The 519,839-nt window shown below is 30.9% G+C and overlaps 1 protein-coding gene and 1 long non-coding RNA gene across 3 annotated transcripts; one reads left to right on the top strand and one right to left on the bottom strand.

Annotated features, from left to right (window-relative positions):
• Positions 1–160,431: 160,431 nt before the first annotated feature.
• On the bottom strand, positions 160,432–467,679 carry LOC129983799 (homeobox protein extradenticle-like). Of its 2 annotated transcripts, none has more exons than XM_056093436.1 (9): positions 467,214–467,679; positions 466,955–467,028; positions 217,258–217,517; positions 195,520–195,710; positions 187,953–188,088; positions 183,432–183,525; positions 171,597–171,784; positions 163,642–163,743; positions 160,432–162,296 (listed from the first exon to the last, which is right to left on the bottom strand). In XM_056093436.1, the coding sequence occupies exons 1-9, from the start codon at positions 467,441–467,443 to the stop codon at positions 162,276–162,278; spliced, it is 1,296 nt and encodes a 431-aa protein (XP_055949411.1). In that variant the 5' UTR covers positions 467,444–467,679; the 3' UTR covers positions 160,432–162,275. The 2 variants fall into 2 exon arrangements, with proteins under 2 accessions (XP_055949411.1, XP_055949412.1); XM_056093437.1 differs by having other exon boundaries at positions 163,627–163,743; positions 467,214–467,678.
• A 169-nt stretch (positions 467,680–467,848) lies between these two features.
• Positions 467,849–480,907, top strand: LOC129983801 (uncharacterized). Its single transcript, XR_008785455.1, has 4 exons — positions 467,849–467,966; positions 468,242–468,330; positions 479,718–479,756; positions 480,774–480,907. It is a non-coding gene; the product is annotated as an uncharacterized LOC129983801 (long non-coding RNA).
• The last annotated feature ends 38,932 nt before the right edge of the window (positions 480,908–519,839 follow it).

The following is a 519,839-nucleotide window of genomic DNA, read 5'->3' as shown; positions in this document are numbered from 1 at the left end:
TTTTGGCAAAACTTTTTTTCTAAATATATGATAATATTTTATATACATATATCAAAAATCACAATAAATTCCTTCATAATAATAAGATATTTAAAAAATAAGAGTAAAATTATCATTTTTTTATCATATTCGTCTCATACAAGAATTTTTAAAAAATAACTCAAAATACCATTGTTTTAAAACAAAAAATATGCTTCTTTCTTATTCGATAATAAAATATGTTTCTATTCTAATCCAACAGTAAATAGATATATCTTTTCTTAAGTTCGATCATTTATTCAACAAAAATATATCGAACATTCTATTTTTATAAATTCGTGCATTGCATTTTTTTAATCTTTTTTGTCATTTTACTTTATTTATTTATTCTATTAAGATTACTTTTGGTATTTGTCATTCTAATATTTTCTGTAAGCTCGCCCAATTATAAAACTCTTTCTACGTTAAAATGAATTAAATGATTAAAAAACATAACTGCAATTATTAAAATAGAAGCCACATATATGAAATAAATTAAAGTATACGTTTATAAAAAAATGTTCATTTTGTAAGTTGTTGTGATTTTAACCACCTTAAAGAACTTAGAAATTAGTAGAAGAGTATTTATTATATTTCATTTGATGAAAGTTTAGATAAAAAAAAAGATTTTTCAGTTTATTACAATATTTTTATTCAAGGCGTAATAAAACATTTGAAATAAATCATACAGTTTTACTTAATTCATAATATAAAACTCACTTTAAACATTTAATTTTGAAGCTATGATTTTAATTATTGTTACATATTAGCGTTCTTACTGTTACTATAAAGTAATATTATGTTTTTCAATATAAATTCAAAGTAAATTTAGAATGTAAAACTTATTACTGTCGTAATTTTATTTTGACTAACATATTCATATTAACAAATATTAACAGTTTTCCTCTCTTAATGCAAATTTGAAGCATTTCTCTGAAAATTATATGAATTTAATTGCTAGAATTATTCAGTCTTTAAAAAAAACAGCATTACTTTAAAATAAATGTTATTTTTAGAATGATGTTCAAGTATTTTTTAAAAATTATCGTCTGTACACGAAACTTGTTTTTACATTATTCAATTGAAAATAGTTTCTGACTATGTGCATTTAAAATAAATTAACATTTGATATATACCAATTATACGTCCAAATATAATATAATACACTAAAAATAAAATACCTTCTTGTGGAATTAAAAATTTTCTAAATGCTGAAACAAACAATTAGCAAATAGGAGACAGAGTTGCTGCTTTATGAACTATGATTAAAAAATTGTAAGTTATATAAATGTCTTTATATAAGATAATTGGCAATTTTGACGTTCATTATGAATAAAAAGAGTGTATTTCTTTTAATCTCAGACTATTTTTTTTTATTTGTATGTAAATGTAAAATTTTGTCCTTTATTAATTTGTTTATTTGCTATGCTCAAATTAGAGTCACTGCAAACCACCGAATCTTCAATTGAAAAAGAATGATAATATAATACAGTTTCTCAATACGAGTAAAATAAATGTGGAATATCATTTGATAAAACAGTTTAAGATAAAATTGCAATAGCTTGTAATTAAATTATTTTCGAAATTAGTGAAGTTTCATAGATTTGTAATTTTTATGAACATTTCCAAAATTGTCTTAATACTAACACAATCAAATTTTATTTTTTTGAAAGATTTTTTTTATTATGCCATTACTATAGTATTTATGTAATTGTCATACCATTCCAAAGTCATATAATAATTATTTATTCTTTTAAAAAACTTTTTAAATAAACTAGAATACGAGCACAAGACGAAAAACTGAAAGCTAAAAATTATATTTCTAAAATGAGTTCAATTTGAATCTTCCATTTCTTTGGTTAAGAATTTATTTAAATCATTTTTAATAATTACTTTTTTTTTTCTTTTGCTTTTTTACTTTTTTTTTTTTAACTTTAAGATGATAATGTTGATTATGGAATTTTATAAAGTACGTGGACAACACTCGCACTAAAGTTTGTAATGCTTGTTAAATGTCGAAGATTAGAGGGGTTATTTTTTTTCAAAGATGTACCCAAATCATCTTATTTTACATGTTTTATAATGCTCGTTAACAAAAATCAAACAAAATTTCTTCGTGTCAAAGATGGTATTTTTATGCTTGCTATTAGTCATTTTTTTAAAGTATTCCACTAGTCATATGTTATTTTTTCTTCATTCAGCGAAATCAGAAACATGTCATTAAACAATCACCATTAATATAATCTCAAATTGAAACTTTTTATTTTATTGTACTCTCTTTTAAAGAAGAGAGACTACAATAAAATAAAAAGTAAGTCGATAGAAAGTTTACAGGAAGTAAGATCTGATGACTTTAAATAACACTTAATAAAACAGTCAAAATTGCGAAATTAAATAAATTTTAATTTTTCCCCTTCAGAATGGAGGAAGAAAAAAAAATCAGAAAAAGTATTCGTCACATATACGAAAAATGTTTTCTGTTTTAAATGCCTTCCTTGTGTCATCACTATATTTTAACTATTTCTTTTTTCTATCACCAGATGGCGACGGTGTGTCTATTTTCGGAATAGTTGTGTTTCAGAAAGCAAGTTTTCAACTTCCCTGTCGTGACTAGCAGGTTACTGATAATCCATGAATTTGAATAGAACGAACTTAAAGGTTTTAACCTTTAGGCCTTATAACTTAGCAAAATGGTGGCTTAATAACTTAGACTACAATTATATTTGGATATTATATAAACTTAAAAAACAACAATAATCGAATTCTAGATTTGATTATATACTAGAAAAATAACTTTCAATTTAAAGATTGATAGGTAGAAGATTTCATTTTTAAAAGTTATTTCTTCTAATTAAAATGAAAATTATCCGGCCAATATAATAGTTGTAATTAAAATCTATATCAAAAAGATATGTCTATCAAAGATAAAAATATAATTCTTTAAGATCTTCGGGGGTTGACGTTTGAAATTCGATGAAAATTTCTTTTGAAAATACAGAGTTAAAAAATGCACAACTCTACAATACAATTAACGAAAAGCTATTTTGCGCTATTACACAACAATATTTTATGTAGCTGAAAGATATTTTATAGCTAAAATATCAGATATAATAAATTTCATTAATATCCTTTCCAAACATTTCTATAAAATTTGTAATAATTTGTTTTGAAAATTTCGGATGAATTTTTTCCTTGAAAAAAAAGAAGAAACTTTATTGGTTTTTCTATTCTTCTAAAGGTTCTTCAAAAAAAAATTTTTTTTTCCAAAATGGCTGAATGTTTTCTTCAAACATTATATTTCTTTTCTTTCCATTATTATTTGATACTAAAGCACATAAATTGCTTTGTGTCAATATAATATCTCCCATGAATAAATTTCCTTCATATGTTTTGAAAAAGTGTTTTCAAATTCAGATTTTAAAAAATCAGTTCTGTGAAAATCGACAAAAAGTTTTCAAATTCGGATTTGAAAAATCAGTATTGTGAAAATCACCATCTTCCATAGAAAAACAAGCCAAAGACAAATTAATAACTTTTTCAAAGAAGTGAACCTTAATACTACCATCTCTAATTACATGATAATATGAAATCTGCATACCTAAACTAAAAATTTGATTATAAGAATTCAGTAAATATTATTCTGTATGAATCATTATAATGAATATCAGCATATATTTTTTGAATAAAACTTATAAAAACCCTCGTTATGTTTGTTATATTGATGGAATTGCAAGAATCAGATCTGGAAGTCATGATTTCTTCTCAATCATCATAATCATCATAATTCTTAAAATAATTTTTGAAATTAATTTTAAATAATTTAGTAAAATTAAGTAAAAAAAATTTTCATGGATATGAAATAGGAATTGTTTAAATATTAATTATTTTGAATTTAAAAATGGAGTACGGTTTTGTGCAATAATATTTTCTGAATTTTTGGAGAAATAACGTTGAAATTTCGATTAATTTTAATTGATTATACTAATCAATCCATTACTAAAATTAAAAAAAAATCCAAAAATCAACTAACAATCGAATATGATCATCCTTCAAGTCACTGTATTCTGTGTCTAAAACTAATGGTTGCATTTTGTCACTTACAAAAAAAGCACCAACGTGAAAGCTTTGTCGGGTTGAAAGAATGCTGCAATAATAATTGCAATTGTACATGGTTCAAGTTCATAAATAAATTTAATTAATAAAATCGTAATAAAAATTTCGCTTTGCTTTAGTAATTAAAGCTCACTTTTGTCAAAAATTAAGAGACATACATAAAGACTTCTTTTCAGACGTACTTTAGATCCATTTGTTTGAATTATTTTCTTGATTTATTGCTTAAAATCATTTCAGTATATCCAATAACATTTTGAAATAAATCAGAAAATCAAAATGTATTCCTTCCTTTTTTAAAAATTTTTAATTTAACGGCAAGGATAAATATATTAGATTACAAATATAAATAAATAAATAAAAAGCTGACAGAAGGACTTCCTACTGCAATGCTTTCAGCCATCTTATCTTAATTATTTTAAATTATTTATTTTCCTAAAATAAATTCGTATGTATTAAACCACTATATAATAGAAATAAATAAACATTGTAGAGTGTGATCATTATTATATATAAGCCTGTTCAATAATAATTTTAAAAAAAATGTTTCCTTTAAAATTACGAAACCACCAAACCGACTTTTTTCACTCAGAAATGTCTCTTGAAAAAAAGCGATCCTACTGTGTCGCCACAAATAAAACATTTCAATAAATAATTACTTTTCCCAACAGAAATGTAAAATCATAAATGATATCAAATTTAAATTTTATTCAAAATGAATCAAATTTTTTTCTAAATTTTTAAGAGTTTCCAATACTTAAAAGTATATTCTACTTAGCATACTCTACTTACTATATTCTACTAGTTTTATGCATTGAATTTATTTTTAATTGTTAGGATTTCCCATAATATGAGAACATAAGTAATTTTCAGAATTTTGAAATGCTGAATTTGTAATTTCAAACCAAGCAAATAAAGGCAATCGTAAATATTTAAACTAATGACATAGTTGATGAATGTAATAAATTGCATGTAATATAGTAGAATGAGTAGCATGTAATGACTTAGTCAACAAATTTTTTCTTAGGTAAAAAAGTACTTTTCTTCCTGCCTAAAAAACAGAAAACTATATTTTAATTTTGAATTAGATACGGAATGTCAAGACAAAAAAGTATGCTTATTATCAATTCCTTGCCTTTTTTTAAAAATTGATATATTAACAAAAATATACAGATTCGCAACTATGAACAATCACTTTCAGTTAATTTTTTTTAATTTTTTTTTTTTTATTTCTTTAGTTTATCTTCGTTCTTTCCTGTTTATTTTCAGGATAAAAGTTTTCTGAATGAACCGTGAAACGATTTGTCTTCCAGAAAATTATTTCAAAAGAAATTATTTTAATGAAGCATACTGCAATTTTATAATTTTGTTTTTTCGTCTATTAAGGAAATGTTAAATGCAAACAATACTAGAAGCTGTCTACAATATAGAGGCTTTATATAGAATGCAAATAATATGGTTAAGTATAGTTTACAATATAATTCTATAAAATGAAATATAATACCAATATATAATACCAATAAGGAAAGGCTATCTGATTCAATCTAAAGCAATATGCCCTTGTCAGATAACATAAAAATTTGGTTGTCATGGAAATTAAGTGCTTCATGCCAAATCTTCAGTGCCAGTAAACAACAATTATTGAACAATCTTAACTGATTTAAATAATTCAGAAGTATTTTCCTTTGCAATTTGCCATTTCACATGTAATAAGGTTGTTTTTCTGTTTAAATAATATTCTTGCAGTTCATCCATTTTGTTATTGACATATAAAGTAATTTTATACTTTTCGTCATTTTTACCTTGTACCATATCTCCCCCCCCCTCCTTTTAATGAAATCCTTCAACATCTATATCAAACCGTACAGGAAATAAATCACTAATAATTCTATAAATTCTATAAATGGCAATGTTTTGCTATATAATTATTTCAAAATGCCAAATTATTGCATTAAAGACTTTTTTTACTTTCTTCGATACAAAGTATAAAAGAAATATATAAAGTATTGTAATTATCAAAAAAATTCGAACTCGAGATTCTTGCGAACCGCTACGTTTCAGACCACCGTGAGAACGAAAAACACATTTTTTGGCATTACGTCTGTCTGTCTTTCTGTGAACACGATAACTCAAAAATGTTTTGAACAAGACGGATAAAACTTGAACTAATGACAAAATTTGTAAACTGTTATTGAATTTTGAACAAAATCCTTCACAGAAAAATGTCTGTCTGACTGTTCGATTAAAAGAGAACATAAATCCAAAACGCAAAGGGCTAAGTAGGCAAAATTTGGTGACTTAGTAACGAGATTTTATTTTAATTCTGATTAATAAACGAATTTAATTATGATTTTAAATTTATTAAAAGTATTATATATATTAGGGCTAAGATCATTATCGATTTTCATAAAAAATGCATATCATTTCGTTATTATTGAGACCGAGACAATCAATAAAAAACTATACAATGCATGAGATAGAATTTACTTGCAATACCCATCAAAAAGTAGATAGTTGTGTTTTAAATTATAATAGTGTATAAAATGTAGTACTTTAATCTTTCTACAGAATGCTATATTAAAAATTATAAAAAGTTTCCCTTTAAATATTTTCAAAGGCTTAAAGGCATTCAAACTCCAAGTTACGTCTCTTAGGGGATGCCAGATTATTCTATTCCAGGGTGCTCAAATTGGTTAAGACTGCTGTGATCTTTGTGCATGACATGTAAAAGTTATGTTCCACAGTCAGCAAATGCTGATTGGGAAACATGCGTGCCCAACTCAAAGCAGTTTTAAACTGTATTAAATATTCTAAGTACTTCTGACAATAAATCTATGCTAGGTCTGATTGTATTAAGTTTATTGTGAATCAAAATATCACAGACTCAAAAGAGTTTTTCTTATATAGCTGCTTTTATCAAAAATCATATATTTTCATTAGGTATTTTGATATTTATTTGTATTGCATTCATTAAATGTAGAAATCGGAAACTCTATTCAAGGTTGAATATTTCTCTTACATTACCTTAATTAAAGTGATTTGATCATTGGTCCACCTTCGTTCATCACAAACAATGGAAAGCTATCAAATTTCTCAAATTAATCATTTTGTAAGGTTGCGGTTCCATAAAGACTCTCCACCATCTCCTTACGAGTCTATTAAAACTAAAAATTAGGTAGACTCAAATGGCAATCAAAACTCCGACTGATTCATTACTTTGCCCCCCTCCCAACCCCTGTCCGTCGCCCCAATTCTCTAATTTCATAGATTCGTTCCTTTTGTCGTTTTTGTTTCCATCCTAAGAGAGATTTTTGCAGAATTGTTCCTAGGGGTCGAGTCTCAATATTATGATCGATGCCGCTGTGTTAACAACGGGAAACAGGAATCGGCTTCCACAAAAGAGGGAGCAATTCATTACGTCGAACAAAAGCCTAGGAAGTCCCCTTCCTACCTCACACAACCCCCCACTCCTTTTCGGCTCCCGTTCGACGAAGACTTTTACACAAATGAAAAGGTCAAAAAATGCAGAGGTCAGAATATTAGATTTTTTTAAACCATTATAGAGTATAAAAATTTTGTGGTAATCGTATTGCTTGAAACCAGAGAGAAAGGTACTTATCTATGTTTAAATAAGGTGTTAGATGATGTTGCAAGATTTCTTTTATGGCTTAAATAAATCATAAGAGAATTTTCTTTGGATTGCAAAATTGATTTGACTTTTAAGGAAAGAGAAAATATCACAAAAAAGTTTTGTAAATGATTCAACTAATGTTTTATGCTTATTGCATATATATTCCCCGTCTATGAAAACTACATAAAGAAAGTGTTGTAATTGTTAATAAAAACAAGCGGAATTCGCGATTTTGATGAATTTTATGCTAAAAGAATTTTCTTTGGATAGCAAAATTATTTCGATTTTTAAGGAAAGAGAAAATATCACAAAACTTTTTTGTACATGATTCAACTACGTTTTAAGCTCGTTACATATTGATTCCTCTTGCATGAAAACTATATAAAGAAAGTGTTGTAATTGTTTTTAAAAAAGGGAATTCATGATTTTGAGGAATTTTAGGGTAAAAACTTTCTTTGGATTGCAAAAATTGTTTCGATTTTTAAGGAAAGAGAAAGTACTACAAAAAATTTTTGTAGATGATTGAACTAATATTTTAAGTTCATTACATATTTATTCCTCTTATGAGAAAACTATATAAAAAAAGTGTTGTAATTATTTTTAAAAAGTGGAATTCGTGATTTTGTTGAATTTTATGGTAAAAGAACTTTCTATGGATTACATAATTTTTTTCAATTTTTAAGGAAAAAGAAACTATAATTTTTTTTTTTTTTTTTTTTTTTTTGTAAATGATTCAACTAATATTTTAAGTTTATTACATAATGATTCCTCATTTACGAAAACCATTTAAAAAAAGTGTTATAATTATTATAAAAATTGGAATTCGCGATTTTGGTGAATTTTGGACCTTTTTAAGTTTGAAAAATAAGAATATTTTTTGAAATTATATTTCTGTACCCCTTTGTAAGCCATTATGCATTTGAACACTGTAAATCAAAAACAAAACACCTTAATCTATGAATTAGTATAATGTATTAGTATATGTATAATGTATAATGTAGTATAATGTATTAGTATATGTATAATGTATAATGTAGTATAATGTATTAGTATATGTATAATGTATGAAATTAGACACCCTGACCTTTTACATAAAATTGCAAATAAATATATTTTTGTCAAATTGATTGATTTAATTAAGCACTTTTATAAAATGTACCTCATTTTGTTCACTATAATGCGAAACTACACAAAACAATCACATTTATAAATATTTTTAAACATTAGTGTTGCCATTCGCATCAAATGAAAAAAATTAATTGCATTCTTATTCTGGAACTATCGCCATAATAATAACAATCGCCATAATTGAATTTCCAAATTTATTATCGCTCATTTCTATGATTATGAAATAACTATTTGTAATTCATTAGAAATATAGTTCAACATCCGATTAAGCACTAAAACCTTGAAAAACCATGAACCCCCATGAAAATCTGCGAGTTTTGAAAGTGATGAATTTGATGATGATGAAGAGCCTATTGTACTCCTGCTGCTGGTAATTTAGATGAAAATGATGCTGTAATGACATGAATAATGTAACTCCTTCTAATAAGAATAGCTTTTATAGGATCGAGTTAAGCCTTCTACGGGCCCTTAAGAAATGCAAGTGTCGAGGTCACTTTATTTCCTCTCTAACTATCAAAACCAGATATTTCTTTTATTAATTTAATATTGTACAAGTACTTTTGAGTGACATACTTTGATAAATTGAGATGGCAAAACATTTAATTATGAATCACTTTCTAATATTATCTATAAATTAAAATTTAACAATACTTTTATAAAAATAATAGCGAAAAAAATAGCAAAGATGTTTACCACAAGCTAAATAATATTTCATAATAGGATCTAAATTTTTTTAAATGACAAAACATTATATTTTACTTTAGAATCATTAAATAACATAATACAAAATTTGTTAGTTAAAATGATGTAATGCTCACGCTATTAGAATAATGTTCCAAAATTTAAATACTTGATTTTAATTTGGATAAATTTGAGTGCAAAACTTTTACAATTAGATGAAGAAATAAAATAAAATTACTTTAAAAATATTTCAAAAAAAAATCTAAAAAGCTCGAGGTCCCTCAAAATTGTGAGACTCTTGAGCATTGACTCACTTTTCCTACTTAATAATTCGACCCTAAACGTTTAAAGACATTTTTGAAATTCGGAATGAAGAAAAGGGTTTATTATGGCAATGTACATTCTATTGGATATTTAAATTTAGCATCAAATTTTGTTTTCCTTTCAAAATCCTGTAGAAAAGAAATCTCTAACAACAGGTTGCATTAACCAGAAAGGAAAAATTTATAAAAATTTTCTAAATGCCAGATGGAGGATATTTCATATTAATGTAGATTGCATTGATCAGAAATGGAAAAAATCATATCTATCATCCTTTTTAAATACCATACGGAACACAACTAACGAAAAAGGTAACATTTACAGGTCTTTTTGAAAATATAAAAGGAAGGGCAAAGTAAATTTCAGCGATCACAATTGGGAAAGATAAGTTTTATTAGCTTTCACCAAATTCAATTGGGAGGCATTACATGGCATAGCGTCTATAAGCCTTTTCCAACTCGCATACGTAACAAAACTAATGAAAAATATAACATTTACAAATTTTTTGCAAATTCGAAATAGAGAGACGGTGCAGATTTCATTTATGACAATTGGAAAGGATAACGTTTATAATTCTCCGCCAAATTCGAAATGGAAGGAATTTCATGGCATAGCATCTATAAGCCCTTTTTAAATTGTAATTTCAATAAATTTTTTCCCTTTTCAAATTCAGTAAAACTAATGAAAAAGGGCTTTCCCACTAAATCTTAGCGGAAGGCATCTCACGACATTATAGCTGCATTGATAAAAATATGAAATGGTAGCATTTATAGAATTCTTCTGAATTTCCACCAAAAATGAGATCTGGAAATATCAATAGCATAAATAAGAATCCGAAAAGGTATCAACTATGGGCCTTTACCAAATCTCAAAAGAAAAAAACAACACTTATGATAAGTAGATTACATTGAAAGACTTGGAAAAAGGATTTTCTACATCACATAGAAACCTTATTCATTTCAATCAATAATACAATAGAAAATTTCTTCAAACATATTTATCATGCAAAACTGCATTAAATTTCCCTTTGAATCTTCTATACATCGCACCATTTAATTTTTCAACATTTTTTTTTAATATGTATAAAAGTGAAATAAAATTTCAAAGAACTTCCTCAACTTTAACTACTTTACATTTGAAAATTATTTATGTTTCTTGAATACAGAATGAAGTTTCACAGCCTTTTCATATTAATACTTTTCATAACACTTTTTCTATTAATTTCAAAACAAGAAGTTAAATTTTTAAAAAATAAAATAAAATCCACTGAAAAATTACTTTTATTGACTACTTTTCCCATCTTTCTTTTAAATCTTGGCTATTTGTACTGCATATCTAATATCAAATGTATTCATATTTCTGTAGTTTGCAGTTAAAAATACTGAGGGTGGAAGCACCAATTCGATTCTCCATTATTTGCAAGCAAATTCAAAGTAAAACTTTATCTTCAATTTAAAATATTCATGGATCATAATAAATAAACATTTCAACTTTTTTTTGCTCCTCATTAATGAATGTTTCATTTTTCTATTTATTTTTCTACTCGAAATAATTTTGACCACAAAAAATTTCTTTTTATAGATGGGATTTCGAAACATTTCTGTAGCCGAAGTAAGATCTCTATAGAAATAAATTAACTTGAAATTTTTCATTAAAATTTAATTTGAAAAAAAAATACATTCATTTTTTTTTTCACATGTAAATTTTAAGACACGAAAAAAAAAATTTTTTTTTTCTTATAACTTTCGAAATAGTTTTGTACTTGAAAGGCATAACGAATGGTGAAATTCAATCTGAAATTTTTCATACAAATTTTTCATATTCATATAAATTCTCAATTTATACAAATTTTATTAATTTTATTAGTAACTTTTTTCTCGTTTATCCCAATTCAATGCTTCATTTCATTTAACTTGACATGTTCCATGTTCGTAAAAAATAAAATTGTGCTACACATTTATGCACTTTTATTCACCTTGATATGCTTCAAAGTTTGTAAAAAGAAAACTGTGTAATCCTAATATTCCAAAGTAAAAATATCCTATTGTTCTAGAGTTTTAAAATTTTGTACATTTCTTGTATTTTCAATGAAAGTACACAATTTTAATATTTTTATTAATTTGATTATCAATTAATAGAATCATTTAATTAAATTCTGATCAGACGCCGATTATATAACCTCTAGTTGTGAGCTTCACAAAAAAAAAGTCCAAGATTCCAAAATAATTTTACTAATAAATTATGAACTCAAAAGTAGTCAAAAATAAATTATGAAATAAAAAATTTAAAAAATCAGTAATAATTAGTATATTAATAAAAGTGTGATTTAAAAAATTATTTCATTAAATTTATTTTGCCTAGTTTTTCTACATATATTTTCAGTTTTAAGTTTAGGAAAAAAAAAGTTTCGGTTACAGAGGAAGTGCCTGGATTTAGCCTAAATGGAGTCACAAGTGGAAAAAGTTCAACAAATTTTGCTTTAGATATGAAGAACAAAGTAATTTTGAATCTAGTCATGCTTATATCACAATCCAAATAGCATTTTGCATAAATGATATATGTTTACCTCCATTCATTTTAACAAATGTAATCATTCGAATAAAAAAAAATTGCCATACAGTAAGAGTAAAAAACATAAATAAAAAAAAGTATGGCTTTAATTTTATTCTGTCTTATTTTTTTACATATTTGCAGCTAAGATCACAAAAAAAAGTTTCGATTATAAGAAGGTTACAGGATTTAGCTTAAATAGAGTCACAAACGGTGAAGTTCGACAAAATTTGCTTTAGATATGGTGAACCAAATAGTTTTGAATCCAGTCATGCTTATATCCCAATCCAAATAACATTTTGTATAAATGATGTATTTTTACTTCCATTCATTTTAATAAATGCATTCATTAGAATTTAAAAAAAATCACCATACAGTGATGGTAAAAAAAAATTACTTTAAATAAGTATGCTTTAATACTAGTTTCATTAACTTTATTCTGTCTTGTTTTTTTGACATATTTGTAGCTAAGATCGTGGAAAACGTTTCAATTACAGAAAAGGTTACCGGATGTAGTCTAAATAGAGTCACAAATGGAAAAAGTTCGATAGATTTTGCTTTAGATATGAAGAACAAAATAATTTTGAATCTAGTCATGCTTATATACCAATCCATATAACATTTTGCATGAATGATATAGATTTATTCCCGTGCATTTTAATAAATGTAACCATTTGAATGAAAAAAAAATTCACCATACAGTAAATGGAAATGAATAAAAAAAAATGAATATAAGCGTATCTCATCAGAAAATTCAGAAACTACATTTTCATCACCTTTACACCCGAGTTCAAACTGTGAACCCAATACGATGTGAGGCTTATGTTCCCAGATAAGAAAGAAAAAAAAAAGGGGGGGGGGCATGTGCATGTTTCTGTTATTGCTTTCTTAGCACACCCGTACCCAACTCTACGGGTAATTCATCATAATGGCTCCGCTTCAAAGCTTTCCAATCATTTCTGTATATCCTGAGGGAGGTCAATTACGACTTGTGGTTAGCTATCTGTTCCTCGTCCATTTCGAACTCATTATTGAGTGGTTGGTGCGTTAACAGTAGCAAATCAGATAAAAGAATGGAAAAAAAAGGGGGAGGGGTCGATCCCTAAAGTAAGTTGAATTTCCCACGAGGGATAGATACTGGGATGTGATGGCTCTATCTTTCACAGAAAGTACACCAAAAAAATGGATGGTGGACAGTGAAAATGATAAATGAAGCCACTGATCATTTATTTTCAGGTTGAATTCATAATTATTTAGAGAGGTGGAGACAGTACTTTAGTTTGGGAAATTTAAAGGATTCGCACTAAACAAAGGAAGCAATTACCAGGTGGTTGAAAATCAGATTAAGCTGGTACGGCTGTCTGGAAAGTTTTTATATTCAAAACAATAATCTATCTTAAAATGAAATCAATGATAGGATATCGAATATTATTTTTGTAACAATAGAATAACTACATGCTTTATGGTTTATTTCACATTATTACTAAGGTTCTGAAAATTTGCTTACTACAATCTTGATTCCTAATGGATTTAATTTGACATTTGATGAATCATAGTTTAAGTTAATAGATCTTAAATTATAGGAATCGTCAGTTAGGCTTTCCTTGACGAACAGTTGAAGAGCTGTTGGATAATAAATGTGCATTGTAGCTGCCAACTGGTAGCACGGTGTAGGAAATCACATTGTAGAGATGGCAACAATCTATGTCACCGTGTGCTACATGATGTTTTCAATTAGTGTAAACAAGTACTGTACTTACTTTTTGCTATAAATAGTCTCGATTTCTCATACAGTGCGTTTGCTATTAAACTTCGTAGCATAATGATAGAATAGAACATGCCTTTTATAATATTTCCTATTGATCAAGTAAGTCTAAAATTTGATAACATATTTTGATATTAAAAATATACATTAAATTTCATTTATCGCATTCTTAATTTCTTTTATCCAAAAAGTAGGGCATGTAAGTCATTGGGCCCACGGACAGACAAATATACGGACTCTCCGTTGGCAAATTACATTCAAAATTAGGCAGAAGATTACAGATTTCATGTAAGAACAGGATATTAAACTTCATTAACTTAATCTGTTTTATTCCTGGGTTATAGTGATTGCACTATTTTAAGGGATATTACTATTTTAAGCAATTTTACGACACATGAATGATTAATTTGAGTAATATTCACCTGTCAATGACAATTTTTCTCAATCCGCTTGCTGATTGGCTTAAAATTATGAAATTCGGACCTTCATAACTCTGTCAGTTTTAACCTCAGTTTTAAGGGTTTTTTTTAAAATTAAAATGATAGTATGTCAAAAATATTTTACTAAATACAATTAATAGGATAGGGGATTATATCAAAGTTTAAATTTTGTTATTTTTCCAGTAGTGTATTTATTGAATCAAAAAATATAAAGTAAAAATTTTTATGTTATTTTTAAAAAAAATTCCGATAGTATATATATATATATATATATATATATATATATCGGGTCACGAGGAATCATTATTAGACAATGTCTGTATGTCCTCACAGAAAAAATCCCTTTATTTGAATCCCTGCCTGAGTGTGACCCTTGAAAAAGTCTTCAGGCCGGATTCTTTTTTTAATAATTTTTTTGGTTTAATTTTTATTTGATTTTTGTTTTTCCTATTAACTTGATTCTAATACTTTTGTATATATATATATATATATATATATATATATATATATATATATATATATATATATATATATATATATATATATATATATATATATATATATATATATATATATATATATATGTGTGTGTGTGTGTGTGTGTGTGTAATGATATTTTAACTCTAATTTCAATTTAATTAATTTTCAAGATTTTATCTTAATTTAGCCCATAATAACTTCATTCTAAAATATTCTCTTATTTCGTGATCCAATTCCACTGTCTCTACTTAATTAATTCAAGAGAAGCTTTGTTAAATTGCTGAATCAGCTAAAAGCCTAACTTTCCCACACTCCGCATGAAGAGACAAAATACCGTTGATCAGGTAAATTCTTTTTTAAAATTTCCCTGTGTTTCCCCTACCTTGTACACGTGTGTAACGAAAATCCCTATCGAAATCCCATAATATATTAGCACTGTAAAGAAATATTTTCCCTGTCAAAATCTGAGGTTTACGATATATATATATATATATATATAATAGATTTTGGTTTATATTTCTATATAGTGAGATTCTTATATTTTTATATAATGAAATTCCTATATTTTTATATAATGAGATTTAAAGCAGATTGTTTTCCAATTATTTAAGAAAGATTGTCAAATTAAGTATCTCTTTAAAATGATGCAGTTGAGCTTCTAGTTTCTAAAAGAAATTTTTTCTAATATATATATATTACAACTAAGGTGCAAAACTAGTTCTAATATGCAATTCTCCCGAAGATTTCAGAGCAGAGATCTTCCGCATCGAAACTCGAGATAAATCTCTAGTGGTCCTTTCCTTCACTGTCTTATTCACAAGAAAACAGAGAAATTTATCTTTAGTCATCCAAAGAAAAATCCCAACTCATAGCCATATATAAAAGCGAGAAAAATAAACCACATTGACATGACATTCTTCTCGGCACCTCACTGCTCCCCCCTCCCTTCCCCGACTTCCCACCCAAAGAAACTCCCTGATCAACAAACTTAGAAGGAAACACAGAGTGTCAAGACTAAAAAGAAGAATCTCTGTTCCAATCTACCCCCTACCCCTGGAACCCACCGTTATCCACTACCCTTGTGTGGGTTTTCGCAAGTTGTAATTACAACTTCTCAGAGCGGCCGTTCGTCACTGACCATGGAACCGCCCCCTTTACCCTTGAACGTCGAGATAGAGTTCGTTCTAGAAACTTCGGCCACCCCCCTGGAAGCAACCCCCTCCCCTCCTTTTCCTAGTTTTCGACAGTTTTGGGTGTTACGCAGTGACAAGTTCGAAAGTTTTTCCTGAAAAAGATAGTCCTTAGAAAAGGTACATGGCTGAAAGATTTTATGGATTTTAGTTGTTGAAGACACTCTCAACTAGGACCAAAGAAAATTGAACTGACATTTATCTATTTGTTAATTGTGGAAGAGTTAAATTATATTTTCTACATTCTCCCTCAAGCACACTTTGTAACATTTAAGAAGAAAAATGACTTAAAAATGTTTCTTCTCTTTAGCATGAATTTTCAGTGCAGCATTGAAGTGATGATCAAAGGGTGTTTTAACCAATTAAATGTTTTTGATGAGTCACCATGAAAAAAGTACAACATTTTGCGTTATGACGATTTTTTTTTTTTTTTTTTTTTTGTCAGGAGTAATAAGTAGTGATAATTTGCCTTTTTTGAACTACAATTTTAGTAAAAACTCAAACATATTCGTAAATTTCAAGATTTTTAAAATATTTTGAGCCCCAATTCGAAATCAAAGGAACAAATAAAAGATTATTATCCATTTTGTCATGGTTTACTCAATACCAATCTCTAACAGAAAATTAAAATAATAAATTATTTTTTTTATGTTTCTTTTCGTTCTAGTTTCGTTTCTAATTAAAGTAAATAAATAAATGTGATTACTGAAATAAAAAAAAATAAAAGTCATTTCATTACAACATAATTTCATATTACACATACTCTGTGTTTGACGAATATGCTCGTCATCGCTAAATTTTTACCACACAATTTTCATACGCATTTTTTGAAGAGGTCGAAATATTTATGTTTTTTTTTAATATATGATGAGTTCTTGGATATAAAAGAAATTATTTCATAAAACCAGAAAAAAAAAAAGAAACTCAAAGTAAACCTGTGCTTGCTTTTTACATGTTTTAAATAACGATATGAATGCTTAGGATAAATTTTTTTTAGCATAAGATTTCAATTTTCTAAATTGAGAACATTCCTTTTTCATGCACATCTTTCCGTCCAATTCACGTACACAAAGTTATTTAAAATGCAAAGAAAAACTTTTAAAGTGTACAAAAAAAAATAATAACAGAACCATACTGAAATGTATAACAAAAGCGCTACTGAAATGAGCTAGATGATGTATGAAAAGGCAAAAACTACAAGCCAGTTAGAAGGAAGACCTTTTTTAGTGATAATTTATGCCTGGGTAGTATGTGCAAACGCCCAGTTTCAGAACAATAATTCAAATTTCTTACTATTCACTGCTATGCTATAGCCAAATTAAGAAATCTGGGGGACTTCAGGCAATGCAAGTCTAGTGGGTCCCTTTTTACCCCCTCTTGGTTTCCTATACCAGATATTTTTTATTGTTTCTTATTCACTATATAAACAGTTTTATGAAACAATTTCTGATAAACTAGAAACATTTAATAACAAGTCCCTTTTAAGAGAATTGGTTTTTGTATTTCCCATTTGAAAAAAAAAATTCAAAATGAAGAGCAATTTAAACAAAATAATGAAAAATTAACGTAAACTAAATATCATTTAACTATATAATCAGGCATTTTTAAAATTATAAAACAACATGTAAATTTTAGAGTTTTAACATGGGTAGAGAGAACAGAGAGAAATGGTATAAATCTTGTAAAAGATAGCTAATTAATAATATTGGAATGATGTTCTAATATTTACAGAATACTTGATTTTAATTTCAATTGCTTTAAGTGCACGGAATTTGCAAATTAAATAAAAGCATAACAGTAATTTGCTCAAAAAATATAGGAAAAAATGTATCAAAGTTACATGGACCCTTAATGTCGCGGAGCCGCTAACCAGTTGCCTACTTTGCATATTTAATAATCCGATCTTGTATTATGAAATCTCCCCAGCGGTTTCATTGTGAATTGAAGACTTTCTGGCGAATCTTTCGAAAATGCCAACCTTTCCTAGAAGATGGAAATTCTTGCAACGAGGCTCAGATTCGGTATCTTCCAGTATTTAAGATTCCTTGATTGAAAAAAAAAAAAAAAACTAGGTAAAAAAGAGATTGGATTATTGTAGGGTCTATCCGAATAGAATTGGGTCTGATATAAAGTTGATATCAATGCCCTGAAACGAATTTCATGGCAAGACAAAATTGTATTGCATTTTGCTACTTATAATATAATAAAAACAATATATTACGGGTAAGGATTACATTAAAATAATGAATAATTAAATTATTTTTCTAGAGTAAATATTTAAATCACATACATTAGCGTTAATAAATGATATAACAAAAATAATTGTTTTCAGAAATTGATAAAACAAAAAAATTCTTAATTATTTGTTGTAATCTAAAGAAACCCTAACCAAATTTTTGGAAGTCATGCAATGTAATTTTAAGAAATGATTACTGTATATCACAGATAATCAAATAGAAAACATATCTGAAATTATTCATAGCTATAAATATGGGGGGGATGGCAATTCCTCAAAATTATTTTTCAAACAGTATTTTTGATAAATCTTACGCATTAAATATATAACCCAAATGTATTTTATTATGTTTTAATAATTTCTCATCTGAGATTTCTTTATCTGTTTCATGCCAATCTTATTTTCCCAATTTAACAGATTTTATTTTATTTTTAAATATTGCCCTTTAACATGCTGGCAACATACTTCTATTTTGTTTTGATAATCTTTAGATTTTTCCTACTTCGATATATTTTTATATATGAAGATGAATTGATTATTAGCTTACAGTTTATTTTTATTTATTATTACTATGAAAACAACTCTAGGCTTTCTGGAATATTCTCACATAAAAAAAAATATTTTTAAGTTGAAACAAAAACGAAAATTCCTGTTTAGTTATTTTTTTTCCTGTTTTTTTTTTTTTTTTTTTTTTTTTTTTTTTTATAATATGCGTTGCTAAAACTAGATTCAATTTTGATGACAAATTTCATCTATGAATCCTGGGGAATTTTATCTTTGCTTGTATATATATATATATATATATATATATATATATATATATATATATATATATATATATATATATATATATATATATATACAGTAATATTAGGGTAAAAATTATATAAATATAGTAAAATTATATAGATAAATTTAAGAATTTACTCCCAAATCAACAAGAAAGTAACACAATCAACAGAAAAGAAAGTATATGCGTCTAGTACCTATAATCTCAAGAACTATCTTACCAGTTTAATAGGCACGATGTAGAAGACAGGCAATTTTATTTTATTTTATTTTTTATTTTTTATTTATTTATAGCCATTTATTTTTAATAAATAGCAAATAAAATAAAATATTCTACGCAAAACAATAATGACCAAAAATTAATAGAATTTTTCAATGCATTTCATCTAAGAATCTTTAAGACTTAGATCTAGAGTTTTATATTTTATTATTTATAAGAATTAAACTAAGTAGCATCATCAAGGTAGCAGCTACACAGAAAATAAATAATATATCTTAAAGTAACACAATGGCATATTTCAATTTTTAATATCATTTAACGTAAAGTAATTATAATAATAAGCTAAGAATATAAAGATAGAGAGATGGTTTTAAACTAGATACTGCAAAATATCATTTTTAAAGTTGTAATGTCGCTATCTTTGGAAGAAGAATATAAAAATAAAATTATCGTCTGAAACGGTACCCCCTCACCCTACATTCCCTTTATTTCCATCCTATTCAATCAGACGCAGCTTAATTGGTTTCATACTAGCAATTACTTTCAAACATTTATTTTAGTGCCATCTCAACGACAAGTATAAATGTATCGGAATTAGAAAAAAAAACAAAAATTGATTTCATTCAACAAAATTTCAAAAACCGGCTCTTACCTGCAAAAGTATTCGAAAGTTAAGTCCTCCAAACACCTTTGTCTGTGAAACAGCAATTGGCATTAGTTAAGTGATTCCGGCGGGACGCTAACAAACCATCCACCCTGTTGCCATCTCCATCGCAATAAAACACTCGCCCCCCCCCCCCTTTAGAGGGAGGGGGGCGTTTTAAAAGAGAGAGATGAAATATTTCCTTTTCAATCTTGATGGATGGCTATGTTGTTGGTAGGCCCGTCCGCTAACCAACTGATGGGCGATTTATCAAAGACAGTGGATTTGCCACTGTCTGTTCGAACTGTTGCTTTTGAGGACAGCTGTGTCGAGCAGAGAGATTTAGTTAAGCAGAAAATTTGTTACTAAGCGAAAATAAAAACTACGAATTACCTTATGCCAGTAATTACTGTTTATAAAATTGTTTATCTAAATATAAATCCAATTTCTATCAAAACTTTTTAATGATGCTCCAATGAAGAGTAATAGTTTTTACTTTTTAGTATACGAATACAAATAAAAAGTATTGTATAGTAATCGCCAAAAAAAGAAAAATCATGCTTGATGTTTTGATAAATCTCCAAGTTTCAGAGCTCTTTAAATCCAAAAAATCACACTTTTGGAATTATTTCTTTCTGTCTGCCTGTAAGTGCTGAAGAAAAAAAGGCTTTGAGCAAGACGAATGAAATTTGGTATATGGTCATTACTATAAATTTGTAGATTTCTAACATATTTTGAAAAAAGTCTATCTGTCCGACAGTATGATTTTAATTTAAAATAATAACTATAAAATGAAGAAAGCTAGATGAATAAAATTTACTTCACAGTTTTAACATTTAATATGTAGAAGTGTATCAAACAGTTTTAATCAATATATTGAAAGCCATCAAGGAAGTGACCGTCTGTCAATCTGTACGTTCATGAGCATGTAAACGCAATGAATACGTAACATTTGAAGTGTGGTTTTGTAGTTGCACTTATAATTCTGTGCCAAGTTTTGGTTTTAATCGCTCCAAAAAAGAAGTTGTGCAAAATATATGCATTCCATTTTCTAGTGCTTGATTGTCAAAATAATCCCAAGGATTAAATGCTCTCTCATTACTATTGTTTCCCAAAGACGCAAGGTTAATAATGCACAAGCACATTTATTAAAGAATATAAAGACTTTTAATGAGACCACTTTCACATTGATTTTCTTAGCATCCAGTAAATAAAGGCAATTCATTCTCACTTGAAAAGGTAAAATGCTCCTCATCAATTTAAGTTTGAAATGCATTATTGAAAGTGCTATTCGTTATATATATATTTTTTGAAATAATTGTTCATTCCTTGCTGATTTTAAATCGCCGTTGATAATCAGTTGTTTCGTCGGGAATATTGGCTGTGTTTAAATTCAAAAAGATCTTGGATACGTTCATGATTCCCACAACAATTCTAATTATTTTCTAAGCATTAAATTATGACCGACATTTAAACGTGGATATTTTAATGGCTTTACACCTATTCTGTTTATTATGCAGATGAACATTATTAATGGAGTCGAATCCATGACAGCACATGACAATTTAACATTTATGTGAGTGGGTAATCCTTTTCAAATTGATGTTGTATTTTGCGGGAATGCAATTTCACTTTCTGATTTCTCAGTAAGCTGAGCACAATTTCTCTTCCTTAACTTTCAACAATGAAAGAAAATCGTGCATATTAAATTGGTGAAACAATGAAAATAGTTTTTATTTCATTACAATAATGAAACCGCTTATTAAATCAATAATGAAAAGTTCTGAGCAGAATTTTTCTTCCTTAACTTTCAACAATGAAAGAAAATCGTACATATTAAATTGGTGAAACAATGAAAATAGTTTTTATTTAATTACAATAATGAAACCTCTTATTAAATCAATAATGAAAAGTTCTGAGCAGAATTTTTCTTCCTTAACTTTCAACAATGAAAGAAAATCGTACATATTAAATTGGTGAAACAATGAAAATAGTTTTTATTTAATTACAATAATGAAACCTCTTATTAAATCAATAATGAAAAGTTCTGAGCAGAATTTTTCTTCCTTAACATTCATCAATGAAAGAAAATCGCACATATTAAATTGGTGAAACAGTGAAAGTAGTTTGTATTTAATTACAATAATGAAACCTCTTATTAAATCAATAATGAAAAGTTCTGAGCAGAATTTTTCTTCCTTAACATTCATCAATGAAAGAAAATCGCACATATTAAATTGGTGAAACAGTGAAAGTAGTTTGTATTTAATTACAATAATGAAACCTCTTATTAAATCAATAATGAAAAGTTCTGAGCAGAATTTTTCTTCCTTAACATTCATCAATGAAAGAAAATCGCACATATTAAATTGGTGAAACAGTGAAAGTAGTTTGTATTTAATTACAATAATGAAACCTCTTATTAAATCAATAATGAAAAGTTCTGAGCAGAATTTTTCTTCCTTAACATTCATCAATGAAAGAAAATCGCACATATTAAATTGGTGAAACAGTGAAAGTAGTTTGTATTTAATTACAATAATGAAACCTCTTATTAAATCAATGATGAAAAGTTTAAGTAAAAAGATTATGTTGGAAAATTTTCAAAACTCGGAGGAAAAAATACACAATAACATTCGTATTATTAAAGAAACATTTGTTTGGATTTTAAAATTATGTAAAAATAATTTTATATACTAGTACAATGGGATATAATTGTTGATAAACGAGATAATTTTATTTATCTTTTTAATTAATTGAAATTTCTAGAAAAGAATCGCTCCGATGTGCACATTCTCACCTTCGAAAGCACGTTTCTGCCAAATTTGTAACGGTAATCGAATGGTTTGGTTTGAACGCTCAGCTAACGCATATTATCATTTATAATCTATAAAGATTTTTTTGTCATATATTTCACTAATATTTTTAAAGTTTTTTGTTTAAGAATACAGTATTTTCTCTCTGTTAGAAGATACAAATATACTAATTTCCTTTTAAATATTCGTATTGCATGTTAGTAAAAACTCATGATTGTGTAAAGGAAATTAAAAAATATTTCCCTATGGCGGTCAAATGTTTTTCTAGCATTGTATTAGCCAAAATATAAAAGATAACGCTTTTTTTTATGCTCTAAAAGTTTATGCAATAAATAAGCGCGACGAAAGGATGTTAACGTATTGTGACACGCCATTTCAAAATGTTTCGTTTATCACGTGATCGTGACGTCACATTAATCAAAGAATTTAATGAGTTCCAAAAATTCCGTATTAGATAGGATAAAGAGAAACGCCAATTCTTAAAAGTATTAAAAGAATGTATCATCTAATTTGCACGCCTTACTTTTTCGAAGTTTTTTTTTATCTGTAATTCTAAATTAATTCAAATTAATAAATTTTTTATGGTTGTCTGAATACATTTTTATTCATTCGGGAATGATAATAGATAATTTATATTCCATACGAACTGAAACAGATCATAAATATAGTTTTTAAAAAATTAAGCTTCCAAAAATCAGGATGTTGTTTTTTTGAATTAAAATAATTGCATCAAGGAAATGTATCTTTTAATTATTGGACCCAAATTATCATAGCTGGTTATTAATAAAAAATTATAAAGCTTTTATGCACTTTCTAAGCAAATATTTATTAATTGCTGGTTATTCAGGTTAATATGTAAATAATGATAACACTTCGGCGTGTGATGTCTGGATGACATTTTTTCTTATATGAAGATAAATGCTATTTGTGATTATGTTTTAGTGAATTTATTTAGTTATTTTTCCTGTTAGTGTCTTTATTGTATCTTTTGAATAATTTGTTTTCGTTACTTAAAAAAAATTATCTGGTTACTTTTTATACACAGTAATTTAGTTAGTCTGAGCTAAAAAGAAGCGAAGGAAAGAAGTAACAAAATGGAATGAAAGGATGATAAATGAAAATAAATTTACTGTAGTCTTTTTTTTAATGTTCACAAAATTTTCATATTTGATCAATTTTCCCAGTTTCTTGTTTACTACTCTGTATAGTGTTGTATATTCTGGTATTTATTGTATAACTCCGAGATTCTTCAACAAGAAACTTAAGCGTTGATCCTCAATATAGGAAGGCCTATTCTGCAATCATAATATTCTAAAAATTCATTCTTTTTCATTTTGGAGAAATCATAATGGTCAATTAAAGCTTATTATGAGAGAAGATTTTGAGAGTTAGTTCTGATTTTAGTGAAATAATCATGACAAGAAGATTTTAGGATGTAATTTTGTCCCTAATGTAATAGGCTGCCGCAGTTTAGCCAAGGTTGGCTCTTGCTCCACTAAAACTCACAACCAACCAACCCTAATGTAATAGTCGTAAGAGAAGGATTTTAGGGTGAAATTCTGTCCCTAGTGAACAGTCATGAGAGAAAATTCTAGAATTTAATTTTATACCTAGTGAAACAATCATGAAAAGAAGATTGTAGGATACAATTCTGAGCCCAGTGAAATAGTCATAAGAGGAAGATTTTATGGTGAAATTCTGTACCCAGTGAAATAGTCATAAGAGGAAGATTTTAGGATGTAATTCTATGCCTAGTGAAATAGTCATGAGAGGAGGATTTAAAGGTGAAATTCTGTCCCTAGTAAAACAGTCATGTGAGGAAGATTTTAGAATGTGATTCTGTCCCTAGTGAAAAAGTCATAAAAGGAAGATTTCAGGATGTAATTCTGTACGCAGTGAAATAGTCATGAGAGGACGATTTGAGGTGAAATTATGTCTCTAGTGAAACAGTCATGCAAGGAAGACTTTACGATATAATTCTGTGCTTAGTAGAAAAATCATGAGCATGATTTTAATATATTGAAAAGTAATTGATATATTTAAATATACCCGAATTCAATGCATTTAGACCAGTGAACCCCCAACTTTTATTTCTTCTCATACTCCTTGATTAGTTTTTTTTTTTTTTTTGAAGTCTCCTATTGCTATATTTCTTAATCAATCATTCCTTCTCCGAAAGAAGTTTTTAATAATAATGTTAAAGTTTTAAGTTGATTTAAGAGTCAAACGACTTCTATTAGCATGACTTTTGCAGAGTTTATTTTTGATTTTGAATTTAATATCATTTCTTATAATTATTGTAGTTTTCCTTGCTAGTAAATGAAAATCGCATTGACACAAATCTAAATTAACTTATAATGTGATAATCAATTTTCAAATGGGAGACAATTTGATAAAACTTTACCTAGTTTCTGGAAACCGTATTTCATAAAACGGTATTTAATTGAAGATAAATATCATCTCATATCCGCCACTGTGTCATACAGATGGCAAATTCCTGAATGAATATGATTCCAAAAATTAATACGAATCAACATTTTAGATGTATTTTATCAGTTTAGCACTTTATTTTTTGAAGTTATTGAATTGACTGTCTGACGAATTCTAAGAATGAATTTTATTTAAAATTTTATATACACATTGGTTGTAAATTTTACATACCAAAATTGTATCCATCTAGCTCAAGATATTTTTGAGTTTTCAGAAACGTCTTTTGGTCTCAGGAAGATATAAAACATGAAGATTCATCGAAATTTCGAATTTCAATTTTTTGACCCTTATAGTACTTTTTTATGTATACTTCGTATTCGAGAAATTAAAAGTCAAGGGGAAAATCAGTACTCCGTTTTAATATGGAACCGGTCCCAAAATCATATTAACAATTCTTAAAGTATGTCGCCCTGCAGTGATTATTGGATCATCTCGACCCCCAGTTCACTGATAAAAACATAAGGTAAAGGAGTATAATGGGAACTCGGCCCAGTCATCTAATCGGTGCCTATCAAGAAATGAAATCTCGGGCGAATTATATCACTTAAGCCTACCTTTCAATAAAAAAGGAAAGAAAGAAAAAGTGTAATAGCATCGTCACAGGCAAGAGATGATAAAAGATAGTCCCCTTTTTTGGCTATTTTTTGGTATTACAAAAGAAGGGAAATTACTTTCAGTCACTCATTCTTCTTTAAATATTAAATGTAATGAAAGAAGAAAAAAAGAATCAAATTATTCGATTTTCGCCAATCCCTTAAATTACTTCATTTAAAGGATATGTATAATTTACGATGAAGGAACTAGATTAATCAAGATTCATCTACGTTTAAAGTACAAGAGTTATGAAATTGGGAAGATGAAGAGGTATGTAAATTGTTCATTGATTTTCGTTTTTTTTTCTTTGACTGTTTTTTTCTTCATAAGTGCTTAAGTTAAGTATTTTCGTTAGAGGAAAAGTTGGGAAATGTTGGATTAAAATTCCTTTATTCTGATAATCATGGAAAATTAAATAATTTTATAGAAATTAATGGAATTTTTAAGATGAAGGATCGGTGATGTCCATAACTTAGATAGTATTCCAAAAAAAAGGACATCGTTTTTATTAGATAATTCAAAAGTAAACTTGTAGGTAATTAATTGAAGTAACTGACAGTGGTATTGCGTTGGAAAAATGGCATTTTTCCATCGCATATTTTTTACCTTTGGTCATAATTGGTCTGAAAAATACAAGACAAAATCAGTAATATTTTGCCTATGCAGTTTTTCCCAAGATTAGTGCGTAGGGCTTCCATAGTTTACTTGTTATTCTATTGTTGTAAATTACTTGTACATAGATATGTTGTACAAAATCATTAAATTGTGGATTTTTGAATACTGGCAAGCGAAGTGGCGTAGAGAAGAGAAATTGCACCCGTGCGATATTTTTTTTTTTTCACGGTCAGAATTGATCTGTGAAACATTCTTTGCCACTCGTTTGCCAATTGATCTCAAAAATATGAAATAAAAGTAATAATATTTTGCTTTTATGACTTTCTCCAAGATTGATACTTAAGACATCAGTACTTTTTTTGCTACGCCCCTGTTGCTTATTGTACTCACAAAAGATTTTGCTCAAAGCCATTAAACTATGGATTGTACACACATGCATTGAAAAGACTGAGGCATTCAACATTATAACCTTTATTGATGTTTGTATTGTTTGGCGAAGTTCAAACCATCGAATGATTTAAATTTAAACAATAAATTGATTTCGGTATCGATACAAAGGGATTGTAAATTTCCTTTTGTGGAAAAAATAGTGAACAGTCCATGAAAACTTCGCCTTCAATTAATTTCTTATCAGAATGTAAAATGCATATTCTCCATTATCTGATTGTTTCCAATTATCCTGTTAAAAGTATTTAACTGCCAATAAAATCACAACATTAAGGTGTGCTTAAAGATCACAATATCTAAGTGTGCTTAAAAATCACAACATTAAGGTGTGCTTAAAGATCACAGTATTTAGGTGTGCTTAAAGATCACAACATTAAAGTGTGCTTAAAGGTCACAGCATTAAGGTGTGCTAAAAGATCACAATATTTAGGTGTGCTTAAAGGTCACAACATTAAGGTGTGCTTAAAGGTCACAACATTAAGATGTGATTGAAGATCACAATATTTAGTTGTGCTTAAAGTTCACAACATTAATGTGTTCTAAATTCTCTTTGTTTAACGAATCATCATATATACGCTCAACATTACAGTACTGGTAATGGTTTAATATAAGTAAATGGGCTCAACAATTCTTCACGTTTTTTACTTTCTAAAAACTGACTTCCAAACTTTTATATTTCTATCTCACGCTTTTTTTTTCAATGAATTTTTCTGAATTCTAATTTCAAGGGAATTTAGAATTTTAAATGGCTGTTATCGCAATATATCTGTTTGAATTGTTTGTGCACATCTGTATTTCGATGAAAAGGGTATTTTATTTTATTTTTGCTTTAAGAAAATGTAGATATTCTTATTTAATTTCATTAGTTTATCATTTTTTTTCTTTTCAAGTAACATTTCTTTCCTATTTCAAGACTTCTTCCTAAAGGAGTATCATTGGTATTAGGATGAATATCATTGGCGTAGGAAATACAGTAAAGGAAAAGTCGATAACAGCTATATTTCTCGAATACTAAATCAATCTTAGAAAATTCTGGTATTTTGAATTATTTTCATACATTCAATTTTATGTAATTGCATATGAAATAAATAATTGATTTCTTTTCTTGATTTACGAGAGAATGTTCATAGAACTTTTTATTTGTACTTGATGAATGTTGGAAAATTTAACTGAAAATTATTTTTAAATAAAGTTATTCCCTAGACTGTCGAACAGAGAAAAAAACACACTATGTTAACAACAACGCGTGAAAACAGAATTCATAAAAGGCTAGAATTTAATGAAAATATTATTTGCATTCATGCAATATAGTTATTACGAATTGAAATCGGTTTTAATCAACATTAGAAGAAATAAATAGAAATGATTTTCCTCAATGTCACTATTTCTCTTACGAATGTTTTCATTCTAATTCTATTGTATTAAAAATGTTAAAAGAGGCAAATATGCAACTTTTACTAATATATTCATTGTTTAATTTGAAGATTTATTGTCGATATTTGAAAAAAGTTATAGTCAAAACTATTTGACTATTGACAAGTATGAACATCGAGAACTTCGTGGTTAGTTCTTTTTCATGATACAAAATTAAGATGTTAGACTATCCTTTTTATTTCAATTTGAAGTAATTGCTTCTTTTGCGAGAACAATTTCCCTGTCGAAAAGAAAATTTGTATCGCTTTTTATTATTGACTGTTTCAACGGATATATACTTAGTGGCGACAATTTTTTCCATACTCTATTCACACATCAACTAGAAGCAAAGTGTTTTGAACATGCATGCATTTAGTGGCACATTTTCAACCATTTTGTAGCATTTTAGATAACTAACTAATGATGTCAACAGTTTTATGGTTCATAATTCTGTACGATTATCTTTTCAAGTGTTAATTCTACAAATTTGCAATTAGAATTTAAGTAAAACTGTAGATATGACTGTTATGTGTATCAATTTTCTAAGTTAGAATTTTTCATTCATGGAAATTTAGTTGTACCTAAAAGTCAAAAATTCTTATGCACAACTAAATATTTCTTAAACCTAATCTTTTAAATTATTAAATTAGCAAATTAAATTTTTTAATAATGCTGAGTATAAATTTCTAAGCATTTGATCTTTAAGTTCCATTCATTGGCTCATCCAAAAGTTTATAATTTTTCAGATGATTCTTTTATTCCTAAAACCATTCACTGCTGAACAGAGATCTTGTAAAATTATTATTTTTTTATTTCTGTTTTAAAAACTTTTATGTAATTATCTTATTTATAAAGATAAGAAATAGCGAGATTAAAAATTTCCCTAAAACATATCTCATCATTAATCATTTCTTTTTTTTTTTTTTTTTTACTGGCAGTCACCTAATTTCTTTGTCTGCTTCAGAATGGAGCCTTAACTTGTTTCGACTTACACCAAACGGCGCCCTCTGGCGTCTGTAATAACCTGGGCATCTGAAGATAACAGTCTTGGCGGACAAACAAACGTCCATCACCGGGCGACAGCAATGGGACTCTGGAGTGACATGAGCACTGTAATCCTGAAGAAGTGTCAGCTCGTTGGAATGGCCGACAAGGGGACATAACACCGGTATTAAGGGATTAAGGAGGGCCCCGATAGGGCCCTTTTCCCGGGGACTTGTTGAGTCGAGCTTTTTATGGAAAAGATCGTTCATTTGACGCTGGGGACTATGATGGACGCAGTCTGCACCCGCATTATGGAGTCGTTGTTGAGAAGAGTACTCCCTTCCCTCATAGAACGTTGTAAGGAGGCGGAAGACGCATAAATCAGTTCGGCTATGACAAAAGAACTGCTTGTTGGGGTTTTTCTGATTTTCGTCTAGGCTCCTCAACGGTTATGAGGATGGAAGACTTCTCCTGAGCAATTTCGGAATTATATTAAAAGTGGTGTAGACTTTCAGGCGAAGGATGTCGGTTCTTTAGGATATCTTCGTGTTTCTTAGCTAATAAATTAGAAAATCGTTTTTAGTGTTCATTTATGAGTAACAAACTTATAATAAAATATATATAAGAAGTATTCCTTTATATTATTATTGTAATAAAGAATGAAATCCGAATTGCACCAGATGTTTGAGTTATGCTATACTGCTGGTTGGCTGTGCATGGCCGTAATCTGTTCAGCTATTATAGTATTTGGAAATGTTATGTGACAAATTTGCGCCAATTTTCTTAACAATCTTAAAAGAATATAAGAAAAAATCATTTTATTATGTTATAGTTTATCCTGTTGCTTTTATTGTTTTAACTCTTTGTTCGCCCATGAATGTGCTTTCTAATAACTTCAAAACATATATTGTTTGATTGTTGATATTTCATTATTTCATAGCTTTACTATCTATCTCTACTAATAACAAAGGTGTTTGTGTGTGTGTATGTATTGAAGATCTATAGGCTAGACTTTTTGACGCAGGGATAACAAATTTGGCACAAATATACATTATTTGGGAAAGTACACTATCCAGCGGTTTTGTTGAAATTTTAATTAGTTTTTTAAAATACCTAAAAATCAAGCTGTATTTTGGCATTTTTCTGCGATAAATCCGAAAATATTATTGCACAAAAATAATATTTACACTGTTTTAAAATTCAAAAAATTATCTTTTTGATATATATATATATATATATATATATATATATATATATATATATATATATATATATATATATATATATATATATATATATATATATATATATATATATATATATATATATATATATATATATATATATATATATATATGTATATATATATAAATTTCAATCAAAATATTTCAATTCTGCAATAAAATTAAATTATATAAAATGAAATTATATTATTATTTAATCGAGGGATTTCCTTCTGTTGAAAGTTATTGAAAGATTCCGTTTATAACCTCCGTAGTTTATATTATGAATAAGAAAGCGAAGTAGTTTCAACAATGCAGTGAAAAATGTTAAGCAAGTAGAAGACAGATTACAACAACAATTACATTTTTAATGCCACTATGACAGCTTGGGATTCATCCAGGAAGATTCATTTACACAATAAATAGAACAAATATAATACTAATAAAATTGCATAAAGTCTTTATTATCCATCATAATTTGATACTTAGAAGTTATTTTTTTAGGAAATCATGGACATCAAAGTTATACAAAAGAAATTTGATGAAATTTGAACCAATACTCCCGGCTAATCAACTGGAAGGCAAAAGACATTAGTATCAAATAATAACTTCAAAATATGCATTATTTTACAACTGGTATTTTATTATTTCATAATTCCAACACTTGTATAAAGTGATTACACATTTTATGTACAAAAAGAAAAATAATTTGAAGTTATTCCCTGCTTCCTTCATCCATATCCTCTTCCCCAATAATAACATCCAGATCAAAGTGTTCCGACACTTTTTAAATGGCGACTAAATCACTGAGTCCAAGTATCCAAAATTCTATGAATCTGGGTTTCACCAAGGATATTCCTTAGCCTGACGAATCTAAGTACTTGGAGAATCCCAGAATTCTATCCCAGCCTTACTATTCGATGCAAAGAGGGTGATTGACAGTCAAGGCCAATTACTTCCAAGTGAAGCACGGTTGATTTCCGATCGAATTCATCGACAACCAAGTTTTTGAGAAACAAAGCCCGAAGACAATCGGTTGGATGCGCCCTAGACAAAAGGACACCACTCCCTCCAGAGATTAAGATTCCGATGCGAACGTACCATGCTTGAGTTCGCGCGAAAAGGGTTGGTCTGCCAACCAGGGTTACTCTGTCTCCGGCTTTCTTTTTGCCGAAAAGTAAGACAGTGTGTGAGAATTAATTACGTCCAAAGGGTTTAAGCTTCTACTAATGGAGCTTTGCTGCATATATGGAGATTTATATCTTCGTGAAGACGCTTTTAGGTGATCATAAACTTCAGATAATCTTTCATCAAATTGAATAAAAGTTGTTATAAAGATAATTTTTATGTATATTATTAGCAGTACTTGAGAAGCGGCACTCTTTACGGCGTCAGTCGCAAGAAGATGTTTGCCTTTTGGCGTTTCGTAGAATACATATGTAATATGATAAATGAATCTGTGATAAATGGAAAATATTAAACAAAGAGTTCCATTTAGTCGACAAGTTCTGAAATCGATCTGCATGTAAATACAATAAATATATTTGCTTAGTTCCTAGTAAAATTTTTAGCTTTTGAACCATATATTTTAGCGTTATAATATTTTCAAACTAGATTTTTTTAAATAAATTATGTTATATAAAAATTCACTGATTCGTTCATTTCAATTTCAGAATGTAACACTGTATTGGATAGACAATAGTAAACACACATTAAGAAAAGATTTCAAAAATTTAATTAATTAAAAGTTAATCAAAATCTTAAAACTTTTCCACAATAGCTTAGGAACATAGTATCGCAAGGAAATATCTTTTAGATTAACTTATAATTAAAAATTGATTAATTATTTCAGAACGATCTATTTTCAAAAATCTAGAATACCATAACAATTTACATATTCATTAAGTTCCATTGATTTGAAAACCATTGATTATTACATCTTTTTATATGTAATAAGTATTCGTATTTTGTTTGTGTCGTAGTTTTTCTGTTAGCTTTTCTTCTAAAAAAAATAAGAATTGTAAATTTGCTGGAACTTTCATAGATGCTTTTCTTCTATTTACTTAATGTGATGCCTAATGTAATTTTTATGAAATAAGTAAATAAGCGATATGAGATAAGAAAGAAAAAAATACTAAACAATAAAAAAAAACTTCTATAGGTATTAAATATGAAATAGCAAATTAATGCGTTTCGACATAACAGAAATTCAAGAAATAAGCGAGGAAATAAAAAGCAATTTTTCATATTTTTCTCCAAAGTATCACATAGTACGCCCGTCCCTTTTATGTATGCCTTTTATTCTCTTTTATATATATTCTCTTTTTAACTATTTTTATCGCATTTCAGAGAGAAAAACGTTATTAAAATTTAGAGAATGTAATCCTGATTTTAATCAAAAACCCTAAGAAGGAATTCATCTAAATTAAGTTTGATCCCTTCATTCCACAAATCGGATAATCAATAATTTAATAATTATTAATTGAAAATAAATGTATACTCGCTAACATACTATAATGCAAAGTATGCATAAAATGCATACTATAATTTGTATCTATGTGTATAGTACAACGGTATCAACTCATCTTTGTGAAAAGTAATAGCTTCTTCATATATCAGATCTTCAATCAAGGCCAAAAAATCTTATTCATATTCGATACAAATTCAATTCATCCGCCCTCTTCCCACGATCAATTGCTCCCCTCCCCATCAATTACTTCTACAGAATTTGATCTTCAATTCAGATATTATATTTGTTTGGATATACTTGTATTTAATAATATTTGCTTTTATTTTATTTTATGCATTGTCCCAGTGTATTTTGTTATCATATTTATGTTATACTATTGTATCGGGAAACCAGTTTTATTTTTGATGCCATTGAGTTTGTCTTTTTGTGAATAGTAACGTGGTTGTAGTTTGAATTCTTCATCCATGGCAGCACTGTACTGCGTCCATAATTGTCCGTCTCTTCATTTATGTACCATCCTCGTCGTTAATGTGAAAATAAACTGTTGTGTATGCAAGAAGTCTCATATTTCAGTCCAAAGCGATTGATATCTTTTTTTTTCTCCGAATTTTTTGCCCTTTATGAAAAATATTATATTTTTACTAATAAACTGCTTCTAACTATTCATTTATTATCTTTCCTACAGGATTTCCAATGGTAATTATTTTGTCACTTTTATTACAACTACAGAACTTCGAGCGTAAACAGAACCTTCAGATTTCCAAGCGTTCCAGAGAAGCGAACCGATTTATAATTTTTTCTGGAGAACTTTCCTACCAATTCTTCAAAGGCACATAGTGATAAGCACCCGTAACTAGCTCCGGATAAAAAAAAATCAATCAATCCTGTACTCATCACGTGATGGAGTGGTGAGGGTGGAGGAAAAAGTCGTGAGTGACCACCAGGTGTCTTCCAGCATCCCCATGTGGGATCAACTTCTAATTGGAGCAGATAGCCACCGGTTTTTAGAGTGACAGAAAGTCCTGATGAGAACCCATGGACCATGGCACACTGGAGTCGTCCTTCCTAATTAGTCCCGAGGATCAACGAGACGGGAATGACTCCCTGGAAGACCCCCAACCACCCTCTCAACTTCCGCCAAAATCGTCTGCAATCCCAAACGCCACCTTCTCAAAGAGGATTCTCTACGGGAGGAGGGTGGCAGGTACACACAACTATGACTGTAGTTATAAATTTTTGTGGACCACACCATGACAGATCTAACCACATGATTGGTGGGGACAGTTTTTTTATTGTTGTTGGGGGGTGGACGGGATGCAGGTGGGATATCGGGATATCTCCTATAGTTTGTTATATTGGTAGGGCTTAGAAATAAATTGTCCTCGTCTTAAAAGTAAGAACTTTTTATTTTTTTCATTCTTTCCTAAGTTAAAGATAGAAAGAGATGGTTTAGGAACTTAGGTGTTCTTACTTTTATGGATTGCCGCAGCAGTAGTTTTTGTTCCATTTTTATCCTTTGTTAGACATTTTTTCTTCTTTATTTCACTTTCACTCACTTATATCTTTGGTAGCTCATTTATAGGTAATTATCCTTTTGCTAGCTGGGACACATGGTGCAGTTATTTGTACAACAAGAACTTCTTCCATTTACTGAGGGAACACCGGAATGGCAAAGAAACTCTCTCAGTAGACAATTTTTTTAATAGAAATTCTCCATACGAAAATGGAAATAAATGAATATATTTCGCTTTGTGTATGTTTATAATAAATATGAAAATAGAATGCTAAACTCATTTAAAAATCAGCAATGAACTTAAAATTATAGATCTATAAAAATAGCATTGCTCAAAATTGCTGATTTTCAAAAGTCTATCAAGGTTTCATATATTAATCAAATTTATTAATTCATTTCATGAATTTCTCATATTAATCAACTCCTATTTCACCAGAATGGCAAAAAATCTTTCTCTATAGACAAATTTTTGATAAAAATTTTCCATGCAAAATTGGTACATGAATGAATATATTTATTTATTTCGCTTTGTCTATATTTATGATAAATATGGAAACATAATGCTAAACTCATTAACAAATCAGTAATGGACTCATCTTATAAGAATAGCATTGCTCACGACTTTGTTGATTTTCAAAAATCTATCAAGGTTTTATATATTAATCAAATTTATTAATTCATTTCATAAATTAATCATATTAATCAATTCATTTCATAAATTAATCATATTAATCAACCCATTTAATAAATTTCTCATATAACAACATAACAAATTTAAAGTGAGAGAATTTTAGGGATTTAAAAAGGACGAAAAGACTCAGTTTATAAATAAACATCAAAAAGTGCATTAACTATACAGTTTAAATTACGATTAATCCCAAAACACACAATTAGAAGAATAAATATCATGCCTGATTAATTTATTTTTTCTTCAATAAAGTAGACACTGAATATTTCACTGGTGTTTCATTTTATTCCCAACATCAATTACACGGATTTCCGTATTGGTATTCCTATTCATAAGTTAATTAACAAGAGTATATTGAATTAAAATATACCAAACGAGCTTTGAAAAAGTCTTGTATATTAAATTTCTTTTGCGTTAATATTAACTATTAGACTTTGACCACAAGGTGGTTTGCCGGGAATATCAGTTATGTTTGATATCAATTATCTTAACCCTTTAAAGGGCCATTTTTTTCTAGTCATATTATGTTAAAATATTTTTTAGGCTTGAAATTAGAATAAGAAAAGGGATTTATTTAGCTTATTAAATAAATTTAATTTGATTAATTAATTAATTTGGTTAATTAATAATTAAGTAACAAATCAATACACATCATTTTGTGTAAGATAAAGAACTAAAGCATCTAAGTTTCTGTCTTTGTAAAAAAAAAATGTCAGAACTTATGCCAACCTATATAATTTCATACAAAGATTGATAAATTTGGTGGGAAACATACTTCCCATGGCCCTAGAAATGGTTAACTTGATGCTCCAGATTCTTTCAATAAAGTGTTTTTAAGTATAAAATTGTGACAGACATCAAAGCATCATGAAATTATGATAGACATGTTATGTTAATTGATTTACACCTATCCCATGACATTATAATGTCATTAAAAACGTATCTGATCGGTTTATCTATCTTTAGAAGTACTATAATCTTGTTTCCTTATTCCTTAGGTAAGCATGCATAAATGTCAAATTTGATAGCTGTAGTTTTGAAAGCTGTCATGTAGAGCACAAGCATGCATTCTTTTCTATTTTTAGAGAATATGAATGCTGCCATAATGATTTATTTTCGTAAATTTCTGTCTAAGTGTATATAAGCTTAGAAATTCAAAAACTCATTGAACAAGGTAAATTATATACATATGTATATATTCCTCAAATCGAAGTTAGAAATCTCTTTAAAATTTTGGACAAAATACATGGAAGGATAGAGGTACATTTCCAATTAAAAATAAATTTTATTTACTATGTTTTTAATATAAATAATATTCTATATGAACGAAATTCATTTTTTAGCATAATTATTGCCATTCACTCTGAATAAAACTAGCAGGAGCGATTTCCCCGAATTTATCTGGCATATTCTTTAATAAAGGTATTTTTCCCCATGCTCAAGTTCTTATATCAAACAATACATAGATCTTTAAACGAAACATGAAGAAGCCGCATTTGATAACATATATCTGTGTGCTTCAGGAGTGTATCCCATCTTGTTAAATAGAGAAAAAATTTCAATCTACTTGAGCAAACATTTTATCAGATACCGCAAATGAATATGTGGTGAAATTCTCTATAGATTTATTTAAAAAGTGCCATACATATGTTCATTTTCATGGGTATCCCATACCCCCTTAAATGTCAGACACTTTTCAACCTTCGGAAACTTTTCACACACTCCAGAGTTCAGGGAACTCGTATCGTAGACAAAGTGAGCAAATAAATATACAGACAACACACACGTTTAACCCTGTATAACCCGAAAAAGAACACCATTTAAATGGTCCAAACGAGTTCCAGCATTCAATTACAGGGCTCGAGTCCCCCGCCATTGTAGCCAAATAATACGTAAAAGCCGTTCCAAATTTCTCTTTTGAAAAGCCCCGTCCCTCGTTTTTGTTTCGGTTGACAGTTGAAGTGGTAATTGGCCCCTGTCAAAAAATGCGTACGAGTGGGAAGTCATTCGGAATCTTTAATTAGCTTCCTTTTACCCATTTTTTTTTCTCCGGTTCATTTTCATTAAAGCACTGCGAAAAAACATGTAGACATACCGACGCAAGGTCAAATCGGTGCGCTACAAAAGGGACCTATTTTTGAATCAGCGATATTGTAAAACATGAGAATATCTATTAAATTGAGATTTGAATGGCTTATTTTTGGCATGACCTCAAACACCAACTGTGTGATTAAAATGATCAGAAAGGTGCTTTGCATTTAATCGTAATCGGATTAGCAGAGATTTATTTTGATCAAGCATTCATCAAGTGATAATTTGATACATTTAATATTAATAAAATGGTCGAATTGTGCCACTTTAAATCGAAATCGTTTCAACGAAAACCATGAAATCAAAATGTCAGAAAAATGCGTTTCGTTAAAAAAATGTCCAAACTTCATAAGCCCTGTTATATAATAACAGTGATATCAAAAAGCTTTTTTGAAAGTTTTTCCAATTTTTGAGTCTTGTTATATGGAAACTCTGTTAACGGATTGATATATTCAAAGAGTGATGAATATAATAAAGAATTCTTTACATTCAACAACGATCACCATCTAAAGAATTATATTTTAGCATCAAATACTTTTTTTTTATTATTTAGCTGATTTTATTAGATTAATAACAAACAATAATTGTACAACAAGATCTTTTATGAAGAAATATTTAAGTATCGGATATTTTTTGTAATCTGGTTGATTTTCTTATTATGAAAAATGGTTTACTTTGTAGATCGATGAAGATATTTAGAATCGATAGTCAAATATCAAATATTTTTCACATATTAGTTGATTTTCTCATATAAATTACGAAGAATGATTTATTATGAATAACATCGATTTTTTTATGAAGCAATATTTTAGCATCAAATATTTTCAGTTGTTTCATTAATTTTCTTTTAATGAAGAATGATTTATTTTGAACAACGATAGAGCAATTTAGAAATGATAATTATGAATGGAGAATTCTCTATTATTTGGTTGATATTCTTTGTCATAACGAAAAATCATTTGCTTGGTAGAAAGAAGTCTCAGTAAAAAAATATTTTAGTATCAAATACTTTTTGTTTATTAGATGATATTTTTAAGCTAATAGTGAAAAACTATTTGTTTCAAACAAAAATAGCTCAATTGAGAAGCAATATTTCAGTATCAAATATTTCTTTATTATTTTGTTGATTTTTCTCAAATTGATAATGAGAAATGGTTTACTTTGAATTCTGCTGCAAACGATATTTTGTTATTTAAATCTTCCTTGTTCTGAAATTCATTTCTTCATTTCTCTAGTTTAAAGTTAAAACTTACGTTTTCCTTTAATGTGCCAGTTTCATTTCCGAATGATATCATTCATTTTGTGAATCTCCTAATTCTTATTCATTCATTAAAATTTTTTTTCTAAGAATAATAAAATAATTTCATAAACATATCCAAATAAATTGTATTAGGAGTTCAAATTGTTTGATTAACAAATATATATATATACATTATTGGTTACTTGTCTATTTAATTTATAAGGGTAGGTTTTACTTTTCTAACAGCAAACAATTATTTGAGAATTAGTATCTTTCTGTTTCAATATTGTATCAATCTGTTTTAGATTCATAAATGCATGTTTTTTTTCAAGCAAGGATTTTTTACGGAGCATGGCAGAGTGGTATTTAGATACAACCTATTAAAAATTGATTAAAATTCTTTATAATTTCTTGCCATTCTGATTCTACACTGCGATTCTAACGCAGAATTCCTGAAAGGGCTGTTATAAAAAAGTTGCTATATCAAATGATTTTTATTCTTCATCAGCAATAAAATAGAAATTCAATTTTCCACAGTTTCATGTATTCCGGATTATGTATTTTCACTTGCACGATTTCGGGATTTTGAGACAAATAAATACACGTATTTTCCGCACTACATTACATATTTTTAAAAGAAAAAGGACAAAACCGCATTCATTTGATAAGGTATACCAACCGGCTTCGAAAGATTTTTCTATCTTCTTAATTACGACAAAATGTTCAGTCTATCTAAGCAAGCATTTAACATGAATCTGTTCTGTCATGAAAGCTAACAAACAAAATGGCAGTGGTAACTGACGTTGAATTTAGAATTTTTTCCAATTTTATCTTTCTATAAAATAATGCAACAATTAAATAAATAGACATATCAGCATGGAATATTTAATCTTGGCAATATTTAAAATTGTAATATTTTCAGTCCATTTGTCATCCTTAATATCTCCTACGTCGTTCCTATTGCACAGCAAACTGATTTTTATGATATCGTATCGAAAATTTCTGGTGAGTTTTTAATATAACTGTCACTGTTCACTTTTTGGATATTGAAAACCAAATTATCTACCAATAGTTAATGATTACATCTATGAAATGGTTTTATTGTAAATACATTCACGGGTAAAATTATCTTAATTTATTTAGGAATCACAAATTCTGTAAGTATAGCCAAGCCGAATTTTTTAATAACCAAATTTTGAAAATTTAACAATTGAAAAATGCGATATTTAATTAACTTTACATTATTTTAATTAACTTCAAGAATTTAAAAAATGATAATCAAAATTATAGTATTTAATGCAGCATTAAATTATCGTTGTCTTTGTTTTTAATATCCAATTAAATACGGATCAGCATAAAGATAATTTGCATACCAGTTCAATTTTTAACACTTGATAAAGTTTTATTTCAAATCCTACTATTTAAAAGTGTACTAATATGAATTCAGATGTAATGAAAAAGTTCTTCAGTAGATTCAGTAGGGTAATGACAAACCAAATAATAATCAGCTAGTTTTTCCTTGAAAACTGCAATAAAACAGAAACATCAGTTTTCACTCAGATGGTTTTTTTACCTACTCAGATTTGTGAAAGAGATTAAAAGTTGAAAAGAATGAAATCATATTTGTTACTATTATTTGCATCGATGTAAGATATTTAAGCTATGTAAATGTGTAAGGAATATTTTTTTTTGAAAAATATTATAAATTACTCATATTTTTGAATTTTTGTCGATAAAAGTCGATTAAAATGCCCAAAGTGTTTTGAAAATTAAAGAAACATAGAGGGGTTTTTTTTCCTGATAAAAAGCTAAAAATCAAAGACTTCTAGTTAAGAATTTAACAAATAATTCGTTCAAATTTGTGCAGATATTACTTAGTTCCTAAATTAAAATATAAGCTGCATTTTTATTTAATATTTAAATATTAGGTTTTAAATAAAAAAAATAAAATGAATTTTTGCATTATAAAGAATCAAAACAATTATAAAATATTTTTAATGAATATACTGTTGGTTTTATACTTCAGGAAACTAAAAACATATAACTACTAATAAGTTCCAAATTTGAATTTATCAGTTTTCTTGTAAGTAGCTTTTATCGAAATTCGGAATATCAGAAAATAGCGTTTAAAGATGCGAAATAGCACTAGAGCATAAACTATGCAAATGTAAAAATGATTGTAGCTTTCCCATGAATGAACAAAGTTGCAAAATTCAAACGGTTTTACAAAGAAAACTATTCAAAAATTAAAAATATGTGATCATTATTATTAAAAATATTCGAAAATTATAATAAAAATATTCGATATTTTTACTGAAAAAAGTTATAGCTGATATATAAATTATTATGGCATGCAAAGCTTTTAATTGATATGCGTAATAACAAAAAAAAATAGAAATTATTGATTTCTACGAATAATTTGGCAAACTATTTCTAGTTCTTGAAGAATAAACTGAACATATAATACTTTTTCGCCATCTATAATTATTCCTTTAAATTTTTAACCGAATAGCTTTATCAATCATTTGCATTATTACTAAACTTCTGAAATCAAACCATATAAAAAGACATTTTTTCGTCCATATATTTTTTATCAATCATTAACGCAATAAAATAAGTTTCAAAACTTTCAGATCTCGTACAGATTCATGTGTGGATGTCACCATCACAAAGCAGCAAAAAGGATTAGGTCTTGATGAGTTTCCATGCTGAAAAAAAAAAGTAAAATCAGTTCACATTCTGACAGATAGATGGCAGTAGTGTGATTAAATTGGAATTGTTTAATACTTCAGCTGCGAATTGTTCACTAGTTTCTCCGTGCACCGAACATTCGGTAATTCCTAAGGGTGATTTAGAAAATTAAAAAAAAAAAAAAAAAAAAAAAAAACGTGCGATATTACATTAATAGTATAAATAATAAAATTGCTTTGAAATTTTTGTAGATGAAAAGCTACATTTTTCCTTAGTATTCATTTAGTTCTTTCTGAATTTATATTATCCTGAAATATATTTTATTTCTTATTCATATATCTGAAGTATGCCTACACATTTTCTTCTTTTTTAAATTTATTTTTAGGCATGTAATTTTTCTAAATATGTAATTGTTATGCCAGTTTTGTACATTTTATAGAAGAGAAGCATTTGCTACATATTCAGTTCGAAATCCGAGTGACATAAAATTATGATTTGAATTATCCAAAAATAACTTAGTCATTTGAAGTTTCATATTAGTAAAGAGAACATGAGTCATCGTTATCTATTATTAATTTTTTTAAACTAAATTTAGAAAAAGTTCTAAAGATTTGTCTTGAACAAAATTAGCAGGAAATTCTACATTTTTTGTGGTTTTAAACGAGAAATGATATAAAACTACATAACATTAGTTTTATCATCAATATTTTTTGTTATGTGATATATCTTCAATATATTTGAGATGAAAAAAGGCAAGTAGAGTATATAAATTCTTTTAATTTTAAAAGATATTCGATGATGCATTAAATTTATTCTGGAATTGAAGATTAGGTGAAATTTCTACAATGATCAGTTAAGAAAGCATTTTAAATTTATTTGAAGCCAGTGTTTCTATAGCTTTGACAATCATCTGAAATAGAATTAAAATACAAGACTAGGATCAAAATATTCAATATAAAAAATATATATCAAAATATGCTCTTAAATTTATGTTTTAATCATCATTACATATCAAATTTGAAGTAATTCTTGAATGAAAAATCTACATGAAACATTACTGACACAAAATCATCTTAATTAGATATTTAAATCTTGCAAATAATTAAATATTACTCTTTAAATATAATTTAGCTTTTAATAAAATTTTATTCAGAACAAAAATTTCCAAAGCATTTTTGCATTATAAATTTATTGTTTCCGTAGAAGTGATGAGTTGTGATAATTAATTCAATTACTGACATTATACATATTAATTACGAAAGATGACGTTTTGATATAAATGTTATAATAATACTTCATTAATTATAATTATTCGCCTTTTTAATATAGCTTATAACATTTTCCAAACACAAATAGTTGACCATCAAAGAAATTTGTGACTACAATTTAATTCATTACCAAATACAAATATAAATATAAAAATGAAAATTTTTTTTGTTGTTGATAAAAAAATAGACGTTATTTATAAAAATAAATATAAAAATTGAGATTTAACAAACGATGTAATATCAACATTTTTTTTTTCAATGTTGAAGATTTTGAAAGAATAAAAATGAAATAGCAGCTGAATCATAAAGAATTCTATTCTAAAAAGAGCCACTAAAATTTTTTAAAATATTAGACAAACATATTGAATCTAATTCATATATTTAAAAAAATTACTTACAAAAATTTGGGGTCTCTAAAGTATATATTTTCCGGACATATAATCAGAGTTTGCTCATATAAAAACTCACGACTTTCACTTTTTTTTTCAACTCTTTTTTTGACACACACACACACACACAAAAAAAAAGAATTGTAGTTATTATTCGAGCTTTAAGATATGATGACAAATGCAATTCCACATCCCCCCTTCCCATTAAAAGAAAGGGCTTCTTTATCATTAACAAGAAATAAAATTATAATACAGCTCAACAACGAGCATTTCTTTAAAAGAATGAAAATTGTTTACGGAAATAAATAATGTCAATTTTAAAAACAAATATTTATTTTTTATGAAAATAACTTCATTATTAGTTTAAAATAAACAAGATTTCAAGACAACACTTCAATTCTTTGATTTTATACTGTAATACGATTCATCACAGTTTATGGTCAATACTATTTGCGTCTTCTTTTTCATCTAATTTTGAATAATTTAATAATACACAACTAAAAGTATTTACTTGTTACATTTTTACTGAAAGAAGGAAATATTTTAGTAATGAAATTTATAATGGATTAATATTTTTAATGATTCATTTTATTTTAAAATTCAAGTTCAAAATTATTTAAATTATTATTTTTATGAAATCTTTATTCTCATTTATGTATGTATTCATTTTTTTAACATAAAAAAATTAGTTTATTGTAACATTATGTAAATAAATAAATGAGGCAAAAAAAAAAAAAAAGGCTGGAGAGAGAGAGAAAAAAAAAAGTTCGTATAAAAATACTTTTCCGCGAACTCAAAACATGCTACGACTTTTTAAGTATTCCAGAAAACTTGATTTTTATAACTTTCAAACATAGATTTATTGGTTCATATTTTATAAAAATGAGGCAAAAAAAAAAAAAAATGAACGAAAAGAAAAAGAACACCTTTATTTGCAATTTTTGAAAGAAAAAAATTCTTCTGCAAGTACATAGTTACTTAAGTAGTCATAAATTTTCTTCAGTTTAACACAACAAACAACTAAAGAAGAATTAACTTACGATCCAATTTAAAGAATTTCCTTTCAAATATGGCAACAAAAAGTTTCAAAACTTTCACACTATTCTAATGCAATTCTTGCACAATATACCTTTAACCTTACAAATGAGCAAACCTCTATATTTACCATAAATACGCTGTATGTTCTCTGCAGCATTCATACATTTTTATCTCTCATTGACATTTGACCAAAAAAAAAAAAACCTTTGGCCATCTTTCAACCTCCAAAATATGACGATGGCAGCATTTCCATAACCAGGAACCGGAACTTAGAAGAAAGACGAGCCCCTTAGCCAACAAGTATCACCGTAACACAACCCAACAAGGAACAATCCTTAAAGAAAAAGATCAGCAAAAAAATTAGCGTCGAAAAACGGTCGTCAGTTTAATTTCACCTCCTGGCTTTGGCCCGCGTCATTTCCCGCACCTCCTGACAGCTTACACGATGCTGGACATCAAAAAATTGGGGTTTATGAAACTGGAACCCTGCAGGCGCGCGGGAAGAAATTGGTTCCTGATTTATGCCCAGCGGTGTGATTAGCATGTCAGGAGGGACAGTTCCTACAAGACGGGCAAGGCTGATAGTGTTAGAGGTGGCCGGCCCTTTATGATTAAAGGCCGAAAAGATCGAGGAGCCTCCAAATTTATGTGGCATCCGGGCGATGCCGAAAGTGAAATTTTGGAAACGTGAACTTCCTCTTCTTCTTCTCTTGCAAAATCGTTTGGTGTATGAAGTGAAAGTTGCCGCAGGGAGGGGTGAGGGAGATAAAAAAAAAGTTGAAGGTAAATAATTTCCGGCTTAACGATAAATATTTTCTCACAGGTGATTATAGTCGTAATGTTGTGTGTCGTAGATTTGGGTGGTCTTTGTGTAGGCGTTTCGGTTGGATTAGATTTTGATTAATCAATGGGATAAGTAAGGTAGGAAACTGTTAAATTTAAATGGTGGTTTTCTACCTTTCATAATTTGTGATTATACTTTAAGTTTAAACTTTATTCAAACTCATGTGAAACAACTTTAAATTCTTAACCTCAGTAAGGGACGTTATTAAACTTAAGAAATTCACGAAATCAAATTATTTCAGGTGGTTCCTGGAGTTGTTTCGTTTTTATTTACAAAATCCAAATGATTGAATAAGTGAAAATCAAATCAATACAAAAACATTAATTAAATTAAATTTCTCCTAAAATTTCCTAGAAAAGAGGAGGAAGAACTAAGAAACATAAATAATATTAAACTTAGGAAATCAACAAAATCAAATTATCTCAGGTGTTACCTGGATTTATAATTATTATTGATATTACAAAATCAATAATAAATAATACAAAATCTGATGACTAAATAAGTGAAAATAAAATAAATTCAGAAACAATACAATACAGCATTGTTTTTAAAATTTTCCTAAAACGAGGAAGAAGAGTTAAGAAACATAAATAAAATTAAACTTAGGAAATCAACAAAATCAAATTATTTATTATTATTATTTTACAAAAATAAAATGAATAAATTAATTGAATTAAAATAAATTCAGAAACAATACAATAGTGAATATTTATTTAAATTATATAAAATAAATATTTTTTTTTAATTTTCTAGAAAAGATCACGGAAAGCTAAAAAATCTAAATAATACATTTAGCTATTACCTTCATTATTTTTCATTCATATTGATTCAACCAGAATGATTGTATTAAGCTGAATATATTCTATATCCAGTAATAGCGAAGGTATTTTTCTCAAGCTAAAATTTAAAAACCACTAATATTTAGCCCAAGTCTTTTTAATATCTATTTATTAAAAGTAAAATTTCATATATATGTTACTGGTGATGTGTGAAAAGCCGGCGTAATATGGAACACTTAAGCATGTTCTAGAATGTTAGGTATTTTTTTTCAAAGTATGAAATATGAGAATTATTTTACACTTTTCCTATGCATTGTATAAAATACCAATGCATTCTGTAGAATAACAAATGCTATTTAGGCAAAGTATGAAAAAAAAAAGACCACGATAATTCTATTATTTAAACAATTTATTAATTTAGAAATAAAGAAAGCACAAAATATAATTTTCGTCATCTTTACTGGTATGGCCCACCGAAGGTAAGAATTAAAAAAAAAAAATTTACACACTTTGTGCATGTATACGCATTGTTGGTTTTCTTGAAACGCGGGCATCAAATAGTAGAAATGGAAATTTCTGCAATAAGGATGTCACCATCATGTTGGTTTAAACCATCATCGAATATAATCTCGTCTATGTTTTTTGAAATAGGCTCTTTATCTTGAATTGGAAATGGATTGAATATTACGCCGGTTTGAATTCTATAGAATGCCTAGAAAATGTGTGAAATATTAAATCGTTTTATACATTCCCGGTAAATTTTCAGTTTTATATAAAGTGCCAAAATATTCTATAGAATATCGATTTTCATGCATTGCCTGTAATATATATATAGACAGAGAAATAAAAAGTACTTTTTTTAATTTCAGGAGCAGCAATTTGTAGATTGTTTTTATTAAATGATATTTATTAAGTTTCGTCAGATAACAATGTAAATTTTATATAAATGTATTTCATATTACTAGTTACATCCAAGAAAGTCAGCACTCCAATTGAATAAGCTGGTCTTCAAATGCGGCAAGTACATAAATAAATAAATATTCAGGGGTGTTTGTGGGACCCCAAAAAATCCCCTGAAACTTTTACGGACTTACTACCGACATTTTGGAGTTTCGAGAAGGGGGGGGGGAGAAATGAAAAATTACGATTATGAAGTATTGAATGACCTTATTATAAAAGTTCAATGAATTACTTTTTTTGCAAAATTAATAACCATTAATTTTGCAAAATTAAGACCTTTGAACCCAGGTCACGTGATCGCACATCTGGTCGAACGAAGTCTCTCCCTTTTTTTTCTGCCGCGCCTACTTGCCGAAAAGAATCCAGAAGAGAATGTCCGAGAACCGGGGGAATGAGTCATAACTCGCAATAAGGAAAGAACAAAAAAGAAGTTTTTTTTCACGCATTATCACTGCCTTTGGAGAAAGAAAGGAAAAGTTTTCACCACACACACTGACCTTGCGTTTTCTGCTTTCAAAGCAAACAAAATTACCCAGATCAAAATAAATAATTCATTATTATTCCTACTTCCTTTTGAACGACGATCCCCGGAATTTCCGGGTATCGAAGTTCAAAATCCCCGGAATTCCGGGGTTTCCCCGGAGCACAAACACCCCTGTAAATATAAATAATAAACATAATCAAAAATCACTTCAGTCTCATTCACCTTATTTCTACAAAAAGAATTTTTATTATTAATGCGTATATTTATAGTGTTTATAACTATATGTCAGCTTTTGTAGAGTGAATTTCATTTTTAATATTAACAATTAATACGCTTTCTCGCTTCGACTTCAATAATCAGTTTATCCAAATAATAATAAAAATAATGTTCTTATCTTAGAAGCCTTCTAATAATTGGAGAATTTTTTTTAAATGGTCAGTCCTCTAATTTGAATAAAAGGATGTGATAGATTTCGATTAACTGATGCTTATAGAAATCAAAGATTCATCATATCGCCGTTTCTGAACTTTTTCTGGCAACATAATCTAAACTAAAAAAAAAATTAAATAAATAAATAAAAAACTTTTTTGCTTACCTATACTTATGAATATTCAGAAAATATCAGAATAATTAAAAAATTAGAAAAAAAAAAAAAAACACCATTTTCTAATTCATTTAGCATTTTTGACAGAAAAGGTAAGTTCTCTCATTACGAAAACAAGCCTATTTATAAATTTTAATTTTTCCAGAAAACTTTTAACTGCCGTTTGGTTTCCAGCACCAGATTAAACTTTCGTCACATGTCACACGCATTACAAAAACTACTTTATTTAATAAGGAATATTAACTTGATTTTCCTTGTACTTCTAATTAATATTGCAGGTCATGAAATGAATAATTTGCATTAATCGATCCATATCTTTTGAAATTTAGCCGTTGGCATCTCTTTTTCGTTTAGCATTTTTTTTTCGGTTTTTTTTTATATTGAAGAAAAAAAGAATGCAATAAAAGAAAAGAAATGCAATAAAAATTCTTTCTAATAACGATTTCTTTTTTGGAGTTTTAAAATATAGTCTGCCAACTAGATAAGAAATGATCCATTGAAAGATGAGAACATGATGTTCTATTTGTGGAATGAAATAAAACATGGGAATGCTGTAAAAATAGAGCAATTAAGATGATCGTTGAAGAGTGCATCATGCAATAGGTCACACAAGGTGAAGTGGAGAGTTGCAGAATATATAAATTCACGTCATGATTATGATCCAGGAAAGTGAATTATTGTTCCAGTATTCCATCAAAGATTTATTTTGATCGTTTCATTTTATTTGCTAACTCAGAAATGAAAGCAGCATAATAACGATTTATTAATTGCTTTTACATAAGCAGAAAATTTATGTCTGTTATAAATTCCGTTTTTTTTTTTGGAATATCAAACTAAAATATTTGGGTGTAGATTTATGATAAACACATGCTTTTCTACTTAATGTTGCCACAAGATAGATTTTTATACCAAAAAGAAAAAAAATTACATTGATTTATATCCCTTGTTAATTTTTTTTTTTTTTTTTTTTTTTTTGCAAACGTGTTCTATTTTTTTTGGGGGGGGGGGGGAATACGTTTCGAAACATGCGTAGAACAAAGAACGTTTCTACTCTTTCAACTGTAATAACAACCGAAATAATTCATTTAAATATTCTAAATCTATTAATTCAAAAGAAGGAAATAAATTCAATAATAACACCTATATTTCCCTCATAAATACAAAATTGCAATAATACACAGAAATGTTATAGCTAAAAGGTTGTGGTGGGAAAATTTTATTTAATTTAATTAACATTTTATTAATTCTATACTAAGAATTCCCATAAAATTAAGGAAAGCAAAAATAAATGAATCGGCCAAAATGGCTATATGGAATCTGTTTTGGAACTTAAAATTAATTTTTTCCTAACTTTTCGCTCCAATTTTTAAAACAAAACTTTTTTTTAATTGAAATAACGGATCATTCAGTCTTGCGATGAGTGATTATTCATTGAAAAAAAATGCTTAGAAACCACATAAAAATAATAAAAAGTCAGATTTTTGTAGAAATGTGAGAAATAAAACTAATCTTTAATTTAAAATATTAGAAGATGAGATTATTATGTTAATAATTCCATTATACTCAAATCAACTTCACCAGATTCTACTGAAAAATATTTCAATATTGACAATCGGATCAACCAGCAACATTCGATAAGTATATTTAATTAAGATTAGCGGGAGTGATTTCCCTGAAACTTTCTCGCGCATTCTCTAATAAATATAACGAAATTTCTAATAAATGTAATATTTTTTGCCTTTATTAACAGTGTTCCGTTGACGATCAATACTTATGAAAGTGTCTTTTAAAGAGCAGTTTTTTATATTTTTGGGACGATTAATGTGGATAGTATAAAAGTACCAGAAAACAGAATGCATGTTTTGTTTTCTGGTACTTTATATGTTTGGGTGTCTTTTTTTTTTTTTTTTTTCGATTAAAACCAAAATTTGACACAGAACTTTACAAAATCATATACCAAATTTGATGCATTTTATTCATTGCATTTTTGAATTAAAGCTTTAAAATGCTTGTGAAAATAATTTGCTTTAAACCCCTAGATCAATTTCATTCAAAGTTTGAGACACATCTATACTTTAGATGGCAAATCTATGCATCGAATTTTATTTATATAGCTGTTTTCATTTCATAGTTATCATGTTAATTTATATTAAGACAGCCAAGCAGACAGACTTCTTCTGTATGGATTTCGTTCAAAATTTGAGAAAAATCTTCAAATGAAGTAAAGACCATGTATCGAATTTCATTCTTCTAGCTCAAGATACTTTTAAGTTAAAATGTTCACTGACAGAGATAATTCTAAATACGTGCTTTTCGACTTCGAAGAAGTTGAAGAGTCATCGAAATCTCGAGTTCTAATTTTTGGACGATTTCAGTATTTTTTTTTTTCTTTATAAACTTCTTATAAGAGAACGTGTAAATCGTCATTATCAAGAATCACAAATGTGAATTTCAGATTCGTTGTATGAAAACCTTTGCCAGCAAGTTTAGCATTCTTTTGCATCAATTCTTCGGAATGCCGGCGTCCTTGCAGCGCATCTTCCCCGTGATCTGGGCGTCCCGGATTCGAATCTCGATTTGGACACGGTTGTTCTTCATCTGTGTTCTATCTGTGAGGTGTGTGAATGTACCCCCCCCCTGTAAAAACGGGTTGTACAAGCTTCATCTTCATAAGAGCTAGAAGTCAGACTTCTGCCCTCGGGTGCTTAGGGGTCTTTACCGTCAGAAGCTTCTGCACCCCTTTCCGTGGTAACGTGGACACGACATCATCTGTTCGGAATTGCATCCTGATGCACCTTGTTTTTTACGTATAAGTTTAGTTTAGGTATATTAATGCCCCATTTTAAAGCAACACTAGAGCTATTTGGGGTTGGACCTCGTAATTTTGAACAGCCGCCAGATGATGAGGACGACACCTGAGCTGGCACCCACTCTCCGCACCACACCAGTGAGAGGACGTTTGGCCTGGACGTTTAACGTGCACCAGGCCCACTTACACGTGGGTTCTTCGGAGGAATCGGGACTCGAACCTGAAACCCTCCGGTTCCGAAGACTAAGCCACCGCGAAACCTTACCACCAAGCCACCGCGACCGCTTTTTGGATATAAAAATCTCAAATAGTTCATTTTCGTTCTTTAAAGGTTAAATAGAAAATAAATCCAAACATGGAAAATCAATTATATTGGGACGAGTATCGATATAAAATCTTAAAAGAAACCCATATACTTTATTTTATTTTTTATGTTTTTATTTATTTATTTTGTTTCAGACGGGAGAATTATTTCACCTTTTTACATTTTGATTAACTGAAAATGAAAACCTTCTGAAGTGGAAACCTTAACTGATAAATCCACATATCCTTCCCGCTCCTTTTTGGCAGGGCTCACTAATTTTAAACTCAATTGTTCTTAGAAGTAATTTTCCGAAGGTTCAACAATCTTTTCCATTATATCTAAAAAAAAATACGCAAAGTAACATTAGAAGTTATATGATACAGAATATATAACTGCTTCTTGAGGCTTCACATGCCGCAGAAAGATTTAATTGTACCTATTGAGATAAAATATGAGTTTAATAACATTCACGATTATTTTTTTTCTTCTGTTTTCTAAGTATCTCTTTACTTCCAGTGAATTTTAGAACTCTAAATAACTTTATTTTTATTTGAATCAATCGCAATCAAATCGAAATTAACTTTGTAATCCTCAATCAAAAAATAGTTAACCGGTAATTACAAAACAAAAAGAGGTAAACGGATAAAATTTAGTTCACAGATTTGAATCTGAAATGTAGATATATTCCACACTTTGAACTAAATCCAGCCAGGAGTTGACCGTTTGTCGATCTGAACTCTCAGAAACATAATCGCTATAATTCTAACACACAGTGGTTTAAATAAACGAAATTTGTTTTGTAATCTTTTGACTACAATTATAACTTAATGTCAAATTCGATTTTCATTTAGTCTGAAAAAAGGCCCCAGAATATTCTTTCGATTTTCTGCGTATTAACCATATACCAGTCATTAATCGTACCTCCCAAAAATCATGAAGATATTAAAGTAATTTCACGCCAAATATCGATTTTTCCGTAACTATTGTTCGCCAATATCATGCAATTAATATCCAGTTTCTTTAACGTCCCAGTTTCTTTATTATACTACAAAAGCCTATAACTTTCATGTGTGCTTTGTAGCATACTGAATTCTGAAAGTTAAAAGCGAAGCACTCTCAGTTTTGATAATTTTCATAATTATGTGTATGAAAGAGGAGGAGTTAGTACCTTTATTAGGGAATATGTGAGAAAGTTTCAGGGGGACTTGCTCCACTGGTTTTAATATTATTTTTAATATTGATTAATGTATGGTTATTCTCTGGTTAATAATTGGTTATTCTCTAGCTACCAATTGTTATGCTTATATTATTTAGATTAAAACTTCGCCAATGTGGTTTAAAGAGAACCGAATCACTTGCACCTTATCTTCCCTGCACGAAGTGAGAAAACTCTATTATGCATTTTTGAATCAAGGAAGGGTAAATCAGTTTCTTTGAACACGGTTAAATTAAGAAATAAATATGAAACAACATCGCCCGAATCTATTACATCATCCCACCACTTCCCATGAAGCATCTGACAATTCATTCATGGTTTCTGATCCATGCCACAAAAGAACCTGAAGCAGACAAGGGGGTGCAAGAAAAAAAAAAGTGTTCATGCATTTTCTTTTTCCCTCAGACTCCAACATTAAAATATGGGCTCATCGACGGCAAAATCTCGTTTGCTGGAGCAGGGACTGATAGCAGCAAATTCGCTTCTCTTCAAGTGCAATTCTGTTGGAGTGCTTCAGTGGTAAGTTAGTGCCCCGCTTCGAGGCCTGGCAGAAAATGATTTCGAGTTTCAGCGGCAGCGATGAAATATTGAATTGATAGGGCGTTACACACAGAGGGGTGGGGCGTCTCATTTCATTTCATTTCACTGAGGCCTGGGGGACACACTGGGACACTCCATCCGGGAAATGGTGAGGCTGTTCGGGGGGAATATTTTCTAATTATCGTGCATTGCTTGGTAACGGACGCTTGCAGCTTTTAAAATAAATCCGAATTAGGCATGATGTGGCTACCTATCATGTTACATGCTTGTGCTACGACGCAGTTCTTTCTCTTTTCAGACAGGGGTGCACTTTAGAACTGGCGTACCCTCGAATGGTAAACTGGTATATTATTCCTCCCAAACCTGTTACGGATTCTTAAAAGAAAACTCACATTCTTATGGATAAATGTTCATTAAATTAAAAAATGCTTATTAAATTAATTACATTTCCTATGACCATAGAAAAATCACATTTCTATGAGTATATATTACTCGAGCAACAAAACTTGTTGTACAATATTATCCAATATTTTACAATATTATATTATATTATTCAATATTTTACAATATTATGAATATTGTTTGATATCATGCAATATTATACAAAATATGTGTGATATTAGGGTAAGTAAAATCGAATGTTAATAAATAAGAATTTATTAAAATAAAAAAATATATATATATCCTTATTTTACTTATGTCATGGTTTAAACTTGCTTCAGATTTTAAAAAAATTAAGGGAGATTTGAACTTCCACTCAGAAACATTGCAACGTGGTAATATTTTTGTCTTAATTCGTCTAACATTACTTTATTTTAAAATTTGGTTTTTAATTATTTAGCAGGAAAGGCATACACACAATAGATATACTTAACATCCTCGCAATGAGCATCACAATTTATTTAAAATATTTTTAAAAACTTATTAAAATTAAAGAGAAAGATTGAAACAAAATCAATATCACTGAAATGCTTATTTATTTATCATTTTTTTAAGTGATGGAAAATTATACTTATATAATAATAGAAGCCAACTTAAAGAAATAAATATTAAAATTTTGATTATTAATTAAAAAAACATTTAAAATATATAGAAAACACTTTTTTGGGAACCCCTACTACCAAAGAAATAATTACGGGTCAATTCTGGTAGCTGTAGGTACAATATTTTCTGTCCTGTAGAGCGCTTTGAAATTTTTTTTCATCATGCAGTTACAAGACGTAATTTATATATGCCGTGCCAGACTGTAAATATTATCATTACAACTTTTACAATAAGTTATAATTATCGATAAATAAAGTTAGATTATTATATGATGGAAAACGTTTTCAATTGGAATTTTTTTTTAAATCAGTTCCATTTTTTTTAAATTACGTAATTTTTTCTTATCATTCTTAATTGAATTTATATTAAATCATTAAGATTTCTAGATTTTACCAGAATATTAAAGATTTATTGTGATTAAGGTATCATTATTTATCAATTCTTATTATGACCGAAAACAGTTTTATTGATAACGAAAACGTGACAATTTTACCCAGAATTCCATCTAAACACAACGTTATCGAATTCTTTTTTTAAAAAAATCTGAGCTCTTGTTGCATCTGTTTACAGCGTCTTTAAAATGCGTAAAATTAATGAATTCAACATATTTTCTACTGTAGAAGTGACCGAAGACAAGATTTCAGCCTCACGTATTCATCAAATTCTAAAAAAGAAATGAAAATGAATATATTATGACTCATTCAGTATTTTTTATCTTTTTTGTTTATTTTAGCATATTTAACATAAGAATTATGTCACAAATACGAAGTAATTTTAAGAGGGGAAAAGTTCTCCTTATTTCTTTTTCAATAAATATATTCACTCTATTTACAAATATACAGAGAGAGAAGTTTGTTGTTTTGTAACAAATATGTTACAAAACAACTTATTTCAAGACATGTGCAAACTCAAAAGTAAAAAAAAAAGTTTTAATGTTTTAGCCAGCCAATTATTAGATAACAAGGAAAATGAATTATGATTTAAGGTAATTTTTTTTAATATTATATATTTCATAGGAATATTTTGCTGTCACAATAAAAGTTTTTTTTTTTTTTAGTTATATTGAAGTTCCGTTTCTAAGTAATATGAGGATTGTTCTGGGCAATCCTCCCTCAGGTATAACACATCACAGTTGGCTCCCGCTACAAGAAGGGGAAGATACTGACTGCCAGCGCCAAACTTGTATACATGACAGATTATTTATGGAATCAGGTTGCCAATAAGGAAACTTTGATCTCGAAGCCTACCCTACTGGAGACCACGGCTAAGTCAATTTGAGAGACATTTGTTAGGTATGCCCAATACTTTATGGACTTTTACCCGTAATAAACATTATTCACTGGCATTACTGATTGTAGATTTTAATAAAACATGCTGAATAAAAAATGTATTACGATGTATATGAAAAACTTCAAAACACTGCTGTTTACAGAATCCCATACCTGTCACTTTCGGGCGATTTTACACCGCAGAGGAATATGCAGTGAGTAAAGAGAGCACCTTTACGGAGTTCTTTGCTAGGTCAGCTGTTTTTTAATCCTTTTTTTTTTATGCTGATTACCATTTTGTTTTTGAATACCACTGCAATGAAATTTCGCTTAACAAGCACGTTGCACAGCGAGTGATTTGCACAATGAGCAAACCAAAATGTAATAAAGGAATTCGTTTAACAAGAAATGTTTCTCAGAAGGCGAGGAAAGGAGACACCGTGATGTCACATACTAGATTGGACTGTATCCATTTTTATTGCGCATTTATCTGAAGAAAACCTTTATATCTGTAAGTAAAAAGTTTGGCCGGATAGTATTGTAGAACGCGTTTAAGCAAGGGCATGTGAAGACTTAATCGATTAGTTTATGCCTCTGGCCAAGATTATGGATCTAGTAGTGGATAGAGACGACATCGATGAGATGGTAGAATTGCAAAGCCAAATCTATTGAAGTGCTTAAGGGGCTGCATTCTGGGTCACAGCAAAAGGCTGCGGAGGAGATCTCATCACGAGAGGAGGAAATAATAGACAAAAGGAACAACAATCTTCCAGTGACATAAGTGAGATGCCGAATGCATGAGAAATTATAGCATCGTATGTTTATAAACATCACCCTGATAAGGCATTAGCTATCCGCGCTATAAATTCATTTAATAATAATGTCGCGTCTCCTTTCCGCTAAATTTTAAGATGCAACGAAAAGCAAATGTCTTTGGACGATTTCCGTGTAAAAAAATCATGCATTATAAATAATGAATTACATTATTAAAATATGTTAAATATAATTTTTCGCGATTGGAACGTTTTGTCCGATTTTACATGGATTTCTATGAAAAAAATTATTTTGTTTAACGATCAATTCACATTACAAATGAGATTCCAAAACGAATTTTGCTCGTTAACTGAGGTTCTACTGTATATTGTTTAGTTAAAAATAGTTTATATTATTTTATTTTATTTCCATCCTTGGAACGAAGCTCTATATACCTTTAAACAATTTGTTACCACTCCCCATAGAAAAAACAGAAAATGACGAAGCGCAAATGATACAGATTCATTCCAAGATGCAACCAACCCCATTCACAAAGCCGTGCCCTCAAGTAGCGTGTCTACCTACTAAATCGTAAACTCTGTTCGTTTCAGCTTTAAATCTACGACCCCAGAAATCTCTTCTACCCCAAGTCAAGAGATCGCTTTCAACACTTTGAGCAAACTGCCTCGGTACGCATTCAGACGTGGTGCAGAAAAAGAATAAAAGGGTTCGGATCCGGTTTGATTTAAGCAAAGCTGTCGACCGACTTTAAAAAAATGAACAAAAGGAACAAAAAATCAAAAAGAAAAGAAAGGAAAACGAATTTTTGGCACTAAGAGGGGAGCAGCAAGGTTAACCCCCAGAGGCATATGCAAATTTTAGAACATAAATCTGACTCAATGGTGACATTTTTACGTCCTGTCTCAAATGGTGGGGTTAATTTACTGTGTTGCATTGGTTATTTGCCCCGAATAAAATGCTTGTTGCTGTCAAAGGCGCGAAAAACATTCTTCCAGACGGGGTAACTTCTTGAGCAGGTTTTCTTTTTCTTTTTTTTAAGGGTGGCAATGGTCCCCGAGATTGCCTTACAAGGGAGGACGAAATGTCTCCATGGATTGTGCCATCGGCACAAAAGTGCGGTAATGATTCTTAAACTTCTTCATTACAGAGGATTTAAATTCATTTTCTTGTACTGATTGCCTTAATGACTTTGAATTCAGGTAACCTAATTAAGCTTGATGTGTTTATGATTGTTTTTAATTCATTTTTTTTAAATGAGAACAGTGTAGCGTGTATTTTTGCTAGCGCTAACCAAAGAAGTTTCTTCCTTTTTTAAAAAAAAATTATAATACTATGGTGTCCAAGTGTGTTATCTTATAAACTATTTTCTCCCAAATTAACCCTTTCAAGGGCCATAGGAAGTATGCTTCCCACCAAATTTATCAATCTTCGAATGAAGTTATATAGATTGAGATAAGTTCAGAGGCATTTTTCAATATAGAAACTTAGATGCTTCAGTTCCTTATCTCGCACAAAATGCCGTGTTTTGATTTGCTGTTTAATTATTAATTAACCAAATTAATTAATTAATCAAATTAAATTTATCTAATAAGTTAAATGAATCATTTTTCTTAAGCCAATCGCAATCCAAAAAATATTTTAATATACCATGACTAGAAAAAAATGGCCCTTTAAAAGGTTAAGAAAAGTGTAAAGACAAAAGTTCCAAAACTTCGGTATCGATAGTTGGTCATACACTTTTTAATTTAAGTTCGAGCAAATGGTAACAGGAGTGGTTTGTTTAGCTTATATTTTTTGTTAGTGTTCATCAAAAAAGTTAAAACAATTTTTTAAATATAACATTACCCCAGTTTTAATGTTGTTGTCACATAAACTATTTTCTCCCTTATTAAAAAGAGCGTTAAAAAAAATTCAAGAAAGCTCGAACTTGCACTTTTTGATAGACTGCACTAAATAGACTGATAGACGGTCGACCCCTTGAAGGATTTGGTTCCATATTTGATAGACGTCTACATTTTAAATATTAAATCTGTGAATTTAACATTTAATTCTTAAATTTTATTCATCATATCCTCTTCGTTTTTAGTTATCTGTTAATTTATGTTGGAAAAGCCGTCAGAGAAACTTCCTCTGAGTAAATTTCGCTCAGAATTTAGCAGAAATTTATATATTTGGTGTACAATACGTGTGGGAAATTTCATAAGTCTAGTTCAAATCAGTTTTGAGTCATTAGCAACCCATAATTAATTGAAGTAAATAGTAATGGAAATAAGCTGTTTGTTTGACATAGCAAAAGATGTCACGACAATGTTCCCCAAATATTACCACTGAAACGCTTTCGCCTTTTTTTTTTCTCATTATAAATCTCATCACGTTAGATACGTCTTCAAAGGCCTGATATCTCGCTTTTTGTTTTCGAAAGATTTTGTAAAATAAAACACAGCCCTTAACAAAGCCCATTGCCTCAGCAATTCGATGATTTTGTCAGTTTTATTAGCCATCTTACAGTCCAGGAAAGTCTGAAGCTAATCAGTCAGAATGTTCTATGGTTTATGCTCAAATATAATTCAGAACACTTCTTCCATTTGATGTGATAAGAAGTAGTTCATCAAAGTAAGTTAACATTACTAATTGATATTTTTAAAAAGTGCTAAGCATTTGGCCGTCGAAGGTGATTAGTTTGTCTTAAAATGCAGCAATAGATTAGTGAATCTAGATTCTTATGTTTTTAAACGTTTTGAAATAAATAATGACGGATTTCTGGATATTTTTGAAAACAGAATTCTAATTCTGAATTTTAAAAAAATCAAATACAAGAATTAAAATTCAACGAAAGTGAAAAGTTTGTAAAAAAATATTTAAAAATGATGTTCTATGCTTTAAATCTCAGATTTTGAGATTAAAAGTGATACAATTTAAAATGGGGTTCTGTAAATTATTGATTAAGATCACAAAATATAATAAACAATTCTAGATCAGCAAAAATTTCAAAATACCTTCCTTTCTCTTTTTCAGTTTTTCTAAGCAAATTTAGTTAACAATAATATATTTGATTAAAAATATTCTGTTAAAATTTGTTGAAAATAGTTTTTTTTTAATGTTCGGCATTAATAATGCAATCCATCATGATAATTATTTTATAATTTCGACATCCCTATAAAATCCATTCAGACAAAAATAGGGCCGAAAGTCGAAGTTACCGAGATTATTTTCTTTCAAATTCTCATTAATATGGGGTATTTTGTTTTAAACTGAAGAATACAGTCAGGTAATACAACAAAGGATCAAGAAGGTCAACAATTTTGCTTCAAATATCACATATAAAATTCCCTTTTTCTAGCTTTTTTTAATTTTTGAGCTCTCATATTCACACACTCATACTCTTCGAAGTTAGGTTCCACCTAACATATCCCTACAATACGGAAGTAAAATTACTTTCTAAAATTTATCTATCTGTAGTGGTTTAATGTATTCGCTTGCACACAAAAAGTCAGATCGACAATTAAAAAATTGATGTAATTGATCCAAACTTAAACTCGAGATTTTAATAATAAAACTTTATGCCAGCGTTTCTCAACCTTTCTGTATTCGCGGCCCAGTTTTCAATGATAATTTCCATCGCGCCCCCCGCTTACAATAAAATATATACAAGAATAATGTATATTGAGTATTTTGGGTTCTGTTGTTAAATTATTTTTAACTAACTGCCAAAACAAGAGTAAAAGCGAGCCAACGTTGGCGAGAAACCACATCTTGCATTTTGGTCAAGCGGGCAGTGAACAGATGAAGCGAATGAAAGCGGGCAAAATTTAAATATTATATTTGAAATGAAAGCCAAACAGGGAGAAAACGTTAAAAGAATATGGAAGTAAAAAAATTCGTTAATGAAAGTTAATCTAGACGGGGTGAGCTAAATTTAGAAACTGGGAATACATTTTTTTTCGAATAATAAAAGAAATAAAACAGAAGAATGACTAAACAAAAGTGAAAAAAATAAGCAATGTTTGTGGAAGGCAATCCACACGACCTATGTAGTCTCGAGCATGCGCGGAGCAAATGTTTTCTTATAGTAAGAAGGAAAATGTTCGATAACGCAAGTTTCAATTCCAGCCAGTCTCATTCGAGTCGATCTATTTATCGTTATCGGATCTATAGTGAATGTGTATGTTATATATGTTTTCGTGTTAATTGCAATTCACCATATTAAATATTCATGGCAGTAGATTTATGCAGACTCATGGATAAATTTTTAAGCGGAAGTAAGCAAGCATTAGACGATAGTCGAGCATCAACAAGTACACAGATGAGCGTGGTTCGGAAAATAAAATCAAGAAAATATTCTCAAGAATACTTAAATTTTGGGTTTACTAGTGCTGAAATAAAAGAATAAGAAAGGCATTTGTGTATCATTTGCTCAAAAATGTTGGCCGTAGACAGCATGAAACCTAATAAACTTAAACGATATTTGGAAACGCTTCATAGTGAGTACGTCAACAAATCCAGAGAATTCTTCGAATTAAAATTAAAATCATATAAAAAGCAAAATTAACTTTTTAAAGAGACTTTGTCCGGGAATAAAAAAGCTTTAATTGCATCTTACAAAGTTCATATAAAATAGCCAGATGTAAAAAATACCTCACACCATTGATGAAGAGCTTATTTTGCCAGCAGCAATTGAGATTGCAGAAACTATGTTTGGAGATAACAATTGCAAAACAATTGCAGTCCAAACCTCTTTCAAATGATAATGTTGCTCGTCGAATTGGCGATATAGCCGAAGATGTACAGTGTCAGCTTTTCTCGAAGTTGCGTGACACAGAGAAGCTTTGGCTTCGAAAGCAATGAGTCCTGGTCTGAATATTGTGTTAACTACGGTTGTAACTGTAGTAAATTCTGTATAAATGAGACCCCTGAAATCGAGAATCTTTTCCGCACTTTGTAAAGACATGGGTTTCAGTACATTCAGCATCACTATTTTATTGTGAGGCAAGATGGTCATTATATGGGAAATTTTTGCAACGTGTTTATGAATAAAGAGAAGAAATTGCCAATTTCCTAGCAGAAGAAAACAGACCGGAGGCCGAGAATTTTCGCGATGGTTTATTTGTGATGAAATTGAGGTACTTGGTCGACATATTCGAGAAATTAAATAACTTGAATCTTCAATTCCAAGGAGCAAATACACATACGTATGTTGGATATGAGTGATAAAGTTAATGCTTTTTGTAGAAAATTGGAATTGTGGAGCAGAAATTTAAAGCAAAAAACCTAACAATGTTTGCAAATGTGAATGATTGTACTAAAACTTACAAGGCTGAAGAAGAACATGTAAAAGTTGTTTTGTAACCATTGAAAATCTTTTAGCCATGCTGGTAAAGAATTTTAAAAAGTATTTTCTTGTTGACGAAAAACTGATAGCAAGTTACGAGTGGGTTAGGGATCCATTTCATAAGACTCCTGAAGGACTCTCAATTCATGAGGAAGAAAAATTCATAGACTTCACGATAAGTGGCGAAACTAAAAGACAATTTAGTAATAAATCGCTATTTGAATTTTGGGCAGGAGTAAGGATGATTTTTCTGCACTAAAAACAAGGGCATTTCACATTCTATTACCATTTTAAACATCCAACAATCTGTGAAACTGGATTTTCTGCTGTGGCTTCTTTGAAGACAAAATATAGAAACAGAACTGAGAGTGGCTATTTCTAATATTAAGCCTTCCTTCGAAAAACTTTGCTTTGCCATACAGGCCCAAGAAAGTCACTAATAATTATTAAATTTGTTTTTAATTTAGTATGTTTTGATTAAGTAAGTTTTTATTTAGTAAGTTGTTTTACTTTAATAAGTTAGTAAATATATCGAAATGAATTTTTTTGTATGTGTATGTGTACAATCCTTTTAGTCAGTTAATCAATTTTTTAAAATAATATTTTCTCTTGGATATTCTCGCGCTCCCCTTCTAGTGTGCTATCGCCCCCTAGGGAGGCGCGCCCCACAGGTTGAGAATCGCTGCTTTATGCCAAATTTTAATTTTCTAACGTTGCGTTTTTGAGTTCATACCTTTACATGCACGCAGAGAGACAAAAGACTAATATTTCGCTGAAGTCAACATGAGAAAATTTTTGAATCGCTTTAGATTCAAAATTTTACTTATATTGACTTTTTTCTTAATGAAATTTACATGTTCGAATCAATTCGCATTATTTGATTAGTTTACGAATTATCAAATTCCGTCTGCGAGAAAGTTTGGGAGAAACAGCTCCCGCTCATTTTCTTAATTCTCCTCACAATATAAAATTTTCCTCATTCGTAAGATTGTACGTTACGTAAGATTGTATTTCACTTCAGTTGTTAACTTCATTCATAATGCAGCTAGAAATTGCTCTGTTATTTACTTTAACACGTTGTCGCACACTTTTAATTTGACGGTCGTGCTCAGAAACACATTTTTTTTTCCAGTTATTTATGACTCCCATATGAAATTGACCTTCAGCCGTATGTTTGGAATTTGAAACTATCATATTTTATGACAGTTTTTCCATGAAAACTCCCGACGATTGTAACCGCATATGCTCATCACGACAATTTTTTTTCCTTCTCCCAGACCAAATAGCGGTTAGTCATATCATTGACTCTCCGACCCGTCCGATGGCCCACGGATAAAGAAAACTGAATAACCGGACCGCCTCAACAGCAACATTGGCGGGAACTGTGGTTGAGTTCTAAGGACCATCACCGGCCACGGTACAACCCTTCCAGAAGGAAGTACGTTCCGTCATCGATGGGAGAAGCCAGATCCCTCACCTATTTATGTACCCTCTAGGGTGGCGAGGTGGCATCTCATCATCCTCTTTTCGAGGTGCCCTCCGGGGGAGGCAAATAGCCGTTATAGCCACCATTTTCCTAAATATCGCTAAAATTCGGATGGCTATAACTGTAATTTGACGATCGTGCTTAGAAACACTTTTTTTTTAATTGTTTATGACTGCCATATGATATTGAGCGTCAGTAGTATGTTTGGAAGTGAAAATTATCATATTTTGTCTCAGTTTTTCCATGAAAACACTCGATGGCTATAACCTTTATTTGCTCATCACATTTTCTTTCTTCCCAGAGAAAATCAAGGCTATAGCCATCATTTGCCTATATATCGCCAAAAATCGGGCGGCTATATAGCTACAATTTGACGAGCGTGCTCAGAAACACATTTTATTTTCAATTGTTTATGATTGCCGTATGAAACTTAGCGTCAGTAGTATGTTCGGAAGTGAAAATTATCACATTTTGTCACACTTTTTTTCCATTAAAACACCAGATGGCTGTAACCGTCTTTTGCTCATGACGAGATTTTTTCTCTTCCCAGAGCAAATGACGGCTATATCAATCATTTGCCTAGATATCGCCAAAAATTGGACGACTATAGTCGTCATTTGAAGCAGCTTGTTAAATATAGTTATGTTCGGAGGTTCGTCTATTTTAAGAATTCTTTCAACGCTCCCTGTATATCGGCGAACTGTTCATTAAGTAAATACAGGGTGATTCTTAAAGAAGTATACAGTATCAATGCGTTATAAATCAAGAACAATGTAAGATAATATGGGTCACCTGTAACAGAATTTTATTCGGTTATTTTAAGTTTTGTTAGAGACAGTCGCAGATGTTCTATGTATGACCCCTTAAAAAGGGTAGTACACTTTCTTTCTGGGTATTGCACAGAACCGATTCACCTTAGGGGAATCTCGCATGTGTTGCACTGTGAATTTGTGTTTCTCTCTTCGCCAAAAGGAACATTGTGCTCGTGTTCCTTCTCACTGATATGAAATATTGCTTCACCTATAAAAACTAAGTGATTGACAAAATTATCATTTTCAAAATGAAGCTGCATATCTGCATAAAATTCAAAGCGCTTTGTTTGTCAAAATCATTCAGATTTTGCAACACCTGCACTTCGAATAGAATCATTGTCAGTTTTCTGTCACAAAATTCTCCAGACGGAGGGCTGAGAAATCTGCACTTCACGACTCACACTATGCTTTAATTTTTTCGTGTTTCGTTGAATGGTCTCTTCTTGCATATTGTATTTCGTCCAGAACTTATACCTTTGCCTAAACAGTCCAAAGTTTTAAATTTTTCACATCACTGATAGGTAGAATTTTCAATTGGTACTTCTTTTCCGAATTGTGATCGATTCCGTCTTGCTAAACTGAAAAACACAAAAAGCCTTCTCCATTCGCAAAAGCGGCCATTTTGACTGCCTTGTCACATGACACACATGCTACTGCCTATGTGACTTCTGTCAAGGGAGAGATACAAACTTTAACCTTACGATTCTCTAAGGCGATTCCTGTCTTTGACTGTTCAGGTTTTACATCATCTGGAAAATGTCTACCTCTTTATGAATCACCCAGTTCAATATGCAAGACATTTTGTCGGCGATTTCATAGGATAAATATAATTATGGAATTTAATTTCTTTATTGAGAGTAATTTCTCCAAAAATGTAAATATTTTCTCTCACATTCAAATTGTTTTTAGTCTAAAGTCCCTAGCTTTGAATCGCAAGCTACAAAACAACATCTTAATCAATTCGTGGCTACTTTGGTATTTAATATCCCATACGCCCAACTATACTCTTCATCACTCTTAATAACTTTTTTACAGAAAAAAAAAATCGCAAACCAACCAATAAAAACATAGCCCGACTTTTTTAAACCCAAACAAAACCGCCTAATTAAAATTATCCAATAGCGCATATAAGCAAGAGAGAGAGAGAGAGAGGGCGTATAAAATAAAAAAAAGTGGAACCAAAACAAGTTTAAATTTACTGGCTGCCCTTGCTAATCGAATAAGGCGCCCCACGCCAACATGCACCGGGGCAGAAAAGAAAATTTTGCCGGGGCGCACAATCCATCTTGGAAGGCTGGAGTTCCTTTTGACGCAAAAGAGGAAGCAGGTGTTACTCGTGCGTCTGATGAAAGGATGTTATTAATCACCCTGCTTAAGTGACGCACTAATTAAGAAAATTTTTGCATTTTTCCCGCATTCTTCAACAAGTTTTCTGATAGGACTTCGGTTTACGAAGTTTTAAAACTTCCCCGACTGCCGTGATCACTAAATAATTATGCAGGTTGCCCGGTGCTCTTTTTGCCCGCCGATCCGCTCGCGGATGGCTTGTAGCAACCACTCGAGTAATTGGCCGAATCGGTTTTAAGCTTGGCGAAGAATAAATGAGAATTTTAATGTATCGCCTGCTACTTTCCCAAAACGGCATCTGAATTCAACTTAGAAGTCTTATTTCAGCAACGCATTTTTGACGTAGAAGCCACACAGCTCGATTTCGTGCATTAGCTTTAACTATTTGCTTTCATTTTGTTACATTTAATCCAAGCGTATTGATTGTATTAAGGCATCCGAATAGGTTGAAAACATGAATTTGGATGAAAATTCGCATCTTTGTTTTTTGCAATTTCAAAAAATAGGTCCAGCGACATCGCTATTTTGTTTCACTGTCTGAAAAGCCAAGTTATACAAACACTGATATACAAGCGATACTTATTTAGAAGCATTTGAAACCTTCAAATGCATTTTCTGCAGAACAAGTTTTTTTCCATAATTTTACTATACCAGTACCGTCATATCTCAGAAAATAATCGAGATAATGAAATTCATAATTAGTGTTCGTTATGTAATGCAGAATGTCCTGAATTTTTAAAATTGAAATAATATTTTTTGTCTAATTTCTAGCAATAAATTACATTGTTTCTTTAAAATTTCACAAGCGTTCTGTTCTTTTTCTACTTTACATTCTTTATTCTAATTTACACAAAATAAATTTAATTACGATTTGGGTCAACATATTTAGAATGTTGTTCTTATATCGGTTGATCCCAAAACTACATCCTCCAACAAGTTAATATTATACTCAGTTACAATACCCTAGCTTTATTAATTTTCAACAAAAATGTAGAAAAGTAAAAATAATTGGATCAATAATCTTTCCATCAGTTTAAAAAAACATTGTTTTAAAAGATAATTAAAAGTACATTATATAAATATAAGGAATAAAGATTCTGCTAACAGGCTGTATATACCGGAACAGTGTATTCATTTTTATATATATATATATATATATTATATTTTTTATCCCTAGAAATGGATACTGCAGTTCTTTCATTCTCTTAAAATATCCGTATGAACTTTAATAGAGAGATATACTTATTCCACTTTTACAAAATGTATTTTATAATTCTTTCATTCTCTTGGGGAATCCACGTAAATCCTCACAGAGAGATCATACTTGTTTCACTTTAACAAAATGAATTTTAGAGTTGTTTCACTATCTCGGGTATCTAAATAATCCCTAACTGAGAAATAATGTTTGTTTTATTTTGAAAAAATACATTTCATAGTTGTTTAAGCTCAGTTGCAACGCCAGTCATCCCGAAGAAGGCGAGGGGGGGGGGACGATTAAACCTATAAGTTCAGAATAAGTTTTCGTGCAAGGTGGACCACGGGGTATATGCACCTCTACTAAGCAGGAGACGAAACCTTCCTATCTAATGTTGTTCATATTTATCTTCTATTAAGGAGGGTGTGATTTACAAAATCACACCCTTTGCATTAATCAAAAAATAATTTGATTTCTCTTGAGCATCTATATCTTCGTTGAGTTTTGCAATAAACTGTCCACTTCATTTATTGAGCTAGAGATAATAGTTTTTTTTTTCACCATATTGTGTTAACTTAAGTCCTACCTGAGAAATAATTAGGTAATCTGATTTGACAAAATAAATTTTACATTTTTATCATTCTTTTTGAGTATCCACATAAACCCTAACAATAGGATTATTCTTGTTTCATCTTGAAAAAATGGATTTTACAGTTCTTTCACTACGTTGGATAAGCTTTAGCTTAGAGATTACGTTTGCATTAGAGATTACGTTATTGACAAAATAGATTTTTTAAATTATTTCACTCCCATACTATATCCATAATGAGAGATATGTTTGTTTCTCTTTAGTAAAATCTTAAGTGTTTCAATGTATCAGTAAGTAATAAATTGTATCCTGATTGACAGCTATTACAAATTAATGGATTTCATTTCCATTTAACTTTTACAGTCTCAATCATCCAAAAATATTTTTTAAATAAGAAATTTTAAGTGGAACGACAGAAAACCTTTGCTTCAGATATAATGAATTCTAATTTAAGGCCTAAATCAATGTTGGTTCTAGACAATACTTATGGGAAAATTCCATGCTATTAACATGTATTTAGCTCAAGTCATTAAATATTTATGAATATTTTCAATTATTACGGAATTTTAACTAAGAAATTCAGTTACGTGTATTTTGAAAAAGCTATTTAAGTTTGTTAAGCTCTTTACTTATTTTTAAGACTCATGTGTGTGACGTCATTCAATGGAAATGCGTTAGCTCGTAAACTTCTAAGGAATGCCAGTTTAAATTATCAGTGACTATTTCCATATTTTCAATAGTTATTTGAAGTCTAGATTGTTCCAAGATCTTACTTAGTTTTAACTTTTACTGCCTCTTGACTGCCTCCAAAAAAGTTATTTTAATTTTTTGCTGTAAAGGAAATAAAAAGCATAACCGTTTAAGATCTAAAGGAGTTACAAGACTAAGTTTATGTTTATTTTCAGAAACTTATGGACAAAATAGTTTGTCTAAAATCAGATTTCTTTTCAATTTTCGCAGTTTCCATCTTTAAGCGATAATTTGAACTAAAAACAAAAAGAAATTTTAAAAAAAGCTGTATTTTCCAATGAGTTAATCAACGTTTTATATGTATCGAAATTTGACCCGATTTCAACTTTAAAATCTTAATCCTTCAAACAGTAATTTAAAACCCGAGAAACAAAATTGCTCACCTAACTTCATTTCCAAATATCCAGGACAACAAACCTAGCCGCTGTAATAAGAATGTCAAAAGAGACACCAGCTCAACTGCACAGTGTTCAGAACTTTCCTACCATTTTTTTTTAAAGCCCAAGAATTCTTTTTATATATTTATGGTTTGCATACCTCAGTGAAGGGGTCATTCAAAATGAAAGCAGCACCAAAGATAGAGAGAAGGCAAGAAAGACAGAGAAAAAAGGTAACAACATGGAAAGGTAAAGGGAGGGTAGGAGTCAAATCAAACGATGAATAATTCAGAGGCCTTATGCTTCAGCTTGTCTTTTTCGTTTGCTAGGGAACCTTACGGCTATTCTAGGAGAAGAAAAAAAAAAAAAAAAAGAATAAACAAATAAATAAAGAAAAGAAAAAAAGAACGATGATGGAATTTTTGAAAGGCCCAAGGTATGTATGTACATGATAATCGAAAGGCTGCGAGAATTTTTACTTTTAAACAGCGCGATCGAAGGGAGGCAAGTACCATTTTTGTTTCTTGCTGTTTTCTGTCGGAATTGTTAACTTCGCGTCTGTTTTACAAGCTGAGTGACAAGGTGTCCTAATTCGAATGTTGTTCCCTTTTTGACTGATGTCCCCCCCTTCATAAAATAATAAAAAAGCATCCGTTTATATTATTATATTTAATTTTTTAAAAAGGTATACGTATATTTATTTTTATTGCTTATTTTTTGTACCTTGTTTTTAATATCAGAAGAAGCAATTACTTGAGTGCGGTTGTTAAATATTAATGTAAGAGCATGTAAGAGATTCCGTTTTTCACGGCACGTTTACTGTCGTAAGTTCGTCCTAAAAGTTTGTGAAGAAGATGGCGATTTATTTATGCATTTGCTAAACCTATCAGTTTTTTCTGAAAAAAAAACTTTTTATAGATTTATTGAGAAGCATGATATTGCTTTTTATTTAATATTCTTTTTTCCATAAAGCCTTATTTGCATTAATGTATAATGAATTAATTAAACATATTTAACACGAATTCAAGTACTTTTTATTTCCTCATGTACAAAGAGAAAGTATTAAGATTCTCAAAGAATTCGAAATCGAGATTTTGACGAATCTTCAGACCTATGTGAGCGCAAAAAATACATTTTTGATACTACGTCTATATATCTATCTGGTTGCCTATGAATAGGATAACTCAAAAATTCTTTGAATAAGACGGAATGAAAATTGTTATATAGAATTATGTCATCAAATTTTATCCATAAAGTAATTCTTGGAGACGATTGATTAAAGCGTATTCTACAATTTTTATTTACTTCGTATCATCAATCGTATACATGTCAAAATGTGTTACTAAAAATCATAAAAGCATGAAACTTGTACAATAAATGCACAAACAAAGGTTATTAATTGTTATTTAAAAAATTTTAGTTCATAACTATCTTTTTTTCCTCCAAAATATTTCTTATTTTTATATTTCTTACTTGTCACATCACTATTTCCATGGTTCAAACATTCTTGGAAGACATCCTCAGATATCAGACTCTAAAGCTGCCTTATCGTTTTATATTTTATCATCACCATATTGTTCCAATTCAAGTTTTACCCCAAATTATTGTTCCAATTATTTATAATTTCCGAAATAAAAAAGATATCGCAGGAAATTAATTCTAAGGAATAGGGAAATTAATATAGCCGAATGGTCCGATTACGATTAAAAAGTTGTGAATTATCATTGCTGATTGTGCAGGACTTCGAAAAGAGTTCACATTTAATATCTCAATCCCAAATTTTTCATCAGATTTCTGGAGACCTTTTATTGATGATTAATCGCTGGGATGCTATTGACACACCAGTTGGAGCAAACTCGCAGAAATTTTTTCACATACTTTTCATGCTTTATCCCTCCCCTCCCCCATAAAATTGTGGACCTTGAGTAATACAGCGAATACCTTCAATAAATCCAACTGTAAATTAATATCATTAAAAAGACAATTTTAAAAAAATTGAAATGGTGTATAATTTATTTTTGTATTATAGTATTTTAGAAAGATACCGCCGAAAGATGCCAACGTTCAGATTATTTTTTTATTAATTAAAATTTCAAATAAAAGCGCTTGGAGGTATTTCCACTCTCTAAAGTATATATGTATCGTTGGTAACAGTAGGTCAAACAATATGGCCTATAGAGCATCAGTAAATACAAACATTCATCTTTATTGTTAGTAGAGATAGATTTAATGATAATATTTTTACTTTTCATGTTATTTAGGTTTTCCCCCCCTTTATTATCAAATTTATTTATCTCAAGAATAAATGTAATACTTTTTTGAGGAATAGATTTGATTACATAGTCTCAAAAAAACTGTCGACTCCTGATTTGACCAACCTCAGGATTACCAAAGTTTCTAATATTCTGTTCAATCTAAAAAATCCCAGAGTCAACCTCAAACCCAACTTTTTTTCCCCATCCAATGCTCATGACTGATTCTTTAATCTCCGTTTACATAAACGCTTTGTCTCTCCGTCCTTTCGTACCTCGACTGACAAAACCTCGATTCCCTTCAATCCATACCTAACAATTTAATAATGGCGGCCAGGGTTTGTTTTCATTCCGGTTATAAATGCCCTTCGGTCCAAATCCCTTTCGAGGCCTGCATCTATCACGGAACGATTTGCGTCTGCCCGGGTAATCGCTGTTCGCAATGCAATTGGAGATGCTCGGGTAATAAATATTGGTGGAAATTATTATCTCGAATTGAGCTGTGCGCGTGCACCAAGAAGGAAAAGGGGTTGGAAAGGGAGCTGGATTGGAATAAAGGAGATTTCCGAGCCGTGCATGTCGTTGTTATTGATTGGGCACTTAAATAATTTCCGATGAACATGATTTTGAAATGGAGAAAACTGGTGGCAATATTTGTGCTTTCTATCTCAGATTTTTAATGGCCACTTTTTGGAGCTTTGAACTTTTTACTGGCTTGATGAAATCGTGGATGAAACATTAGTCAAAAACGATGTTTAAAATATTAAACATCTACAAGACGTATTCCGAAAAAAAAAGATAGTTAAATAATTTTTGGATCAAAATCAAGTGGCCGTGTTCTTTAATCTTGTAAAATAATACTAAAAAATACAAGCCAAAATTACAATTAGTACTTCAGGCTTGTCAAAACCACCTTGGACTCGGAATCTAAGGGTTGAGTCATGATCCGTAGACTCCATTCTACTGAAAGTCTTGTATGTATAGGAGCTTTGTGTCTCTTATACCTGTCGAAGGTCAAACATTCCTCTTGCTATGGAAATCTGGTGAAGGGGCAGTTTAATTGAATAACGGTCAGTAGACTCCGTTCTACTGAAGATCCTGTATGTATATGGGCCTTGTGCCTCTTAAAACTGTTGAAGGTCAAACATTTCCCTTTGAGGTGGAAATATGGTGAAGGGGCCATTTAATTGAGCCATGGTCAGTAGACACCATTCTTCTGAAGTCCTATGTACGTATGGGCCTTGTGCCTAATATATCTATAGAAGGTCAAACATTTCCCTTTCATATGGGAATCTGGGGAAGGAACCATTCAAATTAGAAGTTCAATCGAGTCATGATCAGTAGACTCTATTCTACTGAAGTTCTTGTGGATATATGGGCCTTGTGCGCCTTAAATCTTTCGAAGGTCAAACATTTAACTTTGCAATGGAAATCTAATAAAGGGACAGTTTAATTGAGTCATGATTAGTAGACTTCATTCTTCTGAAGTCCTTTGTATGTATTTACGGAACTTGCGCCTCTTAAATCTTAAACTGTAGCTTCAAAATAGAATTGAATTAAATTAAACTTTAGTTTATCATATAAAAAAAAGAGCCCATTATCATTACAAGAACAGCGATGAAGCTTTAGTGACTTGATGATATGTCCTGGCTTTCACAATTTGAAAAATGCTTTTCCGACTTCTGATTCTATCAAACATGTATTGATTTGTCCAACTAAAATTTCATCATAACGATGAAGTCTAGAAATTTGAAGACCCGAATATGATATCTGTGATATTCGTTACTCAAGCTACACTCTCAATTATGACTAAATTCTGATCTCATTAATGATTCCCCGTAGGCGTAGGGTGGGGAGAGTTCAATCTGTTCCTCTTTTTATAATGCGCCTAAATGCCTTCATTTTATCATAGAAATCTGGAAATTTGAGCAGAAATTGCACGTTTCTTTCCTCATTTCCTCTTGTATAAAAATCGGAATATTCTTTCTTACTATCTCACAGAAGAATTTCAACGTAACATATTAATTTTCAAAATCAGTCCTCAAAAGGAGATTCAATATCCGTTAACAATAGCCTTAGATAGATCCATACCATAGTTTAATTCAAAAATAGTTACTTAATCGATAAATAGTTATTTAATCAAAGATCCTCTTTGTTTTGTTATCTCTTTTGTAATAACTACCTCATTGGTCATTAATAAAGGGCATCCGCAAATTAACGTAAAATTTGAATTTGCGACTATTCATGCAGTAAAGTGTTGACAACCCTATTAAGAAAATCGTTTGACAGCTGATAGTTTAGGGTTGGTAAAAATGGAGTTCTTAGAAAGGACAGCATGTTAATGCAAAATTTGAATTAAGTAAAAAAATACAATTATTTCTTTAAATTATTATATTTTTATTGAATTGTAAAGTATACAGGATAGGGCTATGTATTGAATAACACACCGGGAAAATGGCTTTCGTGGCTTTGCTGGCATATACGCACTCTCTTGTCGAAATTTTCCACGGTTATTTTGCATAAATGTGGCTTAATTTCTGTGACGCAGCGTTGAATTTCCTCTTTCAATGCACGCGTACTTGTGTGCTTGTTTTCATAGACCTTTGACTTCAAATAACTCCATAAAAAGATATCTAGTAGTGTTAAGTCACACGTTCTAGGAGGCCAATTTTCGAATTGTGACTTTCATTATTTTTGAAATATTGTTCAATAATGAAAACACGTTGTTCTATTTTGTAACGTTTTTCATTTTTCTAAACCTAAACTATTAGCTGTCAAATAGATTTTGAATAGAATTACAAACACTTTACTGCACAAACGGTGGCAAATTCAAATGTTGCGTTAGTTTTGGGTCACTCTTTGCAGTTAAACTGGGAATAAAACTACACCATGGATTTTTTATTTATTTATTTATTTTAGATTGGGGAAAAATCAAAGAAATGTTTACAGAACATGTTCATTTCGTATTATCACAATTTAAATATTAACCACTGGTGTGAGAGAGCTGTCAGGTAGGGGAACTGTTTTACAATGGTCTACAATCCTACGGGAATAATAGGCAAACTTCAAATGTTTCTCCAGTAAAATTTAGATTTTTCATATTATGACAGACTTTACCAACTGAACAGTAAATGACATTATTTATGATTCAATAAATAATTAATTCTTATACCTTTCAGAGTGTTAGATATATATGTATCGGATGATGTGGTATAGTATCCTTAAAAAGTTTTCTGATGTACATTTTATGATAAAATTGTACCAAAACTTTAAAATACTTCAAAAATAACCATTTTATACTTGAAAATCCTTAAGAATATATAAAAACACCATATATTAAATGCTATCTATATCACAAATAAAAAGGCCTAGATTACCTGAAATTTCATAAGATTAGTGATTGTCTATCAAAATAATTGCATCAGCCACAAGATGCACATAGTTATTACTTTTCCAAAAAACGGGCATCGCATCTTAAATTCAAATATATAGTACAGCGTAATGCTTTCATTTGCTCCTAAGTTTTCCATTGGCGTACGTAAGCATTGATCTAGAGTTGAGATTTGCCATGATCTTCAAAATATTCTTAGCGATAACTTTTAGAAAAGACAAATAAATATGATACATAGTATCATATGATGCATGGTCATGTCATTATACCACCATTGTTGAATTCTATATGAATTCTTACTTTTCTTAAATTCAAATACATAGCACAGTGTAGTGTTTTCATTTGCTTTCATTTTTTTCATTAGCGAACGACATTTTCGGCATGATTTAGAGTTGAGATTTACAATGACCTTCAGAGTATTTTTTTGTGACAATTTTTTAAAAAGACAAAGAGATATGGTACAAGTTGTTCTTTTCATGACATTATGCTGCCATTGTTGAATTCTAAATGACTCTTACTAAAAACAAACAAGAGTTCAATTTTTTGACTTTAAGTCCACAAGAATCGATTATGTGATTCTTTTAATAACGAAACGTCGAGTAATTTGGAGATAGTGGTTACTATCAGTCTTCAAGAGGCTGGAATTGAAAATATTCGGTTCTTTAACACTCTTATTTCGATTGCTTCAGACTCCATTTACATATAACCCTGTCTTTAAAAAACTGTATTGTAGGACAAGAGAATTGATGACTTCATAACCAAATATTTTTAAGTATTTATAAACAACAGTGGTAAATATAGTACCCCTGCAATAAAAAAATTAATTTACACAATCAGCTTAGCTTTAATTATCTTCGTTATGTTAAGACCATATACAATTTAAAATGCAATTTTAATTGCTCTGTTGTTCGAGAAAGAACTCAGATAATTGTTAAACGTAATTACTGTAATTTTTTTTTTGTCCCACGTAAACTAGTTTCACCCATTTAACCTTCAGCGGAGTAACAGCAAACTTTGAAGAATAGCAACGCTATTAAATTTAAATTACTTTCATGTTTCTGAAAAGCTTTAATGAAGATAGTCTGATAAATAGGAATCGCTTCAAGCACACGAGCCCATTTTTCACCCGAAAAAGCACAGAAAAGTCTCTAATATCATAATCCAAAGTAATCTAAACCAGCAAAACACTGGAACTGAAATATGTCCCTCTCTTTTTCTAATAGAAAAGCAGAACTTTTAGGTAACGGTTTTTGGAATAATTTTATACGTAAACACGAGTCGTGGTTAAGATACGTGCTACGAGCACACTCCAAGTTATAACGAACGCCATCTCTTTTTCAATTCGCCAGAAACACACCAATTAGACAAAAGTTGCCAGCATTATAAAAATGTTCCTTCGGAGCATTTTAAAGGGGGGAAAGGAAAACTTTGTTCGAAATTCCATTTTAAAGCAAACAAACAAACTAAACACATACAAACACGGTGATAGATATTTTTTTCCCAACCTTTAAGCTCGCCTTGGAAAATTGTGAACCCACTTTTAAAAATGAACCTCGAACCGATCCAACCCAATTGCATATTCCGAAACACTATAACCCTTTCTGTTAATGAGTTGCAAGTTATTAATTAGCTGGGGTGGCAGAATCTAATTAGTTGGAATTTTATTTCTTGGGCCTTTCCACCCCACCCCTCCCTGGCTTCTCATCTTCCAGCGTGATTCCCTCCCCCCCTAGTGTAATATTGAGGGGAGGGTGGGTAATGAAGGATGTAGGTGGGGGTGCAGCAAAAGATTGGATTTCCGCTTGTACTGGAGAGGGAAAGAGTTTTTTGAGCTCTCTCTCCTCTAAAACAACCAATTCATTAAAGGAAAATTCTGGCTCGCATTTTGAAGTCGAACAAAGCTTGTACCCAGGCTCCCTTTTCTCCTTGTTAGCTTAGAGGATCAGGAAAAATACATAAATGGCTTTCTCTCGACATACTTGATGAATTAAGTGGGGCCTCCCGCGCTTTGTTTTCAATGGTGATGAATTTACGATGACTGATTTTGTTGCAAAATCAGCAACAAGCTGTAGTGAATTTATAACTGATTCTGAAGCAATGGGGTGCGTTTGGTTTTACATGCTCATCCTATATAAACTCGTTATTATGAAAGTGGCCTATATCACGAATCTCTAAAAAAATAAGTGAACCAGTTTGTAGTGTATTCTTTGAAACTGCCGTAAATCTGAAACAATTTCCGTGTAGTTGTAAAATGTGAACCGTAAGATTAAGATAATTAAACGGAAAATTTTAGATTATTCAAGTAAAATACATTTTTAAAAATTTGTCTGAAAGTAAATAAATAAGATGTATGATTTAGACTATTTTCAGGATCAAAGCCCATTTTTTAATTTCCTTTACTTTTAATTTCTATTTATCGATTTTTTGCTTATAAAAACCATCCATTGTTGGTGCCATCCATTTAAATAATATTTCTAGCAAGTCCGTTGGATGCTATTAGAAGCTGGAAATTTTGTATCAAAAATCAAATCGAAAATTATATTAGAATTTATATAAAAAGACTGATTGTAGCCAATTAAAATCTAATTGACTGGGTTGTACTTTTACTGAAATTCTCTAATGGTTTTGTAGGCCCAAAATTGTTTGTACTTTGAAACCCACAAACACCTACAAGAAAACTATTTATAAATTTGAAATGATTCTCAAAATGAAAGAACCTGTCCCCCATCTTTACCCATTGGTCCGATTTCGTCAATTTATGTTTTATATAAAATCTCTAGACCTCTAGACACATCAACAAGGAATACTGTACTTAGCACCATTAATGTTCATTTCTGATACGATATGATCTCTAGATACATCATCAATGGTGGTTTGCCTTTATCACTGTTCAGTTTTGAGAAACAAATGCAAAATAAAATTTTGATAAAATCCCTCAACTTCAACAATTAGAACGATTTCTTCAATTTTACACAAAAACTAATTTCACTTTTTTGGAAAAATAGCTCACTGATCAAAATGCTCCATAATTATTATGAAATTATAATTTAGAAGGAAAATTTTCTTTTGCTATGTTAAGATATGATTCATCAAAAGTTACTAGAAGTTACCAAATCAATATTTTATTAATATGGTGGAAGAACAGTTGGTCGCCGAATCGGATAGTTAAGGTATAAAGACACAAATTTATCAATCAGATAAAATACAAACATTATTTTAATACATTTTTTTCGCATTCTTTTCGAAACGAATGCCACGGTATAATGCACAAATAGAAAAAACATAACAATTAAATCACAGGCTGCACAAAAAAAGAAATTATGTCAAGCCAACAGAACTCCAATTTCACTGGTAGCCTGTCGAAATCACAAATGATTTGAATGTTCGGAAAAACGATTATAAAGTCTTTCCTTCTCAAAAACAAAGAAGCGATTCTATACTTCCGTAAGAAAACTTGTCAATTTTCAAATTTAAGGTGAGTAAAATATTTTAATATTTTTCTCCGTGCTTTTTTCTTCAAACTTGTGATAAGAAATCCCAAAGATTTTCAGTCATTCTTTGCCTCTTTCTTTCTATGTTATGCTGAATGACTTTACCACACTTGAAAAAGTTAATTTTCAGTACAGTGTTTTAATTGCCATGAATTTAATTGAATGAAATTTAGATTCATTAAGTAATTTGTCTCTGCCATGAGAGTGGTCAAACTTCATTCCTTGGCATTCCGAAAGGTACTAGCTTATTAAAAGTTCAAAACAAAGTTTTTTTTTTTTTTTTTTTTTTACTGTACTAATAACGGATAAATTGGTGACTGGCTGTGGAGCGAACAACACAATTATAACTTCAATATATAACCAACAGAGAATTCACATTTATAAATAAGGAAAGGGCCTGTAAAGTTGACAGTTGAATAAGATATTAGTATGCAAGCAGCAATCGTTCCGAAAATAATGTAGTTCCCAATTATCATTTATTCTGATATTATGCAGTATTGTGTATGATAGCCACAAAAGAAGTATTCCTGATGTATCTGAGCATTTAAAGAGATCTGAATGTCAAAATTAAAAAGGGTATTGGGTGAACTTAAAACACATTACACATTAGTAAAATAATAATAATAAAATACACTATGACTAGGAAGGGATAAATACCAAAATAATGTATTAAAGTACAAATAATTTTATCAGTTAATTCAATAAAATATTTAAAATTATGCACAGATATCCCTATTTAGATTCAAAAATAATCCAAAAAGATATGTTTCGATAATCATTAAATTCAGTCACAGCAGAAGGATTTTTTAGGTCAGATATGAGACTTCAGATATGTGAAAAGTGATAAAATAATTGTAAAACAAGTAGCATGCAGTCAAAGACACTTAAGTCAGTAACTCACAAGGCATCCTTATACTCAATTTAAACAGATTTAACTATAATTTTCATTTATAAAAAAGTTTTACATAATTTTAAATCTAGTCACGTTAAAATGAATCTTTATCTGAAAGTAATTGGACGTATTATAACTTTTTTAATATAATTTGCCACTCATTTATTTCCCCACTAACAATAAAGGAGAAAGAGTGCGCATGTGTGCCTGTGTGTATGCATTGGCACTCTACTCTACAGAGCAAATCATTAGACATAAATCTAATGGCTAATAAATCTAATTTGGCGCAGTTATACTTTGGAAGCCAAAAAGGTGATCTTCTAAAAACAAACAAAATGTTATAAAAATTCTGATGAATAAAAAAATAAAGCAAAGATTTTGATTTTCCCAAGAAATTGCCAAAAATATTACAGTCCAAAAATGGATTTTACATCACCTTTAAATTCAAAAAATTATATTTTCAATGACGCCAATTCTGCTTTCGTACAAAATCGTTGCTCTTTTTTTTATATATAAATTTTAAAAATATTTTTTAACTTATTTTATATTGATACATTTTTGATAATTTCATTATTGCTGCTAATATCTCATCATGGAATCTTCTTCCATTGTTAATGATATATATATATATATATATATATATATATATATAAAGGTATGAATTGCTTTTCCATGTAGAATAGGTCTTGGTTTAAAGTAGGCTTTCAATAAATTTTTGAAATTTTGTTATATTTGGAAGGAAGTTTCACAAGAACGCAGCCATGAAACCTTTTAAAATGCATCCGTTTTTAAAATGATTATTCTTTTCTATAATATAATTGAATGTGTAAGAAAACATTAGTGCTCCTATAGCTTAGAAATTAATTTTTGTTGAATCAGAGAAATTTTTAATGATTAAGTGTTTGAAAAATGCAAATTATGAAACGAAACTTATTCTATAATACATAAAATTTCAAAATTGGTTATTCCAACTTTTTATCCTTATATTTTTAATGAATATCATTTAAGTAAGAAAGTTATTAAGTAATTTCTTCTAATTCATCAAATTTTAGAAGAGTTGGAAGAAAATTAGAGGGATGCATAAAACAATGAACAGAATAGTGTAAGGCTTCTAAAATAATACGAGTTACATATTTGTGAAAATTCAATGTTTAAATTACTGTGCTGCTCTAGAAGCAAGATATGTAAAATGTTTAATTGAAATTTTACCAATTACTGACTACCTTTGGTACCACTAATAAACCAGTTGGAGTCTAAGTTGGCTGGCTTAAAAATAAAATGATTAAAAAAAACAGTTCCTTTACGCGAGTTCAACGCATCAAATTGAACATTAGTTTGTAGTCTAGATGTTCAAAATTGTTTTAAATTCTATTCAGTCGACTTTTTGTAGTAATGAATATATTTTAACTGGTGGCTATAAACTTAATTTCAAGAAACTATTTGCAAGACGGTGATGTGGTCTCTCTTATCTTACTATCACCTGTTAATTTAAATTTTTAGATATTTTTCAGAATTTACACAATTTTTGCAGTTACTTTCTAATATTCCAAAATTTCTGCAATCAGAATGAACAATTCTTCAACACCAGTACTTATATAATGTAATAGATGGTTTCTACCGTTCCAAAAATTTTGCAATCAGAATGAACATTGCTCCAACGCCAGTATTTGTATAATATGGGCAGTTAATTTCTAACCTTCCAAAAATTCTGCAATCAGAATGAACATTGTTCTAACACCAGTATTTTCATAATATTAACAGTTAATTTTTACCGGTTCAAAAATTTTGCAATCAGAATGAAAATTGCTCCAACATTAGTTGGTTTCGAAAGATTCTTGTAAGCATTATTTCTTAATGGCAATCGAGTTTTGTAAGCATTCTTTTTCCCTTGCCTGCTAAACTCATACATTTTATCATCCGAATACCAATGGTTTTCCTGAAAAACTGTGTGAATCTTGCATACATGGCTTTAGATGCATCCCAGTGATTGACAGCATGGAAATGGAAGGGACAAATCACAGTTATATTCCGCATTTCATTCTGGGGTGAGCGCGAGCCGCCGGGGGGATTTTGCAGGAGATTTATGGGCGGATGGGGTCAGAACAAGCGGCCGACAATGACGTCAGACTGCCCATTACACGCAAGGGAAGGAATGGAGAGATAAAAAAAAAGAATTTAGGAGGCTCACAGGAATTTGATAAATGGTCACTCCCGCCTACATTCTCCTCCAGTTACAATTGTTTTCATCGGGCACCTTCCCCGGCCAAAGGGTTGCCAAGGATGAATCTTGAGCGCCAAGCCAGATAAAGATCTCCAACCTCAAGATAGGCCAAATATAATTATTTTATCGATTGCAGGCTAAATGAGATTGACATGTACTCAGTGTAATCGTAATTTCCCCCCGAAAGATAAAAAGGAATATTTTCATTTCGCCAGTGGCAGGTACATTAGATTTTAACAAAGTTTTTTTAAGACATTGGTATTAGGTGTTCGCATGTGTTTTTATCATTTTTTTCATTTTAAGCAGACATTTATTGAGAAAAATTGGTATAACATACAGGGTGTTGCCGAATTTGACCGACAAATTCAAAGGGGTGATAATAGGCATCAGAAGGGTCAAGAATCACCATACAACATGGAGTCCCAACCGAAATTTCTTAGGTAAAAATCGCAAAAATATAGGGAGTCGGAGAACTGTTGGAAACTGTAAAAAATTAATAAATAAATAAATAAATAAATAATCAAAATTAATAAAAATAAAATTGATAATCAGTAATTTATGAACCCCTAGATCATCAAATCCACATGTCACCAGCATGAAAAAAAAAAAAAAAAACTTTTAAGAATTTGTTTTTATTTAAAATAAATTCGTAGTTGAAACACCATTTGTTATTTTTTTATTAATTTTTTACAGTTTCCAACAGTTCTCCGACTCTCTATATTTTTGCGATTTTCACCTATTAAACGTCGCTTGGGACCCCGTGTTGTATGGTGATTCTTCATCTTCTTGATGCCTACTATCACCCCTCTGAATTTATCGGTCGAATTCGGCAACACCCTGTATATCAATCAAAATATTTTCTATCATTTTCTACAACCTTTTCCCATTTTCGTCCAATAAATTTTGCAATTGATTGTCTTCGAATTTGTTTGATTCTTCAGGCCGATCTTTATCATCGACATCGAAATCACCACTTTTAAATCGTTGAAACCAAAACTGTCGATTGGGATATGACGGAACAGCTTCACCATAAGTTTTTAAAGTGTCTGATGGGCTTCGGCAGCAGATTTCTTCAAATCAAAAGCAATGAATGTCGAAAATGCAATTTGGAGCGTTCCATGATTGTTGCCCTTTTACACTGAATAACTCAATAATACTAAATGGGAAAACTTTCAAAATAATTAGAATAAAGTAATAGTAAATTGGTAAAACCCAAAACCATTGCCGTTTACATACACACTTCGCATATTTACTACCAATAGATGTTTTGTTTGTTTAAAATGCATGCAAGCACCTAATAAAATAATGATAATTTTTTTCAAGTGCTTCCTATTGAAAATTTTAATTACATTTTAAAAAATCACATTTTCTTAAATATAAATTTTTATTTAAGTAAGGAAATTAAGTAAAAAAAAAAAAATTTGTATTGTTTTGCAGAAATTTGTAGGTAAATAGAAAAAAAGGCCCCATTTTCTCATGCCAAAGCGACTGTATAAGGAAAAAAAAAAAAAAACCATCTAGCTAAAATATATTAATATTCATTGTAAGTCATCCCTTTATGTTGATGTTTTCGATGAATCTAGAGATTATTGCTTCCCGTTTGAGAAAAACCAATGAGTTTGTATAGCGCAAGTAGCAAAGTCCATAAATAAAAATGCACGATAAAGAGGAAACTTGGTGTCTTCTGTTGGTCAAAAAAAAACAAACCTGAAGCAAATAAAATCTGAAATACGAAATGTTAAATAGCAGTTGTTTATAATTATTATTATGTAATAATTTTTGTAGAAGTACCTTTTGAGTTAGATAGTTTTCTTGTGTCATCGGTTTTGGGCAAGTATAGGTTTATAATTTTTCAAATCAAATATATATAACGAAGAACAGATGGCATTTTTTTACTTGTATCTCGAAAATGATGGGATTCCTTTAGAAAACTCAAAAGAATGATTGTAATCACTTAATATTATAGATTAAGAGGACTTATTACTTCATCGCTTAACTGTTTCTTGGAGCTTTTAATAGTTGTGCTTTGACTTTGTAGACTTTGAAAAAACACTTTTAGATTTCTTATATTCTACAATGTATATATTTTTCGACATACTAGATGACGCTAATCATTTTTCATTTAATCTTAGAAGTTTCTGTGAAGAGTGCATATTTTGCCATGCTGTGATATTCTAACTTAGTTCTTGTACTTATTTACATAGCAAGATGAGAGAATATCTTTAAACTTTCGTATGCCAAGTTTACCAAGATTCAATGAGTGCGCTTTGTTGACCTTGGGAAATTGTTTTAGATTTCCTAAATGTTTTCCTGAATGTAATAAAAAATATATTTTTTTATTTTCATTATTTTCTCTTTTTTTGGAATTATATTAACTACCATAATTATTCGGGTTATTATAAATATCAAGTAATTTTAAAATAAAATTTTCTCTAATTTAATCAATACGGGCGTCATACAGACGAAGTGGTCTAACCATTTTAAAGATGACTGCACATCTATGGAGGGGAAAGGACATTCTAGTAGGCCTCAACGCCCAACAACGAAATGGTCAGTGATCAAGTGATGATACTTCGTTCGCAGAATTTGTCAGAAAACTTGCAGACAAAGTAAATATTTACTCTGAATATTTAAAAGGAAGGGTTCAGAACGTTATGGCAAAGTTGCTAACAATCGACTTGAAGCAACTCCATTTGGAGATCGCACAAGACATGTTGGAGACTGTCAACAATAATAAATGGCGATGATTTTACGGACATCTACGTTGTCATGGAAATAAGCCTCCTCAAGACAAGAAACAAAGAAATCCAGGCTCGTAGCAGTATCACAATCATGCTGCCCACCTACTTTGATTTTAGTGGAATAATTCCTCAGTACGCACCAAACGACACATCCATCCCCAAGAAGTATATGAAGAGTGATGCTGTGAGACGCAAACTTTCTAACCCATGAGAAATGAGCAGTTGATAGTTCCGCAACAAAAACAAACTCTCAACTTCATTAGACTCCTTATTTTCCAGACGTGTGTTTTTCTTGATTATCTCAAGCTGAAAACATTCTTGAAAGAGATCTGATTTCTGCCCATCATGTAAGCTTTATTTAGAAAAAAGAAATATTCGTATACATTTATAACAATCATCCTAATTCTCCCCAGAGTAATTGGCCCATCGGATTTCAGCTCTGTTCTATGATCAGTGGTGCATTTGCTCGAGATCGTCCTTAGGTACTCGTGCTCACTCGGAATACGACCAGAGCAATGGATCAACTGCGCGCCATTGAAAAAAAAACTTTTATGTGCTGCTTCTGATTGTGGCAAAATCATTATGAGAAGTATGAAAAAGCTAAAAAAAAAAAAAACAGGAAACATTATCGCATACTCTCTGGTAAATTGTGACTCCACTCCCTTCACATAAATTTATGGACTTTGGGTCTGATCGCGAACGTCACAAGAGCTCAAAATTTTATTTTCAGAGTTCCTTGATGAGAGTTGCATGCTTTGAAACATGGTAAAAAAAAAGTACTTGTGTAATATATGCATCCATTGGCTTGCAATATTTACGAAAGAGCTTATTAGTGCGCCTCCTTGGGCTATTTTTTGTGTCGTTTTTGGAGATTAGCTCTGGCATTTGCTTAATACACAAATAGATATAATCTAGCAATACATAAATACCTAATATGTATTTTGATTGCCCTTTTTTTGGATTGGAACTGAAAAGAGACATAGAGCAAAGATTATAGGTACAATATCACATATTATATATAGTTTTTTAAAACATTATGTTTGTGAGTTATCGTTTTTACATGCATGCGAAAGTATAGATATATAGTCAACTTTTTGGTGGATATAGTTCAAACTTGATAATAATCTACATTTTAGATGCTAAATCTATGTATTAGATTTTATCTGTCTGTCTTTTTACATTTTGCAATCATAGTATTCATTTGTACAAAGACAGATAGGTTTTCTCTAAACAGATTTAGTTCAAATATTAATAAATATCTTCTAATTCTGACAATTTTTATACTTTTTCTGTATTTATACGAGAAAGTAAAAATCAAGATTTCTGCAAAGATGAACAAAATAGTCAAGCAATTCCACTTTAAAATTTACCAGTCTCCAGTTTTACTAGAGTACAAATAATTTTTATACTTTTTTATTAGTTGCTCTATTGTTCAAAGTCTGCTTTTTGAACCTCTTTGGGCAGCGATTGCTCTGAATCTTTAAAACTTTGAAAGTAAGAAATCATTTTATTCGGCTATATAGGCTGTATCGCATAGAGAATTATAATAAGAATTCACTATGCCTGCAGCATCTCGAGTGGTCACTGGGCAGAATTTTTTTAATTTTAAGAGACAATTTAGTAGCTTCAAACCTATTATCATCACTATATACAGCAGGAAATTTACCTTCACTAAAAAATTTGTGATTTGCTACTTTTTAAATTTTTAAGATCTTGATCCTTACAAAGCACGAAGCGAATAACTTATGTCAAATAAAATATAAGGCATCTTGAAATCACTTAAATATCGTCTTTCAGCACATTAACAATTTCACAATTCAAATGCCACTTAACCACAATTAAATTTGCATAATACTACATACCATAATTAGATTATGCAATGTCCAGTCAATTATGTTCGTTATCAGACGATATCATATGATGTCTCCGGTCAACAACGCATGATTATCAAATGACGTCATATGATGTCTCCGGTCAATAATGTGTTAAGATGCTGTTTGATTAATTTAATCACGCATTTAATATCGAATTAATTATGAAAGTCACATAATTACCTACACCCTCAAAGAAGCAAGACTGATAATTAAAATGGCGTGGATTCCATTATTTTTGGATTAACGATATTATGGAAACAACAAGCCATTTCTTTGCATGTGGTGATGTGCTTTGTTTTAAATATGCATTAGTCTAGAGATTACTAAGGAACATCTGTGAATAGTAAATGGGAATAGTTTGTTTTATACATGAATTAATCCAATGATTGCTAAGAAACAACATGTGTAAATAATTAATGGGGTTTAAACATGCATTAGTCTAAAGATTGCTAAGGAACATGTCTGGATAATTAATGAGGTTTAAACCTGCGTTAGTCCAAAGATTACTAAGGAACATGTGTGAATAGTTAACGGGATTCAAACACGTATTAATCCAAAGATTGCTAAGGAACAACATGTGTAAATAATTAAAGGGATTCAAACATGTATTAATCCAAAGATTGCTAAGGAACATGTGTGAACAGTTAAGAGGAATAGTTTGTTTTAAACATGCATTAATCTAAAGATTGATAAGGAACATGTGTGAACAGTTAACGGGCATAATTTGTTTTAAAATTCATTAATCCAATGATTGCTATTGAGCATGTGAGGATAATTAAAGGGATTTAAACAAGTATTTATTTAACGATTGCTAAGGAACATGTTTTGTGAATAGTAAACGGAAAAATCGTTGTTAGAATATTTTCTGGGCTTACAGGATTATTTAAAATAATTGCATCGATTATAAATGGTTAATTTCTTTGTAAGCAAAAATAAAATGAAACACTTGAACTCAATACAAAACAGGAGGGGATTTTTCCGAAGGGGGTGAGAAATGTAATAATCCTCCAACGAAACTTTTTTTGGTCGCCAAAGCCGCATTGAATCCTTCAAAAGTCTTTCAGCATTGTGAATTCCAGGGCTTTAAAATAAAATGTAAAAAAGTCATCTTCATTTTAGTACTTTTTAGATAATAAATATTGCAATAAACTGAAACAAGGAATGCTTGATTGTGAGTTCCCTACATGTGGGTTTTAGTATGAAAAATTTTTAATTTAAAAATTACTTTAATCAAAATAATAAAAAGAAATGCAAAGCTTTTTTATCGTAATCTAAATTAGCAAGTACTGGACTCTAGCAGACTCCAAATTAGCATGTATTGTTTCCTCGGTTGGAGTCGTGATGACTGTAGAATAGATGACGCCGAATCTTTAGGCAGGGAACAGGGTAGTTCACTTGTGTTTAGATTTATGTCCCATTTAGACGTTTAGAAGTTACTCGACAACCATTTTGAGAGGGATATTTTTATTTGAAATCATAGTCAGACGATGAGATGAAACTAATTTAGCACTCCGTTAACCAATTTCGGAACCACTCCATTGAGAAGATGCTTAACTTTTGGAAAATTTAAAATGTAGCAGAATCATAAACGTAGTGGATTTATTTGGAATTCCTAATGGACCGCCACGAAATCATTGTAGCTCCAAAATGCATTTTCAAAAGAGACCATCTTTTCTTTTTGTTCATTTCTTTCCATAAGTTGCTCAGTTAGTGAGGGGATAAGGAAACAAGATCGGAGAGATTTAAGTTCAGATTTCAATGCCACCGAAAACAAGTCACGAATCTGAGGCTGGTGTACATCTGGCATTATTGGTAAGGTGTGTGGAGAAGGGCGCTGACTCCAGCTAAGCACCACTGTGTAAAAAAAAGGAAATCGGTCTCAAGATACCCCTCATGACTCTTTAAATAGAAATCTAATATAAGTAAGTGACAGAATACACTTCTGGAGATACATTTCTTTCGGTACATATTATATATGATTTTAATATATATCTATGTTGTGTTATTAAAAGACAGCGGGAGTGGTCTCGTAAAAACTTCCTCGCATACTCTCTAATAAATTTGCTATTCCAAAAAACGTCTAGCATATCAATGGCATACAATAATTACGAAATTCTAACTTTTGGAGAAAATTTAGCATTTTTACTGAATCTAGCGTATCATCTTTGGCGAATTATTCGGGCCGAGGTGGCTTGGTGGTAAGGTGTCAGCTTCGGAACCAGAGGGTTTCAGGCTCAAGACTCTATTCCACCGAAGAACCGTCGTGTAAACGGGTCTGGTGCACGTTAAATCCGTCGATGTCAAACGTCCTCCCATTGGTGTGGCGTGGAAGTTTGGAGAGGGGGCGTCCTCATGATCTGGTCCATTCAAAAATAGCCCTGGCTTTGCTTTAAAACAGGGCGTTAATATAACTAAATTGACGATTTATTTGGTTATTAATTCCTACGCGTTAGTAGTATGTAAATGCTCCAAAAATTGAATTTGTGTTTTAAACACGTTTTCCTCAACCGATTTAAACAAAAATTTAAGACAAAACTGCACTTGTGGTCACAAAAACTATGCAAATTTGATATATTTAAGTCTTTGCGTTCTTGCGTGATCACGTTTACATGCATTTGAAAGTGTAAACCACAGACGAAGTCAACCCCTGGCTGGATTTCGCTCAAAATTTGGCAGGTGTCTATACTATAGATATTAAATCCGTGTACCTAATTGTATTTATCTAGCGTTCTATTGCCGAACGTTTGTTCGAACAGTCAGATACACGGCCTTCCTCTGAACAGATTTTACTCAAAATTTGAAGAAATCTGCAAATTTGATATCAAGTCCATATACCAAATTTCAACCGTTTAGCTCAAAGCATTTTGGAGTTATCTTTGTCATAGACAGACAGAAGAATATTTTCCAAAAATGCGTTTTTTGAGCTCAGGGAAGTCTAAAACGTGGAGACTCGTCAAAATCACGTGTTCGAATTTTTTGACGATTATTGTACTTTCTCTGTACTATGTATGCGAGAAAGTGAAAATGATTCTCTACTGTCACGAAAAAGTAAACACTGCACAAATAATTATATTGCAATAATCTCAAACATCTGCTTCTTACTTGAAGATATCAAATTAGTTTTGAAAAAAGAGCATTTACATTTTAATACAGCATTCTAACTATAGGTGAATGTGTAAACGTGGCATAATCCAATATTATTAACTCGATGATCATCCAGGAGTCACGCTACAAATCAAGTCGAATTTGACCATCCATTAGTGGTTAATTGCTTATAATAGTTCGGAGCTGATACCCAAATTTCGAAGTCGAATGGATTCTTCCGCTCAGAACCCTGGAGTCGAAGTTACTAAATGAACCTCTTGCGTAATTCCGACACCATTCGGGGCACAAAACAGTGAATGCTCCAACAAATTGTCCGTGAGCGTATTTAACTAATTATCCTATCACGTTCTGTATTCGAGTCAACTTAATGATACCATTATTTAGAATACTAAATATAGAGATTAAATTCGACAATAAGGTCTTTTATGTGGTTAACAACATATAACAACATTTTTGAATAATTTGCCATATTTTTATTAAACTGTATAATGTATTTTATAGACATATTCAGTATATGCAATGTGACAAAATTGATTTGACTTTAAGGTGTATGTACACACTTGAAACTTCGAAAATCGTTCAAAATATCGAATATATTTTTATTACTTCAAAATGTTCTCCGATTCTTTAGCTTTTAAACGATACCAAGATGTTATCAATATTCGGAATATGTCTCGTGTTATAATTATTTTTCTTGAGGTACTTTCACTAAAAACTCTAGTTTCGGTTTTTTTAACTCATTTTATGAAGAATGATATTTTTCCATTATGTTGTTTCATTCAAACAATCATAACTCAACAAGAAATTAACCAAATACAATTATTTATATATCAAAATAATCTGTATGAAACAATGGATGTTTTGTGCCTCAACCAAAGTTATATTTATAGAAATAAAATTTTAATAGCAATTTGAAAGTTAAAATTACAGAAAAAAACCCTCTTTTTCTATTAATCGTTGATGAAAAAATTGTTAAAAAAAACTATATATTTTTATAACTTGATTGAGGCAGACAACATGAAGACTAATATTAGGCATCATTTCCAACTAGAATTGTGAGTCTGTACAAATTAGAATTTAAGATGTCATGATTCAAAAAAATAGGCTAATTAGCTCATTAAATATTATTTAATTAATTAATAACTAATGTTATATGGGTTTTTCTCACTGAAATGAGTTTAAACATATATTAATGATCTACTGTGAAAAAACTGGATTTTTAAAGTTAATATTTTTAAAAAATCTTCTAGTGTGTACGTATACCTTAAAAACATTAAAAGTCAGAAATAATTCAAGACAAATAAAGTAAGAAAGAGATAAATAATAGACAAATATAAGACAAAAAATAAGAAAATCTTTATTTTTTGTAAAGGTTGTCCCAAAATTAATGCGATATTTGAATTTGCACACCATTCGTATAGTAAAGCGTTGACAACTCTATTAAAAAACATTTGACAGCTTATAATTTTAGGTTAGTAAAAAATGAGCGTCACAAGATAGAACAACATGTTAATGCAAGATTTGAATTAAATGAAAAACACAGATTCTTTTTTATAATTTATGAATTAAATGAAAAACACAGATTCTTTTTCATAATTAATGAATTAAATGAAAAACACAGATTCTTTTTTTATAATTAATGAATTAAATGAAAAACACAGATTCTTTGTTATATTTTTATGAAGTGCATATTATAGGGTTATGTGTGGAATGACACATAAGGCAAATGGCATCCACGGCTTCGCAGGCACATACGCACGCTTTTGTCGAAATTTTCCATGATCACTTTATCATAAATATGGCTGAATTTCGTTTATGCAACTTTGAATTTCTTCCTTCCATGCACACGTGCGTGTGGACTTGTTGACATAAACCTTTGATTTCAAGTAACCTCAAAAAAGAAATCCAATGGTGTTAAATCACACGCTCTAGGGGGCCAATTTTTAAATTTTCGAACTCTGACCGCCAGACTTTCATTGTTTTTGAAATATTGTTCAACAATGGAAACACGTTGTTCTATTGTGTTTTTCTCCATGTTTACTAATCCTAAACTATCAATTGTTAAATGGTTTTTCGACAACACTTTACTGCACAAATGGAAGCAAATTCAAATCTTGCGTTCATTTTGGGACACCCTTTAGTACTTAACTGAAACGAATAAAGAATTGAATGTCTATATACCATACCGTATTAAATAGCTGGAGAAAGATCTCATTTAATTTGAAGTAGGCATGCTTTCAGTGGGGAGAAGATATGCTTTCATCCGAGAACTATGGATTTATAATCACAATAATTTTTCATAAGTATCATGGATCTTTCTAGTATCTGAAACAGAAGAAATATTTTTGTGGCCCTAATTTGACTGCAAGTAGTGAAAAAAAATAATATTTACTGACACATTAGTGTGAATAAAAGGCACAAATAGTTTATTATATCAATGCAGTGTTCCAAAAGTGTATGCATACTTTGAATAACTGACATGAAAAAAAAATGAAACTAAAATGAAAAATGAAGAGAAAAAAAAAGAACTAAAGACATAACTAAAATGCTATAAATACAAAAATTTAGAATTCCATCATTAATATCTGTAAAACTAAGCTTTTTTTTTTTTTTTTTTTGTAAAATCGTGGGTTTTTTTTTTTTTTTTTGGTGAAAATATTTAGATACAAATGACATACTGATTACATATGAATATTTTCCAATCTTACTTACATATGAAATGATCATTCAAATAAAAAAAATCATGAATGCACTTCGTTTTATATGGTATTCGAAACAATCTGCTATATTACAATATTCGTTTTACAGTTTATCTATCATTACTTATATTCTTGAACTTGCACTGAGTTTTATCATGGTAATGTCGGGTCTTAACCTAATACTTCCTTCCATACCATGTTGCTGGTTTGTCGAGTATTTTCATTTAGAAGAAATACTTTTAACGTAATTGATCACACAAAATTTTGAACCACCAGTTTGTTATCATTCTACGGCAGTAATGTAAGTATCACAAAATTATACGAGATTTCAGTATCAGGCAAGACACCTACTATATAGATAAACTTAAAAAGCAAAACTTTCTCTTAATATAAAATTAGATCCAAATCGTTAGAACTGTTTCCGAGATACACGAAATAAATTCATGTATATACAAGAATTGCTTATTTAAAGTTATAATATTAGAAATTGTTCAAAATATGGGCAATAATTGTCCAGTCTTTGTTGAAAACGCTGACAGGCAAGACCTCAAACAGATAAATACAGATAGAAATAACTTTTCACAGCACCCTCTTTCAACGGTTAGCTGAAGCTGATTGTAACTAAAATTAATTAATTCTGAACTTCAAATATTTAAGATTCTTTTTACAAAGAGAAATCCATTTGAGTAGAATCGGATGTTATTCTACTCAAATGGATTTCTCTTTCATCGGATGTCTATGTGTTAAGGGGGTTAAATTCTCTCTTCCCTTTTTTTAAGCTTTCAAATAATAGTAGAAAATCACAATATTTGTTGGAACAATAAAAATGATTTGAATTTTTAAAATCTATATTTTAAAATTATCAAAAAATTGAATCTATTTTTTTTAAAAATACCAAAAAATTTATTCTATTTTTAAAAAATATCAAAAAATGGAATCTATTTTTAAAAATTATCAAAAAATTGAATTTATTTTTGAATCTATTTTTAAAAATTATCAAAAAATTGAATTTATTTTTGAATCTATTTTTAAAAATTAACAAAAAGTTGAATCTATTTTTAAAAATTAACAAAAAATTGAATCTATTTTTAAAAATTATAAAAAGAACATTTTAATTGCCGAACTTTCGGAAAACTTTATATGACAATTAAATTTATATCAATGATAAGACAATAACTTAAATTTTAAAACGGTGCAAAAAAAAAAATCTATTTTCTAAAGCAAATTTTTGAGAGTAATCGCAGGAAAACATCGAAATTTTGCTTAATATTTAATTAATTGGAATTTTAAAAAAACTACTCCAAGGTGCATATTTTCAGTTTCCAAAGCATATTTGTATCAAATTTGATAGCTCTAAATCAAACAGTCTGTGGAGCATAAGCACATACCTAAACATACATTCTCTTTGATTGCTAATAAATATTCTAATTTTTGGTCCAAATTTTTCTGATGGAATCAGAAGGGAAAAAAGACCACTTGCTGGAGGAAAATGTTTAAAAATTTGCCTTTAATGTGGACCTCTTACAAGATCTCGACCCTCATTTCAAGAAACTTAAGATAAAGAAACGGATTAAATATTTTTTGGTCTAGGATAAAATCGCCAAATGTTGCTTTCAAAGCCAAATAGCGCCATGTACAAGACAGCGAGAAAGAGGAGGAGAGAACGAAAACCCTCTTCTATCAAAAACATCCATCTGTCTTCACATAGCACTCACTCCGTTTTCTCCGCTTAGAAGAGAAAGCCCCGCAGAAAGAAAAAAAAAAAAAAAAAAGAGAAAGCCCTCTTTTTTGATTACTTACTCCACTTCAGAATTTAAGAAATGGCTCTTCTTTCGCTGTTTAGACTAAATTGATTTCCCACTCCAAGAAATTAGACATCATCAAATGCATCATCACTCATAAAGTACTCGAGAAATATGGTCCGCAGTAATTCAACGCCATCCATTAAAATGATTGCGTAAGCCCGCAATGGTCAATGTTCCCTTCAAACTGGCCACTTAAGACAAGTATTACAAGTTTATGCTGTAGTTTAAGATATTAGCGAAAGACCCTTCCTTTGTAAGTGATTCAGAACTTTCAATGGAATTTTTATCTGATTTAAACGATTCCGGAAGATATTCTTGGACTAAGATGAAGTAAAAAGTATTCCTAATATCTCTTTACTGCGCCTGACCCAAAGTTAGGTAAAAGAAAAAGATAAAGCAGTGTGCTGCTTTCATCTCAATCATATATTTTTTTATATTGTTCACTTGTGAGTGACCATTGAATGGAAGTAGTTTTAAATCATTTCATAAACATCTTATCACCCTTATCTTTAATGCTTACGGATGTAGCGTAGCCGATAAGCACTTAAAAATTATTTTAAACAATGGCGAATTTAAGCATTTGGGATCCCAGATACTGTAAATTTTAAACCCATCTTTAATAAATGAACAATTTAGTCTCAATTTTCAACAAATTTTTAACATAATCCATATGTTAATGATATATATACATATATATATATACTTCAGTAACTTCCTGAAAAATCTGTTTTTATTTAATTATTTTTAATAAATGTGTCGTGAAAAGTGACTAATATAATAAAATTCAAGAAAATTTAATAATAGTTGTTAGTTGACCAACCAACCAACTTGCTTTGTTGGCAACTAGCCAAAAAAAAAATTCCTAATCCAGAAATTTCATACGGGCCCCTTTCTCAATGACTCTAAGAGATTTCCTCGGCAGAAATTCATCATTGAGTTTAAAAGAATTCAAAATTAGCTATGATGAGTCCCTCATGAATGGTATGGTTATTAATACAACAATTTAAAATTGCAATGTCTATATAGAAAGAGCTTTTGTGTATGATTTTTACCATCGAAATTGTAAGTTTGTATCCAAATTTGAACAAATCTGCTTGTCAGTCATTGATGCCTATCTGTGTATCCGTATACATGACAATTCAAAACACACTAGAAGTATGAATTTTTAGTATGCATTTGCAACAAAATTGTAGACTTGCGTTAAATTTTAAATGGATTAAAAGAGAAGAGATACTATTCCAAAATGCTTACTCTATTCTATTCTGTACACGACGACGCTAATTCCAAACTATACCATAACGTTGAAGAGTAAAAGAACGTGGAGATAATATAATGTTAGGAATTTGTAAATATCGCTTTCCCTGTGCAATAAGTTTCCTGGAATGGGATTTAATTTTACAGAGATAGTAATGGATGCTGAATAGACGCTGAAAAATGGCCCCCGGTCTTGGTCATAAAATGGGCGACCGTTTGCCGATCGTCTACAAAAATGAAGGACATGGAACATTCCAGAATATTTACTGGAGTTTAATTGGACTCAAATTTGACTTCCGTGCTAGAACATTCGATGTTCTGTCATTGATATTATAAAACCCGGACATGAATAATTGAGCGAAGCCTGTCTTTGGAATGTCCTATCAGGGGTGTGGAAGTTTTTTTTTTTTTCGGTATACCTGAAATAAAATTAATTCATTTAATGAGCGTCAGCATTTGAATTTCTGGTATTTATATCAATATTTAATTTAGATTAATGAGATCACTGTGCCATTTGAAACTATAATAAGAGCTATTTTGAATCATAGTGGACCAGAACAACAAATAAACCAGCAGTTCAAACTTCACATTGTCCATTTACAAAACGTCCTTTACTCAAACTAAAAGAATTAAAAACTAATTCTGCTCTAGGTCCACATGTCCAGCGGTGTTGGAGCACCATCAAAAGAATCAAACCTTGAACTTGTTACCCTCCTGTCCCGAACCCGAGTGGCTGCCACATGTATGGCTATCACTACCCTGTATGGTTGATGTCTTGAGGCCTTACGGCAACTGAAAAAACACAGACACAAGCAGTTCAAAAGATTTGTTACTCACATATTCGTATGTGTCATAGCAATGCAACTTCTCTTTACAATGAGAAAATATTCTATCTCACCCAAGCCTTATATCAAGGAATCGAACCTGAACATTCTAGTATATCAGTGACCGAGTTCAGGTATAGCTGAGATAGATGAGATAAAGTGACAATGCTGTAGATAAGATACTTTCCTCTGGTTATGATAGTAATAATTCATAAACTGATAGACAGATGTGCACTTTATTCATTGAAATACGACTTTCTATTTGTTTGTTTTAACCTAACCCAAATATTAACCAATTCTCCGCGGAATCGATGCATTACAATATGCTGGAGTAGAGTAAATCTCTGCGCCCAGTTCTAGACAGATATTCCAAAATGGATTTAACTAACAGGAAATTCCACCCTCCTGCTTCTCATTGATTCATGTACTGGTAGGTTATGTGAAACAGAAGTGGAATTGAACTCTTCATATACACTTTTCATGTGAAACACAAATGTGAGTCATTTTCCCCCTGAAGCCCAATGGGAAGACAATCTGTTCCCATATATTGGATCTACAAGAGGTGTTCAAATGAAAAGGTACGAAACGACACTCTGGGTATAAATGTTGACCTTATTCAAAGTATACACCATAGGCCCGAGCACAACGGTCCTATTAATTAACGAGCCGAAGGATTCCTTGTTCCTAGAATACCTGTGGCCGTGATCAGACCCAGTCCTTCACAGCGTCCTTGAATTCGCCGTCCAAGGTCCGCTATTTGCTGCATTCCTCGAGCACAAAAGAACCATTAACTCCGATGTGTACTGTGAGATACTCCGAAGACTACGCAGATCTATCAAGAATAAAAGACCGGGCCCTCACGGAAGGTGTAATTCTGCTCCATGATAACGCGCGTTCACATATCTCCAAGGTCACACACGCGGAACTGGCCAAGTTCAAGTGGGAGCAGTTCGACCATCCACCCTATAGCCCGGACATGTCGCCCTGCAATTTTTAGTTTTTGGTTCCCCTGAAAAAACATCTGAAAGGAAAGCCTTCAACTCGGGCGGCGAACTCAAAGACGCTGTGAAGGACTGGGTCTCGTGACGGCCACAGGAATTCTGGGAACAAGGATTCTTTCGGCTCGTTAATCAATGGGATCGTTTTTCTCGGGCCTATGATGTATGCTTTGAATAAAGTCTTCATGTATACTCACAGTGTCGTTTAGATGTCGTTTCACTTGAACACCCTTTGTAAGTTAGATTTTTACAACTGGGACTGTTTATGAACTCTAAGATGTTATTTTCTGTTAGTTAGAAAATTTCACACTTCTGCTTTATCATGAGTCCTTCATTCATGTGCTTGCTTCTAGGATATGTAGACGAAGGTGGAATGGAACCTTTCACTCATACGTTTCCTGTGAAACACAAATGTGAATCATTTTACCACTGAAGCCTACTGGGAAGACAATTTTTTCTTATATCTTGAGTCTAAGTTAGATTTCTGCAACTTGAACTATTTAGAAGCTCCCAAATGACTTTAACTAACAGAAAATTTCCGAATCCTTGATTCATATACTACAATGATATGTAAGAAATAGTTGGATTGGACTCTCCAACTGCATTCTCCATGTGAAATATAAATGTGAATTTTTTTCCCCTGAAGCCCAGTGGGAATACAATCCGTTACCATATATTGAATCTAAATTAGACTTCTATAACCAATGCTACAGAGTGCTTCAAAGTGGCTTTAACTAAGTGAAGTTACACATCTGTTTTTCAAGAGTTCATGATTCATGGATTTACTAAATATGTATGGCAGTTGTATTGTCACTCCCACTTATCCCCCTTTCTTACCTGCCCATCTGCCTTCAAGCGAGGCAAAACAATTTAATAACCACTCTAGTATACAGATAGTATAGCTGAAGAAATATTAAAGAATAGTTCACATTTCATGTATGTTTTTTCCGTGATTTATTCCATGAGCAGTGAAGAAACTGGACACATATTTCTTTAAATCCAATATCCACTATAGATTTTTCTTCACACATTGGCCTCTCCCTGTTAAAAATGGAAGCAATGATTAACTTCTAATGCACCTCGAAAACGACCGATCTTCCGCCGTAGCCGAACACTGCCTCGCTAAGTACACAGCGTTTAAATTCTACGCTACCTCAACAAACAATAAAATTTATTACCGAATAAAAGCCTTAATATATTACTCCAATAAATAAAGTCCGTGTCTGCAGTGACGCAACATCAATTTTCTTCGCACTTAGCCGAACTCTTTGGCAAATCGACTTCTTTGTTTGTCCTGTCAACACGAGACTCCAAGTTTATGGCTCTATAGGCCTCGGCCTGCGTTAATGACGGGATAGGCCCAAGGTAAGCAGCCTTCCGTTTACTCAAACTGAGCCAGAGCTCTCGAAAAGCACGAAGAGCCCATTTTTACGAGCTTTCCAAGCTTTTAAGACCACTGGATGAATGGATAAAAAGTATGGCTCCAGATGAACAGTCGAGTGTCAATAGTTTGCGTATAAAAATAATTTCGCATACATGAATATTAATTTAAAGGATGCTCTAAGTAAAGCCAAAATTCTAATTGATACTTTGAAGGATTTTATACATTATAAAGTTTAATGCTGAGAATCTGAACTACGAATTAACGATTTATGATAATAGGATGGAGTACGATTCCAGGATTTTGACTTTATCGTAATTAATTAATTTTATTATTATAATAACAGAAATTTTAAGTTTATTAAACAGCAGGACTAAATATAACCTTTGTGATTCTTATTATTTTAATTTAAAAAAATTCAAAATAAATTATTCAGATAAGAATTTCAATATCCACATCGTGATAGACGAATTCACATAACTAAAACAAATACTTTTTTTATGTAAATAGAAAGATTTCACCATAAATTTATGTATACATAATACTTAGTAAGCTGTCTTCAAATATTAAATGTGTATAAAATAACTTTACATGTTTTGAAGTATCTCAACCGAAAAATAATGAACCAAAATTTCATATAGAGAATCTGGATGGCATTGGCTAAACAATACAAACAATAAACATACAGAACATAATATACAATACACATAACATAAAACATACAATATACAGAACAATAAAAATAAAACGCAAGAAAATAATACAATATACATACATTAAAATAACAATAAATTGCAACAAAACAAAATATAATAAATATAATAAAATATTATAAATACAATAAAATAACACAGAATAAAATAATACAATGTACAATAAAGCATACAATATACAAAACTTTGACAAACTGGAGGACTGAATATCAATAATAGATATAATTTAATAATGGTTATCTTGAGCACAAAAAAGAACAAGACAGTGAAAATTTGCAAATAGACCAAAAGATGCAAATGTTGATCAATAAAAGGCAATCTTCTGTGAGTCAGCATTCAGTTTCTGTTCATGCAATTTTATTCCTTGGACATCAATGAAATTTTGTATAATCTATTTACCAGCTCAGACATCATCCTCGTCATCTGACCATGGCTCAAAATTACGAGGTCCGTCCCAAAATAACCTTAGTGTTACTTTAAAACGGAACGTTTATGTAACTAAACTAAACTTAACAAACAAGAGGATTGAATATCAGTACTGGATATAATTTTATATTGGTAAATTAAATGCTGTTAAATGGTGTGATAGAAGATTTTATTGAAGTATCTTAATCCATTTAGTCTCAGCTTTTGTCTAAAAAGAAGTGATATCGTAATATGTGACACCCAAATTAAGACGGTTGACTATAATAAATGTAGAACGTAAATTTAGTGACTTAATTATTCATTAAGTTTAAAAATAAAAATCAAATATTTAGAGAACTTGTTGGACAGATTACTTAAATAACTTTATCATTTTATTTATTTATGTTCTTTTAATGATACTGATTAGACTGCTTCGTGGATGAAATGAATGCAGGCTGAATGCTAAGACTTGACTTGAACTTGGTATGATAAGAAATGAATGATTTTTCATTTTTTTTCTTCTTGTGAAGCTTTAAAAAAAGAATTGCATGTTTCTGGCTGTCTATTTATCAGATAGATTGCAACATCTAAAAAAAAAAAAAAACATCTTGTGAGTTTGTAATGGTTCTTCGATTCTGATGATTCCCATTGTTACTATTTCTGGCAAACACAAAAATAGAATATCACTAATTTACCTTAAGTTGGATCACTGGGCCTCTCTTCATTTTTTACGTGCGGGAAGTTACTAAGGCATAAAGAGGAGATAAACATAACACTACATTTAACATTGATTAGAACTTAATTAGACCTAGACAATTTATAATTATATCCTCTTAATAAAAGTAGATTAGCAGATGATGCAATTTTTAGCTAGAAAACTGTCACTTTGTTAAAAATTGCTTTTCAAATCATCGTCTACAATGTAGTGTTATCTTAATAACATGTAATTCCCAGTGACGAAAAACAGCGCATGAGATTGTGTGATCTAGTTGCATGAGAAACAGGATCTATTGTAGAAATTGAATAGAGATCTGATCTAACTGCATGAGAAGCAGGCATAACACAACAGGATCTATCGAAGAAATTTAATAGAGGTATGATCTAGCTGCATGAAAAACAGGATTTATCGTGGAGATATAATAGAGATCACATATTTTTACATTTGAAATATACTGGATGAAAGTAAATCTTTATAATTATTATTGGTATCCATGCGCTATAATTACTTCTCCTTTCTTCATGATGGATGGATATTCTTCTATACAAGAGGATTATCGCATGTATATTCTTCTTAATATTGTTAAGAAGAATGCTCTTTATTTTATTTGGTTTTTGCAGGTGAAATTCTGCACGGCTTCATTTCTTTTTATATAAGTATCCAAATCCCGATATGATGAAACAAGCTGTCTATTTATTATTAGAAAATGATATTCTGATTCATATTTATGAGTCGACTTACCGATTTGAGGGAAGTGTCGCGAAGTTCTTGAATTCAAGGTTCTTAACTTTCGGTCATAACAGGTGAATAGAGTAATGGCATGGCAATGAGATTACTTAGTAAGTGGTTGGCCTTAGAAAAATAAAGAGTTTACTTAGTAAGCAACTTAATAACTAATAAATATGGTCGCTGTGAGTCATGTAACTTTAGTTACAATTAGAAAAAAGGCATAATTTGGATTGTTTAGTTTGTTCTGTCTTGCTATGTAATCACAATGTAAATTAATATTACTAAATAATCCAAGACGATGATGTTGGAGAGGTTCGATAATGATGACGGACCTTTTTTGTATTTTAAAGATTTTATTGTTTCTCCGCTTTCGGGAGTTGGATTGAGCCTTGCCTTTCGGCGTTGCTGCTACGTCGATGATGTTACAACGACTGATGGTTTTTTACATATACCGCTAGAGGGCGTTACAAGTGAGAGGCGGGGCAACATGCTTACGTAACATACTCCCGCCTTGAAATTGCACAATTTCAATATTCAGACACATATGAATTTCACACATAACAATAAATTCGTCAGAATTATTATAAAAAATGAATAAATGTAAAAACAAATTAAAAAAAATGCTGAAATAATTCTTAAATATAAATTTACACAAAATAGTACTGAAATAATTCTTATATATACACATTTATACAAATGAGTTAAAGTCTATATATTATTTACAATCATATACACATATAATATGAATTACTGAACCAATTAATTTTTTGGGAGTAAACATATTTGACTAATACTTCCTTTAATAATACCATTCAAAACTCTTATTACAACAACTCTGACTAAACCATCTGAACCTTTTATTAATTCTTGAATTCTACCCAGTCTCCATTTATATGGAGGCAAATCTGGATCTTTGATTACAACCATATCATTAAGATTTATATTATTCTTAGCAAACTGCCATTTGTTTCCAAGATGTAAATTATTCAAATAATCACGTTTCCAATTTTTCCAAACTTATTGTACTAATTTAGTTAATTTTGCCATTTTGACAAATAATTAATTTCCTCTGAAAATTCAGAAGGTTGCACCTTGCTTACCATGAAGTTGGATGCTGGTTGAATTTCCATTATTATTATCTTACCTTTTTTACATTTTAGAAGAACACTTCAAATGATTAATAAATCTGAAAAGATAACTTACAATTTTAGTATAGATGTTACTTAAATTTAAAATATTCAAATAAAATTATTAGAAATATTAGTTAGTAAATTCAATTCACAAAGAGTTTTAACTTCTTTCAGAAGGTCATTATTGATTGCACACACTCGCGATTTGCTGCACAAAAGATTTGTTTTCACTTCACTGGATTTATTTTTTGAGCACACATAGATGACTGCATCGTAGGCCTTATTTGAGGCATCACAGAAGCAATGTAGATCTATGGTGGGTGGGTGGAAACCCATTTGTGAAGTTGCATGCCTCCCTTACTAAAAAGTTCTATTAACTGCTGTTGTAAAGCCTTGGTTTCTGGTAAGTTATTTGAACCAGTTAAAATGTCGTCAACATAAACATCAGTAAGAAGTGCTGCAGATGCTTGAGGAAATTCACTTTTTTCTTTCTCAGCTAATGCCTTGAGTGTTCTGGTGGCTAAAAATGGAGCACATTTTGTTCCATATGTCACAGTCCGTAGTCTGTATGTTTCCACAGGAGCAAATTCATTAGATTTCCACAGAATTTTTTGCAGGTCTCTATCTGCTTCTGCGATCAAAATTTGGAGATACATTTTCTTTATATCTGCACTAAATGCAAACTGATATGTTCGGAATCTTGGAATGATGCAAGATAGTTCCTGTTGAACTTTTCCGCCGTTCAATAAAATGGAATTAAGTGAAACTCCATTGCTAGAATTTGCAGATGCATCAAAAACGACACGCAAGGGTGTTGATGTGCTTTCTGGGCGAAATACGGCATGATGAGGAATATAATATTCACTATTGGCAATTTCAGGAGAATTTAAAATTCTTTCCATATGATTCAACTGGAAATATTCATCCATGAAAGCCTTGTATTGTATTGCCATTGTTTTATTTTTATCTAATCTTTCCCAAAGCAAATTTAAACGTCTTTCCGCCATTTCTCTTGAATCGCCTAGTATAGAACGTTTTTCTTCAACTATTAATAATTTAACAATATACCTTCCGGTACTATCCCTCTTATGAGTGGAAAGAAAATGTTCCTCACAGTAAGTTTGCTCATATGTTTTTGATTCGACTGAATCATCTGTATTATCACCAGGAAAAAGATTCTAAGTTAAAGAAATTTTTAACAGAATTCTCCAGATTATCATTTTCAAAAATTAATCCAGAAAAGAAATGAGAATTTCTGCTGTTGATTGTTCCCGTTACTAAATATCCGAACACACTGTTTTGTAACAAGAGTGAATTATCATATGATCTAAATTTTTCTGCCTTCAATAAATCAAAGAACAACTCGCATCCGAGTAATGCATTAATTTCACTAGGAATATGAAAAGTCTCATCCGCAAGTTTTATCTCACTTGGGAAGTTAACTTTTGAGATATCAATTTCTTTAGAAGGAGTTAAATGCGTAATTTTAGGCATAATTAAAAATGATACAGTTCTGGAAAAATCATTGTCTTCATTAAAAATGGTAGTGGTTAATTTATTTTTAACGAAGAATTCTCCTCCGTTAATACCAGAGATGGATGCATTAACCTTTTCCTGCTTCAAATCTAAAGAATTGGCCAAATCTGCAGTTATTATGTTTACCGAACTCCCTGAATCCAACAGGGCTTTTATTTTTATTTTTTGACCAAATGCGTCTTCAATAAATAACTGCGCGGTGCATAGAAGGTTTGAAGATAGTTTCGAGTTACTTGCAAGCGCTGACTCAGCCTCAGGGGTCAGTTTTTGGGGGAACCTCGACGAGCCAGACGGTTCATTGTTTACATAAAGTTGCTCCCCCGCGTCTGGGGGCGTTACCTCTGCAAGGCGCGTACTTAAGAGTTTAGGATCCAGATGTATCAAAGAATTATGGCCTGATTTTTGACAGCTTCGGCAGCGGAATGTGGATTTGCAGGGTGGCTTATGCAATTTCAAACAGTTCTTACAAATGTTGTATTTTTCTAAAAGCTCGATTCTTTTAGAAACACTCAGTTTTAAAAATTCAGAGCACCGTTGTAAAGGATGTTCAAATTTACATAAAATACATGGCTTTACATTACTTAGTTTATTCGCATTAAGAAGAAAGTTTTTTGGCTTATTTATTGCGCCTTGAAATTCCTTGTGGAATTTGTTCCTTGTAGGGTATTTCCCTAATTGATCGAGTACCATCGCTCTTGATTCTAAAAATTGCAAGAGCTCCTTCAATGAAGGTATTTGTTTTGATTGTATGGACATTTCATATGCCTTTCTACTCTCTTTGTCAAGTCTTTCTAATATTATATTTACTAATATAGCATTTGTTAAGTCATTACATTCTAAATTCAAACTTTTTAAACCTCTCAGACTTTTATTTATTGTGTCTGTGATATTTCGTAAGCCTTTTGCAGACTCAAAATTTAATTTTTCTAGTTTTAGCATATTTCGAATGTGAATATCAACAATTGCTCGCTTATTTTCAAAGCGTTCTTCGAGAGCAGCAAACAGTGACTCAAATGTATCATCACTTGTTTCTATATATTTAGCTTCACCACGGAGGGCAGCTTTTAAATAAAATAACTTTTGATCATTCGTTAATTCGGTATTATCGTTTATTAGACACATAAATTGATTTTTGAAATTACTGAATTCTTCCATTTTTCCGTAAAATAGCGGTAAGGGAATTTCCGGAAGTTTCGTTTTTAATTCAAAATGATTCATAAAAGCTTTCAAATTTGAATTTTGATCATTTATATTATGAATTACATTTTCCTTAACATTATAATTAGAGAGTAAGCATTTCAAACTTACCTCTAATTCGTTTCTTTCTTCTTCGATATCCAATATTTCTTGATCGCACTTTTGGCTTAGCGTTTCATCTTCGTCGATTTCTAAATAATCCTTGAATAAAATTTCTAATTCTTGTTTTATTTCTTCCACAATTGCCAGCTTTTGTTGACAGCTTAATATGAATTTATTTTCTTCTTCAACCGTTGAACTACTTTCAACAAACTTTTTAACACTTGTTAGTTTCGCCTTTATCCTTCCACGGATTCTATTTAACTCTTTGGCTTTTTGAGTTTTATTTTTCTCCATAGTTTCGCTAATTCGTCTCCGGATCGCTAGGACCAGAATGGAGAGGTTCGATAATGATGACGGACCTTTTTTGTATTTTAAAGATTTTATTGTTTCTCCGCTTTCGGGAGTTGGATTGAGCCTTGCCTTTCGGCGTTGCTGCTACGTCGATGATGTTACAACGACTGATGGTTTTTTACATATACCGCTAGAGGGCGTTACAAGTGAGAGGCGGGGCAACATGCTTACGTAACAGATGTGGTCTTAGGGGTTGTGCTACTAGGGGACATGATATAGTTTTATATTAATAGTTGTCGTCAATAGTTTTATAAATACAGATGGCGCAGAAGGCGATAAATATAGATGGATATGGCATTATTTTTTTTAGTTCCTTCTTGATATTTTTAATAAAAAAAACAATGTGAACATTCTGATGTTTTGTTTTGATGGCAACCCATAAGGCTGGTGCCCGAAATATCTATACACCCTTTGTCCCCACGGACATCACGGGACACACACAATCACTTCCTCATTTTCTCACAAAATAGTCTATATAATAATATTATAAACTAGAGATTATAACAATGTTTAAAATATAAACGATACTAAAATCCTAATATTCTTTAAAAAAGATTGATCATGTTTTATATAAAATAAAAGTTTGTAAGAGGATTCCTCAAAAGCTATTTTTTCTAAAAAAATCACTTTATTAATTTTTATTTTAATTCTTTTAATATCAGCATATGCTTATTAAAATCATCGGAACCAGCTCAGGAGTCGTCTCCACTATCTGATCCTTTTAGTAATACTTGGAATTTAAGTCAAAGAGGTCTGTTAAAAATTGATAATGTCTACTAATCAGATGTAAACGACCTTTAAATTGTTTATTTCATACTTGAACAGGAATCTGTGAAGCTAAAACTGATGTAATAAAACAACTTCCTTTCGCACGGAGAAATGTTTGGGTTTTATTATTATTATAATCCGAACTTCTCAAACAATGTTTTTTTTTAAACATTTTCACAGCATAATGTTTTTTATACATAGTATCTTTAAAATGACTTTCAAAATGGGTATCTTCGTATTGACAAAACTCAATAATAACGGGAGCAGGATGTTTTTCATTTCAAATTTTTTTGTATCTAAAAAAAATGAAAAATTAAAGGTTGCAAACATGACATTTGCAACAGAATAATAACAAAAACTTTTATTATTAGGATCTTGTAGTCTTCTCAATTATATTTGCGTGTACAGCATGCTTCCTTCTTTCTGTCTTGAGATACCAACAGGAAGAATGTAACTTTTTCCTTATAGAAGAATTACTAATAAAGAAAAGCATCCAATACAAATCTTAAAACAAACAAACAAACAAGAAACTCACAGCTGAAACAATCGGAAAATTAAAGATAGAAAGAAAAGGGAAAAAATAACAAAAGAAAACCTCAAAAGGAACGTAATCGATGAACCAAAGAAAAAAAAAGAAAAAAAGAAAAACGAATGTATCTTTTGGAGGAATAGATGGGGGGGGGGGAGGACAACAAACTATAAGTCTTCTCTTTTTGAAGAAGGCTATCGGCTATAAGTTAGTGTTTCAACGGCGTGTAAAATTAACTTGTCAAAAATATAAATTAGTGATGGGGGGCCTGCTAGAAGGGGGTGGGGTGCAAGGGGGGGTCACGCCGAACCCGATCAATGTGAACATCTGGCGTTTTCAGCTCTTGTCAAAGCAAAGGGGCATTAATTAAATCTAATCAATATCCGGAGCAGGCAACCGACAGTTGTTGCTCTATATCGTTGAAGGGTGGTCCACTTGGTGGGGAGGGGGATCTGCAATCTTCTCTCGACCCCCCTCCAACAGTCTCCTCTGTTTTAGTGGACGGATTGTTATGGGGGGGGGAGGATAAAATCCAGGTACGGCTTTGTGGATATCGATAACTGGGTAACATTGGGAACTCGTTATACATTTTAAATTGCTAAGAGTTGACGGTTGTTATTAGTTGTGAGGATCGTCCCGAGAACTGGTCAGTTGGAAGGATGGGATCGATACCGTTGAGAACTATATAAGAAAGTATAGAGATCTTGTTTAGATAGATAGGTGGGGGTACTCAGACTTCCCGATGTATATCGACCAAAGTGGAAAACTTTGTTTCTTAGAAAGTGCTTTAATGAAACAATATATTAGTAATGTTGGCAGTAAAATATTCCGGATATTTTCTGCTTAATCTTTCCAATATAATTAGAAATTTATAGATCCATGAGTCTGAATCTATGGGTCTCAACGACTAACAGAATCATGTATATGAATTTTGTGATAAGTGAAAATCATTATTGTCGGTACATTTATCAGATTCTTCAACAAATTATCAAACAAAAATAAATTCGTCAAATTTTGTTTATTTGAATAATCTTTTTTTCAAAGTTTTTTCATTCCAAGACTTGAATGCTATGATTCCTCATCAATTTTGAAACATCCGTATATATAAAACTCAATGTCTACATGTTTGTTGTTGAGTAATGTCTCGTTGACATACTCTGTTTTACTCTCAGATACGCATTTGGAGATCAGAAAGATATTTCTGCTCATTGATAAAATAGTGAAACATATTTGACATACGAAATAGGACATGTCTGGAATGGTGTAAGGACCCTTGTAATAAATTTCAATAAAACTGAACCCAAGAACATAAGCATAGAATTATGATGATTCTTATATAATCCACAGCCATTCCAAATGAAATTTGATTATTGTAGGGAATCAAAAAGAGCTTTTTCTTTTAGTTATGCTATCTATAGACCGTAAGAATCAATTGTTTCTTACTCAATAGTTTTTGAAAATTTGTGAATAAAATTGGCTTCTTACTTATATATATATATGTGTGTGTGTGTGTGTGTGTGTGTGTGTGTGTGTGTGTGTGTGTGTGTGTGTGTGTGTGTGTGTGTGTGTGTGTGTGTGTGTGTAATGATATTTTAAACTATAATTCTATGGGCTAATTATCTTAATTTAACCCATAGTAACTTCATTCTAAAAATATTCTCTTATTTCGTGATCCAATTCCACTTTCTCTACTTAATTAATTCAATAGAAGCTTTATAAAATTGCTGAATCTGCTAAACGCCGACATATTCACACGTTCAGCGCGAAGGGATAGAAAACTGTCCAGTAGGCTTATTCTTTTTAAAAGATCCCTGTGTTTCCTTTACATGTGATTGAAATGCGTCAGAAATCCCTATCAGAATCTTAATAATATATTAGCACTGTGAAGAAATATTTTCCCTATCAATTTCTCTGGTTATATAAGACCAGGGATAAAAATGTCTAAGAGCTTTCCCTCATTCCTTTCTGTGTCGTTCTGTGTGCTCATCGCTTGTACATATGCCTGCATCTATATATATGAGCTAATTGAATTTCAGAAAATATTCACTTCATGTATGGTAGATGACAGAATATATTTATTAACATGTTGAGTGAAACAATAAAAAAATTAGGTAGTAATGGTTGATTTGATTTGTTGATTTATAGGAGTGTCACTTAGTTCTTAAACTAAAGGTTCTTAACTTCTGGACATAACAAGGGACATGGCAATGAGATTACTTATTGAGTGATTGCACTTAAAAAAATAAAGTATTTACTTAGTATGCAACTTATTACTAAAAAATCTGAAAAAAAGAGAAGATGGATTTTACATGAATGTTATTTGACCTATTCGGACCAGTTTCAAGTCGGTGTGGTAAGGCTATAATAATAACTTTTGCTTAAAGAAGATGACGAGGTCTCTTAATATTTGTATTAATAATAGTTTGCTTGATATTTGATTCAGAAACATTTTCCTTGTCTATCTAATGTCGGATATATAAAATTTATTTACATAATGTTCAAAAATAGTTTATGTAAAAAGTATTTTAATGAACAAAACGAAATCTTTTTGTGTAGTCTCTATATTCATAAAACCAGTTATGTTTTCAAAATTTTATTTAACGGATTATTATTTGTTATTTAACTGATCTTTAATCACATATGAGATTGACTCCATATTTCGCCTGAAAGGCTCACAGTAGTGACTTATCATTGTAGAGTTAAGTTCTGTTCAGATATTCTTGATGACAATGTACTTGTTTTGAGAGTCGTAATGAACGAGATAGGGTTAAACGTTTAAGTGTACGGAGCGAAGTTTCCGAACTGCAGGAGCATTGTTGTGGGACTATGTCAGGACTATACTTTTTTCCAGGCATGTTTCTGCGAAAAAGAAGTAAATTCAAGTGGCAAATATACGAAATGTTGTCATGATAAAAAAAATTGTTTTGGTACATCTGTTGAATCCACCGGAAATATTGTCAGACATGATCAGTGATTCTGTTTCTATGGTATGATTCCCAAATTTGGAAAATTGTGAGAAAAGCACGATTTTTTTAAAAAAATATTTTCTTTGGTGGATGTATATAGTTATTTAAATGAAAGGTTATTTGTGTTTACAAAGAACATTGATGCTGGTGATTTTTGAGAGTATACTTTTTGCTTTACATTTTTTATTTCTTTCATTGCTTTATCATATTCTAGAATAAATTGAATCTGAACATATGTGTTGCTAGACTAAAGTGGTTTAGTAGAATGCGAGCGAGCGAAGAGAGCTTGGATAGCGGAGCGATCCGTAGAGGAACTGCATTAGCAGTTCCTGGGGGTTTGCGAGCATAAGTGTACAGGGGACGGAGCCCCCTAATATAAAATAAACTCAATATTTACATTTTTGAAAAGTTATGAGGTGAAGTAAGAATAAAACCTAACACTCATTTAATGTCTGCAAAATTAAGCAGCCAGGAAGTGCATGTAAAAATAAACAAATATTCGTCTGAAACTGAAAAATAGCATCAAAAAATGAGAAAGGATTTTACAAATTGGTTTAAAAAAGAAATAAGTGTCTATTAATTTAAAAAGTAATATTCAAAAGAAATGCTTCATAAATTCTATCACAAATTGAAATCTTAAAGTTAAATATATTCCTATAACATGCAAAGAAAATTTTCACACATGATGGCGCCTCTCTTTCTATATTGACATTTTTTTAGTTTTATCTAGACGAAAGCTGGTCCATTGTTGTTTGCATGGATGGCAACAAAGTACCCTGATCTCACTCCATGTGACATTTTGTTATAGTATTTAGGAACTATTTTCGCCACCTAATAGATTCTCTGCTGCTGCAATGGATTCGGGATTCCATTTCCACAGAAGATTCAACACGCATGTTAAATCCAAGGAGAGGCTCTACACCCTTTGAGGTTTGGAAATTAAGAAGAAGAGTGTCGTTCCAAATGTCATAATCATCATCTCATCCCGGTTCAAAATTACGACACTTACCCCAAAATAGTCCTCGAATTACTTCAAAATCGAGCCTTAACCCTTCTTTGAATGATTTTTTTCGTTTTTTGTGAAATAAATCAAGGTGATGTAATTTATGCTCTAGATTAAAGGAAAAATGTTTTTTAAAAATCCTAATGTAAATCTATAATACAAAATAATTTTAAAAAAACAGTATAATGGAAATATCCGTTCATTTACAATATATACATGTTAAGCTCAGTACAAATTTTCAATGTCTCTCTCTTCTAAATTTCTCCAATCATTATCACTTTTATTAGATAAACAACCTCAGATTAATTGTAAAAAAATATTCAAGAAATCACACGTTTCTTCCAACCACAACAAACAGTGGAATGACAAGTTCAAACAAGCTGCAATATTGTGACATTTCGTTTTTTTATATATATATATATACAATTACGTTCATTATTACCCAATAGTCGCGAAAAAAGTTGGCAGCAACAACCAATTTACAGTAGACCGGTTTTGAGTACAATTTTTTGTTCACTAAATGTTATGATGGAAAATTTCAAAGAAGGAATAATATCACTAACTTTAATTGAATTTAATATAGCAAAACCTAATTTTTCATTGATCGTTTGTGATCATGGTTAAAGCATCATGTCCTCCAGCAATGTTTTTATATCATATTTTACGAAACAAACCTTAAGTTTCTTAAAAGAGAAATTCTTTTTGACATTTACTCAGCACACACTTCGACTTCATCGGCCTTCCTCTGAGTTTGACATGTTCGCGTCAGTCTTATCCATTCTTTCATTTCAACGGTCAATAAACGTGTCTACACCCCTGAACCATTTTTCCGTGACTCATCCTCCACTCCCTATAGCTCCTCTGATCTCCTTTCTACCCCCATTTATCAGCATCCTCTCTCTCTCTCTCTCAGAGAGAGGAGAGAGTGAGAGAGAGAAATTAGCGGTGCTCGTAGATACCTGCAAGAACTCGGCAAGACTTTGCAAAATAATTAATTTCTCGGTGGCCCTCCTTCATTAATCAGGGGAGAAGAGGGGTGATTAAATTTCATTAAAACACAAAACTTTTCCTCCTCCGCCTATCCATTTCCCCCAGATTAAGAGCCGGAAAAGAAAGTTATGATGCAATATTTTGCAATTTGCCTAACCTTAATTTCGCCTTTTTCATCAGCCACTCGCCTCTCTCCTCTGTTGCATTGTTTCGGAACATCCTCCTCCATCTCCTTCTTCCTTCCTCCCTTCCTTTCCTTACTCTCCTTCCCGTATTTTTGTTGAGAAAGAGCCAGGTTTCAACCTCCTTCGAGAAAAGGAAATGAGCAGGGAAAAAAAAGGAGCATTTTCCCACTGTAAGACTCAGTATAATGATATTAATAAGTCTGGTCCACAGATGTGGTATTTATAAGAGCTCTCGTGAGCGTGATTCCATGCGTGTTTAGATATTTATTTTCGCAAGTAGGATTTTCGTCGGTAGCTAGTGAGTTCTTAAAAAAGTGCCTTAAAGGATTAAATAGGAAGTCCGATGGCATTTAATCTTTTGCATTCGAAAATCTCCTCATTCCAGACCCGCGGTTCTCAATATTTTAGTGTTTGGATCTCTGCTTTCGTATCAGTTTTAATAGCATCTTGCTTGAATAATTTGTTGTTGTTGTTGTTGAATTTTGTCCACTCTTTGATGAAGCGGACAGCCCACAAAGTGAATCGTGAGAATGTTAGACAATGAATATTTCAATATATTTGTTCAAAATTAGTAAGGAAAATCATATGTCATTAAATATCAACATCCTTTCTCTAAATTCATGTAAATCCTAAAAGATGGATAACTTATCAGTGGACTGGATTTGTATCAATACGAATTTGAATTTAGGTTAGGTTAAAGCATGTTGCATATTCTCTCTGATAAGGGATGATTGAACAACAGAATTGAGCCCAAATTGAATCCTGTGAACGTAGATTAGCTGTGTAGTTAACGAGTATTTCAGTCAATTTGTTTGATACTAGTAAGGAAAATCAGTACCGAAAATTACCTTCTGTATCTATGATCAACATTCTTTTCCACAACTACTGCAAATCCTACAGCAATCATTAAATTATTATATTTTTTTACTAACTTCAAGGTTGATATATTCAGTGTACGTTGAAGCATGCTGCATGCTCTCTATAGTGGGAAGCAACAATGAGATTGCCTCTGAATTGAGTTGTGAGAGCATAGACAGTGTAGACATCAATTTGTCCAAAATTAATAAAGGAAATCAGTGCCGAAAAGTTCTAGATATATCTGTCATCAGCATTTTTTTTTTCAATTGATGCAATTCCTAGAGTGATCAATAAAATGTTTCTTATCAATTTCAAAGACGTTAAAATCTTTACGTTGAAGCATGTTTCATGCTCTCTCTAATAAGAGGAATTCTTAAACAATGAGATTGTCTATGAATTGAGTTTTGAGAACATAGACAGTGTAGACATCAATTTGTTCAAAATTAATAAAAGAAATCAGTGCCGAAAACTAGCTTATAATATCTGTCATCAACATTTTTTTTTCTCAGCTAACGCAATTTCTTCAGAGATGAATGGGTTATCAATGGATTGGATTTTTTACCAACTTTCGGGGTGATATATTCAGTTTACGCTGAACCCTGCTGCATATTCTCTCCAGAAGTCTAAAACAATGTAATCTCCGGATGTAATCGGATGTAATCTCCAGAAGAACTCTAAAACAATGAGATTACATCCGAATTGAGTTGTGGGAATATAAACAGTGTAGACATCAAAATTCATAAACGAAATCAATGCTGAGAACTACCCTATATTCAACATCTATCCTATTACCCTACAGTCAACATCTTTTTTTTTTTTCTCAACTAATGCAATCCCTACAAAATGGATTTGGTATCAATGGTTACCAAATTCAAGGATAATATATTCAGATTACGTTGAAGCATGCTGCATGTTCTCAGTAGTGAGAAGAGCTCTTAAACAATGGGAAACAAACTGAATTATGAGAACATAGTGTAGATATCAATTTGTTCAAAATTAATAAAGAAAATCAGTGTCGTAAGCTACCCTATATATTTGTCGTCAACATTTCTTTTTTTCCTCTTAACTAATGCAAATCCTACAGTGATAAATAAGTTATCAGTAAATAAGTTTCCTTATTTTTATCATAAATTTCAATGACAACATTTTCAGTTTATATTTAAGCATGTTAATTGCGAGGAGGGGTAAAGTTAGTATGAGAAAATTTCACACGAATGGGTCGTTCTCTATTTATTGCATTTTAAAAATATTTAACGAATAAACACACTTTTCTGAAATTTAAATGCAGATTATTTAATGAATTTCTATTCCCTTATTTTATTTTCTTGCAACAATGAATCACAAAAAGATTATTTCTTTACAGATAGGCTTTGGAATATTTATGAAGAAGATTTGGAAAAATCTATTTCAAGCAGAAAAAATGTATTCTAATGTATTTCTAAGTATCAAAATACATTTTGAGTTTTTTTAATACATTAAGCAAAGAGGCTGTCTGAATTAGACCGATCTGGATTGATATAAAACGACGATTCCGCTGCCAGGTTTGGCTTGGAACTTTTTGAACAGCGATTAATCGTTGCTGCCTGCAATTGAATTATGAAAGCAAAATGGATTTTAAAAAATTGATTTGAGAGTTAAAGACAAATTTTAAATTCTTAACAAGTATAAAAGTATTTCCTAAAATTAGTTGATGCTGTGCTACAACTCAGTTGAAAATTTTCAAAGTTTTTTCTTTGTGAAAATTTTGAAAAAATTGAGAGCTTTCTGTGAGTCTAAGTAATAAAAGTTTGTGGCTTCGATAGGGATGAATGTGTTGAAAAAGAACCCTTCAAAGAATACTGGAATGAGCCAAATGCTTGATATTTGGAAATTCAGCATCATAGTTCAGTAAATTTTAATAATCAAGCACAGGGTAGTTATAATTAAAGTGACCCTATTCAGACCCCTCAAGAACCCCTTCTATCCATCGGATTTTGATGAAACTTGGTCATACACTTTCTATGGACCATGGGAAAAAGATTTCTACAATCTCACCTGACTTAAATCCTCGTGATTTCTGTTTGTGGGGATTAATAAAATACCGTGTTTATGGAGGAGGAATTAGAAATCTGCCTGAGTTGAAAATCAGCATCGTACGCCTTGTTGATGCAATCCCTCGAGGGTTTCTTCGCGTTACCATTCAACACGCTGTAATGTGCTTTCAACACGTGATGGAGCACACGCCAAGCACATTCAGTAACTGAATAAATTTTACTGATTCTGACAGATTTTTTGTCCTTTTTTAGGCGCCACAATTCCTCCTGTTGATCAAAATTTGAACTATTTTTTTTTTATTGCAAAAGTCTTTTCTCCATAGTTTATATAACATATATACTAAGTTTCATCAAAATCCGATAGGTGGAACGGGTTCCATAGGGGTCTGAATAGGGTCATTTTAATTATAACCATCATATATACAAGATAAACAACATGTAAGGCTAACCGTTAATTAATAATTATCTATAAGCAATAATTAATGAATTTTTTTTTATCTATTTGATATAAATAATAAATAGACATGAAGTAAAAAAGCTTTTTTGCTTGATATGTTAAAAGTAAAGTTGATTTTACCTATTCTTAGTCAGTTAATAAAATCAGAATTCTTAAGTCCAAAAGTGATCATATTAAGTTGTAGTTACCCTACAATTGAAATTAAAATTTTTTATTTATTTCATCTATTAAAATGTTTTATTTCTCTTTAAAATTTTATACTTTTTTCTTTCTGTTAATTATTTTCTGATTAAAAGATAAGAGTCACTAACAAGTTTATTCTCATTTCTATTCCCAGGACAATTAATCAAATTCTTAAAAGTAATTAAACATATATTTTTAGAAATAATTTGGAATTCCGAAAATCTGGCTTTAAAATTGGACCAAACTGGCCTAGAATCGAAAACGACTCAAATTAATCTTTCCCTGAGTTTTCGAATGCGACTTCAGTCTGCTTCCATACATACATTAGAAGAAAACCTCCGCTTTGGAAAAGGGCCTCGCATTCCATAATCGCGTATACGTGCCAGGCGGCGAAAATATCTCAAAAATAATCGCCAATTATTACCAAAATGCACCGAAACGGAGAAACCGCGAGAGAAATTACTTCACAATTTACCCATTTACCCCTTGAAAGAAGTAAAAAAAAAGCAACACAAAAAGAAACCCGACCACAAACCTTACACAGTTACAATAAAATAAAAATTATTAAGCACCCACTTTTACTAATGGGCTTGCAAAGGTGCATACGGGGCCTCATTAAATATGCGAGGCACGTACGTCACGACTTAGCTCCGCCCACCCTTAAGCCACATTATTACACCAAATGTGGACCGTACCTGAGTACGTATAATTCAGTCAGAGAACGCAGTTATCATTTTTCTCCACTGACTGGTTGCCAGGTGAAGCTTCCAGCAAATGAATGTAATTCGAACCATTAGAAGAGGTGGAAAAAAAAAGGGGGATCCACATTTGTAGGAACACAGCCGATTCGACGACTTCGTTTCGAATAGAAACACGACTTAACATTAATCATTGTTATATATAAAAGGTCAGAAAATGTATACAGTTGCAGGCAACGAAATTTCTGGATACTCGAAACTTCAGCGCGTGTTATTATTTCGTTTCGAGAAATGGTTTCTTTTTTGTTCACGCTTTGGCGAATCACTTGGGTTTCGGTCACGTTCGGATGGGATACGAATTTTCTATTATTATGTCTGGACCGCATGCATTGAGATCTAAAACTCCCCTCCTCCCACTGGACTCCCGCAGATGCCTATTGGAATCCTTGTTTCGTTTGCATTTTGTTAACGCAGAGATTTTTTTTGATTTTTTTACCTCCACTTTTGAAACATGATTCCTTTTGCGAAGTTCTTGAAGACTGGAAATATTGGAACATTATTACCAATGGAACTTCTGGAGAAGTGGACTTTATACATAACATAACACCCCTTAATGCTTCTGGGAATTATAACTTTTCTGGTTATGCAAATGGTGCTCTAACATGAAGTAGAAGGGATTCCGTAAGACTCTAACCATCTGTCCTATGGTCCGTCTGCTGGTTTTAGTGGTTTAACTATACACAAGATGGATCGTATCACCATCAATAAATTTTTATAGATTAATCACGCAGGTCAATACTAAGAACGTTTGCAAGAGAGCATGGACCCAAAAATGCGAAAGACAATCCAGCAGTGGCTCTTTACCAGTGAATTAAACGAAAGAAAAAGTTATGTGTGATAAAGAAGGCAATTCAGATTTATACAATGTAATACAAATTTACAAAAGTGCAACAACCCAGAAGCATGAATAGTGGCATACAAAACGCATATTGTTTGAGAGGAAAGACCTTTGAACACTTATTTCAAGTTGTTGACATAGTAACAGTACTTACCATGATCGTAACTGTCGCTCTGCGCACAACTTTTAACCCTTTCTAGGGCCATGGGAAGTTTGCTTTCCACCAAATTTATCAATCTTTGTATGAAATTATGTAGGTTGGCATAAGTTCTGACGAATTTTTTTAGTAAGTCAGAAACTTAGATGCTTCAGTTCTTTCTCTCAGACAAAATGATGTGTCTTAATTTGTTACTTAATTATTAATTAACCAAATTAATTAATTAATCAAATTAAATTTATCTAATAAGCTAAATTGAATCCCTTTTCTTATTCTAATTTCAAGCCTAAATATATTTTAACATAATATGACTAGAAAAAAATGGCCCTTTAAAGGGTTAATCTGACTTTCAAACAGCTAAATTAGGGAACAATGTAACTGTATATAGTTAATTTCCAACAATTCTACCTACAGTTTGATAATTTATATTCCCATTAAACCTGTGCTATACACTTTACCTGTTGGAGTGTTTTATTTTATTCCCTATAATGACCACCTCTTAGTTTGGAATACCATATCATATCATTAAATTTGTTTTTCTTGATATGGACCTCGTTAAAGTTTTTCAAGGGAATTGGGGACTAACTTGTATATATTCGCAAACTATTTTATTAGTTCTTCTAATTAGAATTTTATTTAATTGGAATTAAATTTTTACAAATCTCTTTTCATTTCTTAAAAAGTTCCTTTTAGAATCCATCCCTATTTTAGTTATATTAACACTCTACTTTCAAGCAACATGATATTTGATTCAGTACGAACCTTGTCATTTTGTCCACAGTCGCATGATGAAGGCGACTTTTGAATCAACAAATCCTTATCACAATATCTACGTCACGTCAAGCGGGAAGGCGCTTGACTCTTCACCATCAGATTTAAGGGTTGTCATTCAAGATTAGTTCACGCCTTGTCAATGGAGTGGCGGCTCTCCACGCCAAAGTATATTTTAGTACATGTGTTCAAATCGGTCATTCACAAGCACTTTACGCCAAGTTTCAATCCAACCCTTAAACTTAGAGCCTTGCTAGAATACTTAGCAAGACATTTCTACCTGTATTCCCTCCCCAAACAATTCAATGAGGTGCTATTTTAAAAAGCAAGACATTGTAAGTTGGGAGGATTACATTTCTTATATAGTCTTTACACCCCCAAAAAATACAGATTTATTTCGAATTTTAAACTTAAACTATCAATGGAATATCTGATCGCTTATCTGCATATACGTGAACACGGTAACTCAAAAAAAAAAGCTAGATAAAGGAATTCATTAAATTTAGTTTAATGTCATATAATCAGATTTGACCAGATATATGACTAATTTCGGATCAAAACCTTCAAAGGATTGTTTGACTGTTTACAACTTTTTAAATTGATTATGTCTTATTTAGAAGAAATAATGTGTTTCTTCACACCTTTATAAATATCCTAAGATTTTTTCCACTTCTTCATATATGTTGTCCAATAATGCACATAATCATCAATATACAAAAGTTCAAGAGATACTCAGAAAACTGAAACAAATATAGAAAGCTAAAAATCATTTCTCGCAACCTAACCAATTCAAAATACATATATTAAGCAGTTTATTATAAAAATAAGCATTAAAACCGTATATCAAAATTACTACATTCTTTATAGCTCAGTAAATAACGTCTAAAATTGTTTAATTAAAAACTATCAAAATCTCCAAAAGTATAAAAAATAACGAATGTTTACTTTTTTTTAAAGGTTTTTTTGAACGGCCTTTTTTTTTTAAATGTTCTTTGAAAGGTTTTATTGCTAAATAAATTTTAAAGCTTTGTTTTTTTTACAAAATCTATTTAAATGGAAATTTTTATTTAAAAATGCACTCGAGTAAGTTAATTTTCCACAAATCACATTCGCAGTTTGGTGTGCTAACGAATTTTAAATGAAATAAATAACTTTGAAAAGTAACAAACATGTTAAATGGTGAATTACATATGTTCTAATAATAGTTAAATAAGAACTGTCCAAAATATTAAAATATTAAATGAAGGGTAAAAAAGTTTCTGTGAGCAAAAATGATCCTTTTGAAAGTTGAATTACTAGTCAGTCGATCATACGCTAGCATCTCTTAACAGTTGAATAATTTATTCGAAAACAATGTTAATTAATTTTTTAAGTCTTACTAATTAAACAATTACAATGTATCCAGTAGTTTTTATAAATACATTAAAATAATTTTTATTCCAAATTTAAAAAAAAAAGAATTTATTTTCTGCATCAAAGTTTTTATAAATAATCTTTTACAGTATTAACAATGCAGATAAAATGAAATCACCATTAAATCTGCATTTTTCGATTTCAACTGAAGAAAAAATAGATCCATCATTTCTTTTTTTATTTATTTACTCAATAATTCATTTTCTTACTCATAATAAAAAATTCAAATGTGTGAATTTAAAATTCGTTTCCAGAAATCCTTCATTCGAATTTAAAAACTGCATTTTAATTATTTGCAAAAGATTTTTTTTAATTCAGTTTTAGTCTCTTTTTTTTTATTTATTTATTTACTCTTCAATCTTTTGCCAAATCTAAATACATAAAAATGGCGCAAATAATTAAAAAAAAAGAAAAGACGAAACAAAAGCTAAGTGGGGAAAAAAAAAAGGAAAGAAAGAAATCCTCTAAAAATGAAAAATGGTATTGAATAGCAGCTAAAATTGCAACGGTTCATTAGAAAATAATCATTTCTTTTCAAATCGGTTATCAAGGGTTATCTTCCAACTCATTACAAAATACTATACTTTTTTTTTTTTTTTTTTTTTGCGTGCTTTGCTATTTATTTAGTTTGAAACACTTCTTATTTATTTAGTAGAATGTAATAGGAGGAAAAAATTATTTAGATAGCTTATCAGGAGGGGAAAAAAAATTTCCTGATGTTTGAAATTAAGATGACTGTACGCAAAGGAAATAAAAAAAATGAAATAAAAAAAGTCATTAGCAAGTTCTGTTGCCTTAAATTCTCTGAACTTGCATTAATTATTTAAATTACAACATAATGCTGTTTGTTTTCCCATTTTAAATCGTTCTTTATAAATTAATTGGAAAAGAGAATAAAGAATGGATGGCTAGGGAAAAGCCGAAAGAAAAAAAATGGTGAAAAGAATTTTAAATTTGTGTTTTTAAAACACTACCTGCAATCTTTTTTTTCTTTCTTTTTTTTGAAGTTGTATTTGAAAAATCTTTTTATCTATCACTAATATAATCCTTGCTATGTTTTGCCGTGGGAAAAAAAATAGCTCTGTTTTTAATTATTTATCCAATATGAAATTCAAGAAATTAATCTTATTAAGATTTAGAGTATTTTTAGAATTTCATTTCTTAGATTTTTTTTAATTCCTAATTTTTGCAACTTCTAAAGATAATTAGATATGAAATGGGAAAATAATTAGTGCTATTTCTAATTAGTTTATATATAAGATTATTTTTTTTTCGGAATTAAGCTCGTGAACGTTTAGAATTTTTCGCTACATCTTTTTAGCTCTTTCGTAATATTTTAATAAAAATTAAGCGAAGTAAATACTTATTAGAGATAATTTCTCTAAATTGGAATTCATATTTAATTAATAATATCTCTATGGAATTGTAAAAAATTGTATATATTTGTTTCAAAGTAGAGCATTTTAAGTAAATTGAAATAAATTAAAGAATAATAATAATGTTAAGTTCGGATTGGAAATAGTAAAAGCTAATTTCAATCCCGCCAAAATTTATTTTACAGAATAATAGCAAAATTTGGCGGTAACTTTATTTATGTATGAAATACATTAATCATGATGATTTTAAATTAATAGTGTCATTTGAAATATGTCTTTACAACTTATTATCTGTCAGACAGTATCAAAATTCTATATATATAAAGCGCTAGCGTATGTGGCACAGAAATCGCTCTCATTATTTATTACGGAATGACAACAATCGAATGTAAACATACCAATGCGCGAAAATTTCAGCAAACTGTCAGCGTCTTTACAACTGCACTTAATTCAACACTTCGCAAATTAAATAGAATTATTACATTAAAAATCTGCTTTTCGTGTCAAATACTTTGTTCAGTCAGAAAATGTAAAAGAAATTAAGAAACATTTAATAATGGAGATTGAAAATAGGCTTAACTATCACTAATGGATACTCGCTATGACTTACCTATGGAAATGGAAAACTTCCAAACCTATTAGTTACACTTTTTTTTTTTTTTTTTGCATTGTCTTAAAACTCAAAAAATTACCTTTTATTTTAAAAAACTACCTTTTATTTTAAAAATTTACCTTTTATTTTAAAAATTTAGCTTTTATTTTTAAAAAAATTACCTTTTACTTTAAAAATTTACCTTTTATTTAAAAAATTTATTAAAAATTTGCCTTTTTAATGATATTGATTTCATTTCTGAGCAGTATTTTTTTTTCTTCAATTCTTCAAGTTTTATTTACAATGTCACGCTGCTTTTAATACTAGGCAAGGTTTGGTTTGGTTTGAAAAAAAGCTTCTAAGAGAAGTATTTACTTCAGTTGCTTTTTTAATGTTATGGAATTCAAACTCATCTAACAAAACAGTCAATAGCGTGCTTTCGTCAATATTAAATTTAAGATTTAAAAAAAAAATTGCTTTTTTTTATCATTAATTCCGAAACAGGATTTTTCCTTTACACTTATATTCCATAGTATATGCACTTTTAATTTGTTCTCACAATAATTGATTGCAGAATGATTCAGTTAAAGGCATGCTTTTAAGTCATACTGTAACAAACTGAAATTGATTTTAAAAAATGCATTCCGTATTAATAATTTAATAGCCAATAATCTTTAAGTCAATAATCTTGGCGAGCAAGTAGGTCGCCAAAAGCGGTTAATTTAAAAATAATCTTTTTTTTATTTTTTATTTATTTATTTATTTTTTAGTCTTCTTAGTTCTACATTTCCTATCTTAGAAGCAAATCTGAATTTAACTGGTTGCATTTAGTTAAGGTATAAACATAAGACATATCAAGGTTTCCAAAAATAGCAATTTCCTTTTCACGCGCTTCGTTGTAATTGTCTACAAATTTTAACTTGAGATTTTTTCATAAATCTCCATATTTTAGTTTTTTAAGCCAAAGGAGAAAAAAAAAATTAATAATTTTTAGATTCATGTGTGTTTTTTAGTGAACACGGTAATCCAAATTCAACAAAACAAAATTCAAAACACAAATAGTTAAAAGTTATTATATATTCATTCCATTTAATTTTTAGATCTGCTATAAATTTTGGACCAAAACCATGAAAATCAAGTCTATTTGTTTGTCCATGCATATGCAAACAGATAAAAACAACGAGTTTGATGAGTGAAATTTGGCATACGGTTTTATAATTAGAAACATAGATTGGTATAGTATTGATCAAAATCTATTTATAAATTAACCGTGGACCAGTTAATCTATTTATGAGCATGTGGCAGTAATAACTAAAAAATGCAATGATTCAAATAAATTAAATTCGTCATGCTGCGATATACTGCAGGGCAGACTATTCGACCAAAAAATTAGCAAATTTGATGCAAATACACTTCTGAGAACAGGAATTAGCACTTTGGAGCAATTGTTTTAACGTTTTAATTCATTAAAAACTAAGCGGCATTTTGGCGCATTTCGGCAATAAATTTCGTAAATGTTATTGCAAAAAATATTTTTATATCAATTTAAAATTATTTTTCATGGTACCAATTTAGTTACCGTGTAATTTTTTTTTTTCTTGAATTTTGGTATTTCTTTAAAATTATCTTTTGTGCAATTTACAATAAAATATTTTATAATTGCAAATTCAAACTTTTTCATTATTTCATTAAGTATCTAATGGTATGTTTCTCTTCTATTTTCCTGATAGAATAAAAAGAAAGATTATCTTTATTATCTATTAAATTTTTATGAGGAATTATAAAACGAAGTTACTGTACCACGGAAGGAAGTGTGCAACTAGAAAATAAATTGCCCAGACGATCACGTTTCTAATAGTGTTCTAATTTCATGGACTTGGTCCCTTTAACATTAGAACATGTATATAATAAACAGATCAGATATAATATTATAAAAATAGCATAGTTTTTATTAGATGTTTAACTATGCCTTGTGATATCAAATTGTGTATAAAAAGAGATTTTACTGAAATTAAACACAGTCAATATTTTTAGAAAACCAGCTGGTTTTCAAGCCGGCTAATATTGCATAACATAAAATATTTTTATAGAAATATAATAAATAATTTAATATGAATATCCTTAAACAGCAACAATCTTAAATTGTTATAAATATTATGATTAAATTATTTTTATTCAGAAGTTTAAATGTTAAAGCAAATAAACGAACTGACTCCTCTCACACAGTGGGTTCTATTTAAATCTCTAGTCATAAGTCTCATCAGGTTAAAATATTAGAAATTAATTAGAGTGATTTGAAATACAACTAGAAGAACATAGCTGAATTTCTTTAATCACAGAAACGGGGTCCTCCATGAACAAAAAAATTACCACTGCAGTAAAATATGTCATATCAAAAAAAAAAAAAAAAGCGAACCTCTGATGTTACTAACTCAAAATCCACCTTGACCAAAGTTAATCGGATTTCTCACATGCCTTCTCCCTCTCCTCTTCCTCGTCCCCTGATAAACAGAACCCCCCCCCCATTCGGAGGGGAGGAGTCGAGGGGTCAAGAAACATATCGTGAAACAGACCCCCACCATCCCTCCCCTGTTATTTTTAAAGAGGATTTTGATCATGTCTGTCACGTTTCTACTATTGTGCGGACCCGCCCCTCATTTGCTGCTGAGGGCCGCAAGGATTTTCGAACACCTCAACATACCCCCCCCTTCCAATCCCCTTCCCCGGTCTCAAACAAGATTATGAAGTTGGTAATTTCTTAAAACCACTGGAGGCTTCGAAGATTTTTTTTTTTTCTCAGTTTGATTTTTGCTTGTTTCTGTTCTCTTCTGCAGCATTCAAGTGGATGGCTGGGTAACAAAAAATAATAATAAAGTCAAAGAACAAAAATGAATAAAATAAAAAAAGAAATGTTCAGAAATGTTTTATCTCTTGGAACATCTAGCTCGTGCATTCGCGTGAAAACAGGGAGTCATCAAATCTTATATTATTTTTTACTTTCTCGTAGATGAAATATAATCGCTAAAAAATTTCTGACTTCCCTAAATCCAATGAAAAAAAAAATGGATTTATCTTTTTGTCTCTGAATACGATAACTCAAATACGCTTTGAGCTATATGGATGAAATTTGAATCTGAACCTTAAATCAAATTTGTAGATTTTTATCAAATTTTTAATTAAACCCATTCAAACGAAATATGCCTGTCTAGTTATTTATTCAAATACAAATGAACACATCAATACAAAACATTAAAACTTGGATAAATAAAATTTGGCACACAGGTTTACCATCTAAAATATAAATTCAAATCACGTTTTATACCGAATCTATCAAAGTGTTCACCTTTTGTGAGTCTGTACTTTTGAATGCATATAGACGCCATAACTCCTAATTACAATGACTTAAAGTCAATGAAATTCGATATGTGATCTTGTGATTACTTTTGTATTTCTATATCAAATTTTAATTTTGATGTATGGTTTTGATATTTTTTTTTTTTTTTTGGTATATGCTTTTGACACCAAATTTGTAAATTTGTGTCCAATTTTGTTTTTGATGTATGGTTTTGATGTTTTGTTTTTGATACATAATTTTGACGCCAAATTTGTAGATCTGTAACCAATTTTGGTACCAATTGGCCAAAGGGATCTGAAATAACATCCTTTTCTTTAATTACGCAGGGAACTAATCATGAAATTCATTGTATGGTGTAAGTGTATGAAAATGTCAAAATTAAAAAACTTCTGTTCTTTTGATAACTAAAATTGGGTTGGAAACTACTACTAAATGCATTAAGATAGCATATAAGATTGTTTCCAATTGTGTCCAATGTTGCATAGCTCAGCTTTAGCTATGCTGTCAGTTTAAATTTTCATTGTCCTTTCACATGAAGACTTTTCATGGTTTTTATTTTAAGTTTGATTAGCAATACATAACATAGGCAACTACCTATAGGACCCAAAACGTAATGGAGATAGGCCGAATCCACGTAATTGTTATTAATACTATATGCATTATTTTAACGGTAATTTAATTTTAAGCTTTTATTTGATTTATAAGATCCTTGCATCCTAATTAATTAAAATAAAAATATAATATCTTTAAATTTTAGAATATTTTTCTTAAAATATTTTCAATAGCTTTAAATTCACTTTCAAATTAATGCCATCTAATTTGTTTTGCACCTGTCAAACTACCTTAAAAGTTATTAATATTGACAAGTTTTAAATTAACATATTTAAATTGTTTTCAAAAATACTCTCTCTGTATTTTTTTTTAACATTTTACTTGAAGTTACATTTAAATTATAAATTCAGTTTTTCCATATTTTATATTATGAAATCATTTCTTTTGAAGAAAATAATTAAATGTCTTGTTATTTTCAAATTTTATATTATCAGTTTGCTTAAAACTATTTATAATGAGATAAATGTAAAGTCAATAAAAGAAAATATTTGTTTTTAGAAATTGGTGAGAGGAAGCAAGGTGAAACCTTCATTGCATAAAAGCCCTTACAGAATTGAATACAGCCTAGTTTTATTGGAATGGGGAATTTCTTAAAACGTTCCTTTAAGGTATATTCTAAACTTTTACAATGAGTCATTCATACAAAACAATGTTTTAAGATAGAATCCCTCATAGCTAATATAAAATTCCACTTGAATATTTGCTCTTTAATAAAGTAATAAAAATATTATACCATAAGAAACTTATTCGCTCTGTTATTTTTGAATGCCAACGAAATAGCGTTCCCATTCACTTCGAAATAAAATGCCCTATAAAAGCTTTATCTCATCTCTTCATTTTCATTCAAATCCATCTTCGCAGAACAATCTATTGCTCAGACGGAAATTCTACTATCTTACGACTTTTGAGCAAGTGAAAAAAAGAAAAAGAAAAGAAAAGCAACAGATACGAAATCATTGTCATCGTCACAATCTGGCGAGGAGGCAATAAGCCCTCTTTTTACATCTTTTGGCGTCCTTTTTAAATCGCGTGTCGGAAATTCAATAAAGTCTTCTCCCCGACCGCTGAAAGTGATTCTCGAAGCGTTTTCAGAAAGCCGCTAATGCAATTTTCCACCGATTTCGGTCGCCTCATCGGCTGATTAGGCGCAACTCGTCCTGGGACCGTTTTTAAATATTCACAGTTTTCCTTCCTCTTCCAGCCAAAGTTTATTTAGCCATTTAAAGTCTTTTCTCTTTGCCTCTGGAAAATCCTTTCCCAAATCCCCCCGAGGTATTTACCTATAATGGGGCTTCTATCGCCGGCCAACCTGGCTGTCTTATTTCTTGGCGAGGAACGAGGGGTCGGCTACCTATTGTTTGGCGTGTGTCTTTTTAGGTCGCCAAGAAAGGCATCGATTAGTACAGTGGAATTTCCCTCATTTGATTTAGGAGCAGAATTAAATGATTCCGGCCGATTTAATTTGATTTGTAGGTTTGTTGCAAGGACACAGTTAGAAAAATAAAATAACTCCAGTTCATTCGATGAATTAATGACTGTATTTCATGTTGCACCTAGGACTGGATCGTGGCGTTCGAATAATAATTCTTGACTTCGGAAGGTACGAAAGCTGATTTCAATAAAGATCAGCACATTAAATCTAACATCTTCTCATTTATGTATCAGAATAGCCTTTATGTTATTTCAAAACGGAACTTTAATACAATTTAACTTAAAAATGAATTAATAAAATTTCACTACTCAAAGACTAAATCTGATCTGACTCAACAGTTTCCCAAATTTTCCTCCAATTTAACTGGTGAATTTTGTGAATCATGACTATATACAACATATACTAAATGCCAATAACATGGGCAGTTCTGGATGGTATCAAAATTCAAAGCCGTTGTTTAAATTACTATCTGTTCTATGAAATTACTCTTTTAAATAGTCGAGAAAGGCATCGATTGATACAGTGGAATTTCCCTCTTTTGATTTAGGAGCAGAATTAAATGATTCCGGTTGGTTTAATTTGATTTGTAGGTTTGTTGCATTGACACAGTTAGAAAAATAAAACGACTCCAGTTCATTCGATGGATTAATGACTATATTTCATGTTGCACCAAGGATTGGATCGCTGTAGTCGAATAATAATTTTTGACTTGAGAGTTCAAGGTACGAAATTTGATTCGATCAAAGATTAGCACATTAAATATGATGTCTTCTCATTTTTGTACCAGATTAACCCTTGTGTTATTTCAAAACCAAACTTTAATACGACTTAACTTAACAACGAATTAAAAAAAAAAAAAAAAAAAACAAATTTCTCAACTCAAAAACTATATCTAATCTGACTCACCGATTTTCCAAATTTCCCTCCATTTTAACTCATGAATTTTGTGAATCATAATTATTTTCAACATATACTAACTATCGATGTGCGTATGAATTTGGATGGTATCAAAATTCAAAGCCTTTGTTTCTAGTACTACCTGTTGTATGAATTCCTCTTTTAAATTGACCAAGAAATGCATCGATTAGTACGGAGTAATGCCCTCGTTTGTGCAGCAGAATTTAACGATTCCAATCTGACTTAATTAGATTTGTAGATTCGTTGCTTTAATGGCCTAGTTTTAAGAATTAAATGACTCCAATTGGTTTCGTGTTAGCGATCTTCCTTAAATTTGAATTACGAAATAGTGAAGATAGAAAAACCTCATCTAAGTGCCTCAGATTTCCCCAAATTCTACACATTGACGAAAATGAAATTTTTAGATATATGTCAAAATTTTGACTTCTAGATGCTGGTGATATCATGCTTTGATGCACTGGTTTTTTCAAAATGTGGTTATTTTAGTGTAGTATGTATCATATTTATGAGTGTTTCTTTTTAATGGTAGAATTGTAAAATTTCAAAAGATTATATTTGACATTTAACCTGTAGCTGTGATATTTCCTCTTTACTCTTGATATTTCTTCTTTCTGGTTGCTGATGCTCCCTATTTTAGAAATATGATGTTATATTATTTGAACTTGAACACACGAAATGTTTATCGATTTTCTGTATAATGTATATATGATTATGCAATATGGATTATATGATTATGAATGGTTTGTGGATTATCCGTTCTTTTTTCACATATTTATCTAAGAAGGGCATTAGGCTATAAATTTACCATATTTCTATGAACGAATTGCTGTCAGGCGTTATTTTAAAAGTGTTCAAGTTATTTGATCTCCCCTTTTCAGAAACACACTTTTTTTAAAAATAAATTTTTAGCTTTTTCCTTCTAATTTTTTTTTTTCATTCTTTTTATTAGAAATGGACGAAGATAGAATTAATTTGAATGCTTTAACAAAATTTCCATAACGATTCAAGCAATACAGCATTTTGCAATGCAAAACTACTTTCTGCTTAAGATATTGTGTATCCAAACTATCTTGGATTGTTTTCAAGACAGCCAAGATAACTACTTATTTTTCTTTACTTGAGGATAGTTTGTTGAAAAAATGCAGGAAGTTTGGCTTATTTCTATCCAAAGTATATATAAGGGGTGTTCAAATGAAAAGGTACGAAACGTCGTGTAACAACCTAACCGTTAACATATTTGCCTATGCAGCTATGAGATAACGTAGCGAGACGTCTAGGGATGCGATTGGAGTTTCCGACGTAGATCGGAGCATGCGCGGGAGAGAACAGAGGCTCTTATAAAGAGATCCGTCCAAGATCAGCTACTTGTTGAATTCCTCGAGTACAGAAGAACCATTAACTCCGATGTGTACTTTGAGACACTCCGAAGACTATGCAGCTCCATCAAGCACAAAAGACCGGGGCTTCTCACGGAGGGTGTGGTTCTGCTCCATGATAAAGCGAGTCCACATGTCTCCAAGATCACACACGCGGAACTGGCCAAATTCAAATGAGAGCAGCTCGGCCATCCCTCCTACAGTCCGTACATGCCACCCTGCGATTTTCATGCGTTTGGTCCCCTGAGGAAACATCTGAAAGGGAAGCGCTTCAGTTCGAACGGTGAATGCAAGGACGCTGTGAAGGACTGGATCTCGTCACGGCCACAAGATTTCTGGGGACAAGGAATCCTTCGGCTAGTTAGTCAATGGGATCGTTGTGCTCAGGTCTATGGTGTATACTTTGAATAAAGTTTTCATTTATACCCACAGTGTCATTTCGTACCTTTTCATTTGAGCACTCCTCGTATATTCTAGTAATCAACTTATTTAAAAGCCACTAATAAATTAGTAAACTTTTCCTGAACGAACATTTAAAATAATTTGGCCAAATTGAAATCGAACAATGCAAATTTACTTAAAATATTGTTTAAAAAATAAATAAAAGCAGAAAACAAATTTGTACCAGAAGGTATCAATAATAATAATAATAAGTAAGGTAATAGTTTGTAAGTAAATGGATATTTATTTCTTCAAATTATAAAATTGAATGTGTGTGAGTATAATAGCACTTTACATGGCATACATAATGCTACCTTACATTCCCAATACCTGTAACTAAGATATTATCTCAATTGTTTAATATAAATTAGATTAATTAATAAATCACTTCGCCCCACAGAGACCCCAGACCCTACACTTCAACTGCGCCTCCAATTACTTTCTTACAAGGCCGGCTTTCTGGCATAGGGGTAGCGCGTCTTCACCGTGATTTGGAAGTCTCGGATTCGAGTCCTGGTTCGGGTATGGTTGTTCTTCTTCTGTGTTCTGTCTGTGAGGTGTGTGAATGTGCCACTCTGTAAAAGTGGGGTTATGCAAGCGGATGTGACGCACGAAGTTGCTAAGTTCGTATTCTTGGCTCTAGTTGGCACTACTGAAAAAACAAGAGACGCTCACTCAGCTTAAATCACTAACAGATAACTGTCAGCTGGTTTATAAAGTAAAATAAGTCACAACAAAACGTTACTTTCTTAAAAACCATTTTCAAAGAAGAATTTTGATTACTTTCACAAATTAAATTTTTCCATATTATATATAAATTTAAACTTTTAAATAATAATTTTCAATGCTTTATATTAAAATATATAAAAAGTTAAAGAAGTATTTAAAAAAAGAAATAAGAATAAAAATAATATATAATAAAGAAATATAATTTAATATATGCATATAATATAATTCTTATATTGTTATGGTTTTTGTTATATAAGTAGTGCAAGTTTATTAGCATTATATAGGCGATTTAGTGCTACTTTAGGAGCTCATCGGTGCTTTAGTACTAGTAGTATTATATATAATTTTAAGTCTGTTATATATCTTTTATTTATGCATAATCTATTGTATTTGGGGTATAAGTAAAAATACAACTCTTTGCTAAGGGGTATAAGTAAAAAATATAACTCTATCAAATTCGAAATAAATATATTTTCAAGGGTGAGAATGTGCCCTTTGGAGCAAATTCTTGAACTTCAATAAAAATTTAATAAATATAATTTAATAAATTTAATAATTTAATAAATAACAATATAATTTAATAAATTTAATAAATAACAATATAAGAATAAAAATAATATATAATAAAGAAATATAATTTAATATATGCATATAATATAATTCTTATATTGTTATGGTTTTTGTTATATAAGGAGTGCAAGTTTATTAGTATTATATAGATGATTTAGTGCTACTTTAGGAGCTCATCGGTGCTTTAGTACTAGTAGTATTATATATAATTTTAAGTCTGTTATATATCTTTTATTTATGCATAATCTATTGTATTAGGGGTATAAGTAAAAATATAACTCTTTGCCAAGAGATATAAGTAAAAAATATAACTCTATCAAAATCGAAATAAATATATTTTTAAGGGTGAGAATGTGCTCTTTGGAGCAAATTCTTGGACTTCAATAAAAATTTAATGAATAAAATTTAACCAATTTTTTTTTAATCTGTAATATTTTATGGAACTGTCTTTTAATTATATAACGAAGCTAATGACAATACGTGTCAGGTTCCTGTTGCATTAGATAAGGTTGAAAAAACATTCACGCCGATATCTTAAAAATTTTCCGCTATAAATATTACTAATAATTTATAATCTTACTTCTCTGCCCAATAAGTCCCCTGTTAAGGGAAATAGTTTTACAGATATAGTATTGTCTGTTGAATTGGCGCCAGATCAATGATTGCTGACTTTGGCAACGTTCTTTGCGATCACTTGGCAACGAATTTCGAACTATTTCGATCAAATAAAAGAACCTAGAATATTCGAGAATCTTGGCGTTGACCCCATAAGAATTTAATTTCCGGAGAGTGTTCTAAAAATTGTTTTGCCCTGTCACGGAAAGTATAAAAAAATTGAAAGAGTGGATTGAAGGGTCATTATTAAGTAGTCAGCTGGACAGAGAATGATTGAATATAATCTGTCTTTGGAGTACTCTCTGAGAGCCTTGCACTGTTACGGATGTTTAATAGCCATTTGCTGCTTGTGAGCTGCTGTTTTCTGTAACTATTATTTTTGTATATGATTCGGCTGTCTTTTACTGCTCTTTACGACCCTCGGGGGGGCACCTCGAAATGAGGATGAGATGCTTCCGGCATGGTGGTTGGATCTCGCCACCCTGGAGGGTACACTAATAGGTGGGGGATCTGGCTCCTCCCATCGATGACGGGACGTACTTCCTTCGGGGAGGGTTGTACCGTGGCCGGTGACGGCCCTTAGGACTCAACCACAGTTCCCGCCAATTGCTGTAGCGGCGGTCCGGTCATTCAGTTTTATGGTTTAAATCCGTGTGCCTTAGGACGGGTCGGAGAGTTAGATGGTTGACTTTACTGCTCTTTATTCGTATTTTCTTGTACAATAAAGCCCCTTTATTCTTTATTGAACTTATTACATTTTTCACCGAACACCCACTGAATGGATTTTTGGAGATTTTCCGTAACATTAGTATGCTTTAAGTTTGGGAATATTATGTTATGCACTTCATATAGAAGTTTAATTGGCAGACAAGTAATTAAACTGATAAATAAACAGGAAGACATAATTCCATTTTTTTTTTTTTTTTTAACCAAAGAGGTCCGAAAATGTGTAAATCCATTATGTTTTCCTTTTATTTTTCATATGGGAAAAATGGAAAGGATAATTTTAGTTACATCTAACATTATCATTTCTTCTGCATAATAAATATTATCCTAAAAAATTATTTTGATTAGAATTAGACAAATACAGTCTTTTTTTATTAACCCCAGGCATGAGTCACTATTCGTTTCTTAACCCCGTCTTTGCGATGATTATTCCTATAATCATCTAAAAAACAAGCAAGTTCCATACAACAACACTAATTTTAACATTTGGATCAGTCTATTCTAATTCCCAGCTTCTCAAATGAACTGACCGCAGAGGGGTGTCGCTGAAACAAAAGGCAAAAGTTCATTTCGCATTCGCCCAATTGCAATGGCCTCTGCCCAGATGTACATCTCATTGGGTCTCCACAATTGTAATTATGACGTTTGCGGACTTGAAATGGAAAAAACCAGCTGTCATTGCACGAGGGAGGTGGAGTCACTCTCTCATGGAGGGAGAAGACGGAAAAGCTGATGTTGGATTCTGAAATGGGTTTTAAAACAGTGCTACTGTAAAATTTAGCTGTGTGTAAAAAAGTAAGCAGTGCTGGAGGAAATTATCTTAACAGAATATAAAATATTATATAGTATGGAAGAATTATTTCTGAAACTTTTTGAATTGAAAAATATATATATATATGATGGCATAGGCAGATAGGGATCTCGATTATTGTTATTTCTAAATCGAAAGGATATAAAAAATGTTTCGTTATTTCAAACTTAGAAAAATTTAATAAAAATAGTTTTTTAAAATATACTTTTACTAAATGTGATGAATTAATAAGTTTATTTATTTCTTTATTTTAGTTTTGAATCATTTTCTAATTTTTATTTTTAATGTAACTTATTATTATAAATATGTTGGTATATTTAAGTCACTGTTTCTCAAATTCACTTCCAGGTGGCGCCACATATATGTAATCATTTTTTAAAATAAATCAATTAACTTATAATTAAGTTTCGCAGATTTTAAAATTGTATATTGTCATCGAAACAACGCGATTGTGTTAAGTTTGAAGGATCTAGGATGCCAAGAAAGGTTATTAAAATTAATTTCGAAACTCCATCTTAATGAATAAGAAATGCATAGTTAAATAAAAGTGTTAAATAAGCAAAAACTGTTATTAATTAAATTATTTTCTAACATAAACTATTTTTAAACCGATACTGTCAGTAAAATTACCTCTCCTACAGGTTAATAATATGAGCGTAACCAAAAATAAACATCGATAAAACTCACCCTACTATTAGGCAATGTGATTAGTTAAATTTATTCATTATAACAATCGTTCCCCATTGAAATTTACGAACTGATATATTTCAGATCTCCTTGAATTTAAAGAACGGATTTTTAGCGTGATACTTGTCCTTCTGCGGATGCAATAACTCAAAAATGCTTTGAGCTAGACTAATGAAATTTGGTACATGGTCTCTACTCCAATTTGATAGACTTCAATGACATTTTGAACGAAATCATTTCCGAAGAAATATGTCGGCTGTCCAAATATAAATTAATAACGGTAAATACAAAACGATGAAAGCTAGATGAATGAAATTTAACACACCATTTTCACATCTAATGTGAAAATCCGAATAAAATTTGGAACAAAATCCGTTAGTCTGTTCTTTTATAAGCATATAAAGCAGATAACTCAAAAATAAAATGCTATGATTCGAATTTTATCATAGACACTACTGTCATTTTGGATTCAGAAACTATAGTTAACCTTTGTACGCCAATGGTGCCGCTATAATGCATTTGCATTGTATGCTTATTTGAGGCTCAAAATGCATATAATTCAATTTTGTATTTACACAATTTAGACAGGCTGTTTCAGAAATCGTAATTATTTATTTATTTTGATTGGAATGTCATTTAAAGACAAACTGACATTTGTTTTACAAGGTTACCATCGAAGAAACTGTGCAGAACGAGAATCTTTGCATTGAGATCATTAAAAGTATCGAAAAGACATATCTCTGCAATGCTTGGTTTCAAGAGAAATACAGAAGAAATATGACGTCACATCTGGTATTAGGAAAATAAGTTTTATTGAATTTCGTGAAATTGCAAAAGGAAAGAGAATAAAATTTTTTAAATAATAATGAAATTTGAAAAAATAAATTGTACTCTACAAGCTTACGAAACAGATGCATGTTTGTTTTGCAAAGTAAAAACCATCGTTCGGTTGTGTTTAAAATTATGGAAAGCCTGGTTTGCTGGATTGAGAATGAAGGTCCAGTAATTTAGTAATCACCAAGTCGTCTTTTGGATTTTTTATGGACACATCTAATGGAAATTGTATATCGAAATTCGCTTATTTCAAAAAGTGATTTAATTGCTCTTCTGTTTTGCTCCTTCAGTTTTATCGACTATATAATGTGTGTAGTTGTTCAATTCATGCTTGAGATGTGGGACTGTCAACAGTTTGAATTATGTAATTTGAATAAAATTTGAATGATCAAGTCAGGTCATTACTTGCCCAGTTATATTATTTTGATAATCATATCACTGCATGAAATATCCATCCATTACTGAAAAGAGGAGATGGCAACAATAATTATCGGATCTTACTCCACGCGATTTCTTCTTGTAAGATTATTGGAAGGATGTTACATATCGACCAATCTCCTTGGCATCATGTAATAGGATAATCATTACTTATGAAATATGCAACTATTCAGTTAGCGAGTGTGTAGAATTTCGTTTTTAACATTCACTTCGCTTACGTCATGTCATAACTAGGTTGGTCATTTTAAGAACATTATCTTATGATTTCTAGCAATTTTCCTAATGAACAATCTCTACTTTCAATCATTATTTTTCAACACCTTAATACTTAGAATAGGGAAAGACAAAACGTTTAAAAAAAATGAAAATGATGAAAATAATCACTGAAAGGGAAAAAAGGAGGCAAATATTTTTCAATACGGCGCGTGAAGTTTTACTTGTAATATCTTCAATGAAAACCGTAATAAATAAGCGTTGCAGTTCAAACAATAAAGTAGAAAGTTGGTAATAAATTCAATGCACAAAGGATTAGATTCTACTTTTATGAATTAACGGAAGCGAATTTAATCTTATAATGTAAGAATAAGATCATTTTTTGTAGAAAAGCTGTGGTGCTGCAGCATTGTTACTATTTTCAGGATATATAACCAGTTATTCATTCGAATTTAAATTATTATTAACCAATTGAATTATCAGTAATCAGTTATTTAAATTTGCATATGATGCTTCAATAGTTAATGGTAATTTCTCCTAAACTTTACACATTTTCAACTGAAATATAAAGGAATGAAAAACTGAATTTCTTCGATGTTTTATTCTCAGTTTGATTCCAAGTTTCCTCTAGAGAAAGTCTTGCTAGAGCACGCCAAAAGCTTCCTCTCCCCTCACCTCCAGTCACTCGAAGCCTCTTCCTTTTCATCCAGAATTCAGCCAGCATCCACTCTATATGGCGCAATAGAAATAAAATGATCCAGAAACCCAGACCACACCTTGCCAATTCTGACCTGTGCCTGTCGCTTCCTATGAGCAATTAACTCTTTTCTCTTTGCCAGTTAGTTATTGCGCATGATGGTTGATTATATCTTATGATATAGTCAAGAATCTTGTTCAATATGATTATTTTTTATTCATAAGTAATATGATTATAACAATACTCACAAGGGATATGATTTATATATTAGAGTTAGCTCGCTCAGTTTTCAGTTACAGTAGTCATAAATAGACATGGAGATTTATCGAATCTCCAAGGTCGAATTGTTTGAATATTGCATTGTTTCCTTTTAGTATATTTCGTATATGAAAAAGTGGAAAGAACTCTGATATCCTCATATTTTATTTTTTAACATCTCTGATATTTAAAAAAAATTCATTCAAATAAAAAATTTCTTTAAGTTTCCGTTATTAAACAATAAAATGAAATATTTTTTAAAAAATGAATCCACTGTTTTATAGTAGTAAGTTATTATCGAACAAAATTTCATTGTTTTGAATTTTTTAACGGTTATTATTGGTTATATAGTAATTATATATCCATATATGGTAATGAGCAAAAGGCAAATACAGTAATTAACTAGGGGGAGTGATCTCGAACCTTTTTTCTCATATTCTCTAATGAAGATGTTATCTTTCCATCCCACAGCATAAAAAGTGTGGATCTTGAGCAAGACTGTAAAAGCCACAAGTGCTCAAGCTTTTATTTTTGAAATTTCACACATGAAAGTTTTATGCTTCGTATAATTAAAAAAAAAACTGATTCTGCACTTCAAAAGATTTTTTTGTTAAATTTTAACAACAAAATCACATACTATATTTGATTTACCTAAGTCTCTCTATGCATTCGGAAGTAATGACTGACAGACTGTCAATTCGTTAACAGATTTGGTTCGAAATTTGATATACTTTTGATGTTAAAACTGTATATGGAATTTTTTCCATCTAATTTCTTAATCGTTCTATTTTACTATTAGATAAACGGAGTTTTCTTAAAAATGGATTTCATTATAAATCTAAAGGAAATCTGCAGTCTTTGTAAAGACCATATACCAAATTTTATCCATCTAGTTTAAAGTCTTTCTAAATTATCGTATTCTCAGAGAAACATTCTGACACAGTTCAAAAAAGGGTGTTTTTCGAACTCAAATACGTTTGAAACATGGAATTTCATCGCATGAACACCAATAGACTTGTTAAAAATTCTTGTTTATACAAATATATATTTGTTTTTCTTTTATATATATAGTAAATTCAATACATTAACGTTTGTGAATTTAATTCTAAACATTTAAATTCAAACTTAAAAAATATTCTTACTTTAATTTTTATTTTCCCAAACTTCTCAGGGTCCAACTTTTGCAACTAACCTAAGCCGCTGTACAGTATGACGACACACATCTGACAGAGTGTTTATATTTCAGGAAAGGTTCCATCTTAAACATATAAAAAAAGATTGAACATATTCCCATATTTCAATCTATCTTTCCCGCCTTGCCGTTGAGTCTCAGAGAATACTATTAAAGAAAGTTTATAAATGTGTAAATGATAAATTTTTTGAGTGATAAGGAAGAAAAAAAAAAAGCTAAAATTGTGTTAACAAATCTAAAATTTTGCTTAGAAGACATACATGCGTAATTTTTTTCATGTTTTTTTCATACATTTTTGATTTCCACTGTGATGAACTAACACAGCACTGCAATGCAGAATAAGACAACGTGCAGTTAGATATTAAATAAAATGCGTTTTTTCATTGTTCTGTAATATTATATTTCGAATTTACACTCTTCACTTATCATTCTTAAATATATTGTTACGAATCTCTAATATTTCTTCTCTGCATCGTTAGTTTCACAATGAGGAAAAGAGTTTTACTGATAGATATTTTAAGGATCGCTGAATAGATGCAAAGACAAGTACCCTTCGGCCTTGGCAATAAACTTGGGGACGAATATGGCGATTTTAGCAAAGAAAATGAATTTTCCTGAAACTACTGAAATTTTGGCGATAGAAATGGATGAAGCAAAGATACGATATCCTGCTAGAAACTTATTTGCCCTTCTACAGAGACTATGAACATTCAAGAGACAGGGGGTGAATCTAGTCAGTCGAATACAGAAGAGGAAGAGTTGAGTAAATTTTCTCTGTGGAATGTTGATCTTCAGCGAATTCTCTCTAAGCAATTTGTGTTATTGCTATTCTTTCTTAACGACTTGTTAGTCGTGTATAGGTGATTTCTGTAAGTGCTATTTTGTGCACGCTTCTTCTTTTTGTTATCTTACTCTTACCTTACAGAATTTTGTTAATTGTTATCATGTTTTCATATAGAATAAAGCGCTATTGTCCGATACAATACTTGTTGCTCTTTGTTCTATTCAAAATTTAAAAGACACCTTAACTTTTTTTTGAAAACTTAAATATTGTCTTAATTAAATACAATGTTTAATTCCTGATTTTTAAAACATAAATAGGAAACCGAAATTTACTCTCCATATTTTTTGAGTATACTTCCATTGAAAGTTGCCATTAAAAATCTGAAGATAATTTTATTTTGGTTTTATACCCACAAATTTATTTTTGATTTCTATCCATAAATACACGGATTTCCGAAACTGGTTATTTCGTGAGGGCTCATAATAATATATATATATATTTTTTTTTACTTCGTAATTTTGTCATTTTAATTAATAAATTACGGCGATTATTTCATAAACTGTTCTCCTCTTCTCTTCCGAAAAAAAATATGTTTGTTTCAATATCACACAACTCAAACGAAAGAGAACCATATTATTTATTATAGCTCTGGGGGGTGAGAGAGAGATTCTAACCTTAGGTCCAAAACATTGTAATATGAAGTTTTAGACTTGATTGGTTTGCTGAATTGTTTATTATTCTTAGAAATTTATTTTCATCTATATGGCTGCGACGATGTAAAAAAAAAAAATGCTTAAGAAAAGGTTAATTGCTAAATTAAAAATAGGGGGGGCGAAACTCCTGCCCGAAATATAATAATCTGAGAATATTTCCAATCTGAATGAATTTTTAAAATCTTTTTTATTAATTTCATTTTATTTATGCATGTCATTGCCACAAAAATATTGCTAAAACTATATTAAAAGTCAAAGTAGAAAATAAAGAAATGAGTACTAAAAAACTTTTTTTTTATTTAATGCAATGGAAAATAATATAAAAAAAAGTACACTCGAGAGAGAAATCTGTTGTTGAAGGAAAGCTAACATTTCAAATAATTTAAAATTTTCCTTGACACAAAATGTGGAGATAGAAAATGTTCAAATTTATCAAAATTTCGAGATAAAAGTGTTTGATGGAAATAATTTCTCGATTTTTAAATATATTCAAAAATATTAATTATTTTGGAGAAATAAGTGCGACTTAAAATCATTTCAATTTTTAAACTTTAAACAACAGAAAAAAAATGATTGAAATGTGCAATCGGAAATAAGAAATACTGACTATCAGCCGAACAAAGCTGTGGTCGACAGCTATAAATAAAGTCACGTGGCAATTCAATTGCAGTACAGTTCTTCCTCAAAAGATGGCGCTACGATACTTAAGATTCAAACCGTACCGCGAGTGCGAGTTTTTCTTTACACATTTTGGAATTTCTGTGAAGAAGCATGTGAGAATATTTTTAAGACGTTCGTAGAACCCATTTCTGGAGAAGAATTTTCAAACAAGGTTAAAAAAAAAAGTAGTTTAAACAGATTATTGTTTTTAGAAGTTTTCTTTTTAAAAAATACACTGTTTAGATTTTTTTTCTTTTTAATATGCTAGATCATTTGAAGAGTATTCAGTTTAAGCATCATATGTAAGAAATATTATAATTGCAATCTTGATAATATTAATACTTATATTAGATGCCAGAATCTTTCTAATGAAACTGTAAAATCAATTTTATTGACATCTGTTAATGTTGAGTCATCAAATTTGAATCTAAATGAAGAATTTTAAAACTTTTTTTACTTTCCAATATACCAAAGAGAAACTATTGTAACTGTCAAAATTCAAAAATTCAGATTCTGCGAACAATTCTGAATGCATATATTTCTTAAAAGGGAGGTAAACACTTTTTTCCCCCTTCATATATGAAATATAGAAAAAAAAAATGGTAAATGTCAAAAAAAAAAATTAATCTCAAGAATTTGAGGAATTTGACAAATGTCAAACCTCTATGAGTTCTAAAAACACTTTTTTGGACATTATGCCTGTCTATGAATACAATAATTCAAAATCTCTTCAAGCTAGGTGGATGGAATCACGACCAAATTTGAACAAAATTCATTCAGAGGACGCCTTCCTGTCTACTGTTGAAATACAAGTGTACTCTATTACTACAAAACGTAAAGAGCTAATAAATAAAATTTGGAACACAAATTCAATATCTGAATTAGAGATATGAATCAGATTTGGAATCCTTCAAGGAGTAGACAGCCATTCAATTTGTACTTTCACATGCAGGTAAACGCAGCGACTTAACCCTTTAAAGGGCCATTTTTTTCTAGTCATATTATGTTAAAATATTTTTAGGCTTGAAATTAGAATAAAAAAAGGGATTCATTTAGCTTATTAGATAAATTTAATATGATTAATTCATTAATTTGGTTAATTAATAATTAAGTAACAAATCAAGACACATCATTTTGTGTGAAATAAAGAACTAAAGCATCTAAGTTTCTGTCTTTCTAAAAAAAATTGTTAGAACTTATGCCAACCTACATAAATTCATACAAAGATTGATAAATTTGGTAGGAAGCATACTTCCCACGGGCCTAGAAAGGGTTAACTCAATGAAATTCGGTGTGTCATCTTTTGGTTACAACTGTAGTTCCACGCCCATTTATGGTTTCAATCAATTGGCAAGAAGGCGTTCAAATTCATATTTGTTACATAGATTCAGTAAAAAATACTAGATTCACGCCAAAGATCTTTATTTTTTGACTATTGCTCGCCAATATCATGTAAGATTTTCCTGGCCTTAGCAAAAGTCCATAATCTTATGTGGAAGAAAGGAAGGGAGTAACACCGGACTTGGAAAATTTTTAAAAAATATTTTTAAAAAATTCCATGGAAAAAAAAAGAAAAAAAAATTCTGTGAAAAAAATTTTGTGTTGTGGTGGAACATAACTTGCGGATATCAATCGAATTTTGCATTGAATCTTTCTGTTTGAGATTTATCTGCCTGCTTATTCATTTGCAAATGAACACAATAGCTCTCAAAAAATCAACAAGATATATAAATAACTAGTAGAATTGACATCAAAACTAGATTTGGAGAATATTTTAGACATAGGTGGCTAAAGCGAAGAGGTCTAAAAGGCATACTCGGTGTACTTTATTCCACTACGAAACTTTAAAAAAAAAAAAAAAAAAAAAAAAAAAAACTGCAACATTTAACATAAGAACAAACTAAAGGGGAGTAGTACACTCCTGGTCGTTCTGTTCGCAGTAACATCTAGGCATTCAAAATTTTTTTGGATCCTCTAAATATGTATTTAACCATATTGGTATCACAACCGCCCTCCCGAAAGCATACTGAGTTGGTGGAATGATCTGCACATCGTAATAGTACGAGCTATATTTGAGCCATCATCATCCCTCCCTTAGGAGTTACGACCTGTCATCTGAGAAAAGGTAAGTCAATTCCCTAATATTACTATGCCCACCAAGAAAGTGAGAACCAATCACCATTCGGAAGTTTCTGATTCGTATGTCTATGCGTTTTTTAATGAATTTTCTGCTGCATATATTTATTTAAAATACTTCATATATGCAGATATTTTAATATGCAAAAATCCCCAAATGCATGTTTATTGCTTGTAGTAACTTATATTACCAGCCACTTTCTCAAGTTCCATTTCAGTATTTTGCAATTATTCTCTATTAAGTTATTACTATATTAAATATAGTTTTTGTTTTGTTTTACACCTACACTTCGCTACATGCTCACCTTGCTGGAACTCATTTTATTTTAATTAAGATTATTTTTGAATTTAAGTTCTATTGGGTAGTGACAATTACCGGCATCATTTTTCAAACATTATTAATGACTTTTTTCTCATATATGCTCTTGGGAGAAATTTTTGACATAAAAGAGAATTTAGTTCATTCATTCTTAAAATAAATAATATATACTACATTTAGGTTGTTTTTTTATTGTTTGTTCTAGAAATACTACAAATAGAAAACAGATTTAATTTTTTCACTTTTTTGCAATTGTTGCATTTTGCGAATTTCCTTTACTACGTTTAAACTGTTTTCGAACTGAAGCTCTAATGATAAAAAACAATGATCAGTAGTATCCCCTCTCCCTTTTCCCCCACAAATATTGAGAAGAGGTTTATAATATGGAAAAATAAGCGATTTATAGGTAACAATATGATTCGTTGTTAAATAAATTTATATGCAAGACTGAAAAAAGCAGATTATGCTTTTCTCATTGCTTTTTTAAGCATGTTATAACATTTCCTAAATCAGAATTACTGCTTTTCATGTTTAAGAATAGGTAACTAAGTTTTGTAGCAATACTGCCATAATATCGGTGATGATGTTTATCTGATATTTATCAGTAAAACTGAATATGCATACATACGTACATATATATATATATATATATATATCAAAATTTTATATAAATTAATATCATGAAATATCATATTCATAAAGAATCTGAAGTATAATTTGTAATTACGATTTGGATTAATTCATGATTAAGCGGTATAAGTCAAACTCGCCGCGTCAGTTTAATTTTGAAGTCCATTGCAGATCTGGAAGGAAAAGAAAGAAGTAATATTACTGCATAGCGTAAGAAAATTCATAATTAAATATCAAATGCCTTGTACACCTAAGCTCATCTTTTGACTGGCACGCAAACAGCAGTGATGGGTTTCAATGGAATGCATGGATTCAGCGGCCCCCAATCTCCGAGAATGAAATTTCCTTCTCTTTCAGATCTGACGATTTTAGTTTGAGTCTGGATGACGCTGGTATCTCACCATTACGTATCAGCTATTTGAGGAGATTAGTATCAATACTTGTCTGTCTCCACTTGATATATTAGTGTTTGTTAACTATTAGTTTGTGCCAATTATATGATTGGCACAGCATAGCCAGGTGTCATAGCTCTTGTGCCATGAAACCTAAAATGAGAACAACGATAATAGTCAATTCATCTTTATGTTGAGCAACTGGGTTTGTAATGCCAAATGATTAAAAATCAAAATAATCATAAAAATCGAAAAAGCTTACAACTTTACACACGCACAAATCTAAGCAAATAAAGTTTTTGGTTAACAAGAAAAGTTCACACTATTTTGACCATCTGAAGGTTTATGAATTGTTGTTCTTTCAAGAGAATTTCAGAAATTCAAAGATGTCATTCCGGCTATGGGAATTTCGAAGCTATCAGTTCAAAACTGTGTGAAGCTATATTTGAAAATTAAGCTTGCAAAGTTTCCAGAGCTTTTAGATGGAATAAACCTGACCAGCCCAATGGAGTGAAGAGAAGAGGGGACGGGGGACTTCAAAAAAAAATACTTATAAAGAAATATATGTGTGTGTGTGTGTGTAAGGGTCAATATAAAGATTTGAACCTCTTGTCCGAAATATTGTAGTATGATAATGATTTTTTCTTGGTTCGCACTCCTTTATTTTGTTTTTAAAATTTGCTCATAATTACATAGCAGCGATAACATGCATACCTAAAAAAAAAAAAAAAAAAAAAAAAAAAACATTTTATTTATATTGTCACGGTACACTTGAGTATAAATCCAGTATTTAAAGCAATGAACATTTTCTTGTACTGAAAATATACTGAATTATTTAATTATTATTCTCGTTTTGAAAATATATATACATAAATATATTGTCAAACAGTTATTTAAATTTTAGAAAAATTTGAAAAGAGAATAAATGTATATTAGGAATGTGGTACATATTATTTTTATTGCTTTAGGAGTTATATCCGTCAAGCTGAACACTTACAGTTTGCCATTTTTCATTGAGAATAATATTTGACAAAATTTGAATTTGTAAATTAATAAATATTTTAATAAAAGAAGCCTAAAATTCTAGCTACTCACAAAATTTTTGGCGAACTATAAAATTGGTGAATTCGCTGATTGCCAAAGGTGGCTAGCACTAAAAAAGAGTGGCGGATAATTTTGTTAGCATTGAGTAGCAACAATTGTGTATTCAATATAAGAATAATAAACTAGCAGTATAATTTTATTAATAACATTATTTTATTTCCCTAAAAATATCTAAATCAAAAAGTCATGCAGTAGTAGCGTTGTTTATTTGCCATCTTAGATTGTTTTTCTGTTGATCAACATAGCGCCGAATTTCCGATTAGTAAGGTTAGGTAGCTGCCTATGACCACTCGACTGAGAGAGGGTAGCAAGTTGTGAAATAAAATTTCTGAAATTTTTTTAAATAAGTTGATTAAATTTGTAAATTCAATGAATTATATAATAATAGAATAACATTAATATTTTACCAAGTATAACTGTTAACAACTCATGACGTCAATTTAGTTATTAGAAAATTTACATTCATCGAATGTTTTCTTCAAAAAAAACAAAAAAAACATGGTATTTGATCAATCTGCAGTTATGACAGATGAATAAAATCTAATATATTTTCGTAAAGCCAATAAAATGAAAAATATTAATTTAAAATTTTAAGATGTTAAAACGTTTTGAAAAGTGAAACTGAACTGCTCAGTTTATTAAAATCTCATTGCGTAGGGTCACAAAATATCCAAATCTGTCATGGTATTTATACATATTATTCCTTTGCTTTCCTCTTTTTGCTTTTTGCTCGTGCCCTCTTTTTAGCTTTCTAATTATTTTTAACATTCACTTTTATATTCATTCAGCCACGAAGTTTTATACACATTTAAAGCCGTTATGTGGAATTTTTTGTATAAATTAAGTTTTTAAGCCACGAAAATACACTACTGTCAGAAATCTTTTGAAACATTTAATTATTTTAGCAGTTTCTATTATCACATATCTAAATATGTAACACATGATTCGTTTGAATAATATTTTCCTCCGATTTCTCTGGATGACATTGATGAGAAATATACATTAATAATATAGAGTGACAGCCTCTTATTTAGGTCAAAAACTTTACTAAACTATAGATTTAAAAAAAATAAAATACAGAAAGTTGATCTATTTAAATATAATAAAAATAATAATAATAAACAGAAAAAGTTTCTGAAAATGCCTTTTTATTAACTTACTAAAAAAGTAGAAAATGCAGCATTGCCTGTTTTTACATTTTTCAAAGGATGAGTAAAATATTGTTAAACTATTTATCAATGCAATGAACCATCAGGAGTGGTTTCTCCGAAATGTTCTCGTATACTTTGTAATAAAGCTATTTTACCCTTCCCCCCGTATAAACATGTGTGGACTGTGGGCAAAGCGATGCACAGCTTTTTATTTTCAAAGTTCCACAGACGAAAATTGTGTGTTTCGCAATATAATAATAATAGTAATAATAATAATAATAATAACTGTATGACATAGGCGAAAAATAATTTTGAAATATCGATCTTTAGCACGACAGTAAGGTTGCGATCTATAGCATTTTTTTTATATAAATCGGTGAGAATTGATTAATGCATAGTTGTTAGAAACGAAAATATGACACAGAACTACAATTTTAGAAACAAGATCACATACTTAATTTCATTTATTAAAGCTAGTACATTTCTGAGTTGCATTATGCTTAAGTTTAGCTTTAAATGATAATTAATAAGGTTGTAAAAGCCACATTATGCAGTCAAAGTGTTTATTAATGTCTTTAGAAGATTCTGAAGTTATGAAGTGATGGCAACTCTAATCAAAGGTTATAAAAATGATTATCAACGACATTTGAAAATTTACTTTCTAAAATTTTAGAAAAAAGTCAGGATATATTGGTAATGTAAATTGAAATCTATATGTGAAATATCAAACGATTTCAAGTCGCTGATTAAATCCTACGGGTGTAGCCTTATCAAAACTTTCTCGCAAACTCTCTAATAAGGTAGTTATCCCAAAGAAGACCTAGCATGACATAGGCGGACAATAATTGTGAAATATTAACTTTTGGCATGAATTTAGCAATTTCGCTGAATCTGTCGTGTGATCCTTGGCGAGCTTTTCTGGCGATTACGGTAAGCGATTAATAGCATCCGAAAGTCGAATTTGTGTTTTTGACAATTTTTCCCCTACCGATTATGAGGGCCGCAGTGATGGCCTGATGGTAAGGTCGCGGCTCGTCAGCCATAGAAGATTCCACCGAAGAACTGTCGTGTAAGGGGGTCTGTTGCATCTTAAATCCGTCAGAGCCAAACGTTCACCCACTGGTGTGGTGTGGAGAGGGGTTGCCAGCTCGAATGTCGTTATCGCCATCTGACCGCGGTTCAAAATTACGAGGTCCGTCCCAAAATAGCCCTAGTGTTGCTTTAAAACGGGACGTTAATATAACTAAACTAAACTCCCTACCGATTGAAACAACAAACTCACATTAGCCAACTCACAAATTACATTTGCAGTCACGAATTTCCATACCAAATTTGATATATTTAAGGCATTGTATATTTGTGTTATCGCATCTACATGTTTCTGGAAGTATAGAACCACAGACAATCAACCCATTATTGAATTTGACTCAAAATTTGATAGATGTCTACACTATAGAACAATTAAATCTATGTATTAAATTTCATCCATCTAGTTCTCTTCGTTTTGTAATTATCGTGTTAAGTTTTATTCGGACAGCCGGGCAGACAGATTTCCCTGAACGGATTTTGCTTCACAATTTGATAGAAATTTACAAATTTGATCTGAAGACCGTATACGAAATTTCATCTATCTAGCTCAAAGCGTTTTTTGAGTTATCTTTGACACAGACAGATAGGTGAACGAATATTTTCCGAAAATGAATTTTCCAAACTCGGATAGGTCTAAAATGTGAAGATTCGTCAAAATCTCGAGTTCGAATTTTTTGACGATTACTATATTTTGCATACGAGAAAGTAAAAATCAAGATGGCTGCTAATCTGAACAGAATAGTGAAGCAATTCCACTTTAAAATTTACTAAACTCCAGTTTCACTAAAGAATTTAAATAGGTAATTTTTAATTATTTTTTTATTAATTGCCCTACCTGCTACCAGTATTGCTCTATCGTCCAAAGTCTGCTTTCTGAAACTCAGCGATTGTTCTGATTCTTTAGAATTCTGAAAGTAAGAAATCATTTCATTCGGCTGCACAGACCTTGTCACATAGAGAAATATAATATAGTTCACAATGCCTGCGGCATCTTGAATGGTCACTGGAAAGAATTTTTTGATTAAAGAGCCAGCGGGAAGGAGAATTTGATAACTTCACCAGACCTTTAAAAACAAGGATTCTGAAAAAATTAATAGAAAATAGCTACGAAAAGAAAGAAACTAAAAAAAAAAACATCAGCCACTTGTAACTTCACTACAAATGGCATTCTCCTTGGCGCTATCAATTCCTTTAAAAAAATTAACTTCCCTTCCTTTATTTTTCAGCCATCAATGGCATATCAAAATGTCAAGGAAATTATAAAATAAAACAAAAACAAAAAAGTTCTAAGCAATCCGTTGAAATGAAGATTTTACATTAAAATAAATAATTGTGAGAAGAAAAAAAAAAAAAACAGTTTCAAAAAAGCAGACGATATTTATTAAAAAATTTGTCTATTAAAAAGTTATGAGAAAAAGATATTTCTTGCAGTCGTTCTAAAAATAATGCTAAAATGTTCGTCTTTTTTAAAAAGCTTATTTAAAACGAATTAATCACGTTTTAATTTAATTTTTAAATCAATAATCATTTGTTAATTATAGTTAATGTTCAGTTCTCTTATAATTCGTGTAGAAAGTGTACAACTCAACTAAAAAAAATCAATTGAAAGCTTGTTCGCTGAATTACTCCATTTATTTGTTTATGTTGCCACACTGGCGACGAACTCAAGGGATACATTATAGATTTCAAATGAATAATGAAGAAAGAATTTTAAATGAATTTAACTTTTTACACCATTGTCTTAAAATCTTGAAGAGTATAACTTGTAATAAGTTAAGCAAATAAATTAATTGCAAATGGAACGTATTAAATTATACCATTTAACGTTACCGAAAACATAATTTTGAATTCACATAATTTACAACGCATATAGGGGAAAAAAAATTAAATTGATGCATAATAAAGAAGTTAAAAAAAATTCTCCGAAAGAAGAAGCATTGCTGAATTGCAACAAAACCATGGTAAATTGTGCATATAAAAATAAAATCATTGAATAAAAAAGCAATTAAAAAAGAATTTTGCAAAAGGTGAAATGAATTAAAATCAGGAAGAAATAGAAATAATCACATTAAGTAAATTTACATAACCTAAAATTTTCTGGAAATTCTGAAAAGTGCAAACAATATTGCTAAATAAACAAATATTGGATGAAAAATTATTGGCACAGCACGCTACCGCATATTAAAATTTTCAAAATGTTTTAATACAGAGAACAAAAGTTTTCTTCATTCATTTTCTCTGCTGAAAAAGATTGCAAAGGACAGATATATTAAAAGAAACCTTTAACCAAAAGAATAAAAAAATAAATAACAAAAATACTCATTTTTTTATTTTATTTTTTAAATATTAGTGATTTAATGAGAGGAAAAGGTGACAAGTAGAGTTCAATCAATATTCACGCCTTTCTTGTTTTAAAGACTATAAAAAAATGAAGAAGGAATTGCATAAAACCTTGCATATTAAATTTACATATTAAAATAACAAAGAAAATTCAAATAACCATTATTAACTCAAAACACTGGTGCGATTTTGTTACTTTTCATTTCATAAGAAAACTCATGACCTCCAGATAAATCAGCAATGGTCATCTGCCTTCCCACATCTTCCATTTTTGAGAAATTTTTTTAAAATAGTGCTTTACTATACATTCTCTACGGTGAAAACCGTTATAAAGTTCCATACCTACAACTACAGAACCAATTTCGATCATTTTTATTTCATATGAAAACTTAGGATGTTTAATACATGAGTCTTTTACAGCCCTCCTTTTAGAAAGAAGTCGGTAAACTGCTACTTCATTAAACATTCTCTAGGAGGGTTTAGGTTTGGATTTAGATTTCTGGCGCAAAATCCTGTTGCAGAATATGCTGCGCCGAAGCAACTTAAAATTTTCACAGCAAGATAAAAAGTAGTTTATCGTTACGAGAAGTGCAACTGACAGTGTTCAAACTAGTCAAAAGTTAAGGAAAGAAGGTATTAAAACTGCAAGTTAAATTTCATGGATGATACCAACATCTTTAAAGTACGAAAAAACGTTTGGATGATGCAACTCACCCAATAAAAAATCTAAGGTAAAATTGTTGGACTTAAAATGCTTCCAACGAAGATCGGTAAAACTTGCGCATTCTATCAAAATGTGTCGGATTGTTAAAACATCTCCACAATTAAAACATACTGGCGGTGGCTCGGCAAAAAGTAAAAATCTATGTGTCAAGCGAGTGTGACCAATGCGTAGTCGGGATAAAATTACATCATATTTCCTGCTTAGTTTTGAAGACCAGTTGGCCAATTGTGGTTTAATAAAGTGAAGCTTGTTGTTAGTGTCCATGTCCCATTGATTTTTCCACTGGCGATAGCACCAATGAATAATAGCTGTACGCATATCTTTATAAGAAATACGTTGGGGCAAAATTACACTCGCTGACTTAGCTGCTGTATCTGCGATTTCATTTCCAGAAATACCCATGTGCGAAGGGATCCAGGAACGCAAAATTCTAATATTTTTCAAGTATAGAAGATGGTATATCTTCTTCACTTCCTGTAGAAGTGGATGACCGAGAGATGAAGAGTTTAGAGCCTGCAGAACACTCAGAGAGTCCGTGTAAATAATCTCTAGGAGGGAAAGAGTTCTCCAGTCCAACAACTGCATCAATTTCGCTACTTATTATTTGATATATTAAGTACGACATCAATAATCGTTTTTTCCATTGTTTCCACCGCTTACATTTTTATAAAATCGCCATCCACAACAGCTGAAGCGATTTCGTCAATTCTATTCAACATTTCATTTCACCACTTTGTTTGCATATCGAACCATTTAGAATGCTCTACGTTTATTATGAAAGCATAAATTAGAACAGTGCTTTTATTTCTTGTAATAAGATACAATTTATCAAAGCTAATTGACTAAATCAGTATGAATAAATAAATATTACTAATATGATAACCCATCAGCCGGTAGATAGAAACAGCTAGTGATAGATAAATTCATATTAGCAAAAGTGAATTTAATATGCGCTAACATGAATTCAGTGGACAAAAAATTTGGGATATGAAAATATTTACTATTTACTTAGACTTGGTATCCATCCAGAATACATGCTGTAAATATGGCAAAAATCATACAAAATCTTGCAATTTAAAGCAATCCCTGAAATTTGTGTATATGGCGATTTTAACAATGCATCATCATTAGGCATTTTTCAAGTGAATAATATTTATAGACAGGATGCCTTTTGTAAATCACATGATGCTACATACTACCCGCATGATGCAATAAAATGGTTTACTGGGCAACAGACATATCTACCAAATCGGCATGTAATTCTCTTGGGTAGTAAATACTGGTTAAGAAAGGGTTTTTCAAAATTTTAAGTAAGAGTTAATCGAAATTTTAATGTTTTTTCCCAATAACTTCGAAACATGTCAAAGAACAAATTACTTGCTCGCTTACATAAAGTATTCATCATTCCAAAATCAGAAAATTTAGCTTTTTAATAATACTAATTTTATTTTCATAGAATTTTTCTTTTCTAAATTTAATCCATATATTTAAAATAATTCAAAAAACGAAAGTAATTGGTCCGTTTTAGTTCATTTATATTTCATATGAAAGCTTATGATATCTAGATATGTCATCAATAACAGTTTTTTTCGCACTCCACCAAAACATTTTCTAGAAAATTCAGAAAAACACTCATTTACTGCATATTCTTTTTAGGGGAAAAAAAATAAGAAGTTCCTTCTCAACCCCAACCACTTTCTCGATTTCGCCAATTTTTATTTATTTTGAAAGCTCATAATGCTAAATACGTTTACATGAACCCTCCCACAGTCCGTTTTTATGACAAATTAAAAGATTTATGACAAAAGATTTATGACAAAGATTTATGACAATTATTAAAAGATTTATGATTAAGATTTATGACAAAATAAAATTTTGTCACAGCTCCCAGTCTCAACAATCGAACAGATTTCGCCAATTAATTTCACCAATTCGCAATTGCAGATAACCAATCCAAATGCTATAGTTTAATTGTGCAAATTTAATTCAAAATAATACCTTTATTTACTGTAATAGAAATGCAAGTTCCTCAAAGTGGGTTGACATTACTACATTAAAACTATTTATATGGTGAAAGAATAGCCGGTCTTCGAAGATGATTAGTAAGTTTTTAAGTACATTTTACAATACTTTTCATTATTTTGTTAATTACGTTTATACACATGCGACAATATTGAAATCTATTTTTTGTGCTCGCGTCATGGTTGCCATATAACTAAGAACGAATTTTCAAAAATAAAATAAAGGAATAAAATAAAACAAACGAACAAAAATAAAATAAACGAATCAAGCCTTTCGTGCAAGAGAATCGAATCTCCCTTAAATTTTTTAAATGTGTAATTTGATAAGTCGTACTTAGATTGATTGCAGCAAGATAAATAAGAAAGCTACAATTACTCGACTTTCATAGTTATAGATAAAGATGCTCGCCATTATACTTAAAAGCTTCTGGTTAGTTTAACAGAATATCTTCCTCTTAAAATATATAATGCAGAGAAGTAATATGATAGATTTCATTTCAAAGTCTATGCAAATTATTAACGGTTGCAAGCTCAACTTTCATAGGCAACTTGATACAGAAAGGTACAAAACAAAAATTCCAGTTTATTCGATTCAAAAGTTCTTCGTTTTTGTCTCTGCATGCTGATGCCTTTAAAATAAAATTAAAATTAAAGTTCTCATCCTTTGCTTTCAGCAAATGTTGTTTCACAATCTTAGAAAGAGGAATCATTTTCTTAAAGAGAACAAGTAGAAGAATTCTTGAAATTTGTTTCTGTAATTTAAAGGAAAAGAAATATTTGTGCAGTTTTTCCATTTATTTCCATTTTTGTTTTTTTTTAAAGCAGTAAGCCTTAGGGAATATTTTTTTAATCAAAAATTATCTTTTAGCAAGAATGCTCTCTGCTTAGAAAAAAAATATAAATAAAAATTCACGTGACATTTATTTATTCTTGTTTTATTTTTTAAAAATTCTGCTTGATGATTTTAATCAAAGAATTAATTTTTTTATTATGTATGTGAATGTGAAATAAAATAAATCAGAAAGTAAATTGAAAATAAATTTCTTAAGACTTGCTTTAGCATATCATAACGACACTACTTTCAAAAGTTAGTTTCACCAACAATGTTTCATAAGATGAAATGTGACTTTGTTTTGAAGTCAGATTAGGAACCTAAAAACATTGATATTTAAAATTAAGAAAATTTAATTAATATAACGATTTAGATTTTACTGAATTCCTGAAAAAATCAAACAGCACGTTTAATGAAATTTAGTATGAATGCTTGTTTATGAAAGAAAAAAAAATGATATCAATACTAATAAATGTGGTGTGATGGATTTTAATGCATCAGTCCACTTGGATTAGCTTAATCGTTTTATTTTAGATTAACAAAGGATGATCATGATGATTTTCACAAGTGAGAGTTCAATGATGAAGAAGGAATTTATATTACATGAAGATGAGCAGTTGATGTTGTTCACATGATCGTTCCCAAATACGTGTGGAACATTGGACATTTGTAGATGAATTCTTCTACGCAAGAAATCCAGTTTCGGCCTTTTCAGAGGATCATCTCTTTCCGAGCTCCAGTCCAATCTTTCTCTGAACTAACACTGGAATGCTAGTTATCATCGGAAGAATGCAGAGCTCCCTCTCGTGGAGTTAATTTACCACATAAATTATTAATAATTAGTCAGTTGTAATTTTCACTATAGTTCACCGTGTTAAAACAACCATAAATCCGCTTTGAAAGATCAATCGTAAAATCACTTTCATATCTTGTCCTTTTACAGTCCATAAGGTTCTGAAAGCACAACATTCTGTTGAAAGGAATTGAATACTCTCAATGCCAACTGGCCCGAATCTTAAACAACGGTAGTTTCCAGAATTTAATGGACCTTGGAGAAAGATGAAGAGCTGAAACTGTCACTCCAAAGACTTTCATGACAAGTTCACTAAGGTGTAGGACTATACAACTGATTCACCAATTTAAAGGATAAATGACAGCAATGCATTTGCCCTTTAGATTAGTGAATCAGATCTATAGTCTATATTGGCCAATAGTCTATAGTATTAAACCAAGTCTATATTGGCTATGTAAAAGAAAAATGTATACCATACAACAATCATGGGACTTATTATTATCAGTAAGAATAAACCAAACTGCAAGATGTATAATAATATGATCCTAAAATCGGGCCGACATGTAATCATACAATTATGTCGACACAACATCCTGTAGAAAAAATTAACAAGCTTTCATTGTAATCAGGCCCATTCCTGAGAAACATAATTTCCAACTATTTCACAGAAATCAGAAAGAGATATCCAACTGAAATTTCGCTCCCAAAAACCATCACGGCATGTTTATTAGAGTTGGCAGACTGAAAATCTAGATTACTAATCCATAAAACGAATACACTGAATTGTTTGGAGTTATAGGATTCCAGCATAAAGAGAAATCTTCTACATCTCTGTGATGTAGTATGGACCAAAAGAGTCAACGGAAGTCGTCGAGACAGATGTTTAACGTTGTTACTTCAATAGCTATCTCACAATTCCGTGGTTGCGATAGGCGATGGTTCTTATTCACGCATGGCTCTTTCCATCTGATTCTAGACGAATTCTCAAGGTTAATATCTCGAAGGACAGCAGAGTAAATCATGTGCTTGATCTATCTAAAATGTTTTCAAAACCAACTTCAAGAGAAACGAAATATTGTCATTTTGGGACAAACTATCGCCATCCGGATTGGAATAGGTATTCCATAAAGACTTGCAACTAATTATCAAGACGTTGTAACGGTACAACTTTTTATTTATGACTAGTCTAATATGACCATTAGATTCAATTCATGCGAGGAATGTTTTCTAAATACTATTTTGTTGTTGTGACTCACGGCACTTTTAAAGCCCGCTGACAGTTAGTTATCTGTTGTCGATTTAAGTCGAATGAGCGTCTCATGTTTTTTCAGTAGCGCCAACTAGGGCTACTGAAATGCGTCACATTCGCTTGCACAACCCCTTTTTACAGGGGAGCACATTCAGACACCTCACAGATAGAACACAGAAGAAGAACAACAACCACGCCCGAACCGGGACTCGAATCCGGGACCCCCAGACCACGGGGAAGACGCGCTACCCCTATGCTCGGACGCCGGCTCCATACTGTTTTAGAACAGTTGACATGTATAGTAACTTTTTGATAAACTTCATCTATAGCATCACGGAATTTTCACCACATTCGAACTCGACCATCAACTCAAAACAAATGAAAACATGGCCTGTTGGCCCACGCTACCTTTCCTCAATTATTACAGAGACAATGCATGACAGTGTGATTGTTGCCTATACCAGTTATGTGCAGTGAGTAAAAATATTCGAGTTCGGTATTCCATTGTCATCGCTCATCAGTGAAAAATCTATTCCTCCAATTTCAATAGTAAGCTCGTTGTTGAATATAGCAGCTAGTTCAGACCGTGTTATTTGTGTTCCCGCATGAACGTTTATGCTCGAATATCGTTGATTAACAAATCTCAATAGCTACTATACAATGTCGTAGCAAGGGTTGTCTGCTGTGGCATGACATTTCCCCCCCCCCATCATATTTAACTTTGAAAATGAAAAAATACTCAAACGCAAATTTTGTCTGGATGGTTTTTATTTGGTGTCCGAGGTCTCTTGATATCCTATATCTCATCCTTAGAATCGCGGCGCTTCTGCCATAGCACTATTTCCTATAACAACTGCATTCCATGATGTAATCTATACTCTCTTGTAGCATCACAAAGCAAAAAAAAAAAAAAAAAAAAACATAAATTTTAATAGAGTCTGTAATACTTTCCATTATGTGTTTAAATTTAGTTAAATTTTGAAACTGATAAACATTATTAGACCATACAAAATTTTATATTGCATAAAAGTGTCCAACAGATGGCACTGAGAGTCATCTAATTAGCAGTCTTTTAAGGCAACATAAAAAAACGCTTACAAATTTGTTTGCTACTTTCCTATGAGTTTATGACACTTTATCGAAAAGTAGTTTTAAGATAATCTTTGATCCAATAACTCTCATGTGGAATAAACTTTAATGTCTATTAAAAAATAGGGCCAATTCTCCTTATGTTATTTGAAATTATGGAAGACCTCTGAGTCATTGAAATTCCATAAAAACTCGAGCTTGAATACTTAAAATAATTCTAAAGTTTACTCATGCATCAAATCTGAAAAATAAAAAGATTATTTGTAGTATTATATTTATATATATAAGTGTTCCAAAGAGCTTTTTTAATATGAAGCACGTACTGAAATTGATATAAACATTGAAACTTCCTATATTTTATTCTGAATGGATAATATAATACAAGATACTAGAATCGTCATATTTTATACTTTTTTGAAATTGCATTCTTTAACGTCATCGAATTTTTCTTCTTAAGTCAAAACTACTTTTTCATGATCTTGTATGGGTATGTAAAGAATAATATTGGCTTCACCAAATTTTGGCAAAATTTTTTTTAAAGAAAAAAGAATGAGAAAAAGTATCATTTTGCATTTAAAACATCAGCTCAAATTCTATTTTTAACGATTCTTTAAACTATTTTTTATCATTAATTATTTCTACATTTTCCGATGCAATTTATTTTCAAATTTCATTTTGCGAAATATATTTCTGCTGTGAAACATGCGTTTGAAACACAATTTCTGACTGCTGAGTCCTTCCTCGTTGACAGCACTTTTCTTAAATACATGTTCATGCTTATCTAAAGCAAACTGAAACAAAAGGAAATAATAATACTCTGGAAGGGTTAAAAAAAAGATAAGGCGGCAGTGGATAGGAAAATATTATTTCTTTTTCATCTTTCCTTGCTTTCCGGCCGAACATGGAAGTGTCAAAAGATTAAATTGTTGGTGGATTTCGAATTACACACAAAAAGAAAAAAATATTATTGAATTTACGCCTTGAAAAAAGCAGGAAGATGCTACAATTCCGCGCCCCTTATGCATAAACTACTTCCAGTTCCAACTACACAACTTATTAATATCTAGGCTTTAAAGTTGATTATGGACATTTTAATAATCATATTAGAATTTACGTATTAATATGGTAATCCAAAAGCACATTTTCAGAGCTTCTCTACCATGTAAGCACCTCTAAAGACACCTATTATTAAATGCACCGATGAAATTTATTATTTTTCAGAATTTTGGAAGAGGGCAAACAGCTGATGCCACCCCCCACCTCAAGTTTCGGCTAAAAGTTACGTGTAATGTAACGTCAAATACTCTTTATTTCTATCAATTAAAATTCCTCAAAATGAATGAAAATTATTTTTGTACATTTATTATCACAGAACAGGTACAGTACATTTATTGCATAGTAAAGTACACAGTATGCCTGTGCGTTTATTATACACAGTTCACTATCACAATTTTCATGTTTAAGAGCGTAAACTTCGTTACAGTTTAATTACAATATTGCTCCATTTCGAAGTAACACGAACGCTGGTTTGAAGCGGACATGTTAATTTTGAATTCGAACAGATGCAAATGACAATACCTTTGCTAGTTCCAAACTTCCAAATTCTATCAAACAGACGAGGTTCGACCCTCATAAGCGGATTTATCATGTACCCAGAGCTACACAGACAAATCTTTAATGAATTCTAGCTTTCGATCTCAAATCCGAACTCTTGTGAGGTCGATATAATAACTATGAAAATACCATTAAAAAAGAGGAAAATAAACAAATTTCTATCCCCTTTAAAATGCAAAAAATTAACCATTTAATGGTGCTATATGCATTGCAAAGTTATTCTTTTTAAAAAAAATCAGAATATTCACAATTTTTAAGAATTACTTTTTAATTATACCTACGATAAATTGCAAACAAAAGTATATATCAAATATTGCCACCGGATGGAAAGGCAACACAAGTATAAAATAATAACTAAAAATTGTTTTATATATTTTCATCGAATGTGAATGATAATGCAAAGATGGAAAAATGCTTAATTTTAAGATATATTTATATCATTCTTATTTAGTGTGAATGGCAACGTTCATATTAAAAAAAATTTTGCAACAAATAATGGTCATGTTCAAATAGTATAAAGAAATGTGTGCTAACGAAAAGTACATCTTTGGACTGAGGATTCGATCCAAAATTAATTATGGAGCAAGAATTAAATATCAAATTTCCCCAACTACGAACTGCACTTTTAACTTTTTTTCTATATCAAGAGCACTGCACATTTCAATATATCTAACAAAATCGACTTCCAGAGACTTTGGATGATTTCCACATTTTAGATCATCTCGAGGTCAGTAAAAATAAAATAAAATAAAATAAATAAAAACAATGAATAAAGTTTTATCTCTAAAAAGGATAACTCTCATAGTCAGATTGGGTTAAATTTCATATGCGATCTTTAAGAAAAATAACTACGTTGAAATCTATATATTTTTGGCGAAAATATCGAATTTTTAAGCAATTTTCTTAATAAAATAGTTTGAGTGTTATTTCTACCTTCATTCTTTGAGAAGTTGCATTCATTTTTATATTTGCATAGTCTACATTTTAATGCCATTTTACTCTTCACATGTTATTTTCTCATCTTTTAAATTTCATAAAAAGTCTTTTTACAAAAAATCTAATGGTTATTTTTTTGTTTAAATTTTATATACTGATTCTTCAATATTTTCGGCAGCTGAAATTATAAAATAAGCAATCCATTCATTAAAATAGATTTTACAGTTGTTTTAATGCTTCACAATGTGAACGAGGTTGAAAAATTTCTATTTTTCAATAGCTGAATTCCAGTATTTAAATATTAGAAAGACATAAAGCTTCTTTTTTAGTTTGGGAAATAGGAAAAATGTTTTTTAAATTATCTCTCCAAAATCTTGAATAAATTATTTGATAAAGTTCTGAAGTAGAAGGTCTTTATATTATATTTTCTTATTTACATATCTTTTTCAGCAATAAATAAATAGCTTTTTAATTTGAACAAAAATATTTTTTCACACATATTTTTCAATCTTTTTACCCCAAAGCACGTAAACTATAACAATTTTTTAAAAATCTATTCGAACGGCAGTCATGTACTTTAAACCCAGTTTTAGATTTCCATGAAATTTAGAATATAATCTCTCTATAGAAAATCTATCTACGCTTCTAACGAAAATGGAAAGAAATACATAGATAAAATTTCACATATGGTCTTATCATAATATAAGATCCAAATCTCATGCAAGCCGAAGACAGACAGAAAAAAATGGGCTACTGCAATGCAACTCTTTCGGTCGGGAAGCACTAATGAAGAAAGCAGACCTCCAAACGGCAAAATCAAGGAACTTCAACCGGTTAGTTTATACTTTGGAATGCCAAACAATGGAATCAAATTGCAGTTGTTAAAAAAATTTAAAAAAATGGAAAACAGAAATAGAATAATAAAAGTATATCTTAGTTTATCATAAGAAACGTAGATGAATATGAAATTTCGAACGAAATCCATCAACGAGTTGACCATCTGTCTATGGCTGAACTCAAAAATGCAATATTTTAGAGACATGAAGTTTGGTATATGTTCTTGCGACTAAATATGTAAACTTTTATCAAACTTTGGTCCCAATCCGCCAAAAAGAAAGCGTCCTAAACGTAGCATTTGTTAGACTACTAAGCACAAAACTGTGGTAGAATGCGCTATATGATTGTTGTGTGGGATGGTACATGAATCTTTTGTGAGTTTTGACTGTTCTTACATGATTCGTCATAGTGATACTGATTTTAAATAAGGGGAAATGAACAGAACATATCATTTTGCATAATTATATGAGAAAAATTGAATGGTAAACATTTCCGCTGGTTGGAAAAAATCGCTTTTAATTATATGGATAAAAAGAAACACTATATGTTAAAACCTTTTTACTTTCTTGTATTGGTATATAAGAAGATAGCATGAGAAGATTCGAAGTATCGTAATTGTCAAAATAATCGAATATGGCGAATCTCCCGATTTCAGATCTTCTTTTGGTATGCAGGGGTGTTTGTGGGACCCCAAAAAATCCCCTGAAACTTTTACGGACTTACTACCGACATTTTGGAGTTTCGAGAAGGGGGGGGGGAGAAATGAAAAATTACGATTATGAAGTATTGAATGACCTAATTATAAAAGTTCAACGAATTACTTTTTTTGCAAAATTAATAACCATTAATTTTGCAAAATTAAGACCTTTGAACCCAGGTCACGTGATCGCACATCTGGTCGAACGAAGTCTCTCCCTTTTTTTTCTGCCGCGCCTACTTGCCGAAAAGAATCCAGAAGAGAATGTCCGAGAACCGGGGGAATGAGTCATAACTCGCAATAAGGAAAGAACAAAAAAGAAGTTTTTTCCCCCTTTTCACGCATTATCACTGCCTTTGGAGAAAGAAAGGAAAAGTTTTCACCACACACACACTGACCTTGCGTTTTCTGCTTTCAAAGCAAACAAAATTACCCAGATCAAAATAAATAATTCATTATTATTCCTACTTCCTTTTGAACGACGATCCCCGGAATTTCCGGGTATCGAAGTTCAAAATCCCCGGAATTCCGGGGTTTCCCCGGAGCACAAACACCCCTGGGTATGAAAAAAGCGTTTTTGGAATTATGTCTGTGAACAAGGAACGGTCCGCAGTGCTTTGATCAACGGATGAAATTTAACGTGTGGTCTCCAATTTAAATTTGCAGATTTTTATCAAATTTTAAATGAAATTTATTTAGTGGAAGTAGATGAATAAAATTTGGTACACAAATTTAACACCTAAAGCATACATAGGCTACAAAGTTGAAACCAAATTCCGTTTAGGAATGGACCGTCTGTCGATCTGTATTTTCAAAAGCATGCAAACGCGATAATTTAAATACATAAAATTTGGCATGAGATTATAACTGTTCAAATTAAATTATTCTGCGCCAAATCTTGGGTTTTAATCGGTCGAAAAAAAAAAAAAACTTTCAAGATATATTTTCCTCATTATGGTATTTGCGCATTAATCACATCCCAGCGATAATTCACCCAAAATTATACCCCCAGAGGCTCTTTCGTTACTTTTGTTCTTATATGGTTAATAACCCAGAATTACATTTATACGATTGCGGGAAAGTTTCGGATTTCCGATGGTTTTGGATAAAAAACATAATTTATTAAAATTTTAAATATTATGATCTAGCACAATTCTGATCTTAACTCTTCGTACAATCCTAACACAAGAGAGGAAATAGGTATGGGGGTGCAATGGTTTGTGACGGCCGAGGTTTTAGTCATAAAAATATCGATTACTTGAAATTTTTTTTAATATTTATTAATTTGGCATTTATTAGTATCAGGCGCCTTTATTCTAGCTTCGAATATAGAAATATATGGCTTTTCAATAAGGTTTTTTTTTTTTTTTTAATACGATTAGGAATACATTGTCTTTATTTCTAATATTCGTTCACTAGCACAATTATTCTTCTGTCTGCAAAATATACGCTGCCAATACAATTTGCATGTACATCAAAATTTACTCCCGATTCTTAAAGCTTACGGCGATACAATTTGTATATAAATCATGTTTCATTTGTATATCAAAATTCTTTAGATTAAAACAGCAAAAATATTTTACAGAAGTTTTTCATCGCAATAATAAAACATAAGCAGTTTCATGAGAATATGCTTAATGAACAGTTTTGTATATACTACAGTCGCTTACTAGTACATTCTGCTTGATCCATTACCTTAAAATTAATCATTTTATTTCTTATAGGAAAATTGATGGCAATTAAGTTTTTGTAAGAGCTGAATGAACATCTTGATAAATAGCATTGTATAAAAATGTATGTTTGGTTTTTAATAGGAATGTATTCTATTTACTTTTCTAAAAACAGAATTTGAAATTATTTTCCAGTATTTAAACTATTGTTTTTAATCTATGAAGGTTGTTTTAAGTCTTTCCGACACAAAGGTTTTTAACTTTTTGCAGTCCAATGTCCACTATCACTGGACATAAAATTCCTAATTCATTTTTCCTTAAAACTGATGTTGCATATTTTCCCATTTATTCAAATCGAATTAATTTGTTCTATAAATTAAGTTGGACCCAGCAACCAGCACTTTAATAAAATCCATGGATTGCAAAGGCAATTAATGAAACATTACATGAAACTTTATCAATAATTTTGAAATTTCTTAAGTAGAAAACACTGATGTAGAAAACAATATAAAAAAATTCCCCAAATTAAATTACTGAACATTAATACTTTCACATTCGGCGATTCCAACGTGATGCCATCTGTCTAGTCATGTCACGTGAGAAAAACCACGAATCTGATGTCTTACGAAATTGTGTAACATTAGGAAAACTGTTTAGCTAATCATCATCAAAAAGATAAATATTATATGCCCGCCAAATTTTCTTAAAATGGAATTTTTTTTATTATTTTTAAGAACAACTTTAATAATTTTTTTTTACTTAATACAGAATATCTTTTATTGCTTTTTTTTCAATAATAAATAAATTGGATTTATTGACATGCACTATTTAAATATTATATATATATATATATATATATATATATATATATATATATATATATATTGCAGTGTAATGGATTATGTTCTTTGTATTTGTACTTTTTAATGAATAACTTTGGAAAAATTTCAGCGACAAAGAGAAGAAAAATTTTGTGACGTGAAAGAATTAAGAAATTATTTCGCATTTCTCGCATCACGATTTTCTTATCATAAGCTGTCCATTTTAATATCACACCTTTTTACAAAAACAACAAGCTTTCCTTTACGGGAAAATCTTTTTGTATAAACGAAATAATTTTGGCTGACCTTGTTGAAATGTATTAATGTGACTGAAATAAGCATATCTTTTGTCGATCTACGATCATACTAAGTTTCTTTAAATGCAATAAAAATTAATTTTCATTTTTATTAACAAAAATAAAATCTAAGATATTAATTGCTTCTAGTTAAAAGAAATTAAATTGCAGTGAATAAAATAGATATGTGGAAAAAAGCAAAGAGTCATGAAATAAAAACACAGACAAGATTTTTAACGAATAACATAATTTATATTTTGTTTATTCAATACAATATGTGCAGTTTGCAAAGTTCTTAAAAACAAAACTTTTTTTGTTATTGATTGTACACTACGAGATCATAGCCGGAATAATAGCATATCTTCGTCAGCGCGATATGTAATTTTGACAAGATACAAAGTAAATTATACATTCAAAAACAAATTGCCCAGAACACATTTATAATGAACTTACTTAAAAAAAAATAATAACTTTTTTAGATTACAAAATCACAGAACGAAACAGCAATTCCGTTTTTGAAATGAAAAGTTTTAAGTTTTACTCTTTTACTTTAAGTACAATAGAAACTTTATCACATGGCTAAAACGATTAAAATGAAGTCATCTTAATTAAAATTTCATAATTAATTCAAAATTCTGATTTTAGTTCTTTGATTTCAATAGTATTTCTCACTATTAAAATTAAGATAGATATCTTAATCAGCAATTTACAATGACAAAGTATATGAAGAAATCTTGGATCTTTTTATTCATTTTATACTGAGCTGGAGTCACAGCTTACATTTTTGAATTCAAAATTAATGAGTAGTTTCAGAAGATTCTTTAAGGTTTTTCCCCTACATTTAAAATCCAATAAAAACAGAGAATAGTAAAAATGCATTATAATAATAATGATAAAATTAAACATATAAACAGTAAATTTCATTTATGTAAAATTGATTTTTAAAAATTAAATATTTAGTTTAAAAAAAAGTAAAATAAGAGGAAAAAAAATCTTCGTAAAAAACCTCCATTTAAGTAATTTACACTACATTTTTAAAAGGAAAACATCCAGCTCAGCTTCACTGACATCTTATCACACATATTTAATAATTTACGAATGTTTGACATTTGTTTTCAAGAACAATGATAACAAGGTTTCGCGAACTGTGCTACTTTCAGCGAATTTTTTACAACTTTTGTTCAAAAACAAATTGAACGGACCAACGTATTTGAGAACTGTTAAATAGGTTGATCACTAGAAATACACTGGCAAATAAGAAAGGGATAAAAAGATGAAACAAGAATAACAAATTGATACACGAATGGACGTGATTAACAGCAATCTTTGGGCCTTTTTAAGAAATATTATGTAAAAAACAACTTGAAAGCATCACACGGCAAAACTTGCCATTCAAGATCTAATGTTGTAACTGCACACCAGACGGCGTTCCGCTAGAGGTCGCTACTATCGCGACCACATTTTTTTTTCCAGTTTATTATTTGTTTAATTATCAGAAATTGAATGGAACGAATGTGAAACAACTCCACAAAGTCCTCGTCTCTTCTTTTCTTCAAAGATACAGCACAAAGCATTTTTACTTATTCTCCAGTTTATATTAATTTATATAAAAGTGCACATTTTTTGCTGACTGCTACAGAGTCTTAAGACAACAACAACACGAACAAAGAAAAAAAAGAAAAAAACCGCTGAATTATGATTCTGATGTACAGAGTTCTGAAATTACAGATGATTCATCACAATGATATCTTGTTTTTTCTGAGAAAGAAATGTACACTTAAAATCGTTCTGCGCGAATACGAATGGTATGCAGATGAAAGAGAACGACGCTAGAATACAGAGGTATAACTGTACAACGTCTTTGCTCCGCTTCCTGGCTGCGACAGTTTCTTTTTTGCATGTTCCTCCATTTTATTTATATTTTTTTCTGTGCGACAAAGTGCAAGAAAAGATGTTTAGCTTGTTATTTTGATGAAACATGATCTGAGGTCTGAGATATTTTGTTTGAAACGTATATTATGTGAAGTACTGAGTCCTTCCTGATTGGCTAAATTGAGCCGGGCCCTGTTCACCGATTGGCTGATGTTCTCAGTCTCTCGTCTTCACTAGGGATGAAGCTCAGAAGGCTGCAAAGAAAGAAAAGAAAAAATGATCATGAGATTATGAAATTAAAACCTGACTTTTCCAATACAATTAGATTACATTAATTGCCAATTTTGATTTAAAAAAATAACGACTTTAGTACTGAAATTTCATATAAGCATTAAAATATTCCAAGAGCGATAAACCAATAAACAAAACTTAGTATTAAAACAATAGATCTAAAAAGACGATAACTTCGTGCAATACCATATTCATATTTTCAATCATATACTACATAACAAAAATTTGTTCCAATAGTACCCCTAAGCTAGACGGCAAAAAAAAAAAAAAAAAAAAAAATTTTTATTCCTCTATTTTTGAAACGAAAAGAGCTAGGCTTAATAAATAGATAATTATATAAAATAAAACGATGTTTAAGTTTCCCCTCAATGTATATCTTGATCCGTGGATGGTAAATATCGGTCACAAGTTAAGAAGATTCTTCCTTTTCAATGATTGATTTTATGTGAAATGAAAGTATGTTTGCATAACCAGAAGAGAGCTACGTTTTCATGATGAAATTAAGACTTTAAAATTTCAACTTTTCTTTCATTTAGCGCTTAAGACCATATGACACTTCATCAAGTCAACAAATCTTCACATTAAACAAACATCAGTTCGCACTCAGACGATTTCTGTATTTTGCAGCCCTAGCCTAGTTTTCATAAATTCACCAATTTAGCTTCCCATTTAAAGACATTTTTAATTCAATCAACATGCTAACCTATTTTTTTTTCTTCTTCTTCTATACCTTTGCAAAGATACATAGATAATATTTATTTATTATGACCCATAACTGCACAATATTTAACATAATTATATTTATTTAACAATATTATATTTATTCGGATTTCTGATATACATGATAATAAATGGTAATAATTATATTACCCTAATATTTCGTAATTCATAGTATTCATATTTCTTACATATTTATATACTAGGTGCTCTGCTAGTGCTCCATTTTGGTATAATAAGAAATCCACCCTCGAGTTCATACACCGGCATTTAATTTAATTAAAGAGATGTCAATTTTAAGCAGAGTATTAAATATGAAATACTTTGTGGACCCTGAAGAAAATTAATGGCATGATTCTAATTAATTCAACTAAACAATATCTTCAGACTTAAAAAGAAGGATAGCTAGAAATGATCTTCATTTGGGCATTGAATACTTTCTACAGAATCTGTGGTTCAAAACTGCCAACTGTTATACAAAGGCGCAAGCATGCATGTACACACAAAAACAAAAATTTTAAGGAGATAATCGATCTATGAAATAAGAAGTAAAAAAAGTGAACCGGAGCAAGATACCTGTTATATACGCACCTGATGCATGCCTGCAGGGTCGTACATGGATGCGGAGGACTGGGGCGGTAGACCATCGGCATAACCTGCCGTCTGGGAGATCACGTGCCTCAGGGCATTCGCCTGAAATGTAAACATCTTTTACCACAAGCGAAGAAAATATCGATGCATTAAATTATGATTTGATATAATAGAAATAAAATTAAATTATAGTGAATCCAAAATAAAATATACGCCGTTTTTATAAATCATTGAGCAAAACCTCCATTACTTTCATATTTTATAAAAAGTGGGACCTATTTAGATAACATTGCAGTGTCCATTACTTAATAATTAATGTTTTTTAACAATTCATTAAATCCTATTATTTTATGAAACATTGGCAATAGGCAGGCAGGACTTCAGCAATTTGCTTTAGTTCGAAAACTTTATGTAGAGCCAACTTTTTTTCTTAAGATCCTACAGACGGTTAACCAATCCAATGGCCTGTAGTTGAAATTTAACCGTGAATAACTTTAAAAAAAAAAATCATGCTGAGATTTAAAGAAGAAAAGACTGCCTCCTTCCTCTTTTCCCGTGGTTTTATGTCATCCGCATTTCTATAACACTATCGGAACAATTTGTCAAAAACTGCGACAAAAACACGCGTGTCGATGATTTAACAAACATTATGCTGCTGCTTTGAGATGAAGGAAAGAGAGAAAAAAAAGTAGTTTTCTTGAAAAACTTTCCACCTACTAATAAAAACCGTTTCACCCCCTTGCGTACTCCCCCCCCCTTTTTCTTCCCGTAAACCGAAGTGTCGCTTTTTCACTTATCCCTTAGTGACGGTGTGCTTTTTGCTTTTTAGATTTAAGTGTGAGAAGATTTTTTTGGTATTTTTTTTTACCCTTGTGTTATTTACCCTACCTCGTTAATCTACTTAATGGCTCACACTTATCCTCCAATGAAGTTTTTCCCTAAGTATATCCTGAGCTTCTTTGGCTCGACTTTTTATTTTTTTTATTCTTATTTTTTTGTCCCTTATTTATTTATTCTTTGTCATCATTACCTTGCACTTTAGCTTTTCTTTGGAACTTACTAAAAAAAGTGTTCTTTTTACTTGAAAAGAACTTCGGTGGTTGCCTCTTTTTTTTTTTCTCCACCCCACCTCCTTTTCTTCCCTCGCCAACTAATTTCGTGCCGTGGTTACACTAAAGAGAAGACTTTTTTTCTTTCTTTTATAAATCTTTTTATCGGTACTTTATTTATTTATTTATTTATTGTGGATGATTCGCATAAACACTTACGAATATTACATTCGGCTGGCTGTATCTTAAGTCATCGGTATTGCCTGTTCCATTAAAAGGTGTAATTGTAAAGACGCGGCTTATCTGAACAAAATGTATTGATTGAAAATGTGTTTCAGTCAAATATGAACATAAAATCAATATATGGATGATTTAATGATTCGAGTGTCCTTAAAAAAAAAAAGTATAAGGGTTGCATTTAGCTAGAAATGGAGATGTTTAAGGCGATATTGTACACAGGTGTATTAATAGTACACTTTCAGAATTAATTGGGAAATACAGAATATACAATAATATATATTTGAAATTTTTCAGATCACAATAGAAATTTTTGTCATTTCCCCTCAAATTAAAAAGTTTTTAGCATTAATTTTGTGGCGTAAAATTTAATGACAACCGCATTATAGAATTATTCATGCAGACATTACAATATTGTTAATTTCTTCAGACAATTTCATTCACAGGTCGGTTCTCCCACCCCTTCAAATTTCTATCACTTTCAATTAACCAATATATATAATTTATACTAATAGAATTCGCTCAGAAAATATAATATTAAATAAGAAAATTCTTAATCTTTAATAACAATAATAATAATACAGGTGAATATGTGTGCTTTGGTCTCTCACGGGCCGATTGATTGACTTTCTGAGATATTAACATACTTGGAAGAATGAGAATGCGCATGTCATGGGGATATTCATTTTTATAAAATTTTAATTATATTTTGAAATCATTAAAATTAAAATCGTTTCATCAAAACATTTAACAGCGCGCTTTTATTCTAGCCTTGGAAGCTAAGGAAGAAATTACACAAGAAAGAAAAAAGTGTCCACAATATCATGACAGACAACTTGGAATTAGAAAATAATCATCTGCAAAATCACGCTATTAATAAGACTATGAAGTAACGAGATGATTCTATTTGGAAGGTTCATTTATACTATAAACAGAATCGCGTACAGGAATTAAAATAATACGGTTTACACAATTAATTTGATATTTTAAAAAATGAATCATGAATAGCAAGTTACACAAACAAGATTTAAATGAAATACGACTAACACTCCCAGCGAACCAGGCAGGCGACGATAACCAATTCAAGGATAAACACAACACGAAATTTTGATTGATAATTCTTGGGGAGGGGAGGGGGGTGCTTTTAAAACACTACTCCAGTCAACGGAAATTCAATTTTTAAAGATCCATCATGTAAAACGAATACAGTACATATCTGCTGAAGCAAATTTTATCCAGCAATAAAGCAAAATGTATATAGAACCATTAAGCAATAACAACCTGGTAAGGGGGGGGGAGAAAAAGCAAAGAAATACAGCGTACAGAACCTAGTAAGGCATCCATTCTGCAACGCATACAAAAACAGAAAGAAAAAGAACGCGATTTCCACTCATATGTCATGCTTAGCGAATTCGAATTCACTCCGTGTCTCGAATATCGGAAATTTGAGCCTAGACAAAGTGATAAGCCAATTCCTAGTTCCAGAAGGAAGGAACAAGCAACACAGAATTCGAACCACAATTTCAACACTGACAAATAAATAAATAGAAAAAAGAAACGCGCAAGATGGAAAAGGCTATAATTAAATCACGGACGAAGACGGACATTAGGCTGTGGAAGAAGCGACAAGGCCTATAGGCGGCCTAATTTGTGAGCAGCAGATCCTGGGCAAGTGGCGGCGTCACAAATTCGTTAACTGCCTTGTCAGGCAAGAACGAAATCCAGTTAAAGTGAGAACTACAGCAGCTAAATTCAATTGCAACAACCCAAAACATTTCTTCCCTCCTTTCTTTTACTCACTTTACTGGATTCCCATTTTCTTACGGTGCTTTTTCTTTATCATTTTATTTTATTTCATTTAATTCCCCCTCCCTCCCTTCCTCTACCCCACATTCCCAGTTCAGCTGGTGACATGCCCAATGAGTAATTAAAGAAAGTCGGACGGCGACGTTCTGGGGTGGAGAAGTGAAAAGAAGTGAAGCTGATGGCTACTCGATTCTCATCGATTTCCACGTGTCCGATCCAGGCCTATTTGTCGATAGAAATGTGTACACTGTTTTAGTTTCTTCCGTCTTTGTTTTCAATTAAAGACCTAGTCCCCCCCCCATTTTGGGGGAGGGGGTAAATCAATCAGATAAATTTGAAGAAATTGCCTGTCTCCACCCCTCAAAGAGAGAGAAAAAAATTGTGAACATAAAATAAGGGTACCTTACTCTACAAATAATCGAAATTAATTAAACAAAATTAGCTTAAGCAGCGAAGTGTCGAGTAAAATCTTCTTTGTCAACAGAAGTTTGAATTCAAATTTGTCTTTCACAAATACTTTAAGAAAATATTAACTTCGATGTACAGCAAATATGAAATACTAATAACAGAAATTTTTTTAATATTCAACCATTCATGCTTTTACTTATGGTCGGCTAACTCATTAGTCAACAGAGCCAATTATCAACAATTCAACGATTGAAATCTCTTTTGAGAGCCACATTTTTTAAAACTTAAATTATATAGGTTAAATTATATATTGTTCTTCATTTAATTAAAGTACTCTAGCGCTGGCTTTTACTAAGAAAGTCCTCAATCTGACCCATGGTTCACGAGCCACTGACCAACCACTGATTTGAGAGTATTTATCTTCCATAGTTTAACTCATTACAGATTATACGTTTTACCGAAACAAACCAAATTACGTCACAAAATCAACATTTCTGCACTTCATTAAGTTTAAACTCATAATAAATATTCCTCAATTCTTCATCTGAAAAAAGTTTTTAAACTGCACCTTAGTTACAAAAAAAAAAAAAAAAAAAAAAAAAAAAACTCATTGTTAACAATCTCAATGTTGTGGCAATCAAAATTATGAACCGCGGTTTTTAAAATCGATTTTCAAATAGCAAAATAATTAACTATTTTTAAAAATAATGATTCACTGCAATCTGTTGTGTACGATGCTAATTTAATCCTTTTGGAATCATCATTTTCTTTAATAAATGTAAAATAAATGAATTACGTAAAAATTATTCACCGCAATATACTCGTCAAATAAGAAATTCTAAATTATATTGCTATATCAAAATTATTTTCACTATCTTTTAACTTTATTGTGAGATTCCTAGAACAACTTGAAATGATCTAAATAGTATTTATTAAAAATATTAAGAAAATAATCGTCAAAATAAAAGTTTAAATGTTTTCTAAATACGTAGAAAAAAAATTGGTTAGGATTCCTGTATGAAGGTTTTCAGACGAAAAACATGAAACAACATTAAAAAAATTAGGACGATTTTTATCAGATAAAATAACGGGGATATTTAACAGCATTTATTTACCATGAATGTAAAATTGCTAGAATAAAACATAATTTTCCTATATCCCAAAAGAGCATTTGTATTTTATTTTGAGCGCTCAAGAGTATATTGAGGTATTTAATCTTCAGAGAATTTCTACTATATAAACAAAAAGCTATTGTTTGAACCAGATATTGCTGAATCTTAAAATTTAACAGCAAACTATACATCCGAGCAAAATACAAGAAAATTTCCGAGAAAGGAAAAAATTCTGGGAAAGGAGTCTGAAGATGAGCATTCTCACATTCTTGGTGTGGATCCTTAATATACGCGTACTAGGAAACGAGGGGAAAAAATAGGAATGAAAAGCAGCATCTTTTTTTATTATTATTTGATTTTTTTTTCTTCTTTTTCCTCCAAAAGTTGCGGCAGTAGCGCCAAATGCTTAAGTGGCCATCTCTGTTCTCATTAGTATCCCAGTAATCTTGTTTAGGAGAAGCCAGCTTGCGTTTTCCCTTTTATCCCCTATAGCAGAAGTATAGAAAAAAAAAAGGTCCACCTACCCCCAACTTCTTCCCAAAATTACGTATATCCACTTCCTAACCCCCGCACACCCTCCATTCTTTATACAACCGAACCTGTGCCGTTATTGAATTAGAAGCGTGTTTAGCCAGGCTTTTTTTTATTTGCTTTTTCTTTTCTTTCTCTAGCAAAAGAAAAAAAAAAGTACGTTGACCAAAAGATTTTTCTGTACCCGTTTCTATATATCTATATATATGGATTTTTTTTTTTCTTTTGTACTGGTGCTTTGAAGAAGGCAGTCTTTTCAAATTAGGCTTCCTTATTTGTCCTAACTCGCGTCTTTTATAACGAGCTATGCCAAAAGCAGTTTTCACTACCACGCTCTCAAAAGAGTTTTGTTACTTTTTCCACCTTTTCTAGTTTTATTTTTACTTCGATTTATATCTATATATTTTTATCCTTCTTACTTGGCTTGTTGTTTAACTAGTTGTTTCTGCAGCCATTCTATTTCTTTTCTTCCTTTTTTTAAAGCCACTTTCCTTTCTTTCCGCTGCCACCTTCTCTAACGAAACTTCAGGTCTCATTTTCTTAAATTCTCGTCTGCGCCTGTCTTTTCGATAAAATGGCTGCTTTGATTCAATTTTTAGTGTGTGTGGAACGCTTTCTTTTTCTTTTCTCTCCCCCCCCCCCCCCCCCATCTCTCTATACTGCTTTTCAAAGCGCAACTTTTAGGTCCCTTTTATGCCTTTTTTTTTTTTTGGTTCCCCAAGTGAAATGTTGCTAAAAACTTATTTTTCCTAAAACGATAAATAAAATAATGTTATTATATGCTCTTGTTTTCCCTAATTTATCACCGTTTCGCGTTAAATGGTCGTTAAAAGATGAGCTCTAATTCGATTTTGAAAAGGGGAAAAAAGTGCCCTGAAACATTGGTTGCTCTGGTATTTAATTACAACCGAAATCAAGAGTAATCGCACTTTGTTGCCTTTCAAAAGCCTTTTTCTTTAGATTCTCTTTAATTATCTGTGAAAAGAAACAAGTTACATCAGTTACGCAAATAATGGATAGTAGGATTTTAAATGGGGGGGGGGAATAAATAAGGGAATTAATTTAATTTTTTTTTTCACTTGACGAAAAAATATCTATGGAAACATTTGATTACATTAGATAGCACCGATCTCTTCACAATTCTCAACCATTCTTAAACATTAGACTTAAATTAAACTGAATTCTAACAGATAATAGTAGAACTAAAATTCAATCTTCACATAATTTGAGCCCACAATCGATGGGTGTTTTTAAGTGTTAAGAATAAAAAAATACTTCCAATATAATGTGAAATATACCAATTTCACATTATATTGGAAGTATATTTGATGAAGCGTCATTTTATTATACAAATATTTTAGAATGTTTAAATGGGCGGGGAGGGGCTGTTAATCTATTCCTGTACCTGCTTGTAAATAATTATTTTGACTCTTAACCGTCATTCCTTTTTCAGAATCAGATAACAAATAAACGTGCCAAACCTTTAGGGCTAGATTGTCAGGTTGCATACCTTTTTATTCAAGATAAAATACTGATACAATAATTTTAAGCAATGGTTTTTTTCCCATCGTTTCAAATTGATAGAAAATTAATAAACCCTCTAAATACTTTTTTTAAAAAGCACACGATTTTCCCAGAATTTTTAGTGCATAGAAATAATGTTAAAATAACTCCTGGGAAAACAATTGGAAATTCTAAGAGGCTGGAGTGATTGTCCATTTAACTTCAATGAATTTCCCCCTCCCCCCATCCGCTTGTCTTTGGCCATGGGTCCGTTATTAAGAAAAAAGAAATAGAAGAAGAAGAAAATAAACACCAGAAATCACCATCTCCCAATGTGATGAGAAAAGTGAACTTCGTTTTAAACAAGGTAGAGGTGGAAGGTTCAAGGAGCTATGGTTTCTAAACACAGAGTAAGAAACCATTCCCAAGACAGGATCTTTGATTTAACTTTTGAACTCTGCACGATGCCAGAACATATTTTCCGAGTCTACATAGCATTTAGAAGCGCTGCGTTGGTATAAAGTTCAACGAATCTTTTAAATGCAGAGGGCGTAATCTTATTTTAACAAACTCAGGTAAAAACCGATATTATTGCCTATTCCTCTACAATTATAACTATAAATAAATATCGATGAATCACTTAAAGATTTATATCTTCAATTAATGAACCAACCTTTTAAAGATTACTTCCTGGAAATATGAAAAATACAAACGAACCGAAATTATACCCTTTTTTCATAGTGACAACTTTGAATTAAATACTTTTCCTTAGGATCAGTTTAAAAATTTATTGTACCAAAGATAATGAATTTAACGCAGTTTTAACAAGTATTTTTAAAATGAGAACTTTAAAAAATTAGAACTCTTCAGAAAGGCTGATTTTACAGGGAACATAAAGGGGTGGGGGCTATAGAATTTCTCTGTTTAATAATTAAACAGCAGAAAAATTGATAGAAATTCATTTTTTTGGAATAAAATTAATTACTCGGAATCATTTTTATTGAATTCATGTTTAGTTAAGGTTAACTCAATTTTCAATCATATATTCTAATCCACCAAATATCGTTCGTTTATACAGCATTCCCGATAGCGCCACAGGGGTTTATTTCGATGCACAATTAGAAATATATCCTTTAAATAGTTAAAGACATAAGAGTATCTGGCTAGGCAACTGACGAAAATTTGCATTTTGTTACATTAAATAGATAACCAACCATCTTAGTACACATATCATGTGGCATTATCATTTCTAATACCATACACGTTCTGATAAAAATAATAAAAATTTTTTTAAAGGTGTGACATTTACCTGTGACTGAACATTCGCTCCCATCGAAGAGTAGGAGTCGCCGCCATTCATGCTCATATTGTACATGGAATCTTGAGGGGTGCCCGAACCGGGAGGTGGACTGATCATCTGGCCCTGTGAAGAAGGCGCCAGACTGTATGGGGAGGAACCAGCCGCTGAGGGAGGGGAGTAACAATCGTTGATGTAATCTGAAACAAAGAACAGATAATCAATATTTGCTATGACAAATGCATTTTTTAAAAATAATTTTTACTCATAAATATTCTATTTAAGTTGCTTTCAATGCTAATTTATTGTGTAATTTCTTCTTCTTCTTCTTTTTTTTTTTTTTTTTTCAAGTTGAGCTAACAATATTTTAAGCGCCTATCTGAGCAGTCAAGATACCTGAAAATACTATACAGCAGGCAGAATAATTGTCGATTGATGACTTTACAAAAAAATGCATTCACTTTTTGTTAATGTAGTTGTAAAATTCCCCCCCCCCCCAAAAAAAAATAACTTGCTTCATTTGAAAATATTGTGGTCCACAATGGTCCATTCATTACTCCAGCCGGAAGGGTAAGGTGTGAATAGTAAAAAGATACAATAGGATTCTCCCAAAACTACTACAAACTAAGCTGTTTATCTTTGAGAACAGGAATTAATATAAAAGAGTCCTCATTTAAACCTCTAAGTTATTCGAGATATAAAGAGAGAATATAACAAATATCCGAAATTTCAGCAAACATTTTAAGCTTTTAATGGATAGGATTTTATTAATAAATCTAACTACTCAATAGAAAGTCTGTGCTAATGAGTATATAATTGAGTATAAGACCTGGTGAACTTTGATTTACCGGCAGCCGTCAAGAGGCGACGAAAAATCGTCGAGGCTCTCCAGAGCACTGTGTCAATATGCAAACTCTTTGGGCACTTTCGAAAGTTTAATTTCAAAGAAAGCCAAGAGGGTGCTTTTCTTTCAATGCTTTTTATATGCCTCCTGCCCTTGTCTATCCCCCCGCCCTCTCGGACGACGCCAAGGAATCCCTCCCTGCAAAGACGGACAGACTGACTAATGCCCTTGTCACCCGTCTATCCTCTTCCCTGGTGCACAAGGGGACTCCAACAATTTAGCAGATTAAAACGACAAAAAGAAGATTCCGCTTTTTCTCATTAGGAAAACATTTTTATTTATTATACATAGCGATTCCATGCCCCTTCGCTTAAGAAATTGGCCCATGCCTTCAAGCCCCCCCCCATCTAGTTTTCTTATTCAGTTTTGTCCCCCTCCCTCTCCAAATCTATATTCCCCAGGAGCAGGAAACGAAGATTTTATTCTCCAAAGATTTGGATTCATAATAAAATGGGTCACTCCTATGGTTAAAAAAGAAAGAGGGGAGAGAGATACAGGAAAAAAAACCCTTCGGTACTTTTTTTTAAATGGTACAAGATTTCAACTGGGACATAAGGGTAACTCAAACAGTTAATTTAAAACGGTTGCTACTCAAATTACACGAAGTTCCTTGCTAGGCAATTGAATTAAAATTAATCTACAGCATCTAAATGGAATTTTTTAAATCTTATTTTTTAAACAATAAACAGGAGGAAAAAAATCCGATTTAAAATAAATATTCTGACATTTCTATAAAATTTTTGAATTTTGATAAGTATTTTATAATGAAAGTATTGAAAAAAATATTGAAATATAAAAGCAAAAGACACTATGAAAACTTCCGAAATTTCAATGGTATTCTTATTTTTTCCGCCTAGGACGGGGAAAGGGGGGAAACCTATCGGCAAGCTGGAAGGCAAAGGTGGATTCCTTTATATCTGAGTTAAACTATCTGACAACATACATTGTTAATGTTAGAAACAGTCAAAAGTAGGGCGCGAAAATCACTTTTCAGCGGCTGACTTCTAAGATAATTGTAGTTATCGATAAACTTTGAATACTAAAGTTATTCGTTTTAATGAGGCCCTAATTTGATTAATTGCATTTATTTTTCTATCTTTAATAATAAGAAAATTATGCAGAAATGAAAATTTTCCACCCCTTTGAGATAGATGAGCCATTTACGAACTCGTCAGAGATTTTTACATTTCTGACAACATATTCCAAGCTAGTTAAAATCCAAACAAAATTACTCTATTTATCTTGTTTATAAGATAACATGAGCAAGCATGCTTATAAGATAACATGAGCAAGCATGTTTATAAGATAACATGAGCATATTATAATATAAACTTTTGAACGAAGGGTCTTTTTGAGTTCTAGGGACCATGATCGGTGAAGAAATCTTCCTGAAGTCTTGTCATGAAAATTATTGCAATATATAGCCTTCCTATAGGAATCTACCTAATTAAGAAACTATAGGTTAAGCCACTTTTTAGTAGAGTAGGAATATCAAGAATGATAGGGTACCAATAATTATTATATTAAATCATTGTTACTATCATTGTATAGATAATGTTATAGGGTTTTGATACGCACAAATATTAAAATGAAAGAAACATTTTTTAAAAAGCGAAAAAAAAAAAAATGTCAACAAGCGAGTTCCATTTAAAAAGCCATGAATTTGCTTAAAAATGATGTTAAATAAAAGTAAATGAATAAATAAAAAGAAAATTCCGGCTGAGGAAATAAGAAAATTCAAGACAAATTCATTTGACGAAATGGCGACACCTCGAATTCCCTGCCTTTTCTACAGACAGCAGAAGCCCTTCTCTGTCCAAAGTGGTATTATTCTCAACTCCACATTGTGGAAGCACTTCGACTCCGTATTAAAATTCTTTTCATCATTGTGTTTTCTTCGATCCCCCTCCCCCCTCTCACTTCCACCCTTAATTTGAATATTAGATAATAATCAACTCGCACTTGTTTGTCTAGCAGACGGGTTCCCCTACAAAAGCAACCTCCTCTGGCATCTCGTTTTTAAAAGACGTTCTCTCACTCAGCAAGAAAAAAAAAGCACGAGAAGTGGGAATTTCTAAAGGTTAATAAATGTCAATTTGGGATTTTCACAAATGGAATGAATTTTTTCACGCATACCCTTCCCTAATTTTTGCATTTCTAAGACTGGTAAAGCAATTTGTGCGCATTTGTTGCGGCATACTTTTTCTTATTTCACGTTCTTATTTCCCCTCTTTCTACGACCAGTTGGTTTGCATCAAAATGAAAGCATGATGAATTTATTCAGAAATGTCAAGATATGTATAAAGTTATTTATTGCTTCGGTTTGAATTCGACAGAAAACAAAATAGAATGGTAATTTTTTTTTCAATTTTTTTTTGTACGAATTTTGAGCCATTTCATTAGCCTTCATGGATGGAAGTGGCACAAAAATTTGGTTATGAAATAAAATGCTTAGCTTAAAAATCAGTATTTTTAGCAGTTGGTTTAATATTTGCGATTAGTCAGACAATTTGGGAAACAAATATTCGCAATAAATAAAGGGAAATTGATTATTTCATTTTTAATGATGGTTTATGCGATAAGAAACAAGGCGACAATATGCTCTCTCTCTCTCTCTCTCTCTCTCTTTTTCCCCTCACCAACGATAAATCAAGTAATTCCATTCATAAAATCACCTCTTTAAGCGACTTTAAATGCACACGCTAAGGAATAATACACGGCAGGAAAAACCACATTATCTATATAAAATAATTTTAAAACAATGATAAAATGTGGTAGAATAAATATTTGAAAACTGTAAGGAAATTAAACAAAATTAATGAAAAATCAAAAGTGAACATAATAAATTGTTTAAATAGATTAGCACGTTATATGAGTATTAAGTGACAAAAAATAATAAAAATAAGAAATCCTATGCTTTTATAAATGTCATCTTTAGTATGAATCTGAAGTCTAGTATTAAAACTGATATCAAGCAAATGAAAATGTAAATTATTTCAAAAAGCTATATGCTATTGTTTTAAAATGGATATACTTAACTAGCCGCCTCTGGTAATCAACTTGCTCGCTCAGATTGACTTTTTAGGTTGTTAAACTATGAATATGAAGTGCATTAAAAAAAAAAAAAAAGAGCTTGTTATTTGATTTAACTAAAAAAAAAATATGAATTTAATAGACTCAACGTGCTACTTATCACAATGGGTGCATATTTTTTTAATGCATATATTATAAAATAAAAGCAAAAGCGAAAATCTTATTTTGGAATTAATAGCCAAAGAAGGGTTTCATTTTCACACTGACAAAAGCAAGGGATGAAATACTATGATGCATAAAATTTAATTTCATTATACAATTGAAAGTAGAGCTAGAGATACTCTTGACTGCCATGTTAGGTATTTCGTTCAAATAGCGTGATTATGTTCGAAATAAATCGAATATTAAATATCTTACTTTGTTAGAGGATCATTGGCAAAGCCTTGTTTTACAAGCAATATAAGATCGAAACTTTAATTTCAATTTATTATAGTTACAAATTGTATATTGTATTTAAAAATGTTATTAAAAATAAAGAAAAATGTACATAAATGAAATTGATAAATAGGTAATTTTCGGAGTTTCAAGATAAAGTAAAAATCATTTTTGTAAAATAATAATTTTGGAAGATGTGGTCATCAATTCCCATAAGTAAATAGCAAGTATTAAACATTTGGCGATGGTTAAGCCTATTTTCATACTGGATTATACTTTCTGTTTGACGCCTATTTTTTTATTTATTTATTTTACAAATTTCTTTTGACTGAACAGTTCTTGTAGACACGCCCAGTTCTCTCCAGAATATTTGTAATAATATTTTGCAATTTATTACAAATATTCTGGAGCTAAGCGCTGAATAAGTACAGTTGTTTAAACGTATTTGTTTCCATTTGACTGTTTCCATTCGACCATTAAGTAACAAAAGCGATTTCTAAGTCATAAAGTCTAGTGTTTTGTAAATATATAGATTATCTAAATTAAAAGAAAAAATCAAACCCAAATTGTAAATAAAACGTTAACAGTTTCGAAAATATATATCACGAGACAATTTCCTTCAGAAAAACGTAACGGGTTTTGGCTTATTTAAATTATATAGTTGAAATATCTAAAATTTCCGACCGCTAATGTAATTTCCATAGAAAACAGCACATTCTGTTTACATTCTATATCAAATAAATTACTATACTATATTACTGAGAAAATGAGTACTTCTAATACAAAATCTTGCAATCGATTCCTAAAAATCAGCAAGTAAGAACTGCCACGTACCAAAAAATGAAATTAAGAATTTTTCGAAGAGTAATAAGGATTTTTAATTCGTCTGACGTTAATTTAATAAGTCCCCTTCTGCAAGCTTAGTAACGAAGACGATTTTTATAAAAATTACTTCAATTATTCCGTTTCTATTGCGCTTTGGGTAAAAGAATTTGAAAGGCAATAACATTCCTTTCCCGAAAAGAATGAATCAATCATTTCTTTTTCTACCTTCATTCGGAAACGAAGAAAATCTCTCTACCCGCTTACCTGCTCTTCCCCCTCCCCCTTCAGATAATATCTTAAGTATTTCCATTTCGCGCCAAAACACAACCATAAGAGTAACAAAAAGAGAAAAGAGGTAACGGTAAAATTCGTAGTTTTCGTCAAAAATCTTTTGCCTCACAAATACAATTGCAGCATTCCAAAACCTCTTCCTACTTTTTCCCGGTTGCGTTTTTCAAAAAATTTGGCGACAACAAACAAAATGCAAAAGGTGAGAGTGCGTGCAAACCGCCCCCCCCCATCCACTTTTACGTACAGAAAGAGAGAAGTTGGCAATAGAGGGGGATTCACTTTCGATATAATTAGCGAGAAAGCATCCAAGAGTGCTGCTGGTGGAGAAAAAAAAATGTATAAAAGGAAGAAAGAAGAAAAGCAAAAGTTTTCCTCGGCAGCAGAACTTGCGAGGAATGCGCGCGAAAATTCCGCCCCCCATCCGGCAAAGGGGAACGCAAGGTAATAAAAACAAAAGAATGCTGCTAAGCTAGCCGGCTACAGCTTCCCATCTTGCTCAGCCCCAAGTAACCAGCCACTAATATTAAATTCCGTGGATGCTTAGCGTAGGATCGCACCCAGGGCTGCAGCAATGACAACCCACTCGCCAAGGGGGTCAGAGAAATGTCGCCAACCAAAGAATTAACTAAATACCTGAATCTCATTTGCAGTAGACTATCTCCTATTTCGATTTAACACGCCAACTTCAACCTCGAATTCAAAAATGAGTGCATGCCGGTAACACAGATTTATAATTTCTCCTATACAACAAACTAGCCTAACATGTCAGAAATATCTAACGTTTAAGCTTTTCAGACGCTCATATATAACTCAAAATAATTATTCAGATGCAGCATATTTTCATTAATACATACATAGAATATTTCATTTCTATAAAATAAGTTCAAAAACTCTATATGTTTGTACTTGTTAATTTAAGTAAATTTAGTTTTTTATTACTTGTAAAAATTAAGTAACTAAGGTCAGGGAGGTTAACTAACGTATTACTAACTTGTTATTAGAATATTTCAGTACTAAGAATAACTTCATATAAGAAAGACAATTTTAAAATAAAAAACGGAAATGATAATCGAATTCAAGTTTTCCTGTAATAAACTTATCAAGAGGAAATAAAAACAAATGCATTTTCTATTTTATATTGAATAATAAAATTACAACCCATTATACATGATCTATTAGAGTTTGATTTGGGTTATTGGAGATCGTAATATTTTTAGTCCTTTAAAGCTTCCTAGTTTCAAAAACTTACAAAAATGTGTTTTAAAAGAAATAATTTCAAAGGAATTGAAGTCATGAAATAAATTATCAGAGGACAGGTAAAGAGAGTTAACTTATTCATATTAGTCTGCGCTTCTTATATACTTTCAACGACAAAATGGGAATACAAAAAACAAATTTAAATAAGCTCCAAATATCATTATTAAACTATTTTTGGGTTTCCCGCCAATTCTACCTCACTTATTTTATTCATCGAAAATTTCGTAAAATCTTTGCCATGCATTATTATGAAATTTGCAAACCTAAATACTTCATTAGAAATACCAGTGCACAGACATTTAACGCCAAACAACATTTCAATGCAACTTCGTAAACCCAAACCACAACATGACATTAACCAAAACGTCCACGATAAGTTATCTTTAATAAATACGACCTTTTCCCTTCTGAAAAAGTAATTCGATCCAAGTCATTTGTCAAATAATCATATCATTTCAGGCCTGAAGAAATTAAAGTTGAGAATGAAAACTGAACCAGAAAAGGCAGGCAAAAGTATAAAATGAGAATCTAACGCAAAATAGAATGGAGGAAAAAAGATGGTAAAAAAAAGTATTTTATACCCTTTTTCCCATTTTCTGAGCTATTTTACACACACTTGGGAATCGCAGACCAATCATATTTGAGGCTCCTATTATGACGTTGGAAATTACAGTGATACTTCGCCCTCGGCCAATCAAATTGCGACGAGACAGAAATAAGGGTGCAGGGAATTTCGGCTTACAATACAATCAGATTTCATAGTGGGTTGGTCGGGAGGGGTCGATCCCACAATGCTCTAATCATTTCATAGGTCACTAACGTGTGTCCCAAAATTCAGTATAAATGTGATTATAATGTTCAATGCATCGTGTAAATGAGATGAATAAGATTTTTTTCCCTTTGAAAATTATATGATTACAAAATTTCTTTACTTACATTTTTTTTAAAAAGTAAACAATGGCCATAGCACAGCCGAATTTTGCCCTCTCTTGAAAATGTAAGGTTAAATCAATATAATTCAACAGCTCCCATCCCCTTTTTAATCTAAAGGTGTTAAATATTTCGAAAAAGTGGAATAATTTAGAAATATGGATAAAATCTTTCTAATTTCTTATCAAGAACAGAAAATCAAATAAATAAAATTTAATGCAATAACTGTATGTAATATGTACCGTTATGCGATACTGTTTATTTTATTTTAATTCAAACGCTTTATATAAATTAAGTAGTTATTTAATATCAGAAAAAAATCAATCATCTTTACATGTGAAGAATTCTTCCGAACATTCTCTTTCCAAATAATAATTTTTTTTTTTATCCCTTTGTGTCGATATAATCGACTCCTATGCTGTTTTTGTTTCAAACTCCTCCCCTTTTTTAAAATAGCACCTTGCTCCCAAATGCATTTGTTTTACTCTTACATTTAAATACAATGACGCATTTCGGCACTTCAGACTCTAGACAGAGCATACTATATGAGGTTCCAGTAGTTTGTCAATTTAATTTTAGTATTCTTTTTTTTATTATTATTATTATTTCAGTAATTTCGTAAAAATATATGCTTTTATTCATATTATTATGATTCGCGATTGAATAGCATTTATCTTTTTACACAATGCTATTAATCAGATGTTTGGTATCTATAAATACTGTAATAACCAAGTGATCTTATTGAAATTAGATAGGAATCTAATTATGCTTGAAAAAATATTAGAAGTCATTACATTTTATAATTCATAGAATTAATATTTTTTTAAATTTATTTCATAATTAACATCAACATTTTAAAAAAAATTCTTAAAATTTTAAAAATTTTGCCTGCGATTCCTGACTAATCGAGAAGTTCCAGGCAGTTAACCTAGTTGGAAATACACGCCCCCCCCCCCCCCACACCTGACTTGATAGGTAACTTTACATTTCCAACTCATTTGAAAAAAATACACAAATTTCTGAAAGGGAACCAAATCAAACATATTCAATGCCTCACTACGCTATTATAAAAAATACTTTATTGGAATTTGTATCAAATCTCAAAATATTCACTTGAGTAAAAAATAATTTATAATCTTCCTACCATATAATTAAAAAAAAAAAGAATACTCAAGAAAACTACAACCATTTTTTCCCCCTGGTATTTCGACAAAGAGTTATTTCTTGAATGAATTCGAAGTGAAAGGGCATTATTCTTGATGAAAGTAATTATTTTCTAACATTCTCGCTGTTTTCCTTGGAAGGAAGGGGGGAAAAAGATGGACACGAAATGTAATGTAATTTTAACTGTCACCTGGTAATAAAAGCAGCATTCACAATCACCAGGCTGAACCATCAAAGAGAAAATGCTCTCCAATATTGATATAAGCAATGTCCAAAATACAAATATAATTATTCCCTTATTTTAAACTTACGATACAGCAAAATTTAGAAGGAATTTTAAAATTACCCTTATTAATTGAAAGGAATCGTCTTCAAAATAACTACTAAAACTATCAAAATAATTAAATTATTTTGATTTCGAAATTACAAATCGAATCTTCAAATTCTGAATTACTATGGACAGATGGTTAAAACATTCGCTGAAACAGTACCGTTTTATCTCGCATGTTTTGTGAAAATCATCGCATTTTGGGGTTTCGGTAGATTAATCTTCATTATTTTAGAACTGCAGGCATAAAATACAAGAGGTGTATACTGTCCTCGTGCGTAACACGGTGTCCAAACATAGCGAGCGAAATATTTAAACCAACCCTGGGAAGAGCACAACGCTCGACTAGGCCTAAGCAGAAGGATGGATGGGGAAGGGGGGTTATGTTGCGTTGGGTGGGTCCCCCCTCGGCATACGTCATTATCGGCTTGGCCGGTGGAAGGCGACGCCTATGGCTCAGGGCTCTGCAATCAAGCAGAAAGAGCCTCCCCCCCCCTAACAATTCAAAGCTATCTACAGAACAGAACCCATTATACTGATGAAAACGACGGGCCGACGCGATTGCGGGTCACTCCCTTGACTTTTTCTTTCTTTATCTCTAGCTCATGCCCCCTCTATCCTATCCCTCCCCACCCTCCACTTGCCCAGTTAAATAGGTTTTTATTTCGTTTTCGATTTTCTCCACTACCCCCTTTCCCCCACCAACACACACACATGCATGAACATGTACTTGTCTTTCTCACTCGCCTTATTGTATGTACATCGCCTTTCACCTCGTGCGAGCAGACCGTTCAAAATAGAAAAGGCAGGTAATGTCATAGCAAGCGATTCTGTTCATCCCCCCCTCTTCCATTCATCCTCCCAAAGAGTGTGGACAGGATACTTGCGCTTTATGACGACTCAACACCCCGCCTTTCCACAAGGGATAGATTTCGCTAGAGTATTTTTACGAACATACTGTTATCGATATTCAATGCATTGTTAACGCAACTGCTAACGTATGCCAGTTTCGTAAATGGATTTCAGAACAACTTCATAATGAAATAATCTCAGACGATTTGTCAAATAATCTAATTTCAGGGCAAAATAATGCATAGCAAATGCCATTCAAACTAAATTCTAAAGAATAAATACAATCACAACAACTAGTAACTTCGATATTGAAAAAGCAATTAATTATAAATTTTTTTATCAAATTTCTTTCGAGTTGTTAAAGAGATTATTTATAGTTCGATTATATAAACAAGTAAAATAAGAGCAAGGATCGGGGGTAAAAAAAAATAGCGCTTTCCATTTTAAAAAGGGAGGAACAAACTTTTAAATAGAAGAGTCTCCCAAGTAAACTCCCATTTTCGTATTAAAATAATGGGGGGGGGGCAGGTAAGAAGGTGGGAGAATCGTTGTTACATATTACATACCCAATGTGCATAGAAATTTAAACACACATTGACAGCTAATGATTTATTTATTCTACTCTCTTTATTACAGTTATGCAACTACAGTTTTGTAATACTGAGGCTACCCATACATATATGACGTCACTGAACAATGCAATTTTAAATATAAAATGCTGATAGAATCTTCAAAACTAGAAGTTCTATCTAGATCGTAAAATTCCATTCTGAAATTTTTCTTTTCGACCTTTTATGCAACTCTATTTCCTTGAATGAAATCAACGATTCAATTTGGATTTATTTAAAAACTGCCTAAAGTTTTTTTTTCTTAACTTTTTATGTATAGATTAAGCGGCACAAGTTACCACTTCCATTTTGATTTCTTAAAACAATTTTCTCCAATTTTGGCTACGTCATAAAAATATATTTAAAAAAAATTCTATTAAACCATCTAAGTTCAATTTCTTTTATTATTAATAATAAGAAAATAAAAATGTTACATCCTAAACTTTTAGAAAATTAGAGCTATGACAAATTTCCTCAATCTCAATTTCGCTAGAGAGAGAGAGAGAGAGAAACAGTACCAAAACCAAAGTCCAAAAACCAAAAGCACGAATTATGCTTAATATACATTTTATTAAGTCAAGTTAAAAGATTAATAATGGATGACAATATTTGAAAATTTAACTCGCAATTTGCGAATCATTCAAGACTGGCTGAAACAATTATATTTGCGACTCAACAGATCTAGTTTATTAACCAGCTAACTGTTTTTGACGAGTATACACGTCAGGGAAAAAAGTACAACATTTTGCATTACGACGAATTTACACAAAGACAATTATTATATTTACATAACAATTATTTAATTATATATATATATATATATATATATATATATATATATATGTGTGTGTGTGTGTGTGTGTGTGTGTGTGTGTGTGTGTGTGTGTGTGTGTGTGTGTGTTTATGACAATTTAGATACGTATTTTACGAAGAGGTCGAAACAGTTACTGGTTAACAGCATTTAAAATGAATAAACAGTTTTTTTTTTATGATTGAATAGAAAGTGCACCACGAAAGCTCTGTCCCATGTTATAAATCAAGATTCAATAGGAGTATTAGGGTATTCCACACAGAAAGGGCCCACACGCAATGGATGTCGCAATAACTTGCGGAAACTTGAGGGGAATTTCTTTTATAACATTCTCCCAACAGGCAAACTTAATTAGTAGGCCTGTAAGGAAGAAATAGATGACAAGAAAAAACCAATAAAGATCACTTGCCTGCTTTCTTCGCAGCATACAGATTGGCTTCTTCTTGAGCTTTACCTATGTTCTTTTTATACCGTATCCTTTTGTTACCAAACCAATTTGATACCTGAAACAGAGAGAGAAATGACATTACAAAACTTTCTATATACAGCATTATGCTTCTCATAGAAAAAGTCAATAAACACTTATATTCGTATTTGTATTTCGTACGATATTAAGAATACGTATACATACTAACTGCCAATTTCTGTTCAAAATATAGATTGTAAAAGACACATTTGTATTAATACAAAAATAACTTTACAAAATTATTCATTTTGTATTGAAATAACGATCGAAATATGATAAAAGAAATTCATCATAAAAATATTATAGCTGAATAAGTGATTTAATTATGTTCTTATAGGACCTGTCTCCTAAACTGTATAGAAAATCAATTTAAGGTTGAAAATGAAGCCTGATACAAGAACTAACATTAATAAATCACTCAATTAAAAAAAAAAACGCAAAATTTGTTGTTTCACGCACACATCAAAAATCTCTTTGTGACGTGATTTCTTTATTAACGTTTAGGCGATCACGCTAAAAACAAATTAAGTCGAAAAATGAACAATCACTTATAAAGAATGAAAATTTGTATGGCATAAAATTTTATTCATATAATTAATTTGGTATAATTTGGATAACATACTTTGCTGTATGACACGAAAATTTTCAAATCAGCAATGTTATTGCTTTGTAATAGAGAACTTGCATGCCTTTTGTACTCTAAGAAATGAATGCAAATTTTATTTTGCTCTCGAAAAACAAAATATATTACGAAAAAGTTCTGTTTACTAAAAGAGCTCTAAAAATTGATTTTTCGTAAATGATATACGTATTATGATTTTATTTATTATTATTTATTTATTTTGGAATTTACATTAACTCTTTACAATATAATAGCATACCTAATTTCTCCGCTATATAAACATCTTAAACTCGACATAAGTTTAGTTTTTTTATATAATATTAACATAAGTTTAAAATTTTTAATTATAAAAAAATAATTATTAATTATTTTTGGACAAAGCTACACTGCATCGAATGTAAGACAACTTTCTGGAAGGGAAAAAAACAACAACCCTCGAATCAAAGTTTGCAGACGGAAAACAAGCTTGCTTTCGCCGATTGTATAGTTAAATTTAAAATCGAAATCTTCTCGAATGCAAATAGTTTTTTTTAATTCTTTGTGTTTTTAATCTGAAAATAAAGCTCTATAGCGTATATTTTCCACAAATATTGAGAAATACTAATAAGTACGATTTGCTACCTAAACTTATGGAAGGCCTAAAAGTCTTCTGCATTCTATAGATAAAAATTAAAAAAAAAAAAAAAAAAAAAAAAAAAAAAGATTTGTTTAGTGACTATGAGTATACTGGAGGATCTGGAAGAAGGGCCAAATTATTTTTTGAAAAGTCAAATATGATAAATGGCGAAAAATATTATGTTCCGGACTAAACTGACTGTTGATAATCAATTTTGTTTACTTCATATGTGTAAAACGTTTTTTGATTTTAAAAAAAAAAGAGCCAGGAATGGACTTCTTTAATAATTTTTATTCATGATATTATGGAAATAATTCAATATTTATCTATTACCAAGATATATATATATATATATATATATATATATATATATATATATATATATTTGTAAAAGCTCTGTCCAGGCTACAGAAGCAATGTAAAAGCATTTAGAACTGAGTTTTTCAAAAGGATTTGTTGATGCCATATTTTGATAATGGGAAAATAAAAACCGATGTAATTCCGATGTTAAAATGAAGCTGGAGTTCGAGTGATTAGAAAATAACCATTTTTAAAACATAGATAAATTGAAATTATTACATATGTGCACCATAGAATTAAACGCAAGGCTTTGTCATGAAAAGATAATATTTAAAAACTAATGCAATTCCAGATTTCAAAACTGCTTTTCAAAACCACTGTTTAAAAGTGTCAAGTAAAATCAGTAGGTTATAAATAGCTATTATTATGCATATATATTATATTACTATATATAGCTATATAGGTTATATTAGCTATTAAAATGCATATAAATGCAAATACATCAAAATTTCGCTTATATAAATATATCATTTAGTTAAGTTTGATAACAGTTTATTCCAAGGTTAGAATTAAGTCACATTTTCCCTCACAAATAACGGAAACCAATACGTGACATGCATAGCAAGATTAGAAACGCAGACAAACATCACCATTATCATTTAAATACTTATTTCGGAAAACTCCTACTTAACAGGCATTATATTATGCTACTTTTTGAATAATTTAATCACAATAAGGCCGAATTCCCTTTTCTCTCGCATTCTTGCGAGTAAACAGGCCTGCCGATCATGTGACCGGAGTGACGTCACGGCGAATCGGATTGTTCCGCGGTAAAATACGAAAGAAAATGCCCACGCCTCGCTGCAAGTGCTCTTATAAATATGTTCTTTATCCGGCGAAAAGCGAGGCTACTTCTCCTGATTCATTATAATTTAATGAGTTTGTCGTTCGTATTCAGCGATGAGGTTATAAATATTAATAACCTGTCGCAGGAACGGACCGCGTAAATTTTGAAGCTCATCCCAAATATGTGTGGGACTGACTCGCTTTCTTTCTTTGCCTTACTGGATAGAAGAGATGATCTTTGATCTTTTTGTCGTTTCTTTTTCCTTTTTGAGTGAGTTTGAGGCTTTTTCAGAAATGAGCCTTTTCAAGGGCTTTTCTGGGATTGGCGTCGTAAAAATAGCAGATGAGTTTCCATCATTTGTCTTTTGAGTGTTTTAACAGCATCCCCCCCCCCCCTCCATCCAGAATAAGATGAACTTGAAGCACATCTATAACATTTTTTTTTCCCTCTTCTAATAATATAAGCTAGAAATATGAAACAGATGAATAATTAGAAACCAGCTGTAGTGGTCTCCTTAAAACTCTCTCGCATACTCTTTAATAAACTTGTCATGCCAGATAAAGAATGCCTTCACTAACATGGAATAGTTATGAAATATTAATTTTTGGTATGAATTTAGCATTTTTATTGAATCTATCGTATAATTCTCGGCAAGATTTTTTTTTTGGCAATTAATCTCTGCCATACTGTTAATAGTGTCCGAAAATCGAATATGTGCTTTAGATACGTTTTTCTGCATGGATTGAAACAAAAATTTGACACAAAGCTGCACTTGTAGTCGCAAAATTCCATACCAAATTTGATATATTTAAGACATTGGGCTTTTGAGTTATCGCGTTTACATGTTTCTAAAAGTATAGACAAACAGACAGTCAATCCCTTGTAGGTTTTGTCTCAAAATTTGACAGGTGTCTACACTACAGATGTTAAATCTATATACCGAATCTTATCTATCTAGCTCTCTTGGTTTTGTAGTTATGTTTACTTGTATCCGAATAGACGGGCAGGCTTACTTCCTCTGAATAGATTTTGCCCAAAATTTGATAAAAATCTACAAACTTCGTGTAAAGGCACCCAGCAAATTTCACCTGTCTAGCTTCAAGTGTTTTTGAGTTATCTTTGCCACAGACAGACGGACATTTTCCAAAACTGTATTTTCGAACTTAGAAGGTTTGAAACGTGGAGATTCGTCAAAGTCTCAAGTTCGAATTTTTTGACAATTATTATACTTTATATATACTATATATACTAGGTATAAGAGAAAGTAAAAACCTTGCTTAGCATACACAAAATTAGTATTTTTAGACTAAAGAATTCAAATAAAACCATCTTTTGATGCAATTGAAAAATAGGGGGAAAATTATGCATTATTGGTAAAAGCAGCTCTAAAATTTTTTTTAAAATGAGAAATGGTTGGTCGTGAATTTACTTACCAAATAGTTAACTAAATCTTATTAATTTTATAAAATAATCAATAAATATTACAAGTCAAAATAAACAGTCTTAAAATTATTAAGTTTCCCTAAATTAGCAATCGTATCAATTTTATCACAGCTGATGTTCTCTTGAGCATATTTTATATTTCATTGCATTTCAAAATTATACATTGTGACCAAACAATCACTTGAAGCAAAATATTTAGAAATTGAATTAAAATATTTAGATATCTATCAGTCAGTTATAAGAAAGAACTTGGAATACACACGTAAATAATTTAAATTAGAGAACGGGTGCAAAATGTTTGAGCCAATAATCTGTAGTTCTTGTTTGACAAAGACGAAGATTTATTTCACGTACTTGCGATTTCACGCATTTAATTGCTTTAGAATAAAGTAATATCGAAAAAATTAGTGTAAGCCTTCTATATTCAAGTATATACTATGTATTTGGATTCATATTCAGTGAATTTACTGTATTTGTAGTTTATATTTTATGTCTTATTCTTCGTAAAACTCCCCCGCTAATCTTCCTCAACCGAATGAAGTGTCTCAATTTCATTACGCTAATGACGGAAAGCCACCTCCCCCTTCCAAAAAAACTCCCCAGCCACACAGTCACCATTTGTAATAGAAGATTTACCTGAGACACGGTGATACCACACTTCCTGGCGAGTTCCTCCTTGGCTTCCTCACTGGGGTACGGATTGCTGAGGTGAGAATAGAAATACTCGTTCAAGATTTCGGTGGCCTGCTTACTGAAGTTCCGCCGCTTCCGCCTGAAAAAGACATTATAAAGAAAAGCGTCATTATGTGCCTTTTACAAGACATTACATTTCTAAAAACAAAAGCTTAAATTTTCAGAATGCACATTCTAAGTACGGAAAAAAGCATAATAATACGTAAATTTATTCGATCTTCTCTGCTTAAAAAAAATGAAAATATTCTCAAAAGTTACAAAATTCTTAATGTTCTCTTATTGTATCAGTACTCAATAAAAATCAATACATGGTGAAGCGTACTAAATCGGTACAGTCTGTAAAGTAGTAGAACTCTTTATGATAGCATACAATATTAAAGCAATAAAAATCAGACTGAAATGATATTAATGAAGATGAAAATATAGAACGAACATTGATTTTATTCAAGTTTTAAAATCCAGGCAAAAGATATAAGAAGATTAAAAGCAGAAAGCTAAAGATGCGGTTTAAATGGGTTTGAATATTTAAACAATAATTTTAAAAAATCTTATAAATATCATGAGAATTCAGATTAATTTAAAAATACCAGCACAGTGTTTGTGACCAAGGAAACAGATCAGAAAAAATATCCAAGAATTAAATGCAAATGCAGTTTTATTTTTCTGGCTTCACGATTCGTGCCAACATTTCTCAAAAACTTTGACCGAAGTACGAATGAGTGCCTTCTGACCCAGAAAACCATTTCACAACATTAATTAGCAGAAGGGCAAAATTTCAAATTATCATAAAATTTCTGTGTTTAATTTATCATAAAATTTATGTGTTAAAAATTTCTAAAATTTAAATCAAAACAAAATCATAGTTGTTTAGTATGCAGTTGGAAAGGCACTTCTACCGATTAAGAATCTCAAATGAATTCCTCCATTCAAGAACTTTAATCGAATGACAGACAAAAAGCTATTTCTCATAAATTAAGAATTCAAAATCGCGGCGGCCGACAAAACCTGGAATGAATAATCACGCGGCCATTCAATTTCTCTGGGAAGGAAAATAATACGACAGGACATCGGAGCGGCAGTGCCCATGTCACCACTTGGCAAACTTAAAAGCTGGCGAAAAGTTTTCGGCTTTGGCAGTAAAAATCAAAAACGCGCGCTCCGGCTCAGGTTTTAAGAAATGCGCCGACTAATTAGCTTAGCAGCTTCCCCGTATGACACCTGAATTCTAATTAATGGCCCGTTTATGGCAGGTAGAGGATTAGTTTTGTGGCCTGACGCCTGAATGAACGCTCGGAAAAGCCTATATTCTAATCCTGCCCACCATCCACCCCCCTGGTGCATTTTCATTGAACGAATACGCAGTTCTGGAGAAACGAGCTAACACACCACCCCTTCTGCATCCATCCCCAAGAGCTCTCTTGCTCTGCTCCCTGACTCTTTTAAAACAGGGAAAAGTTTTCCAGGGCGTCGCGTGTAAAAGTTTTCCTGAAAAATGTCGTTTAAATGGTTCTCGAATACGCTTAAAATCGTCTGCGATGGTGGGAGTTGTGGGGGAGAAATATGGGGTTGGGAATAAGTACACGAGATAAATTTTCGAGAGGAGGGGAAAACTCTTAAAAGTGTTTTCCTGGAATTTTTAGAAATGAGTTCAAGTATACTGACGTACGGTAATGCGTGGAGATGTAATGCCATCGAAGGCAACAGAAACCCCAAAGAAAACTACGAAATATTTCTGGAGTTATTAAAAGTTCTCAATTGCACATACAGAAACTATAACTGAAATATACTTTATTAATAGAGAACCAAATGTATGCGCTTCAATAAAATTAATTGAGAAAAGAAATATTTGCTTGTGAATTTCAATATTAACAACAGTATTAAAAAAATGGCATTTTCATTAATTCAATGGTTTAATACCTTTTTCAATTGCACTTCCTTTCGATTATATATCTATGGTTGATTCTTGAAAAAAATTTCATGAAGCCTAATTTCCTCCTGCCGAATATTATTTTAAGGCTTAATTAACTTTATTAATTCATATTCTTGAAGTTTATGAAGTCGTTTTATTGTTTGAAATGTTGTAAGAAATAGTGACGGAGCGAAAAACGACGGCAGCATTTCCATAAAATGGGGATATTGCTTTAAAAAAATTGATTTTATTTTAGTGTATTTAAATTTGAGTATATGACTGACTTTTCCTTGCCTCAATTATCATTAACCAAGTCAAATATCAGAAACAGAAACAAAGCGTCAACAAACAAATATATCAAACAAACAAAACTCCACACACAACAAAAAATAAATTTAATTTAAAGCCTAAAATCAAAGGACACAAAACAAACTCCAGTGACTGTTACATAACAATACTAGCTGGCCACGGCATTTACTCGTGGACTTTATTTCTTTAACAAAAAGTTCGTTTATTTATTTAGCATATATGTAAGAAAAAGCACAATACATGTAATGTTGCTTCTTATGGTTTCTGAATTCTCATATTCAACCTTTTAAAGATGTTTTAGAATCTTCAGTCCCAAGTTGGATAGTAATTAATTAATATTAAAAATTTCGGATAAACAAACAGTCTCACTGTTGATTGCGTGCATATGAGTAAAGCTTATTTGGCAACATACATCATCATTTGGCATCTCTCAAATTTGGCAACATACATTTGGTCGTGGAACAAATATGAAATGATAAGTTGATACTAATAGAGATGAAACTTAATTGTTGAATATGAATTGATAAGTTGAACTTTAAGAAATTAAACAACATAAACATTTTTAGATCTTAAATATTTAATACTTTTTATTTTAACATTTCAACAAATAATAATCGTAGATCTCTTAATATTAATTGTCACTTAAGAGCTTTAATAGTTGTAAAATTCAGATAAATTCCAAATTAATGTTCTCGGAACAAAATTAAACAAGCAAACGGAATACCAAGCCAATTATATTTTTGAAAATATTTTCGCTGTGTTTATTAATTTAATGTGGAAATAATTTTATTTCGTACATTCATACTGAATTAGCAGCCATAATATTCAAGTCTTCTTTAATGTTTAATCAAATATTTCAAATCCAGTATCTTGAATTTTAAGCCGCGATGATAAACAGTAATTTTTAAAAAGGGGGTGGGGGTGGTGCAATTTGTCAAGTTAGAACAATGTGTCGGTTGACACTTTTTTTAAAAAAACAAGTCTTTGAAGCTTGCATGATAAAGTATGTAATAATTCAATAAAAATTGAGAAATGTATCGAGTGAAATAAAATCTTATTCAGTGAGCTCAATATAAAAAATAGCCCTGAAAAAGACATATGATAACTCAAATGAGACAATGAAAGTGCTTTGAATTGACACTGGATAATTTGAAAATGCTAAAATATGAGACAAGATTAAGGCAAACAGCAAAAGAAATAAAAGCAAAAATGAAAAGTTCACATAAAAGTACCTAGCATTGGTAAAAGAAGCGAGTGAGAGAGGCGATTGTACAGTAAAATAAGGTAAATATTTCAACGGAAAAAATGTATTGTTATCTATTGTGCTTAGATTAATTTTGAAAAATTGATTTAGAATTGAAAAAATTTTGATACAGATATAAACTTTAAATCACAGGAAAGCTGATTTTTTAAGTTTTAAGATCATGTAAAAATAATTATGTGCAATGATATTTTTCAAAGTTATGGCAGAAAAACGTAAATTACTTCCATTTCTCCCTCTTTTAATGTATTTACATCTCTTTATTGCGTTATATTAATGAATTATTGCATTTGCATCCAAGCGAAAATACAGATCGATAGCTGGCTAACACTTCGACAGATGTCGTTCAAAATCTGATAAGAATCTACATTTTAAATGCTAAACTTGTGAACCAAATTTTATCTTTCTAGTTATTTACGATTTGCAATCATCGAGTTTACTTTTACTCGAACAGCAAGACAAATTTTCTCTGAATGAATTTCATTCAAAATTTGATAGAATCTAAAATGTTAGTCTAAAGTCCATATACTAAATTCCATTAGCCTAGATCAAAGTATTTCTGATTTATCGTGTTCACAAACAGACAAAATTTAAAAAAAAAAAAAAAAAAAAAAAAACGTATTTTTTGAACTCAGATAGGTTTGAAGTGTGGAAATTCGTCAAAATCAGAGGTTCAAAATTTTTTTTTTCACAATTACAATATTTTTTCTATATTTCATATACTAAAAAGTAAAAAGCGGGAAATGTAAGTGACAGATGAAGAGTAAGAAAAGTAAATGCTAAAAAGGCAATTTCTGAAAAAACGCAGCGGATACTTAATTGAATCCAAAATTTTTAAATTTCTACTTCCATTTTTTTTTATCGCCTTTCCCCAACCCCTGTTCATCACCGTCTTTTTTTTTCTTTTTCTTTCTTTTCCCTGTCGACTCTATCTTGATCCAAGTCTAATTATTATGCTGGATTAAATATATATATATATATATATATATATATATATATATATATATATATATATATATATATATATATTCCTCCATGATAGAAAATTCAGCAGTTTTCTTTTACTTAAAAAAAGAAATGGCATTATTTTTCTTCTTTCTATTCATTATTATTAACGGATAAACAAGAACAAGTATTTCTATTAAGCGAGGACAAAAACAAGCTTCTCGCCCCCTTATCAAGAAGTAAATATTTTTCGTTGATTGCTATTAGCCACAAAAATATATATGTATAAAGAGATTTTTCTTTCAAATCTTTGACATGCCAAATAATAATTGATTTGGAACAGCATCCCTCCATGCTCCAGTCTTCTCTTTATTCTCCCTTTTGAAACGAATTCAGAAGAAAATTGATTCTTTTCCTCCTCCTAATGGCATATTTTGTCTCAGTAACTATTTATTGGCTTAAATTAAATTTAATGCGACAGTTGTCGCTAGGCAACCAATCTTCTTATTTTTTCCACTGCAAAAATTTCACAATTATCTTACATTTTTCAGCAAAGAACGGCTTGTAATTAACAAAATTGGTATTTAAAGGTCTCAAATTACTTTTTAAATGTATCTAAATTAATTATATTAGAAGAGAAAGGCAAGCATGAAAAAAAAAAAAAAAAAAAAAAAAAAAAAGAAAAAAAAAAGATGACTTTTAGTTGTATAATTAAAAATACGCGGAGATGTCAACAAAAATTGGAAAAAGTTAATAAATAAAATATTTTAAATGCAAATCTTTATAGAAATGATTTTTTGAAGTATTACAGATAGAAATATTTATACTCTTATCACAGTTTTTTAACTGCAAAGTCAAAAAAATCAAGTAGAGAATAAAAATGCGAGAAAATTAAATATCGAATCAAAACAGAATTGATGTGTAAATATACATTATTAATTTAAATAATAAAACGTTAAAAACTTAACAGTTGTATGAATTGAATAATAAAACTATTCTATGATTTACAAAGACCAAAATGCGATAGAAACCACGTCTCCAAAGAGATAGTGCGCGTGAATCATTTCTTTTGTTCTGAATTACTAACAATATCAATTCAGAAAAGCATCTGTTAAATGGAACCGGAACCTAAACATTTTTAATTTAATGCATTTTTACAAAGTCTTTCAATTTGTTGGTTGGGTTTTATGACACAAAATCTAGTTTTGGCCACATTGCGCCAAACTCATGGTAAAAAGAAAATCAAAATCTAGATCTGGCCATATTGCGCCAAACTTATGATAAAAAATAAATTTAATGCATTTTTACAAAGTCTTTCGATTTATTAATTGGGTTTTATGATATAAAATCCAATTTTGGCCATATTGCGCCAAATTATGGCAAAAACAAAGTCATATATTTCATACATCCTTTGATGTTGGTCTAAATCAGCAAGAAACAATATGTTGGAATCCTACCAGTTTTATAATGTACTAAGCTTTTAAATATACTGATTAAAGCTATCATTTAATAATGATTGAACATACATAGAGCAGCTTCACTTCATATACCTATAAAGAAATATTAGACGATGACAAGCATAATTTCAGGCTGCACGATGATAAAAAGCTTCGTTTAGAAGGAAAGGACATCGACGAAAAGAAAAATTAGGCTCAGGAACTAATATATTTCATGTCAAAGTTAACATTGATCATTTCAGATTCCGTGTCGTCAGAACGCCCTGTAAACAACTTAATAACAGACAGGAATAGGAGTAATAATAGAAATAAAAAAAAGAAAACGTGCAAAAGAAAAATCCTAGAGTTTTGTTTAAAGCTCTCCCCACTTCTCACAGGGCGTGAGAAAAGAGATTATACAGCTACGAATTTAACACTCGTACATTAACCTAATTCGTCTTCACGTTGTTTCTGTCAACCTCTAAGAAATTTCATCTCCAGTTAAAGGAGAGGAAAAATGAGAGACATTTCAACGAAACATTTTTCAAGAATACAGAAAGGGAAGGAAGGAAAAAAAATTGGCGAAATTCGATGCTGCACGGACGGGGGCCTCTTTTTCCGAAAAAAAAAATATCCCCTTCATCTTTTGCTAACATCCACACAGTGAGACTCGCGCCGACATCCAAAAGTGGTGCTCTGTCTTTCTCTTATTCGCTGGCGATTACTCAAAAGTAAAAACTCTCGCGGGGGAAAAAATGGGGAAAGAAATATGGCTACTCGAACGTTGCCATTCCGAGATGTTATTCTAGCTTATATATCTGAATCAGGAGCAAAATAATAAGCCCCACGAATTCTGGGGAATAGTTGGGAAAGCGTCATCTTTCGTATCGTCTGTCAATGAAGATTTGGAATCAAATTGCATATGAAAAGACGTGTGAAGCTTTTCTTAGTAAATCTATATAATTTATTTCTAAATATGTTTGACGACTTTAATAACTTAATTTAATAATTTTTATAATAATTTCACAAATTATTATAAAAATGTCATGGAAAAAACAAACATAAAAATTAATATCTTACAAGCAAGTTGTGATGATTGAACAGAACAAGTACAGAAAGCATGGAACCAATGCCAGTTCTCACATTATAATTTTGGTCAAATTCCTATTATGAAGAGACTTGTATAATCAACAGTGCTTAGCTATTGGTTCATAAGAGGCATAATTTAATTGTTTAAAAAAACATTCGTTAAAAATAGACTCGTATGATAAATTACATTTGGGCCTAGGTCATAAATGTAACAAACTTAGTCGAAACACCGAGAAAAACAACTAAAAAAATATGATGACACGTATAGAGGTATTGACAGCCCGCCAACAGCTTCCTCTATTAATAATCAATGCAGAACACTGAAATATTTAGATGCAAGTTTAAAAAAAGTCCGTCTTGATGTAAAAAGACAGAGAAGTCATTTTCACGTGGTTATCACGAAAAATACGCAAAAAAGCTATTCATGTATAGGTACCTATTCCTTTTCTTCAACATGCCCAAATTCATATCTGATTAAGTAGTAGTACATTTAGATAAATGAAATGATTCTGTTATCGCGAGTTCATGTTAAATTCATATATTTTTAGATCATAGCATTACCTTGCGTCCAGGAACCTCGACCGTAGGATCATGACGGCTTCGCATGTGCTCTGCTTGAGCTGCACTTGGATGGAGTTGAACTTCTTGTGGATGATCTGCACCATACGCTCGATCTCCTTGGGGGTGATGGGACGCGTGCGACTCTGCTCCCGCAGGAGGTTCATCACGTGCGTCGTGAACTCGTTACACGCCTACAAAAAACAAATAAGATCGATTAAATTATCTTTCAAAAAATTTATTAGGAAGAGTAACAAAAACTAAGATGCTTTTGTGATATCCCATTGCATATGTATGTCATAAAAAATGAACTTTATTTGGATCTCCTCATCTTTGTTAGAAATACTATCTTTCGACACTTCTTATCCTACCATCATTTGTATAGACATAAATATACATCAAGTTTCATTATTGCCTCCACTGAACACTAAAAAATATCGTTAGTATGATGTATGATCCACGGACATCATCTTTTCCTAATGGCCATGGAATTTATGAAAAGATAACTTGAAGAAACATAGCCATAATTAGTTCATGTATAGAACTGACATTGAAAAGATAAGATACCAAGTTAATGTCGTTAATGGAGATGCTAACGGCAATAAAATCAGTACAACTTCCACCCAGTTAAGCAGAATACCCAAAATTTATCAAGGCCCAGATTACACAAAGCACTTCTACCTAAACTATATCATCTTTACATTATGTACATATTCTTAACTGCCCATTTCTCACGTGAGGTGCGTTCGGTTCTGCCCAACCACTTTTGTATAACAGGTACTAACATTTATTGAAGAGGGGGGAAAATCACACCAGCAATCGCAGTTACAGAAGTAAGCGGTCGGGCCCACCCCTACCTTCCATTTGAAACTCAATTGGATGAAGGATCATTTATCACTCCACTCGAAACCAAAACATTAAGTTCTGCGGGTGCCCTCTAATAATAGGAATGGACACAGCCTACCCCCTTTTCAATTTCATCTTTTCCCCCTGACATTATGTGTTTAGTTTAATAGCACAATGATACTGATTACGTCTTAAGAGGTGTCATTCCTTGGATGCAAGTGATAAGAAGTAGAAATGATTAATAATGATTTTTTTCCCTCCAGAAGAGCGCTTTTGGAAAAAGCATTACTTTTGTTTAATGGCGAAGTAAGTAGTGGTAATGGTAAGTAAATAATGGTGGCCGGTCGTGCAGTGTCATTGCCGGTGCAGGGGATACTTAAACCACGTCTGATTTATGGCAATTCTTAAGCCGAGTGCTTTTTCGTGCGTCTTTTAAAAGAACTTAATTCCCCCGCTTGGCGGCTGAGGTAGACGGTAGCCAGCGACAGGGGTGGTTAAGAACCCGAGATCTCCCGACTATCATTTTTCATGGTAATGTAAAGAACTGCTTTCGCAAACTTTCCACGGGGACATCTTTTTTTTTTTCTTAAATATATATATATATATATATATATATATATATATATCCCAGAAGAATCCACCGAAGATGGACAGCAAGCTCTATTTTATCAATATTTTCTCCCAGGAAATATCTTAAAACTCAAGCTAAAAATATCAGAGATAGGACTTTGAATCGGAGAAATAATAGTAAATTATTTCATTGAATAAAAAAAAAAAAAATGTTCTTGTACCATGTTAAATCATTTAGGATATTAAATGATATTTTGCCGAAGGTTTTATTTGAATGAAGTTTAAAGATAATACAATTGTTGAAATGCAAGCCATCTAATTGTTGCCACAAAAAGCTCACTATTTAAGAAGATGTCAAAGCAGAGGAAGAATTTTAATGTTAGAGTAGGCATGCTACTTTACATTAAAAAACAAAACAAATTAATATTAACCTAAAAACGTTATAGCGATTGGAAACTTATTAGTTAAACAAAGATGCTTTTTACAGAGTTTAAGCTACAATGATATAAGTGCAGATAAGGGGACAAAATTTGTGTTCTCATGGTGCGGCATCACAACTTAAAAACTTTTTTTTAAAATTCAAAATGGAATATAATAAATAATTTCTCATGTTTGATTTATTTTTATATCATTAATAATTAACCAAAATGACAATACTATTATTATATTTTTAATTTCATGAAATTCTGACCAAATATGAAAATTTCATTTAAATTTAAAACAACTTTCAGGGGAAAAAATTTAAGTAAGAAAAGCAATAAATTACTATGTTCTGACAATTAATTATTTAAATCCTAATTTACATAACAATTAATTATGGTTTGTTTATTAATGTGAAATTTAAAAAATGATATAGAAAATTATTGAAAAACATATATATATATATATATATATATATATATATATATATATTGCTTACTCAACATATTTTTGCCACGTCGTTTAAGAGTGAAATTATGAATAGATAAATTAGTAGCATATTAAAAATGATAAATCTGAATATAAGCCGTGACTACATTTTTACCGCGGTAAACCACCAAAATGAAGATATAACGATGAAAACTATTCACCCTATTTCATTCTGATGGTAATGATCAGATTTTTAACAACCAGCATCGATTTCCTTCGGCATCCCTCTTTCAAAAAGCCATTAGCAAGAGAGAGAGAGGAGCAGTACTGTCCAATTTGTCTCGGCAGAAGGCAAAAATTAATAATGGTTCTGGTGGCCTGACCTCTAGCTCAGAGCGAACAGAGGCAGGTCTTCGGGTTAAAAGATATAATATATATATATATTAGATGTCAGAGACAAGGACATCACTTAAAGCTCAGCGCAAAGCTGTCATTAAGACAGTTAACGCCGTCCGCAGAAAATCTGGTATGACTTAAAGACTTTCGCTGGATACTGCATCCGCCCATTTCGCACATATGTCATGGAATTTTCAGGCTCAGTGACGTCCACGGCCACCTTCTCTTGGAGACAAAGTGGACCAACGACGGGATGCTAAGGAAAGCTCTTAACAGTATAATTGCATAATTCCGAAAGAACGTAGGATCTTTATGGACTCCATGTAATTAGAGAAGCTGGAAATGACCATCTGGGAGGAATTTCACCAGTGTATATGAGGGGAAGAAGGAATGATATTAAAATCATCTTATGATGTGACACTTTAAAACATATATATATATATATATATATATATATATATATATATATATATATATATATATATATATATATATATATATTGTTTTGTTATAAAAGGGCTTATAAAGTGTGCAAGAGGGAATTGGTAACCTTTCTTATATGTATTCAAAGGACTACTTATTTTTTACAATGAAATTTTCGGCACACCCTTTAATATCAATGCACTGCGAAGCTGCGAATCAAAATTAAATACAAGACACAGAAATATTATAAATTGATAATAAGTCACTGACATATTTTTTTTTAAAATTAAAAGTGGCCAATTTTAACTCTGTGACAACAGATATTTTAATTATAACAACTGATTAAATATAATTTTTTTTAGAAGTATCGTCTCACAAACTAAACCTTAGTACAAATATTGAGCATTAATAAACTTAACTTGCGGAATGCATTTCAAAACTGAAAGTAATTCATCAATATTTGATACAGTGTGATGATGCAATTAGATTTTTAAGAAATAAAGTGCCTTCATTCTAAATGTTATTGAATTAAATTAAATCCCCTACAGCAATTAATTAGGAGATACTATTTATTTATAAAGTAATACTGCACAGAGGTTACTTGATACTTTACCTTATGATTTTACGGATGGATTCATTTAAATTTCTCACCCAAACCAACCTCAGGAAGTTTTAAGGTTTGACGCCATGATCTAACAAAAGCGAAGGAGCTAATTTCACTTCCGCTGATATGACACATTCGAAGGCGAATGCAACTGAAAGTCATTGGAGAAATTCCAATAATGCTTCAAACCTTATTGAAGTCGAGCGAACAGAATTTCCCCTCTCGGACTGAAACCACTGTTTCACGGGAAAGGGGCACAGCGCGGGACATAAATTCTGTCGTCATGGCAGAGGGGACACTGGAATCGGTAGCGACAAAATTACAAGGTTTCTGTGTCTCTGCTGTGCGCGGTATCGTAATTAATGGCGACCGCTTCAATGGGTTACCTAGGAGACAGCAGGGGGGTGGAGGGGGTGGAAGAACACCGAGGGGTTAATTAAGATGAGGGAGGCTCGAATGAAGGAGGGGGTACCTCTTTCCACCCCCTACAGGCCATGTCTTATTCCTAAAGGGCACTGTCCAGTCGCGAAAGGAATCCATATAATATCTGGGAGGCAAATGATAACTGTCCCGCAGAAGATGATCTGTCTCCAGAGGTGACATCTTGGTGATGGGAACGAGTGGCAAGCGAAAAAGAGGAAAAAAAAAAAAAAGATGAAGAAAGAAAAGTGGTCGAGGAAGAATTATTATGTCTATGAAGTGTCAGTGCCCGTCCTTTGTATGAGATGGAGCGGTTGTAATGGAGGGTGTTATACAAGAGATGCAGGAGAGGAGTGTTCGTAAAATCTGGTACTTAAGAGAAGATGCAGTGGTAAAATAACTCATTGTTAAATATTAGGTGATTAAGGAATTAATTCAAATTTTCAATTAAACAGGGTTAAATTTGACTTCTCAAAACAGTAGGTCACTAACATAAATTAAAAATACACTTTTACTTGCTCATAAATATACACAATAACAGTCAGTTCAAACGATGCTACTATCACATGACAAGTGAAATTGGACAGACCATTCAACATCTGAATACACATTATCTTAAGCCATGATGTAATATCAAATCGCTTTTGCACCTACATATTACGCGAAGGATTTCCAATTGAATTAACGCAGAGAATTTGATGTGTATCACATGAATAAAAGTTAATTCTACTATTCTTTGAGGGTTGGTCAGTACCTATTAGAAATCATGTCATACTTTTTTAAATAAAAGCGATTGAAAATTACATCATGGAAAAGCAATGCAAAAAAAGAGAAAAAAATCTAGTACAGTTCAAAATAATGATCTTCAGATGAAAGGCAACGAAAGGAAAGATACGGATTAGAAATAAAATTATATATTATTCAAAGAATTTTAAGGACACTAAACCTTGAATCACTACATCTTTTCCGTAAAATTTAACCACTTGCATACATTAAAAGACGATGCATTTAACCCTCTAGTTGCGTCATTCTTCAAAATCACTATTTAGATGCGATGCTTGCAAATAAGTTCAAATATTTTTCAAAGGAAGTGAACTGATACTATATATTACACGATAATAATATAATAAAAATCTGCAATCGTATAAATAAACGCTCTAAACTGCGAAAAACGCGGGATGCAACAGAAAATGGACTGATTGCCAATTCGAGTTTCTTTATAAACTCAAATTCGACAGATTTTCATGAAACTTGAATGAGCTCTATATAATTTTGTAACTTTTTTTTGTGCAGAATATTAGCAAATGCATTAATTAATGCATATTCTAGTTGCAAAAGACAGTATAAACATTAACTTAAAATGCTACACAAAATGTAAGTGACCAGGAACGTTAAAAAGTATAAGCAATACATCGATCGGTTTATAATCATTACCTTTTCTTCTTCTTGACATTGCATCACTTCTATCAAACATTTTAACTTGCCACTTAAACACTTACACGAAAGCATCAAAGCGGGCAATTTTGAACGCATACCCTCCCCCTCCTTCGCCCAGACAGAAGCAGAAATTATCCCCCCTCCCCAGTGCGAAGTAGGCACAATTTGCGATAATCATTTCTACGCCGTGCTTTCTCTATATAGGATATACCATCTATAAAATACATAGATGAGATGAATATACAAGAGTTAGGTTTATCGTGATCGAATATAATAAACCAATCACAGACGGAGAAAATTAATGCCAATTATCCCGCCTTAAACACTGCTCAAAACACAGGAATTAAACGGATTGCCATTGGCCGCCATCTTATCTAGCCAGTTTTTTCTTTTTTCCCAAGGCCAAAACCAAAACGTAACAGTAACAATAATAACGACGGTTATACCTAAGAGTATTAAAGTGGGAGAGGAAAAAAAAAAAAAAAAAAAAAGGGGACCGCAGCAATCTCAAATTATACGTTTTAACAGCCTTTTCCATACTTGTAATTTCGGAGCGAATTTTTATCTGGTTCTTTTTACCATGGGAACGCAGAAACGGATCGAGGATTACGCAAAAAAAAAAAAAAAAAAAAAACCAACAAAGAGCCGAGGTGAATAGTTTTTTGGAGAAACATAATAAGCGTAATGGCGCCAAATCTGTTCTGTAAAAGAGCTCGAAAGCAAACCGAGACCTTTTAAAATCGTTTGTCTGATTGGAGTTTAACATAATCGATGGAATCATTTTCAGAAACTGGTAGCAGTTAAATGCCTTTTACTAAACGCGCCTTCCATTTCGCTGCAGTCCACGCCTCATAATTAATTATGTCTCGGACAACAGGATTTTAAGCACGAAACAAAATCGATTTCTAAATTAAGTTGTTTTTTTAATTTGCAATTAATAGTATCTGATGTCAGGTGAATATTGACGAAATTGCATGGAAGTATAAAAAGTTAAACATAGCTTTAGGTTTAAAGTAGGTAATAATATGATACGCTGTTTTGAGAATCCCAAATAAAATACTATCAATATGTAATTAACAGGGTCGATATGTAATTAACAATTTGTTGAACATAATTAAGTAGACTGCTTTGTTTTTTATATTTAGCTTTAAGCACTGCGGTGGTTCTTCAGAATATTAAGACAGTTTTATTTAAATCCATCATTTGTACGCAGATTTTGGAAAGAGCATTTAATTTTTTCCGTGATTTGCATTTAATTTTTTATCTTCTAACGTAAGGGGAAGGGAGGTACTATTTCATTTAAGATGACGAAAATAAGTAATGGAGATTTAACACGTTCGCTTCCATGATTGATGCCTATCGTTCGGACCACTATCTAATGAGATGCTTACTTATTTGCTCTCTTCTAATTGTAGTAGAGAAGAAAATATCTAATTAGATAGTATGAATGAATCATAAGCAATTCTTGTGTTAAAACAAGGAGATATAAACTAAATATAAGCTTGCTCCACTCGCATCAAATTCTACATTGACTGAGAACTTTTGCTGTCGCGCGAATGTGAGTGATGTTCAACATGTTAAACAATCTACACTGGTGAGCAAAACTAAAGCAACAATGTAAATTTTAGACAGGTAGCTATGAAATTGAAGAAAAGGAGTTATTGCGATCAGTACAAAGGTGATGCGTATGCAAATTCCCTTGCACAAAACATCATAAGCGACGTGAGTGTATGCAAAATGCGTTCAGTTGGCGCGCGTAGCTCAAGACTACAAGGAAAGGAAGATCGGAGGCGCAATCAAAGATATTCGCTGCAAGTGCAAGTGAACTCTTTCGTGAAATATGGCTAGAAGAAATCACCTGTACGACTTCACACGTAGAAGAATGATCGGAAAGCTGGAGGAGGGGCGCAGTTTGACGAGTGTAGCTGAAGAGTTCAGAATCAACAAAGTGTCGTTTCGCGCGCTTGGAAATCCTTCCAAACCATAGGTACAGTTGTTAGAAAGGTTGGTGGTGGCCACCCTAGGAAAACAACTGCAGTGGGTGACCGATATATCGTCCTACAGACGAAAAGAGCCCGATACCAGTCAGCAAGAGTCACTGATCAGCAACTGTGTACACCAACAGGGTGACAAGTTTCGCAGTTTACTGTGGTCAGACGCCTTCACAAAGGTGGCCTATCCACACATCGTCCTGAATGCTGCATCCCTTTGAAGGTTGGCCATCGGTGACACCGTTTAGAGTGGTGTAAGGAGCACAAAACTTAGACATCTCATCAATGGAGTCGTGTCCTCTTTACAAATTAAAGTCGTTTCAGTGCCACAAGTGATTATCAGCACCAGTTGATTTAGAGAGAGGTCGGGATACGGTTCCAGCCCAGTAACATCAGGAAAAGAGACCGCTAGGATGGTCCTGGAGTTGTCGTCGAGAGGCATTATGCTGAACAGGCAGACTGAACTCCACGTTTTCGACAGAGGTTCTGTAACCGGAGATCGCTATTGTAAGGAGGTGATCCTTCCCCCATGTGCGTCTGTGACCAGATTTCGTTTTTATGGATGACAATGCACGTCCACATCGGACTGCTGATGTTCAGCAGTTACTGGAAAGTGAAGATATCACTCGAATGGATTAGCCAGCATTGTCTCCTGATTTAAATCCCATAGAACATGTGTAGGATGCTTTGGGGAGACGCCTTGCGTCACGATACATTCTCCGGGGGGCACCCAAAAATTGAAACAGAGGCTGATTGAGGAATAGGCACTCTTACCTCAAGAACTGTTGGACAATCTGGTGCTGACTATGGAGAGACGGTACGAAGCAACCATTGCAGTAAGCAGAGAACATATCCCATACTAAGGAACATCTGCTTGTTGTTCTTCGTCTTAGACTGACAATCATGTGTAGCTATACTACGAGTTCAATAAAGTCTTTTTTTTTGTTTGATTCCATTCCATATTACATTCTTTGCATTCATTTTTGGGCAACTATGCTTTCTTTATCGTTTAAGTACTGTCTCTTATTTCTGAATTTCATGTCTCTCAGATGATTTCTCGTAGAGTTATGGTAAAAAAAGCACCTGTTTCTTAAGTTTTGCACACCAGTGTATACTGTAATATGTAAATCTAATTATGCCAAAAATCTGTAGAAATTATTATTTAATGGAATTATTAAAATAATTTGATTGACGAGTTAAAATGTTTAAGAAGATGAAAAATGCTTATAATTAAATCAGATTCATATTGTCTAACAAAAAATGTTTTTAACTGTCGAAACATAGCAATAACCGTTAACAACAACAGATAAAGTGTTGCACAAGATTACAAAACATCTCCTAAAAACTTATAAAACACTATCAATAAATATCTAAATTCTAAACGATAGAAAAAAAAAATTCTCTTATCACAACGAAATGATTCCAAACTAATGAGGTGTTAGATATACGCACTATTAAGAATCATCCATTCTATTATAATAGCTTAGCTGCAAGGCAGGCGACCTGCGTCTAGAACAACACAACGATCGCACCTGAGCTAAGTAGGATTTAAGAACTATATAAATGCAGGCGATACCACCATAACTCAGACAAACAATCGGAATGAACCACGCGACCCGTGCATAATTTAAGGATTACCTTCCAGCCTAGCGAATTGTCTTTCGAACGAAAGTGCGTAAGAAAGGGAGGGGGGTTGGGAAAGACAACTCCGGGCGACTTGTTCATATGCTGCTTGTTTATTTATAATTTTTTCCTTTTACTTTTGCCTCTTGTGCACATGAAAACTATGTTTCGCGTACTGTGCGGGTGATGCAAGGAGAGGGAGGGGGAGCCGTTGAAAATGACTTGCTGTTATCTGTCGCAGTAACTTCAATAAATCTTATCGTTTTATCACTGTCTTCAAGATTTCATCTTATCTGCGACCATAAACTGGCATGACGGTCGTAAATAGCCACGGACGAACTAGCTTTTTTTTTGTTTATGAAAGCCTTCGAGGAATGTTCGCTCTTCATTCCGCTGAGGATAAAAACGCACATGTTCATTTCTGGAATGGACTATTAAGAATCTTTTTTTATTTTTATTTTTAAAAAAGTAACTTGATCGGACAATATGGACTCTTCTAAATCGAGTTTCAAGATCTCTTTTCGTCACCTTCCAGCAAGTTCTTCTATTAAAATAATTTGTAGTTGCACTAGAATTTACGAGTTAACCCTTTTTAAGGGGTGGTAAATATCTTATCACTGCCTTAAAATATCTTGCAAACATTGTAGCACCAAAACTAACCAGAAACGGGCGAAAGTCAACATGGATCATTCAACATGTAATGTTCCAGTGCAGTTCCTTGTTTTATGTTGTTTCAAATTAAAAATAATGCATTTGGTAATGTACATTGTATTTGGTTTTTCTACCACTTAATATATTTTTATATATTAAGTGGTATAAAACCACTTAATATAATTAATATATTTTAAATTTTCAAATAATTAATAATAAATGGTTTTAAAAAATGTATATTTGTGAAATTATTTGTAATTCATATTTTTCTATTAAATAAGTCAGTAAAATGTCATAGTTTGTATTGTGTGGTGGTAAATATGTTACCACACCTGTTATAAACAACAGCCATAGCAAAATAAAAAGAAATTTGTGTGTCATAAATGAGCTTTTATATCTCTAATTATAGCGTAAAATATAAATTTTGAAAGAAAGCGGCTTGTACCCGTTAAAGGGTTTAAACGCACTTTATATCACATACAAGTCATTCAAATACTGCATATTATGCAAAGCACCATTTTGAACCTGCAATTTATACAATAAATCAAATATGTATGAGAAAAAAATAGTAAAAATTCCTCATAATACAATAAATTATACTGTATACTATAACAGGAGCCAATAATACTATTAATAATAATAAATGAATACCAATTGCTAAATTAGGAAGATTTATTTCTTAAGGCGAGTTTCAATAAAGGTCAATAATTTTATTTCCAAATTTCCAATAATTTTATTTCCAACAATTTTATTTTTTTTTCATTACAAAATAAACAATATTGCCGCGCAAATCAGAATACTAGTAATCAGTAACTAGCAGTCGCCGAAGCTCAATTGGCAGAGCATCTCATTTCTAATTGGCTAGTCCATGGTTCGAAACCCAACCATGATATTTTATCTCAATATTGGAATTCTTTTATTTAAAATGTTACCTATTGTTAATCTAAGATCTGTAAAGTTTTAGATGTTTCTTAAATATTGAAATTGTATTGTTTCCGAATATTCTATATGCGTATAAAAGCTGAGCCTATCAGTGATGGGTAAGTTCACAGTCATGCTGTTGCGAGTTGCTTCGTTCTAATAAATCTGTTTGTTTAAACTAACGGTGTAGTTCTTTACAACTTCGTGATAATATTTAATATCATCAAATCAGGTAACTTGCATCGACTCTTCTGTATTCTACATTCATATTTTTACACTGGATAATATTTTTTTATTGACGATATTGGAAAAAGTTAATTTACCAAGTATTAAAAAATTCAGCAAAAGCTATTGTAAGGGCAATTGCTGAAACATTGTTAAACTTTTCATTTCATTATTTCATTCTCGTATGGTTCCATCTATTTCTGTGTTTAAAATGTTGGCAGAATCATTTATTCTTGATCCCCCAAAATTATATTTCTATATTAGAATAAGTCATTTTCGAATATATATATATATACAGTGGGTAAAAAAAGTTTCCTTACGGAAGACTAAAATAAAAATAAACTAGCATAATTTCTAATCTTTGCTTTTTATCTTTATAAACTACTTATATAATGTTAATACGAGTCTTTAAAAGGGAGTTTCATAATAAATTTCTCTTTTTTACAAAACTTATCAAGTCCATTTGCAATTTTTAAGATAAATGACGAAGTTTCATGCAAAAAAAGTTTCCGTACGCAATAAGCAAATTTCTCCTGACGTGTTCTACAAGTAATCCACAGTAAATATTCGACATTTGATGGTTTGTCAGAGTGAAGAATACGGCATAACAACAGTTGTTTAATTTCAATGTTTCGCTGATCGTCTTAAAATGGAAATTCAGAAATCCATTCGAGAGTTAGTGATTCGGTTGCGAAAAAATGGATTATTTATGAAAAAAATCAGTGAAATTACTTGCAAACCAAAGTCTACAGGCAGTATATAATTGAAAGATACAGTGATGTGTAAAAATTTGAGGATAGAGATTGATCCGGAAGAACTCCGTAGTTAAATAGCTGGCATAAAAGAAATATCATGTGTAAGGTGCAAGATAATCCCTCAGATTAGTGCACCTCAACTTGCAACTGATTCAATGGTTAGTTACAACATTAAATTCGCATTTTAATTGTGAGAAATATCATTTAAAAAGTTTATAATGGATGTGGAGCCAGTAAGAAGCCTGTTATAAGTCTCTGCTACAGAAAAAGAGTCTCGAGTTTACAAAGAAGCATATAAGCAAGCCTCTATCTTTTTGAGAATCGGTCCTTTTTAGTGATGTATCAAAATTTAATATCTGTTGGTCAGATGGTCGAGTTATGATCTGGAGGGAATCAAAATTTCATATGTTACTTAAGAACTTATGTGGAACTGTGAAGCACGGTGATAGTTGGAACATGGTACGAAGGTATATAAGTGCTGCTGGTGTCGGAAATTTATGTTTTATAGATGGAAATATGGATAGGTACATGTATCTTGACATTCTAAAACAAAATGTTTTAACCAATGCAGAAAAACTGTCCCTTGGAATGGACTTTACTTTTCAACAGGACAATGATCCTAGGCACACCTCCAAGATTTGTCAAGAGTAATATCTCTATCATGTTAAAAAACAGCTTCATAGCCCTCCCCAGTCACCCTATTTAATCCTTATAGGACATTTATTGGAAGAAATTGGTTGTGAAGTAACAAAAATATGACATAAAGAACAAGGTTGAACTCAAAAGGGTCATTCAAGACATTTGGAGTAGTATTTCTCCAGAAACAACAAAAAATCTGATGGGGGTTATGCCACAACATTTGAGAGAAGAGAAAAAGGCCAAAGGAAGGCCTACCGATCCTTAAATGCAAGTCGGTCAGCATGAAAAAGGTTTTTCATGTACTATATAAATACCGTACGGAAACTTTTTAGTTCCTTATTAGTGGCATTTTTTTTATTTTTTCGATTTAAGTATTTAATTTTCTTCATATTTTTTCCTTTATAATATTCATAAATAATAAATGAAATTGTGTTAAACCAATTTTAAAATTTTCATTTTCATAACAAAATATTCTGTGCCAAAAATTAAACTTTTATTAACAGTCATAGCTGCGTACGGAAACTTTTTTTTACCCACTGTATATATTTTACTTTTCAAAAGACTCCTCCCCCTTCCACCCCAAATGATTTATTAGTAATGTCTTTTACGTTTGATTTACTATTATCATTATGAAAAGATAACTTATTTTTAACTAAACATTAAAAATTACTTCAGTGATTGATTCAGTTTATGTATATTTAAGAAGGAGGTGGGGTGGGGGATAAAATTTAACAATGTAGTAGATTATGAAGCTCGAAAGACACCCACCGTTGATTGTCAGCAGTTTCCAAGCTCTTTATAAAATATGTATTAAAGATGTCAGATTAATCATCAAGCATCCAATAATACATCTTTGAGAATAGCGCCACGCTATAAATTCAGAAAGAAAAATCTACTTTTTTTTTCTATGACTAACACTATTATATCTCGAAAATGCACTATCATAACTTTTAACATGTGACCATATATAAAGGATGCATCAATGTTCAACGGCGGAGATTCATTAACATAAAGGATATTTATCATCGATATAATGACAGAAAAACTTTTCGGTAGTCATGACTTATTGAGATGCTCTTCTTCCAAAAAGTAACTTTGTTCCTCAATCCTGTCAACAACTGCCATTCCCACACAAACCCCATTGCCGACTTTGTTTATGAACTATTATTATTTTTTCTTCTTTTCCCTTCCTCGTCCCCTCACATCCTTTAACGATCGGAATCATTCACGAGGACGCGGGCACCCACAAAAAAGAAACTAATTTTTTAAGAACAACCTCTTCCATCAAGAGGGAAAAGAAGAAAAACGAAACCTGGTCATGTACTTTTCTTCGACAAGAAAAACCAAAACCCCCATAAAATAATCACTTCTCGCGCGATGCTCATTCAAAACTTCCTTCGAGCTCATTATTAATGAGCGCGGAGGCGAGCGAGACACACGCAGACATGACATACGGAGTTTGCAAATCTCATAAAGATTATCACATTGGAGAGAGAGAGAGAGAGAGAGAGAGAGAATTCTGAAAACTTTTTCCTCTCTCTCCTTTACTTAGTATCATCAGGCAGCGTTAATACATAGCCCTTTCTGGCGCTTCCCGCTATAGATATATATCCATCTCATTCCGCGTGGCTGTGGGAAGTAATTTCCTTAACTAGCCCGCTGCTGCGGCGAGCTAATCATATTCTTGTTTTACATCTTTATACCTTCATCAGTTAGCATCGTTCTTGCGGGTAGAAGGGGAAATTTTTCCACCCCTAAGTGCGGACGGTGGGCTAATTCATTAAAAATGATATTCGAAGACTTAAGGAGGAGAAGGGGAGAAAAGTCCGGCTTTTTGCGTCCTCTTCTCGGGAGTGGGGAGGGGGCTATAATAATAATCAGGTCTCCCCGTTGGCGCTCTCTCTCTTCCTCCGATCTTCTGTATCGCCTTACGCGCGCTTATAAAGAACCTCAATTGGGATGAGGGGGTTGCCGGGATGGATTGGGTTGCGAGATGCAGTCGCGCCAAACGACACAGAGAGGTGCCTCAAAGTAATGCCAATTTTCCACGTGGCAGAGAACAGATTTTTCACATCGTACTTTACATCGCAAATTTGATTCCAAAAACAAAAAGCCAGATTTTAAGAATTGTAAAAGTATATCTGATACAAAACAGACAACTGCAAAAAACTACCTCAAATTTTCATTAATTTAACTATTAAGTACTGACATGCTGCTCTCCCCCCCCAGCTATAAAGATTTTTCGTTAAGAAAAAAAAGTAACTCGTTACAGAAAAATTTTAAAGAAAATTTATTGCCATATTAAATTACCTTAATACGAAATGTAAACAAAAAAATTCAATTAACTTCAAAACATATCTTCAAATTTTTAAACTTCAAACCTATGCTCTAAAAGCGTGAAGTTAACTTGAAAATCACTTTTGGGAAGAAAATCCAAGAAAACAAGGAAGATAAAATGAATAAATAAACAAACAAAACATTCACACACACACACACACACACACACACACACACACACACACACACACACACACACACACACACACACACACACACACACACACACACACACACACACACACTATTTGAAATACGATTTTAAAGAATATCCTGATATTTCACCAAAACAATTAAACGGAAACTCTATAAAAATCAGAAATCGACAGCTACATTTCATGCTTTCCTATACTTTTCAAAATAGTGATTAATGATTAACTGTACAGAAAATACAATATAATATACTATCTCAGACTATTTAATACTTATTTCAAAATATATAAAGATTTTCAAAAAATAGTTTTTTTTTTTTTTTTTTTTTTTTTTTTACAAAATAGTTTATTAAACACAGAAAATAATTACTGAAATTCAGATAGTTTCAAAAGTTATAATTCTGCTTGCCAATTAGGCAAAATACATTACAAATTAAATGTCTTTATATGTTAGAAAAACATTTAGTATCGTCAGAAAATATTTAAAATTCTGAATATATATATATATATTTCCCATATGTTTACAAATACTTGACATATTAGGATCTAATATTCACTGTCAATCGTATATTACTAGCGACTTTAATTTCGGTAGAAATGAATTCGTAAAAAGTATATGAAATATATATTTTATTTTAGTTTCCTACATATCGGAACGCAACGACCTGCGACGTAGCTTAACAATTTCTTTTTTGGACTAACCTCGCTTTTAAAGGAAAATAAAAACTTCAATTTGAGCTAATTTTTTTTTCATAGAGAAACTGTATTCATTTATACAGATTGCTTATGTACTTATAAGTCCATGTACTTATTTTTAAAACTTAGTAAGGAAAAGATAAAATTGAATTTGACTATAGTATTCTAATCAAATTTTAATATTTTCCCTTCCATATTAAAAGAGTTTAAATTGCCTTATTTAATTTAGTAGTTCCTGGATTCAATGAATGAAACTAGAAGAAAATGGGAAAAACCCTTTCGCCAAAGAAGGCGCCATCTCGCCAAAAACGGGCCTCCGACCCTTCCTCTTGGGCGTAAGGTGGGCTCATCAATCTTAAACTCGACTTAATGTCATTATGTTCGGTCGCAAAAGGCTCCGGAGCGGAGGAAGAGCAGTGTGAAGTAAGAAAAGACGTGAATATTTCATAGTTGATTTTATGCCAAACTGCGGGCCGAGCAAAAACAACTTTTCTCTTACCCGATATTACACATATTAGGTTAACTGAGCCTCCCCACAATGGATTCATTTCAAGTTTATTGAAATTTTTAAAAGAGCTCTTCCCTCAAAAGCTCGATTTAATTGAAACTTATTCCCAGGGCGCCTCCAACTGTGAGATCGGCACTCAAGGACTCATTTATTATTGATATGCTTTCAACTCAATTATCAAAAGCATACCGGGTATTTAAGTACATGTATAAAATACAGCGCCGATTGAAATGGTGATCCGATCTTTACAAACATGTAATGTTTTTTTCCCCCTTCCTTTTCATATTTTAAGAATTTTCTCCTTAAAAATTATTTTGCTTGGTGAGAGAAAACTTATTAAAATAAAAAAAGAGCCGGTTAGGTTTTAATATTAGCAATGATATACAAATTTCATTCAATACTAAATGATAAATATTTAATGCTTTTAAATAATGCAAAATTTCGAAATATCTGCCAGAACTGATTTCTTTTGTCGGGACCTGTAAAAATTATATGCATGATTTGGTCAAAGAAATCTTGAATGTTTTAACGAGTAATTTCAAATCAACATTCAATATAACGTAGCTTTGATTTAAATTTTAAATAGTTTAATTTTTTTCAATAATAAGGACATCATGCTTTAATTTGCGAAACGGTATTTATCAATACTTCGAATCGAAACATAGTTAAAATATGTTCTAGAAAAAAAAAATATATATATTATGTAACATACGATAAATTCTCTTTGAAAATCCCGAGTCTTTTCCTTAAAACTCGACAAAACTTAAATTTATAATTTAAATTACTATTAAAATTGCACATTCAAGTTAAAGAAAGAAATGAAGTAGTTTGTTCTCGTAAATTCTACAACTAAAATATCATAAAACGTAGTTCTCATTTTCTTTCATCATAAAACGTAATTCTCATTTTCTTTCATCTGCCTTTTTTTTTTTTTTCCCTTTGAGAAAAATAAGAACTTTGCCAAAAAAAAAAAAAAAAAAAAAGTGCAGGTAAATTTTATTCAATGGCTCGTGGTATACGTTTAAAATAATTTAAACTTAAAGCTTTTTTTTTTTTCGTTCTTTAGTAAAATATTTTTTTGTCCAAATACCAGTAACATAACAAAATTTACATTTAAAAAAACATCAGAAAGGGTCTAGAGCATATTATAATCAAAAACTAGCCAACTAACATTTATAGCACAATATTTTTTTTGTATAAATTTTCAAATATTCATAATAATTTGCCAAGCATTTTTTTTTTTTTTTACTAAATATTTAAAATACAGCTAAGAATTCCTTTAAGATTAAAACTGCTTTTCAGTAAAATCATAGATGTATTCGAATACTATTTAATTAACACTTACGAAATTAGTGCAATCGTACAACCCTAATAATAGCAAATCAAATAACTTTTTGCTAAGAAAAGAATTTTTCTTCTAAAATATTCTCACGATTTTCAAATACTGAGATAACATTTCTGGTGTGGCATAAAATGAACGCACTCACTGATGGAAAGCACACATGGCAAAGATGAAAAAATTGCATTTTTAAACCAACATAAACTGACTGAATTTCAACGAAATTTCAGAAATGGAATGCTTTTCTAAAAATCTTTTCACATGGGTTCGAAACGTATTTCTCTCGCACAAGCAGTAAAGCACATCCAAGAATTTTGGTAAATTATGATATTATATTATTAAAAAAACAAAGAAGTTCGCATAATATTCTTAGTTCCTAATTCAGCTTCTCAAATTAATTGACGAAAAATATCCTTATAAACTTTAATATGATTTTATTGTTAGAATAAAGTAATTTTTCAAATTAATTTAAGCGCTCTAGGACCCTCTCGCCAAGGAGATTGTTTGAATTCTTGCATTAACTTCGAAAAAAAAAGAAGCTAAAAAGAATGAGGACTCTTCCCCCAAACGGGTATGTTTGCATCCAAAACAGTTGTGGAAAAGTACGAAAAATAGACGTAGTGTATCGCATTTGCTAAATCCTGGTGATGATAAAATGTATGAAATAAAGTGGCTCGGGGGAAAAGCGGAAGGGGGGCTTTAACCCCAGAAACGTCGGGGAAAATCCTCGACGCACCCTCAGGAACGGGAAATGAAAAATTTAAACAGATCACATGGATTCAAGTTCCTAAATTCCAGAAACCTCCTGTTGGTCATACATAGAACTGGACACATCTGGTATCACCGAGGTGAGTGGGGGAGGAAAAAGAATGCATTACCTCGGCTATCCGCTCCCTTCTCCAAGTACTATTTCACCTTTAAAATCTTCCCCCTCCCCCTGAAAACCATTATTCCTTCACAAAGCTTTCAAAATGCCTTACTGTTTTTCTTGCGTTTCCCATTTTATATAATACTTTTTTTTTCATCCCCTCCTCCTCATATGTGTATACCACGAGCCATTTCAATTCTTCGACCCACCACCCCCTGCCCGTTCTGAGAGAAAGAGGAGGATAGGAGAAATGGTTGAAATGAAAATTCGCTGCGCTGGCTAGTAGGACAGCTTGTCACGGTAGTAACACGTGATACGGGCCTTTAGATAGAACGTACAAAACGTATATATGTATAAAGAAAACAAAACAAATGTAGAATACGACCTGTTTGAATTTTTTTTTTTTTTTTCATCCTCTTTCCTTTTCTTTCTTACCCGGCCCCTATTTTCCGACATACATTTCTTCTCATGATAAGCCTTTTTGCGGAAGCAAAGAATATCCTCCTCGGAGCACAGGGAACCGTTCACAAAACAAGACAGGGCATAAAATAAAAAGGGCTTTTCTTACACAAAATAAACATTTCTTTACGTTTCTAAGGGGGAAAAAATAAATAAAAACTAATCATCTTCAAATTTTAGATTATCATTTTTTCCGAAAACCGATTTGTTTCAAGAGAGCTGGTACAATCTAATTTCCTATTTTGAGATTTAAAGTTCAAGATCTTATTCGTTAAATATCAATTTAAAAATTATATTGCTGTGTTAACGAATTATAGGCGTGGCTTTGAAAGTCAAATATAACATTCAATGAATAAGAAAAATTCCATGAAGGACAACTGCTATTACGAACCTCAATCCAGAGTTTATTAAAATGTTCGTATGATATTTCAAATCATTATCTCAAATGAAATATACAATCAAACTGCAAGACAAATATACAATCTAATTTTAAATAATGTAATCAAAGAGGTTTCTATTTATAAGGCAGAATTCACATTTTATTTTCAATAGATTCTTTTGGAAATAGTTAAAATGCAAGAGAGATATAATTTTATTGTTCTTCTAAATGATTTAAAAAACAGCAGAAATCTCGCCATAAACTGAATATTCTGAAAACTAACCTGACTGGAACTTTGCAATCCTCAATAATTACAAAAAAGGTACTGAAGTGCAGTAATTCAGACACTTTGTTCAACAAAATGGCAAGACACTCATAAAACTGAACAAATAATTTCTACGGTTTTCTTTCATCGAACTGGCGGAAAAAGCAATTAGGAGTTTTATTAGGTATCAAACTACATATCGAAATACACATTTGAAATTCTCATTAAAAAAGAAATATGAGATACAATTATCACAAGATCCTACAAAGACCGTTTGAGAGAAAAATTATTATTTCACGATAAGGATATCGCATTAAAAATCATGAGTAGGTAGGTGCTTATGATTTTAGGTTTAAAAAAGCGCCATCTGTCACCGGAGAATTGAGTGTCCAGTAGAGCGTATCCGATTCTCCCTGGAGAAAGCTCACTTTGTGCAGGTCCCCCAGGGCCCATCTCTGGGTAAGTTTTGTGGTAGGATTGATAAATAGGCAGAGGGAGGCGGGGTTTAGAGTTTTTCCGTATCGTTTTACACTGATCATTAGATGTCTCAGCAGTTTTGCAAAAAGGGAGGGATATCTAATACCACAAGATGACCAGCTGCCCCATCATTGTTTCCAATCTTATTTTTTTTCCCTATTCCCCTTATCGAAAAGAAAAGGAAAAATAGAAAGAATATTTGCTGGCTTTTTGCTGGTTTCAGCAAATGCTATTCCGTGTTTTCCTTTTGTCTGAGAAGATAAGAAGAAACAAAAAATTCAGCAAAGAGGATATATTGCGTCCGCACACGAGATCAGGTGTTCCGAATTCAGTAAGAATTCCTAAGGAATTTGTGTTTACCTTTTGGGTAGAAATTCATCATCATAGGGAAAAGCTATGTAAATCGGCGTAGCATACAAAACCAAATACAAGTTCTCGTTTCATTTTATTTATCTGACAATTCCAGAAGACAGTTGCTAGTTCGAAACCGAAGTGACAACGTACCTACCCCTCAACTATCTCATTAAAACAAGGGCGGACAAACTCACTTTTATTGCTTTAACTTTATTAATTTTCTTTTCTTTTATTATTTTAAGAAAATCAATTCGGTTCCAGTCTTTGGCATGCTTAGTTGGTCCCCTGCTGTTTTGGTGGTGACCAGCTGGAGAATTCCGATTTGAGGTTCCCGATACTCGGACATTCCCTCATTTAACAATTCTCAGGTCGTTCTAATCAATGGGGCGAGGCCTCGAAGGCAATATTAAGAACATCTGCGAAGAACAACCACACCTTTACTGGAGCAAGCCCTCGCTTGTCATAAACTGGTCCAATTTGTATGCTAATACAAGGGAGTGTTGGCACTAATGAAAACGCAGCCCAGGATAGTCTTCAATAGCCATTAGGAGCATTCCTTATATGGCTAGCCATCACGACAAAAGATAATGTAAAGCTCGGCAGGATGCCTAAAAGTCAATTTTGTTTTGACTGTCTTTTTGACCTTGTTTGCCTAATAACGTCTGACAACGAATGGGTTTTTAAAAGCCCCCGGAACTCCTCTGGCGACTTTTTTATTGAAACTTAATCGAAAGGCGCATTGAATCAGCAGGTTGAGGAACTCGATTCTGAACCACCTGGTTGATTGCTTTAATTTCCTTTTCTTCACCAGCTGATATATTCGCCAACTCGCATCATTAAATTGTCGGCAGCATGCACTAATGGGCAAGAAAAAAATTCTGTGACAATATTATTAATACCTGCAAATGTGCAAGGTGAAATAAATTGTGTTGGTAAAAATTGATTCAATTTTCTCTCTCTGATCTTATAAATTTAAATTCATTTAAAATCTTCTTAAGATTTTTTTTATTTTTATAAATGCTTTAAAGCTAACAATTTAAGTCATAGACTTGAGAAATACGATTTATCATAAAAAGAATAAGTAACATTTAAACAACAGTCATTTATTTAATCCCCTGGCCCTTTAATCGGAAAGTAAATAACAATGGTACCAATCTTTTTAAAAAAATTAGCAGAAATAATTAGAATTTAATGCAGCTTCATATTCATCATTGTAAATAACAAAAATTATTTGGTATTTTGGTTGTTTTTCATAAAATAAAAATTTAAGCAGAATAATGTATCATTTCACGAGAGGAAAACAGAAATTATAATACCATCTTATTAAAACATTATAAAAAATATTAACAAGTAGTAGTATTCTTTAGACACCACCATATTTATCAGGATACATATAACGTAAATCAACGAATGTAAATGTAAATCATAGAATTGTCTAAATTCTAATAAACTAGTGTACTACTATTGACTGAAATAACTTTCATAAAAACACAATTGGAATTTTTTTTTTTCATAAAGTAAAATAACAAATGTTAATAATGAAAAATTCGAGCTCACCTGTTCGTACTTCTCTAGCTCTTGGTGGTATATCTGTCTGATCTGTGCAAGTTTCGCCCTGTAGTCGGAGTGTTCGATAGCGTTCTCGGCTTGGGGCCCGCCGGGGCTCTGAGAGGCTGCGGCCGCGGACGCATTGGCCGCCGCCCCAGCCCCACCGCCCTTTTCTGGCCCCGCCACGCCCTCCGCTATCAGCATGTTGTCCAGCCGCATCAACTGAGGGTCGGGGGGCTCATCTTCTTGCGTGTTGCGAAGACTTAGGACTAAGAAACACAGAAAAAAAAAAAAAACCTTTAAGTCAAGAACACGACAACGGCATACAAATGAGTTTATTTTTAAAAATAATTTCATGTTTTGAAAGAATATGTGTCAATTACTGAGTCATTATCGACAGAAAATCACCGCATGGAATTAATTAATTGAATTAATGTATGCAAGAGTTTTAATTTCGAACAAAAATTTTGTATTGTTAAAATACAACAGAAATTCTTTACCTTTAATGGTTTATCGATGAATCAAGAAATATTTTAAGTGAGCACTCCTTCCCATTTTTTTCGTAACACTAAAAAAATGCATTCAAAGTCAGGGACAACTTAAGTTAACCCTTTAAAGGGCCATTTTTTTCTAGTCATATTATGTTAAAATATTTTTAGGCTTGAAATTAGAATAAAAAAAAAGGGATTCATTTAGCTAATTAAATAATTAATTTGATTAATTAATAATTAAGTATCAAATCAAGACACATCATTTTGTGTAAAATAAAGAATTAAAGCATCTAAGTTTCTGTCTTTCTAAAAAAATTTGTCAGAACTTATGCCAACCTACATAAATTCATACGAAGATTGATAAATTTGGTGGGAAGCATACTTCCCACTGCCCTAGAATGGGTTAATAATGTGAAGAGTTCTACATAATATCCAGTTAAATAGTCAATCTCATTTATATTAAATAATAAATAACAGATAGAGAAGAATTTACGTAGTAAAAGCGTATAATGAAAGAAAATAATCATGGAATTCCTTCTTTAAAATAAAGATATTCTATCATTCCCCTTACGCTTTCCTATGTACTGCCATCTTACTGTAAAAAAACTAGCTCAAAACAATTTTAAAGCACAGATTCGTAACCAAATTTCGCAGCTTGAATTTGGATTCATGAAACGAAATAATAAACAAGAGGAAATAGAGGAATTCTATACAGTCATATTTCGCAGGCTGCCGAGACTTTATTGTTTATTTTTAAAATTATCTAAATAAAAAGGGAAATTAGCATACGTTAAATAAGATTTTCTTTAAAAAATATTTTTTAATGCATTTTAATGGAAACAAAGTCTTTGAATTTAGATATCTCATGCCACAAATTGCGTTTAAAAATTATAAAGGGGAAAAAATCCGGCTTTCAAATTTTCCGAGCAATTAATAGCTCAAAATTTTTCTAAATTCGCTATGAAGTAGTTATGTTTTTAGGTGAAATGAGTGAGTTTGTAATTTTTATGAAGTATTTTAAAGCCTTACTCGCGTACTATACAATCTATGGCCACGTTAACTATACATTGTTTGATACATTTCGAACTATTAAATCAATCATAACTCTAAAATAATAATAAGAAGAAGAAGATTTAAAATATATTGTTCCCAAAGTGATTACTTGTGCAAATTTGCACGTAATAAAATAAAAGCATCCGAATTAAAAAAAAATCTTCATTTTTAAAAATAAAAACATTTTAGTTCTATAATTTTTTTTTATGCCTTCTTCAAATTAACATTATTTGAACTATTAAGATTTGCATTTAACTCTCTTAAGATTTGAGTGAAAAAATTTAATTTCCATTTATATTAGAAATCAATCGCCAACTTAAATAACCATTTAGAACAATAGACCACAACAACTGAAGCACATTCTCTCTTTAAACATGAGGACTGTTCTTTTGGAGATCATTTTAAACGACTTTCAGCAGTGACATAAAGTTAGTTCGTACGCAGTCATTTAAGGAGTGTTAATAGGTGTAGCAAAACTCCTGTTCCTCCTATTCCTGAACCTGAAACGCTCTTTACATTCCTTTAAGCGACAAATAACAGGAGACACACCATTTCTAAGCCATCCGAACAATGCGTTTAAATTTTAATTTCGGATGTAATTTTGAGCGTGAGAGAGGATCACTAATTATAATAATACTTCATTACGACGCGTTTGCGGGGATCTTCCTGCGTTTTTAATCTTTTAGGAAGAAACGCCGCAGAAAAAAAATACATTAAAAAAAAACAGAGAAGCGTGTGGGGGTTTAATATGAAAAAAAAAAAAAAAAAAAGGAAGAAAAAGAATGCAAAGTTTTTTAATAAACGTTACTTTCATTAAGAAAAAAGCGCACCTTAGCTACCTGAGCTCAAAGAACATAATCAATTTTTTTAAATGTGCTTAAAAAAGTTTTTTTTTTCTTCCCCAGACATAAAACCCACCTATCATTAATAAGATTTTTTCTCAAGTTCCGCTAGTATAAAAAATGCGAAGAGAAGAAAAAAAATTGTGTTAATTCCATGCCGTTGATTCCAACTGTTAAAACTTAAGATGAGGGAGAAAAAAAAGAAAAGGACGAAAAAAATACTACTTTTATACTATCCACCTTGTATGTTAGATTTAATTTCTACAAAGCTCGGATGATATGGTGGTTAAAAAATGTTAGAAGAGGAGCAGCGGCGGGGGGGGGAGAGAGAGAGAAAAGAAAGAATATACCTGGGTTGGAATTATAAAAAAAAAAAAAAAAGATATTTTTTATACATTGGGATTTTTTTTCTCCCTTCTAATCTCCGTATAAAAGAAGCAAAAGTGTACGTAACTTGCGGTTTTTCCACCGGAACGCACTTCAGAAAATACTAACATTAATTTTTCCATTAATTTCTGCCACCAAGTTAATAAGATAAAATTAACTTTTTTTATAAGGACATTTTTTGGACGCAAGAGAGGGGGAAAATAAAAGAGAAAAATACATTTTTTAATAAAAAAAAACAGTCACAGCAATGTTTTGTTACTCGTTCAAAAACAGGCTTTTTTTTATAAATACAAAACCAAGACAGTTTTTTCTTCTCTAGTGTAATCTAAATTTTAAGGTTATTTGCGAATTTTCTTGATTTCACTTTAACTCTCTTATGACATTTTTTATTAATAGTTCTAAGAAAAGTTATGCACCTCTTTTTAAAGCAAACAAAAAGTTTTTATAAAGGACAGTCCTCTTACATATTTAAATAAACACGCAAGAATCTTAAGGGGACAAAATTATATTAAAAGAAAAATCTTCAAAATTAGAAATGTTATATTCGAACTGAAACAAAACGGCAACTTTTTTTAATTTATGTAAAAAAGGTGGCATCCTGAAGAAAATGTGATACACAAGATTAATAAGTGAGTTTTCCTGCTTCCAATAAACACACTTGAATTATACAATAATATTATTGAATATTTTATAACAATAAAATATTCAATAATATTATTGAAAAGAAAAATAATATTATTGAAAAGAAAGATATTCAATAATATTATTGAAAAAGATATTCAATAATATTATTAAATTCAATAATATCAATAAAGGAAACAATTCATGCAAAGGAAATCTAAAAACTACAAAAATGTAAGTAATGGGGACAAACATCCACACAAAATTACCGGCATATTAAAAAAAAATTAGCTGCAAAAGATAATTTCGAGTCTGACTAATAAAATAAATTAGTGATTTTTAACCTTTAAATGCATATTGTTGCCAATTGTCTATAACTAGTTCTACTTAATTTTATTCAAAAACCCGAGTGTGTCCATTTCAGAACGCAAGTTGATAACCATAGACAATAAATCATGTATGAAAGAAAAAAGTTTATAATACTTTTGGCGTGTAAGTTATATCATTTTTGTACATTTGAATGTAGTGGGTGATGAAGTTCAGTGTGTTACTGGATTAGATAGTTTCTATAGTCGAGTTCCCTATAAAGGATTTATCTAATTGTTAAAAAATTAATTTTCATCTGTTATCAGATAAGCTATCAATGTTTGATGCTGTATTTGAAAATTATATTAGATACAAGCTAGATTTTTGGAAAATACTGTATGTTGCCAAAAATCTACATCTTTTTTCAAAATAAATATACCACATTATTACCTGGCTTATCTTTAAATAACCTATGACAATTTTCCTATAATAAGCGATTTTTTTTTAAATTTCAAAACAAATAATCATGCATTTAAGGGTTAAAACTCATACAGTGCTTCCAGGAGTAAACCATGAAAACTAAATAAAACCAAGGGTTCTATTTGACTAAGTACGTAAGCTATTAACTTCAGAAACCTTTGCACGAATAGAAGAATTTTTGAAATTGATTTTCTTTACTTTGCTTTTAAAAAAAAAAACTTTTAATTTCTTTAAGTTAAATGATTTCTTTTAAAGTCGCCCGCTCATGAACAAAACCAACGTATTAATAATAACTCATATCCAACTAATATACTAATTTATGTCATTATTCTAATGTAGGACTAAAAATTATTAATACATTCCGATATAACTGGATACATACATTTGTATAAGAAATCTCCTAAATAGAAGTTTCATAACAGTTGTAAAACAGTTAATACAAATTTCATACAAAAATATACTATTATTCTACTACACAAAGCACAAATTCTCACACTACACTCTCAGAAACTATTATACAACGTATTAATTGACACTAACTGATACCTGACGAAAATAGTAAAATATATTTTAGAAGAAATTTTCTTCGAGAACATAAATAGAGCATATTGACAGCTTATATAACACAGCAAAAAATAAACGCTTAATATGTCAGCAATTAGGCTATTTTAATATTAAATTCAAACCTTCCACAGCGATTAGAAAATGAGCTATACACGGGCACGGCTGGAAAACAGACGAACTTTTCTTTCAAAAAGCAGTAAAAATGGTGGGATGTGTGCATGAAAAGTGCGCATAGAGCGTAGTGTGTGAGCGGGACGATAAGAGGCAGGTTGGTGCGGACGCGAAGTTGAGAATGTATGGCCCCCGGAGCGGTCATCTATTACAATTTTAATGGACCAGTCCGAGCAAGGTGGGGGTCGGAGATAGGAGAGACCCTCCGACTTGTGTGGAGATTATTGATTAAAGGGGGAAAAAAAAAAAAAAAAAAAAAAGGAAGAGTACTTGGAATGAAAAGAAATACCAGAATTTTTTTCTTTCACTTCTTTTCTCAGTTGGTTAAATTAATTTTTGAAAAATGTGAAGTGGTTATTAAGTAGAGAGTCAAGTGTGTAATGGAAGATTTGTTAGAGATAGTGAGATTAGAATGAAACTGAATACATATAAGTGAACGATAAAATTAATACACATTCTAAATGTGTATCCAAAACAATAATGTTATAATAGACAACTCATATGAGAATTAATACCTCATTATGTCCATTAAAATTATTTTTATAATTAAAGATTTGTATAATCGATTTTAGAAACCATAATGATATACAAAGTTTTTGGAAACATCCAAAATAAGAACAGCTGTATAAAATAAAATCAGATTTAATAGTTTAAAATTTCAAACTACTATTAACAAAAAGTACATTTAATAATTACGCCTCTGCTTGTTTGGCATGAAGGAGTTTATGATTGGACACAACTGCACATTATTTATTATGAAACTTTGAATACAAAAATTTTTCTTTTAGAAAAGCTCATTATATAACATAATAATACGATTTTTTTCATTTTATTTGGGTAAAGAAAAATCGTTTATTTGAATTTTAAAAAATTTCAAGTGAAATGATTCGCATAAACATATTCCATGTTTAAAGTAACGATTTTGAATAACTATACAGTTAACTCCATAATTACAAGTATTATTACAAAGAAGAAAAAATCGAAGAAAATTTTATTTTATTTCGGATAGAATTTTCTGTTTTATTACATTAGTTCAATATACATATATGATGAAACGTAGAAATGTTCATCAGACTTTCGGTAAAAGCACTTCAGTGCAGTTTATCTATCTTTCACATATGTTCAAAGCTATATCAAGATGTATATATATCATGTATCATTACGGTATTATTAATGTATGCATTAATTTTACTTATTCCTTGATTAAAAACCAGCTAAAAATATCGTTAACTGATAATGTAACATACCTGTGAAAATATTCTATATATGCGTTTGAGTTATATAAGATATATATGAATAATATATATGGTTTATAAAACCTAACAAATAAGTGATTTTTTCTGCTTTGCTAATTTGTGGGGTCGTTAAGGGGTTGAATAAAAAGTCCGAATTAGTGTAACAGTTATTTATTTACAGGTTAAGTTACACACAGACAACTTACATACATAATTTTAGTTTAACTTTAAGATATATTATATAAAAGCATGGATCAAAGCATATAGCATATGCCATCAGTAGATCTGAACTGAATCATATCGCCACAAGGATCCGAGGGCGCGATCTCTGACATCATCAGTCAGTTATGGTTAATAATACAAGAGCGAATATAAATTTAATTTAAACCATAATATTGGTTAAGCTAATTCTACGATACAATTTTTTTCCCCAGCTAGAATAGTGATCACATTTAGATAGTAAAGTAAATTTTTAGTAAATAATGGCTTTATCTCACTATATCAAAATAAACTACTATAAATACTCGAAAATATTCACAAAGGAAGAAAGAAAATTAAAACAGTTCTACATTATAAACTCAGCTCACATTTAAGATAGCGTGCTCACAAATAAAAAAGAATACCAAAACCGTCATCGCAACGAGAATGAATAACAAAATAATAATAAAAATACCTAAAATAGTTTCTCCGTTTATTGTATTAGACGCTTCCAAAGAAAAGCATATGGGGTAGGAAAAAACCCATCACAATAATAACGATAATAAAAATATCCCGAGAAACTTCTATCAACTTTACACACTCGGAGAGAGCATCTCTTTTATTATTATTGCATCTTACCTTCCATTACGTATTTCTCAATTTCTTCTATTCATTTACATTTCGACACTCCCCCACCCCCCTCTAAGGCACTCGCCAAGGGCATTCGTGTTACGAATTGTTGGGAAAGCAATTAACACTATCATCATATCAATGAAGATGGAAGGGGGGGGCAATCCTCTTCTGAAAACCCGATTCCCCCTTTAGTTTCCTTTATTAACATTACAATCGCCTTCAGTCATTACTGAGGGAAAAAGAGGATGGGAAAAAAAAAGGGGAAATTGCATTTTTTCTCTTTTAATGTTTATTATTAATAAGAAAAGGATCCTTACGGGGTGTGGAGAATTATAAAAATTAAAAGAAAAACGAAGACACATGAGAGGGAGAGCAGCAGAAAAAAAAATTCACATTAATGATCCGGCAATGAAAAGGAGTCAAAGTAATTTGTGCTTTTAGAAATAATACACCTAAACATAGGAGGTTGGGAGGGGAAAAAAATGGAACGATGTGGGAAGGAAGATGATAAAAAAATAACGAAGAATTATTTTTTACAAGTTATTGTTATTTTCCAAAGGGGGTAGAGAGAGGGGGGATAAAAGTGAGACCCTTAAGTGAATTCAGTGGGTTTAAGTGTTTATTTTTTATTATTTTTTTTAAGCTGAAGGTATTTTGAAAGAATTCATTAAAGGAGAGGAGAATTTTCAAATTGAGTTATTTCATTTGCGGCGTGTAAAGTGGGCATTCAACACTTGACTCCAAATACATTGAAACAGATATGCAATAAACTTCGTGTTGTTCTTCCAATATCAGCAACATAGACATAGAATTCCAATTTAACCCATTGAGATCTGTATTTCGCTAAAGAGGATTTCACAAAATAATAATGAGACCTGTATGACCTTTGGGAGCTCTCAGCTAAGTTGATTTAATCTTTGATCAAAATGAACTCCGAAATACAAAAATGGGCGTTAAATCGTTTTTCAACTACCGATAAGCTTACCACATTACAAATGAAGAGACATGTAATTGATATATTAAAGGATATTCATTATTTGATAATTGGTAAGTTTTACGAAATCTTAATGGCAGTTTGAATAAAAAAAAGGAAACATCCGGTAATTTTTTTTTATTTAATCAAAATAATAAAACTGCTTTTCAAGGTTTACGACCCCATCACTTATTTACAAGATATTTGTCATTTCTATTATGAAAGCAATGGAATCCAATCGGAAAGAATCAATAGAGATTTGAAAATAAATAACTTCATACAGAATCTGTGCGCATTTAGAAATATAAGAGTTCATTAAGGTACAATAATTATTAAGGTTCATTAAGGTATATATATAAATCAGTTTCATATTTTAACCAATAATAAATCTACTGTTTGCAGACTACATCCCTTAATTTTGGTTGTATGTTTTGAGACTAATATATGTTTTTTATCAACTAGATGCTTTTTTATTAATTATGTTATTTTATCAACTGGATGGCCACGAAACACTCAACATGATGCAAAAAGGATTAGAGGAATATTTCTGTTACATTTCAAGTCATAAAAATAAAGAAAAGATTAATTTTTGTTACAATATATTTGCGAATTCCAAATATTCACTGCATGTAATCACTTTCTTGTCTAATAATTTTTTTTAAAAGAGCAAATCCTTTTTTTTCTAAATGAGGAAGCGGAATTTTTTTTTAAAAAAAAGTGAACTAGAGTCTTGACAATAAAAAATCATGACTCAATAGGAGCCAAATTATAAAGCTCAAGGATCCTGCGAATATCGCCGTTTCAAGAAAGAGAATTATCCTTAAAGCCTCTTTAATAACCTACAGGACCTTTTATTTATGTTGTCAGCTATATGTATATCAACATTTTTCTCGAATTAAAAGCACTATGGCGAACACCTAATGCAATTTGGTGAATCCTCGATCCCAATCATACATTTTGCAATGGTCATTAAAGAAAAGGGAGGCTGCTAGGTCCTCTTAATCCAATAACAAGCCCAATATTTCATTCATAAAATATAAATACTCGAGGAGCGTGAATTTTCATTCATGAAAGAGTTAATTAAGGCACCTGTATGCAGACGCATTATCATGTCACCCCCTTCAGGACATCAGGGGATTTAAAAGCAACCAATCATGGTTAATGGACATATTCCAGCTGCACCCCCCCCCCCAACACCCTTTCAAATTTTCCGACTCTCTCCCTCCTTTTGATTTAAAAGGTCGGCGTCGTTGTCTGGGAATTTTGGCGACGCTCCTGTCAATCACGGACGCGCTCCGTGGCGCGTTCGAATTCGAATTGATTAGCCATTCTATCTTTGCGGAATCGGAACGGTTTTCAATGACAACGCTCGAAGTTATACTATGAACAACAATAAGGGATTCAATCGGATTATGGATGAAAATTTGATTGCGAACTTTAAAATTAATAACAGAAGCATAAATATTATTTTATGGATAAAAATGAAATTAAAACAGAAAAAATACAGAAATTTGCAACATTTAAAGTGAATCATGCCATACTAACTCGACGGCATATAATATTCTGTTAACGGTTTAGTTAGGGTTTTATAATGGAAGGACAGTTTATAATAACGTTTCCGATAAATGGACAAAAAGAAATAAATTTTGCATGCTTTCTAGACAAAGAAATAAGTAAACTAAAACAGGATATAAGGGATTGATAATTAGAAGAACTGATGCATATTACGTTAAGTAAAAGCCAAATATATAAAATCAATGAGTTCGTATCTATCTAATAATTGTCAATGGCAACTTAGACATTAGTATCCTAAAATATTTATACAGTAATGATGGAAGTGGTGACTGAATTCATTGAATATGACATTTCAAGTTCAAAATCTTTGAAATACAACAACTGATACAAAACTTTAACAGGTAGCAAGTTTTTGAAAATTAAATATTCCTTCTTCTCTACCACCGTAGGTAAGGCAATAAAAAAAGAAAATTATAAAAATCGATTATTGTGTGTAATACTGATTCCATTTCATAAAAAATAAAGTAATAAAAAAATTCACAAAATGAGAACAATTAACAAAAATTATTGTATAACTAATTTATAATGTTAAATATTGTATAACTAATAGAATATTTCATTATAATTGATTATTGCATTAAACGACTACAAGGACAAAAAACTTAAAATTAGTGTAACTGTAGAGAAAAAATTTGCCTGATCCCTAAATGAAATCCAATTTGGTCTCCTGTAAATATTGTTTTCCCTCCTGGAACATACAGCTACAGGAAAGCGTCTTTACAGAAAGTTGCGCCGGAGTGAATACAATTTTTTACAATTATGAAATATTTATCTTTAAAATAAGTAGTAATTTTAAAAAATAATAAAATGTTTCAGAGATGGCAGAATTGAATAACTGCCAATTTTTATATGAATTAAAGCATATCATTAGATTATATATTTCCTTTTTTAATTACTTTCTATTAATTCTTTGGATTTTTCATTTAAAATTTTATTTTAGAATCTATATGCAGAGCTATTTATAGTGATCAGATTTTTCAGATGTAAAACAGAAAGTCTTACTTTTTACATATAAACATGTTATTGGAAATTATATGCATTATTCTATCTTATTAACAGCATGACTTACATAAAAATTGAAATCTATAATAACATGCATGTCATATAGTTCGCAATTATGATAAGAAAACTTACAGAATTTGTATATTTTATCCATTTCGTCCAGTTCTAATCGTATTTCATATAGTTTTATCACAAATGAAATTAATTAATTGCAGAAAGTTAATTAGGAAAATGTAAATAGTTGTTTATATAAGCTAACGCCAAGCTGAAACTGATTTTAAACTTATGCAATTTATATCGTTTGCTTCAATATTCAACTTTAAAACTATTTTGAAGATACTATATGTATTGAAACATATTAATACTTAATGGTAAAATATATTTACCAGCATTATTACTGGTTAAAATAGTTAAATACTTTCTTTAGTAATATATATTTGAAAACGTTTCGGTGGTCAAATTTCCTTACTGAATGCGATTAATAAGCCACATGTTCTTATCAATATTATAAAAAAAGTTCTATTATAAGGCAAATCTATTATAGCAGATTCTTATGTTGACAAATTTTCTTCAATTTTCAATAATGCGTTTTTTTTATGCAACGCGCAACAGCTTACGTGTATTACAAGGAAGTCTAATATCACTGATACAATGATTAACTCTTCTTCCACAGATTTGCAGCTAGTTTGATGTTCGACGTTAGGAAAATTAAATCAAAATATCGCTACTTTCTTCACATCGCTTAACATAATCAAAAATTATATTTTTGCGCCTTTCCCAAATAGTAGTGATGGTACAACTTGTTCCGTTCAACCAAAATCGCAATACTGGCAGAAAAAAGAAATGTGACACATTTTACTTTTTTTTGGTACCAAGTTTCAGCTTTTGGAATTGTGATTCAAGAATGGATTTCAAAATTTTATAACAGTGGTTCTTCGATGCCACACCAAGGGCAATAAACGCGCCAAATATAGCGCATGGAGTCCATCCAATCTACAGGAACAGAAGAAGCTCCGAAAACTAGGCCTAACTTGGAACGAGGGTGGAGGAGAGGTTGGACACAATCTCTTTTCTAATTACAGTCGTGGTCTCGGCTCTGCCCGGGGGCACCTTGGGAAAACCCAAACGACACCCAGGGGGTTTACCTTTGCAGTAAATGGGGTTCACTGGCGTTCGTGTTTACTCAGGCAGAGCTGGCTTCCTCTCGCACCACTATTAGTAGTAAGGGACGGGAGAGGGTGGAACAAAACAATGCAGAGAGAAGATGCGATTGTTTCCAAATTCGTAATCCATTTGTATCTGTCTTACACAAAACTTTTGCCGAGAAACTTCTTTTAATACAGCCCGAAGCCCTAATATCCCCTCTCGCTTGCAATAGAGACAGTCCCACCTTCCTCCCATCTTATCCATAACTGCGATCCGTAACGGCATAACAGACTCTAGGAAAAGGAATCAGTCATTTAAAAGTTAGGGAGTATAAACCTGACCTCGCGCCGGGTTGATTTCTCAGTGAAATTCTCTTTTCTAAAACCAGTGTGGTGTGGTAGTATCGCTTTAGCACCGGCACGCTCTTCACATCTGAAATTTTGCATGCAAAAGCGAGCGAGAAGGAAAGGGGGTGGAAAAGGCAAAAGAGCAAAGGAAAATATTTCCGTCTGGAATGAAGTTTTAATGCCCGCCTCACAGAGAGGATATAACTGCAATGGTGGGAATAGGTCTGTCCCTGGTAGCCTGTATAATGACACGCACATCGCTGGAAAAGAGGAAGCAGTTTTGCCCAACCTTCGTGGCGAGGAGTGATTATGAGTAGAGAGCCGAACTTGCGAGGACTCCCGTTGGAAGGACGAAGGTTCATCCTTCATAAATCTGTTCAGTTTTCGGCTTTTATGACTGCCGATCATGGCAACGGGAAATCCGCAGAAAGCATGCACACAGAAAAATAACCAGAACAATTGATATTTCTAGTTCAGTTCCATTAGAGAACTCATCTTGAATTTCATCTTAGTTACTCAATAAAAAACGTCATAAGAACTATTTTTAAATTAAAAAATCTTCCAATGATTTAAAATTATTATTTGAAGCATTGATGGAAATAAAATGAATCAATCCACAATACTGATAACGGATAAGGATAACAGAGCCCGATTCTGTATAAATACTGCCTTGATCTTCTGATGATATCAAATACTCATTCTTATAGAATTCAACTTAAATTTTATTTATTAAGAACGTAAATATTACTTTGTAGAAAATGAGAAAACTATTCATACCAGTTGACAAGTTTAACATAATCACATGAGTATTTGCAAATCTACAATATAGAAAGCTAATGAGAAGGTTAGTGGTTTTAAATAATACCAATATGAATGGCCATTAAAGTACGATCATTTTAATCCTATGCTGCTTGGCATACATCTATTGCCGAAAAATTCACTTAAAAAAGTTGATTGAATGTCACTCATATTATCTTCAGTTGTAAATAAATGAAAATCTTCTTCCATAGAGCATTTAAATCTCTTATTCTGTTAGTAAACTTATCAAGAAAATAAATGCAATATTATAAAAAATGCAGATCCTTTTCGTTTAATAAGTAGAAGCATTGCAAATTTAGCAAACAAATTGCCGACATCAAGCCTATCAGATTTTTGTGGAGCCCCGATCATCTTCACTTGTTCGGCTACAAGAAAAATAAACATTGTCATCAATGGATGCTCTTTCTTTTACACGAAAACCTCATCACCTCACAGACTACAGCACCGGACTATATCATTGTGTAGGCATAACTCAACAAACCCTTTCGTGAGAAACATCTCTCGAAGTATTGATGATCCACTTTTTGCCTGTTTAAAAATCATCCGCATGCACCGCGGTCGGTTGGCTGATTAGATTTTAATGGCAGAAACAACCACCACCAACCGAATCTCCTCTCTACTGCCTCACTCTCTTCTTCGCAATCATTTGCATGCAAATTTCTTTTGCATTTTAAACAAACCTTTCGCTACCTTCCCCCTTTTACGGAGGTAACGTCGACCGTTTTCTTCCAGCAGGAAAACGAAACAAACGAGAAAAAAAAAATATTTACATAGAACGGATGTTTTTTTGTTGTTGTTATTATTGTTTCCCTGAAGGGGTTTGTGTTTGTTTATTTCGTTATTGCCTTCTTCCCCCCACATAATCACGCCTCAGCGAGACTTTTGAAGCATTAACGTTTTCCTAGGGCCAACAAGTTGTAGGCAGAAATATAAATAAACGAACAAACAGATATTCTCTCCTGCCAATGTTAATGCGGTCGATCTTTTTCCAATAAGCTTTCTTTCCCCCCTTTTGTTTGTTATTTTTTACCCCGGTATAACATGGGGCGTAAGGGCGGAACGCTGCGAACGGAGGCACATGGCCTGAAATAAAACAAAAATAAAACCCAAGGGCTTAACCACACACGCTGGTTCGTTACGTTTTCTCAATACGCCGGAGAACTTCCCTTTCCCCTCCCCCCACCAACTCTTCCAAGTTAACCGTTTGTGTGTGTGTGGAGTTATTATTTTCACCCTCCCTCTCTGAGTTATTTCATTTTATTTATTTATTTAGCCACATAATGCTTTCTAGAAGTTTATAGCTTTCAATATAAAAGAAGGGCTTAAGGCATTATTTGATTTCAAAAAGGAAGAAATAGAATGGGGAGGAGGGGGAGGTGGAAGAGAAGGGAATCTACATGCATCTATATGCATATATGATTACGTATACGCAAAGAATGTCATTTTCTTGAGTAGATAATGAACAAAAACTTATCTGAGCAGCTGTATGCTTTTATTTTATAATGCTGATCTAAGTGGTTACTTTCCTCTATGCTATTGTTCAGAAGTTATTGTTCTGCCAGTGCTTTACAGAAGAAGGGAGGGAGAGAGGGGGAAAAATGCAGAGAAATGGTTCCTACTAATGCATTTTGTGCGCTATGTTTGAAATCTATTTCTCTAGGAATATTCTATCAAAATCGCGTTCCCGCCTTCGTTTATTATTTATGTTTATTTCTTGCCTACCTTTCCTTTCCCGAAAAGAAAGCGAACAACACACGATCGGAGCGGTATTAATGGTTCGGATGTCGCCATTAATATCGAAAGTGCGGCGATATTCGATGCGAAATTCATTTGAGGCATTAGGCACCATTAGATCAGAACTTAAAAGGCGATGATTTAAATTTCAATGTAAAAAAATAATGTATTATTGATTAAAGGTTAGAAATGTGAAATGAATATATTAAACAAAACTGCACATCCTAATTTCTGAGCAGAATTGAAAGATAAATCCGTTATCTAACATCCAATTTGAACGAATAACTTTCTTAGTTTTATTTGAAAAACGAGTATCAAACTATTCTGCAATATTGTTGCTTCATTTCAAAGAGAAAAAATACAGTGTACATTTCACCCCCAATCAAAGCAATCAAATTAAAAAGTTTTTTAACTTCGTAGATTAAAACAAAACAGTCGATATTGTTCTGGCATATAAACAGCAAATCATATAAAAAGAAGCAACATCGTCCCTCTGTCAACACAGCTAGCTATACACTTAGAGAAAATTCCATTATCCCGTTTAAAAACTTCTTACTCTTTTCAAAAATGACATTTTATTCCAGAAAAAAAATAAAAATATATGTAGGTAGTTGAAGAGATATGAATGAAAATGAGAAAGAAGATCTCTCCTAATGGACAAGTGGAGACAAAAGTCAGTGCAGTCTTATCAAGAATGGGATAACAATATAAAAAAAAATACATACGAGAGAAAAGAGAGAACCACAAACGAGAAATAACTCTCTCCCAACACCACCCCTTCCCTATATCCATGCTGTTTAAAACTGGATAGTAGGGGCCCGAGTTGGCGTTGTATTTTGCTCCAAAAGAGACATCTGGCATTATCGACCGCATAAGATTGTGCTCTGCAAGGGGCCTAACGCCCCAGCTCTCCCCCCACTAGATCCATCCACAGTCGATCGCTAACTAGTTTTGCATGGATGCTCCCCTGCCGATGCAACGTTATCTATAGGAACAGCCCTTGCGCAAGAAAGCACTCCTCTCTTTTCAAGATCACAGGGACGATATGCTATCCTCTCATTAATGAAGTCCATTTTATAACTACGCGAAAGATGCATTCTAAAATCCTGATTCTGAAGCAGGTAAACGAATTCAGATAAGTATTTTCATATATTCGTTTTATATTCACAATAGACGAGTCAACAGAAGAAAGAAAGACATTGGGAGAGAGTATGTTTAACGCGAACAGTTTCTGAATATATTCAATAACAGTAACACTGAATAGAGTTCGATAGAAGAATGCAAAATAATAATTATAAATAAAGGCTTTTAAATGGCCTCAACTGACACATTTATAATTTTCAGTTAATAATAAATGCATTCGATCAATTAGCATATAAAAATATGTATAAAATCAAAATACTTACGACTATTTTTAACAGTCAAAAACTTTCTCTCAAAACAGGTGGGCTTTAATGACTACAGGTGCAAGAAGATAGCATTTATATTTGAGTTTTTAAGTCAATACTTAATATTAAGGCGGTAAAAATACCATTTTCAACAATCGTTCTCTTCATGAAGTACATATATTTGGTTATCACGATCGAACTCTGTAGAATATCATCGTTTCAATTGTAACCGCTTTAATGGAATTAATCGCTACGACTAAATAAGACTAAAAAGGATAAGTAAAACTTGTTATTCAAATAAATGAACGGCCTTTTCCGATCATTCTTTTATTTAAAGGAATGAATTACTATTTTAAAGGAAGAAAATAATTTAGGACATAATAAAGGGAAATAATAATAGTAATAAAGCAGAATATTTATTTTTATAGAAGTGATTTTTAGATAATTCAAGCTACGAATTTTATAAGTCAAATGAAACAGGTAAATAGTTGAAAAATAACTGAGAAGTTTGCAATAAAAGTCAACTACAATTTAAATTTTCATATAATAAAATTCATTAGCTTGCACTTAAATCTAATGCCGCAATTATCGACATTTCTTAAATAAAATTTTGCAATCGGTAAATGAAAAATAAAATTGGTCTTTACATGAAATATAATGAAAATTCGTAATACTTCAGCAAAAATCGCCAAACTAAACATGCACCACCCCCTGTTTTTCCCCCAAATGTAAGCATTACAAGTTAGAGCTCAACGATGCTGAAAAGTCATTACAATTTCAGCTGGGAAGATAAGGATGCGATGCTAAGTAAAAAGATTTTAACAAAGCAAACGGAGTGACCGTCAAATTAAAAGCAAATCTCATAACCTAAAATGAGCGGAAAATAAGACGTATTATTTTTAAACAATATAAGGAATTCAGCAAAAAAAAAAAAAAAAATTAAGTGAGCACAAAATACCAATTTTGATTATACAGTTAGAGTTACTTTATTTACAAAAATAAATAATGATGGGCATAAGGAAATTGTGCTCTGTACATCATTAGAAATTACTAGTTAATTACTTAAATCACTGATTTATTTGAGTTACCAGTTACTTAAGTTACTGGTAACTAACCCCAGCACTTCATGTCTAATTTAAATCTTTATCATGTTAACAAAATAACCTAAAAATATTGCGTAATTTGAGGAAAAAGTGTTTAATGTAGAATCGAAAAGTGTCATAAGAATTTGATGGTTGAAATAAACATACAAAAATAGTTTCAATAATAATCTGTATATTTACTTAAAATATATTTGTTACATGAAAAATATCTCAATACTAATTAAATTGTCTGCTGCTTCAAGTTACTAGAAAATAGAAATGAACAACCAAACTGCAAAACAAAAAGGAGAAAGAAACCTCATAAGCAAATTTTACACAATATACCCAATGTATAGCAACAAAATAAAAAAAAAAAAAAAATGTTAAAACTACACGGTGATAAAATGCAAGTGTGAAGGCATTACATTATAGGAAGGGGGGGGGGAGAGATAAAATAATAATACTAATAGAAATACGATTTTTCTATTAAAAAGATGACTATAATAAAATGCATTTAAAAAAAATTATATAATAAGTAACGAATCATTAAAATTAAATAATTTTGGTTGTAGTGAAATTAAAAAATGAATTAGAATGGAATACAAAGAATTCGAAACATAAATAATTGATTATATTTCAAGCAATGAAAACTTAAATATGGATGAACTAATGAAAATTAAAAAAAAAAAAATACTTTTAAAAATATTTCTTTTAAAAAATATTACCTTTCATGTTTTCAGAAAAGGGGTGGGAACGTTCAAAACAAGAGGCCAAAGGGAGGAGAAAAAAAAGCTTATATATATATAAAAAAAAAGGAAGAATATAAAAACTTTTAAATTCATTAAGTTGCCTCCCGAAAACAACTTCATTCAACGCTTGACAAATGGTTATCCATACTTAGAAGAAGGAGGGGAGGAAAAAAAAATCTCAAACTTCACGGACCTTTTATGGAGACGAGAAAGGGCATATCTCTATCTTCCAATAAAAATTAAAACAAAAAAATATGGAGGAAGGAACGAAAAAAAAAAAAGTATGAAAACCCCTTACATCCTCACAGGGAAAGCCCGGGGCAAAAAAAATTAAAAAGTTAAAAACTACAGGCGTTAAAATATACATGTAAAAAATATTCATTACAGGGGTGGTAAAATAATAAAAAAATGACTAGGATCGTCTTTCTTCTATCAAGGAGTTAGCATCAATCATATAAGCAAATGACGATTTTTTATAGAGCCTATTATATACAAATATAAAAAAAAGAAAAAAAGAAAAAAGCGAGAGGATATGGAAGAAAAAAGGCACTCGAGTCTCTTCACTTCCCTCAAATCAGATTTTTTTTTCCCTCGAACCGAAATCATTAGAAAGTGTGTTAATGTATTCATAATGGCTGAAGCAGCTGGATATCATTAAGAACTGACGGGCGTGGGAAGAAGGGGTAGGGGCAGAACAAAAAAAATGAGGATCTGTTAAACAGCTCCTCCTGAATTTCACTCAATTGATCTTTCCCGCCCACCCCCTTAATTTTTTATGAATTTTTTTTTGTCTCTTTTTATTGTTTCAGTCTGTCTTCTATCGAGTGAGTGGCGTAATAATATTTCTGAAGTTTGGTGACTAAATTGGGGTAGAGTAGGGAAGGAACTTATTACAAGTTCTAAACCCGAGATTTAATTAAGCAACTTAATTTTTTTTTTCTTAATGGGTAACTGGAATTGGACATCAGTCAAGTGAAATTAATGCAAATTGAAAGTGAAGTTGAATTCTTGAATGATGAAAGAATAGATGTACTATAAATAACAGCTTAACTAAACATAATTAGTAGAGAAATGTTCAGTAATTATAAATACTTACTTTTTTTCATAGTTTTTTTTAAAACGACTCTAATGTTACAGGAAACGCAACAGCCATTGAAACTTGCGTATAAATTCCCCTTTTTCATATCTTTTCAATGAAATAACGGAGATCGAGGGCTATTGTTTTACAATCCTTTTTGAAAAACAATAAATTATTAATACATTATACATTATTCAGTTACTTCCATTAAAATTATCATAAAAAACGGGTTACAATTCAGTTTTAACTTAAAAAATATTGAGGGTGGTTGGGTTTAATAAACATTAATAGTTTTTCCATAATTCTAGCGAATTTCATTAAACGTTTTAAGGCTAGTGTGAAGAATTTTCTTGTTTATAAACATGAATTAAAAATAGAAACGTAACTGGATATTATAATTATTTCATATGCTCTATATGTTTAAAATCGAATTTTCAGATATCCATCATGGAATATTGTTGTATAGTCAAAGGAGAATAGAATATATAACGAATATTTGCAAAACTAATGAGTAACGATGAAAATTTAAATAATTAAATTTAAGTAAAAAAGTAGCTGTTAAAAGAAGAGAAAATTATTCAACCATTCTTTTTTAAAGCAGCAAAAGAATCCTAAAGGTTATAAGGAAAGCTACCTTGTTTTCGCATACATTAATAAACTCATTATCTATTCTGTGGCTCTTAATTGCATTAGAAAGAAATTTAAAGACAGAGACATTAAATAAAAATGCGACAGCTGCAATTTCGCCTTGATAAGCAAGTGATTACAGTCAAAAAGGTAGCACAAAGTATCTCACCACTTTAAAACCGGTTTCTTTTAACGAAATAGCTACTGGTTCACCTTGCGCTATTGATTTATAACATGGATTTTGGACAATTTGATGACCGAAGGTTTTCCCTACGAGTTTATCTGAATATGAATGCTAAACAGACTCATTTAACCATTCACTTATCTTTAAACTGATATGCTATTGACAAGAAAAGGTTTAAATCAACTTTGTTTCTGAAGGCAGCTTATTTTCAACGAGGAACAACAACAATTCTTTCTCAAGTTAATTTTATTCCCACTTTTAATACGAAGAAAAAAAAAAGATATTTTAATTATTGATTACACATTTAACTTTAAAATTGTAATCTAAGAATCGATGCAAGTTATTTATATTAGAGGAAATTTCCAAAAAAAAAAAAAAAAAAAAAAAAAAATACCGACATAAAATAATTCAATTTCAAAAAGGCTTCCAACAGTAAATTAAAGACTCCCTGTGAATCTATAGTTTTAAATATCATTAAAAATTAATAAAAGGTGCTGGTTTGCTGATTAAGAAACTTGAACGTAGAATCAGCTAACGTCTCTCTTTTTTTTTAAATCAATGATTTAACTAATTATATTCAGTTTAGATCCAACTTCAGATCAAGTAAGTTAAAGAGACTGGATTTCGTTCAGGAATTTGCAGCGGTTGATCTAGCAAAATTTCAAAATCTGAAATTAAAATACTAAGGGCTATTGGTAATTTAGGTAAAAAAAATTTTCTAAATAACTTACATGCAATAAAATATACAAGCAATATTTGAATATAAAACTATTTTTAATTGAAATATTAAAAACCTGTTTTGCTATTTAAAACATTTAATACTGTTCTTAAGGAATCATTTTGAAAAGTAAAATAATGTATATCCGAAAATGCGCCATTAAATGTTAAACTCTTAACTATGTTAATTATTAGAATAATCTAATTCTCTTTTAAGCAGAAAAGAATTAGATTATTTGTTTCTATTTTATAAATGTTTTGTATTGATTTAAATACGATTTCAAAAAGAAGTTGAGATGTTTATGACTTCTATAAACATCTCAATTGGCCATGATGCTTCATTCGCTTGGAATTTTTTTAGAAGGAGCAGATAAAGATCTGAAGCAATCTATGCATTAAAAAAGTATCAGAATGGCAATTAATTAGTTTTGCGTTCAGTAAACCATTTCTATATATTTCAGATAACTGCCTGGTCCTCAAAGCTGATTTGGAGCAAAGGGTTTTAAGGGCATATAAATGCCATTTGCATCGCACTTAGAACTTTGCCAAGGCTAGCACTTACAGCTTCTCTTAAAAAAAAAAAAAAAAAAAAAAAAAAAAGAGTTATCTTTAATAGGGGGTGCAATTCTCAAACTTGAATACTCCATCCCAATCTTCTTTATGGATGCAATAACTGAAGATTTGTGCATTCGAAAATTTCAGAGTCCCCGCCACTGTCGGGGAAGGGTGTAAATGAGACAAATAGGCCATGAAAAGTAAAATATATCCGCAGGTATATAAACAGCCCATCCGAATATACAAATATATCTCGGACCCACCCTTCCCCCTAGCGCTCTCACCCATTCTGCATCGAAAATGGTTCAAAGAGGTAACCTAAAACCGATTTTAAGTAAGAGCCAATTTTTCACTTCAAAAGCAAGCGCTCTTCCTAAAACGTGAAATATTGTAATGCGATAGCTATAGTGGGGGGGGGGGGGTAGAAAGGAGCAAGAGAGGGTTAGGACGTGAGGGAAGAAAAATAAAATAAATGAATATGATAATAAATATAGATATATATGGAGGAAAAAAAAAAAGACCGAAACGTGTGCGCGCGTCAGGGGTTTCTCTTTCAACAATGAAACCAACAAAAGGAAACAGACACGCAAATATGTGATTTGTGACAGTTCCTTCAGAAGAAGGATGCAAATAAGAAGGGAAATAAGCAGCCAGAGAACCCTTGCGAAAGGAATCTCCGCATTTATAAAGAACGAATGCAATATTTCAAAAATAGATGTGAATATAACATGCAGTGAACCAAAGATGGAGTTTCGCTAATCAGCTTTCGTAGAATCTATCTAGATTAATATGTACAGTCATATTAATACCAAAGTTATGCAAAAATATGCAAATTTATAAACGTTTAGGATGTCATTTATCTTAAAGTATGATAAAGAACTTTAATAATTTAATACAGAATTGTGATGAGAAATTATTCTTAATACACCTAAATGTATCTCAATTGCTTTTTTAAGAAGTTAAATTATGTGTAGTTTATATTTAACAAGTTTCTTTTTTCTTTTGAAAGTTTAATTTATAAGAAATCGATGAAATTTATAAATATTTTTAAAGATTAATCTGTAGATCACTTATTTAAAAATAAATAAAAATGGCAATTAACTAAATTCAAACTTTAGATTTCTAAGAATTCCCTTAAAATGTAATAAAGGAAAATAAGGAAATCAATCTATTACAAGAAGGGAAAAACATTAGATAGTTTTTTTTTTTTTTTAAATTAGCGAATGAAATGAAAAGTCAATGGTTATTTTAATCATAATAGCAGTTTTGTTATTTGGACATTAATATATTATCCAAGGGGGGAGGCAAAGTAGATCTTTTTGTTAAACTTTGACAGTGTATTTTAATATCATGCGTTGCAATCAGAGCTTGAGGCAGATCTAGATAAGTAACTCGTCTTTTATAGAATGAGGGAAGATATTATTACGCTTTTATGAAAATAAAGAAATAGTTGGATAATTATCACTTTTTATTCAATAATAACCTTGTCTTTCCATTTATTATTATACTATTCTCCTTTGGCGACAGGCTGGTTCGCCAGGATAAATGGTCGCTAAAATTTTCAATTTAATATTTTATATAATTTGGCCTTAATACTTTCTTCAGTAAAGTATTTTTAAACTTAAAATTTTTATAGTCATAAAACTGACACTACTTAAAAATTTTCGTACCATTCTGCTCATCGTACTATGCGTAAAAATTTTCTGTCATCTCCAATAATGATAAACAACAACAAGTGATAAACTTCAATTAATACAAGCTTTGGCATATATATATATATATATATATATATATATATATATATATATATATATATATATATATATATTATTATTTATTTGCCAAAACTATATATATATATTTCAAAATATGAGCACAAAATATAGAATCGTTCAGCACTGAAATCTTATTTATATACTAGAGTATATATTTTTATAATTTGCGCAATATCTCAGTGGACATTCAATAAAAAATGTATCGATTTTACATAACATTCACTACGTCGGAGAAAAATTTATCAATTATAGCTCACAGAATCGTAAGTCTGCATAAAAATTTAAAATTAGTAATTCATTAAGACAGTTATTGACCCTAACTACATAAAAAACAATTATTTACTTCAGCTGGACCATTTTTTTAAAATTTGATATGAATACTTATAACATATTATGTATATATAAATATATATATATAAACCAAGTTTGCCTAAAATAGGCATTTATTTTTCTTGAAAATACTATGTTTCATATTTATTTTTATACAAATATGTACATGAAATTACACTTTTCTACGTTTGTAATAAGAATAAAACTTTTAATTTGAGCTTTCATCGGTGTGATCGCAACACTTGAATTAAAGCTAATTTTTTTTTTTTTTTCCCCATGCAAACACAACAGGCTCGTGCAGGTTAAATCTTTTTATTTTGTATAGATATACTGTTGAAAAATATGTTAATTTTTTTTTTTAACAATGGAATTAAATGATAGGTATAATTGAAAAGATAATTTTAGGACTTCTAAGATGATGTAAATGTATGTAGGATTTCTAAGATGATGTAATCGTTTCAGAAATTATCATGAAAGAAAGGGAGAGATAAAAAACTTCTGCAGAATTCATTTTAAATTTTTAATTAACAAAAATTAATATTTAAAAAAAAGGCTCCGTGGCGTGAATTAACAGTATAGAAAGCGTGTATATGTACCAAGCTTGATAACAATGGGTCCAATAATCTAGCCTTTAAATCACCAGCACACATACACACACATTCACTTTTATTATTAGTAGAAAAGCAGGCAAAAAGTTGAAAACGTATTTTGTGGAAGTAATAATTATAACTATATATATAAACATGGAATAACACTTTATTCATAGCTGCATTAGAAAATAGAAAAAAATTACTACAATTTTTAAACATTATGAAAAATTCGAGATTATAAACAAATTAAATAAAATGCGTATTAACAATAAGTGTCTCTTATGATTACATATTATAACCCCAAAATTCCCGGCACCATATATGCATAAGGCAGAGAATAATTCTGAGTGTTTCGTGAAAATTCATCAATTTCTTTTCAAAAACTCTAATAATTTATTTTCTTCTAATTAGAAGTAACTTTTCTTGTGCATATAATATATATATATTTAAAAGGAAATTGGATGAATAAATATCCATTCGTTACATTAAGTTCATAAAAAAAAAAAAAAAAAAAAATAGCACTTCACTGTCAGCGCATACAAATCGCTCCATCATCATGCAACAGCTTCAGAATACACCCTTTCCCTAAATAAATGGAACCCAGATAAATATCGCGGCACCCCCGGACTTCAGAAACGGCTCCTTCCCCCCGGTATATTCACAAAGTAATGGGGACAGTCAACGCGATTTAGAAAGGAGGGAAAAACTGTCTATAAAAGTCAGTTTTATGTATGCATCTTAAAGGCCTTCTATTATAAATAATGACATAAAAAAGTTGACTGCATTGAAATTCACGCATTAAAGAGAAACCATAAGAAAAAGATAAATAGATATAACAGCGGACATTTCATTATTATTTTGCTTACAGCAATCGTCTTACATAAGTATTTAAAAGTGTGAGCAATTAAAACGCTTGCGGTACAAAGAGATACGATTAATCTCTTCGTATGAAATCATGAGCATAATTCTATGGAAAAAGATTTTGACCTCATACTTTGTACATATAACAAACTTCGCAGATATATACCTTTTTTCTCAATTCCATAAAACGGTAATTTTACATTGAGCTTGAAATATCCATAGAATTACGAGGACTGAAATATAGCTGGGGGAAAATTAACCAATTTAGCTGGATTTTCAGTATTATATCACATTTAATTTTTGATGCACCATTTCGTGTAAAAGAAAGATAACACTTAATAAGGTACAATAACTTTTAGCAGAATATCAAATATGATAACTTATATATACTACAATTTTTAAATATAATACATATAAATTATTTAAATAGAAATGTAATATAATTAACATCTATGTAATTTAGTTTAATATATAACTCAAACTGACACAACAAACAATACTAATAAAGATTAGAAATGTAATTTTTAAAAAATTCCAAATTTTGCCCAATTTTGATATTTTTTCTTCACTTGCCTTTTCTCATTTGATTTGAATTAGTCATTGTATGTACCTTTATATCAGAGGGACGCGTTCATTTGTTAAAGAAGATAATTATTCGGCATATTTTAAATGAGAATTAGAAAGAAAGTACTAAACTTCCGACACACCGAAAAGAAAAGTCTCTGTATGAATTTTCTTCAGTGTTTTGGAGACGTAAAAAATAGTATATAATGAAGAAAGAAAAAAAGGGGAGGGGGAGGAAAAAAAGTCCATGGATTTTCTTGGGAAATGTAGCATATACGTCCTTGTCTCTCCGAGCCCCAGTAAAAGGGGAGGGTGGGGGCCGACTCTCCCCAGAGGGGCCCTGGAGGGCTGTGTCACGTGCAGCTGCAACGGGAGATAGCGCAGAAGCTGATTGGGTCCGAATTCAGTGGTCTGTCTGCGGGCGATAACCCTCACTTGGACACTGGGTTTGCCACACGTTCTTACACCATCTTCGACTTTGGCGAGTCTCTTCCTAATTTGTCACTCAATATTTCTATTCATTTAGAGCAAGAAGTCGCCCCTCGTGATTCTATTATTGAGTAATAAATTTTCAGGAATCAAAATTCACCGGAAACATAAAATAAGCCATAAAATAAATATTTGTTAATGATAAATTTAAGAACGATCCTGTATCGACAGAATGTAATTACGATTTCATATTTATCGGTAAAAATCAAAGAGTAAAGACAATTATGAATAAATCGTATCGTCGTTACACCATTCAAATTTTAAATTAAGCAAGTTATTGTACGTCAATTATTTCTATTAATGGTTCTAAAATAGGTGGTTTGATTAACAAGGAAGAATTTACATAATGTGCGCAACTAACGTTTACTTTATCCAATAAATACATAAAAAATTATAAAGAATGAATTCATTTGTTATTTTTTGCATCAGAGCTTCAATATATTTAACAAAGTCAGAGGTAAAAATAAAATCAAGAAGATTTAGATAAATAGATACAAATGAAAAATTTTCTTTAATAAATTGACAGTAAAAGGTTGAGAGAGATATTAATAACTGATTTATTTAGGCGAAATTTTTTATTTAATATTTAATATCATTTCACGTAAACTTAAATTTTGTCTCGGATGTTGACTTATTTTAACCTTTGTAAACATTATAAAATTACTTGATCAAAACAACAGCATTTAAGTGGAAATTTAAACAGTTTACAATGGAAAATATTTCTTTTCCTATAAGAAAAGGGATTCATTAGTAGTTCACGAAATATTTTATTTAGGAAAAACACACTACTGAAAGAAGTATGTTTGCATCAATATAAAAAGATAAAGATTATAGAAAAAATAAACTATTCCTTTAAGGAAGACATTTAGCAAATCTAACAAATAATTTTGAATCTTTTAAATTCAATATTGTTTTAATTCTTTCTTTTTGACATTCAAAACTTAATACATAAATATTTCATCTCAACAAAGGACAATTAGAAAAATCAACATCTCTAATTAACATTTTTTAAATTGGACTTTTATTGGAAAAACAATAACTATTGGAATGGCGAACATTAGCTTTACACCTACAACTTATATATTCATATCTTTACAAAGTGATTTTGGAAATTTGACTGCAAATACGCATTTCGATAATTTGACTTTCCTGTCAATTAAACGGCGACGATTCCATTCGCCAGTTTGGCGTTGTTGCGATGGCAACCCTTAGTTCGCAAGCTGCGTGTGTTTTCATCAAAGACGGGATGGTACGGATTTCAGTAGGAAACGCACACACTGCTGGACCTATTATTCATGTGTAGCGAAACAAGCAATTTCACATAAAAAGGAAAGAATTTTTTTTAAATTTTTCTGCTCCATAGCATAGAATTTCGAATACGTCAGAAAAAGACAAAACACTTTAATAGAGGGAAAAACCAATATATATGCCAGAATGTTATTAATTTTATTAATGACATTCACATTTCATGAAAAATAGACTGGTAACTATTTTTCAAAATACTGCATTCTGGCGAATCTTATAAGAAAATGTTTCATAGACAACCCTCTCCCCTTAAAAAAAATCAGCTAAATTGATGTTATGTGTTTCAGTTATTACTGATAAAGAGAGTTAAAATTCAGTACATGGAGAAATTGTATAAAAGAGCTTTCGGCAATCCATTGAATAATAAAGACTTTCGCATACACTATGAAAATTCGATTTAAAAAAATATTTTTTTTAATCATGCTTATATTTAAAAATTTTTTACAACTACACGTTTTTCATACAATATTATACTTTAGGTCTTGAGGCCGTGCACACACAGCCCCAGCCAACTATGAAGTACAAATAGCAACTATTTGTAATAATTATAAAAATCATTTATTACATATTCTCTGAAATATATATATAATGACAATAGTGTCCAAAAAAATTCAAAGGACCAGCCTTTGCTTTAAAATGGAACTAGGTAATGTTTCTACTATAAATTCAATTATGAACTTCAGAATATTCCAATGATTTACTGATTATTCGATGGTGAAGAGGTATTTCATCAAATTGTTTTTTTTTTAAATTTATCTAAAGGAAATATTGAGAGTGTCATTTCAAAAATTGATTTATATTTTAATAATTTCAACAAAATGATACTTAACACCTACCTTTACTCTTAAGTTACTCTTTAAGTTTCAAATGCAGATATGTGTTCTTGCGCACAGTTAACATGAAAAAAGAAAAAAAGAATTGAAAAATGACCCATGACAAGAATTATAGAGTGGCCACTTTTTGCCCAAAATCAATTTTGAACAAAATGGCACGTTTCCTGTTTCAAATCTCGGCTATCCAAGCCGACACTCAACTCATTTGCATGCAAGTGTCCTAACGACCATGACTTGAACCGATGTCCTTCTGAGGCTAGGAGAGAGAAGCATTTAAAAGTATTAAGCCCTTTGTTCTGCCGGACCCTGCCCAAATTGCATCTTACCCATTGCGATTTAATTGAAAGCAGCTTTTGTGCCGGACCGATAGGAAATTAATGGGAATGTAAACTGCGTCGGACGGACGGACCAACGAGGAGGGGAGGGAGCCTAATGGTACTCGGAGAACGATTTAGATATTAGGGGAAGATTTTAAAAGCACCCAAGAAGGATCTGCGGAAATTACCACTGAATTCGGGAAACTGCGCAGTCGCCCTCCACCAAGGTGGATTAGAAAAGACAGGAAGTTTTGCATTTCATACTAGACTTAAAATAATTTAAAACTTGCGATATAGACATTGTCGAGAGATTGTATATATAACAGCAATTTTCTGAAGATACTAAAATCTAAATATTAAAACGCCAATAAATACATTTGCAACTCTATACTTTGTTATCCATTTTTTTAAAATTTAATGAATATATGCTGATTAATAGTCAGCTCTTTCATGCATCGACATCACAATAAAAATATCAATTTTATTAAGCTAATTTACAATGAAATAATTCCAAAATAATTCAAAATCCATGATGTAACAATTATTTTTTATAAAGAAAAATCAATTATTATTTGAGTGGGAATATTCCTGATAAATATAATCCAGAGGCATTTGTATGTGTTTAAACAACATAAATAGCTCCATTATAGTATCATTTCCTTTTACTAATAGGTATATTTTTAAATACTTATTTCATAACAAAAAGAGACAATTTTATGAGGTAATTTTCGACTGAACTGAAACAATTCCTACTCAAGAAAATTTTACAATGTCAGAATGAAGGTGAATAATTTCCATTCATCGGATAAACTGAACAAAATGTTAATTATTACTCTGAATATATTAAAGTTGTTCAAACAGTAAGTTTTGGAGAACATATAAAAGAATAAGCATGACGCTATAATATGCATTAACAGAGCTTCCAACAAAGCAGAAAAATAAAATTTATAGTAATGAATAAAAAATTTAAAAATTATAAAGCAATTTTTAGGTAGACGATAATCGCCAGTTTGTTATGTAAAGAAAACATACGTCATTCAACTCAGTTTAAAATTATGGAATGGCTTGTTTGTTGAACTGATTGGACGTGTGGTTCCACTTTTGTAACCATCATAAGCAGATCTGAATCTTTAAAATATTTTATTGACATCCGATGGAAATGTTACATCGAGCTTCGCTTATTTCATGTGATTCAGTTATTCATCTACTGCTACATTCATCTTTGCGGGCAATACGATGTTGTGTGGTAAATCAGTAGTTAAATACACACCAAGTCTTGAATGCGCGGTGGTCATTTGAGCCGCTAATTATGTAAATGCTATATCATATGTAAGTAACACTGTTTCCATTAATATTAAAGCTATTTTTCTTGCACCCAATGTGACACATCATACCTTTATAATTTATTTTATTAATTATTATTATTATTGCCTTTTCCCCAAAAATTTTGTTGTGGAGTTATGGTTTTTTTTAATGTTTTTCATGTGCTCAGATACTATTTTTATACATTTTGTCCGGTGAAATCCGAATATCTTGTATATAGTCATCGCCAATCAAAACGAATTAAATGTCTTCTCAAGAAAAATAGCCCATATTTAATATACTAAAAAAAAATCAATGTAATCACCAGGAAGTGATTTTATTAAAATCTATATATTCTGTTGAAACAAAAAGTTTCGGTAACACATTTAAAAAGGCAACTTCGCTACGCTTCAAGTCATCAAGACGCAAACTTAACGATTAAAAGCTAAATAAACAAAGAAAGTATAAAAACTGAAGCTTTCGTTTGATCCTGAAAAATTCAATATTTAAATGTAATATCAGATGATATCACATGATGTTTTCAACTTTTGTCCCTGCTTGATCTTTTGTTCTCAATCAAATAACAGACAAGAAATTTTATACAGAATGAGCAAAATGCCTCATTTTAAGTAAACAATTTATGAATCAACAACCAAATGTTGAATTCACAATTAAAAGAAAGTTTATAAGAACAAAAAAACCGACACTTAAGAATGTTTTATCAATATATTATATTATATATATATATATATAGTCCTTCGAATAATGGAACTCATTAGGCAGAGCTCAACAGATACAACAATAAACATCTAATGTATACCCACATCTATCTGCAGCAAAAAAAGTTGCAGCAAAACCTCTCCATCCTTTGGGGGTTTAAGAACCAGGCAGGGGGTGAGTCGATATATAGCCCATCAAATCATCATCCCACTGCATTGATGCTGTCCCGGGGGCTGCTTTAGGGCATCTTCTACCCTCCCCCTTGCACTCGATGACGTCAGTTGGAAGGGGTATGCAGTAATCAGCCAAAGGGGTCAATAATCGGTGGCAAAGGGTTAGACCCAAATGGACAGTGCAGGGGTGGAAGGGGTTACTAACTAGATGGAGATGAACGTGTTCGACATGATAGTAAGTTGGGACTAATTCCATTGCAAGCCTATTTCCAGGAATAAACGACTGTTTCCTGAACGCGGAGAGGGTCGGCCAAAAGGGAAGATTACGTAATCATAGAATAAGCTACACAACCTTTACGGACGAAGCGCGAGGAATATTGAAACGGTAAGGAAGTACTTCAATCATTCAGAGCATTTGCTTCCCAGTTGCTATCCCCATTAGGGCCATCATCTAATTCGTAACATGCAACCAAGCACTTCGAAATTCACTAAATTTAACTTTTCTACAAAATGAAGTCTTTCATAATTTAACATAGTACAATACGATTTATTCAAGTGGTTGATAGACTATAAACCTCAATAATATTGCATAATAATGAAGTTATCTCTCATCCCATCTCTCTTTTTTACAGTGTTGAGAAGTGTAAAAGAGAAAAGAAATATATTATTAATAATTGTATAATATTGAAGTTATCTCTCACCCCCTCTCTCTTTTTCACAGTATTGAGAAGTGCAAAAGAGAGAAGTATATTAAAATTAAATCAAATCCCGAGATAAGAGATTATTAATACATTAAAGTTAATATTTCCAAACAAGTAATTTAAAGCTGCTCTTTTTTCCCCTTTGTTAATATTAATTTTATTAATCCATTAATTCAATGCTCATTTCAAAGAAAGAAAGAAAAATAACATTTCTCAGAATATGCTTTGAAAATGATTAGTTCGCCAAGAGCAATCTATCTCACTGATATAGAGAGCAAGACTTAACCTTCAAATCAAATGAAATAAGGATTTTAATTCTTTGCACTCGAGAGGTGACCATTAAGCACTCATAGTGACCATTTAAGATAGTGCATCATTTTGACTTTATTTATTTTTTCAATTTCGACTGTTAAAAGTATCTACAGAATGTTAAAGGCGCAAATTAACTTTTCGGGGAGATTCAACTTAAAACAATTAATTATATATATATATATATTTATTTTTCGGAACAATAAACAAGCCCTTGTATTAAGTGAATAATTTTGCATGGAATTACTTTTCCGCGTGCAAAAGGTTAATATTGTTGCCACAATAATATAGTCGATATGCCAAAAGCATTATAAGCAAAAATATAAATTTTCAAGAAAGTATTCTTTTTTTACGTTGATGATTTCCTTTCGAAAGGTACATGACCAATAAAATTATTCATGGAATTTTTCCTTTTGTGTTATTTAGCAGTGTTTCCACCACATCCAACCCCCCATCATAAAATACAAAATGAACTAATAACTAATGCAAATTTTATCTTCAACGCCTAATAAAATGAATTTTGAATCATTACTTTGGCTATTTATTACTATCTGCCAAAGATCTATGTAAAAGCGCAATTTTTGTCACTTAATCCTTCCTTTAAAGATATTTACAAAGAACGTCTGCAGGCCGAACCAGTTAAAAAAAAATCTTATATATTCTTAACAATTTAATCATCTACTTGTTAAAAAAATTGAATTGAAGGGCGAGGAGGATGAACGAATTTGGAAGACATCGATGCGGATAGATCAAACAAACTTTCTTTCCCTGTTTAATGCGCGGGGTTGACCGGATTTCCCATTATACAGGCAAATTGCCGTCGCCAAGGATTTTAATCCGGGCACGAATAAAATAATAAAATTAAAACGAGAGAGGGCTCAAATACCAAAAATAAAGATCCTTGTTGGGTCGCAGCTTTAAACACGACAAAACTCGAAAAGCAAGGAGGGAAAAGGATAAAGATAAAAGGGAAGAAAAAATTCTCGTCGGTGGTAGCAATACACCGTGAGACGCCGGCTCAGGATAAAAATGGTGCAGTGTCGTCGATATTTAGCCGGTACACCATTTTCTAAACTAAGACTCGTCGTTGTCAGAAACTTTTTTTTAAGAAATCGTCTGACATTTTACAACAAATATAACTAACTGTATGAGGAAAATGTTGAATGAAAAAATTAAAAAACCATAACTTAAAGGAATAAACAAATAAAAAAATAAACAGAAATGATCAGATGAAAAATAAAAAGCACTTAATTAAGAAATCTTAGAAAGCAAAAGTGCCAGATTTATCTAACTACAACCCATAATATGACACTTAATTGTAACCCACGACATAACTCATTATCTCATTTTTTTTAATAATTTTGTTATAAAATAAAATTTCTACAACTAACCATTTTTTGATTGAACCATTTTTTGATTTTTAGATTTGAAAGAAAGGATACTGAAAAGGATAAATATCTTTCAGTAAAATAAAATTTTTTGGATAAAATTGATGAGCTTTAAATTGATTCCCTGTTTAATAAATAAAATCTAATTAATCGAAAAAAAAGTTTGGCGTCTTATATGCCAAGTGTTGCAATATTACTCATATGGCATTGTACCATGATAAAAAGGAAATTTAAATAACTTAACTTCATTCTCTTACTGGAACATTTAAGTGCAAGCGCACTTTTGCAATGATATATTATATAATAAATCCAATAAATTTTTTCTGATCTATTAGAAGCGCTTATGCCTTTTTCATATGCAAGCAAGAAATGAAGAATTACATTAAAAAAGATATTCTTATTTTACAAATTTAATTGTATAAATTTAAGAAAAGCTGCTCCCACATTTTACTATCAAATAGGTTATCAGAGGAAGCAAAATGACATTCACATTCTTTTTCCATTAGCACATAATTAATACTTTTTTTATTCCAAAAAAATCGATATTTTTTTTATATAGACTTGTCCCACAAAAAATAATTAATTGTAACTGACAAAAAAAAAAAATCCTTTTTTTAATGCAAGACATTACAAGGCATTCAAAATTCATCTTTTTAACAAACAGAAAAAGACAGGGATAGGAGGTAACTGACAAGTTTAGAATAACACAGAAACGTGTAAAACATATTTTATCCCACTAATTCTAGACTAGAAACTGATTCAAAGTTGCATGATTCGAACAATGGCAATGGATATAAAAGCATCATTCATGCAATAAATTAATATGAATCACGAAAAGAGGACCTAATTATTAAATATCCTTTTAATGTAGCTGAAATTTCGAACTGTCCGTATATAAGTTTTATTTTATCCAAATGTTTTTTGAAATGGTTGAAGAATGAAAATTATATATTGTTTTTAGGAGGCAAATCCAATGAAAAACAATAAATTAGTTAACAATACATTTCATTCTAAATTTTAATTCAATACTAAACATTTATAACTTTTCCTCATATTTATAACAATAAAACAAAGTATACAAAATAATAACGACATAATCACATAGTAGAACTTAAGTATCTATCGGCTTTTAATATTTTGAGCTATACGAATGTTTTCGAGAAAAAAAAAGCCCGCAGATATTTATTTGCTCATGAATTAATATAACTAAATTAACATGCACTGAAAATTTTATCACCACGAGACCAAATCTCGCTCATATTAATTTAGTTGCTCCATTACAAAATTTTACTGACGGGCCGCATATTCGGAGGGATCGTGGCGAATTCCCTTATCCCAGTGTCCCTCGGAATCCGTTCCATTTTTCTATCCATTTCGGGTCCTGGGGAAAAGAATCGGTTCCCCCCATCTCGGCGGTGTTTCCCAGCGTAAAATGTCATTACAAGACCTGTCTTCATTTGCATGGGAATGAGAAATTAATGAAGTGTATGATGGAATTTTCGCAAACAACAGGGAGGACGAAGGCCATTAGCCATCTTGTGCAATTTGAGTTCACAGTAGTGTAAAATCTAAATGGGTCCCCTTACTCGTTCCATCGCTCGTTTCGTTTTCTTCTTCCCCCCACCCCACCAGAAAAGAGAGAATATAATCTTTTCTCTTTCTGGCGATATCGCACAGCACACGCGTCCACATTATATTCCTTCCTTCTCGGCGTGTTCTTTTGTTTGCAATTTCCTTGCGTTTGGGAGAGGAATTATTTTCTTGCTGTTCCCCCCCTCACCCTCCGTCTTGTCCCTTCCTCTCCCACTTCACCCTTCCCCACCGTTAAGACTCAAGTTTGCCACACATCTGGATACTATTTTTGTTACGCATGCATCTCCGGTAACGAAGATATGCAAGATAAAGAAAGAGAAAAAAAAGAAGATAATTTTTTCAGGAGGATGGAATGGGGAGAAAAATCTCCTACATTTGAACGATAAAGATCTTCAAGAGCATGAACAAGTTAATTTTTATATCAAAAATATAAGTACAATAGTTATACATAAAAATGTTTTTTTATAAGACCCGGGTAAAGTTTCAAATTTTTTTTAGAAGTCTAAACAAAAATTCAATTTAATATCGACCACTACGGTATTCCAACAGGTAGTATCAGCAGAATTTCGCTTATTAATTTCTTTTTTTTTTTTTTTTTTTACTATTTAAAAAATATGTCGGCCTTGTAGTTCCATTGGTGTCTTCCGCTCCAATAACTATTGTTGCATACTGGTACTGACAAGACAAGATCAAAAATAGCGAAGTAAATAGGCATATATTATCTGAAACACATACTTCAGATTAAGGCTGAGTAACTCAACATAATTTCAAATTTAGATGGATAACTGTTATTAAACAATGCAGAATTCAAGCCGGCAACAAGAATATCTTGCTGGTGATGAAAATAAGAAATTGTGAAATGCACTCCAGAGTACTAATTTTTGGTAGGGTATATTTGGACAAATGCAATATAAGCTTCATTTTATACAAAGCAAAAACGTTATGATTTGCCAATTTTATGACAGATTTCAGGTTTAACCTTCCACGCAAGAAAAAGATAAATATAAATAATGAAAAATTATTTATATTTGTATTATGAAAAATTCTTGTTTTTTCTATGGAACAGCTGAAAAGACTGACTACAGGATGAGGATCATCATTTATAGAAAGTGATTTTTTTTTAACGGTTCCCAAAAGTTTAGACAAATACTGAAAGATGAGGAATGATAAGTATGCAAGTTTAGCTATTAGAACTTTCCTTATAATAATTTGTGATAAATAGCATTTAGAAATAGCAATTACAGTTATATAAGCTACAAAATTTCTTATAAACACTTTAGACATTTCTTTTTTCACCAAAAGACATTGGCTTGTTAATTAAAAAATAAAAGGAAAACTCATGCACATATTTTATTAATCTCTCACCAATTCCATCGATACAGGATGAAATATAAATGTATTTTTATTAAATAAAATAATTCTAAGTATTGTGGTTGAATCTTCTTCAATTTTATGCGTAAGTCAGAAGATTAAATATGTTAAAAACATTACAGGACAATACTTAAGAATGTTTTATACTTTATTTAACAAAACTAATGCTGAATTATTAAGAATTATTTTTCATAATGCTGAAATCATTATATAATTACTGGCAACAATTAAAAAAATTACTTTTTGCTATGAAGTTCAGTGAGAAATTATATCAAACATTTATTGCTTATCTTTTAGCTTAAATTTTTTAAAGTCCGGTTTTGAAGCCATAAAAGAAATTTATTTTTTTTTATTGGAAGGGACCTGAAAATTTTGAATTTCGGTTAGATGATGTAACGACATCTAACCCAACACCATCTCTCGAAATCTACGTCCCATACCATCTAAATAATAAATGTTTACCGTATAAAATGGCTAATTTAAAATTCTTTATTCTTAAATTTGAAATCCCTTAAAGGCAACCAAAATCTCAAATTCACACTCGTTCAATGCAAATTAATATCATTTATCCTCATTTTGCTGGATAATCAACTTCAAAATCTTAAAATCTAACTCATCCAAATATGCTAACAGTTTAACATAATAAAAATAATAAAGACAAAGTCTTTTAACTCATAAAGAGAGTGGAAAAAAGTGATTCAACACAATACAGAACTAGCTCTTAGTTCTTTCTACTTCCTCGATAAAATGAAAGCTCAAGTATGTATTCATTCTTTATTAGCGAACTAAAATCAGAGGGAAAGTATCCTTTGCATCAGTAAGAACCTAAGCACAGATTTTGTCGCTCCTTTTTATTTTATTATTTTTTCCTCTTGCGCGACATTTTATTGACACTTCAGTTTTGGAGTGCTGCTGGAGCGGAGGTTATTAATTTCCCGCTTCCGCCCCCGAGAAAAGAAGGTGGAGAAGTGAAAAAAAGAGCCACAGTGAGTGGACATAATAAAACGGATATGGTTTAAACCATAAGGTGTTGAGGGTATTCAATAAATGAAAAAGTTAAAAGGTTTATTTTAAATATAAAAGTAAAGAAGCTGTAAAAATCATGGACATTCTTCCCCATCTCCCTCAGTGTTTTGGTATACTAAAAAACGATTTCAAGTAAAAATTTATTTGAGAATATTTTAGAAACTTCTACAATATGAAGAATTTCATTTCTTTTTTAACTTTCAGAAATCTTTGAATAAAGAGTTTTTATTAATAAACAATTAATCACAAGTGGTTAACGAGTTGATATTTTTTATAGAATATCCAATATATATATAAAAGAGCATGGATTAACTCATGCAGCATATGCCATCTCTAGATCTGAACTGTATCATAGCACCACAAGGCATCAGAGAAAGCTGTCTCTAATGTCATCATCATTAGTTATAATTAGTGCCTCATTAGTTATGTTGCTTATTTGTTTCAATTACAATAATATTTTTCTTACAAAAATGCACACATATATATAAAGGAAAAATATCTGAGGAGTTTTATTTGGCTTTATATAATGAATTATTCAATGCTGACTCACGCTTTTTAATGGCAATCTGACTCAACGATTTGTATTAATATTTTCAACAAAAATCATGATGACTGATTTCTAAGATAATTTTTCATACTTGTACATTTAATATATATTTCACTAAATTGAATAATGCATATCAAATTTTAATAAGAAAGAATGGATAGATGAATGAGAGTTTCCGCAAACGTATTAAAAATTTCGATTACTGCGTTTTTACTACATTTAATACAAAACCTAAATACGGAACAATCGCAATAAAAATTTTAATAGGAACATTTCATCGATTTTAACTGCTCAGGAATTGTGGGTAATGCAAACGATTCAATGAAAAATATGCCAAAGTAAGACAGTTAACCAACATATTTAATTAGCATTAAAGTGCAGAAATGTAACTATGTTCATTAGTACCTTTGAGGGAAAGAAATACCGTTTTTTTTTTTTTTTTTTTTTTTTTTTGTTGCGAAAACACAACTTTAATTTCATCACTAAACAAAAATTATATGCAAAGAAAATAGAGTAACGATATGTATCTCTATTAATATTGGAGCTCGGAAAACCATATTACACGTTTTTTAGGTAAAAAACTATATAAAAAAATCCTTTCAATTTTGGAATAATAAAGGAATACAATCTTTGACATTAAACTACAGTTTCTGTACACATTTAGCCGTCACATTAACACCACAACTGTTTTTAATTACAGGAAATACATTTCATAGCAGAGTACATTGAAAACCAAACGTAAATATCAAACGATTTCGAGAGCGAATGGGATTTAACGTGAGATAATTTGATCATCCTTAGGAAGATGAACAAAATGAATATATTGCAACCTTTCGAATGAGGCAGGACACAACATCCTAGACGATTTTCGCCATCTATCGATCGTGAGTGACCATGAGCCAGTCCCATAGAATTTCTGGATCAATCCGGAGTAGGGTGGGGAGAGGCAATGATCCGAAAATGGCGTTACATTACAACGCTCCACGACATATTTCTGCGCTTTTTTTCCCTGTACACATAAATATGTACAGAAGATATAAATATACAGAAAACGAGACGCGCGGATAAAAAGAAAGTAACCCAGCCGTGAAATTGGTTGGCTACAAGACAGTCCCCTAATTCCACTGATTCTTCATTATGTTCGATGTAGCATGGCCGGCGGAAAAAATGATTTCCATATTTCTCTCGCTAGCGCTTTTTATTTCATTTCCGCACATGCCCGTCCTTCAAAGAAAGAGGAGAGGAAATCATAATAATAAAAATAAAACTTTAAAATATATAACACTACACGAAGGACAGTTGTATGTTTTAGCAGATACGAAGGCAGAAAAGGCAACTTTACTGAAGTAACTACTCTGGAACTAAATCAAAAAAGCGACACTTACAAGTATTATTTAATTGAAATCAAAATAATAAATCAGTATACTCCCGAATATCCGGCCTAGTTTTCTTTTATCGTAATTAAACGAGGAAGGCAAGGCGTATATTAAGTCCACTATTAAGAATTTTTTCAAAAATCTAAAAACTGTGAGTTATGAGTCTTAAGGTTACCTTTTCATATCTGTGCAATCATTTAGAAATGAAAAATAAAATCGGTTTGAGAAAAAAAAAATTTAAGAACTAGGTCTACGATTTACATTAATATTTTGTTTGTTTCCTGTATTTTAGTTGGGCATTACAGAATTTATGTTGAAATATGAATAGTTTATACCCTTTAACTTACTTTTTCTCAAATAAATTCTTGAAACGTGCAATGCAGTATATAAACTGCGAGTACAGATTTTTCTATTTTAACTTGACACGTTACCTGCAATTGCAGCTATGATTCTTTGGGACGCGGCTGCGTTCATATTGAAATAAATGGAAAGCTTAATAAGAGGTGAGAAAATACGTGTTATAACAGTGAGTTTTGGTATAAAAACTTTGTCTTCTGGTATTGGGGGGGAGGGGAGGACAAAGGAATTAATTCATAGAAATTCGGCCTATCCGGCTTTTTTGTTATCCGCCCTACCCTTCCGCCATATCAGGCTGGATAATCGGGAATGTACTATATAAAATAATACTGTATAAAATAATAGCCGAATATAAATCAAAATATATACATTATTCATTTAATATATTGTTAAAACAAAAGTATTATTTATGAAAAGCTAAAAAATGTTAAAAATTAATCCTTCATCGAAGATTTATTTTAAATCATTATTTCTCGCAGTGTTGTAATAATATAAAACCCACTGTTATAGTAGAGTAGTACAATCCACTGCCATTAATCTGTAATAACGTAGTACACGAAATTATATAGAATAATTTGTGGTGGTTATACAACTATGTACCAACAATTATTTCATCGATTTCGGATCCTCTATTGTTTATCCACGGTTATAAACAAAAACTTCGATCACAAATAAAAATAAAATAATTATATTTTTTTACACAAAAGAGTCCCTTCTGTTTATGTAAAAACAAACTATTAAATACATAAATTTACTATTTATTAAGACATATGAAGGCGCCTTGTAAAAATTAAAAAAAAAAAAAAATGTTCAAAATTTTTTGTTTATTTGTACCTATATTTCGAGCATTTTATGAATTATCTGCGATGCCATTCCACAGAAAATCGGAAATTTACTCTCTAAGCGATCATAGGAAGAACTGCAATTCAGAGAAACAATAACGATTTGTGGGAAAGATAGAATATTAGAATGTCTTCTGCGAGGTTTAGCGGAAATACTCCGCCTTAAAACATTGTTTCAGAACTTATTTCTTATTTGTAACTTGTCAAGATTTCTATGTCACTCCATACAAAAGATCTCAGGTGATTGATTATTAAATGCAATATCTAAGTACTGAAATTATCAGCCTTATAGCTTTATTACATTTATCTATTTTAAAAAATTATCCCTGATAAAATAATAACATGGGGGTGCAGAAAACAGTAATATTTTAATAAATTTTAATGTTCCATTAGATCGATCTACCAAGTTCCATTAAAAAATATTAATGATGCTTTAGCACTACAAACAGAAAAATACATAATTTTAGGAACTAAATGAATATTTTACGCAAATAATAACTACATTCGATCATTTTTTTATACATCCAAATGTACATTTTTGATTTGATGGTTCCCATGAAACAATAATAAGTTTAGAAAAATCATAAGATGACAAGAAGGGAAGCGCATATAAAATAGGGGAAATGCTCACATTATTATCATAAAGTAATCCTAAAAAAAAAAAGGTGAACTGATTGGTTAAAAAAAAACAAAAACATTTATAGAACCATTTTATCTACTCCGATGCCTCATGAAGGGATTAAGTAATATAACAATGAAAAATTTAAATTGCTCTTTCCGAATATATACATTATTAAAGACGATTCAATTTTATGTGTACATAAAACATCTTCACGCTTTCCTTTTAAATCTAATAAATTAGTTTGGTTCATGAAGAATGAATGAACTAACAATATTATATATATAATATTGTTAGTTTATGTATTCTCTCTCTCTCTCTCTCTCTGTGTGTGTGTGCATTTATATATAGAGAGAGAGTGAGAGAGAGATTTGAAGATAAAAAAAGACAATAGTTTTATATTATTACTCTCTTTGTGTTAATTATTTCGTCAACTTTAAATGTAAAAAAATTTATTGAGTTTACGAAGAATGAAAATTAATTCACATGGACAATTTATCAGGATAATATTATTCCAGTAAATGCATTTATTTTGAGAGGACCAAAATATGTGTTAAAGTGACTGGAAATTTCAGAAATTAAACAAAATGATTGATAAAATACCTTCAAAGATGCGATGGACACTATAATCAACATACCTGAAAAACAATAAAGAAGAGCATTTAAATTCAATGAAATGGAACTGCATACATAAAACAATCGTTGAAACAAGTAAATAATCAATATAAAATAACTATTATACTGTACAAATTATTTGGGACAATGTATAAAGTAACTCCTCTAAACACTATGATTTTATTAACATTGATATAATTGCCATACTAATACCGATTGGTATTAATATGAAGTCCTCTTTGAACAGAAACTATCAGTGGATTCGATTGGCATTGGGTCTACTTATTTCATGAAATGTCTATTCAAAATATTCCTTAAGTCTTCTATTGGATTTAAATTAGATGAATAATCAGGTCAATTAGGCACATTAATTATAATTTCCAGTATAAAAATATCGATTAATTTTGAATTCGATATAGGCCAAGTTGAATTGCCACGCCACAGGTTTTGGTATAACAATCGTACATCGTAATGTTTCTGAATACCAGGTTAAATTCAACGTGCTTTGAATAGAAACCAAGTTTCCAGTGCAATTTACTGTAAGTGGTAGAAAACAATTGTTTCACAAAGTATTTTCGTTTTTGTTGAATAAGCTTAGGTCTCAAGAATTCAAAGTTGCTTCGTCTAATGACATTTGATTTGTAAACTAGTAGAAATTCGTCACTACAAATTATTTTCCAACTGTCAACAATTACTCATTTATATTTTTTGCCCCATGCTGATAATTTATTTTGGCTTTATCAATTAAAACATTTTTTCTTTGGTTTTCTTAAACTTTCTAAGAACTTCTAATAACTAATTAAACAGTTAACGGCGTACAGTTAAATTATTAACAATAAAACCAAATAGCCAATAAAAAGCAATAGAGTTTTTTATTTATTTATTTTATTCTACATTTAAGTCTCCTTTTTGGAGGCGATAATTCAGATGCTTTGTATGTCGTAGGAATTATCAGTATTCCCCCTCCCCTTGACCCTTCATTACCGACAGTTATGTCTTATATCTCATTGTCAGAGAAGTTTAGTAATTTTTAAGAGCAATTATTTTTGTAAAGTACTTTGGAAATTTTTTTAAACATTCGGAAAAGGGGAGGGTGGACATATTTCTAAAGAACAAAAACTAATACCTATATTTCATACGCTGAAATTCACAATTGAAGCTGAAGTAACTATTACCGATTAAAGCTAAGAAACTCACACTTTAAATGTCAAGTTATATTTAGTTAAATCACATAAAAAAAATCTGGTTTAAGGCCTCAACTGGCAACTGCATTATAATTCTAATAATAATAATAAAGCCAATTTGTCCCAAATAATCAGCAATTGTATTATAAAAAACATTATAAATATAATCTAACGTAAATGTTGCATATTAAATATGAAAATTATATCTAATAAAACTGGGATGTAAAGTTTATGAAAATGGGAAAAAAATAATGATAAACAGAAGACTGATAACAGAAAAATTTCAGATGGTTATGAAATCACTAAAAATAGATAAAAAGATAAAAGCATATTTTTCTTTTTAATTCCGAAGAATATTAAAATATATATATAGGATAGGTATTCGCACCAAAAAATTATTAAAACAGAATGAAAATTTAAAATAAATTTCTATTTATTTTTATATATAAGGAAATTAACTGTATCAGATACAAAGGAATTTTAACGCGGTTATTAAAAAAATCAAATTGGAGAGGTAAAAAGAGTTTATAAATAAACAATTCCTTATGTAATAGGTATTAATTCAACATTAATGTTATTAGTGATAAACATTTATGTCTCAAAAAAATATTCATAAAATGAACAATTACAACTTGATCCCCACTTTCGAAAAACTCAAATAATAGTTTTACAAAAAACATAAAATACTTAACTGAGAATTTATGAACAAAACAAATCGGTTTCAATTACAATTGCAATTTTTTGATAAAATAATTGAGCTTGAAAATATTACATATCGTACAAAACACAGTAAGCTATAATGTTACACCGTTTTCCTTATGAAGTAAAACATACAACGAATTTTTATTTTTATAAAATATACTATCGAATATAACATATTGATATAAAACGAAATGTTTTTTTTAGAATTGGGGGGGGGGAGTGAAATCGAGAAAACATATAGTAGAGGAATTTTAAGGGAAAAAAAAATACTGGATAAATTAACAGTGTCTAAAAATAACCATATCAAATAATGGGGCACAAAGAAAATGATAAAGTTTTTTTTTTCGTTCCTTTTTTTCCTTTCTCCAAGGATAATAAATTTAATGGGGGAAGGTGCATTTTGGAGAAAGACAGAAAAAGGCGTTCAACGTTGAAAACCATTAATTACAAAATTAACCATGGCGTTTTAATTTGCGCTATTAAAGACAAATTAACACCCTCTCTGCGAATGCGGCCGACACGTTCGCGCTCTAGAAACATAATCCAGGCATCGCTTTACCCCAGTCCGGCCATTTAATACACATAAAAGAGAGAAAAACGCAGTCAGGGCGCGAGAGAGGGAAAAAAAGATCTTTTTAGCAATTTATAAACGTTTACGCATACAAACTGGCGGTAATCTTTTTTTTTTTTTTAACTCTCAAACACTTTCCCAATGACTTAACTTTTTCATCTTCCCTTAACAATCGTTTGTCACGGGGAAATGGGGGAGGGGGATTATGACTCCTTCCACAACACTCCCCCCATCCGCTTTACATCTTTTTTTTTAGCCCCTGGTATTCGTTATTCAATTAGAAAAGCCACAAATTATAATAAGTTAGGAAAGGGCGAAAGAGAACAAATAAAAAAAGTGAGAAATTAAGTAAGAACAATAAGGACTCGACATGGAAAAAATACATAAATAATAAAACGACGTAGAGTTAGTTGCAAAAGGGGGGGGGGTGAAAAGTGATAAATAAAATTAGAAAAAAAAAAAAGGAAAAAAAAGCACAGAGAATTATGGATTGAAATACCTTTTTCAGCGAAAAAAAAAAGTTGGAGTAAGTAATTGAGAAAGACGGACACAAGCGGGTACATTTTTTTCTGAACTGCAGGCTCTCTAAAAATTTATATTCAAAAAGGAGAGTTGGGTAAAGTGTTGGGGCCATATGTTTTGGCATTTCTGTCAAGGGCGTAATGCAATTAAAAGATGTTTTATTTTAGAGAACGATTATTTTTTTGCTGGGATTCTTCTTATGTTTTTTATTTCAATATTATCTTCACTAGCATTTTGAGGGGGAGGTTGAAGAAATTAATTTTAATTTACAGCCAGCGGTTTTGAAAACCCGTGCAGATAAGGATAACATGTTGATGGCTGAAATAAATGAATGAGGCAGGCACAAGTAAGGCCTCCCATTAATTTGTCTTCGCAGTCATAAATTATTTTTTCTCTATTGAAGAAAAGATAAATAGAAAAATTCTTACAGGTGTCTTAATTTTAGATTCTTATTATATAACATCCCAGTGGTTTCTTTTGGTTCGACCTGACACGACTCGTCAAAACAGATCGCAAAGTCATTTCCGTCAGATGTTTGAGAATTGATTGTCATTTAATTTAAAAATGATTCGTCTATTACATACTGTACTTTCTCGATTCAATGTCCATTTTATGTTCATATGAATTTTGTTATTAAGCGTTTAAATTTGGATGCTCAAGTAAACATTTTATGCGAATAAAATTTTATATATTCTGTTTCTACAAGCAGTAACAGAATTTTCAAAACCTAAACTATAATTTTTAAAAAAATAAGCAGATTAATCCTTTTACAATATGAAATGAATGAATCTAATGAAATTTCCCAAACATTAAAACTCTTTCATAGTGTATGACTTAATGATAAGATTTATTCATCTGTTTGCTTGCTTTTTAACTATTTAACACTTTTTGATCCATTAAAGCTTTCAGGAACATTTTAATTGCTAAATCTCACAGAAATGTCAATAAAACTTTATGTATATATTTTTATGTAACTTAAATTGCTTTGAATTCTATTTTATATAATTCATGTTATTTAAAAAAGAAATAAATGTGTGTTCTGCCAGACTTTTAGCAACATGAAAAATAATTTAAAAAAGTACGATTCATCCAATAAACCCGGTTTCTAAAAACAGACAGCATTACGTTCACAAATATATTTTCTTTTTAAAACTACTTACTATGGAGGCACAAATCACCTTCAGATTTAAATTAAGGCAGCAAAACCGATTCCAAGTAGAAAGTAAAAACTGGGGATGGCTCGACGCACGGCTCATTTTGTGATAACATTCGTGTACTTTTTATTTCGTTATTCTTTATACTATAAAGCGATTCCTATTTGCAAAACGACGCCAGTCATTTGTAACAGACGATAAATGCACTGTTCGGTTCACGATTTAAAAAAAAATAACAACTAGGGAATAAAAGTACTTTTAAAAAGGAATCAAATGGTAAAATCACCTCATTTAAACTTTCTGTTTTCTAACAAACTTCCTCATTCCACCCCCTCAACGACACAAAAGAAATTCGACATTTTTTTTTCCAGTCCACCGAAAGATATAAATGCCCAAACACAGGACAGTTCCACTTAAGCTGACCATGACTCTTGTGGTCCATCCCCTCCCACGTACGTTTCCTAACTTTTCGAAGAGGTCTTCAGGATCTTGTGTTTTATATGTCGCCTCTCTTTTTTCTTTCCTCTCTCTCTCTCCCTTCTTTCTAGTGTCCTTTTTCAGATCCGTCTCAGAGAAAAATGGCATTTTCGAGTTTCGTTGAATCCGCAAATTCATTTGCAGGTAGGGGCAAGAAGGGACAGGGTAAAATTTTTCGAAAGTGGACCCCGTTTTCCCGATTCTTCGACAACTCGGGCAAGACAGAAGCATTAATTTTGCTTCCGAACGCAAACACCTTTTAAAAGACACGAACTATTGGGGATGGGGTGGTGCCGAGGGGAAATAAAATAAAGGAATCTTTCCCTCCTCCCCCCGAGAAAAAAAAGCGAAACTACATAAAACACATTAAGATAGAAATTGTTATGTGTTTATTTACTTTCCTTGAATTTAAATCAGTTTTTTTTATTAAGGAATTTTTTCCTCTCTGGCTGAAAGCATTTAAAATTATATTGTTAGGAATATTTCTCTTGTTGCTGTATTTAAATATATATAAATATATTCGCGAACATAGAATATGCATTTTTACACGATCTTAAAAAATAAAAATGGTTAATGGGCAATAATTTGGAAAGTTGTTTACAAATTTTTTGTGAAATATTTTAAATATCGATGATTAGTTTGAATTATTTTTATTGGTTAATACTGAAAAGTATAATAAAAATACTTTTGTCCATTTTTCTGCAATTTCATTCTTGTAAATAAACTTATTTCGATTCAGAGCCACAGTTTAAGAAGCCCCTGACTAAAGCATTCGAATAAATCTGGTTTTGCTGCATTAAAATACGCTATGCAGTCAATACTGAATGAATTTTAGAAACATTCATAATCACTTCAATACATTGATAGAATGGAAATCTGATCAATACTGATACGTTAACACTAATAATGAATATCATCACTTGCACGTTATACATGTAAGTGGGTGATTTTTATAAATCTTTTAAACAAAGACACTGAATACTTTTAATTGAAAAGAAAAGAAAAATTCACGTTTCTCTATCTTCAAAATGAGTCGGCAGATATCAACGGTGAATAGGAAAGACGTTAATAGTGCTTATTCTCCACATTTTCACAGGTGGTATCTGATAAAATGATGCAGCAGCAGCAAGAGACAGTTAGTTCATAGCGATCTACCAAATAAAAACTCCAGAAAAATATTTTTCAATTAATTAATTTTCGTGAGTTATCGGGAAACGTTTAATTACTTTAAAATATTTGGAGTTCTACGAAATAAAAAGTAAGATTCAGGTTTGGCAAAACGTCCGAGACTTTTAAATAATTTTAACCACCGTTTTGAAGTAGGTAAATAATCTGGGAACAGCTACTATATTATAAATTTCGAGCTCATTATATTACAGGGTACCCAAAGATAGATAATTTTATCATGCAACTAAGTTCAAAATTACAAGATATTATTTAAAACCACATAATTATAATACTTCAATAAGTAAGGGTCTGATCCCCCCCCCTTTTGTCGTGTTATTGTTAACAGCTGCATTTCAAAATGTGAACATTAAAATGTGTTAACTGACTTGATGATAGTTAGGTATTTCACAATATTGTTAAAACATTAATGATGTCCCATATTTATAATTCTTTTTATGCGCGATATCTTATACAAGTTCAATAAAAAAATCTTATATTATTAAAAATTACATAAAGAATACTATTAGAAATGTTTACTATTTCGATATTTTTAAAAACTTATTTTATTTGTCACTTTACTCGAATATTATTATTATACTATATTGCAATATTAATCAAGTTAGTTGAATTAATATCAAGATTTTTCAATTAAGAAGTTAATATATATATATATTTTCTGATTTAAGCACTAATTTTTTTAAAAATAACTTTCGTTTCAAGCAAGGGGTCATCCTAAATAACACAGCACAGAAATGCAATGAAACATGATAAGAGTCAGATGTCAGAATGCCTTCAAACTTACTTTCCGACTTGTAAACAACTAAATTCAGATTATTATTCCGAATGCCAAAGAAAAGATCGCGCTGCAATAGACGGGAAGATTTAAGCCGACGCATTTAACCCACAAACTTCCCACCATCCCAGAAATGAAGTACAATGCAAATAATGGCCGAGAGAATTTACAACGCAAATTCACGAAAGCTCACCCACAGATCCCCCTAAGGAAACATTCCAATAAACCAAAACCTGCGAACAACGCAAAACGGGCCTTCCATACACAACCAATTACATTTATTCATCATTACTTATGATTAACAAGGAGCAATAATACAACGTTATAATAGCCTCCATGTCCCCTCCTCACATTCCGAGAACATAGCAAAAATAAAGAACACTTCTCAGTGGCGTTTGCTGAATGCTAAGTGGCGTCAGTGTCAGTATTACCCCCTTTTATTAGTGAGGGGTACTTTTACAAAAGAATAAACAAGATAGCGAGAGCCCATTACGTTTTAAAAGAATAATTTCATTTCGTAACTTCAATTAGGGGTGCACCTCGCGAGGCTGTCTTAAAAGTGGGGTTATTAATTTTTCTGCCCGGCACAGCAAAAGTTTTGTTGTTTTATGTAAAAATTGCGCCGTTTTCCGCAGCGTTTTGGCGATAAATCTTGTTAAAAATTCACACGCACTCAAATGTACAATTATTATGGCTGCGAGGATAGGGAGCGAGATAAAAATTTTTCATTTCCATTGGCGGCATTTCATGCACTTTTATGACCCATAAGAGAGACATTTGTGGATAAAAGGCACAGAAAAGTAAGTGAGTGGAGGCTGGCCTCCAGGGGAGGTGCAAAAATTCGAAAACCGCTGAAATGGACGATCACTGCCACAAAAAGATTAAAAGAAAGACAAACGACTAGCTACACGGTAAAAATTTAATGATAAAGTAAGCTTTAAAAATCAATAGTGTGGAAATGTGAGAGGTTAAGTTTTAATTTCTCTATTTGCTGTATAAAAAAACAGGGAGAGTAAATCAAGAAATACTTAGTATATATATAACCCAGTACGTTGGTATAGAATCATAAGTTGAATCGCGAAAATGATTTAATTTGATAATGCTGCATTAAAGAAGCAAGAAATTTTATTTGCACACAAAAATTTATCTACATAAATATACGAATGAAGACCCAGTTTAAACTGAAGATCAGTTTTCGACTTCTAGTCCATTTAATAGTCATAATTGTTATGTATATCTTCGAAAAAGAATGATAAGAAAAGATTTAATACAAAACAAATTTTCTGTTTTCGAAAAAGATAAGTAACATAACAAGTAGAAAATTCGGATCGTTACAACTTGCTGAAAATTGTAAGACGATCGGAATTCTAAAATTAAAACTTTAATAACTACGAAATTGAAGCTCACAGAACTTAAATAAGACGATCGGAATTCTAAGATTAAGATTTTAATAACTATGAAATAGAAGCTCTCAGAACTTAAAATTAATAAATTTTTGAGGACTCATTTGAATTCTAGTCATTTTTTTTCTTTCCTCCTCTAATATTTAGTTTCCTCTTAAGACATTCAATATGGAGTAAACATTTTAAAGAAGACTTAAGTCTGACAGATTGTTTTTACTAGAAAATAGAGAAGTGGCTGGTATTCGAATGTTTCACTTTAAAAAAAAATAAATTCTAAGCCGAAAGGTAATTAATGTTCGTAATGTTTAATGAATCAGCTCAACTGATAAACTCACTAAACTAAAGATAAAAATTTTCAAAAAGTTCATAATATCATTTCAATCTGCAGTTGCAAATAAAGTTAACAGATGATTGGGGGATTCTGTAGAAGATTTTTTTTAAAAAAGTACTTCATTCTTACAACTGGCAAGAGACAAAAGAATTTAGCAATCGTTGACTTGCAAAGTCAGTCTTTAACCAATAGTTAATTGGATATTGTGTTTTTAGTTATGTTAATCAATTGAATAAGAACGTTGTCTTAAAAATCTGGGTTTCGAACCTCCGATATTTCTTTCTTCAGGGCATTGTCTTTTAAAATAAATTCTTAAAATTAAAAAAAAAATCTTATTTGTCTATATCATCATATACGGAAACCAGAAGTTCGTAAATTTTTTAAGAGCCATCCGCTACTTTTTCGTGCTACTGATATCAAGTTGTGTTAATATAGAGTTCACTAGTATAATAGCGTTGTATTTAAATAGTTATTAAAAATTTAACGTAGCAGGTTTGTCGGTGGTTATTTTCTCAATTTACTGACAAAACTAGCAAAACATATTTTTATAACTGATAAAAAGCAAATTCAATGCCACAGAAAAATGGTCAAATTGTTTAAAGTGCTAAAGAGGGGAGGAAAAGATCTTCGATATTAAAATTCTGATCACCATTTCAATGCCTTCTATAGCATCTAAGGCAAAGTCCCTCTCGGAAAGCATAAGGCGGAAAGTTCATAACGATTCTGAAACGAAAGCACCAGGCCATAATTAAGCAAGCACCGCACGCGTCGGCTTAAAACAATACACCACAAGAACTGGATGGAAGTGGGTGGGAGACAGAATCTTTACACCCGAATTATTCTACACACCGATTTTTTTTTTCGCACCCCATCTTCCACCACTCGCAGGCGTTGAAAAGCATGGAAAGTGATTTACGTCGGCTAATTTAAGGGTAAATATAACTCACATATTTACCATAATGTCGTATATGCGCCCCTCTACTTTCTTTTTCACACACACACAGATCACCTTTTCTCGAGACGAGCAAATGAAAAATAAGCGGAGGCCGCTACCACCATGGAGGTAAGCAAACACACACCAAAAGGGGCGAAAATCTTCAAAGATTTGTTTTTTTGCCCCTCTGTTTAATTTGCATGCGAGGCGCTGGATGGCAGGCGAGAAGGAAAAGGTAATTAGCATTCATTTTGGAGGAAGAGGTCGGTCAGGAAGCACTGCCCCCCCCCTCCCTCAAGATTTCAGAAGAAGGTAACAGAGTTGATTTCGGGTGATGGTGGCCACGACTTCGACAGAAGCATTAACTTCTCCAATATTGGAAATTCGATACCAAAAAAGAATTCTCGCATCAAACATTAGGACAATGCGCCAGAAGAAATGTCAATGCATACGCTAAGGAGAGAAAAGAATGGCGCAATAAAATTTCTAGTATGTTTTTCCTGTATAGTTTGCTTTAAAAATCAAAAGTTGCTGAACATGTCAATCAGCTCCCCAATATAACAGATATATAAAAAAAATTATTCATATAAAAATATGCTTTAAAGCAAAGATCGGATTTATTTATTTATCCAAAGTCAGCTTCAGACAAGAGTTTAAAGCAAGATAACTTTTAAAATACAGAACAGAGAGAGAGAGAGAGAGAGAAACGAATTCCTGTCTTTATAAACGATACAATCTACAAAATTATGATATTATATAAAAGTATAAATTAAAATATTTAAAAATATATAAAAATACAAATTCCTATAAAAAGTCACGAAAAACAACATTCATAAATAAAATTCTTCCAAAAAAATCAGTTTTCAGTATCTTCATTTTTACTTTCGAAAATTTAAAGATTTAAACATTTTGTTAATGGAGATTTAAACAACTTAAGAAAATTTAAATCTTAAATCTCAGCAACCATCCCCCCCCTCCTCCAAATAACTTTTAAAAATATCTTTTCACTTACAAAAGTAAGTTCAAACAACATTTCGAAAGTCATCAATGACTTATCTTCAGTAAAAGAGATTTATTTATCCTCTAATTTTTAAAATCCGGTTCCAAGAAATTTACATTACAAAAAAAATTATGAAATTTTCTATAATATCAGTCGAATGAAAACGTGTAGTAATGGTTAGTCCATAGATTTACATTAATTACATAACCATAGATTTAAGCCCATTTCCCACATTTAAACGAGAAATTTCAATGACAAAGCATTTCCATTATTTGCAACGTATACCGACTAAGCTTATTGTAAATTTAAATAAATAAATAAAACGAATAATTTTAAATAAACAGTCATCAGAAAATATAATGATGATAAAAGAATCATCATCATCTGATAGACATTTCATGATCAAATTTTTTTTTAAATTGATAAATGGGGGCAAAAAAATCTTCCCAACCATGTCACCGTCACTCAAGTGATATTATTGCATACGTCTATAAACATATTGACGACATATTTAAGGGTCTCTAACACTGCAAAATAACACTGGAAAACAAATCTGAATATTGAAATGAATATCTGATAAATAATGAGGCGTAAAAGTGCTGAATCGAACAATAAATGCCAGGATGATAAGAAACACAAATAACAAATTATTGAAGTTGCCTGTCATTTGCATATGATGAAAGAGGTGTAATAAAATGTAACATACGAGCACATCAGGAACTCACTGCAACATCAATGGAATTTATGGATTTTTCTGAACAAGTTCAATCATTGAAATAATATAACTGCATATTCGACAATTTTGGAATTTTCAATTTATTAGATCGTATTTATAAAAATTTGAATAGAATGAAATGAAATAAGAATAATAATACATATAATGTTTTTAATATTAGAAAATAATCTTGTATATAAAGGAATACACAAGAATTGGGATTAATATATAATTGGGATTACAATAATTGGATCAAGAATTGGGATTATAATAATTTCGTATATAAAGTAATACACAAGAATTGGGATAAACATGATGGTTTATTTCTTAAGATACAATTCCAAAAAGTTTCAAAAATTAAATAAAATCTCTATAAAAACTGAACTGTAAAAATTTCATATTCATGAAATTCAAAAACATTTTTATTAAAACTTTGCAAAATTATTCAGAGATTTTCTCATTCTATAATACTTGAATTATAGAATCTCTTTCTTCAATAGTTTTTTTCAGAAGCTTGATTTCGTTCTGTTTGTTCTTTATTCTATTCGCAATGTTGTTCTGATAAACAAACCAATTTTCTCATACAATTATTAAACAACCTGGCAATTTTGCGAGGTAAAATATTAACACAGTTGAAATAATCATTTGGCAATTCGAATAGTTAGGATATTGGTCTCAATTTTTTTCCCAAAATTATCTTAATTACTTTTTATGTAGATTTCATTTAAGTAAATAATACCCTGGAGGATTATTCTAGAACATTTCATCAGGTATATAAAACAACCTCAGCTGAATACGATTCCAGTAGTTGTGATGTTCGTATAGAAGTCAGCTGTTTAATAAATCGTCCTGTTTTTTAATCAATGCGCTGTAAATTAATTTCTATGCGACAATATTTAGTTCCAGAAATTTGCAGCACAAGGTGAATCAAAAATCAATATATAGAGATAGCTACTAAATAAATTAATGTAAATTATCTATCACTAGAGCTACCACGAACGTCACTTTGACGGTTTTCATATTTCATGCTTCAAAATTTGATATAATTTATGTATTGTTTTAGAACTTTATGATGGTTTTTAATGAAATATAAGAACAATTACATATTCGCTTTAATTTTGCACTCGGCCATTATAAACTTCCATAATCAATATAACCTATACCTATTTATACCAAGACCCGTCAAAATGATGGTTTGAACATTTTCACAGTTTATAATAGACCAATTTTTTTATTATTGCAATAAAAACAAGCTGTGTCTCGTAAAATAAATGTTTATATTTTAGCAAATCATGTCCAACACTGAAACAGAATTAAAACTATAAAAATTATATATTAAATAACTACACTGCAACATATTAAAAATAGTTGTAGTGAACGTGGAAAGGGAATACTAAGAAATATAGTTCTTTCCACCAATCTTACTGTGATGCAGTCCGACATAAATCAAGTTATTTCAACACATACATCTTTCTATTTTCAACGACAGAAGGCAAACTTTGTAGCAGAAGATAGGTATTTTAAAATCTCCTTCCAAAGGGATCGAAAAGGAAAAGAAAAAGGAAAGAAAATTCGAAACTAAGACCTTTCCCTAGGATACAGAAACACACACACACAAAAAAAAGGAAAACATTTTGTTTTGGAAAATGCAATAGAGACTGTCATGTGTTTTCAGTTTTTCCATTTTATGATACTGACCATACGCCGCACTTATACATCCAGCATTTATTGGAGACTCCTTCGAAAAACCAGTACTATTTGGAAAAAGATATCTCTGCCTCTTCCACCACCACCCGCCTTTCCAAAAATGTATAGCACGTTGTTCAAATAAAAAAAAAAAAGTAAAGATATATTTCATCTTTTTTTATATATATTTTTTATAAACATATGTATGTGGAGAGTGTATGTTTATTGTCTTGTGAAAGCATAAAATCTATTCCTCTATCTATCTCGAAAGAGAGGGGAAGAGAATTGGATAGTGATACGGTCAAGAGAGGATCTGTAAGAATGCCCCCAAATATCGAAAAATACTCAAAACCATCCGCGAAAAAGAAAAGTGACTTAAGGGAGGGAAAAAAAAAAAAAAAAAAAAAAAAAAACGGCCGAAGGTTTTTTCTTTTAAACTCTAAAGCTGAGAATGCAGGATGTAAAGAATTAAATGAACTAATCTGATTTCATTTATTTAGAGGCAAGATAAATGAAAGATTTAGAATCAATTTTATTTTCATTCCTTACATCTGATAAAGGAAGGGAATAAATTTCAAGGGGAAATTCAATTATGAAGGCTTCTCAAGATTTTAACACATCTGAGCATAGAGGGTTTCAGAGCAATTAATCATGTATTGATTACATAGTACATATCATATTAATATGGATAATACCATATCCTCAAACATTGGTTACCTAGTCATTAGTAGTAACGATATATTAGATATAACATAATATTTGTAAATTATTGAAAAATAGATATTCCCAAATAATTTTAATTAGTCAAAACAATATTTTCGCAAAAATCACATTACATGATTTTTTTGATAAAATAAATTCACAATAATTGTTAATAGTTACAATTTTTTTTAATAGCTAGCACTTTTGATTGTCATCACTGCTCAGTTTAACATCATAACAAATCATATCATCATGTAAAGAAATAATAAATAAATTTGCTAAACAAATAAACACCAATTAAAAAAATTACTAAATTTAACAAGGATATTTGATATAATTAATTGCCACCTTATTTATAGAAGATTTTCTACTTCATTTAAAGATCTGTCATAATTCTATATTATCTAATGCAAGACCTGAAATCTTCGTCTACTTCCAAATATAACATTTCTTTAAAAAATTAAAAAGATAACAGAAAATATTTCAATTGAAGAAAATTATTCCAAACTCCACCAAAATAAGTTATATAAATTATAATACAACAACAACTAAAGAAAAAAAAAAAAAAGGAAAAAAATTAAAGAAAAATTTGCAATCAGTCATCCACAGTAGAAGTAAATAACACATCTTTTCAAATCAAATCTGCCCTTTATCTATTCGGGTTTTTTTCCCTCCTCTCGGAGCACTTATGCTTATTAAACAATTACATTTCATGTAGAGACGTCTATTTAACACTTAAATGCACCTATTAAGTTTTACGAACAGCATGGCATGCATCGGCATCGTTAGGCAATCCTAATTAATTTAACATCACTCGGCAGACAACTCTCATTACATGCCATAAAAAAAATCTTTCAACCTGCGTGCTCACTAGATGCCATAAACCGTGCTCATGGGCTATTATGCGACTGCTATACCGGAAGCAGCTGCCTAACAACACAACTTATGCAGAAAATAGGAGATGTGTATGCATTTTATCCTTTTCTCGTAACAAGCTCTAATTCATGTGAATTCTAAAATTTGTATATACTGCAGGAGAAAGTAAAATTTGCAGAAAATAAAATTGAAGAGAATGAAAATACTTGTATCGTGTATGTGATTATTCTAAGAAAATTATATGATCTGCTTCTTTTCCGAAATTATTTCAATCCACTTTTAGCGTATCGCATTTTTACACAAGCGTTTTTGCAGTTTTTAAATAAGGGAATGACTATTTGAATTCTGCGAATGCAACACTACTTACAGACGCCAAAATTTCCCCCTGAAATTTAAAGAACACTTTTCGACCGTCTATTTCCCTTCTTTTATTTATTTAATTTGTATTTTAAATTTTGAAATTAAATATTTTGTGAGTTTTTAATATTTTGTCAGAAATTTAAATCTTACTTTTTATCTTTATTTTTATTTCCAGGTTTAGAATGTTTATTCTCATAAAAAGTCAATTGAGATTTCTAAAAACAAAATATACACTAAAGTTTTTAAGGATAAAACAGCATCACATATTTCTAATTAAAATCAAATTTCCAATAATAATGTGCTCTTGAACATAAAATATTTATCAGCAAGGAATTTTAAATAACTTCGGTCGGAAGTTAACGGAAATTCAAAAATAATAATTAAAAGGTCTAATATTTCAACGAATCATATTTTTTCATTGAAAATTTACACTTAGAAGTTTATTTGCAATTACAAGTTTAAAAAAAATCACAACACTTAAAAGGAACTAATAATTCTTGTAGGCGCCGTGCCTGATTGACTTGATGGTAAAGTGTATGCTAGACACCATGTTGGTGGATCTCAGTCGTCAATATGTTCGAGAATAAAAAAAAAAGAATGTTTCGATATTTTTAAAATTATATTGTGAAATTCAAAATTTATTTAATTTTAGTTCTCTTTTTCAAAACTTATTATTGCTGAAGAAATTTAAAATAATTTCTTATATCCATCTCATACTTAAAACTGTAATTAATAAAAAAAATTTTTTCAAAAAGCACAGTATAAAAAAATACCGAAATATATTAATTTAATCATTCTTTACTTTTTATATTTTCTTTATAATTTGTTATTATAAACATTATCGAACATTGCAATCATTTACTGCACTGCAAAAAGGGGATTCAATTTTATGACTTGCTAACTGATTAAATTGGAGTGGACTGCTGAATTATGTAATCTTACCTACAAATAATGCTTTATGCATAGTATAGCACTTGACCATGGTAAAAAGAAAACAAGCATTCAAAAATATGTTTTATCGACAGGTATTATACTTGCATATAACACTATCCTTTAAATATATGCTACTAAATTATGCAAAATAGGACGACTTACGACTAAATTCAATACCAATATATTTATCTGCTTCATAGCCATTTGAGAATTAATTTCACTCGGCAAGAAGAAATAAAATTCATATAACAATAAGTGTTTATAATTGATATATCAATAAGTGTTTATCAATAAATAAGTTGTTTATTCTAGTGTTTATTTAACTAAATGTAATTTCGATAAAATAAACCAAGAATCATTATCTGAATAAGCCTTATTAAAATGAGGAGGAAGGCATATTTTAGAATAAAGGTTTTAATTTATCATGCGACTTATGAAATGCTCCCTTCCCCTAAAATTCAAAATAAATATGCATCTTTTTTTATTTCAAGATAAACCACAGCTTTCTAGTTTCACAGAATAGACTTTAATTGGCTATGTTTTTAAACTTATGAAATATCATCATGATCCCACAACGCCTGAATATCCATAGTCAGCAAATAACATTTTTTTTATAAGTGAAAACGAGAAAGTTTAAAACGGATAAAAGAATTCCTTTTAAAAAAAGTTAAATTTGAAAACAAGGGGAAAAAAAGTAAATAAAAAGGAATCGGTTGATGTAAAGAAAGAGAGAGTGAAAGAGAATCGAATACGATTAAATATTCAAAAACTCAACCAATACACCACATAAGCTAATGCATAATTTAAATAGAACACAAAAGGAGAAACAAAAAAGTGAAGAAAGAAAAAAATATAAATTGAGTTCCCCTGATTGAATTTGGAATTTTAGATTTCAAATAAACTCAAATAAATAAATAATGCCTCCCAACAAATTCCGAATTATATAGTCTTTGGAAATTAAAACGAAAAGATGGACTCCCCCTCTCCTTACTACCCGTTCTTCTGGTAATAGGATACATTCAAAACAACAAACAGAAAACTCATTAAAAACGAAGAACGCGTCTTTCAGAAAAGTTCAATCAACAACCGATTGCTTAAAAAGTAATGGAAAACAAAACGCTCTAACGGGCAGGTAAAGAAAAAAAAAATTAAAGAATAGAAAAATAATGAAATAAAGCAATAATTTTGAAAAAAAATAATAAAATCCCAGGTCGTATTATTCATATAATATGATAGGATGCATTATTCTGGGGAGTTTCCTAACGCAACGACAAATTAACTGTTATTGATTAGGAAATAAAATGAAAAAAAAAAATGAGAGTAAGGAGTAGCAAAACGTGGGTGGGGAGACTATTTAAATATTACCATGAACATTTTAAAAGCGATTAAATATAATACATACTTTCGAAAGTTAACTGCGAGCGATGAGAGTCCTTCTAAATGTCGCAATTAACCGCTAGAGGGCACTCAAGTCTTAATTTACAGCTTTTTCCACTGGAGCTGGGCCCTTCCCTCTCCTCCCTAACCCCCGTTACTCTTTTAAAGTTAAAAACGTTGTCGAAAAGAGTAAACGCGTATTAATAATGCAAGGATAAGTTGATTTGAGGAGAAAATTTTCATTTATTGCCTTTTTTCCTCCCATCCCATAATTTTTTCCCGCTTTGCTTCACTAAGTGGAAGCGTTTAAAAAATGATGAAATGGAGTGAAAATGTTCTTCCTGTTCCAATTAAAAGAAGTTTATTTTTGATGGTCCCGATGGTTTGATTTCATATTTAAAAACCAAAGTTCTATGAAGCAACCAAAAGATAATAAACCTCAAAGTTTTTTTTAGTAAATAAAACATACAATTGACTTTTTATTAATTAGAACGTTTACAAAATTATTCAAAACAATGTATAAATCAAATTTTTTATATTAAGAATCCACTTCCAACACACACACACACACACACACACACACACACACACACACACACAAAAAAAAAAAAAAAAAAAAAAATCTGAATTTTTATCCAATAAAATTGCCAGGAAAACAACCGATTTTAAACCCGAAGCCCATCAATATAAAGGAAATTCGATTTTGCTACTATATTCTATAATATCAATCAAAAAATCCATTTTAAAATAAAAAAAAAAAATCAAATTAAATTGAAAAGATATGCATTAACGTGGTGATAACTTAGTAAGTAAAAATCAGTCTACAATTTAGTTATGGGGGGGGGAGCAAAAATTTGTCTTTCGTATATATTCAAATACTCCAGATTTTTTAATATGTAGAGTAGCATTTTATATTAACCCTCTAGATGCGTATCCCGCGATTTCCGCGGGTTGACAAACAGTCCATTTTCTATTGCATCTCGTGTTTTTCACAGTTTAGAGTGTTATTTTTACGATTATAGAATTTTATCATATTACATTATTTATAACATATAGTACCAGTTCACTTTCTTTGAAAAATATTTGAACTTATTTGCAAACATCGCATCTAAATAGTGATTTTAAAGAATTAAGCAGCCAGAAGATTAATATTAAAAGGTCGTGATTTCAGAAATATTATACTTAGCAAGACAAATATCTGCACTGGATTACGTAGAAAAAGTTGTAATTTAAATTTTATTCTGGACAATAAAAATCGTCCAAGTCGGAAATCCGATTTCGTTGGATATTATACCACTGACGTCGTTTGCCGAACATTCTTCGCTGGTGTGGTGCGGAGTATTAAAGAAGTGAGTGACAGTTAAGGTGTTGCTCTCGCCATCTGATCAGGGTGGATTCAAAATTACGAGATCGACCCCCAAAGTATTCCTCGTACTGCTTCTAAACGGAACGTTAAAATAACTAAATTGTCCTGAATGTCATGGTGCTGCCTTATAATGAATTTAACAAAGGTCTTTTTAACAAATTTAAAAATACAAATGTTGTCCTGAATGTCATGTAAAAAACTAATTAATAAAAATTACACAAAAATATTTGACAAAGAATCAAATAAATTTCTGAAGGAAAAAAAAATGTAAGAACTGTTAAGGCTTACACAGTAAATGCAACTTTTCTAAAAAAATGCAAGTATTAAAGAGCTTTTTCGAAACACATTTCCTACATTTCAAGCAATCGAAAGAAATAAAGCTTAGAACAAGATTCACGTCTTATATCCATTTTATTTATGTATTGCTGCGTAATTTCAGTGTTTTAAATTTTCAAGTAGTGAAAATTTGCCATCATTTGTATAAAATGTTAATGTGCCTAGATTATTTTAAGACATTTCATAAAATTGCATAAAAATTTTGATATCGAAAATTTTTCTACAGGGCATTTATTAATTCAAAAACATAAATTCATTCATTTATTCGTTTAAAACTTTTTCCTTTTTCCTTTGGAAGTGCATAATTATGTCTAACGATCAGAATTAATTAGTGATTCAGAGATAAAAATGGATACTCTATATATACAAATCCTAAATATCTGTTTCGAACCAAGAAAATAAAATTGTAACTTGTAATAACTAACAGATTTCGTTATGAAAATTTTGGTTCTACTAAGGTGTATGTGGAGAGGATGAGAGGCAATAATTCAATTCACGTCCATCATTTGAGAAAAACGTGATCACTCTCACAAAATTAAAACTCTCCTCCAATTCCGAGTTGGATTGTATAATGCTATCCAATGCTAATAACAATCAGCAGATTTTGCAATTTCATTTTTCGAAATTAATTTTCTTGACGGTTGTTGCCACTTTAACAAAATAAGCCACTAAGTCTCTTACAAGGACATGTGGTGCAAGACCATCCTAATTCCTATTTTATGCAATAACCCTTTTAGCCTTCAATCCTATTAAAAACTCTATTTTAGTTTCCAAATCAAATAACCGAGCGCCCATCGAGGGGCGTCCAGCGAACAATTGCAAGCCTCTTCCAATCGACCGGAAAAGTTAGTTCTCTCACTTAGATAATTAGGTCGGACACAATTGCCCAATGTGTTCCCTTTCCAATACAATAAAAGGGAAGAATTCCTAAATTATTCAACGATGAAACACGCGTGCAAATACAACTCCATTACAGAAAACTTAACTAGCAACGAAGCCCGCATTCGAAATCAGAAAAGGACCTTTTCACGGTCTATCCATCACCAGAGTGTCAGGCAGGCGCGCACCTATTTTGAATGAAACGCACTTTTCTCTTTTCGGATGTAATTGCCATCGATTGGGGCTTTTCGGCCGGGGCGCGATTACAAGTGTTTTCGCCCCGTCCTCGGGACGACCCCCTTAGTCGCGAACGCCCACCGGCCCTTTTGATTGATCAGTTTCCCTTTGTGGAAAGGAAATGTATGACAATAAACGGCAATAAGGGAAATGGTCGTTGCAAAATTCGCCCGGCAATGATTTTCGGACATATCATTTGCAGGCAGGCAGCTTTTCGATGATGAAACGAGCTATCGTTTTGCTACTTGGCTTACTGAGCGTTGTGTGTCGTTTTGCCAATATAAACGTAAACGAACACAAATAAAGGATACCTTCAAAACAATCTCAAAACTAATTAATAATTAAACTAACGTTTTTTTTTAAATATATACAAAGCTTAAGAATTATGATCAATAAATTTAAATTATCTGAAGCCATCTTTGTTTTTATAATTTCACAAAAAAAAAAAAGAAAAAAAAAAAACATATTCGAAATGAAAAAAAAAAATGTTTCATTCGATAATCATTAAACGAAATAATTAATTCCTTGTATTTAGTTGATTTGACACTGATTTAAGAAAATATTTCTTAAAAATGAAAATAAGAATTACAGATGTAATTAATCTGCGACAATTTATAATATTTAGTTTCAAATACATTGAAACAAACCCAGGAATATTCGAAGCAATTTGAAGAATGATCAATACTAAATTTAGAAAATTAAATATAGTAACATATATCAATATATACTAAATGCAATTTCTATTTCAAATTAAATTCGAAAACACCTGTCAACTTAACATTCCATTTTCAACAAATTCAAAGATGACGGATCTCGTAATTTTTAACAGAATAACATCTCATTCGAAGATTTTCCAAAAACCAATTAATACATTTTTTTATAGGGAAAAAGTATGAGCTTTATTTGATTTAGTGCGCACTAGAAACTAACTGCAGCTATGCAAACTGCTTTTGGTGGATTTTAACTTTAGCCAAGATTTTAACTTTCACATCACTATAAAAACAAATGAGAAACAGGTATTCTCAATGATAAATGGTTATATCCTTATAGATTCATTAAAATTTTACATGAAAATGCACTGATAATAGCACAGCTATTTTTCTCACTGGTTCTGACTAAATTCAGGACATGTGCACAGTTATTTCTATCAAATTACTGAATGTCTCAGTTGGTTGGCTGTGTTCTGTTTATTGGCGCAAGGGCCATATTTAGCCATGCTGCGCCAAGCAAATGGTATGACTATAAGAGCAGATGATTAAAAAAAAATTACTAAAATGCAAAAGCAAATAGCATGAGATAAAACTTCATAGTCTATGATAATGTCTGTGAGATATCATTTGTATATCATTAAATGAGCCAAGAATTTAAGTCTTTATATAAAACTTGGACGATTCTTGAGTGTATGCATTACATGCATTTTTAAATGCATGAGTTTTTATGAGAGTAAATTACACTGCATTAGATATCAAGCTCATAAGTGAGAACAATGGGCTAAGTACAACAATGGGCTAAGTTGCGAAAAGAGTAGATACAAAGCAACATAACGACCCGAATAAAATGAAATAACAAACAACCTGGGCGGTAAGAACTGTTAATACAAATTTAGTCCAACCCAGTCCATCCAAACAAGCAATTTATTCGCACGTTGATAAAATCCCTAAACACTTTAATTAATGGAATTGCGCACGTGGTAGCAACCTCAGCCTTTGTTACATAAAACTGAAGAGAGAATTGAAGATCTTCTTCATTTAAACACAGATGTTTGTGTCGGACCGCTGAGTATTAATTCCTGCGATCCTCATTTAGGCAATACAAATTTCCAGATAGTATCCGAGCTGAATGGTTTTCATTAGGCGATACCCGAACCAAAACAAATTGAAGAATGTTTCGTGCCCGGCAGGAGAAGAGCTTAAGCCCGAGAATGCGGACAGAGTTAGCGCTTTAATATTCAAGTCTGGGAGGAAAAGCTTAAAAGAGGCTTTAAATCCTCGATAAACGGGACGCAAGGTGCCGGGGAGATATCTAACCAGTTATTATGGAGAAAACGAATTGATACTTCAAATTTCGGGAAAAGAGTCGACGATTACCATAAGCCTTTCATTAACTTCCAGCGCGCAGGACTCGTGCAAGGGCGGACTAAAGAGATGAGAGGGTGGCCGTTAAAAGTTTACAGTTAAGGCTCGTACAAGAGTGAAGGGAATTAAGTGCACCGATAATGTGCTGCTTTATTAGACAACAGAGAACATTGATCTTTGTTCGCATTCCAAGAACTCAACCAGTCGCTCAACGAGAGGAAAGACGCTTTTCAACCATAGTTAGATTAAGATTTAATGACATTGTTATATCTGCGGAGAGGAATCTTGCCTAGAAAATGTATATGCGATTTCAACCAAACTGAGTATTTAAAGAATGATAACCTTACATAAATGACGAAATGATAAGGCAGCATTAATCAACATTTATTTAAAAAATGACAGCTTAAAAGTGTAGCAATAACTAACTTTAAAACATTGCAAAATAAGAAAGGATTAAAAATTACAAAGGAGATCGTGTATGAATTTTTATTTTCTCCTAATTTTAAAGAGATTCTTCGCCTGAATAGTTCAGACAGCAATCTCTTGAGATAATTGATGTTCTCCAATAAAATATGTTGGAAATGGAGCAATGTACGTTAATTAATACAGGCTCATCGGAAAGGAATGCAGGGTTATAAGATTAAACTATTCTCAGCAATAATTAACAAGTATTTACATGTAAAATTTGCCTTAAAATTATTTTTGCTGTTTTCCCCTCTTGTGAAGCACCTCAGGAGTCAAATTCAATTGCAGCGATGATTTGACGTTTTAGGTGAATAACAGTAGTAAATATATTTCATTGCATATTCCGTATTTCATGTTCCCAAAAGAAATTCGGAGAAATATCCTAATCTGCAGATGGGTCACCTCATGCAATATTTAACTTGAGGAAATACTCAATGTACTTGAAAAGTCCTTCACCAAATTGTTGCGTGAAGCTTTAAATAAAAGGCTCTTTAAATCATGGATTGAACAAGATAGTTGACAAGAAAAAGAGATTTTTCTATCAGGTCACTATTGATACACATATTGTATGCTAATTTATTCAATAAGTGGAACCTATTACAATGGATATAAAACTTTGTCCAATTCTTAGTATTTTAGTGCAAAATTTAAGTGCCTATATGCATATTATTACAGCAATATGATTTTATGATCTCATCTTTTTGTTTTCGATGAGGAACATATTTCCATGTTACAGAATAAAATAATTTCTAAGCCAAGAACAATTTTCTACAAAAATATCTGTAATTCAGGACTTAAATGAGGCTATTTCAGAACTAAAAAAAACCATCAACAAAAAAATGGCAGTACATCAGCAAAACAATCTCTTTAAATGGATCTTTTGAACTAAAGAACATTCCTTTGCAAAGTAAATGCATCTGAATTCGTATCGCATCAAACAGAAGTCAAAGAACGGCAAGAAAAATATGCATAAAAATTCTGGATCACAAGACGAAACAAAAACTTACATACTACATAAAATTGGCATCATAAAATTTGGTTAATGTTTTCTTTCCAGATTGTGGTGATCTAACTAAAATTAAAATTGCAGTTACCATTTTTAAATATGAAATTTAAACTATCATTAACTCTGCATAACCCTTTCTCGTCCATATATCAACTTATATTCTTTGTATAAAACAGTAAAAAAAAAAAGCTTTTGGGCACATCAGGTTTTGATCATTGAGTTTCGCAATTTTATTTCAGGGAAATAATAGAAAGTTACATGCTTATCACACAGAATTCCGAGCAATGAATGAAAATATCTAAAATATGTTTCCATCATAAAGCCGAGCAGCTGAAACAGTTAGTTTTATAAGACAGTAATTAGAAAGAAACTGGAAGATAAGAGGAATCCTAAGGATTTAGAACTGTTCATCGCAATATATGCAATTTCATCATATCCGTCATTAAATGATAAGAATTAAGCTAGGATTCTTTATTGAAACGAAGTATTCTGAAATCTTGGGACAAATTTAATACCCAATTAACTCAACCGTAAACAACTTCAACAATTTCAAATGGATTATAGAATCCTCCAACTCAGGAAACTATTGAGTCATTCTCAGAAGTAAAAGCGTACATTGCTCTCAAAATGACCTTCCACCTGAGCCATTAAGCATCTTCATCGATTAGTTTTAGCAATATCTGTTGTCAGCTTTGGCAGAGCAAAAGAAGGAGGAAATAAGAGTCGTATATATATTTGGATTTAGTCAAGAAGGTTCGGGAGGAAGAAACCTTACACAGCAGAGACAAATCCTTAGTAATCCTCTTAAGGAATTCTTGTCTATTTAGTTATTTAGTTTCATCTCAGTCCTGTCCCTGACGCCCTAGCCGTTTTCTCATTCCTTCTCCTCAAATGTTCCAGAAAAGGATCAGAATGACCGAAGGTCTCGGAGTATTAAGGCTGGGAATGAAAACAATGCAGGGCGTCGGCCATCCGCTGTTTAGCGCTCATCAACTGTTCTGAACATACAAATAATTTGATCAAAATAAGAAATGAATTTAATTTCGCTAATGTGCAGCAAATTTTTAAATGCCTTAGCGTATTACAATGAAATGAGTTTCCTAAAATTTATTTATATTAATGATCTACAGAACAAACGAAGAATTAAGGGTTGGGAACAAATGCATACTAATGAATAAATTTTGTTAAAAGCTAAATTATTAATCTTTGAATTATAAAGGCAATAAACATAAATAAGGAGTTGGAAATTAATGATAAATCTGAGATCATAAGATTTCAATTTTAGATAAGTGCTGATCAAGTTGGAACTGATATACAAAGAAAGAGGACTCATTACATTCACATCTCGCGTAGTCAATGTTGTCTCAGTTTTATATGATTCATACATTTTGTTTAATGTCTACATCTTTGATTCTTTAGATCCAGGAGGGGAAAATTAAAATATAAATATTAATAAGTAAAACAATCAAATTAGCAACGAAATACTAAGTTACAAAATCCAATAGATTCATATACATGAATTGTACAAATGTCAAGAAGGCCTACTTATAGCAAAGAAGTGTCCCTGTACTCCCAGTTTAATACTCAATCTTTTCGCTACAAAAAGGATTCCATTTTACAATCTCTAATATGATTCTCCCCGCGTCTATGGAATATCAGATAATTCGCGAATAAGTGGTCAAACAAAAACAAAAACAACTAAGCAATAAAAGACAACGGCTTTAAAACGAATTCAGGTAACCATTCCCAACATATAATTTTGAATCGAATTTCATACAACAAAAAATTAAGAAATAATAAAAATTATCAGCGAAATCTTATACATTTCCATTATTATACATGATAAAAATAAAAAAACTACATTAAAAAAAACAACAGTTCGCTATGATCTTAGAAAGAAATTAAATTCAATATCAAATAAAGGAATACAGGAAAAATATTAGTATCGAGTTGATGATCACAATTAACTGAACAGTTGAAGGAACTATTCCCGTTTTTCAAAGAAGTTCTTATCTGAACTCTATATCTCTTGAACAAACTGTCCATCCATTCCCAAATTCGCTGACAACAACTAACACCCTACTTGGGGGAAGGTAAGGAGAGGAAACCCATAATAAATAAAATAAAAACAGGAGACGAAAAACTCTCATAATTAGTTCTCACCAACACCCCAAACTTCCTTATCCGGACTTAATACCAATCGCGATGGATTATGGGTCCAGCGTGTGACGTCAGCAAGATAAGGCCTGTTGCAAGAACAAGACAGGGATCGAGAAACAAAAAGAAGAGGGTAAGGAAGGTAGGAAAAAGAGGGGCGGATATAGAAGCTAAAATAAGTCGATAAATAACTAAATAAGCAACTAAATAATAACAAAGAGAAAAAGGCTTACCAGAGATTAAGATCATTTGAAGCAGAAGCCAAGAAGAGCGGCAAAGGAAAAAGTAAGAATTCCAGAGAGAGATGGCAAGACTGCTTATCAGTTGGCTGCGGACTCTCAAACAATTGGGCACGCAGGGATTATGGCAATCACTAGGGGGACATTATTTTCCACAATTTTATCCTTTTGTTCTCTCCTGCTTTTTTGCTAGCCAATACACTAGCGTCAAGTAAAAGTTCTTAATATTTTTTTGCTCTTCGCAGGAAGGAAAAGTTAGCACACGATAGGATGGTCCGTCCTAATATTTTCGACAAAATTTTCTTATTTTTTCCCCCAACTCCACAGGTATGGAATATGAAGAGGTCGTCATATCTTAACAAATTACGAATGAAAAGTTTTGCAACTATAAAAACTGTATAACTTTTGACTGCAAAAGTTTGATTTGTTTTTTTTTAAAGTGATAAATTATTATATAGCAAGAAATTGAATCGAATATGCTTACTGCTTATGAATTAAAAGTTACCTTTAACATAATAATACTATAGTATCATACTAAGTAGTCATATCTCCACAACCTCATCAGATCTGAAATTTTAAAAGCCTTCTCTCCATTCGCTACATCCCCTTAATATTAAAGTTTTGTAAACGAATTTTCAGTTAAAATTTCAGCCCGTGTCAACAACGCCCCCCCCCCTAATTCCTCAGTAAAAACGTTTTTCTATAAAAGCAAAAATGAGTATAACCCAAATATAAAATCTAAATGAGTATACTTTCAAAATGATATTTAAAGGCTTATATGGATATCTTTGTGCATTTCAACCATACATATTTCCGTCCATCAATTATCTTTATATAATATTTAAGCTAACATGTTTATAATAAAGGTACTTTGCATATAATTATTAATAATAGTTTAATGATACGAATATTACAAACAGTAGTGTTCAACTATACTTTGAATTTGATGCTTTGAATTTCATCTTTCCCAAATATATCTTTATTTCCTTGTAAAGTGCAGTAAAAAAAGTATTCAAAGTAGCTTTTATTGAAAAATAAAGAAATATTAATTGGGCGATTTCTGTCGACAACAAAGAATATAAAAACAGCCAAATCCTTGAAACTGAGTCTTACCTGAATGATGAAACAAAAAGAAATAGGGACGAAAAAAAAAAAAAAAATCCCTCACATGTTGGGCTGAAAGGGAGGAAAGGCTGCCGTCCCCTCCTACAGAAGACAGGGCGCGAGCGAGGCAAACCTTATCGGGCGAGCCCCGGGTCGTGAGAGGGTATATTGTGTGCTCATAAGACCTGGGGATCAAATATCGCAGGAAGAGAAAGAAAACTTCATCTCCTACTGACAGGTAGGATCACTTACGAGATAATAGAGATGGCAAGGAATTTATTCGGCCCGGCTTCCATACAACCATTTTTCATGCGATTGCTTCCACCTTGCCCTTCCCCCCTCACTTCCCATGTTTTAACTTTTCTGGTTTCACGTGGGATTTAACCGCGATAGGAAACAAGTGCCTCAGCGAGGAAATGTGTATTCATTCAGGAGATCAGCTTTATTTATCACACTGCCGAATGAGAATGAATTTTAATAGACTTGATATCTGAAACGATATCATATTGCAACAAATTGTACATAAAGATATAATGTAACAAACATGAGTGTTCTGGCATAGATTAATAGGTGCATGATTTATAGTAGGTTCTGCTAGGTAACTTACAAAAAAAATAATAATATAATCGCATGGATATAAAATTTGTTTGCAAGGGGAAAGAAAATACTAAAACGTTATTTTGTCTCCTGTTCAAAATAAAAATTACAATAGCTGAAATAAAACTAAATAATCCTACAATGCATCATGTAACCATTTGGCTATATGTTTTAATCGCTTGGATATACAATTTGTTTGCAAGGGGAAAAATAAATATGTTATTTTCAAAATAAAAATAACAATAGCTGAAATTTAAATCAAACTAATTAATCCCACAATGCATCGTGTAAATGTATTTTGATAAACATCTGTAGAAAAGACTGATATATGGCAATAGCGATACTAGAATCAGATTTAAATTGGAAACTTGGGGAAATGTCAAGATGACTATTGTATGAATAGTTCAACCATTAAAAATACTATCAAAATATTCTTCTCCTTTTTTGCATTGTAAAAAATATATATATAGGTTTTATTTTTACTGCAGAACTGCTATAAAGTGACTTGTGTCACTGGGATATTGTTTATTTCAAAATGTAGAAATTTGGCCGATTTTTTTAATTTCATGAAGAGAAATAATTAAAAAAATTTTTTAATAAATAATAGAAATAATTTAAATTATATTATATATATATATATATAGTAACCAATCTAAAGTAAGAAATATTTTGAAAACGAAACGAAATAGTTTCGGAATCGCAACTAAAAATTATTTCTTATTCAAACTAAAACCAAAAAAAAAGGAACAGGAAAAACCACATAGTATTTAGAGAGCGCAAATGCAGCTACTTCTAAAATACAGATGAATTGAGACAAAAGTAATAAAATGATAAAAATCAAGTTAATAGGAAAATCAAATTAAACCAATTAAAAAAAAAGAATCCGGCCTGAAGACTTTTTCAAGGGTCACCCTCAGGCAGGAATTCAATATATATATATATATATATATATATATATATATATATATATATATATATATATATATATATTGTAACAAAATAAAAAAGTCATGCATTCTAGGGTTAAGTAGATATTAATATGGCTAAATTCATTAAAAATATTTAATGAAATTATAAATTAATGTAAATGAAATAATTTTGAAGTGCTTTATATGCAGTTTTTAGAATAATTTTCAAATAAAATCTTCACAATTACTTTAACAAAAAGTAAGAAAAATAATTTCTGAAAACTTAAAATATAAGTAAGGAAAAGCAATTAAATGATTTTCATAGCAAAAACCTAGAAAGAGGAAATGCATATTATATAAGAAAGATCTTTATTTTAAAAAATACCAAAATGCGGACAATATAATAGACACGTTATTGGCTTTCGCTACAGGGAAATAAAAACGAACAAATGAAAACTCATCCGGATGAAGAGCTTTAACGAATGTACAATAAGGAAACGGGGGAAAAAATTATGAAAAAAAGTAGACGGAAAAAATAAAAGAGAATTACAATCAGAAACGGCATGGGAAATAAGCACCACGCCTCAACGTAATGCCATTCGTCATCATCACACGCTACCTGTGACGCTAACAGAAGTCTTGTGTCACTGTGGCCAATTAGAGCAAATGGATGGGCAACAACGGCACTTGATTGGCACCGGAGACAACAAACGAAGCAAAATGGCAGTGGATGAACGGATTTAAATTATTTTGCGCCAGCTGTAAACTTTGACAGAAGACGGGGCGCTTATGGGAAAATAAACACGAACATTATTTATTAACTAACAGCGAATTCAGAGGCCAAATTCTGAATTAATTCTGTAGTCTTACCCCACGATTTCTCAACCGTGTTATGTTGGATATGTGGAACGATGCAGATTCTTGGCAAAGACGCGCAGACAATAATTACCGAGAACAATCGATTCTTTAATCCTAAATGTATCAATTAAACTTAAAAATATGTATAAGAGCTTTTAGTCATATCTTAATAAGAAATGTGTGTTATGATTTATATCGGATAATTGAAACTCAAATGATAAATCTTGATTTCAAGCAAAAACTTTTTTTTTTTTTACAAGCATAAACTTCCAGAAAAATTTATTTGTGTAAATCAGTCACTAATATATAAAAAAAGTAAATTTGCAATGCAAATTCAGTATACATCACTAAACTGAAAATTCTAATCAGTTGATCAATTAGAAACTTAAAAATTTATCAAATGATTTTATAGAAAAAGTGACTTTAAATTTTAAATTGAATTCGATATAATCTGCACAAAATCAACTATATTTTATTATTCTGTGTTAGGTATTAACAGTTCCTCCATGTTATAATCTTGTATGTTGGTTAAGGCACAATAGATATGTTGGATCAAAAAAGATGAAAAAAAAAAAAAATGTAAGCATTAAAAATCCTGAGAAAAATTTGTTCCATATGTATATTCAAGCAAACAAATGAAAACAATTTTTAAATAATATAAATAAATATGATAGATACAAAAGGTAAAAATAGGTGTCATATGTCTTGATATTATGACGTATATACTCTTACTTCTTGCTTACATTTAATTGGACAGTGGAATAGAAGTACTAAAACTTATCAGCAGGGCCAATTTCAAAACATTAATGTATCACGAAAATGGGAAATATCATTTTCATTTCTATCACACTCTCATAATATACAATTTCATTCGCATTTACCCGAAGCTGTGCAATGGAGATAAATGTATATAATTCCTTCATAAGCAGTTTATATCTGCTAATTTCTGAATGTTACTACTACTAAACTAATTTTCTAGTCCCTTGTAGACCAAATGCTCCATTCCTATACTAATTCTAGCTAAACGATAATTTAAGAAGATCCAACGTAATAATTCATAACAAAAGAAATTATTCAGAGAACAATCCTGACGATCTGAATTCAGATGATGATACTCCACAGGATGCATTTATTAGTGGTCAGTTATGCTGGACAACAGAGATCAGGAAACGTAAACCTTCGTTAAGGGCAACTCGCTCAACTTGCCGTACAAAAAGTAAGAAGAAGGAGATGGGGAGGATCGAGGAGACAGCATCGAACAGGTGCTGACACAGAAATCCATAAAAGATGGACACGCTGAGTAAAATATCTGAGAGAGCGGGGGAGGTTTCGGGGAACGAGAAGGTAAGGTAGAGACATGCCAGGGGCAGTAGGAAGGGGGAGAAATCAGAGGACCTTAATGCATTATAAAGGGGGTGATATAAAAAGCTTCTAGATTTGGATAAATGATGATATATGACGACCAGGCATTTTTAAAATCTTATAATGTTTAACTAAAAATGGTTGCGATGGCTAAAATCAAAGTGATGACATATTTAGGAAGGCATAATTTTATTAAAAGATTTTAAAGCAATCTACATGAACAAAAACAAATCTGGAATGATTGCACGACATACAAGCATAACACTAAACGTATAACGGCTGTTAAATCTTGGATTTCTATAGCATACAAACTATTTATGAGTTGCAATATTATTTATATAGATTTCCCCTTTTGATCCATATCCCCAAAGAGTTTCACGGTTTAAGAATAATTTTTGATGCTTGTTCAAATCTCTAGAATTTAAGTGCTATTTAAAATAAAGAATACAAATTCAATGGTAAGATGAAAATATATTATATATGTTTAACAATAGCTTGTAAAAAAATGAAACTCCGTTAATTTATTTTAAAATTTTGAATGATTGATTTTGGATCACAACAGTCTGAAATATTATTGGATAGATACATCTTTAGTAATTACACAAAGAAAAGATTACACTTACTTACATTCTGATGATCAGTAAAGTTTATACATCATAGAATTCAACGTTAATTCTATAACTTTAGAACTCAAGAAAAGTAAAAACAGGAGTTACAAACAAGCTAATACGTAGCTATATGCGACTTAAAACTAACTTAATTTAAAATCAAACTTTTCAATAAGTATTAATTTAAAACCGAAAAAAATCGAATTTTTCTTTTTCTTATGATATTAAAAGAAAGGAATTCGGATTGAAGGCTAGTCCATACTAAGTCGCTGACCTCTTCTGAAAGGATTATCAAATTAAAACTGATACAAATTATCAATAAACCCAAACATACGCGATTTTTCTGAAATTCAAAAGTATCAAAACAAAATTTTTAAAAATCTACATAAGCACACCTAACTTTATTACACTACTGTGTAGTAATTTCAAATACTTCATGAAAATAATACTTAATTTATCTCATTTATTTATCTCTTAATTATTAATAATGCTTAATTTAATCCTTTTACACAGATTAATAATTTTAGAAATTAAACGACCCAGAAAAAAAAATCAAAATAATCAGGATTTAAATTAAATTTAAAACGTTTTTAAATAAGACATCCATAAAAAAAAGTGTCTAATGATACTATAATACAAAAAGAATAATTACTGTGAAATCTTAAAACTCTGAAAAAATACTCCAATTATGGTTCATACACAGTTTTTTAAAGTATCCTGCAGAAAGATACAAGAGTGCCAACTTAGTTAAATTACAAAAATATCAGACTACTTGAGACTCAAAAGATCATTTTTGCCTATATCATAACCAAATAATTTCAAACAAAATTTCCATATAATACTCCTGAAAATTTCTCATAGGACAATCTAAGGATGGTAGTAAAAATCCAAACTGGGTTAAAGGAGCTGAAATATTACGGATAGACCGCTCAATACAGCGCCCAACGACAGTCAATTTATTCCAGGAAAATTGGACGCATCTTGATGCTGACAAATAGTTAGCAATGCCAACACTTTTAACAGGACTCTGACACAGTGAGTGATTGTTGTCCCCGCAACCTGACCAAGTGCACCGGCTAATGGGATTTTGATGCGGACACGAGCGAGGGAAGAAAAATGACATATGGTAGTACAGACTGGAGATATTAAAAATTTTCAAATGCATCCAACAGCGCCTTTAGCTAGGGAAAAAGAAAGACAAGGTAGCATTTAGAAAGAATACCTATGTTGTAAAATAGAATTCTTGCTTGTTGCTTCAGAATTATAAGCAATTTGTAAATGTTTTACATGCAATGATATTATTGTATTAGTGCAAGAAAAATGCCATTATATGCCTAAACAAAATGAGAAGGGTAATAACTGATGAGGAAACAAATATTTTTAGCATACATTTTATTAAACGACGGAAATAATTAAAAATATATCGCGTACGATGTATCGTAATAAAACTTAAAAACTTGATATAGGAAGAGGTTTAATTTTCTTTTTATTTTTAAGTATTTTGCCATACATTTATTCAGAAAATATATTGTAAACATATATCAGTAAAAATATTAATATATTTTAAGTAATTTTTAAGTAGTTATATTACAAAAATTTTATTCATGTTCAAGGCTAAATTTTTATTCTCTTTCAACTAATTTACCAATAAGAACTATGTTGTCTAAGCTACTTATTCATCCTGATATTTAAAATTTTTAAAGCAAAACACATTTATTTATTATTTCAAATAACGTCAATTTTGTATATTTAATAAACATCGCCAGAAACAGATAAACAAATGTTAGAAATACTTTTATTTAAAATAAATATATATATATATATATACACACGTAGATAAGAAAGCATTATACATAGGAATAATGTCGTCAAGGCCAACGGCGAACTATGATTGCACTATAACGATTCGATATTTTGTTTCATGTTAATACAAATATCACCTCATACTTTGTACCATGCTAATAAAGGCATCACTTTGATATTTTTTATTAGATTGATATCCTATCACGCAAACCTAGCATAGATTGGTAGCTGATACTGATACGAATATGATTCCAAATTGGGATTTCGATTCTTTGAAGAAGATATTGATAATGACGTGCCAGTATCCTTGATTTTGACATGATTGGTGGGTGGGTGAGAAAAGCAAAGGAAGGTCCTTGCTGATATAGTTAACATAGAAGAAAGCGGGGATTTTTTAGAGATATGCTCACTGATACAAAGATAATGGATAGTTATGGCTAAGGATGAATATGCATAACGCATGCTCATAGTATCGCTGAAACAAGACGGAGAACCAGACTGTCTCCACTTAATACTTTGTACGAGACTGGTATAGTATCAACCGATTGAAAACAAATGAGATCCAGGAGATCACAAATCAGTATCGATCAAGTTCAAAAATTGATGCCGAGTACTTGATACTCTTAAATCTGTATCAATCATATACCAGAATACAAAGTATCAGGTTGGTATAATATCAATCAATCCTAGAAAAAAGGAATTTTTTTTTTTGGGGGGGGGGGGACAACAACATCTTCAAGTGTCTCAAGAAAATTTTACTAAATATGACTAAACAAGACTGGGATAATGTACAAAAATTAGGACTCGATACTTTCTTCAGAAATGCATTTATTAACTCAAACAAAATGCTTACGTCATTAAATATAATTACTAAGTATTTCTTTAAATGGAAATATATGCCTGCCTCTGCTTAGAAATTCACTAATGGACCACGAATAGAATGGATAATTTGTAGATGGTGCACTCAGAGACTTTTGATAAATGTAAACTCTGTGCAAGATTTTACAGTAGTTACAAAACGTTTGTAAATTTATTCAATATTTTATTAAAGTACCATTGTTAGTTTTAAAGTTTGTTTTTAGTTAATAATTCTTTTCGGACGTAGCAATGATATTTGCTGATACATAATAACTTGAAGCATTTTTTTGGAATATTATCTCTTAGTCTGATGGATAAAAATTATGTGAAATCGGAAAGGGCATTTTTCCCACGGAAACATTTCTTTGCAATACGACACACTTCAATGAAGAGTTCATTCTCTAAAACTAAAGCCAAATTTTCTTTGTATATGCCACAAAATATTATTTAGAATACATTAGATTTTTTTTTTCTTAAATTTAGTGACAACTTTTAAATAAGTTATTTATATTACGTCTAAAAATCGATATATATCAAAGGATAAAGCATTTAATTCTAATTTACAACTCTAGTTGGAAAAAAAAAAGATCAATAACAAAGTCAAAAACATATTTAAAATTAATAACCGAATCTATTAACATCCACAAACGCATCCCAAAAGTTATAACGAAGAAAAAGTTAAAGATCAAGAAACAAGAACAAAACAGTGACTATGTATCATCGGATATTGAATGAGAATTCATTTTTGTACTTAAAATAATTTTAGGCATTTAATGAAAGGCAAGCATATAACAGTTCCATTTGTGATTCTGTGAGAGGCAACAGAACAGGTAATTTGGAGGCGAATCATTTAAAATCGCTCCCTCACCGGTATTAAAGTTTAAAGACGACGGAGGCCCCATAACAATATCGATTAGATGCTAACCTCAGGATATCGCCGGTCCAATACTTAAAACGATCCTACGAGCAGGCGAATTCATTCATTAATATGCAAATTAATGACGTCACAGGCGATAAATTTTCGCGCCCGAAATCTTGATAATTTATCATTCGGCTTTCTCGGGAAGAGAGCGGCAATGGCCCCAATTACGGGTCGAACAGGGGCTGCCAACCCCTTTTGACACCCACCGCTGAAGGGCGCGCCCCCTCGTAGCAGCCCCGAAAAGTCGGATCAGCCCCCTTTTCAGCGGAGGATGAAAAATTGTTGTCTAAAAGGTTTTGAAAGATTCAAAACACCATGAAGCATTGAAAGGGTTCTTTCTCTTCACCGGTACGAACAAGAAAAAGGTATAAAAAGGAAGAATCGAAGAGTCGATCTGAATTGTGTTTCGGATGGGGGTCAGATACGATGTTATAAGAAGTCAAATCTATGTACAACTTAATCTACGTCGTAAGAAAAGAATAGGCCGAATACCGATAAGTATGTTTTCTACCTATTGGATACAATAAAAGAATCGAAGAAAACTTTCATGATTAAAAATATTTGCTATTTTTGATGCTTCGGTTTCCAGCAAATATTTCGTTAAAGACTTGACTTGGGTGACAAATGTTTTCTTTTTTACTTTGAAGTTTAAAAACATTTCGATAAATTTAATTTTTTAAATTACATATTATCAAGCTGTTACAAGAAAACTAGAATTCAATTCCTTCGAATGAGTTCAAAGCACGCTCACTTCAAGCATCTGGTAATTTTCGTAAATAATATAACGGTGCAGACATTTCGATAATGTTTAAATTATTTTTAAAAAGTTTGTAACATATTCGACTTTTTAATTAAAACACAAATGATAGGGAATTTGGGAAAGTGAACCTAGCATAAGAATATAAAAATTAGAATAAATGAATAATTTCTTTCTAAAATTTGGATTAAATATTAAATGATGTAAGGAACTATATTTTTTATGTTATCTGATTCAGTAAACCGACTGTTAAAAAAAGACTATCTAAATTTTTATTAAATCTTGTGTTATTAGACACATTTAGCAAAGTAGATATTAAAACAGTCAATATTAATTAGCATAATAGTTATTAATTTTAAATAGAATGTTTACAACAAAGCATTTCCTTATTAAAATTGATTGAGAAATGAAACTTAGAATTTTATTATTTTAAGTTAATTAACGGCATGTCGAGAAAGCGTCAGTTAATGAATGGTGGATCTTACTTGAAGTAATTATCTAAATCATCTAAATTGTCTATAATAGAGATCTGTGAAGTATGTTTCAAATCAGTTTCCTTTATAAACACATATATAAATTTCGGAAAATATAAAAAATAAAAAATACTAAATTTAATTTAAATTAAAAAGAAATTATATATAATACTTGAAATTGTAAGTTCACATATCATTACTTTTCCACATATTTTCTATTACAAAATGTAGAATGTTTTTCTTATAAAAAATAGATAAAAGCATGGGAGAAAATAAATAATCGACTTCAATTAAATCTAACTAATTTCTATTATTTATTAATAAAAATACAATCCAAAGATTTAATAATTAAATTTTGAGAAAAGTAAGAATAACAAAAAGAGTATTCATATTTTATGATTTTCTAATCATTTTCTGATAGCATCTAAAATTTTCCAAGAATTATAGTCTATCGCACGGTAGAGAAAACAAATAGTTCAAAAATTATATTTATCAAAACTTATTACAAGTTAGCAAGCTTAAAATATAAAATATTATTATATTTAAAAAATAATAAAGAGTATTATTTGAGTGATTACATTCTAAGTGTAATACAAAAGTTAACAAGTAATACATACTGCTAAGGTAGTGCACTTAAAACGATTTTTTTTACAGCTTTATTTTATATCATGTTTATGAAGAAAAAACTTGAATTGTTCCATATATGAAGCAAAAATAAATAAATAAAATAATAATAAATAAAATAATAATAATAAGAAGAAGAAGCATCATATTAACATGTATTATTACATAGGGTAAACGATGAATATCTTTCTGGCTCACAAACAAAGAGTATATAGCAAAATTTGAATTAAAATATTGTAGCTTAATTTTTGAAATTTAATTTTCACATCTTAATTTTACACCACCATTATACTCGCCAACTGACATATAAAATTATTTCCATGTTTGGAAGTACTTATCGAAATTAGGAAATAATTTTATGAACGAAATAAACTTCCTTTTAAATCTCGAACTATTGACATTCACTGCGGAGGAGTTTCAAAATAAATCACTGTATACAAAATCTTTCGAAATAGGAAAAATGACAGCAGAGAGGAGATTGTCAAATGTCAACGATTAAGTTAATATGCTTCACCCTTATTTTTTTAAGCATTGAGTATTTTTAACAAATTACTTTCTACTTTTCGATAAACACAGAAGTGCTTTTTATCATAATTAATTTGAATACTATATAAACTCTAGGTATATATTACTCAGCCCATGCCAAATGAGTTTCGACTTTCTCGCACTAATGATTCATTGCACTCATACCAAGAAAGATACAATTACTTTGTTACATTTTACATTGTTTCAGCAGTTCTAAGGAAAAATATATTTTAGATAATAACATATTTATAATGGCATTCGGATTTCATTTTAAAAGGGAGAGAGAAAATAATTCAGTGTTAAACATTATACTAAGTCATAAAAGCATTTTTTGCGGGGAGGAGATTGGAATAATATTTGAAATAGGAGAAGGTTAATTTTGAGAAAAATAGCACGTTCGAAATTGAAGGACGAAGATTTTGAGCTAAACAAACGAGAGAAATGCTTGGAAATCCTTCAAACTTAATAGCAAGTTTTCATGGAAACTACTGAGACTCAAATTGCAAATCTGTTCTAGAAATTGAATTAAACTAGAAATTGAATTAAAAAAAAAAAAGTATAAAAAAAAGTTTGCATCTAGACAATCATCTGTACTATTAATAGTAGCGAATGTGTTCATGTACGCGCGCGAGGCTATTGGGATTCTGTAGGTAGATCGTTTGACCTAAAGCTAGGAATTTTAGCATTACATAGTATGAAGGGTAGAATAGTGCATTTCGGAGCTACTTCTATCGTTTTGTGTTTGGAAATTTAGTATTTCTCGTTGATAACAACTCTCATAAATCACAATAATATTTTCTCACGTTATCTTATAGTATAGTATTACTTTGAAAATTTTTTTAAATCAATTTGATTTTCGCGTGGAAATTTTGTTGAAAAGCAGTATTTTTAAAAAAATATTTCTACATATAATTTGCAAGAATAATTTCTATTACTTCATTGAAATTTAAATACTTTTAATTGTTTTGATAAATATTAAATATCGTCCCCCTACAGTTGTAGGCTAATGAATAAAAAAATGTTTATTTTTTCTCTTTATCCGTCATTCTTAGGAATATGATCTAAGAGAAAATATATTTATTTATAGTTAAAAATTCTTTCAAATTTAATTAATAAAATCAGTAAACACTGAACGAATGGTATTATAAATTGGCAATTGCTGTTTTCGTTGGCTTTCAATGTAAAACTATAATCCAAAACAACTAAAATCTTCAAGAACATAAACTCAACACAAGTGTTAAAAACACATTCAAACGATGCTAATTTCGTGAAGTTGCAAGCCTCGTAAGGACGGAGAAGTTATTCATTATGTCCACAATACTATTTTCTCTGCAGCTATCAACATTTCTCTCCCCCCCCCCCAAGGAAACGCCATTTTTTTTTTTTTTTGTCAAAATTTTTATTTGAAATCGAATACAAGACTTCTCCTAAACCATTTCCGAATTCGTAGAAAAAAGTATAAATACGACAAATAATCAAAGGAGGGGTGGAGATGGCAGTGGTGGCGGAAAGAGGTTATCCAACAACTATTTGTTTCCACGGGTAACGATCCAATACGTCAGAAACAATACATCCGATACACCATGCGGAATCACATAAATAAGAGAATGAGCGAAAAAATAGGTCGATTTCTCGAAAATAATAAAATACTAATAGTAATAATAGGGGAAGAAGGGGGATAAAATAGAGAGAAAAGAAAGAAAAGGGGGTCCTTCAATGCGTAATTGCATTGAGAGAGAGAGTTTATATGTGTGTTCAATGATCTTGCGCCTATAACTCTGAGAAGGACAGTTATGGTCCTTGTAATTGCTCAATAAATGTCAGAACCTTTTAATAAATGTCTCCTTTTCCTTTGAGGGCTTCATTTATGGCACTCCTTCGGTTCGATCGGGAGGTGGGTCGGGGGGACATCGGAAATCGAGCAGGTATTTGGGTATTGTGAGCGTGGGAGGGAGGAAGGTGCTCCGGGGTGATGTATGGGATTGATCAGAAGTCCAAGTAGGATGTAGACCGCACGCTCACCACCCGGTAATCATTCGACTGCCCATTGTTTGCGGATAACTTTTTGTAATGAGTACAGTTTCGAATATCATGAGATCTTTATGTGCTTGAAGAATTCCTCTCCCAGTCAACCCCATGATCTTTCATCAGTTAAATGAAAAGTCTTTAATATCTTCAATGAAATTTATGTTGATTATATGTCATAACTTTTTTGAATGAATAAAATGGTGAATCATTAAAACTATGGTACTAAAGTTATAAATGATTTTGTTGAACTATAAGTATCTCTAAATCACAAATAGATAATATTAAAAAAATATATATACTTTTTTAATAAGTAAAATCAGTTGCATGACTGATTTATCAGATAATCTTTCCAAAAATTCATTGAAAAACCAATGTTAGTTCACAATTTCTAATCAATTTCATGATGATATGCTATAATTGGTCATATATATGGTATAGATTTGCGTAAAGAGTTGAACTAAGTTTTGAGCATGGAAATCTTGTAGTTAATTCTGCCTTCAAGTATGTGTAAACAAAGCATCCTACGTGCATTATTACTTATATTTATACTATATGGTAACGGATTGATTATTCGAAGTAGACATTATGTCTATATGGACATGTAATTATATAATGTATGCCATGACATATATAATATGGACATGTAATGATATAATGTATGCCATGACATATATAATATGTACATGTAATGATATAATGTACGTCATGACATATGTAATATGTACATGTAATGATATAATGTATGTCATGACATAAGATATAACAGACTATAATAATTGTATTCAACTCAAATTTGAAAAGTCTACTACTATAGAAAGCATTCTACTATTGGCAATTCAGTATGCTTTCAAATTAGTGAAGTTTAATCCCAATATTTAAAGCGTTTATTTAACGTTGATTGGTACTGGAAATTCTAAGCACTAACATTAATTACAATGACAATGAATAAAATGACAAAAATTTCATTTCTTATTTAAGAAGCGTCAATCAGTACAAATGTGCTTAGTACTGAATTTATTAATTATAGATTTATACATCATGAACATGAAGAGTTAATACTATTTAATCATCAAAATACAACACTACTTATATCGTTCGCAAGGAGTTCAAATATTAAGGTCAGATTTAAGATGAATTTAGAAGATTTAAAGATAATGAGAAATGAATCTCGAAATGCAGAACTACAATTAAGGTAATCCGACTAGTGCATAACTTAAGCGTACATCAACGCTATCAGGAGACTACACTTATATCCAGCTGCAATCAGTTTTTCAATTGTACACTGCTTAAATGAATTACAAGTGAAGAATCTGGAAAGCATCAAACCCTAACTGTCAGCCAGTGGCCATTAAACAGTTTGTTTATACAGAATCGAATCCTGTGATTACTCCACTTATCACAGTGACTATGAGTTAAGCCTCTTCGGATTAATAACACTTCGCAGAGATGATGAGAGCATTAAACGATCCCATGAGTGTTCCTCCGCAGTTGACCATTAATCACCCCATTTGCTTTCCGAAAGGCGTAGCTTATGCTAAGTCACGGAACACATGAATAATATTTCTCGGAAAGGATTTCTTCCTATCTCAACCACAACAACAAATTTTTTTAAAAAAAACCCGACTAAGATAAATAAGGCGGGTTTCCGAATAAACGCCGAGAGAGGTCAGTATTAAGTTCTCAAGTGTTGCATCTTTTGACTCTGAGCCGATCATACGAAGCAAAATCTATCTCGACTGTAATTCATTGAAATGATATTTGACGGTTTTGGTAGATAGTACAAGCGACTGAGGCTGTATATGGCTTAAAAATTCAGAGTAATTACCCTGGAAATGATTTAGTTTAATAGACCTCCATCATCAGATGGAAATTTATGGAGATTAACCCCTTTTTCTTTTCAGAAAACGAAAATCATAGAAGAGGACAAAAAGAAAAAAGAGAGAGGGGGAGGGGAGATACATTAATTATTGGAAATGCATAGTAAAAGAATAATTCTAAAGTAGTTATGCTTAATATTAAGATAGAAAACAATCTTAAAAGAAAGAGGCAAAAGAAATCAACCATTGATAAAAAAAAGGACTATGGTTAATAAATATCATTTCTCATACTTTTGTGTTTAAGCACTTAAGTCATATTTTTAAAATATCCTTCATCAAATATAGGGGAAAAAAACCCATCTAAAGCGCAAATGTGTAGCAACAGTTACGCGCACAAAATTAAAAACTTTTTCCTCTAAGACTATTCTGTCAAATGATAGAAATAAAATACCAATAATTAAATCTTAACTGCCTGTGCAATTTTTTTGATGCATACAAATAGAGAAAATTCTCTACAAAATCATGTCCAGCAAACAAGCAAGAAGTCTAAAACACAAAGCATAAAAAAAAAAAAAAAAAAAAAAAAAAAACAATATTGAGATTGAGATTGTTATTAAATCGGTTATTTCTATCAAGCACTTTTCATTCATTGCTACTCACTTTATTTAAAAGAAAGGGAGAGAAAGAATCAGTCAAATAACTGTTAATATTTTTCTATAATAGAGGAGGGTAAGAACGAGAGAGAGTGAGAGAAAAAAAATCTAAGCTTTTTTGACAATTTTAGGAAGCCGAAATCCGAAAAGAAAGTCTTGCGTGTGCTTTCTGTTGTAGTACTGGGGCGCAGTTGTGCGTGTGGACGACAGCATCTGTTCGCCCCGCATCCCTTTTGCTCTGCATTCTCTCTCGATAGTTCCTCCATCGCTTCCAGCCATGAGAATTCTCTACACCCCCCACCAACACACAAGCCATCCCTTTAAGCGGGGGGAATCAAATTACTCGCCCACCTCCACTCTCTGATTACCGATAATTATCATTGATCGTTTGGCGTCCTCTGGTTGGCTGGAAAAGGTGGAGGGGAGGAAGGGGTTGAGAGCACGAGGCTTTCCCGAGATATCTCCTCACTCCCAGCCCCCCAGTCAGAAATTGGTAATCTCGTACGGCAGAAATGGAAAAGGATGGTAACCCCCTAAAAAATTAACTCTGAAAAATAAACCACGGGTGGAACGTAGAGAGGGAGAAGTGAGGGAGGGAAAAAAAGCGAACATCGAAATGGGTTTAAATCCGGCAAGAGAAGTGGGTAAGGATTAATTGGAAAGATATCGGAGAAACGAAAGGAGGTGAAAACCGAGAGGATTTTTGGATGAGATTCGATATTGGGAGTCGTTTCCCCTCCCTTATAGTAAAACCCTTCTCTCACTGTCTCTAGCGGAATGAAATGGACGCATGATTTGTATTTCTTATGGTGACAAAAATTAAGAATGTCAAAATTAAAAAGAATTCCAACAACTTCAGCAAAAGACTATCGTTCTTATAGTCGCCTTTAAAACAGATAAGCCACTTTCCATTAAAAGAAAAAAAAAAGAAAAAAAAATAGGAATAGAAAAGGAGCGAGAACATATAACTACGGATAAAAACAGAGCTGACTTGGGGGGGAGAGAGAAAATAATTCCATGTCATATTAACTTCAGATTAAAATATAAAAAAACGAGATGATTAACAATTCAAAGAAATTAATCTGAAATTGATGAATTATAAAAGATAGTTTGATACAAATCTTTAATTCTCTTTTTAAGCTGAAAATAGAATTATTTTTGGAATTTTACCAGATATGGCCGGTTTTTCCCTCGATTTCTTAAACGAGAACAAAACAAAAATAGAAAAGATTCTTTAATTTTTCACTTTCTTTCATTTAGCAACGCAACATAAGTATCTTCGTATCTATTAGGAGTAATAACTAAATGAAACCAGTTATGAAACTCAACCGGATCTTGGAAATGGTAAAAAAGCTTAACCCAATTGTGTTTCATTTTGAAATTGAAAAGATTTTTTTTCGTAATGTTGCAAGTTTATTAATTGGTTTACTATTTTTTTTTATTGTTATTGGGAAGTTTTTAATGCATATCTTGTACGATAAAATTATTATTATTATTTACTTATTCCTGAATATCATTACTGTATAAATATAGTTTTGGAACTGTTCTGCAGCAATTTCAGTAATTCTTTCCTTCAAAAAGAGATAAACAGAGACATGGATCCATTCTGGACCAACGATTTCACATCCAGATTCTTTAGTCCACCCCCACCCCCCTCCTATCCCTAACAATCACTTTGCCTCCCTACCTTCCCCTCCCTGGATCTTTTCTTTTTCCAGGAGCCTCCTTCCAAGATCAAGTGTGTACGGCTTTAACTACGGTCAAGTAATGGAGCATGTTTTCAAGGAAAGAGTTTTTAAGAAGGACTCCTGGAAGAAAAGTTAGAAGGAAAAAAAAAGAGGGAAAAAATAACGAAGAATATAAAGAAAGAAAGGGAGAAAAAGTAAAAGAAAAGATAAGTTCCTTCGGATGTGGTGGCCGGTTCCGCTTAACACGTCATTTCCTCCCGGTTCCCAAAGTGATCAGTTAATGGGTTCGCCGGTTCTTTCTGGTTCGTCATCTGGACTTGACAGATACGAGATTGATCCAGAACTGGAAGCATTTCTTTTCCCTATTCCCCCCCCCCCTCATCTTGGGGCTAATCAGTAAAGAACTTAATTTTTTTTCCCTTCCATTCTCTCCTACTCTTTTGTTGAGTCAGAAATTCCAAGTGCATTTACAATAAATTTCAGGATGTTCATCTACACCTCCCAGATATAACACTACCATTAACGGATGCTGTTATAAACGATAAAGTATTAGCGAAGCATAGATAGAAGTTAATAGTTTTGAAAAAAAAATAATCAAAATGAAATAGAAATTAAAACTTTAATCTGGCAGAAATACAATATGTTATTATTGGTCTATAAAAAAACAATTTTCTTAAAAGAAAAACTTAATATCAAATTGCCTACCCTCTTTGTAAGTAATTGAATTCAAATCTGATAGATATATACGTGACGTATTATGAATTCAATCAGTAATTCACCCTCTCACACTTGATATTACGTTATGCGGATTCTGGGGACGGATTTTCTAAGACTCAATTTCAAATAATATCATGTAATATATAACCAGAAAGTTTTTAATATTTACAAATCCAACGGGCACTTACTTCTACAAATAATGGATCTAAATTGGAATAAGATTTGTGTTCAAACTTTATTGTAATAAACGTCAAATTTTTGAGAAATTCGTAAATGTCAATAATATTTTAAAGCATACCATTGTAGATAAATACCCAGAAAATATTCAGAGAGATGTCAAGTTCCTTACCTAGAAAAGAGAAAAAAAAAAAAATATTATAAACAACTCATTTATGTAGATAAAATAATACTTTAGGAAAGTCAGTTAAAATAATTACTACAAATTTCAATACTGCAAGTAAAATAATTAATAAAACTGAATATTTGATATGATACATATAAAAAAAAGATATATATGAAAACGTATTTCAACTATTTGTATAAATCTGTAACAAAATTTTATATGCAACTCCAACTTAATGTAAATAAATGCGTTTTACATGTATAAGCCAAAAATTAACAGGCAATTGCAAATTTTTCAAAAATTCGGAACTTTATCGGTTGTTTAGAACTATTCGAGTACTGAAAAAAACCCATTTTATTATGAAATTAAACAGGTTTAATTTCGACATATTACTTTTTAAAATGTTAAATACTCGAATTCCTCTTTCTGTGTAGAAATGTATTACATTCGAGTTAAGTATTACATAAATAGCGTAGATAATTATGGTTTTGGCCCCAAGGAGGGGGTGGGGGATCGGTGCCAAGAAGGCGATATTTTTCATTCATTGACTTTTCATTTAAAAAACTGAAAAAAAAGGTAGGAAAAGGAATTACTCTGCCTCAGTTGTTACTCATTAATGCAAAACCATGATTTTCACTTCACTCGTTTCTCAATGAGATTGTATTGCCTCTATTTATCATTATATTTCATTGGAAAACAATTTAATAGGCTTGAGAAATTAAAAAAAAAAAAAAAATCCTCCTCACCACAACATAAAACTATTAGCAAATATAGGGTATAGACCAATCAAAATTTCTGCATAGTTCTTTACGCTTGTTATTCGTCTGTTTCACAGACTCATTAAAACAATGCTGTTTTTTTTTTAATAAAAGAGAGAGAGGGAGACAGAGAAAGAGATGATTCTGAAAAGAGGCAAAACACTTCGACAGGCAAGCAGGCAATATCAGGGAGAAAAAAAAAAAAAGAATGAAAATATAGAGAAAGCGGCGCATCTTTTCCCCGCTAACCCACATTTAAGTTATTTCACTTCCTGGTCATTTGCATGCGGCCATAAAAATAAGCTCCGGCGAAGAGAGCTCCGTCTGGCCATGCAAATCACCCCTCCGATTCGAACGGGTGCTTAGGAGCAGCTCTTTATGCTCCCGTTGATGGGCAACGGCAGATTTTATGCCCGTCTGTTTTCTCAAGTGAAAACGGCCCGCTCAACAGTCAATTGATAGACAGAAGGTCTATTTTTTTTTCTTTCCCTCTCTTCGACTTTTATTCACACGTTTTAGTTGCTTTTTTTTTTTACACACATTAGAAAAATAACGTTTTGTGAGATTTTTATCGGTCGCATTTACGCCTGAAAAAGGAGAAAGGGTTAAGTAATGGGCGAATCTTAAAACAATCATTATTTAACGAGTGTTTTACATCTTGCCGAAGAAGGCGGCATGTCGTTACACAAAGGTTGAAAAATTTCCGTATCTGGATAAATACAGACGTGCCCCCCCCCCAATCAATCATTGATTTCATTATGCAAAATAAAAAGTGATATTTTGAACACACACTATACAAAAAGTGAACTTTTGTACACGGAAATAAATCTTTCCAAACTCTATGGTGGGGGGGGGGGAAATAGAAATAAAATTCGGTATGCTGATGTACATTAGAGTGCGAATAACTTCACAAATATCAATTGAAAAGAAAACTTAGTTAATAGAATAGAAGAGCCAGATAAGCAACTATGAACTGAAACATTAATTGAGAATAATAAGATGAGAGTCAAATTGCAATATTTGCAACTGGTAGCATTTTTGCCACCTTACAGAGATATCGTCCGGGTCTATGAAAAAAGAATTCTAGAATATCCATTTGTTTTCCAAACCTTTCTTTCAAAACACACCAAAATGGTTCTGGAAGAACAGGAAGAAAAAGACAACATGGGGTGCAGAAGGGCAGCCCTACTTTCGGCAAAGGGAGTGGGGTGGGCTCATGCCACCTTAATCTTCCCACGCACCAAGAAAGGAGTCAGCCCCTGGGGGACAGGGGCGCAGGGAAAGGGGACTGCCGACCACAAGATTAAACTATATCGACCTGCTATGCCTACTATTAGTTCGTCCGGTCCTCTCTTTCCAGAAAAGCAGAAGGAAAGGGGCAGGGGTGGGTGTAGCAATACGGGCAACAATACAATAACAGCAAACGCAGTGTGCGGCGGTTATCCGCAAAATTGATCGAAATCCCACAGCTGCTGGGTCCATCGGAGGGAAGCAGCACAACAGAAAAGGGTTTAAGCACCACTGCTCCCGAGATGCGATTGTGCGGGGGAGGAAAGAAGGGAGTGAGGGAGCGATTTGGATGTGTGGGTCAGTGGTGATGTAATTAGTGCAGAGCGGGATGCATCCATCCCCCTCTCCCAACACTCTTTCCTGGACCAATCCTCTTTTGCTCCATAGGTCTTGGGGTAGATGGAAAGAGAGGGGGTACACAAGATGGAGGGTTGCAATCATGGAATCATGGGAAGGTATGGTCCCTTCCTCTCCATGCCTCCATTCCGCCTTAGAAACCAGCATCTCTACCAATTAGCTATCGGCTGATACATTCCAGAGGGGGAAGAAGAGACCTAAGTCGAAATTGATGCAAAATTCCAAAGCTTTATCGGATGTTACCTATGTGATACATCTCCGACCAATTTCCTTCTCGTCGAAAAGGAAATTGGCGGGAGACGCTTACTACAGAGATCAAGGAAGAGGCTAGCAATTTTCGATTCAATCACGAGCCAAGTGGTCCACTCCTGAGATGACAGTTCGGAGACAATTCATTGAAAGGGCTAAGCGTAGCTCTGCCACCGAATGGAAGGAAGAAAATTCGTGATGGATCTACAAATTATCATTAACTTTATTTAATACATTTTACTCTTTACATTTAATACAAGAAGATAATAGTTGGAAATCTGTAAACCAATTTAAATAATAATAAAAAATTAAAATATTTATTTAAAATACAGTAGGCTACCGAGTATCCGGCCTAATCAGGCGGAAGGACAGGACGGATAACAAAAAACCAGATAAGCCGGAGTTCTACAAACTCATTTCTTTGCTCATCAAAAACAGAAGACAAAGTATTATACCAAAAAGAAAACAAAAATCACTGTTATCATATGTATTTTCTCGCTTGTTATTGAGTACTAAGCGCTCCATTTATCTCTTGTAGAATGTGAACGTGGCAACGGCCTGGTGAATCATAGAAGCCGTTGCTATAATGTGTAGAGTTAAAATAGAAGGTTCTGCACTGATAGTTTATATACTGCATTGTATGTTTCAAGAGTTTATTAGAGAAAAAGTAAATTAACGGATATAAACTGTTTGCATCTTAATATCAATTCAGTAATGTTAACTTAAATGCAGAAAACATAAACAAAACATTAACGTAAATCGTAGGCTTAGTTCGTAAGAAAATTGACTGAAACAAATTTTATTTTTCACTGATAGATGATACACTTATATAAAAAGGTTAACCCTATGATAAGCGTCAAAATTTACAGTTTTTAGTTTTCGAAAAACTAGGATGGATAGTACGGAAGCCGGATAATCACGAACCGGATACTAGGGAGTGTGCTGTACTTAATAATCACACATTTTACATTAAAAAAAATATCATAGCGAAATTATTTAAATAAATGTAAACAAAAAGGATTAAATTCTTTGTTACCTTAATGATAAAACATTCGAAAACTACTTTTCAAGTGCCCATTATAGACTAATATAATGGAATGTAACGCTAAAAAGCAATTTAAAATGGAAAAGCAAGGGGAAAAAAAGAAAGAAACTTTTAAGAGATAACAGAACATAGGAAAAAATCTCATATGTAGAAATTTAAAATATATTTAAGTTTTCTGTCCACAGACACAAAATCTTTTATGACCGAAGACAAAACGACAGTCATTCCCCCTTAGTACCATTATGCCAAATCGTCAGTGCATTCGAATTTAATATCTGTTCTTGTCCTTCACACTATGAACTATACAACTACATTAAGTATTCATGGCTAAAGCAGGGAACAGACGCCTCCAAAGCGATACGTATCCATCTGGAACAAGGGGCTACAGAGATTTTTATCGTTTTCTCGTCCATTCTTTTATTTTTCTACGGAGCACCGCGACAACAAAGACAAACACTCGCCAGTAAAGAGATTGCGCATAGTTTAAAAATGCACAGCCATCAAAAAAGGGCCCTTTTTTGATGGATTGTGGGTTGTCATCCGACAAATGATGGTCGCGGATGACTGCTCTTGGGGATGACAGCAGACGTCTGAGAAACGCCATCCTCGAAAGTCCCGAACCGTGTATACTTGGAAGAAAGGATGTCGTCGCGTCATCACTAACAAAACAATTCGATTGTCAATTAAATTCGAGAGAAATCATTCAATGACCAACATGACATTGAGTATCAATCGAAGATTGTTTTCCAAATGAAACCGGCTTTTCCTTCATATAAGTCATTTATGAGGTCGCAAATATTTAAGAAAGCGGAAGAATCTCTTTTTATTCATCCGTAGAAAGCATTACTTTTCCACCTTCTTCAATTCTAACTAAACTGCATTTATCCATACTAATTCTATAGAGCAGTAAATACTATCAAATGTATAAATAATAATTTCTTGCCTCTATATCGAAAAATACTTCGTTTGATTTGATGCTTCCAATGTGCATGCGCAGTATTGCACAAGCAAACAGCATAACAACACAAAGGATTTGTTCCGTAAATTATATTTAAAATAAACAAAATAGGGGATAACAGGTATTTACACAAGAGTTATCTGCCAGCGTTAGTTAAAAATGACTTTTTTTTTATTTCAAAATTATTTTAAAGTTTCCAATATTTAAAACTTGATTAATAGCTTTTAATGATCTGAAGAGATTGAAATTCATTGGTTAAAACAGCTGGCTTCAAATTTTAAGTTCTAAAGTTTCTACTCACAAAGTTCAACTAAATCTTGTTCTTTAAAATTTTTCAAGTCAAAATTTTACAAGAAAAAATATATTTTTTTACGATTTTTAAAAATTATTTGGAATATTTTATAACTTTTCAGAAAAAAATATCTTATAATTTTCAAACACTAAAATTCTTTGGAACAACAAGTTTCTCATTTTAAAGAAAATAAATTATCAAACGATTGAAAGATTCCGTGCATTGTAATATTTTAGATAAAAGCATTTTTTACATTGAAAATGTCATATGTATAAATGTGATATGATGACTAACTGACACTATAAATATTTGATATATCATAAGCGTTTCAGATTTTGGACGTATATGATGAAGTAGAAGAAAAATTTGAAAGATCACGACAAGTAGTTCAATTGCCTTAAATAATAAACATGAAAATAATTTCACCTCCTACAAAGCGGATATATCGCAGCAGTAACCGAAAGTGATAGCGCTTTCTTTTTTCAAGCCGCTTAGCAGTGAATTTTTTTTTTTTTTTTTATACATACCCAAATTTTAAAATCAAGAACAAAGCCGTTTGCCACCATACCAATCAGGCATTTCTTGAAGTTTATATTTTAAATAATTTTATAAGACTAACTTGAAGAAAATTTTCTCTTGATATTATTTTATAATATTAGGAAAAAATTGCATGCGCAGTATTTCAGAAGCGAATATTCTAGTAAGGTTTAGTATTCTTATCCTAAGAATAAACATTTTAATTTCTATTTTGTTGTAGTCTTTTTAAATTCTTACATTTAATTATCTTTTTAATAAAAACATGGATATCGAAACAAATCCGTAAAATACTGAAATTCTGAATAAAAACATTCCGCAGCTATTAATAAGCATCCGAAAGCTCTTCCACAAGTTTTAATTTTCTTTCATGCTTTAATTCTATCTTATTAATATTGTTAGATTTTCGATGAAAATTAATTATTTCTTTCTTTTTAATAGACTAAAAATATTGTATGCTTTAAAACTTCATTTTTATTATTTTACTAATTACTTACTCTTTAACTAAATGATAAAGTAATGCTCATAGATATAAAGAAAACTAAAAGTTAAAATGTTCATAGTTGTATTCCACATGACGCCCTTTCCAAAACATTAATTTTTTTTGAAACTAAATTAATGCATTATTTAAAATATTATATATTAAAAAACATTCAAATTATAAACATATTCTATTGTTATCGAGAATCATTAACAGCATAACATTTCAAAATTAGAGAAGATTAAAAATCGATTGCAAAATTTCATCCTTACAAACATAGAATATATAGAATTAAGTAAAAATGATTTAATATAAGTCAACTTTACAACCGAAATTTCTAAGCATACCAGCATTTAATAAAATAGAATGACATTTCTTGGCTTCCTTTTATATGAAAAGCCTTCGGTACCGAAAATTCAAATGGAAAATAGCGGAAACAAAATTCCTGAAAACCCTTGTATAAAAATATATAAAACAGAAAGGTAGGAAAGCAAAAGAAAAAAAAAGGGGGGGGGGGTCAGAAATTCCATGAAGACGAAACTTGACGATATCTCGCACCATCTCAAGCGAAATAACGAGATAGGGGACCGAAAGCCCTTTCTTTCTGCTGATCGGTCAGAAAAGTTGTTTTTCGGAACGCATTTATCTTTTGATCGTTTTTTTCCCTACCCTCTCCCTTTCCTTTTCTAGTGGAGGGGGTAGAGGGGAGAAGGGAATACTGACCACCGGTCAAAAAACTCTCCTCCCCTTGCTTCCCATGTGACAGAAGTGCGGCGTAAGAACTTAGGAAAGAAAAATAAGAGAAAGAAGGAATTCTTCAGGATTAGGATGAGAAGAGAGAGCAGGATATATGCATTCTATCGTTCAGAAGTACAGTGGACTGTGGGGGCTTGGAAGGAAATTCTACGACAGGGAAAATTATTGCGAAGATTATGACAAATTCTATAATTAAAACTACCGTGCACCACAACAGAAACTTAATACAAAAACAAGCGCAGAAAATTTACCATAATTAGTTGACATCTCGAAGACAAATAAACTTACACTACAACTAGATCTCTTCAATAAGTAATAAGTAAAGAACGGAATAAATCAGTTTAGTTACATTAGAGACCTGTTTTAAAGCAACACTGGGACTGTTTTGGGACGGACCTCGTAATTTTGAACCGCGATCAGATGACGAGGACGATACCTGAGCTGGAAACCCCTTCTCCAAACTTTCACACCACAACAGCGGGAAGACGATTGACCGGCAGATTTAACGTGCACCAGACACGCGTACATGACGGTTCTTCAATGGAATCGGGTCTTGCAGTTGAAATAATCCGGATACGAAGCCGAACTTACCACCAGACCGTCGCGGCCAAGGAATGGAATAGAAATAATTAAGGAAGTATTATTAGTACTTTGTTTTGCCTTCAATCTATGTTCATTAGAAAAGAATTGTAACTTTAAGGGATAACGTTTTTTGATATATATATACACTAAGAACCACCACCATACCGTGCATAAATACAAAATCCCCTTGCAGAATGGTATATGCTGATTTTATAATTGTCAGTTAAATCAAGCGCAATAAAGAAGTAAGGAAAAGCATACTCTTTCTAAACATAACCTAATTCGATGTGAATAAGAACATAATTCATGAATGCGTAAAAAATTATATCATAACCATTTATATAAACCATAAGTATACTTATCACTGAATGGTCCTTTAAAAACAGAAAGCGAATTAAACATCAGTGTATAAAAAAAATACTTGGACTGATTTGCATAAAAATGGAAGATGGATTCAGGAGTCCTTTAAATTTAGATCTTTGAAATAAAAAGGAATAAGAAAATTAAGAAGCTATCTAAGAAGAAAAGGAAGACTCATACCTATTGACCTCAAAACAAAACGGTAAAAAACTTTCATTTCCCCCTTAAAATAAAAAGTAACCATTGAATATCTTTTGGACAAGAAACTCCTCTCCAATTCCCCACGAGATAAACTCTCACGTGAAAAAGGAAAAGATCAAGAGATAGCCAAAGCAGGTGGAACAGCTAAGCCACCGCAAAAGGCCTTCTACAATAAAAATTCCCTTTTAATACAATTCGACTATATACTGTTACCTGCATTTTAATTCCCGAAAGATATTTCATGCAGTGTGTTTTTGCATGTAATGAGGCTAACTTAAAATAATATAACATAAGACATACATTTCGCTTCCTTTAGCGCTTGACCAGGTCTTTTTATATATAACAAAAAGCGAAAGGCAAAACAATACCGAGAAATTATATCGTGTATAAACTTATGCATTATAAATGATAATTACATTTATAAATGGTATGCCATACTTGCAAACAAAAATGTACATACACTCTACAAGAAGAGAACAAATATATTTTTATGAAATGTTTTATACCGGCGTTATTTCACATCTAACGATTAAAGTCTAGAACCATTCTTTTAAGAAGTTATTCTACTTTAAAAGCTATGATATCAAGATTATGCTGTGTTTCCGAAAGTTATATAAATCAGCATCAGACTCGACTATTAACCCTCCAGCTGCTTATCTCGCGATTTCCGCGGGTTGGCAATCAGTCCATTTTCTACTGGATATTGCGTATTTCGCAACTTAGTGTTTTTTTTTGTAGTGTGTTCTTTATTTTTATTATATCGTATTATTATCGTGTAACATATTATAGTGTATCAGTTCACTTTGTTTGAAAAAAAGTTATTTATTTGCAAACATCGCATCTCAATTAAAAATTACGCAGTTAAGGGGTTAATTTCACTTTTTTTTTCTAAGGGAAAAGATGACTGCTGATAGGGTTTGGATGGTCCCCTCTCCAGTTAATGCATCATTTATCCATTGGAAACATGTGCCTGCAATATACGATATATAACAAATTGTTTTGTTACTTAATGTTTTACAAATAATTTGGCAATATAATGGTTTAAGTAATTGGCAATTAGGTTAATAATTCGTATTTCATAATTTACACGAGGCTTGATTTTCGTAGGTAAAGTAATTTATTTTAAGATATGATGACATATTCCAGGAAATTAACTGAAGGTGGTGTCCATTTGACTTTTACTTCAATAATTAAATAACTTTTTTTATTGTAACAAAAACATTTTAATACAGATATTTTGTTTTGTCACTAAATGTGGTATTCTAAAAATTAATTTTCTAACATTCATTTTTTAAATGAAAATTACTTTCTGGTTAAATTTACAAACAGAATACTTCTTATAAAATAAAAACTACATTGGTTATTGGCTTTCATATAACTACCTATTTCTACTATTAAGACTGCGAGAATGAAAACGAAAAGAATTTAATTTCCTTATTGTCTCAAATGAAAAAAAAAAAAAAAAATCATAAAACTGCAACACCAAAAAGAAAAATAAACAATAATACCGATAGAGAGAGAGAGTAGATGGTCGTTGGAGGATAAAGCGGAGGAGACAAGAAAATGCAAATCTCACTCTATAGATGCCCTCTCTATATGAATACGAATTTCCAGAGAATGCGAAATATTAAAATAATTTCCATAAAGAAATGCGAAAATTATGCTCACTTCGACGTGTGAGGGAGGATTTAAATCTCTCCCTCCAATTCCTAACAATGGGGGTTTTAGAGTCGTCGCCAAACGCAACTCGCCAAGTTATGTATTTTCTTTCACACTCGGCGGCATATACTTTACATAGCCGGAGGGAATGGGTGCCTGCATAAAGGCAGATAGGGGTGGTTGGCTATTACCGCATAAAAGCCCCCGGGGAGAGCGCCAATGCATACAAATGTATGCAGATGACGCCGCTCTTTGGAATCGCGCGACGCTGTTTATTGGAATTGTCGGCCTATTCCTTATGCGATTCGGGGACACATTCGACGCCATAGCTTCACCCTCTCCATTCCTTTTTTTTAACATATTCCGCAGAAGTTACAGACACTTTTATTTTCAGTTTTAATAAATTGATATTTCCTTACTTGTATGGTGAACAGGTTATTTTTAAGGCTATCGAAAGTTCCAAGTTTTTACACATCATAAGATGCTCATTGATTGGGGAATGGAATTTAATGGAGTAGATATTGTGTAAGATTTGGTAATCAAAAAATCTTATTCATTTTTGCAAAATATATTTTTGATAATATGCTAAAAAAGTCGCAAAATATGTCATACAATTCAATTTAAAACAAATCTAATTTCGCATTTAAATCGCATTAGGTCACAATTTAGGTCAAGATGGTAACAAGCGTATAATCGATTTTTAATGTTTCAAACAAAATAATTAGAGAGAAAGAATACAATGCGATTTTGAAAAATAATCTGATGATAAGGACACCGCTTCCATAGCATTTCGTTCTCGAAATATATATCAAACGAACGAAAGGATATTTAATAATGTAGTCGAATAGCTATGCTTCAAAGCTTAATTATTTTCTATATGCAAACCTCAGAAAACCATAAAACATTTAGAATCGTATGATTTGTATTAAAAAAAAAAACGAAAGATAAGAATGATTAGCCCATTCCTTAAATATACAAGGCACAGTATCACGTATGGAAGCAAGCGGGCCCTAAATTTCATTAGCTTCTTTGTTCTAAATTCTTTTATTACAAAAGAAACATTTTTGGAAGAAATGTTTTATAACTAGTTTTGAATAGACGACCAGCGCTTAAAAAGATAAATCCGTGAACAGTAGTACTTTTATAAGTCTTCGGAAATTTCATCTTAGAATGAACTGCTTTAATATAAAAATTTTTAATCTCTTAAAAAAACCCAAGCAATTATTTATCTATTTATTTAGAGTTAAATAATATCCTTATTAATTTATTTCATTATTTATATGAATAACTGATATCAATAAAAAATATACTTTACGTGAAACAGTTGTATCGCAGTATTCCCCCAACCCCGCTCGAGAAAGATAGAAAATTTATTAAGCCGTAAAACATTTGAAATGCCATAAGTTCATTTAAATACAGTAAATAATTTTAAAGCTGCAATCACACAATCGGTGATTGCAGAGAGATGAAAAGATGAGACAATCGATGAATCCGACAGAAGAAACCCTCTAGTTACGCCATCTTACCAAATTTTATCTTCCCCTAGAGTATATGTATGGGCACGTTCCAAATGGCCGCTCATTAACCTAGCTCGAAGGAAAAGTGAAAAAAACGCAAACAACAATACTTTAGTCGAGAAAGGGAGAAAGCAAAGATTACCCCCCCCCCTTTTCCTTTCGGCATTAAGCAGCACTCAAGTCCTCAAAAGCGATGCAGGAAAAATCTTTAACCCTTTACGACCACAATTTCTCGGAAATACGCAACATAATTAAATAAAAATCCCCCTTCTCCCAAATTGTATGGATCTCCCTTATAACAATCCTTCCGGATTTTTCTGGTTTGAGCTCTTTTCCCATTTAATGGGCAAAGAGAAAACGCGAGCGCACAGATCGCGACTTTTTGGGGGTGGGGGGTGGAGCGGGAAAAGTTTATCCCGGTGGCATTTTGATGTTTTGTTTTCCCCCAGAAAACGAACGGTATAATTGAGTTTTATTACTTTGTTAGGTAGAAAAGGCCAGAAAAGAGACACAGAGAAGGGAAAACCATTTTCTACCCCAAGAGTCGTTAAAAAGAATTCTTCTCGCGGAAAACATAACTGTTATGAGTTTTCCCGAAAATGAATATGCCATTCCGAAAAGACAGAGACGCTCCGGGGTGGATTTTAAGAGTGAGTGGACCGAAAAGGAAAACCCCGGGAAAAATGAAGAATTTCTCTTAAGTGATAATGGGTTTTCAAAAACTTTTGTAATTGCGGTGTCTTTTCCACATTCGGACTTTTTCATTCAGAGGGAATGTAATAAAAATGGGACTGAGTGAATTGCTTTAAAATGTTATTTCCTGTGCTGACAATTGTGTGCAGGTTAAAAGCGAAACAGTTTCTCGTCACTCGAAGGCCATAAATATTTTATTTCCGGAACGACACATTGTAACTGTAACTGTGTTTTCTCAAGTGGCCACATTTATGTAGTTTAAATTGAAAGGCAATAAATGAAATCCCATTTCTTCCCAGTCAACTGAAGACAATTAAGAACTTTACTTACTTTTCTAATATGATTATATGCGAGTGAAGAATAATTGTTTCGGAGGAAGGGAAACTAAATGAATTCGGCAAATGGCCCAAAATATCCCTTGAAAGCAAATAAATAACTTTAATGCAAACAAAAAATATTTATTTGCGCATATAGCCACGAAATTAAGATTTAAAACGACAATTCCTATTCTCAACCAGTACATATTTCACTTATAAATACGAAAATTATTTTGATGTTGAAGTATAAACATTTAGATTAAGATTTATGGTTTAAGTTTAGTTCAGTTTTAGTCCCGCAGCGAAACTAAAGACCAATTTCGGAACGATCTTTATAATTTTGCGCTGTGCTTAAATAATGGGGGATGACACTTGTGCCGATACACTCTCTCCATATTTCCACCCCAAGAGGAGAAAAATTTTGAAATTTCGAAGGTGAAGGGGGGAGGGGAAGAAAAGAAAGTACTACATTAACTTGAATGTGCTTTAAATTTTGCACTATAATGAATAGCTGGATAACAACCAATATTTATTTACAAAAACAAAAATGTAAATATTTTAAAAGTAGAAAATAATTTTACTGTTTAAATTGCATTCAATCTTTTTTAATTCTGAGGTAATTAAAGGAGCCGAGAAAAATACATGCATCTGGTTTTAAACTTAAATATTAAAAAATTATGTGTACGTTATCATACAATTCATTATATTCTAATATACAATATGCTCAAAAATGAGCTGGGCGTTACGTTTAAATGAAAATTCAGTTTTAAAATAAAAAGGAATATCGAGTAAACGGATACAACAAATGCATTTAAAAAAAAGCTATACAATAAACAGCATTCTGCAATAAAAGAGCATTTTCTGAAAAAATGAAGAACTTTTGACCAATTTCGCTTTAAGAAATTCGAAGATTTTTCTGTATTTAAAATTTTCTTTATCTAAAAGTTGAATCTAACTCTGAAGACCATGCAAGCTATTTTATAAAAAGCAGTATTTCAGATTGGTTATTTCAACAGCCGTTTGGGAAATTCAAATATTAACAGAATGTCTCGATGTTTGGACAAATGAGCAACAGAAGTGGGGAGGGGGAACGATGCTACACACAGATTCCAAGAAAATAAATTAATGTCTTTGATTAAAAACCAAACAAAACATTTGTAGATTTCAAATAAAATGTAGATCATTTTGGTCGCACACAACATGGATTCAATTCCACAGAAGCAGTAAAACAAAATCTAGGCCATATGTAGAGCGCACAGAATGTGTCCAATGGTGCTAACTGGTTGTACCCTCACCCAAATTCTATCAAAATGACTATTTATCCAGATTTAGCGTTCCACACTTCCGATTAATGCGTAACGCACAGTTCTAGCAGAAATTCATATGGAGATATAGCAGGAAATTCCAAATCCCCTAATGTACAGAGATGACTATGAGAGGGAGGATATTGGGAAGGGAAGAACTCTATTCAATATGCCCGACCGCACTTGCATGGATGGACGAAGAAAGCGATCACGTGACGGGAGGCGGAGGAGAGTCAAGGGGTTTTTGGAGGAGAGATAAGAGCGAAAGAAAAGGAAAATAAAATGAAGGAAAAAGGCACACGAGAAAAATCAGCCTCGTCCTATTGATCTCTGTCGCAGAGCGGGCTTCATGTATGTATATTGTCATTTTTGAGACATTAATGCCAGGCCCGATAATGGCTCCCACTTCACGGCTTCAAATTCGCTTTTAAAAATCGTTTGTGGCCTCCGCTTTTATCGTCTGCTTTGGTCTCTCTTTTCAATGGAATCCTGCCTCCACCCCTCTCTCATCGTTTCTCGAGATCGTCTCTATTCGAGGATGGGGAGCAAAGGGATGATGGAGACAGGTTGGAGAGCGGAAGGGCAGGGGGGAAATGGGGTAACACATTTTCAGACGATTTCACCATCGGGAAATTTTTATTTCCTTTCCCACTCCCTCCCGCACACTATTTCCATTCAACAGTGCGTTTCGTGATTAGATTACGTTTGTGTTTTACTGGAAGTTAGAAGCGACCTCAAATGCAGATTTCGAAAAAGCCACGGGTATATTAGAACAAAAATCACGTGGATCGCAGACAGTTGCGAAAGGTAATCTATTCTAAGTGCAATTCTAAAAACATCAATCACATCAAATAAATTTAAAAAATATATTGGCATAGTTAAAAATAGAACATATTAATCAGGTGTTGAATGTTATAGTAATCTTATGAAATCTCATTCTTGCAATATTTTTTAGACTATAAAGCATCTAGAACTAATTTTGAATTTATTCTTTTTTGCATTTTTTTTTTTCTTTTCTTTTTGTGAAATAAATCAGAGTGATATAATTCAAGCTCTCGATTAAAGAAAAAAATGTTTTAAAAAAATCCTAGTATAAATATATAGTATAAAATAATTAGAAAAACGGTAAGATGGAAATATCCATTACCATGCAAATTTACATGTTAAGCTTAGAACAAAATCTTCAATGTCTCTCTCTCTCTTCTAAATTTCTGCACTCATTATCGCTTTTATCAGCAAAATCTCAGATTAGTTATAAAACAAATATTCAAGAAATCGTACATTTCTTCCAACCACAACAAACAGCGGAATGACAAATTCAAACTCGCAATAATGATTGTGACATTTGATTTCTTTTGACAGCTTCGAACCTTAGTATGCAATAGTCGTGAAAAAAGTCGCCAGCAAAAACAGTACAATTGTTTTGAGTACAATTTTTTTGTGCACTAAATGTTATGATGGAAATTTCCCTCATCATGCAAAGAAGGGTTAAGATACACTTTAATCAAAGAAGATTTACATTATACATCATATCTTCAATAAAATCATCGCCGAATTAATTTCCTATTAAAGACATAAATGATAAATCCCTATCGTTAAATATCAGCACAAAAAATATTATTATCAGTTTTAGATAAAACTTATTTCTTATTATAAATTGTGCCAGATACACAGTAAGAAGCAAATAATTCACACCTCTTAATTCTATAAAAAACAGTTCTTCTTTTTAATTATTAACTCTTGTTAAATGTTATTTTATTTTCTGTCGCTCTTGGCCACATGATAATGTCGCACATTTATATAACATATAAATTATTATTCATCATTGAATTGGCACAATTAAAAAAGCTTTGAATTTACTGTTTGTTTCAGTATCCCGAGACGACCACTTTTCGACGATTCTATTTCACTAAGGGGTCACATGCGAAAGGATAAGCGCATTTCTGGAATTCGTCATTTCTTGATCTTGATATCCGCCTTATTAGACACTTTTTTGTCCAACCGGCAAGTAATCCCATTCTTAGATGTAATACTCTCTTCCTTTCAAATTTCCTCTCACCCCTATTTTGAAGAATTAAACTCATCCTAACGCATGCGCACAAACGTAGAAGGTTTTAGAATCCGTTGGCAAACAATATCTAAAAAAACTTTTTGCATTGTTTAATAATTTAAATCATTTTTAACAATTAAGCATTTTTATTTATAAAGACATTTTAATCTTAACCGTCAATGCCGAAACACAATCACACCAAACAGTACATTAGAAAGATCAAACAAAGAATTGCATTATCACAACTAAGCAATATTTTCTACCGAGTCTGTATTTGAATCTCGAAAATGTCAGGCTTTTCGGTATGCTGGAAAGAGTGAGAGGAGGGAGCGCAAGATTTTTAAAATTCTCTCTCAGCTTTCCAGAATCAAAAAGCTAAAATCTGCAGCAGTGTCTCCTTTGGAAATGTTATGTTGAATTCCGCACCCTCGCCAATCCGCATTCAAAAATTTGAGAGTGGGCTGGCATGCTCGCATTCTTCTAAGCAGTTCTCGAATTAAATAATTTCCAGCAAAATGCAGGAAGCAACGGAGGCGTTTAACAAATGGCATTCCACAACATACGGGAAAGATAGTTGCACAATATAATACAAAACTCGCTCTGTGGCAACAGGAAAAGATTCCCGCACGATTAGCAGACAGTAGAAGATTTTTAACCGAGTTTTAAAATTCCTCGCTTATTCGATATGCACTAGACATTTGGGAGAAAAGGGGTCTAAAACAAGGCGAGCGATACGAACACGAGTTTTCTATATAAACAATGGCATATGCTTTATTTATTTTTTTTTAATCCAACAGGACACGTGTTCCAAACAATATTGAAAATACTCTAGTAGCAGCAAAAAGTATACTCATCTAAAATAATTTATTAATCGATAATTTAAATCATAAAAATGTTATGACTGTGACAACGATATAAGAAGACTAACCACAAGCTGAATTCCTCATACATATTTATAAGCTTAAATGTACAATTACATTTCGCAACCTGATAATCAATAAAATATTCTAAGAAAATTATTAAAATTTTAAAAATCAATCATCATTCAAAAATCTTTGAAATTTTTACTAGCATCAATAAAAAAAATCATTCAAACTCTTTCATAAAATACAATCATTAATCGTTAACGTACTTTTCCAGTCATTGCAATGAATTTTTAAATGAGTTATTTTGAAACAAAGTTAAAAAATAATAGTGAAATGAATAAAGCATTCTAAGTTCCACAGTTACCAGGAAAAAATTTATGCGCATTTTTATTATTTAAATAAGCAATTTAGAAACATAGCACAAAATAAAATTACAATTACTCCATAAGCATTTAAAATACTAATAAGAAAGAGAAACTTTTCCTCCTTTCGAAATGTTTGGTCAGATAAGTGGCAAATGGAAACAACCGATTCCTATTCTTTTCATAAGTCCTATTCTTTTAAAACCGAGTCCTATTCTTTTCATCTTAAGTTTCAAAAGAAAATACAAAGCCGCCAAATTAAGTCGCCAAAATTATGCATGTAGATAATGATTAAAGGAAGCTATCATTTTTATGAAGATTTCGTTAAAAGAAATAAAAAATGAATAATGAAGAGACAGAATATGAAAATAAAGTGCAAATAGTGCTATCCTATCTGTTTTTTATGCAATTTCAAGCGAAAATAAAGTGCTTATAAGATAAAGACAAACGAGATTCATTTACATACTTTTCCTCTAAATCAAGCAATTTCTACCAAGATTTCTTCTGCACATTGATAACGTTCAAGTCTTGTTTAACACGCTGTCTTTCATTTTAACAGTCCGCGCTAAGATGTTGCTATTTGTAATGAAAATAAAATATTTAAGAAATATCATTTTAGATATGCTAAGAGGGTACTTTTTTTCTAAAAAGGAATATCGAAGCTACATCCAGCGTGAAACGCCATTTTGTACGTAAGGCGTAGTTTATTGTTTGTTTATATATGAAAATACGGCATAAAGGAAGGTTTTAAAAATCATCCCCAACCGCAAAGAATTTAAAAAAAAAAAAACATTAACATTAAAAAGAACATTTTTAAACGAGGCCAAATTTGATCTCACCCTAATTTTATAAAATAATCAAAACTGATTTGTATTAGTTTCAATATACAAGAAACATCAGAAAAATTTACATTGTTACATGGAATGACGATACTCGTTGTGTGGTCTCAAGTTTCAAAGCAAAATCTAAAATAATTTTCAAAAAAAAAAAAAAAATTGCAAATCCATCATACCAAACAAAATAAATACGACAATGGAGATGGCAAGATTTGAGTAAAAATTATAACTTCGAAACGACATGTTCCATTTTACCACAAAACTGAAAACATTTTTCGCAGCCAAAGAGAACCGCGAGCTATTTTTCACCAGGGGGCCTGCGGAATTTGGAAATTTCCACGACTGCATCGAAAACACCCCGGGTTTCGCTTGCATGATACATCAGCATCTGGGTGCTTCATTCGATACTGGGAACACACTCTCCCGTCCATACATTTGCCATCCAGAATTCAACATTTCCAAAAAGATTTTAGAAAACTTTCCTATTTTGAAAGTTAGTGTATAACAGTGATATTTCGGGGTTCCTGAAAGATTTCTTGCCTCTTCAGCAAATGTCGAATCGAAGTTGCTTTAAGTAAGAATAGAATGAAGCTTTCTTAATATGTAATAACACAAAATGAATTAAGTAACAAAATGATATATTAATTATAATTTTCCAAAATTAATGTACATTTTTACATTCTCGTGTACTTAGTATAAATAAAGTACAGAAAAGGTCAAAAAATTAGAAGAGATTTTTACGAATCACCACTACCCTGAGCTCGAAAAACTCATTTTTGGAAATTGTCCATCTATCTGTCAGTGACAAATAGACAGAAATGCTATTTCAAAAACTATAGTCAAGCTATCAAAAATGCTTTGAGATAGATAGTTGAAAATTGGTATACGATCTTTACACCAAATTTGCAGATTTTTATCAAATTTAGAGTAAAATCTGCTCGGAGGATGTCCATCTGTTCGGATATAAGTTAACACGATAATTACAAAATGGAAACATCTGAATAGATCAGATTCAGTACGCAGATTTTATATCTATACACCAGAAAAAGTTTCAGCCAAATCCAACAAAAGATTGAACGTCTGTAGTTTGTACTTTCAGAAACATGTAAATATGATAACTCAAAGTCGCAATGACTAATAATCACCAAATAAGTCGCCAAGAATGACACTATAAATTAAATAAAAATGCTAAATTCCCGCCAAAAGTTTATATTTCTTAACTATTGTAAGTCAATATCATTCAAGGCGTTCTCTAGCATGACAAGACTATCAGAGAGTACGCGGGAAAGTTTTGAGGAAACCATTCCCATGTCCATTTTCATGTCTATTAACTTTGGCAAGTTAGAATTCACAGAGAAAAAAATGTATTGGCTTTTAAAAAATAAAATACTTCCTTTAACTTTTCGTAGAAACATTAGGGGGAACACTATAAAAACTATAATAATAATTATCATAAATAAAATAGCATTGTAATTGCAATGATTTATATTTTCAACAAACAACACAAATGCTGGTCGTTGTGGTTTGATATGCTTGCATCATAATAAAATCGAAACACAAGAACAGCACGATAAAATAAGAAAACAAAACGAGATTTAAAGAATGGTCTAAAAGTAAACAATTATATTTATTACTCCAAACTGTTTTAAGATTACGTAAACACTACAACGACAGAAACATTGGAAGCCTTTTGAAACAAAAAGCAACCTTAACACAAACCGAACTTATATTTTAGATATGGATCATACAGGTACATAATTGCGTGATTTGGTCGTTTCAAATGAAAAACTTCAGTGATGTCTTTTTGCAAACTTCTAGACGGTAACAATTCAATAAAACAAAATTTCCAACACCCTATCTAAAGTTCCCTTCTGGAAAAAAAAAAAAAAAAAAAAAAGGGGAAAATTGTTTTCCCCTTTGGTTTTATTTTTCCCCCCTCTAAAAATTTTTCAGTTTAACGAGGAATCTCTCACAAAAGAGCGCATCTTTTTGGAAGACCGCGCATCATCAACTTTCCAAAAATTCCCGAGAAAAATATAACAACAAACACTTATAAATATATTTGGAGGCTAAAGATTAAAGAGAAGGGAAAGAAGGGGGGAAAAAAAGTTTCTAGGCATGGAGTTGCGTATTACGCTACGATGCATTTGAGCGAATCGTGCAGTTTTGAGGGCGGGAGCACTCACCGATAAAACGCGCAAGAATAAAAAAAGAAGAGAACGAAGAACAAAACCACAGACAAATAAAATAAAACCCTCTGCGATTGTAAAGGATATATTATCATATTTTTGTTTATCATCAACGGTGTCTGAAAAGAGCGAATGAAAAAAAAAAAAATGAAGATAATGCAGAGAAGGAATCAATTCTTCTGTGCGCGTGATTTGGATCCCAATGAGGCTTCGGGCATTCTCCGCGCAGCATCAAACGCGACACGAATGAATTGAAACGACTACAAAACGATAGAAGTTTACAAATAGGATTTCCACAAGATTTATTGACAGTCCACAGCTTTCGCCTTCCAACTTATTTTTATTCATCTAATATTATATCTAGATCAAATTGAAACAGAGGAAAAAAAGAATACCTCAGAAAATACTTAGCGTTTAAAAGAAATTAAACGGGGAGAAAAGAGGGGAGGGTTAATAAAATTCAATGTATTAGATTAAAAAGTTCTATATCGATATTTTCTTTTAATCAGTGATTCCTATGCATTCATTTTCACTTAATTTATTTGGCCACATAAATATATCGGTGTATAAAATATTACGATCAATATTACTAACAATTTAAAGAGTTTCCATTCTTATTGAAGGAAAAAATTCAAGGATTTGCAAGTATTTCTTTTAAAAAATTCGAGGACAATAAAATTACGTACTTTGGATATAGAAATGCAAATAATACATTAAAAAAACCATTTTGACTATTAATTTTGAAATGCATGCACTTTCCAGCTGATTTCTTCTAAATGTCAAAGTTGTTGTTTGGGGTTTTCTTGCGCTACAACCATGATGTTGACTATGCAGCGCCAAACAATAAGTACAATTATATCATTTTTAAACAGTCACGGAAGGGAAAATGAAAAGAAACTCTAAAATGTAATCAAGATTTAAATAAATGGATAGATCTTGATTATATTTTACTAAATTTTTAAAGGAAGAGCACTAATGAAATTTATTATGCTCATTTTCGATTAATAAGTTAAAACTTAAAGCTATAGATATGACAAAGGCTGTCGAATGTTTAAGATAACTTAATTATTTCAAGAAAAAAAAAATGTTAAAGGCTTTAATTTAGAAATATTATATATTTTCAATTTAAATAGAATTACAAAAATCGCCCTCAAAGAAGTGTTAAACAGAAGTAAATGCTTGGTAAGGATTTTAGATTGATATCTGCATTAATTTTTGAAAAATTCATCTTGGTCAAGAAAAAAAAAAAAAATCCAAAAATGACTAAGTACTTAACTATCAGTCCGAATTCTCGCACCGGGACGTGGGGAAAGGGGATAAAACCTATTCTTCTTATTCTAAAAATGTTTTGTGAGTTTAGATGCTATTATAATTATCAAAAAAAAAAAAAAAAAAAATGGTGAAAATAAAATAAGTTTTTAGTGACGGTTGATTTTCGAAAAATGTTAAATATTAGCATTCCCGAGTGTCGAGTGTCGGAAAATGTGCTCAAACTTAATAATTAAAACAAAGTGTTAATTTAAATTTTTATTTTCAACGTTTTCTTCTAGAAATGTTACTATAATGCCAGTTGAAATCACAAAACATCATTTTTAGAATAAGTTTTTCTTCGGTCCACGAAAGTTGCAAATATCGTTTATTTTTCAAAAGGTTTTTACATGAATAATGTCGCTAAATTTTACAATATAAACATTTCATACAGATGCAATACTTCATATTATTAGCATTTTTAAAAATTAAATCCCTTTCTAATCATCTTAAATTCATTACTATTTCGGAGGAGTATAGACATTTAGAGCGTTTCATGCCTCTTTGGATCAACTTTCTGGAAATTTAATAGTTTAAATCTGAGCTGTCGTATCACATTAAAATCAAATAAAAATATGCTGGGACAATTATATTTTAAGAAAAGTTCTTCTAAGACCGTATTAAATCTCCAACATCATTCGCAAGTCTCTTTTTTCCGACATAGAATCGGTGATAAGGAAAGGCTTACTTGGGTTTTTGATCATGGTTATCTACTAGAATTGTAAATTATATCAAAAATAACACATTCTGCCTGAAAATGAAGAAAGACCCTCCCCCTTCCCTCCGAGGTTCAAAGCACAATCCGATATATCATTAAACAAATAATAACTTATGTGTTTGTTATGCACTAAGGGAAGTAAAAGAGAGAAGGAAAAAAAACAAAAACGATAAGATACTAGGCGATTTGATATTAAATAAATAATAATAGTAAGATGGGAAGTACTTGTATAAATATAAGACTTGGAACACTGTACTTCGCCCAGCCTCAAATAATAATAAATAAAAATTATTAATCTATCTACAAATGCATCTCAGAAGATAATAATAGTCACATTTTACTAGGTTAATGGGCCTTACAGGACAGTAATAGTTGCACGTTACACAGATATCTATAAATTTAGAATCAATGCTTTTAAAACTTATAATATCTGATAAATAAAATTTTGAAAGTTTTGAATAGACGTTTAACTAAAAATCCATTTAAAATAAAAAAAAATACTGAATTACAAGGATTCAACATTTTACTATTAATTACAGATCAACTGCAAAGGAAATTATTCAGAAAACTTACACAATTGATAAGTTTAATGCCAACAACATTCAAACAAAACGATCTCCTGTAATATTATCACCATTCGACCAAAAATACGAAATAAAAATTCTAAAAAACTATCCGCATATCTGAAAACAGTTCGTTTTTGAGATAGAATCCCACCTTTATGGGAGGAGGTAAAGGTTAGACAATCAATGCAATGACTGGCACGATAAGAGGGCGGACGGAGCAGGGAGAAAGGGTTGAATGTAATTTACTGATAAAAACAGATCAACTGTTTAATACTCCGGTGCATACACACACATATATATAAGCATGCCAGAGGGAAAAAAAAGAGAAGATACAAAGGATGAGTTGGTAAGGATAAAAAACATACTTCCGCGGGTCTATAAGGATACAGAAAATCTAAGGGACCTTACAGGAGAGCTAACACAAACAAGAAGTCCCAGATAAGGTTGCTGGATTTCCCGTTCGTGTTTACATAGGAAACAATAGCTTTCCTTTCTCATTGATATGCTAGTCCCACAGAATTGGACTTAGAGGGGGGTAATGCGTGGGGGTAGTGAAAACCCATTAGGATTTTCTACTGGTTCATCTGTTTTGCATGTTATCGCGAGCTAGGGCTCTTGTTGTCCTCCTAGGCAAATAATAGAGAGTGGAATTCTTTATTTTTCCTTTCTTTTCTTCTTCTCTATCTTATTCTCCCTCCCTTCGTCTTGTCTTATTTCGCGTGCCCTCAACATACACCGCAAAGAAACTTCGCATGGGTGGGAGGAAGGAGGCATTTTCGAGTTTTGATTGCGAACGGGTGGTTTTGCATTTTTTTGTGTGCCTGCCTGCTAAGGCTTTTCTTTTCTTCTCTGTATCCGCTAGATACTCGGGGTAAACCGTCTAAACAGCCACTCCGAGAACAGTTCCATCGGGGGAGGAGAGGAGTAAAAAGGAGAGAAACGACGGGAAGAGTTATTATAAAGTCAAATCGCGGCACTGGCCAATCTCCTTCTCAGATAAGGCACGTGTACCATATCGTGTAACGAGGAAACTAGAAGAAAGAACTAAAGCAGAAAAAGACAGCCACATCTTCCAAGTTCATTCAGATCCAGAGTAGGAAAAAGGATTCTCCAAGAACTAGTACTAAATGAAATAGTTTTGCCTTGCAGATGGAGTGTTTTTACGCTTCATTTTATCTTCCACGGAAGGTGCAGACTCTGCAACGAATAAAACTTCTCGAAGCGTATTTCAACAGACGATAAATAATCGTAAAACAAATGGAATGAATGATTTTTTTTCGAAGAAATTCCTAAAGAATTTTTTATATATCAAAAGAATTTAAAATTTCAGTTCATACTTTTATGATGCAATTGATCCCATGACAAAGTTTGTATATATATAAACTTTCGTAAACACAATTTACAGTTTACAAAAATATTCACCAGCAGAATAATAATTGCTTGCTGTATGAAGACTTCTCATAATTTTAATAAATTTGTTTTGAATATGAGCCGTTATCCATCACCGACTACAGTTACAACAGAATAAATAAAAAGTAACCTAAATGCAGAGAACATAGCCAACGAATTGCTTCAAAACATACCATATCCTGCCCAGAAGCAAGAAATGTGGAATTGCTCAGAAATCCAAAGTAAATCCATCCGGTGGGACAGCCGTCCCACTGGTGTCATGCGTTCCCCTCTTTCCTTCCCAGCATGCCTCCCATTCTACATCTATCCCACGGCCTTTCCTTAACCCAAGACGAAAAGCCACAGAATTTTTACCCCTCGGTCTGCTAACGAGATCTCTTGGTTACAAGGGTTAGTAATCCATCATGCATCTCCCACATGTCGGTGACAGCAGCCTCACACGTATGTGCTATTTGCAGCCTTCCGCGCGCTGTCTGGCTGCCCTCTTTAGCAAGATCTTCGAGAGGGTACGCAAGATGACTCTTCCTTCAAGAGAGACGGAACAACTGCTAAACAGACTGCAAGTGTAATTACTAGTAGTTCGGGAAAGCACCCGCATTAGCCGATGATGGGAAACTATTTCTAGAAATTTAATTGCAGAATGCTGTTCTGAACAAGAGAAAAAAAAAGTGCGAAATATTTCTGATGATACACAATAAGATATTAATTTTATCTCTAATTTATTGCACTGAAATTTATAGTTAAAATCAATAATAAAATGAGGGCTACCAATTCTAAAACTGGAAAAACAGCCTTACGTTTTTATTTATTATGGTCCAACAGCAAGTAACAAAAGGTGAGTGAAGTGGAGAAAAGTTCATTGTACACGACGCTCTTCTGGCAAGACTGAAAACAAAGGTAGACAATGAGTGAATATTATAGTTTTGAATCAGGTTTTCCATCGCACCCCATATACATAGTAATTGAATGAACCCACGCGTGAACTACTTTTTAAAACTTTTAATGTTACAGCGTCGATTTATTTACAAGTACATAGATGTAATTAACAAAAGGAAAGTGCCCTTAAAAAATACTACTTATCTATAACAATGATTCTTAAACTAGCAATCGTTATTCAAGCCCGCCCCTCTGTCTAGCAAGAGTGGCACTCATTTAGAGTCGCAGAAATTCTTCGTGACAACGACCGCTGTCTCTTGTCTATAAATAAGCAATAACAATAATAGTGATAGGCAAATGAACGTTAAAAAAATATTTCGTGTTGCATCGTATGTGTAAAGTAATTGGTTCGTAATGGGAGTTGTAAAAAAAAGTGGATGCCAATTGCCTTCCCTATTGTTTATTTATGCCCTATCAAAATGTCACAAGAGACAGCAGTCACGAAAAACCGAAGGCGGAAGACGGAGTCATCAGATCTTGCTGTGGCTCCACTGTATTTCTTCTTTTCCAACAAAAAAAAAAAAAAACAAAAAAAAAAAAGGAATTATTTCTCCTATGGATTTAAAACTTGTAACATGGATATGAAACATAAGCCGCTACTAAGTATGAATGTGACAGAATACAGAATATGGGGTAAGTTTTATCGCTAAAATATCATGTATAAAATTGACAATCATAAAAGAGATTAACTTTTCAAGCGGTCGATACCACTTACATGAATTATCAGAGGTCTTTTATATATTTGAAATATAGTTGCACTGATTTAAGCGGAACGGGTGATTTTCTAGATGATGAAATAAATAGTGTCAATGTTAAATTTGCATACAGCATGCTGCGCATTCAGAGGTTAAAAGCGAAAATAAAGATGAGGAGCACACTTATTTAAAAAGATGAAATATAATAAATACTTATATATTTATTATAAAGATCTAAAGTCTCAAAATTAATAGGTACGTCTTTATGAAAGATAATTTTTTGAAGGAAGAATTTCGTATTGTGGTTAAAATTAATAATGGATAAACTTTAATTATTTTGCTGAATTGAAACAATTTTATAGAAATCTGAACGTTATTTTATATATTATCCCATTATTTAAGCTTGAAGTAGAAACGGTAAAAAACTGCAATATTGTTAATGGAAAATTGAATATATTTTCTTGGAAATAGATTTTATATTGTCATTCCCCAAACTAATATCAAAACCCCACTAAATACGAAGATAAATTTCAACCTTTACGACTGAAAAATATAAAACTGAAGTAGTGAAAACAGAAAAGCCTTACAATTACAAACAAACTATTATGCCAATTAAAGATTCCGGAGAACTTTGATTAAAAAAACTACCAGCAATACTCGATTTTAAATCTAACGTCGTGAATTAATAGGTAGTCATCCTTAACTAAAGGAAGAAATCTGAAAACTGTAGCTAATATGTATATCTTTTCAAACTTTTTTTTCTTCAACTATTTAGAAGACAAGAGGACATTGTTGCCGAAGAAAAAATACGATTGCATTTTCCGAAACAGCTCACGACAACGCTAATCTACACTTTCTAGGAGAAGAGGTCATAAAACCTCCGACGCCACACACATTCCCGACTGTTCTCTAATTAATGGAAGTTCAATAGTGAGCCTACCAATGTTTTAAATATAGCCATTAGACGACAAGAACACGAATCAAAGTATCAGGAAATGGACTCGCAGTGTCAAGGTTGGAGATTTCGTCAACACGCTCGGTGCCTAAGAAATAATAAAAAAACCGATAACAGCGCCTCAACATTAGGAGTGCATTAAATAAAAATAATAATAAAAAAAAAAAGACAAGGGGCCCGACTGCGACCTTGTTACTCGTCATTCGGGAAGGAAAACTCAGACACCTCGGAACCAGATTTCAAATAGATAGTCGTTTTAGGCTACTGATGTAATTTTCAACCGAAGCAAAATATGAGGGCAGGTATTACAAGCTTAAGAAATCAAAACAGTACTAGTCTCTTGAAATAATGAATTAAATTTATAGTTAATGCTCTAACATTTCTGCCATACAAAATAATGAATAAAATTCTGGATTTAATTTAAGATTACATTTTCATCATTCAAACTTTCAACAATATTTCGTAAAAATGACTACTTTCTTTAATAAAACTTCTGGTTTATTCTAATATTTTGTTTTAATGACTACTAGGCATACAGTTTCGGAGAGTATAGTATTTCAATCATTTATTATTAGAAGACGATACATGAGCAAGGCAAGTTATATATAGTTCCAATTTTCTATATTCGAAATCTTTATATCCTATTATCAACCCACTATGAGTTCGTCTTTAAATTAGGAAAAATGATTTGCAACACAAATTCTGTTTATGAAATATGTCTTGTAAAGCTGTAACAGATTGATCGTAAGAAATTAAAAGAATTTGTTAACATTTCCTCAAGTTTTAAATGAAGCAATGTGGTAGAAAATGGATGAAAATTAAAGGATTGCATTAGAATAACATCCGGAAACGGGGGAATATTATTCATATGAATAAATATAAAGCATGGTATGCTAGAAAAATTTTATTATTTTATAATACTTTTCGGGAAAGTATTTCACACTTTTTAACTGATTCAAATCGTACAAATGAAGCATAAAGATAAAATATTTCAATAAGTTAAAAAAAAAATTTGAAGAATAAATGATTATGATTATTCTTTATCCCCCCTCTCCAAATAATAGACGTTTTTTTTTTTTTTTTTGAACGATAAAAGTACTTGTATGATAAAAACCACTATGCAGAAAAGAACTCTTGTTACATATTTTTACAACATTTTCTCTCTACTTAATTTAGCAAATAAACTTAGCTATAGCAAAATTCGTACGTGTTCAGTTCATTTAATATAAATCTTTAAGCAAAATTGTAAACAAAGCAAATCGTTCAAGCAAAATTTCTTGTAGACTTGAATGCCTTATTCATCCATTCGAATCAAGTTTGAATAAATAACATTTGAATGAAATTTCACGATCGCATTTCCGCATTACAAAAATTCATAAAATACCAAGGAAAGAAGATAAAAAGAAATAAAATGTAACTATTAATTTACATCAAAATTCCGACTAAATATTTAAAAATTAAATATAAGTCAGCCAACTATGAAAAAATTATTTTAAACAACAATTTTAATATTTTTGAGTGAGGAAATTTATTCTAGGATATTTTATACGATTTAAAGCAATATTAAAATTTTTCTTCAATTAAAAATATTTCTAGGAGCTAGATTTTAATAAGATAAAATCTTTCAACTGAAAGAAAAACAAATATGCATTTTATTCATTTTTCTCCCAATTTAAAGATGGTTTTAATGAAAACTTGCACCCTTTGAAATTTCAAGCCTCATATAAGGTTCAATTAAGTCCGTATTGTGTGTGTGTGTGTGTGTATTCTCTGCGAATTATAAAAACACCCAGCTCCTTTACCCCCTTTATAATACAACTGCCATTTCAACTTTATCAGCTTTCATGTCATAGCCTAAGTGTGAATGCTATTTCTATTTAATTGCGAAAGCTTATTTGAATAGCTAATTTAAGAAATGTTGATGTCGAAGAAAAGCTTTATTTAGAGAGCACAAATGAGCCGGCAAGATGTTTTCTGGGCATTCATTTTATTTTAAAATTTTAAAATTATAGTTAGTAAATATATCAAAGACATAGTAACATTAGATGAGGTAGATCATTTACTTTATTTATCTCGTAACATAACCATTTATCTTAATCTAACTTGCACTAAATTATTCTAAACATTTTTTTCCCCTTCAGAATTTGTTTAAACATAAATTCTGCACAGTATTTCCAAAATAAAATTTCAGACATCATAAAATTTTATCATCACCCCCCCCCCCCACGATATATGTCATATCCTATATTTTTCCTCATAAACATATTAAATCAAATATCACCATTTTCATCATCTACCAACAAACAAGAATATTGTTTTCCACATAGTTCTAACCAGAAGTTGAGGGTGTCCATTAGCAAGCAACTCAAAACAGCGTCAACAAGACGCTTCACAAAGAGGGAAAAATTCTCTAAAAGAATCGCAAAAGACCCTTTTCTACCCCCGTCCCGTCCCTCTCACAGGCTGGGAAGTAAAAACAAAGAACGAAAAGCATCTGCTTTAATTACACAGCAAAACAATGCCTTGGAACAATAATTGCGCTGACAGTGTAAACCAAAAGCCCCATTGTCAGCAGGAAAATTTTCCTGGCAAATACGAAGACAACAAAGAAATCCCGCCATTTAGGGCTCCTGCGACACCAACGCCCCCTGTTGGGACAAACAGACACCAAGGCAAGTCTTTCTTTTTGGTATTTGCTCGCCGAGCACACTTCCTGCGACGTAATAAAAGGTCTCCCTCCCCTTTTCCTTCCCTTGACGGAGTTGTTTCGCCCAAGACAAATGATTTCTTAAGAAACGTGTAAAATTTTCGCAGTGATAATTTTTCTCTTCGCAATATAAACCAGCCTCTAGCAATAATTCATATCAGCTTCACTGAGCTCATTCTTGAGGCCTGTTTGAAAAGAGTTCGGGGCTTCCGTTTCTAAGTTCTGCCGGAAAATGTGCACAAGTCGAGAGTTTTCCTTCCCAGAAGGTTTTGTTTTTGAAGGCCAGAGGTGGTCAGGCACAGCAAGAGAAGCACGAAAGGCGCCTGCGACAAAGAGCATTCCATTAAAACGTCTCGACGGGCATTTACAGGACTCAGCAAGAACGCGCCGGTGTGCAAGAGATGCGGAAATGTTTCTTTTTACACTTCTCTCCACCGCCCTTCCGATGAAAAACAAAATCAAACTTTTACTTAAGAGAAACCTTCGTCTCTCACTATACACAAACCATATGGATTCGTACTTAAAACTTCCAAGAATTTTAAAATTGAGCAAAATTAAACAATGAATATACAAATAAGTTATTAGAAATGCCATGTTAATACAGTAAATGATATGTAAATTTCATTTCACGTATTACTAAGTGATGTATTGTACCATGTAAAAGGATAAATTTTCAGTTGACGTCAGAGAGACAAAAATTCAGACAAGTTTAAAATTTCATACCTTACACCCTCTCCTTTCCCGCCAAAAAAAAATGTAGAATTTGTATCTATTCTTCACTAACAGATACACTATGCTGAGTATATATACTTAGAAGGAAGATTTTTTTTTTTTTTTTTTGCATAGCTAAAAGAAATGCTATTATCGAAATAAATATCTTTCAAATCAATAATACAAAAAGCGAATGAAACTTAACGAACAGCTCCCGGGATTATGATTTGTACTGAAACCAATTTCTAATAAAAAATTTTAAATAAACCAAGTGAATGATATACAATATAAAGCTTATATTGTTTCAAGAAATAATAACTAAGAACGCTTTGGTAAACGAAAGTAAGTTTATACTGCTTAAAAATGAAAAATATCTCGAATTTTTAATATGATTCTCAAAGGTTAAAAACTTTTTCAAATATCTTTTGTGTAACTTAACATCCTTATTGAAGATATAAAAACTAAAAAGTTGAACTTAAAAAAAAATCAATTGTAAAATTGAGCGATTCACAAATGATAAACGAATTAAAAATAGTGCTTGAAGTGTATCTTTTGCTCTAGAATTTTCTTTTTTAAACATGTACTATACATACGGTATATCAAAAGTAAACTGTCCACTTTGTTGCTGTGGTTTCTTTTTCTCAATTCAGTGAATTATCAGTCTTTTGAACTCACTTCGAGGAAGGTGTTTAATCGAATTGATTCTGAATTCTTAAACATCTTTAATCTGGTTATGAACGCGGAAATGTTCAAATGTCAAAATGTGCTTTGGAATACAATATCCGTGCTCTTTGGTAGGAAAATTCATTCATCATCCGATTACATATATTAAAAGGACGAGTTTAAAAATACGAAAAAACATGAAACAATCGCACTATCGCAAAATAATGAAAAAAGAGTGATCTAAAATATCCACAAACGAATTATTTATCTACAAAAAAAGTTATTTTTGGGGAAAATACAAAAGAAGGCTTTGAAATAACAATGAAGTTTTATAGATTTTGAAATAACTTCCTTATAGCATTGAACGTCAGATGCAATGATGTAATTTCCAAACCAAAGAAATTTGAGCCGTGAAATCATAAAAGCAGTGAAAGAAGAAAGGAACAGAGTGGAGGAAAATAAAGAACCTAAAATAAACGAAAAAGTATGTCCTTGATTTATTCCTAGCGTTGAATTGTGTTCCTCGCAAAACAAAGGTTAAAATATCGGGTTAATTGTGTTTAAAGGAATGACAACAACAATTCGCTTAAACTGCATGTTTGTACAAGACTGAAACATCCCATTTCAAATCACTGGTCCGTTAGACCAGTCTCGAAAACGTGAAAAAGAAAGACTAAGAAATTTAACTCGACGGCATTAAAATTAAATTTCGCTTTACCAATGTTGATCCCAGTCATGAAGTCGTAGACCACAAAAGAACAAATCGGGTACAAGTTTAAACAATCTAATTCCATTGCTCGAAATCACAGGAGATAGACTTACCCAAGAGAACAAAAGAGATCCCGGTCATATTAACTGAGTCTTCAGATCATCAGCCATCAATCATATTTCCTGTTTTCCCCCTCCTTCAATGTTAATCGCCGTTTCGCAGGCGATTGCATATGGAAAGCTATATCTGATATTATAAAAGTCGAGACAAGATATTTATCTGGCTATAACGTCATGCTTTAATGCGTTCGGCAGCACTAATAACAAAAGGGGGAAAAAAAGCATATATGCAGAGAAGCGGAGGAAACGAATACCTGCATTTATGGCCAATCAAATAGGTTTGGCGATCTTCATGCAATATATATATATATATATAATCAATAAATGAGGAGCGCTTTTCTTAATTTCCTATAGGGCCTTTTTTGGAGTCTAAACGTAATAATCCACCATTTTAATAACCAAAAATGCTGAAAGGTAACTTTGATTGTCAGTAGTTGATCATTGACAGCAGTGATCGATTGTGTATAGGAGATGATTAATCGCGGCGGAGATTTTCTGGAAAACAATCTATAGAAAAAGGATGAAATTAGTGGTTAGATCTACATTAAGCGATCAAAGGCCGACTTTCTATAAGAATCGGGGGCTTTGAAAGGAAGCGGCGGTTAATAAGCGTTTCGCAGGTGGAAATTTTGAGTACGAAAATAAGTTTTAAAAAAATCAATTTCCAATGGCCTGACTAGTAAGTTCCCGCTATCTCTTTGAATTGAAAAAATTATTAACCTTCAATTCGGTAAACAAGTCAATTAAAAAAAACTTTTCAATAAATACCCGTTTAAATTTTATTTTTCAAAGATTACTGCTTTCTCATCACAAGCGATATCATAAAAAACTCAATAAAATTTTGCTATAAGATTATATATATTATTGCTACAAACAATAAATATTAATCAAGGAATGTGTACTATTTAATTTATATCATTCAAAATAAAACTTAAAAATATACCAGTAGCATAAATAAAATATAATATACAACAAATCATAATCTTTGGTCTAGGAGTACAAGGTAAAAATTTAACCTTTTGCACTCGGATGGTACCTCTCACTCACCATTCAAAGCGGTGCATCATTTTGACATTTTATTTATTTATTTTTCAATTTTGATTGTTAAAAACGCTTACAGAATGGTAAAAAGATATAAATTAGTTTTCAAAGCAATAAACAAATCTGTGTATTAGGTGCATTATGCTTCGAATTACTAATTATTTATTAATACCGAGTGCAAAGGGTTAATTTCCCAAAATGTAATGAGTCTACAATTTTCTTGAATTCGTATGACATTCTTTTGAATAAAGAATATCATCATATTTTTTAAATATTGATTGCTCATTAATAGGTAAAAAAAGTCCTCTGCTGTTAGTAATATCGGAATTTTGATTTATTTCTGTTTGGACTCTATTATAATCAATTAAAAATAAACTAAACAAGCCATAAATGAAACTTCTTGCATATAAATAAAAGAGGAAGGAACGATTATCTCAAAAGAAGAAAAAAAATACCATATAGAGGTGGTTTTTTTTTTTTTTTTTTTTTTTTCTGCTTTGAAAAGTGTTTAGTTGATGAAGGATATACTTTTGTAGAACACATTAATGCCTGCTTCCTAGCTTCCAATATCAGCAGTTATCAAAGATGAGATACTTGAATGAAGGTATAGGATGAGATGTTCAGATTTGAATGGATAACTATAATCCAACTACACATATATAGTAAATATTTTTAAGTAAAACAAATGCTCCTCATGAGACAGAGAACTCAAATTTCGTCTTATCGACCCCGGCAAGTTTAACAGCACAGGGGGAGTGGAATCCACCCCCTTGCAATTCCGTGCCATCTGATGCGTCATACTTATTAAAGACGTCAGTTACAATCCGTGGCAGTTCCAGAAGCGTCGAAGGTTCAATTACACAGCACAACCTGCGCCAGCAGGTCAGACTCACTGCAAGGTGTCAGCCAAGGTGCTATATGATAGGGGGAGGGAGTTCTTTATATCTCAGTCTGTCAGCGAAACCTTCGCTGTATCACGCACGGAAAAAATAGCTTCTAAAGGAGAGATGGCTGACTTGTGCCAGTATCTTTGTCGAGGAGGGAAATCAATGGATCCCCCCCAAAAAAGGAGGAGGCTCTGGAATCAAATGATTAAATATAGCTTCGGCCCTTGATGGATACAATGAACAAATTTTCGGAAAGACAAAACTGAATGTATAAATCTATACCTCTTTTGTATATATGAGAAACATAAAATCTGAATTTATGTTTGTAAAAAAATCTGAATTTATTTAATCTGTTTGTATTGAATCTGAATTTATCAGCTACTAACAAATATATTTCATAAACGTCAGTGAATTGGATTAAAAATTTATATTAATAAATAGACAACCAAAAGAATAAAGAATATGAAGTGAAAGAATGCATAATAAATAATATCTAAAAATTCTATATTTAAGTAAAATCATGGTTGTAATAACTTTTCAGAACCAGAACAAACCATTAAGGTTAAACATTGAAAAGTAATCTCTAATGTAAAAGATACCAAGTTAATTGTTAAAAGAGATATCACTGTTGGTGTTTGAAAATGTTAGAATTTTGTTGGAGTGGTTTAGATCTAAACTCGTCACCAATGATTAACGTCAAATTTTCTTTCTATATCTCAGCAAGCCATGAATGATGGCTCACAAATTTTAACACTTCATAAATGCAAAACATCGATTAGATGCCTTTTTATGTGTTATGTTCTAATGAATGCAGGCTAAAATATTAGTAAATGATTTGGATAAATAAATCATGAAAAATAGAAATGTTTTCGCACTGCGACACTGTTTAGCTATATAAGATGTGTAAAATATACATATTATCCTGCATTTACTTTTTAAAAATAAATATAACGATAAGAATTGTACTTGAGATAATAAAAATACATGTTTATTGTAAATATATTACATTACAATTCGCCCAACCTCCAAGATCGCCTGCATTTTATCGTTTGAAAATTTGATGCAAATAATTACAATATTTGAATAAACTAAACACAACTCTGTATGTGAAGCATATATGTTCCTATTACACCAAACTTTCAAAAAATTAAATAGTTATTGAGGTAAGAACTAAAATAAAAGTTCAACAGCTATAGAAATCGTTACTTACAGGTGGAGAAAACAGAAAAATCACAAAAGAATTTTGAGAGGTGAGAAATGACTATTTAGGAAAACAGAAGAAACTCGAAATCCATTTCGGGAGACGTGCATTTTCAAATATTTTATTCCCCCTTTTTATTGCAGACTTACGAGGATTCAAAACGACTTCTCTTGTACTCTTTTTCGGGTAGCAGCAAAAAACGTAAAGATAAAGGGCGCATTTCCCATTCGTATTGAGTATTCGTACACAAAATTCCATAACAATGCCAGTGTTGGAAAAAAAAAGTAGGCAGCCGTCACACCAATCAGGAAACGTGAAAGGGTGCACAAATTCGCGAAGATGGATAGGAACACTTCGCGACCTGAACTTTTTTCCTCCCTCCCTAATACTCCTCTCTTCAGTTCAAGGCAAAGAAAAGCGATGGCACAGAAAAAAATCCAAAAACAGAAAAACAAATACACACTTAAATCAACTCACAGACAGACGTAAATGAAATAAAATATTCCGAAAACCCGACGGATGAGCGTTTTTACGAGGGGAGGGTTCTAAACAAAAGGGGTAGGAATGGGCAAGCAAAAGAAGAGAATTTTGCAAAATGGCGAAGTTCTATAGCAAGACCGATTTGCGACTCAGTTCCATAGTGGCGAGAAAGAAATTCCGCTTTCAAATTTCTTTCCTTTTTTTTTATCAAGTCGCTGTTGTTTCTTTTTTTATACATATCGTTTTATTAGGAATTTGACGAGTGGGCCATTACAGGGGTTGACGTTTCTAAAAGCGAGGAACACAACCCCCAATTCGCGCCCAAACAGGATGGCTTGACGAAGTACTTTGCATATTGCCGTTTGTCTTTATCACTTATCGTCAGAGAAGGGGCCAGGTAAAAGCAGAGGCGCTGGTTTTTCCTTTCCATCCCCCTCCCACCCTTCCTTTTATTTTTTTTCTTCTTCCTCCCATTCATTTTTTTACATTTATTATTATTTGTTTCAGTTCTGCATCTTTGGAATGGGAAAAAGAAATAAACAAAAAAAGCAAGCATGCATAGAAACTAGTTTGTATATGGAAGGGCATCAGCAGGGAGGATTATTTCATTAGAAATATCTTTCTCGAGCTGGAAATAGCTCGCAGGCAGACACGATCTGGCCACAACAGCACAATGGACATGGCGATGCGTGATAACGCACCGGGCATTTAGGAAATTTCTTTTCGGCATGCGCCTTTCAAAACATCAGACAGCAACTGGATTTATGCACGAGAAGGACAAACGAAATCCGTTTCCTCTTCATCTATGAAAATAGATCATCAGTATCTGAAGAAGTTTGGATGAACTGGTTCGAGCTGCAAAGCCATTGTTATATTGGAATGGTCATTTTGATGATAACGACTCGATACATAGGATAATGTACAAAAATAAGGATTGGATTCCTTTATAATAAAGTAAGGCAAATAACTAGTTTTTGGAGCTTAGAGTCTTTTAACGATAAATAAGACATAGTCTTAAAGATTATATAATATAAATCTCGCCAATAAACCAAACAGATGCATAATACCAGTCTTTTCTTCATGCGTATTTTAATATTATTTATTATTAATTCTAAAATCAAATTAATATATAAAATTAGCGAAAGTGGTCTCCCAAAAACCTTCTCTCAAACTAATGTCATGCCAGAGAACGCTTTGTATGACATTGGCCGCACAATAGTTACGAAATATTAACCTTTGGCGTGAATTTAGAATTTTTACTGAATCTAACATGTCATCCTTGGCGAGTTATCTGGCGATTAATCCCTGGCATGCAGTTAATAGTATCCGAAAAATGAATCTGTGCTTTAGATACGTTTTTCTCAATCGATTGAAATAAAGATTTCACACAAAACTTCATAGTCACAAAATTCAATGACTAATTTGATCTAATTAAGTCATTGTATGTTTGAGTTATCGCGTTTACAGGTTTCTGAAAATACAGACTGACAGACAGTCAACTCGTAGTTAGATTTGGCTCACAATTTGATTGGTGTCTATACTACAGATGTTAATTCTATGTACCGAATTTTATCTATCTACCTCTCTTCGTTTTGTAATTATGTTAAAATACATTCGAGCAGAGGACAGACGGATTTTCTCTGAACAGGTTTTACTGAAAATTTGATAGAAACCTACTAATTTGGTATAAAGATCATATAACAAATTTCAACCGTCTAGCTCAAAGCAATTTTGAGTTTCTTTAACAGACAGACGAACTTTTTTCAAAAATGTATTTTGTGAACTCAATACATTTAACATGTGAAGATTCTAACATGTGAAGATTCGTCAAAATCTGGAGTTCGAATTTTTTGGCATTTACTATACTTTCTTTAAACTAAGTATACGAGAAAGTAAAATTTATTTGATTTGGTCACGCTTGAAATAACTCAAAAGAAAATTATGAAATTAAACGTTGCCAATGAATTTACTAATACTAAACAATCAATAAAAATAATTTAATTTGACACTCTACGAAGTTAGATAAAAAGCAGCTCGCTATTTAATAATTCTAAGTAGTATCCGAGTTCCTTTAAATGCCGACCACAATCTGCTACCATCTTGCCTACGCTAGAGTCACAACAAGTTCACAGGTCAAGGCGTTCATCTCATCATCTGGGACGTTACGATAATAATTTTTGAGTTTTTCAGAACTTGCGTGATTTTCTTTTTTTCACATCAGCTTCCTCGTGCGGCTTCTAATTTGTTCACCATAAAATACTTAGTATATGTTGAAATGTTCATACTTCATTCAATTTCGGAAACGATTCAAATTTTTGAAATCAGCACAAATAAGTTAATAATGTTTCTTGCTCCAATCAAGTTTGCATTAGTTGTACTATTATTGTATGATGATCAGAATCATTTAATTACAAAATAATTATATTAGAGATATTAATCGAATGAGATCTTTAATTCCATCAAATTTCATAAAAGACACTGCTCACTTAAATATTTTGCGCACAACCAAATTATAGGAGATCTATGATTAGGGATTCAGACACAACAACCGAGTCAAGGCGCACTAAGTCGCATTGATAGTTCACAAAAAAGCAATATCATAGATGAAACAGATTTTTCAGAAATTAAAAAGCCCAATCATACTGTTATTATTTATTTAACAAAAAACGTGTGTCTATTCATTAACAGATTATTTAACTGAACAAAGAATATTTAGAAGGTTATTTACTCAGACAGAAGTTCTCAATCTATGATGAGCGTCTCCCGAAAATTCGCGGAACTGTAAATGAAGGAAAGATTAATACAAGTGGTTAAAAGTACATTTTTTTTTTCTTTTTTAAATCGATAACTTTGTTTCTTTACGTTTGCGAAAAAAGTACCAAAAATTTAGTATTAAAAAAACAAAATATTTATTACTTAAGCAAACCGACAGCCTACTGAAAAAAAAAAAAAAAAAAACACGTTGATACAACGTGAATATTTATAGAAAATACTGCAATAAAAATTAAAACCCTTTTGAATTTAATATTTCATTCGATTTTCTGGCGTACTAAAAAACTTTAACTAAAAATCTAAGCTAAAATTAACTTTACTGAAAAGGAAAAAAAAAAAACTTGCTCCTATCGACAAAGGCCTTTCAATTTACAAAACAAGATTTAATGCTTTCAAATCTCAACCTTTGCTCTTCACATATTAAATTATTCATTATTAAAAGGCTCTTTAAAGTTAAAAAAATACCAACAGAAATGCATGGTTATAAACACTATAAGCAAATTTAAACAGCAGATTAATTAAATTTCTTCCTTTAAGGTTTAAAACTATGAATGCTTTGCTTCTATACAAACAAAAATAAAAGGGAAAACATCTGAAGGGGAGGAACAGCACTGCAATCTCAAACATAAATTTAGATATGTAATACTTTAATAACATTCTATTACATAGGAAAACATCATAAACGTCCTGTCATATAAATCTTTTAACAAAAACTTAACAGCCAGACATAATAAATTAATCAACACCAAAAATCAAACAAAAAGATCTCCAGTTTCTAAAACTTTTCTCCCTGCCCCCCCAAACACACACAAATCGCAGAGCAAAGACCTCCCTTAACTTTGTTTGAATTGGCTTCCAACACATCCACTTTGTCTGCAAAGATTGTTGACAGAGTACTTGCGCAAGAAGTTGTATGGGACCAAGATATATAAACACACATAAGAAGCACATGGATGTGTTGCCATTTCGCTCTTTTTCCCAACGATGATTTTGTTGATGTTTCTCTATCGAGGTTTGGATATTGTGAAAACTCTGCGAAATTTATGAGAAAAATATGATTTCCATTAGGCGGAATCCTTTTCGAAAGCAACATCTTAACCTCAAGACAGCAATTTATTTACTCGGAAACTATTCTATAATTAACAGTGGGAATAAATAAGACTTAGGAAGACTTGGAAATTACAAGACTTATCGTGGAAAAGCAGTTAAAACTAGCTTCGAAATATAACAAAACGCGTTTTATAAAACATTAATAGTATATACCTAGCATTTCTAGAATTGATATTATTTTCTAATTTTTAACTATTGAAAAATTAACTATTGTCCACTAAACTTCTATTAAAAAAAACTTTTTTATATTTAGAAATCATGGCCAACATTTAATGTGCTTAGAACATAAATGCTTATATTAAAGATTAAAAATATCACAGATATAAGTGTTTAATTTACAGATTCGTACAAATTATTATTTCATATAAATTATTATAATGCACAAAATCTCTCAATTTTTTAAAACTTAATTAAAATAAGAAATTTTTATTAAAATATTAAAAAGCATTAAAGAATTTTCAAATCTTACACACACACAGGCACAGTGTAAAGGGGAGAGGCGAGTTAATTTTTCTTAATTTATTAATAAATTTTAAATACCATTCTTTTTTCGTGTTTTGGTTATTTTGAATTCAGTCAATTAAACAAGCATTAGATGTCGCTACGTTGTTTGTTTGCACAATAAAAACAGTTTTTAATTAATAACAAATTATTAAAATAATTTTTACGAAATCTCCACTGACCTTTTTTATGCTACAAAATATTTATCAGCGAAAAGTGAATTTTTCTTGAGTAGTCTGGATATCTATATGGTACAAAAAATTAAACGTTTCAGTCTTATTTATGTGGATGCATTTGAATCTAATATCCAAAAGGATAAATGGCCCCACCATCTCCAAAAAGCAAAAATCCGAAAACTTAAAGCGCATGTTTTAGATATAAATCACAAAAAAAACTAAACAAAACCTTCTAGTACTATTAAATTTGTCTTTAAGTATTTATTATGGTTTCTGCCTTATTGTTTCAATGAACCAGTTCATATTTTCAGACTCTAAAATGAGAGGAAATCATAATTTCATTTAGAAATTTTTGCTTATTTGAGAAAGATATATATTAATAGAATCGTAACAGAAAGAAATTAACAAGTAAAAAAAAATTTTCAATTAGAAAACATGCCGCCATTCAAATCTACAGGGAAATAAATAATGGAAGCGAGAGGGGCACATCCACATAAAAGATAAATTTCACATCTTGATTCCGTCACATACAGCTATCACTTCTAAATTAAGAATAATTTAACATGCAGCATGGAAATGCATACGTACAGATTATAATAAATGAAGTAACATTTCATAATAATTCTTTAAAATTACAATTTTCAAATTCATTGGAGTAAAATTCCGTAAATCATCAGACTCCATTTTGGGGGGCGAATTTAACAATTTAGACTTTCTTACCTAGCATAAAATTTTTAACATAATTACTGAACTAATTCTGACTTCGTTTTCATTAAAACTTATAACAATTAACATTTTAAAATTAATCCCACAATTTTCCATTTTCCAATGAACAGTTCATATCGCAGTAGTCAACTGGTTTGAACTCATCGACCTGGATAGCAAAGGTCTCTAAGATGAATTAATTATTTTCATGTCTGTGCACACATAACCAGTAAAAGCATTAGGGAAAATTCAAATATAACATAGGGTTTGTATAATAGAAAAATCCTTGTTTGGAGGCATCTTGTAGGCAGATGAAACACATGAATCAAATGAAATCGCATTTCAAATACAGAAAATGAATTTCATAAAAATTTTTTAAAAAAACTGCTAGGATTAAGCAGAGTATCATTGATATTCGACTGATAAAAGCGCATTGAGAAACGACTAGTATTCAATAGAAAACTTACAGGAAATCTCATTGATTCAATAAGAATCTCTTGGCCCACGTATAAAATTTTCAATGTGCTGACTTCCACTAAGCACAAGATAATTAATTGTCATTGAATCGATGAATTTTTATCATTATTTACTGAATTTATTAATTTATTTTGCAGAATTCATCTCTTTAGGTCTTTCACAGTCTGCATATGCAATTTGGTTTTATTTAGTTTTTCTGTTTCATTACAGATTCCTCCATACAAGGAAGGGAAAGTTTTAGGGCCATCCTCTAAATAGCAAGACCATTGTTTCGATCTTTATTATTAGTTGAATGCTATAAATAATATTGAAACTAATAAAATATCATTTTTTAACAGTTCATTGTGAGCCTAGAACCCATTTGAACCACGTCAATTAAGTTTATTTAGTTCTTAGCCCTTTATTATGAATACAAAATTTATTGTATTGTATTCAAATTAAAAAAATAATAATGCACAGAAACATTACTTTATACAAGAGTCATGTTTTAGCCACTTCGATTAATATTGAAACGAAGTCAATTTCAGTTCGAAGCATTTTAAGAAAAAGCAACAAATTTAATGCAATTAATATATAATTTAATATATTTTCATTAATGTTATTATTCATAAGTGGATGAATGAGGTTATCATTACATATAACCTTATGCTTCAATGAAAAATTAATTTAACACAATAAATTTTTGAATTTTTTTTTTAAAAAATAAGTTTGTTTTTATTTTACTTTTATGATCCGGCAATCATGATTTAGAGATTCCACTTGTACAAAACCTTTTTGCCATTTGTTGCTGCATAAAGAAAAATATGTTTAGAGACGATATATTTCCAAAATGGAAAGAAAGTAAACATGTTATTTGAACTGGCGGACAATTTAATACATATTTTTATTTTCGCTTAAATTACGTTAAAATCAAAACAGTTCGAAATCGTAATATTTGAAGGTTTAAATGTTTTTCTCCAGTGAAATATGTATGTTGCATGACAAACTAAAGGCAAAATGATTCATCATATTTAATAATTGAAAAAGAAAATTGATCTCTGAAAAAGTCAAAATAAGTATAAAAATTGCTCCCTTTCCAAAGATAATGCTTAGAAGTTTTCTTTTATATATAAATTTTAAGCAAAAACAGTAATCAATTTAAACATCCCTCCCCCCGATAATTTAAAAATTATCAAAAGAATAGATCTGACACTTGCTTTCTCATTCTGCCTCAACATTATCAAACAAAATAAAATAAACGGTACCACCAGAATATTTGAAATTTAGCAATTCTATGTAAAATGCACCTAAAACAGGAGATCATTGATAAAATTGTATTGTTCTAACTATGCACATTACATCGCTATAATCTCAATCTTCCTAACATATTTTTTTAAAACATATATGAACAGTATTATTTATAGAACATTAGAACTTAAAGAATTTTCACCCTTCAGACCTTTTTATTAAATTTTTAAACTAAAGCAGAAATGTATGCATGAAGTGGGAGGAAAAAAAAAAAAAAAAAAAAAAAAAGAAGACACGAATTATAAGAAATTTGGATTTCAATCCAAAACACAAAAACACAATAAAGTTTTAAGCTCGATTCATCCTTTTTTTTTTTTTTTTTTAATATAATTACAGAATTTGTACCAGCATGAAAACAAAATACATATTTACTATCACACAGCGAGCACAATGACTAACACAAAAGTGATGTAAAAAACATACTTAAATCTGTTTAAATAATCATTAAAACTTTAAGGGGGGGGGTGTGGAATGCGAAAACAAAACCGGTTTCATTGACATGCTGATTTTTATTACTCTAAAAAATTGTTCAAAGGTTTTTGTACTAGGCTCCGAAATTTGACAAAAAATGCTACAATTGTAAATTTATTCATTCAAAATTTATTAAAACCTTAACTAATTTAATTAATTTAGTTAAAACCTTAACTAATGATTTTGTAGGGAGCTCTATTCTATCCAAGATGTAACTACATTTCAAATTTAGTAAATCTTGTCTGCAGTTTGAAAAAAACTTTTGCACCTTCTATGTCGTATTTTGATATCATGATATTTATTGATAATGTTTAACCAATAAGAATAATTAAGTTAAAATAAAAATAGATTCATAGTCGCCACTTGTCCTGCTACAAAATCAGAAATTTAAGACATTTTTCTTTGTGTTAATATATTATTAAAAAAAAAAAAAAATTTAACTAAACTGGTATTGTAACATATCGTAAAATACGGAAATGATAAAGAAATGGAAGTTCTTTATTTTTGAAAAACCATTTTCTTCATATATGCAGTGATAAGGAATGACTTAAAAGAATGGACAAAACAAATATGCAGTGCGTCACGGCTTTTACATTCATATCAAGCAATTGAGAAAGACAAACTGTCTGGCAAACTTCTTATTGAAAATATGAGGAACAAGTTAAATCTCATTAAATATATTGGATAATTCACACAGAATAATAAAAGCGACAGATGCACATTAAATCATACATCCCATGAACAGAAGAGAAATGTCGCCAAAATGGTATGTAATTCACGTACATGAATTGGACATCCACTTTTCCCCTCCCCTTCTAAAGAGGAATTTTTCTTCCTAACTCACCGGTTTGGTCAAGACCGGTTTTAGCGAAGTTGATTCCTAGAATAATGCTCCTTTCATTTTATACTCGCTGCAGATTTTCGTTTTATTTTCTACCGCCCAGAAAGCGGGAAAGAGAATTTTGCAATGAAGTTTCAGGTCTTGCCAGAGCTGCTTGTTATAAATGTACAAATCATGGCACAATATTAGTTATCCAGACTCGAGGGAAAGAGAGCCCTACAGCAGAAATTTAAAAAACTGCATTTGTTGCACAAGGAAATGTGTGCCAATTTCACAAGAATTTGAAGACAATTACCCAATAAAATCAATATAAATGACGCAAGAAGAATTTTATTGTGAAAACTTTAACACTAGCGGCCAAACTGGAAATAATTAACAATCAAAAGAATGTCCTGTAGACTAGGTGTTTAGATTTTTTCCAGCCCGTATTCCGAAACAAGGCCACATTCACAAAACTGTAGAGATAACTAGGTAAAATAATTATTGGATTTTTTTCTAATTTACATGTATTCAGAATGCATATTTATGATTAATGTTTCAAATTTATCAAAATAAAAAGTTTTGAATCAAAAGTTCATAATCAAAATAAAAAATTTTGAGTATTCGCAGATTTTAATAAATTTTTGAAGAAGAATGAGAAAAACAACACAAAATGAATTAAAATTTAATTTATTAAAATTTTATCAAACCATGACATTCCATGACTGTATAATTACTAATAAATGCATGGCATGAAGACAGGAAATAAAAAGACTTCCAGTTATGTAACAAAATTCTGGATTATAAGAACGTTTCGCTAATCTTACACATAGCAAAAATGCACATCACATCACGCATTTTTTCCTACAATTTTATTTCGAAAAATGTATTTATAAAAAAATTACAATAATTTAACTAGAAACAGAAGTTACTGATAAACTAATGTAAAAAAATCATTTAAAAAAATATTTTTTACTTGTTCTTCAAATTTATTAATAGATTTACATAATAATTAAAAAATAAAAATAATGCTGTGTAGCATTAAACTAGCAGAGCACACGCAGCCTAGCTTAGAAAAATGTATAATTTGCATGAAATTTATTTCTAATTGAAATACTTTGTATTTAATATATGTGTTGCTTTTTATGCAAAATATACAAGAATTAAAAAGATAAGAAAGAAAGAAACAGCTTCAAATAGTTTTAAGGGAAGTTCCAGAGAAAATTATCAATTAATTTTTATAACTTAAAAATTTGTTTAGAATTTAGTGAAAGTGAAACATGAAATGTAGCATATTTCAAATACCTTTTATAAATTGTTTGCATTCAAAATTGAAAATCAAACAGAAATAATTTAGAGAGTATCATGATATATGTATTTCTGTATGATATACATATTTCTGCGCACATTTTTCTGAAGTCATAACTTAAATGTGTTTTTCAGTTACCAGTTTAAATTTTGAAAGAAAAGCACTTAAATTAGTTTAGTATCTATTTACATGAATATTGATATTGTCTGTCAGTTTAAGAGTATAAATATATCATAAAAAATAACAATCAAACTAAATCAACTGATACTAGCCGATACAATTTCGAGAACAATATTCATTGTGCAACTTTGTCTTGCATCAACTTTCCAACTTCCTTACTTTCATAGAATAATTCTTGTATAGTACAGCCAAAATATATGTACAAATTCATCCCATCGATCAAAATAGACAAATTAATGATTTATATGATGAAGATGAAAACCATTTTCAAAAGCAATACGTGGAATTCTTTAAAATGTATTACTGATTAGGGCGAAATCATACATAAATTTGCGATACAAAAACGTTTATATGCAAGGATAAAGCAAAAGTATAAGAAATACTGCCGTATTTGAAAAAGATATAAAATTGAAGGAAATAAAGACGTCGTTGTCTTAAATGTTCTCAGAAGTATAATACATATATATAATTTGAAAAAGTATACCATTCTACTACCTTTTAATTTACAACAGACACGAGAAATTCTTTCATATAAAAACAAATCTAACAGAAAAGTCAAGGATTTCGCTCGTCTATAAATGGAGGTTAGGAAACAATAATAATCAGAAATATTACAATGTGCCTAGCAATTTTAATAATATCCTGGACTTCCAAATCAAAATGTCAATAGTCATTCTTAATCCCACGTTTCCACTTTAATTAATGAAAATATTTAATTTCAATGATCAATTATATAATTTGTGAATAATTACTTACACCATATTTCAGGTTATATGATATTAATCATATTTTATATTTCTGCTATTATATATATAAAAAAATAACTGTTTGAAACACTATTTTTACACGATCATACAGAATGAAAAAATCATCAGAAGGAAGGGAAAAAAAAAAAAAAAAAAGAATTTTATTTCCATTAGCAGTCCTGTCAACCTTCCTCCGAGCTCATTTCCAAGCCCACCATAAATCACTACAACTACCATCATACTCTTTAAGCATCAACCCCACAAAACGGCATTGCATAATCCTATCGTTGACGCTTTAAACGGGCAACAAAACACCCGCCAGACAAAAAGCTTCCATATCAAACGAGTGACAAGTACTGCTACTAACTGTCAACAACAACCGCGAGAACAGGTTCCGGCGGGGATAAAAAAGAAATCGGGTGAGGGGAGGGGCCAGAGATTGTCCCTAGCCGGGCGTAAACCAGGTAGCGCAAAGGTCGGATTGTACCTGAACTCTACCTGCATCCACTTAACACACTTTCTTACAAGAGGCCTCTCTCTTTCACAGAAGAATGATTAATTAATACACAATGTTTTTCACAGTTCCTTTATTGAAATATCCCTTTTCTTGAGCAATGACCGACGCCCGCCCGCCTGTTGAAAGCCCTGTCTTCAGTGAGTGCCTTAATTATAGGGGTCTGCGAATTTTCCTATTAGTCCCGACTGACAGTCGGATGATCAGTGTTGCTTCGGAAATTACACCTTTCCGAATTGGTTATATATTCGTTTTTTATGGTAATCAGGTTTCTCTTCTAGTAACGCCACCACCAATTGCAGACGAGACGGAAAGATACAACAGCAGCTGCGTGGGGATGGATCTCGGAGACAGGCGTGTCTTCGATGGAGAGATACAAGACGAATTGGTTAATGGCAAATGTTAGCTTTCTTGCGCACATATGGGGAAAAGAAAGTTGTCAGATGAATTATTCTTCATAAAAAAAAGTGTTGCTAAATCATTTAAATTACAGGAATTCAAATACTGAATGAAAAGCAAGAATCGGGGTGCATTATATTTTATACATAAACATTCCATTTAAAAAATGGAACTAGACACACTGGCATAATAAAATTATCTATATTGTATTTATTGAAATTTTTATCTATGATCTGAAAACGACTCGTTTATATGCGTAAACGAATAAAAGAATTACTGATAATTATACCTCAAACTTAAGTCTTGAATAGATTCCAATTTGATTTTCATATTGTTGATAGTGGCGCATAGTAATACACTATGAAAGATTAATTCTAGATACAATCATATACAGCAAATGTGTTTGTTATATATCAAATCATTTACAACATGTCTAAATAGCATGTCAGTTTCATGTTTATCACAAAACATGAAAAAGAGTGAAAATTTACGAAAGTGTCCAATTTAATTACAATACAAAAGATCCATTCAAATCATCAGTTATAATCTGATTCAAAGAAGTAGTAAAGCAATAAAATGAATAATGAGCTACAAATAAAATAATCAGAGAAATCTGGTAGATTCCCTTATTAATATGAGTATCATGAAATACTGCATATATGATTTTGAATTTTTTATGCACCAAAAATTATTAAGATGTTCTCGAAGTTGCTCAGATATTAAGATTTTTGGGTGACTTCTGTCTAATGTAATTCAAAAAGGTCAGAAGCTGCCTACATATGCAAAATAAATTAAAAATGTATTAATAAATGTTTAGAAAGTAATTCACTAACTTCAAAACTGAACTGACTTTTAATATGCCAATGATCCCCTATTGATTTTTTAAAAATAAAATTCTTCCGACTATTTTTTTTTCTGACGTTTCAAATGCACATCAAGGTCACTATGCTCGAAAAGAGAAGGAAAACAGTGAATACGGGGGGGGGGTCGCCCGCCTTATTTCACACATCCGGGCTACTTTTCGTTGAATAATACGGAACAATAAAAAGAAGAAAAGGGAGAAAAAAGACGTCCTTTTTTTTTTTTTTATGTGAGATCTCTTCACTTTTATAAACGTATATATTACACACAACACACAAAATCTCACTTCGCCAAGGGCTGGGATCTGAGTTTCACGTGAGCATGGGGTAGGGCGATAATTGTGGGATGGTACAAAAATCCTAGATAATGAAACGCTTGCGTGAGGATTGCTGATACTATTTCCTGTGGAAAATAAATCTCACTCTCAACATCTCAAGGCGGATAAAGAATACAGATCACACGTTTCTAGTTTTTCTAGGAGTAATATTAGAAGATAAAAATGATACAACACTTCTTTGCCTACTAATTTCGTTATGAAGAGAAAGAATAAAAATCTTTTTTCTTTTTCTTTTTGCTACTATATAAAAATTGGCATAGCTATGAAGGATTAGAGATGTTAAATACTCTGTTTTCGTTGTTAGCATAAAAATGTTTTGAAACAGGCTGCCGATATATTTACATGAGATTAAAAATAAAAAATAAAAACTGAAAGAAGAAATCTAAAAAAAGAATCGGAACAAACCAACTAAACGCAAGACTAATGAAAAAATTAGGTAGTAAAATAAGTTTTTAATTTATAAATGATTCCTTGATCTTCTATGCACATGGATTTAGATCCGAAACATTTTACTGACTGTTCATGTGCTATTTCGATTAATTAATTAAAAGACAATTAATAAACTAGTCATTTTTATTCGCCCCGTCCCCTTTCCATTGAACTTTCCTTTCTAATAACCAATAAATATTGCCGTAGTAATTTTTGAACTCAATATTTCCGCCTCGTTCATTTATTATGAATTTAATAATATATCTTTTATTAATTCATGGATAAAATACAAATATTTTTTTAAAAAAATCAAAATGGGAAAGGAATGTGAAAACATAATAAATGATAATCATTGTCATATATTCAATCTTTGTTTTGTTATTATTCTGATAAAAAAAAAATAACTGCTTTTAGAAAGGAGCAGCAGTTTTTAGATTCACAAGTCCATTGGAATTGAAATTAACATAATTGGCACACGTGTGCCAAAATAGCCTGGCAAGTGAAACAGCACGTTACATACTATTCAGAATAAAAATTGGAAAAAAATTATTTTATAAAAGCGGGAATAAAAACGACACTAACTTTTATATTTAAAAGAGAGCATTGAAATTTCAGAAAAAAGAACCAGCTAAAAATATACATCAACAAAACGAGTCCGTTTATGACGGAAATATATACGAAAAAGATGTTGGATACGAAATAGTCCTCGCGGCTGGTGAAATAAATGCAGGCGAAATAAGCTAAGGTCTCTTCCTACTAGGTTGATAGATACACGTCGAGAGCGATGTGTACTAAGTAACGCTGTTGGTGCAGGACTCTTTCGCAACTTCCCTCAGGCAGAACAAGCCACCCCTTTCACTCGCACAAAAGCGAGCGACACGATGCCACTGATTGAATTATAACTCGGTCGCTTCTTCTATGACCATAAATTAAAACGCTTGCCATCTATTAGCGCGCCGTATCAACCGCCGCTTAACACCTAACCGACTCGAAGAGTGGGGGTTGTCAACCTTCCGCAACATCTTCGCCCACTGACGTCTTCTTAGAGCTCTACGGGACCCGCTGGAAGAAAGCCAGAAAATGGACGGGGAAAAAACTCGACCAGAAATCATTTGCCACAAAGGTAGTTTTCCAGGCATTGGCAAACGGCCAATAGAATTTTCATACCACTTACAAAAGGTTATGAGACAATTTTTTATTTCCTTGGTTATTTTTTTTAATATAGAAAAAAGAAACCAGTCTTCTTCTTCTTTTTTTTTTTTTATAAACTTTTAGGCATCAGTATGAGAAAGAAAAATTAGCAATGGGAGACAGGAATTTAAGTAAATTTTGAGAAATGCAAGTTCAAAGTAGGGCTTATAATACCAGTTAACACGAGGATCTCCGATGTCTTTACACTAATGGCTACATTAATGTTATGTGTTCAGTGAAAATCTTTATTCAAGAAATGATTCGCAAGTTTGAATACCAATTTCACTAAACTAAATTCAAATCATACCATGTGCATCATTGGTAACAAATTCCAAATACAGGCAACGGACTGAAAAAACAAGTGAGCTTATCAAATGTAGAATGAAAAAAAAGTACTTTCGAATTTATTAGTTAACAATTTTTAAAAAATTTTTTAATGAAATTAAGAATACATTTCATAAAAATTAATATTACCTTATCAACATAAAAATTATTCTAGAAATTGAAATGAGAAAAAAGAAAACCCACAAAAAACATTATGCTAAAAAAAGCTTAAAGAGCCCATTCCATAAATCAGATGCCATCACAGGAAATGGCTACACTAATGTTTTGTGTTCAAAGAAAATCTTTATTCAAGAATTGGCTCGCAACTTTGAATACTAATTTCAATTAACTAAATTCAAACCATACAATGACCATCAGCAACAAATTCCTTATACATACAATTGACTGAGAAAACAAGCGAGGAAATATAAATTCAAAAAAAGTATTTCCAAATAGAACAGTTAACACTTTTTAAACTTAGTATCAAATTAACACATTTCATAAAAGCTGTTATTAAATATCAACTTAAAAATCATTCTAAAAAAGCCATAAGGGCCCATTCCAAAAATCAGTCAAAATTTGGCCATAGGACTTAAGGCATATCACAAAAATAAAAATATTCTTCGAGAAGTAACAGGAAGAAAGCAGTAGCAATTCTCATCTCTCCCTCACCATTTCCAAGTGATGAAGAGAAAACTTAAATATCAGTCCAAAACCGAATTAATGGAAGACATTTATGAGAAAAACTTCGGCACGCACAGGTATTCCTTTCGATTACACACACGCAAAGATCGGAGAAGCAACACAATTACATTACGCAGAAGTGAAAACAGCCAGCACACACACACAGGATGACGGGGGGGGGGTCTTTTCTAAACAATGGGACGGAAATAAAACGAAATGAAATTGTTCAGGTAACAGTAATAAAATCCCAATATTCGGGAGCGGGAGACGTGTTGGGCTGGCGGAAACAAAATCCCGAATAAAAGAAAAATTACCGAAAAGGAGGGGCTGGCTGCCTAGTGGTCTTTTTAACCTCTCCAACGGGTACTCCCAGCTTCGCAAATAAAAACTTTATGCCCCGTAAAAAAGCGGTTTACGGCACCCGGAGTAGGAGACGGAGCGCTTTCTTGAGAACACTTTTCCGCATCTTAGGTAAAGCGACAATCACCCGTGAGCGGAGAGAGAGCCGAGTTTGGCGATGCAGCGTCCGGCGGCGGCTCCTTTTACGATTTTTCACAAATGTAAAAATTAATAGCTATGTCACTAGAAGTCAGGAAGTGGGAAGTAGAATTCAAAAATGTTTTGAAAATTAGCAATAATAGTAATGGCAATGCTTTCACTAGTCTGCCAATTTAAAAGCCTTTCAACAAATGACCTAGGTTCACCAATTAGCTGCTATGCAATTATTGTTTAAAAAATTTATCCGAAATAATAATGCACAACCTCTAAAAGAAAAATTCTAACGCAGAATTCCATGGAAGAATATATCGCAGCGTTTAATTTATTATTATTTAAAATAAACAAACAGGAACAATTTCATTCATAAAAGGGAAAAAGATAAATTATATACATTATAAATTGTTTACTTCAAATATGAATTGGTTTTTAAATAAAAACTGAAATAATTATATATCTTTAACAATCACTAAAAGGGCATAGTTTTTTTCTTCTTATGTCTTTGATGTTTAAGTATAAATTATGTTATTTAGGGAGTGAAAATGAAAATTCAAGGAAATTTTCAAAGACAACAATTCACATATGAAGCACGAACTATAAAATTAAAAAGCACTTGAACATATTATTATGATCCCAGTTGTTTAATACCGATGTCATCATTTTAAAATTTTGAGCCCATAATAAGGCAAACTGTCCTGTTTTTACCGCCGAAATTAATTTTTTAAATAAAAAAAAATAAGTAGAAAATGCTCTTTTTATTTTAATAAATACATATTTAAACCATATAAAATATCAAACTCAAAATTACTTTTGATTTACTAGTATAAGTCTGTAAATTAATTTTTAAAAATTTTTAACATAATTCAGAAAATAGATTAAATGAAATTAAAGAAGAAAAATTCAAAATGATATCACTGACATTCCTAATGGTGTTGCCTATAATTCAATTGCAACTTGCTTAGGAATTTGAGAATGCAAAGATAAGATGAAGTAAAAATAAAATAATGAATTGCAGTCAGTATTGCCACGAAAGTGTAATAATAATCACGATCCTCAATAAAGAAAAATTCTGAGCGTTAAATGATTATAAATTACATCTTATCCAAAACAAGCATATGAAATAAAATTCAGATTTTCACTGAAAAATAAGAGATCTAGTAATACAAGAGCAATATTTGGAACATTTATGCTAAGTTTAATTAACATTTAAAAGTATCAAAAAAGATTTTTAAAAATTCTAACCATTCAATTAAATTTTAATTTTGCCCCAATAAAACTTTTTAGCAATACTCAAACAATTTTAATTAGATTTAATACTTAAGAAACACTTTCTTCACACAATTCTAAATGGAAAATAGTCTGAATTTATAAGAAACATGAAACAAAACAAACAAAAACAAAATCCAATTTCATGAACATTGACTATAAATAAACTTCTTTGCTATATTTTTCCTCATCAAGCAAAAAATTTAATTTCAATTTAAAATTGTAAGTATAAAGCTCCCCAGAATTTTAATTATTTTTCATTATAAAAGATTCGTTACACGATAATCAAGCATTAAAAATCACTCGTAAACCCATAAAACAACCCCTAGGAAATCGAGAAGCATTGAGATTAAATCCGAAACTAGAAAAAGAAAGACATTTGGCGACTGAATTGGCGCCTAAACAGTGCTCAAAATGTGAACTCACTAGCCCCTAATGTTGAGTGTTTTATGAATGGATTTTCAACAACACACGGAACCAACAGAGATCGAAGCACAAACATTTCAAATAGGATTGAGAGAAAGAGGGATGCTGAGGGAGGAAACAGAAAATGCTCCACCGCATCCTTTTAAGAATCCCTTTCTGCAGAGAGGTGGCGTCCCCTCTCATTTTTTCTTTTTTTGTTTCATACCTTATCTTCGGCCTCGCTTGATGACTTGCGTATGTATGCGTGTATCACTAAAATATTTCGATTTTTTTTTTCTCCCCCCGCATTTTGCCTCGTATATGTATATATCCGAGAACGTCGTCACTACCATATTCCGGTGCGTTTCTTTTAGCTTATTTCATTTCATTTCTACACTTTTTATGTATACATATGCGGGGGACGCATTCCAATGTCCGGAATGTCTTCGAATTACGCATTCAAAGCGTCACCGGCGGGTCATATGGGGGATCGTATCATCATAGCGAAATAGCAAGCGGATGAATGGCAAAATAATATGTTCAATAAAATTTGGCTTTCATCTCATACTGTGTATTTACTTTTATATAAAGATTGAATGTTCCGATGCTATATAAGGTATCTGAAAACATTGCTGTATGCTGTTCACTATGTACTGAATGGATCGCAATATTATGTTATGCAATTGCTGCCAATAATTAAGCAAAATATGGAGAAATTGAACTTTTCCTTTTCTTTTCTAAATTAAATATTCACCAAGAAGAACTTAAAACTCAGAGGGTTGATAGAATTGGAGACTCCTACTCCCAGAACTCAGATTTTGCTGATTGGGCAATAAAAAAAATAATTTTTTTAAATGAAATATAAATAATTTTAACCATAATATAATGATGTAAATATTCCTCCCTTTCTAAAATGCTTTTTAAAAATAAACATGACGAATTGAACGCACAAGACCCCCCACCACACACACACAAAACAAAAAAATTTACTGAATGATTAATATATTTTTTAAATCGTGCTGTCATATTAAAAGAAATTTGCATTAAAATATTTTTATTTACAATAAAAGGTATAAAACAGTTGTATTTTATATTAATTAATTAACTACAAGTTTATAAAATTGCCAGTTACATAAATGATTTACTTTCATAATAAAATATGAAGATTTTATAGGCGTTTGAAAAGATAATGAACTATTTTCTATTCATATATGTTTAGGATTTTAATACACCACTGAAAAATAATACTTACTCGCGGCAACTAGATAAATATTCATAACAAATTTCTTTGAAAAACTACGCGTTTTGATATTTTGCAATATAAAGAATCGTAACTTAGACTTTGGCAGCATTATTTTGTCTTCTCTTCTGGATAATAGATGGCGATGCCTGATTAGGTACACATTCCATAATGCATTGCGATTGTTATTAGAATGAGATGAGAAGCTGTTCTGTATGAGATGGTGGCGTTATTGACAAGCGTTAATGGCTTGGCTTGTCTTTCGTGTTTGTGTTTGTTTTGTGTGAAATGTGATTATTAAAGAAATGTTCCCGAAAACATACGTCCTCTTGCTTCCACTGCACGGATCATAATGATCTTCCTTCCACCACAAGGCTGTGAATTCAAAAATTTCAATTTTATCAATAAATGTATATTCCTCTTTTTACATAGTACGGAACTATTTCATTGCATCACAATTATATTTGAAGATAGGTATAAGATTCTTTAATTTAATCGCAAGCTGATGGATCAACAGAGAAACATATCCACCACTATAATGCATCCTCTACTTTGGCGCCGGTCTCGCAATTTGCGGACATTCCCTTTAATTTTGATACGAATATACCCTTATGCATTCGCATCTCCTTTTGGGGTCGATATTAGAAGAGATCAATACGCCAATGCGATAAGTAAAAAAATATAATTCGCGAAACAAGGGCAGTTGCAGCTGAGTGGGAGAAAAGTACCAACTTTTCTTGAAGGAGGAAAGGGAAAGGGTTCTCTTTTCCTTCCGCCAATGGAAGGGGGAGTGGGGTTGTATGACACCACAGGGTTTACATTGCAGAATTTGAAGTACTTGAAGTACTTTCGAGTAGAGTGAATGTAAACGGACGATCGATGAGAAAAAGAACAAAGGATCAAATGATGTTGGACAACACACAGCATTTACATAATGCAGGAGCAAATGCATCGACATTTGTATACTAAAGTTGAATCAGGACGTATAACTATTGGAAAAGTATGTCTAACAAAATCACCGAAATTTTTCTCCAATGCTGATTTAATGACCAATAAGTACAAATAAGTATTTTCTTTTTTCTTTCTTTCTGTAAAGCAAATACTATCAGTAAACTTAAAACTTTTAGAATCTAGTAATTCCAATTCTAATCGGTACAAATTTGGTTTAAGAGTAAAACATGGTTACTAGTTTTAAATTTTAATTCGATCAAGTTCTGAATTACTGTAGTCCATTTTTTTTCAACACAGTTTTTTAATCGATAAAAAGAGTGAAATGTTATTAAAAATTAAATAAAAGTCAATATTTTTCAAAATATATTTATATCCGATTTTTTTTTTTTTTTTAAATTGAGTGGAAAGTCCACTGCATGTGTGTGGGGGGGGGGGGGAATCCAGAGGATCTAATTTCCTATTAAAGGGATATTTCTTACGCATTCGTCCTTCCTCCACGCATTCGTCCTTCCACAGCAATTTAAAAAAAGCTATAATTTTTAAAGCTGTACAAAACAAATACAGCTTTGAAAAAAATCAAAATATGAATAAAGACGAAATTTCCTAAGTAAAGCGCCAATCATACTTACATACTTTTATTTTCATAACATTTTAACAATCCTATTAAAGACAGCGAAATAACAGACACGCATTTAATGGAAACATCTAAGAATTTGTAGACATCAGCGAGCCCTGCAAATAATCTCTATACAAACTGTTAATTAAATTTTAATAAAGTATGAAAAATGATTAAACGAAATCACTGGTAACGCAGTTTTAATTTTGAAACAAGCTATCCGATATTACTTTCTCCCCTTCCACACAATCAACATGTAATATTACAGTTTTTATGATAAAAACACTGCTTTAATATATTGTTGTTGCGCATCTCCTTTGGATTCAACTCCAATTCAAGCCAAGTAAGATATCGGGAAAGAGAGGTGCAATAGCTTCCGAGGGTAAGGACCCCTAAGCACCCGAGGGCTGAAGTCTGACTTTAGCTCACATGAAGATGACACTCACACACATGCTTGCATAATTTCTTTAAATAAAGGGGCTCTTTCACACACCTCACAGATAGAACACAGGGTAGAGAACAACCATGCGCGAACTAGGACTCGAACCCGAGAAGCCCAGATCACGGGGAAGACGCAAACACAAACGAAATTCGTAATTTACAGTAGGGGAGGAGGGAAAAAATCTGAATATAATAACTTCATGAGTGGAAATCTTTTTTTTGTTATAAAATGTTAGATAACGAACTTATTAGTTCTAAATAAATAATAAATATCACTACATATACTCAAAAAAAAAAATTCAATGAAGGATTTTTTTTTTTTTTTTTTTTTTTTTTTTTTTGTTACAACAGAAGAAATGGCGCCGAAATATCGAACAGACATCAAAATCGCATCCAAAATCGATTCTCCGTAATCACCCGCCGATAAACAAGACCGATAACTTTCGGCATATTAATCGAGGGGCAAAAATTAATTCGCCGCAACGAGAATCCGGATCAATTAAAACCGCATCCCCCCCCTCCGTTTGTTTTTAATGTGATAAAGTCGCGCGCGGAATAAGAAAAGAGGCCGATAATCCTTTCCTCTTCCCGGTCCTGGACAAGTAATTTCCTCGGCAGGAAGCATCTTAGAGATAGAAGAGGCGGATAGAAAACCGATACGACGTTAATTGTGAAACTGCTCAACCATCAGACAAAGAGAAGTTAATATACCGATGCACTGTGGGTAGAGAATAGCTCAAAGAATTTTAGCCCAAAATCTTAAGGGGAAAAAATCGGAGGAAAGCCAGGATACTCCAGCGAAAAGGGAAGAGACAATAAAAATTGGACAAGGTAAATAATAAAGAAGAATCGATTCTATGCCAAATCGATGGCGGTGAATGAATTATTTCTCATCTTCATCGAAACTGCGCGATAATAACAAACAATAATAATCCTAATAAGGAATTAGTCGGGGACCGCCTTAAAACATTTATTGATAAATAGCTCAGAGCACGGTTTATTAAGTTCACAGATAATGGCATTCGCCAAAGACAGGAGGGGACTTGGCTTAAATAATGTCAAGAAAAGGCATGAATGGGGAAAAATGAATGAACGGTGACATTTAACGTAATGTTAACGACTCATAAAGGAATAATTTAGACGTTCCTAAAAGTGTACTCCCCTGCCTCCCACCCCGCGAGTTATGGAATGTCGCTTTTAAAATAAGAAATGACTTTTTAAAATGATCCAATAATCGTTAATACGTCACGAGTCGATGAATTAATCATGACGCGAAGGAATCGATTAAGGTTTGGATGTCGGGGGGAGAGGAGAGAGGACTGTGTGTGTGACAAAGTGCGGAGAAGATAATGCTATACACAAGTCAGGGCGCGTAGAAAAAAATATCGTCCCTGGCAGTTTCGGCGGGCACAGTGCTTGAAAAGTGTCTGGTCGTTCCGACTGCGTTTTCCCCCTTATAGATAAGCAGTATTTTAATGCTCGTCCACTTACTAATAACACAGGGAACAAGTGCTCCAGCCAATAAAAAGCAGGAAAAAGGCAAAGAAGATAGCAGAAAATGACAGAAGGGGTGAGAGGAATTTCGTTGAAAAGTTTTAACGTTTTAATCAGCGCGACACAGTCACAATTCATTTGTGCCTTTAATACAACCGGGAGAGTCGATAAAGTAACAGATTTTTAAAGTTTCACTCCCTGCTACCACTCCTCGGCCCACCATCCCCCATTCGGAGTCTTATCGTCGTCATTTATTTAAAGCGGCAATGGGAAAGTGGTGGGGGGTGGAGGTGGAATTCCGAAAACGAAAGAGTGTGGTGTGGGGGTGGAGGAAGTGAAGTCGCTTTTATTAGCTCTTTGTCGGAATTGGGATGTAGAGAGGGGGGATTCAAAAGAGAGAGAGATTCTCTTTTGTTCCTTCGATAATGCCAAAAGGGGAAAAATCGGCAAAATTATTAATTGTTCCCCCGCTTTTCATTCAGGCGGACCCCGTGTAACAATAAAAACCGAAGATATTGTTTTAATTACTTAATTTGGCGACGAAACTGGCCATTTGTCTCCTCCTTTTTCGGCAGCCGCGGTGAAGGCTAATTTATTTCTCTTGTGCACAAAAGAAGGGAATTCATATAAATGCGATGGAGGGAAGGGAAGAAGGGGGTTGCACGGGCGATTAAAAGTAGAAGGGAGGAGACAGGGCAGCATGGGAAAAATAGCAGTTTTGACGAAAAATTGCAGTTTTCTCTCAAAACTGACAAGATTTTATGACGCGCGGAAGGGGGTCACAGCGGTTTTACCCGCCCAGCAGTTCAAAAGAGAATCCGTATTGAGAATGAATTGAGGATTCAGTTTTAAAACATCATTTCTCCAACAAATGGAAGCCTTTCATTCTTCTAGAATCAAAAGTCTAGCAACTATTTTATTCTAAACATTATTGCACCATAAAGGCGAATTATAATAAAGCTTAATTTTCTCAATGAACCAATTTCATGTCAAATTTTAATATTTCATTAATTAGCGGCAACCTTAAAAAGACTTCCTTAATAATTGATCATGTATCATGAAAAAAGAATCAGATTATTACTGAATAGATATATTCAATGTATTATTCAATAACAATACATTATCCTGAATGGTATGAAAGTTTTACCAGACATTGTTACTGTACCAAATTACAAAGACATAGCACCTCGGAAATTTTACAGAAATACCGCCAAGAAAATTTTTAAAAATTTGGTGAAACGTATTAATCGGCTAATTTATGTACAGATTTCTTAATTACCAAATTAATTTGCCATGCATAGACAGTTAAAACATTATTTATGAGTAGATTATAAAATGTTAAATGTTGTACGATACAGTGACCGCAATCCATACGTCTATGATTAAACGAAATGTTTGTTAGTGAATGATGCTGTAAAGTTATTTATAGGAAAATTTTATATTATTATAATAAATGCTATATGAACGGAACGCGACGAAACATTAAGTCGATATGCATCTAGATGTCTTTTTGAAAATCCGCATCCATTACAATTTTTTTCATAAATGGGTAAACAATTTTGTTTCTTTTGTCTAATCTGCTTCGGATACTGTTGTACGTATATGGCTGAAATAGAGATAGCAAGATTTAATAAATTCTATTTCAAATTAAAAATGTGCATGAATGATTTTAGTTTTAAAAATTAAACGCACCATAATTCAATACTTTAAGATGGACTAATATGAAAAATAAAAGATTAAAGCGGCTAATTGAAAACAATGTTATTCAGCATATTATCCATTCTATTATAGAGCCAGAGTCAATATGCAATGTCAATAACTTAAAATACTAAATTAAATTAATGCAATGCGTAAAAATAATATTCAAAGAGTGTATTTTATAAATTTAAAGGCTATGAATGATTAATGAACATAAATAAGGCTCCATATGTATTATTAATATATAACATTAACCAAAGGAATTGAAAAGGATTTTTTAAAGAACTTATCCCCCCTTCAGCATAATTTGATGTTAATCATAGAAAATATGAATTTCTTTATAACGCCCTCCACCGGTTCTAGTCAGCGATTTCGATTTAGAAGGGGCGAAGGAAGATAATGCACAAAAAAAGGTTGTATAGAGTGAACAAGGAAAAGCAGAAGGATAAAAGTGGCTCAGGATTTCGGATGCAATTCAGGAGCTATGTTGTTGAAGCTTTTATCGCAAAGATCCGGAGACTCAGTTTCAAAATATCGTTAGCAACCGTTTAAACGATTCCCGATACTGATTGAGAAATCGATACGTCCAGCATCGATAAGGGGAGGTTTGAAAGAGAGCAGGAATTCTTTCATACACAAATGAATATATATATATATACACACACACACATTCAGGAAAGGGCCTTCTCGCATGTGCAAAGTTTGCAAGAATCTGCAAAATGATTTTTTGTGTGTTTATTTTGATGTTTTTTCCTCTTTTGAGGAAGGAAATAAAAAAAAAAAAATTCCAAGAAAATTACACACTTAACACAAAATGAGTGTTTTATACAAAAATCGATAAAACTAAATTTTTCGAGATCTACTATAGTATCGAACAATAGATATTGGCATTCAAAGAAATGCGGGTGGAAAGTTTTTATTTTATTTTATTTTAAAAAATAAAGCGCTCAAAACTTTCTATACCTACAAAATTAAAAAAATAACTTTTAACTTCTCATTAAAAAAAAAATTTTTTTAAATGAAACTAAAAAAGAATTGATAAATATTTATAGGCAATTGCCATATCTAATACACAATTGCTATTTTCAAGTTGTTCATTTAAATTAAATTGATATGGAAATTTCAGTTAAAAATAAATAAGCAAAAACGCTCTTACATCACTCAGTCAGAAATGGGAAAACACTTCAGTTCCACAAAAAGCTTACCTAAAAAAAGAGAAGAAAAAACATACAATAAGCTAATACAGTAATTTATAATCATAAAGTCGAGTCATATAAATCCAGATTGGGCCAACACAATATTTTTGCTTAACTGAGCTAAGAATTGTACTTTATAAATACTAAAAAAGGACAATTTGGCAAATGTTGCTATCGAGTGAAAATAGATAAAACGGTTTCGACCACACTGATTTAGAACATGTCTCGTACTTCAATATGAAATTATTTAACAGAAAATTGTCTACTGATCCATTCAAGTTTACAACACCGTAAAAAATTATCTACTGAAATCAACAAATCAATTTTCATCAAGTATATAAAAGAAGAATTAGAAATCATAAAATAAATATTATTTGCAAGTAGTATATCATATAATTTTCAAGGTGCTAATGCAGTTGAAAGCAATATTTGGTAATCAATATTTAATGACTAACTAGGATAGTGCCATTCTGAACAACTATTTTCTTTGGAATTTATTATTAACCTTGTTTAATTGGATATTAAATTATATTGTTTAATTAGCCTATTACGTTATATAAATATGATTGCATTTCTATTACCAGTAAGAACAACCTAATTCAACGTACAGGAACATTCTTTTATTGAATGGCGAGACAAGGATCTCATTTCAAAATTCCCAAGAGTGTATGATACACTGAGAATCATTTTATGCCTCTCTATATCTATGATCGGTAGTTACCAACTCCAGAAAACCATCATCCCCGGAGAATTCGAAGCAAAATGCGTATCGGGAACCAGATTTTTCTGACACGGTTATCGTGGATAAACCACTTAGTGTATCCATACCCCACTCCATCTCCGTCCCCCCACAAACATCTCCAACCGAAAAGAGGTCTTTATTCTCCCCAGAATAGAGGCCCTCCAACAAGGCCCAGGGTCTCCGACTACACGGAATGGCTTTTAAACAATAACTCGGCTTGGTCAATGGTTGATTTATTTAACTTCCTTTGCAAGGAGCTGTGTGAAAGAGAAACGTGTTGTTCCGCTTTTCGGCAGCCTATTTGATTGGAATCTTTAGAGAAAACTCAATCGCTACGTGAGTGTACGCCGACGATGGGTACACACGTACTGACGACTTTTGATTACATTTTTCGCTTTTCGAAAGACGATTCAATGCCGGAGAAAGAGAGATGGATAAAGGTTCCTATTGTGTAGACTTTGTGGCTTCGTTAGTGAAATACTCCCTAGGTGAAGGCAACTAATTTAGCCAATTTAAAGATCAATGAAAACCATGAAAGCAGATACAATGCCAACAACAGAATTACAGGATATTATGTGTGCATATAATAATTAAGTCGAAGAAGAAAGCTGCTTATAATTCTGAATAGCAGTTCATGAAAAACTAAACTAAATGAATGATTCTAAAACATAACATATAGTTAAGCTTCCATTTTTAAAAATTATTATTAGAATCCACCTGGATACGTAATGAAAATAAATCAATAAATAAAAATAAAATAAAATAAATCCCAAACAAAGAATAAAAAATGAGAAAAATTTAGAAAACCAACCATCTTTTTACCCATCGTAAGCTACAATCAAGCAAATTTCAGATTATATTAATTCAGTATATTCTTTTTCTTTTCTTAGTATTTTTAAATACGAAGATAATTTTATAATATCTCTTAAAATTACCTAATGAAAATTTAAAACATGTTTATTATATGAAAAAATAGAAACTATTTACCATTGTTAGGAAACATTAATTCATATTGAATACTTCTAAAGAATTCCTTAGACACGTTTGTGTGTGTGTGTGTCTGTGTGTTAGGAAACATTAATTCATATTGAATAATTCTAAGGAATTCCTTAGACACGTATGTGTGTGTGTGTGTGTGTGTGTGCGCGCGCGTAATCTTCCATTTTATATATCAGAAAAACTTCGGATTATCATATTACCAAATAAGATTTCAGATAATCCCACTGTCAATTAGTCAATTTAAAGCATAGGATCGTTGTACACGCTATCGGTTGTGTGGGTTTTTATTTATTTAACTATCGAGATGGTTTTTAGAAAGAACGCATCCTCTAAAATAGATTATCTCAAATTACCTTTATTTTGCACACAGTTTTATATTTCTTCGAACTGAACACTAACTAAATAAATTTATACACTGACACGCTTTCTTGCAAAACTAAAATCCAAAAGAAAGGGGAGAAAAGTAATTATTGAAAATGCAAAATTATGCTAATAGATGCTTGTTTTTAAATCACAAACTATAGCGGTTACATAACTCTACTACCTTCTCCTTTAATACAACAGATGGTGTTACTTTATTAATATCAAGGCATATTTCCCATGATTCTTCTCGGGGTCATTATTTGATTGTATTTTAAGTGAGTGTCGTGTACTTTCGTATTCGTATTTCTTTTTGTCTTGTGAAATGTGAAACTTAGAAAATAAATAACTGTTCCTGAAACTCGTTTTTTTTTTTTTTTTTTTTTTTTTTATCGACTTTATAATGAAGTCATAAAGAATCACGTCCCTCTACAAAAAATAATAATAATTCATTATCTTCTTTTGTAATCCAAATTTTTGTTTGATTTAAAAGGAATTAAGAGTTTAAAAATAGAAAGTTCGTGGACAAACCAAATATCCAATAAAAAAGCACCGATTCAAGTATTATATTAATTTAAATATTATTTAACGACTTCATTTTAAATAAAATGCTGCTTAAGGACATTAATATAGAAATCATTGTATAATTTCAATTTTCAAAAAAAATCGGCGATTTTCTTTCTTTTTTAAAAATAGAAAGCAGAATAAAAGAGTGTAAAAAAATGGAACAGATATAAAGAGGAAGATGAAAATCAAGGAACGGCGAACAAAGAGACGTGCTACTAGTAATTATTGAAAGATGACATCCAGAGACAGCCAGCTTGCCTTAGGGCCTCATAAATCTTGCGAACAAGAGATGCGAGTCCAGAAAGAGACAATCAATTAAAAGGAGTGCAAAACTAGAACCATCATACCACCAGAGATTTTCATCACCATCCGCTACTCCGCACCATCCCCGTGCTTCCGCAACCTCTGGCTCTTCCTGTTCGGACATTACCCTTAATGGACATGCACCATTTTGGAGAGGGTGGAAGAGATCCCTAGTGCACCATTAACACCCCTCCCGGTACAGGCTCCAGGTAAGCCAGCACGTGCCCAGGTGCTGATGGAACTATACAGTTTCTAATCTTATCAAAACGGCAATTGTGGTCCCGGGCATCAGTACTGCTCCATAATAGAGGAAATGAGCCTTCAACACTCGCTCTCGTTGCTGGTGGTCACGTGCGAGCATAAAAAATTGACAAGGCACAAAGTGTTGTAATAGCGCCCGGTATTAAGCACCTGAAGGTCGTTTTTACATCGTGTTCTACCCCTTAAAGCTAATTTCAAACATAGACAACGTAGAATGACAAACACGTTTCGAAACAAACGTCTTGTATTATTAAAATATAAAATCTGTTTCGTTGATTTAACTCCTACGAAAATAAGAAATTAAAAGTAAAAAGTAATTTCAAGACATGTGTTATAATAGAAGTAAAATTAGAAATTATATGCATGAGGTTAATAGCAAAAGGTTACATGTCAAGTATGTTAAACCCTCATTCTGTATCAAATATATAAGAATCCAAACATCGGAAAAGATCTTTTAAACCAACTTTCAATCCAGTAACATTTCAGAATTATACATTTTCTATAGTCAAAAGACAAAATACTAATTCAACATATCTCATCCTCTCTTCTCTGATATTGATAACTTGAGAAAAGAAACTCCCTTGGGTAGAAAGTGTCGATGTGGGCATATAAAGGAAGAAGCTGAACATAAAAATTTATTTTTAAATAATTAAATTTTATTAATTTTAGAATTGCAAGTTAAGGTTTCGTAAACGTATCAGGAATATCTATCTTTCAAGCAGAACTAAATAAGATTTTGTTTAAATTATAGTATAATAAATTTTCAAGAATTATTAAATAAAACATTATTTTACGAATATGATTTCAATATCTATATTTTTTTTTATAAAAAGAGTACATGTATTGCATCGCAAATTAAATTATCTCAGCCAGTGTGACATCAGTAGACACAACCCGACTGGGAAGGAGATACTTCTCAGTTCCATAACTTTGCTTCCAATTTTGCGTAACACTCGTACATGTCTTTTTTTACTTTAATTTATGCATTGTTATTAGAATAAATAAGACAATATTTTTTGCAAAATCCTAGTATTAATTTAATTACATTTTTTAAATACATTATCAGAAATGTCAGAAGAATGCATTTAAACAAATCTAAGATGCCATTATTTATTTTTTTGCGATTAGTCTATATACGATCTGCCAACAAAAAAAGTAATCGCAACACTGTTTTTTTACTAGCGGTAGCAGATCAAATTATTCTCCAGTTTTTTTTCTCCGAACACATTTTTTATTATTTCGGCACCCCCAACAAATAAAATTGAAATCGCACAGACGGATGACTTACCTCCCTATTCCTGGACGTTATTATTAAACTGGCTAGTTGAAGGCCATTCCCACTCTCACAGCCCAAGAGAATTCCAGAATTGGTTCGATTCGCTTCCATTCCCAAAAACTCAAGAACCGCAAATTCGGCCGAGGCACGTACTCTCTCGAATCTTTTACCTCCCTTCAGCAAAGCTTTTATATATTTCTCCTTGCCGCAAAATTGTTTTATTGGATTTTGATGCGGCCTAAAAGTTCGGCTTCGTCCACCCATTTCCTCGGATGTGTTAAAGAGATTGGAAGTTTTCAAGGCAACAGGTCCCTTTTACGTGCTCTCCGGCGGGAAAGAGCACTTACTTTCGAGGATTGTCAGCCGGATAATTTTCGCCAGAAGGGGGATACTTGCGGCGATTTCCTAAGGATTTTCGCTCTCCAAGTCATCTAATATCATTACCAGAAAACGTGGCTGCTGTTTCAGAAAATATAAAATCTAGAAATGGTGATCCTCCTTTCCTGCAGCAGTCGCTTGTGCACGGGTCAATCTGCGTGGCTCTCAGAAGAAAAGCAATCAAACTGTTTTCTCAAAGATGGTAGTCTTATTAATAATTCTTAATCGGGTAAGTAGAAACAAAAAATCACTTTTTTCTCAATATCCCTTCTCATATAATAAAATATTGTTGTATATCAAATAGAGCATCACATTTAACTTACGTTTTATAGACTTTTATATTATATATATAAAGGCATTTTAATTTAGAATTGGTTTCAAAATGTAAATTTAAAAGCATAAACTTTTAAAGTTAAATTTTTAATTGATGGAATGAGACAAATTTATATAATTCCCAATCTAATCATTAATGTTATCAACATGATTCTGAAGTTATAAATTGAAGAAACATATGGCCTTCATAATATAATTCTCTAGGAACTGTGGTTAATGAGAGAAAAGATATATTTCTATGAAAGAATTGCAAAACAAAATCTCCTTCACTCATTTGAATGCTTATTAAAGATAACAACCTCAATATTTTACAAAATAGCATTTAGAATCCAAATTCGATATGTATACGCATCAAATATACACATAAAAAATGAATAATGTAATGGTCAAGATCTCTATGAACAAGAAAGGGCTTGTATTCACCACCTACACAGACTGACCATGGTCATCGGGAGGGGGTGAGGGGCAGGATGTTGTTCAGGAAATCCAGCGTGCATTTAGCGTGCCTGCAGGCTATGTGCGTTAAATACGGACATCCATCCCTGGCGCTCGAACATCATCAAGATCAGGGATTGCGGTCAGTATGCCCTGATTACCGTCTGACGTGAGAGCTCAACCCCAATGGCCAGTTGCCACGAATGACCGCACTCCGGGAATGGAACCGCCTTCTCTGGCCATCATCCCCCCTCTCCCAACTCACCTCCGTTTTATCATAAATCACAGGCCCTCAACGTCCGTCGGTGGAAACCCCCCCCCCACAAAGCGTTACCTGTTAACCCCTTTACACAAGCACTCGCATATATGAAGCACAGAAGTCCGAACACACATGCAGTTGCATATACATATATAGGCGGGCGTTCTCTATCATTATATTCGGAATCGTAATCTCTATCGTTAGGCCAGGATGTGAATCAGCAATGGGCAGTTTTCGGTTTAGAATTGCTGATGAACTGGAAGCTTACACGGTGGAGGAAATACCAGTGGCCGGCGGCGGCATACGTTACGAAAGGGAGAATAATAAACTAAACACTAATACACTAGAAAAGATATAAGAAGGTGGTTTTCTATATTAACCGATAAAATTCCTATGGTAAAGAGCGACATGCTTATATTATACTTTGTTTAATAATTGTTAATATATACAAAGTATAATGTGAATAATTTGTAGGAAACATTTTAACTAGACAAATTATATTATATATACCAAGGGAAGATAAGGTTGAAGGAAGAGAAAGAAATATATAGTGCCAGGATGACACATCACAGAAAGAATTTATAAACACACAAAGAAGAACAATATTTTCCTTCAATTAAGCATTTAAAATTTTATTAGTTTTAACTCTTTCTTCTTCCAATTTTTCTAATTTTGATCCTACGTTACCCTATGTGAAAATTAAGATACTCCATTTAAGTAAAAAAATTTTAAGTGAGGATTTAATCAGCATATCAATGATCCATTTATCCATTGTTCTTTTTATTATTAAAATAATGTTAAATCACTGGCTTTCATCATTAATTATAAACTAACAAAACCAAAAATTATAATAGCATTTTTAATCACTTGCAACAGAACCTATTTAACTTCACGAAACAGATATATTAAGTGCAAATACAGATTTGTAAATATATATTATTCACTTAAAATAACGGTGCAATATAAAGAGCTGGAATATTTCAAGTAAAGCATTTAACCCTTTGCACTTAAGAGGTGACTCATGGTCAACATTCAAGACGGTGCATCATTATGACGTTTTATTTATTTTTCAATTTTTATTGTCAAGAATGCCTACAGAATGGTAAAAAGATGCAAATTAACTTTTCGGGGAAATTCAACTTGAAACAATTATACATACTTTTTTTCGGAACAATCAACAAGCCCTTGTAATAGATGAATAATTTTGCATCGAATCACTTTTCCGAGAGCAAATGGTTAAAATTTCCCTATTTAAGCTTATCAACTCCAATGATAACATGGCGCTGATTGCACTATGCAAGACTGGCATGATTGCTCAACAGTGATAAAACACTAAAACTGAAACATTGTTTCTCAAAAGAAATATATATCTTCGGAATCTTCAAATGAAGAGATATCAAAATACATTGGTATAATTTAAATTACAAATATTATATGAGAAGCATGGTAGAAAAATCACCTTAGCATTTTATCAGCATGCATCAAATTACTAAATAATTATTAATGCATCTGAAAATCAACAACTTTCATAGATGAATACATATTTATATTATAATAAAAAAAGCGAGTCCATAAATTATTTTAATCAATATAGTTAAAATAAGTTTGCAAATTTGTGCATGTGTATATATGTGCTGTTACAGCAAGCAATCATGGATTCAAAAAGCAATTTTAAAGAAGTCTTCTAATAAAAGGTAAAAATCGTCGACGGTAGAATTACATCCACTGCCGCACAATATAAATAATTCATCAAAAACATTCTACGTAGTTTAAAGAAAGAGCATGAAAACGCCATTTTTTTTCTGCTTTCCCCCCCCCCCCCCCACCCCCGACTTTTTTAAGATATCCAAAAACAAGATCCCATAGTTGCGGTTCAATGAATTCGTAGCCACTAGGAGATAAGAGAAATGGAAGGGAAAAAATTCTCTAAAAAATATAGAAAATAACTATAAAAAATAGGATCAAGTCGGAAGTAAATCGAATTTTATATTTTCTGGCTTCATTGCAAAAGTCGAGCAATTTTTTTTTTTTTTTTCATATATATACAAACATACATATTTACGTGATTCTGTTTTATTTATTTATCTTTTCTTTTCCGGGATATCGTGGAAGACAAGCAAGGAATACAGCTGGTTAGGTACCAAATGCTGTTTACATTAGGGTCCGTCTCTGTTTATTAGGTTCTGCGAAACTCACAACAAGAAAAGCAGAGTTCAGAAAAACAAAATAGAAAAGAACAAATTCAGTAGAACGAATCGAAAAAGATATATATATATATATATTGAAATTCAGCAATAAAATCGCCAGCATTTTGTACTTGAACTAAATAAAGGGAAGAAGAAATATTTTTTACAACAAGATCATTTTCGATATTTTAAAAAACACCACCATCAGAATTTTTTTTTTTAAATTATAAGCAATAAATACCAGCACAATTAAATCTATCCAATAATTAAAACGGATAAAATAGAAAACATTTATAGCTGGGATTACTAATAAAACATTTAAAAAATTTTTAATGCCCCTGCGTTTCTCGTCTCTGTAATAACACATACTACGTTTTCCATAAAATGGAAGGGGGGCGGGAGACAAAAGAATTAACTGATTTCACACTATAGTTTCACACACACGAAGACTAAGTGCGTTTCATATTATATAAAATTAGGACATAAATTTCTTGAAATACTAAACATATTGAGTGGAAGATTTCCATGCCATCATTTATCCGCAATCATTACAGAAACTCTGAATTGAAAACAAACTTCTTTCAAAAGAAACAGAACATATACAACAAATATTCTCCTCCTCAGGTTCTCGTTAATTACAAAGCTAAAGACAGAAAATAGAGAACTTAAACTGATGGTTATTTTGATTCGTCCCTGAAAAAAGGCAAGGACATTCGATGTCTATTCAATTCAATATGAAATATTCACAGCTGATTTGGAATTTCAGAATCACAGTCAGGATATTTCTTAAGCTACTGCCAACTTAAAACTCAGTCAGCTTATTGAATTTTTAAACATGAAGAAATTTTAAGAATCATTTTTCTCAATGTTATGGTACGCTCAGATTGAAGCCGATTGTGAAGACAATGCGCCAGATGAATCCACCTTTCTAAACTCAACAGAATTCGAAAGCTGAAAGATAACATGAAATAAATTACGGCTACTAAGGTCTCGACACTGATCATTATTTTTGTCGCAAACTACAGCACTCAAAATTATTCGATGTTTTTACTTTCTCATATACGTACTATAGAGAAAGTATAATAATGACAATTTGTACGTTTCAGTCCCCCCAGAGTTCGGAAAACATTTTTTGGGAAATGTCCTACTCTCTGTGACAGAGAAAACATTGAGCTAGACAGTTGAAATTTGATATACGATTTTTAAAACAAATGTGCAGATTTCTATCAAATTTTGAGCAAAATCTTTTCAGAAGAATTTCGAATATAATTTAACACGAAAACTACAAAACGAAGAGAGCTAGATAGATAAAATTCGGTACACAGATTTAACATCTATAATGTAGACATATGTCAAATTTTTAGTCAAATCCAACTACGGTTGACTGTTTATCGGCCTGTACTTTCAGAAACATGCAAACGCAATAATTTAAAAATGCAATGATTTAAATTTATCAAATTTAGTATGAGATTTTGTGACCACAACTTTCGTGTCAAATTTTTTTTTTCGATCGATTGAGAAAAACGTGTCTAAAACACAAATTCAATTTTTGGACACTATTAATGCATGCCAGGGTTGAATCAATTGCTAAATAACTTTCCAAAGATGACAGATTCAGTAAAAATACTGAATTCACTCAAAAAGTTAATATTTCGTAACTATTGTACGCCAATTGCTATGCAATTTGCTGTCTGGCATAACAAGCTTATTAAAGTGTGTGCAAGAAAATTTTAAAGAGACCACTGCCGCTAGTTTTTATTTAAAAAAAATTAAAGGGCGCAAATGAGGGCGGAAAACAAAACAAAACCGCAATGCCTCATATTCGTTAGTGAAAGCAGAAAAAAATAATCTAAATGAAATTAGCAACTTCCAAAAGACAAAAATATAGAGAGCGAGAGAGATAGGGGGAAAAAATTGGTATTGAACTGATCCACTCACTGTATACAGTTCGTTGGGGGGTGGCGGTCGACGAGACGATAAAGAAGCGAAATCAGGCTGGCAACATCACTACAGAAATGTACTCCGGCCATCAACTTTCATTAAAGGTAATCGAGAAGCTACGATCGAGGGAGCTGTTTGTCACAAAAACCGGAGTGGTTTTTCGTGTCTCTTTACGTGCAAGCACATTTCCTACGGCTGGGAGGTTAAATTCCCGTTTTAGATCAGGAAAAGAGAGTAAAGAGTCTTCACTGAAATCGAGAAGGCGATTTCCGAAAGAGAAAATTTCCTGTACTGGAGAAACGGGAGAAAAATGCGTACGTATCCTCCTTTCACTAACCTTGCAAGGTAAGAAGAATTTCCAATAAATGTCACAATCTGTCAAGTACTCAGAACAAGAAGGAAGAATAGATTAGATTTTAAAAAATTAGAGTTTCGGTCATAAATGCAAAATGTTTCCAAATGAAATTAAAAAATAAAAGAATCATACAGCACTCCGCCATTGTATAACAAAAATCAGAAGCGTATTCCTTGCTCAGATGCTGCCTAGGACTACTGGACTAAAAGAAAGAAGGACGCTGGATAGTCGATAAAAAATAGTAGTCTTGTTGTCATGTATATAAATTTGTGGTAAATAATTTTTTTAACCTTTAAATTTTAGGATTACAGAATTATACAATTCAAGTACAAATAATTATTTTTATTATATATAATTAATCATTCATTAACTGGATATTTTACATTCCATTTGAAAGGTCTTATGAAACACTAACTTTTAATGTTATATTTGTTTAAAATTTGCTATTTCATTAGAGTATTTATAAAAAATTAAATATTTGTATTTATAAGTATGGAAATCATTAACAAATAATTATGATTAATTTTTCAAGAATTATATTATTTTAATTTTTTTCCTCATTGCCGGACAAATTTCATTAACCATAATATGCTGTGCAATTATTAAAAAAAAGTCTTATAACATACACTGCCTGGAGCGAAAATGTCTAAATCTGCCAAGAACAAACGTAGCGGATAATTTTTAGAAAATTTTGTATATATTAATATTCGCCAAGTATAGCATTTTTAGGAAAGGTAATAGCTAATTCATAACAAATTTTAAAAAGGATTTAATTAAGCGGTGGTGGTGGGTCTACTTTTGCATCATATAAAATTGTTTACTTGAAAAAATGTAAAGTAGAGAACAATAATATTATAAAACGATTAGGTATTCTCAATACCAAAATTTACGAATAGGATCTCCAGGATAAAATAAAGCAAAGTAATATTTTCGAATTTTTAAAAGTTTTTGAAGCAGAACTATGCACATAGCATCTTCAGTACAATTAAAACGATATCTAAGAACAATTTTTTCTAATTATTTTCTATTTATGAAATTAAGATAGAAACATTTTAAATTCGCGAAGAGATTTAACTTGAAAAGTTTAGTACTTTCAACATACAACGAAGCTTTTTGATAACATGAAGTGCTTTTCACAGAACTTTCCCTTTTAATACTTTGAGTTATCAGTCATCAGTCGATGAAATATGATTACGATGTAACTTGCTAAGGACACTTTTTTCCCCAAAGGGTTTTTCATTTCCACTAACACTTCAATTTAATCATTTTATTTATAAATTGTATTAATCGACTTAAGAAATGCGGTAAGAATTAGTTGTTTCAATAGTTCTTTCCCTCTTTATGGTTGCTGTCAGCGAATTTTTTTACGATATATATGCGGTTAAAAGAAAAGAAGGCGAGAGAGGATCAAAAATCACTAAGTCAAATCATTTATAATTTTTTATTGGTTTATTGTAACTGCAATTTAAACCTTCAAACGCTCCAGAAATATGACTTAAATTCCGACACTAAAAAGAATTATTAATAAATTTATAACAACTTGGTCCTATAGGTCATGCTTTGGAAATCGCATAACCAAATACAATAAAATCTCCGCATAACCAAAACTTTTAAAACCAATATACAATAAAACCATAAATTTCTCCCAACAAAAGATCACGTGCCTAAATGATATAAAACACTAATTCAAATATTATCAGGCAATTAACGGAGCAATTCAAAACGTCGAAAGTGGAAGAAGGGTGGATGAACAGAGGAGCCTCAAAAAAATTTGTTCTATATTTTTCGTTATCGAAGAGGAACCTCCCTTATCTCCCATCGCTTTCCATTTCTGCCATCCATCCCTCCAGGATAAGAGAAATGGTAAAAAAGAAAGACTTTTCAAGTGGTTTATCCCTATCGCACTACGTGTCAGCACCTTTCCGGACAGAATCTCTTGAGACGAAAGGCAGCTTGCGTCGAACGAATTAAAACCGGTGTCAGGCTATTTTTGAGCATCAATATTTCAGAGAGATTCTTGAGAAGAGACATGTCATATGAAATTTTATTCCGTTAAGTAATAACATACTTTCTTCTAATAACGTTTAACCAATATCTAGGTGTGAGAGAGAGGGGAAGGGGTATAAAGATGGTGGCATAAAAATCTTTTGCATTTAATAATAAAAATGAATTTTTCATGAATATTTGAATGTAAGTAATATGGAGTAATAATTTGTAGAAATAAATATTTCATTTCATGGGAGCTAATGTGCTCTATGGTTTATTAATTAAGGTACAGACAGAAAAATTTGCAAATAGATACAAGATCAATTAAAGTATAGCTTTGAACATTGTGGACAGAATAGGTGACGTTATTAGGGGGGGGGGGATACTATGATTCATACTGTTGAATCAGCACTAAATATCTACTGAATAATTCAAAATGTTTAATTTTTATCGCTCTTTAAATCAAACAATTTAATATATTCTCTTATTTCTTCTATTCCAATTTAACTGCACCCATTCTATAAGTTAGTGAAAGCAAAGATCACTGATTTCTAAGCTGCATGAAATCTACCCTTGATCAAAAACCAAGGAAGAAAAGCTGCAATAACGGGACGCAACTTAACTTTCAACAAAAAATGGTTAAATGATATAATTTCACATGAAATGCAGATACAATTTGAAAAATAGACAGCTATTATATGTCATCAAATAATAGAAACCTGGAAGAAGCAAAATTAAGAATGATGCTATAAAAATCATTTTAAATTCCGATTTTAAAACACACAACTACTAAAGTTCATTCATTAAATTAACTTGGAATCAATTTATATTGAGTGAAGAGACATTTTACGGCAGTAAAATGCATTCAAGAATAATGCCTGAATTAATAAAGTTAAGCGATAAAGTTCCTTAACGAAACTCATATGTTAAAAATTAGACTTTAAAATTACGTGTTGCAGATGGCATTACCCATTAACAAGTAGCAAATCCTCAAATCTCAGAGAAGGGCACCAGGATCATCTGAATTCTGTTCTCACAAGGCGAACAGTAATTGATTGAAATGTGACGTGTTACGTTAGAGCACCCTCCCTCCACCTCTGTTCGAGGGACTGACAACGCGGTCCATGTCACGTGATCGTGCTCTCCAACTGAAGAAAAATCACGTTTCATTCGCAGTTCTCTCTTCATTTCACTTGTCTGCGTGACAGGCTTCGTGACAACTCTGCCAACTATCTACCCCCGCGTGCGAATTTAATTTAATTCTTTCTCTTTGTGAGAAGCAAGCTTAGTGGAAGGAGAGATTTTTTTTCCCTCTTTATTTAAAAAAAAAAAAAAAAAAAAAAGAAGTCGCATGTCTGCGATTCCCCGATTTAAATGGTTAAAGGCACGAGCAGAAAGTGATAGCTCTCTACAAGCTTCCCCAGAGAAAGGCTGTTAACGAACTAAATTACTTCAAATCCCATAAATGAAATCTGATACGGTTCTTTCGAACATGTAGCTTCTAAAAAGGAGTATAATGACATCTTTCACGGAATAATGGAATGGTAAGGTACGAATTAATCAGAATAGCAATAAAAAAAAACTAAATAAATTTATAGCGGTATGGAAATTTTTCGAAACTAACTTTCTTTGTAAAAGAGTATATATTTGGTCACACCATACCTCCGAAACATGGTGAAATATATACTAAAGTCTTGATGACCAGTTTTCTTAGATCGGCACGTTTTGCAAACGTGTACCGTTTTCACAGAACACGTCAAATGCTTATTCGATAAAAAAATTAGCAACGTTTGTGAACTCTAAGAAGATAATTTTAATTTATATGTCTTAAAAAGGTGTACTTTGATGCAAGAATTGAGTTTCGCGGAAGTAAATCAATCATAATTAACATAAATGTCTGAAGTCAATGTCATATAATAATTCAATGTTTAATGAAAGGTAGGATGCATAACACTCTTACCATAAAAATAAAACTGCATGTCCCTGAAGAATATATTAAGAATGCATATCGTTTGCTTAAAGGCAATTTTATAAGTAAAACATTTTAGTCCTGCGTAAATCACAATACCTAGCTTCCAGCTAGTAATACCATTTACAGAAATTTTTTATTTGAATCGAAATGATACTGAACTGACAGCGACATGGATAAATACCAGGATGCTCTTACAGATAACCAACCATAATTCATTAATTATTTTAAAGTGCCAGAAAACAATTTAAATAAAATCGTTTTTAAAGACACTAATCAAAATTCAATAAATGAATTTCACGGTTATCGTCGTGGTGTACTGAGGAAAGTGAGCAGTCCGATGAGACAACACAAAGACGACACCAGCAGGTCGAGGAAGTGGCAGAAAAGTCCCAACTCTCCCGGCTCGTTACTCCATCCTAAAAGTGCTGGTCGTGCGACTTTGAAAAGGCATCCATTTGCACATTAAGAGCTCCCACACTTGTTCATTATTCAAATTCGGGAACATTAACAGTCGAGACTTTTGAACTGCAAAGCTAATTCCCAGAGGTGCCAGCAACGACCCGAGAAACCATAACCCTTCCTTGTAAAAGATCTTCCCTACTCTCACGTGCAGACACGGATGAACAGATTCGTCATTTGGAGCCGGACTTTTCCCTTTTGCAATGAATAACTGTGTGACCTGCCTCCTGCACCAGACGCTGCCCCAGCTCCCTGCCACGACCCATGTCAAGGAGCATGTGTTCAGAGCCATAATTAACGATGGATTAATTACTCTCAACCGCTTGAACCCATTTCACTTCAAGTCAGTGAGCCAAGCGAGAAGCTGTGGTATTCTGGATACGTGGAAAGGAATTGCGAAGAACAGCGGTGTAAACCTAACTTATGAGATATTTTCTTTGCCAAGGAAAAGTATCAGTGTTCGGTATGTGATATCTAACGAATTTTCTCCGGGCATTAGCGTTTCCTAGGAAGATGATATAATTTATACATGATTTTTATACTGTTGTTGAATATGCTTGATAGCTTGGATATGCATTGATTTAAAAGATTTTTTTTAAAAAAAGAAGACATGTACTTTGACATATTGCAGGACGAAAACCTTTTTTTGCTTTTAGAGATTATGAATGCTGAATTAACATTACAAGTTATTTCAAAGCTTTGCATAAATTCAAAGATGGATTAGTTTTGATACTCTGACCAAATGACTCAAGTCAAAAGAAATTATTTAACTATCTGAAAATTGATCATAATAATAATCATAATTCAGAATCTCTCCCTCCCCTGTATATTTGACAGTGTTTTATTTTATGCAAACAAAACTGTGCGAGGGAGAATTAAAAATATTCACAAATGTCGAATAAGGTTAATGTAACTAAATGAATAATTATTTCTAGAAAAAGAATTAAGCAACTAAGAGAAGCATAAATATATAGATATGATCATTTATACAAACTGATACGGAAAATTTATCACTAACAAAAAATGCCGTAATATGTTCCAACGAATAGTGGTTACTTAGAGCTGACTTATATCCTTAAGCAAATTTTAACACAATGCTTTAGAAACAGTTACATGAAAAATTTCGGATATTCACAGAACTTTTAAATCAATAGTTATTTTAGGAAAATTCCTAAAACTCTCAATATAATTTCAGAAATATAAAATTCTGTTTTTCTACATTCAAACAAATAAGTAAAATTTATCTAACACTCATATGATAGACCAAATCATCTTTCCATTTTTAGTGAACAATATCTAAAATGAGAGTTTTAGTATTGGAATATGCACATTAAACAATGGTTATCGCTCATATCTACTTAAAATATCACTAAATCAATATTGCACATATTTCCAGATGGTTGATTCACAGCACTCAGAGGGCAGAGAGCCTATCGGTCCCAAGTTGTGACTCATATCACTGCTACCTTCAAAGAGTGCCGAGGTCAAAACTGTAAGGTTGTCCACAGACTTAAGTAATGGAAGATTCTAAAACCCGCTGAAATTCCGGAAGCATTTTAAAAGATGAGACTCTCCAGTAAAAGGATGGTGGAGAAGGTTCAACCGGGGTGGAAGATCGCGTGCCCAGTTTCCAGTTGTCTTCGAGATTACCCGGAAGATGGGGGGACGTCACGGTTTTAATTTGCTCTGAATGTCAAGAAATCACATACTTCATTTCAACACTTCAACGAACTGGTCACGTAAACTCTTGAAAAGTTCTGCAGAAGCACATGTCATGACTCATGGAAACAAATTTGTGGCAAAGCGTCTCAACAAACTCTTCTACTTGGCGATGGATGAACCCTTTGTCAACAAGTTAGGATATTAAAATGGAGAACGGTATTCGCTCGAGAAACTTGGTTCCCAAGATAAGGTAGAGTGAAAAATCAAATCACACTAATAGAAGATCTCAAAGGGAGTTCAGAAGACATGCGAGATCAGAACTATCCCACTTAAAAGCTACGTTCTACAAGTCCAAACTTTCTAACAGATATGTATGAATATGGAAACGTGAATACTGAGAAATTTTCAAATATTTCCCTTAAGTTTTATGTTTAATTTAATTTAAGACATTTATAACCAAATCAGAAAATGGAAATAGTGTCGACATAATTCTACGGTCATTTTCTTCTACTCTGATTAAACAATTAAATTAAAACTCAATTAAAAAACACTAAATATTTACAAAAATATCAATGAAATTATGAAATAATTATATTTATTTTGTTAAAAATAACCATAAACTAATTCTTGAATATAATATTAAACACAAACATTCTTATCAGACGATATCAAACCTAAGTGTCTTGAAAATTCTTTCGAAGATTCTTCTGCTTTGGACAATGTAAAAATTTTTTTCAGATTTAATCGAATTTTTTTAATCTATGGTTATTATATTAACGTTTTCAAACAAAAATTAAATATAAAATAATGAAAATAAAAAGAGCTTTTCTGGAATGCGAAACGATCAACTGAAAATTAAAAAGGAAATTTCATATACTTGCAAGGAAAACTGAAATATATTGGAGCTGTAAGAATAATAAGAAATGTATAGAACTGTGGCGCGTCAATTTTAAGAAGAAAATGAATCATATCGAATATAAAAAAATAAATAAATAAATAAAATACAATTTCCACAGCAGAATAAACACTAAATTTCAGTATATTAACTTTTAAATGTTTAATTTTTTAACTTTCATCTCTTAAATAAATTATGGAAAAAAATGTTTTGAAAAAGGTTTAAAAATGTGAACTATGATAAATATTAATTTAAATACTTGAGAAAAGTTGGGAGTTATATTCAACATAACATAATACATATATTTTCAACCATATAAACAAAACAAAAAGTTGAAATCATAGATAAAAATTGCTATTATTATTATTATATTAATCAGCAATCATACAACCATGCACATGATCTAAATTGATTTAACAGTATTTTTAGAATTTATCTTACAGATAACAATAGGCATTAGAGCCTTAGTCTTATTTTCATTCTATTCTAGAAACTACTGCTTAAAAACCACATCCAGCCCTTAAATATTAAACAGGAAAAATTAGACATAAAACAGCACAGATTTTGTCGTAAATCACCTTTCATAAAATTATTTTGAGAATAAACAAAAAGAAGCAGTAAAAAAATTGCAGCTAAAATTTCGAACTGAATATGAAAAAATAATTGTTTTAAAAAATAACTGAATTCAATTTTATATTACGAATTAAAATGAGTAATTTCATTAGAGGGCAGCACAATTTTATATATATATAAATTTGTATAATAACAAAAGGCAAAAATAAAAAAGTATAAACAGAAAATTTCTTTTAAAAAAACAATTGAAAAAATTAATAAATAAGAAAAATATAGAAAAGATATTACACATTCGTTTAGCTTAAAAACTCAATCATGAATCTGCATCGACTGAAATTATATTTTTCAATTAAAAAAATAATAAAACAGCAAAGTTGTTTGGATAATTTTGGAACTGAACGAAACTAACAATACATATTTAATATTTAAAAGTGGAGCAACTAAATAAATTCTGAATTATGAACAAGTAAGTAAAAAGTTTCAATCTTAATTCTACGAGGGGGGGGGGGTGAAAAAATAGCCACGATGATTTTTCTCTCATGCGATATTTCATTTCCTAAACAGCAAATCCATACCGTTCTAAATTTTTAAAGCGATTGCTTGTCTCTTTTTTACCCTGTTTTCATCACTACAGTTTTTATTTCACTTATTTCTTTGCTTAAACACAAGGCATTAAAACTAAGGTTTAGAAAGAAAAAAACATTTTCGAGAAAAAAAAAAAAAAGAAAAAGATAAATAAGGGAGGCTTACGGAAGAAAAAAAATTCAACGTCGCAGGTATACTTAAAAGCGGCTGGAATAACAATATATAGGATAAGAAAAGACATCTGAAAAGAAGGGGGGGGGGGGGTGAAATGGAAGGTGAATTGCCGTAGAACAGTAAAAACAGTTTTCCGACCCTTACAGACGTTGTCATTCATGCGAATTTTATTCGCTTATTTTTCTTTTCTCTTTCCTGGTTTTATTTTATTCCTGTATATTTTTTTCTACATTTCTTTTCAGGTGATTTCTCTCCCCCCTCTTCCTTTCCCATTTGACGTGCCCAAAGTGGTGGTTTTATCTGTCAGGGCTTAATTACAGACTTCGATGTATCGGTGTCTATCTTGCGTTCCTCAAACCCCTCATTCAAAGATTTCTATCGTGACCCGTCCCGCCGCCATCTTCCCCTCCACTTCCAGCAAAACAAAACCTCACCAATAAGGTGAGAGGTGCAACAAAGAAGGAGAGAACATGTGGGCCAAGAACACGAGAAATCAACGCAACAATATCAGGTCCTTTCGTTTCAATAATTGTTAACTCTAGCAGCTGGAATTCAGTTTAAAGGGGGGTAACTTAAGTGATGCAGAAAGAGAAAAATCGCCATAAAAATAATAAAGGCAGTGAATGTTCCATGGAAATATAAAATAACGAGATTCAATAATGGTAAACCAGATAGATGGATTTGGTCAGAGTTATTTTGATTGAAAAGCAACCAATCGAAAAAATACTTTTGAGTGAATTTATATGTTACAAAATCTGTAAGAAGCCAATACCGAGCGAAAAAAGTTTCTAAAATTAACGGAAATTAAAGCCACTGCTATTAGCAACAGATGATAATCGTGTCAAAAAAGTGATAATGGACTATTAAAACGTTTACGAATAAGTTACAACGTATTTACGTTTATTCTGATGCATTTCCAAAAGATGCATTACAAAAATTATGTAATTTCGCCTTTGCAGCTTCAAAAAATGCAGTAAGTAGACTTAGTCTCATTACATGAAATGTCACACAAAAAAATAAACTAAAATCGTATAAAAAAATTATTACTTTCCGATAAACCACAGGAAAGACTTTGTTTTCTTAGTTTTAGAAATCAACAACAATATTTAATAAATAGGAAATTTCTCCAAATACAGAAATCAATATGACACTGTTTAAATTATAAATTACATTGCATTAAAATTCTTTGATGCACTAAGAAAATTATCTTCCGAGTGTGGTAATTTATATTTAAAAAGAATCGTGATGTTAGTACCTATACTCAATACTAGAGAATTAAAAGTAGAAGCGAAAATTTTACCAATGCCTGCTACATAGGCAATGAGAGCATTTTTAATGCCCATCCACAGTTTCATTTACCGGTCAAAATCCGGGTCACCTGCTCTTCCAGATGGGGAGAACAGGGGATTGGGGAAAGAAATCACGTGATTGAAGAAAAGCAAAATAATAGGATAGACAGCTGCTTGCTACCTGTAGAGTTTAAATATACTAGTTATTGAATTGATGCAAGGTGTTTTTGGTTTCTCTTCTAAACAAAAGTGCATTTTCAATGAAAAGTACTATAATTATCTAGATTTTAGGTCATTTTTGTTCAACCAATGTTGTGCAAAAAATTTCCATAGTTAGAATAGTAAATTATTTAGCACATGCTTAAAAAGACTTACTTACAATTGCATACCTCTCATATATATCTGCATATGTATACTCGTCATTTACCCTTACATATATAGATAAGTAATAACTCACCTAGAAAAAAAAGAAACGGAAAATTACACATACAAATAGTCACATAGTACATAAATAGTAATACATTAATAAAAATTGATTTAATCAAAAATTTTTTTAATCAATCCAAATTTTCATACACTCAATTCCTAGATTACTCGAAAGGAGTCAATTCCCATTTTGATATATAACAATAATTTTAGCATTATTTCATTTTTTCCATAAAGTATATATCAAAATCACCAATTTCAATGTCGGTAACGAAAGTTACGAATTACTGTCCAAAAATCGTGTCATTTTTGTTTTCAGCTTCAAAGAATTCTGGGAATGGTATTAAAACAAATAAAATAGCAGTTATTGAAAAAGGCTGATTCAAAACAGATATAAGTTTACTTTTAGTTCTAATGAATAATTACGCAAAAATTAACAAAAGTAATTGTTCAATTCATTAATAATACCTTATCAAAATCTTGTATGTAATAAAAAAATTGGAATAACACGCTTATTGAATTTTAAAACATAGTGAGTGATTGTTTTGTTTGATAAATGAAATAATCATGAGATGTCTCAATGTTATTAATACATAAAAAATGGAGAAATAAAATTAAAAAGAAATCTACCCTAATAATGTGATGTATGAATGACGAAATATGATAACGAAGTTCAAATCAATGCTATTTAAATATGCGAATAATAAACGGATGCATTTTAAATATAACAAAACCACTTATGAAAGGCACTTTCACTAGTTTCATAACTAATTACTAAGATTCGCGTACTATATTCGGTAAAAGAAAAATCTGCATGTCATCATATGATGACCGACGGCCAAGCCATTCAAAAGACAATCAAGGGGTGGACGGCCAGGGAATGCCTTGTGGAAACAAAAGCCAAGAGGCACACCTTTGCAGACTAGTAGAGATGTAAGGTGCTCGTAGGGAAACGCCGACTGTAATTACCATTTTGTCGCACTCCTGGCAGCTACATGATGGATGAGCGACGACTAGTCGACATACGAGAGAGAAGCTCGGAGCATTTCGAATGGTGCTTTGAGAAGACTGAAATACACCTTATTCATAATGCAGAATTTTACGAAAATTAGAAAATTTCTAAAAGAATTTTTAATATTCATTTTCACAATAAGCCACACGAAATGTTAATTTCTTTTTTAGCAATAAGAAAGTCACATTTAATAATTTCTGTTTTAAAATCAGCGGGAGTCGTCTCGCCAAAACTTTCTCGCGTACTCTCGAATAAACTTGTCAGGTCATGGAAAGCCTTGCATGACAATGGCGTAAAATAGTGAAGAAACATTCATGTTTGGCATGAATTTAGCATTTTTACTGAATCCATCGTGTCATCCTTGGTGAGTTATTTGGCGATTAAACCCTGGCATGCGTTAATAGTATCCAAAAATCGAATTTGTATTTTAGATGCATTTTTCACAACCAACTGAAAAATTTGACGCAAAACTGCTATAGCAGCCACAAAATCCCATATCAAATTTGATATTATATTATTTGAATTATTGCACTCGCATGTTTTTGAAAATTACTGACCGACAGACAATCAACCTATAGCTGGATTTGGCTCAATATTTGACAGATACCTACAGTGTACATATTGAATCTGTGTACGAAATTTTATCTATCTAGATTTCTTCGTTTTGTAGTTATCGTGTTAATTTATATTCAAACAGCCGGATTCCTTCTGAACAGATTTTACACAAAATTTGATGGAAGTCAGCAAATTTGGTATAAAGGTCATAAACCCATTTGCACCCATCTAGCTCAGGGTGTTTTTGAGTTATCTTTGTCACAGACAGACTGACATTTTCCAAATATGTGTTTTTTGTAATAAGTGAGGTCTAAAATGTGGAGATTCGATAAATTCGGAGATCTCGAGTCCCAAATTTTTTTTTGTATGATTACTATACTTTCTCTAAACTACGTATGCGCGAAAATAAAAATGGAGTAATTTCAATAAGAATGCATAAAGCAAAATGCAATGACTATGTTTTTAAAAACGTATTTAAAACAAACTCATTCATATGTATTGACATAATTAAGATCAATAAATGTAGTGATAATCTGAATTGCAAATTGTTTTCTCTCAATTACACTCGTTTAATGGAACTACAGCGAATTTATTTATTTAATTTAAGTCAAAATTATAATTTTTATTAAATAATTTGCTTTTTTTTTAAAGATTAAATTAGGTAAAAGTTGATTCATAGCATCTTGAAACAAATAATTCTCTAAACAATATTTCATAACTCAAAAAAAAAGAAAAAAAAAAAAAAAGAAGCATAAAATGAAAAGGATATTGTCGATTAACCATCTTAAATTTCATAAATTCCGGTTTTATTATTCATGTCATTTTCTTTGATTTACTCTACTTTAAGACTAATTCACTAAAAAACGAGTGTATAGAGTGAAAATGCTGCTCTGACACTTCCTTTGATGCTATTGTGTAAAACTTGATTAGGGTAGGCGACTTTCTAGAGGTGGGCAGGACTTTTAATTATGGCTTAGAAAAGGGGGAGTGTATAGGACAGTGGAACGGACAGGTGGTCAATTCCGTGCTCTTTGGGGAGTGCCTTCGAAGGTGTGTTCTTTAACTTCCGTTCTGGTTCACACTACTAGACGCCCCCCCCCCCCTGCTGCTGAATTGAGTTAGATGAGAAAACAAGTAGGAAATTTTCTATCAATGCGGGTAATTAATGGGAAAGAATTTATTTACCACAGTAACATGTAATTCTTAAGATCAGTATTGTTAAAAATATTAATAATTCTAAGCGTACAAACTTGTGTGACTTCATGGCATTAGGTGTACGTGATGTCCCAGACTTTGTTTACATTTACAGCGACATGATTACAAAGTGAGGGAAAAAAATATGTATGAATTTGCAGTTACTTATCAACACTACGCTGCTGGTCCCACTTTTCAGAATACTTTAATATTTTTCGTTTCATGGTATGTAACTTTCATTTCTTTTAATTTTAACAATTTAAGTGTTCATATCTGGTCGTAATAATTTGACATATCAAAAATTCTCATAATTAGTAATTTTTATTCGTATAAAATGTTTACACAAAAAGCAACATCGGCAACTTTGATATATTAAATTTATAAAAATCTTCTAACAAGATTATTTAAAAATACAAGAGAAACAACAATTTTGCGCTATAAAAATATATCTCATTTGCTTATTTAATGCTATAATCAGAGAAGAAAAAAATATTTACCGCTAATAAGCTCGAATAAAACTAAACTTTCATATAATATTATCAAAATTCACAAAAAAGTATTTAAAGAAGGAAAAATAGAAGAAGAAAGTGATTTACAATAAAATGCACCCATTTGAAATAATATATTTTTTTAATCTCTGAATTTCAGATCTATTAAGAATTAATGCTTCCATATTTATATAATCAATAAATAAATATTGAATGAAATAATAATTTTTAATATAAAATAAAAATATGTTTTCCTCCGATTTGTTTCGACTTTTAATATTTCAGTTTATAAAAGCCGATAAATATATCCATATTTACGTATAATTACGTATGCATTAGATTAGAAGGCATAATTATACAAATAATTTTCATTACATAGCTGCAATAAACAAAAGAGTCCTTAAACACAAACAAATGCAAGACAAAAGCACCGCATTATTTTAATTAACATTTCACATGATGTAAACTCTCTGAAGAACACATTTTTTACGCTACCTCTCACAAAGCGTAAATAGCATGAAAACACTGGAAACACAACACAATGAAAGTTTGCTTTATATAAAAGCATAGGGGAAAAGGCTTACAAAAAAAATGTGAGGCGAAAAAAAAAAGCCAACTTTTTTTGACGAACGTCACATATTTGATGAGTAGGCGGGGCCACATGGCAGGAAAAGGCGGTAAGAGTACGGTGTTACGTCATGCGTGACGTCACGCTAAGGTTACTTTCCTCATTGGCTGCAGCACAAAGGGCGCTCAAGTTGATTTCCATCTCGCAACCGAGTTCAATAACAGATTTTCAGGTGTGCACTTTTGATGACTGGTCTGAGAAACGCATTTTCTGAAACGCCTTTCACGACAAATAGTCATTTTAGGCTCTTTCTCTGCCGTTTTTTTTCTTTCTTTTTTTTAATTACAAAAGCCGACTATAAGCCTAGTAAAATGCATTTTCAAAAATCAGTGATTAGATAAGCAATCTAACATTACTGAATGAATACAAATAGAATTCATTTGCATAACTTCCATGGAATATGATGCAGACAAAATGACAGAAGAGAGATTTGATATAAATATTTAACATTATTTAATGCGTTAAGATTCTCAAAAGCCATGAACAATATATTATGTATATATTTCTTACTGGCAGTCGTATGAAAGATTTATTATAAACACACACACACACACACACAAAAAAAAAAATCGATAAATATAGCACTCAAATTGTTCAATAAATTATTATTCACGTATTGTGTAGATTTTCAAATAAGCCTGTTGAATTTAGAAATATGCAAGGAACGGAAAATTATTTAAGAATTTAAATTACATATATTTACTTAAATCTTCGCTTAAAAACAATACAGTAAAATCCTAAATATCCGGCCTAATATGGTGGAAGGCAGGACGGATAACAAAAAAGCCGGATATGTCGGAATTCTATGGATTCATTTCTTTGTCCACCAATAGCAGAAGACAAAATTTTTATACCAAAACTCACTGTTATAATACATATCTCATTTCTTACAAAGCCTTCCATTTATCTCAATGTGAACGCAGCCACGGTCCATGAATCATAGAAGCAATTGCCGGTAGCGTGTAGAGTTAAAATAGAATTCTCTGTATTGGCAGTTTATATATGTTTAAAGAATTTAGTAGAGAAAAAGTAAGTTAAAGGATATAAACTGTTTGCATTTTAACAAAAATTCTGTAATGCCCAATTTGAATGCAGGAAACAAACAATACATTCATTTAAGTCGTAGGCCTAATTCTTAAGAAAACTGGCTCAAACCGATTTTATTTTTCGCTGATAAATGATTACACAAATAATAAAAAGGTAACTCTACTATAAAAGTCAAAACTTAAACAGTTTTTAGGTTTTGAAAAAGTCCTCAACAGATTAACTTAGTAGACGCCTTGTCTTTCTTCTTTAATTACGATAAAAAGAAAACTAAGCCGGATAGTCGGGAGTGTACTACTGTACATCAAAACAAGCCAATAAGATAAAATGAAAACAATACTCAATATCATCTTTGTTTACGACTTATGCCACAAAAATCTAGGGACAAATAGAAACAAAAAATATAATTCCCTTCCCTTTCCTCCTTCCAAATGCAAATTTTCAGCGACCCGCTAGCCTAAAGACCTAATTCGATACACACACACAGCAGACGCCAAAGAACAACAGGAGCAACGATGCGGCAGCAAAATAAAAAAAATGGCAGCAAAAAGCGAAAAATAACAGATAATAATTCGATCGTAAAAACTTTATGGCTTCTAAAAAAAGGTACTCATGCACTTGCTTTTGCGTGAGGGTTATTTTTATGTGCCGATGTTGGATGGGGGAAGCGGATTAATACAGTGACACACCTTCACACGACGGGAGCCAAGACTAATGTCATAAAATCCGCGATTGTGCAAGTTTGCGGTATGAAATCGTTCTTCACTTCGAGGAGAACAATTTAAAACACAAGTCGCACTGTTCGCCCGAGAATGATAAATGTTGACGGCAGAGAGAAACGAGAAACAATGGTGTAAGTTTTTGCGGTTGGGAAAAAAAAAGTCTGCGGACGAGTCCACTGCCTTTAGCAATGCCGACTGGCTAATAATTCAACGTAAATATTTGTTATTTTGCTTTATATAATTTCCAGGTAGAGTTAAAGAACTGAAAAAAGATTGTTGGATTGCAATAATATGAGTACTAAATATTCAAGCAGTTTTAATAAATGTTCCATTTTTTTCCAGAATAGAAAGAAAAAAAATTACATGTATAAATCAAATCAGCAATATTTAGTTTTACAACTCACTCACTAAATACTTAATTAAAAAAAATACAAAATTTTATTTAAATGAATATTTATTTTTCAATGACAAATATAATAAGTAAACGATCCACCAACAATATAAAACGAATCCACGGATAATTTAATTAATTGTACATATTTTTTTTATGAGACTTGTTATGCTTCTGATACTATAAACTTTTTTTCCCTTCCTTTTCAGCGTAACTGTGCGAATCAATACTATTATACACAAGTTAATCAAAATGTTGACTTCTCTTTCTCCTAACAAAAGCACTGTTTGAAAATAAAACATTAGCCAAACTTAAATCCCCGAAAATACCACCCTCCCTTAACACCAATTATTTATAATAGCCGAATTCATAAAATTAGCGATAAAGTCATTTCTACATTATCTGTCCATGAAAGCCTTTAAAAAGTAAAACTAAATAAATATTGTTTTTATCGATGTTTCCCAGCCACATGTGTTTCAAATATGAGAAGATATAAAAAGATAAAACATAAAATAATATATTAATGAGCACAAATTATCCAAGTCTCGACTTAAGCCAATAAAGAGAACCAATCGACACCACAAAAAACCATTTCATTCTTGGGCGAAATCGGTTCGTTTTTGGACCTTGTAGTGGCCGTTTCCCGGTTTGTTCATGGAGACTCAATGCCGTCATTGGATTATAAATATATCAAATAAATGACAACGGGTCCGGCGTTAAATAATTAACTAGGCGCCCGTCTACAGATTGGAAGATTTAACGTCCGCCATGCTACAGTCTGGATGCTGTAAATTAATTATGAACGGTCACTGAAGCTTAGTAATATTGTAAACTCAAGCCTAGATTCTTCGAACGCACGTAATCCATAATACCACTACACGAAGAAATTCACCTCTCAAAATGGACTCGCCAACATGCACAACACATACAGTATATGTAAACTGTGATATATAGTACAATATAAATCATCATAGTTCGCATAATAAAACAATTCTATAGAAATTTGATATTCGAAGGAGAATGCGAAAGAAATTTTAGGTCATTCTGAGTTTTAGAAAAAGAGCGAATCGTAATGTTTGGATCTGAAAATAAGCAGGTAATAAAATAAATAGCAGAACAACAGTAAAAACATTGAACTGAAAAATAGAAAATCAAAAACAAGCAAATAACCGAAGTAATAAAAAAAAAAAAAGGATATTGATAAATACACACTTCGTAAATAATTTTGAACAAGCAGAACAAAAAGACTGATACATATTTTTTGATTTTTAGACGAATTTAGCTGACTATTATCTGTAGGCCAAATAATTATCTCAATAAGTATGGTCATCAACAGCTGTATAGATTTTTAAGTACAAAGCATCATCGCACAACACACACTTATTTTAAAGCGAAGTAAAGGATATATAATTAGCAAGAGTTTTATTTTAAAATGTTAAATGAAAAGGCCTAACCCTTTGCACTTGAAAAAGTAATTCGATGCAAAATTATTCAGCCAACAAAAGGATTGGCTTATTGGTATGAAAAAAAAATATATATTTATTACAGTTTTGAGTTTAATTTTACCGAAAAATTAATCTACATCTTCTTACCATTCTTTATGTTTTTTTAAAAAAAATCAAAATTGAAAAAATAAATAAACATCAAAATGATGCACCGTCTTCAATGGTGAGCGAGAGGCACCATCCGAGTGCAAAAGGTTAATTAATTCAAATTTTATTCCCTCTTCCTTTTCTTTTTTTTAACTGGTACAATATACATACATGATATATACTTCCTATTATCCAAAAAAATTACAATGCAATATTATCCATAAAGAATAGAGGAAAATAAAGTTGTTAATTTACCATAGAAAAAATGCTTATAAAATTAACACCTGTTCAAAGATTTCAGCATTTCATTTTAAATTATGTGCAAGCAAATTATTCTACTGGGTATCCTGAACACGTCACGCTAACAAGCGCTGTTTGCCAAGTGAAAAATTACTTTTTTACCTGATAGTTGTGAGGACGCTACCGTTTCGATTCGAAGCATAGCATCAAGATCTTAACCTTAACCTCTTGGCACACGTCGGTTATTTATCAAGACCCTGCCCTTCCCCCCCTTTCGGGCCGACAATCGCCGAGAAATAAATAATTTTTTCGAACGTTTACGGCTCTCCAGCACGCCAGTTGACAACCCTATGATTAGCATGATACCGTCTGCCAAAGGAGGGGAACAAAGGGGAGGCCGAGGAGAGATTCTTGTCTGCACGGTTCGTTTTCCATCCACTGAAAATATAATCCCCGACGACATCACCACCACAAATGAAACAGCATGATAAGCAGTTAATGCAGAAGCGGATGTTTTGCGGTAGACTGAACTGAGAAAGGCGTTGAAAATGTTGGCCAGAATTTAGATTTTCGGAAGGCAAGAAAGATTTGGTAATTGATTTCAATTTGCAGTAGTTTAATTAAATGATCGAAATAAAAAAAGAATTGTAGTATATTCATCAGACCTGAAGATATAAAAGCGTAAATGATGTTTAATTTGTTCAGATTTGTATAGAAGCTGATTCTGAAATCGTATTTTACTCTTTTCTCTAGTTAATGATCCTCTCTCCCCAAATGTGCTTCTAAATGCCCACTTTCCCATATATCATGAGATTAATATATAATTAACAATGATTTACTTTTATGAGAAATTAAAAAGTATAAAAATTTTCATATGAACTATACCGATAACAAATTCTGACCATAAAAATAAGACTTCATATAATATGAACCATGGCACAAACAGCAGAATCAAAATTTTCACTGACGTTTAAAAAAAAAACATTAACTGAATTATCTGTGGCCTGCAAATTACTCTGGGAGAAAAAAAATATTTATTGGTTCAGGATGTTATATATTGAATCGAATGCCTCATCAGAGCCACCATATTAAAAGTACTTAGTAATGTAAACCAGTTTTGTTGAACTACATCTCATTATACTAAATGAAAGTACTATTTTAAATTATATTTGCACAGTATAGAGCAGCATTCTGATTGGCCATCATTGCACACAAAGTGGCGAAATTCATAGTAAAAATCTGTCGAGTTGATGAGGCTGGCGTTTGTCACAAAATTTTGCAATATCTAGTAGAAATGGAGGCCAATGAAGACAGTCGACCATTTAAGCATCATGAATGGTCGTGTAGAAATTTTAAGTAAATAAAAATTGGAGAAACGTTATAATGATTGTGACATGTTTTTATTTTCATGATTAATTTTAACATACAAATTACATATTTTATACATATTAATAGACTAGGGATAAATGAAAAGCTGCCACTTTAAAATAACAATAATAATATATATGTATAAAAAATTTTACAACAGTAAGTCGCTTAGAAGTTCAAAATTAAGTATCGAACATATAAATGAAAATGGTCAATCTGCATAAAGGAAGTTAAATTATACCGCAATAAGTCATGTTAAACTTTTCCATCTGACACATGCAACGACAAAAAAAAAAAAAAAAAAAAAAATGAAAAGTCAAATAATGACGATTTAATACTATAAAAGAAAGAATGCTTTTAATTGGTCTTATCCATAACAGAAAGTTACTTATGCAATATGTAACACATTTACGGGATATTTTTGTTGTTCTTTATTAATTAATACAGTTAACTAATACAAAATAACCATAAACGAAACTAACAAATTAAGGACCGCTAATAAGTTTTCTCGCGTTGCGCGGTCCGTCTGTTACGGATGGATTACATTATGACGATTTTAGAACGCACAAGTTTGTCCAAAAATATGCTGTCCCAGGAGTATGCCTTACAGATTTCTTTGCGATACTTAATGTGCTAACATCAGTTCAGAAGGAATTACATAATTACCTCAAAAGTTAAAAGGGTTCTAATTTTTCCATAATTTTGAAAAATTCTTATATTCTTGTCTAGCATTTCATGGAAGAAATATTAACCTAGTTCCGATATACATATTTGGTTTTAAATAAATCCCTAGATAAATTACTTTATGAATATATTTTACAATATAAACAAATATTCCTACATAAAAAAAACTTCTCATTATTTCAAACTATCACACAACCAATACTTTAGAAATACCACAACGAATTATTGATGAACACAGAAACATAGAAGAAAAAAGGTTACATTCACCTCATAAAAAAAAAAAAAAGAAAGAAAGAAAGAAGAAACATTCTGCTAAACTGCTGAAAACGGCGAAATGTTCACAAATTTCACGAGCAGAACCATTCATCATTCCCAAAGGGATATTTATTCTCTTGACTCCCGCACGGGTAATTTACGTATAGCAGCGATTGCCGAACACAAAGAGAAGGAAGGAAAAGAAATTAAAATACGATACACAAGGTGAACTAATCACAGCGTTCGTGGCATGTCGAGTCCATTTATCAACACTTAAAGCCTACTGTCTTCCATCAACAAACCCAGCCCGACTTTTTGACTTGCTCAACCTCAGTCCAACGTGATGCCGAGTTTTTCTTCCTTTCGCTCTGCGGTTGCTTCGGCGGGTGTAATAAAAAAATTAGGCCAGAATAAACATTCAATGATGAAAAGATTCTTTTCAATGAAGTGCGTTTCTATCCCTAACGATATTTGGCTAAGAAGGTGCGGCTGCCATTCGCACTCTTATTTACCTGTCCAGTTCGATTTCCGTAATTGACTGTGGAAGGTTAGAGATTACGAAGCAGTTATAATGATAAGATATTAATGTCATCGATGGAGTTACTTGCGAATATAAAACAGTTCAATTGGATGAAGGAAAACAGTTACTCCTATAAGTATTTTTAGGCGTTAAAAATAGAATATTTAGTATGAATTTGCAGTCACGATTACGTGCAGAATTTGCATAAAGCTATTAATGACCTCAGCCTCATATTAAAATATTATTTTTTACTGTAATTTTAGTATGATTTAAAAAATGATAAACATCATTGAAACTGCTTGGTTAAAAATATGATGTAATAAATTAAAAGATAGAGAAAATCCTTTATTTTTAATTTATTTTTGATAGTTTTTGAAATTTTTTGCCCATCACATTTATTTATTTATGTCCACCGATCTCTCTTCCATTGAATCCACAAACAAATACTAATAAATTTAAAATTGCAAATTTCATTCCCAGATTTTGAAAAACAAATTAAAATATTAAATTTCATTCAAAATAAGACTTTCTAAACAATTTTGAACAGTATTGTCTTCAATTTCCTGATGAGGTTGAAATATATAAGTTACCCATCTCTCTTTTCAATACGCGTCGAATCGAAATGTATTTTCAGAAAGACATTTCACAGATAATAAACTTTTAAACTCTAACTGCAGTTTTTCAATATTTTGAATTTCATTATACAATATTTCGAAATCTTCATCTAACGTCTCTGCAACTTGATACTTTCAATTATTATCCAGAACACATTTTAAAGTAAATTACGATTTTTAAAAGGAGACAAAATACTTCCTATCTAGCAAAACTTTGCGATGAAATTGTATAAAGCATATTCTCTCTTTCCTTTATCATATCATTTAAAAAAAAACATTGGGGGGGATTATCGTACACAAACTGGATATTCATACATGAAACCATCTTTAAAAAAAGCACCAATGCAGCAGACTGTTATCGATGCAACACAAAAGTTAGGCAGGAATGCCGAAATAAATACTCTTCACCATCCCTTAACACCAATGGATAGGGGAAGGGGGAAAGAGAAAGACCTTGAAGCGGAGGGAGGGTGGCGAGATGCGATTGAACGCCACCAGGGGTACAGTCCAGACGCAGTAGAAAACCTTTTCTAAATCGTTCCGGTATTAAAACGGGACGGTTTCGCATTTCAATTTCCGGTGCGTCCCGTTTTCTGATGCTCTCCCTCCCCTCACATTGGCCGCATCCCTACTCCCGCCCCCGAGCATCGGAATTTCCTGAAACGATGAAAAGAGCACGCAGATAGGTAGGTGGTTACAGGAAACCCAACGATGAAGAAGAGAAGGGGGGGGGATGCAGGGAGAGAAAGTAGGGGGGGGGATAAGCTCTCTCCTAATATGAAATGATAAATATATAGGTTCTTCATATCAGAAATATCTTATTTCCTTATATTCATTGGAAATTTTAGACGCTTTCTAAGGAAGCGAAAGAATATTAGAGAGAACAGTGAAAAGTAAAAGTAAGAAGAAAAACAGGGGTGTGGGGGGATGCATTTGTTTCGTCTCGATATTTTTTTTAGACTTTCTTCCTCCTACTCAACGATAAACATACATACCATCGCCCGGAATAGAACTAGTTAGAAAAATCTTGCATTAGATTTAATCGTCTAATTTTTTAATATTTCTTTTAGGTAGATTCTTATAGGAAGACTAACTATTGCAATGGTTCTCATGACAAGATTTCGGGAAAATTTCTTCAGTTCTTGACCTATCATATTTTAGAACCCAAAACCTGCCTTCGTTCAAAAGTTAAGTATATATATGCATATAACACTTTTCTGGTGATATCTTGTGAACAGGATAGCAAGCGTAATTTTGTTTGGAATTTAGCTGGCTTGAAATTTGTTGTTCAGATTGTAAAAATCTCGGACGAATTTGTAAATGCCCCATCTAGATCAAAGGGGGTGGAAATGGGGAGGGCTGAAATTTTCATTTCGCTATAACTTTCTTAATATTGAAGATGCAAAACTAAATCCAATTAGCCAAATTAGTGTCTTGTTAAGATAAACAACTTCTGCATTTAAAGTTTTTCGAAAACTGCAATATCTTAGAAGTCAGGAGCTGAAAAGTGATTTTTCATGAGTAATTTCTAGTCCTAATTTTGACTGTTTCTAATATCAACAATTTATGTTGCCAGATAGTAACTTAGAATGTAAAGGAATCTACTTTTACCTTCTAGCTTGCCGAGAGGAATTTTAAACTTTAAAATGAAACAAACGAGATGCACAAAGCAATTAACTTATCTTTTCATGTTATATTATAAATAGTAAAGTGTAGATTTCTGCAGTAATGCAAGATTAAGAGTAATATATACAAAAAGACAATTTTCACTTTACAAACGTAAGAAGTATCAAGCTTTACACAGCTAACTTGACTTAGCCACATAAAATTATAAATGATATAAAATAACTTATTTACTATAAATGATATGGAATATCATTCGTAATAATCATTCTTAGAAATTTTAGCTTACTGTTTTCGTGAACACTAAAGTTATAGCCAAAAACAGCAACTTTATGATTTTATTACAATTTATAGGGCATAAAATCTTACAGTAAACAAATTAATTTGGCTAACCCACAACTATATTACCAACAAGTTTTATTCATCCTCATAATGAAATGTTCCTTCGCCTCACATATTACTCAAAAATCACATGAAAGTAAAGAAAAACATACATAAATGGATTCTGTTTCCGTTCTACTAATTATTATTAAAACGAAAATCGTTTTAATTATACCAAAGTTCATATTCAAAGACAACAACACCCCAGAATAGAAAATGCTTTCCACAAGCACAGACCTCGAACATCAATATCACAATTCTGGCAATATTCTATCATTAGAAAAGGGAGAAGATGGGCAAAAGATTAGTTCTCCTTTTTTAAGAAAAATCTAACGATCATAACAAGAAGGAAGAGATAAAAAGAAGACACCAAAACGATTTAACACCATGCCGCGAAATAAAACCAAAAACTTAAGGGGAAAAAAAAAGTCTACACACATCTTCATCTGTTTGGTGCCTTCCCCCAATGATTGGCGAGGCGCTCCTATAATAAGCGCATAATTTACATGGACGCACGCGCAATTTTTTTTGGCCATCTCTCTTTCTTCATTCTTTATAAGGAAGCATCGGTTCGGGTTTCAGGACGTAGTATTATTTATTATTCGAACCCGATGACTAAAAAGGCGAACTAGATCCTATAGATCCGACGGGTTATCCCATTTAATGAGCCCTGATTGAAATTAATAGCCAGAACTGAGACTCGGCGCTAAGCCCTAGCACCTAATGACGCAACTAATGAGGCATAAGCCCCGGTCTCTCTTACCGTTATTGTTATTATTATTTTTCCGACTAATGATGTCTTCGGGTTTTGTTTTTTTCCTTTCCCCTATTTATTCCTTACGCGTCTCTCGGGAAATTCCAAGTTTTTGTGCCCCATATACCTCCCATTTTCTTTTTTTCTGCCTCGTCTCCAGTTACAGGCTTTTCTTCGAAGAATACTGCGAGTTTTGAAACTGGAAGTAATGGATTCGGCAAATAAGCACCATTCAGCCTTGGAACACTTTGTTCAAACCCATAAAAAAGTTTTTAAATTTGTACAAAATTCAATTTTCCAAATGAAAGATATTAATATTTAAAGAATGAGCATGAATACATCAATTTAGAGAAGAATTAAAAATTCCTTTTCAAAATGAAAATCAAATATGTATCAAATAGAAGTATACAGAAGTGCAATTTCTAATCTCTTTTATGTAAAGAATAAATGACCAGGTGGTGTTAAAAATATTTGGAAAGTTGAAATACGTTGCTATTTTTTAAACTTTCCTGTATTTTTTTAAAAAGTTATTATAAATCTAAATATTTGTAATTTACATTTTTGAATAAAAAATTTTCTATAGGGAGAAAAAATATCGGAGAAAAGTTTACCATAGTTACCAGAATATCATAACAAATACGAGATAATCGACATCTAATAGATAAAAACAAACAGCACATTTTTCACCCAGTTGTTTCCAAACACACATTGTTAACAAAAAGAAAATTACTCCTAAAGAAATAGCATTTTTCAAAAGGATAAAAAAATATCTACGCTCGACTTCAACAAATATATCAAGGGATAAATACATCGTAAAGGGGCAACAATTGAAAAGATAATTTCCAAATTGCCTCATCTTATGCAGCATCGTTTAATTTACACTCGACAAGACAGATAAAAGAAGAAATGGAATGAGGGGTGGAGGGGATGAAAAAAGAAACGAATCACGGGACCCAGATTTCTTACAAACGAAATCAATCCCATCCCCGGAGAAGACTGCGACAGGATTGAGAATCGGAAGAAGACGAGGACTCTTGACGTCCTTAATCAAATTTTGAAAATGTGACGCACGCATTAATGTGAAAGAGAAGTCCAAATCGAGACAAATTGAAAGGGTCCCCCTTCTGGAATGAAAGACACCCTTCCTCCATGCTTCCCCTTTTGATCTCTAAGTTCTTATCTCTGGAGAAATTTCATTCTCCTCAGCCTCGAAATTCCATTATTAACATCGCGATCACGTCTAAATATTCTTCAAATGTATGCAAGGATGGAGCAGCTCTCGCTCTGCCTGGCGGAATCGCCCTTTCCAGTACGACTATAAGAATGCATTGGTAAAAATAATAAAAAAAGAAATAAAAAAAAAATGAATTCAATTTTATTTTGCCAAACGTATACACATGCAACACAAACATTTCGGAGATGGTTTAGGTTTTGTCTGAAGGGGTGGGGGATATTTTTTTTTCCTTCGGGGAGGAGAGTAAACTAAAAAGGTGGTCTCATTGAAAAATAAATTCAGCTTTTAAAAATATGTTAGCAAAGGAAATTTAAATTTCAATTGAGCAGTCAAATAAAAATGAAAACAATTAGCTTAAAAGTTAAAATAATTGTTTCCGAATTTATTATAGTTTCACCCACCCAAACTTAATTGAATGAATAATAAAATAACTAAAAGAATTTTAGAACAATTATGGTCAATAAATGCATGTCATCAAAATTATTAAATGCTACCAAGTAACAATCACATCACAGAAAGATACAACTGTTTGATGTAAACGTAGTATTTTAACGCAAATAAGCGATTTTCATATATTAAAATTTATTCTTAAGAAACAAAACAACGAAATAAAAAAAAGAACGGTACAAAAAAATTTTTATTTATGAATAAAATCTTTTCGACTACATAATGAAATAACCATCTTATTCTTCAAGATATTCAAGTTAAAACAAAATGTGAAAAGTACCGTTATTAATATTATTAGTGAAATAAAATTTTGACGAGTTTTAATAATCGTTTATTGAAATGAAGTTTCTCTAAGGAAAATCTCACCAATTCAGCATAATATAAGACACATTACTACTATAGGGGCTTTCCCGATCAGCTAAATTAAAAATATTGCCGTCTGTTTCATCAGCAATAAAATGGCATATATTACTTGAAATGAAGTATAATTATATATGTCCTCTAAGTTTTCTATCTGTAAATTTGCTGAATTTATAAAAACAAGATTAGCTAATATGACTCTCATCAAATAGGTTTAACAAAGTGCATACAAATTGATTTCTGCTTCAAATAGTTAACGATTTTATGAAAAGTGAATTATTTCTAAACGAAAATAATACTCGAAAGCATCTACTCAAGAAATGCAAGCAGGTATACAGACACCACGTGATACTCAGGTAAACAACTTGCCCACAAAGAAATTTTTCTTGAGTGAAGTTGATTTCCCTAAACGAAATTCTCGGTCCTAGTTAGTAAGTAGCTTCTGTTTTCTGTTGGTCTAAACTGTAACAAGTACATACTACCGTCAGTGCTCCCACTTAATACACCAACACACGCATTACGGGTAGGATGGAAAAAAAAAAAGGGGGGGGGGAGAGAAAGCTCTAAAACTGGAGGAAAAGCTATCTGAAGAAGAGAAGGTAGTGTATAAAGCAGAAGGGAGGCAGAGAGTTCAGTAATGTAAACAAGGAATTTTCTGAAAGCTAAGAGAATGGCTTGTCAGGAGATAAACACTAGTGGAGAGTGCTTTATAAACTTAAACGCCGCTGTTAGAGTTTACATTGAAATACGAATGGTTGTATAGTGAGATAATGGTGTTTGTTTCTGAAATCTATTTTCTCTCTCTCTGTAGGGTATTTCGTATCTTTAGCGGAGGGAGATTTTTTTTTTTCCAAGTAAACGGTCGTTAAGGGGGGAAAAAAGTTTAACTACAGATATATGCGATTCATATGTCGACACTAAGTTCCTTGTGTATAACTAGAAAGGGAGGGTGCAACGATAACGAATATGATAAAAAAAATATGAAGTGTGTCTCAGATTCTTTTCTGCCTTTAACTAAGAACATTTGGTATGAATATATCAATAACAACGTCATACATATGGAATATCTAAATTATAATAAAATTTAATTACATTAATACATTATTAATGTTTTAAAAGAGATGAAAAAATTACAATTTATTTCTTTAAAGGATTTTTTTTAATACACAAAAGGAAACGATAATATATACATTATTAAACAATACTTTAGGTCACTAAAACCTGAAGAAACTTTATCGGGATTTGAAAAAACATTATACTTTTGTCAGCTTTCTAAATTATCAGTTAATGAAACAACAGAATATTTTTTTTTGATCGCTACCATTATTTAAAATCCAAATGACCTAAAGGGAAATAAAATAAGTATAAATATGCAAAAAGTCTGATGATTTTGAAACATGCATGCACACTTAATTCTATCAAAGAATTAAAATATTTTTAATTGACTATGCATTGATAAAAACCACTATTTTGATTCTATAATTTATGCATAAACTTTTATATACATAAAATTAATCATTACTTAGATTAGGTTAAAGCTGAAATTCGAATGTAAATGGAACCAAATAAAGTAATAAACGAGCAGAGAATGAGAACAATGAAATTAACTTCTTTTTAAAATCGGGAGAAGGGGGGGGGGAGTAATATCAGCTGAATGATTCAATTCAAAGTCATGACGCCATCTTTCTTTGTTTTCTCGAAACATTGTTTAAATAGCGAATCTGAAAACCAAAATGAAATACTAATTCCACCAATAAAAAAATAATAATAATAATCTTATTTTTAAGGTTAGAAAGTACAAATTTTTAAGCTCAATCAAATGATATCAGTCTTTGTTAGACTACATAAGTATAGTAAAAATTATTTTGCTGTCGGCAAAGTTTAATTCACTCTTATTCGTTTCACAACATCTTGCGTAATTAAAAGATCTATTTTAACTGAAAATTTCTCTTTTTCTTCCTATACCCACAAGTAAAACTTTCTACTTATTTAACCATCAATTTTTCCAGATATTACATTATTTTTGGATTAATAGCATTTCCTAACTCTTATGTTTTCAGACATAGAATTCAAGAGTTAGCGTAGTAAACGATATTATAACAGTAAACAACGTTCTAACGCGAGATTTACAAAAGAAAGAAAAAGAAAAGTATTCTACTTTTCGCTTTCCAAAATCAACGTCAACAAGCCAATTTCTAACATACAGTATGGCCTTTCCAAAAGCTAAAGTGCGTGAGCGCGCACGATTCTACTATTGCGTGTTCCACGCCGAGAATTTGGGCTAAATTGGCTCCATTTTTACTCGGATATCACGAGGGGAGAAGCACAGGCAAAGGAAGAAGTTCAAGGGAGTATTGCTTCAGCTTCTTAGGATTCTATTCAAAGAGCGAACAAGCGATTTAAAAAAAAAAAAAAAAAAAGGCATTTTAGGTTTATTCGATTAAAAAGAATGCTTGCTTTTCAGAAATGATGTTTTGCAATGGTTTAAAATTAAGAAGACAAGATCCTCAGACATAATGTTTATCCATTTTGAATATGATCATACACTATGGCAAAAGTAATTTTATAATCTTATAACCTTTACAAAGATAATAAATATATATTTGCTATTTCTGTCTTTAATTATATCTATTTCTTTGTCAGCTTCTCCCCCCCCTCTCTTTTTGAGGGGGGGGGGGGATAACAGGAAATAAAATCCCAAGACGAAAAATCTTAATTTTAAAATTACAACACAGCATACGCTAATAAAAAAAATATGATCAATTCAAAATAGGAACAATAAAAATATTAAAAAGTGATAATTAATATCAATAAATAATCCGATGTGACGTCACAGATTCACAACTTCATTAATTTACATGATATTATATGACACCAATGCTCAATATCCATCTAAAATGAAAATAAAAAAACCACAGGCTCCAGATAACTTTTTTGACACATATAGAGCAATAGTAAAAATTGAAATTACAACAATATGGAAATAACCAATTTGACAGAGGCTGCATGATTTGTTTGAATAAATTTAATTCTCAAACCACGTTCTTTAAACTGTTTTCAGCGACAGTTGATATGGGATAATAAATTCTTATCTCTGGAAGATTCATATTACGGAAGTACGCGAACAGAAAGAAATGTCCTTCTAAATGTTATTAGGATTCAACTTTAATAACTAATTTTTAAGCTCAATGTGTTCTTTTTAAGCATGTATCTGAAATTAATAAAACCAGTCTTCTCTGTCCAAATCTACGACATTCTGCAGCTAGCTGCAGGATGTATTATTTGTCTCTCTATTTTGAAGAATTTCGATGTCCCATATTGCTTAATTTTTAAAATTATCATAAAAAATCGAAAAAAATAAAAGTTAATGCAAATATTGACATTTATGAAGAATATTTGTTTTAAATTTATAAACAGCAGCAGAAATATTGTGATAGAAATACAAAGCCTCATTCCCTGAAGTAAAAAACAAAGCATACCTTGTCACATGTTCTCTATGAAAATGTTATATATGTTTTAGGTTACAGGCAGGTAGTTGAAGATAAGTACACACTTTAAATTTATTGGACTCGAGTGTTCTAAAGGGAATGTCTTATCACGGTGATCTTTTGGAAAGAGACATGTTTCCAAACGACGTTCACTTATCTCTCTCATCTCTCAGTGAAAAACCCTAAATTTTCAACATTCCAACTGCATAACGAATGTTGCCACCCCCTGTTCCCAACTGAGAAAATAGTGGAGCTTTCCAAGAATTCGGAGCCTCGAGGGGTGCCTTCCTCCAACAGCGCTCCACTCTGACATTTGACCCCGTCGTTGATGGAAATGCGAATTCGCTCCTCCTCTTCACGAGAGGGCTGATCCAGGGGAGAGTTGGACCTTCCTGGAGGTCAACAATGAGATGCCTACACCAAAACAAAAATTTTTTGAAGGGCAGCACATTTTACCAAACATAATCCAGAAAGATGCTAAATGCTTCGTAGAAAAAAATTAATTCTCATTAAAATATTAACAAAGAAGATTGGGCCACAAAGTTAATGCCGCGAAATCTAATTAAATTTGAACGGATATTTCCTTCATAGAATATTCAATGATAAGAAATTATTTTATGCTAATAACAGACACTTCAGCAATTTCACTTCAAATGACAAATAAAATAAAAGCACTTAATATTTTTTGAAGTCTGATTTTTTTTGCAGGAGCCTCTTCAGAAATAAATATAAATACAACAATCAAAACTGAACAGATATTTGCGAATATCAAGCCAATGCTTTTATGATGCATTTGGAAACGTTATAAAGCAAAAAAGGAATCAGAAAGACGTCTTTGTTCAACTATATTCTAACAAGACATATGCATTCGCCTGCTGCCAGATCACAGTATTTAATAGCATTACACACATTTCAAATCGGCACAATTCACAGAAAAATAAAAAATAAATATTGAGAAAATGCCTTTCAATTTTTTTTTAGAAGGGGGGATCTTCTATAACCACACAATCCTCATATTCCCAAATCTAATTTGAATATTTAAAAAGAGGAACTAGGCGTCTATTTTCGTAACGTGAAGTAATAACAATTCTTTTTTAGAGTGGTGAGGAAATAAAAGGACTGGAAAGTAATTTGAACTCAAAACAAAAAGGATATATGATTTTGGGACCTTTTGTTTACGGTTAAAACGAAGTTCGTCGCCATAGTAACCTGGACCAATGGTGAGAGACCAGCTTTGAGTGCCAAAGTAACCAGGGGGAGGAAGGAGGGTGGAGTACGTAGCAGCACAGTCCGGTAATAACCTGGAATACCAAACGACGCAGCCAGAAGCGCAAAAAATAATAAAATGAAAAAAAATGAAAAAAAAAATAAAATGGCTTATTAGCTCGGAGAATATATTTACTAGGCAGCACCACGCCCAATAGCCGCTCTCGCATCGTCTCTTTTTTGTGAGTATGTGGTTTTCCTAGTCTTGCAGAACGGATAATAACGAGGTTTGGATAATTAAAATTGTATCACTTCTCGCCTCGAAGCAACCAATCAATGCTAAACTGATTCTTGAAAACAAACAGGCGACTAACTAAGACATTCGATCATTTCCTTTTTCATTAATGAGTCAGTCTGCTGTAGACAGAAATAACAGAAGGTTCTGAAATTTTTTTCAATTCAGAATCAGAAAATAGCTATTGAAAAGTGTATTAAATTATTATTTGAGTTTAAGACTCGAATAAATTCTGCACTGATCATGAATTCCCCAGCATGCTGTTTGAATTGTTTGTAAAAACTGAATTACATAAGTTTAAAATGAAGTTCGTGTGCAAAAGTTGCAGCACTTAAATTATTACTGCAATTTTCAACAACAGATATTGCAAAGAAGCAAAAAGTTGTATCTTCACACCTTAACAGACCAATCTTATATGTGAATTTACATTATGTCGAATTCACAAAAATGCTTCTAGCGAGTTGAAAATTTCCGTCTGGACTCTTTTGTTACTACAACATTAGGAAGGGGAAAAAAAAAAAAAAAAAAAAATGAAGATTCTTATAGTGTCTGCCTTCCCTTCAACGACGCAATAATAAATAGTTTTAAAAAGTTAATAATAGTCTTAAAAAGCAGATAATTTTAAATATTTTAAAATGCCCCTGCACCTACATGTCTTTAAACACTTTTTAAAAGTATATCTACGATCACAATAAAATACGAAATAAAAGCGACAAAAAAACGTTTTGACCATTTTTTTTAATAATCTGGATTATGTATATAAACCACAGGTTTATTAGATAAGTACAGAATGAATTCCAACTGATCGCAAAAATAATCGCATTTTTTTACCACAGAAGTTAGGATTCCATTACGCATTTCATGGCTTGCTTGAGCAGTGAAGCAACTGAATCAATTGGCAGGCACTGAATATAGAATAATTAATCAGAAAACGTCTACAGAAGTGAAAGAAAGAAAAGTAAGTTTCCAAAGGCTCAAATTTTGAATTATTCATGAAAGTGGTCAACCTTACATGGCTACTACTATTCTTGTACCTCAAAGAACAAAGAAATAGAACATACATGTCTATGGGAAAAAATCTCATGGAAATTATCGACTTCTATATTTTTTGAACTAAAAAAGTAAAAGGTGTAAAATAAAATAAATCCTTCCTTTAAAACACTAAAGATAAAATTAAATATTAAAAGAAGGAAAAGGGAATGAATAGTTTTAGACCAGACGATTCTAGAGTTTTAAAAACAAAGAGAAATTTAAAGCAAATAGAAAAAAATTATTTTAACTGTTTTAAAATGTCAACAAGCACGGAATAAAGTCATAGTTCTCATTAAAGGGTCAAAAATAAGAATTGCAAGAAGTTGCGTGTGGAAAACTAATATTACAAACATCAACTTACAGATAAAAGTTAGTAATATAATTTTATCACTAAAATTCAAATGAAAAAAAAATACAATATAAAATTTTAACTATTTCATATAAACAAGATAATCCTTTCTCACAGTCTTATAAATTAAATGACTTTCCATCCTACCTCCCCCCTTTTTTTTCAGAAAATTGATGCATTAATGTTCAGCAATTTAACAAAATGCTAACAATTTTATAGTCGCCTTTAATCAATCTCAGGTTTTTAATTCTGATTATAAAAGATGAAAATTGATAGAGTTAAAGTCGTATGTAGAGTATCTCAATAATTACACATAAATCTAATTCGAGAATCATCCCATGTAGAAAAAATATCTTAAAGCAAATCCTATCTGTCTCCAATGATAAAAAAAAGTATTAATATAACAGTCAAGCACATTTGAATAGAAATAGAGGTTACGAATCATTATCATTTGATTTTGCAGATAGTAAGGGGGCTTTAAAAAAAGCGACGTCACTTCCCTGACGAGTGCGAGATCTCTTTGCATCCAAATCACGACCACACAACTCAACTCCGCTCGTCAACTAGACAGTCGGGGGGAGGGGGATGAGCGGGGGAGCGTTTGACCATCCCTATCTGGACGTGTGTTTTCTAAATGCGAGTACCGCTTGATAAGTCTGACAGTTATGGGTCTGTTTCCCAGTTGAAAAAGCCAGGAGGCTTGCGTGTGCTGCTGCCACCTTTTCCTGTTACGGGTCAGATTTGAAAGAGAAAGAGAAGAATTATATTCATGCATGAAATGCCGCTTCCCACTCATGACGTCGCTTTCGTCTGCCCGACACGGCGTGGTCTTGATTGCGTTTTAATTCCCATACTAACGCATTCCTCCCGCCCGAATGATTGCATCCGAAAATAGTCAATAGCGGCCGGGAGGGAGGGTGGAAAGCAACAAAAAATTCTATAAACACGAAGAGGTTAACTGGTACGAGAATGTTTTTTAAGGTACTCAACAATTACAGGAAGAGATTTTTTTAAACTCTTTTTACCGAATACAAAACCATATGCATTGTAAAAATGATGAAATGCCCAAATTATATTACTTCATAAAAACTTTTTGGGGATACTCCTTCGCCCCCCCCTCCCTTGAAAAACACTTGCATGCATCTATTTCTTTACTGAGTTCCATAACATTGCGTTAAACTGTACTTTTAACAGCGGCTTTCGTAATAATAATCATAACATGTTATAACATTCTTTTAAGTTAATATTAGAACTGATATAAGGACATCAAGCTTGAAAGATAATGATTCTATTTTTTTCTTTATATAGTCAATGACATAATAGTATCTGTTTATATATAGAATATTCCTTTCTTTTTTACTGTACAATGCGTTTAAAATTTCGTCCGTCATATCTGAAATATCAGAATAAAAATCGAAAAATATTTTGTGCTCATTATTAATTTATTTAATATTACTTTTATTCACCTCCTATCCGAAGAAAAGGGAAAATTCTAACAAATTCGGCATTAATATACGGATTTTTTCCGTTTAAATAAAAAAAAAAAAAAAAAACATATGCCAATTTTTAACAGGAAACATTATCCTGATTACAGGAAATATCACACACACACACACAAAAAAAAAACTTGCATTTTTAAGTAATCAAATCTAATAACCATGAAAAAAAATTCGGATAGGAAAACGAAAAAAAATCAGTAGTGTCACAAATTCGACGATTTTAATTTTCAATCATGCATAAAAGATGCATCATAGAGTGGGAGAGAGCAATATTTCCTAATCCTAACAGTAATCTGCATGCATAAAACGTATCAAATAACAGAGACAGAAGGGGGTAGGAGGGGTAGTCCAGAAAAAGAAAGACTCCATTAAGTCCAGGTAGCGTAAAAGTAGAATGGAAAACTAAATGATCGCCAACTATGCAATTCTTTAGCATGGTACCCAGGCGCAAAAGTACATGGTCCGTATTAACCGGACCGGTGCCTTTCTATGATTAAATAATAAGCTTACAGGGCTGGATCGATACACGGATGCCGACTTGATGGATGACCCAGCAGGTTGAGAGGTTAGTTAGCCGGCAAAAACAGCCACTGATACTGATGCGGACACGAGACAGGTATCGGGTCGAGCAGATATGACAGAAAATCGAACCATCATTAGGTGAGAGTGCATGCGAAAAACCACGCGGAGACATGCACAATGACAATTCAGTTCGCATTATATCGGAGATGTGTCACAAAAGAAATAAAAGCACGGAAAATTTAACTTTTTATGTTGCAGATGGGAAGTTGTAAGAATTGTAAAGAGATGCGACAGGAATGTTTTAAAGATAAAAAGAAAGTGATTAACGCAAACTAATTGCAATTCTACATATAAGAAATACGCCTTAAAATTCGAAAGCAATATGACATCATAAATAGTTGTATTTGAGCATTTCTTAAATCAAACGTATAACGAGAAATATGGCCAGTCACAATCCTCCCCAAAAATTATTATGATAACACTTATATTATCCTAACATCACGATTCAGATTCAGTTATTTTATACAAAAGCTTCGAATAAATCAATAAAATCTATGATTATTTCAATAAAATACATTGAAGCAAACTATGGCATGAGCTACATAATTTTATACAACATTTAAAGTATACGATTAAACAATAAGGATAAGAACCTTACTCTGATTTATGGCAAAATGAACCAAAAAAGGAGAGCTTTTAATAATACACGACTCTTGAAAATTATTTAAATATTGACTGCTTCAATAAAAAATGAACACTTTAAACTTTTTGGTTTCTTAGTGACCTGCATCCAACTGTCAAGAAACGTCAACTACAAAAAAGTCATCCAACATTCAAATTCTTTTAAAGCGGCGTTGCTTTCAAATCCAAAATAAATTCTTCAAGATTACACATTTTAGACCAGTCAGAACTGAAGATTTAAAAACAAAAAGCATGGGAATTAAGCAGATAGATAAGTAAGGCAAAACACGCGGACCCTGAAGGAAAGGGTTGAGAAGACAGATAATGCAAATACCGAGAAAAAATTTCACACCAGAGCAACAGTACTCGAAAAACACAAACCAACCGAAACGTCGCTATAAACGGATACCACACTATGGTGAATAAATAAAAAAAAGCACACAAATGAAAACAAGAAAAAAGAAAGAAAAATCGCTTTTTAAACGTAAGCCACGAAGGAACAAAATCAAAATTCATCTCACGAACCGAAAGGAGATGGGAAGATCCCCTCACCAAAAATCAGTCATTGCACTTGACGGGGTTATTTTGTGACACAAGATTCTGTTTAAGTGCAATTTCTTTCTCTCACTCACTTTCTCAATTTTAACATTATATTTATTTATTTTTTCCTCCATTCCTTCCCGCGATGCTCCGGATTGATGGCGGAACTCTCTTCTATGTGATCCATCATCCAGAGTGGGGAGTGGGTCCCTAATCAACGGGAGGGTCACCCCCCCTCGAAACATCTAATTAGTAATCACACCGAAAATCAGGGCATGAATTCATCACGCTCTTTTCAACTTCTTTTAGTTCGACGGACACAACTTCATCCCCCCCTCTCTCCTCTTACAAGTTGGTGATGGGGAAGAAGAAAAAAATTATTCTCCTCATTTGAATTTTGCGTGACCTTTTCTCAAATGAGCCCTGTCGGTCGTGCAGGAAAATATTTGCCCATAGCATAAGTAAAGAAAATCACACAAATAATCGTGCGTAAGTATTAGATGATGTGTTAGTCGCGACTTTTTTCAAACAGCTGTATTGTATTACATTTGCTTTTAAGTGGGTAGTGCATTCAAAGCATTGGGATATTTTGTTTACATATAATAAACATAAAATATAAATGTGCATTCTAAAAACTCCCACCTTTCAGATGAAACCGAATGAATTTTCTAAACTGAAACAAAGTTTTGATGCGTTGACTACTATTTGTAAATATTTCACCAGATTTAAATTTTTATAATAACAAGTAGCTCTTTTCGATTCACAACCAAATTTAAAGAGATTTCATTTTTAAATTAAATTAATAATCAATATAAATAAGATATTAATAGAAATTTCTCAAAAAAAATAATATAAAAAGAGAAATACTTTGAAATACTAAGATTCTTACATAAAATATTTACCTAAATTAAAACAAAAACTATACCTTATGAATTTATTTTTTTAAAAAGAACTTCTACAAAATATACTTGAGAATAGAAAAAATAATTGGTTGAAAAATGTATTGTTCTGGTATTTGTATTTTTGTAATTAAGGTATAATTATAAAGCACAGCTAAATAAACAGCCGAGGGCAGTGTGTTTATTAAATTGCATTTATACTCGACTAACTGAACTCATCACAAGCTGTTGTTTATACTAAATCTGGAAAAAATACAGAATTGGTCTTCTAGTTCTAAAAATTCATAAATTTCAACTATTAAAGCACGCTCGGAAAACGCACGACATTTGATCCGCAAATTTAAAATCCGTCTTTCAACACATAGCAACACACAAACACTTAAGTGTTTGGGGATGTCGGAGCACCCAAAACTTTTCGCAGCTGACGATCTCTCCCTTCCCCTACTTGACCTTTCCTTCAAAAAACATGACGACTTGACGGATGGGGAAATACCCAAAGTGTCACGTGACTCCCCCTCGCACCAGCCGAGAAGAACAAACCCTTCCAATTTACACCATCCAATATATTCCTGTTACTCATTTTCGAATCCTGGATATCCGTCATCAATCATACGGAGTTCATTCTTTTCTTTTTTTCTTTTCCGTCTTTTTTTTTTTTTTTTTTCAACTGTTCGTTCTTTTATTTATGTTTTTCATGAATATCTATAGCAGTGTCTCTTTCAGTTCTGTAGGTCTCATTTTTTCTCACTTCGACGTTAGAATCCCTCTCCAAACGATGGCAGTCCAGTCCTGTCCAACAATTTTCAGTTTCTTTCTTTTTTGTTTTTAATAATGTAATTTTACAAGAGATTGGATGCCACTTTTAGCAGAAAAATTTCATCTTTTAACATTAGTGAATCAAAAACTTCGACTTTTATCCAAACAAGAACTGTCACTCTTCCGTGCCGTTCCAAACAAAAACTCCACATTTGGCAACTTATTTCCACGAATTTTTCTTGGATTTTCTAACAGAAAACGATAAAAATCACCAAGCTATATAAATAATCTTTCAATTTATTATTTATATAGCTCGCTTCACGATTTCCATACATTGTAAATAAATGGAATGATTAACAAAAAAAAAAAAAAGTGGTTTTAATTTTTAAGAGTAATATAATCCAATTATTTATTTTAAAGACTAAGCCAGATAAAATTTGTAAACAAAATTTCATGAATGTTAATTACCATGTATTTGAAATTACTTCACCACAAACAATACAATAACTGTATTAATAGAAAAAACCCCACATTAAAATAATATTGCTCACGTATTACAAAAAAATTTAAAGATAGGTAGCTGGAACTAAACTAAGTATTATAAAATGATCTGAACAAGCCAAATCCTATTAAAAATAAAGCCAAACAATTTTCATAAAGAGTAATTAAAAGAATAATAAATAAATCACAATCATTAAAAACGATCTAAATGAATTATTTAACTTTTCTGGTGATTTCCTAAAAATTATTTGGTTGATTCCAAAACATTAACTCTCCAGCAGCTTATCCCGCGAGTTGGCAATCAGTCCATTTTCTACTGCTTCCCGCGTTTTTCGCAGTTTAGAGTGTTTATTTTTACGATTACAGATTATTATTATATCATATTATTATCGTGTGACATATAGTATCAGTTCACATTGTTTGAAAAATATTTGAACTTATTTGCAAAACATCGCATCTAAATACTAATTTCAAAAATTTACGCAACGAGAGGGTGAAATTCCAGTCGAAAGCCATTTTAACGTTATTATGCATAAGTTGAGATTTTAAGTGCTACTAATATTGGTATAGGAGTAGCAGATAATATCTCCATTTAAGAACACCAAAAGTGGAAATTGTTAAAATGTACACAGAGGGCTGGTCAAAAGAAGTATTGCAGTGGAAGAAAGGGCGTTTTTCCTTTGGCACCGAAATAGTGGACTCAGTCGGATGTGCATTATATTATAATAAATATTGCAGTCAATCAATGCATTCTAGCCAAAGATTCGCAAAGCCCATGTGACAGCACATCATTGGGAGTTCTGCATTTTTTATGCTCGCATTACCCGCCTGTGACTAGTGGGTGGAGCAGGATTTTTACATTGCTCCTTGCTAAATGGGAAATTTGTCAGAACCATCCTTCCTTTCCAGTATGCAGGGAGCTTGCGATTCATTTTCATTGCAGAGATTTATATAGAGATATTTAAAAAGAAGAAAAAAGGCGACGTGATTATCTGTAGAAATATAAACTGTAACATAATCATTTATTTTAATTTATTTATATATATATTAATTAGTTAATTTACGAAATTTCTATAATTAGGGAATTAATGATTGAATATTTTTTCATATTTAAATGTCTATTATATAATATTTAAGTACTATATTTAATACTTATATTTAAATGTCGGTAGTCTTGAAAAAACATTTAAAATTTTGTTCGCGAATGTTATCACAAAAGTTTCAATAACTTATAAACATTACACCGATTCATTTATATTGAATCTGAATGGCTCATTTGAAAGGATTTTCAAAAACAACCGAAGCAATGTCATATATTACAAAGCAAGACTTATTGAAACTTTTGTGATATCATTCGCGAACAAAATTTTAAATGCTTTTTCAAGTTCTCAGATATTTAAATATTTAAAAAAATAAATCATTAATTCCCTAATCATAGAAATTTCATAAATTAAGTGTATTTAGTATTTAATTGCCTAACTCCCTTTAGCAGGATAAAAAAAATTCTGACAGTTAAATTTAAATTGAGATTTGATCTTAGATTGAGATTTTATGAGCGATCCGAATTGAATTAATAAGTGTTTTTTTTTTTTTTTTTTTTTTTTTAGTGTTATGAAGAGAAGAATACAAATATTTTGAATTTTTGAAAAGTCTTAAGAGTCTTTAAAGTTACTAAAGATAACAGTGATTATCTTCGAATACACATTTCATCCGATGTATGTATTTGCATCAACATGACATTTCGTAAGTACTTTTATACTCCTTAAACTATGAATCAATTCATTATTCGTATTATTTTGAAACAGGGAAAAAAAATTAAACAATATAACGAAAATGTATTTTGAATAAAATCTATTTATAAACCTTAAAATTTTCAGAAAATCGAATACATTTGGAAAAGAAATCAGAATACTCTTCATTTTGCAATAATAAAATGAAATAGACTTTTCTTAAAAATATTATCATATGAGAACATCAATGAACAAATCATGATAGAAATATATCATATCCTTTACGATCCATTCCGTCTCTTAGTGTTATATAATACAAATGTGCAAAAATTGACTTGTAATCAAACAAAACGCAAAATTGATTGAAGAATCATGTCACAGTTATTAAAAATCCTTTGACCACAAAGTCATTGCAATCATTATATTCGCGAATTAAGCATGTGTATCTGTTAAGTCAGCAGCTCATAAGCTAATTATTCTTCATTCGTTTCTTATTACTCTTTTATTTTTTATTTTTCCCTAAGTTAATACCAGGCACTACCCCCCCCCCATCTCCAGATTTTTTTTTTATTATCTTAATACAGCTGAAGAATTTACTTGAGCCACGTACTAATCACTTGCTTTTCAATGCGGTATTTACTTCAACTTCTTTTCATGGCATTTAAAAGAAGTCGCTTGGCTTCCACTCATAGAAAAAAAATTAAACAATGAAAAAAATTATAGCAATGAAAATTAATTATTGCCCGTGGGGCTTTATTTGTCTTTTTCTTTCCTTTTTGTCTCTGTGATTGTAAAGCCCTCTTTCCCCAACCCATCTCAGTCCCTCCGCCCTCTTCCCTCTCTTTCGTCTTTGATGATTCTTTCAGTGTTTCAAAATATGCATGTATAATTGTGCAGCCCTTCTGAAGCCTGCCTCACTGGAAGAAACACGAATTAAAAAAAAAAAAAAAGCACATAATAAGTTTGCCCCCCCCCTTCAGTTTTTTTTTTTTTTTTTTTTTTTTAATACAAGTTTTCGGCTTTGTTTCTTAAGCATCTCATAGTATAAACATAAAAACCACATGATTTCTTAGAGCTAATTTTTTTTTTCTCCCTCTAACTTTCAGGCTTTGTATGTTTTCTCCTCCCTCATTCTGTGGGTTGACTATCCATTTCGTTTGAATTCTGTCGGAAGAATATAAAATTTTTTTTAAAAAATACGTATCAATAGAAGCCTCCCCCCCCTCCTTCCTTTGTTCTTTTCTATGCGTGTGGTCCCAAGTCTTATGTTTTGTATGAATTTTTTTCCCTCTCTTCCCTCACCACATTGTTTTAATTCCTTTTTTGAATCACAATTCATTGTTTTACCCCGTCGTTTCAAAACAAAAAATTACTTTTTTCCCCCCTTTTAAAAAAATTATTTTTATGGGAACTCTCGAAAGCATAACCAGCAATATCCTTCTTTTAATAGTCCAACTATTTCCCTCCCTTAATTTTTTCAATCTTTTATCTTTTCCAAAAATTTAGATCTGAAAAAAGTTATATAAAAAAATTATTTTTCAGGAAAGAAGGAGGGGGAGGTGGGAGTAACGGAATACAAGTTTTATTCTTTTTATATGCCTAGATTCATTTACTGTAGTTTTGCAATGAGGAAAACAAAATTAAGAGAAAAAAATCTATTACTTTGAAGTTGAGGGAGGTAAAAAAAAAAAGCGTTAAATAGAAGAGTAGGAAACTGTTACAACAAAAGAAAAGGAAACAGTGGGGGAAAAAAAATTGCAACTAAATTTAAAATGAATAAATAAAAAGATAGTAATCACAGAGCTCATATAAAGTATTTTAATGAAATTTTTCATCTTAATTTTCAGCTCTGAGAGTAAATCTTTTTGAAAATTTGATTGTAAAATAACTTTGATTTAGAAAATGAAAATTGTTTTTTATTGCATTTTGAAATTCACCAAAAAGAGTAACTTTTTTTTACTTCAATTCTAATTGATCAAGCAAATCACATTTCTTCTCAAAGAATTTTTCTATGTTTAATACATATAATAGGCATATTAAAAAAATATTTCATATTTTACAAATTTCATTTAAAAATACAGAGAACACATGACACCTATGGGACATTAGTTATGATGTTAAATTATTATCAAATGCATATCTTACCTCCATTTTCGTGTAAACCTCCAATGGGTGGATAATGAATTAATAAAGTGAGCAGGAAAGTAGCAAGGCATTTTTTTTTAATGTCAATAACGTATTTAATGGCATTTTATATCCTTTAAAATACAACGCGGTAACAAAGCATCAACTGCACACATTGACATTTTATTAAAAGCAAAATAGGATGTTAAATGTTTATCTGATTGAATTGATCAATTATACCACCTTTTCACATGTAAAGCAACCGCAGCATGAATAAATAAACATAAATAATAGATTTCTCAAAATGCATACCATGTTGGAAAAAAAAGACTGAAAAATGAAATGCTGGCCAGAGATATATGCAATAAATTTTGTAACTTACATGATGAATAAATAAGTTACCTGTCAGCTGTTAGAACTATACATAATTTACCTATTCCTATGTCATCATATTTTAATTACCAGTTAAATAAACAGCCCCATCGAGTGGCTAGACAAAAAGAAACCCAACTCATGGTTACTGCCAAGATTTCATCTACAACAGAAGATTTTCAGAAACGTCCGCCCCTTCCAACGCAAGAAGAGTCAAAAGAGTATTCATCAGCCCTACGAATGGGAACAGGTGTTGCGACAGAAAAAGCATGGCAATTATTGGGGGTGATGGATTGCGGGACTGAATTTTCTTGACTTCATTCATTCACTCATTCAAATACACACTCCACCAAGTGGCAGAGGGGAAGCGGTCCAAGTCACAACTTCTGTCTCCAGAGATTGAAACAGAAAGAAAAAAAAAATAATAATAATAATGTGCTCATTAATCAAGTAACAAGACATGTTTTCCTCCGTTATTTTAAAAACTATAAACCTGAAATCATCGGATTTCTAAATGCAAATATATAAATCAAATCCATTTATGAATTCGAATTATATTATAATGGTATGATAATTCCACCAAGAATCTTTAACAAAAACTAAACAAACAAAAATAAAACATTAACAGATTTGAAAAAAGGTTACATATTCACAAACATAAGACGGAATGACAATTATATATCATATAGACTGAAAATAAATATTAAAGGGATTTTTCAAATACCTTTATCGATGACAGAATTATAAAATTTGATTCAAACAAAAATTGATAAAAAAACAGCCACTTTAAAAAACTCAAAATGCGAATTTTCTACACATTTTCTGATTCAATGGATGCATTGTTAATATTTCACAAGAAAAAATGTGTAACTTTGAAAGGACAATTAACACGTGAACACTTAAAGAAGATAGATGAATACGCAGAGAAATTTCTCATTGACCAAACTTTTCTTTCACTTTGAATTATTATCTTTTTTTATAAAACAAATAGTCATTTGACATTAATTACTGATTTCATGGCTTCATCCATCTCATCGAAACTTCCAATAAGACAAGACCTCCAGAAAAACAATTCACTTTTCTCCTTATGACTTATACCATTTACCATGAAAATGCTTCTGTATATCAAGTGATTCGGAAATGCTACATGCTGTTGACGTATACAAAACAAGTTACTGATAATGAAAAGAATAAAAAAGCTAAAACTTCTAAAATGACATAATGGGTGACGGTAAAATATGCAGACGATTCTTAAAACTCGCTTTTATATCTTCAAAAACTGCAACAATGAAATTTTTTGGAAAACTCAGTAAAAATTTTAAAGGAAAAGACATTAATGTATAAAAAATAGAAAAAAATAACAATGCTATGCGTAAAAGATGCAGTTCTGTCAATGTTAGGAAAAATTGTTTTAAAAATAGAAGGTTCTATTTCGTTATGGTGAGCGTAGGAGGAGAGATTATTTTTAAGATCAATAACATCACTTAATTTTTTTTTTATTTACAACATATCATATAGTGATGTTTACTATATATCATCGTATATTGTTAAAAGTTACTAAATTGAAAGAAAGAGAAAAACGAATTTATGTGTTTTCGTTCTTCCCAAATGCCATCTGTCCAACAGAAAATGGAAGAGAAGGGAGGGATGAAATCCAGTATATATCAACGTGAGATCAACATATAATGTATACTCAACAAATATTGATAAACTCAATATTTTTCCTGTAACAAAAATGACTTTTGAGAACACAAATTCGGTTTTTCTAATTCCTTCTATTCTGTCACTTTTAGCAATATACCGAAAATATATCACAAATTCGGTTTTTCTAATTCCTTCTATTCTGTCACTTTTAGCAATATACCGAAAATATATCATCTCTTACCACAAATATTGATATATACACCAATTTTGCACATATTTAAATTAGAATATACAACTCCAGATTTGAATTAGGAGTGGTAGATTCCCGAATAATTCCAGATTTGAGTCTACAACTTAATTTCAAAAGTAATTTAGATAATCGAAAATAAATAAAGAATTAAAGGTAAAGTAAAAAGATGTTTTTCTTATTTTTTTTTTTTTTTTTTTTTTACTTTAAAGCAAGAAAATATTGAAAATACATGCTTTACATAAAGAATTAATAAAATAGATCACGCGATATATGGGAGGAAAAAAAGGGAGTGCATTCGTACAAAATTTTCGCACATACAACATCCTCCCCCCAGATACAAACATTGTGTTTTAATATAAATTCAGAATGTCAGATATCATTAAAAAATTATTTTATTCATCACTGTATTCATTCTTATTCATCACTGTGTATTTCGTACTAACTGAGAAAATGGGACGTTGACAGCTGGAATAATAGATAGGATAAATTCTTTCATTTTATTCCTAATATCAGTGGGATAAATTAATCGGAAATCAGATACACAACACAACCTTATAATATAAACATCCACATAATAAAAAATAGCCTTATGTTTGCCATCACTAATTTCAAAATAAAATAAATTCTGCTGCAACAAAAGAAAAACCGCAAATTTTAGATATAATTTTATTTTGAGCAAAAAGAATTGAATTATTTTATCACTAACAAGAACACTATTTTGAAACTTATAAAATGGAACAAACACGTAGAGCAATAGCTAATCTAACGTAGACACAACAACGAATCAGAACTCAAAAACTCCATCACCCATGGTGAAAGAGAACTGAAGAAGCAAAAACAAGAGATAAAAAAAATGCGAGAGGGGGGACCCAAAAAGTGAAAAACCACACACACATAACCCCAACTTTCAATGTATTTCATTTGCATGCATGCATTTTAACTTCCCCTCCCAACACCCATCCACAGATTTTTACTCTGCAGAGAAAAGACCGGTGCAGGTTAGTATCTGGGGTCCGGCATTGGCGGTAGATGCTAGCTGGAGATAAATACAGCATCGAAGGTAGGTTAGAGCCGAGCCCAGCGCTGGTTCCCGCCGCGGGGTTCGGGCACGCACCCGCCAAGGAGGGGGAAAAAATATCCCTCCGCGTCCAATCCATGGCAAACTTCAAAGCACAAGTTAGCTTGGAAGAAAAAAAAGTAGTCCGTTGACTTTCAAAAGAAACATTTTTTCCCCCCTCTCTCTCTTCTTCATTTTTATACGGTCGTCTTTTCGCTCGGACAGCAGGAAGGGGACGTGGGGAGGGGAGGGGGGTTGAATCAACCCTGCGAAAAAAGTAAACAAAAATATAAACGTAAGGGTGAAAAAAGTTTGGAAAAGAGAGAATTTGCAGATTTCCACACGCCTGAACTTTTCCTGGACGTCTACTTTTTGCACTGCGCGTCTTTTAAAAAATGCATTTTTTTTTATTTACTTTTTCTTCCCCACCAACCTTCGAGGATTCACTGAAACTGTTTATATTTTTCGGAATGTTTGATAAGAACTTCGGGAATATATTTTTTTACTTTTTTTCTCCCCGTTTTACTCGGACAGGGGTCCACCAAAAACTCCTCAGGCAAATAGATGCGTGAGGAGAAAAAAAGATTCTTGAAAATTCTCTTTCCAAAAGCATAAAGAGAAGTACGTAAAGGAAACTTAAAAATCAGAAAATTCCCATTATAAACCCACCAACGCTAGCTGACAATTTTTTATATGCAACTCACTATTGTTGATTTCAAATATTTAAAAAAAAAATACTCAATAACTAATATTTAACGTAATTCAATATTTAAACGTAATTTTTTTTTATTATATAAAGTAGGAATTCGAATGCTCACTTGAAGAAAACTGGCGTCCAATCACGAGAAATCTATACCTGCAAATTTCAGTTTCACTTTTTGATATACAAATGCTCAAGAGTACTTAACAAAGATAAATCGCGATAAAATTGCATTTGTTGATGATAGCAAATGAATTTTTAAGTTTTTATTAAGTCTAAAAAAATTAAATATTTCTTCTGTATATATTAGGTGCTTGTGTGTATTTTAATCCTTTTTTTTTTTTTTTTTTTTACTTTAAAAAGGGCATTTTTTGAGAAAAATGATACAATATATACCAATCAAAATATTTTCCATCGTTTTTTACAACTTTTTCCCATTTTCGCCCAATAAGTCTTGCAACTGATTGCCTTCGAATTTTTTTGGTTCTTTAGGCCATTCTTTGTCACTGACATCGAAATCATCACTTTTAAATCGTTAAAAACAAAACCTACTATTGGGTAAAGTCGGAACAGCACCACCATTTCTTCAAATCAAAAGCAATGAATGTCGAATATGCAATTTGAAGCGTTCTGTGATTGGGGTCTTTATACCTTGAATTACTCAATAATACTAATTGGGAAAGCTTTCAAAATGATAAAAATAAAGTAATAGTAAATTGGTAAAAACCAAAATCATTGTCGTTTACATACATACTTCGCATGTTCACCAATAGATGTCGTTGATTAAAATATATGTACGCGCCTAATATTGGGGGGGGGGGATGAGTAACGCAAATATACAAATAATTCTTTCCAAAATGAAGGACTCAAACGTATAGTTGCCGGATTAATTCACCCAAATGAATCTATATTGTATATATAATTCGGTCTATACTTGCACTTGCTCTTATCCTGCCAGAACATTCAATATTTTAAAAACAAACAAAAATGTAAAAAAACAAAAATTGAACATCTCATGGAAACAAACTCCATTGCCAACCAAATTTTGATATTAGAGAATTTTATATGGCTAAACTTCATGGGAAGACAAAACAATTCAGTTTTTTTTAATTCTAAATATTAAAACATTAATGTTAAATGTTACAGTATTTTCAACAATAAGTTAATTGGTGAATCCACCCTACTATTCTTTTTTCTAAGTTTGCAGACGATATGGCGATTCTCGAATCAGAAACGCTGCTTCACAATATCCAAGTACACGAAAAACTTCAGACAAACAGATATATATCTCAAATACACCAATTTGTTTTCGCCACCACGAATAAATGGAGCGGACTCCCAGACGCAGAATGATGCGGGAGATATATTTCATCATAGAAAGAAAATCAGAAGGGGAGAAATCCCAACCCATAGTTAAGACACTAATACATATGTATCATATTGTACTATATTTATAATCTGTCAAAAGCATTTATATGGCTTTTAAAGATGCAATGGAGCTTTTTATTCCAACCCAGAAGGAAAGGAAGGGCAGGGAGGAGGGGAGGTAGATCTATATAAAAATCCCTTAATATTAGAAGTCAGTACTGAATGTATTTCCGCACGCTCTACGAATATACCCACACTGCACCTCCGCCATAGTGAAGGGACGGGGAGAGGAAGAAAAAAGAAAGAAAAAAACAAATTGATTAATGATCTTTTGGAGTTATTGATGGCATTCGGAAACTGCTCCTCCCCTCCCGGTCCTCATGAGCACAGGTACCACTTTTAAAAGTTATAATGCTGTTAGACAGGTAGCAGAGGTAGCGCGCCCCTATTGGTATCTCACCTTTTCAATGTGTCACTGGGCAAAGGAGCTGTTTGCACTGCAGTTGTAAAATCATTGGCACGTTTATGTCTTTGTGTTGAAAAACGATTAGGGGAGCAATTGGGCACTTTTAAAAAGACACTTGTTAAAGGGGTTGTTTACCGTGGTTGCTGGTGCAGTTAGGGAGATTAATGGTCTATACCACGAGCGAGACACGACCGCTGAAGAAAGTAAGAGAACAAATATTGGAGCAACACATATAAAAATTCCACTGCATCAAAAACAGTGAATATCACATTTGAATCATCACAGATAACAGAATATCGATAAAAATCTTCCTATAATAATGACAATATATTCTTGAGACAGTCAAGTGTTAACCGATTAAAAGAGCATTTTAAAGAATAGTAGAAATGAAAAGTGTCAAACCAAAGGAAAAGGCAACACTAATCAAAGCATTAAAATACTCAGAAAGATGAAGAATAAAACAAAAGGATTTAAAAAAATATATCACCAATCTTTTCAATTAACTTTCTCTTTCCAGATCTCTGAAAAAAAGTTCACAAATATATAAGATTTCTTCCCACATTTGAAATCAATATCAATCAAGTTTGTCAAAGCAATACTTCAAATTCTTTTTCCTGTATGTTCGAGTTTATGTTCTTAACTATTTTAAGGAACGACATTTGTTTGAGAGCGGGAGGGGTAACATGTAAAATCTCTACAATAAAACCATCTACAATGTTATTGTTTATTACAAATATTATTTTATTATGCAAGCGTGTGTGACCAACCTAGTTCTTCTTCAACTATTCAAATTAAGGTTTTTACAAGTTTTTCTATTTAATCTTTCACAAAATAAAACTGATATGTGCCAAGATTCTTTCTCCACTTTTAAATACAAAACATTTGCAGCATTACAGAAATGTTTCACTAGTAAAATTCAAGGGGGGGGGGGAATTAACCAGCGGTTTAAAAAAAAAATAATAATAAGATTTTGTATTGAGTTTCCAAGGAAAGTGTGAGATCAAGTGTGATTTTTACAGTAAAATAAACACCCTCTAAGCAAGTTCGCATTCGTTGCGCATTTTTTTTTTTTTTAAGAAAGTATTTTGTGGTCAGAAGTTTGCCTCACTATTTTCCTTTTTTCATGAATACAGTTTAAAATTACTGGCTTATTTAAAAAACATATGTTACATACAAAAAGAGTTTCATAATGCGCAACAGAAATTTTATAATCCGATATGTGTGAGCACCACCTATAGTGGAAGTATTCAAGGAATTTTTCTCTGTCTACTCCAGGTCATTTTTTAACTGAACCAATCACAGCGACGAAAAGAAGTGAAAATTTTGAATGTTTATACATGTTTTGTTAATTTAAAAAAATAAATGGCAACATTAATTAAACCGTGAAATAATGATTTCCTTATTTCAAATAGTCACTTAACATTAAAAATGATGAGAAAAGATGGGAACGGAAGATGGTAGATTAAAAATGATGAGATCCTTAAAAATTCATCATGGCATCATAAAAGGATATAAATAAAAGGAGGGGGAAGAGGGCCCTGAAGCAGTCAGAGGTCAAATGCAGATATTTACGAACTTGCTTTCAAAATATTTAAACATTTAAGTACGATCGTGAAGAAAAGTTCTTAAGAAAGCATGTAAAATTCAAAATTACGCATCAAAACATTGCATCTTTCGAAAAGTATTACCTAGTCTCGTATTATTAAAACATTCCTATAACGAATTTCAACGATTTAAATCGCTGCATATTATTATAGCATTTATACGGGCATATATTATAGCATTATTATAGCATTTATACGGGCAGAAAGTACAGTCCGGCTATACTGTACGGTCAACCATATGACTGTTTTAGTTCCAAAATTTGACAAGTACCTATATTTTAAATTCTAAACCTGTGTATCAATTTTTATTTATCTAGCTCTTTGCGCTTGTAATTATTGAGTTCTTTTGTACTCGGGCAGCTAAATGAACAGACCTCTTGCGAGTGGATTTCGTTCAAAATTGGACAGAAATCTGCAAATTTGGAAGTAATTCCATATACCAAATTTCAGTTGTTAAACTCAGTTTTATTGAGTTATCGAGTTCACTGACAGATATAATCCTGAGTTCGAAGTTTTTGGAGATTAAAATACTCCGTATATGAGAGAAAAAAAAAAAGATACTAAAGAAGTAATAAAAAAAATAATCAAGAAAATGAAAATTTTCTAGGAGTAAAATGGACAAAATAAAACAATACGGGTACAAAAATATTTTAAAACTTTTTTAAAAATATAACACTTTAGTAATTCGATTCGCCTTCAAAGTAATTGGGAATTTACAAAATATAATCTCAAAATAATGCAACTTAAATGTTGCAATAACGAAATTTTAATTTTAAATAATTTTACAATGATATATCTATTGAAAAGTAGTTTAATAACTTTTACGAATTAATAAGTTTTAATTTGATTTTAATGCACAAAGGTTCCCATTTTATTGTGATCCAAACAACTAATTTCTAATACGTTACAGATAGATATTTAGTTCCAATTGAAAAAAAAAAAAAAAAAAAACCCTTTAAATGACATTACGAATTATATGTTATTTCCGTCAATGAATGCACTTTTGAAAAAAATCACAAAATTAAATAATTTAAGTCCTTTAGTCATATTAGTTGTGAATATATTCGATCCATTAAAATGAAATTTAAAAAAACTTTTTGTGATCAAATCAAACAGAATTATTTAGGTTTGAATAACACGATTTAGAGCATTCAATGACTGTCTGAAAGAAAATCATGTGAACCACTAGCTTCTGTTTCTACAAGGCGATCATTAACTGGCCGAAAATAATGAAGTTCAAAGCTTGAAACTTTTAAGTTTTAGTCACAAAATCAGATATTTGGTTCGTTTATTTAACATGATAGCGCCTCAAGAATATTTATTACATATGTCTAAAAGGATCGATGCACTCTATAAAAATTTAGATTTTGTAATCCGTTACTCATGAATTAACCTTTACTAATGAATTAATTATTTAAAGCATTTTTCCCATTTGGCCCATATACGTATCTTTAACGGTTTTGAAATTAGGTATTGAAAGCGATTAGAAAGAACACCCAATATGAATTTCCATACGAACACAGTGACAAGTCATCACTGCCTCCTGCAGCAACTAAAATACATTTACGTATAAAGAAGATAGCTTACCTTTGTCTTCGAGAAAACAATGAGAACAGAAATGATATTTACCTAAAAAGAGGAAAAATATGCTATTAGGAAAATAAAAAAAAAAAGCTTATGCACAAGAGAGCAACACAGCAGGAACAAGGAAATAGTTTTATAGAAACGCAATCAATTGTAAATTGAATTAAAGAAAAACGTCCATCGCAGCTTAAACATAACAATTTGAGTGATAATCCTACAATGGAGACAAAAGGAAACAAATGGCTCGCCGGATTATTCTCGCGAAATATCGCTAGAATCGTCGTCAAGTGGAGATCTTATCGCAATCTTTTAACGCTTACTTTCAATCAAACCCTTTTGCCATTTCAGTACATTTGAAAAGGCATTAAAAATAGCCTTCTATTCATTCATTTATTATTACAGAATCGCAACTTCGGATGGGAATCGTAATTTTAGAATCAACGCAGCTTCTGTCAACTATTGCTTTCAGGAATCCCAAGTGAAATGGAACTAATAACTGGAATATCAATACCAGCAATTTTATAAGTAAAGCTAATTTATAACGCAGAATGAAATTAATCACGGCGTGACAAGACTAATAGGCGGTATAATAATATATCCCGCAAAGCGTTTAAACGAGAATCCATTGATTGCGATTAGCATAACTAAAATTTGAAACTATTTTGTCCACTAAGTCGAGACTGAAACTCACTTGTAACTATGTTATAAATCACAACACTAATTACTTATGCTACTATTATTTACAATCTATTAAATTTCCATTAAGGATTGCCTGCTCATTAATCAAGAAAAAATATACATATTCGTAGCCATCTGCCTTTAATAAACGCATTTGCAGGTTGAGGTTGACAGACAGACGAGAGGAGCTTCGAGTTGTTTGACACTCAAAAATTTCCATTCTTATCACAATGATGAATTAAATACGGATATCCTCGCTTTAACTGTATTCGTTTTTATAAAAATATAAAAATAAAAGGAAATTCTTCGCAATGGGTAAATTACATTCAAATCACCTATTTAAGCTTTGGAAATATTCCCATTTCAAAATATTTAATTCAAAATCAGTTCTAAAAAACTGAAAATTTTAAAATGATGACGTCTTCTTCATCATTAATTTTTTCTATAAGCTATCAGATAAAGACATAAAGTAACACAAATATTATTAAACATCAAGTTATTCTTACTCTCATTAATGTAATTAAACAAACTAAGCATTAATGTACTCGTAATTTGTATAAATTTAATAGTTTTAAATAAATCCCCTCCCATAAAACTTTTCAGCAAAATTAAAATCATATTTAAAGGATTGCATCAAAATTCGTATGCTTTCGTATATCTGAAGCTCCATTTAGATTTCAGCGATCTCTTTTCGGTCTATTCTTCCTTAACAGGAAATATTAACATTAAACGTATCGCAAGAGGTCAAATGACCGCTCTCCAATGGCAGTTCCGTTCTATCGGTGAAATGTCAGTAGATTTAGTGTCAAATAAAATTAACGCGGAATAAAGTACGATGAAGGTCTCATAGTCTGATAGATGCAAAAGTTTTTGAAACATTTTTTTATACATCAGAACTTTCTTCTACTGATTTCTTTCAAATGTATATCCTTTTAATTGGTTGGTTAGTTTATTTGCTTTTAAGGATTATATGCAAGCAGTGACTTTCACACTGTAGTTGAAATGTTGAACCCAATGTGGTTTTATTTTCTTCGATTTTCTTGAATTCCATGTGTCTGCAGGCCATCTTAGGAATTAATTTCAAAGGAGAAGACCGACATGAAGCGACTCAAACATTTCATATTCCAAAGAATCATATTGGAATAGTACTAAAAAAAATTCCTCTCGGCAAACTGGAACACAAAGATTCGTTCACATCTAAGCTACTATTTGGTAACATAATGTTACGTTACGCTACTATTTGGTAACATAATGTTGTTGATGTTAGAAATAGTCAAAATTGGGCGTAAGAATCACTTTTAAGCCCCTAGCTTTTAAGATACTGCAGTTATTGAAAAACTTTAGATGTTCGTCTTAATGGGGCACTAATTTGCCGATTCGATTTATTTTTCTACCTTCATGTTAGGAAAGTTAAGCGAAATTAAAATTTCAACCCCCTCCCATCATTTTCAACCCCTTTGAGCTGGACAGGCCATTTAAGAACTCTTCCAAGATTTTTACATTTCTAATAACATATTCCAAGCCTGTTGCAATCCAACAAGATTACTCAAGTTATCCTGTGCCCAAAAATAACATAGGCAAAGCATTATACGCATATTATATAAGCATTTGAACGAAGGGTGGTTTTCGGTTCTAAGGGACCATGATCGATGAAGAACTGAAATAGCTCTTAAGGTGATAAGTCTATAAAAAAGATGGAAATCAATACCGCTCGCGCGCGCGCGCGCGTGTGTGTGTGTGTGTGTTAAAATCTAAAATTTAAAAACAGGAAATAAACCTCAAGTTAGAAAGACGAACATATAAATATAAGCACAAATATTATGCGAAAATGTCAGTTAAAAAAAGTAAAATTGAAAATATATATATATTGTTTTTATGAGTAATTTTTGAAATATTTTTATATTGAAATAATAAATTAAAAATCTAACAGCCACTTTGGATAATCAATAAAAAGCAAAGTATAAAAATTTTCACGAAACTAATTTTAATGAAATCGCAATTTCGAACAAGCACAGAGAACAGGCACTCAGAATTAAATTTAACTGACTGGAAGTTCATTTTTCTTCCATGTCAGGGCCTACAGAAGGTAATGTGGATTCAAAACTTCTGCCGGACAGAAATCCAGGATTCCTTGATTGCTCTTGGGCTTAGGGGAAGCATTGTCTCTGCGCCTTCCCGCTTCATGCACAAAGCCAGGTTACCCAAGACCCAGGTGTTCCTCGATATCTGGCTCATTTGTTTACGCAGAGAAATCCGGCATCGCCCCCCCCCACGAAACACAATCAGGGCACCCCCACCGGCAAAACTCAGTCAATATTGAGAGATTAGCTTTTGGGCAAAGGGGATGGAGGGGTGCGGTGGGGGGGGGGGTGACAAATCGACGGACGGGATCAACCAGTCAGTATAGCAAGCTTCACAGAGCTTGGTGGGATATCAACATTTATACGCGAGATGGGAATACAAATAAGTGGACTGAATTGTGACGGAAACAATGTGAAACGAGACAAAAAAAAAAAAAAGTAGACATTTCTTAGTTAAATCCACCTACTTGAAATATATTATAATATCAACCGAAGACATTCAATTACTAAAAAAAAAAAAAAAAAAAAAAACATACGCTCCACCAAATCCAAAAAACTAGCTTAAACTAAACTTAATGATCTACTAATCTTAAAAATGCAAACAGTTTGAAAACTTGGCCTCAAAATTCACACAAACTTTTGCACAAGGTTGTGTTTATGAAACTTCCAAAAACTTTCACTAAAACAGAATGCAATACTCTAATAGACTAGTTCAAACAAAATACTGTTCGTTTCAGTATCCTGAGACGACCACTTTTCTACAATACTTATATCATTAAGGTGCGATACGCGGAAGGATGTACGAATTTCCAGAATTCAATTTATTGTTAAAAGTAAATATCTCCTTTTTTCATCTTTCCTCTAATTTCTATTTCGTAGAAATAAACCGATTTTAACGCCAGCGGAAAAGCGTGGAGTGTTTTAGAATAAAGTGACAAACAATAGTTCAGTTATAATAAGTTTGATTTCGAATTCGCGAAAGTTTCAAAAGGCCATATGTATAGTAAGGGGATTCAACAATTTCAAACAAAGCAAGAAATAGATTGACCTGCGCGTGCAAAAAGATTATCAGTAAAATGAAAAATAAAATTATATCTATGATTGAAAGATCAAATATGTAGTATACAAACATAAAAAATAAAGGAAGCAATTAATCAGTATCATTTGCCATAACACGGGGTGAAAAAAAGACAAAGATTATATATTTTATTTTTTAAACTTATCAAAATGTAAATTTTCTTTCCTTCATTTTTCATTAGAATTGCACGATTTATTACGCCTGTTAAAATTGAGTCCAAATATCTTTACAGCCAAAACTCGCATGCAGTGCGAATGTAGAAAAGTCAACAAGAAGATAGTGACTTTACGAGTGAACAAGCTTAACAATCTTATCAGTTCAGTTTAGAGGAATATAGATAATATTTTCTCGCACATACTCCAACACAAGATAGCAGCTTCAACTAAAGTGGTGGTGGTGTGTGGTCAGGCCTTTTTTCCCATTAAATCTACCAAGCAATACTTTGCACGCCATTTTCAGCCACGCATAAAAGCTCCTCAACTGCTGTTTGTTACGGTGAACAGAACGAATTGCAAAAATTCAGATTTTAGGGAGAAATTTTCAATGACTGTCAGGAAAGTAATAAATTCTGATAAGCAACCACTTTCATAAGATAAATAAATTTACTTTTTAAGCTCCAATTGCGTAACTTATGGCTCTAACTCTTTCCCTTATCTCAGCAAGCCCGCAACTTAAGCCGCTTTTAAATTAGTACCAATGAGATTTTACTGATAAAGAGCAGCTAGCTATTAAGATATTTCTATAGCAGGCAACTCATAAATTCTAGAAATGCGAATCAAAAAGTTCCTATTCACGTTCGTATTTTAAATATTGTTTTCACAATCAGTAGAAATTGGTAAATTTATTAATGTTAATGGTGGGTGTTTTTTTTTTTGTGTTTTTTTCCAGATAATTATTATACACTACATAATAAAGACACAGGTTTTTGCTCTCACTGAAATGTAATGGTTGCCGTTTAATGTTAGAAACTTTATCTTGATACAGTTTTTTTTTTTTAAGAAGCAAATTTTGCCTTGCATATACAATTATATTATGAGGAAGGGAAAATTAAAAGTTTATATCTACAATATTAAGTTTACTACAAATTCTTCGCAATTTTAAGCGTAAAATTTGACATAGTTAAACAGGATGTTCTTTGTAAAAAAAGAATATCAATAATCAAATATCTGATAAAATGAAACCAGCTTCTAAGATTTTAATTTCTCAGTAATGCAAGAGAGACATTTTTGTGAAAAAATGCTTTTTTGTTCCATAATATTGCAATAAATTTTCAAACAGAGCGAAATAATTCGCCATTATTTATTATTATACTTAAGCAAGATTTCATTAATTTATAAATGCTATATATAATATTAAGCATCCCTCAGTTTTTATACCAGAAAATATCATTACGTTTTTTTATACCGTTTCAACAATCAAAAAATAAATTCTATACTCCCCTATGATAAAGACGGAATACAAAATTTTCTCTCGTCTTAGAGAAACTAAAAAGAAAGGGAGTGATTGAACAACAGAAATACAATCGTAAACTTTTTATCAAATATATGGGCTTTAGTCATTTTGCTAGAAGTTGAACGAAAACGAATCAATAGAATGAAATGACTTTCAAATGGATGCTAAAAATGCGCAAGTTCGATGTCACTAGGCAGTCATCATTAACCTATCGTGTCAAAGCGGACGATCCTGTTCGACAGGATGGGAAATTTATAAGACCTTCCTCTCATAAAATGGCACACATTCGATATACAAAAGACATGAATTGCCTCCCATAATTTCCGATGAACCCGGTGCCTGTGTCCCCATACTTCATGTAATAAAGAATGTGCTTACTTGTCCTGCCTGGTGCACAGGTAAACATTGGTGACGATACAGAAAATTGGAAAAGGGTCACTGGCCGCACGATAGCTCGAAATATCGAAGCATTCCATTAAAGCCATAAGACATTGTCAAACAAAACTATAGGTATGAAGTTTACTAACGAGTGACGGTTCAATTGTCTTCTAGCATAATCTAGAGGCAGCGATAAGTAACCAAAAATAGCATTTACTCAGAAGAAACGGAAAAAGGATTTAAGTATTTCCTGTGTTCTCAAGTAGATATTTCAGTCAATATTAGAAAACAACTGGAATCTGGATGATAGCCATTTTGACAACAGTTATAAAAAGATTTTATTTCAGATTAAAATAAATATTTGATACTCCACAGAATACAGTGTTGCTTCAAACGGGACGTTAATCTAACCAAACCAAACCAAACCTCCACAGAATACTTTTTTTCAAATTTGATCATTTTCTCTCTTTTTAGGCTAAAAGGTTTTCCAGAAAGTTTAATACTCATAATAAAACTCATAATAAAGAAAGTTTAATACTCATAATAATTATGCTCAGTTCTTGCCCCGCTCTATTTAAAGATGCAATAAGATTTCTAAAACGAAAATTGGAAACTAAAAAACTTTTTTTAACTAATGAAATATTACCGATTTTTAAAATAACAATCAAATGCAAAATCAGGGGGGGGGAGGCATAAACGTTATTTAAATCGTCTCTGACTCGCCCATGGCTATTATTGAATTTCAAATAATCACTCGAATGGTGATTTATAAACATAGATTTTTTTGGGGGGAAGGTGTATTACATCTGAAATCCCAACTTCAATACTTTTTACTTTAATAATCAGACACGCATTTAAAATGGGTTGCGATAAAAAGAAAATATTAACCGTTTTGAATAATAAACCGTTAGAGCATGAACGAATATTACGAAATCGTTTATAGCATGATTTCTATCGGCAAGCGTTCGATTAAAATAAATTTTACGACAAATCAAAATAATACCTTAACATTTTTCTGCTCTAACCCAAATTGTTTTCAATATGCTATAATTCTTATTATTATGATTTTTGCTGTATATAATTAGTATCGTAACAGACAGAGAGTAATAGTATTGTTGCAAAAGTATTTTTATTGCACTAGGAAATAAAAAATTCACTCAAATTTAGACGCAGTATTACAAACAAATATACACATAAACATACAATTTTTTTTTAACAAGAAAATGTTGCAGAACACAACTGTTTTTAATAACTATGTAAAAAATTTTAAACAAATGACTTCAAAAGGGTTTTGAAAATTATCTTTTGTTTTGATATAAAGGAGGGGATAAAAAAAATCCCGTCACATTCCACAAGTTGCGAGGTAAAAAAAGCATAATTATTTTTTTATTTTTTTGCCTCATAATAACTGTACTTTGACCCCTGTCCTGGGATAGCGATAAGCATTGATTTGACATCTACAAGAGAAACTTTTAAAAAAAGAAATGCACGGAAAAAGAAAAAAAAAAAAAAAAAGCATAACCACACATCGTTGTTATCTGAAGTTCAAACATACATAAGTGCTGACGCAAGTTTTGGAGCAGATACTCACGTGGGTGTGAAAGTTGAGATAAAAGCATTATCACAACTCCTATTTTCATTTCTTTTTCTTTTCCGATAATCGAGAAATATGTGCGATCCAATATCCGGAATAGTGAGCGATAAAGGAGTCCTCATTCAGTTAACAAATCTGAAGCATTTAATGATGGGCTTCTTTCAGCCCAAAAAGCACTGATCAACTTCTTTCAGCTCGAAATACAATTAGCGATTGAAAGCCAAAGCGTGCAGAGACGGGAGTCGGGAATGAAAGATTTTACGTCTCGTCGTTTTGAGACACTAAATTAGACACGAGTCTCTCGACACTCGCGGCTCATCGCGAAATTAAAACCAACTGCATTTTCTTACTGATATTTGAGCTGGCAAGTAATAGTCAAGTGCTTGTTACAGCGCATTTTAATGCTTCATTTTTAAACTAAAACATAACTAAGAGTTAGAAATACCCCTATATAAATATATTGAAAGATTTAAAAAAAATTATTTAGCATTCTACTCATCAGTAAACAAATATTTAACAAACGGCTTAATTTATTTTATTTAATAAAAGGTTAATATTTTGCAATTACAAAAAAACAAACCGGTCTTCCAAGATATTTCTTGTAAAACTTTAGAATGATAAGATTTCTCTCGTTTGAATATTACTTTCTCGTAAACGTAGCATAGAAAAATTATAGTAATGGTCAAAAAATTCGAACTCCGTTGATGAACGAATCTCCACGTTTTAGAACTAACTCCAAGAGTTCGAAGAACACATTTTTGGAAAATATCCGTCTGTACGTCTATGACAAAGATAAGACAAAAACGCTTTGAGCTACATGGATAAAATTGGTCTTGAAACCAAATTTTCAATAAAATCTACTCAGAGGAAGTCCGGCTTTTCGAATATAAGTTAACTATAACTACTAAACATCGAATATAAGTTAACTATAACTACTAAACGAAAAGAACTAGATAGGAAAGGTTAGGTACATATATTAAAGATCTTTAACGTAGACATCTGTCAAATTTTGAGCCAAAACCAATGGAGGGTTGACAGTCTATCGGTCTGTACTTTCAGAAACAAGTTAAAAGGATAACTCAAAGACTTATCAAATATATCAAATTAGGTACAGGATTTTGTGATTGCAAGTCCTGAGTCGCGTTAAATTTTTGTTTCAGTCGGTTGATGAAAACCTGTCTAAAACTTAAATTTGATTTTTGGATAATATTAACCCATGCCAGAGATTGACTGCCAAATAACTCGCCAAGGATGACACGACAGATTCAGTAAAAATGCTACATTCACGCCAAAAGAGAGATTATTAGAGAGTACGCGAGAAAGTTTTAGGGAGACAACTTCCGATGGAATTTCAGAATAAGGCAATAGGTCTCGTGATATTCACAAACTCCCTTCGATCGACATGGAATCATCATACGTAATCAAATTTTTTTTAGTGCTCTTACGTGATAAATAAAATTTAATTCCTGACTTTTTAAGTGTGCATCATGTCTTCAAAATAAAAATAATAACAAATCTACGAATCTTACTTTTAACAAAAATTATTTGCGACAGAAGAAAGCTAACCCTGATACACATAAAACCCATTAACTTTTAAGGTAAAATTTACACAACTTCCATGCAGTACAGCCAATCCAAATTAATCAAAATTTCCTTCACAAAATTACCAAACGAACACTTAATCATACATTATTTCCCTATAGAAAAAGCTGTTTGTGTTATTAAAGTTTTTACATTATATAAGTGTAGAGATCATTCAATAAAACAAACGAATCCCAATTCTGGTGATGATTTTCATTTTAAAAGTATCTAAAAATATAGCCAATGAATAATATCTATAATTTCAGATTAAAAATGTAAAAAGATCGGTTTGAAAAATTGTTAATTAGTTTTTGTTATTATATTTTTAAAATATATTTTAAATATTTAATGTGCCGAATGAAAACTGCTCTTGCATACTTTGAAATGGAGTAAGATTTCTAACAGAATTTCAAAGCCTTACTCGGTATATCTGAATTTACCAATATTCCTCAAGAATCCATTTAAGAGAGACAAAGGTGAAAAATAAAATAGAGCTTGCTATTTTTCGACTATTACCCATTTCAAAAAACAGTATAAAAATATACAAAAAAGAAAAGAAAAAAATCGTAAATTAAGTCTTTATCAAAGTTTCCTGTTTCGAAACTTCTGCCTCTTCAACTCTTTTTCAGCAGCAGCTCAGCATGCTTCGATTGAAAATGAATTTTCCCGCCAGCCGGGCGAGCGGTAGTCAGCCGCTTATGTATAATCGAAAATAGTTGATCGAAAAATGAGCGGCCGCTTTGAAAGGCGCACGTGGAGCGCGCCAAGATCATAAACTTGGGTCTTCTTCTGAGGAGAGAGCAGTGGGGCGGCCGGTCGGCCCGGAGCGCGGCGCCGCGGGACATCCGCAGACTCGCCGGCCAACGCTTGCCTTCGGCGGCTATGGGTGGAGATTGACTGCAGTTGAACCCATTCACTCCGGAGTGGGTGTACATCTCACAGAGGTCAAGATAAAATGCTCAATCTTGTTTTTGAGCCAGGAAATGTATTCTGAATATATCTTTTTCTCGCACAGACAAAGAATACGGTTGTATTTGGACATGATTAAAAATTAGTCATTTGAAAGCAACAGTTTTGCAACATTTATAACGTTATCTCAAATTCTGAAGGCAGAATTAATATTAGGAGAGGACAGTTTAATGTATACTACAATTTTGTTATATTATTAGCACATTAAAAACATCCATATAGTTAACAATTTCGAGAAAAAATATTCTCTAATATATCATGTACATAATATACACGATATTTCTAACGGCTAATATACACGATATATCTAACAGCTAATTTTCATATGGGTAATAGAATAATAGTTGTTTTCAAAGTGCCAATTCGATTCAAAATTAGACGTTTTAAAAATTCTTATACATAAACGTAAATAGATTTACTGTTTTTCTGACTGAACAAGATTCGAAAAACTAAATTATTAAAGAAACTTTTCAGTTTAATTTTTAAAAGCTTTTTTAATTCTTTAATTTTTATTTTGCTTTCAATAGGTGGATTTAAACGTTAAGCTTGGATATGAATTTGGATTGAACATATTTAAACTTTCTACGAATTTCTAATATCCAGGTAAAGAAAAAATATTTTAAAATATTAAAATTATTAACATGCATACTTTAGTTTGTTCACTTAAAAAAAAAAATCAAAGATTTTATTTCATTTTTCAAAAATTATTTTTATATGCCATAGGCAATCGAAGAAAATTCAAAAGAATTCATCGCTGAATTTCACATTTAAAAGCAAATATAAATTATAATAGTAAAAAAAAATTATATGGATAGTCATTTCTATTTACTCATTTACTTTTCAACATTAACCACTTAACTGTTTTATTTTCTTTACTATCTAATAAGATGACACCTTCTATTTTGGGAATATTTTCTTATTTTGATTCAAATGGAAATCCACTGAATACCTGACTTATCTATATATACGAAGTAATTTTAATATTGAATTATATTATAATCGGTTGAATGGTTTATTTTTTACTTACAACAATCAAAATTCGATAAATCGATGCACGTATGGCATATGGGCAAAACAGTTCAGGATAATTATTTTACTACAAAAGGGTTCAAAATTACTAAAAGCAAACCGAAAATCACGTGTTTTTTTTTTTTTTTTTTTTTTTTTCCCTCCCTTCTTTGTAATTTCTGAGTAAATTATCGCATTACTCATTTTTTTAAATGTTAAAAGTTTCATTTTCGAATAATTTTTCGAAGTCAAATTTTATGCATAATTTGTAATAATGCTACTAATCGCGGCTAACAATTTCAAAATAATTACATTGTTTTTATTTTTCAATACGTTCAAAATAGATTTTAAACTCGAGATCAAAAAATTGTAAAATTTTATTATATTTGATAAACTTTTATAGCGAATATTTATCTTTCAAATTTTTAAATGTAGTGGAACATAAATATTTTAGTATACAAAAGTTGATGCCAGCACAATCAAGTAATTATTTTTTTTAAAAAAAACCAATAAACAAATGAATCGAGAAGACAGCTAAAAATAAATTTATCTGGATGATTTTGAGAAATAAAGAAATTTATAGATACTGAATGAACCAAGATTGTGAATAACGGTTAAAAAGTAATTTGTAAATATAAAAATGTTTATAACAAAATGTGTCAGAAAAATACAACATCGAAGTTTAAATTTTAAATAAAAACGAACATCAGAAACTGGATTGCTAAAGCAAAAGTTCCTACAGATTTCAACTGCTTTTACTTTGAAGTTAAAAAATGTTGAAGTTAAGATAGAAGAGCGAGAAATAAAAGTTTCTTACTCTTATGTGTGTTGTGGAAAGGTAGCAACACTTCATAATAAAATAAAATGCGATTGTTTATGATGCCGAATGTGTATATAAACCAGTTTAGTACAAAATAAATAAAAAAAGTGAATAAAAATTCTTTAATTCAATACGATGAATGAAACTACAATTTTATTTCTTTAAGTTCCTCACTTTTTTGTTTCAGAGATTAACTGATTAGACAATGATAAAAAATAAAAAATATACAATTATTTAAAAATTTCTTGAAACCTAAATGAATGCACCTGACCCGCGGACCGCAATTACAAAATTACTAAATAAAAAAAAAACAAGTGTAAAATTCCAGTTAAAATCAAGATAAATAAATTTATTGCAAAAACATAATTTTTACACAAAAACTTGATATATCAATATATTATGATAAATATGAAGAGATATAGAATAAGTACGCATACACCAGTATTGTTTTCAAAAGGTAAGAATATATCATACTTTAAACTACTTCAGCTTGTGCAGGCAACGAGTGACAAAATTTAGAATTTCGCGTGTTCTGTTCTGTATAAAGATATCCACCAAATGTTAGTTGAGCTTATTGGAGTTTGAAAGGAATATTTACTGAGCCGAATAAAAAATATCTTATATTACCAACAAAAAACCGTGTTACAAAAGTTACTTTCATCTTCATAACATTTCTTGATATTATCAAGAAATGTAATTGGTGTGTGTGTGTTTACTAAACAGACTAATAATTTTAATCTGTCAAACTCTGATTTTTCTATTCCAAGTCAAAAATGCGTTGCAGAAATTTGAATGTGAAATTATACCATATCGTACCTTCGACAACTGTGAAGTATTGTCCCTCTCATCAGGTTAAAGGAACAATAATTTTTATCATAGGAAATTAGAGATACTTGAATAAGACGATTTCCTCAAATAGCGAGTCAGTTAGTAATTTGTGTATGTCTTATCTGTTTGACCTTTGGTCATATGGTCTGTCGCAATGGATTTCAATTCCACTTGCAATTCGAAAACTATTGTAATGGCGAATAAGTAAATATGTTTTGGCATTCTGAAATTAATTTTCTTTCTCATTTCTCTACTGAAAGAGTGATGAATTAAAATATTTACGAATTTTAAGCGTATTCAATGTATAATTTGATATACGGGTTTCTACAATATTTTAATTACGTTATTTAATTTCAAGATTACTTTTTTTAAAAATCAAGTTCAGGTAATTTAGAAATACTTGATCCTATATATATATAACTAATAAAATAAGAATTTACATAGATGGTACTTTGACATTTTTTGCTGCTACTTCAGTAATGTGCTTGGAAGATAGTTGCCAATAATAATAATAATAGACGCAAATTCATCATGCCAACAAAACTGCAAGGAAAAAGTAGCTATGAGCATCGTGCTTATTTTCTGAAAAATAGGAATTCTGAAATGTAAAGTAAGAATTTACTTCATTAACAAACAGAATGCGTATATTTCAAAACGAAAGCTTTTAAAAGCCATGAATCTTGTAAATAAAATAAAAAAGTTACAGAAATTATTACCTTATGTGATTCAAAATCACTTTGTGAATTATGTTTATTTTCATAATAAGAGAAGATCAGAAGTACAGTGCCCACCTATCTAGTCAAAGATACAATACTATTTACAAGGTTTAAAAAACATGAAAATGAGAATACTAAAATTGAAAATTTAGCAATGGTGGTTTTAAAATATGTAATAAATGTAAAACGAAGCAGGATTAAGGTTACCAATCACAAAAGAATTAAGAACTAATAAATGAAGTCAATAAAAATTAATACAGAAAATTGGTCAAAAGGTTCAATACTCTCTCTCCCATTAAAAAAGAAATTAAAATTTCTTTGGACGAAAATTATGGATACAAAATAAACTAAAATATCACCAATTTAACAAATTTAAATTTTTTTAACGCCGATTCTCTGAACTGGATATTTCTAGTTTTTTTTAAAAAAAAGTCAAGTTTCAAATCATATAATGCAACAAAGAAAGACAACACATAAAAAGGTCTTCTCATTCTTCTCACGTCAAATCTTGAAAGTTTCAAAAAATAAGCGAAGGGATTCCATATTAGTTCTTGGAAAAATAGAGGGGAATGTTCAAAGGTAGGGAGGGGGGTTTCAAAAGAAGTCTGACGGGATTTTCTTTTGCTATATGAAACTATGTGATCTGTAAATCCTCCTACACTCTAGACTTGATCCTTTTTTTTACCCAACATGAATTCCAATTTATCGAAAGTCTTTACATGCTACCCGTCCTTTTCTCAACACCAAACGCGTAGTACGAGTTTGTCCTTACGATAATTTCAGTCAGAGATTATCTATTAGAATAATTCAACGGCAGACAGCGAGTTTACATTACGTGATCAGAGAAAATCCTGTTACACCCTGTTGTCCATTTTTTCTCGGCTATGTTCCATTATAATTTCACATAAACATTAAAATTAAAATAAAAGAGTTTAGAAATTCATCTTACTTTCGGACTTTTAAATTCACAGTTGCTAGATACACTGCTGACATACAAATGTGTTAAGAAAGCATAAATCATTAATCAGTTAACTGTTTTTACCTCTTTGGAAAATGCCTGTGTTGCAAAAATTTAGCAACGACGAGTATACTCGTGAAACACAGAATATGTGTAATATGAAATTATGCTGAAAAGAAATGACTTATTTTTTTTTTTATTTCAATATTCCCAATTATTTATTTACTTAAACTAACATACATTTTTTGCATATGAACCATAAAAAAAAATCTACCTCTTAAAAACATGGAAGAAGGACATAAAAGGATCATCCCGGTTTTATTATCAGGCGCACCACTTATTGAATAGTTTAAAACAATTAATGGTTGCCTAATTGCTTATAAGATGACTAATACAACATAGCAATACACAACATACCTCAAAATATTTTAAAGTGAATTTTAAAAGAAAAAATAAATCAAGTTCTGGTTAAATTAACGGAAATACTTGACACCATTAAAAAACTAATGAAACAAGGATTTATTTATATAAAAAACTTTTTATATAAATAAACCTTATGACATTTATTACTGCTACCTCAGCAATATGTTTAAATTATAGATTTTTGCCATTAAAAGAAAAATGCAAAATTATTGAGCGAACAAAATTGCAAAGAAAAAGTAGCTAGGGGCTACTGATTTTTATTTGAAATTTACTGAAATTTATTTAAAATTATTTTTATTGAAATTTACGAATATGTTTGAGTTTTTACTAAAATTGTAATTCAAACTGCAAACTGACACGATTTGTCATAAAGTAACGAATAAACTTGCCATAAAGCAAAATGCCGTGCTTTTATTCATGATGAGTATACTCGTCAAAAATAGTTAACAGGTTAAATTTATCCTTAATTGTAATTAACGTTCTGGGTAAGAGTGTCGATTTTGCAGATTGGGATAACACAATAAAATTATGTGTTTGCAAGGCTACCTCAATAAATGTTAAATGTTAAGCACATATCCTAGAGATTAATAGATATACTTGCGATTTTCGACTCAGCATTCGAAAACAAAAACCTGAAGTTTTTAAAGAATTCTACTTTTCAAATATTATTTTAAGATAAAATAAATTCACCATAATTTGAATATGTGAAAGAATAAACCTACAGGAAAATATTTAAAAACATTAAAAAACAAACTTTTATATATTCTAACGAAAGTATTTTTCATTTATTTGTTTAGTTATATATTAAAATAAATAATAATAATAAATTCGAGAAATTTAATTAATATTTCATTAAAGCCTTCCTCCAAGAAGCGCTCATTCTAGAGTATTTTACAACAAAGTTCAAAAATCTGGTTACTACTGAAAGCAAAACCAAAGATTTTAGAAGCCATCGGACTATTTAATATTATAAAAAAATGACTATGAAAAAAAAATCATTAAAATTTTCGATATTAGTTTTTATTCTGAAATATCCCGATAAAATCTCAATTAAAAAATATAGAAGAATGTCTTATTTTAAACTCAATTAAAAGAACGATTAAAAAATATAATAACGAAATACTTTTAGTAATGTTTAGTAACAGGAACGAGAGAAAATAAACCCTAATAAGCTTCCAGTGGAAGGGGAATTAATTTCCATTCTACTTTTTAAATGGCTGGTATTTAGTTTCATACAAACTGAATGCATTAAAAGTTTTCATACACTTTAAAAAATAAATTCAGAATTTTTCCATCGAAAATGGCCCAACCATGCAAAAGCTAACATGGAACAAATTAAAGCTATAGTATGAAAGCGGAAAAAATTCTTATTCAGTTGCAATAACTGCTGCTATTCCATTACACTTGAGATATCCTAACCTACTGCAAGAACATTCACCAGAAGCCAGACAAAAAATATTTTCAAAAAAGAAAGAAAGAAACTTTTTTTGTGAGACTCATTTGAAGTACACGAGGCTCAAATAGAAACATTTGCACGTATCAGATATGTCTAGTTGTTAATATTTTTATATGAATTTTATTTGTATAAAAGTACAAGAAACCAACAAATGCAAACAAAATAAATCTTGCCTAACATCATTATAGGAAAAAATATAATACACGTTTTTGAATGATCTTGATAGCTTGTTCATAGTAAACCATATGATGATATTTCATCTTTTATGTTTCAATATAGTCTATTAAAAGTCCTTGAATAATGTCAAGCAGATGTTTTAATCTTTTCACAACTCGCGATAACTATAAATCATTCAAATATCTAGGTCTTTAATGAAAAACACTTAAAAACTCTTAATACTACATCATTCGCTGTCTTCAATCGTAGCCCAAAAGAGGTTAAAAACATTTAAGAATTAGGCCCAACCACATCAGAATACGTTTTCGATTTGAAACTTCGCAGAACTTTAAAAGAGGGAAATGAATTCAGTATATGGGTGGGTGGCAGACTGTTAAAGTCGTTTAATTAAAACGTGCCAATCTCGCCACAATAATCGCACGTAGGGGGACAAAGCCGTGGGGAGGGTGAGAAAACGACTCGCAAGGACTTAAAGAAAAAGGCCAGGGGAAAATAAAGCCTCTTTTCAGCTTTGTTTGAATTGCAAATGATTCGAGAAGGGAATCTTTTAATGCGGGGTCTAAGCAGGTGGCTTTTTCGCTCCCAATTCTACCAAATCCGAGGAAATAAAATTTAGATAGCTGTTTCGGAGGGGGCTTTAAGGATAGAATGAAGGGGACTACTCACCCTAGCTTTTTAAACATGCACCAGAGCGAAATTAGATTCGAGAGGAAATAGTGTCACCCAAAGTTATTTTTTGAATTTGCATTCTTCAGACAATTGGAATGAGCAATAGTGCATCCTCGATGCATAAATGGCATTGAAGCATACCAATTCGAACATGAAATGATAAGAAAAGAACATTCATTTCCAATAAAATCATAAAATTCGTAAAGAAACAAAAATGATTTAAGTCTAGATCTGAGAGATGAAATTTTGAGAACCTAAAACGCACTTCAAACAATATAATATATATTTCTCATTAATAAAATTACTTAAGGACTGAGAAAACAGGATTCAAGAGTTTATAAAAATTCTTCAGAGTACATTCAGTCTTTCCGCCGATTTTTTTTAAGTGAAAAAAAAAAGAAAAAAGAGCGAAATGAAATGGACTCGATGACTTGCAATGACTGAATACAATTCCTGCCTCACAGAATTAAGAAAAAGCATTGTATTTAACATTATATATAATTAATATTCTGATGCGAAACTAAGTCACAATGCAAAATTCTGAAAACTTCTTTTACATTTTATTTCCTTATTAAGATGTTCATATCGTAGCAAATAATAATCGTTTCCTCGTATGCAAATGAGAAAATTTCCACTGTTAGCACAAATTCAGTTTTATTATTATTATTATTAGATGTGATTAAAATGTTTCAAAAACTTTTTAAGTCTAACTATACATGCTGACCAAGAGCAACTTTAAAATATATTTGATTTAAGCAATATTAAAAAAAATAAAGGTAATTAGTTTTCTAAAACGTATATACATTTTACATTATTATAGCTCAAAATTTAAAAAAATATGTATTGCACATTGCGATGACTGAAATTTTCCTATTCTGCATATAAAATTTTCTGTTCACCTTAGTAATAGCTCTTTGTAATATATATGCGTATTTCGGAATAAGTGCTACATGACAAACTACACAAGACTAAGAGTAAAATTAAGATATAAAAGTTAGTATTCACACTTATCTAAGGCATCAAAATCAGTAATGTTTTATTCGAAGAAACGACTCAAAAACCAGCGTAGCTCTACGTTTTAGATACCAGCGACTTGTTATTCTATTATTCAACCTTTTCAACAATTAAAAATAGTTAAATCACCGATGAAAGGTAAATGACGATAAAGCTAGCCATTCACTGAGGACATGCAATAACATTCTAGATAACAGAAGATATTTTGTTAATATTGATGCAACTAATTTTATAATAGCAGTTCAATGGATATTCTTGACATGTTAGAAGCTTACAATTTAACGTAAGAGTGTCAGAAGTAAGCATTTAAAACTAAACACTGAAAGTTTTGCAATGTCTAAAAGAGCATACAAATAAATCATAGCATTGACATCATTTAAATAATTACACAAATTCGAACGCAAAGCCCTATATACCTGATAAATAAAATAAAGGAAAATGTCATAATAAAGAGAGCAAGCATTTCATTTAAATTACCGGAAATTTTTTGATACGTAAAAAATTCAAAAATGCACTTTTTTTTTTTTTTTTTTAATGCAAGATTACACAAAATCGAAGTAAAATTGCTTTTTCAATGATGCATCACTAATTATATTTATATACCATAGCGCTTTCATTTATCCAAACACAGTCTGACTCTCAAAATGGATGATTTCACAAGACTTATGCACCAAATCATAGAGGAGACATAACAAATATATTCCTACACTCTGAAACGAGAAAAACCTGCAAGCAGGTAGTGTGAATGGGTAAAACTGTCCCATAAATAATATCTCTCGCTTGTTCAGGGGTAAAAAATAGTAATGGATAGGAAAACTTGAATTTAATGAATCGTAGAAGACGATGAAGCATGCACTTAGTTTTGACCGTGAGACAGGGAAAACACAAATCAATCGAATCGGTGGTTAGTTATTTATATACAGCAAGAATTTTAAGCTCCATTTTAAAATAGAATTGAAATGCAAACAATTCTATCGATACCACTATTCATTCAACAGCTGCATCCTTTGGACTTTAAACTCAGTGAACTTTTGGAAAAACAATCGCAATCTTTCAATAAAATGTGGGGATTCTTAATAAAAAAAAATGCTTATTATACTTTCCATTTTTCCTCCATTTCTTTCTAATTCAAACCTGCCAGTCTGGTGCAAGCATCCAACAAGCCTAAATAGTCTTTGCGGTCATTATATTAGAAGTGAAAATACACGAGAACACTTATATGCTGATTAAAATGAATGCTTCTGTATTACAAAATTCAAGTTCAAGAGCCTTACGATAATTTCAATTTAATGGCAGATTTTAGTTGTCGATTTGGATAAATCAAATTTCGGGACTGTCACTGTTTAAAAACTTTCGGGAGAAAGTAAGGTATTTTTTCTAAATAAAATATATACCATCACTTATATTAATATTTCAAAAATTATGACTTTTTTTTACTTAGCAGTTTTTACTGAATGAAAATGTTGTATGAAGATATGTGCAACAGACTTCCGTTTAAGTACTCATTTTGATCAGATGAAAATTCGCTGCTGTGGAAATTTCACCAAGCGTTATGATCAAATCAATTAATTACAAAAGACTTCCAATAAAAGTATCCATGAAAGGTGGTGGGAGTTAATTTTGTACTTTTATATTACATGGAATTTTTAAAACTCTCCTCTGAATTCCTAAATTCATAATTCACCTTTCATTCAAATAACCATATATGGGAAGATTTAATTCATAACCTGCAACAAAAACAAATCTTTGTTAGTAGGACGAAAATGAGAAGTATAAAAAAAGATAGCTGGCAACATTTGAAAATAAGGATCATTTCTAGCTTATCTTTCCAGTTAACAGAAATTACATAAGAATGCATAAATAGCAACAATCCTTTAGAAACATTAACCAAGAAAAAAAGACAGCAAATATGCGTTTTGAAGGCGTTACATCAGTAGAAAGTCGTCTTCTAGTCTTGATAGACTGTCATTTTAAGTGCAACAAGTAAAGAGATTAAAACTTCAAGAGATATAGTCATATGGTTTTCAATAAGCAATCAATAATAATATATGCTAACAGATCTCTCGCAGACATAGCCTTTTCATAGACCTCAAGTTCCGCCTCAGCTGCAATCAACTAACTAGTAGATGATTTGACGAACATACAAGTACTGAAGCAATACTGAATTAACAAAAACATTTGATGAATATAAGCGGGTAACTGAGTGGCATCTCAGAAATCTAGTATTAATGACAGTAGACTGATGTGCAATCTTAGATAAGGAAATATCTACAGAAAGTATACTGGCATCATGACAGAACTTAATCTTGTTCATCGATTATCTTTATCTTGTCTTCAACTATTCGTCAGCATGAAATCATCCCTAATGAGTCAAACTCACAGTGATACGCTGTATAAGTACTGCAAAATACAACAATTTCAGGTTTGCAGGGCATCCATCTCAACTATTACTTTCTTATGATTTCTAGACCTTACACCGACTGATAACGTTCGAAATTTGTTGAAGCGCGATGTCTATGCAAATTAGTTCAATCATATACAATGCCGAATCTGACTCGCGCATCGAATTATTGAATTTTTAATTTAAAATCTGCAATTAAATGGACGTAATTTAAAATGCAGGAATTACTTAAAAACGCATTCTGATCAAAACTTTCCATATATTATTTCAGGAATTAAAATAATAATTGCTTCAAATACGATGTGCCATCTAATAAGGAAGTGAATTCGTATGCCAAATAGTTAAATGTTATACTTGCACTCTTAATCCAGTACTACTCAATCTATTTCTTGACTTGCTACTATTTGAGACTGTCATTCACAAAATAAATGATTTCATAAGAAGACCAATGAAAGCAAAATGAACAATGGTACTCGAAATGTCTGTATATACAGCAAAGAAAAAAATAAAATGTCTCGCAGGTTTTGTAAAAGACATTTATTTATTTTTCTGAGAAAGAGAGAGAGAGAGAGAGAAGTATACTAAAATTTGCTTCGCCTGTATAGGTATTTTCTACAAAATTATATGAAAGTAAATGAAAACAGATCTATATGCGTTACTTAAATACTGTCTTTTTATTTTAGTAATTACCAAGAGGAATTATAATACAGATTTTATATGAACTGTTCTTATCGAAAGTAATCTCGCTCTAACCTTTGTACATATTCATTAGTATTTCTGAATTAAAATCAAATATTTGGGACAAGTATCTTTATAAGAGGCTAAAACATCTCTTTAAAGAAAGATAAGAGAAAGCCTTTGGAATTAAAGCAGGATTTTTCTTTTCTTACAAAGTTGCAAGAAGGAAGAACGGATCCAATCTTTTCCAACGATGGCAAGCGGACAGGCTGGAAAAGTTTTATGACATGTACCTCAAAGAGATCATTGGTTTTATAGCATCGACTTTAAAGCCAAGACTCTCTTCTTCCAACACAACCAACTGGCCCATCCGCCAATCGCTCCCACTTTAATTTAAGCTTTTATGATGATATAAGGGAGTCGGGATTTCACTTTTATTTTCTCGGATGTCTTTCCCCCAAACGGTGCTTAGTTTCAAGTTGGGAGTTTTATGGGTCGTTTCACGTCATGAGAATTACAGTCTAACATTGGTTGCGGTCACGAGATAGAATTGCTCGATTCACTTTGGCCACCTCATTTAGATCCGTTGACAGATTTCGATGTGATTGCAACTTGTTGCTCCTGCCACCCTCCCATCAAAGAAAAGAAGGGAAGAAAAACGCCTCCTGGCATGCTCTGTGAGAGCTGCTAAGACAACGATCATTTGCGTGTGTATTTGCGCCAATAAAAATAGACCGTCATAATACCATAAATAAGACGATGCGGTAATGAAACAATTTATAGACGAAAGCGAATGGCTGCCTTCTAAATGTAAGCATTTATGTAAAGATTACACAGCTTAAAGATTTAACATTTAAGGGCGTGTCAGACAAAAGCCTCGCGGCTAAATAAACCAGATAAACTAAAATTTCTACGACTCGCTTCCCACATAAACTAAACTGCGACACTGAAACAGTGTAAAATGATACAAGGTCAAAAATGAGATAAACACAAAAGACGCGTTTGAAATAAATAACTGAATTTTGTAACTCTTATTTACACAGCAGGTAAAATGCTGAAATGAGAGATGCAGTATAAAAAGAGAGAATAAAAATAATATATATCTATTAAAAGATAATACTTACTCTGTCCAACTTCTGTCAGCACTGGATCGGGCAAAATAATAATATACAACAAAGTTTCGATTAGCTTAGTTTGGATATTTTCTTTTAGCTTTGCAATAAAAAGCAGGCCCTGTTTTAGGAAAATTAAATATATAATGCAATAATTGGAAAAAGTTTGCATTTACCTCTTATATATTTCGAGATCAACAGAGTTTATGATGATACGAATGGGCATACAACGAGTTAAAATTACTTTCTCTTCGTATTAAATGCGTTATAAAAACTTTGCTTAGCAATATTCCTTAAAATAACAAAGCTTTAAAAAAATTATTCGCTAGATTTTAATTTCAGTACAGAAACTAATCGCATCAAAAAAAATCATGGAGGCATATTAGTTAATTTACATTTTAAATCAAAATAAATTCGTCAAATACAAATTTTGATTTCAATTACAAAATGGTATTTTTATTTATTCATATTAAAGGGGGGAATTGTTATATACATTTACTATTCTATACGCAAAGTCTATTCAACATGCTGTGAGAACGAGTATTTCCTTTAAATGCGTATTATTTATTTCAAAACTTTACTTATGTTATGAAAAAAAAAAAGACAATGTATGTATTCTTAAGATATCTTTTTCTTATATTTTAACTCACTTATTTATTATACTATCAGATTAAGGGTATAGTTCTTATTTTTAGAATAAGCGAAAAAAGATCAAAAAGCTCTCGCCATATTTACATAAATATCTGATGAAATTTAAAATAAGTAAGATATGAAACTAATTTTTATATACTCTTCAATTCCTAATTGTAATGAATTGGTGAGAAATACTTTTAATTCTTTATATTAGTTTAGAGTTAAACCAAAGTGGTCAGAGATAAAAATTCTTAATCCATCTTCCCGCTGAAACTAAATTGGTAAAATTTTATAATTGACATTATTTTTAAAAAATGGCAACAGTCATGTCAGTCTAAAACCGTAATCTTACACAGCAATTTCATTAGACGTGTGCGCGAAATTCTATCGTGATTAATTTAAAGAGAAATACTTCACATTTTTTTTAAGTGCACTATGGACCGCTTAACAATGGAAAAGTATTAATTACGGCGTGTTAACGATTATCTGTTTAAATTTAAATTAAATGACCGAGAACATAAAAATAAAATCAGAAACTAAATTGGATAAATACACACACGAAAAAAAAGTCTGCTTCTATAAAGTTTCATAGCCAATTTAAACCATGTAATTTATAAAGTTTAATTTAAACCATTTTAGCCACGGTTTTAAATTAATTTGTCGCCACAAGAATTTCTTTATCTGTGCCTAAAACTTCTTTGCAAAAATATTCGATTTTTTTTTCATCTTAATTTTTGGTATTTATCTACTGCTTGCACAAAATCATTTAATATCCTAAACATTCCAGGCCTATTTCTGTAATATGAATATTTTCAAGAAGGCTCAAACAAAAATAATACAAGACAAAAACAGTAAATATCTTTTTTGATATTTTTGTCTTATTTTCAAGCACTAAGAAGAAAAAAATAAAATGAAAAAAAGGGCAAAGGGTCATTTACCTATCAATACCCGTAAATTACATGCGGAAGTAAAATACTCAACTAAAACAGTTCGAGGGTGTGAAAACTACGACAGCAGAGAGATTATCAGATGCGATTCGAAGGAATTAAGAAGAAAATTCTTCAAAGCATTCTACGCATATTAATCAAGTGCCCGTGAGAAATTTCACGGCCTTCGAAGACTGGTTTAGTCATGAGTAACGTCAAGTTTATCTGTCGCTGGTTCCGCCATTGTCCTCGAAAGCAAGTCAAGACAGAATGTTGCGACAGAAAAAAAAAAAAAAAAAAAAAAAAACAGCAGAACCTTATTTCAATTTTAAAAGATATGAATTAAAATTTCGTACTAGTAGTACTTTTCAGTGAATGACTAAAAATTATAATTTCCACCCATATTGTAAGAATTTTCTCCGCTCTAAATTATCTATATACAAAAGTCGACTAAGGGAAAATAAGCATCATAAAAATTCTTAAAAATGGTCTAAGAGTATCGCAAATACAGTTAATTCTAGATTAGCAGTAAAAGCCAATTTAGTTACATTAAGTTCCAATTTAGTTACATTAAGTTACAATTTAAAGCATCACTAGGGGGTATTTCGGGGAGGACCTCATAATTTCGGATGAACCTAACACTCATCAGAGGAAGGATCTGATGAATTTAGCACACACCAGAACCTACTTATAAGGCGGTTCGAACCTGGAACTCTGATCGCGTATCCAAAACCTTACCACGGCCTTCAATAGTAAAGGATAGATATCTTGAAAATTTTTCGTTCGCACTTCTATGATTTTACTTAACCTGAAAAAAGGATAATTATGATTTTGTTCTTGTTTCTTTCAAAAGATAATGAGCATAACACATAAAAGAGGCAAATATGCCAGCAAGTAATAGTAATTTTTAACACAACTTCACATATTCAAAACCTGCCATTAAGCATTTCAATGTCTTTAAAAAGGTCGTCTGATTTCATTTACAAGCCAAGCAGTTGTAATTTTGCATGTTCTAAGTTAAGAGAAAAAAAAAAAAACTAAGAAATACACGAGTAAAATCACCAGAAAAAAATTATATTTACAGCAAATATTAATTATTACATACGTCTATTTATCAGAATTCCGCATGCCTTCGAATTCTTAATTACAGATTCAAGTGTTTGTTTTGAAACAAACAAAGGAGCCATGTCCATCAGCGGCGTCATTGAAAGGGAAATAAAAGTCGCTAATAACAACCGAAACCGTAATTAAATCCGAGGAAAAAGCAACTGTAATGGAAATTAAGACGGGAAGAAAAAAAGGTAAGCCTTCGGGCCAATAAATCGAGAGAGGAAGAAAAGAAACTGCGTCTCGACAAAAATGACAAGGAAGTGGAGAAAGGATGGACAACTAACCTGGAGTCAGGTTGGAGTGCATTGGCAAAACCACCTCACTTCAGAATTGAGAGCAGGTTAACAGGGTGTTAAGTTTCGCTTCGATTACGAAACTTCTGAGGATTTCACAAAAGAGCAAGCTTTAGATTTCGGAGCATCATTACAGCTTGGTCTATAAGGAAGTGGCCAATTTGGCTCAGGAACAAAAAAGCGAGAAGCATCACTTAGAAAGAGTTAAGTTATTTTATAGTCACGGTTACAAAAATTAAAATTGGAAATTTCATGAAGTCACAAAAGATATACAGAAGTTTAAAATTAGGTCAAATATGATAGTGTACACTATCATCAGAGAATTTCTCAATATATCTCCAATGCTCATATTTAGATCTTAACAGAAAATAGAATGAGTTATATACGTAAAGGTTGAATAGATAAGTTGGAACCTAAGTAGAAAATTATGCCAGCCAGCATGTATATTTCTTTCTGAGGATTTTACAAGTTACCATTCATACAAAAAAAAAATTTCACATTTAAATTATTTAAAAGTATTCCTTACTCATTTTCTTAAGTAATTCTTTAACTAATATTTTCATGGTTTTTAAATAAATTGTCTCGAATTCAAATGCTGTTAAAAAATTAAAAACCTATTTATTTTTATACATCAATTAAAAAGAATACGTAAAAATTGCACAAATTATTGCAAATTTAATTTCGACATAAATTTTACACAACGACTTTGTTTGCTCAAAAGAAAGATTCATTTTACTATCTGAGTTTCCTATATTAGTTTATAAAAAAAAATACTTTCCTTAAACTATGGGGGGAGGGGGTTAAATGAAATCTACAGCATTTAAGCTAAGCTTCGAAAAAAAATCATAGCAGTAAAAAAAAAAAAAAAAAAAAACAGCGACACAAACTATACGATTTGTTGCACCTTCCTGGTAATGAAAAGATAATCAGAAGAAATGATCTTATTCTTCTATAGAACTGTGAATAGATATTATGAACAGCAATTACTGTAAAAAATATTATGAATATGAATACAGATATTTCGTACTGAAAAGAGTATTTTAATTTTTAAAAGCATTTTAAGAATTAATTTAAAAGTCGAGCAAAAAAAAAAAATGGTTTTCTTGTATTCTTTTTACTTGAATGTTATATTTTGAAACTATTTAAGGCACTCTACAGAGGTTCGTATATCGTGAAAAATAATTATCATAAACTCCTCCACTAAAACATGAACAGTTAGTTATATACGAAGTCTTTATCATAACATTTAACAATTGAAATTTTGAAACGATTCGACAAAGAATCATTTCGTACAAAAACTGACTTCTTACGTGAAAGGCTATTCCTTTCCCAAAGCTAATTTATTTTAATCCTCTCTTATAGACGTACTTCAACAATATTTCAATAACAATTCAGCTTGTTTAACCGATCTCTATTAGAAAGTTTTGGCGAAAACTATAAAAATTGCGGAAAATTGTATAAGCACTTTATAAAAAATTTCAGCATCAATGCTAGAAAAATCTAATTACACAAAGGGAAAACACCCGCTGACAGTACAACAAAGACCAGAGGTACCATGTTCTCATGGCCGGCATCTTGTTTTTATAAAAGGAGCTTTATCCTGGAGTGTAGAGAAGAAAAATTCGCGATGTTTATGAGATCACAAGCACACCGATGCTATTCAAAGGAATGAGTTTTGTTTCACAATTTGCACTCCATCGATTCCAAAGAGAAAAATAACACTTCCACGAAACTGATAAGATGGAATAGATGTAAATAACACGCACACCAAAAAAAGAAAAAAAAAAAAAACGATCATTAGCTGTTTTCCTTTGTACGTAGTCCGTGTCGAACAAGGCAGATGAACAGATAAGGCGTGTAGTTTCGCGCGCTTTTCTTCTTTAAAACCCACTGAAGTGTTGAAATTCCCCATTTTTGTACCCGCCACACATTCCAATTTGCTAAAAAAAGTTCACGGCATTACAAAACAACGGAAGAATAATAGTTTGATTGGAGTACAAGCGACGAATCGGTTTTCGGTCAAATCGTTCTACCTTTGTAAAGCACAAAGATGTCTATATTTCAGAGACTCGATGGACCGATTCGAGAGAAAACAAAAGTCAAAAAGGGTTAAAAATTTTATGCGTTTAATAAAACCCCGTTGCAAATACAGCAGGCTGTTTAACTTGCGGCAGGGAATAAGGAATAGGAAATTTTCATTAGCTAGTGTTTCGAACACATTTCTTTGAATTTTATTAATGTCTCTTTCCAAACCATAATGTTTAAACATTTTCCCTTGAAAAATAGAACATTTATGTATATAAAGGGGGGAAAAAAAGTAAGATTTTAAAACAGATTTAATTTTAAAATAACTTGACAAAAGATAGCTACTCATATGTGCAAACTCGTAGGATGTAATGTGACGTCGCATTCTATATATTTTAAATGGGTTCTAAAATTCCATTGCTTCCATTAGTAAACAGGTCGGCAAAACTGGAAGGGGGGGGTTACAGATTTTAGTCTACTTATTCCGACAGAAATGCAGCTAACAAGGGGAAGCCACGAGTTTGAAAATTGAGTTCGGAATGATATTTAGTATAATGGTAGTATACATTCACGAAAATATTAAAGCGCAATTAGCCGGTCAATTTTGAGAAAATGGCCCTCAAACTTTCAACATAGCTTGTATACTAATAATGTGTCGCCGCTGTCAAGGCAAAATTAGTATAGTGGATGCGACGCTGGCGTAGAATTCACGAGATCCCGAGTTCGGTCCTGGGCTAGTAATTTTCTGCTTTTCTTTTGTTTTTTCCCTAAATTATTTCAGATTAATTTAATAATTAACAAACAATTTTTTAATTAATATGTTTTTCATTTTTTATGCAAAAATACATATTTATTCTCCTAATTTTTGGATTATAATTTATTTAATTTTTAGAAGAAAAAATAATTATAAGTATGAATGTATTTTTTTTCTAAATATTCAAAATTATTTAAATTAGATTAAAAATTTTAAAATCGTTTCAATTAATATGTAAATAGTTAAATTAATTTAAAATAATTGAGAAAAAAAAAGCTAAAAAACACTAGCCCAGCACTGTATTCTGGTTTGAGAGCCATTTTCTCGAAATTGACTGGCTATTGCATTTTGATATTTTAGTGGATGAATATTCTAAATGTATACTACCTATACACTAAATCTCATCCCGAACACAATTTTCAAACTCGAACCTCCACCTTGTAAGAACAGAATAATAAATGGTATTAAATGAAAGCTATTTGTTATTCATTTTATTTACAGACTGAAATAGAACATACTATTCAATCAAAGAATCATTGTAACACATATTTAAAAAGATTAGGCGTCTTTTTCTGTGAAATAATCAATTTAACTTATTTTTAAATGCAATAATTGAAACAGAAAATGAAAATATTGCATAAGCCTGTAATAACCAAAGTGTTTAAAAATTGGCAGTTAATTTCTAAAACTAAAATAATATTCATACAAGCACGAAAAATAATTTTTTTTTCCCAACACATGCAGAGCGGAGTTTCTTCCTAAGAGACTTAAACTGCAATACATGGTGTTAAAAAAAAAAAAAGAGAGAGAGGAAGCATTTTGTATCTTTAACCAAATCATTCACTGAAGCGAGCTCTCTCGAACAATTTATTTCTTAACATTTATTTATAAAATTTCTCGTAAAAGAGCCCAAAGCACATAACCTTACTCACTCACTGTGAAACCGAATCACATGGTCTGATTCAGGGAATAAATTTTTATTACGATTTGGCTCAATTTTCCCCCTTCTCTTTTTTCCCTTCTTGCACAACCCCCAAAGGGGCTTCCATGCACAATCGTTCTTTTTTAAATGGAAAATAAAAAATAAAAAAAATAAACCCGAGAGAAAAAGAGGGTGGGAGGGATAACAAATTTTCCATCCTATCGTTCACACAAAGTTAAAATGTTGGACAGAGAAAAACAAAAAAAGACTGACTGACCTTAGCAAATAAAACAACAAAATTTAAATGAAAAAAAAAAAAAAATCGAGGAAAATTATTTTGCGGATGTTTCAAAATTTTAAAAAGATTTCGAAATATGTGACTTTTTGTCTACTCAAAAAAAAAAAAAAAAGCCTAAAAGTACATGAATAATATTATAACAGAAAAAATGGTTTATACATAAAAACAATAAAGCACAATTATGTTTTATATTGGCGCATAAGGTATGCTTTTTTCCCCCTTTATCAAGTAAAAATTTAAATACTTAAAAATAATTAATAATTGTTAATAATTACTTTCCAAAATAACATATTTCTTCACGCTTTTTTTTTTAATTTCCCCCCTTTTTTACATAATATTTAAAATGTAAACGATTTCCTTTTTTAATTCACAAAAAAATTGCCTTTTCGCCATTAATATTATTTTTTTTTTTTATTTAATATCTACCGAACGTGTACAAGAAAAATTTATTATCAGTAGAGATTTTTACCAAAGCTTTTAGAAGTGAAATCTATTTGGTAGTTATTCGAATAAAATGCATGTACCATGTTAGAATATTGCCACTTTCTCACAAAAATGGATGGTTGTATTATAATTTAAAAGATAAAATTTCATAGAATGCCATCTTTTCAAATATCAAATCATAAATGATCATCTTTGGAGAACGGAATGTCATCACATTTCAACACTATGAAATTACTGATATATCATCATCATTTGAAATGTAACAAATTAAATTCCACTAGTGGAAACAATACAATCTGATGTTAACTGCTAGACTCTTTCTACACACAAGCAAAAATCCTTAGGAAATATACACTACATTCATATATTCTAATTCCATTCTTGTTACCTCAGACGCATAAATAGATAAGCAGATGAGTTATCAAGTATATGTCCGCATAAAAAACAAAGGATCTGAATAACAAAAAGCGGGCCTTTTTTCACTACGGTTGGGTGAGCTCTACAGCAACTCTGCAACTGCAATAATCACTCGAGAAAGGACGACTCTACTATAACAGGTAAAGGAAAGCCTTATCTACACACACTTGCGAGCACTTTTTTTTTTTTCTTTCTCTCTTACTACACAAGCGGGCCTATTATTCGAAATAGCAGACGATCTTTTTTTAATACTCATTTAGAATTGAAGTGAAAGGGAGCGGGAGGGGAGGAAAGAGGGGGAGAGGAAAGAATTTCTCGTTTAGAATAAATATTGTGCGCAATGTGGTTTTATACGCGATTGTCAAGGTGACTGTTCGAAAAGCTGCTTGCTTATTCATAGAGCTTTGTTTCATTATGCAAAAGATCGCAGGTGAAAGTAGAAAGCATTTATGAACTATAATGTGGTTTTAATGCCGGTATGCATCTGAAATGCATTTCATCTCCAATTGTTTCGTCTGGTAAGGCTATTTAGAAGGTAGTTAAAACAAAAGTTTTCAATTAGATGTTTTTAATTCTCTTCACTCCCCCCCCCCCCTCGAGAGCATTTCAATACTAGTAGTTATGAATTCACGACTTTTTGAATTAAGGGCAAAAAAGTTGTCGTGAAATTCATGACTTGAGAATAAACAGAAGACAATACAGAACTCCAAATCCGATTTCCTTATTCGATTGATCACAAATCTGTTCATGGTAACAACTACCAGAACACTTTAAATTTAGTTTTTCATTCTTTTTTATTTGCATTAGTTATTTACTCCGACTTAATTTAAAAAGGTTTTTATGAATGTTTTTCAAAGGGGATAAGTTTAAAGGCTGATTAGATACCACTGAGCTTTCATGTACATTTACATAACCAGGTACTTAACATACGAAATTTGAAAAGAAATTCAAACTAAACTTGCATATTCAAAATTAAAATCATTCGCAATAGAAATCATGAAACAACAAAAATACAGCATTTTATGAATCTGATATAATTCTCGAATTTGGTCACAACTGTGTCTAAGATGCCAATGTTTTAATGAACTAATTCTTGATATAGTTTTAGACATTATTTTAAAATCATGAAACAACAAAAATGATTAAATAAGGAATAGAAACGGATAAAAGGAGGAATAAATATGATTATGTGAAAGATAGCCATAAAGAATTGAAAACCATTTCAAATTCAAGGTATTAAAAAAAAAAAAAATAGCAATTTTACATAACTGTAACTACAATCGCAAAAGAAGCACAAATCGTTGGACAAGGACTTCAGCGAGGTTTGAATATTCAATAAGCGTCGCAACACGAGTTCACAATACTATAATCTCAAGAATGGTACTTAATCGTGTTCCTCATCAAATACAGCTTTAAAAATTGAAATGAATAAACCAATATTTTGCCCGCATTTCACACATCACAAAACGGGCATCATGCGTCTTACCCTTTGCCCCCTCCCATCACTACGCCCTGTGTCTGCCGTCTCGGTCGCCAAGAATTCCACACCATTACCACCTTCTGAGGGGTGAGGGTGCCTTAGTCACGTGAAGAAAACGAAGGTAAAATCCCTCTCTCCAAAGAATCGGCATGGCGCAGTTATTCTAATGAATGGGCGTTGTCCAGTTGTATTTTGGGAAGACCACCCAGTCAGTGGCACTGTCACTGACAACGCCCACTCGTAGGAATTACAACTAAAGCCCTCGCTGCTGCTCTTAATACTTACGACTTTTAACTGGTCGTCTTCCCCACCACCCCGCGTACCATCCAAAACTTTGCATAATGATAATCGATAAGTAATGAGAATGTTTAATGTGAGAAACTAGTTTGCTTTCAGTTATATCTACTTTTTTACCAACTCTTTTCAGCTAATAGCACATTGGGGTTAAACTGTTTCTGCTAGTTGTTTTTTTCACCCTCGAGCTTTCCTTTTCTTTGTTTCTATGGATGGTAACAAAGATTTTTTTTTTTTTTTCAATTGGCTTAGGAAGATGGGTGGGTGTGTTGAACCATTTTCATAAGAAGAATTAATATTGAATTGCTTACATGAATGTTATTCTTTAAATATACTTATAGCCTTCTTTTCCCATCTTAATATTTAGAAGACAGTCACAATTTTAAAAATATCATTTGTCACCCACGATGTAAAAGAGACATTTCTATAAACTTTTAATCTACTAGTTAATTTATCTTCCCCTATTCACTAGTGATGGTCTAACAGAATAAAGTATAATATTTACGACAGTCGCATTTATGACTTTTGAATTTATGGAATATTTCAGTTAGAAGGAAAAAATTCTTTAAAACCGTGTTTTTTTTTTCTTCCTATGAATGAATTTTGAATTGGATTGTAGAAAATCCACTATTATTCACCAGTTTAAAAAAAAAAAAGGGGGGGGGGGGTATATTACATTTCTATGCAAGCGATAAATTAAAAGAAATTATTATGGTTATGAATAAAATAAAGATTGTAATAGATAAAGCATGATAAACCCTTGATAAAATTGATAATCTTCAATTTTACGAAGACAAGAGAGAAATGAGTTGAATAAAGTAAACACAAAAGATAAAAATCAAGAAAAATATTCATTATTCCCAATAAGAACCGACAGAAGTAGAATTCATTCATTTCGGGTTCGTCTACAGGAAAATAAGAAGTACATCATTTCGGATACCGATTAGAAAAATGCTGTACTAAAAAAAAAAAATAATAATAATAATAATAAATCTTCCAAACCGAATTTGTTTTCAACTACTCAAGACATGTGATTTATTCAATACTACAATTTAACACTCAAGCCTGCTTTATTTAGATATACACTTAAAGGCTTCGACGCATTAAAAAAATATCTATATTCTTCAAAATCAATCTAAGGAACAAAAAAAGACGAAAAGACCAAACAAGGGGATACTTGCCCATTCTTTAAAATTACTGTGAAATAAATTCCAGGAAGAATACATACTTCAATGTCCTCTGCTCTTACCTTTATTGCATTCCGAAAAAAAAAAAGAAAAAAAAAGCATGAAATGCATCAGTAGTTGCGATTGAAACAATAATCATTTCCAATCCATACTACACCGAATTTTACGGAAAAAAAAAAAAAAAAAAAACTGCAGAAGACATTGAAATGCACCAACCAATCGCAATATCGATACAATATTAAAAAGCTTGCTTAAAAAAAAAAAAAAAAAAGAAAAATGTGAAGTTAATATTAAGCCAATTTAATCGTTCAACGCCCGTGACGCTTTAAAGAAAGAAATTCAAGCAAAATACCGAAGTAGAACATCTCTATCCACGCGGTTGCTCAAAAAGAATTTTTTCCCATTTTATCTTAACCATTTCGGTAAAAAAGTAAAAATAAAATAAAAACCGCTTAAGATTTGCACCATGCAAGACTAAGTCCAAAAATTGAATGACCACTTTTGAATACCTAAAAAGCCATACTTAACTTTTTATATCCTTATTGTTTTAAACCGATCACCTCGTCATGCAAGCGGCTGGAAAGTCGGAGATCATAATTGCTTCGGCCGACTATTCCGTGCCTCTCGTCATAATTCATTGCAGAGAAATTATTGTGTCACTAAGTTTACAGTGTATGCTGCATCACTGTCCCATGGAACAACCACTTAAACACCAACCGAACATTGTATATTATTTAAATGGTAGCCTTATCGAAAATTATTTTTCAAACTTCGTAATCCCATTTTGCCTTTTCTTTGTATGCGTCGATCCAAGTTTTCCAGCTCCTATTTCTTCAGGAACTCGGAAACCATGTCACTTGGCATCAGTTAACGCTCCGCTTGGGTCCGCAGGACAAGACGCGATGATAAATTGGCCGGGTCCTTTTGTTTCTCTCTTTGTACATTAGGAACGGACTGTTATAGATAAAGCTGGTGATAGCAAGAACTCAAAAATCCGATAGGAACTTGTTCTCGTTTAAACTTTGACACCGGACGTCGGGTTTATGGACTATTGTTTGAAATCCCGGGCTACGAATGGCACTGAGACTGGTTCAGGTAAATTATCACGGATGCACAGATAGGAACTTAAAATACAAAAAGTACTTTGTAAATACAGGTAGATTAAAGTATTAGACTTAAGTGACAGTGAAAAGTAACGCATTCTTTTCTTCCAGTTCTATAAACATAATAGAACAGCTTATTTGAAATATGCTTTAAAACAATCATTGTAATATATATGTATACTTAGTTTCATTTAAAAATAAAAATTAAATGAATTTTATAACCCATTTAATTTTAGTTACCTACCAATCAGTAGTGAGTAAAGAATTGATAATTAAAACATGAACATCAAAATAACTAATAGCGAAACGCAAAAGAATTTACAAAAAATGATAATAATAATTTTCCAGAAAAACATTCCTTTGCGCTACACTATTCCTACTGTTTTTAAAATTACTGATGACTTTAAAATTCGACAATCAAAACACAAATCAAATTTGATTTTAAAATAACGAAATACAACAAGATATTTTAATTTTATAAGTATTAAGTGACTTATGGTAGTATGGTGACTATGATGGATGGTTAATTCTTATTATTGCTATTAAGTCTGAAAAATATAATTAATCTTAAAAACAATTGTAACGAATGCATAAAACTAGTCTAAAACGGCTTTTGTGAAATATTTATTTTTACTTATACATATTTCAATAACTTCTTTAACATATATCATTGGCTTGGTTCAGAAGTATGCTGAGTGCAAAATTTTAAATATTTTGAGTGCAATATAATTTGAGGCGCAATATTTAAACAAACATATAAATTTTTTTTACATCAGAATGAAACAGTAATCTTAAGTTAATTTTTAAAATTTTTACAAAAAAAAAATACATAAGGGGGAAAGTTATGAAAAACAAAAATGTTAAGGTTCTTTAACAAATATCATGTGAAGACCTTGGCTAAGAAGTCAATTTTTCATTTAATTCAAATATAGGCTGATTTTTTTTTTTATTTTTTTTTGAGCTATTTGTAGTTTGTTTACCCCCGTTATGTAATTCTGGAGTTTGAATTATTGGAATGCTAAATTCATTCTGAATAAGAATATCTACAGAAAAATTATATGATGGTTTATTTTCATGAAACTTGTATCGTATAACATACCTCAATTTATTTTGAGGAAAAAAAAAATATTTATTTTTGATGAATATGATTACAGAATCGCATTTTCAGCCTCTCATATGTAGTCTGATTTAATAAATAAAAAAGAATTTTAAATTGGAAGAGTTGAACACGTATCAAACGCAAAATCAAAAGTTTTTATTTTTATTTTTATTTTATTTTTTAAATATGCGAGAGCACCGATGCTCAATGCTGTCTGCATTGGTATATATATCTTTAGAACTATTTCATGAAATTATACAAAACAAATATTTTAGCTTAATTTTAGAATTTTAGTTTTGTCCTTTATCGCCATTATCATTTATAATGGGAAAAAATGCAAACGAAATAAATGTTGCGATCATTTTTGTAACAAAAAAAAAGGCATTCAAGCAAAAACTAAACAACTTTGAATTAAATTTGCATTTGTTTAACTTCATATGTATCTATACTTTAATTTTGTTTTCATACAGTTTAGATGCTGTTAAGCAACCAAAAGTTAACTAGTGTTTTTTTTTTTTTTTTTTAAGCAACCGCAAGTTTACTAGAGTGGCTTTTCTCTATACATAAAAATATATATGCTAGGGATTATTATTGCTTTATCATGAAAAAAATATTTATATTATCCTAAGAAAATTAACAATCACTTTTTTTACAGGAAGTGACTGAATAACAACAATTATTTTAAGTTTTCACCAACAAACATAAAATTACATAATGTTATAAAAGTTGCTGATTTTACAGAAATATTCTTTTAAAGAAAAATTTACATTTTTTTTTCTCTTCTTTTTGTACAATTCAATCAATTTTGCCTGGTTACTACAATATTATATATGATTTCAAATAATAATATAAATTTTGAATTGTAAAAAGGGCAATTAAAAATATTAAAACTAAATTTAAGAATTTATTGATTCAAAAAAAGAGAGGAAAACAGTTATTTTTAACATTGAAGATTCGCCTATTTTATACCCTTAAATATTTAAATTTTTATTTATTCACAAATCTTAGAATTAAAGCAAAAAAAAAAAAAAAATGTTCATTAAGATTTCATAAACCTTCCATTTGAAGCAAGAATGACTTAGTAACAAACAACTTTTGATGCATTATAAAACTCTTTACTCTCTTTGAACAAATAATATTGTTTTGTAAATTAAAACATTTATTCTGGCATTAGAATGGCGTTTTAATATAGTAATAAGAAGAGTTGTATGTGTAATACGCTTCGCATATAATTATTTAAAATTATTATCAAATGCATTGGTTCACATAAAGTGGGACATGACAACTATAAAGCGCTTGTCTAAAAGTCTACAATTGGTTCAGATCAATCCTGATCATCCCAGACGATACTAGCCGCGTGCATAGTTAGTTTAGATAGTAGAAATCGCAAAGCGAGATGCAGCTTCGACGAACACAAAGGAAGGGTGCACTACAACTTTCAATAGCGCTACCAATATAAAGAAAATGAGAAGGAAAAAAATGCTAGACATTTAGCTACCGCTCTATTGAAGTTAGACTAAGGTATACGGACCAGAAGTCTGGCAACAAAATGGCTATCGAGCACAGTATACACGAAAAAATACAACAGACGGTCCCAAAAGAAGCCTTATGTATATGGACAGTTATCCCTCCCTTCACCTTCTCCCCTACGTTGGGACGACCCACTGAGGGCCCCCTGGCACCATCCCACTTTCGGAGAACGAGGAGGAGGAGGTAGGGTCTAGTTTCCCCTTGGTACTTTTTGTTCGTAGGATGTTTCAAAAAAGGGGCGATGCTTTGAGTGACAGGGCAAGCTTGAAAGAGGGGTAAGAAAAATGGCATCCCTTTTTCCATACCCGGAATAGTGTTGGCTAGAAGTTAAAACTACAAATGTTGCGAAGCGGAAAAAAAAAAAACGATTCTACCAGATTTTTTAAATATAGATAAAATAAAGTTTTAATAATCTTGGACAGAGCCAGATACATACATTTGCCTTTCAAACAAAATTTTAAGAAAAAGCCCGTTCAATAGCTGACTCGCCAATGCAATTCAGCTACTAAAACGAATTGTTGAAATCTTATTAGATGCTTAAGCCGTATAATTTAAAATAATATAAAAAAAATAACAGCCATTTTTAGATCTCTGCCGTGGTTATAATTTTAAAAAAATGAAATCCATATCGAGTTTAATACAATTTTATAGCCTACAATAAGTATTTTTTTAAAAAAATATTGCGATTATTTAACAGCTTATTCATCAGTTTATTGACAAGGCAAAATAAATTAAACATGCTTACATAAATTCATTTTCTTGATATTGATATTATTTTCATCATTGTTATATTTTTAGATCGTTGTAAAGTCAACAATTAACATCTGTAAAGTCAACAATTAATATTTGTAAAGTCAACAATTAATATTTGTAAAGTCAACAATTAATATTACAATTGCAAAAATATGTAGATGACAGACTTTAAATGAATTCACAGAAATTCAAATATTTAAAATCATCGATTTTTTTAAACAAATTCATCATATTCACAACAGTAATAAATTGCAATTGATGTCCGAATAGAATGGTAATTGGTTCATTTCTGAAAAAAAAAAAAAAAAAAAAAAAAAAAAAAGGAATTTGTTACAGAATATTGAAAAACTCAATTATACAATCCCTTAATTTGTCATGCGCTTCAAAATTCTTTAATCATAACTTTAATTTTAGTACACGCATGCAAAATTCATAACCTGCAAATTCTTTAATTATACATATTTTGCCCCAATTTTCAATAAGATATAAATTCTGCATTTAAAAAAATAAGGAAAAAAAAGTTATGTTGTTAAAAATACCTTGCTTACAATATATTTTTTCAGAATGAAACTCTTTTCATATTTTTCAGAAATTCAAAAATATATTCTTGATCTACAAGAACAAGACATTATATATATTTTAAAACTGCAAAAAAACTGTTTTCATTTTAGTTTCGTTTTCAAACTATTTCTTACTTTAGATTGGTTACTTTTAAAACTGCAAACTATAAAAAGAACATACAAATATCAATCACATTTTTTTTAACGCTCTTTCTTAGAATAGCATCGCTGTCATAAATGATATATTATAAAAAATTTGCCATTAGTTTATTAGCCTTTCCTCTTAAATCTTGCAAATTAATTAGAATTTTGAGAAATAACTTGGTCTCCTTACATATTTCCGATCTCCTTTTCACCTCTAATTAAATTTATATAAAAAACATATCACATTTAATTCTGAATTAAAAAAAATCTATATTGTCATCCTATATACAGCTAGCTATCTTTGAAATAAAACATTACAACCACAAAATGATTTTTAAAAAATGCACGATACAAAATCGAAAAAGTTCTTCAATAATGTAATTAATATTTCAAAAAATTGCATTCGTAATAGATTAATTATATACGCTCACAGACGATACGATGAATGTCTTTTACAAAAAACATCGCAAGAAACTTAGCGAACTGATTCAAACCAGCAACAGGATAAGAGAAATAAATTTATGATATATGAAAAAGAAAGAAAGAAAAGTGCAGGCTGGTCTCACTCTCTCTCTTTTTTTTTTAATTTCAGCTATACTTAATCCATCTGCTGACGATTCTAACGAGCATACTTGCTAATAGGATTCCAGATATGAATCTGGCCTGTCTTACAATCAGAGACGCCATTAGGGAAGTTGACTTAATGAAACTTGAAGCCTGTAGCAGAAGATAGAAAATGCGAAACCAAGGCCGTTGGTAGAAAAAGGGAGAAAAAAATAATAAATAAATAAAATAACTTCGTAACACTTGAGAAACAACTCTGCCCACAGACGAATTTAAAATGTGTGACTATTTTCTTTTAATCTAAAGTAAGAAGAATAAAAAAACATTTTTTTTATTATTATTACTCCTTAGCTCTTATTTTAGTAGCACTGCTATCTCTTGTATTCTGCCCGTGTTAATTCCCCTTTTAAAGTTGCCCTTAAATCATTCTAGCGCCATTTTCGAAATATATTTTCATTCTTTCGTCATTATTAACTGCAGACGATATGGATAGTGTACCATTATGGAAAATATTACTTTTTTCATGTATAGTGTATCTTTCGTAGTCATCTATTAACACCCAGAAAAATGTTAATTAAACAATTCCACCTCATAATATTATGAGAGTCAGAATTCTTTTTTAAAGATTCGCAAACCGAGGTTATACTGCGTGCAATATATTATGAAAGCGAATGTTTCAGGAACAGCGCGGAATCAAATATTGACACAATCTACTTCTCTGTTGTTCTAACTTAGAGGGTGAAAAAAATTTTGATTGCTTGGACAGTCGCGCTTAGCTGTGTAAACGATAATATTAATTATGAAGGTTCCGAAACATGCACAATATTAACAGAACTTTTTTTCTCGTAGCGCTACAAGAGTTGTTGAAAATTGTTTGAATAATGCCAATACCAAAAAGTAATTTCACATTATTCTGTTACATGGAGAGTTAAAACTTTACTTTGGGTTAATTTTTTGATAAAAATTTTGCAATTGATTTCTGGGTTAATTTTCAAAGGAAAAAAAAAAAATTTTTAATCTTAATCTCCATGTTACCACTAATAAGCTTTCAAAACAATACAAAGAATGATAAGATTTAATTAAAATTTTAAGGGTCAACTTTTAAAAAATTTCCATCACTGTATCAATAATATAGTTAACAAAAATATCCATAGTAAAAACTGAAAAAATATTCATAAGGACACTTCAATAATTCAGAATATTCATTCAAATTTTCTTATTACTCTCATTTGCAAGTTTAAAGATATTTTTCAAACAAAATTTTAGAAAAGAAATTCATATAGTTTTCAAAGTTTGATTTGATATATGCAAGTATGCTATTTTCATTTTCTTTATATTAAACTGAAAAGTAATATCCATTTTTTTTTATGATTTTGTAATAATCATAAAAATATTCAAAAAATGATTCCAAAAAGGATTTTTTAAAAACATTTTTCTTTAGTAGGAATGTTTCATATACAGGCAAAAAGAGAATTACTTCTAGATTTACTTTTTACTACAATATTACCAAATAAATTAAATTTCTAAACCAGAAAAAAATGTATACCAAATTCCATTAAATCTTTAAATTAACTAAATTCTATGCAAGAGAATTTCAGAACTTTTTCTAAATTATTTTTAGAGTGCTTACATTATTTTGTAAAATAGATCTTATCTTAAAATGCAATAATTCTTAAAATTTTTGACTGCAGAGCAAAGCAAAGGAAAGGAAAAGTATAATCCATTTATACTATCTTCCAACTGCCATTTTGAAAGATTTCCAGACATTCTGAATTATATTTTATACACATAACTTAAAGGAAATAGATTAATAGATTCGTGTATATATATCTGTGTGTGTGTGTGCGTGCGTGCATGATTATACTACTTTGGAATCAATTAAGAAAAAAAGTTACTTTGTTGACTTAGAAAGTTTTGGTAACTAAGGGTTTTAATTTCAACCTATTTACCATTAAGAGTTAACTTAAAATATTTAAAAGCAAACTTAAAATTGGAAAATGTATAACTTTTTAGCAAAATAAATATAATTAGGATATTAAAATTAGTTAAACAGAAGTGAATCAAAAAGTAGCATTAGAAACAAGGTATTAGTATAAGAGAAAAACTATGAAATATAAAATTCGCATTACATTCAAAACTATATTATTTTTTAAAAAAAAATACTAGATTTTATATAAAATAATCTATTTTATTCTGAAGGTCAATGGCATTTACTACTAGTTTAAACAAATACTTATTTAACAACATTATAAAATTATAGAATTATTTCACTTAAATTATTTAGAGAATTTTGGAAACGTAAGGAAAAGGATTCTACAGTCAACTTAATTTTCTTATAGAATTTTAAATTATTAGAATAATTTTAAAAACATAGTAATAAGATGAACAAATTGTGAGAAGATACTTTCTAAAACTCCAAGCAAATTTATTAATAATATTACTTGTATTCACAACTAGATTTAAGAAAAAAATTGTTACAAATTAAAAGCTACTTTCAAATTTCATGAAGATTCAATAAATTATAGTTACAAAAGTTTTTTCTTTTTCCATTTTACCTTTTCATATTTAAAATTTTCAATTGATTAACTATGAATGGAAAAATTATTATAAGTAGGTAATAATTATTGTAACAAATCTTAGAAAGTAAAGTTTTGTGCATGATTTTTGACAAAGGGCATAAATACTATGAAAAAAATTGCTTTGTGCCAAAAGGTGCGTTTTGTTAACTCTTCTTTAAATCATTTATTAAATTTGTCAAAATGTCTATAGGATAGAAGTTATACATTATTTATTATTTAAAAATAAGCAGAATTAGTTAATAATTACTTAAATATTAATAATTGTGATACCATTTCATTTGTAAAAAATTCTTCAACATTTATATGCAATTCTATTTAGCTTTAGAACATACTATTATATATTATCATACAAAAGTTCTTCAGTTATATCAGAACACAAAATTTAAACTTTTCTTTATCATACTGCAAAAGAAATTTATTTTCTACAATAAATATATATGGTGTTTTCAACTTAAAGCTACAATTGAAAGTCACAGTATATTATCAAAGATTTAACTCTTTTATACATATATGCGATACTTTATACCTCTTGCAATATTTTAGTATTAAAAAAAAAAAATTTTTCAATCATTATTTTTAATGATTTTTTGAAGACAGCAGATTTTTATAATTTATTTTTACACATTTTCTGCGAAATCAACAATTTTATTTAAAATTGCTTTAAAAAATTGACAACTTTGTATATAAAATATTTCCTGTATATTGTGTGCATTTAAATGTTAAAAACAAATTTTAAATTTCATATTCATTTATAAACCATCATAATATGCATTTTAAGATATTGATACTGTATAGTAGAAAAGTAACAGCAAAAAACCATGTTACAACTCAACTTCATATACATATATTTTAACCATGAAGTTTCATCACTTAGTTTAATTTTGAGACATAAAGAAATAATACATAGGATTTTTTATTAACCATGAATTCAATTTATTTCTGCTTAAAAAATATAAGCACATTTATAAGTAGAGTACTATAAATTTTAGTGATTGCCCAGCTGTGAATATAACATAAAAACAAATATATTTCTTATGAATTAAAAGTTAATACTAAATCTGACTATTTAAATACTTGGCTTAAAAGTACATGATATTTTATTTCTAAAAACCTTTATCTTCTTTTTATAAATTTAAAATTAAATTAACTCTTAACTTAGAGCTAATCATTCTCTATGATTGATTCTCATTTTGTGTCATTTATATGATTAATAATAATATAATAGGACAAAAAAAATTGGTTTTAACTTTCATTTTCAAATAATAATTTCTGTCTTAGTATTTCAAACAAACATTTTAAGATCTAAACTATAAAAAAAAATGATTTAATATTATATAAATTTTATTGAACAATTTCTACATTTGATTTTTTTTATGGAACACATAAATAACAAATTGATGAGAAAATATTTTACATATTTTATTCTAAAAATTATTTCTTAATCAATACTTTAGCTTATTTCAAAAGTTAGGTTTTTAAAATGAATGACTTCAGTAAGATCAATTCAAATTCTAAATTAATTTACAAAAATGTAATGTGATATTATGGTAGTTTTCTCAAAACTGATACTATAGTAAAAAAAAGCTAATAATGGTTATTAAACTATTCACAAAATTTGATTCAGCCGTTTCCTACTATTAATATAGTATAAGCAAAATTAATCTTTAATTGGACAAATCGCGATAATCTCAATATGATAAGACGATATTATGACAAACAAATCTTAAAAAAAATATTATTAAAAATCACTATTAAAAATAAAAGATATTTATATTCTATGATAAATCATTTATTAAAAGAATTATTAGAAAGAAAATGTATTAAAATACTAATTTCTACTTAGTAAATAAACGCTTTCATGAGGCCATGGTAAACAACGACAGAGTTACACGGCAATGTAAACAAAGACCAAACTCGATCGAAATGAATTATGTTTGAATTTTGAAACCTACCATTTCCGTTTGATCACCAAAATACGACTCATTGCATTAAAATTTAGAATGTATTTCATTATTTCTCTATTTAATGCCGAACAAAAATGTCATATCGCGGAAAAAGAAATTTAAATTGGTTCTATAACTCTAAGATGAAATATGATACAATTTTAGGATATATGTAAATGCTTCATACTTTTCGGTTCCCGTTAACAGCCATTAAGACGTGTATATTGAAATAGATTATAAAATATTGCGATAAATAAAATTGTAAACAAAGCCACTCACCTGTTTTTTCCTTGATTTCACAAAGAACGCTAAACAATGCTGGTTTCATTCGATGACAGTTCAACGTGTGTTTCCTACATGAGAGAAAAAAACAACTCTCATTATAGGATCACTCGAAAAAAATAAAATAAAAAATTTGCATAAAATCCACATGCGGCCGTATTTTGGCCAGACAACGGTCGAATTCGAGCAGCGCGCCGTTGTTAGGCTTAGCACGCCGTTGCATAATAATTTACTAGCACCGATAGTAGTACCCTACCTCGCTTGTGCTTCGTCCAAACTTTGGTCCGTAATGTTCATGATTTGTTGAAGGATTTCTGAAATATCATGCTTAGGAGCGTCCTGGTCAGGGGTCCCCCCTTGGGATCCCGGGTTGACCACATGAGACGGTTGGCCCATTCCGTAGCCGTGTTGGGGCCCTACATGGCCGGCCATGCTCGCTGATGGGAGTTGTGAGACAGGATGCAGCATTGTATGCTGATCGTTCATTCTACGAGTTACACACTCGTAAGAGGGGCCTTCAGATGTTGCAGGGGCCCCTACAGCCAGCAAGGCACAGTCTTAGTTCAGCACCGAACCCTTTGCCGACCGACATCCATAAAACCAGCAGCACTCCGCACGCTACACTAAAACTGACTATAATTGAGTATTTTGATTGGAATACTTTTGACGGACAGGCAAGCGGCTCCAAGGTGGGTTGAACGATAATGCCAGTCAAGCCACTTCGCCATAAAAGATGAGCGTATGCCGCGACGATGACGACGTCATCGATTAGAGCGACCAATCACGGCGCTGCGTCATGCTCACATTTCGCCAGCACACGAACGTCAATCACGGGACTTGGCTCCGCCCTTTACTGTGATGGATGGTGAGCGGAAGTTCCGGTTGGAGAGGAGCGCATGCGTCCAGATTTCTCTATGAATGTCGGGAGATTTCTGCAATGGCAATGGCGGTTGTATTTTCGTTTGCGGCAATCGGAAGAAATTGTGGATATTATTATGGTTTCACCAACGTAAATATTTGCTATATTGAGTGAAATTTTGTTTTTTATTCCTATATAATTTCTAATTTTGTCCGCTACATATTTAAAATCGCTTAATTCGAGTTCTGATAACGCGTGCTTGTTGAGATGCTTTGTTTATTTTTTATTACTTAAAACAAAACAATCCTTACATTTTTTTACCTTTAAAATTAAACGAGGAGACATTTTCCAGTTATATTCGAATTCATATTTAAATATTCCCTTGACTTTTTCGTAATATCTTCTATATATTTTTTTCCAAACAGAAAGCGATTGAATTTCCTGAAACATGTTACTCAATACTGATTTGTTTGCTATTTTTGATTAAAATTTTGGATTTCATTCATCTTCGTTGGTATGTATGCATTTCGTTTCTGTTTCAATGTTTTTTCATGTCATAATAAAGAAATCATTCATCAATATCAATTTAAATATGTTCTTAATTTTTAAATGTATTCTTTTTTTTATTCTTTTAATGTGATTTAATAAATTAAATATGAATTTTATTTCTAAAGTAAAAAGAAAGTGTTTGATAACTATGCATATTTTAGAATATTTCTAATTTTCATTCTAAGTACATCCAATAAATATATATATTTAATTTATCACACTGCTAACTGCAGTACTTACTGTAATTTCTGTCTTACTTCCTTTAATAAATTTATTATATTTACTGCTTCCTCTATTGTTATAGCTGGCACAGTATAGCCAGAAATGGCTTTTGCGCCATAAAACACTACAAAACCAAAACCAAATCTATTGTTATAGCACAGGAAATTAGCTTTGAAATCATCTTCCTTTTTTGAAATAGCATTAACTATGTTCATTAAATTTTAAATATACTCTGCTTTTATTACTAACAAATTTATTAACTATGAAGCTAGTCTGTAACTTTAGTTAGAATTTAGTCTATAGCTTTATAGAAAAGATACTTTTCAAAATTTAATTGGACATACATATGTTAAATTTATATATGACTGAATAACAATCAACTTAGGATTATATGCAGAAAATTTTACATTATGTAAAAGACAAATGTTGCTTTTATTTACTGATTGTTAGATTATAGAAAATCATGGGCTGAAAGCATTCATTTATTAATTTCTATACAAAATATTGATTAAATAAAAAATAATTGTGTAAAATTTTCTTTTTATTGAATTAAATTTTATAAGATATTTATCTTTTTTATGAAATAATGTGTGAGTGTTATGAGAAGTTTAAATTTTAACATTAAATTTTTAATAAAATGGATTTATTAACTTTTCTCGTAAATATATTATTATTTTGAAACTGAAAAGTATCTGGGACTTATATGGCCTCTTAAACTTTTAAATCTCTTCAGTTTCATAAATTTCTAAATATTTCAGTAAAAATTTTGAAAATATAAATTGACTTTTAAAAATATTGTAAAGTTTTGAAATTTGAATTTTAGAATATGTTTTATTATTATTATTATTATTTGTTATGTTTAAAATTAAAACAGATAAAAAAAACTATAACAAAAAGTTTCTCTTTATTATGTTTTGAATAATATATTTACTTGCTTTTATAGATATATATGAAAAGAATGAAAAATAACTAACATTGCATGTATCTCTTCCCAAAAATTGATAATGTTTAATTTTCTTATGCCATTTTTTAAATTTAAAATAGAAATTGATTTCTTAAGAAATAATGAAACCATTTATTTTAATTCCAGTTATTTAATAGAATGATTAATAAAACTTTTGATTTACTTATTTTATGTAAAATTTCTTCCCTGCTTTCTACTGAATTATATTTAAGATTTTAACATCTAAAATAAAGATATTTATTCAGTTGGTAAAAGAATTCTTGGGTTTTTTTATTGATTTAAATGATAATTAAATTTATTATTTTTTGGACTTTTGCTTTTCTTTTATTAGAAAAATAAATTTATTTGGTGCAGATAATGCTATATGAATTAATCTTGCCATATACTTATTTTTTTGCTCAGATTTTTACATTTACATTATTTTATTATAAATAAATTCTCTAAATAAACATTATTTATGTATAATGAATTTCATATATCTGGTTAATAAGCCTTGTTTTGGTAAACATGTATACATAGATACTTAGCATTATTTTATGTTTCATATTCACTTTTTTTTTTAAAAAAAAATTATGCTACCAATATACATATTTAAAGCAATTTTTAATTCCTTAATCACTGCTTTGTTTCATAAAAAATATTTCATAATTTTCTATAATCATTAAAAAAAATATTCTGCAGTTTTGAAAAATTCGTTTTTTCAATAATTTTTTGGTGAATTTAGGTGTATGCTCCACTTAACTGATATATTTCTGAGCTATGCTATTAATGATATTTGAATGATTAATTATGAATGAACAATAAGTATATATATATTATGAATTCACTTAAAAGCAAGTTTTTTAACTTATAAATTTTGTTAAAGTTTTTTTTAACATATTTAAATTACATTTTTTCTTTTAAGCTATAATTTAAAAAAATAATTAGCCTCTTTTTTATTAAATATGAACAATTATGAAAAGACTGTTTACATTTCAAAATTAAGTATTAAAAATGGATTACAGTTACATATTTGCTATTAACTCTATATTATACCAAAATAATAACGAAGTTTCTTTATACTTTTTTAAGTTCGATATTATAAAATTCTCTATACTTTGTTTTACAATCATTTAAATGAGTTTTAGTTATCTTATTTTGGCGTTTTCGTTTCGATCAATTAAAAATTTTTAAAAACAGTTTTGATAATTTCTGCAGAATATGTACGATTCTACATTTATCTCTTATTTTGTAAATTGACAAAAACGCTTATTGTACTTAATTATATTTTTAATATAAAATCGCGAGTTATTTTATATATTGCGTATTTTGCATCAGAAAAAAAAAAAACTTAATGAGGTTTATGATTTAATGGGGTCGTATCGCCATCTAGTGTATAATTCAAAAACTAAGTGATATTTCTACAGACCTTCTATAATGTTACGAAGACAACGTTATTTGGAAATCAAGTTTAAATTCCTGTGATTGAGAATTTTTAAAATTATATCAGTGCCTGCAATTTAGTTATTTTTTCTAGAATTTATTATTTTTTAAATTTGTTTCATGTAAGTAAATATTTTCTCCGAAAGTTGGTTTCTCGAAAATAAGATTGTCGATATATTTGCAAATTTGTGTTTTATTAATATTGTATTCATTAAGAATATTTATATAAATTTTTATAATAATTATGAAATATTTCTAAAAGATTTTTTTTTATATAAAAACGGTTTTTTGGTAGCCATTTTATGTTTTGATTATTTATTTGTAATGAATTAAGCAATGGCTTATATTTAAAACTTTGATGTTATTTTATATTCAGTTGTACATTAAAAAGTTATATTTTTATAACTCACCAAGAGTAAACTTTCTTCGGACGGCTTAAATAGTATGTAGATAAATGACACAGTGTTTCTAGTTGAGACGTTCGTTCATTTTTTCTGCAGAATAATAGATATTATTCGAATTTTAAATTCCTCAGTTACAGTTAGGGATTGCAATACCGGTATACCGAATACCGGTATTTTGAGCCATTTGTACAATTTTGTAATACCGGTATTCGCAAGTTTAAATACCGGTTTTTCGGTATTTACTAGAAATTTTTAAAATTGTCTCCACTATATGTTCAGGGATCGCCAACATGACAAAATAGCATACGTTTTTGTTTTTATGTCTCCCTAACGGGCGAAATTAATTAGTTAATTAATGGCCTAATTAATTGCTTAAATCTAAAGTAGCGAAATATGGATTATCCCTGAAGAAAATATTGTATCCATAACGACTGATGGAGCAACAATTATGAAAAAAGTTGGAAAGTTGATTGGTGCAAATCAGCAGTTGTGCTATGCACGTGGAATTCAATTAGGAGTAATAGATTTATTATACCAAAAAAATAAAGAACAGAAGAATCCAAATAATGTGGATATAGAAACTTCGGATTCCAACTTTGAAGAGAGTAAGAGTGAGAGTGATATTGACAATGAAGATAATGACAATGTAATTGTTGAAGAAGATATTGCTAATGAGGATGAAATATTAACCTATCAAGAATTGCTTCCTATAATTTATAAAGTTCGAAAAATTGTTAAGATATTTAAACGTTCCTCTATAAAAAGGATATATTACTAAAATATATACTAACTGAAAATAAAACAGAATATATGTTAATATTAGATTCTAAAACACGTTGGAACAGTTTACTCCTAATGATGGAACGATTTTTGAAACTGAGAAATCCAATCCAAAAAGCAATAATCGATTTAAACCCGTAAATTAATTTTTCAGATAGTGAATTCGACTTAATATCCAGAACTATATCAGTTCTACTTCCAATAAAACTGACTATTGAGGCATTATGTCGGAGAGATTCTAATTTTTTAACAGCTAATGCAACAATAAATTTCATGTTGCAGTCACTGAAAGAACAGCACACATCACTATCTAAAGAATTACATTGAAAAATCGCACAGAAGAAAAGCATACCGAAATAGAAAATGTCTTATGGTATTTAAATAATTAAAATGATTTTAAAAATGAAAATGAAAAAGAAGAAAAGAAAATAACCAATTCAAATCTGATTAAGTTTAGAGTAAATTTTCTTAAAACTTTTTACCCACAAACCTATCCACATTCAGAATTCGGTTCAATTATCGAAGATTATGATGTCACTACTGTCGATAGTGAAAAGGAATTGTCTTTTGAACAAAAATTAGAATTAGCGATAAATAAAAAAAATTTCAACGAACCAAAATACAATACAGAAATCAGCTATATCCAAAACCATCCGACGAGAAATCGATTTATTTGAAGATGAGGGATTTAGAGGTAAATACTTGAAAAAAATATCTCGCGCATTGCTAACAGTACCACCAGCTAGCGTAGATGCCGAAAGAGCATTTTCGACAGCTGGTAATTTTTACACAAAATTACTTTTCAGGCTTAATGACAGTACAATTGATGCATTATGTTTTTTAAGATCACATTTCAAAAATTTGTAATAGTACCACAGAATGAATAATGATATTTACACTTTTTTTTTGTGATTTAAATAAATAAGATGTTCCTTTACTTTTTTGTGATTATATACTGTTATAATTTATAAGTTACAAATTATTTTTGTGATATTTACACTCTCTAACAAAACCAGCTAATAAAACAAAGAAACACCTGTGTTTTCTTTCTTTCTCTAAAATTTCTAATACAGGTATTAAAACCGGTATCCCGGTATTAAGATTTAAAAAATACCGAAAACCGGTATTGTAATTTTGGTCCGGTATTGCAATCCCTAGTTACAGTTAGTAATTTTTTTTTTTTTCGATCGAATAGAAGTATTAACTTTTCGTCATATAATGATTATGATAATTACATTGTTAGCTTTGATAAATTTTATTTTACTGTTTTTGCCATGTGTTATTTTTATTTATTTATTTTTATTTTTTTGAAGGTGAAAGAAAGAGAAATATCTATTTTGCTTTAACACACCTTATAGATATTTTTTGAATGATGCATACAGACCATCACATTTTAATTCGTATTAATTATTCGTCATTTTTTTTTTTTTTTCAGTTTGGTGTAAGATTTTAATACTTATTACTTGATTAAATTATTTTCATAAGTAAGGTATGTTTATGTAAGCCATGCTGTTTTTTGTTTTTTTTTTATTGCTTATGATAATCTTGCCAAATAATTAAATAATACTATTACTGAACAAGGTCGTTTATTTTATACTATCTAAAAAATACTTTGATAATATTTAGAGTTTTATAATTATAATCTCTTCCAACAGATTATTTATTATAGATATGTCTATAAAATTAAGCTCCTTAGATTTTCCAATCACACGAATTCAAAAATAGAAAACATAATGAGAATTATATGGAATTTTTGGAATTATTTTAGCTATAAATGAATGAAACTTCAATAAGAATCCAGATATTAATTTTAACCAATCATCCGCTGTACTTAAATAGTCTTAAAATGTAGTCATGTTTTTTCTCATCCTTATTAGCATTTTTTTGTAGAGTTCTAAAGGATTCTAAATTGTTGGCGCAGAAAATCTTAGATGTAATTGAGTCTCAATTTTATTCATTGAAAAATAAAATTAATCATTTGTATATTTCTTTGTTTCCTAATATCTGAAACTAGCATTTGGCAACCAAGCTCAGAAAATTTGAGTCAGTTTGGATTCTATTGTTATCATTAATTATGTGTTAAAAATATTTGAAAACAATTTTTATTCTGAAATTTTCGTTCTCAAAATAAGATTTGCATGCTTTAATTTTTAGTATAAAGTTTTCCTTCTTAAAAAAAGGGCTAGAAAAAGTCGTTTAATTAAAAAAAAATTCTAGATTGGTAATTGCTTTTTTGAAAAATTAATTCTATTATTTTCTATGTTAAATTTTAGGCAAATTTTTTTTGCCGCATTTGTCACAGTGAGTTTTTATAGTTCGTTGTTGGAGGTTTAGTAAAAGCGATAACATTTCTCGTGAATAACGAATGGTTAAAGTAACGCTAGAATTTTTATTGCTGTTTTCTTTTTATCTCAAAATGCTCACTTAACGATAACTGGTTTTATTTCAAAATATGTAGATTTAAAATGTTTATTTTGGTTGTTGTTGTTTTCGCACATAAGCTAAATCTAGCCATACTGCGCTAAGCAAATAGTAAAAAAGGAATTCCAATAAAATTAAATTCTTAAAATAGCTTAAAAAATAAGATTCCAGAAGCAAGCGGATGCATTAAAAAAAACTACACATTAAAAAAATTTCGGGAAAAAAAATGAAAGACCTAAAACTATTGACACATGAAAACGGAAAATTAAACCAAATTTTTTAATGATTTCCGTCTAAAACCTTAACTGTGTTTATAATCGTTTCTGTTTCAAAAATGCTTAATACACACACATATACATGCCCTTAGTTTTTCTTAAACCAATAATTGGAAGTGAAAACATATTCAATTTTGTTGGATAAAAACTCAAAAGAGTAAGCTAAATTTTTTTTCTAATACTTTGAATTGCTGACGATTTTTTATTTAAGAATAATCTTTTCTTGACATATAAAATTCGATAGCTTTTCAATAAATCTTCAATATTAGAGAAAGTATACCTATTATATTAACTTCAGTCAATATATCTCGACTCCGTATTGTCAACAGATTACAACACACACTCGGCACTTTTAAATATTAAATAATAATTTTATTTTGTATTATGATTTTATGTGTGTGTTTATATATTTCTTAAAAAAGGAAAATAAGTTTACTTCGAAACTACCTAGTGGAGTTATCTTGTAAAGCGGCTAAAACATTTTTTTAGATTGTTTAGATACATTATATCCCATTTTTGTAATATATTTACTCTACAATTGTCTATGAAATGTTATTTTGAAGTTTTCCAATATCCAGAAGGAAAACAAAGTAATAAACCATATGTCGACGTCGTGATATAAATTATTCAAAATGCCATGTATGCAAATTTAAGACTGGATAAAGAACATACACGCACGCACTAAAAAAAACACCTATTGAAACGCAGTCGATAATTATTGTTTCACTGCGATAGAAAGAATTAATTATCGAAGCAAATCAGCATTGAAAAGTATAAATAAGCTTACTAAGTGAAATTTTATAATTCATTTATAATTATAAAATGTTAAATTTATTTTTTACAAAAAAAAACAAAAAAACTTTGTTTTCTAATCATGAATAAATGTCTGATATTAGTGCCGAATATGTAGTTAGAGATATCATTAAACAAAATTACTATATTAAGTCAACATACTTTCAAGCCCATATTTTAACATATCTTCAAACAGCCTTGAGTTGCAAAAACGCTACATGTAGCCATCGGCATTTTTTTTCCCCACATTTTTGAGTGTAATAAGTATAGCTACTTTATCCATGATAATACGCCGATCAAAATAAATTCTATTCTACCATTAGATAATGCTTTAAAGTAAAGCTTCTTAAGCGATGATCTTTCTATGATAAAATGCTTTAACAATTCGATATGTGATCGCAAAAATATGGGCAAAGAATGTTTCTATCAACTATCCAGTTTAAATAAGAAAATCCAGAAAGACATATCCTACTTGTAAATATATTTTATTACATTTTTTTGTCTGTGTCTTTAATTAATACTTGATTTTGCTTTTCTGTTTAACCCTTAAATACCTGATTTTTTTTTTTAATTTTGTGTTTTGTTTCTTGAATTAATCAGGTAAAAATGCTTTTTTTAAAATTACATTTTAAGTATGGTTTATGGCTAAGGAACAACTTATTGCCAATCGTCACCTCTGAAATTTAATTGAATATAAAAAGAATTGTGGAGAGTAATAAATCTGAACTTAATTATCTTTTCAAGTAGCAATTTTTAAATTCAATATTACAGAATAAAATTTTAACAAAACAAACAAATCGTATGAACAAAAACACAAAAAAAAGGACATACAGTCACAAGGGAAAATCATCACAGTATTTTTATTTTATCACTGCTGTGTTAATACTGTAAATTTATTTAATAACATTTTCAGCATTATCTTATTGGCAACAGCAGGCATTAGACCTTCAAATCAATTCTCATAATATTTTATAAGACAAAATTGGGTATGTTTGCTGAAAGACAACAATAATTAATTTAAGGTTAAATATATTCCGCTGTTGATATGCGCTGAAGTTTGGATAAGAGGGTACAGGCTGAGGTATCTCCCTCGTCATCTGATCTGGCTCAAAATTACGAGGTGCATTACCAAATAATTCCCGTGTCACTTCGAAGCGGTAAATTTATATAAATAAATTAAATCTGCTTATGTATATATTTTTTTTTCGGCATGCTTTTGTTCATAGACTGAATCGGGATATTTTTACCGTAGCAAGTCGAAAATGTTTCAATTCGTTTATAATTTATATTTACGAAAATTCGCTACATCTGTTACAGTTAAAAAGCACAAATTAAAAAAAAACTGTTAGTTTACTAATATCTGAATTTTTAGATTTGTAAACGAAAGTATAAAATATCTTAAATAATAGTAATTATTAAAATTTTAAAAAAGTTTATTGCAATTGAGTTTTATGGAAAACATAATTTTATTTTTAAATAGGTTTTATAATACTCATGAAAAAGGATATGTGCTGCGAGATAAAAAAGAATTTAATAGTATACATTTTTTATGTAAATTCTCCTTTTAAAAATGGAACAACCTCGAAAAGTAACATTTTCTTGCATGCCGACGTTAAGACTGAAATAAATTGTTATATGCCATGAATAATGTATTAAACAAAAAGAGCAGTTGCAAAGGATTTCCTTAAAAGAGTGAGTTTGTATTAAGAAAATTTCTTTATCTAATCACCTCAGGCGACCAGCTGGTTAGCTGGGGATATTGGTTAGATTTGATTATAGATAAACCATTTTTTATAACTCCGTGTTCTTGATTCCATCAAATTGTCTGACATTAAAATAGTGCTATTTTAATTGGCTTGGTTAAACTCTGTTTCTCGGGTACCTAAATTATTCTAATAGAGATAGTTTCATAACATCCTAACGCTATTAAAAACGTAAATATCCGGTTCATCTATTTTCTAAATTTCATGATACTGTAATTTCACTTTATTACTTTCTCGTATACGTAGATTATATGTAAATACGGAGAGATTATAATTATACTTTTATTTTACAGTGAATAAGTAAATATGCATATTTAGTTACGAATTCGTAGATAAATGCGTTAATATTATATGCAGCTAAAATCCGTTTTAAAACACTGTATGTGATATACATCTAATTTTTAATTAATGTATTAAAACTTTTTCAAACATCAGAAAAATAAATCTTTCACTCTTTCTCTCCATTTTAAGCATTTACATCATTTCATCTATGCGAAATTCAGAAATTTATGTAAAATTTTGAAGAAACGAATGATTATTTTCTACATTTTTTTTTAATTCTCTTTATTTACATTCATTTCGATCTATCTATGAATTGCAAAGGTAGAAAAAGAATCATGAAATTTTGATTACATATCTCTCAAGAAAAGTATAAAACTAATGGTGAGAATTGTAAAAGTAAACTTTGACTTCCTTTTAATAAAATAAATAATATAATGTTTTACCAATCCCAAATAATATCGGAATAAATTATTATAAACACTAGTCGCTTCAGAGGACAAGCTGGTTTGCCAGGAATATTAGTTATATTCAGAAAAATTGTTTAGGTATATCTTCATGCCCGTGACACCGCCAAATTGTTTAACATTAAAACAGTGTTATTGTAATGGGTTTACTTACATTGACTTTCATGCTTTGTATTTTGTGTACATGAACCTTTCTAATGGAGAAAACCCATAACACCATTGCGCTGTTTAAAACTTATATATCCTGTTTATTTTTCTTCCAAATTTCTTGATATTTCTCTTTCTTGTTTGTCTCGTAAACTACTCAGATATTAAATAGAATCCTTCTTTAGCTTTAAACAATGGAGGAAAAATGAAGTTATTCCATATTTGTCGAAATAATGAAAATGGTTCGAATTTCAGGGCAACAATGCAATATATTGTTGGAAATTAGATTAAAAAGAATGTTTTAAAAAAATTGCCAAAATTCAGCAAAATATCGCACAAGTTTTTAACTGGTATCATTACAAAGATATATATAATTTAAAAGTGACGTAAAATGCATTTTTATGCAGTGATGTTTTCGGAAGATATCATTAAAAAACGTCAAAATTCAGCTTAAATTATAATTTATTAAAATTTCTAAAAATCGCTCCAATGTGCTCATTCCCATCCTCCAAGGAATAATTGTGCCACATTATTAGCTGTAGGTAAATGGATCTGACCTGTAAAAGCCTCACACATTATTAGTACAAATTATTATTATTAATAATAATACTTTATATTGAAACTTATCTACATTAAAAAACGGCAGATTATCTACATTAAAATTAGAAATACTGCAAAACAAAAAAAACCTTTTAAAATGTATGTTTTGTATTATTTCTTTTGTAATAGTGAATAGAGACATAAAATGCCATTTTTTATTTAACATAAATTCTGTTTTTGACTAACTTGATCGCTGTATCGGTATTCAATCTAGAACATTCCTCTTATCAGTTCTACTTAAATGTTTTCTGTATGACGCCCCAGTATGTTTTGAAAGGCGAGTCTATGAAGATATGAACATGCATCCGTATGGATTCAAGCAATATTGATAATTATTATGTAATAATTATTCACGAATCAGTTATTTACCGCATTAACAATTATATCATACTACATAAGCGACTCTTAGCACATCTATGTATTTCATGTGTCACTCACTATATGTATATCACGGTTTGGAACTATAACCGCCCCCCCCTCAAAAAATTGCTTATCTGCTTACAACGTAATTCTTCATAGTTGTTCTTACCAAAAGAACCCTTTTTGAAATCGGGGTTAAATATTTTATTTCAAAAAAAATGTGTGTTTGAAATTTAAAAAAAATATATGTATATTAGAAGCCATCTTTCCAAAATTTAGATTTATGTGCTTTGTATTAGTTCTTGTAATCTATACTAGGTTTTTTTTTTCCTTTAATTTTTATTAGTAATTATTACGAAATGCTATCTGCTTTCCTTTGGAGAAAAAAAATGAAATATGTTGCTTTTTCAAATTTTGAAATATAAATAATTTTACCTTTATTATTTTTTTTTTCAGGTTCTTTTGGCCATCCACTTGTCTTTAACAGGATTTCAGGTGAAAAATTCCAATCTTTTAAATTGTTTTATGAATTTAGTTAGTTAAAAATCTCATTAATTGTTCAAATTGTAATTTCACTTTCTTTTAACATGTGAGTCACCACATTTTAACTTAAATATAAATTTTTATATGAATTCATTTTTTTCACCTCAAAAATAAAATAAAGGCTCTGTTATGGATGCAAAGAAAAATCATTCATTCTGTGTGTGTGATTATATTCTGTTCCTTAGCAATAACATCATCTATCTCATTTTTCTAAATTCTGCCAGAGGGGAAAAAAAATCAGAAATGTTCACTTGCTTGGAAAAAAAATTGCAAGCAATACAATTTTTCTCAAACGACGGTTTGTTCTTAAAATTGTAATCCTTTTTGCTAATTCTCCGTGCGGAGTTGATTTTTCGTGACTGGATAGTTGATAAACTTGTCATATAAAATATTATATACCACTTTAAAGACATTTTTCATTGATTAAATGCAAAATTCAATAATACCATTTATAAATATTGTTTAATTGAATATATATTTATTTGAGAATTTTTTTGAGTATTTTCAGTATTATAATGTTGCATGAGAATGGAAAACGGTGTCCTGCTGGAAAAAATGGAAAACGGTGTCCTGCTAAAAGCGGAAGACAGTTTTTAAAAAAATGTTATGTTTAAGAATAAAGGTCCACTTATCCTTGCAATTTTAACTATGTAAATTATACTATAAATATTTTATGCTGTAAATATTTTAGTTTTTCTAATTGAATTAAATATTCTTTTTTTTAGGGAATTATGTATAAGTATTTATAAATCGAAAAGCTACAGTTGCGGATAACAAACATTAACCATCATTATGAGCATAACTATATGTTTAAGATATATTTTTTTATGCCATGCATTAACACGAAACACTTGGTTATGTGTTTATTTTTATCATTGCTATTAGTATTAAACAAATTAATAGTAGTCATTCAAAAGTACTTTTTTTATTAAAATTTTATTTTTTTTAAATTTATTTTTATTTTTTCAGAAACATTTCTTACAAGTTCAATGAAAACAACTCTCCAGTAGACGAAGACAATACGACATCATGGGTTTGAAGTATGCATTAATTATCCTACATTTAATACGAATTATATTTTTAAAAATTTCTTTCAAGCAAAATATTCTCTTTTCCTGTATTTTTGCAATAAAATATCTTTTTTTAAGTCTTCATATTTGTCCAAATACTTATTGTATTAAGATTGTTTTTTCATTTACGGAGATTATGATTTTAAAACATTTATAATATATTTGCAGGTTTCTGGAAATAATAGAGTAATACAGCATTTAATGTGTGGCTACTAAGCTTAGACTTTAAAATTCTTATTTCTCCCTGATTGTATCTTGCAAAAAATCTTTTATTCTTTCGTAAGTAATGGCTTAGCAACTGAAGAGCATGAGAGATACAAATACTCCAAATGCCGACCTTAGGTTGAACCACGGAGACAAAAATTAATAAGATTGTCGCATTTTAAACCTCCGTTGGTTGCAGTGTCTAATATACATGCTCTATGATATATTATATTTTTAAAAAAAATAATCACAAAATCTAAAGTCATAAAATTTGAATTTCAATGTTATTATCCGAAATGGTGACATTTTAACAATCATCAAACGTTTCGTGGAATGACAACGATGCCATTCCGTAAACTTAAATCTAGGAATGGCTAACGTACGATTAAGGTAAGATGACGTAAAGCAAGCATGAAGAGAAGCCAAAAACATATCTCCTTTGCGCCACTATTCGTATGGTTTTAATTTATGATAAGTTGGCAGCAACTAACAAAGCCCGAGTGGTCTCATCATTGGTAAATGACGCAATATTATTTTTCTTTTAATTTAAGAAAGAGAGCAGTGGAATAATTTTTTTTTTTTTTTTTTTATTTAAACATTAGTTTCACTTCCCGCAATATCGATTTTAAGTGTTTAAAATTACATAGAGTTCAAATATTTTAATTCTTCTCAGATACTTGAGTTATATCCAGAACTATTTATTTGGTCGCAATAAAACACTGTGTATCTCAGTTGTCTGTGTCTATAATATTAGATAGACTGTTTGAGTAGATTTTTAGGAATGCGATACAAATATGAATTAGTGCGGAACACCAGTTAACTATTGGGGGGGGGGGTAGAGAAAAGAAAGAATTCCAAAAGGAGTTCAAACTATGGAACACCTAATTATCCAGGTAATGTTATTTCAGAACGGTAAGAACTAAGTATACAAAATATAAACTTTGTTTTTGTAATCATCAAATTAATATATTATTAGCACTTTTTTCAACAAGATACCAGCTATCTGGAGCTTGTCTGGTTTCAATAAATCCATATAATAAAGTTTTACAGTAATTTTAAACAAAAGTTCATTCCATGCCTATTTTCAGAATAAACGAGGTATCCACTCCAATCATTGACTAATAGCTAATTTTTAAACTGATAAAATAAACGTATATCTCCATTTAGAAAAAAAAAATGCTATAAATGACGCTAACAGTTATATGTTATGTTGTTTTGAGTCATTAACCACTTAACTGTTTTGCCCGAGTGCCATACGTGCATCGATTTATCGAATTTTGATAGTTGCAAGCAAAAAAATAAGCCATTCATGATGATTATAATTCAATATTAAAATTACTTCAAATGCATAGATAAGTCAAGTATGCAATGGATTTCTATTTGAATCAAAATAAGAAAATATTCCCAAAATAGAAGGTGCCATCTTATTAGATAGTAAAGAAAATGAAACAGTTAAGGGGTTAAATGTGCTGTTGAAGAAAATTGCGATATCTAAATTCCCATATAGTCTCCTCTTCAATGCCATTTGTCATGTGAAGTAAAATATTTGTGACCCATTAACGTTCTTAAAACAAAAATAAGTTTCGAGTTTCTGCGACTAAAACTGATCAAATTATAAAGATTTAAATATGTCGATTTTAGATGCCGCTAGAAAGATTTGTCAATCAGTTCAGACCTCAATGATTCACAATTAGATCAATTTTAGTTGCAGCGGAGTGGGTTCGTTTGAAATGTTAGTATGACAGAAATATTTTACTAAATATGATTAATAGAACAGTGATTGTATAAATTTAAGACTTTTCAGTTGGAAATATATGCCTGCCTCTAACAATTTAGAAAGTAGCTATTGTGCTGCGATTATACCTGTTTATGCTTAACGAAGGAATTGTGATTATATTTGACATTTCAAATGATGTGCTACTGTTATACAGTGTAGACTAGAGAGCACTGTTTCAATTCCCCTTATCACAAAGGCCTTTTTTTAAAAAAAAAAATTTATTTTGAACACACACGCACAAACAGCGGAAGTGGTCTTCCCCAAACTTTCTCGGATACCCTCTAATAAAGATGCTATCCCAAAAAACGCCTTGTATGGCATTGGCGTAGAATAGTTACGAAATATTAACCTTTGGCGTGAATATAGAATTTTTACAGAATCTCGCCTGCAATCCTTGGTGAGTAATCTCTGGCATGCAGTTAATGGTATCTGAAAATCAAATTTGTTTTATTAGATACGTTTTTCCTTACCGATTCGAACTATAATTTGACACAGAAACTACATTACAATTGCAATCACAAAATCCCATGCCAAATTTGATATATTTGATAAGTCTTTAAGTTATCATTTTAACTTGTTTCTGAAAGTACTAACCGACAGGCAGTCAACCAGTGGTTGGATTTGGCTCAAAATTTGATAGGTGTCTAAACTATGAATGTTAATTCTGTGTATCGAATTTTGTCTATCTAGCTCTCTTTTTTAGTTATCGTGTTAATTATATTCGAACAGATGGACCGACAGACTTTCTCTGGGCGGATTTTGTTCCAAAATTTGTTAGAAATCTACAAGTTAGGTATAGGAACCGTATACCAAATTTTGTCCCATTTCTAGTTCAAAACGTTTTTGAGTTGTCTTTGTCACAGACAGATATTTTCCAAAAATGTATTTTTCGAACTCAGGGACTAAAATGTGAAGATTCGTCAAAATCTGGAGTTCGAATTTTCTGACGATTACTATACTTTATACTAAGTATAGGAGGAAGTAAACATAGTAGAAATACAAAATTATGTAGTGATGAACGGAGAAATAAGGAAAATCTAAATAATTTCATTCATTTAGTAAATCAAAACTCTCTCTATCCAATAATATGGTATAAATTTTTCTAAGTATTGAAGATTAATTGGTAAAATAATAATATTATGATAATCAGAGCCGACCTTATTTTTAAAGGGGCGTGGATGCAAGACACCATTTGGAGCCCTAAATTTTTTGGTAAAGAAAAGAAAAATAAACATACATGAACATATATTACTACTGCGTCTTTATTTAATTCGTGCTTTTGTATTTACTACTAATTAATTTTTGAAGTTTTTTTTTTCAATGCTTAATATAGCAAGTGCATTTAAACATTCTGCACCAAAGCTTCTGTACTTAGTTTGACCGAAGACATTTCTTTGTTGATTTTAATTTGCTGAAAGATCGCTTAGCACTTGCTATAGTAACTGGCAGCGTAAAGAAAAGTTTTAACACAGTTAACCCTTTAAAGGGTCAATTTTTTCTGCTCATGGTAGATTAAAATATTTTTAGGATTGAGTCTGCCTTAAGAAAAGGGATTCATTTAGCTTTTTAGATAAATTTAATTTATTAATTATTTTTGTTAATTAATAATTAAGTAAAAATCAAGGCACGCCATTTTCTGTGAGATAAGGAGCTGAAGCATCTAAGCTTCTGTCTTATTGAAAAATTTGTGAGAACACATAACTTTGCTAACCTACATAATCCCATATAAAGATTGATGAATTTGGTGGGAAGCATACTTCCCACGGGCCTAGAAAGGGTTAATACATTTAGAAATAATTCATTATTTAGTGAGTATTATAATATGTCTTGTGCGTTATTTGCATCCCTTTCAATCGAATCCCCCCAGCAAACCAATTTCTTGGTTCGGTTTTCATTTACATCATTTTTATAAAACTTTACAAAGTTTTTGAAACATTTTTCTAATTCCTGTTTTTCTAAAGTTTTTTTTTTTTTTTTCCCCAGCAGTGATGGATTTGAAATGTCTTTAAATTTATTTTCTATCTATCTAACAGTATCAATTACATTGTTAAAAAAATAACATTTGAATTTCGCTATCGGGTTTTCTATAACTTCATCTTCTATTATTTCGGAATATAATCTTTTTTTTTTCTTTTTTTTTTTTTTTTCGAATTTGTTTTTTAGGAAAGCGTTCTGAAATATTCAAATTATGAGGTATTATTTTTGCTTCGTCTAAAAATGTGTTAAATTTTGGATTTTTGTTTTAATTTTATTGAGTAAATTAAATTAACTCAATCAATAACAATTGGTTTTGCTTGAAATAGTTTATTGAAAGTGTTAATTTTGGACAATATTGCAAACCATGTTATTAAACAAGAAGAATTGCATTTCTTTATTGAATATAATAGCTTCGGACACCGCTGTATCATCATTATTTGCATCCATAAATTCTTCTAAGGCATTCATTAGAAGTTTGTTCAAACTGTGTGTACACTTCTTTAATAGAATCTATTTTGACTTCCCAGTGAGTGTTGCATAATGGTTTAAGATAAAGATTTAAATATTTTTGTAAAATTTGCGACATTTTTGTAGATACAAAAAATAAGCGATATGAAGGTTGCAATATCCAAATAAAAAAAAATGCAATATATTCTGGAGAAAGGGACATCACAAATTAATGAATTAAAAAATGTGATAGGCAAGGCACATAAATTGTATGACGATTTAGAACAATTATTTTCTAGATTCTATACCTTTAAATTTTCCTTCTATGCTACTACCACAGCCTTGTGCCTGTTCTCAATTCATTTTTTTTTTTTTTTTTTTTTTACTATATCCAAATCAAATTCTCTTATTCTTTTCAATAGAGTTTTTGTTACTCTTTCTTCAGTTACATCGGTTATGTCAATAAACCCTATAAATAACTCATTTATAGTTCATCTTTTCTCTTCAAAATTTGCATAATAATGACTTAAGTTTGATCCGTATGGGAAATACCTGGGTCGTCTTTAATTTCGTTAAGGACTTCATTGACTAACGCAGAAATGATTTGTTGTAGTGATCTATGTGCTAAATGGTGCACAATTCTATTTTTCGAATTCTTTATTCCGTTTATGTGATCGATTAGCACAGAGTCGTATTTACTTATAATTCCATTAAACTTAAAATCCATTATTAGGCGTTCCTATTATTTCATGGGTATCTAGAAGTGGAAGATATCGCATGCTAAAAATAGAATTACACCTATAGTTTTTGAAATAGTAATTTAAGTTGTTCCGTTTCCTTATTTATGGTAACTTGATTTGTTTTATCAATAGTCGAACATAAATTTAGTCGATTTAATAATTTTTTCCAAACAATAAACGAATTAAAGTGACTAATAGAACTCTCATGATGTTGAATTACATTTAGCAACTTTCTCCAGTTACTCTAGCCGCCTATAAATCGTGTCGTCATTTCTTCTTCTCTTATAAAATAGCATACAACAAAAACAAAATATGAAGTATTGTGTTTTTGAATAAATTAACCAGTTCCGAAGTTGGGTTTCACCATTTGACATTTTTTTAAAGCAGTATGTAGTAGAAAATGGTCTACCTTCAACATTTATAGCAAAAATTCCTTTGTGTTGTACAGTTCCAGTTTTAACACAAAACTAAATTTGTCGGTTTAAATATTTGGTCATAAACCTGGATTACTTATATTCACTTGACCATATCTATTATTGTCATTTTCGTTGTTATTTTTTTATTCTATCATATCTGTATAAGCATACAGTTCTTCAACGAATTTCAGTTTCCACATTTTTATTGTAAAATCGGAGAAATTTCATTGTTAGAGTTACTTCAGAATCAAGAAGACAGACCTACTTATAATTTCTTAAAATTTAGATTTCTTCTTCTTCTTTTTTTTTTTTTTTTTTTTTTTTTTTTTTTAACTTACAGGGATATTTTCTTGGTCTTGGTTTGATATTTTCTTGGTTGGTTCTTGCAGATCTAACAACATTGACATGATTAGATATAATAATATTAAACATTTTATAGTATGAATTTTTAAAGTACTACGTGCAACCTAATTTAGTCGGCGAGGTAAATGACTTTGCATCTACTTACCCTACATTCAACACTTGTAATAAACTATAATAAATCTGTAAACTTCATATATTTCCGTATTATAATCCGTCGATTTTTTAAAGTTAAATTTCTTTCTCTCATATTTCCAACCCACTGTTATTATTCAGAACATTATTTTACTTCTTGATCATGTTGGGGCCTTGTCATTGGTGGGGGTTTCAGTGCATAACATCCGTTGCACCCCTCAGGTGTCCAGCCCTGGTGATCATGGACCCTTTTATCTAACTGGCAGTAATAATTAAATAACGCATTGGCAAACAAATATTTGGATTCGATTAAGTCCAAAATTTCGATTAAGGAAAGAAAATAACTCTTGCGGTTTAAACAAACAAGCAAAAAAGTTTGTGGCTGGAAAGATGTAGCCCCAATCATTACATTTCGCATTACTCAAGAAACATAGCTTCCTATCGTTGATAATATGTTTCAAAATGCAGCTTTTGGAGACGCCATTTTGTTACCTCTTTAAACTGTAAGTATACTCCTACTATTCATTTAACGTTGTAAAATATAAATATATAATGTAATTAGCTCAAAATTGCGTTTAACATTTTTTTTTTTTTTTTTTTTTTTTTGGAGTAAAGCCAAACCGAATAATACAACAGATAAACCAGACATTACTAAAGAGAAATAAAAAGATTGAATATTGTAATTTTCTGTTTGTGTAGCGAAAATATGTACCGTATTTGAATTAAATTTTTCTTAAAATAAAATAAGAAAGGATTTTTTTTTTTAATAAAAATTTTTCCATAGAAGTAGATAGAATATGCATTTTGTGGCAAGAGTAGTTCCAACAATCGCATATATGTCATCCATGCATCGTTCAAATATATTTTGGGGTGAAAATATTTTCCTATTTATGTAAAAATAATTCTAAGAAATTTATGAAAAAGAATATCTTCTAATAATACTAAGAAATAAGAGTTTTCAAGCATTTTTTAAGGTTTTTTATCTTTACCGAAAACTTTATCAAATCAAGCTGTCTTTTGCAGCAAACTCTTCAATCGCTTTATGTTTTTAATTCTATTCACTATTAGTAAATTTGCTCCATTAATATTGCAGTTATTTATAAAAGTATGCTGTAAAATCGGGCAAAAATGATTTCAAATTGAATCATGTATTTTCGAAGAGCGGGAGTAAATGTTTTCAATTTTGATCATATTCATTTTTCAATTCATGTTTTACTAAAATCAAAATAATTTGAAATAGTAGGGCAATAAAAAAATAATCCTGTGACGCTTTTATTATGATCCATTCATAATCTCTATCTTTAATTTATATTAATAACGAAGGATTGTGTTGATATTCTAAAAGCCAGAATTTTGAACTAAAACTACCAAATTAAGTATTAATACACTTGGAAAAAAATGCTCAAAGCGTTGAAATTTTTAATTAATTTAAAAATTAAGCCGGATTGCAGGATTTGCATCTTTTGTCGTAATTTCTAGAAATTTTACTACGCATTACTCTTCACGTCACTTTAAAATTATATATATATACATATATTAGACTAATTAGTAATAAAAACCAAGTTAAAAGGAAAAAAAAATAGAAACAAAATTAAACCAAATAAAATAAGAATCTGAACCTGAAGACTTTCTCAAGGGTCACCCTCTGGCAGGGATTCAAAATAAGGGATTTTATCTGTGAGGAGTCTGACCTAAGTCCAACAGCATTGACCCTTCGTGACCCGAAAATCCCCTGAAATTAAGGCCTAAGAGATGCACCATTTTTACAGAATAATAATTTAGATTGCTTCAGAAATATATATATATATATATATATATATATATATATATATATATATATATTGCGTTGTTGTGAACAATGTGTTTCATTGTTGGAATGAAATTCAAGCCTTTTTCATAGTTTTATTAACTATTTAATCTTTTTATTTTCTTCTGTGGTTGAAACTTAAAGAAAGATTCTATTTTTCATCTTCGGAGTTTACATAGGAAGTAAGAAAGTGGAATTGCAATATAGGAAAAGACAACGTTTAATTAGAAGATTGATTTCCCGAACAAGTTCATTACATAATGGACTTGACTCTATTAAAAACGTTTTTCCGCACTAAACAGAACAAGTAGAAGACTATTAAAATAACATGTTTGTAATGTCTAACACAGTCTAATGTTTAAAAATGATACTTTTTTCAGGGAATGATGGAAATATGCAAGTTTGGTAAAAGAGATTAATAGTTGAATTTAAGCCCATTCAATATTTTCGCCGAATCTATTGATCACCAAAGGTTACTGGCATGTTGTAAACAAAAAGGATTACCAAGAAGTGTAAATGAGGTTAATAAATAACTTTAAAAAGCAAAAAAATTGAGAAAAAGAATCAAACAGTTCATAGAGTTGCTCCACTCTAGATTACAAATTCCACTGTTATTACTCATATAATTGAGATTATGTAGTAAATTGGACAAAATTTAGGATTCTTGTATACAGCTTTATAATTAGTATTCTTTGAACAGCGCGAAATTGTAAGAAAATTTAAGTAGTGCTAAGATATTCACAATATATATTTCATGCCATACTGTATCAAAAACAATTGTTGTCAATATCAGTAAGAGAATGGAAGATTGTTATTAGTAACAGAAAATCTGCCCTTTTCCATACACTTTTATTTAATTAAATTTATTTAATGTTTGTAGAGACGATATTTTGTTATCGATTTTCACCCGTATCCTAAAGTGTGAGAGTTTAAACATTTTTATGAATAATTTTTTTTTTTAATATATGATATTTTTGAAAAGATTTACAAGATTCTTGTAATCCATGATTGTTAATTAGGTGCATCATATTATATACATATATTCACCTCCCATTTCCTTATATTTAGCAGTTTCAATGTTTTTTTTTTTTTTTTTTTTTTTTTTTTTTTCTAAAATTGAACTGATTTTAGTGAAAATTTATTACATCATTAAGTAATGTATAAAAAAATATGTTTTATTTTCTAGCTATCTATTGGATAAAACAAACTTAATTATTAGTTGATCAATTCATTCAAATAAATATTTATTTCGTACTTGTGGTTGGTCGTGAATTTGCAAACAAGGATTCTGTAATATGAATTATAAATGTATGAAATGATCAACACTGAATTACAAATTTAAGACTAAAAAATAGAAAATAAAAATGTTGCAAATTCTGTTTTTTGGTACACTAGTAATAGTACGCTTTTAATAACCATTATTTTTTTTAATTTATTTTACTTCCTTCAAAAAAAACTTCTTTATTAGCAAAAGGAAAAATAATGTTTTATGAGTGTTTAATACTTTACTCTTTCTTCATAATTTTCTTTCATATCTTAATGTCAATATCTCCATTAACAAAGCAAAGTGATATTAACTTAATGATTTCCTGTTATCTGAAATATTAAAGCATATTGAGACCATACAGACTAAGTTTAAAGAAAAGTCGGTAGTGAATTAAGGATGAAATTTTTCGAAACAGATTTGATAACTGGATTGGATTTAATTGTATAGCATGCAGTGATAATGAAAATATGTTTCATGCCACCAAACGAATATTTGGTGTATTATCAATTTGATGATTTGAATTAAAATTGTAATCAATCGATAATAATGTGATCAGAATAGATAATATTTTATATTCTTAAAAGAGACATACCTATAAAATGTATAAAGAAGCTGATAGTATATTATAATGGAATTTGAAAAAAAAATGTCAATTTATTTGATTATATAAATTTAGAAAAAACCTAATCAAAAATAAGTGCCTTAAGAAAGAAAATATTTTTAGTTTACAAATTGTTGATTCATTAAAAATCATTAAAAATTGCCAATAAAAAATTGTAAATTGACCGTAATTATTCATCGTACCAATTTTGGTTCATCAATAATAATACGTTTTTTAGAGTCGTTTTTATGAAATTTATTTTAATTCTTTCAAAAAAAAAGCTTCTTTATTAGCAAAAGGGAAAATTATATTCTATGAGTGTGTTATACTTTATTTTTTCCTCCTCTTCCACATCTTAATGGCTGTATCATTAGAATTCTAGAATAAAATAGTTATCATTAAATATTAATAACTTTTAAAATAATAATTTCAGTAAATAAGAGATTAATCTTAATGAAAGAGAAGAAACATACAACTATTTCCACACGACTACTGTATATTGGAACTTCAAAATAAGCTGCGCAATTCAAATCAATGTGTTAAGAGTTTTTTAGAAATATCATAAATTTTTATATGATTTTTGATTGAACAAATTTTACAACAGTTAAGTCTCCGTGTGAATTTAAAAGTTATTCACTTGCCATTTCTTTAAACACAAGGAGGTGAAAATAATCTTGGAATGTATTTCTATGCGATGTTCGCTCTAATTGCGGCTCAATAGCTACTTTCTAAGCCATTAGAGATTTGTATTCGTATTTTTTTAATAGAGTGGAGAACTTTATTTTATTTTGTTTGAGTAAAAAAAAAATTAATACTCTATTTAATGAGAATTTAATCTCCTCAGTGATACTTAAAAATAAACTCATGGCAATTTAAAATCGTAATAAATGAATGTAATAAACAGATTCAATTATTTCATGACTAAATTAGACCGAGTAATAATTACTTAAACTATGAGGGTCGTATATAAATTTGTTTTAGGGAACAATTATTTTTTGAAAAAAAAAAGTGGTTAGATGGAAATGACATTACATTATTTTCTTTCGTTTAAATTTTCAATGGAAAAGCATAAAACAAATGTTTAGCTTTTACACAATACTAATAATATTAACAAACAAATTTTGTGCATTAAACAATAATACTAATAATTTCATAGCAAATTAAAACATTATTCAAAAAATGATTATAATAACAATTTTATAATTTGCATAATACCATATTATTACCATTTACCATAATATTTGTTTGAAATGACTTGCTTTGGCTAAAATGCGGGAACATTTCCTCGAAATAATTTCTTTTGGCTCATTATTCAATATTGTTGGCGTAACGGATTTTCATGTCACCATAATATAGCGTATCAAATATATTCTATTCATAGACCGAAGGAAATAGCCGCATATTTAACAGACGTTAATGCATCATAGAAAAATAATAGCCCAATTAAAGTAGTCTCCTGTATTCCAAACCAAATGTTCACAGACAAACGCGCTTGGTGTCTGTTTGCTAGAATGTTATAAATTTCTTCTACCTATCCAAAGGGACTATTGTTTGCATTAATTTTTAATTCTTGAATATTTCCTCAATAAAAAAAAATGCATTATCTTCCTTATATCTGAAATACTCTTAATCTAATTTTCAGTATTTTGAATAGAATATATTTATTTTAAATTCTGTTGTAATTTCTGAAATGAGTCGCTTTTGGCGACCAGCTTGTTCGTCCAAATATATACAGAAGATTTTTCCCTTGCTATTTGAGAAAATCGCCAAATTAAAAAAAAAAATGCATGTACTACGAACTAAAAGCAGAAGTAAAAATCCTACTTCAGAATTATTGTCCAAAAAAAATCAAAGACAACAGGATTTCTTCCGTTTTTTTTTTTTTTTTTTTTTTTTTTTAATTTTAAAATAGGCAAAAGCATGCGTTTGAATGATTTGATGGAAAAGTTTAAATTTCATAACATTAAAAAATAACTGCACATTTTCTATTACATTAAAATTTACTAAAAATAAAGAAAACATTGTATAGAATTGAAACTATCATTAAAAAGGTATTTTTCAAGCTTTAAGATAATGCAAATACTATTTTTGTGAGAAAATAATTTTGGAAGATATTGTCATCAATTGCAATAGGGAAGTCATAGCGATTTCCCGTCTGTCAAATAATAGTTTAGCCAATTTTCATGCTAGATTAAACTTTGTATGATGCCTACATCTTGAATTCCTTTCCGGAGCAATTTTAAATATATTTTTAAACTTCATTAATCAGCTGAGCATAAAATAAAGCACAGCTGTATAAACGTTTAAGAAAGAAGTCTGAAACATTCGTATAGTGTTTTGTTTACACTTAACTGTTGTCGTTCATCAATATGTAATAACAGAGATTTCTGTGCCACGTACGTTAACGTTATATATATATATATATATATATATATATATATATATATATATATATATATATTGTTCGTGAAGTAAGTTTTTCATTAAATTCAAAATCTTCCCATTAATATAAATACTAAAAATTGTAATTTTTTTTTTGTGTGTGTGTGTGTGTCTCAACAAAACAAATTAATAAGATGTTTTTAACAACATTACAAAAGTTTACGATAAGTTTTTTTTTAACTTTTTCATATACGGAGAATACAAAGAAAAAGTATTATAATCGTCATAAAATTCGGACTCCAGATTTTGACGAATCTCCAAGATTTAGACTTTCTTAAATTCGAAAAACACTTGTTTGGAAAATGCTTGTCTATCTGTGACAAAGATAACTCAAAAATATTTTAAATATATTTAATTTTGAGCAAAATCCGTTCATATATAAGGATATATATATAAGTGGACACGACAACTGCAAAATGAAAAGAGCTAAATATATAAAATTTGGTACACAGTTTGTCATCTAAAGTGCAAATATTTTTCAAATCTATCAAAGGATTGATAATCAGTCAATTTGTTCTTTAACATTCATGCAAATGCTATAATTAAAAAACATAATAGGCTAGATGGAAGAAATTTGGTTTCATATCTTTAGTATTCGAAGTCTAAATTTTTGTCAAATTTTGATTTACAACTGCTAAGAGGTTGACTGTCTCTCGCTCAGTATTTTCACAAACATTCAAACGTGATAGCTCAAAAACACAATGACTTAAATTTATGAAATTTAGTACGTGAATTTTCCGAATCTAATTGTAGTTTTGTATCAAATTTTGGTTTCAATTGGTCAGGAAAAAGATATACAAAATACATATTCAGGTTTCTGGGACTTTTGTATTGACAGTAACCCAGCAATTAATCACAAATAAACACAAAGAAGAAACTCGCCTAAGGTCGCACACTATTAATCTCTTTAGTACAATTGTTCTCTAATGGCATGAGGTTAATTGTACCTAATTTGTAGACCTAGTTCCTTTGGTTTTGTAGTATAATTTTGTATACCCTTCCCATTAAATGGGAAATAAAGCTCTGTATTCAGTTAAATGAAATTTATTTTTCTAAAATAATATAATTATGTATATATTAAAATATAAAGAACATTTTGCTAAAGAAGTCATTAAAACATAGTTACAACCATTTTCAACAACCATCGATCTTTCTCTTAAGCTTTCTACTTAATCAACATGTATTCGAATTACAGACACTATCTTAACATTATGTGAACAAAAAAAAAAAAAAAAGAGAGAGAGAGAGAGAGAGAAAACTTGAATTGCTAAATTTAAATCAACCAATTTTCAGTATTTTTTTTTTTTTTTTTTTTTTGAGTGATAGCATCTAAGTTTCGAGATTTCTGCTATCGTTGTATGGAATGTGTATCAACATACTGATAATCGAGTCTGTTGATTCTTACAAATAAAAAATGTCTCTATCAAGCATAACACAGGATGCCCATGAATTATTCATCTGATTAAAGCAGAGAAAATTACAAGATACTTATCAGCCACCAATTAACCACGCATCGTTTGCTAACTAAAAAGGACTTTTCCTTACCTGTTGACACTGTAGCAAACACTCTCAGCATCTACAGCATACAAATCAGTAAACGACAATTTTTAATCAAAGTGAGTGGGTGATGGAACTTCTTTTAAATTCAGTAGAGGAAGTTTGAATAAATTTAAAATAGATATCTTCGAAGAGTTAAAAAGTAACATATTATAGATAACAGCTTGTAAAGATTTCCCACTTGCTTCCTTAAAACAGATTCGGGGCCTTTTCTCCATAATTTCTTTCATGCTTCAAATATGCAAACTATTAAGTAAATAAAAACGCAGTAACTATTGATGTATCAAAAACAAAATTTGAAGTAAGCAGAAGATTTACGATTAACTGGCCATGATAAGAATTAAATCTTCTTAATAAAATAATTAATTCTTTGTAAGAATTATGCCAACGTTTTATTTTATTATTTGTTTATTTTAAAAGTTTGCATATTTATACAATACATTAAACATAGTTTATGTTTCCTGTATTTTAATTTGACACAGCAGTGTTGGAGTTCTGCACTTAGATTTATTGTTCATTGCAAAATAATGTGCCTATCTCTTTTCGACAATTTTATTCGGCAGAAAGATGATATGCAGTGAGTAGGAGAAACACTTTTCCTGAATTCTTTATTAGATTTGTTTTTATTAACTACTGTTTTTAAACTTGTTTCACTTGTTTTTTTTATTTGCTTTCTTGATGGTTAATTTCTTTTTTAATGATACTATGTTGTTTTAATTTGAAACTTGCATGTTGTTTTTATATATTGCTTGTAAAAAGTAAATATTTCTTTTTCTATCTGTTTTTTTTTTTTTTTTGTCCTCTTGCCCTTATTTTAGTTTAATCAAAACCAACTGACTCATTCGCCATCACGAAGTAAGGTTTCCGTATCTGAGAAAACAATAGGTCTTCAATTCCAAATGCCATTGAACCCACATATTCGGCACAATTGTACTTTAAAAAGTGGGAAAGTCCAATTGGGGCGATTTTTTTTTAATTTGGTAAGAATTTTAGCTAATTAAAAATCAAGCAAAATTTCAAGGTCTTTCCTTGCGAAAATATTACAGCACAAAAAGGATGTTTATACCATCTTAAGATTTAAAAAATTATCTTTTCAACTATACCAATGTAGTTGCCTCGAATTTTTTGTCCCGTTTTAATTAATTTTAAAGATGTTTTTAAGTATATTTTACAACACAATTCTCAGTGCTGAATGAAATCCAAATCGTTTGCTTGTTGATAGTTAAAATATGAAAATTTGGCTTTGATTTTTCCCACGTTGAATAGACTTCTGTTCAAAGCATGATTTTAATAATGTTTTTGAATATCTGTTGTATTACAGTTTAAGTTAAACTAAAATTCTTACATTTTGAAGCATGTTATTCTTTCTTTCAATATTATTGGAAATATAAAAATTCATTAGAACTCTTTTATGTTAAATTTTTTTTTTAAATACACTTTTTTTTTTCTAGAAGAAGAATTTTTATTGAATAATTTTCTAAGATGTTATGTAAATTATGAAACATATTTTGTAGTGCAGACAAGATTTCAATGTCGAACAAATCTACTTTCTATTTTTATATTTTGAATGAACTTGCTTCGTTTCAGAAAGGAAGTTATTGGAATAGTCGAAATTTAATCTCTTCTGTTTCAAATTAAAACTCAAATCTCAAGTGAAATAATAGAATTTTAGGGGAATGCATTGCATAATGAGCAGAGCAATGTAAGGTTTCTAAAATAGAATTATCAAAAGTAGATCTACATGCCTATCAAAATAAATTGATTAAAAAGAATACTTTGTTGAGGAAGCAAAATATTCTTGAACATCAAATATTCAAGCTTTTTGAATATTTGCTGTTCAAGATTATTCTTGAGCTATTTGAACAATTCAAAGTACTCGTTGTTCAAAAAGTTCAAGAATATTTTGTTAAGGAAGCCATTAAGATCAAATTATATAAAATATTTAATTGAAATTTTTAACAACTATTAATTTTGATGAGCCAACCGGTTGCCAAAGACAACTATTTCCGAAATTTTCAGAAGTTTCTTTAAAAAAAAATTTTTTTTAATTCAAATGCTTTCACCCGGTTGACTGAAAATTGTCAAAGTAATTCGTAGTGTTTATTTCTTATATTTTAATCTTATTTTTTTTAATTAAAAGATTTTTAATGGCCTCTCAATATTTATTTAGTCCAATAAATATTTTTGCGAACTCTTGTTTAATAAATAAGATTGATATTTTATTGCATAAGCATTTTGAATATTTGGTTTTCTATAATTACAGTTGAATTGCTTTGTTGAACTGTACGATGCAAAAGAACAATGCAACAATACAAGAAAGGGTTTTAAAAATTCTATAACTACTAAAAGTTATTGAAACTTTAAAAGGGTAACATGGTTTTTATTTTGTTAACGTAACATAGTGGCTTTTAATTACGCTAAGTGCCCTATATTTGTCGTATCAATTCAGAATAGAACGATTATTCACTCTCAGACGAAAAATATCTGAAAACGCCATGCATCTATTACCCCCTCCCCCTTCTCGTTTTTCGTGGAAATTACATTTTAAGAAATAATGACGTCTATTCCGGTTTGAAAGAAAATTTATTTAAAACATGAAAAACAATTGTAAATGCATTAAGCTTAATAGTTACAGAGTTGATAGTTCAGAGTGGTAGCATTACATTTCAAGACTCGATTCTAGTTGAACAGTTTAATGGTAAGCGGAACCCGATCTAGTATTATGAATTTCTTAAATGTGTAAATAGCTTGAATATCGAGCATTTGACTCTGTTTTTGTTATAATCGCGTCCCATTGTATCAGTTATTTTAAAAGATCACACTATTTTTTCAGAATTTTAACGATGAGGATATAATTTATAATTCCCTTAATTTAAATAAGGCTATTTTTAAGTCAACCAGATGTGATATAATTTTTTTTAATGTAATTTTGTCAAAAATTGGCAGTTGTAGATGTATGGCTATAATATATTTTTTATCCTCTGAAAAAAAGAATCACATTGTACTGAATTCATGCCGTAATTACGCCCAATAAGTGATGAAATATAATTTTTTAAAAATATAGACAGACAAACGGTCAATCCTTTGGTTCAAAATTTGACAGGAATTTACACTCTAGATGCTAAAACTGTAAGCTAAATTACATTTACCTAAGTTATGCTTTTAAATTATCGCGTTTATATCTATGCAAAAGTACAGAGCAATAAACGGTCAATTTCTTGACAAATTTTATTCAAATTTGATACAGATCTAAATTTTATCAAATCTATATATATAATACGTAGCACAGAAATCGAGCTTATTACTAAATGTCGAATGGCGACAGTCAAATACATCCTAAAAACAATACATATTAAGTATTTCATACTATTTCATTTACTGAAGAGTTTTGCAGCTATACTGAATCAAACGCTTCGCTTAGCTAATTAACGGAGCTTCAAAACATTATTAGATGTGTTTTGGAGATTGTTCGCCAAGCTCGCCAATAAGGACATTCAGAAGATATAAAAGAAATCAAGAAATAGGCTTCAAACACAGATTTCAAGTACAAAAATAGACTTAACTATTGCCAGATATATACATTGTGGTAAGGCTTAAAATTAATGCACGGTTTCTCGCCAAGCAGGCCAAAATCATGTCAATTGTCAATTCTGCAATCCTGGGTTTATACTAGAAAGGTTAACAAACGGCGTTTAAAGTTGCGATAAAAAAATTGTCGCGTTTAAATTTGAAGAGAAATCGCTCCAAAATGTTTCAATTTTAGCGTCCGATATTAATCTTAAGTCTAGCCGTAATCGTTATGATTTGCTTGCGGAAATTGACACTCACATCTTTTATAACAATTACCTTATAAAAATGCGTTTTGTATTATCTTAAGACTAAAAAATTACCTTTCCAATCATATAAATTTCAGTTTCTTACAATTTTTCATTTAACTTTTAAAATATTTTTAATTAAACTTAATACACTATCTGAAACAATGTTTTAAAATGATATGATGGAATTCAAACTCTACATCGAAGCATTCAAGATCGTACTTTTGCCAATCTTTAAATCAGTAGGCAGATTTTCCCGTTCCCTTTTATTTCGTAATATATACCCTCTGTATTTGCAGTAAACTACTTTAATTGAACTCGTGCATTTAAGTCGCATCAAATTATAAGGTGAAATGTTTCTTAAAGAAATGTATCCCGTACTAATAATTAACAGCCTAAAAACTCAATATCTTGGCGAACGAACTGATCACCAAAAGCGGTAGTTTTATTTAACTTTTTTACATTTTATAACTACCGTGTTCATTTGTACTCAATCCCTCTCTGTCCCCCTTTTTTTTTTTAGTCTTTCTCTGAGTGAGATTTCGTACAAAATTCGACACAAATCTACAAATTTGGTATAAACGCATACCAATCTAGTTTAAAGCGCTTTTAAATTATCGTGTCTATAGACAGATGGACACACAGACAGATATAATTTCAAAAATGTAGGTCTGAAACGTGGAAAAAGATATTGGCCAATAATTTTTTCATGGGATTATAGTGTTCCAAATTCATTCGATATATGTCTAACTTCATTCTGACTTTAACAATTGTATTATGAATGTTTGAAGATATTTTTTATTGTTATTAATAAGCAGCGAAAATTATATTGCTATAACACAAACGAATCACTTTGATGAAATAAGATTTTCTAGGTGCTCTAGTTAGAGGTTAAAGAAAAAAATCAAAATGGCATCGAACGATATAAATAAGGCTCATTAGAGCTTACTTTATTTCATTAAACTCTCCCATTAAGCAGTAAAAAAAAAAACAATATTAGTGTTGTGAAAGAACTAATAGATTTCTTAGAAATGTTACAAATGAAACTGATTCAGAGGAATCGAAAAATAAAATTTCTTTAAAAATAAAAATGTTAAACGCAGAAATCATTCTCAATAAAAACGCTGAGGTGAAATACTCAACAGGGAAGCCTTCAAATGAATAAAATAAGAAACGATTAATCTGATATTTTTAAAACTTCTTGAAACTGGATTGAATTTATTTCGCAATCAGTTTGAATTGCAGAATAACGAAGACAGAAATGTTGATAATTTCTTATCATATTTCCCTCAAAAAAAAGTTTCTTCAATTCTTCGCCCAGAATTCAGCCGTATCATAAAATGTGGTCCAAACTTACAAAGAAATTTCTAGATTTCTATCAAAAGTTTAATGCAATCCATTCACATCTGCCAAGTGAAATTGATAATTCCAAAACATAAAGAGCTAGATAGATAAAATTTATGCACAGGTTTAGCATTTAAAACATAGATTCTTTTCAAATTTTGAACCCAATCCAACCAAGTGTTGACTTCTGTGGATATGTATTCTCCCATACATGTAAATGTAATGTCTCAGGAACGGAATGACTTAAATTAATGAAATTCAGTATGTTATTTTGTGATTACAATTGTAGTTCAGTGTTAAATTTTAACTTCATACGGTTGGCAAAAATGGCGTTCGAAAAACATATTTACATGAGGGCTTAAGTGAAAATGTTAGATTTACGCTATATTTATATTTCGTAGTTACTGTTCACTAATGCCATGGAAGGCATTTGCGGCTTTACCTTAGTTCCATCATTTTATACGGGGAAAGGAAGATAAGGCCTTAAGTGAGTGCCTTATTTCTGCCTTATTGAGTTGCTAATTTCGGGGAGACGACGATTATCGTTAACTGCCAATAATAATGATTTTTATAATTGTTACGTTTATTTTTATACTGTTTAATTAATCTGCATTAAATTAAATTATTAAATGCATTGATCAGTGGCTAGAACAAGTTTTATACTGAAATAAAATAAGCATATATAAAAATGTCTCATATTTAATTACTTAGGTTTAGCTTCTATACCCCCAGTGGAGCAAAATTTCGTGACCTATGAATTGTGAGGATTGCATTTAAAAAAAATTCCTCTCGGTAAACTGGATTGTAAAGGCAAAGGTTCATTTACATTTAAGTTACTGCCTGGCAATATAAATTGATGTTAGAAACAGTCAATATTAGGGCTTGAAAGTCACTTTTCAGCTCCTAACTTCTAAGATATTGCAGCTATCGAAAGACTTTAAATGCAAGAGCTGTTCGTCTTCATGAGACGCTAATTTGGCTAATTTGATTTATTTTTCTATCTATAAAATTGAAAAAGTTATAGCGAAATGAAAATTTCGACTCCCCACCATCATTTCATCTCCTTAGAGCTAGATAGCCCCTTTGAGCCTATTTACGAAATCGTCCGATATTTTTACATTTCTAATAACATATTCCAAGCCAGTTAAAATCCACTCTAGTTATCCTCTTCTCAAGACAACATGGGCATATAGTATATACTTCTGAAGGAATGGTGGTTTGGGGTCCTAGGAACTATGATCGGTGAAGAACTAAAGTAATTTCCCCGAAGTCTTATCATGAGAACTATTTCAATAGGTAGTCTTCCTATAGGAATCTGCCTAATAGGAGAGGGCACTATTTTAATATTTGCTCTGGGAGCCATTTTATGTAGTTACGCCTCTGATTTGGAATGAACAATATGCAATTAGCTGAAACTATAAGCACTTTAAACCATTGCTATAGGTAGTCTTCCTATAAGAATCTACTTAATAGGCATTGTTATAATATTTGCTCTGGGAACCATTTTATGCTGGTAAGCCTCTGATTTGGAATGAAAAATATGCAACCAGCTGAAACTATAAGCGCTTTAAACCATTGCTATAGGTAGTCTTCCTACAGGAATCCACCCAATAGGCATTGTTATAATATTGTTCTGGTAGCCATTTTATGTAGGTACGCTTCTGATTTGGAATGAACAATATGCAACCAGCTGAAACTATAAGCACTTTAAACGGTGCATTTACTTATTTATTCATGCTAACATTTCAAGCTTTGCACATTGATATGATTTTAACCCTGGTTTGATACAGCATAGTCAAAACCATGGATCTTGCGCCAGAAAAAATCTACAGAAATACAAAATTCAATCTTTGCGGCAGCATTGCGTTAAATGAAATCCGGACGAGCCTCGTACTCCATTTACTGTTGTTTGAAGAGTGTGATTCTAGACTGCGAGAGAGATGTACGCACAAATCCTCCTGCAAAGAGCTCTCTTAAGGACGGGGAAAAAAGCGGGATGTCTTAAGTACCTCCGTTTGCTTTGCCATCATAAAGTTGCCAAACCGAAGACACATTATCCCTGAGTCGTCCATGTTTGCCAATTAGCCCGCTGTCCCGTCTTAATGACTGGAACAAGGCTATGCACACTGCTACTTTTTATTACTTTATTGCCATCGTTGACAGGGGTCGGGAGTTACGAGCAAAAGCCTACCTGTAAACTTTGACTTATTAGAGAATTTAAGCTTCATGAAAATTCATGGCGTCGTACAGAAGCTATAGTGTCGTGACGGAGACTTATAAATTACACTTTCGTTTGCGAAACACTGTCACGTAGGATGGACCACTTGTTTCGACGGTTTTTAAAAAGCCCAAGAACTTTTCCGCCCGCACTTTGCCCATTGTACATTCCTTATTTCGTTATGCTGTGACTATTTAATCTTATTTCTAGATGCAACGCTATATTTTGGCAAGAATTTCAAAGAACTTCAATGCTTGTAATATCTGTGGCGTGAAAAATAGACATATTTTTAATGCTAATTGTCGCTTTGCCAAGTAGAATTATACTAACCAGGTTTATTAAGGACATTTCTATATTTATTTTTTAAATTCAATGAAAAAATATGTGGAATAGTGGTAAATACGCACAATCACATTTGCGTTAACTCATTAACTAGTGCCATACGTGTTACAGCATTAGAAAGAATACCTCACTGTAAACTATGTATATAAGGTTAAAGGCATTGAAAACCAACAACATTTGGTTATCAGTCAATGCCAGAGTAAGAATGAGATTTCATCTTCTGATAACGGAACGCAGCGTTTGGAAAAACCTTATGCATATAACTGGAATACCGATTTTAGACAATTGGACTATGGTCATTTCTAATCATTAGAAGCACTATAAAACTTATAGAACAATTTGTATGATAAAATTTTGATATTGTATGGTAGAAGTACTTAAAAAGTTATCAAAAAATTTCGAAATAGGTTTTCCACTGCCTGTAGGGGTTTTTTTTAAACGTTTTTATTAACTCGCTTTCTTGTTTATTTATTTCTTTTCCAGTTCGGTACTAATTTCGCAATCAATTTTAAACTAGCTTCCCGATAAGCTAGAGATTGAAATATTAAGCATAGCTTTGAAATGGGAGGCAAATTAACATCAATTCGCTTTCTTCTCTGTCTGTTCGCCTATTCGCTACAAATCTTGCAATTGATTTTAAACCAATTTTCCGACGAACTAGAGTCTTAAAATTATAAACAGAACTCAGAACTGAATGGCAATATAATATTATTTCATTTCATATCTGTTTATTTTGTTAATCTATGGTACAAATTCTGCAATTCAATTCTGCAATTTTAAACTACACTAATAATAAACAACTTCCAGATGAACTGATTTTAAACTTTAAACATAGCCCAAAATATAATGACAACTCAGTATTAACTCGTTTTCTTTTATGCTCGATAGAAATTTTGTCATCGGATATAGCTCATTGGGAAGTTAGTTTAAAATCTGTTTCAAAATTTGACACACTCAAGAATAAAATAACAGAAAAATTATTTAAATAAAAAAATATTAATATATTACGTTTTTAAAACAGTTCGAAAAGTATGAAATAATTTATCCTAGTCCTATACAGATTGTCTTGAAAATTTGTGATTCTTGAAAATTCACATTATCACATTGTTGATTGTCTTTAAAATTCACAATCATAATCAAAATCAAAAATTTTTATTACAATCTATATAAGGTTAGGAGAATTATAAATCTTTATAGACTTGGAAGAAATTTTTTTAATATTTTTTTATGTTCGTTTTAAAAATTTAATTAAATTATATTAAAAATATTTAAATAATTATTTTTGTATTGTAAATAATGTTTTATTAATACCTTATGAATTTCTGAGTTAAACAATATTTCGACTAACAACTGAAATTAGCTTCGTATTTTCATAACATAGTTTCTTCCTTTGTTGTTGTTGTTTGTTTGTGTGTATGTGTGTGTTACACAGATTACACACAGATTATTTCTAAGAACTGGTTTAACGCCTCAAATATGACATGAATTTATACAACAAGACTTTGAATTCCAAGAAGAATGTGTTCCAACCCCCCACCCCTTTAACTATTTCTGCAAATTATCACAAATTAGTCTCAAATACGAAGGAAAGTGACTTTTATATATTAGTTATAATTGATTAGAATCTTGATTATTATAATTGATTAGAATCTTGTATAATTTCTTTCAGGGATTGGAATTTTTTCCTTTCCCGAACAAATGCAATGCTAAAAATATGGTCCACATAAAATTAATTACGTAATTGCAATTAATTTTTTAAGCTCAAATTTTATAGCTCAATCAATGTTTTCAAATGTCATTATAAGATAAATTCCTATATTACTTTATACTCATTAAATTTATGGCCATGCCGTGGTGAGTCCATTGTTATATTTAAAATAAAATAGTAGCCTCTGATTTTGAAACTTTGTTTCCAGATATCACCAAACAGTCATCCATGTCATTTATCAGCTTCATGAGAATCCATATGTTGGCACAATGCCTGTAGCAATGTCAGTTCTGCGTACTTAAATTGTTGACTTCATTGCCGCATCTAAATGTAAATAATCGAATTTCACGTAGTGTTTGACACATACATTATTCTGAATACTTATTTCTGTAGTTTTCATAACCAGAAGCTGTATTTTCACGAAGATTCACAGCATTATCATTTAAATTCGTCATACTGATTCAGACATCTTTTCACAGATTACGCTTTCATAATTCCATTTTCTTTTACCATCTGTATCACTCTAACAATTCATTATCAACAATACAACCAGACCGTAGAAGAATCGTAAAATCAAAGGAAACTTCATAGACATCTAATTTACATATCTTGAAATGTATCTTATTTTTGATTGAAATTACTGAGACTGTTGTGAATCCACCAAATGAATTACCGACATAAATATATTTTTATAGGTCTCATAATTTTTCGGGTCATATTTGCGTTAAGTGCCGATTCTTTTTGAAGTTACCTCAAGAAAAAGGCAAAAGAAAAGACAAAATCATCAAACTGAGACATTTACGCAATATTTATCTTCATTATGTTGTTTCGGTGTGGAATTAATTTTTCTCTTTTAAATTTATTGCGCAAAAACGTTTCTTATGCCGGCGTCCAGGCCTAGGGCTAGCGCGTCTTCCCCGTGATCTGGGAGTCCCGGGTTCAAGTCCTGGTTCGGGCATGGTTGCTTTTTACCTTGTGTTCTATCTATGAGGTGTGTGAAAGAGCCTCCTGTAAAAAGCGGTTGTGCAAGCGCGTGTGTCAGTGTCATCTTCATATGAGCTAGAAGTCAAACTTCTGCCTCCGGGTACTTAGGGGTCTTTACCCTCAAAAGCTACTGCACACACTCGGCTTAAATCGCTGATTTCGTTAGCGGAGTTGTCTATGGCAAGTGCCATAAGTAACAACAACTTTTCTTATTTTGTTGTGCAAACACGGTATTAGAAAATACACCTGAATAAAAATGTAATACCCAGATTGTATAAAAATTGTAGTCCTTGGAAAAAGCAGCAAACACAATGAATGCTCAGATTTATTTTTAGAGATCCATACATAAACGTTTTGCGCTTCGTAGTTTTGTAAAGAAGAGCGAACATCAATTTGGGATGCTTTCTTTTCCCCCGTCCAATAGAAAACAAAATTTTCAATAACAAGATCACATACAAGTTTTCTTTTTTAATCTAAACCTTAGAATTTTTTAATTATCGTTTACATGCAAACATTCGTACCAATGGATGGTCAATCCATAATTGGATTGGGTTCAAAATTTGATGTATCTGCACTTTACATGATTAAACTGAGTGCTATAATTTTATTTATTTAGTGCTATAATTTTATTTATATAGCTCTTTCCGTTTTATACTTATCTTGTTCACTTACTTTGAGACAAACAAATTTTCTCCGAAAGGATTTCGTTCAAAATATGACACATATATCTACACTTTAGATGCTAAAACTGTGTGCTATAATTTATTTATTCTTTCAGTTTTATACATATCGTGCTCACTTGCTATTGGATATACAGATTTTCTCTAAAAGGATTTCGTTTAAAATTTAATAGAAATGTATAAATTTGGTATAAAGATCACATACCAAATAGCAATCTTTTAGTTTAAAGCTTTTTTGAAGTACGGTGTCCTCAGATAGGAAGACATAATGCCAGAAATGTTTTCGGGCACAGAGAGGTCAAAAACATGGAGATCTTTCAAAATCTAAAAAGTTGGAATTTTCGATAATTACAATGGTTTCTGATTTTACATTTCGCATAAGAGAAAATAAAAATGTATATCTTATTCATGCCATATACAAGTAATAAAACAATTAATTTTGGTGATCGATTTCTATATTTCTAGAAATCACATATATTAAATATAATTATTTTATATATGTAAATGGGAGAAATTCTGCATCAAAATATAAGTCTGAATTTTTAATTATGTGTTCAAGCACTCACATTAAGATATTTTTATTCGGAATAAGCACCGCAGTTTTGGAAATATACGTTGCGAAATTCCAGTTTATTTACTTCACCAATTTATAAACTAATTTTATGATTATTAATGTATGAAATTTATCTAGATTTTTTTTTCATTTTGCTTTCGTCAGTTTTACGTCACATATAGGAATTTCAACTGTGTAAAGGATACGCCGGTTGGATGAAAACGTGCGAAATGCCAAAATCTGAGAAGAAGGTAAGTTGCCAGCAGAGCCACCTTATCCACTTGGGCTAACTGAACCGGGCCAGGTGAACTTTTGGTCACAATTTATATAGAGTGAACAGAAATATACTATATTGATTTTAATTCTAAACCAAAACAAATTATTATAATTTTAGATATATTAAAAATAAAAGCATACTTAGGTTTGTAACTAGATAGTCATCGATTTTGCAATATATCATAAACCTGAATAGCAGATAAAAAATGCTTGCAGAGACAAACAGTGAGAAAATTTAGAACTGTGGGTATGATGCAAGTTACTTTCATTGTTACTGGCGAAGTAGATAGTATTAGGCCGATATTTAATACCGCAATAATGCATCTAATTCAATTCTTTTATCATATTATTGAGATCTTCACTAAAGAACATTATATCTTGTGTTACAATTTGCTAAGTATGGTATGATTATTTCAAATACAGAAATAATGTTTATATTGTTAGGTGCAGTGCGAGGGATTTTAAAATAATTTCAGTGTATCTTTTTATACACAATAATATGCATATTCCATTAATTTTAAATATAAAATTGTTTATCACTTAAAAAAGGCACACATTTGCAGAAAATAGAGGATTTTTTTTTCGCTCTTCAATTTTTTTTATAATGTAGATATGTCGGGAATTGGTGGCTCATATACGCTCAGATATCTAGTTAAGGTTCGGCTGTGGTTCCAAATAAATTCAACTCATGGTACTGAAAATGGTAAGATGGTCCTGATTGTAAGACAGATTACATTGCGATTTCTTCCATTTTTTTTTCTGTCGATACCATTATTTAAACTGGAGGGGGAAGAAATAATGATCTTTTTTTCGTCCCAAAAAATTCTATCATGACTCTAGAATACAAAAATAAAATAAAGGCAATGAAAGTATGAAAATCAAAACATATACAATATTAAAGTTACTGCCTTTCATATTAATGAAATGATTTTCTTAAATATATTTGACAGTAAATATTCAAAGATCCAGAAATAATCATTGTAATGATACTTGAATCGAAGATGGGTGTAAATTGTTGATCTATGCGATAAACTGTTGAATCCAATAATTAAGACATTAAGCGCGATGTCAGTCATCACTACGCTTTGCGTTCGGACTGCATCAATCACCGGTATTCCATAGCATATTTTTCGTCCATGCCTTGCCTGTTGCTGTCAATTAGACAGCATACCTTTTTGCCCAGACTACATCAGTCATCGGCAACGGAAATATATCTTCCTTCCAGATCACGTCAGTCATCGGTGAGTGATAATATCTATCTTTTCGTTAAGGCTGCGTCAGTCACTGGTGACTGGCAATATACTTTATATCTAGGCCGCTCCAGTCACTGTAGATTGATTATGGACAAATTAATTATATTCTTCTATTAATAAAATTTAGGAGTCATAAAAGAATCGCATCTAAATATTACTTGATACACCCCAAAAATTTCAATGATTACTATTGCACTGCACTGGAACACGAAAAACAGACAATTAATTGAAGAGAAAGCATTTTTAAAAGAATAAGATTACAAACTGCGATAAATAGGTAAACCAGAAGCATTGCGTGTATCCTCATCTTAACTAATCTATTAATTAAAGAATCTAAAGCCATCAGTATATAAATGAAAACGGATACCACTGGCTGAATGGAAAGTATATCCAATAGGCTTGGAGTTTAGCATATTAAAGAAATTAATTGCATATAATTGCGTGAATATCATGTATGAATGTAATTGAAGTTTAGCATAATCTTAACTCAAATAAGCAATAGCATAGTCTTAAGCATGAAATAGCATAATATTAACACTACTTTAATGCCTTCCTCATTAATTTGTAATAATTTGATGCCTCAAAGCAGTTCTGTGCCATATTGGTAAATGAGGTAAAACGAGTAAACAGATCACAGAATGTCTACTTTTATATCCAATCTTTTTTCTTTCATTGTATTATCAGAAAATTGTGATTAAAAACTAATCATTAGTACTAATTACTTACAGATGTTCAATAATCGTGGTTAGCATCAGTAACTTCCTACAGATCATCTGCCTGGGGGAGGGGGATAGATGCATCAGAAAGACAGCATTGTTAGAAGAGACATCATCCCTTAACTTCCAATCTTTCGATGAGAGATTATGTATATTTGTCTTGCATGCTGCCAATGTAACGAGGATTTTCTCGCCATTTAAAACCATGTATATTAAAACCATGTAAAGCCATGTATATTCTCGCTATTTAAAACATGAAATGCTTGTTGCCATTAACATATTCTTTCACAATATTGTTATCATATTAACAGGTATTTTGTGATTATGAACCAAAAATTACAATAATCATTTGACATTTTAGATTATGATATTAAGAATGGTACAGTTTGAATCAACAGACTTTAAAGTTACCCAGTATCGTTACTTCAGACATCACCCCCATAGCTTTCGGTCTTCCCACGAGAGACCATACATCATTCCGTTAACTCACAGCCGACATGCCGGCAAATCCTGTCACGTAAATCAAGAAATGCTCATTGCATTTAATCTATATTGTTTTACAGTATTGTTAATATATTAACGGGCATCTTCTGTGTAACAATAATTATCAACAGATATTTTAGTTTATGGTAATAATACTGTTTTAATCTTTGATATTAAGAGTAATTCAGCATTAAAACTACCCAGTATCGTTACTACAGACATCACCCCATAACTTTCGGTCTTCCCACGAGAGACCATACATCATTCCGTTAACGCACTGCCGACATGCCGGCAAATCTCGCCACGTAAATCATGAAATGCTTGTTGCATCTCTGTTGAGCGGCCGATCCTACAGATTTTTCACTTTGACGTCGCCCCGAGATTGAAGGAAGGCGCAAAGAAAATAGAAAAGGATCCACCTCATCGTTCAAATATAGACGAGCATCGGAAAAAGTTGGGAAGAACCCAAATTAGCCGAGCTGAGAGGGAGACTGGAGTCAAGGGCCACAGAGTTCTATTAATAACGTCTTCCACTCAGCTCTTAGTTCATGTCCAAGGCTGGGGGAAAAAATGTATACAAAAACTCTATTTCGGTTCCCACCCGTTGCCTGGTCGAGCGACATGCACTTGAGATGTACTCTTCGGTTTTTGACGTTGTAAATGGTCTAAGGATAAGATTTGGTTTTTCTTGGGAAGAAAAAATATGTATATTAAATAGAGACTGTCGTAGAGCTAAGTTTGTGTCTAGCTTGTTGTCATAATAGTGCTGTCTTGTTGATTTTTTTAAATTGAATATTTTCCATTTTTCTTTTTAAATATTGCTGTGAGATATATATTGTATTTGATTTAAATATTGAATTTCATGACAGTGACTTTAACACTTTCAACGCTACCTTGTCTTTCAGATACTTCCGATTACAGGTTTCTGTGTACTAAAATTTGTCTCTTATGCCAGTTTAGATAGGTTGGACTTTCTAATACATATCTGAAGAATACCTTTACTTTTTTTTTTTTTTTAATAAAAAATGTCAACATTTGGAAGAATTTATGTTTGAATTGATATCTCGTCGGTGGAGTTGAAAGTGTTAAAAAAAGAGTTATGAATTCTAGGAACTTCGGTTAAAGGTCACTGGAGACGTTTTCAGGAATTACAAAAAAATGTGAACAGTATATACATATGTACTCGTTTGTTTATTCATTCTAAAAATTTTTAAATAATTGTTGTGTCTTTTAAAATATAATTTTAATAATGAAAATAATTTCTAATAATTTAAAATAAAATGTAGTTTTAATCCTTCTTTGCATGATTTTGTGTGTGTGTGTGTGTGTGTGTGTGTGTGTGTGTGTGTGTGTGTGTGTGTGTGTGTGTGTGTGTGTGTGTGTGTGTGTGTGTGTGTGTGTGTGTGTGAAATAAATCAGGGTGATATAATTCATGCTCCAGATTAAAGGAAAATTCAAAAAAATCCTAGCATAAATATATAATATAAAATAATTAAAAAGCAGTTGATGATGGAATGATGGAATATCCATCATGCAAATTTACATGTTAAGCTCAGTACAAAATCTTCAGTGTCCCTCTCTTCTAAATTTCACCACTCATTATCGCTTTTATTGGAAAACAAATCTCAGATTAGTCATAAAAAATATTCAAGAAATCGCACGTTTCTCCCAACCACAACAAGCAGCGGAATGGCAATTCAAACCCGCTATAATGATTGTGACATTTAACTTTTTTTGACAGTTACGTTTCTTATTACGCAATAGTCGTGAAAAAAGTTGGCAGCAACAACCAATTTACAGTACACCTGTTTTAAATACAATTTTTTGTTCACTAAATGTTATGATGGAAATTTCCATCAACCTGCAAAGAAGGGTTAACAAACATTGTTTTAATAATTTATATTAATAAAGTTCGATAATTGTGTAAGGTGTTATAATTTTAAATAAAATTCAACTTGTCTTAATGTTTGAATATAAATTGTATTTAAGTTTAAAACGCATTTCAGCGAATCTTTACGACAATAATAGAATTAAAAATCTATAGCATTTTTTTCGCAAAGTCATAAATTGAATTACATGATATATAATCTACAAAAAGAATAGCAAGAGCATTCTGGCGAAGAGCTACAAGATTAAGGGAAAAAGTCGACAAGGATTTGAAAAGAAAATTTATAAGTCGTTCCGGATAGTTTTAAAATCTATCTAGTGCTTTTAAGATATATTTACAAACTAGACACCTTTGACAACCTACTAGCTCGCTGAAAATTTTGTTCACGTTTCATTTTCATTAAATGCCTTATGTATATGTTTGATGTTAACGATTTGTTCTATAAATACTTTTAAATATCAAATTGTGGCAGACATTAAAATCATATTATTTTAGTAACTCACACTTCTGTTTATCATTTACATTGAAATTTCTAATGAAGTCATATCATAATGCTATTAAAAACATAAAAAAGTAGATCATTTATTTCCAATTGTATTTTATCTTTAATTTAATTCATTTTAATTAAATTATTAAATTTATAAAATTAACTATTTTTTAATTAATTAATTTGTATTTTTTGATGCAAAATGCGCAAATAATTAAAAAATATTTTCTTCGTTAGTTTCCAATAACAGAAGTAAACTGCAAGATTAATATTTGATGAAACAATGGAGAGTTTAAATTTTATTTCAATAATAAAATACATCGTTGGATATTGAACTTAAAAATTTTTTTAATTATGAAAAATTTAGAAAAAAAATACATAAAATATAAAATGATATAAATAAAAATATAATGGTCTGAAAATTAAAGTAAAATAAAGTTCATTTTTATGTAATAATATTTTCTGAAGTTATAGCGGGAAAACCCCCAAATCTTGCTTAATTTTTAATTAATTAAGATTTTTTTAATTGCTCTGTTGTGCAAATTTTACCCTTCAAAGAATATCTGTACCAAGTTAGATAATATAGGTCAGCCGGTCTGTCCTGTAATACACCTACATAACACATATCTTTATTATTAGAGAAAGAAAAATTTACTACCCCGGTTTAATAGTTCTAATTGAAAAGATGAATTTGAAAAGCGAAAAGGGCTATTGATGAATCGACTGGGTGCCCGGCCCTAAATGGCTTATGTGGCGAAATTCAGACTAGGCAGAATGCCTACTCTGCCTTTTATTAGCCTTGATGTTAAATAAATAAATTCGGGAAAATATAAATTCTAGAAATATTAGAACTGCAGTATACTTTTACATTGAGATATTAATATTCAAAATTAAATAAAGCATAATTAATTGCTTTTTAAAAATTTACATAATTCCTATTACATTCATCTAAATGGTTATGTTATATTCTCATGAAAAAATACTGAAAAATATTAGCTTTTAATTACAAAATTTTTTTGAATATTTTTTTATTTCAATGTAATTTATAATAATCATTAAATACTTTTATTTGTAAGTAAGAAACATGCTGATGTTAAAAATTTATTGAATTTTAAAATTAAATAATTCATTTATTAACACTTTCAACGCTACCGACGAGATATCTCGTCTGCCAAATACTTCCAATTACAGATTTCTGTGGACTAAAATTTGTTTCTTATGCCAGTTTAGATAGATTGAACTTTCTAATACATATCTATCAACCTGTCTAAACTGGCATAAGAGATAAATTTTAACCCACAGAAACCTGTAACTAGAAATATCTGAAAGATGAGATATCTCGTCGGTAGCGTTGAAAGTGTTAAAAGAGGAGCTTTACCATACACGCTGTCTGGGTTGTCACAAAATGTCTAAATCCATTACTGATAGTTAACCGCTTAATTTTATGTTAACCCTGCAGTTGACTGGTGGTGCATTACAATGACAGCATATTTAACTAGAATCTTTTTGGCGGTTAGTTGCTGATATGAATAATGCATGCTGCATCTCCATAAGAAAAGTATCATTTAAAAGAATTAGAATTCTTAAAACAACGTTTAAGATATGGTACCCTTCCATTGTATCTTTATTAGTATAATAAAAGTCTGCTCGGAAATTTCTTCTCGTCGATTTCAAGCACTCTGAGCCACAAAATTGTTTGTTTTCTTTTAGAAACTTTGTGTCTTTATTTAATCATTTACAATGTGAAGCACGATTCCAAGTTGGCATTAGTAATTCAATTGTCAAATTTATATTTAACTAGTAACCTTTGGCGACCAATTTATTTATCCGGAATATTGATTTCTCAATTATTAAGATATTACGCATTTATTTAAATTTTCGGTTTCGTGTTTTACAAGGTTAAAAAAACTTGAATTTGAAAGAATCAATTTACTATAAATTTACTATGCATGAAAATTAAAAATTGTAAGAACAACGAAATAAAAACAGAAATGTAAATATCACTTCAAAGTTCAATCGAATTAGGGCCATTTTTTTTATTTTAACACTGTTAAAAGCAAAGCGAATGAATGATTTATTGAGAATAGGAAATTAATTTGAATTTCATCACCCAGATAAAATTTTATTGCAGATTGAGCCTCAAATTAAAATTAAAATTTTTTTTAAAAAATTAGAGAAAATTTCGTAAGGATATGAAGTTTTTAGTTTTAAGATGATGGAAAAATCATGTTTGAGAAATAATATTTTCGGAACATATAAAAGCAAAACACCAAAAACTTGCCTTGTTTTTAATTAATTTATATTTTAACTAATCTTAGGACATATAAAAGCTGATAGTGATCTTTCTCAAATCTTTAAAAGTATGTACCAAATTTCTTAGTACATGATCTTCGCACCATACATCTTAGCACATGAATAAAAACCAAGCTAGAAAAAAATTGTTTGTAGAAATATGATTAAAAAAAGTGTCCTGATTACAAATCTTTGTTATGCAATAGTTATTTGATACATTTATGTGAAAGATGGCTACTTCAATAGGCAATATATTGTAATATTAGAATTTCAAATTTTACAAATGTTCAACATGCATTTGTTTTGTTACGTAGCCTATAATCAATCTGTAATGCAATTCTTGCCAGTCCTTGTGTAGCCAAAATCTGAAAGAAAATATTAAATTTCAAATAATGCCTGCCTGTGAACTGAATTTAAAAATAGAACGAGATAGAGGGTTTGTAAAGTTAGTTAGATTAACGTCCCGTTTTAAGCAACACTAGGGCTATTTTGGGACGGACCTGGCAATTTTGAACTGCGGTCAGATGATGAGGACGACACTTGTGCTGGTACCCCCCTCTCCACACCACGCCACACCATCGGGAGGACGTTAGGCCTTGACGAATTTAACGTGCAACAGACCCCCTTACACGACGGTTCTTCGGTGGAATCGGGTCTCGAACCTGAAACCCTACGGTTTAGGAGCCGAGACCTTACCACCAGGCCACCGCGGCCCACGAGAGATAGATGGAATAAAATCAACATGCGATGTTTTCAACAGAATTGTAAGTTTCTACCACATTTTGTATGAAATTGTCGAAGGGACGTCTATCTGTTCGTAAATGAGCATGTAAATATAAGAACTAAAAAAATCCAATGAGCTAGATAATTGAAAATAAGACTTAGGATTTTATTGCTGGAATTGTAGATCTCTCTCAGATTATGGATCAAATGCATCAAAGAATTGATTATCTATCTTTTTTTGTAAATATATGAACTCGATAGTTTAAAAATGAAATTGACAATGTAGTTCTTAATATAAAAATTATTGATTTGTATCAAATATTGGAGACAATCGGTCAAAAGAAAGTATACAAAATTCATATTTGGTTTTCCTTTCTTACAATGCCTAATACATTTTCTTAAATTAGTTAAGATAAAAAGCTCTGTAATTTGTAAATACAAGACAAGGGTTTGGATAGAACATCCTATTAACTGAAGCATTATAATCAAAAGTAGTTAGAAATTATTAAAATATGTACGTGTTTTTCAGATTCAAAGATATCTAATGAAGAGTAGATGAGGAGTTGTATCCAAACGAAGATTACCAATTGGAGATAGCGTCTTGAACCTGTCTAGGAACTTTTTTTTCTAAAGCAAAAAACCATCTAATCCAATCGTCAACTGTCTATCTTCGCCCACAAGAAAAGATAAACATAATGCAATCCCACATGCCACTATAAAATTTATCCTTCTTTTTAAGCTACCCTCTTTTTATAGACTTTTCTTTTCCAGCATTCTTTTGCTTGAAGACTTTTATTTCAACTTCCAAACTTATCACTTAACTTTAACAACTCACTCCTAAACTTTATTCTAAGCGGCTTTTGTAGACTAACTTGAAACGCTCTGTAACTAAATTTCCGTGATTTTTACAAAGACCCACTTTACGTTCAAGTTCGGGGGAAATACATAGGCATTGGCACTCTATCTGTCACGAATATCTAAATCAAGCAAATGAAACACAGCTGTAGTAGTTTTCCCAAAACTTCCTCTTATAATCTCTAATAAACTTGTAAGGCCAGAGAACATCTTACATGCCATTGGCGTGCAATAGTTACGAATATTTTTAGACGTAAAATTAAACATTTTTACTGAATCTACCATGCATTTTTGGCGAGTTATTTAACGATTAATCCCTGGCATGTGTTAATAGTACCAAAAAATCGAATTTGTGTTCTAGATGCGTTTTTTCCCAAACGACTGAAACAAAAATTTGATATAAAACTACACTTGTAATCTCAAAATCACATACCATATTTGATATATTTAAGTGATTGCGACTTTGAATTATTGCGTTTACATGTTTCTGAAAGTAGAGACCGACAGACGATCAACCCGTAGTTCGGTTTGGCATAAAACTTCATAGGTGTTGTAACATTCCTCGTTTCCCAGTACTGATAAGACATTTACAGCCAGCTGTGTCGTCGCTGTTACTTACTAAACTCCTCGAGATAGCCAGATGGTGGATCTTTTCACATGGGTGGTCTCGCATCTGTTCATTAGCGACTACAATGAAAGACCACATGTGCAATTCCTCGTCCAAGAGGTATTGATAGTACCTTCAAAGAGAAAAGGGTGTCCAAACATCTGGATGCTAGATGTTTCTCTTTTTGAAAGGACCTTCCCACGACCCACTGGCGCCGCTGAGAGAGCATATTGCTGAACCCCGATTGAACGAAAGAGAGCTCAAATGACCAATGTAAATTAAGAGGCGAAGATTATCGCCGAAATAAAGCGCGGAGATTTTCTTTAGGAGGAGAGAAGAAACGAATTGCAAGAGACGGTTGGACTACTTCCACGAGTCCGGAGTCTGAGAAACTACCCCTGGAGTGGTCGTGTTGACGTGATGGAGAACTGAGTTTCAAGAAAAACCTTCAACTCTGACTGTTGTATCTCCTACTACAGGTGTAAATAACTATTTATTTAACCAAGATTAGAACAAGTTGTTCTTTGTATATATAGGGCTATAAAATAAAGAACTGCCTGGAAATTCTGCTTCGTTATTTGATCAGTCTAGATCAGGACATTACAGTGTCTATAGTAAAAATGTTAAATCTGTGTATCGAATTTTATCCGTAGTTATCGTGCTAATTTACACTTGAACAGCCGAACAGGGAGACTTCCTCCGAACGGATTATAGACGTTAAATCTGTGAAACAAATAATGGACTATAGATTGTAGACTATAGACGTTAAATCTGTGAAAAAAATAATGGACTATAGATTGTAGACTATAGACGTTAATTCTGTGAAACAAATAATGGACTATAGATTGTAGACTATAGACGTTAAATCTGTGTAACAAATTTTATTTATCTAGTTATTTTATCTAGTTTATTTATCCAGTTATTTATGTAAGTATCGTGTTAAATTATATTCGTACAGCCGGACAGACTGACTTCTTTTGAACGGAATTTGCTCAAAATTTGATAGAAATCTACACATTTGGTTTTAAGATTGCATAACAAATGTCATCCCTCTTGCTCAAAGCGTATTTGAGTTTCTTTTTGACAGACAAAAAGATGAACATTTTCCAAAAATGTGATTTTTTATCTCAGGGAGATCTAAAATGTGGAGATTCGTCAAAATCTCGAGTTTCGAATTTTTTGACGAATTCTATACTTTCTCTAACCTACATATATGAAAAAGAAAAAATTAATGTGTTTTTATATAGAAGTTACGAAAGTACATAAAGTGTTTCATTTTCCAACGAAAATTCGCATAATATTTTTCTAATAATTGGTATTTTAACAATAAAACAAAAAAAAATATTGCATTTAACGTATATGTCGTCTTTTTCCCATGCAATAAGCCAATGGCACTCTTTCTTTCGTCATTATCCACCACCCTCTCACAAAAGATGGGCTGTTTTCATTCAATCAGTCGAAGGATTTGAGGAAATGGTGGCTTCGCTTAAAATCTACTTAAATTTCGCTTTTCTAAATGGCCCGATTAAAGCGGACGCCCTTGTTTATGGTGGCGCCCTTTCATCTGCGAGGATCATCAACAGAAATGAGACAAAATGGCCCATGTTTGCGAATGGTAATGGACGTAACAGGTAGCAGCTCAGAAGTGATGAAATAAAGAGGTTACTTTGTTTTATTTTACTATTTTCTTTTTTCAGCCGCTCTTTGAAATTGCTGAAACTGTTCCCTCATTTTAATTTTTTTAAGGGTTCTTTGGCTGAAATTTTTTTTAAAGATGTTGTTAACTTAAAGTGCTTGTAGCAATCTGATTAAAGTGGTTGAAAATGTTGTTCGCCAAGTTTTATTGGGATTTGGATTCTGCGAAAAAGTAATGAGGAAAGCATTGTGTTTGTATGCATAAATGTGTTTTTCAGGGAATAAAAATATTTAAGTGATACATAAATAAGTTGACTTTTTTTTTCCTAGAGATCATGTAAGAGTTTGTTCTCTGGCTTTTAATAAACCTTTTTTTAAAGGGATTTGGTAAATGCTTCTAGCTCTTTGCTTATTTAATACTTGTTGCGCTTGTTTGGCGGGTAGATAATATTGAAATATTATGTAATTTAAAACTAGGCAGCTAAAAATTTCAAGAATTCTAATTCGTTTATAAAAATTCACTATTGCTAGCTACTAAAGAGTAATCATAAGATATACATTTTATTTAGTATTTTTCAAAAGCTTTGTTCTTTAAAATTTTCATTCTTTAAATTTCTGTTTTAAAATATTATATTGTCTTTAATATTTCATAATTTTCATACTGGATTCGAATATATACAGGGTTATCGGTAAAGTCCTTTAAAGTCCGTATAGCCTAGGAAATAACATGTACCTTTAGTTAAGTGACTATGTTGATTTATTGCAAAAACTTATGGAAGTTGAGAAAGTTACAAAAAAAAAAATTTAAAAATTTTAAAAAATGTAGGAGGACAACCAAAAAGTCCAATTAGAAAAACATGCACTATATTATAATAAAAACACAGGAAAAATTTTCATGGAGTTATCTGTAAAATTAGCTGAGATATTTACGATTAAAATTAGGAACTTTTTGTGAGTTGAAAAAGGATTTAATCTAGAATTGAAAAATATATTATCCAGAAGATTAGGCAGAATCGAAGTGAAATTTAAGAAACAAAGAAAGTAAAAAATAAATAATAAATAAAAAAATATCTGAAAAACGCATTTTGAAAAAATTAAACATAAGCATCAATTTTTAAGAAAAAAATTTTAATGAATGAAAACATTTAAAAAATTGGGATATTTCTCAGTGAAATTTTAAAGTATAATTCAAGTTGCTTAATCTGCGATCAGCAAGAATTTTTTACGTAATTATTTAAATAAAATTTGGAACGATACGATAACATTAGCGCAACATTCTTTCTTATTTTTAATTTCCCCCTCCCTTTGAATAGCTTTCTTACTTAAAATTTATCTCTTTAAATCACCTTACTTTTCCTATATAATCTTATTTTTGATTATTCTTGTAAACTTTAAGTCCCCAATAAATTTTTAAAATTTCAAAAACATGTAAACTTAAAGACTATTTAGTATCTACTACTTAGACTATATTAAATCTATTAAAAATATATCATTTTAAATAAAATATCAAAATATTTCTATAGAATAATAATTTTATCATAATCATTCATTGAGAAAAAGAAGACCCCCCCATTCATTGAGAAAAAGAATTCGTATTAAAATTATTTTAAAACAAAAAAGTTTATTTTTCATAAAATGATTCGAGATTAAAATTTTTATTTTCTTTTTTGCTGATTTAACTTCTTTTAATTAATCTGCAGATACTTTTTCACGAGTGCATGCTTTTATGATTGGTGTTCAAAAACAAAGCTTGTAAATATTCATTTACGAAATTAAAACTTACACCAAAACTAAACCAAAAATAGAAAACGAGCAGAGATGCAAAAGAAATCCCCCAAATTAAAAATACTCTTCAAAAAAGCCCGGATCTTCAGCTAATTTTTTTTCTCTTTGCCACCGAAGTACATTGCCAAATCCAGTGCATAAGTAAATATTCAACAAGAAAAGGTAATCTCCCACTAGTACTTTTCAACGTTCATATGACAAATTAGAAAACGACCTGTCGCTTCTGTTAATCATCTCGATTTCAAAGTGACAAAAACTAGCAGTTCATTTTTGCTACGGTACATTAATAAAAAATACGAATATTCTTTCGCTAATAAACAACATTTCACGTGAAAAACAGTTCCTTTGTTATCGGACACGACCCTTTGAGAATTTAACCATCTTTTTTTTTTTTCAAGCAGACGACTCTTTTTGTAGCTTCAAAAACAATTCTAAGCGCGCGTGCTTTAACCAATTTAATGTTTGTTATCTGGCATCCGCTGATACCGGCAGACGACAAATTAAAACGAAATAAAAACAATTATATTTGGAAATGTCGTCCATAGTTATGTAATCTGCAAGCTCTGACTTAACTCGAGCAAATGGAAGCGT

The sequence above is a fragment of the Argiope bruennichi genome, chromosome 9 (genome assembly GCF_947563725.1).
Source record: "Argiope bruennichi chromosome 9, qqArgBrue1.1, whole genome shotgun sequence".
Classification (NCBI taxonomy): domain Eukaryota; kingdom Metazoa; phylum Arthropoda; class Arachnida; order Araneae; family Araneidae; genus Argiope; species Argiope bruennichi.
The sequence above is the reverse complement of the archived record's forward strand: the minus strand, read 5'-3'. Positions and strand labels throughout refer to the sequence as shown.

Coding starts and splice junctions, on each gene's coding strand:
- LOC129983799 (XM_056093436.1), bottom strand. CDS start 467,443: ATGAACGATCAGCATACAATGCTGCATCCTGTCTCACAACTCCCATCA. Junction 217,518..466,954: donor TGAAATCAAGGAAAAAACAG/GTGAGTGGCTTT, acceptor TGTGTTTCTTAG/TCCTAAGTCTTCGCAACACG. Junction 188,089..195,519: donor TCGAGGTTCCTGGACGCAAG/GTAATGCTATGA, acceptor TGTCTTTTTCAG/GCGGAAGCGGCGGAACTTCA.